Source organism: Lutjanus erythropterus, chromosome 3 (genome assembly GCF_056507025.1).
Source record: "Lutjanus erythropterus isolate fLutEry1 chromosome 3, fLutEry1.hap2, whole genome shotgun sequence".
In the NCBI taxonomy this organism is placed as follows: domain Eukaryota; kingdom Metazoa; phylum Chordata; class Actinopteri; order Lutjaniformes; family Lutjanidae; genus Lutjanus; species Lutjanus erythropterus.
In genome coordinates this window covers 10,449,193-11,001,036 of record NC_139319.1, presented here as the reverse complement: position 1 = coordinate 11,001,036, position 551,844 = coordinate 10,449,193, and the positions used below count along the sequence as shown (strand labels likewise).

The 551,844-nt window shown below is 39.8% G+C and overlaps 6 protein-coding genes across 6 annotated transcripts in view; 4 read left to right on the top strand and 2 right to left on the bottom strand.

Moving 5' to 3' along the window:
• Positions 1-14,263: 14,263 nt before the first annotated feature.
• On the bottom strand, positions 14,264-50,571 carry gna12a (guanine nucleotide binding protein (G protein) alpha 12a). The gene is made up of 6 exons (XM_084714966.1): positions 49,583-50,571; positions 39,171-39,389; positions 21,020-21,070; positions 19,377-19,577; positions 18,840-19,046; positions 14,264-15,113 (listed from the first exon to the last, which is right to left on the bottom strand). The coding sequence occupies exons 1-6, from the start codon at positions 49,898-49,900 to the stop codon at positions 14,952-14,954; spliced, it is 1,158 nt and encodes a 385-aa protein (XP_084571092.1). The 5' UTR covers positions 49,901-50,571; the 3' UTR covers positions 14,264-14,951.
• A 130,424-nt stretch (positions 50,572-180,995) lies between these two features.
• LOC146329694 (protein sidekick-1-like) lies at positions 180,996-515,558 on the top strand. Its single transcript, XM_084714965.1, has 46 exons — positions 180,996-182,633; positions 298,942-299,098; positions 302,902-303,008; positions 305,109-305,256; positions 341,728-341,861; positions 372,293-372,319; positions 382,635-382,737; positions 387,875-388,050; positions 391,646-391,729; positions 393,610-393,804; positions 395,579-395,695; positions 395,846-396,013; positions 396,856-396,958; positions 397,427-397,600; positions 401,372-401,508; positions 405,281-405,428; positions 415,705-415,845; positions 420,978-421,159; positions 426,345-426,460; positions 432,185-432,380; positions 435,496-435,594; positions 438,369-438,560; positions 443,699-443,820; positions 444,929-445,041; positions 448,273-448,423; positions 451,260-451,500; positions 455,821-455,936; positions 459,991-460,177; positions 461,088-461,186; positions 469,054-469,248; positions 482,745-482,946; positions 488,361-488,464; positions 488,626-488,696; positions 489,547-489,685; positions 492,126-492,182; positions 492,361-492,462; positions 495,202-495,317; positions 503,613-503,799; positions 503,884-504,021; positions 504,113-504,274; positions 504,467-504,592; positions 505,132-505,296; positions 507,541-507,678; positions 510,413-510,533; positions 510,634-510,763; positions 513,676-515,558. Exons 1-46 carry the CDS (start codon positions 182,468-182,470, stop codon positions 513,979-513,981), a joined length of 6,558 nt encoding a protein of 2,185 aa, XP_084571091.1. The 5' UTR covers positions 180,996-182,467; the 3' UTR covers positions 513,982-515,558.
• Positions 515,559-518,640: 3,082 nt separating this feature from the next.
• LOC146329693 (uncharacterized) lies at positions 518,641-525,466 on the top strand. Its single transcript, XM_084714964.1, has 2 exons — positions 518,641-518,879; positions 521,519-525,466. The coding sequence occupies exon 2, from the start codon at positions 521,665-521,667 to the stop codon at positions 524,830-524,832; it is 3,168 nt and encodes a 1,055-aa protein (XP_084571090.1). The 5' UTR covers positions 518,641-518,879; positions 521,519-521,664; the 3' UTR covers positions 524,833-525,466.
• A 4,274-nt stretch (positions 525,467-529,740) lies between these two features.
• gpank1 (G patch domain and ankyrin repeats 1) lies at positions 529,741-534,068 on the top strand. Its single transcript, XM_084714963.1, has 4 exons — positions 529,741-530,410; positions 530,503-530,644; positions 530,741-530,816; positions 533,454-534,068. The coding sequence occupies exons 1-4, from the start codon at positions 529,955-529,957 to the stop codon at positions 533,893-533,895; spliced, it is 1,116 nt and encodes a 371-aa protein (XP_084571089.1). The 5' UTR covers positions 529,741-529,954; the 3' UTR covers positions 533,896-534,068.
• Positions 534,069-536,638: 2,570 nt separating this feature from the next.
• LOC146329691 (cytochrome P450 3A30-like) lies at positions 536,639-544,129 on the bottom strand. Its single transcript, XM_084714962.1, has 14 exons — positions 544,003-544,129; positions 543,816-543,909; positions 543,655-543,707; positions 543,467-543,566; positions 542,372-542,485; positions 542,168-542,256; positions 540,311-540,453; positions 540,086-540,213; positions 538,828-538,903; positions 538,546-538,706; positions 538,358-538,425; positions 537,317-537,475; positions 537,055-537,217; positions 536,639-536,908 (listed from the first exon to the last, which is right to left on the bottom strand). Exons 1-14 carry the CDS (start codon positions 544,071-544,073, stop codon positions 536,819-536,821), a joined length of 1,509 nt encoding a protein of 502 aa, XP_084571088.1. The 5' UTR covers positions 544,074-544,129; the 3' UTR covers positions 536,639-536,818.
• A 1,761-nt stretch (positions 544,130-545,890) lies between these two features.
• LOC146329690 (cytochrome P450 3A40) overlaps positions 545,891-551,844 on the top strand; it is an 8,402-nt gene continuing 2,448 nt past the window's right edge. The window contains exons 1-10 of the mRNA XM_084714961.1: positions 545,891-546,042; positions 546,160-546,253; positions 547,800-547,852; positions 548,008-548,107; positions 548,205-548,318; positions 549,640-549,728; positions 549,828-549,976; positions 550,140-550,267; positions 550,448-550,523; positions 550,641-550,801. Coding sequence (XP_084571087.1) covers positions 545,972-546,042; positions 546,160-546,253; positions 547,800-547,852; positions 548,008-548,107; positions 548,205-548,318; positions 549,640-549,728; positions 549,828-549,976; positions 550,140-550,267; positions 550,448-550,523; positions 550,641-550,801 — 1,035 coding nt within the window. The 5' untranslated portion in view covers positions 545,891-545,971. The remainder of the gene's footprint in view (positions 546,043-546,159; positions 546,254-547,799; positions 547,853-548,007; positions 548,108-548,204; positions 548,319-549,639; positions 549,729-549,827; positions 549,977-550,139; positions 550,268-550,447; positions 550,524-550,640; positions 550,802-551,844) is intronic.

Here is a 551,844-nt window from a genome sequence, read left to right as displayed (position 1 = left end):
CCGTTAGCGGGTCAGATTCTCCTTCAAATAAGATGAAACTCCAGAAGAGCCTGTGTTTACATTTTCCCTGACAAAGTTTCAGTGAGTAGCATGTTATCCAATTAAAAAGAAGCAGGATGAGGTTTTTATTAACATAATTTTATTTTTGATGTTATATTTTGTGGTTATTGTGGTGGAAACAATACCACTTTTGTCCACAGGAGGCTGCAAAATCAACAAAATATTAAAGCTCCTTGTTGTAGCTTTAAAATAATACGAAAATTTTACTTATTTTATGAATATATACAGTCAAAATAAATTAAAAAACACTCAGGTTGTGGCTACAGGTTTCAAACAGCTTTCCAAACTATGGAAGGAGATGATCAGTTAGTAAGGCTCTGGACTCCAGATTAAAATAACACCACAAACAGTATGTACGGTGCACAAACTTTGTCACAGCACTGTTGGTAAGGCAGACACTGGACAACAGGTTTCATTAAAAAATAAAGACGTACAGTGTTACAAGGCTGCATGTCATAGAAAAAGTCTCTGTTATCCATCTAAGCGGTTAAACAGTTTACTTCCCTCCTGTCTCTGCTGCTGCTGTGCTTCTCTCAGCTCCTCTGTAAAAGTGCCAAAGACTCCATAATATTTACTCTGCTATTTGTTTAATGTGTTTAGTGTGCGTGTGTGTGTGTGTGTGTGAATGTCCATTACTGCTTTGCTGAATGTAGCTACACTGACTGAAGAATGTACCGAACCTTGTTTTTTCACTGAAGTCAGTACACGATGGAGCGTAACAGTCAGATATCATTGGCAAAGGCTGCAAAAATCTGTCTCATCACAAATGTGTGCAGGGGATAATACAATAATGGCAACTATCTCCACCCTTTTGTATTTATAGACATTTTTGTTTACTGATTTTTAACAGAATTACAGTATATATATATATTTTACCACTCCTGGATGTTGGCAGCACTTTGAGCTTTTCCAGCTTCCCAAAATGCCACTAAATGTTCTCAGAGCTTGAGAAATGATCTCTCACTGTAACAACTGGATGAAGGTTTGTTCATAGAGCTGCAGTAGAATGAAAGATGAAGAATCAAACTTTTGTACTTTTTTTGAATGAGTGAATTAAATTGATGGGCGTGCCAAAGAATGAAGTAAACAGAGTCTTGTCATCGGTTTGTAAACAGACGGAGGAAAGGAAACTGATTGTTTAAGTTTCAGTACAAACGGGATGTTAATTGAAAGAAGAAACTGACTTTATTGTTAGAATATTTGCAGATAAATCGAACCCCAGGAAACATATTTTCTCAGTCATTTTCCGACGAGTGGTGGAAACACAATTTTCAAACAGATTTGATTATTTCACATGAGGTATTTCTCTATTTGTGTTTTTGCTTGAGCTGTTTTCACTGGTCGGAAGATGACTGGTCACAGCTGGAAGAACAAATGATGATGTCATGGACTTAAATGCACCAATCAGGATTTAGCTAAAATTGAATCAAATGTTTGCTCAAATTGCCACACAGCTATTGTTAAAAACTGATGAAACCTGAGCCTTTTTAGTGCACATTAATAACTAATGATGTTTTAGCCCCACAAACCTTTAACTTTGATTGTTGCTTATTCAGTCATGAATACTTAATATTATAAAGAAATACTTAAGATTTGAAACCCACTTTGCCGGGGCTTTAAAACTTAATGCTTCAAGGGAAAGCTGCTGCTGTAGAAAATACAAAACAAAATAAATGTCAGCATCGAAAAAATATAGAATATTTTGAATTATATTAATAAGTCCAAGAGGCTTTTAAAACTTGCATTATTAAATTAAATATTTATTACATGAAATTACAGCAAAAAGCATAATAAAACACTTTTCCAAACCACAGTGCAGCTTTTAACATTTAAATATTTTGTTGGGGAATAATACTGTTGCATTGTTCTTAGTAATTCTACTTAAATGAAGGATTTTAGTGTCTGGAGTGTCACTGGAGGTGAGTAAAATGAGAAACAAGAGTCCAGGAAAATTAACAAAGAGCAAATAAACTCTGCTACAAACAACAACTCCTCAACCTTCCATTATCAAAGCCTAAGTGATTTTATATTTCCCTCTTGACCTCACCTTAACTGGACTAAACTACTGCATGAGGGTTAAAGCAACCAGAGAACCACAAAGACCTGCAGTGTGTTCGCAGCTAATACTGAATACCAAGTTTTCAGGTCATTCCACTCTTGTGAATGTGATATCTCAAGAACGCCTTGAGGGAATTTTTTTAAGCTTGGTACAAATGTTCATTGGGGCGCAAAGATGAGAACTGATTACAATTTAGTGCTCAAAGGTCAAAGGTCACTGCGACGTCATCTCAGGAACGATTGGAGGGAATTTCTTCTAACGTGGTTCCAGCGTCCACCTGGACTCAAGGATGAACTGATTCAATTTTTTTGCTTTTTGCTTTTCAGAATCTCCCAGACAGTGTAAGTGAATGGTGACCAGTTTTCAAATGTAAAAAACAACTGAAAAAAAAAACATAAAATGCCTCCATACTGCTCGTCTGGTCTAATCCAGGTCTTCTAAAATCCCGACATGCTGTTTGCACACCGTCAGAATACACACACACACAGTTCAGAGAGAGTGTGTGTCCATGTGAATATGGCTCCAAACTAAGGATCTACAATGAAGATTCAGGCTTAAAACATGGTGTAAATAACATTTTTTAAGTCAACTTGGCATTCCTTACTTGCAAGACTTACACCAGGCGAGCAGTATGGAGGTTTTTTTTTTGTTTTTTTTTCTGTTTACATTTGAGAACTGGTCACCATTCACCTCCATTGTTTGGGAGATTCTGCAAAGCTGTTTTCCTGTGAAACTTCAGCAGTGTTTGGTGACTAAAAATCTAAGCTCGACCTTCAGTCGGCATGAGGGTGAGAAGATAATGACTGAATTTTAATTTTTTAGGTTGACATAGTACAAAACACCTGCATGAACACAGCTCCACACAGAGGTGTTTGTTCAATAGTTGCATACTGCAGATTAAATTTTGACGTGGTCATTCCTCTTGGGCGGCTGTTTGTGCGTAAAACACTTCAACCAGAACAGAAAATCCAGATGTCTTTGTCCTTGTTACAGTAGAGCTGCTGCAGGCTTCACATTCATGGCTTAACCATACGGGGTAAACAGGATTTTTTTTTTTTTTAAAGAGATAAATAAAGAATAAACATCTTATATGTAATTGTAGAGATGTGTATTATAGCTGTATCAGCTCCTCAAGCAGTGAGAGTATTTGTAGCTGGTTATTTTCATTCCTTAAACCAAGTGGAGAGGAAAACTCACGCTGTTAGTGTTGATAGACTACTGACAGAATAACAATGGTGTTTAGATGTAATTTACTGAGTAAATGATGCATTAGTAATGATGCATTCTGACACATTAATTACGCTACGTGAGACCTGACATTTGAAATCTGATCTTTTCTCAACAGCTTTACCAAAAGGCTGCACATAAAAATAGACAAACCTCTGAACTTTTCCTGAGCGTACTTTCCCTCTGACAGCACAGTCTGGACATTTATGAACAATTAACCAGATGTCAGAGACTATAACAGCAGGTGCTGCGTATGCATTCACTCAAAACCAACTAATTCATGTTGAACAATGGCGAGCCTAATGACCGGGATCAGGCTGTTCAGGTAGATCATAAAAGAGTCAGACTTACTCATGATGACAGGTCGCACATTCACTGACGGGAAGAAGAGCAAAGTTTGTTAAATTCAGGTTTGAACGTGAGAGTGAGTGGAGCCACGCTGCGCCCTGCTGTATGACTGACTCACGTACAATCTGGCAAAAGTGTTCAACAATCTGCATGTTTTATGCATGCATAAAAATGCATTGTTTATTAGTTCTTATCAGAGTTTAGCAACGTTTTAACATGAGAAAATCCAAAAAGTTAAGAAAATGTCACATTGTTTGCTAGCTAGCCAATTCTTTTTTTTTCCCCCAGAAGAAGACATACTTTATTTGTCCCTCTTAGGGAAAATACACACGTATATACAAACATCACACACTGACTATACTTGAACAACCAACCTTCGTTTTCCAAGCCAAGTCCTCACAGACTGAGCGACTGCTTTCCCCCCCAAAAGTTATTTTTAATGTTACATTGCTGTTAGCTAGCTAAAAAGAGTTTTTTAAATATTACATTGTTTGTTAGCTAGCATATAGTTGTTTTTTTTTAAATATATATATTTTTTTAACTTGCTAAAAAGTTGTTTTTAAATGTTAAATTGTTATTAGCTAGCTAAAAAAAAAAAATAAAAAAAACATTCTTTGCAAGCTAGCTAAAAAGTTGTTAAAAAGTTACATTGTTCGCTAACTGGCTAAAAGGTTAATGGGATGTTACACTGTTTGCTGTCATGTTCCACCCTAAGGTGGTCCTACTGGGGCAAACAACACTCCACAATTAATCCAAATAACTGACAAAGAGACACCTTTAAAATGACCAAACACATTGGATTCACAAACACAAAATACAAATAAAGATACTTAATCAAGACTAGCAAAAGGCATCAAGTCAAAACACAAGTTCAAAGCAACACAAAAACAATCTCATGTTGAGAGGCAGACTCAACTCCCACTTACCTGCACAGGTGCGTTTGAGCATCTTACTCTGACCAGGTGAACCTCATGAGCAATCAGGGACAGAGCTGCGAAAGAAAAGGACAACAGCAACAGGAACATACAGCCATAACAGCTGGTGAAAAAAAGGTGAATGGAACGTTGAATTGTTTACTGGAGTGTCAGAGAGATGTGTCATAAATCTCAGTTGTCTTGAGTCTGTCTCTTAACTTTCTCTGATGAACTTGATTATTTTGTTCTAAACAAAAGGCAGCCATTTTAAAAGTTAAGCCTCCTCAAGTGTAGTTTAAAGTTAACACTGGATCACAGTTTAAATTGGAGTTTAAATTTTTGGTGAAACAATTAAATTTAATCTAGATTTAGAGTAAAAACTAAACTGAGGTTTAAAGATAAATTTAAATTAAATCTTTCTTATTTTTAAACATTTGGTGTAGCATAATTTAAACTTAAGCCATGATTTAATGGGGTTTAAAAATAATACTTGTTGATACAACCTAGCCTCAGTCTCTGCTAAGACAAAATAAGTGTTTTAATTAAAAACAGTCTACATTACTTTTCTCTTACCAGAAATCCATCCTAGATACACAGTACATTATTTAATTTTCTTCATATTGTGTCTCCTCATGCCTCTTATCCTTAAAAACATAGTTGTTCTGTGTGTGCAGTGTGCCAAAAAATTACTTATTATGTCAAAAAAATTGTGAGAAAGATGAGAGCCAAAATTTAGAGTGCAGTACCAGTCCATTAAAATGCTGCATTTCTCCTTTTCTACCAGTGGAGGGAGACGTCTACCCAGTTCATGTCTCTCCTGCTCCTCCAAACCACCTTCGTTGCACAAGAATGAAAGTATACTGTACATGCAGATGGACAAACAGGATGTATAACTGATTGATAAATTATTTCCACGTGCTCAATTTACTCGTTTTAAGAGTGTTGAAGTTTTAAGATTGATGTAAGATGTAAGCACACATGAGTAGTTTTGTTTATCAGCATCTATCCATTTGCAAGTGTTTATCTGTTGTGCTCATCTCCCCTGATTAACTGCCTCAAGGCTTTTCTCCAGAAGAGAAAACACATCCTGCAGAGCAGATAAGACGCCAGGCATCACTGACTTAAATCCACTGTCAGTGTGAACTAAAACAGAAGTGGTTTAATGACGTGACGGCCTGGGGTCCAGTGATGTGTCATGGCCAAATCATCAGCTAATGAACCGCTAGTTGTTTATATTTCTGTGTGTGATTCAGTCGTTTGGTTTGCTCCCCCTGTGTGTGTGTGTGTGTGTGTGTGTGTGTGTGTGTGTGTGTGTGTGAGGGGGGAGGCAGAAACCCAGGGAGTACTTGGCTCATTATTAAATATCAGAGTTCAGCTGTAGGTCCAATCAAAACAGCCTTAGGGAAACATCAGCTTAACCAGAGTCATGAGACCAAATTCACTCACACACATGCAGCCGTATACACATTCAGACCCACACACACACACACACACACACACACACACACTCACAGCTATACAGATAAATGTGTGTGATGGCACTGAGGTCTGTGGGTACGAGAATAGTAAACAGACTTTTCTGAAATTTCACTGACATGTTCTCGAATATTTCTAACATACACCAGTTCTCTAATATAATATTAGCTAATTATAACCTGTTAAACCTGACTTAACAAATCAGAGGTGTGGACTCGAGTCACAAACCTGATGGCTTTAAACTCGACTTGACAAAATCAAAAAGACTCGCAATACAACTTGGATTTTTTACACCACCGACTAATCACTAATGACTTGGCTCTTTTGACTTTAAAATAAAATACTTGATACCTTATCCCTAAACCCAAAATCAAATAGTCTGTTATGTAAAAGTTGAGCCATGAATAAGTGAATTTCCCTTCGTTTCCTGAATCGACTCACGTCAGCGTGATTCATTCCCAGGAAGCTGTTTGAACCAATCCGACAGCATCCAATCATGTGGCAGGAGAGAAACATGAAGAGCTAACGTTACAGTAGAGAGCTCCAATTAGAAAACTCAACAAATAATTTCATTTGTATACAAAAACTACAAGGTGATCAACGACAATTAATTACTGTATGAAAATTGAACATTTCAGACAGAGAAGCAGCAACTTCCAGCTTCGTTCAGCATTTGAAGTTGCACAAAGAACGGTAAGTCTGGGCTAATATTAAGCTAATGCTTAGCTAATGTTAGCGTAACAGCTAAGTACCTTTGTAAATCAATGAGGCCGGACACTCGCTGTTACATAATCACTTGTTTAGGACTCTGAACTCAAAGTTGCTAACAAAACATCTTGGGTTAGTATTATAGTCAGGTGTTGTTTAATGGTTGGTAGATTGTTACTAGGTGGTTCGTAATATGATGTGAACTAGTTGCCATGTGGCTGCAAAGGTGTTGCCAAAGAGGCTAATTAAAATTTAAATGTCACTCAAGTTTTTGCAAGGTGTCGATGTTGTTTGTGGTGATTCTTTGTGTGTTTACGTGCGGTTGATATGTGATATTTCTGGTCTTTGGGTTGCTGCTGGTGTGTTAATAAGAAGTTGCTCTGGTATTTATTGTGGTTGCCGGATGAATGCTAATGTGTTCTGATCGATTTACAGGGCAATGAGGTTACTATGGTTACTACTGTATGTTAACTGCAGGCCTGAGAAGTAAGAGATTACATGTAAAGGATGATGTAATCTGGATACAAATAAAGGCAACTGTATTCCATTACGGTTACAGATAAAAAATATATAACCAGATAAGTTACGTTTAATAAAAATGGATTACAATTTTAAAGTAAATAACGATATATTAAACATGCACAGCACACGAAGTCAGTCAGTCAGTTCAATAGTCTGGTCTTTAAATTGCATCACTGGGTAAAAATTTAAATTAATCAATGGGGTCAATTGGGTCATTTTTTAATTAAAGGTCAAAATGCAAATATTTTCTGGTTTCTTTACTCCTCTCTGACAGTAAACTGAATATTTTTGTGTTGTGGACAAACGTGGACGTCATTTTGGGCTTTGATCAAAAATTTCTGACATTTTATGGACCCAACAACTGATTGATTAATTGAGAAAGTAGTCAACAGATTCAGCATTGATGAAAATAATTGTTAGTTGCAGCCCTAAAAACACTATTTTAGGCCAAACAATTTCACCATATTTTATATTGACATAATCCAAAATAATGGAAGGTAATCAAGTTGCATTACTTTCATGTTGTGATACTTGGATTACATTAAAAGTAATTGGAATACATACACCCTGCCAAACCAGTTTAAATGAAATCTAAAATGAGGTTATAATGGTTACTTGTCTTTTCAGATGCTCCATCTCGTATCTTTTAATCAGCTGTGACGACCACAGCAGTATACGGTGACAGTAACCGGCCGGTTAGAGAGAAAACATCTGTGCTGCTGGAGGGAGATGAGATGTGCCTTTGTCCTGTCAGTTCATGTTTGACGAAATACTGATTATTTGGTTACCAAGTTTTCTGTCCGTAACGGTGCAGTTTTAAACCCAAAGACAGAAGTGTTTTGTTTTATTTTGTTTGGTTTTGGTTTAACAAACCAGAATCTGATTGGCTTCTAAAATGCGGATGAAAGATTTAGAGATTAATTCAAATTGTACTCAGTAGTCAACTATGATTTTAAAAGTAACTAAGAAGATTACATCTTGTAATGCATACTTAAGTACAGACTTGAAAATACACAAAGTAGCCAAAAAAAGCTACTTAATTACACTCATTTGAGTATTTCTGCCAATAACCCCCCTGAATCTCTCACAATGGACCTTTAAATGTTCTAATAATCCTGATTTATTCAATATGGAAATTGAATAAATCTCTGAAATAAAATAGTTTGGTCAAAATCAGTGTGTCAGTCAAACACAATGAATTAAACTGTCCTGCACTGATGTGTTTGTAACGACCACAGTATACAGTTGAACTCAGTTTAACCCAGATACACACATACATACACATATGTAAAGGCCATACATAACACACACACACACACACACACACATACACACACATGGTGCAACTTGAGGACAAAATGTCCTGCGCCTCTCTGCCTCTGTAAACGAAGGCTTCCTTATGTTTCAGAGACCACTGGGGATATATTTTTCTGCTCCCTGCTTTTTCCTCTCATCTCCTTTGTAGGAGGCTGCGGGAGGTTGGTTTGGGTTTCTCTGATGTGTGTGTGTGTGTGTGTGTGTGTGTGTGTGTGTGTAGGAGGTGGGGGGGCGGAGGGATGTCGTTCTTACAGTCTCTCCATTTTGGGATCAGGACAGGAAGTGGGCTCAACAGAGGAAACATGACCTCCTCCTCCTCCTCCCCCTCTCCTCTCCCTCCTCCTCCCTCTATCCTCTTACTTTTTCTTGTATTCCCTCTTCCTCCCTTTGTCTGTCCCTCCCCCAGTCTGTGCCTGCCTGCCCATTCACAGGGTCATTTTTGGTTCCACAGATCCCGTACACGGCCGTCACATGTGTTTGTGCGGTGTGTGTTTAGGCCTTAAATTACATTCTCCTCACATCCTGTATAAATAAATCTATGTTAACCAATGATTTCTAAAACAACGGTAAAACTCTGTTCTGGTTGTTTCTGGGCTCCCTCCCTCTCTCCTGAGACGTGCAGCCTGTTATGTATCAGAGCTCCTCTGATTAAAAGCCAAAGCAAAGGTCAGACTCTGCTGGGTAACGGAGATATCGCCTGACTTCAGCTTTACTCGTATGCCCAGTGGTCTGATAGCTCTCGCTGATGAGCCTCATATTACATTATGTGGAATAAAAGCCCATGGTTAGCCTCCCGGCTGTACATCAGTATGACATTACTTATCAAGAGCCCCAACTCTCTGCTTTTTGGCTTTGCAACAGGGCTTCTCGTGTTCATAGAAGTGCCCCAGGACACAAGAAAAACATGTTTGAATTTATTTTTTCACCCACATCTCTCCTTCCTCTCCTTCATTTTCAAGAATTCTCTGACATCTCATCAGGCCTGAGGAGTGATGGGTTAGATGTAACAGGATTACAACATCTAATTTAAAGAAACACTGTCAGGAAAGACCAACCGCTAATGTTAGCTAGACAGACAACTGCTAATGTTAACTACACAGACCAACCGCTAATGTTAGCTACACAGACAGCTGCTAATGTTAACTACACAGACCAACCGCTAATGTTAACTACACAGACCAAACCGCTAATGTTAGCTAGACAGACAACCGCTAATGTTAACTACACAGACCAACCGCTAATGTTAGCTAGACAGACAACCGCTAATGTTAACTACACAGACAGCTGCTAATGTTAGCTGCACAGACCAACTGCTAATGTTAGCTACACAGACCAACTGCTAATGTTAACTACACAGACCAACCACTAATGTTAGCTACACAGACCAACTGCTAACATTAGCTATACAGAAGTCTTAGGACTGTGGGTGGTGATGCTGGTGACCAGGATGGTGTCTGGGAATAATAAATGTCAGTTTTGCTTTAAGTTTTAAGTGTAATTAGCAGGGCATCTTAAGGTGCATAATTACCACTATAGCTGCACAGACAATAAACCTAACAATACACATAAAACATTAAATTAGGTTTTATAATTATAATTACTGCATATTTGGTACTGAGGTAATCCAAAGGTTACGTTATTTTAATATTGTGAATTGGTTTAGGTTGCTAACTACATTTTTTAATCAAGTAGCTTGTAATTCTATCAGAATTTCCCCCTCCAAACCTCTATCTCACTCCATTTCCTCCTGCCTGCTTCTCTTTTTTTTTTTTTTTTTTTACCACTTTTCACTCTCCAGCTCAGAGGGTCCTGACCTCTTGCTTTGCTGTATACACACTCCAACACACACACACTGAGAAAATAAAGAAACAGCATGTCAGCAAACGGCAGTGTATTTCACCACAGAGCACAGAGCCAAGGCACTGGGAAACAAAAAACAAAAGCAGAAGACCTCCCTCCCTCCCTCGTTTCATCCTCTGCCTCCATCCTGCTCGCCTTTAAAAGTCTGCCGTCTGTTTATTTGTTTCATTGCCTTTTTTTTTTTTTTTTTTTTACCCCCCTAGACATTTTCCTCTCTGGTTGTTTTCTCTCGGTCACATCCAGTGCAATGACGATACTTACAAAAAACTCATGTGAGTGGAAAAGGTAGGTTAGTTAACAGTTACAGTGATGCTGTTAGGCAGAGTGGTGTTTGTATTGTAAGGTTACCACAGTACACACAGTGTCAGTCAAATACTTACAGTATTCTATGTACAAGATGTATGAACATGCACAAAAAAAGGCCATAAGTCACTATGCAAACACACACAAATACATACAAATTACACAGTTTAATAACAGTCTTATAATAATAATAAGGCATGTGGAAGTGCTCATGATTAGCCTCATTCCCATCGAGGCCGTTTGGACTGAATACTCGGGGTGGGAGGAGCAGCCCAGCTGTGTCCTACTGCTGCGTACCAAAATACACATCATGCAAATCAACATTTTCGTTTCATGGGTTCTCCACTTGAAAACAGATTAGAAAGAATCTGATTTGAAGAACCAAAGGAAGGATACGGGTTCAGATTTTTAACAGATTTTCTGAAAAGACGTGTTTCTCTTTGGCTGGCAGGTATCCATCAAAATCACATAACAGGATGTCTCAGAGTTCTGGTTCAACAGTTTAACCACAGTTTTTATAAATCAGTGCACAAAGACGTATTAAACTGCAAGTAACCATAGCAACAGCACTGTTTCTTTTTGATACAATACCAGCTAACTCCCAGTGGTGAAACAGGGCTGCAACTGGTGATGAGTGACTAAGCTGCGGATTATTTTTTTGAATAATCGATTCATTAACCTCCATCAAAAGTTTTTTTTTTTTTTGTGGAGCTGCATTCATCAGAACAAGCTGTAAACACAACAACATACAGTTAGAGGCCATTTCATTAGATGCACCTCTCTAATACCAGTTGGTTTCGCACAATTCACCCGTCCTAAATCCAACCCCTTTTTGCTCCATGCTCTAATAACAGTTGAGAAAGCTTGGTACTCAAAAGAACCTCTGTGGAACTGTAAAAAATACATTTATATAAGCTGTGTCTCGGTGCAGATGCTTCAGTTAGTACACTGTCATGTGGTACACTTTGCACACTATGCACTCACTTGTGTAGGATGCGAATTTCAATAGTGCTGTCTCAAATTGAGGGCGATGGTTGTGTCCTTACCAGAAATCCCGATTTCAGCTTCTTTTATCTTTTAGGGTGCAGTGAAGCCGGGCAGAGCCGACTGCCACCTTCCAAGACACTGACTGGCTTGTTTACTTAGTCTTTTGTGTTCAATTTCAATGTTTGCACTCTTGGGAGGTTAAAAATACGCCACAATCTCCATTTATGACGGGCTGCTGAGGCCACTGGAGTCACCACGGCTGCTTCCTTGGCCAACTGGGCCACCATGTTCACAAGTTTGGTAGCCCCACCTCTTCCGCTATGTAGACAAGATGGCACAGACAGACAGACAGATGTAAACTAACCCTAACATATGACTGATGTAAATTAGCTAGCTAGATAGGAACCATTGTACTGACTAACAGATCTAACTAGGTAGCTAACACTTGCTGTAGATTAGCGAGGTAATTAGCCAGCTGATTAATCAATTAACTGATTATTAAGTTATTCACCAGCTACTTTGACAATTGATTTTTTTTAATGGAAAAAATAAATAAAGATAATACGTTCTGGCTTCTTTACTCCTTTATGATTGTAAATTGAATGTGGGAAACTCTACCCAACATCACCATTTTCTTACATTTTATAGACCAAACAACTTATCAGTTAATTGAGAAAATAATCCACAGATTAATCGACAGGGGAATATGTGTTAGTCGCAGCCCATGTGAAGGCCATGGAAAGATTGGGATCTTTCCACAATCTTCAAAATTTGATCATCTTTCCAAATAGACGAGCCGAGCAGACGGCATATCTCTAAACACAGAGACAGGGAAGGAGAAAATTGACTGAGGGTCCAGCAGGTAACAAACTTCTGTTATTGGAGCACAGAGCAAAAAAGGGGCGGCACTTAAGAAAGGTCAATTGTTGCAGCACCAGAACTTTTTTCTATGGTATTAGCTTGGTATTAGTGTGATCATAAACCCCTGATGTTGAAAATATCAATCTTGGTAAAGAGGAAGAAACTCACTGAGTATCATCTGCATATGTTAGCAAACGTCCCTGTGGTTTTGTTCAATCTGGCTCGTTGTAGTTTTGATGTTTTGTGCCAATCATCTCGGTAGACCTCCCACCCTGTCTGCTACAGAAGTCCGTCACGACAACAATGATGGGAATGAGGTCATTTACAGTTCAACCCTGTCATTCTCTGCTTTTCCCTTCACGTTTACAGGACAAAAGACCGGGAGCGAGTGGTGTAACCATACACCAAAACCCTCCTGTAAAGGGGGTACTTAGAATTTGCCTCAAGTGAAGTCTAAGCAGGCGATTGTGGTACTTCTGCTGGGACGTTGGTGGGAAACAGAAGAAGCCGTGGGGAAAGAGATGAACCATAACTCATGCAAGACCAGGAGCTGTGTGTTTCTTAAGAGGAGTCTTTAATTTGACCGTCTACTGTTTCTGCTGGAGAGGGAGGAGACGAACAATCCGTCTATTGTGCCGTTGAGTAGAGGAGAGGAGAGGAGAGGAGAAGGGAAGGATAAGAGGGATAAGACTCGTTATCTGCAGCTGTTCATCTCTGGTAAGATGGCGGGAACAGGAGAATGAACGCAGGCAGCGGAGGAGAGGTAAAGACAGAGAGGAGGACAGGACAGAGGAGGCTCATCGCTCCTTCCTCTGCTGAAGTTCACTGACAGGAACACTTGTGCAACCTTATCACATAACACAGCATATGACCAGTACAGGCCCAAACCCTCACCCCTCTCCCTCCCTCCCTCCGTCCGTCACGTGTACGTCAGGACGAGGCGTTCTGCAGCTCGTTCTCAACTTTCTTTCTTCTTCCTTTTTCTTTCTGTCTCTCCCTCCTGCTTCTTTCTCACACAGCTTCATCATCAGCTACAACCAGCAGCAGTCTGATGTGGTTTAGTGACAGGGTCGTCATCACGCTCTCAGAAATAAAGGTGCTAACTGGAACCATGAAGGGTTCTTCAGCTCGCTCCCATGGGAGAAAACTTTATGGTTCCTGGTAGAACCAAAGTTGAAAGGCTTGACTCAGAACCCTTTCGGAGAGATCTACCAAGAACCCAACATAAAGGTTTATACCCCATATGAGAGGTTCTACACAGAACCCTTCTTCCACAAAAAAACACCCAGGGGTTCTACTGAGAACCCTTTTTGTACTCCAGGGGTTTCTTCAAGAACCTACCCGGGGTGTTCTATGGAGATCCCTTTCATATTCCAATGATTTTTTATCAAGAATGGGGTTTCTTCCAAGAACCCTTTTATTTCTCAAGGGTTTCATCTAGAACCACCCCCAGTGGGTTTCCTTTCATTGAACAGGAATTTCATCTAGAACCTCTCAGGGATTCAACAAAGAACCCATCTACCTTTTCATAGTCCATCTATCTGGAACTCTCCAAGGGTTCCCTTTCATTTTCCAAGGGTTTCCAAGGGTTTAATCTAAAACCCTTCTACCGATAACCCCTTTATATTCCAGAAGTTTCATCTAGAACCCGCCAATGGGGTTCTACAGGGAACCCTTTTATATTCCAACTATCTAGAACCCTTTCACATTCCAAAGGTTTTAACAAGAACCCATCCAGGGGGTTCTACCGAGAATCTTTTTATATTATGATGCAAAGAACCCTTAATGCAAAAGGGTTCTTTGGATGAAAAGGGTTCTTGGTGGAACCCTGAGTCTTACAAAGAACCCATGAAGATCTTCTTCACAAGCAAATGGTTCTGAGTGGAACCTCAGCCCTTCAGGAAGAACCCTTATTTCTGAGAGTGTCGTTTTACATACATCTGAGAAAAAACACTTTCAGTGCTCATGTCATGTAGTCGGTGCTTTTCTGTTTTTTTTTTTCCTTCATTTTTAAAAACATTTGAGAGCTACATGAAGGAGAAGGCGACTGTCTTTCCAGCATACACACATTTATACAGGTTAAATGCAGGATCAAGGGGGGGGGGGGGGGTGTTCCACAGGGGCTGACACAGGCCAGCAGGTCCAGAGTCACTTCATGTCTCCACGGGTTCAGAGTTCAGTTTAATCCACACTGTCGGCTCCACAGGTCAGTGTAAAACACACCCGTGGGCTGTAGTGTCCTCCAGGCCCTGATTCGTGGCTGATTTCACAGTTTACAGTCAGAGAAGCCGTCGTCTGCAGCACAAAGGTCACTGCAGCATGATATCTTTGAGGTTTTCCTGCAGGATGGTGTCCTTGACGGCGTGAAAGACAAAACGAATGTTTTCTGTGTCTATAGCAGTGGTGAAGTGGTGGAAGAGCGGCTTACCCCGGTTTCTCCTCTTACGGCTGAACGACTGCACCAGGAACGCCTGGAGGGAGCAGAGCAGACACACTCATGTATCTGATTTCTTAAACATCATGTATAAAAGAAACCCTGTTTCCATAATCAGTGTAGGAGATTAGACAAAACCTGGAGAAAATCGAACTGTTGGCCATTTGTACGGCTAACCAGTTTTCTAATCTGCTTTTTACATGTACACATGTGCATGACAAAGACTTCAAATGGAGGAAGAATCATTGTGGGGCAGCAGGATGAAAAGAAAATGATTATTAAACATAGCTATACATTAACATATTCAGAATATTTCCATTCTAATGAATAATAATATCAAAGTATGTTTCCAGGGCTGAACACAGTTGCACTGGAAGGAAAAAGCTGTGCACTCCCTCACTACAGAATCTGTATTTTCTCCCCTCGTTGCACTGTCAGTCCTTCACAAACACTCTCAAAAACAATATACATATATTTTTAACTGCATTTAAAATCAGTAAAAAGGCGAGGTCACACCTGCACATCACCAGGTTTTGGTTTTGCAGCTTTCAACACTCATACACATTCCTGCTGCAATTCATCTCCACACCCCAAACTTTTTGCAACTAGTTTTGTTTGTTTATTCTCTATAAAATACTCAGCTGGCATTGACTGGTCTCCCCTTTTTGCCAGATACAGTGAGCCAGTTTGTGACAAGCGGCGGCTCGTCCTGTTAATGAATTTCTTGTGCAGCCCAGTTTCAAAAGTAGAAAAATGTGACACCATCAAAGCAATCAATGTCTATAAAGCCTCACATTTTGTTAAAATGTCATTGCTGACAGTTTTTGACCAAAAAGGCCTTAATCAGAGCATGAAAAATGTTAACAGCAAGTCACTTGTACGCAGCATTGTCATGGCAATGACCTAATTTACCACAGGTGTGCAGTGGACCACACCCATAGGGGGTGTAAACTCTCTGATGACCACGAGGGGAAAGTAAAAGGACAGAAAACAGATGTGAGCTCACTAACTCTAACACAGTGAGTCTAGTATAGAGAACAGGAAGTGCTGACCAATAAATCATATTTTCAGTGTCATGGTGATGTGAACAGGCATGATAAACACATTGCAACAGACTGCCTGAAATGCGATTATTAAGAAAATTCATTTTATTTACAAGCGTCTTGCATTCGCATTCAGCAGGGGAACGTTTGACCTCCCAGATGGATACATGGGCCGTACATTCACACCATGTGACCAATCAGATGAAGCTCCAGCTAGCTGTCAACTGCGGCAGCTGTGAGGTAAGCAAGCACGATGGCTGAGGAAGGAGAAAAGAGCGAGGAAATTGTGGTTTGGAATTATTTTGTTTCAAACACAGTTAATGAACAGTTCCAGCAACTTCCAGAGGTAAAAAGCTCATATGTCGATCAATACATGTTTATTTATCGCAGGTCATATTGTCACTGCGGTACTGAACAATGTTATTGCACACTACAGATTTCCCTAATTTTTTAACAATATTTCTTTCTTCTTTTAGCAAACCACAAGTATACATGGAGCTGTATACAAAATAAGGGAAAAAGGAAGCCACTGTACTCACTTCAGGCACACTTCCACTGAGTCAAGAATATAATTTAAAAAGCCTTTATTGTTTTGGGCGTATCAAGGCTACAACCTGTTTTTAAATTTGATGCTTTGGTGTGTCCAGGTCTTAATGAGGAAACAGATTTCAGACCCTATTTGTAAATCATTTTGATTCTGTTACTGTTGTGCTGATGTCAGTTTTCTAATCTGTGTATTTATTGCTTGTGAATATGGACTGTTTGCCACATCGTCCTGAAATTTGGCCACCTGGTCACTAATTGTCTGCATGAGGAGTCTTCAGTGTGTGATAAGCTGGAGCGATTTCGCCACCTGGCCACTATTTGCCTAAATGAGCTGTATTCAGTGTGTGATTGGCTGGTGTGATTCAACCACCTGCCCAGTAATTGTTTATATAAGGAATCACAACACTCCAGTCCTGGTGGCTCCTCTTTCCATTCATGCCCCGAAGAAGACCCAGTGTGGGTCGAAACCAGTTGGTGTTTTGTGAGATTTTTAACCTTGACAAGTCCCAACCAGTAAAGGCTTTTTTAAATTAAATCCTTGCCTCAGTGAAAGTGTGCCTGAAGTGAGCTGAGTAGCTTCCCCTTTCTCTTAGTTGACCAGTTTGACTTTTAGAGCAGCGTCCATTCACCTGGACTTTATTAGTCTACAACTGTGAGCACACGGGATATTACCAGTACAAAATGTTGCTGCTCGAATTTTAACAGGCACAAAAAAAATACGGACAACCCACACTGGCTCCTGGTTTTGTTTCGTATTGATTTTAAAATTCTTCTTTTAACTTTTAAAGCATTGAACGGCTTTGCTCCAAATTACTTAAAGGATCTTTTGATCCCTCATGTGCCTTGGTGGTCACTGAGATCCATGGACGCAGCTCTCCTGGTTGATCCCCAGATCCCGGCTCGTGACTAAAGGTGACCGGGTCTTTGCTGTCGGAGCCCCCAGGCTGTGGAACAGTCCACCTATCGAGTTTAGACAAGCTACTTCATTAGCTTCTTTTAAATCCTCGCTCAAAACCTTCTTTTATAGAAAGGCGTTTGTGAATTGCTAATCGAGGTCAAGTGGTTTTATCACTGTCCTCCGGCTTTGTTAACCGATTTTATCCTACAAATTTTTATGGTCTGTGATGTTTCTATTTGGTTCATTTTTACCTTCTGCATTTTTTTTTCACCAGTATTTGTTTTTATTATGTGCTGCTTTATTAGCTGTTCATTTTCTGTGAAGCACTTTATAACCTTGTTAAGAAAAGCGCTATATAATTAAAGTTTATTAATAGTATGTATTGTTTCTTCTTGCTTGAGTATACAAAATAAACATAAGGATAAAGGAGAAACACACATAAGGAGAAAAAGAAATAAGCTTTACAAAATGTTTTATTTACTTAAAAAAATAAAAATGTTTTCTTATTTGTGAATTTACATCTGTGAATATAATATTAAGTTTATTATCAAAAAAAATGTGATCAATGACAAATCTGTAAAGGTCTTGCCATGTAGATTTCACTCAAAATGTGCAGGCCTGACAGGAATACAGGAATACACCACTGTTTCATGCATCAAGATCCAAACATGACCGGTTTAAACCAGTATGTAGGATTTTGTGGCATCTAGCAGTGAGCTTGCAGATTGCAAACACCTTGTCTCACCTTTCGTTTCCAAGCATGTAGTAGAACCTACCTTATTTTCAGGTGATTATCCACTTAAGGAAACATTACATGCATATTATTATATTCCATTTCTACCATATTCTGCCAATAAGTCCCTGTAAATCTCACACACTGGACCTTTAAAAGTAAAACTGTCACTGAAGCCCGCGGGGACCAAGGTGACGAGTCTGTCAGCCCAAAACATCTTGGCCCGATATCCTCCCTTCGTTTCACTGGCCTTGAAAGAGTAAATCTCATCAGAGAAAATATCTTATCAAAGAGAGACACCTGTGGCCAAAACACATCAGCAACGATACCTGAACAAAATGTGAAACTCTACAGGCAGTGAATGTGACGGCTGTTGAATAGTAATGTATGTGTGTAGGTGTGCGAGAGCATGCAGGGTTCATATACAGAGAGAGAAAATAAGGAGCGACGATAAAACAAGCTGCAGCAGAAATTAGTAGAAAAACTGACTCATAATGCTGACAACATAAAGGTGTGTGTGTGTGTGTGTGTGTGTGTGTGTACCTGTACGTCCTCTAGCCTGCGTGGGTCGCCTCTGAACTCGGGAAAGTTCTTGCGGATGTCCACCGTGCGAATCTTTTCCACCAGCAGGTCTGTTTTGTTGAGGAAGAGGATGATGGACACGTTGAGGAAGAGCTTGTTGTTGACGATGGTCTCAAAGATATTCATACTCTCCACCAGGCGGTTTGTCCTCCGATCCTCCATCAAGACCTGGAATCACGCACGCACGCACACACACACACACACACACACAGACAGAGTTATCCTTGGGTTTTTTCAGGTTTTATCTCGGCACCAATTAAGGATTCATTCGTCATCATATGACTGTTGATTTGAAGCGCAGCCAGGACTGAGGGAACAATCAAGTTTCCACAGCCAGCCACAAAGAGGGCTTTGTGTAAACCTCAAATGTTGTGTCTCTCTGATGTTCCTTGTCCATTTCGTAATTCTAAAAGTCAGGAGAATAATGATCCGTCTGTCTGACTAATCCGCCAACATCGGCGTTACATGATCAGAAACGTATGACTGCCTGAATTGTACCTGATCGTACTCTGACGACGAGACCATGAAGAGTATCGATGTGATCCCGTCAAAACACTGAAACCACTTCTGTCTCTGGGACCTCTGCCCGCCGACGTCAACCATCTTGAAAGGAATCTTCTTGATGACAAAGTCGTGCTCGACGATGCCTTTAGTCGCCTTCCTCGCAAACAAAATGTCCTGCTTGCTGGGGATATAGCTCTGAAAAAGGGAGATAAACATTTTCTTATAAGTTGAAGAAGGTGAGAAATTACATATATAAAGTGCCTTTAAAGGGATAGTTTGAATTATCTGAAAAGGACTTGTATGAGGCACTTATCCACAGTCAGTTTATTACCTACACTGTAAAAAAAAGAAAAAAAAGTAACAACTAAAAATTTCATAGATTTTTGAGTTCTGATCCCAAATCAAATTCTTAAGTTTTGAAATAAACTAAACAAACATTTGCCAGGCTATAACCTTTTGTTGAGATCATTTACTTTTCTTCTTTAGATAAACTCGACTCATTATTCACTTTCGCTTCAATGAGTTACAGTACACAATAGTTTGGAAGTACTTTTTTTTTCTACAAATCAAAGATTCAAGTTTATCTAAAGAAAAACGTGAATGATCTCAACAAAAGATTAGTAGGTGGTAAAACTTTTCCAAAACTTAAGAGAAAGGCTGCGCAATTAGTCGCAATATTATTGAAATTGCAATATCCTAATCACAGAGCCAGGATGAAATCAGATTTTTTTTAAAGCAGAAAAAAGTGTGAGAAAACAGCATTATAATGAGGTGCTGTAGAGCTGCAGAGATAACTTGGCATAAAAATCTTCTTCTGCAGATGAAAGACAACATGTTTCTTTGGTAAAGACTCCAATAAATATCACAGCATCGCAGTTCTCATTTTCAGTAAAAATGAAAATTGTAAATGATCACTCACCAATCATATAGCATAACGAAATTCAGTCAAAGTAATTAAAACATAACTTTTTTTTTCACATATCTTGCGGCCGTACTAAAGAGTTTGGCTCAAATCTCTAAAATCTATTGAAGCAAGTTGCCTTGAACTTTAGTTTCCTCAACTTTACCATACCAGCACTGAGGCTGAGCAGTGCTGTGAACAGGGTCGGCACCAAAATGCATTTTAACCACCTAAAAAAAACAGTTCCACCTAAAAACTTTCATTAATTTAAGCCTACTTTATAATTAGGATATTTTCACTGCTTTTCTTTGCCGTCAGACAGCCTCTTGGGATGGGAAAGGCACCAGACACCTTTAGCAAAATTTTGATTTTACCTCACAGAACACAGGAGCTTCTGGTCTACGGCTGCCTCAATGAGTTCGTTTAGTTTGTTCGTGTTATTGTGACTGGAGTCTGGTGGCTTTGGAGAGAGAGATATTTGGCTAGTATAATACAGCTGTTTCCTAAAAGCGATGAAAATATTCTAAATGTAGAGTAGGCTTAAACTAATTGATTTTTTTAGGTGGCCTAAATATGTTTTGTCGCTGCCCCTGTCAACAGCAGTACATTGCTTAGCCTCCTACACTGGTACTCCTGCTGCCTCTCCTAACTGATTATGGAAAAGTACCTCATTCAACCCCACTTTAAAAAAAATCAGAACTATCCCTTTAATATTTAACTAGTCACCGTGACTCACCAGTTGACCAATGCGATCCAAGTTATCCAGGAAGTATTTGACTGACTCACTCTGCAGACAGGAAGAGAAAAATCCATTACAGATGCAAAACGCAAGAGTCATTTTTATTTGGCATTAATTAAAGTTAGAAGTCCCCAAAAATAATGAAATTAAAGAACTTCATCTAAACAATTTCATTTCTTGCATGTCTTCCTTATCTGATTCACATTTCATGGAAGCTGTTTTTTCGGATTTAATAATACATCAATCGATGGCTTCTCCCCGGTCAGCAATAAAAGACAGAAACCATATGACCAAAATTAATCATATCAGTCCCATAATATTTTGACTCGTGAAGCTGCTTGTACAGACGGGCTCGATCAACAGCAGCACAGGACCCTGTGTGTTGTCTCATAATCACATCTGGTGTGCTTTTTTTCATATCGCCACACACAAACTGACATGACTCTTTGAAGTTCCATAAACAAGACATGCACATGAGAGAAGTTAGCCCTCAGGGCTTTCTGGCAGAAAGGATTTGTAATCTTTTCCTAAACCGACCTCTGGCTGAGAATTGAAAACAACAAAAGGAAAGAAAAAATGACAATAATAATTCAAATATAACGTTTGGCTTCACTCAGGACTCAAACTCCAGTGTCCTGTGTGAAATTCTTTGATAGATCCATTCAACCACCATCATCTGCTTCCTACACAGACTTTGTCACTCTTTATACTACATCACCTGACTTAGCCTTCAGGGCTTTCTGTCAGAAAGCCTTTCTGCCAGGTGTTTTTTATACTATGACAGTTTTCCTAAAATTAGATGAGAAAATAGCAAAATATCACCTTGCTTGTAGTATCAAACAATATCCAATCTTAACCTTGCATTGGGATACGTATTTTATCCACATATTCTTGCCAATAAACAGCCCTAGCTTTGTGTAAGCACTACGGATGTGCACTATTAGTCGACCACAAAATTAAACTTTGCCATACTCGCTAGCCAGCAGCAGAAATACTAGTCAGCTAAGCCATTTATCCATATTTTATTCATGTACAATGCCTCTAGCCGAGGCTGCAGCCCCTGCAGATGGCAGCACCTCTCGCCCAGCATTAACGCAGAATAAACTGATGTTCACCAGGAACATCTCTAGTAAGCTCAAAGAAAGAGAAGACAAATATTATAAAATATTCTATGCACTATATGTAGTAGCGGGCTCCATTTCTCTATCAGCTAAGGGGTCCATAGCCTGAAAAACTTTGAAGACCCCTGCTGTAAATCATCTGTTTCAGCTCTTCTCATCAGGCAGGTTTTTCAGATCATTCCACCGACGCACAAATAGTCTAAATAACAGCTTTTTCTCCAAAGCAGTGGAACTGTTGAACTAAGACGTCTCTGTCTGACAGGACTGATGTGCTGTCATCATTGGAGCATGTGCAATATGTACTTACATGTCACTGTAAACCACTGACTATGTGCTATATTTCTACACCAACCACATGTCATTCAACACCCCAATACACCATCAACACATATTTGTAACACTGCACTTTTGCACCCTTGCTAGTTGTGTTTTTTTTATTGTATTTGATGTATTATAGAGCATATTTCTGTGCCTTTCTATACTTTTTATTGCTGATATCTCTTTCCTGTTTATTTATTCTTTGTAAATATGTGAGTCTTAATGCAAATGCGCCATTTGAAGGCGACGCAATTGCAATTTCATTCTTGAACTTTGAATTTTCCCTGCCGTTTCAGGCAGAAGCAGAGTTCTTTTCATTTCCGAACGGTATGACAATCAATTATCTGTCTCTTGAAACTTGAGTTGTGTAATCAATCGCTATCGTTGAGTGGTGATGTGGTCTCACTGCAGGCTGATCTTCACTGTAATGGATTACACAGGAGTTTTAAGAGGCTGCTCATTGATTTTCATACTGTTCAGAAATGAATGGAAACCAGTGGGTGCCTGGAACAAAACACAGCAGCATGATTTGCAAAAATGATTGGCTGCGGTGCTGCAGTAAGCATATGTGATTAGTAGTAAATGACCTAAAACTTGTGTAATACAATAAACACTACACAAACCATGAAAAACACAAGTTTCAAGCTGTTGACACATAGTTTTATAATCCTTCTTCACACATATGATTCCTGACAGCAGTTTAAAAGTGAATGTGCGTCTCTTAAACACACACATCCAACAGGAAACAGCTGTGTGTGTGAAAACAGTGGGGAGAGACATGGGGGAGGGAGGGATTAGCGAGTCAGACAGAACCCAGATACAAAGTCAATTTAGCACTCCCATCACACACACCAGAGAGACACACACACACCTAAATACAATAAAGCATTATTCCTCTGTAAACCCGTGTTGACAACAACTTTTCCCAGATTTTCAGTTTTCATCACACCGATCAAGCAGAGATCGAACGTCAGTGAAAACTCTCCAAACACGTGGCTCTTAAATTCATCTCTGCCGGCCCTGACGTGTCGCGTAATAACCAGGAAACGCGACCCCTCTGCGGGTGAGAGGCGACCCCGTGACCCCGCCGCTGACCTACAGTGTCACAGCAATAGGAAACACAAAGCCGGGGACTCTGATTGGCTCGGCCGGACATGAAGAGGAGGAGGGGCTGGTCGGAGGGAAAAGCAGGGAGAGGGGAATTCCCAGAGATGAAGGGATACGCAAACACAGACAGAGACACAGACACACACGTGAGCACACACACACACACCCACACAAAGATCATTTCCAAAGACTTTAACTGCCATCAGCAGAAAGGAGACAGTCTGAGCATTGATGCACTAAATCAAAATAAATTCATTTTATTATGCCAAGGATGAGTTTAAGTCCCTTGTAATGCAGATCTATACCTTGTAAAGCTGTAAAATACAGCTCTTTGTGTGTGTGTGTCTGGATTTGTGTGTGAGTGTGTGTGGTTGAGTAAGGCTGGAGGAATGTCTCCATTCATGGCGTGTATGGGCAGATTAGGGGCTTTATTACAGCAAAGACCTGAATAAGCTCACATTCTGCAGTGTGTGTGTGTGTGTTTGTGTGTGTGTGTGTGGCCACAGGTATATGTGTGCCACTTGTGTGTGTGTGTGTGTGTGTGTGTGACTGGGTGTGCCACCATTGTTTGACAGCTGCAGTCCTTTGACAACAAACTACGATATTATCTCAAACTGAGAATACAGATAGTAGACATCTGGGATTGTAACTAATAACTCTTTTTAATTATCAGTTAATCTGTTGATTATGCCAAAAATGTCCTAAGTGACATTCAAAATGTTCGATAATCTGCATATCTGCAATTAGTTAAGCTACAGCTGTATGTCTAACAAATCTCTTATTGAAACTTTTATTTCCTGTTTCTTTGTAAATATACAAAATATTCAGAGTCATTTAAATAAAAAGAAAACTGTGTAATCTAATTTGAGCTGCACATTAAGGCTGCAACTATGATTATTTTCACCATTATTATCTCAATTAATCAATTAGTTGTTTGGTCCGTACAATGTCAGATAATGATAAAAATTGCTGATCAGTGTTGTCAAAAGCCCAAGACGACGTCCTCAAATGTCTTGTTTTGTCCACAGATATTCAGTTTACTATCATAAAGTAGTATAGAAGCGAGAAAATATTCACATTTAAGGTGGACTCAAATAATTTTTACTGTTTTGTCCTGACCCAAACCGTATAATCGGTCATCTAAATAGTTGGAGATTAATATAAAAATTGATTAATTGTTGCAGCTCTACTGCAAATCACAGCATCTCCCAGTAACGTGTGGTGTTCCTCAAGGGTCCATTCTCAGACCTCTGTTATTTAATATTTACATACTTTTGTTAGCTGAAATTATTCAAAGTTTTTTAAGACTTCATATCACTTGCATGCAGATGGCACACAAATATGTATGTACGTGTGTATATGTATATATATATATATATATATATATATATATAGCTGTGTCACCAAACAAATACTGTTCAATAGACTCCCTGGGACAGTGAGTGTCTATTTGCACTTGGGAGAGATTAAACACACAGCAATTATTCAGCTATTCACACCTGACCCCCAAGTTTAGCTACAACTAGCAACAAATTCACAAATAAGTCGAGTCCTGTCCTGAGTGAGTAAAATTTTTGTCTAGTGTGAAATTAGAAGCCAGTATTATCTATATTTATACTTATTATTTACAGTTTTTTTTAATTATTACACAGTTCATTCACAGTTTATTACACAGTCATTGAGTTTGATTAGGTTTGGGCAACAAAACTACTTTGTTTAGGTTTGTTAATTTTTGAAAAAGAAAAAGAAAAAGATCATGGTTTGTCGGTGTAAATAGCCACACTGGTTATTCCACCCAAGTATAAAAAGCATCTGTCTTAAATAAAATAGTGGTTAGTTTTCTCCAGTAAAATGAGGATGAAACTGAAGTTATTGTTTTGGGGGCCAGTAAAGAAAGTCTTAAGATGTGTACTCACCCTAAAAGTCTGTACTTGAACAGTAAAAATAAAGCGAGAAACCTCAATATTACCTTGAATTCAGGCCTAAACTTCAGTAGTCACATAAGATCAATAACAAGTCCTTTGCCACCTTAAAAATACGGCCAGGATCAGAGACTTAATGTCAAAAACATAATCTAGAGAGACTTGTCGAAGTCTGTTGCAACAAGGACCAAATAAGCTCAGCATGTAACTCCAGTTCTCAGATCACTTCTCGGAACTTCAACGCTGCTCGTCCATAAATCACTGAACGGTTCAGATCCAAGATGCTTATCAGATCTCCTGAACCAGAACAAACCCAGACCCAGACCTCTCAGGTCGGCCGGTTCTGGATTATTGACTGTTCCCAGAGTCAAAACGAAACACGGTGAAGGTTGTTCTATAGCTTCTATGCTGTTTAAAAGAGGAACAAACTGGATGAAGATCTAAGACTGAACAACACTGAATACTTTCAAATCCAAGCTAAAGACCCACTTGTTTACTATTTCCTTTAATTAATTTGCTTTTAAATCAAATTTATTTGTTGGTTTGTGTTTTGTTTTATTCTTCTTGCTTTTGCTTGTTTGCTTTTTTATCATTTTTGTTTCTTTTACCACTGCCAGTGTTCTCTGTAGGGCTGCAACTAATGATCATTTTCATTATCAGTTTATCTGTTGACTATTTTGTTTTGTCCACAGCCAGAAGATATTCAGTTTACTGTCACAGAGGAGTAAATAAACCAGAAAATATTCACATTTGATTGGATTTTATCTATCTTTATTTTTTTTTTAAAGAAAACACATTAGTCTGTCTGCTGTTTGGTGCAGAGCAGCTTGAATTTAATTAATCAACTATGAAAATAGTTGGAAATGAATTTATAGTTGATTAATAATCGAACAATTGATGAATAGTTGTAGCTCAATTCGTCTGTAAAGCAATTTGGGTTGCCTTTGGGTATGCTAAATTTATCTGGCAAAACATAAATGTTAGCTTTATTTAATTGTTTCAATTTATGTTCTTAAAACTGAAAAAGTATGATCTATAACTTTTGTACCTTAAAATTGTTCAAAGTTAAAACTAATTCAATTTGATAACAGATTTGAAAGAATTCAGATCCTATTAGAAAATTTGTTACCTGATTTAAAACTTCATAAAATGCCATAAAACCTCAACACGATGACTCACAAATCATTTAATCGATTAGTCAACTAATTGTTTCAACACTGTACTATTCATACATCTTTATAAGTCATATATTAGTGGGAATATTAATTCTATAATTGGACTTTACTGCTGTTGGATAATGCTGGTTTATCAGAATATGGGTGTTTGTTGTCAGGGCTCAGGTCAGTGCTGATAACACTGAACTCTCCAGGTTAACTGCTGAAATCTGGGATCACAACAACATCATAAAAGTCCAAGTTCAAGTGGTGAAAAAAGAAGGAGCAGTCAAACATCGGGGCAAGTTTTAAACAAACCTGCAGGTTAGCCAGTCGAAGGCCAGCAGTAAAACTTACGACCCAAACTGTCTGTTGTAAACATCCATCAGTTTATGGCCTCACATCCCTGGTTCAACTTTGACCTACTGTACTTTTAACTGCACACAGTTTGTGCAATTATTACCAACATTTTGAATGCGCTCACTTTGTGTTTTACCTCAACATAAACTGGCAAAACTACTTGTGTTTCTCGCGCAGATGTCTTGTTGGACTGATGTTACTGTTTCCAGATGTCAACAATTACTTACTTACTGTGAGAACTGTGTTGTCAAAACGGTTGTCAAAAATAAGTTGTTATAAACCAGAGCTATGCTTTGATTCTCCAACCAAAAGAAAAAAGATATATACAGCACATATGATATTAGATTTTGGTTGTTATGGGAACAATCTTTGGGCCATCACACACACACAAGCACACACTCACACACATGAGGATGCCAGGAAATAGGAACCCAAACCCAGACATGTGGATACACAAAAAATATTTTTCCACTCTGTAAACACTTCAAGTTTAAGTTACATTCTGTACATACAGTAAAGCCAGTATTAATATTATTATTAGCAGCGACAGCGAGGTTGAAATCTTATATAGTCAGCCATATGGGGTGAGTGTGTGCGCCTGTGTGTGTCAGCATTTATAGACTCTTTACGTCTTCAAAGGGCCTCCCTATACACTACAGTCTTAACTTAAACCTGTTTTGTTCAGGATGTCTGTGCAGCTGAAGACAACAGCAGCAGTTTACCGTCACAGCGTGATATACAGCCTTGTTTTCCTCAAGCAGAGGAGGTTTTGGTGTTTATAGTCTATATCAAACTGCGTGTTATCTGGGTGTGGTGGGAACACGGAGAGGCCTGCAAGTAAACAAAATCCTTGCATGTCCTCGCTTTCAGTTTGTTTCTCTCTCGCTATCTCTTCTTCTTCACTGCGTTTTTCTCTCACCCCCCTCCTCTCCGCCTCCTTCGTCCCCTGCTCTCCTACTTTCCACTCCTTTTCTTTCTTCCTCCCATCGGACTCTCCCTCTGTTTCTCTCCCCCTCTCTCTCTCTCCTCCCTCTCCCTCGTGTCAGCCTGTGGCGCAGCTCCAGCAGTGCCTGGGAAAAGCTGACTGTGGTATCCCCGGAAAACCTCTCAGAGTGCGGAGAGAAGGGGGAGGTGGACAGCGTCTAACTCAGCACATTTACCCCACAGTAGACATTTTGGTTTTTCTTACTCTGAAAGGATAATGGTGGTGTCATTCTATATTTTTATTGTCTACAAAACCAACAATCCATTACACTCAACCCCAAATCCATTTGTTCCTACCAAAGTTGTAAATCTTTGCAAAGGGTTACAAATACACTTTCATTTTTAAGTTCCTAAAACAGCGGGGCACTACAATTTTCAGGAGCAAAACAAGAACAAATAGTGCATTTTTGGAGAGTGTTTTCAGCCACAGAACCACAAGGAAATTGCTCAGTTTTTTAACCTTGTTCTCCTTGTTCTCAATTGATCCTTCACTAAGCTCCACCCTCCTTAGTTACTGTTGCTATGCCTGTCAAGCTTTCCATTCTTGCACTGCACAGATGCAGTTTACGGTGATAGCAGGGGCAGATTTAACATAAAATTGGCAGTATTTTTTCAAACACTCTGTCTTTGATTTCGCAGACAAAACAAGCTTCTCATTTCTAGCTGATGACTATGCATTTTGTTGTCTAAAACGATGACTCTTGATAGCAGATTATAGTATAGCTAGCTAATGTAAGCTAATACTAATGCTAACACTCCTTGAGCTAGTTGATAAGACTGTCTCCAGCTGACTTTTTATATTTCCATCTGACACATTTTAAAATGAGAACCCTGTTTTAAAGTTACCTAACGGCTGCATACATATAAATTTAATGCTAAAAGACTGAGGCTAAAGCTAGCTTATATCCCAGCAAACGCTGGTCACAGAGTGAAATATGACATGTATATGTATATGATACACAAGGAAGTGCAGGGAGTTGATTAAGTGCAGCAGACCTTGAGACCAGACCAGACCAGCTGTACCACTATTACACCAGGAAGAGAGCTGGGATAAAAGCTAAGCTAACCCAGCTCAGACTACAAAGAGCGAGCCAGAGAGATGCGTCAGCGGCAGATAACTTTGATTTTGCAGCCCACATCCTCCTCCTCAAAACCAACACATAAGAAATCTAAATTTAACCCCTGGAAGTAAGTCAGGAGTTATTTCCACTAGTTTGGCTAGAGCTAACATTACTGCAGGTACGACGCTAGTTAGCTAGACATTTGCAGCGTACATTAGAATGGATAAAGACAAAGTTGAATCCATTTCTCACACATTTGCTCTTGTGTTTTACATTTTTGAAGGACCACGAAAAGTACTTACATAGCGAGCATTCCTTTTGATAGAACTCCATGCACATCGCTTTAACATGTAGAGAAATGGAAAGCTTGACAGGCCTGCAGTGCTTAGTTATGGTTGCTAATCTATGATTAGACAGTTGCTCCTCGAACAAAGGGGTTAGCGAGGGGTCATGGCCATGCTATGGGCCGTATCAGGGGGAAAACAGCGCAAGCCTCCTAATGTTTTCAAATAAAGTTAAATTGTACATAAAAATAAACACAAAAAGTAGCCCTGGGCTACACATTATGCTAGCTGACTGCATAACTTTTGTTTCTTGCTCTGTTTGGTCTCCACCAGAGTCTGGTGGTGGATGTGAAGCCAAAACAGTAACATTATGGGCTGTAAAACCAACACAATGACCTGAAAGGTGCCATTTTATTTTGACATATATCCAAGTTAACACAAAGTAGCCCATGGGTTAGCATACTAGCTAACTGTATAAATCATTTATAGTGCCATTTTGGTTTCCGCCAACTCCTGAGGGAAATATTTGGCTCTTTAGCAGCTAAATGTTTCACTATGTTCAACAGCTAGTAGCTAACGTTTTCTGTCTGCTGCACAAGCAGTTTGAGCCTGGTGGTCAAAATGAAGCAACAACAGTAAAATTATGGGCTATAAAACCAACACTATTATGATTTGATATAAATCCAAGTTAACACAGAAAGCAGCCCCTGCATAACTCCTCTTTCAGGTCTGTTTTGGTTTCCAGCAACTCCTGAGGGAAATATTTGATTCTTTAGTTGCCAAATGCTCCATTAATATGTTCAACAGCAAGCTGCTGTTTGTTTTGGGACAGGTGTTCAGTGAGGTTTTAGAGCTTTGTGAGCAAAGTGAGCATAAAACAGTAAAATTAAAGGTTGTAAAAACAAAAAATATGAGCTGAATGGCGCTATTTCAGTTTTACCCGTTATGCTAGCTAACAACATCACAATGCACTTCTGTGACATCATGCTAACTAATGATCTGCCTGTTCATATCGGTACGTTTGAGACCGTTGCTGCTGAGTTAGCATACATGCTACAGGTGTAGTAGCTCACGACAGAAGGTTTGTGGACAATGTCCTCTCAGGAAATTCAATTTGCTGGAGTCACATTTACCAAATCTCTGCAACAGAGTTGGAGAGAGCAATATTTAATTTGATTTAATTTAGAGCTGAAACAATTAATTGATAATTAAATTAATTACCAATGATTTTGATAATATATTAATCGTTGTCAGTTGTTTTTTTTAATGAATATTTTCTGTTTCTTTACTCCGCTGTGAGATTAAACTGAATATCTTCGGTTTGTGGGCAAAAGAAGACATTTGCGGACGTCAGCTTGTGCTCTGGGAAACAGTGATCAATATTTTTCACAATTTTCTGGCATTTTTGGACCAAACAACTCAAGAAAATAATCAACATATTAATCAAATGTGAAAATAGTCATTAGTTGCAGCCCTGATTTGATTAGGTTATCCATTTATTGCAAGCATTAATGAATAATGAATAAATTTTATTATTGTGTCATGCACAATGTGCCCAGCCCAAACAGGCTTACACCATTATTTAGCAAAACAGACCAGAAACCAGAGTAGCAACATAAATTACAATTCCTGTTAATAACACATCTGATACTTTTCCCAAGCTTTAGAGACAAAATCAGCCAACTTATTAACATTAAAATGAAACAACTTATATTAAACTACGTATTCTTGACTCATCATGAAAGGGAAAATGTGGTTCATTCTCAGCTTCTCCTAAATCACACAATTCACATAACCTGCCGTCCTCTTGGATGTTTTTAAATCTGCCAACTTCAAGGTTCAGAGGAAGGATTCCTGTTCTCAGCTGTGCAACTAAAGACCTTTGACTCCTCCTTAAGTTTGCTGTAAGATAAAATTCAGGGCCACAATTGTTTGATTTGAATAAAAGTTTGTAATTTTGGTTTTAATACAATATCATTTAAAAAAAATCCTGAAATATATATGTAGATAAAAACTGAAACAAACGATAAATAACGAACAGACTTTCAAAGAGAAACATAAATTAAGATTTCTTGTCTGAAAAGAAGTAGGAAGAAGCAACAGTCCTGCCCCCATTCTATACTAATCCATCAATAATCAATCAATTACATAAATAAGTTAACAAATAAATTTCACTACACAGTTATGCCATGATAATGGAAGTAAGACCAGGCTGACAAAGAAGACTTGTCTTTAATACACATTTAAAAGGCGTGTATTTATTTATTTGTTTGTTTTGGGGTTTTTACATAACTCAGCAGCTTCTCAGTTCTCTTCCTTATTAAAATCTGAATTATATTTCGGTCAAACTACATAGGTTTTACCATCACAATGCTTTTCTCCCAGGCCTTTCTAAAAACGTCTTACCACGTGAACTGACATCATGATGTCGCTACATATAAACCTCCTCCTCAGATGAGGGAATGGAGGGGAGCTGTAACCTAACGTCACTCCTTTTTTTTTTGCAAACAGCTGAGTGGGAGTTTCCATATGAAAAACCAGGAAAAGAACGCAGATGGAGTCATCCTTTAATATGAGTATTCACAGCAGCAGGATGTGTATGTGATATTGACTCAGAATAGTGCAGCGGCGTGGCTCACTGATGTGTTTTTAATAGTTTTTGGACAACAATGGAGGTGTAAGGCACAGAGGAATAAGCTATATCAGGCTTTGGATACACAGACAATAGGCTGCTTGTTGAATTTATTGTTTTATTTGTTTTAGTCTTTTCATGGAGTTTGCTAACAGTAAGAAATACTCAGAATATCACCAGCATTATCCTTTAAGCCAGAGTGATGTCTCCTCCGCAGCCGTGCAGCTGTGCCGTACAAGCTTTATCATACAGCGACTCCAGATAAGACACGGCCGTCTCACACGCGCTTACAGTATGTTAAGAGAGAGGGAGACGGAAGTGGCTTCTGTCTGACTCCAGATTGTTTTGTCACTGATAAATGTCTAACAAGGTAAAAGGTCAAACTTGCAGCTTCGAACAGAGAGCAGAGCTGCTGCGTCACGTCCATTAAAAAGCAAATAAACTGGCTGCTGTAGCCAATACAAACCGCGCTGACAACAAGACCAGCTGTCGATGGCGACGCTGAGAGACATTCGCCGTGTTGACAATATGGTTTGTGATCATTCATGACATTCTGCTGAACCGTTGAGTGTCATTAACAGTCTGTCTGGCTCTGTGCGGCATATTTGAAGACACTTAGACAGTTACTTGTAGAGTTACTTGTGTTATCAAGTGGTTCTCCAGCTGCTCTGTTCTTTAAACTACAATAAGTGGCTGTTTAAAAACGTCTCAGTTTGTTTGGTTCTCTTCAGGCAGCAGAAAAAGATATGAACTTAGACACTGGGGGAAAAAACTAAAGGATAATCTGACTAGAGATGGTCTAAAGACATCAGCAAAAGAGCTGACTGTGTTACTCTTTCTTGGCATGGACATTTTTATATTGAATAATGTAAGGGACAGTTCACCCTAAATAAAAAATACATATTTTTCCTCTGGCCTGAAGTGTTATTTATCCATATTGACTGTTTTGCTGTGAGTTGCTGAGTTTTGGAGATATTGACCTGTTGAGATGTCTTGCCTTCTCTCAAATATAATGAAACTAGATGGCACTCGGCTTGTCATGCTCTAAGTACCAAAAAAATAAAACAGAAAAATTCAACAGCGATGTCTCTTTCCAGAACTCTTGACCTTGTTTTAGAATCTACCAGAACTACTTTCTTTACTCCTTTCTATTAAAAGAAAGTATTTCTTACATTAAACTGTTCACGCCAAGATGGATTAACTTGAGTAACCTGGTCATAATTTCTGGAAAGAGAAACTGCTGTTGAGTTTTTCAAATGTCTTCTTTGGTGCTCACAGCTCACAACTCGCAGCAAAACAATCTAGATGGATGAGAAGCACTACAGAGTATTAATTGATTTGTGGACACTTGGGGGCTTTGCAACAAGCTGTAAACTCAACATTTACATATCATCACCTCATGAAGCCGATATGGGGAATGTGGTAGCAAACAGACAAAGAGCGACATTATCGTTCATTTCTGGCCAACTGAAGGATGAAAATTTAACAGTCACTCTTCTTTTAGCTCTGTTTTCGTCTCCACCAACTCCTGAAAGAAATATCTGACTCACGCTTAAAGGTATGGAACAAAAAGTAAATAAATGACTCAATAAATAAATTAATATGACATTAATTGCACCAGGAATAATATAAAAAATGAATACAGGCGTGAATTTATAAAGTGGTATAAATTATGTTTGTATAAATCTTTTATTAATTAATTTATTTATTTTAAAATGTTTTTATTTTTGTATTATTTTTGCATCTTTACCCTATTTTTTTTCTTAAACTTATTTATTTCTGTTTTTCCTTTTTACATTTCTTTACGCATTTCTGCTTGATTATGCAAATAAGGGGTCTGTCATTCAAAGTGGGGAGAGGAAACGCAGAGTTAGTTTGCCACTACAAAGCGACCCCTATCGCCTGCACATACTCGATCGATCCATTGTTTCTATAAAGATGTTGATTAGAGCAGCTTTAAGGCAAAAAATTTCAATGTCAAAAGCGCAGAAAAGCATATTGACATTAAATAAGCACAAATTGGCGTCACAGCAGAGACATGCGCTCATCCAGTCATAATACAAAATACATTCTGTCTGATATTAAATAAATTCTATCCTGTGAAAATAAAATGAAAGTCATCCCTGCAGAGGAAGTAATGAATTGTAACTCAAGGCCTGCTCAAGAAGCGGTCTATGAATAAATCACTGGATTCATCCCCACTACTCACTGATAACACAACAAGAGGGTGCAAGTTACCAACAGCAGCTCATTATGTCTTTTTATGATGCTTTTGAGGCTTTTAAGTCATCAAAACTCAATTAATTTACTGAATCTGACTCTAAAGATGCCGACTTATTTCCCACCTCCTCAGTGTGACTAGTTACACAGTGAAAACAGTGCAGTGTAGCGTGGCAGATGAAAGTCCACAGGGCTCCACTTCACTGGCTCCATTTCCAGTCAACAGAAAAATAATTACATCTTTGGAAAGTCTCCAAACAAAAAAGAAATGCGGAAGGCAAGTTACACAATAAATTCTTCCACAGGCTCCTTTACTGTGACTTCTGTCTTCAGTTGACGGGTAAAAACACCTCTGATACTATCCAGTTACTTCCTCTGGAGTCGTTAGCTTACGAGTTATTATTAGCTTTGTGCCTCCTGGCTGTGGTAAATCAGTTATACAGTATGCAGATATCTGCTCCTTCAGATTACTGACATCACTGAAGTGTTGTGAAAGAATTTATGGAGCTGAATGCAAAAACAAAACCAAGTAAGTACATATTTGGTCAAAATTTAGTTATAACCAACTCCCTGGCATCTGTTTCACTATATAAAAACATATATGGCATTGAAATGTGCCCTTTTTACACCTGTAGTTACAACAAAACTGACCTAAAAACTGAGCCCAAACACAGTATCTGTACTGCGTTTTGTGTAGTTACTGCATTCCAGCTGTGTATTACTGCCCAGTCCGCAGTTTCTATATCCGGCGCGGTCACTATATCTGTGGCTGCAGGACTCATCACTGTTAGGTTGACAGATAGCCAACTAGACAGCTAAAGTAAGAGGGCTATACATAGAACTATACATAGAACTACAGAGCATTGCAGCTCAGCGTTGCCATCAATTTTTTTCCAGTGGTCACTTGCAGTATTGCAGCGAAAACTCCCCACTGGCCCAGAAAGCATTTTCCCCCATCAGCCGCCATTACAAAGAAAAGGACATCTGTATAACTGTTGAAAGAACACCTCAAACTTCACATGAGTGGGTCGAGCGGGAACTTGCAGGCAGGGATAAGAGGGGAAACTACAGCTCATACTCAGTGGGGCATATAACCAGGAAGTAGCTAGAAGCTAGAAAACTTTTTTGGCTTATGCGCTTGGTGAGCAACTCTCATTGGACTAAATGGGCGTCTTCTTTGTATTTGCTATCTAGTTCATTATAATGTATCTATGGGACTATAACAAATGAAAGCTAGCTTGTGACATAGCCTTGTGAGATAGTCGCTGCTAGCCTTAGCTAAAACCAAAGCTAAGTTTAGTTATTGGTTTTCACCTAGTTAATCTGTAAATGGACTCCTATGAACTGACATTTTGGTTATTTAGTTTTGATTACACACAGGCTAAATCAAATCAGGATGGAGAAGAAGAAAAAAACTAAACTCCTACTAAAGCTAGCTAGCTTAGCAAATCTCAGTACTTGCCTTAACATTCGTTGATGTTACGTAGGTGTGTGTATTTTATGTAATTTACCTAACACACCAGATGTGTTACACAGAACCACCTGGGAAGCGGTACTTAGAAACTGCTTGGAAAAGGGCAGGCACTTTCACAAAACTCTTGGCAGGTGACTGGATGAAACATCTGTCTATCACGTCTAACATGGGCTAACTTCAACCAATCAGATCGAAACTTTTGCATAAGAGTACCATTCTTTGCTCTTCCTTCAATGAAGAAATACTCTCCGGTCCTGATATAACTGATGCTATCACAGTATCTACGCTAACCTCTTCAGGAGCCGCCATTGTTTGTTTGAGACAAGTCACTCACTCGGACACTTTTCAACCACCAGCTCGGGGCTCAACAATAAGGATGGCCTGCTTACTGTCCAGCAAGTAAAGCTATTTTCTTGGACTATTTTCTGACGTTTTATAGAGGTTGCAGCCTTAGATTAAACATTAGCAAGTGTATTTCTGCCACTGTTGACTGACTCAACAAGTGAAAAAAAAACACATTAACAAACCTGAACCCTGCTGAGAACCGTAATGCATTACACTCAATTATTTATTGAATTGTCACCTGGTGCCTGAATGACATTCATGTTTTCCATAAATACTGCACATTACCACTATAATTTGATACAGAAAAGGCACAATATTGTACTGATTTAAAAATAAAAAAGGCTATTAATAGCACTCAGACAGATAGGAACACTTGATTGATGACTCTTGATTCTATAAACTATTGACCACAAATAATCAAACATGCGTAAATGTTCATAAATGTACTGGTTAAAATGGATAAGAAAACTGAGAGACTAAAGTTTAGATACTTCAGTTTCTCACAACATTCAGTGAAATTATCCAAAGGCAAAGCACAGCATTTTTTAGGTGCTGTGTTGGCTCTACAGCAGTGACTTGTGGGTAAAATAACAAGCCAAAAAGAAATAAAAGGAAAGAATTACAACCTTTTTTTAAAAAAAATCTGTTTTACAGTTTGGTGTTCAGTCTGAAAAATTTAAACCTTTTCTTCCTCAACCTTTCTGCTTTCTTCTTCACAGTTCGCAGGGTTACCAAACTGGTAAATACAGTGCAAAGTATTTTCATCAAAGGTTATTTTCTTGGCATTATTTTTCAATTTGACAGCTCACAGGAGAGTGAGACAAATGATGGAGAGGAATGATGGGTAACAAAGGTCCCGGGCTTTATTCCAGGATGTTGTTTGGCGTGTACTTTCAAGAAAAAAAAAAAGGTTGACTTACTACTTTTAACCAGAAACCGCTGTTTGCCACGGCAGAAATGCTAAATCACATTTTCACACAGATAAATAAGTGGAGTCCTGATTGGTCACAGGTCATTCGCTGGATACTCCTTTGACTACTGAGATGCATTAAATGTGAAGCATCAAGTCATCCAGTGAGTAACATATGACTGATCATGACTCCTGGTCAATGAATGAACTGAAGGCTGGTTTTTAATACAAACAGTCATGGAGGGATTCAGTGTAAGAATTAGAGGTGCTACTATTCTCAAAATCCACAATCAGATTTGACTTTAGGTCCAAATCTGATGGCAGTTGACGGCTATCCTATATCATGTCTTGTATTTTTACATTCTTCTTTAAAAAGATAAGCTCCATGGTAGTTAGAGTTGTTAAAACTGCTTCCATATTTTGTTGCCCATTTAGACAAGCCACAAAGTTTTAAACATACCACCCGCTGTAACTTTGCCTGGGAAAACGTAAACACAGGCTCATTTTATCTGATTTCACGGCGACTCTGACCCGAAACAACTGTATGGAAATCGCCTATTTTCTCACAGAGGGTCTTGTTTGCTAACGTGGGTCATATAGAGACATCAGTGATGAATTGAGGCCGTTTCATAATCAGTTTTAAGATCACTGCAGGAGCTCTAAGTTAGTTGAGTCAGCTGTAATGCGGCTGCATGAGCATGGAAGTTACTGAGAGGTCGTGTGTTGTGTTCACTGTCACAGAAGAGATATAAAAAGTTCCTGTTCACCTAATGTTCTGTGGCGATCTCCTGCATTCTTCACAGCACAGTTGTGTGAAACCCTCCTTATCACGGATGAACTTTACCAGCGGAAACACTGAGTTGGCTGTTAGATAACCATAGCAACGATGGACAGCGAGGGCCAATCAAAGAACTGGATATATCTCCAGTTCTGTCAGTGAAAAGTGCAGCTTTTTTTTTTTCAATTAGGCACCATAAGTGTGCAGCAAGGTGGGAGTGGAGAGAAAAAAAATACTTGGAGAACTTAATTTCTGATCGATTTTAATTCAGAATTGAAATTTTAGTTTATTTTAAATACATATGTAAATATGTGATCATAACCCAAACCCTTGGCACTCATGCACATTTTTAAGGATGGTTTGATACTGTATGTATAATTCTCAGTAAAACAGGGAGAATGGTGAAAACTATCATGATAGTGAAGTTTCACGTCGGCCCATATCGATAATTATTGATCATGTAGGACGTGGCTGACACGTGGTTTACTCCAAAGGGTGGAAGAGGCGAAGTTGACAAAATACTCATGTTTCATTACCGCTCTTTGTTGGGAAGGTTTTCATGTGGTTTGTAAACAGCACTGTTCTGATATTTGTCGATCCATCCACCCGTCCATTTTCTTCGACTTATCAGCGGTCGGCTCAACCCTCTCCAGATATCTGCCATACCGACGAGCTGACCTATTTTTTTTTTAACCTGCAATAATTTTGAGCCCCGTCCGTTGTTTCACATGAACTCCATGTTGTTTGTTGTCCCTCATGTCGACGGGGCAACCAAACAACACAGCCGTTACATGACTGGCTGCTTGTGTGCAACTTATAGCACCTAGGGATATGATTGGCTGCACACCTGGGGTTTGTCTGTTAAATAATTGTCTGTTTGTGTGTCACTTGCAGTGCGATCATTTATCAGGGGATATGACAGCCTGTTTATTTGTTTCGTACCTTCATGCTGGTTTGCATTCAATGTATTTAAGTGAAGTACTGAACGTTTGACCAGTTTTCCTATTGCTAGTGATGACTAGTCTATCGATGAAACATATCGCTGTTGTTTTATCACCCAGGCCTACTGAAGTATACAAAAATAATAGTTTTAAAACTATATCTTTAAACTGTTTTAAGGCACAGTCATCCATCCATGCACATCATCCTTAAAGGCAAACAATGCATGTTTCCCCCAAAAACAATTCAAAGACTTCATAATCCTTCTCTAATCATCACCTCCGCCTCTACCTGACAAACCAAATACGTCAGCCTGAATTTTGGGTTTAAGTGTAAGAGGAATCCACAAGACGGCAAAACATTTCCATCTGTTGGACCGGTGCAGCCACTCAGTTGATATAACCTCAATAAAAACTTGGAGCAAACAGAAAACACATAATGATGAAGATGAAATTATGAAAAATTATTTTAGCAACCGTGAAGCCTCTTGAGTGGAAATAAAAGGGGTAAACCATATGTTCTGCGGTTAATCTACTCACCAGTTGGAACTCAGAGCGGCGTGCGTAGGCCTCCTGTATGCCGGTGTCTGCCCAGAGCGCGCTCAGTGCCATCACGTACAGCTGAAACTCACTTGGCTCGACCCCCGAGCCGCCCACGCGCCCCTCCCACGACATCACCAGCATGCCCTGCTTCTCGTTCTCACAGCTCTGCCAGCCGATGCCCAGCTTGTCCCGGGCGTCCACCAGCACACGCATCCCCTGCAGAATCACACAACCAGAACAGATATATGAGCCTGGATGTGGAGGAACAGCTGCTTTTTTTTAATGTCAGCAATATTGCAGACATATTTCCTGACCGCACAGAGGGAAAAACCTCATACTGCATGTGCTGCTTCCTGGGAAAAATGTCAACACCGAGTCTAGCGTTACTGGTGGTAAACATGGAGTAACACACACACACACACACACACACACACACACACACACACACACACAGAGTCACACTCACATGTAAATGTGTGGCTGCTGGTGGTTTTTTGAAGAGAACCATGTGGACTGATCTGCGTGGGAGGTCTCCTCCTGACTGATCAAACTTACCAACACACACAGGATGTTCAGTGTTTTATATCCATCTACTTTTCTTTCTCCATCTTTATTAAACTTTTTAAAATCCTTGTTAATTGTTCCACATCAGCATCTTGTGATCTGTCTTATTTCGTGTGAGTTTTTATTTGTGACTTTTATCGCTCTTAAAGACAGTGTTAGGATTTTTTGAAGTGGGTTTATGAGTTCCATAACCGGCGTATTACCAACAGAAGATGGCGGCTGACACGCCCCCAGGAAGCAGCAAGAGTCCCAGTGTAGTCATTGCTTTCATAAATGATCAGTTTTGAATTACAATTTTCACATTCAAATATATATGTATATTTGTTGGGGTCTTCACCAAACAAACTTGTTTTCTTTCATCTGGAGAAGAAGATTTTTAGGCCAGGATATCTCTGCAGCACTACAGAACCTCATTATAATGCTGCTTTCTCACACATTTTCACTTCTTCAAAACATTGTGATTTGCTTCTCGTTCTACGATTTGGATGTTGCACTCGGCCATATTGTGATTTTATTGTGAGTGCGATAAACTGCGCAGCCCTAGTTTAATGCACTCCATATTTAGATCGTTACCACTTTACCTTACCATGAAACACCCGTTTCTAAGATAAAACTGCTGTTATATGAGCCAAATCAACCAGAATGGGACTTGCTGGTCTACCCCTGCCTCTGTCAGTGAGTTTATTTGATATTGTGTAACTCCAGCGTTTTAAACAATTAGTTTGGATTCAGCAAAGTCACAATACGACAAAGTAACTAAGATTCAGGCAGCAACTTCCCTGTCATGTGAGGTAAAATTACTGTTTTGCTTATAGTCAGTGTAAAGTGTGTTCTGAGTTTGTGTTGAACATGTGTTGTTGTCCACCCAGACAAATTTGAATAATTACAAAATTAAAAGTCCATAAAATTAGGTGTCAAAATCAGAAAATAATGAGCAGTTTTTCTGCTCTGAAACACTGAGGATGTATCCACGCCGCTGTCTCAGTGTCAAACATCACTATGACCTGAAAACAACCTGAAACACGGACTTTGGCTCTGGTGGCTCAAACATGTCTGGACATGTCAAATAAAGCTGGACGGTGACATATTGTTGCTCGTTACTCTCAGTCTGCAACAGAGCGGTCATTTTTTTTTTCTTCTGTGACGGGTTGTTGGAACTGAAGCGAGCTGAAGTGAACTGCTGGGCTGATTTGGACCGAGAGAGTCGGTTAAGATGCGTTCGTAACTGAGTGTTAGGACGGAGAGGGGAGGTGAAGGTGTCGTTCGTATGCCGGTTTGTGGGGCTCATATAGTGTTGGAGGACCATGGCTCTGGGGCATCATCGAGCCATGTTTCAAGTCTGCCAAGTTCAAGTCCCAAACAGTTTACACGTCTAAATCCACAATTCAATAAAACATAATTTAGTTCTCAGTGTTTTAACATGATTTTAGCAACTATTTTCTAACAAGTAGAACATGTTTAGAAGATAAACCCCTTTACACTGGTTGCTTAAGAGAAAGTGATATTTGGCGTCTGAAAAGGCTGTCTGCCGGCAATTTTTTTTTTACAGCATACACTTAAACTGATACTGACTTTTTTTAAGTGGTTAAAATACATTTTGCTGCTGACCCTATCCACAGCAGTTCATTGCTTAGCTTCCTTGCTGGTTTTTCCTCTGTGCTTCTCAAAGCTGAGGGCGTGTCGACCTCCGTCTCCTGAAGGTAAGACGCTGACTATCAACCTCATCCAAACTATCCCTTCAAAGCCATTTATTCAGTCTGTTTTGTGGCTCATGGTTGTTTTTTCTCCTGTTTTTATGGCTTAATAATTTACTCTAAAGTTTCACAGCGTCTTAAAGTTCAAAATCTGCTGCATTATTTAGGCCTGTTTATTGATTGAGACAACAGAGAACCCAGCAGCAAACAGCATCAGTGAAGTACGAAGTGTTTCAAAGGTCACAGTAGGTTAAGGGTTGTGAGTGTGTGTGTGTGTCAATGAGTCATGACCACCTAACGCTTGTGCAACAGTCGAGTCTGGTCAAGTTTATTTGCACAGCTTAATATCGCATTCACAGGGCTTTACAGGCCCACAACACGAACAGCTGCACACCCATCTCAACCTTGTCTCTACAAAGACACAGAAAACCCTCTAAAAACCCCCAAAGCAAGGAAAAAAATCTGGAAGAGATCTCACACAAGCAAATTCAAAGAAGGATTCCCCCTCCTAAAGCAGTGCAGCATGAGGTGTGGTTGTGAAAGAAGGCAATTAAAATAAGATGTGACAGTCAGAAGAGTTTCTAACTTATGCAGCTACTATGTGTGTGTGCGTGTTTGTGGTGTGTGAGCTTGTGTGTGTGTGTGCAGCCGGACTGAGATGCTCCTTTGTGACTAAGCGGTGTGGTGTGTTTCTAAGCCTGAGCCCTCATTTACGACTTTTTGTCAGAATTGATGTTTGTGTTTATGCAGCAAGAATGAGTAAGACTGACAAAAACAAACTAGTGTTTAACACAAAGACACACATGGAAACATAATCTGACACACATGCAGGTCGAGCAGCAGTGTCCTGGCGGGAAAATTACTAAGAGAGTCGTCGTGAGTCGGCTTTGAGTCACATCGACTCATAATTATCTGCATTTTTTTCTGTCTATGAGCCAAGCTGAATGTTATCAATTCACTGATCTGTGTATTTACAGCAAAATCCTCTGTGGTCTTTTCTTCATACTGGAAGCTCTTTTTTCCAGTATGAAGAAAAACAAAAGATCCTGTAATTCATTATGACACTTTCACAAAATAATAACTTAGTGTCTCGAAATAATGACTTGTATCCAGAAATAATGGCTTAGTATCTCAAAATAATGACTTAGTATTTGAAAATAATAACTTAGTATCTCAAAATAATAACTTTTATCTTGAAGTAATGACTTAGTGTCTCAAAATTATGACTTATATCTTGAAGTAATGACTCATAGCACAAAAGAATTACTTATATTTTGAAATAATGACTTAGTATCTCGAAATAATAACTTAATATCTCGAAATAATGACTTAATATCTCAAAGTAATGACTTATATTTTGAAATAATAACTTAGTATCTCGAAATAATGACTTTTATTTGGAATTAATGACTCATATTTTGAAATAATAGCTTAGTATCTTTAAGTAATGACTTAGTGTCTCAAAATAATGACTTATATTTCAGAATAATGACTTAGTATCTCAGGATAATGTGAGTATTTCAAATGACTTAGTATCTCCCAATGACTCTCAAAATGATGAGAAACCCTCTCAAAGTAATAACTTATATGTTGTATCTCAGAATAATGACTTAGTATTTAAAAACAGTGACTTAATATCTCACAACAAGTTTCTCAGCCTCAGTCTGTCTCTCTTCCTGCCTGCATGTTTGTCCCGCTGTCTGTTTTCCTGCTGGTCAGGCAGCCTTGTTTGTTTCCACTGTTTGTCTGTAATAAGTCTGTAAATATGTCTCAATTCTGCATTTCTACACCACACACACGAGCGCCGTAACCAAGTTGGTCACATCTGTCCCATTTCTGTCCCACTCTGAATTGCTGGAAAGAAATGCAGCCTTCTTTTGCCTAAATTTGGAGGACAAGACCAAAGTGCCTTTCCCACACTCTTATCTCATGTGAGGCAGTCATTTTTATTGAGATGTTAAGGTGATCATAGTCAACTCATGTCAACTCCTAGTTAGGAAATATATCAGTTTAACTACTATGCTTATGAAACAAACTGTCCTTTTTCATATCTAGCACTCCCAATAAGTTGGTTTACAGATAAATAGGTGTTATGTACTGTAGATGCATTAACATTTATTAATGTGGATTATCCAGTCATCCTTTAAGTACTGAAGTGAAATTTCACAACCCCCTCTGCAGAATTAAATATGATTTACCTTAATCCTCATTAACCCCTGGCTTTTAAACTCTTTAAAGAGGATTTACAGGTGATAAACACAGAAAAGTTTGACTTTTACGAGCTGAAGGACCACATGAATATGACATTAGCTTTGGTCTCTGTGAAGCTGTAGGTTTGGCCTGACCTCCACATCCTCTGAAGGACACACCTGCATCGACTACATCCTTTGAATGATGCAGGCTCCAGGGTGAATACAGCTTTTAAAGAGCGAAATTCAGGCACTTTCAAAATTTCCAGACTCTTGAAACAACAAATCAAACAATCAATGTATATTGCCACTTTGTTTATGTTATGGTCTTTTAAGGTAAATATTAACTTTGACTTTGTATGTGTTGATCACGATTATTTAATGCTCACAAGGGGTCGTTCATTTTGAATATTGACAGGTTTACATGAGTGATTGTGTAGATCAGCCGTTCTCAAACTTAAGAATGCCACCACCCGTTTTGAATCTGAAAATCTTCTGTTGCCCACCAAAACTTTTAATCACAACTTTAATAAACACACAACACTAATTATACCAATGATGAGATGTAAGATCATGTGACTGGTCACCAAATATGGTGAAACACCTGTTAAACTGGGTCGGATAAATGAAGAATAACACATCATTAAAATCCCACAGCTCTGTTTTCTTAGGTCTGATTAGGTTTTAAAGAATTAATCAAAAATATTTATAGTGATTTCAAACTTAGAAAATTGAGACTTAAATAAATTAATACAGTAAAACGATTTTATTTATTTTTCATGGCCTCTCCAAAGCCGACCTGCAGGGGCTTCATGCCACACACTTGGGAATCACTGGTGTGGATGAAATACAAGATTATGCTGAATATCAAGCATTTTTCAAGGAGCATATTTAAATTCAAGCATATTCTTATCCTTAAAAACATAACAGATAAAGACTTTGTACAAATGCCCAGAAAATGGACCATTCAATCACGTCACATCAGAAATCAAAAGTGTTTATACTTGATTCAAACAGCCACTCAGGCCAATCAGCTGACCAGTCACTGCATGAAGTGAGCATGAATGTTGGATCTTTGATGTCTGAAAGTTATAGAAATGGTCAGACAAAGATCATCCTAATCTGACATTGGAAATACGTGGGGCGAAGGCTTTTCTGAAGCTATTTGACCATCCGGCAAGCACTTCTGACAACGAAATACTGGCGTCTTTAAGTCCAAACTTCGAGAGCGACGTAAAGGGAAACACTACTTGAGGGGGACGGAAACACTATTCAAAGAGGAAACAGACTTAGGTATTTGGTATTTATCTTATGTGTCATTGGCCCTCAGTAGTATCTGACCATATCAGGGTAGAAAAACATCAAACTGTACATTAAACATCAAAAACTGTGAAAATACAGCATAGAGGCAGGTACAGAGTGTCCCTCCGGCCTGACCTGGAGCAACCAAACATAAAATTCAATGAGGACGAACAGTGTCGACCTACAGATCTTTATTTTTAAATAAAGTTCTGATATGTTTTAAGGCTTCAGCAGCTTAAATGAGCTGCTGGACAAAGCTAGTAAAAAAGGAAAAAGTTTATTTTTAAACTTAGAGATGCTTAAATGGGAAAACAAAAGGAAACTGGATGATAAAGGACTAAGAAAAGTCTGCAATTTGTGCAGCAGTTTGTATTTGACAAATGAGCTGTTCAAACTGTGAACCTGAGTTATTATCCCCTTTGATTGGTGTGTGTTTGGGAAAACGCTTGGTTAAACAGTAATGACAGACAAACAATCAGAGAAATGGAGATAAGAAAAACTAAAAACCGTCCAAGGTGCAGCTCGTAAATTAGCTACATTAGAGTTACTTAGGGCCTGCAGGTTTTTAGTTTCACTTTCTTCCATGGGGAAGAAATAAATCCAATTTGGCATAAAAGATTAAACCAAAGACTTATCCGTTACTGCTGGAGGCATTAATGACATTCAAAGAGCAGGACCACACCTGAACTCCACCTTTATGTTGTTTACTTTCATAAGGCTAATTACGCTGCACGCCCGTGTGTTTATCCCTCTCCTTTTCCCTCCTTCATTCCCGCTTTGTTCTCTTTCTCCATCATTAAGTTCCCATGAAGCGAGGTATGAAGGGAGTCCTCTACACCCGCCAGGTAAGACTGATCCGCCGCCAAACGCCCCAAACCACAGACACATCTGTTCAGGTGCTTACAGGTGAAATGTGTAAGAAACTGGCCACCTGTCGAGGTTACTGCAAACAAATGTGGGGCAGCAGATCACCAGAGTAACTGCTAACTGGTGCTCACTGCTCTCTTTGCTGTAGCTAGATTTGGCTGTAACTCATCCTGGATGACAAAACAATAGTTATATGTATCTGTAACAGAGAGACTTTAAGAAAACTGTTCAACAGATTGTTCAGTAGGTTCATTTAAATACATAAGATGCACAATGAAAGCATATAACCGGTCCCTCCAGGATATTGCAGGCTCTTTTTGAGAGTGTTGGCCTGAAAGGCCTGATTTCAGGGCAGCTTCTCTAAAAGAACTGCAGTGCATGTTGTGGTGCTTTTAGGCTTTTTTTTGCAATGCAATGCAGGACCAAGTGAAAACTACGAAAGAAAGTTGTGATTTTTTTGTATGAGTCATTAAAAATCAAAGGCGACTTGTTCCAGTGAGAACAAAATTACACTCTGTTCTGAGAGTTCTAAATAACCTTATAACAAAAATGCTCAGAATCACAACAAGGATAAAAATCTGAGCTCGAACTCAGTCAAAACAGCACAAAATTATAAAATACAAGTGCACAGAACACTAATAACTGTCAATAGAAATGGCAGATGTTGTGTTCTTTTCAGTACCTGTGACCAAATTAAAAAAGTATAAATGCAAAAAAGTGAAAAATAAAACAAAACACTGAATCAGTTCATTAAGATGTATGTATATGACATTTGCACGAGGAACTGCTGTGATTGGAAATGAAACATTTTATGGTGATAAATTTTCAGCTATATAAGCCATTAGCTGGTTAGCTCAGTTAGCCGTGCAGCTATTGCATTCAACCTGTTAGTTGAATGGAGTCTGCTCAGCAGCTTCCTAGTCAACAAGAACAGACCAGGACAGAGGACACCGCCTCTGAGAACACCGACGGAGGTCAGATTGACTTGGAATACAGAACCAGGGTCATTTAAAGTGGCTCTGACTCTGGAGATGTCAAAGACCCGGCAGGCAGGAACAGGACAGGCATGAAGCCAGAGAAAAGTCGTGCATCAGCACCATGTAGAGCCAGAATATTTTCACATCTGATGCACTGAATTAAGTAGTTTCTGAGAAATTATGCTGGACATGACTCACTCGTTTCTGGTGTTTTAGACATAAAACAAATATCAGTTAGTCAAGAAAATAATCAACTGGTTAATCAGTTTGAAAGTTCGTATTTGAACAGAAACCGAATACTTTTGGGCTTTGGCCTGTCAGTTGGACAAACAAGTAGCTAGACAACGTCAGTTTATATGTACATGATATGTTTCAATATTTTCTGACATTTTATAAACTACACTAAATGCACGTGCTACTAGATATCTGTGAATGAGGGCAGGCACAGATCCTGAACCTCTAATCATGTGACTTCTTGCAGTCTTTGCCTCTCCCGCGTCCTCCTACACATCATGCATTGTGTGTTTTTCAGGAGGTTAACTAATGGTGAAATGTGTGTAAGAGGGAAAGGGGGTTGGGGGGGGGGGGGGGCTGCTAATGCTGGGGGGGCCGAGACAGCACCACCACTGTATGCTGGTATTGACGGGAGGGTATTGTACACTGCTGCCTTGTCTGTGCAGAAGTGCAGCCTCTTATCATCCTTGTCTGGGCTGTGTGGCACTCAGGGCGGATGTGCTCATCCCTCAGGAATAGTCTGGTATTGTTAGCTGGTGAAGGAGGCCCAGCCATGACAGCAAACAAAGGGACAGCGCGCGCGCACACACACACACACACACACACACACACACTTCAGGATAAAAATATGCACTATGTCAACAAACCTCTCTGAGTGTTTCAGTGGGTATGAGTGTGTGTGAGTGAATCTCAACTGTGAGACGTTAAAGCTGCAAATAATCATTATTTCTGACAAAAATTAATCTGCCGATTGTTTTCTTGATTGATCAACAATAGTCTGGTCGAGAAAATGTCAGAAATTCAAGCACTGAACGAAACTTATAACAACATTATGGTCAAGTGCAAAATCCAGATCGCAGAGGCTGCAACATTTCTATAAAGATGAAATGTTTCACAACTAGGTTTGTGTCTTGATACTCAATACCCACCCACCCAAGTGATATAGAAACTTCTCCATTCAAACAAGACCTGCATTCAATCCTTTTGGTACCCAGCTCTAGAAAAAAATGATTATTTATATGGCTGGCAGTCAGTTGATGCAGATGTTCTTCATAAAGAAGAACCTTTGAAAAAAGTTATCAAATATCATTATCAGAGTAATCTATTGGTATCGGTATCACTTTAAGGTTACTGGTATCATAATTTTTTAAACGATACCCTGCCTTAGTCACAATATACCATTATTAATGAAGCACTACAGTGTAGAGCTGCAATGATTTAATAATTAATCAATTAGGTGTAAACTGTCAAACTAAATACCTAACTATTTTGATAATCAATAAATCATTTTGAGTGGGTTTTTTTTGGTCCAAATTGTCTGATTTCAGCTTCTGTTTATGACAGTAATCTGAATATATTTGGGTTGTGGACAAAACAAGACATTTGAGGACATCGTGTCAGGCTGACAGCAACATTGTTCACCACTGTACTGCCCAAACAACTAATCAACTGATCAAGAGAAAGACTGACAGACTAATTGATAATGAAAATAATATTTGGATGAGGATTGGGCCAATGGATGATGACTGACTGTCATCAACCACTGAGCCCTCTACCATCATAACAATGTGTTTTAAAAACCTTTTGTATTTTATGTAGCTTGTCCCCTCAGAGTCGCCATAGAATTCTGTTTTTGACATGTGGGAGAGAAAATAAAAATCGCTTTACATCTTATTATTTTCTTTTGAAACACAACTAAGTTACTGACGTTTGGTGCAGAGACAAAGACCCTTTCAGACCCAGTAACGATACCATCGTCCACTGTGATGTTATACTGTGGACATCATACCAATCCCATTGACTCCCATTAACCATAATTCCTACTACAGAGATGCTCCAGTCTACATTATCACTATGTGATTTTTTTTTTTTTTTTGCATGTCGTTCAGTCCTATTAAAGCTTAAATCAAATGTAAATATTGGCAAAGCTGGAACTACTGAATTTCTGGCAATAGATTCAGAAAAGATGACGAAACAAATAATCCCATGTAGAGCCCAACCGATATACCAGTTGACTGATATTATTGGCCTGATACTGGTCTCTCACAGCTATAGTGGTCTATACTGTTATCAGCATTTACACTGTATGTTGTTAGCTTTTTTTTTTTTTAAAGCTATTTAAAAAATATTGAAAAACGTCCAGCTAAAGTTTACTTTTTGAGTGCCCTGTTATTATTTTTGGACAAAAAGTTTGTTAAACTATAATTATACTACATTTATCAGATTTTTTTACATTCTAATATCAGTATCAGGAGTCTGGCCCTAATGCACTGTGATATTTGTTGATAGAATTTATAATAGATTGATTGGCTAATGGTTCCAGGTCTGATCAATATACCTCCATTAAAGACTAATTGATTAATTGACTACTCTTTCAGCTCTGGCCCTAAATGTCATCCTTCATTATTTAACGTGGTTAGACAGAGACTTCTCATCAAACAAAAGATCTGTTTTAAATAAAAACAAAACGACAGAAACATGAGTTGACCTCACAGATTATAAATCTGTTAGTTTAAACTTTGGACTGAATGCTGTAAAGTTTCCCTGAAGGCCCCAGGCTCTTTATCTCACCATGTTCTTACCTTCAGTATATTCTCATAGATGGTGTCCCGGAAATCCAGAAGTGCTTTTTCATCAAACTCTTGTCCGTTAATGATGCGCATCTGTTTGAGGAATGTGGACTTTCCGCTCTCTCCGGCCCCGAGCAGGAGGATCTTCACCAGCCGTCGGACGGCTCTCCTCTCCCGGGCGAGCATCGCGTCTATCTCCCGGCTCCTGCGCCGCGCCTCCCGCTCCTGAGCAGCGTCCCTCTCCCGGCTCCGCTCCTTGCTGCTGCCCGGGTCCCGGCTGGCCTCGGCCGGCAGCAGGCAGCGGCTCAGGGTGCGGACCACTCCCGACATGTCGAGTCGTGGGAAAAGTTCAGCGAAACTTCAGAGGGAAAATGTTCATTATAGGATGTGACCTCTGGGGTGGAAGTGGCCCAGTCCGGTTACATCCAGCTGATAAATAATAATATCACGTTTCCAGAGGATAATTTAATAAAAGTCTACATTTAGAGATAATGGGGGAAGCCGTTATCTAGTCTCCAACCGGCAGACAGCCCGTGTCCATCTTGGTTAGACCGCGCCATCAACAAAAATCAATCTGGACAGAGAGGAGACAAAAGCCGGGAAAAATGTTCAAAAAGTGACAAAAAAGTTCAAATGTTTGAGTCCAGAGAGCCGAGAACAAGAGCTGAAACTGAAGAAGTCGGTGCGTCCATGCAAAGCAAAACAATAGTACGAGCAAAGACACACACTCATACACACACTCACACTGGGACAGCCTATCAAACTCCACACACACACACACACACACATACACCCACAGCCAGCGGGTTTGTGAACTTGGGCAGCGGACTGAGAGCAGCTCCTCCGGCGGCGGTGGGAGTGGGACGGTCACACTGATGAGGAGGCGCCGCTGCGCTGCCGGGACCTCCGGCAGGGGGCGCCAGAGGGCACAACGGAGAAGGGGGGGGGGGTCACCCACCGCGGTAACATGGGGTTAACTGAGATGTACTGTATATTTAACCCTTTTTGAGCTGGCTGGAGGTGGTATTATTGGTAATACTTTACATGAATACTTCTTATAATTAACTATAATTTCAAGTGTCTTATGGCCTCTTGACTTATAAGTTGCTGTACTGCATCAGATAAGCATTAAAGGGATAGTTCAGTCAAAAAAATGAAAATTCAGCGATTAGCTACTCACCCTCATGCCGACTGAAGGTTTGGTTTAGTTATTAAGTCCACAAAATGCTGCTGGAGTTTCACAGGAAAACGGTGTTGCAGAATCTCCCAAACAATGGAAGTGAATGGTGACCAGTTTAAAAAAAAAAGGTGTAATCCAAGTGTCCTAATGCTCCAACACGCCGTTCACCTGCAGACGGTGTGCACGTGCACGTGGCTCCAAGCTAAGGATCTACAGTGAAGATTCAGGCTAAAACCACGACATAAATGACAAATTTCAAGTCAGCAAACATTCTGCAACACTGTTTTCCTGTCAAACTCCAGCAGACCAAAAACTAAACCTGACCTTCAATCAGCATGAAGCTGAGAAGGTAATGACTGAATCTTCATTTTTGGGTGAACTATCCCTTTAAGTGTGTTTATTAGCGTAGTCATAAAACATTGTGAATGCATGCCCCCATAATGCACCAGATGTGGTCTTCATAGAAAGTATATTGGATCCCCATTGGCTTCTGTCAGTTGCTAATCCTGACTAAATGTACAAATAAAACATTAATATAACAACAACATCATGGTCCATGTGACAAATAATTATTTAATTTAATTTAACTCTCAGTAACACCACATCACAACAAATAATGTTAACAAAAAAGAGCACTAAAACACCTACAAATGGATAATTTGGAAATGGATAAACAGTTATATTTACAATAATGTTGCTTACAGCAAAGATTTAAGGTCACGACCGGGGGTCAGCGAACTGCAGACACATGTGGCTCTGTCACTTCTCTTCTGTGGCTCCCTGTGTGGTTGTAGAATTAATAATGGTTTCTTTTCTTCTTTTCTTTTTAAAACATTTTAATTTTCACTTGTCATTGCTGGAGGCCTAAAGTGATCCTTAAAAAGCGCTTGAGCTAACATAATGCCAACTTCAACATTAACTTTACCTTCATGCTGTTGCTTCTCCCTAAGAAATATCAAATGGAAAGTAATTTGTACTTTTTAAATTTTCTACTTGACTAGGTTTCTCAAGTGGTGATGTTCATATTTACTTGAGTAATTTTTTATGTGAGTAATTGAACTTTACTTTAGTATAATTTTTCAGTGCTCTACGTTTTCTATTGTCAGAAAACACACTGAGGAAGGATGTCTGGCACATTTGTGTGGCATTATTAAACAGTCAAATTTGAGTGCTGGCCTAGATTTTGTTTTCTTTAAACTCACACCCCAATAATTTTTATACTTTACCTTAAAGAGATCTGTTATTCTGTGCAAACATATTCAACAACATTTTCTGATAATATGTTTCTGTCTCAAGTAACTGGGACAATTAAATGAGCATCTGGTCTGGAGTATTTTATCTGTGAGTTTGTGGTTTAAAACGAGCAAAATGTTCACTCCAACAACAGCTGAGAAAGAAAAACTGGCAGCTCAAAATGACAAAATGATATAAATGTAATATAATGTGGTTCAAATCAATCTATACAATCTATGAAATGTACAGCCAAAAAAAAAAAAAGTATAAGAAATCACCATTCCTTACACGTCAGCAGGTCAGACTGGGTTGTACTTGGCAGGTGTCAGGTGTAAATGTGAAAAAGAGGACACCACTCTCAGTAAAACCTTCTTTTTTTTTCTCCGAGCTGGTTCCTCAACCAGTGTGTCTCTTGATGTTTCCAATATTTTCTCTCCTCTTCTGTCAAACAGCCAGACAGGCCAAAGCATCCATGCCTGTACAAACCAGTCTGCGTCCCTGGAGAACCTGAGCCTCTCACTCAGCCAAGGCACCAGGAGACCCTCTGCCTGACAGCATCCCTGCCAGAGAAACTAATCAGCCACGGGATCCAGCCTGTTTCAGGGCCAGCTTCACTACAAGAATAATCTGCCTCACACACGCGCCAATTTGGGTCTGCAGACCTCGAGCACTCCAGCAGAGTCCTTTCTGCCCACCAACTGTCTGCTGTTACCAAGATGGTGCCTTGTGAGCCAAAGAAAGTGGACCGAGCAGAAGCCGGCCAGCTGGATGAAGCGGCGGACACGGAGGTGGGACGTTGTGAGGAGGAGTGAGCTCCACCAGACAGAATCCATTTGGACACAAATGAATTGGCACGGCATCACCTGAGCATTACTTAGACAGCAGCCCATTAGACACAAAACATCATCTCAGTTTAGTCATTTCATATGAAATGTTCCATGTTTTTGCCAGGACATGAAGGAATAAATTACATCCAAAAAGATGCTCAGTTGTTGCTAACGCCAGGAAAGCAGATGTCATCAAAGTTAGAGAGAACTCAATCCTTGAATATCAATTATCTAGCCATTAAAAATTAATACAGATGGGTTTTTGGTGTAATATTGCACTGACTATGTTGGATTTTTCCTCATTATTTTCTGTCTTAATTTATCACAACTGCAGTGACAAAAAAAATGATGGATTGAAGGTTATGAAACCAGCAAATATATGATTAATGCAGTAAACTGATGACAAAGTATAAAAATGTTTTAAATCCCCCAAACTAAGAGTATATTAATAGACTCAAGGCATCTTGTCGACCCCATTGTAATCAAAGACGACAGACTTGGAGGATAGGTTTCTGTAAAAGCTGCTTCTAATCAGATTTTCTTTGAGGCAAATGCAAATTAATGCTCCTCAGAAAATGACACTTTTGTCAGACAAATGGGAAATGATGCCTCCACATCAGTTTACATCCTTTATAAACCTAATGAAACATTACATTAGATTGTGGAACTTAAAGGACCAGTGTGAAGGATTAAGTGGCATGTTTCAGCAAAGTAGATGTCAAACAACTCACCTCACCCTTCCCTTGCAAGTGTGTATGAAAAATATAGAACAATATATATGCAATTATTAATATAGTCATATATACATGTATACACCCAGGAAATAATTCTTAAGTGGTGGGCTTTTTAACCTTTATTTGATAGGACAGCTCTAGACAGATGGGAGACACACAGAATCGGACCACTCGCAGCTGAGGACCACCACCAATTTACCTACCTGGGCATCCCATAGTGCGTTTTCTAAAGCATCATTAATGAAACACAGATATCCCTTTTCTATACACACACATGCTGGCTTGACTTAACTCGGCTGGACTCGATACATCGACCCAGCAGGGCAAGGATTTGCAATTCCACTGAAAGCGAATGTGACAGTAAAATACAGCAGATACCTGAATACCTGAACGTAAAAACAGCCACAGAGGAGAGAAGCTAAACTTGAAACCCCAGAGATAAACCTCTATAAACAACCAAGAGCTGAACGCACGGACACTTTTAGAAACGTCTTTCTGCTGTACTGCACACACGAGTTGAATATGACAACATTACGCTAGTTTGAGGGGAAGAAAAGGAGGTCATCGTGTGTTGGCCGTGGTCGGTGAGATGTCACCGCAGCCCACATGGAGGAGGAGGAGGGTTGGGCTCACTTTGGCTCCACTCCAGAGCAGGTGCTTCTCGGGCACGACTTGACACAGCGTGGCGCGATAAAAGTGGTAATAAACATGCAAAAATGGCATGGTGCAGCCGAAAGGATCAGTTGAAGAGTCCTGTGGTCTTGCTGGGGTTTTGCATAAACTGGTCCACCTGTAAAGTGCATCAGTTTGATCCCGAATCTTGTGGTGGAGCCTTTAAATCTTACACACTGGACTTTAAAAGGCATACTGCATAGCATTTAAAAAGAAATGTACAGACTCATATAAACAAAACGCTCTAAATCTTCACTTATGACCCACTAGAACTGTGTGGTGCATTTACAAAGGATGCTGCAGATTTTACCTTTGAAGCTGCTACAAGGAATTTTCATATTGTGTTGATTTTGGAGGAACCTGCAGACAAAAGCGGTGGGTTTGCATCTTAATAACCACAACGTCAAGAATAACACAAAAAGTCTCCTGCTTCTTTTTTAATTGAAGCTATCTAGCTAGAGTTTCAGGAGCAGGACCACACCTCAACCGCACCTCCTCTGGCATAAATACCCACCTAACCCTCTCCTCCTCTTTTGTTCTCGTATTCCACACCCTCCTCCTCACCCTGTCTCTACCTTTGTCTTCCTCTCTTCCCACCTGTCTGTAGTGTCCTGAGGGGGCTAGTGAACTGGCTAAGGTACGATTCACTGTAACTTTGGCTGAGAAAATGTAAACACAGGCTCTTCTGGTCTGTGTGCTGCAAATCGTTTCATCTGATTTCAAAGAGAATCCGACTCAACAAACATTAAGAGTAACTACAGTATATAGAAAGTCATTTGCATATGTAGATCATATAGAGAGATCAGTATTAAGACTCCATCATACCCCAAACTAAAGCACAAGTAATACAAGAATATAGTTGTTTCATTGCGCTCACAGTGAACACTTTGACTTGTCATAGTAGGAGAAGCACAGGTGTTAGTAATGACAGTAACAACAGCGAGGCAGCATGAACAATATCTGAAACTGACACAGCTGAATTGAATTTATCATTAGTTTATATTATTCACGCCTGAGTTTTTCCTGCTGTGACATGTCAAAATGTCTGCTGCGAAAAAAGGTCTATTATGTGCCCCTGCAGTGTGACACATTTAGCTCTGAGAAAATATATTTTGTTTTAACTGCTCAACTCTTTTCGGTCTTAAATCAAATGATTTGAGGTGGATTCTGACAAACTTCTGCAAGTTATACTTCGCCTCGGCACCTAAAATGGTGAGTGCTTTCTAAAAGCACAGGTAGGGAAAATATTTGAATGCAACTGAAATATTTGGAGAGCGAAAAAAGGCCCATGCCTTTTGTGTTTGGACTGAAAAAGTATGAGGGAAAATAAGTTGGAAAATCAAGAATTTGTTGAAAGCATGTTTCCATGGAATACTAAAAAACGGTATAATCTTCAAACTCAAGTCACAATGTTATGGGTTTTTTTTTCAAGGTATTTGTGGTAAAGATGAGGTTTTGTGATTGACATCCACATCTTCACTCTGAACCGGTCACAGTCCTGGGAGGACCCAGACAAAGACGTCCACCGAGGCCCCAGTAGCTGCTCAGGTATATAGAGATGCAACATTTAGGCTTGTGAGGCGTCTCTCTGCTTTCAGAAGTGTTCTGACCTGTTCAAATAGTAGAAGATGTGAATTTTGTTTTGCTTTTGGCTGTTTTTACAAAATGCACAAATAACAGGGAATAAAATTTCATAGGTGACAAGTTGTTTCACAATATTTTACTCTTACAAATATGTTGAATTTGATATATCATAATAAGTTGTGCCTATTTTAACCTAACATATGTTCAAGTGACTATCCTGATACAAAGCTGAGACAATATGCCAGGTAAAGAAAAAAAGATTTCCTATTTTAGTTAAGTATGATGCTGAAAATGATATATGTCGATCACCTAAGTCTTTGTGTGTGTTATTGTGTTAAGTAGTCCTGAATTATCTACTTTAAAGTGTTGATAAATCTATTTATTGATTATCATGACAAGAGCAAAAACACAATACGTGTAATGAACATAAGAATTTACTTTCCTCCTCTCACCCACCCATAAACTTTCTTTAACTCCGTCTCCTCTCTTCTCTTAAGTTTAGGAGACGAAGACAAGGGAAAAGGGTGGCTGACAAACTGACAAGGTGTGGGAGGAAACACGAAACAAAACAAAAACAAAACATCTATAACATTTTATAATGCAGAAATGTCCCCAGGTTGTAACAAACTTTTCCATGTATTTCCTTCTTGTGTATCTAATTTTCTCCAGGTGCAAAAAGCTGATCAGGTAAAGGTTGGTGGATACTGTTGTTCCCAGTTTTTAAGAATATCTGAATCTGTTTGTCATTGCAAATGTGACAGTATTAATGGCCATCATCAGCTCCTTTGTCCCCAAACATTTGCTCAGTTTGCCTCTCGTGACGATGCACCTCTGCTCAAAACACAAAACATTTTGATTAAACCTCTTTTTTTTGTTGCCATCAAATTTTCATTGTAATTCCAAGCATGCAAAACAAAGCCAGAGCAGTGACTTTATGAAATATATGATTCCAGAAAGAAAGAATTAGCTTTCAGTAAGCATACGAGGCGTGAGGATGTGTCATGGGATGCACCAGAACACAGTGTAATAATATTGACAACAATGAAAAAAACAAATGATTAATTGCGTGAGGAGATAAATAATGTAAGGAAATAATGAAAAAGAACATTCATACCTATACACACACACACACACACACACAAACTCACACATAAACACACATAGACAAGTAGAGGGAACTGAATGTCTAAGCGCAGTGGATTAAGAAAGCTTGAGGCAATTTATTGTCCTTACAGAATGTTTTTCAAGGATTCAGCACTACAGCGCCAGCACTTATGTGTACTCATTGACACCATTAATTCGAGCTGGTGAGAGCTCCATGTTTATGACATCTAAAAAGGAGACGACTCAAGTTCTAATAGTAAGAGAATGAGGTGGCCTCCAGCGGGATGCAATTATTCTCTTTGCTGCTGTCAGTCTGGTAAAAATGACTGCACGCCTTTTGAGTTCGGAGAGATTAAGAATTGAGAGGTCATTTAAAATAAAACTACATATAGTTACAGGCCCTGTTTCATATGTCAGATTAGGTCATTTGGATGCAGCTTTGCTCCAGAAGTGTTTGACAGGAGGACAGTCCCAAAACATATGAAGAGACGAGCTCTGAGTGCAGGTTACAGAAAGGATCATTGATCATTTTAACATGATGGAGTTTTACAGGAGTAAAGGTTTGGTCTGTTTGATCCAGATTAAAGATCCAGTGTGTATGTTGGGTAAGTCCAGTTTCACTAAAAAGACCACACCATAAGTTCAGCATGAAAGTATTTTATTTGGAACGGCAAAGGGAATTGGGAAGCATGGGATGACAGGGGTCAAGGAGAGAGGGATGAGAGGGGTCAAGAGGAAGGGAGGTCGGATGTTGAGCTGAGTGGCTAGGAACCAGGGGGATTGAGACTCAGGCTGGGAGAAATGTCTAGGCGCATCGTCCCACGTTGTTCCATGGGGTATAATATGGAAGAAAGAGAAAGAAAGAAGAATTAATACGTGTCTCGAGGGTGAACCGGAGCATGCAGCTGAGAACCGGGTGGTCGAAGGGAGGACGAGTCAGCTCCTTGTAGAGGGATCCTGGGACGGATGCAGTAGAACTTGTGACCACGATCCTAGTTGTCTAACTGTATGTTACCTGCTGAGACAGAAGACAGGGTTGAGGGATGAGGGTCGTGAAAACTGAGACAGACAAGAGAGTTTAGGATGTGCTTACATAGGTATGCACTGGTGATTGGAAGGAGAAGATGCAGCTGTCTGATTAGCAGGAAACAGGTGGGAGATACAGATATTTTGAATGAACAAAGCAGGTGATGGTGTTCAAGTGAGGGTGGTAGGGTCTAGTTCCTGAACTTCAGTTTTAAACTACATTTGGAGAAGCAGCAGGAGTCCTGGAGTTGGACGCTGCAGGAAAATGTATTTTAGCCAGTGCTGCAGGAAAAGTCGCTCTTCCAGCATTGGCAACCGCTGCCTAAACTACAAAGAAACTCAACAAAAGGAAGACAAAATTATCACAAATTAAGCTAATTAGCAACATGCTCAGCCCAGGAGTATGTTGGCTCACCAGGTAACTTTTGACTTTACTTTCAGTTGTGTTCACTTGCATCTGTTATGGGGCTTTTGCCAAATGTCCTGTGGGGAGGAGCTGACAGAGCTGACAGACAGCTGCTGAGAGCCGGGGACCTTCGGTGGAGAGAGCTGGTGACAGGCTGGAGCTTCTGAAGGAAGAAACACCAGAGTCACGCTGGTTTTTCTCTGATGCTGATTCCTTCACTGTCAGGAGGAGAACTCAGAGTTTATGGTTCAAACTTTTAGGATTAAAAAGCAGATTTCTCTTCACCCACAAAGGAGCCGACCTCGTTCGTCTGTTTACTGCTCCATATTGACTGCTGACCGGAGGAGAAATGCCTTTTAAAGTTGCTTTGTGAATGTACACGGCTGGTGCCTGTCAGCCAGTACTCAATTACTGGAATTGCCTCAGTAGACTGCATGAAATGCAAGTAGAGAGCCTCCTACCTCAAATGTTGATATCTCAGACCCTGGAGATGAGACTCAACAGTCAACTGTTTTTCTAGGTTTTCTTCCTGCTGCTTTAAACAGAGTTTTCAGTGGCCTGGAAGCTCAGTTGGTCGAGCGTTTTCCCCATGCACTGAAGCTATGAGTCCTCTGCAGTGACTGTGGGTTTGACTCCTGCCTGCAGTCCTTCGCTGCATGCATTTTTGTAGGTGTGTAAAACAAATTTTGCTGCTCATTCTGTCCACAGCAGTTCAGCTGGCTTCCTGCACCAGTACTCCTGCTGCTTCTCCAAACTGGATGTGTGGTGGCTGCCATATACTGTAGGTAATATACTGACTATGGTTACGTACCTCATACAACCACACTTCAAATAGTCTGAACTATCCCTTTAACTTTATATTTACTTAATATTATATGTTATAAATGGCAACTCGCCACATTTATACAACACATGTATTCAAAGTGCTTTACAAAGTTTCTGCACTTACTCACTGATGACAGTGAGCTACCATGCGGGGTACTTGGCCGACCATCAGGGGCAATACAGGGTTCCATGTCTTGCCCAAGGACACTTAAACATGTGAGCAGGAGGAGGTGGAAATCAAACTGCTAACCCTGTGATCAACGGACGATCCCCACTGCCTCTGAGCCTGATTAGTTTTTGTCTGGAGGAGGAATCTGTCCTCTGCTTCTCTTCCTGTGGTTTCTTTCTTCTTTCCTGTTTTTGTGCATGGGTACATGTTTTGTGAATTTTTTCTCATCCACATCAAGGATGTGTGTCGGGCCGATTCAATTACTTGGTTAAAAGGTCCAAATTTAAAAAAAAAGTTAAGTTCCGAGGGGCCGGACATTCACATTTCTTACATCTGACGTGTAAGGTGAAGAATTTCAATGCAAAACCCTTTATAACCCTTTATAAAACAAATATTATGTACAGAAATAGAAGAAAAAACGAAACACCTTTGTCATCCCAGATTAGAAGTTGGTTCATGTTTGCTGCATTTAAAGTAGCAATATGTAGCAATTGCACATACAAAAGTGAATACTGCAGCCCAAATGGCGAGCTGGAGCGATAGACTGTTTATTAAATGAGTTCAATCTCTAATTAATATACGATCTATGGTTGAAGCGAGTTGTTTTCCCTCTGCCCCCTCCTCTCCAAACTCAAGGAAGCTCAAGCAGGCTGCAGGGACACTGCAGGAGCGCAAGACGAGTGCAATATTATAATTGGACGATAACAAGCAACGATGAGTGTAAGCTGATCAGCTGTTTGTAACTGTCACTTGTCTGTTCATGTAAAGTTGAGCCTGTTATCCTGAAAACAAAAGCCCACTGCTCTAAAAATACACACTCTGGAGTTGGAATTCAGTGGATGTTGGCTCTACTGCCAAAACCCATTAAAATATTGCTCAGTTTAACCATTATAAAGATCCACTCCTTTTTAAAGATTATAGATGATTTCTGATGACTCATAAACAGACACTCATTCATTCAGTGGACATTCTGTATTAATCTTAACTTTAATTAACATGAAACTGATCACTGATGACATATCGTGGTCATTTTATAATTTATTACAGTCTATGTTTTACAGATTTCTCCTTTAGCATCTCTTTCATTCAGTTTGACTCCTAAATTCAGCCTGAGTTAAATTATTTTTTGAAACAATAAGTGTCTGTGTATTTAAAGGGACAGTTCAACACAAAATCACAAATATATATTTTCCCCCTGGCCTGTAGATCTGTTTATCCATCTAGATTTTTTTGGTGTGAGTTGCAGAGTTTTGGAGATATCAACATAATGGGACTACATGGCACTTGGCTTGTGGTTCTCAAAGAACCAAAAAAAATACAGTTGAACATTCAGAACCAGTGTCTCTTTCTAGAAATCATGACCCGGTTACTCAAGATAATTCACAGATCTTGTTGTGAGCAGTTTTATGAACTACTTTCTTTCTACCAGGAAGAAAGTAGTTCTGGTAGATTCTACTGCAAAAAGAAAGTATTCAAGCATCATAAGCTGGATGCCATCTAGTTACATTATATTAGAGAAAAGGCAGAAATCTTTACGGCTGATATCTCCAAAACTCTTCAACTCACACCAAAACAGTATAAATGAATAAACAGCACTAAAGGCCAGACGGAAAATATGTATTTTTGATTCTGGGGTGAACTGTCATTTCAATAACACACATAAACAATGAATGGACTAATCTTTCATCTGAAGAAATTATTTATTTATACTTTTTTTCATATTTATAAATGATCAAAAGGCCAGGTTGAGGCAGTTAGAGACCACACTCAGCCTGCAGGCCACCTATTGAACACACTGCACAGACTGTAAAAGCCTTTGAGACAAATTTATAGTTTTGGACTTCTTAAATAAAATTGACCTGCCTTGACGTTGCTCCTTTTGAAATCAGAGATCATCAGTCTGAGAAAGACAAGCAACAGTTCTTGAAATGTCAAATCAAACATGGTGCAGTTCTTAGTTTCTCTGGACAGAGGGCGCTGTTAGATCAGATTTGAAAACATGAAAACAAGGTACCTCTTATAAAAAAAAAGGGTCTCTTTTCAACCCCTTAGTTTAAACAGAAAGGAAGTGAGAGATGTTGAATGAAATGCACCGTCAGCAAACGGTGAGTCACCAAGTCACTTTCAGAACATCATGTACTTTATTGACTTAATCACTGAGTTTAGTGTTGTGGCGGACGTGACACACACACACACACACACACACACACACACACACACACACACACACACACACACACACACACACACACACACACACACACACACAAGAACATGTTATTCCATTAAAATGACTCCATAATCTAACTGTCCGGCAGCAGAGGCAGTTTATTGAGTCTGTGCACATAATGTTTGCCTGTATAAGGAAGAGAGGAGGCAAGATTAAAATTCATCCAGATAGCAGCAACACACTCTTCTCATGTAATTAGCCTAAAAGCCTTTTCATCAGACTTGGAATAACACCTCACATGCACACACACACTAATGGACACCAATGGAGTCTGCTTATACCCACTAATATTCTACATTCACCTCTTAACACTACTGGAAAAAGGCATCTGTGTAATGGCACCATCGCCTTGGTGTGTGTTTTTGTATTTGTATGAGTTATTTATATGCTAATGAATTTGGAAGGGCATGTTGAGTGGTGCGTGCGTGCGTGTGTGCGCGCGTGCGCGTGTGTGGGAGAAGAAGGCAGGAGTCAGTGCAGCTGGGGAACAGATGGTGGAGGAGAACCTTGAAGACGTAAGTATGTTGCCTTTCTGTTAAAAGTCACAACAAGGCTGCAGCTCCATCCTGAACTATGTTTACCCTCGCATCCTCTTCCCCGTTATTCCCACTTTACTGTGAATTATTGTTATTCAGGCACACTGTCTGAATGCCTGTCTGACTTCAGGTACTTTGGCACAAAACACACCTTTTGTACCTGACTGAAATGCCAAATGCAGCTGTTAGCATTGACTGACAGGCCCACACTCCAGTCAGCGCAACATGCTTCTCTTCTTCCGTCTCTAATGGCAGAGCCGCTCTCGCTGCTCCATGTCAGAGAGATGACACCCAGTGGGCTGAGTGGCAGTCAGTCAGTAAAGACGATTTGCAACTTTTTGTTTGTGTTTGAATTTGACTGCTTTTGCACCGCTAGAGAATTCTGGTTTATTAAAACTTGTCTGGGTCTTATTTTCGTTCTTTTCCAGCTGTAACACTGCACACGCCAAGTTGAAGGGATAGTTTGGATTATTTGAAGCGAGGCTGTATGAGATACTTATCGTTCGTCAGTGTCTTAAATATAGTAGATGGAAGTTGGAGGAGAAACACCAATACAATAGTACCAGCACAGAGGCTAAGCAATGTTCAGCAGTGGACAGGAACAAGACTTATTTTAGCCACTTAAAATAAAGGTCCAGCCAAGGTCCAGCCAAAAAAAATCAATACCAGTTTAAGTGTACGCTATTTCCACTGTTGCCGTCAGACAGACTTTTCTTACAGGAAACCCCTTTTATATCAGCCAAAAACCGCTCTCTCCAAAACAAACAAACTCCAGAGGCCAAATCAGTATTTTTATCTCACAGAATACAGGAGTTGCTGGTCGACTGCTGCTTCGATCTGTCAGTTTGTTTGTGTTATTGTCTGACTTCTGTGTTTTTAAAGGATAGTTTAGATTCACACAATAACACAGTAGCACAAACAAACTAACAGCTGGAGGAGCGGTAGAGGAGCAACTCCTGTGCTCTGTGAGGCAAAATTTCTGATTTTGCCGGTGGAGTTCAGTTGGTTTGGACAGATCAGTATTTGGCTTATCTAACAGCGGTTTCCCAGCAGAAAAGGCAAAGTGGTAAAGTTAAGTGTTGAAAACATTGAAATGAAACGGACCTTTATTAAGTGGCTTAATACCTCTTCTTGCTGACCCTGTTCACAGCTTCCATGCTGGTGCCCCTCTTTACTTCTTCAAACTGGAAGCGTGCCGCTCAGTATCTACTGTAGCTAATACACCGACTATTGATAAGTACCTCATACAACCTGAGTTCAACAAACCTGAACTGTCCCTTTAATTTAAGATACAGCCCAGCACTTTTCTAGTCATTCTTTAGACTGCCTGCTCACATTTTGAAATTTGACAGTGTATAATTGTTCAGAACATTATGATGGAAGTGTATGATGGCCATTCCTATGCTATGTCATGTCTCATAAGTTGTTGCAGCAGTTTTTGGGGGTTGATACCATCTGTTACATACATTAGTGCACAATTTAACCATTTCTGACCACGTGATAATTGATAAAAACGATGAAAAGTCACTCCAAAATACCAGATTAGGACACCAAAACCATAGAAAATGTCATCAAAAACCTTTGACATTTGGAGATTTCTGCAAGAACTGCTTTTTCGGCAATGTGATGGTGAGTACCTCTGTTCTGAGGACTGCTCAGCTCAGAGACCCCCGTATATACATATATATGTGTATATATCCAGGAAAGTCACACATCCTCTGAATACTGCAGGTCTCTAGTTTATGGTTTGTGTGTGATTCTTTCAGAGGTCACAAGCTCATTTTATACAGCGAGGTCAAGTCTCAACAAATGGCTCCACTACAATGACATGAATCCACACTGAGTTCATTGAATTCACAAGAGTCTCAGCTCTCCAGGCTGGCCTACTTTTCTCAGTTTCAATAGGGACTCTAGTAAGTGGAAATATTAAAATAGAATGGCCACAAATACAAAACCTGTGATTTTTGTTCAAAACTGTATGACATCCTTAACGCTTTGAGAACATCATGTGTCTCCAAAGTATCGACCTTACTCTTTCAGAGGCTGTAGCAAACTTAATAATACTCTAAAGTTAGGTTAAATTTAAGCGAGTGAGCAACTGGCACGGTGATTTTTAGAGGAGTCTACTTTATGGCAATAAGGCAGCTCTAATTAGTCTTAAATAATCAGTCTATTTTAATGTAGGCTTAATTGCAGAGATCTGATGCAGCAAAAGAAATTCAGTAGAGCAACAAACCAGCAATCAGACGAGCAGACGGATTTTAAAGTGAACCACCAGGTTAGAGGGGGAAATGGTGAAATTATTCCCAAACTGTTGGCTGTAAACATCAATCTAAACCCTCAGGATGACTTCCTGGTTCAGCTTTGACCTGCCATGTCTCCTGTAGTTGTCTGCACACACAGTACTCCTGTGCAGTGAGGAATTATTATTATTATTTTTAGAGCACTTACTCTTCTGCCCTCGCTACACATAAATGTGCACAGTTAACGCAGCGAGCCAAACACATTTCCAATAAAAGTTGAAGACAAAGAATTGGCCTTTGAAGTTTTTACTGGGAGCAACTGTAAAAAGAAAAAAGGGAAATCGTATTGGATATAGCACAAATGCTAATGGAGTATGGACTAGCTGTCTGTTTGCCTCAAAAAGAAAAGGCAGGAGGAAACAAAGAATCACCAGTAAAGAAGAATATTAAAACTGTCACAATCTGCTCCTCCTGTTGCCTTCAGCTCTCGTCTCCAGCTCGCTTCTCCCAGGTCATGTTCTCCGCTTCACCTCCTCAGGCCCCGCCCTCCTCCAGCTGTCCGCCAGCTGTCCTCTTTCTCTCATGACCTGACTGCCCCACCCATCCACACACCTGTTCTCATTTCTCATCAGCCCTGCAGCCACTCGTCTCCCCACCTGCACCTCATTCCATAATCATTATTTACACCAGTTCGCTGCCTTTGTTCCCTGCCTGTTCATTAGTTATGTCACCTTGTGCTTCATGTCTTGTCCCACTAGCCTCTGAACCTGTATTCTGTTTTATCTCCCAGTTTTGGACATTTCTTTTAAGTTTTTGAACTCTGGATTTTCTGACTGCCCTCTTGGATTTGTTTGCCTGCATTGGACTGATTTTCTGGTTTTAATCTTGGCCCGCCTCACTGTCCCATAAACCCTTGTTCCTTTGAAACTCTGTCTCATTTATCTGCATTTTGAGTCCTTCCTTACGTCGAAAGTATTGACAGGTTCCCTCTACTGCCCCAAACCAAAACCATGGACATATATACGTGGATGCTGTATTGACCAACATTGACGTAAGATAAAAAAGCCAATGCTATGTCTATGTAAATATATCTATGACCTGAACAGTCTGCTTGATGTTGGAACTGCCCATCTGATTGGTTTCATGTTCCCAAAACTGTCAACAGGCCACCTATGAGGCAGGTGCAAGAAGAGGTCATCTCCCTCTATCCCTACGAGTGGATCTCTCCATCCATCCCAGAGGTCAAGTGGGAAATAATCAAATTAAATCAAATGGCGGAGAAGGTCAGAGAAACGTTAAAGCTTCACAAAGATGCACCTTTGCCATTATTTTGGACTTACGTGTGTTTGCATGTTATGATCCAGATAAAAACAGCTGTAGTTGCACAGTAAAGTTATAGACTCTGGGCGATACAATCAGTTTTTGGAGGACGATCACCTTTGGCACGACGCTTCCAGGATTAAAAATGACTCGAGGAACAAGATGATGCTTTAAGACAACTTTCACCAGAGAAAATACATCACATAAGGTAAGACTATTATATGATTAATTAAGACTTATGAAGTCTTCCTGTGTCTGCTATATGTGACCATAACTTGCTGTCTTTTGTTTTCTGGCTTTGTTTTTGTTAAAATTAGAGGCTTAAACTTCTCTCCTATTTGTGGTATTTGAGTTGGCTTTAATTGTGTGTATCTGCACCGTAAATCCTGTGTTGTTGAGATACAGGTGATTTTATTGGGCTGTTGGGTTTTAGTGTTCATGCACTGTAAATCCTGTTGAGATGCAGGTGAAGCTGTTGGCTGCAGGTCAGTGTGCCGACCACGAGAGCAGTGGTGAATTTTGTTCATATCATACAGCACCCTCTCCCACAAAATAGTTCCGGTTTGGGTCAGGTCGGGCCTTATTTCTCACACATTTCAGGAGCTCACTTTGGGTTTGGGCCGTACTATATTTATGTATTTATTAATTAATTTATTTTCATTTTTCTCCCCAATCTAGCCATTGCCAGTTCCAATTCTCTGCATGTCTTGTCCCTATTACTGAAAACTCCTACTGTTTGGTGCACAGAGGTTTTAATCAGGTTTGGGCTGAAATATGCCAGTGAGGGTCAGGTTCGGGTCGGTTTTGGACATTATTTTGTCAGCATCTGGCCTTGACGGGCTCAGCTTTTCAGCCACGATTAAAGCGCTAGCTCCTTCCCCCGTTTCCTGTTTACCCTGCTTGCACCAGTTGTTACACTTCTAATTTAATTTTTCAAATTAGTTTCAGTTAACAGCCAGAAGCTTAGTTTTTATTGTTTAAAAATGTTTAGTTTAGTTTTCATTAGTTTAATTCTTAATTTTAGTGATTTTTATTGTACTATGGGGGTATTTGTCAGGGGCAAGATTTAAGAAGTTCAGAACTGGTATCACAATACAATCAACACTTAGACATCTCCCTTTCAGTGAACACATGCACCAACACTCAATGCTTGTTGTTTACAAACTTGACAAAACTGGCAAAAACTAACATTATCTGTATGTTTTGATTTGATTTGATTTAGTTTTGTAAGTGCACAGTAAATATTGCAACATTTTTTTACACCTACTGGAAGTTTTTAGTTTTAATTACTATGATAACCTTGGATTGCAGCCATGGCAAAAACTAAACTTTTTGTTTTGTTATGTTTCGGTTGGCAGCCTGAGGGGTAATGGAAACAAGCTGTGAACACAACGCTGACATGTCGTCACATTTTAAGCTGATATGGTGAACTTGTTTGCTTATTTACACGTGTTGCTCCTGCCCACCAGGCACATGTTAGGCCAAAATTCACTTTTCCTTTTAGCCCTGTTTTTGGACTCTACCAGCTCCTGAGGGAAATATCTGGCTCTTTAGCTGCTAAATGTTCCCCTGTATTCACCGGCTAGTCTCTGTAACTGTGTCTGTCTGCTGCATGCTGCTGAGCAGGTAGTGTACAGTGGGCTTTTTAGAGCTTTTCTGCCGGAACAGCTGCCTGCTGCTTTGAGAGAAGTGAGAGTGGACCAAAATAATAAAGTTGCTGGACTGACAACAATGATCTGAAACTGGCTAAAAAACGCTGTAAAGCTGAGCAGCAGAGGAGAGCAAACCCTTTCATATTGTCTCAGTGTTTTCAACAGGGGTGGAAGTAACTAATTACAACTAAATGACTGTAATTAAGTCATTTTTGGATACTTTTTCAAGTCTGTAATTTTACTGGTACTCAAGCAAACATTACACTACGTTATCTACTTAGTTACTTTAAAATATAATGACATAATTAAGTACTGCGTAGATCACTTTGTGAATTAATATTCAAAACTTTCATCTGTAAGGAAAGTATTGGAGAAACAGAAACATAACTTGCACTTAAACATGCATTAAACATCCATGGTCGAAATAATACTTTGTACTTTTTGTAGTTTTACTTGTAGTTGAGTAATATTTCAGTGATGTAACTGTACTTCTACCTGGTTTTCAGTACTATTTTCACCACTACCTGTATCAGTATCTGTTCGACCAACCAAATTATCTGTATCTGTATTCGGATGAAAGACCAGGAGTGGGTGTGGTTTATACCAGAAGTCAAATTAAATCATAACCCAACATTCATCGGCTCTAAAACTGTGCCTACACAGCATCAAAATCATTTATTATTGGCAGATAATTTCCACATAGTTTCCACATCCTGAAACCACACCACCACCCCTGTTTAAACGGGGGCAACTGAGAAATGAGAAACTGAAAATAAAATCTAAAAATTCTATTTTGTGTTGAAAATAGAAACTCTTTAAAGTAACGATAAAAAACTTATAATAAATAATAAATAAAATTAAATTGCAATAATTATGCAGTCATGCTTTTTGATACTGTGCTTCACAGTACTAGAATATCATACATATATTTTAATATTATTCCATTAAAATTAAGTACTTTGTGAAATTTGGAATTGAAAGCAACATCGGGCAGATGAAATAAATAATATCTTCCACCCAAATATCAATCTGAATTCAGATGCATCTCTGCTTCACATTGTCAGTTAAAACATTGTTGCTATAAGCATATTGATTATGGCTATAGGCAAAACTCCAGAAATAAGAGGAGAATTGTCTTTTAAATATGTCCCATAACTGCAATAGAAAATGTTGAAAATCATGTCTAAGGAGAAGAGGCTGATTTAGAGCTGAAATTATTACTCCATTAATTGGTTAGTCAGTTGATAGAAAATGAATTATTTTTGACAATCTTTTTGATAATTTAGGTGTTTATCCAGGAGAAAGACCAGGCATCCAGCTTGTCAAATTGGATTAGCTGCATTTCGCTGTTTATTTCACTGCTTTCTTAATGTCTTTGGGTTTTAGAATTAGAAGACGTAACCTTGGGCTCCATGATTTTTTTAATAGGCATGTTTTTAAGCGTTAACACCAATAATCATCAACTGCAGATGTACTCTGATTCATATGTTTTTATTTTTTGCACAGTTATTAATGCCTGTTGTTGATGACTGCACCAATGATGACGTACATGTTGGTATTTTAAATAATGATCCAAACATCCAAAATAAATCTCGAATGGTTTTCTAGCTGTGGGTCCATTGATTTGCTCACAGTGAAGCCGAGGCTCTGGCTGGCTCGTCGCACTAATACATGTGAACGCTGTATTTCAACACCTCACCACCCACTAGCTTTTCCCTGTCTGGAGGCCAGCGTTTTCCATTTTACACTTGAGGCATTTAGCTGGCACTCTTATTCAGAGTGAATTAGCTTGGATGGAACAGTAGAGTGAGCTCCAGATCCTGTATGACTGAAATAATAAGCAAGAAAGAAAGAAAAAAAAAAAAAAAATCAGGAGTGCAAGGTCACAGCCTTGTGCCGTTACCATGCAATTTTCTTACTGGCTCTACAGCAACAGCGGCCATGTAAAGGGTAAAGTGTTCAGAAAAGAAACACGAAGGATTTGTCAAAGAAGGTAAATTAAAGGAACAAAGAAAATGTGATTTGGTGAAGAGATGGTGAGGTCAAGTACTTCTGAGAACAAAGTTTTATGGAAATGGAGTCACTTTGCAGATCTGATTGGTGAGAGAAGATGGTTCTTCCACCATTAACGAGTCAGTGAAAGAAAAGACTGGGTTGAGTGGATTGATTAACAGGCTTTAACTCGGAAAAGGAGCTTAGTAAAGCAGAAAAGCTCTTCCCCCCCCCCCCCGACTGCTAAAGATTGCACACAGCAGTGAGAGATAGGGGACAAAAAGAGTGAAAGCAAAGACTCCAGTAGAGCTAGATTTAAAGCCCCTGCACACCCATTGTACGCTCACACAGGTGCTCCCACTTAATGTGACTGATTAGACCTCTTTTCGAGACTTTGTAGACATAAACAGACTGCGCTTGTTTGAAATCTCCATCATTCCCTTATTAGTTTTGTTGCACCTGTTAGGGCACGACAATTATCCACCTTTATCATTCTTAAGGCCTAATTATGCTCCAAATAAACTGGGTCATCACTGGTCTTCATGTCTGAAGGCAAAAGTAATTACACCTGTTCCAAAAGGCCGCACTTGAAGGTGGAGTGAAAACGGGGTGAAAACGCTCCTCCTGGTGGAACAGAGGCATCATGCAAGCTAAATCATACATTAGCAACTGTAATTAGGGCACTGCAGGCCTGTCAAGCTTTGCGTTTCTCTACATGTTGAAACGGTGTGCATGATGCTCTGAAAAGAGCAATACTGAGTTGGGACAGTTGTGTCTTTTTGTGGTTTCTCAAAAATGTGAAACAGAAGAGGACATGTGCAGGGAATGGATTTAAATTTGTTTAAACATTAGCCAGCTGCAGTAAGTACCAAACTTGTTAGATACCACTGCATTTGCATTTGTTATGTGGGGGTTTGAGGAAAAGCATGTGGGCTGGTGAAGAATCAAAGTGGGCCGGCAACGATGCATCTCACTGTGGCCAAGTTAGCTTAGCTCTTATCACAGCTCTCTTCCTGGAGTGATTGGGGTCTAACTGGTCTGGCTGGGTGACTGTCTCAAGGTCTGCTGCACTAATCTCATCCCTGTGCTTCCTTTTCCCGTGTTATTTTTGTCATCTATCGTGTAGATATACCTGCCATATTTCACCATTCGACCACTGTTTGCAGAGACGTGCACTAGCTTTAGCCTCAGTCTGTCAGCATTAATGTTATATCATGCACACATTTGCACTTTCACAGTGTTCTTGTTTTAAAATGTGACAGATCTCAACTGATTCAAGGAGTTAGAATGAACTTATGTCAACCAGCTACACTTCTAAAATCTGCAAGCGAGAATCATCATTTTAGCCGACAAAATCTGTGGTTGTCAGCCAGAAATGAGAATCTGCTTTTGTTTACTGTAAAATGCATGTGTGCAGTATGAGAGTGGTAAGCTTGACAGGCGTAGCAACAGTAACTAAGGAGGGTGGGGCTTAGTGAAGGGTCAGTTAGAGTGGGGGTATGGGGGCTCCTCCCCAGAAAAAAAAGAAAAAAATGACTCAGTTGACTCTTCACAGCAACCGTCCAATCACAGATCATAGGTAACAACCGTAACCAGGTGGCACAGGCCTGTCAAGCTTTGCATTTCTCTGTATGTTGAAACAGTGGCTCTAAGGTGAGCAACACTCAGTGTCTTGGAAGATGGCGTCTTTTTTGTAGTCTTTCAAAAATAATAAAATGCAAAAACAAATATATCCATTAATTAACCAGGTAAAAGCCCCTATGATATGAAGAATTCCTTATTCAAGAATGACCTGGCTGCATAAAACACTGTGTCAAGTTACAAGTCACACACAACAAATGAGTGAAACCACAAGGTCAGGGACAAAAACAATAATGATGCAGGTACAATTTCTAAAATGATTTCAGATTTTAAAAATTAGAAGCAATTACAGTGACAGAGGGAGCTGTTTCCCCATTTCAAATCCTTCTTCAATTATTCCAGGATAACGGGGCAGCATATTTAAATGATTTTTTTCTTAGTTCTGTTCTGCCAGCATTTGAAGAATGCTGTGAGAGCGAAGGCCATATTGATTTTGGTTTCTACACATGTATGTACATAGATGAAAAGGAACTAGGCCAAGAATAGATTTATATATGAAAGCCAAACAATGCGAGAGCCTATGGACATACAGAGACGGCCATTTAGCTGTGGTATATAGAGTACAGTGATGCATGAAATTTCCACGGCTAGTAATAAAATGCAAAGCACAAAGCACAATGGTACACAGCGTGCAACATCTATAGGCAGTGGTCAGGGGCATTCATAAAGAGCAGGTCACTTTAATCCAATAAAGGTAAGAAAGTTTCTGATATAATATGTTTCTCTGCATGGAAGGAGAAATTGGATTTGTTCCTAAAAAAAAAATAAAAAAAATAACCTTAATTAAAGTTTCATTTTTCAGTTTTCAGTGTGTGATTTGAAGGACACAAATTGTGACCATTTCAGTTTCATCACTGTAATCACTGTAAAGTGCAGTGTGAAAATAGAAAGTTTGACGTGCAGCTACTGAGGAGGGTGTCAATTTCTTTTTTTTTTTTTTTTTTTTGCAATTTGACATTAGACTTATGGGAAGATTATTTTAAAATGTCATCAGTTTTTAATCAGTTTCAGCTCAATAATCCCCCACTTTATATTAGGGTAAATATTGCTTACTTAAAATTTTTCATGTCAATTATTTGTGCTGTTATGGCTACTGAAAATGACACTCACTTATTCATTCACTTCTACACTGATGCCGCTTCTCTTCAGATCTAAATCTGCCTTTTTTAACGGACATAAATTAACATAAAAAGATTATATCCCACCTTTTTTGACACTAACTCGGAGGCATACAGCTGTGATATTATGCATTCCCACTATTATTGGTATTCCTGGTGTATTTTCAGCTCCATGTGATTTTAATCTTCTTGCTCACCTACAGAAGGTCATTGCTTTTTTCTTCTGTATTAGCCAGACATTTAATTTAGTTTAAATGGAAAGATGTTACCCCATCATCACACAACCAGTGGATCAAGGATGTGATACAGAGGCTGGGAATAAAAGATGCACCCCTTAACGGCCCCACTAAGAGATTTTATAAAAACCTGGGATCCATAAATAAACTATGTGAACAGTTGACTTGGAACTTGAACTGCCCAGTCTGTGCTTGAATGCACTTGTTTTGTTTGCTTTTGTGTGTGTTTTTTCTCTTAGTGTGATCTGTTCCATTGGTTTTATTTATTTTTTTGTTATCTTCCAGTATCCTTTATCTTTTTACACATATTTGAAACTTGAGATGACAATATGAATGTCTTGCATGATAAGTGGAAAATTTCTGCAAATAAAGTGTTAAAAAAAAGACTATATCCACAATGCAAATTAATTCAGAGAACATAGAGCATAAATCCACAGATGAGAGGAAGCTACCGGCATGGTAATATCTGTGGCGGTCTCTGCTCCACTCCCAATAAAAGCTCAGACCAAGCACTACACTCACCAGTCACTTTCTTAGGTAGACCTTGCTAGTACCAGGTTTGACCCCTTTCAGAACTGCCTGAATTCTTTGTGGCACAGATTCAGCAAGGTACTGGAAACACCTCAGAGATTTTGCTCCAGATCGACATGATGCATCGCGCAGCTGCTGCAGATTTGTTGGCTGCACATCCATGATGTGGATCTCCCGTTCCACCACATCCCAAAGGTGCTCTATTGGATTGAGATCTGGTGACTGTAGAGGTTGTTGGAGTATGGTGAACTCATTGTTGTGTTCAAGAAACCAGTCTGAGATGATTTGAGCTGTGTGACATGGTGCGTTATCCTGCTGGAATCAGCCATCAGAAGATGGGTACACTGTGGGCATTAAGGGATGGACATGGTCAGCAACAATACTCAGGTAGACTGTGGCTTTTAAATGATGCTCAGTTGGTCCAAAGTGTGCCAAGAGAATAACCTCCCCCACCATTATACCACCGGCCTGAACTGTCGACACAAGGCAGGATGGATCCATTCTTTAATGTTGTTTACACCAAATTCTGACCCTGCCATCTGAATGTTGCGGCAAAAATCGAGACTCATCAGACCAGGCAACGTTTGTCCAATCTTCTGTTGTTCAACTTTGGTGAGCCCGTGTGAACTGTAGCCTCAGTTTCCTGTTCGGCTGCTGCTGTAGCCCATTGCTTCAAAGTTCGACGTGCATACCTTGGTTGTAACGAGTGGTTGTTTGAGTCACTGTTGCCTTGCTATCATCTTGAACCAGTCTGGCTGTTCTCCTCTGACCTCTGGCATTAACAAGGCATTTTTGCCCAAGCATTGTGTCCTTTTTTAGGACCAGTCTCTGTAAACCCCAGAGATGGCAGATCAGCAGTTCCTGAGATACTCAGACCAGCCCATCTGGCACGTTCAAAGTCACTTAAATCACCTTTCTTCCCCGTTCTGATGCTCGGTTTGAACTTCAGCAGGTCGTCTTGACCGTGTCTACATGCCTAAATGCACTGAGTTGCTGCCATGTGATTGGCTGACCAGATATTTGCCTCAACAAGCAGTTGAACAGGTGTACCTAAAAAAGTGCCCGGTGAATGTGTTTCTGGAAAGATCCATCATCAATACTTGCCTATATAAACTGCATAGGATTGAAGCATACATCTGACTCAAAATATAAAATAACTACATTCGATAAAAATAATGGTAGAATGAAATCCCCCTGTCTTTCATCCATCTCTCTCCAAAGATTCTGTGTTTTGTAGTCTCAGCGTGAACTATCATACACGTAAGGATAATGGCACACACTTAAAAAAATACATTAATTCAGACAAAAAAAATTGTACAAAGAATTGGAGAGCTCAAGGGAAGTTCAAATCCTGGTTTACTTCACATCTGCATCATCACAGCCTCTCCAGCAACGCTCACATAGCAGCACCCTGACCCTGTTTGACCCAAATGGAACAGAAATGTAATTATTATCACTGAGAACACCTGTGTTCACTCTACTATTTCATGTCAAAATAGCTGCTGTGAAAAAAAAAGACTATTGGAGACGAGGTTTCAGACTGTCAGAAAAATCCAACAAGTACTTTATTTGGAGCAGACTGAGGCCTATAGACATATTTCACTTCAGACGTTTAAAATTTGTCAAGCGCGGGTGTAACAAATGCCATTAAATCATGTCTGCGTTTCATTTATGTGTTTAAATTCCAGAGCCCTGGGACAGACCTTTCTCACGGCACACCTCTGGCATGTCAGGCTGGAAAAGAGCAGGTGTAATTTTGATTAAATTAAAAATGACTGCATTACATTCAGGTGAACTAGTTCCAGGATCCTCGTATTGTGGATACTACTGATTCCCTGGCTCGCCTTACAGCCACCCTTGACAGAACTGAGCCATCAATAATGAAATTAGTTTCACCTGTGATTTTCCTGTCGTGGCAGATCAAAACGTCTGCTGTGAAAAAGGTCTACAGGCTACATGTTTACCGAGAGAGACTTGTAACACCACGGGTAATTTTAGCATTATTCCTTGGGTGTGTTCTTTAGTTACCTTGCTTATAGTTTTAGGAGACATAACAGTGTTTTTAAATGGATCTAATGGCTCTGAAAGAAATAGTTCACCCAGACATGAATATTCAGTCATTTTCTTCTCACCCTCATGCCGTTTGAAGGCCGGGTTTAGTTTAGCAGTCCACAAAGCACTGCTGGAGTTTCACAGGAAGACAGCATTTCAGAATCTCCCAAATGATTTGTGACGTGTTTTCAAACAGAAAAAAACTACTGAAAAAATAACACGAAATGCTTCCATACTGTTCGTCTGGTGTAAATGAGGTCTTTCAAGTCAACTTGGGATGTTGGGACTTTAGGAGACTTGGATTAAACTGGACGAGGAGCATGGAGGCATTTTATATACTGTGAATGTTTCTTGGTTGTTTTCTTGCGTTTGAGAGCTGGTCACCGTTCACTTCCATTGTTTGGGAGATTCTGCAACACTGTTCTCCTGTGAAACTCCAGCAGTGTTTTGTGGACCACTAAACTAAACCCGACCTTCAAACGGCATGAGGGTGAGAAGAAAATGACTGAATTTTCATGTCTGGGTGAACTATCCTTTTTAATAAAGAGGAATAGTGAGGGAGAAGGATGAAGGAAGACAACCACATGCAGTTTTTATAGTGTTAAAAGAACAGCTTAAACATGACAGTACAAACATACAGCATGAATACAACAGTGTGTGGCTTAAACTCAAACTACGCTAGTTTACACAGCGTCTGAGCCAGGCAAAAACTCTTTCAACAACAGTTCAAAAACAGCACAAAACACTATTTTCCCTCCAGTTACACAAGAAAAACTCTTACAAATGTGTTAATGAGTTTTATGTGACTGGCGTAATTACCTTAAATACAGAGGAGTAGTAAGGAAGAAGGATGGAGGAAGACAACCACATGCAGCTCTCGCCTTCACTCATCTGTACTGAGTGACAGAGAAGAGCGGGATCCCTCTATGAGAGCCCCAAGGCATTATCAACAGATCAACAAACAAGGATCTGGATCTACTATCTGTGTTCCTCTTTTGGATCACTGGCTGCCAACACAATGTTTAAACTGTGACCAACACCAACACACACAATATTCTACTAATGTAAAGCCAAATATGAAATGACCTGTTAATTACTTTTGCCTAAAAAATAATCATTCTTTATGACAAAGTACAGCTGAAATGGTATGAGGAGTGAGGGTATTTTATGTGGAGATTTTCAAGTCCGTACTTGAGTTTATTTCTAACAGCAGTACTTCAAGAACTTAGAATTGAGTAAAGCAGTGAGACAGTACTCGTACTTGAGCACAGACTGATGACTGATGGATTGTAGGCCTGCATGGATAACGTAGTTCTTTAAAGTAACCTGCTATTTTCAGTCATGCACCTCAACATGCTGTTTGTTTGTATTCTATTTTTGATTGGTCAGTCAAGAAGCAATGTCGAGTTCCTTAGTCACTGATTGGCTGGGGGAGGGAGAAACACAAAGGAGTGTGTGAGGGCCCGGCCGTCTGCGAGGATGAGGACAACATGGAGGGAGGAGAGCTTTGGATATGGTTGGAAGCTGCAGGGTTTTTGTTTTTTTTTGGGGGTGGTTCTCAGCTACCAGCCATGCTAACTGAAGCTAAGCTAAGCTAAGCTTAGCTAGCTCCCTTGAGGATTGTCGAGTAGCGACAGATTTTCTTCATCAACTGCCAGCAGCTTGTAAAGGAGCCAGCAAGGAATGTGAATAATCCGTGGGTGAATTGTCCAGCCCTGTTGATGGTCACAAGGAGTGATTTATAGTTTTTGAACTGACATCTTTTTTGGCTTTATGTACACTTGAAAGGCTCATTTTCAAAAACGAATTTGGTATTTGTTTGTTTTATTACCCTAAATCATATTTTTTTTGTGCACTCCAGGGAATATCAATCACAGAGGTATTGGGTTGTTTTTGTTTCTCATTGAATTTCATTTTCATAAATGTTTTTTTTTGTGCACTCGGGGAAACATCAAAGTGGTTTATTCATTTGAAGAATGGTGTTTATCTGCTTTTGCAAATTAACTCCTAAAATCCTTGCTAAATTTGTTTTAGTGGTTCAGATCAGTGACTACACATAGTTAAAGTGCGTTTAATGACGGGTTAACAGTGTTTGAGATTAAGCGACTGGAGATATTTGAGTACTTGTGTTGAGTGTTTAAGGAAAACTGAATTGTTGAGATACTACATATGAGACATTTATGAGTATTACTGACATTTCAAGATGTAGCAACTGAGGATGAAAGTTTACACAGGTTTCTTGTGAGGCAAGTGCCACTTAAAAACCACCAAACTCTCAGTGATTGGGCAACAAGATTGTGGTGTATCGAGGACTAGTTGGCATGATACCTCCAACAGGAAGGAAGGGAAGGAAGGAACTTCAAATCTGCCTTTAGAAGTAGGCAGAGTCAGTAGGATTTGTCCGAGCAGTTTGTGAACACATCAGGTCTTTAAAAACCAACGTTTGAGGTTAGTGAAGCAAAACAATGAGAAAAAATAAGGAAAAACAGGCAGATGACAGAGTCTCTGCAAATACAGACACCAACACACACTTTATACGAGTCTATAGACGAATCCGGCAACCACTTTTGTGTGTTCCGCCATCTTGTTCCGCCATTGCTGCGGTGGAAAGTCGTGTCTGTTACCCTCAGTGTCTGCTGGTTCTGTCCAGAAGGGAACTCCAAGTTTGTAGGACTCTCGCAAGATTTTTCATGTTTTCGTTCTCTCGAGATCTCGCAGGTTTGGGGCTCCTTCTAATCACCGTGTCTGCTGTTGCCTTCTGACAGTGACATCATGGATAATCGGACTGATGATGTTAAACAGCGGCCCTCAGTAACTGATGAAGTTTCCTTTTAGGATGGCGATATTCATGTTCTTAAATTTTTAATGGTAGTTCGACATTGGTTGCCAGAGATAGAGAAATGGACCACCTCCACCATGTTTAAGTGATGGAGACCTGTATAATATATATTAAAAATATGTATGGATTCACATTTTTCATTAGTTATTCAAGATTGTCATGAACAAAGTTCCTTTCTGTTTTATTCTGATCCACTGTGACACATGGTGGTCCTCTGTACACTCAGTGAATCTCTGTAGAGTCTCTGCTGTCAGACAGCAGCATGAAGTAAAGGTTTGTGTATTTTGCAATCCGTTTTTTTTCATAGTTGAAGTTTGACACGACTGTTGGAGCAGCCAAACTGCACAGGTTCTTCACGACTTCCTAAACATTGCTGTTAAAGGTAATGTTACAAAAAAGTAAGTGTAAAAGTAGACAACTGTGATCTTCTTTTTTTTTTTTAACAATATTTTTCACACATACAAACACACATATTTAAAGAAAAAAAGAAATCAGTGAATAACAACAAAACAGACTAAATTAAATAAAACATACTGGATTTAAATTAAAGAGAAAAGAAGAAAAAGAGAAAAAAAAAAGGCAAAATAAACTGTGATCTTCTTATGTCAGCTCGCATTCATTTGCACTCACACTATATAGAGACACCAATGCAGCAATGGTGGTTTGTTAACTTCCCATATGTCGCTGGATTTCTCTATACATTGATTTTTTAGGAAACTGATTATACCTGTAAGTAAAAGGAATATTTTATTTTTTCTTTCATAATTAGGATGAATCTAATTAAATATTAATTTGTGGTTTAAAGGTCCAAGGCATGTAATATTTATGGTGAAATATGGCAGAAATGGAATATAATATTTGTTTTCATTAGTGTATGAATAAGAATTGTTACCTTAGAATGTCTTCCATGGAGGCCACCATGTCGAACCACCATGTCTCTACAGAAGCCCAGAACAGACAACTAAACACAGGCTCTTTTTGCATTTTGCCCACCGTAGGTTTGCCAGTGCTCTCTTAAAATGCCACTTACTCTCACACACTCGTGCTTTCAGCGAGGCCACATGCTTTATTCTTCCAGAAAGTAAACAGTCAACAACTTCAATAATGTATGTATGTATGTATAATATGAGGAGTCAAAACTTGCTGTGAAAGTTTGGTGGCATTAAAATAAAAACACACCTCCACAAAACCTCAACCTGAGCAAATACTTAATCAGTCAGAATGAGTGAGAGCACCTGTGTGTGTGTGCACAGCCTCTCATATTAAATTCCTGTATAAGGTGTTTTATGTCAACAGAATTAAGTACAGATTTCTGCGATGAAAAACCAGTAGACTAACCTGTGAATTATTTCCATTTTTGATTGTATCATTATTGATTCGGCATCATCCACATTTAAATTTACATTGTGTCACTCTTAATTCTTTCAGAGGTCTCATAAAAAGCTTATCATGTATCTGTGCTGCTGAAGATTTGCTCACAAGAATCATATTTAAATGTTACAGCCTCACAAGTGTCAGTTATTTTGACTGATTAGAGCTCTGCTTGACTGACGTCTCCTCGACTGTCTCATTAGTGTTTCTGCACCTGTTAGGATGGGACAACTTTAATTTGTTATGTTTTGTTTTTCTTTTGAAAAACAAAACACACTGAAATCTGAAACATGGAAATAATTGTCACTTTTGGATAAAGTATTTGCATCTACATCTCCAGTATTAAAAATACTTTTGAGGATTGGAAAACTCAGGCTATACCTTTATCAATAATTAAGTTAAGTTAGTTTGTCATAAATCACTCTCTTGTTCACTTATTCACTCTCACTACAAAAGACTGATTTTATTTTATTTTATGTATCCATTTATTTTGAACATAATACATAAAACATAAAACATATGTAGGAAAAAATAATATCAGCAGTATCACCCATTGTGTGCTCTACCTTCTTTTTAATTATTTCTCTACCATGCTAAAATAATTTCTTTGTACATCTTTTTAACTGTCTATTTTTTATTTTGTTTGATTTCTTCACCTAGTACATTCATACTTAAGTAAAAGTGAAAAGTACAGTTACAGAAATGTATTTAAAGTATAAAGGTAAAAAGTCGCCTCTCTGAAATGTTCATGTAATAATACAACATGTACGTCTGTATACCAGGCAGATGTTTGCTTGTTTGTTTTTTCTTTTCTTCTGTTGTTTTTTTTTCCCTTTCATCCCATATGGTCTGTGCTTTGCTCACACCTGTCCTAGCTGGCATGTGTGTTGTGTTTCTCTGTTTTAAAAAATTAATAAAATGTTGTGTAAACAAACAAACACACAAAAAAGAAGTCGCCCTCTGAAGGACATTTCTATCAGCTGTTTCGCCTTTCCTCTGTGGTCTAGACTCCCTCCCTGGTCGGCTTCAGCTTGTTACGTCTTTGACGTTGCTTTCATCTTGTTTTCGTCTGTCGCGTGTGATGTGCACTGATGGATACACCGAGGAATCGTCTTTTCTATCTGTTATTGTCCCATCTGTTTAGGTTAAAGTCTGTCTTGATGTTGGGAAGACGGTGCACAATGATGCAAAAGTAATCAATTACAAATGCAAACGCATTAAAACTAAAATAGAGAGAGTGTTTTGAAAATGTAAGGAGAAAAAAGTGCACGTTTGTGTTAAAAAGCAGGATAATGGCTAACATTCACCTGGTGTCAACACTTGCAACTATAAACACATGGCATTGTTGGATTATTAATAGACAGTAGTGTAAATGTTATTGTTAGTTTTGACATTTTAATCTACTCGTATGTAACAGATAAATATAAACAGAAATATCTTGTCATCCTCATATATTTCTATCTTTGTTTCTATCAGAACTGCATGTAACATTGAGAGTAACAAAAAATCAGATTTAGTCTTTACACGTGTAAACAACATGACCAGTAAAGTTTACACTGAAAGTAAAGTAAAGTTTACTTTTTGGTTCCATTGTGGGACTTTTTAAGGCACGATCGGGCATAAACTTCATTCCAGACATCAGACATCATTATATATAATAGAAAAGCAGACAGTAATAAAAGCTCCATATAATAATTATGGGGTGATTTTTTTTTTTTGAACACAGTGGAGTTTTTTGACATCAGGTAGTCCCCAGCATCACTCCATCAAACTTCAAGCTGAGCAGAGCTATAATCAGCCAGATGAATTGAAAACACCTGCGTAGGTGTGAAGGGTCTTTAATATTAAATGGGCTGTAATGATGAGCCTCTAACACGGTGGCATTTTCAAGAAACTACTTTTTGGGGTAATTTTGCTCTTTCTATTTTTATTTTTACATAGTTTGAATAAAATCACTTTACATGCAAATAGACTTTATTATCGTTTTATTTCTTAGATTTTTCTGCTCTATTTGTGTGTATAAATATTGAAAACATTTTTTTCCAACCTGTTCTATAATAATGTTTTGAATGATTATCACTGTTTTTTATATTTTCATCGGCACCAGTGTCATTTTTGTTTTGTTTGGGCAGCCTCCCACTTTGTTAAACTAATAAAATGATAAGTCGGACTTACTGTGCAGGTGAGTTTGTGCTGAGGAAAATGTGAGATAACGACGGGTTAAAAGGAACCAAATAAAGACAGAGTTGCATGCATAGAAAAAACTCTAGGACTTAAAGAAACAGTGATTGACTACTTTCACCGTTTCAATCAGGAGAAACCCATTTTGAGTGTACAAGTATATTTATTGACACGTGCACGATTTAGAGAGAAATGTGAAAAGTCTTTGGTGGTCAGACTCCATCGTGACATCATCAAGATGAAGGGGGTGGTGAAGAAACCCCCGATGGAGTCTAGACAGGGATGGCGGTGGCAGTGGCGGTGAAGGGATGGCTGCTGATCTGGATGAGACGAGGACAGGACTTCTGATGGGCTCAGCCTGGGCTCTGGATCAGAAGAACTGGAAGAGAACGGGGTGGAGGAGGTCGTGACAAAAGCGGCAGAGAGGAGAACAGATTTAAAGTTCACGACACGATTGGCTGATGGAGACTGTAGCTAAATCTGTTCGGTTAACTTGGAGTGAACGCCCAGCAGGGAGAGAAAGACAGTTATGAATGAAAGAGGCATGAGATGGTCTTCCTGACTGAACTTGACACTGAGCTTCATTCTCTGAAATTTTATGGACCAAACAACAAATCGATTAATCGAGAAAATAATCAATAGATTATTTGACAATTAAGATCATCATTAGTTGCAGCCCTACTGGAAACCAGGACAGAAAGTGACAGCCAACAAATTTATGTAGTCAAAACTGTGTAGACTAAACATCACGCACTCATAATGTTCTTCTTTTTTCTCAGAGTAATGGATAACCATTCACTTATATTTGACTATTTCGATCTCCTCTCAGGACAGGAACAAAACATGTTTCATGTCTCTGCAGTGTTGTGGCACCTGCTGGCTGGGACAGCTTGCACCTTTAGGGCACAGTCACACCTGCAAAATTAACATCTGTGAATGTTTGCCTCCTGTTCACCTCCATTTTACGTGAGCAAAGGGGCAAATAAAACCTTTGCCTCCAGCGACGAAGCAGAGTCGCATGTTTGCTTTGGGTAGAAGTGAACTTTGACAGGCGAAGTCGCAGCCTCAATCAGTAGCAAGTAAGTGTGTGTGGTTAACCCTTAAAAAGGACTACAAACCTGCAAAATGACATCTATGTGCAGCTCATCCTTCACTGTCCATATTTCACCTGGACAGGTGATGGTCATATATGTGACTGTACCCTTATCATTTTTAATAAGCAGGGGTCCAATTAACCAGAGGGACTGATTTCATATCAATCACATTTCAGTCATACATGATGGCCTTTCTAATGATTTTTAAATGAGTTCAGGAGGAGTTAAGGAGAAAACAAATATGTGAAAGTCTTGGATTTGTGATATTAAATTTACACACTGCAGGCCAGGCCAGGCAGTCAAGTTTGCTAAATTGTGGTGTGAATATCCCTGAGATTAATGGTTTGACTCCTTCACCACCAGCTCTGTGCCGACTCCCTATTTTTGCTGGCAGGAAATTAAATTTATGTTAACATTATCTGTCCAGATATTTCATCACACAGTGTCTTCAAACCTTCTGTCCCACCAAAATGAGGTTCATTTTTCAAAAAGGCCCATTTCACAGCGGATATTTTGACTTGTCATGGTAGGAAGAGCGCAGGTGTCACTAATGGCTGAGGTCTGTTCAGGTGTCCCAGTAAGACGTGACAGTGTGCCAGCATTAATCATACATCATTAATTGTATTATTTATTTATTTTCCTACTGCCACATGTCAAAATGTCAGCAACAAAGGGTCAATTAAAACACCCCTTTGTTCAGCACAGAGCCAACAACTAATTCAGCTCTATGTTTTGGTCCAGTTGTACCCCTGTTCAAGTCCAGCTTCACCCCAAAACTGATGGAGTCCAGTTTGATGACAGGGGATACAGTACCAGGGTGGTTTTCCTGCCGGGTTTGGCTCCTAGCACCCTGGTGCTGAACCTCCCAGTGAACACGACTGGACCAAACAGAGTCTCAGAGACTGACAGGGAATACAGTACCAGGGTGGTTTTCCTGCCGGGTTTGGCGCCCTCCCAGTGAACATGGCTGGACCAAACACAGCCTCCGAAACAGACAGATAATACAGCACCAAGGGGATTTGTTGCTAAACTACTTAAATACTAACTGCTGCAAACTGCACTGCCATAGCTTGGTTAGCCATGCAGCTAGCTGACTGGCTGGCTGTGTTCGGTCCTGGTCTGACCATGTTCACTGTGAGGCTGCAGAAGCCTGGTTCCATTTCCCCCTAATGACAGCTACAGTTAGCAGTTAGCTACTTCAGCATACATGTCAACCCTTCTGTTTTTCCCGGGGTTTTCCCATATTTTACCCTTCACTCCCACTGTCCTGTTTAAATATTTTCCTGTAAATCTATATTTTTAACCTTTCAAAAAAAAAAAAAACAGTAGGAGAAGCCCACTTAGCCATTTTCATGTGTTTGCTACATTCCAATCCCAATCAAACGGCACCAGCCAACACAAGAAGTAGTTTATGGATGCAATGATGGGTTAAAGTGACAGAGATGGAGTAACTGCCAAAACGGCTAAAAGTTTGTGGAAGGAGGAGGAGAAGGAGGCTTACCCGTGCTCAACGAAGAGCAATGTCAGTGAAAGTCTTTAGTGAAAGTAAATAATGTAAAGGGTATGAGGACAGTGGTAGTAGTGGTGGGACAACCTGGGGTGGCATGACAGATAATGTCCCATATTTCTGTATCTATCAGGAAAGGAGAAAGAGTTCACCAGGTCCAGAGGGGACCAGCCACAACTCCACCCATTTTGCTCTACAGTAAGCACCACTCTGACCTTTTGTCACATGTACAGAATGAAAAGGCCTCTGTGCTTCTTTCTACAGTCGTAAACTGTCCCTTGTCACTAACTGACTAATTCTACGGCCAAACCAAAAAACAGATGTTCATTTCTAATCTCATTATCATCATTAGACATAAAAATGACAGTGACAGATATGATGAGGTTGAGGTTGAATGTGTTAGCGGTTGAACACTGCGTCCCACTGGAGCAGCCCTGGGTCCTCACTGTTTTCATGAGATGCATTTTTACGATAAAATCACCAAACAGGGTCAAATACTGTATTAAGTTTGTATCTGAAGTGGGTGATACTCTGCAGACATGAAACCTTTCTGCTGCATCTGCTAATACCTTGAGAAAAAGAGCTAGACAGAGGATTCAAGTGACTGGTTTTCAACTGCTGTTTCCTTGTTTTACTGTATTTCACCAGAATTTTTTTGGGTTTTTTTTGCAAAAAATACCCCAGATTTTGGTGCTGTCCTCTGACAGCTTGTAAAAAGGCTGAACACATCACTAAAAATCTCTCAAAATGCCCTGGCTAAAACCGAAAATTGACCATCCTATTTTTGTAACCTTCAGGTCGCTGCCGCAGGAGTTGGCATTGGCGAAGAGACACAAACGTAGGAGAATGTGGATCACAGAGAGGTGAAACAGAGGAGATAAATAGGAGAAAAGACACGCAAGGCAGAGACACAAGGTGAGACGGACAAATGACAGTTTTATTTTCACCTCAGAGAGGAGGAGATGGAACAGCTGGCACCTCTCTCTCTCTCTCTCACACACACACACACACACATATACACACAGAAAAAAACATATTTTCTTCAGTCTATCCAACAGATAATATTCAGTTGAGATCATGTTGAGCACAAAGCAAAGAGATCAGGATTTTTGCATAATGGATGTATTTGTGACACTGTGGGTGAGCCAGTGTGTTTGATTAGTTCTCTCACTACGCTTTTCTACCCTGAGATCATCACAGTGTCACTAAAACACTACTCGCTACACACACACACACACACACACACACACACACACACACACACACACACGCACACAAATATCTCTGTCTGTGTGGGTGTATGTTTCTGCGTGTCTTTGGTAAGTGTGTTGACTTTGTGCCTTCGCTATCTGAAATGGCATCTCTGTTGTCTTACCCTTCATTACTGTGTGCGTGTGTGTGTGTGTGTGTGTGAATGTGTAACTGTGTGTGCGCATGTGTGTGTATAATGAGGAAAAACTGCCATTTGGGAAAACCAATTACCACAGGTAAATAACATAACCCTCCGCTCTAAGATTTAGCCAAACAATGAATTTATAAAGAGGAGAAACCTCCCCTTACAAACTCATACACACACTCCTGTGCGCGCGCACACACACACTTCCTGGTTTTGGTATACTTTTGAGAACATTTCATTGACTCACATTCATTATTCTTAACACAATCTTACATTCCACATGAAACAAACAGCAGAGCGCTATTTGCGTCCACATATTTACATGTTTACTGTAAGAACAGGCAGCTACAGAAGGGTTTGTTGCAGTAGCCAATATCGCTGTTAAATGTTAACGCAGCACCCCCTCCAGCCATGCAGTTACAGACAGCGGCACATTCACCTGGCTGATTCCTCGTGGACTAAGACCTCTTAGTGAATACAGTGAGACTGGAACCGAACACCCTCTCTGAGACAGACAGAAGTTTGACGACAGGTAATGAAGTACAATGATGGTTTGCTTGTCAGGTTTGGCTCCTGGCACCTGTTTTGTTTTGTTTAGACTTTCTGGAGTCCACTTGGAGGACACGCTCTAGACATGTGCAGTAGATCAGTGTCTGTAGTGGACGTGTGGAAAAGGTCCACGGACAGGCCTGCATGGTCACAACAAATGGGGGACACAGATGTCTGCACAGGGCCTGTGCATAAATCCTCTGATAACAACATTTACGTCACATGGACCCCAGCGGACCCTCCTGCCTTGCAGACTCAGAAAGTACATTTCCAGCTTCAGCTAAATTTGCTGCAGAGCTAACCAAGCTTACGATAGTGGTTAGTACTTTAGGAACAAGTAAAGCCATCTTTCAATCAGGAAACTCCCTAAATGACCTCAGCTCTGTATTTCAGTGTCCCAGAGGCTGTGTTTGATCCCGGTCCAGCTGCGTTCACTGACAGGATGCTGAGCCCTGCTCTGTTGCACACTAATGGCATTAAAGTTGGCAGAAACTTTCCAGAGTCCCAGAGTGGAAGCTGAGCAGCCAGAGGACATCAGAGGGAAAACCAGAGAGCAGATACGATCCAGAGTCATTAAGCTGTTTTTGTACAAGTTAAAAAGTTTTGCTTTTGTACAGTAACATTAATTAGTGAGGCACGCTCTCATCGTATGCTCCATGTAGCTCACTGCTGAAACAGTCCACTGTAAAATTCCGAGAGCATAATCTGCTGTCATAGATACCACTTTCCCCAAAGTGAATAATTTCTAGCCAGTGGGCTGGAACCACAGTATTCTGGGGAAACAGAACAAGGTTTGAGGGTGTGAACATCTTGGAAAACAGACTGATGTATCATGCTGTTGCTGACAAGCTAACTAGTGAATTTCTGCAGCGGTAAAAGTTGAGGATTGATTGACAGCTCCATCCTGTTCTCATCCCAACTTGTCACACACTAATGATTTGTCAGCACCGTTCTGTGTTTGATACTGAAGCGTAAGATATCCTTTCAAGCTTTTTAAAACACTTTTTAACACTGTTAAGTAGTTGCAGTTTGATTAGATTTAAGCACAAATACAACCTGCTCAGGTTTAGGATGACACCATGTTTGAGGTTACAACTACATTACATATGTCATGTGACGTCACTGTGGCGACTCCACTCACAAAACGAAAACCTCACGTCACTGAAGCATCTCGCAACATGAAAGTCACATGACTTTTCTCACCAGGGTTGTGTGAAATTCTGACTTTCCAGTGCAAATTGAATGCTCCATAATATATGAGAAGTGCAGGAAAATGAACAGGGAGACAAGAGAGAGGAGAAGCGTGAACGTAATACAGATCTGTTTGTCACCATAGCACAGCCTCCAGTCTTCAGTGTATTTCATTCACGTCATGCTGCAGGATCAACAAAAGTTTTTATGCCGCGCTGACACTTCTGTGCATAATTGTGTCTCTGTCTCTGTCTCTGCTGCGATCACACTTTGTTTTAATCAGCTGATGATGTGAGCACTGCTGTGTCTCTCAGGAGTGAGTGATGCTCACGTTGATGTTCATTAATTACAAACTGATTTGTTCAGTTTACCATTCACAAGAAGTATGAGCACGTTCAATGAACAACACTCTTTTAACACATTCATGCACAACACTGCATGTGACACACATGACATAATGTGTCTAAAACCTTTTAATAACCTGTTGGTTTCATGTGGGAAAACAATCCTGGTCTCTTGTGTGAAAGTCCTGAGTTTCTTTGAACCATCCATCCACTGCTCTCACTCCATGAGTGAACTTTTCCTGCTCTTTACACCACATCGACAGCCTGAGGCGTCTTAAACAGCCAAAGATGGGTTTACGCTAAAGTCACTTGAAAATCTTGGTGCACTGCAGTGAACAGGTACCGTCCACATCTGTATAAGGTGGTGAGGGGCTGTGAGAAATCGTCGATATGTGACAAGTTGGGATTGAGACATGGCTGGGATGTCTTTATATTATTGCTAGAAGCTGGTTTGATCTACTTTACCTATAAGCATGTGTCTCATATTGTTTTACTGGAAGAAAACATGATTGGATTTTCTCTGATTGTGATATAATCATGCCTCATATGCATATTTTATTAAATAGATGCAAAATATCATGAGCAATGTGATCTAAAAGGGTTAAAAAGGCATTTTAATGTCATTTAATCTCAACTTTAAATATTACCTTGTAAACCACCCCCTCGTTACCCGAAGCCCCATGTCTTTATCTCTAAAATCTGCTGTTTTCTCTGTGAGGATCAGCAAAGATTGTGTAGCGTTAGGGTTCCACATATGTCCTCACAAGTCTTGATAAACCCCAACACATGCACACATTCCCCTCTGGGACTGAGTGTAATTATGAGTTTGGCCTGGAATGGTTTGATAACTAATAAAACTGAGATTTCTGGGGAAAATAAGGAAGAGAAAATTAAAGTGTTGGAGTGTACAAATCCTAATTAAAATAACGCAGTGTTTATGGTGTGCAGGACACACAGAGGGGAGGAGGAGGAGGAGGGAAGGGAGAGCAGAGGATGAAGAAGCATTGGCATTAGAGCGGAGGAGGGACACAGTGGGTGAGGAGGGAGGGTTATCATATTTTCACAGGAATTTCCTCATTTAAAATCTTCATTAGGTGCTCCCTCACTTTATATTTGTTCTCAGCTCCTCCATCACGCCGCGGCAGCCTCTGGTCCTCGGCTGTGTGGAGCGATATACTATGCCTCAGTGTGTGTGTGTGTGTGTGTGTGTGTGTGTGTGTGTGTGTGTGTGTGTGTGTGTGTGACAGTGTGAGGCAGAGCGAGCAAAGCCTGCATGTCCAAGTACGTGTGCATGCTGGCTCCTGATTATCCTTTGAGTTTATTAATTACAACTCTTTGTCATTCATCCAGGTTCTATCAGTCTCCACACAGAACGCTCGCTCCTCTTCTCTGCCATCTTTTTCTTTATTTCCAATTACGTCTCCACTCTTCCACCTCCTCCTCCTCCTCCTCCTCCCTCTCACAAGAAGAGCAAACACCGGTTTTGCATCAAAGAACAAGAGACTTTAACGCATGAACAAATAATTTGCTCGTCTCCACAGTCTATCTCTTGCAGCTGTCACTCCAGCACGAGCCTGTTGATTTGATCGTCTTTTCTTCTCTGTAAATAGGCATGTCTGACTTTAATCGTTTAACACACATAGGGAGAGGTATAGATCTTAATCAGACTAATCCTGGATTACCACTCTGCTATCAGACGCTGTATGTGAGCGTGTGTGTGTGAGTTTGTCTGATGTTTGGAGGAGTGAGTGTGTGGATCTTGTTGCCTGTGCATAAATCTCTCTTTATTCTTTATTTGGAGCCCCATTAGCGTCCATAAAGCAGTTAGTATTCCTGCAATGGGGTCGACATCAAGTGATAAAGATATACATAAACGAAAAATTGAAATCAAACTGCATCACTGGAACGAGAACAGGCGGAACAAGCAGAAACATGACAGCGCTGGTAACTTAAAATGACCTATATTTACATTTTTCTGACAAGCAGACTGTTGTCGGCATGCGAGAAACAGCGTTTGTCTCTCAGAAACAAAGGAGGAAGTGATGTGATGCTGTAGCACCAGGAAACCTCAGGAGTTCAGGGAGGATGGTTTGGTAGTTTCTTTGACACAGAAGAACATCCAAGGCAGTGAACAAAAAATGTGACAGCCAGCCAGTAGATGTCATTACTGACATCTTTAACTTAAGTTCAGAGAGCGAAGAGGAAGTGCTGCCTTTCCTCTAATATCCTTTGGTCTGTCACATGTTTATATTGTGCCCAGTAGTTTTATTACCCTGTGAGGCAGGTGGATTCAGGAGATCAAGAAATTGCAAGATCATGAGATCATGTGAGAATCCATGTTGCCAGGCTCCAAGCTGTGGCCCTGGTTGTGTCTGCACCAGAGGTGGTGTAAGCTAATCGGGCTGTGGTTTCGGGCGCGCCAACAGCGAGAAGCGTTCATGGAAACGACTCGCCTCGAACAAACAATGGTGGCTCCTGAAAAGGTTATTGTAGATGCTGCAATATCATCAGTTATGTCAGAACTACAGTATTTCTTCATTGAAAAAAGAGCGAAGAACAGCACTGAAAGATGTTTTATTAGATAAGATAGTTTTGGTAAAACTGGATATAACTGTCTCCTCCTACATAGTCTAATTCCAAATTATAACATATTTCAGTTTGTTTTAATTATATGCATGCAGGGGATCAAATAAATATTGATTAATTTGCATTCAAGTCCCCCAAATTCCCTTTTTGGTATAAAAGCACTGACCCACTGCTTTTTTTCCCTGTATATATGTATATAGTCTTATCTTATTAAATGTTCGTCTTTATATACAATTATTCAAAGTCTTGTTTGCTTTTTCATAGAAAATAAATTGAATTCATTGATGATAAATTGATTTCATTTTTGGGGGGACATGGATATTGATTTTGTTTAATTTCTTATATATTTTCTTCAAATTGTTGAATGTTATTCATTTATCAGCATTTGTTGGGTTTCTTTCAAAACTGGATCGATTTTCTCCTTAAGTTAATTTACTGTCATAATTGCTCAAGTTTTGCATGTATGTAAATGAGGCCTGCATTAATCGATAACACTCTATAGGTTATGCATTATAATTGCCGCCCACAGCTGGCATTCAATTCAGACTGATTCTGTTTTTTGCCAGACCCGGATGAAGACATAGAATCGATACGCGTCTGTTTGCCTTTGCTTGAATAAAACATTTCTAGTGCAGTTTCACCGGAAGATGGAGTGTTTTTTTTCCCCCTGTGGTTGTCAGTATAACTCATGTAAGACTCCCTGGATTTTGTCTTTTTGACATCTTAACCATATCACTGTCACAGGCGAGTGTTTCCACCTGCTTCAAGGCAGCCACCATCTTCCCTGAGCCTAAAAAGTCTGCAGTGTCTGTCCTAAATGACTGCCACCCTGTGGCACTCACCCCCATTCTGATGAAGTGGTTTGAGAAACTGGTTCTCCAGCACGTAAAGAACAGCATCCCAGCCAGCCTCGACCCTCACCAGTTTGCATTCAGCACCAACAGATCCACAGAGGATGCCATCTCCACTGCCCTCCACTCATATTCACTCACCTTGAGGAGAACAACACCTACACCAGAACGATGTTTGTTGATTTCAGCTCAGCATTCAACACAATCTCCCCCATGAAGCTGATGGGCAAACTGAACGCTCTGGGCTCTGAGTACAGGACCACACTCTGCAACTGGATATTGGACTTCCACACAAACAGACAGTTCAGATTGGTGGAATCAACACCGGAGCCTCCCAGGGCTGTGTGCTCATCCCCCTCCTGTTCACACTGCACACTGACTGCAGCCCCCAACATGGAGACAACTCTAGTGTGAAGTTTGCAGATGACACAACCATCAATCGACCGGTTTTCAAACAATAATGAGACTTCATACCAGGAGTAAATCAGCAGACTTTTAAGATAGATATTCCTTTATTAGTCCCATGACAGAGAGGTTTTCAGTGCTGCAGCAGTAAAGTGCAATAAAAAAAAAAGAAGCATCGATATAAAAACATTAAATAGTAAACAAGTAAACACACAATATAAAATCTGATATTATTTGCAGTACTTGCAGAGAGGTGCACAGACACAACCTACTGCTCAACATCAGCAAAACCAAGGAGCGGATTGTTGATTTTTGGAAAAAAGGAGGCAAAGACACACCTCTGTCTCCACCAGTGGAGCTGAGGTGAAGCTGGTGAGCAGTCACAGGTTCCTGGAGTCAACCATCACAGAGGACCTGTCATTGACGTCACGCATCTCCACTCTGGTCAAGAAGGCTCAGAGATGGCTTTATTTCTTATAGAAACTTAAGAAAGCAAAATTCCTGTGCCATGTTCTTAGCAGCTTTTACAGAGGGGCAATAAAATGCTTCCTGACTGGAAACATCACAAACTAGCATCATGGGATGTGCACAGGTCAGGACAGAAAAACTCTACAGTGGGTCAAACCACCAAGAGCATCATTGGTACCCATTTATCATGCATCAGTGCTGCTGCTCCTGCTGCCATCAGACAGGAGATACAGAAGTATCTGCTGCCGTACCACCAGACTGAAGAGCAGCTTCTTACCTCAGGCTGTGAGACGACTTAATTCATCCCCAGAACTCCACCTTATTAATTCATTTATTCTATATTTTTATACCTTTTCCCAATCAATCGATCAAAGTGGGAACTGCAACCAAGTCACATTTTACAACCTTGTTGTTAAATGAGAAATAAATAACCTTATCCTTGTCAGAACACAGTCTGCAACTCATTTCCTACCAACAGTCACTGATTACAATCTTAAGCTTAAAGAAGAAGTTCCAGTGGGGCAGCAATGTAAACTTTATGGGCAAATGTGCACCATCAAAGAACATTCACTAAGAGTTTTTGCCACTGACAGGCTCAGATGGTTAATGTGAGAGTCTGGCAACACTGTGGAAAGGATTTCTACAGCAAAAGACCCAGCATTTTTATTGCTATCTGTTCCCAACCTCAGCCAGACAATGGTGAAGCGTACTGATGTTTCTAGAAGCATTTATTTATGTTCAGCCGTCAGCTTTATTTTGAACACAAATCTATTTTCCTTTCCTCCACTCCTTTTCTTCAGGAAACACAGTAGGAGCCACAGGAAGGATAAATAACATGAATCAGCTCTTACAAGCAAATATTACTACAATATGACTTTAACCACACATGTGAAAATATTAATTATATGTTAATTATGCCTCATTACTTGGAGTTTATCATTCAATACACGTCCTTTATATTGCAGAGAAGGAATTGATTATCATATTAACAAACCTTTGTAAGAGTATTTTACACACTCAGCAAAGGCACCAGACTCTGTTCCTCCAAAAACAGTAATTTTATCATCGTACAACAAACTTCATTCAAACTCAACAGAAGCAAAATAAAACTCAACAGTCCCCATCTCGACTTGTCTTTCTACCAGTAAAACAATCACCAGCTTGAATTACATAAACCCTTAATTCACCGCATTCGTGTGAGAATATACCTCCAGAATATTTTTACATCTATCGCAGTAAATTAAGGGTTTATTTCAACCAAAGCGGAGTTGCTGATTGTTGGAACAGCAGAAAGATGGGACAAGACAGGTTTATTTTTGTTTTATTTTGTTTCTGTTGAGTCTGAATGAGTTGTTGAATGATGCAATACTGCTCCTGTAAATGGAATTTGGTGGCTTTTGACTGCTTAAACAAAAAGGTCTCTCTCTGCAGGGATCCTTTTCATAATGTTGTCAGATGCTCAAAATAACAATCTGAGCCTGTCAGCGGCAAAACCAGTGCTTTAAGAGGACGTACTTTGACAATGTGCAACTGCCCATAAAATGACATTGCAGACTGTTTTGTGACTGACACGAGAAAATGAGGTTTAGGTTGAAAAATACCCAAGTTACCCTTTAAATACATTACAAGTTTTGTAATGGTCACATGGGTCCCATTTTGAGTTGAGACATATGAACTCTTTAGACTTACTGTATTTTGGAAATAAAAATTCCCAATTTTTAAAAAATAAGAGTTGGAGGGAGTTTAGGGAGTTTTCTTGAGTTCTTGAACTCTAATTTTCTCATGAAGTTTCAGTTTTGTTTGTCTCCTGCACAAGGACGCACATGCACGCAGACACACAGGTGACTCCCCTCAGAGGTTTTCTCAGTGTTTCACCGATCAAGAGGTAACACACGGAGATATTCAGCGATGAGCCAGCGAAGACAAGGAAGAACACCGCAGGCTAGTAAACATGGATAAAACAACACTGGATTTTAAATCATTCAGCTGAAAATCAGCTTTGCAAATGTTTTGCGAGAAAGGAAACGGACACACCTGTAAGCTCTCATGGAGTGGGTTTGAGTTTTGGTGAGTAACTGAATGTAATGCCAACTTTTGCTTGTCCACTTATAAAATTTCTGTAAAGCTATATTTTAACATTTTGAATCCTATCTGGCTTACATTCATGTTTACTTGCTTGCTGTCTTCCAATTCTTCACCCTTTCTGGAGAAACTTTCTCCCCAAATAGTCAGCAGTAAGTTTACTGAAAAAGTTTGTGCAATAGACATTAGTCAAGCATCAGCACACAAAATATTCTGCAACATATTCATAGCCACAGGCTGCAGCAAGCAATTAAAAGTCAAACATCGGATCTCAAGATCTTATGTTGTTATTTTTGCATTTTATTGTTGTATTTGATGGCAATAATAATGATATTAAAAATGCATTAGTTTTTGTTTCAGTGGATTTCTGACTAAAATCAATTTTTGATCTGTGTTAAGTTGCATATTCCAGACGAGTTTCTCATTAATTTGTTTGTGAAACAACCACAGTGCCTGCCGTGTGTTATACCACTGGGATAAAGCAGTGCATACCAGTTTTTCATCGAGTCTCACAGAATTCAGGTGTGTCATCCAAATGGCATTTTGCATAAATAATAAAATTTATGCAAATGTTAATTTTGCCTCCACAGTTAGCCATGAAAGCACAAGAAGGACGATGTGGCTGACTGGTAGCGAGTCTGTGTGCACACGCATGTCTTTTACTCTCTGAATACTGCATGTATATTTGTGTGGATGCAGTGTGCTGGTATTTGTTTTCATTAACAGCTCTGACATTTTCATTTTTGAGAGAGCTGAACAAATCAGTTTTCTCTTTTCTCCTGCAAACGCCTCGTCTCTGACAGCCTAATATTCCACTTTAATAACACTTTAAAGAGCGTTCTTTGTATGCATTGTTGAGCCGTTCGGTGTGTGGGTGCATGTTTGTGTGGAACAGTGGGACACGTATAAACATATATGTGACCTCCTTCCCCTGTCTGCTCCGCACAGGCTTCAGCTTTCCTGCATGACTGAACACACACAATGCAGCTGTCCAAGTACCCCGCAACAACCAAAACACACCCGTCCCTGACCCACATGTCTGTTGTCAGTGTCTGTCGCCAACCAGACTACAAACACACACACACACACACACATTCACATCTATGCATAAACACCTAAAACTCAGAGACGCCAGTGATGAAAACTCAAAACTTATGAAAACTGAGGGAGACTGACTTGCATTTTTTAACTGAACATAACAGAAAACATGTTTTATTATACATTAAATTCATTGTTTTAAAGAAGTGAAATAGCTGTGCAACAGGCAGGTTTTGATCAAGCCCTTTGATGAACTTAAAGCCGTCTGTTCTGGAGTTTAGATTAAAGTTTTTTTCTTCTGGAAATTGCGAACACTTATCTTTATTTTCTGTCACACACTTGACAAATCATCAGGTTGATCTCAAGCCCTATTTGCCTCCTGATAATCACAAAAGTGACCCAGTTTCCGGCTGGTCTTAAATGATTATCATCTCAGATAACCTTTACTCTCCAGACATGCATATAGGCCAGTCATCATCGCCCAGAATTCAAGCTATACTTGTTAAACGTTTAAAATATTTACAGTCTGATACTCTGTACTTAATGAGTAACACCAGCTCTCTCACATGCAATCCTGATGTGAAGCATGAAAGACTGATGGTGTTGTTTTTAAAAACAAGATGCACATCAGTTTGTGCTTTGCAGTTACTTTTTAACACACATAATAATAGCATAACACACTAGATGACAACGAGACAAACTCCACCTGCTGTTGAAGATCATGTGATGTGACGTGATATATGAGTTACTAACTGGACCTTTTTTTCAGCTTTTTCTTCATACTTTAATTGTGACTGATGATGAGACCACAAGAGATCTTCATTAGTGGATTTTATGATCAGTGTTAAAAAAAATAACACGTCATTTATAAATGCATGTAACTGTACCGCAGTCGTTCTCAGAGACTGGATCAGCAGAGTCGCAGGAGATTTTATTTGGGTCGGCAAATAAATAAAAAATGATGGGGGAAAAAAACTGCAAATTTAAGATTTATATCTGCAGTACACCTTTTTAAACAAGCTTGGGCTTATTAAGGATCAGGGAAAACACACAGTATAGTGTTACATCATACAGCCACGGCCACATATTTAATGAATTAAATGTTATTTCCTGAGGAGAGTAAATAAAAAAATTGAGAGGCCTTTTAACTCAGCCTAAATGCATTTTATTTCTCATGTACAAAATGTTTAAGGCACTGTATATATACAAGGAAGGTGTCCATTAATCGTGATCTATAGATTCCACCTGCAGCTGAACAACTGTGGAAAATGTGAAAATGATGATGATGATTTGTTTTATTAGAGAGGTTATTAAAATGATTATGGTGTGACTTTTGTGAGGATCTAGAATATGACTGGCAGAATATGATGTGCAGACCAGGACATCTCTGCAGCAAGACAATATTTCATTTAAAATGATATTTTGACACACGTTTCACTTTTAACAAACAGTGCAATTTGAAACTGAAGTTGGCCAAATTGCAGTTTTGATAAAATTTCAACCAATAGTTCAGGCTTAATTTCACCCTTGTAAATGTCAAATCAAATTTACTTAAACCTGCTACAACTTTTTTCTCCCCATCACTTGTTTCCAGCAGTGGAAACAAGTTGTGAACACAATATTGACATGTCATCACTTTTTAAGCAGTGAACCTGCTAATCAAGCATCTCAAACGTTTTCTCTGCAAACCAACTAACCAACCAACCAACGACCATTTTCAGGCCATTTCCTCATCATCTTATATGATCTTGACATGCATTATCAAAAACATACATGTTAAATACTTTTTAAATGAGAAATAAATGCATTTAGGCTGAGTTAACAGGCAGTCTCATTATTTTTATTTCCTCTCATCAGGAAAACAATATATGACATTTTAGCCTACTTCTTAAATTAAAATATATATGCATTTATGCAAAATTAACTTTATATAATAACACATTTTTTCTCTCATCAGTAAAACAATAAACAAATTTTAAATACTTTAGAAAAGGTGTACTGTAAATATAAATCTTAAATTTGCTGAATTTCTTCAGTAAAGTCATGAGTAACGAGGAGTGAATGAATAAACTCAGTTCAGAGAGGTGGAGGTCACGTGGGTTCAGCCCCCCACTACACCCCCGAGAGCAACATTATCATTTGGATTCATTCGACCTCGTTCACATTGTCACATTAATTTCACATATACGTTTTTATTTCAGAATATTGATTACAGCAATTTTTAAGGTGCCCTGCGGAGGAATTATACTTACATTCAGTGGTTCCCACCACTGAGTTTCTGTGACGTCTAATAAATGTGAAGCCATAATTACTAAACACATTACATTTTGTTTTATTTTAATTACTTAAGTTGCCGTGCTCATTTTGTGTGTTCTTACTGAGCTGTGCAGTTTACGGTGTACATTATAGATTTTAGTAATATTCCCACAACATTAGTATGCACTTGCAGAATTAAGTCTAATGGTAAGAACATCATTATTTCATTATCATTTATTGCACTTTACATATTATTTCATTATATATTTTCATGTTCATTTCATAGTTTTTAAAATGTTGTTTCATGTCCCTCTTGACAACAAATTAACTAGTTCCTACCTGCCTTTGTTTTGTAGGGGCAGGTGTGAGTGTGACAGAGGAGAGTGAAAAGGGTGCAAACAGTAGAGGGACACATGCTGTGATCCAGAGAGAGTACATTTGGGTGTGGCCTTCTGTTGTTGCTTTGGTGTTGATTAAAAGAAGAATAAAAGAAGAGAAAGAAGGAGAAGTTTTGGCTCGCTTATTATCAGCAGAGGACAAAATTCTCAACCCCAGTACTTGAGTCAAAGTATAGATACTCCTGGTCAAATATTACTCAACTACAAGTGAAAGTTGCTCAGTCAAAATTTTACTTGAGTTGCTTGTAGAAGCACTCTGCTACATGAAGCCTGTAGAAACACCTAGAAAAACTTCAGCATAGAAAAACAACCAAAAACAAAAAGGACAGCTATTGTCATTTTCTGACGTAACTGTATTGAAATCACTGCATTAAACCTAATCTGTTAAATAACTGAGATTTCTCTCTGGCTTCAGGGGCAGTGTATACATTAATTATGTGATATTTTCCACACTGACAAAAACAATCCGACATTAAAAGCTTCCCTGGAATTACTTCTCTTTTTCTAATTATAATAACAGCTTGAGCTTTAATTTTGTCTTTCTCCTGCCGTCGCCATTACCGAGTTTTGTTTGAATGAAAGAGGGAGAGCTCTTGTTAAAGAGCGCCTGGATGACGTATTTCTGCTTTTACGTCAATCCCAGTTGAGAGCAGGCACTGTGATTGGTTTCCTTCTGTGAGGAAAACAGTGTGTGGCCAATTACAATTTAAAAAAGAAAAAACAGCAACAGCTGACTTCAAAGCTCTGCTTAGTCTAAAAGTAATGAGTAACACAACATTCCTAGAAATGTAGTGGAGTCAGAAGTACAATAATTGTGTTTGAAATGTAGTGGAGTCAAAGTCTGAAGTTTACAAAAAAAAACCCAAATAGTCAAATAAAGTACAGATACTCAAAAAATGTACAGTACTCAAGTAAATTTACTGCCCACCACTGTCTAGAGGAGACAGGATTAGGAGTGTTTTTTTTCCACATTTAGTTTTTCCTCACAATAAAGTCACCTCAGCTCTAGTAGAGGTCAGAAACTTCATAGGATATCTTTCAAAAATGCATATTAGTAAATACAAATGATTTCAGTTTTTTTTTTCTCCATTATGACCAAATCAATCTATTAAATCTTACCTTATCATTAAAAAACAGTATATTCCTTATTTTCAGCGTCTTTTTTTATATATTTTAAATTATGTAGACTGAGTTACTGTATAATTTGTTCACACAGGTCACCCTTGAAAATGAGAAGTTATAAGCTCAAGTGGAAACACCTGATTAAATAAAGAATATATAAATATTTTTCAAAAGATCAATAGCCAGTCACGAAAGGCAAGAACCCACGTGTTAGTCACGGCCATAAGCTTCTGATGTGTAATGATGTCTCTCGGTGATGTATACTTTTGTAATAAAGTGGTCGAGAGGCAGTGCGGCTCGCAGACAGCAGTAAATATAAGCAGCAATAACTGAACAAGTGTGGCTCAGATGAGTGAAGGACAAAAACACCCTTTGGCTGATTTCATGTCCATCACTTTTTGCGAACATTTACAAAGATGGGAGGACAAACATGTGTCCTGAGATCGATACGGCGGGTGATCGTATCAACGCACGGCAGAGCTTACCCAATTACTTTCTTTATAAGGGCTGTTCCATATTGTTGATTTTCTGAAAAATGCCTCTTTGGTTTGACACTGCCCACTCATATTACCATATTTCCTCTGCGCGGTATATGAACGGATAATAAACACTGCTTTCACACTTTGCATAACCACCTCCACATGTTTTAATCATCAAATATTATCTTTACTCTGTGCATAGTGAATATATTTGCACCTGCATTTTAATCTAAGCACTATGAATATAATTTAAATATCCCTGGGTGCAGGTTAATCACAGGTTTAAAGGGGTAAAAGACTTAAATGTGGAAAAAGATTGTAATTCTTTCAGGATTTATCAGTCAAGTCACACAAACAAACAACAAAAGAAAGTGCTGATATAATATCAAGAGGACACCTGCTGCTGGTATGAATAGTTTGCTGAAGGGAGCTGTGAAAAGCTGGAAGCTATAAAATCACGACACAACAGGGCTGAAAAATTCTCTCATCTTTCTTGGACCATAAACGGTATTTGTTTGTTACCCACCTGTGTTACCTCTGCATATATTATTTGAACATCCCTAAACCTTGATGCTTTTATGTGTGTCTAAAAGAAAAGCAAAGACAGGTGTTATCACAACAGCCTTTTTTCCTGCAGGAATTTACAAAAGTTCAGATTTTGAACTTTCCTTCCACACTTGAGTTTGTGGAAATTAATGTTAGCACTGCTCTGAAACTGATTTTGTCCTCAAATCACAACGCTTTCCTAAAAGAGTAAAAATTTTTTTGGAATAAACTTTACATCTAAGTGTGTACAAATATATGAAGTGTGTACAAACATATGAAAAAAAGGAGTAAAACCAAAGAAATGCAGGAAATACATACACTAGATCCTCCAGTGATCCCAGTGATTCACATAAACGCCTGTTGATAAAAGTGTGTTTTTAGAAGAGATTTATAAGATGAAACACATTTTGCTCGGCTAATATCCTCAGGCAGGTCCTTCAAGTACACGCGCCCTAATAGAGAACCAGGAAAACTTACAACAAGAACAACAGAAGTAAACCCCATTTATTTGACTGCTGTATCTGTTTCAGCCAGGACAGCTTGATACTAGAGATCAAAGTCTTCAAAGTTAAGTCAGTAAACCGAATGTCTCTTTCACACTGCAGCAGCAGAACCCCTTAGTTTATATCTTTTGATTTGTAAGAAGGAAAAATTGTCATTTCTTCTCTCTCACTCTCATCTGAAACAAAAGAAAGATGGAAAAAGGATATTGGACAAATGAAAAAATCCCGGCCCTCTTAAGTACCCAGGGAGAGAAGTCTATTGAAATGGGGCTGAAGTCGGTGGTTATTCAGAGCCTTAACAAAGGGCGCCAGATCTTTATGTGATGAAGACCTCGGCGTCAGTGCCGTCAGTTAGGTGGATTTAAAGGGAAAAAGCCCGGGGGCGCCCCTGTGGCTCAGCTGGTGGAGCGTGTCATGATAAGAGTCATTAATACTCACAAACACAAGAGGACAGCTGCAACTAACATTCCTACCTGTAACCTGCACTTATTGTTTTGATCACACTGCGGATTTGAGTAGTAGAAGAAGAAGAAAACATGATGCTGTATGTTAATGTTTATCTACCTGTGCTGCTGTCTGTAATAACTATGAATGCTAAATGAGACTAAATTTCTTCAGTTTTATTAGAAATATTACAGAGCTTGTGCTCCATGTGCTGAGGCTGTCAACCCTCTGCAGCGGTTGCCGGTTCGACTTCCGCCTGTGGCGTGTCGTTCTCGCTCTCTGTCCCCTTTCTGGTCATGTCTTCAGCTGTCGCCTATCAGATAAGGGAAAAACAAGCGACATCACACGATGTATGCAAGGTAATATCCTTTTTTGAACCCCAAACTTGGTCCTAAACCTGCAAACATTTCACAACATTAACCCATGTTAATACAGCTGGCAGCTTTCTTTCAGCTGCTAAAGGGTACCTCGTACATCAGTTTGAGACACCGAAGGGCAGTGACAAAATGTCAGATGAGCTGGGAGGAGAATGAGAGCAGGTGAAGCACAGCACCTTTAACTTCAGTTGTGACAGATTTACAAGTGAAACAATACATGTTTTATACAGAGTTCAGTTAAAAAGTGATTTAAATCAGATCCTTAAGACGTGACTGTGGACAACTCTTCAACTTCACCCACACCTCCTGCACCAATATTGTTAAATTAGAAAGATAGCGGCTAAAGGGATAGTTCACCCGAAAATGAAAATTCAGTCATGATCTACTCAGCCTCATGCTGATTGAAGGTCTGGTTTAGTCTTCACCCAGTTTTCAAATGTGTTAAATACAACAGAAAAAAATGCCTCCATACTGCTCGCTTGGCGTAATCCAAGTCTCCTAAAGCCTCAACACGCCGTTCACATGAGCGTGCACACCGTCACACCACACACACCCAGCTGAGACAGTGTGCATCTGCACATGGCTCCAAGCTAAGTTAATACCTCAGACCTCATTCTTTGGAAATGTAAATGGCAGTTTGTTTGTCACCGACACCAAAACTCTTAGTTAGTTAGTTTTTGCCATCTTCTAAATCTGAACACACACCTCCTACTGTGATTCTACTCTTCTACCCACGATGGTCAAGTGTGATTTTATGTGATGGCCAAAGTTAAGCAGTCACCTCAAATCACTTTTGACTGGATTTATTTAAGTAACTGTCCTAAAATTCAAGATAAGTCATCAAAAGGGTTTTTACGTTTTAGAGGAAGAGTAAAAAGGGTTTTTGTTTTACAATTTTGACATGAATCTAACATGTAACAAGAGTTAACGCAAGGACATGATTACAATTTGTAAAATGACACAGTGACCAGTAACAGGCAGCGTAGCCGTTTTAAAGACCATGTAATATTTCCAGTGGGGATCTATTTCCGCTCAGTAGCGGGGCAGCTGCTGCTGTGCTGCGTCCTGCTGTCTGTCCTCCACCTGATTCTTCACCTGTACCAACCCTTTGTTCTGATTCACCAGAGAGTCTAGAGGGCTGGTTTGATGATGTGGAGCGGGGACAGATCAGGTCCACGTCCGTCTGCTCCGTAGTTTAGTTTTCGGCGGTCTACAGACCGCAGCTCGCAGTCTGGCAGCGCGTCCACTCACCACGCTTCTGTTTTTCTCGGTTTATGTTTTAATTAGTTAATTAGTGCTGGAACATCATGACGACTGTTGTCAGGCAGCTTCAGGCTTTATTTGTAAACACCACCCTGAGGACCACACAAACCACACACACACACACACACACACACACACACACACACATTCAAATGCACGCTCACACACATAAGCATCAAATTAACATTTAGAAAGAAAAATATCAACAAAACCAGGACAAGAGAGCATGGTACTGAGCCAAAGTCTTCAAAGACGACTTCTGACAGAATTCTTGATGAGTCAGAATAAAACTGCTTGAAAATGAGAGGGCGATACCGAAAAACAAGAAAACAGCATTCTCTCTCTCTCTCTCTCTCTCTCTCTCTCTCTCTCTGTGTGTGTGTGTGTGTGTGTGTGTGTGTGCCCTGGCTTTCATGTTCACAACTATGTCAACAGTAAATAGCAGAGAGATTATTCTTTCAATTTTCTGTGATCAACCACTTAATTATTGAAGCTGTATGTTTGTGCGTCTGTCTGCATGTTGTCTGTTTCTGACTGAAGAAGCACTTAAGATTTTGTCTGTTTGGAATCAACAGCTCTGCTTTTACTCTTAATTCTCCCTGCATGTGTTTGTGTGTTCTCCACTTATGCATTGTTATAAAACAGACAGCAATTTGACTTGTGAAAACTATTAAGAACCGACTGTTGTTGTTAATCAAATGTAATATTAAAAAGCAGCTTTCTTTTAAAACACTGAAACAGAATTCCAGACAAACATTAATAGTAAGGTCAGGTTAAACACCAGAGAAAGACAAACAAACATCACAGAAGTGCAAACTAGGATTACCGCCCTGGAGATGTACACCTCTGCTGGTTTAGTGAGGTCACAGCGACCTTTGACCTTTGACCACCAAAAGACTTGAAAACCCTTTTTTGTAAATGATTGTTATGCTTTTATATTTTTATGGCTGGAGGCATTATGTTTTCAGATCATCTTATTTCTTGTGAATGTGAGAGAACGCCTTGAGGGAAAGTCTTCAACCTTAACACAAATGTTCCCAGGTCACTGTGACCTCGCTAAACACATTTTTGGTCATAACTCAAGAATTCATGCACTAATTATGACAAAATTACACACAAACGTCCGATCGGATAAAATAATGAGGTGATTTTACATCCAAAAATTTCAAAGATGTCTGGAAAAAATGCATTAACATGATTCAAGCATTAAAAAAACTCCCCAAAACGTTTAATTTACACAACAGTGACAAAAGGCTGCTCCGTCTCTCCATCATGTACGGCGTCCATGGCCTGAAAAATATTTAAGACGCCTGGCTGATAAGAGACTGAAATAGCAGACTGAATGACAGGGAAGGGAAACGCGCAGTGATCACCCTGTCAGCATTTATCTTGCCTTTACCACCTGGTAGCTGCTCAGTAACTTTATCCCTGACATGACTGCTGTATGTAGATGTTAACTTACAAATATAACAAACTCTTTGCCGAAGTTGAAGTTTCAAAGCGCTGTGTTGGGTTCAAAAGCTTAAGATAAAATCCCACATGATCCCAAAATGAAAGCTCTCCATGTAGTTTTGCCTGCAACTCACACAACAGTACGTGTGCTGCAGGTCTAGCCAATAAAAAGCTATGTTGCTCTTTGAACTGCTTTCACACTTGGCCAAGTCTCAGAGATTTAAACGTGGACGTTTTCATTAAGAACAGCGAGCAGCTTTATGGATCCATCTGGACAGCTAAGGGAGAACTCTGCTGCGGTAACATGTAGACCTACACAAGTAGCTAGCAAGCTAATGTTAGTGTGCAAGAACATGTTTGTGTTGCACTGCAGTTGTTGATGACTTGTGGTCCCTACTGGCCAATTAGGGGGAGTGAGGAGTCAGCAGTCGGTAGAGGTTATATATAGGTTTTATTATTATTTTTTTTATATAAAATGTGAATCACACAAGCTCCAGCTCTGTTGGTCACTCACACACACACACACACACACACACATACGTGCATACGCACACGCGACCCATCGCATGATCTGAGTAATTAAGGATTAAAGGTAAATTCAGCCTTGAAAATTAACCTTGAGCCATGCTACACACACTCAGAGTAACTAGAAAAAAGAAACACCAGCAACATTTTCCAGGGCAACTACAATAAATACCACCTTATTGGAATAATTTGACATTTTGGAGAAATATGTTTAAGCTCTTTCTTGTCAAGACTGATTCCGCTCTCGTATTTGTGCATTAAATATGAAACTATAGCCAGCAGACACTTTTCTTTGTAGCTCTGTCCAATGCAAACACAACCTGCCTACCAACAACCTGAAAGCTGATTAATAAACATGTTAACATGCAAATTCAATGTCCTTTGCTTTGAGAGACAAAAAATTAAAATACACAACATAAACAACATAAATATAAGATTAGAAGCATGAGAAGAATGAAGAAAAGGAATGAATAAAGCATATATCCAATGTACATCAAACATACCACGCAGCTGTAAATCTCCTGGCTTAAGCTTCATATTTAATGGCCAAATGTTGAGTGATATTGATCTTCTCATGTAATTCTCTGCAAGAGAAAACGTATGTGCCGAAATGTTGAACTATTCTTTTTACAGTGTTTGCTTTTTGTTGACACCACTGCTGTGCTACTACTGTATGTTTTAATGTTGACTAGTTTCGAATCGCTGCATTGTGATGTCCTTGTTTTGGGCTGCATTTATTATAATTACCTCTGCCGAGGAGGTCATGGTTTTGTTTGTTTATTTGTCTGTTTGTGAGCAGAATTGTGGAAAAACAACAGGCATGATTTCCATGAAACCTGGAGCAAATCATAGGCCAAGGAGGAAGCCATTAAATTTTGGAGTAGATCTGAATCACAGGGTGGATACACAAAGTGTTTTTCACAGATTTTAACACTGCAGGACGGATCAATTGTAACATGTCTGTCTCTGGCAAAATGAACTGAAGTCGTCTTCCATGCATAAACCTGTCGTAATGAAAGTGAGCGTAAGCAGATGCTTTTTGCACCCGGGGTGGAATAGCCAGTGTGGCTATTTACATCCATGTATATATGCCTGACATGGCAGAGACCAGAAACTGCAGTTTTGCATCAGGCTATTTGCACCCACATGACAGAGACAAACCATGAACTTTTCTTCAACCTAACCAAGTCTTTGGTTAGGTTTAAATCTAACCAAACTAAGACTGAAAATACTAATTTAAAAAAAACTGTAAATAATGAGTCAACTAAGTCTAAAAATTAAATTTAATTCCTACTTCCTACATTAATGCCGAGACAGGACCTACTGTAAATCCTGTCCATAACCCAGTCATCCGTCACACCTCTTATTTACTGAGAGTCTGACAGAAACATCAAGGATGTCACATTGATCTTAAGCAGATTAAACAGGAGGTGCATGAAACTTTGCTGAAATAGAACCAGGGCAAGCAATTTTTCAAGCAAGTGACAAGATGCTCAGGCTGTTCATTGACGCGCAAAGCAGGTTAGAACATCCTCACGTAAAAACACGGAAACAATCAGCTGTGTGTTTGCTCGCTTGTTCTCCAGTTAGGAAGTGGTATGAGCTTTGACAGATGTGCTTAACAGAATGCAATGATGTGAAAAAAAAACAAGCAACCCTGTATTTCATTGACAAAGACATGATATTTAATGTTTTTTATTGTTTTTTGTAAATATACACTCTTTCTGAGTTTGATGCCTGCAACATGTTCCAAAAAAACTTGGGACAGGGGCATGTTTGCCACTGTGTTACATCACCTTTTCTTTGAACAACACACAGTCAGTGTTTGTGAACCAAGGACACTAATTGTTGAAGTTGTGAAAGTGAAATTCTTTCCCATTCTTGCTTGAGATACGACTTCACACGCTCAACAGTACGGGGTTAGTGTTATAACTTATTTTTACTTGATTATGTTCAAAGACCGTGTGCTTAATATCTGACAGGTGATCAAGGTGATAAATATCATTACAGACGGGTTTGTCCTACTGAATGAGACAGGCTGTGTCCACCGAAGCACTTTTCCCTCAGGCCAACCTATTTGTTAAATTGTTTGCAATGAGAGTGCCACATATTCTCACTTTGCTACAAAAGATGGGTGTTTTGTCTTTCACCGTGTCAGTAAATTTAAACTGCTGCTGCACTCTGAGTTCAACAAAGTTCAGCAGCAGAAATCACTGAACTTTTGCATTACTTTCCAGACATGGCAACATCCTCCCCTGGCAGTGTGTCAGGCATAATAAATATCCCCCTCAGTCTCTTGTCCTGGAAGCTCAGAAGAGTTTTGCGGCAAAGAAAAATAATATTGGCTGAAGTTTATTCTTGTTTTTGTGTTTTTTTTAACGGTGGTATTGAATTGGGTATCAACAATCATGGAAATTCACAGGTATCAGTATCAATTTCTGGTATTGTGACATCCCTAATAGCATACTCACCAAGACATTTCCTCTCAAATGGCAGGTCTGTTCTTTCTCACTATGTGCTTCAGCCTTCCCTTCATCCAGAGAAAGGACCACAGCAAGAAGGCTAGCCTTCCTTCTGCTGGCATTTGTACATTTATGTAAGGGATCATGTACAGTGAGCAGGTCATTATTGTGAAATAAATCATCCTGAAGGGGTTTATTTCACAATAATGACCTGCTCACTGGACATTATCCTGCTTATTACATGATTAGTTACCAGAAAGACAATAATTTGACACAAAATTTTGATTTTACAATGATTTTAGTGATTTAACAACAACTTTATTATTCCTCCAGAGTCCATGATCAGAACTGTGTCCATAACAATGGTCTCTTCTTCATAACAACAGTCTGTTATACAGAAATAATAGACCGTCGAATGCTGTAACTGACCAATCAGAATTGAGTATTTAGCAAAGCCATGTAATAAATGTTGATAACGCAAACAAAATTAGCAAAACCAAAATTAGGCCCTTGTACCACATAAGTTAGTCGTTACTTCTGTGGATATTACAGAAATCAAAGCGTCCCAGTTGAAACGCTGGGCCTCCAAAGTGCTCCCAGCTGGGAAAAAAACGCCCTCGTGGACACAGCCCCTAAAAGATGCTATATGGAGGTTGTTTTTCATCGTTCTTTGGTCTTGCGGTTGAATGGGAGAAAATCCCTGCAGCCAGCCTAAAAAAACCCATAAGATTAACACTGGCTTGTTCTTATGTACACTGAAAGACAGCCACTGTAGAAAAACACAGATGGTGACCTTTTCGACAACAAGCTGGTATTTCACTGATGAAAACATTGATCATGTCACCCTCTCACTTGTAATCACAGTAAAGACCACCTTCTCAAACAGTATTAGGCCTCTATTGTTGCTCCCCTGGTTAAAAGAATTGTTAGATTCGTGTAAGGTGGTCCTTTGGTAATCCAAAACAAATCAGAGAAAGAGTGAATTTGATTGCCGCACTGACACACACGTCATGGACTTTTGATCACAGGTTGTTAATGTGCCACGGAGGGATTTGTTTTACTTTGTAAGGAATCACAGTCTCTGCTGCAGTATCACACACACGCAGCAGTACGCGTGTTTATTCCTCACCTTGTTGTAGTCTTTATATGCTCTGTTGCTCCACCGTCAGTGTCTGTTTCCAGCTCTTGAGTACTGCGGTTTGACAGACATCATGAAACCATGTTCAGCTATTTATATGCAAAGCAGAGACAAGGAGAAAAACATCAACTGGAATGATGCATAGTTCACAGGGAGAGATCTAATTGGACAGAAGGCTGAAGGCTCACTGCCGATGTGTAAGACTGCTTTGCAAACAGAAAAAGAGACGCGCGCACGCACACGCACGCAATTTAGACACCTAGACAAAGACAAGAGACCTTGCAAGAGCTCTTTAGCAGAGGTCGAAGGTAGAGCTGATGCTAAGAGAAGTCTATTCATCAGACCTGAGTGGGGGCTCTGCAATTCTTCTCCTGTCTTCCCCTGCAGGCTGTTAGGAGTGGAGGAGGCGGCGGAGTCGTCTGAGGAGGTTTAATACAGAAACTGGAGAGTGCGTATGTGGTTTTCTGTCACTTCAAGTTTGTGTCTGGCGTTATATACAGGAATGAATGTTTTTATTTGCATATACACGTGCATTAGTGTGCTTATGTGTCTGAGAAGGGCGATTGCAGGTATGTGCAAATGCACGAGTCGGTGTTAATGGCTGACCTCGCTCACTGACAAGGTCGTGCCATCATAAAAATTTCCATAAAACCATTCCCTTAATTTGTTTCTGTGGGCTTATCTGAATATTTTCCCTCCACACAAAACAAACACAGCCGTCTGTTGACCTGAAGAAACCGCTCACCCCGGAGGGAAAAATCAGTCATTATCTAGTAATCACCCAAATGTCAAAGATTTTTAGTTTTAAGTTCACAGGATCACCAGGAAAACATCCAGCATCTCAGCATCCTCCTACAAATATGATTATAAATAATAACCTGGGAGAAACCAAGACTGCAATCATTTAATGACATAACTTTGCTGTTGAAGCTGTTTGGAGAAAGTTGAAGTCAAAAGTAAAAAAGTTGGACCCATTAATTGCAACAGTTGGTGAGAAGTGTTCAAATAAAGCCGGGTGAGGACATAATGACTGAACTTTAATTTTGCGGTCCTTTAAAATCTGCGTTTTCTTATTTTTGTGACAAATTGGAACAACCTTATTAACGTTAACATTTAACTCACCAGAGGCTGATAATTTTTGTCAAAAGTCATTTTGGTTTTCGGAGCTCCACAGCCGCCTCTGCTGGAACAGAGTCTGTTTGGGGTTCATTAACGCAGCACATCATTACTCATGATATGATCACTTACTCTGATTAGCTGGCTGTATTGTTGCTCTCCCTCTCCCTTCTCACACCTAAATCTATTTACTCATATCCTAGCTCCCAACTCAGAATTGGTCTGATTTTTAACTCTTTTGGCCATGTAAAATAAAGGCATTTTAATTCTGTACAAACCTTACAGTGTGGCTTGGATTGCTCTGGACTGTTTTTGAAAGAGACTGGCATTTTTGATTTTTCACTGAGACTCTTTGACCCATTCAATGAGGCCTTCACCTGAAAGAATGAGCACAAAATACCTGAAGTATCTAAAGAGCAGCTGTACGTGACCAACAGAAAGATAGGCCTGATGTTTGATGCCTGTTTGCCAACCGAGCCAATCAGAGCTCAGTAGGGGGAATTAAGAATTTGAACCTGAAAAAATAACAAAAGATGACTGATTGTGGCGTGGGGTCATGGGAGTTGTTTTCAAGGTACTTGCAGTATTAGAAGTTACGATTAATGCAAACTGAACCTTGAATCATTTAAGTAGCAAACACAAGTTTACTTTTATTATGAAGTTGTTACAGGAAATGCAATGCCTTTGTCATAAGCTTAGTTTACCACTGCTGGTAAACAAAAATGCATCTACAAAACAAGATGATGATCATTTCCTGCATTTATTGATGGTGGATCGGTTTGAAGTTTGGTAGGGAGAAATGGAGCAAGAGGCAGAAGCAGCCAACTCCTTTCACTTGGCTGTGACTGTGCCCTGCTCTTCACAGACTCATGCAAAGAGCTGCATGAAATTTAGATGACTGCTGCTCGCAGAATGATGGAAAAATACAAATTATTAACTGACTCTTTTATGAAAATAATAGTTTGTGTTGCTGCCTCCAGGATTCTGTGACCTCCTGTATTTAATCACCTTTGTTGTTACAACCAGTAGCTAAAGGCGCTGCCAAATCAACCAGGACTGAATTTTCAATTTTCAAAATCCACTTTAACAAGAATTCATTTATAACAAACATGAAACAGCTAAAAGAATTGTTTTAATATCAACATATTCCTTAGATATGACAAACCAAAGTGAACTTAAGTGGGTTGTGAATTTTTCATCAGAGGTAGATGTAATCAAGGTCACACATTAACCTCTGTGCTCAACAATATGTTAATTGTTTTCAGCATCCACTGCTGCAGCGTCTGAAAACAACGTCCATGGGGACAAATATGTCAGACACTACTGATTGATCAGGGCGATTAGCTTCAGTCCTACACAGACCACAATGTCAGACTGAATAATAAAGTGAAGGGCAATATATACATTTTTTCCTCTCGCCTGTAGTGCTGTTTATCCATCTAGATAGTTGTGGCGTGAGTTTCAGAGATCTGGAGATATCAGCTATAGAGATGTCTGCCTTGTCTTGAACATAACGGAAGTAGTTCCTACTGTGCAGCTGAAAGAAAATAGTTCCCACATGAAACTACTCACAACATGGTCTGTGGATTATCTTGAGCAACCAGGTCATGATTTTCAGGAAGGAGATGTTGCCTTTGACTTTTTCAAATGTATTTTTCCGATGTTTTGAGCACCACAAGCCAAGTGCCATCTAATTTCATTATTTTGAGAGAAGGTAGGCCTCTCCAAAATTCAGCAACTCACACCAAAACAATCTAGGTGGATGAATAGCACTATGGGTAAAATGAAAATATTCAGATTGCCTATTCAAGTAATGAAATTTCATCATGTTAAAAAGTCAGTGAAGCAGTGAGGGGTACCAGCTTGGTGCTTCAGCAGCACTCAAACATCTTTAACTACAACATCCAACCAGACGCAAGACAGCTCTTATTCTCCATGATATCCTGACCTCTCTTCAGGGCCACTCTGCAGTGCAGTGCAACACTATGACTCCCAGCTTTTTTGGCCCGTGACCCTGTGAAACAAAGCCGGGTCTGATTGCACCACCTCATCACAGGTTGAACGTGTCGAGTTAAGAGCACTTCGACCAAGAGTGATTTTCTCCTCTAAAACATTCAGACTGTTTCATCTGAATAGCTGCTGGAGGCCTCAAGGGGTCAAATGTAAATGTCTAAATCCACATCTAAATTTGAGTAGAGGAGAGAATGTTCCTCTTCTTTCCTGTCCCATTAATCATCTCGCCGCTCCTCAGTTACAGGGTTTTTCCTTTGAGAATTTTTAGCCATCCACAAAGAGGTTTTAGCAAGCATCAAAGGAAAATCACCAGCACCAAAATTATTGGAATGGAGAATAGAAATATGAATTAAAATCCTCTCTGAATGTGTTTAGTTGCAGCTTATCAAAGCAGAACATCTAACTATAAAGAGAGAAATGCCTGCCTGTCTGTTTGTATGTACATCACATATCTCAAGAACCGCTCATCTGATCTGTTTCAAACTTTTTGGGTGTGTTTCTGGTGACCCAAGGAAGTGCAGTCTCGAATCTGGTGCAATTTGGACGTGTGACACGACACAGACAGCAAGAGCGTCCTGTTTACTTTCTACCCCCTGCCACAGTGGCCTTAATGCTCCACCTGCACTGCCACCGCTGATTTCACATTTTTCTCTTTTGCTTTCTTCCTGTCAGCAGGGGTTATAGTCGCCGGCGTCTTTTGTTGAAACTCTGACTGGGCAACATCAAGTGAAACACTGCACACAGATCTAATGTTGGTTTCTGAGTCTAAGTTCAAGTTGATTCTGGTAACTCGCAGCATGACAAACTTTCTCAAAATAACGACTCAGATAATCAATTCAACAAACGTGACTGTGGCTCACAATTTACATGATTACATAGACTGACCTCTCGGCACCCTCAGCTGTGACTGTGTTCCAGCGTCTCTGCACTTAATATTTACAAATGAGTGAAAAAATAAATAAAAACAAAATCATCCTTAACCCTTAAGTTAAATTCATTACTTTGTTATTCATTATTTCAGCATTCATTATTGATAACACCCAAGGCCAAGTGGACTCGGCCCTAAAATGAATGAATTTCCTGGTCTGGTCATCACTTGTAATTGCTTTTCAAAATATTTCTTCATTGGCCCCATGCTAAAAGTAATTTCTGCACCACTACTGTCACAGAAACGTAACACCATGTGTCATCTAATGTTGTTGCCCACCTTTTCTCTCTGTGTTTAAAGCATCTGCTCATTTGAGTTTTAATGTTCAATCAAAAGCAGTCAGTGCTGAGTGTGTTTTGATGAAAGGTGGTCAGCAGAGCTGAGATAAGGGCCTGAACTGATCACATTAAAAATGCTCTTAAGAGCAATTTAGGAGTTAAAAAGTGCTTTGCCAAGTGTTAAGAATAAGACAGATTTATTGACCGACCTACCCTAATTATAGTGAAGTGTAAGCACAGGCGTAACCACACAGTTTTCGTGTCGTGTCCCCCAACAAAAATACCAATCTGCCACCCCCCACCATACAGCAGAAAATATATTGAGCGTGTCATCCTTTTTCAGCCCTCTCAAGTGATCTTTTTCTTTTTTTTTCCTTTTTCTTTTCAATTTATTTTTCTTTGTTAGGGAAAACATAGTTTATGACCAACCCTCTCCCAAATGCACACCTGGGGCTGGTTTCAGAAATATATTTTAGACTAGTCTGTAGTCTTAGTGTTGACCAAAAAACATTAGTCACCGTAACCCCAGGCTGACTCAGGCTTAAGACCCATGTTACCATGGTAACAATGAGTGCCATCAACAGATCAGTAGCACCCAGCAACAAAAAAGAGAAAAACATGGTTCATAATTTGTGTTTTGCCAACATTGCTGTGGGGAGAGCAAAGACTTCTTTGCATCTTGAACCATATTTTTTATATATTTTTTGAACATATTTGAAGCTCCTCTCAGCAGTGGAATTAAACTGTTTTCTGTCAGTGCAATTTATTTCAATATCAGATATTTTTTGCATTGTTACTCTCTTCACTAAATTTTCCAAATAAAATGTTCTTGTAACCATTTATGTCCACAAAGAGACACATATTTTCTGCTGGGGTGAATGGAGCTGAATGTTTGGATGACGTCGCTCGGTCAGCCATTTCTTTTATTTTGAAAAATTTATCCACAATTAATTGTACTTTAGTTCTACTTAAGATCGTCCAGAACTAAACTACGTTTTTGCAACAGATAAATTTAGATGTTTTATCTGTTGCTGAGCAGTAACTCAAAACAGTAAAAACTCAATATAAGTTGTCAAAACAGAACTTTAAATCCTTGTACTTTGTTGTAAGCTCATAGATAAGTGTAACCAATAAAAATAAAAGTTTCTTTTTTTCTTGCTTCTCGTTACCATCTGATAATGATAGGTCGGATTTTTATTTAGTGTCAGTGAATGTTACAAACACGCCAGACTGAGGGCGGCTCTCTGTCACTCAGCGTCCAGGCTGTGCGATGCGTGATGCAGGCCTGTGAAACTTTTCCACAAAGGGCCATGTGTCTGCAGGTTTTCATCTCTGCGGAGCAAAACCAGGCTCGACTCACTTCATCAACTGATTTCAGTCTTCAAACAGCTGATTTGTCGAATCAGGTGAGCCGTTGATTGGTTAGAGGAAAAAACTTGCAGCCACTCGGCCCTTCATGTTGTGTTATGATAGTTTGGAAATGCCTGGCTTTTTCTAGTTCCTTGCTTTCAATGTAAAAACGTGGCAAAACTAAGCAGTTTGCTGCAGTTTTGTCATAAGAAGACATCGTGAGGAGCAGGAGGAAGTTCGGGCGTCTTTATCAGGCCAGACACCAACTCCTGCGCCAGTTTCTCCTCCACAGGTGTGTTTTGAGGTGGACATGTGCAGGTTTATAGGAGCTGCTGCTCGCCTCGGTCAGACATCTCTGATAACAAGACGTAAATACAGCCTGCCAGCACACACACTCTTAAATCAGAACATGAAGTGTTTGTACAGCAGCTCGAGAGAAAGTTCAGTTTCTATCACTTGTTGAGTTGCATATACGCTACAGAATTTCCTGTGATGAACCTTCTCCTCCTGCCCTCGTCACCGTCTGCATAACAAGCTGTGCTGCTGAAAGACTCTTTTCACATGTCAGTCAGATAAAACCGACATCAGGGCTTCATCAGTGACACAGACTGAACTCTGCTCTCCTGTGAAAGAGAAATGTTCATTACCAAGCCCCATCTTCTCCTTCAGTCATCATCAAAAGTAGGCTCATTTACTATTTCAGACTACAGTAGTCTGTTGCCTGTTTCAGTATAATTGTTTACTGGTTTTAGTTTTTGTTGGGTGTACAATAGGGCTGAACAACTTATCAAAATTTTATTAAGATCGCAATATGGCCTGAGGCAATTTTCAAATTGCAGGAGGTGCAGTATGTGTTAAATGCTAAATATGTGTCAAACTACCATTTTAAATTAAATATTGTGCTGCAGAAATGTCCTCGCCTACACATCATATTTTTTACAGACTAAAGAAAACATTTTTGTGGCACAGATCCTTGCAAAAATCACACCATGATGATATGTGTTTAACTGAAAATGCAAATAATTATGTAAAAATCAGCATTTCCTCTAATATCGCAAATCATATTGCAGTTGCAGTATTAGTTAAAATAATCACAATCAGATATTTTTTCAGCCCTAGTGTACAACTGGACTTTATGTTGATGTCACTGTGTCTGTCATCTGCATGTGTATGTGTGTGGTTTATGTGCCGCCGTGCCAGTTTACGCTCAGATACGTTGGTACTGTGTGTCTCTATCCATACACTTAATTAATGATGCTACTGCGTCTGTCAGCTGTGTGTTTTTGTGAATATTTGGTCACTGCTTGGCCCATCGCCCACACTTTGATTCCTGCCTACTGCTGGCTCATATACGTCAGGTCTATGTGCATTTCTTTTTTTTTAATTGTGCAATAGAGTGCATACAAAACAAGAGGAGACAGTTGCATAGAGACACCTTAACAGCCAAAAGGTCTATGGTACGTTTGGATGCAATGAAGAGCTGGTACTGGGACAGATTAGTAACACTGACCACTAGTGGAGGTCAAGTTGGACCCCTCCCCAATGTCTGACTGACGGTTTCGCCCTTAAGTAATCTTTAAGAGCAGTTTTCAAATGATCACATGTACGGTTAGAGCAATAATATCCAAACAAGTTAAGGATTTCCTCTGCATCTGAGATATTGTTCATTATCCCTGCCAGGTTTAAGTAATCGCTTCGTGTGTCTGTGCGCATGTGAGAGAGTGATCATCGGACCTGCGTCTTCTGTTGTTAATCTTGAATATTGCTGGACTGATGGGCCTATTTTTTACGTGCACATTAATGATTACATAGTAATGGAGCCTCTGTGGGTCAGAATTCTTGAAAACCCTTGATAAAAATATTTTATTGATCCACATGCAGGTGCAAATGGATGTGCTGATTTTGATGATCAAAGGTCAAGGAGACAGTGACCTCACTGAACACATTTTTGGCCATAGATATCATATGCTAAGTACGATAAAATTACACGCAAATATATAATAAATAATATCTAACAGGATAGAATGATCAGATAATGACATTTTATGTGCAAAAGGTCAAAAGTCAACATAATGTTCAGCTTTTTATTAGTCCTCTGTTAAAAGTGAAGATAGCATGTTTCTCACTGGAAGTACAAGTACAGCGACAACTTCCATTTTGCCAGAAATACACTAAATTTCTTTTATTAATTTCTTTCAAAGTTACAGCTCAATATAGTGTTAAGTTCTTTCAAAGTCTTCACTGCAGACATTCCATGAGTCTGGACAGACATGAATGTAAACTGTAACTTGACTGGTCGGTGGAGACGTACAACTGTGAGGCAGTAATTCTACTTTTTGACTGCTCTGTTTTATACGACCACTGACAGCTGACTTCAGGCCACTAGAGGCAGCGAGTGATCAACAGCTGCTTCAGTTTGAAATCTTGCTTCAGCTCAGGTTATTGGCAGATCTTTGCAAATCTCTGCTGGTTGCATCAGACAGTTGTGGTGGCATTGCAGTAGGTGCTTCACCATCTGTTGCCTAGCGGTGTTCTGCATTCTACTGGGTGCACACTTCCAGTCAGGGAAAGCAGAAGAGTAGGGTGAATATGGAAGCGCAGGGATGAGTTTACTTTCATTTTGGTCACCGGCTCTTGTTGAATTCATTGAGTGCAGAAAAGTGCTTCAGCTGCTGCAGAGTGCTCTACACTATCTGAGTCCAGTAGGTCTGTTGTTTACGGTCTTCACTGGTATAAGCTATAGGGTAGAATGATAATTAGTTTCTATTAAAACCCACAAGATGTTCATATTTGTTAAACATGTATTCTAGTTTTAACGAATGCTGTAAGGTTATCACATATCGCTCTCTTTAGTTCCATTTACTTCATCACATCTTTGTTTATCCAATGGTCGGAAATAACAGGAAAAAGCATAGATTTCTCTCAAATAAGGTGACAGACTCATTGAGGTTACTGCACACAGACTGATCGTGCTTACTGTTGTGCAGGAAAATACAAGAAAAACCCTGAGATGTATCTTGTGACATAGGAACCACAGGTGTAGCATGTACAGGATTTTCAAGGTAACCTTCAGACCTCGCCATCAAACAGTGTTGTTCTGGCTGGTGGTGACGGCACAGTTGGAAAGGTATAAACCATGTTTCCAACTGTAGCCTGAATCCTAAAATCATTTTCAGATGCAGCATCCTGGTGGAAAAAAACAAAACAAGAGAAAACAAACAAAACATAGAAACAAAGTCAGTTTCTTTCGTCAGTAATCCTCTGATTTCAAACAAAGCTCAGAACTGTCAAAAGCAACTTCCATCCTTCTTTCCTGCCGTGTTTGATCTGGTACAACCAAACACATCAGCTCTGAGAACTCCAATCGTATCTTGCCGATACTGAGAGAGAGACAAGAGAACAGATAGACACACACACACACACACACACAGACACACACTTGTGCAGAGAGCCCAGTGGAGAGTGAAGTAAAGGAGGCTCTGGATAGGGGCTTAAGAGCTCTCATACATCATCTCATTACCTCTGCTGCGTGCGTGTGTGTGTGTGTTTTCACGTATCTCCTTGTGTGTTTTCTTGTTTTGTCATCTGTGTGTTTGTGTGCGCGCACGAGCTCGCCTGTTTGTGCGTCTCATGCGTGAGTAGCCAGCAGACAGATGCTATTATTTGCATGTAAATGTTTCCTCTGCTGAAATTTACAGCTGCCATCCATCACTAAAGATTTCCAGCGTCCTCGGACGGACAAACTCTGGTCTAACTTTGCGTGCTGCTACACAGACTAACACCACTTTACACACCAGTGGGCCGGTAGCAGGATGAATGGTGTCAGAGTCTCAGATCATGTCTGCGGTGTCAACGTGGAACACTGAGCAGGGAAGTCGACTGGATGAATGATGGGGGGTACAGTTGCAGTTCAATCAAGAAACTCTGGAGACAGCGGTCGATAACATAATACAAGAGAACAGCTGAGTGCAGGGAGGTTGACCAGCAGAGTCTGCATCACAGACGATGCCTGGCAAACTGCCTAACACTTCTGAGATGAAATTTGAGGATGGGAACTTTTCTTTTGAGGGTAACAGAGCAGCTGTGATTTGAAACTGAACATCTGTGATCATTAAAACGTTTTGTTTCCATGCTCTGATGTTGATATGTTGGCTATGAACACAGACAGACAGCATATTACCAAAAAACATGATCCAGCCCGGTCCTCATGTCGCCCAAATTACTGTTTTTATCTGTGATTAGCTCTATAGCTTGCTCTGCCACTTGGCTACTTGGTCAGTCCATCCCTCCAAAATTTCTCCACCCTTTGCCCTCGGAGGCTGTGTGTATTGCCATTAGAGCCGTTGACCGTTTAGCAGACATTTTTAAGTCTCTGTGTGTTCAGCTCTCAGTACTTTTGTACCTTCGAAGTGAAACTCTGTGGTTTCAAGAAGAGTTGGGAAATCGCCAATGGACTGAATCCATCAATGTTTTTTGTTTTTTTTGACAAAGTTTGTGGCGATATTTGTCATTTTATTTTGCTAATGTAATGGTCTGCAGAGTGACAGCCGCTTCTTTGCGTCGTGCTCTCATCCAGCAGCACAGTACACACTGATTGAAATGGACCATGAGTGCTCTGGGTGAGGAGTGACAGGTAAACAGCCTGCAGAGCCGGACTCTTTGCACTCTTTTAATCAGAGCAAACCAGAGTTGGTGATTGTTGGAAGAGTGGACAGACCAACAAAGACAATTCTGAATAGCAACAACAGTAGAAGAACCATGTAAACAACATGGATGTATGGCACTGAGTGAATAATGTTATAGTTCTATATAAAATATATAGTTCATTACCATTACAAATGAGCACAACGCTGATCCCTTTCAGAATAAAGGCCCAATAATGGTTTAATGTAAGAAAAATGATACTGACTGTCAAGCTTGTTACCAGTATAATTGGAAACTATCTTAAAGAATATATCTGCCAAGTCACAAAAGGGAAAGATTGTGATTATGGTTAAATATTAAATAATTAACAAGGCAAGACTGGATGTGTTTATTAACGATGCCTACCGCAATCTTTCTTTAACCTAAACAGCTTGGCCGCTTACGCTCCCTAAACCTAACCACACATGGGGCTTAGGATGATAACCCCAGTCTCCAGTGTTCATGTTCTTAACTTTGTGTACATGCCATCATCCCCACCAACCTGCTTACAGTTCATGTGCAGGACAAAAATGCAGCACTTCTTTAATGGAAAAAAAAAAAGTCAGGTTATTTGATTTGGAACTTCATATAGTGACAGAACATTCTGTTTATTTTGTCAAGGCTGTGATTGTTGTTGGAGAAAGCTGAAAGTCTGTTCAAGAATGTTGGTGAGAAAGAATTGTGAACACTTTAAGGGATTCAGATTCAATACCACTACAGTATGGACATTTTAATCATTTGCTGTGGTGTCACACATGGGAGCGTATCAATGTTCCCAGGGTCCTATGTTCCCAAGGTCTTATGTGTCTGGGGTCCTGTGTTCATAGGATCCTAAATTCCCTGGATCCTAAGTTCCCAAGGTCATATGTTCCCAGGGCCCTATGTCCCCAAACTCCTAAGTTCCCAGGGTCCTATGTTTCTAAAGTCTTAAGCTCCCAGGGCCTTATGGTTCCAGGGTCCTAATTTCCCTAGTTCCTATGTTCCCAGAGTTCTATATTTTGAGGTTCTTATGCTCCCAAAGTCCCAAGTTCCTAAGGCCTTTAGTTCCCATGGTCCCATGTTCCCAGGGTCCTATGTTTCTGGGATCTTAAGTTCCCAAGGTCTTATGTTTGTAGGGTCCTCTGTTCTCAAGGCCTATGCTTCCAGGGTCCTAAGTTCCCAAGGTCCTGTGTTCCTAGTGTCCTGTATTCTGTGCTAACCCCTAACCCTAACTTATTATGTGCCATATAAATTGGGAATATAGGAATAACCTCCTAAATTCCCGGGGTCCTGTCGTCCCAGGGTCCTATGTTCCCAGGCTTCTAAGTTCCCTAGGACATGTGTTCTTATGGTCCTATATTCTGAGGGTCCTATGTTCCCACAGTCCTAAGTTCCCAGGGCCTTTACTTTGTATGGTCCTATGTTCCCAGGATCTTGAGGGCCCAAGGTCCTGTGTTCCTAGTGTGCGATATTCTGTGTTAACCCCTAACCCTAATTTATTAGGTGCCATATAAATTGGGAATATAGGAATAACTTTGTCACGTATGTGCAAGATGTCACCACAGTTTGCAGAGTTTATACCAGAAATTTAAATTTGCGTTTAATATCTGCATGATGTGTTCAAGAGTTATGATAGTTTGTATCAGCAGTGAAATTACACTATCACTCACAGAGAAACTGATATGTGACATTTTAAAAATAAGTAATGAAGAACTTTCTGGAGCCTCATTCAAATGCCTGTCGTACCAAATGTTATAAAAACTGAAAATTGTGAAATAAATCTGTTTACTCATTGCTGATAGTGACTAATTTGTCTCAGACAGGAAGAAGTACAACTTTGCTTCAACACCTCAGAGTTCAGGAGTTATGTGCCAACAGTTAAAGTGCTTTGTAACTGGACACTTTGTGGCACTATTGGATCTGGAGTTGCACCAAAAACTAATCAGTTGTTCCTTGGCCTAACTTTCCACCAAATGTCACTGAAATCTGTGCAAGCAAGTTTTTTTTTTTTTAATGTCCTGCTAACAAACACAAAAAGGTGACAATTTTCCTCACAGCACATGATTGGAAACCCAAATTTAAGCATCCATTTTCTATTTCTGTTTATTTCTGCTCGATGGTAGGTCTGTCAATGTTTATCTGTCACTGCTGCTCAGCTGTGCCCTGCGAGTACCACAAGAGAAGAGGAAATGTGTCACTAAGATTTGTTCAAGCATACATTTTCTGTTTGAAGCTTGGAACACATCACACGATTTAGGGGCCAATTATAACCCTGTTGTGACCATGAAGACGGGTTTTCAAATATCGTGGAAACTCTGCGGTGGTCTGCAGAAAATAGGACGGGTCACCTTGGACAGTCAAGACACATTATCCTTAGAGTGTGTGGGGCTTTCGGATTCAAATCTCAGCCTTCCCACTTAGCCTCAAACTAGCTTTGAACCCTAAGCCTTTCAAACATGTCTCATTCTTAAGAATGAGATTGAAGAGAATTTGAATTAAAACCTGTAGTTTGAAGTGCTTAACAACTATAATCTATTGCCCCATTTACACTGGACAAAAAACCCACTTGCAGCCACTAACATCTGGCTTTTGTCTTCAATGGGAAATTGTACAAACATTCTTGCCAAACCTCCAGATTTTCCCTGGAATCTCATGATTTCATTGCCCTCTGCCTGTTTCCTCCCAGGATCACAATTCTTTTGTATTTCTCCTGACTTCTGTCAGTTTTCACACCTTTTTCTTTTCTTTTCATTAATGATCAACAACAATACAGCTACACCAGACCAGATGTCCTGAAAAGAAAAATTCACATTTCTTAAAGGAAAGGGGCATGCATTTTGCAAAATTTGCCACATCAGTTTTTCTTGTAGCGACAGGGGCAAGAAATAAATGCATGATAGAAAACTAATTAATATTAGTTTACGCCGGAGATTTACACAAGTTCATGCTTGAGGAGCAATTCATTAAGTGTTCATTCTTGAGAATTAAAACTAAAATTAAAGTCTTTAACATAAAGATAATATTGCGATGTGCTTATTATTTTGTTATTTCATTCAAGTCACTAAAATGTAGGAAAGTTTTTTTTGGTTTTGAAATCCCCTCTATTTTTGACGTTTCAGTGTTGGCAAGTATGGGTACAAGCAGCAGGCATTCCCGGGTCAAACAACTCTGCAGTCGTCACAGGTATTTATTGACTCCAGCTCTGACGGGCAGTGATGGAAACTTGATACTCTGGTGGTTTTGTCCCTAGTCTGTCTGTAATTGCATGGAGTTTGAAGGTGTGTCTTTAACTGTTGCACACTCGTCTTGAGCCGAACATCCTAAATCTTCACAATAAAAGTCACCTGTAATTTTGTTATCCTAAAATTTTCATTATCAAGCTGCAAAGTTTTCATCAGCAGTACCTTAACATCTCCTGTACAGCTGAAAGTAAACCTGAAACAGCTAAATAAAGCACATACCTGAGAATATTAACAGTGACAGGAAAGAAACTAAATGTCAAACCACAGAGATTCAGTTTGAAAGCTACAAAAATGCTGAGAGCTGGACACACAGAGACTTTTAAAAACAACTTTCTCTCGACTCTCCTGCACTCACAAGGCCTTCCAGTGCACATCACAAAAAGTTAAAGTCTTCTGATGTATTCTAATGACAGATTTCTCTGTTTCTGCACTTGCTGAATCGACTACTTGAGTGTAAATGAAACATTCTGCCTGGAAAACACATTGAACAAGGCCACCTGCAGTGACAAGAAGGTGCTATAGTTACTCAGAAAGGCACTGAATGTAAAATTTGTTTCACTCTCGCTGTCTCTTCAGTGTGGAATATGCATCCTCTTTGTGTGTGTCATTTTGAGGGAAACACTTTTGCAACTTTGTGTTTGCACTCAGATTAATGTGAACATGATCAGACAGAAATTTATCAAATGTGCATGTCTTTCTTTGTGTGTGCATGTGTAGCTCTCTCATATTTTTCTCTAGATAACAGTTTGGCTGCAAAAAGGCTTGCACTTGTTCCATTTTTTTAACGCACACGCACACACACACACACACACACAGACAGACGCTGGAGATGCTGAGATGTAATATGTAGTGACATGTTTGAGTGGAGCTCAGAGACAGAGTGAGTGAAGCGGGGAATGTCTTTAATGTAACACCTACTCATCTACATCAGAAACAAACAAGTCAAAGACAGCACCTCTTCAGACAGGCTCGCACACTGACTCACACCACCACACACGCGCACACACACACACACACACACACAGAAAGAAAGACAGAAAAGGCTCCATTGCCAGAGGAGTACACTCCACATTCAGCCATGTTCTCATATTCTGGTACCAAATATTCATCAAGAACAGACATAGAGGCGATAATGGAGACGCATAATTGCTTTTGAATAAAATGTTATGTGACCTTCTCTGTACTGGGAATTAATAGAACACCATCTGCAGAAGATAATATAAATCAGGAGGAATGCCAACCTCTGCAGAACATACTAACATATTATCCTTTCCATCACGTTCACATGACAAATTAAAACAAATTAAAACTCTAATAGCTTTGTAATGTCGCTCTTCACTTATTGCCACAAACATAAAGGTCTAAAAACTTTTTTTAAATGCCGAGATGCTGGGGGAAAAAAGTGCAGGGGGTGTGACAGCAACCCTTATCGACAGCTTCCCTTCACTGCATTGGGACACCCCACTGATAGGGGGCTACATACCCCCCCACCGCCACCCCCAAAGTGCCAGAGTGGATCTGTCCATCCATGACAGAAAGGAGGCAATAATCAAATGAGATCAATAAAAAAAAAGAGCGGAGTATGAAAAATATAAATGAAACAGATAAAGAACCAAAAAACCAAAAAGTTGGAGCAGATGAGGTCAGAGACATGTTAAAGTTTCACAAAGTCATAACTTTGGTATTACCAAGTACATTAAGTTATGTGTATTTGGGAAATATGTTTTTTCTTTCCAGTTCAGATGGGAAACCGTCGTTATATGAGCCAAATATCGCTTTCTCCAAAATAACCAGACTTCTTTCTTCTACTTGTTGAAAACCAGTTGGTATGTACGTTGTTGACTTGTAGACTTAGACCGTTAAACTGATCACCATTTCTGTGTTCTGGATTTTTTTTAGGCGGACCTGCAACATGATCCAGTGATGTGCCGAAGCCATGGTCCTCCAACACTATGTGAGCCCCACAGAGCGACACACAAACAACACCGCCTCCCCTCCCCTCTTTCAGTCCAAATCAGCCCAGCAGTTCACTTCAGCTCACTTCAGCTCACTTCAGTTCCAACAAACCAACACAGAAGGAAAAAAAGATACTGTCCTGTCACTGTCCTCTGGCTCTGGTGGCTCAATCATGGCTGGATATGTCCTGTAAAGCTGTGAGATGGAGCGTCCATGTTACTGGTCGTTCTTAGGTCATAGTGGTGTTTGACACTGAGACAGTGGAGTGGACACGTCCCCCGTGTTTCAGAGCAGAGAAAAGTGGTCATTTTTTCATAATTTTGAGACCTAATTTTATACACTTATTTGGCAAATTTGGCAGGGTAGTTAATAACATGTTTCTGGGGTGTGAAAAACTCAGAACACATTTATTGTTGCTTTACAAGATCTTTAACTAATGTAGGCAGGACCAACCTCGGTGTAGGTAAGACAGCAGAGTCCTTGACTGGCTCTGATGGCTCTGGTTGGACTAAACCACCAGCTTGTGTGAGGAGGAGATACTGTTTGAGTACCTTATATTCTGTTAAAACCACAGATGAATGACTAATCTCCAATGACGCACAGTGTCGACTCCTGTCTCTACTAGTCAACTAGTCAGCTACTCTGGGAAACCACTTGCATTTGCGCGTTTCTGACTATTTGATCCAGGTAAAAGCAGCTGAATATGTATATAAACAATGATATAAACCAGGATTAAAAATGAACTGCGGACAAAGATGATGATGCACCTTCAGGCAACTTTTTCTTATTGCAGTTGAGAGAGAACACAACAATAAATTGGACTTTGATGATATCGCAGCTGATTCCACACAAAGCAGAGGCAGAGAAAAATGCATTGCATACGGTAAAACTGATTTATAATTCATTTAAAATTTTCCTGTGTGTGACACCACAGCCTGATGCGAATTGTTCTTTAGGCTTTGTTTTGTTAATATTACAGGTGGCTTACACTTTTCTTGTATTTGTGGCTCAGAGAGGTGTGTTTTGTGACTGAGCTGTTGGCTTTAATTGAGTGTATCTGTGCCATAAATCCAGCGTTGTGTCTGTGCTGTAAATCTTGTTGAAAATGCAGGTGAATTTAGCTATTGTACTGTTGGCTGCCAGTCAGTGTCCCAGCACCGAGAAGGACAAAATAGTTCCAGTGTCCCTGCTTAAATGTCATTTTCAACTTTTGACAATCAGAAAATCTTATAGATTATTCAGCCTTGTACTTATCGTGTTACTCTCCGGTGAGCTGGGATCGTTACTGAAGCGGTGTTGTGACTGCAGAGTGGTATTCTGAGTCAAATAAGCTGTTGTGTGGAGTGAATGGAGGAGCTACTATCAGCAGAGAGTCAATGAGATGACACAGGTTATGGAGACAGTGTCAGTGATAAGAACGGGTTGCTGGGCACCTCGTTCTCTCTCCTCAATTATCCGTCTTCTTCCACTGGAGCTCTTAAATACTTGGTATACACCAATGTATAATATATATAATTTGACTGATGTTTGAACAGATGTTTCTAAACAGAATGGTAATTTCAAAGGAGAACATGTTGGCTGTAGCGTTGCTATTTATAAAAATATAAATACAGAAGAGCAATATAAATATATATAAAGAAATGCTTAAAAAAAACAACAATATTGGAAATTGTCCCAGTGCAGCCTAAAATTCTGTATGAGATATTAGTGAATACGCCAGTCTGTGCACCAGCCCGACACCATGTAATTTATTTATCCTGAGATGGGACCCTGGTACTTCTCAGCAGTGTCCATTGCATTTTTTTTAAACCTGAGCCTGAATAATGATAACAGTCATTTCACATCCGTATAGTTTTAGTGGTATACAGGTGTTAAAAAATGTTATTGGAATATCTTTACAAAAAGAGGCCGCAAAAAGTCTTAGTCTACCACATTTTCATTAATTCATTAGGTCCAGAAAAAAAACACCTCAAATTCCATCTGAGAGCTGCATGTTGCCGTTTTAGCACAGACCTTTTGTTTTTTTTTTCGGCGCACTGCTGGTATCTCTGCTGGAGCTGCACTCAGTAAGTTAGCTCCGTAGAGCTAAGAGTTGACAGAGAATACAGCACCTGGCTGAGGACAGAGAGTCGAGCAGTGAGTTTGTTACTTAGCAGCTTAATCTGTAAGTACATATTGTCCATTGTGTTAATACGTCCATGAGCATTTCCAGTTGTGAAGCTGGAGGTAATTCATGTCCACGTTTTGAACAACGAGACTTGTGTGAGGTTATACTGTGTTGACATTATTTGACATGTTCAGTCTCCTGCTGGTTGGTCCAACACATTCAGAATTTTTTTTTTTTGTCCTACACACATGAAACACTTTTAAAAAGTGACAGTTGAAAGCTAAATCTGGAGTTCCTCCGGCCATTTATCCTCATGCCTCATCATCAATGGCTGAAACAAGATTACCACCATCACTCACCAATACACTATAGAGGACTGATCATTAGCGGAGACATCGTCACACAGACGATGAAGTAGACACGTGAGTTTCTGAAATATTTCTCTTTTTATTAAGACAGCAGAAGGCAGAATGACGTCAGTGGTCTTACTGGCCACTTTAACTGGTGGTTCATCCAGCGCAGTCTATTCTTATCACCCGTCAACAGATTGTCAAACCAAGTAATAATAGAAAAGTTGATGACTAACTCTACAATGAGTTAGTCATTCACCCATAATCTGTTTAGCTTCCTAAGAAAATGTAGTTGTTGCTGGGGTTGATTGCAATCAACCCAAATATTTATAACACCGAACCTGTTCAATGATGTGACTCTTAATGACTGACTGAACGAGAGCGAGTTCCCTCCAACAGTCCAAAGACATATGGTCATGCAACATGGAGACTCTAACTGCCCATAGGTGTCAATATGAGTGAGAATGGTTGTCTTTCTGTATAAACTGTCATGGTCACAGGTTGACATTTGTCATTGTGTGGATGTCAAACTTCAAGAAGACAGGTCTTATCTAATATGAGCTTGTCAGAGGACAGACGCCAAGTCCACATAAGGGTGATGGACTGCTGACAGTGAGCAACTTTTCATGGTGGACAGTGAATGATAACCCTCAGTTTAGCAAACAGAAATGTGGCCGTTTTGGTTTAGTTTCTGAGTTTGGTTCATGCAAGACCTTCATCCTTTCCTGTTGCTGGATAAACTGAAGACATTCAGTTCATGTGGTGACCAGTTAGTAACTGGTATAACCATAAGTTTTGAGAATGTAGACTAAAAATAAGCTGTGCCTTTAACTGCCGTTTAAACATCTCAACAGAGCCTGCCTCTCTGATGTGTTTGGGTAAGCTGTTCCACAATTTGGGAGCATAGCTGAAAAAAGCTGCATCTCCAATTTTCTTTTTGTTGTAGTTTTGGACATCTAAAAAGCCAGCACTAGAGGATGTGAGGGGTCTTGAGGGAACATAAAACAAGAGAGAATCTCTGATGTAAGCTGGTCCTAGGCCGTCGAGAGCCTTAAAAAACAAGCAGCAACACTGTAAAATCAATTCTGGCGGACACAGGGAGCCAGTGCATTGTGGCTAAAAGTGGAGTGATATGCTCTTTCTTCTTTGTTTTGGTCAGCAATCTAGCAGCCGAATTTTGTATTAGCTCTACCCTCTCAATGGACTTTTTTGGGAGACCAGTGAACGGTGTGTTACAGTAGTCCAATCTGCTTGACACGAAAGCATGAATTAGTTTTTCAGCGTCTTGCTGAGTCAGAACTCGCCGTACCTTGGCAATGTTTCTGAGGTCAAAAAATGTCGCCTTGATCAGTTTATTTATGTGTGGAGTGAAACTTAGTTCAGAGTCTAAGATAACACCCAGACTCATTACTTCTGGTTTTACCCAGGAGGACATATTGCCAGTTTTTTCAGCAGATCATTCCTTTTTCCAACTAATAGAATTTCTGTCTTGTCCTCATTTAATTTTAAAAAAGGCAGGTAATGAGGGAGCGTACAGCATCTATATCATTTGGCTGTAAGCATATATACAGACGCGAATCATCAGCGTTGTTATGGAAATCAACATTATGTTCCTTGATGATATCACAGAGAGGAAGCCTGTATAGAGAGAACAACAGAGGGATGAGGCAGCTACATTGTGCAACACCAGAGGTTATATTATATTGGTTGACACATGGTTCCTAAGACGAACAGAAAATTTTCTTCCTGTAATGTATGTTCAGCGCCAGTTTAAAACTGATTTAGAAAGTCCAGTGTGACGCTCAATGCGGTTTAGGTGAATTTCATCGTCTACTGTGTCAAACGCAGCGCTTAAATCCAGGAAAACCAGGACTGGGACCTTACCAGGATCAGCACCAAGTCTCAGATTACTTACTATCTTTGTGAGGGCAGTTTCTGTACTATGGTTAATCCTGAAACCTGACTGAAATTTCTCTAAAATATTATTTTCATTAAGAAAATTTTTAATCTGGTGGAAAAGGACTTTTTCTAGAACCTTGCTTAGAACCTTAGGATATTTGATGTGGGCCTGTGGTTGCTCAGAACACCAGGATCTAGATTAGGCTTCTTCAATAGAGGTTTCACAACATCAGTTTTAAAAGCCTCAGGGCAGGTTCCAGTTTCAAGGGAGGTGTTAATAATGAGGACAGAGTTTGAGATACTGTTGAAAACACGTAAAGAGTGGGGGGAGGGGACTGGGTCGAGACAACGGGACGACGGTTTGCTCTGGGTGACAACCTTACAAAGGTCAGTGAGGTTGAATGAAGGGATGAGCAGAGGCTTTAGGAACATTTAGAACATTGCCCATTCCTCGCATTTTGAGGTGGGGGCTTGGCTTAGAACGTCAAGGCTGGCTGCCGGATTTAGTTGTCTGTCAATTGTGGAAAAGAGTATTCTAGAGTTATTTATGTTTCCTGTAATGATCTTAAACAAGTCGGCCCTTCCAGCAGTGCAAACAGTGCTATTGTAGGTCACTATGTGGTCTTTATAGATGATACAGTGGACCTGTAGTCTAGTTTTTTTTTTCCATTTTCTTTCTGCTGCCCTGCATGATCTTTTGAGCTCATGTATAGTGTGGGTTACCCATGGAGATGTTTTATTATATGACTGCTTTTTAACATTTAATAGTGCACCTTTATTTGGTGTGCTACTTCAGATTGAATGCAGTAACCATTTCATTTACAGAGCAGCTCACAGCACATGAATCATAAGAACTTACAAGCTCAGAGAATTCATTCTCTGCTGCAGCATCTAAAAATCACTTCTGAACCAAGCATTCATCTGTGGTCCGTAGCTGTGAATAGGGTGCATTCAAAGAACACACAGTAATGATAACAGATAGGGATAGGGACACTGAAACATTATCAATGGCTTGCCCTTTTGGCAAAACCAAATCAAGAATATTGCCATGCTGGTGCGAGGCATCTGTGACATGTTGGGTGAATTCAAGGCTGAATGAATTCCATTGACTTAGTATCAGTGCTGTTGTTGATATGAATGTTAAAATCTCCATTTGAAATTATTCTGTCATAATTGCTGGCAATAAGAGCCGCCAGATCAGGGAATTCTGTGAGAAATAGAGAGAGCTGTTTTGGAGGCCTGTATATTGTTAGGATGAATACTGCTTGTTCAGCTGTGAGTGCAAGTGCAAAGTATTCAAAGGATAAAAAAAAAGTACCTAGGTCCACCTTTGTACAGCTAAGCTGTTTTGAGTAGATGGTGGCTACTTCAACTCTTTTTCCGTCTCTCAGTGACTGATAGGAGTTATAACCTGGTGGACATGCCTAGATTAGACTCACATTGCTATTCATATCTAACCAGGTTTCCATTAAAAGCATAAAATCTAATTTAGAATTTGTAATAAGATCATTAATTAAGGACGATTTGTTGGTTAGGGATCTAACATTTAGTAAGGCTAATTTAAGAGAACTAGACTAAAGCAGTGTGCGGCAGACAGGGAATGGATATTAGATTTGTAGGGGTTGCTGTGCGTGTTGATGACTCTCTACATGGTCTTTTACTAATCACAACCTGTATGGGCAGCGTTGCAGGAGAGTGTCTTTGTCTTATTGAAGGCCCTGCAGGGTAAACAGTAGCTCTCAACTTGATACTGAAGTAGTCACATGTATCGTCTTTACGGCAGGGCTTTCCAAGCTTGTTTCCAGTTATAATGGATGGGAACTGGTGAGGTGATGTAAAATTGGGCCTACATGTATCTGAGGAGGTAGTAGTACGTCCTCTTGGGCTTCAGGTGGAGGTAGTGAGGTTTTGTGGGGGCAGAGGAGGTCAGCTAGTGAAGACAGAGAGTGATGAGAAGTGGATGGAGACAGAGAAAAGGGATGGTACACAGGATAGTTCGTTGCCATATAAAGAGGTCTTAGGCACTTAAACAATAGCCGCTGTGATGGCAAGGTAACCAGAGAAGCCAGACACGAATGCACTGTGCTCCAGAGCCGGAGCCTGTTGCGGTGATCAGGAGGTACAGTGCTTGACTGTGGCCCAGTTTGCCGGCAGCGGACAGGATCTGGTTGAAAACGTCCTTTAGAAACGATCGCCACGAATTTCTCAGCCTGTGAAATGGATGTGATTTCTACTTCTTTTGTGAACATGAGAGAAACAATACGACTGGTGAAAAGGTAGGAGTTCAGTCACAGAGACATGGGGGCCCGCCATCTTTTTCCTATTTCCTCATTATGTCAAAAGAAAACTTTATCCAATATTGCATTTCCTTCAAAATGGGCTGTTGCAGATTAGATGTATATAAACCTCACTGCCCAATGCATGATGGAATATACACCAATCAGCCACAACAATACAACCACATGCATGACTGTGTAGGTCCCACTCATGCTGCCAAAACCACTCTGATCCATCGATGCATGGACTCAACAAGACTGCTGAAGGTGTCCTGTGGTGTCTGGCATCATCATGTTAGCAGCAGATCATTTAAGTCCTGTAAGTTGCGAGGTGGGGCCTCTACGGATCAGACTTGTTGTTACAAAGCATCTCACAGATGCTCAAACAGATTGAGATCTGGGAAATTTGAAGGACAAGTCAGCACCAGGGGATCTTCTTCCATTGCTCCATGGTCTAGTTCTGATGCTCACATGTCCATTGTAGGAGCTTTCAGCAGTGGATAGGGGTCAGTGTGGGGACTCTGACCAGCCACATACACACCAAACTGTGATGAACTGCCCTTTCTATCAGAGCCAGCATGACATTTTCAGCAATCTGTGCACAACACAGTAACTCTTCTGTGGAATCAGAACAGACTGGCCAGCCTTTCGCTCCAGGTTAGTCCTTCTTTGGACCACATTTGGTTGGTACTGACCCCTGCATACCAGGAGAACCCCACAAGACCTGCTGTTTTTGGAGATGCTCTTTTTCCTCTCTTGTTGAAGTCACTCAGATCCTTAAAACTGCCCAATTTTTCATGCTTCCAACTCATCACCTTGAAGAACTGATCTGAACTGTCCACTTGCTGCCTATTTTATCCCACCTGCTGACAGCAGAGATGTTCTGATACAGATGTTTCCTTTCCAATACTGATTCCAATATGTGGACTTTGTTTCGGCGATACCAATCCAGTGCCAGTGCACTTAAGTTGAGTCCAGTTAACAATTACAAAAGAAACACAAATTCAAAAAGTATCCTCTGAGTTTTACAGCAGATGGCTACAAAAACAAACAAAAATCAGGAAATAAAGATTCAAATAATATAAAAAATATAAAAATATAAAAAATAATATATACACCAGGTACAAACTGTACCAGTGATTGCCCTTAGCTTTGCTAAAATGCTGGCAACCCTTGGAGAAACTCGGACTGAGAAATACAAAATCCAGTGAAATATTCTTCCTTCTGAAACCAAATACTCTGAAGACTACTTTGCTTACCACAAGCTGGCTACAATGGCGTGAACTTGGCTTTAGGACCCTGCTGGGAAGTACCAGTGTTACATTTTGGGGCTAACACACAACATGGTATGGGATCGTGCGTCACATACTTGGTGATACCATTGGAGGCATTTTTTGCTGCTGGTATCGGCATCACAAGACCCCTATACTTCACAGGTGGAAGGATGATCTGGGTCTGATGGTTCAACCACCGATGGAAATAGTTTAAAACACGCTAAACTAGCTTACGACTCACAAACTGTTGAAACACATGGACAAGTCATGTTTATAGCAAATGAGTGAGACAAAAGTTTTCTCTCCATATTGGAACTTTATATCTCTGGTACAGATTATTCTTTTTCTTTCCTGTTACAGTTGAAGTAAACTCTACGCCCAGCAGTCACTTAGCCCTGTTGAAATGGCTGTAGCCACTCTCCCTGCTGAAAATTCAGAGTTTAGATAACTTCGGTTTTATTTCCGCTTGACATTATCACAGGGATTGGACCCTAAGTGGCTGCTTCCACACCCCGCTTCCTAAAGTGGTTCCACATGGGAGGAGTGAGGATTCTGCATGCAGCTTGAAGACGGAAGCATTTAAACTTTTTCAACGTCTTGAGAGAATGTGAATCAGCTGCAGTCTGTCTTTAACGTTCCTCTTGTCTTTTTTACAGATAGTCAGATAGTCACCTGGTCTGCACAGGATGCATGAAGCTACTGCATTTCTTAAATGCGCTTGCATGTTAAATGAGGAAGTACTCTGTGTGTGTGCGAGAGGAGGTGTGTGTGTCTGTAATTGGTGATTCTGACCGGTTTGCTGGATCATTCAACGGCAAAACAACTGCAACGGACGGCTGAACAAACCCATTACTCTGGCTCAGTGCTTCTGACACACACACACACACGCACACTCAAGACTCAACAGTGACCCGCAGTGACTTCAGAATACCACATGACCTGCTACAGTATACACTCCGTGGGAAAAGGGCAGAGAATGAAAGAAGTGGTGGAGTGGAATGACAAAAAAAAAGGTGAGATGGAGAGTCAGGAGAAGTAGTGGAGGAGACCTGGAGGTAGAGAGAGATTGTTTTAAATAAGAGGAAGAGGAGACAGAGTGTGTGAATTAATTCCCTCAGTGTCTGGTGTCACCAGAGGGGGGCAATAGAATATTTCCAATCGACTTTCCTGCACACAGTCACAAGCAACTCTACCTGCCCTGTACTATCATCTACAGGTGTGTGTGTGTTTGTGTGTGTGCGCATCTGTTGGGAAGGTGTGGGCATTAAATTGAGCGATGGAGTGCTCTCATTGATTTCCACAGTAAAGGAAAAGTAATCTTCTCTGGGCTGCACTTAGTGTGTGTGTATCTGTGTCTGTGCGTGTGTGTGTGTGTGCCGGTATCGCAATCGGTGATTGAAACAGTGGTCAGAAAACAGTATTAAAAATTTTATAGGCTCTCCCCATAGATATATCACTCCAAAATCAGTTGATAGCAGATTATAATAGCTGTAATAAAACAGTAACACTGCCTGTAGAGTCCAAACAGAAGCCCCAGAAAGCCTCACTCACGTGCGTTTATTTGTGAGGATGTTGGAAGGTTTCAGGTCAGGTTTGCCGCTACAGCTCTAAATTGCTTTCCAGCGAACTGGTACATGACATTTTTCAACCTGTAGAAAGGAGAAATACGCTATTTGCCTCGGAGAGCAAGTCGTATGGCCGAGTAAAGTGTCAGTGGCTTGTGAGATTTATAATGCACTGTCTGGAATTGAGGGAGCTTCTAATAGGAAAAGCAGCCTAAAAACATCTTATTTACATTTGGACCTTTGTTTGCAGACCTCTAATAAGATGTAACAAGCTGTACTTTGTTTTAAATTAGACAAAAAGTAGAAATATAGTCCTTCATTATGCAGTATTAGACTCTTTATTAGATCCTTAGTAGTTTTTATTAGTAGGTAATTAGAGACACATTACAACAGAAGTGCACTGTAAAATAAAATGTATTGTTTTTCATAGTTAGATCCTTATTAGATGTTTGTAGAGGATAATTAGGAACACATTACAACAGAACTGTACTGTAAGCTGTAATGAAGGTCTAACAGTGGGAAACAATACACTTTAGTTTACAGTAGGGATGGACCAATACCACTTTTTCCAGACCAAGTACAAGTACTTACATTTGGGAACTTGCTGATACCGAGTACCGATACGAGTACTTACTAATGCCATTAAAGTTCTTACGATAACTTTTAAAACATGTTTTATTTTCATTAGATGCTCACTTCCTAAGTGTAACAAATCATTGTTGCTGTTTCCTGCTACCAGTGTAACCAAAGTTACTGTGCACATTACGTTTTTAGGTTATTTGTAGTAAGTTCCTTCCTGATCTTTTTGTTCCTTATTAAGCTGTGCAGTTTACTGTGTATGTGATGTGTTTCACTATAATAATTTCACAACATGATTATGGACTTACAGAATTAAGTTTACTGAATTGGTGTTTTATATGATAAATATTTCATTATCATTTACAGCATTTTACCTGGTATTTTAATGACACATGTACATGTGTAGTATTCAAGTCTCTTCTTCATGTCCCTCTTGTCTAAGAGCTAATTAGTTCCCACCTGTCACTGTTTAGGGGGGGACAGGTATGAGTGTGGTGCCTTGTGTGCAACAGTTTTGTTGACCCTGCTGTGAACCCCAAAGACAGAAGTTGCGTGTCCTGTGCTGTCAGTCCGTTTTGGTGAAGATAAAGTACACAAAGAGAAATTGTAGCTGCTTATTACGAAGAAAAGAGGGTTACAGACCGGTGGCAGCAGTGTTTTTCTTCGTTTTCTGATTAATTAGCCAAGGTATTCAACTAGTTTACGCCTGCCACGACTTGTTGTACAGCATCTGGCTGCTGTCTACAGGTGCATTTATTTCAGTTTTACATGGACGTACATGGAATTTTATGGACAGTTTCCAAAGTCTCTGCAGTCATTAGTGGACGATGTTGAGGACAGCGAGTCTCTCGCTGATGATGACAACACGACCAAAAACAGAGTGTAAGCATCAGCAAATGGCTTGAACTCTGTGTCGTATTGGTTCTTTAGATGTTTGCTTGTGTCGAGGGGCTGTTTTTCGTAACGTGGTAACGGTTGTGGGGTATCGGTTTAGTTTTATGAGTACAAGTACAAGTACAAGTACGCAATGACAGTAATGGACCTATTCTCAATGCTGGTATCGATCGGTATTGATGCATCCCTAGTTCACAGTATAGTTCTGTGGTATTATGTCCATAATTACCCTTTAAAATGTCTAATATGGGTCTAACAGTGGGAAACAACACACTTTAGTTTACAGTACAGTTGTGCTTTAATGTGTCCCAAATTAGCGTCTAATAAAGGCTGAAAGGGTCTAATAAAAGGTCTAATACTGTCTAATACAGAACATATATGGCTTGTTACGTATTAAAGTACAGTAAAATAAAGTGCAGCCTTTTTTGCAATATAAACACCATCACATGAACACAGACTGTATGTGACCTCTCCTCTCTCTTAAGGCTCTGTCCTTTACCACATCACAACAGGAGACGCAGTAAAAAATAAATCAAGCTTTGGTTTTATTTTTTCTGTCAGTTGTGGTCGGTTCCAGAGACACACAGACGACCTCTGTGATGAAACATAACCAAGGTTAATTCAATATAATCTGTTACACATGTGATTTATCTGATTGTCAATAGTGCAGACAGACACTGTGTCTAGAGATATTTATCTTATTGATTTAACAGCATATTGTTTTTATAATGTAGGCTATCAAGCATTAGGAAACTGACATTGTTTAGACACGTGAAAACATATAAATCTCCTAATAATGGATTGTGGTGATCGGGAAGGTGATAAATGGTCTCTCTCTCTCTCTGTGTGTGTGTGTGTGTGTGTGTGTGTGTCTGTGTTTGTGCAGATGCGTGAACATGTAGTCACATTAAGATAAGGAGTTTTTTTGGAAAGACGGATCAAGATAAACACTTAAGCAATAAATTACATCCAATATGTGAGTAATTATGAGCACACAGTCTTACCACTACTGTCAAATTAGCCTAAAACACCTGTCACAGGCGTTTCCAAAGTAAATTGAAAGTTGTTTTTGAACGATTTTGAATAGATGCATGATTTTAGTCTCTTTTGAAAGGTAACGATAAGGTTTTTTCCAAACAATCAGGATCACTGTAAGTGCTACTGGCATTGAGTAATAGATGTTTTTGTACACTTAAGTAGAAGGTTTTTATTTTTTTAGACTTTTTTTGTGCAAAAACACTCCTGCACATGACCCATAGCTTGAACTCATTAGCTACAAAACATAAGGGAACCACAGGTTTTAGCCTTACCTAGAGTCCCATGTTTAAATTTGATAACAATACCACATAAATTAATATTATAGCTCAGACACGGACATTAACCTGCAGGCAGAACGGGCTCCTGCTGCTAGCACTGCTAACGTTAGCCGCAAGGTGTGTAAGGCTGGCAGCTAACGTCAGTTACGGGTCTTTATGCGCAGACACTGTAATCGTTTTAAACTAAATTTTTACATAGCTGCTTGGCATGAAATGTATTGCACTACTTAAAGCTACACTAGTCCATATAATTTTTTTAATTAAAGTATTTTTACTGTACCTATCATGAAAGTTATACATTCTTTACTGTGGTAGAATTTGCTAGAAACATGCCTGGAAAAAATATGAAATATTGTACAAGCTATGAAGACAATGATTGTGTGCTAGATAGGAAAGACAGGGTTGTAGACAACTAATTCCAACATACAGGCTTCATTTTCTCTGTCAGTGTACAGCTCTCTCTCTCTCTCTCTCTCTCTCTCTCTCTCTCTCTCTCTCTCTCTCTCTCTCTCTCTCTCTCTCTCTCTCTCTCAAGTGTTCTTTCACAAAAGTATGAATAGAACTAACATAAAGTATTTATTTCTCTCCATGATGAGTACTACTCCAAAATGATAAATCTATTAATGAAACAATATCTTTATATATAAAGTAAACAGACCGACTGAATGAAAGATGGATCTGAGAAGGGAACAAGTACAATGTACAAGGTTGATTCATTCATTCATCATTCATGTGCATCATTCTACAACATATCTGTCTGTCTGTCTGCAACATAGACATCTTTGACAAAGCATCAAAACTCTTATATAGCTGCTTGGCTTGGAACATATAACACTACTTAAAGCTACACTAGTCCAAATAATATTTTATTAAATGACTATCTGTAATCTGAATAGTGTCACTTACAGTAAACCCACAGAGAATTATCATATGCACTGTGCAGAGATAATAATATTTCCAGAATTTTCAATTTTCTTATTCTACACGAGAAAATGTAATCATTAGTATATTCTTTTAGTGGTGTAGATTTTTCTGCTTTCTTTCCTCCTTTTCTGCTTTCCCCTTTCATCTATTTTTTTACTGCTCTTTTGCACACCCTTTTAAAATGAAAAATCCAACATAAAACAGCAGTTGGTGGGTGCTTGTATTTCAGGATTCATTTTGTGTTGCTGGTTTCTCATTATCTTGATTGAAATAATGTTCAAATGTTGAAATGTTGTTTGTCTTGTCACTTGAAGATATCTCTGATGCGGCTTCAGTACAATGAAGATAAACAGGAACGGATATTTCAATAATCTAAAAACATCCCCATTAACATCAGGCTTTGATCTTAGTCCTTCAGAATCAAAAAGCAAGAGCTTCTTTCAAGGCTCACCATTTTCCACAAACGGCAATCATCATAATTATCCCAATCATACAGGAAGAAATCCGTTGTAGAGCAGGATGACAGCATGATGCAACATAAATGCATATAAGAAACACATTTAGAGTGGAACTAGTGATTCTCTTTGATTCTCAAGCAGAAAAATCTCAGTGAGTCTGTCTGCTGTTGTGCTCTGTTCCTGCCTGTGTAATCAATAGAGCTGTCTAATCACATGATGCTGTGGTTCAACAACTGATTTCAGCGGTTGTAGTTACTCATTCAGACTCACTTTATTGTTGATTACATCTGTTTTGATTAGTCGACTTACAGTATACCTGCAGGGGGGAGGCGAGGCTCGTTTATGTGATTGCCAATCATACAATCAGAACAGCTATTATGCTATTATGAATTATGCCTATTCAACTGTGGCACTCTCTACTGCTGGTGTGTGACAGGGAAACTTTGTGCCCTGCAACAATTTTAGTGTTACTACAAACTACATGCTGGTGAAAAGAAATGTTGTTTTATTTGCCTGGAGTCTGCACACTGTTGCATCAAATTTGCAGCAGCTTTTGCTGATTTTGACACACTTGACTAATCAAATTAAAGGCCATACTTATGACCCGTACATGTGCTTGCGAGAGTTTATTTATTTGCGCTTTGCAAATGACAGTCAATTGTGAAATACATTCTTGTGAATTGGGCGCCTGATCTTTTAAAAGGGCAAAAGTCATTTTTATTTTGGACAGAAGGCTCATTAATTGAAAATGGCACTGTGGGGTTGAATATAGAGAACACGACCTGCTGAGCTGAAGCTCTCAAAGTTGTCAAAGTGCATTTTGGGAAGTGTAGGAAGAGCAAAAGTGGATGAGGCAAGTCGACAAACTGTGAGGCCAAGAAAATACATCACAGTAATTCCTCAAATGGATAAACATGTGTTTATACTGTAAGTGGCGAAGGCTGTGCATGCAGCTCCTTCAAACTACAATTTTGTTTTAATCTCTCATTAGTCATGGGAATAAGGAAGCCTGAGTTTTGGATTAAAGAGTAGCCTATGGCATCTTCTGGCCACCAGCTGGACTGAATGCTCCAGGAGGAGAGGGAAGACAGCTGGGTTAACCTGGGTTGTTAACCCAGCTTGCACTTAAAGGGAGAATTCATCATTTGTCAAGTGGATGTCCAATCAGCGTTGACGGGTAAACGTGATCAAACTGTGTGCTATATTGACCAAAAAAAAAAATGACTTCAACTCGCTGCCTTCATTTACCAGGATGCATTGTGGGCGAGTTTCTGGTTCTGTTGCCCATGTTGCTGTGTTATCACCACCCTCGCCTGTAGTTATTACTTTGGTGGCCAGAACATGATATTAGATGACAAAAATACTCATCTCGCACACGACACATCCGAGCTGAAATAGCCTGTAGTTCTTCCTGCATGCAGTGACATCACTGAACCAGATGCAAATTCAAAACATACACTACAGAATTATTTTTCAGGTATATTTGTGAATTTGTAAACAAATAAAATATATTTTATTCTAATTTAATTAAATGTTATTTTATTTCACATCCTCTCTCTCTCTGTCCCATTTCCTGTCCAGCTGTTTTATCGAAAATAAATTCACTAAAAAGCAAACATAATTTACACATTTTAGCCTACAGTACCTTAACTTAATGCTGAAATTATCAGCTGTGTGTGTGTGTCTGTATAACAACCACTTGGCTAATTCACAGATTGTATTTCTTCATATTATGTTTTTCTTCTCTACCTATTCCTGTACATTCCTGAAACAACCTATGAAGACAGTGATTGTGTACTAGATAGGAAGGTCATGGCTGTAGAGAAATGACTCCAACATACAGGCTTCATTTTCTCTCTCTCTCTCAAGTGTTTTTAAGGGTCAGTGCTGCTTTCATAAAAGTATGAATGACAAAAAGGTGTGACTGACATACTGTATTGATTTTTCTCCATGATAAGTACATGATAAGTGATAAATCCATAAATTAAATAACATCTTTATATAAAGTAAAGTAAAGTAAACAGACTAATTCACTATAAATGAATCAACTTGGAACAAGGTGGAGCAAGTTCAAGGTACGAGGTTGATTTATTCATTCATTATTCATATTCATCATATTCAAAATTCTACTTGTAGCGTCTTTATGCTACTCACAAAACAAAAAATATATAACTGGTTGAATAAATAATAACTGATGAAATGAATTGAATGAACATGTTTGGGTTTTTTTTTTTTTTTTTTGCCTGATTCATTTCAGACCTTGGAGAAAAATAATGAAAACAATTCCTGCAGTGTTCTGCAGTCTTGGGCCAGGGGAGTGTAAAGAACAAACAGTGGTGGGTAGAACACTGAAAATCTATACTCAAGTACAAGTACAATTACTCCCATAAAGAATCTGTCAGGGTGACCTTCAAAAACACCAAAGTTTAACATTACACTTTAAAAATTAAAGGAGAAATCTGTAATATATTTCCTGTAATAAATCACAAAGTGACCACAGTATGTCATCAGAGAGACGGTGTCCTCCTTTGAAATTTCTGTTCTGGGCTGAAATAACTGTTTTAGTTTTCCTGTTTCATGTTCGTAAGAGTTTAAATTTATACAGAGTGTTCGTCAAATGAGTAAGTGTTATTTATGAGTCGTAAGAAATCTTCAATAAGCTTAGAGAAGGAGTAGATGTGTTAAATCATTAACAGTATTATTATTAAATTATTATTAACTGTGTTAAGGGAGTCTGTCAGACAGTGGCCTAAGTTTACATTGATAGACAATTTGAACAGCTGATCAGCGTCATCGCTCGTTATTGGCAGTTTACTATGTTGGGTGTATCTTGCGCTCCTGCAGTGTTTCAGCAGCCTGCAGAGCTTTCCTGAGTCTGGATCAGAGGAGGCGGGGAGAAAACAACTCACTTCAACCAGAGGTCGTATATTAAAGCCTCTGTAAACCAAAATCCACTTCAGTCTTCTAGCCATGTAATTTAGGGTCATATGTGCATCATAGTAAGCATATAAACATTACTAGAAATCAGATTTCATCCAAATTTGAAATATTGTCATCTTAAGCTTTTGAACACTTTCCTGTGTTGGGTGTGTTTGTGCTTATAATTTATTATGAAAAACACTATTAATTCCACAAACCAGTCATGCAATAAATCGTCTCTTCTCCTGCTGTTGTCGGTTTAAGTGTACACCATATTTAAAATATTTTCCCCGCTTTGCTTGAGACAGTCTTTATCGACAGTAAACTGAAGCTGCCGTCTGTGCACTCTTTACAGCCACAAAACTCCATTAAAAACACAGTAATTTTGTCCTGCAAGGTAAAAGGACAGTGTCTGTCCATGGAGTCTGGTGGCTGTAAAGAGCAGAGACGGTGGCTTCAGTTCCCAGCTGGAAAATGCCAGACGGAAAATGCCGTCTGACAGCAAAGTAAAGCGGCGAACGTGATCTAAATGTGGCGCATGCTTAAGCACATATTGATTTTGGCCTGGTCAAATCACTCTTGTGTTCAAGTTTACGCTGTATTTTGCTGCTCTTAGACAGCTTTTACAGGCAGCGCACTGAAGCCGCCATCTGTGCTCCTTTCACAGCCATAAAACTATTATTATATTTAACTATAAATATTCAAAATATAGTGTACACTTTAAGGTGGTCCTTTGTTTTCAGTACTAAAACACATTTTGCTGCAGCCTGCGTCTGCAGCGGTCCACAGCAGGACATTACTTAGCTTCCATGTTGGAACTCTTGAGGCAGCCGTCGATCAAACGTGAACTGACGCGCCCACATACTCCTGAAAAGTGGTCTAAACAGCAAAGTGAGCTGTTTTTGAACCTAGTTTTCTAATAATTATGAACATTTATTTTCATTCAGATCTTTGTGGATGCTTAACGAGAAACTAAACTTTGATATTGTATATGCATTTTTACCATTTAACCATTGCAAGTTTTCAGTGGCTTTAAGGGAATACAATTCAACCTATTTTATATACAGTCTATGGCTTCAACTATTTGGACTGCTGTACTCAACTCAAGTGTGGCCAGTGATTGTTGCTGGAAGCTGCCTCTTGTTAAGAGTTTCACTGTCATCATCACACTGCAGTCAAAACACAGGTGGCGCCTATCTTTCTTCCAAGCAGCTACTTTTAGAGTCACTCCTCGTACACTCTCCACGATACATTCAATCCTCGCATTTAAAACAAACTAGTTGTAACGGAGGTATAAATGTCAAATATAGTAAAGTAAAAAAGCAAATTACTGCCTCCAAAATATAATCGAGGAAGAGTAGAAATACAGGTTTTAAAGGAAACATGAAAAGTACTTATTTTTTAGAAAAATACTTTTTTACTCATGTGCATTACTTGTAAAGTGTTACTATTCGTCAGTGAAGGTTTATGGAAATTTAGAATGGTTTAACAATGAAGGACATGCATGGTCCAAACAGAGGTGGCAAAAGTACACACAGTTTTTACTCAAGTAGAAGTACGGATGTGTAAAAAAAAAAAAAAAGACTGGTAAAAGTACTGATTTTACTTACTTTAATTTACTCAGGTAAAAGAGAAAAGTCAGGCTCTGTTCAAGTTCAATGAAATGCGAAGTGTCAGGAGAATCATGGTTGGCTTCATGATAGTGTTTGGCTGTGACACACTCCCTGTGTAAATTTCTGAAATTCATTGTCTGTCCACGGGGACATGTAAGCATGTAGATTACTGATGCTGAGTTGCAATTCATGCGTTGTTTTTATAGGATACTTCTTACCAGTGTGTGGATGAGTGAGAACTGACGTCAGTAATATTGTGATTGTCATATTGCAAGAAAAGATGTGTATGAATATAAAGGTTATTTGATATGGAAAAGGATTTCATGTTGATGTAGCACCCACAGAAGCAGGAACATTAATCTTCAGCTACTTCATCAGTTCCGTGACCTGTGGCATCAGCATTTCATCAAGCCTGTTTGGCTGTGTTACAATAAGTGGACACTCAGTGGACATCCTTTTCTCATCACCCACACATTTTGTTTTCATTCCTGAGGCAGTAAAAGTGATGTGAGACCTGCGCTGCCAATAAAAAGCCTAACACGGGGGACTTTGATGATCTTAATAGCACAACTGCTGACACACGTCTGCGGACACATTAAACAAAAAAAAAACAAAAAAAAAAAACAGCAGCACATGCAAGTAATTAATAACCTGGTACGACTGCAGTCTCGCCCCCTCCCCTCCCCTCCCCGCCCCAAGTCTGTGTGCTGCTATTGCTCTGTGCTGCTAATGTTGTTCTGCCTTTTTTGCCATTATGTGTTTGATTCCTGCAACCTAATTTAATTTCCAGAGCTGAAAGCTTCCTTACGCCGCTGTCACTTTGTGTGTAAGCAGTGGCAGCAACGACTCTGCTAATTTCCCTCTGTGTCCTCTCTGTGGAAGCTTAAACCTTATGTCTCGTGTCTCGGTATCAGCCACTGTGACGTACACACACACACACACACACGGAGGCAAACACACAGTTACACATTCGTGCACACTTCCCAATAGCCCGAGGACAGCCTGGAGCAACTCCAATTAACAGCAGCACTCACTAAACAAAAATTGCAAACTCCTCTGTTCTGTAAATTTTGAGGGACTTTAAAAGGAGGCCGCTATAAATTCTGTCCTTTAGGGGGAATATTTGCCCTCAAGCAGCATGGCACAGGACATAGACACACACACACGTAAGCATACATGCTCATGACACATAAGCACACACACCGCCACTGGGAGAGGTCTGATCAGTATTTTTCTGACGACTTTTTATCTTTATTACCATCGTCATCATTCTAACCTCCGCAGTAATGAACATCTTGCCCTGGAGAGAAAACACGCATGCACTCGTGCACTATTTCACATGTGCAAACAAAGATGAACGCACATACACACACAGCCTAATGAAAGGTTGAGTGTGGGTGGATGAGAAGAGGAATGCTGGTAGGGAACAGATAGAGGGTCGGATGTAGAGACGCGGGGGGGGAATGGCTGAGGGAAGATTGAGGATAAGAGGGAAGTAAAGAGGGGGAAAACAGTGGTAGGAAGGCGTATAAGGGGGGAGGGAGGTACATGGTGTGTTGAGGAAAAAGATGAAAGGGGGATTAGAGGAATGAGAGAGTTAAAGTGGGAGGGCAGGAAAGCAGCGCAATGGTTGGAGGAAAAGGCAAATGGAGGGACGAGAGCTTCTTCGGTTAATTCTTCCGAGTTGGAGAGTAACAAGTGAAAGAGGGAGGGGGAAATAAGAAAGACAGTAGAAACAGCCTGGAGTGGTACCGGTGATATGCACGATGAATAATGGAAGGACACAAGGTGCATACGGAATTGAGATGCTAAGAGATGGGGATGACAAGAGGGGAGGTGGAGAAACGACGAGTTGAGTCAGGATGAATAAAACAGAGTGAGAGCATCTATCATCCCGCTTGTTCCTTAAGAGCGTAGACAGAGAGAAAGATATATGCTCAGATAATACAAAGGGGAGTTGACACAAGAGAGTTTTCTAAGAAAAGACTCAAATTAGATTGACCAAAGAAAAGCAGAAAAGCTTGACAAGTGAAAGATATTTAATTAGGGCAGGAGTCTTTCAAATGCATGCAGCTGTCAGTTTCTTTTCTCTTTTTTTCTCGCCCACTAGTCTACCTAAGTGGAATTGTCTGGCTATACTGAGCCTCACCATGCCACACTGATTTGCATTTCCATTACCGCTTATAACGTGCTGAGCTGTGCCAAGTCGTGCCCGAGATGGACCCTCTCTGGAGTGGGGCCAAAGGACATCGGACCTGCCTGTAAGCGGGTTGCGACAGGATGGTTGGAAATAAAATGTATTCATTCATGGTTTTACAGACGCTCGACTCAAGACAGGCGCTTATCAGGCACACCTTCAAGCAGGTAGCCCTGTTGTAATAGAGATGCAAATCCCTGCCGTGCTGGACTGACTTGCAGAGACAACTGACTCAAGCCAAGTCAGCACATGTACACATGAGGCTATAGTCGACAAACCCGTTAGCTGGTGAGAAGAGTGTAACCCCCTGTCTCGACTGCAAGTGAGTCAGATGTGTTTTTCACTTGTTTGTCTCATACAACAGAAACGCTTTCATTTTTATCAGTGCAGCTTTCTGCATCAGCTCTGTGTGTCTCATGTCCCAGCTGTGTCTGACAGGCTAAGACAAGCTGAAGTGTTTATTTTATTTTTTCACACAACTGTGAGGCTGGTACTCAATAAAAAGACACTGAAAACATATTGTATCCACATTTTATAAACTTGGTGGATCAGAGTGTGCTGGCTGTTGGTAAACAAGACACAGGAACTTCATGGACTTTTTCTGCAGTGTTTTTGTGGGCAAACTGTATATTTACTGCCACTAGACGGCTTCACTGTTTTAATCCCTGTGTTCTGATCTCTAACACCTCTCTACTCTGACCGCAGCCACTCTCTTTTTTTTCTTAATTTCTTTTGCTCACCCACACCCACTGCATACACACATATACAGACAGTGCAGTGCTTCTGCATTGTGTTGATAGAAAATAGATCAAACTTTGGCTGCCTATTTGCTGCTGGACGCTTTGAAATGCAGGGACAATACAGTATTGACAGACGCGTCAGTGTGCCAGAAATGCTGTTGTCACACGAGTGTGATGCTGACCAGATATTTGCTGTCTAGACAAGAGGTTAGTCGATCAAGTTTTCAGTTATCCAGCAGTTCATTAATTGCAGGAAAAAAAAAACATCTCAAACTCTATTTGGGAGCTGCGTCTTGTCATTAGGGCCAGGAAGAAAGTAGAAACACAACATTTCTCTTGTAAAATACAAATCACAGCTGCTAACTGTTTACCTGAACTAAGACACAGCCTCGCAAACCGACAGAGGTCAGTCTGATGAAAGGGAATACATTACCAAGGTGATTTACAGCAGCTCTGTCCAAGACTCTCAAGAAGACTTAGACGTGCAGATGAAGGGGTCAAGTTAATTTGTAGTGAGTTACTTTATGAGTATATATCATCTGTTATGTTGAGAAGTCCGCCAGTATTTGCTTCTGTGAATCTGGATGTTATTTATTCCTGTGTTTGGAACAACAAGTTTATACTGTGTTGAAATAAATTAACAAAGGGTTCAATCGCCTGCTGGTTGTTCTGACACAGTCGGGGTCATTACCACTTTTGCCGTTAGCATTTAACAGGCTTCATGCCTCCAAAACATATATCTAAATAATTGGATTAATATCATAAACATGCAACAACTAGGCAACTAATGGCTTTAACTAACAACAACCAGTTGACTAGGAAAATCTTTAGTTTGGGGGCAGCTCTACTGCTTGTTAAGTACAGAGCCGGAGCCAGCAGGCAGTTGATCAAGCTTTCGCATAACAACTGGAAATAGGGGGGAAACAACAGCTAGCCTGGTTCTCTCCAAAGTGAAAAATGTCTAGCAACTCATCTAAAGCTCACTGCGTAACAAGTTGCGTCTCATTAGTTTAATCTGTACACAAAATTATACTTAGACCTGCTAAACTCTGCACTATAACCAGAGACACCATGCAGAAGATGGATAAACTGTTTGACAAGAAAAAGTCACACTGCATAACTCCCACTGAAACGTTTATATTTTTCTTCTTCTGAACAGATTAAACATATTAGATGCAACAAGTTAATCAGTGTTCTTTAGAGGTACTTGTGGGTGTATTTTTCCTTTGGACAAAATGAGACTTCCAGTCTTTATGCTCAGCTGAGTTTCAGGTTCATACTTAATGCACAGACTTGAGAGTGGTCTCACATAATTGCTGGAAAGAAACAACTCAACATATTTAACTAAATGCCAGTTCAATTAAATATTAAACTATGCCTTTTGAATATACTATCCCCAAGGAGAAACTGATTTGCAGTGAGAGCAAAAGAAGAAAAATCATAGTCTAAGGAATTTACACAGTATTACAATTGTTAGCAACTACATTACTTATTGCTAAACACAACAACAGAAAGTTTCTTGACCCGAAGTCTCACAAATGATCAGAACCAGTTTTTTGTTAGTTGCATATCCCACAATATGCTGCACTATTGAGAGACTTTTATCTTTTCTTTTGGTTTACAGCATAATAGCAATTTTATTTTAGTGTGTGACATTTGAAGTTCTGCTGTTCTGCTTTTGCAATAATAAAACGACATTGTGAAGTAGCATGGCATCATTGGACTTGTTGCAGTGAAAGCTGTAATGTAGAGTTTACTTGAGCAAACATGTTGGAGTGTGATAGAACGCAGACAGTCTTTAACCTGATTTCAGATGCAGCAATTTTGTTTTTGTGTTAGTTAAAAGTGGGGGGAAAAAAACCATCTGAAATTGATGCATCAGTATCGCTGACTGTGGCATTGTCATTTGGAGTGTTTCAAGTTTGAGTCAATCAGCTGAGCCCCATCATGGCTTTGAAAAGGGAGGCCATCACCCTGATTTTTAGAGGCTCTTCATGCCTGTTGAATGTAGATGACAGCGTCAGGATGGCGTCAAGCTGAACGATCAGGAGTCGACTCCTCTGTTGGTGAAACTGTTCCCATGTTGGCTGAATTAGCCTTCAGCAAGACGGACAGTCTACCAAGGGTCACTGCTTGGATGCTGACTCTGCTCCACCTCTGGATGCACAAACAAACTTTCTCTTGTGTGATCAATGAATATGTTATATTAATGCAGCTTGACATCAGCAGGTCAAATCAGATTTCTGGCATCCAGAAAAAACAAATCAGATTTCCCATGTTTCTTGTTGACTTTCAAGCACTTCTTTTTCCCTCACCGACTGCACTTAAGCTCTAAACATCATTTTCTGATGCTCTTTGGCCCTGGTCTATTCCATCCAACAAAGAAAAGTCTTCAATGAAGAGGCTGAACTCTAAACTTTAACTGTGAAATTGACCAGATGTGACAATACAAATGATTTAATATGTCAGTATAATGGAGCCTTTTCCGCACTTCCATCAGCAGTTAGAGGGTCCCTGCATGAGAGGTGATGGAACAGAAGCACTTAAGTTAATTAAGCAGCCTTATCTATGGTCCCTGCGCTCAGAGAAAAAGAGACCCGTTTGAATTGACGATAGCTACGTAATTACCCTTTATCTCCTCTTAGAGAGGTTAGGAGTTCTTTAATGAAGAGCAGTTTTGTTTAAGAGAGAACTGGAATATAAATCGTGGGTGCGGGCATGTGCGTTTGTGCAGTGTGTGTGTGTGTGTGTGTGTGTGTGTGTGTGTGTATCCATGTCTAATAGATATGTGTGTGTGATCAGGGTGAATATTTTAAATTTTAATTATTACTGTCTAGTCCAATCATTGTCCTTCAGCTATGAAATGGAATTCTACACACATACAAACAGTCTTTTTCTTTGTCTCTCTCTCTCTCTCTCTCTCTCTCTCTCACTCACACACACACGTTCTTTGCATGCTGTGCAGCTTCTTTTGGGATTTCATCAGCCATCTTACAGTGGAGATCAGACGAAAGATTCAGCCAATGAATTGGAAACAATACCTCCAAAACATAATCCATTTTTTGATACTGATGGCCTGCTTCAAATTGTGTGTGTGAATGCATGTGTGTGTGAGAGCTATTGCCTCAGATTTGGAGTGTTTACTCCGATCTTGGGAAGGGCGCCACACTCCTCCATTGGACTCATAATACGTTCTTTGGCTCTTGCAAAGAGAGGAGAGTCATACATTACAAAATCCTACTTTGTACTCATCTCTGCTCCGTCTAATGAAAAGACAGCTTGTGCCCTGATGAAAGTGGCCTGGCAGCAATTATGAGAGATTCGACTGTAAGCTGATGTCAGAAATCGTATCGTTTCACTATTTACCAAAAAAAATACACAGAGTTTGTCCTGGTGCCATCGTTGAGGGGGTATGAGCGAATGTGCTTGTTTTGCATGACTCATTATCAGTGAATAACACTACATTAACAGGCTGTTTTTTAGCCTGTGGCCTTAAATCACTGTTACTGTTACTAATGAGAAACAAGAAATTCAATGATGGTGATTACAAAGCAAAAAAAGATGATACCATTAAAAGGGTCAGACCAAACATTTTCAGTGTGGTCATTATATCGTACGCTCTGTTGAGACCACCTCTAACTTCTGGAAAACATGAAGCTGTTCCCCACAGTAAATTATTTTTTAATAAATGATGCAAGCCAGCTTCACTTTTGAAAGAACTCACACAGAATCTATCCTGCTCAGTGGTCTAAACCACGTTTGCCACTTTCCTGTTGTGGGATGAAAACAAGAGGTCTAGTGTCGGACCAGTCAATACGTCTGGGGCACAACACTTCATCGCAGCTTTGTTAATGATGTTAATGAGTAAATGACATGTGTGCTCATTGTGCCTGTGGATCGAACTGAATCAGAAAAGAGCATTAATAATGACATAACTGAAGTTTTTACATGTGCTTTGACAATAGACTTAACTTTCACAGCCCTCATGAGAGTAACGTTGGAAGTGAGGCTAAAACCCACCTGTTTTCTTCTTCTCTCAGCTCATAAACACAAACAGTAATAAAATTAACCCTTCACCAAGCCCCTCCTGTGAACAGCAATTGTCCAATCATTGATTAGCAACCGTAACTAGGCACTACAGGCCTGTCAGGCTTTGCACCAAAGTTGACGAACGAGGCATCTCTCTGGCTCGCTCTTGTTGCCCGGTTAGCTTAGGTCTTATCCCAGCTCTCTTCCTGGGTTGATCGTGTCCTTTTCCCATGTTAACAAGTGTATTTCTGTCATCTGTTATATACATATATGCATTGCGCCATCTCCGATAGGGCATTGGATTTTATGCCCCCCCAAAGTTGAAAATGGGGGTGCAGCTACCTCCAATCTTGGGGTAAAGCAGGAAAAAATGCAGTTGTAAAATAGTCATGGACTAATAAATTTAATTGGCATTTGGCAGGAAAGAAAAATAAAGTCATAGCATGTTGCTATTTAATTTTCATGTGGGCTGGCATGTGTTTTGTTGCCCTTATGTGTTAGCATACCGAGTGCTTTAAATAATTATTTAACAAGCACAAAGTACCATGAATTTAAACACCTCTGATCATTAATGCTGTTAATACAGTAACTTTTGGCTCTACTATCTGAATGAGATTCACAACACGATGTCTGCCAACAGCTTTGTGTGGAAATACTTCAAAATATTAAACAATGCAGATGCAGATGATAAAATCCGCTTGACTGAGTTTTGGTGCAACATTTGAAATATCAGACAAAATTCCAGGCGAAGCCCGAAGTTTCAAGAACAATGAATTCATACATCCAAAACACATAAGGGTGAAATACCGCAGCATCGGATGGATTTACCTTCAGCAGTTAGCTATGACAAAAAGCACCTTTCACTGAAGAACGATGACAAAATCTCCTGAAGAATCCATTCAAAGCCTCACACAAAGGGGGTGAGAACCTCTGAACTTTAAGTGATCATTAACTTTATTAAACCAACTTTGTTGAAATTGGATGGGAGCCGTCTACTGCGCTCAGCAGCAGCTTGTAAATGCAAACAGAATGTGGAATCAGCTTAATAACATAACTCTGAAAACACTAAATGATTTGTTTTAATGAATTTCGTTAGTTTAAATTATGAGGAATTGTAAAAGATTACTTACATAAGGCTGTTCAGTCAGACAGTGACAGATCACAGACTGAACTTGATATTTCATCCTCATATGCAGCCAAAGTGAAGGTCAAGCTGCGCAGCATGTAGCTTGCAGAGAGTTATGTTCATTATAATGGTGAATAATGTTGAAATTATGTTCTTCTGCCTCAGTAATAATTATTAACACCACCAGATAATGAACTAAAGTGGCTATGTGATCATAATGTATTATTTTCAGGAAAATATTAATCCCTACCACTCACTTCATCAATATTATATAGACCGATATTGTTTGAATGTTTTGAATGAAAGACCTAGGGCAAATTGAAAGTGCATGGCACAATGGTTTTACTTTATTTAAGGCAAGTTCAAATTCACCTTTGCCATCTTGCACCAGCAGCACACAGTGGGATACACCCATCAGCTGTGCCCAAGTGCCTTGATTAATTCATGGGTGAGTTTTAGGCAGAACATGCAGTAAGCCAATCAGAAAGTCAGCTCTCATCACCTTTAAGAATCAGGTACGTCAAGAGTGCAAGCGTGGACAGGATTTACCGGGAGGCAACAAAGAGTAAAGATTTGAGTGAGAAGATTGACCTTCTGGTTCGAGAGGGGAAAGCAATAAATGGAAATGGCAGGACATCTGGAACAAAACAGACCAAATGAGGCCAGTTTGATGTCAGGGAACAGGCTACCGAGGTGGTTTTCTCATCAAGTTTGGCTCCCAGCAGCCCGGGGCTAACCAGGCTAACAGCAGTTACCTGGGACTAACAGAGCCAAAGTAACTTAGCTCACCTCTAACTGCATTACCTCAGTTAGCACTGGGATCATGTGAAGAACATCTGCTAAGTGTGGCCTCAGTCCTCTATTCCTTGTTCTGTCAATGTCTAACAGCAGCTAACAGTTACAATTAGCCACTTTAGCAACAAGTAAAGCTAAAGCCATCTGTCTTACAGGAAACTGTGTAATTAAATAACTGACAGCTGGAGGATATCAGCCACCACAGAATATTTCCTCCATAAAATATGATCCAGTTTCCCCGACATCAGTGAACAAAGTTGTGCTTTTGTACAGTGAAGCCTGTTCCCCAGAAACACTCCACTCCCTCCGCTCAACGGATGTACAGTATTTGTCTTCTCTGCTCCACTGTGTCATGAGCAAGAAAGCGTTTCATTGGACGAAAAATTAGCAATTCCCTCAAGTGCAGGATGAGTCATCAACAGCCCCAAGTTGTTTTGCAGGAAAAGACAAATGAAATACCATTAAAATACCCAAGAATATCTACAAACCAACTTTTTTGTCGTTCTTGGGCCAGATACTGGCATATTAGTAACATATAGATCAATACATATGTCATAAAAACATTGATTTTGGCTTCATGGCAACATAAACAGTAAATTCTCATGAATTATATGCTCAGCTTTCATTGTAGACACATTCTGGATTTAATATTATAGGAGATTTCTTTAACAGTATACCTCCAATGTAAAGATATTTTCAGTTGACACTATAAGTGAAGCCGCAGCATACAAAGAGATGAAACGTGTGGTACGTGCAACACTATATAGCTATAATGAGACATGTTTGACTTTTGATCTGTGGTATAATTATGAGCAAATGTCACACTCGCAGACATACAGCTGCTCTTTTGTGGTTCTGTAGCGAGATAATAAATATGTATGCAACTGCTTCAGGAGAAAGAGATGGAGGAGTGACAGAAAGAGGAGAAAAATAGGAGGGCAAGAAAAACAGACATGGAGGAAGGGCTGAATTGGGGATTTAAAAGAGGGGGAGAAGTGAAAGAGCCTTTGATCAGCAGGGAGAGATGGAATAAAGTCACCTCTGTTCCATTACCACCCTGTTGCTGTGAAAGTGGAAGTGCAGTGTGTGTCTCCACAGGGCTTTGTCACACACTGGGAGGCCTAGTAGTACACACACACAGGCTCAATCCACTTTTGTTCAAAGACCGGGTACTTTATGAAGCACAGGTGAGTCCAGGCTTTTTAGTGGAGCAGGTTTGGGATGGTGATAGTCCGGGGATGATAAAGGTGAATGAGTGTTGGTGGTGGAGTGGATTCGATTATCTCCTGTTTCAGATCACGAAAGAGTATCTCTGCAAAGAGTACAGTGTTCTTAACTTCTGGACCATTTCACATTTAGAAATAAATAATTGAATTCCTGACATTCAGCTATTTCTGTCCGCGATACGTTAACCTCCTCCGCTGCAAAGTTTGTGACAGGTTGAAGTTCTAATTTAACAGAGCAACATGTGTATCAACACAGATCGATAACATACACATTCCCCCGTCCATATTTCTCAGGTCGTCTGCAATTTGTTTTCTTTCACTTCTCTCCCCGCTGCATGTCAAACTGTCTATTTCGCTCAGATGCTGAAATAATCGGCTGCTCGATTGCTGTATTTGTTTTTGACACATCACCTGAATAGCGGCCATCTAAATTATGTTTGTCACTCAGATTTTTTACACACATGAACAATTTAAAATCAAACTGTTTTCCCATTTATGCCATTGAGGCTGTGTTAGAAAGACATTATAATGATCTCTTGTTTGATCCCTGAATGTTTTTTGCCAACTATTGGTAGATTTCAGGTATAATTATGTAGTTTTAATAGACAACAGTAATTTACTTTGAGGTTATATGTGATTCCATTTTGAGGTTAGTCACAGCGATCTGTTATCTTACCTGGCACCCTTTATTGTATCCCTACATTTGCACACAGGAGGCTGGATGCCTGAGAACATTTTGTGTACTGCTAGACAAATGATTGAGTAACTTCTTAAAATGACGTCTTCCTGGTGTTAGCAAGACCAAAGCAGTTCATCAGAAAAATTAAATCTGATTGTCTGATCGTTTCCAAGCAGTTACACTGCAAACCACAAGCAAACATTCCCACACCTCTGCACAACGCTGGATTTTGTGAGAATACACTCAGGGCAAACCTCAGTAAGCTCTGACCATGAGGGTGTATCTCTTTCTGCAGCTCTCACAGACAGAGAGCAGAGGAAAGAGTTTTTGTAGGATCATGACCTCACAGCCCGTGTTACCGGCAGGGCTTACACATCACTGGAAAACATGTTGAGACCCAGGAGCGTCCTTTGCACAGTCACTGAGAAAATAAGGCACAGCTGGCAAAAGTACACACATTGTTTACTCAAGTACAGATACTTTTGTAATAAGTCATCCTCTGAAGGACATTTCTACCTTCTGTTTCAGTGAAAAGCTAATTGCCTCACTTTTTCTCTGCAGTAGAAACATTTGTTCTGTCTTTGAAGTTGTTTTTGTCTTGTGTCATCCTTTACATCATTTTTGTCTTGGTAAATCTTGTTGCTTTGTACTACTTTTTTCGTATTGTTACATGTTGTTACGTCATTTTTGTATTGTTACATCTTTTACGCAGTTTTTGTCTGTGATGTATTGTTACTTTCAATTGTTTTCATCTGTTTCGTCATGTTACGTCTTGTTACGTTGCTTTTGCCTTGTTACATTTTGTTACATCTTGTCACACTGTTTTCGTCTTGTTACGTCATTTAGTCATCTTTGTCTTGTTATGTCTTGTTACGTCTTTTAGTCATTTTCATTCTGTCATGTCTTGTTACATTGTTTTCATCTTGTTACGTCTTTTGGTGGTTTTTGTCTTGTTACGTGTTGTTGCATCGTTGACATCTTGTAACATCTTTTAGTTTTTTTCGTCTTGTTACATCTTGTATCATTTTTATCTTGTTACATTGTTTTCATCTTGTTAAAACTTATGCAACAAGAGATTAGAGTAGAGGCAATGCAACAGTTTCAGCGTTGATATTCAATTGATGGTAATCCAAAAAAAGTTGTAAGCCAACTGTTACGTAACGTAAAAATTCTGACAGCATTTTTGTTTAATTGTTATAAGCAGTGAGTGTTCACATTTTGACTGAAGGCTTGTTTTGATTGCTGCTGTAAAATTTGGAGTCAGTTTTATCATGTGACAATATTGTGCAGGCTCCTGAAGAGTTACAAGGTTAAGTTACTGTCATCAGTGACAGCAGCTCATTGGACAAGAAGGATGGAAAATGCCCTTCATTTTGTTTTGGAGTTTTTTTGGTGCTGCCTGCAAACTGCAATCACTGATAGAATGTTGTTTGGTATTTTTTTTTTCTGTATTGTCATAACTATTGCAGATTTCCCTGAAATATTGTGATATACTTTTGAGGTTATATTGCCCACCCATATTTAGAGGGATTATTTTTATCTTTGAGGAGAATCCTAGACAGTATGTTTTTAACACAAAATAAAGCATAACTCGCCTTTGCACAGCTTGGTTTGGAAAGCCTTTCAAGTTTTCACCTCAGTTTGGTGTGCCAAGCTGTAATGGCTTCATTGCTGCCCCCTGGGGTCAGACCGCAGGAAACACCCACTGTAACTACGCTCGGGGTGAAAACCAGTTGTTGCATTGGCCGCCAGCAATAAGCCTGTTCCACACTTTGACACAAACTTGGAAAAGCCACACACAAAGGTTAGACTTATTGCTTCATTAGAGGATTTCAAACCGGTTCTTCAAGGATGAGGACTAACTGACTGGTTTGTCAAGTGCACTGCTGGTTAATGTTCCCACCTCCAATAAAAATCAGCACACAGCTGCTTCCCTAATATTTTTTAACAACTGAGTGTAGTAGGTGCACATGATGATCTAAGTCTTTGGGCAAATTAGGCCCATTTCCTGTTCAAACCAGCTGTGAGAGGAGGCAGAGATGAGCAGTTCTGTGTGATAGAAGTGCTGCATGTGGTCGAGTTCAGTTGAAAAGCTGCTGGATTTTATATTTCTGCCTCTGCCTCAAAAATCCTCTGTTTATAAATGGTCTGCACTGGTCTGTCTGGCAGGTTTCAAGGTTTCATACGCTGTTTGGTTGTTGATCAGACAGTCCACCACTTTGATTCAGACTGAAATGTCTCAACAGCTATTCAGCTGATGATATTATGTACAGACATTCATGTTGTTCGGAGGAGGTATTTCTATGATGATCTGCTGGCTGACATTTATTGTCTTTAATCCAATCCCCTAACTTTTCATATAGCCATCCATTGATCATCTGGTAAATTGTCTCAAAAATGTATTAAAATGTTTGCTTTTCTTTAGAATAAGAAATACAGCAGCTTATGTGGCTGCAGAATCTTAGTCTTATTTGATAATTTGTGCATATGAATTACTTTTATCAATGTATCAAGGTCATTTATTATCATTATACAACACAGGGCTGCACAACGAAATGGGAATTTTAATTCGTTCATGACACACACACATTAAACGTATATAGAGATCATTAATTAAATTCTGAGTACAATAAGATGAAATCTAAAACAAAATAAAACAAAATGGTATAAACAGTTATTCACACACATACACACTTGCATATATATACACCCAGGAGATATTTATGCATTTTTTGAATAATCTGAAGGTCCAGCGCTCTTTAATCCAAATCCCACGCTTCCTTTTCCACTGCCTACAAGTGTGTTTCTGCCATAGGTGATGCATGTTTCAGCAGTAAAGCTGAAAAAATAACAGATTAAAAAAGTAGCAATGATTGAAGCAGCATCAACATGTGCCTCTGTTGCCATGGTGTGGTGCAAATGAATAATTTATACCCGCAAGTTTATTATTCTTGTACATATGTTGTGTCTCTGGATGTTGCATGTACATGCTATGCAAGCTGTTCGCTCAGAGGGTCTTCCCAAACTGGGGGGGGGGGGGGGGGGATAAATGCAAGAAAACACAAGATTATTAACAAGATAGGAAAAATATGAAAAAAAAAAAAATCTGCTACACAAAATTATGTCTTTTTGACTTGCTTTTCTCAAGCCTTAGACTCTTAAATGCCTTCCGAGAGGCAGGTTGTGATAAAGCACAGAAAATAAAGACACATTAAAAGCACATCAGACAAAAGCAACAAGTCCAAGATCATCTGTAGCCGCCATCATAAATGTCATTGCAGTCCAGACAGGAATTATTGTTAAGTGCATGTCAATAACTATATACCAACAATTGTGATGAAAATAAATGAATATATAATCAAAATCTGATTCAATCTGTTCAAACTAATGAAACAATCAGAAAAAGAAATGTCTATTAACTTCACACACACGTCACCTGTGAAGATTGGTTATGAATACTTCAGCTTGGCTTAATGTTTCCATTAAGTCAGAATTGATGTTTAAATTTTTTTTATCACATATTTATTGCACTGTATGTCATTCTATCTGGCCCAGCAGTGACAAAAAGTCATTTTGTAGGTATTCTTTGGTATTCTTAATGGTATCAGAGTTTCTCTTCTCCTGGAAAATGATTTAAAACTGTTCACGACTCATCCTGCACTCTGCAGCGTACACTAAAATTGTGCCCAATGAAACACTTCTTCACTTATGACGCTCCCTGAACAAAGGAGGCCAGTACATTCATTTGCTAGAGCAGACTGCAGTGTTTCTGGGGAATGGGTCTCACCGAACAAAAGCACAACTTTATGACTTTTATTCACCGATTTGGGTGAAACTGGATCATATTTATGGAGAAAATATTTCCCTCTGATGTCCTCTGGCTGCTTCAGCTCTCAGTGATTCAGACTTTCCTGGTGGACAAATGAATTTAGCTTACTTGTTGCTATAGCTAAGAGTGACAGCTACTGTTAGTGCACAACAGAACCAGGCTCAGCAGCCTCCCAGTGAGCACCAGCATGAACTGCCAAATGTTGTTACCTCATTTACCCGTTACTCAGCCCAGGGCTGCCAGGAGCCAAACTCAGCAAGAAAACTACCCTGGTACTTCAGTACACGGTACTACTGGCTACTGTTAACGCCAATCAATGTCTGCAACAAGTCCCGCCCTAGCTTAGCGCATGTTTTACAGGAAACATGTAACTGGGAACTTTAAAGGGTCAAACGCCAAGCAAGGTTAGGAACCAGTGGTTTCTCTACCAGTTTAATAACTGACTCTGTGTTTAAAATGTCACAGAAATTAATATCTTCATTTTAAAGGAGAAATATGTAATATATTCACTGTGCTAAATCATAAAACCGCCAAGATTTGCCACAAGAGATTGGAAGAAGCTACAGCCAACATGTTCTCTAAAATTTCCATTTTGACTCGTAACAACTGTTTTTGTTTGCCAATTTCATGTTAATAAGAGTTAAAATTAATGCTGAATTTTTGCCGAATTACTTGGTGTCTATTTATGATTTGTGAAAAAAAAAATCAACAATTTTTAAGAAGTTTATAAAAGTTAAATTGAGGAAAATGTTGATGGAGTGACAACTCCAACTCCAGAGTGTGTATTTTCAGAGGAGTCAGCTTTTGTTTTCAGGATAAACAAGCTTTACATTGATATACAACTGACAGTTATAAAGAGCTGAGCAACAAACAGCAGGACTTGTTGTCACTTGTCATTATCAAATTATAATGTTGCACTCCCCTTGCGCTCCTGTTCAGTGTCCCTGCAGCCTGCAGGCAGCCTGCCTGAGCTTTGAGTCAGGGGGAGGAGGAGGAAACAAATGAAGCTTAGCACCTCATTCATTCACAACTCTCTCTCTCTCTCTTACTCTTTTTCCTGCTTACTCTCAATCAACAAATCATGGGTGTTCACTTTTCAGTTAACCAACCAGATGTAGCCACTACCAACTTTAAAATGCAGCCTCCTCTCTGCTGTTGTCAGCTGTCTTTTCAATGCAGAATCATTGTGACCCTCGTCTGCCCCGTTCACCTCCAGTTCTTCATGTCCAGGGCCCAGCTTGAGCTCATCAGAAGTCCACTCTTCATCACACCCATCTCTTCACCACCACCATCAGTGTCTAGACTCCATCAGGGGATTTCCTACATCAGTTGCGGCTTCACTGCCTCCTCATAGTTTGACGTCACGACGGGGTCTAATCACCAAAGACTTTCCACATATCTCATCCAGATCATGCACACGTCAATGAAATATATTTCGTACATTCAAAGTGATTGAATTCACTTTAAACCATAGATAGATAGATGGATAGGCTAAATGTGGTGACGTCTGTAAGCTAGTTCAGGCAGTCGACTCGAGCTGCACCTTAACCACACGTGACACGCCTCACACTCTGTAGTACATACCAAACACACCTTTCCAATCTGGCGCTCCATTTAAACCGCAAAAACCTCCCGTCTCTCCCTCTGCCTGTCAGTGCCACTGCTGCCTTGCATGAGCGTCACTGCCTGTTAATTGCGCCCCACCACCACGCCAGCATCCACCTCCAACAGGAGGTCCAAGATATGTGTTCATCGGTCCTCAATATCTCCATGTAAACATAATCTGTGAGGAGAGGTGAGGTCGGAGCCTAGACACCAAACCCTAACTATGTTCTGCTGCTGCAATAAACATTCTCAAATGTGAGCTGTCTGACTGAAGTAGGGATTTATTTAATACATTCTACCATTCGTGGCTCCAGTGCACTGTTTTGACTGGAGTAATCATTTTTGAATGCTATAGGGTCTCACTTATTTCTCCTTTAAAAAAAATGAACACGTATTTGTGCCGTTTGTGCGTGAAAATGTTTGAACTCGATATGAAAAAGACCTCGATGCAGTTCTGCAATGCTGCAAAGAGCTACGAGCCAGTGGATCAGTACTCAGTGATGAATCAGCTAATCAGAGATCAATGGTTCCTGACAGCTACTTTACAAACCAAAGGGGAACTCCATGTGCTCCATCTGTTTTTGTTTTAGCAGAACTTGTTAATGTTTCAGCAGTAATCCATATACGAGGTATGACACGGTGCCTCTGGTGGAGGTGAAAAAAACGGTTGCTTAGGCGACTCATGCACACAGAGCACACACTGTGACATATACATTTGAAATTAAACATATATAAATAGTATCCACTGATCAAATTTATCGTTGAATAGCAGCCACAAACACATGCATCACACTGCACTCCTGTTTATCTACACACACACAAATGATTAATTAAAGAAAGCTTGCAGGATTTGTCTTGGTCGCCTCATTTGAAATCTCTGTCTCCCTAACAACCTTTCTTCTCCTCCATCTCACCCATCTATCTCTCGCTTCATCCTTCCATTTGTGATTTCCTCCTCTCGCAGATTTTCTCCTCCAGAGGCCCAAAATCCTTAACTGGGGGATTTCATCTTTTTACGCTCTAACAAGAGCATGAGATGACACGAAAATATGAATGGAAAGATGTAGTCTAAATCCTACTCTATCTGTCTCGCCTCTCCCTCTGTACTCTGAGTGTGTATTTATCTGTGTGTTTGTGCAAATGTGTGCGTGTGTGTGCGTGTGTGTGTGTGTGTACATTACAAGAGAGTACAATGCTACAGAAACAGAGAAGATTGAAAACGGGATGATGTAAACTAATCTTTGTTAGCAGGCTACCTCTGCCTGCAAGCTAGAAGTTCATTTCACACATAGTCAAACTGAACACACACACACACACACAAACACAGACACCTTTTCATTACTTCAAACAGAAGATATCCTTAATAGCTAAATGGAAAAAAGAAAACAAAGATAGAGTGTGTGTGTGTGTGTGTGTGTGTGTGTGTGTGTGTGTGTGTGTGTGTGTGTGTGTGTGTGTGTGTGTGTGTGTCAAAGAGAGATATTTTATTAGTTCATCTTGCAAAACATTACGAAGTGTTACATGACTATTTTGCAGAGTGTTTTCACATTTTCAACAGAAGAAAAGAAGAAAAATGCGACAAAGAGAGAAAAACACTGCCGCCGACTGACCTTAAACATGTGCCTGATGTCTATTATGTGGAAAAGTAATTGCTATAGCTTAACATTTCTGTCACAAAGAGTGAGTGTCAGATTCTTACATGTTTTATCGGCCTGCCTGAATTACGTTTTACATAATTATTTTTTGCATTTTCTGGCAAAAAGGAGGAAGGGGTTAACATGTGCAACATTGTACTTCTCCAGGAAAAGAGTCTTTGAATGACATATGTAATGGCTTACATATGGAGTCCGCTTTTTGATTGATCATATCACAGTCTTATGGTAAAGGTCAATTCCTCCATATACTTGAGTTCATTGATAATTGCAGTCCAATCGACTCGTGATGGAGCGTTTAGCAGAAGCCATTTCTGTGCGACGGCTTTCTTGCTAGCAGCTGAGAGTATTTTAAAGAGGCATTCATCCTAAATTATGACTTTCACTGGGATTTTGCCCCGGTGACAAAAGAGCAATCAACTTGTAGTCCAAAGATTTTTATTGGTTCTATAGCAATCGCTTGCCACTGTGGAAAAATTAATTACAGTAAAGGGCAAGCCCAGAGAATATGAAAAGCCGGCCAAAAGCCAAAAGTCAGCCTTTTTTTTTTTTTACCACACTGCCTCCAGTATTCAGCCTTGATAACTTTTTAATAATTTTGAGTCACAACATATCATGTGGACCTTGAGCTGGTAGACTTTGCCTTTCCTGCGTATCATTCTAACCATCTTTAGATGTCTCCTGTTTCTCTTGGACACAGACAGTCAAGTAGTCTTGAGAGTGTGGTATTGTGTTGTTAATTTTCAAAATTTGACGCTGGTCATCTTTATATGCATCAGGGAATATACTGACAAAGTTCAGTTCACTCTCCTCTGTTTTCTCTGACCTGCAGGCATCAGAAGAAATCTTTTTTTATTTCAAGGTTATATGTATTTGAAAGGTGTTTAAAAGACTCTCAGCCATTAACACTACTTATTGTGCAGTGAGCTGTCATATCTTTATGTGCGTAATGATTAAACCACATTTCAAGACCAGAGGCTTAAACTCGAAAGCTGGATTGTTTGCCTGTTTCATTCTATTCTTGCATTCTTCTTGCGGTGAAACAACCTTGGCCTAGTTGTTTGGTTTATTCAGATAAAAATTCACATGGAAACCTTTTCAATGAACAAAGTTTTCATACAGTAAAATGCAAACCATGTTAAATGACATTGTGTTTCATTGGTTTCCCTGCAGTGTCTACAACAGCACGGTATTTGTTGGAAGCAACTGCAACATAATAAAATGTCGGTTAGGTTAAGACGCTCAAAATACACAGACAGCAACAAAGTTTCCTTAATTAATTTACCTTAATTTGCAAAAACAAATTAAGCACATATGTTGTATGCAGGAGACAAGGTTGTTTGTGACCATTGGAGGGGTTCTGTCCTCAGATTTGGGAAGAAACAACAAGGAATTAAGAAAGTAAATCACAGTAACACTGCTATGGAAAACGCAGCTTATTAAGGTATATATTTTAATAGAGAAGTATGTAAGAAATTTACTGTACTAAATCAATCATTTTTCATTCAGGGAAATTGAAGGCATTACCACAATGCCCTGAGTTCATATTCATACGGGCCAAAAGGATATGCAATTTTTGACAACGACATCAATAATAATAGCACTAAAATGACAAAAATAACAACAAATAAATAACACACATCTACCAAGAAGAATATACAGCAACAATGACAGTAAGATGCAGAAAAAGTCACTTAAAAATAATAGACAACCATATCATCTACCGGGCAAATGATCTACTGACACATACTTGTTCAGTCTCCATACCTCTTGTAATTTCTTCTATTTATTTGGTGTCAAAAAACTAAAACTTAAAGTTAAAACATGCCATCAGAGATTAAGGAAATATGAAAAGTTTGAAACAACTCGCTCTGATATTTTAAATTTTGACTAAAGTACCTGTTTTTGAGTGTTACGCTGTTACATAGTTCGCCTTTAATTTTAAAATGTTATTTTGCGTTATTATATCAGATCGAGTATATTTTCATGCTCACAGCTGACACCCTGCAGCCTCACTACGTTGCATAAACTCAGAAAGGGTTAAGTCACATTTTCTCTCCCTGCCTACAGTGTCAGTGGCTCTTAATCCTGAGTCCTGCTTCATGAATCATCTGAACACACCCTCCATCACTTTCCCGTGACAGTTTCTATCACATACAGTCGCACCATACATCACCACCACATGCAAGGCAGAGAGATGAGGTCCAGAGTCGCAGAGGAAACAGACTACAGCTGCCGTAATCGTGTAGAGGAGGCTCAATTAGTTACAAGATATTGTTTGTTACTGAAATTACTTTTAAACATTTTTTCTGTCACGGTGGACAACTTTTCATAATGAATGACAACGGTGCATTTTTTTTCTGATGTGGTTTGAGTCCTCTTGTCGTTTTAGAGGAAAGGGTCACGACAAATTAATACAAGATTATCCTGAGTGATCATCTTCACTCTACGATAAAACATTTCATTCCTCCTCCTGCATGACAAATCCCCCATCCACAGGATACAAGGGGACACTTAATTTTCTGAGCATGTGAATCATGTCCGATTGCTTTCACAGATCTTAACCAGACTGAACATCTGCAGCAGATTTTGTAAGACAGCGCTCTCCACCACTGTAATTAAAACACCACGTAGGAGATTGTCTTTTGGAAGAAAGGAGCTCCAGAGACTAAGCAGTTCTGCCATCACCTTACTAAAACACTTTATGTTGGTTTTCCCTTGAAATCTGTGCTTCTAAATGTTTTTGTCACTCCCTGTTGTCTTGAGTTTATGGATGCACGGTTGGCTGATAGTGGATTTTTAAAGGCTGATACAATGATGATAGCGTGCCGATTTCACCCCCACAAAAAAAATTCAACACTGTCAGAAATGAACAGTCTTTTGCTTTCTTAGAAACTGGATGAACATCTAAGTCAAAGTAATACATACCTAAATAAATAAATCTGGAACTGAGCATCACACTTTCTTTTTGAGCTATTATTTTCCCTCAAAGTCAGTATTCCAGTTGAGAATGACAGAAACAGAGCTTGTCTGCGTTATCTCCAGAAAGTGAGGGAAAAAAGTGTGATGTACGTCCCCCCAAACTAATACAAGTGAAGTTTGTCTCGGGATCGATAAGCAGAATCGAAGTTCTAATTTCTTAATGATCCCTTTGGAAGCAATTCTTCTTTGGGATCCGCTCTCGATGCCTAACATTAGCTGGTGCTGTGAGTTAAAGTTAGCAATTTTGGTGGACAGTTGGGCAATTAATGTCGAAGTGAGTTGGAAAAGCCACAGAAGAGTGCTGTACATGTGAAGAGAAAAGGAGGTGTCAGGTTTTCTTACTTCATCAAACCTCAGGCGACAGATAAAATGATCTACCTTATTTGCAAATAGGTTAATTCTGTGCTAAAAAAAAAATTAATGTTCATCAGCATTACGAGACCAATCACTAATCCTGCAACAACTCTGTGCGTTTTCCCGTGTGGCCCTCAATCATATGCCGGTTCACGAAATTGGCACTTAGTTTTTCCCTGGGCTTATTATCTTAAATCAGGGGTTCTCAAAGTTTTGATGACTGGCCTGTCGTGACCGACTGAAATGGAATTTTATAATGAGAAAAAGAAAAAAGACTGGTTGCTCCGTATACTCAACTGTAGATGAACAATATATGAGTGATTGTAAAGCGGGGGGGAAAAAAACAGGATAATCAAAGCGAGGCAATCCAGCCACTCAAAAAATAAATGGTTGAGACGAGGAAGGAAAATATTATAAAGCCTTTATTATAGTGGCTAAATCAATTAAACTATCAACATATTTTGACCACTACAGGTCTTTATCAAGACTTTAAAACAAGCAACTTTTGTATTTTTAGAGTAGCTGCCTTCCTTTTGTTTATCTTGGAAATTCATAATGACATCGACGGCGCTTCTGTGCTCGATGTTCATCGGTCATCAGTTGCTTAATGAGGTCAGTATTGGAGTTGACATGAGAAAAATCTCAACTGACAAGTCAGTATTATTGACTGTGTGTAGGAAGTTATGGCCACTTTGTTCTGGAGCTGGAAGAGTTTTCATGAAGGTAAGCCCAGAGGGGATTTTTTTTTCTTTTCTCTATGTTTTTTTTTTTATACTCTTGGATGTCGTGAGTGCAATCAGTGAAAACACAGCTGTTCATTTTCTGCAGTGCCCCAGTCAAGTCAGCATGTACGCCTGATTGGCAAGTTTTTAGATTTTTATCTTTGCTTTCATTAGTTTTGTGCCTTTGGTTAAACACAACAAATCACAGAGGACATGTTGAGAAAGAGTAATAGCCTTTTTCTCACCACAGATATTTTGACTTTTGTGCATTTGTCATAGACGGATCCAGAATGAGATGCAGCTAATTAGGATTCAGCTATTAATTTTATGATTTACACATTTGATTTTTCTATTGTGACATGTGAAAATGTGTGCTGTGAAAAAGGCCAGCAGTGTGATGGAACAGCTTCTATAATGACAGCATGGATTCAGCTGAGAGAGAGTGAACACATTAAGGTTTAAGCGACCATTTAAAGGAGCTGCTGGACCTCTAGTTCCACATCTGTCTTTGTTTCCTCTTTACTAACAATTGAAGTGCATCTCAGGTGTAAATGAGTCTCTGATTGGATGATTCGAATGAAAACCAGCTGGGTCTTTGTTCCTCGATGTTTGCAGATTAGCCTGTAACCTGAGAGAGATGTTAGAGCAAGTGCAAGACGGGTAGAATGATGTATAGTGAGATAAAGTGTTTTCAATTGGATTGATTCTCAACCAGTGCAGCTGAGACCCCTCCCGCACACACGCACACACACACGCACACACTCACAGAGGCTTGCATACATGCCACTCTCCAGCTGCACGTTAAATCTAAATGCTTGTGAAAACCAAAACCAATCAAATCTCCTCTTGGGTGAGAGGGCAGGTGTTCAGCGGCGGTTGGCAGCTAATTTGGATATGTGTATTTCTGCATACATGTGTGCACAAATGTGTGTGTGTGTGTGTGTGTGTGGGTAATAAAGTGTGAGGTTGCGTGAGAATTCCACTTCAGCTGCCAGACAGCCATCCCACGCTCGGTGATCTTTCAGGGTCAGGTCATCCACTGAATAAGGGGCACTGATTGGTTCATGTGACCCGACCGTGTGGTGGTAACCCAACAACCCCCCCCACACACACACACACACACACACACACACGCTCACAAACTTGTTGACATTCCCTACAATGGGATGGTGTTTTCAATTTTTCAAATTAGTTTATTACAAGTACACATAGATGTTTTCTGTGTGCAGACATTTTTGTTCTTTTTACGGAGACACGGGTGCAATCAACACATTTTTCATCAAGTGTTGCTTTTTTCACGTCAGTCTGGGTGACTTGTGTGAATTTTCAAGATCCGACAAATTTAATAACCTGTTGGGCACATAGGTGTAAGCTCTTCTGTGTCATCGGGTCAGGTTAGGTGACTGTATACGCTCACACTCGGATTACACAAAGGCAGTGTTTACAGCTACAATGAGAGGATGAAGCCGAACTATCCTTCTGGTCACAAAAAAGAGAAAACAACACCCCATAAGAGTGCAGTGCAGGACAACTGGTAAACTTGCGTTCTCTTCTGTCCAAGTTTAGTAACCAGAAATGTTAAGGGTGACTTCAGCGTTTCTCTGGTCTGCCTTGCTAAGCTAATATTAGCTGAGCAGTGAGAGCATCTCTTGGTCTGTCTGTGAGTTGCTCTCTGCGTCCTGTGACTTTGTGCTTGACAAACATTAGAGTCAAATATAGCTATTTGTTATGTTTGACAACATGCAACAGTTATTATAAAGTAAAGCTTGGAAAAGATAAACACGTCACACAGTTCATATGGGTTTGCACGAAATGAAACCTAAAACACAGTTTGCGTGTTTTCCTCGTTTCGGCTTCTCTCCAGATGCTCTGGCTTCCTCCCACAGTCAGAAGACATGAGCATAATAGGTTAATTGATAAATCTTGCCCATAGGTGTAAATGTGAGTGTGAATGATTGTCTGATAAACTGCCGATTTGTCCAGGGTGTACCCTGCCTTTCGCCCAACAGCTGGGATAGGCTCTACCCCCACCCCCCACCCCCCTCTGTACCCATCAAGGATAAATGGTTATGGACAATGGATGGACTTAGTATTTCAAAATATTGAGTTAGTATAAAAAAAATAATGACCTTGTACCTTCAAATAATGAGAAACTTTCTTAAAATGACTCATTATTTTGAAGTACCAACTCATAGGGGGCAAGTGTAATCTTTTATATTTTCATTTATAATTCCCAGATTAGTTGAGATGAACTAGTCATTTTTTTAAAAATATGAGAAACACATATGTATGTGCACTAAGTAATAATACAATATCGACATTATACAATGCCACAAAGCAATTACACTTCAGGCAACCCTATACTGCATGTTACAGCCAGGTAAGCAAACCAGCTGCAACGAAATCAGTGTATATGATAGAATAGTTGCATTTGAATGCACCAGAGACATCAAATATGGGATTTTACAGCTACATTTTTTCTGGGTGGGGCATGTCCCCGGACCTCTCTAGCTAGCAACTACTCCATATCCAAACTATACAGTTGGAAATGATCAAAATCTCTATGTAGGATCTCATATAGTTAGACAAATATACAACTAATGAGCCAAAGAGTACAGTGTGACAGTGCTTGATTTAGTAATCAGGGAAAGTAAGACCTCGCCCACGCAGCCTGAGGGTGTGTTTTAAGGACAGGACATTGTTGAACTTCATGCAGTAAACTATTTCCCAACACTGCAGTTATGTTATTTTTCTAATCAGAAAATTAAAAAATGTAATTTAGTGTTTAACATCTGACTGTCTCTTGATCTGAGTATGTTATTTAAGTTTACAGAAGAGTCACAGGGTTGTATGATATCACGTTATCATATTTTTTTCAGCTTCTTTTTTTTCACCATATGTGTTTGTATTCCGGGAGACGGATCACCCCATGATTCTCCTGAGATGGATGGAGATGGAGGGTTTGCTGGCCTGAGGGGGGCAGTGTGGCTCTGTGGTCCTGTGGGAGACCAGCGAGGTAGAGGAGATAAGAGATGAAGAGATCCTCACCTCGTAACCTTCACCCTTTTTTCTTTGAGTGTCACACGCTTTGTCACACACACACGGACATCTTCAGAGTGGGAACCAATGTGTCACTCTCCTCTCCTCTCATTCTCTTAATGGCTGCTGCTTTCAAGGTCTCCATGAGCTGATGGGAGATCGATCCTACAAACTTGTTGTGCATACATGGACTTGTGTATGCTTGGTTCATAGATACATCATGTTTCAAAGGCAGAATGAATCATAGCAGATGTATAGTGGATCAAAATTTATGACAAACAATATAATAACTAATGTTTTCCATGCACTCTCTTACACATGTCATGTAGACAGCTTGAATGTAACAGAAAACTGTTTCTTTCCTTGTTGATCTGTGTTGTTCACTTTGTCGGATCTTTGACATGAGCTCAACTCCCAGAAGATTTTTCCTGACAACTGCAGCGAAGGCAGCATGCATGTGTTTCAGGAGAGGGGTAGGAGTCATGTCGGGGGCAGGGGGCAGGGGCAGGAGCTCTGTGTGTGTGTGTGTCTGTGTGTGTGTGTGTGTGTGTATGGGGGGGTGACAAGGTGCTGCGATGTGTGTATGTGACAGATGTGCATGTAGAAAGCATGTCAGGGGTGTACATGCACCAATGACCAGCTCAGCCAGGTGCATGCATGTTCAGTGTATGTCAGTTGGTGTGTGTGGTGTAACCCTGAAGTCATGCCTTCATGCATGACAGTAAAAAAAGGACATACGTTTCTCTCGCTCACACACACACACACACACACACACACACACACACACACACACACACACACACACACACACACACTGAGTTAGATTAGTTTAGCTCAGACACTGGAAACCGGCAAAGTTCTCCTGGCTCTGTCCAATAGTAACAAAATACGCCGACCAGCACCTCTAAAACTCACTAATTAACATGTTACATCTTGTTTGTTTATGTTGTGTTGGAACTGGATGATTTCTTGGGACCAGTAACTTTCTGGAGTCTCCACTGGTTGCCCAGCAACTGCCTAAAGCCAAGAAATAATCCAACATATAGCCCTCCTTCGTTTTTTTAAGGAGTAAACAAACAAGATCTAACGTGTTAATTAGTGAGCTTTAGAGTTGCTGTTTGGTGGATTTTGTGTGCGTTGGACAGAATCAGGCTAGCTGTTTCACCCGTTTCAAGTCTTTGTGCTAAGCTAAGCTAACTGGCTGCTCACATAAGCTTCATATGTACTGTACAGTCATAAGAGTGGTATTGATTTTCTAAATTAAAGAAACATTGTGTAAGATTTAGCGGCATCTAGCAGTGAGCTTGCAGACTGCAAACACCTCACCTCACCCTCCCCATCCAAGCAGGGAGGAGAACCTACGTCATGTCAGTGCAACATGGTGACCTCTGTGGATCTCTGCACATATAAGCAGCTTATTTTAAGGTAACAAAAATACTAATGACAACATAATCATGAATATTATCTCCCATTTCTATAATATTATAGAATATTACATATTCTGCCAAAAACTTCCTGTAAATTTTAGACACTGGTCCTTTAAGTGCAGAACAAATACACATTCTCTATTCCTCCAACCCAGTATGGATCGATAGATAGATTTTAGTAGACACAGAATTTAGATTAATTATAGTGGTTTTGCTGGGGTACTTTTTCAGTGGTGCAATGTAACCAAGTACATCTACTCATGCAATAAAGTACAACTTTTTGGTACTTGTTCTTTATTTGAGTCTTCTCTTTTCATGCGTCTTTCTACCAGGAGTGCAACTAATAATGGTGAAAAATGTAATTTAGTTTTACCTAAGGCCTGAGATGACGTCTTGTTTTACGGACAACCCAAAGATATTCAGTTTACTGTCATAGTGGAGTAAAAAAAAAAAACTAAAAGTATTCATATTTAAAAAGCTGAAACCAGAGATTTTTTTTTACTTTTTTCTTTAAAAAAAAATTACTCAAGCCAATGATTCAATTATCAAAATAATTAATTTAATCGATTTTTGCAGCTTTACTTCCTGTCTACTCCACATCTCAGAGAGAAATATTGCACTTTTTACTTCACTAAATCTTATCTGACAGTTTTACTTACAAATTAATTAAAAATTTCACAATGATGTGTGGTGATGTTTGCAAACAAAAAAATAGGAAGAGTTAAGAAAATGTTATTTTATGAATTACACTGCCCAACAGTTACAGCCAAAACTATTCTTTTTTCAGAATCTGAAGATTTGAAAATGAGCTCCACTTCAACCAGCTGCAGCAGTAAAATTCTGCTTTTACATAAATGCATGAGTAATAATAAAAAATGAGTGTAAGAGTCACAGGGGACATTTTTCTGCATTGAGCAATTTTACTTTTAATATTTTAAGTATATTTTCATCATAATACTTACATATTTTTACTTTTGTAGCATATTCAATCAAGTATTCAATCAGGATTTGAACACATCCACCATCACTGTTTATTTTAATGATAAAGTTTTGTAATTGTAGGTTCAGGCTGATATTTTCCGGCTGCATCACTCTTGCCAATAATCTCACTGGACGCCATCAGCTCCTGTTAGCATTCAAATATCCATATTGATCAGTTGTAAAACTTGATACTGGGGTGTTTCGAGGCTGCAGTTTGAGCAGCAAAGTATTGACCGAAGCCAAACAAAAATGAAGCAATATAATGATCCAGTCTAATGAAAGCATGCCCTGCCCAGTAATTAACACTAAACAAATTAATAGCTGTGAAACTGATGGGCCTGGATCAGCTATTAAAGGTCAGTATGCTGAGGAACTACTGTCTGATTCAAGTTATCTCTGCTCTGAATTTAAAATACTTCCTCATGTGACATTAAAACAATCCAACTGTGCTGATCTGACCTTAGAAAAAAAAAGTTTTCCCGATTCCTCCTCATCAATAGCGAGCCACAGGAAGAATTAATTCCTGACACACGGAGACGTTTTGTCTTACTTCAGTCACTGTTTTGTGCTAAAAACTGTTGTGTTTCAAAATTGTTTCTATTCCAAGGTGTTTTTGATGTGTGTTTCTCTGCAAACCGAGCACCCTACAGGGAGGATAAAGGCAGTAAAGGTATTTTTAAATCTTTAATGAAACACTTGCATGCCTCTGCTTATCAGTTTTTACACCTCACATACTTTACATGTTGTATCATGTTCATAAACTGTATATGCACACCGTCACATGTGCCGTACATCATGCTGCTTTTAATGATACCGTTGTACAATAACTAAGCAAATCATCACATGAGCTGAATGTTTGTGAGATAGAGCAAGAGAGGGAAAAAAGAAGAGTTTCTATGTTTGTCATCCCCACAGGGAGGAGAAACTTTATATATATGTTGAAAAGATGGAATTGGTTCAAAGTGAGAGAAGGAGTGAGTTTGTAGGAGGACGAGTAAAGGGCAGCGATGTAGAGAGAGGCGGGATGGAAAAGAGGAAAATTAAAGCTCATGGTGTGTTTCCCTCTGGGGCCTGGTATCACTTTCCTGTGAGATCTCTGTAACACCATCCACACCCTGAAGACTGGAAGGGCCGGGAGTGAATGCCTTCGGGCTTCCCCTTATGCAACTGTGTGTGGGAACGCATGCCCCTACAAGCCTGTGTACACAAGAACAGGCACGCACACAAATTCTAATTAACTGACAGTTTATGTTTTTGCAACATCACCTCACAGACTGTTTGTGTTGACTTAAAAAAGAATTAAAAGTTGTCCAGGCTCCCTTAAAATTTTAAGTTGACTGAATTTGAAAAGACAAGTTTTGTAACGATTAAAAGACAACAAGCTTAAGATACTAAGAACCAACAACTTCTTCTTTGTCACACTGACAAACAGTACGAACAAATTTGATTTTCTCTGACATTTTCTCAGTATGAGAAGTAAATTCTTCATTTTACACAATGAACTCTGGCTGGAGCTCTTTTGTTCGAGCATCAGCATGAAAACATTATGTGAAACTGCTTCCAGTGAGTTTAATAAATTTCAAGTTAAGGTGGGAGAGACTGAATTCACAACTAACCTTCATCATGGTTGGCAGTGTTTTCATTACTGTGAAAACAAGCAACCATCACTTATCTTAAAACATTAGAAGTATCTACTAGAGACGCAACAGTTTTCATCATGTTTTTCTTCAAATTATAAAAAAAAGAAAGGATCTCGAGAGTTTTAACTCTCAAACAATGCATGCTGGTAAGTCTGTTAATATGGCGATCATGCTTCCTTAGAAACTCAAAAATAAAACTGAATGAAAGTACAGAGTTCAATCATCTCATTGAATTAAGGTGCCAGCCACCGCCAGCATTTTTAAATCATATTCTCATTCTTCAAAACACCCAGAATGTTTTGTTCTACAGATACGCAAACAGAGCTTCAGCTTTTATATACAGAAATCCTTTTATTCTATTCCGTCCTATTATTCTTTCATTTGTTTTTTGTTCAATCAACACTTGAATGTTGATCATTTTTATTAACAGAAAACCTAAATTTCAATTTTCATTTTTGTGAAAGTCATTTTCAAGCCTAAAAACTAATTTCATTATTTACATTTTTGTTTTTTTCTCCTTTCCATATGTTGTCTTTGGCTTTATAAAAAAGAAACACGAACAACCCTAACGCTAATGAAGGAGAAAACATGGGCCTCGAAGCCCTCTGCTTTATGTCAGAGATACCCGGCATGTACATGATATCGAGACATCAACCAATCAGCATCAACCCCATCGTCTCCCTCACCTCTCTCACTGTCACAGCAACTCACTAGACTCGCCATCCGGATCAGAAGGTTGGTCAAAATATTCATTATCTGAGTCTTTTTTTTTTTTTTTTTTTTTTCCATTTTTGTAATTGTTGTGTTGTTCACATACTGGTGCGTCCTGTGCGTAAACTCTATCCTTCTGTTTCTGGCACATCTTTTTCTTTGCTTGGCTGTGCTATTTTACGCGGTATGTAACAGCGCCCCCAACATTTAACGGTGAAAACACAACTTGCTGGAATATAGTCGATGGCGAGGAATTGTTGTGTAATAAAAGATAGAAAATCTTGTCAATGTCGGGGATAATGTTTGAAGACTTAAAGTTAGAAGAACTCTTGCTTATAAGTTGTGAATGTTCTGAAAATGAATACAAAGAATTTTAAGTTTAATTAACTTGAATAAATAAAACGTGTTTTTACAGTGCTGTGAGCAGTTTGAGTTCTGTTTACGCTCCTCTTGTGTTTTCTTTCCTTTCATGTGTGGTTCATGAGTGTACAGTGTGTCAGCTGTCTCCTCCTCCTCCACAGTGTGAAGCTGGTTAAGTATGTGATTACAGGTGCACAGAGGAGAGCTTCAGGGCACCGTCCCAGAAGTCCACGCTGCTGCACTATGAGACCATTTGCGAGGCCTCGCAGTCAGGCCGGACGCATGAGGAGCCGGTCAGCGTGAGACGAGGCGGAGCTCTGGATTAACTGTCCGCTGTGTTGCTGCAGGGATGACACACAGCAGGAGCTAAGAGACCAAGCACGCACATACACAAAGGAAGTAAAACAAACCAAAAAAATCATAAACCCGCGGATGCATCCACTAGTGCGCAGCTTGATCCTTTCCATTTGTATTTCTCTCTGCACCCTCTCTGCCCATTTCCACACAATGACCCTGAAATCATTGGTTATACTTTCCTTTTCCTATTTCAATAGCCTTGCGCTCTTCGCTTTCTTACTTACTTTTCTTCATTCTCCTTCCTTAAAAAGAGGCCTGAAAGCCTAGACTGTGATTTTCACACTCCCTTCTATCTGCTCGACTCACTAAAAAGTGATCCATCTCCACGGCTATCCTCCCTTTCTCCCACTGGTGTTACACTTATCCCCTCATCCCTCCCTGTCTCTTTGAGCCTGCTACAGGTGTGACCTAACTCCATACAATTCCCTCTTCATTTCCTTACCCGCTCCGTTTTTTCACATGAAAGGCTTCCCGCTACCCTCAGCTCACCCTCATTCCTGCTCTTTCTTCTCCGTGCACCCTCACCCTCTCTCTTAGCCCCAGGAGAAAGCTTGGATAACAGGTGGAGCCACTGGTTTTGGGGGATCAAGTTTCCATCTGCTGGTAATGCAAGAATGCAGCGTCACCCTGGGCTACAATGAAACCAAACAATAAACCACACAATCGCAAGCACACACACACAAAAAGAGACTCCAGTGAAGCCATTGTAAGTGTGTGCGATTAGAAAAGTTGACTTCTATTCATTCAGTTTATTAGCTTTTAATGCCGTGTCTTCCTCTGTAATTATTTTCCTCACCAACAAGAGAAGCGAGATAAAGAGGTCAGGAAAGAGACAAAATAATTCCAGTGCACAAATGCAAACAAGCACACAAGAATGAGTAAACATGCTGTAAACACACACACTCACACTGAGCCAGTGGCTTCAGTTAGTTACGCTATTATGACAGGCACGCTAATTATTAGCACACACACACCATTAAGAGTATATATATTTCCCAACAATATGTTGGATTTTAGAGTCAGATGAGTTACTTAGTCTTTTGCAGTGGTGTCAAACCCACTGGACAACTTCTTCCATTTCTTCAATCCCGTGCTTTGCTATTTCTGATTTGTCCACCGGGAGTTGCACTGATTATAAGAGCAGGTTGTATGTTGGACATGTTATAAAGCTCCCACTTGAATACGTACAGGCTTTAGACACGACAGTCAATTATAGACTAGTGTTCATTCAAGAGCTGCTGGTGGAAAATATCCAAGGAGAAAAGTGGACAGAGAGTGTCAAGAAAAATGGACTAGTTCCTGTTTCTTCGTGTGTAATGACAGTAGACTGATTAAATTTTGAAAAAATTAGAAATATTGTTGAAATTACATTTATTTTTAAAGACATTTCAGGCTGTTCACCATCTGTTTTGTAAATTGATGTTTCATTAGCTGTGAGCTTTTTCAGAATACTTATGCTTCTTTACACAAAAAAGGGGGGAAAAAAATGGAGGTAATGTTATTTATAATAAATTATCATACAACTGTTTTACTGGTCCGGCCCACTTGAGATCAAATTGTGGCCAGTGAACTAAAATGAGTTAGTCGCCCCTGGTCTCTTGTATTAGGAAAGTAGAAAGGTCAAAAGAGCTTTCAGAACCATGGAGAGAGCAGTGACTGTCAAAGTTGTTGATCAAATAGAGACTTGATACTGGACAAAATCAACATACATATTACCCAGAAATCAACACTGTATATCTATATGTGACAAAAATACCAAAGAAAATAAGAAATCTTTCATCTCATTTAATATTTTTTTAATACTTTTTAGTAGTGTTTACAGCTTGTATAGAATAAGCACATGATTATGTTAGGGTTAAGTGTCAGCACATGGGGCGCACAGTCTTCTAACCGAGCCACCAGGGTACCACATTATTAATATTTCTTAATATATTTACAAAAATCTGCATTTCATGGGTTGAAAATGGCTAAAAATGCCACATCCTGTTTTAAATCATCCTAAAGCTTCCGAGGCCGATGCTGAGATACTGCCAACAGTTTGAGATTTACATTTAAAAACAGAAGGTTAACACCCTGTTCAAATAAATGCTGATTTAGAGACTCATTATTCACAAGAGTTTATTTTTTGCTAACCCTGCCATACTTTGGATTTTTCAATTCTGCCGCTTTTGATGACTGTAGAAGCACCACCAGACTGCAACAGCAGGAGTATGGCTCTGTACTGATTCTCCCCTGCACACAACACACACACACACACACACACACACACACACACACACACACACACACACACACACACACACACAGAGAGAGAGAGAGAGAGCCTGAGTCACTAGCCTGAGCTTTGCTGGCTACAACAACACAACACAGAAACTTTTCATGTCTGCACGTTAAGACACGCAAATGTGCTTATAGTGACTGTCAAAGCTCCAGCAGACTCTGCTCTGTGTTTCCAGTGTTTGTCCGCAGATACAGCGAGCCTAACAGCAGCTGCCCATGGCTGGTTAGCTCTGACTACTAGATGTCCCCGCCACAGACAGTACAGTTCAGTCTGTCTCTCTGTTGCAATTTCTTATTACAGCCACAGTGCAATGCCCCCTGCAGTGTTTGTCAGCCCACCACCACTTTCTCTCAAGCCCCTCTATCCACTTTTATTTTTTTTAAAGCATTTTCCAAAATTGTGCAGCAGGTGCAGTTAAGCTCAGACCTTGGCTGCAGTTTAATTAAAGGGAGTTCTTCTTTAAACACAGGTGTATTTTTGAAGTTGCAGTCTGAATCACTCACGAGGGCTCTGTATTCACTGGACACATTGTTGGAGGGACTGCTCTCTCTATAGGCGGGGGCCCCGGGCCCATGAGGGTAGGGGGGTTATCTATATTTACACCCCTGCTCAGAGCTCATTTTACAGCATGAACATCTTTAGGTCTCACACAGCTTTAATGTCAGATTACAGCCACAATCAAAGCCTCGACATAAAGGGTCTCACACAGTCCCATTTTGTTTCTGTGCACAGTAGAGAATGTATATGGTATTGATGAAGACTATGTACTCTGACTAGGTGTGGTACACATGCTGTGGCGAAGCTTGATTCATATCCAGCAGCCTGCAGCAATTACATGATGGTGAAAGAGCAGTTTGCAAAAAAAAACAGCCATTGTGCTGATGGCAACGGGAGATCTAAAAGCAACAAGAATACGCAATTGATGCTGTTAGTCAATGTCCCACAGCTCTGCTTTAAAATCTCTGTCTCTCTCTGTCTGCAACCACTTTCCCATTGTGTGTATCCTCCCAGCACTCCACTGCTATGACAGGTCAGTTAATATTGACATTATCTCCCTCCACCACGATGACAGCTCGAGCTGCAGGAAGCCGCTCATTAGCTCTGCATGCGCTTGTAAGCGTGTGCGCATGTTTGTGTGTGTGTGTGTGTGCACGCACGGGTGTGTTGATTGCCGGGACAGAAGGCATTAGCCTAATCAAACAGGTGTTAAAGAGACAGGGGACAGTCCCAGTGTTTGCCTGTGAGACAATAACAGAGATTGGTGTCATCGTTCAGCCCCATCATAGAGCCCTCTGCGGAGGTCATCTCGCCGCTGCACTGAGAGTGTTGAAGAGAGAGTGAGAGCACCGTGTGTGTGTGGACGTGTGAGTGTGTGTGAATGAACATGTTGGGTGGAAAGAGAGTACAGAGACAGAGATTTGTCAAACAGATGTAGCTAGATGCATTTAGATGATGTTCATGCACATGTCAGGTTAGATATCCATATTGTGTGTGTGTGTGTGTGTGTGTGTGTGTGTGTGTGTGTGTGTTCATAATAATTATATGTGTCTCTCTGGGTGAGAAGCCACAACAGGATGCTTTGGTGATAGCGAGCAATAGATGGATTGAGGGCAGAAAATGCAGTGGTAATTGTACTGGATACACAGGTAATTGGAAGCTAAATTGGCTTCAGATTTAGAACCTGTGAGCACTCAGTCAGCCTGTGTATTGGAACTAGATAGCCTGTGTGTTTGTGTGTGTGTGTGTGTGTGTGTGTGTGTGTGTGTGTGTGTGTGTGTGTGTGTGTGTGTGTGGGCACATGTCTGTGGAGAGACAGAAGGGAAAATATATAGGCTCGAATGACTAATAAGAACTGGACACGTTACAAAATGAAGCCAATCATGTTATGCAAAATTAATGTTTGAAGAAATTATTTACAAGGCGCTGCTGGTTTGATTTCGAAACATTGTTGTGTTATTAAATCTGGCATTTATTGGCATTTATTTTTTACTATCAGCTGTTTGTGTATGCTGGCATTTCTTCTTATTAACAACAATGGGTACGGACCGCAAGGATTTTGTTGGAACACGATGGTTAAATTTTGACTTTGAGGGCATGTATCTGTAATACAATATTCTAAATGAGTGGTTCTCAAACTGTGGGGTGCACGACCCTGGTGGGGCATAGAGCCACTGCAGGAGGGATGTGGATGACCAGGGGAAAAATATGGAGTAAAACAAAGCAAATGAATTTGATTCATGTAGGGAAAATAGTCAGTTTTTGATGTTATTGTGCTGACCTTTATTTTACTAAAATTCAACTTGTGTCCTTTTTTGTTTGCTGCTTTGGAGTGTGGGGCGTGAACTTTTTTTGGATGCAAGAATGCAAGAAAAACTTTAAGAACAACTGTTTTAAATCAAAGGTTCACTTTAGTTTTTACAGATACTTTGATAGTATCTCATGGTTTTATTTAGCAAATGGAGCTGAACCTTTCACAACGTCTTCATCATGTGATGTAAGTAAAGAACCTCAGTCATGTGGTAGTGGGTGGTTGTATATGGTCATATTTTCCATTTATGCCATACTGTGCCAATAGATTTAAAAAGAAAACATATATGCCAGGTCAGTTCTCCAGTCAGTACCCCTGACCAAAGCACTGCCTTAGAACTGGAGTTAATCCCCAGGGTGCTGCACAGCGGCTTCCTACTGCTTCTAATCCTAGGATGGGTTAAATGCAGAGACTGAATATATGTTGCTCTCTGTATAATTGTATATATGACAAGAAAGTTGACCTTTACAGGAGTTGACCTTTAAATACTTGTAAATCTTATACACTGGACATTTAACAAGTAAAATATATCAATATCATGCTAGATTTCCAGTAAAAATTTGAGAGAGTGAGGTTGCAAAACTTAATTTACAAACATTTAGACTCATCAATAGTTATAGTCCTATTCTGCAAAGAGTTTCATGCTTTCACATTTAAGTTATTAGAAACTTCTTGATCCCAAGCAGCCTCTCCAGTAATCAAGCCACTTTAGGTGACTACTGTAATCATCCTAATTAAAATTGTGGCCAAGGACCTGATGAGATCTCACCATTGTCATGTTTTTTTAAAAAAATGTGTAAAGTTCAATAACTTTGCTAATGGTAAACTTGTTTTTATTGTAGCATTGTTTGTGTTTTGTATTGTTATGTATTAGTATAAAGGCCTAAGGATAGGTGCTGCAAACTACCTCAGGCTATAAATGCTGGAGTATGTAGCATTGATCTATGATACTTTTAAGACGTGCAATTTAATGTTTATTATTTAAAAAAAAACATTAAATAGATTAATTAATTAAGTGTATTTCTGCAATAAAAACAATGAAAAATATTCAGTGCAAACACATCTCCAGTCTACTAGATTCCATCTGTAATATTAGGCACATGTGACTGGATTGCCCTAAATTTTCAGCTTCCCATTCATTATGAGTAGAGTTAACCCAGGCAGCATATCAGTAAGCCTTAGTTCTGTAGTTTCCAGCCTTAGGTGAGCTGTTCATTTTTATAAATAGTTACTGGGCAGTGTGGGTATATGTATCGTCTATGAATAACTGAAAGAAATTTTATAATTTTCTGTTCAAATCATTACTTTTTACAGGGTTATTATCAAATAAAATCTATCCTGTTACACCAGGGGGTAAAATATGGACAACTTATTACCTCGACCATTTTGCTTTATGAATTTCTAGCCTTTCAATTTATGATTCGGGTCAGTTCTGCAGAATATTTTCCCCTGCAGCTAAATGTGTTAAAATGCTGCTTACATTCATTCACATAACATTACTGCAATATCCATGACCTGCCTCCACTGGAACAGGACAGAGACTGGAGGAAAGTAAATGAGACAGCAGTGTTAAAAATGTGAGCTCATGTAGGAGGAGCACTGGGAATCTGAAACAAGTCAGAAACAGTAAAAGAAGAAACTAAAAGCTGGGGTGAGAGGTGACCAGGGGCATCATTGTATTTAGAGCATGATAATATATTCCATTTCAAAAATACCTTGCTCAAACTCAAGGGCACTGCACAAAGTGGGACAGAAAGCTGCATAAAAGAAAAAAAAAAACATAGTTAAAAATGAAAGCAACTCTTTCAAAACAGACCAAAAGCATAGTTTTGTCTGAGCAAGCTTGATGATTGTAAAAGTGGTGTTGGTATCATAGCAACTGGCAGACGTCCAAAGTTTAGGAGCGGACTTCACACTGTCTCCCAACACGCTGCTGCTTGCCTGGTGTGGAGATGGAGACGGGTGGAGGAGGGTTACTAAGGCGGACGCAAGGAGGCCAACAAGACCACTGGGTGGGAGGGTGTAACAGGTCAGCCAGGTGTGTGGTTGTTAAATTTTTAGCACCTTGTAGGTGAGAAAAAGAATCTCAGAGGAAATGTGGAGTTTGACAGGCGAGCTGTTGCAGAGTTTTTGTGTTGTGCAGTCAAGCAAAATATGGTGAACACCCTGTAGAAGCAAGATGGCTGACATATACAGTTAGAAGCAATTAAGGGCCCTGCTGGTGCCACTACAGCAAGCTGTCTCTGGAACCTGAATGGACGGATGAGCACCATTCTTTAGCGTTCGGATGATGGCGGTGGAAAGCGCTGTCAGTCCGAACTCTCCCATAGGTGGTCAGCAGGGTTCAGATGAGGGCCTGTGTTGATCAAACTACGAAACTATGAATACTCTAAAGAGCCAATTTAGGAGTAGAAAGTTCTTTGCCAAGTGTTAAGAGTAAGACACATTTATCAAGCGACTTCTCCTACTTATAGTGAAGTGTTGAAAGGAATCCTTAAGAGCAGTTTTCAAGTGATCATATCAGTGGCAGGCTGTCGGAGGGCTGGGGTGAAAAAATAAAAGGGCAGATGCAGAAGGGTTTGAGGTATTTATGATGAAACAGTTACAGTCCCTTGTTTAGATTAATTTAATTTTATTATCATTTAGAGGCCAACTAATTTTCTTGCATTTAGGGAAGCCTATGTGGCACTGCATTGCATTTACTCCACTGGAGGGGGCACAGAGGGCACTTTCCCTGCTTTGTCTGCTGGAGTGGCACATTTTATCTTCTATTGGGGCATTATGAGGGGCACTTCTGCTGTGCTTTTTCAAACGTGGGGACACCAGGGATCATATGATTAATCCCAGGAAGAGCCAGTTAGAGATAAAGGCTTACCCATATTATTAATTTGTTAAAACACTTGGATTTTTCATTATTATTATTTTTTGTTTGTTTTTTAATGATGATTAATTTTCTATGTGAAGTCCCTAATATTTCCACCAGCATTTAACATGTGAAATTAATAGCATTGTAATAAATTAATGAGTAGAAAATTGAAATGTTCCAGTCAAATGCAAATAGTAGCGTAAACTAAAAACTAATTACAACTGCTCACATTACTGTAATTAAGTCATGACTTTGGGGTACTTGTTAGACTATTTTTATGTTTTTTTTCTTTCCAAGTCTGTGATTTTACTCTCTATTTATGTTTTTTACTGAGATTAAATAATCATAATTCTCTAATGAGTAGGCCTACAATTTGAATTGATATTCAAACCTTACACCTGTATTTTTAGCCAACCATGACATACAGATGAGAAACAAAAAACAAACAAAGAAACAAAACAAAACAAACAAATGCTGCCACAGGCACAGGTTTGGAGAGGTGACAGTGACCACTGACCAGAACAGAGCAGGAGTCATTTAGACTGAAGATCTGGAGAAACAGAAATCCCTTTCTATTGAATTCTTAATATTATCATCATTATTATTTCTTTAAACATTAAACAAAATTAACTAATACTCTGGGTAGTTTTTGAGAGGATGGGTTCATTATTTGTGCATAACACAACAATGAAAATCAAATCATATATTGTTGTAATTTAATGTGGAACCACATGGTGCACCACACATCACCATTTATTTATTCTTAAATTTTGGATCCATTTATCTTACAAATACTATATTTGTAAAGCTGAAGCTTTTCATGGAAACTCCAAGTATCATCAGAGCCACTTTACTGGAAAGAGAAAGTTAGAAGCCAATTGCCCAAATGAGCCTGGATGGAAAGTTGAATGCATGAGCCGAGGTGAAGGTGCTTGAGGAGAAGGCGTTGGGGACACCTAGATGGTGCAGGGAGACTATTTGGCCACTCAGGGGATGGAAAGTCTGCCTCTGAGGATTTATTGAGGCAATAAAAGATAAGGTCACTGTGTTGTAGGCTTTAATATTAATGTGCCATTTAATGACCCTCACCATGGAAGAAACTAGGTTATCACTAGTACTAAGATATAGCTCTAGGCAGTATTATTTGGAATGAGGCAAGTGCTTATGTGTAGAATTGGACCACCAGTGGTGCTTCATAGAGTCCCTCCTCTGTAAAATATAGTCAAATTTCTTTGATGTAAGAAATTAGTAAGTAAGGTGAAAAAATCCTCAGGCTATATTCTCATTGTAGTCCTCCTACCTTCTTTCACACACACATTCTCTATAAAGTGATATATAATAACAAAACTAATAATATGAAGGCCTTAAATACTATAAATTGTTGATTGGTTTTCTGGAAAACAGGAAAATAAGGAAAATAAAACTTCTCTCAGTCACATTAGTCTCTGTGGGGGATTTGGGGGCGCCGTCCACCACGCTCTCAGTGTTGGAATTGCTTCCCGCCCCCCGGTTCGGACTGTCCAATAGGAACGGCCGGTGAACTCGGCTCCACCAATCAGCAACGACGGATGATAGTGAATGGAAGTTTAGTTTTGGAGTTTGGGATAGATCCGAGGAGGGAGAGATTAACAGCGAGCGTGGGTAAGAAATTGGGATACATGAGTAGAAAAAGTAAATTCAGACTCAAACATATTGACTGTACGCTTTCACAAAAGACTGAAAACACCGCAGCTACTCGAATAAGGCAAAACAAGAGCCCTGTCCTCTCTCTCTCTCTCTCTCTCTCCCCCAAGTCTGTGTAGAGGAGGGTAGCAGGTGTTCAGTTGAGGGAGACGCATCGCCTCAGTCGGCTCCCCCAAGCCTCAACAGGGTGCCGAGACGGAGAGACACGACAAGGAAAGCCGCTCACTGGGGACAAAAACTCCGGTCAACGATAAAAACGTCTTTTGAAGTAAGCGTGTTTTTTTTTCCCGGGGTGGACTGCTTTGGAGGACTGTTGAAGACTCCGGATGAAAAAAAAAAGCGAAAGGCTCCAGTGTCGCAGTAGCAGCGGTGAGAGTAACATTACCGTCTCTGTAACGGCTGTTTTTCAGTTCAAATCCGACCGTTACTTTTTGACTGGTGCTCGCTAACTCCTCTTCGCCGGTGTACGCAGAGAAAGGAAAGAAGAAAAAACTCTCAGTTGTAGCGGAGAAACTTGTAATGCGTTTTGGCTAACCTGTTGTGTCATTTTTCCGTGTGTAACCCGAGACAGCAGCAGCAGCAGCAGCAGCAGCATTACGGCAAGTTAGCCTCTCTGGTATCCGAGGCAAAGAGTCCCGTCGTGGGAGAGCGGTGGATGAATTCGACCCGCGACGACTTGGGTTAACAGTTAATTAGGATATCTAACTTCAGATAACGGACTGCAGCGTGTCCATCACCGCCACACTTGGAAAAGACTTTGTTTGCAGTCTGGGGTGTTCACAGAATCAATAACTGAATCGATTTTTTGGGGGGGACACGCGCGCGCACACACACACACACACACACAAACACACACACAAACACACACAAGCAAGGATGGATAATTTACGTGTTTTATTGCTTCTCTGTTAATGCGACCGCTGTCCAAACAGCTAAATGATCCGCGGGACAAATCCCCGGTGAAGACATCAAAACAAGCGCGGATTTGAGGTCGATAGCGGAGAATAAGCCGATAAGTCTAAAACACACTCAAATGTATTAATTCCTCGCTCGGATCAATCCAAATGAAAATGAGGTATCGCAGGACGCAGAAACGCATCGCAGCAGACAGAGATTACCGCGCCGTTACACCGTGAAGACAGTCCTCACTCCTCCCCAGCTGCCTGACGAGTTTTCGGACACCGGGGCTGGGAAGTCAGAGCGCGGGGAGCTTTAACGAACTCCCGGAGCTCGGAGCTTCGCCTCACCGGGGAAAGGCGCGGAGGTTCCCGACGCTCTCCTCTCCTCTCCTCTCTTCTCCTCTCTGCTGGGACTTTTTTCCCAATCGTGCGCAGGCAGGCCAGAGAGAGTTGCAGCTGCAAAGGAAGGAAGCACAAGCGGACACGGACAGTGTTGGTCCCCTCTCTCCCGCATGATGAAGCCGGGAGTTTGCTGCTCCGAGGGCTTCTCGGAGCGTGCGGTGGAGGGACCCGCTCCAGCTGGGAGCAGCAGGCAGAAGATGATGGGGACAGGGGCCACCCGGAGTCTTTTTTTCCTGCTCCTTCTCGGCAGCAGCTGCCACATGTTGCACGGCCAAGGTAAGAGCTTTACTCCCGGTAGTGCTGGGTTCAAATGTCACAAGATGCAATCAAGAATACATATGTTAACATACAGATAAGTTATAAATTAAAGAAAAAAACAGAATAAAGTAGAGGAATAATACAGGGGCAGATGCACACAGGACACAACGGGTCATTGAATGATTTGATGAGTATAGAAATGATGTAAATCACATGCCGTGGGCCCTCACAGTCAGCAAATCTCATTCCAGCTGAACACCCATGGGAGATTTTACTCTCCACCACCATCACCAAAACACCAAATGAGGAAAATAGCGTTAAGATTGCTGTTCATCCATCCAGAATACTTTAGACACTTGGAGAATATATGACAAGAATCAGTAAAGCTGTTCTGAAGGCTTGTGGTGGTCCATATCTTAAGTTAATTAATGCACTTTCCTTTAGTTTATCTCCCATCTGCACACATATGTATTTAAATCCACTCATACTTAAAGCATTAAAAGGATATATGTAGCTAAGTATATAGTCTGAGCATACTTAATTCAGACTCATTTGTCACTGGGAGCATGGTGAACAAGGGAAAAGTGAGATGATGACTCCTAAACTGGAAACAAGGCTGTGATTTATTAGACTAAGTATAGTAGTTTGGATTGTCTGTGTCCCTGTGGGAGGGAAATAAGGAGGGGGGTGTTTTTTATTAGGCCAACAACAGTGTTTTTTGCAAATTAAGTCAGGTTGCCTGTGTGAGAGAGACAGATACAGTAAGGGGGCATGTGTAATTATTATTATTGTTATGATGATGCATAGATTGTGGGATGATGATTGTAGGATTAACGTATTGAGGATGGGTATTGGAGGGAGTGTTACAGTTTGCAAGCATTGATAATCCCCCTCTTAGTCAATGACCTGCTTAACTACAGCTCTTGATTTTGCATAAATGCAAACACATAGACACATGCAGCCACACATCGTGTATTAATTTAAGTTGCCTGTTTTTAGTCCAGTGTTGACCCTGTTGTGCTGGCAGGTGTCCAAATTAGTGTGTGACTTGTGGTAGCAGAGAGTGACTGTGTGGAGTAATTGTTGAATACAGTGACAAGAAAGAGGACAAATATGATGAGATATTGATTCCTCTGACCAAGGCTGTTCGTGAAAAATGTGCGTTGCCATGTTACATGCATTTATGTGTTTTTTTATTCTAGCTATAGAGATAATAATTGAGAGAAAACTGCATATTTGTGTGTGCTTGTCTATGTGTGTGTCTGTATGTGTGCATGTACCCCATGGGATCATGTTAGTGTGGCAAAACAAAAGCGCAGAAAAGGTCAGGCTGGTGTCGGCTCACAGTTTTCTCTGGGTCACAGATGGCGTGGTGGGCAGTATGTAAGGCTGAGTCTTGGGGTTATGTGGAGGAGGGGTCTTAGGAATGTCTGTGCATATATCTGTGTGTGTGTGTTAGAGGTGGGGGTGAGCTATTTGTGAATGCATGGCAGGGTTCGACATTAACCATTGCCTGTGGCTACAAAAAGTTACTCCTTGGCCACCAAATATTCCATGTAGGTGGCCCCCTGTGGCCACCAAGTTTTATCCCTGCACTGTGAGCTGCTCAGTAGAGACTGAGGACATTCTCACAACTTTTGTTGCTCAAACTGGGTGGAAACAATTTGAGAGTTTGAAAAAGGCTCCATAGCCGAACCAAACCAAAGTCTTTAGTCCCTTCATATTGGGACAGTGACATGGTGAAGTCATGTGCACTGAGAGGAACTGCGGGGAGAGTATTGTTTCCAATTAGGCATGTCTTTTAAAAAATGTAAGGGGACTAGATTTGTTAGTGGCTGCTCTTGTTGCTGTTTAAGCAACTACTTTGCATTTTGAAATCCCCATATGATTGGCCGGTGGCGAGACCTCTGATCCTTTGGTATGATGAGAGTATGTCATGGCTACTGAAGTATGGGTTTACTAAGCCTACTTAAACTGCCAACACAATCCGTACAGACTTACCAGAAACACAAAAGACGGACTATAAAAAAGATTCAGCAGCAATGTATATTTATGTGTGAATGGGAGCAGGAGTTTAAGTGGCTAATATATGACACATATCAGGATGTAATGTACTGTGGTGTGTGCGCTCCCAGTTTTCTCAACTTGCTGAGAACTCTAGCTAATTTTTTGTTGGAAATAATGCCTTCAGGAAACATCACATCATAAGTCATGGGAAACGTGGACAACAAAAGTTTCACAGTTTAGAAAGACTATGTTTAATTGTGTTAAATTGCTATTTTTGAATTGTTTTACAGAATTTTACATTTGGGCCACCAAAATGTTCTTTTTCCATAAAATTTAGGGGATTGGTGGTCCAGGGAGGCAACAAGGTTTTTTACGAGTGTCTATACCCCAGTGTTAAATGATATACCAAGATGTAGGTACATTTCAATACTTTTTGTTAAAGATGGTTCAGTATAAGAATTTCCACAATGTTTATTACTTATAGGTCAGTATTGCTGTGTATGTGTGTTAAGTTAAGCCTCTGGTTGAAATGGGTGCTTAACAGACCTCAGTTCTTTCTGTTATTACCCTCCAGTTTCGTTTTGTTTTCCCCTTTCCTCCGATGTGACTGAGGGTGTTTTTCCTCCAGGAGCTATTAGGTATCGAGTACAGAATCTGTATCTTTTCGGTCTCAAGTATCGTTTTAGAGTATCATGATACTAAACTTGATATTGATCCAGCTAAAAGTCAAAAGTTTAGTGTGGTGACAACACTACTATCCCTGCATGGGGAACGTGTGTACTGCTTAAGTGCAGGAAAGCGTCTGTGTGAGTGTGAAAGAGGGAACACAGTTAGAGGAGGAATCACGAAGGAAGAGGGTCAGGAGCAGGGAGGCAGTGTGGTGAAGAAGAGGAGAAGGAGGTTGTGTGGAGCCAAGAAGCGGAGCAGGGAGAGGGGAGTGGCAGAGAAAGGGGGTGAGAATAATAGATGGAGTGGTGGGGGCTTAGAAAGGGAATGCGGTGCACCGTGCTTGTCACTCAGAAAGCTGTGCCTGCAGTTCAATCGATGATGATGGTATGACAACACCTCTCTGTGTGTGTGTCAAAAGTTGCTCTCCCTTCTTTTCCCAGTTGTCACACTTTCCCTTTTCCTCCCTCCCTCCTGGGTGTTAAGGAGGAGGTGGGAGACGGCAGAATGGTGTGGCTGCAGAGTCAGCTCCTTCCGTCCTCCCTCTAATGTCAAGGTCTCAGCACCAGCACCCAAGTTACCACACACACCCCTTTTCCCCACCCTCACACCCACCAACTCCTTCCAGCTGTCTTGGCTCAAGAGGAAGGGGGGTACCCCGCTGCTGCAAAATGTCTATACCTCGGGATGGCTGGCAGGGATTGTGTTTACATGCATGTGTGCTGGGGGTGAATTGGAAATGAGTGAAACAGATACGGGATGGGGCTGGTGGTGGTGGAGGTGGAGGTGGGGGTTATTGATTTGATAAGCTGTGCCAGGCGGCCAATCGAAGGCTGTAGATTTTCCAGGTTCCGACCCCTCTATCCCCAGCATTTATTAGGACGTTTTATTTTAGGAGGAAAAGGATGAAATTCATGAGCCAAGGTTGATCCCCCTGATCTCTGCCTGCCTCTCTCCCTCCTCCTCCCCCCTCTGCCCCTCTCCATCTTTTTCTCTCTCTCCCTCTTTCTCTCAGTCAATCGATGCCCACACCCCTCCCCATAAATGTGAGGCTTTATATGAGCCAACTCTCGTCTCTGGGAGCACATTTAAATAAGCTCATCGATCTTTCATTTTAGAGTTTAAGTGACGGCAGCATTTTACTGTCTCTCCCCTCTTCCCCCCCTTCCTCCACCTCTCATCTGCTCACCTCTCCACCCTCCCTTCTTTATTCATAAGTTATCCCTCAGCCCCCCCACTGCCTCCCTGTCACTGAGTGGGTTCTGCTCCACAGCTGTTTGACTGATTCACAATTCCAGCATGGATTCAGACAGAGCTTGGATCGTAGACTTTATATTCTGAGTGAAGTTGAGGATGGGTCACATTCAGTGTGTTTTAAAAATGTAAATAATATTCTGTATTCTATAGTCCAGAATGGCTCTCTGTCCTTAAATTTCCTGCTATAAGATTAAACCTTGTCAACTGTACAGGATTTTCTGAAAACACCCATGCATTCTGGAGATTTTCCCCATCATTTTCAAACACTTTTAGAAACCCAAATAACAGAGCGCTTTGTAATAGAATGACATTAAAACATGAAAATGTTCAAAGTCAGACGGGGTTCACATAACAACAGCGATATGGACCATTAGGTTTATAATACGTGGAGATTGATTTTTTCCCAGTTGCTAATGTGGATAATGATAATGGTCTATAAGTAGCCAAAGTGTAATGAAAAAATACTGCTGGTCGTCATTATTGCTAACCTTGCCCAAGGTAATTGCATTAAAATGTGGCCCGAGCATCCCAGCTGTTAAACCATTGCACTTGTTTCTAATCTCAAAAATAAATTGTAGTCACAACTTTTAGTGCTCCTGCTGGAGTTTAGTTTCTGAGCATTAATGTGGAAGTTTTCTTCTGCTTCAACTAGGCCAAGTTAAGACTTGCATTATCATGCTGACCCACTTAGTGGATCTATCAGTATGATTAGGTTTGATATGTCACATGTCATCGGCAGATTGGACCACTGAGCATGCTTAAGTGAATTGAGGTCACTGATAGGACATTTGGATGGTGGGCTGCAGGCCGGAGAGTTCTGAGTGTGCTGTCAAAACCCAAATCAAACAGACTAGCATGCAGTTTTATACATACGCACACACCCACACAAACGCACACAAAGTCCTTCTCTCTCATCAGTGTCAAACAGTTAAAGCGGACGTGGAAATTTGCTTAACCACGTTGTAATGAGGAAAGGGTCAATTACGAGCCTCGTCTAACTGATTATCATCTTCCACGCTACACAACCTCAACGTGACTTTTCCACCTCTCTGACACTCTTGTGAGTCTTACGTCTATTTTAAATGTTTTATTATATTCCACTGATAGTTGCTACTCATAATACCAATAGTTTTACAAGACCTGTGAAGCAATTTGTATTAGAAGTTCTTCGTCATCAGAATTATTGTAGCACACTTCATTACTTTAGCGTCAAGCTTTTAGATTTTCATGTATTTTAAACTGTGAATTTACAACTTGGAACAGTTATACACATGTTATTTCTTTGCCTACAGACACGAATTTAATCCCACATTCAAGTAGTTTGAATTTTGGAGGCCTCAGGAGAGACTTAGCTGTCTGATGGATTGTGTGTGTGCGTGTGCATATGTATTAGAGAGGGAGAGCAAACGATGGAGGAGCAGACACTGTGAATGTGTGTGTATGTGGGAGTGTGTGATAGACGTCAGGTTAGTCAGGTCTAAGAGGAAGTGAGGTCCCTGGTCGACTCCCTTATTTCCTGTCTGTCAGGAGGAACAAATCACCACACTTCCACAGCCACCTGACACTTTGCGGCGGCTCTGCTTGTGTGTGTGTGTGTGTGTGTGTGAGCATGTCTGTGTGTTTGAGAGGGACGGAGTTTGTGTGTGTGTCTGCCTGTCTCTGGGTGTAGGCCTGATTTTAGTCTGACAGGACTGCAGACTACATACAGTGTGTCAGTGTGTGTGTGTGTGTGTGTGTGTGTGTGTGTGTGTGTGTGTGTGTGTGTGCGTGTGTGCGTGTGTGTGTGTGTGTGTGTGCGTGCGTGTGTGTGTGTGTGTGCGTGTGTGTGTGTGTGTGTGTGTGTGCGTGTGTGTGTGTGTGTGCATGTGTGTGAGTGTCAGATTGATGCTAACCCTCTATCAGTCCAAAGTGTTTTCTTCTCACAGCAGAAGTGGCAGATATAGAGAAGCAGCTAGGCTCTCCTAATGGAAAATAATCACCTGTGTGTGTGTGTGTACGTACATGTGTCTCTGTCTGTGTGTGTGTGTGTGTGTAGAGCCCAGCAGGTGCATCTATCCTATCTTCTTTTGTTCACTTTCACACACAAACTTGCAGTACTTTAGTACTTTTTTGGTGAGTCTGTGAGTTGTGTTGGGGTGATCATTAAAGGAAGTTATATTACTTGTTATACTGCTCTCTTCAAGCAGCCAGACTCCCTTGACAAAAACAGTAATTTTACTCAAGAATTGCTGGTCTACCGCTCCCTCGATCAGTTAGTTTGTTTGATACTCCTGCTTCTCAACAACAAGAACCTCAGAACTAGCAACCTACTTGCTGAAAATGACAAGTTAACATTAGTAGCATTAGAAGCATGTTAGGGCTGCTAATGGATAATTGATTATCAATAGACTATGAAGTTAAACAACTATTTTGATTATCAATGAATCATTTAGAGTCATTTTTTTAATTAAAAATGTCCAAATTCTATGATTTCAGCATCTCAGATGTGACTATTTAAAGTTTTTCTTACTCTTCTATGACAGTAAATTGATCTTTGGGTTGTGGACAAAACAAGACATTTGAGGACATCATATTTGGCTTTGAAAAACACTGATCGACATTTTTCACCATTTTCTGACATTTTATGAACAACATAACTAATTGATCGATCAAGAAAATAATCATCAGATCAGTTGAAAATTAAAATAATCATTAGTTGCAGCCCTACATTGGTTTAAAGAAATACAAATCGGCCAGAGTTTTCTTTTGTTTGTTTCATCCCATAGCAGAATGATAATGTATAGAGCCAGACCTTTCTCCAGCGCTGACACAGCACTGTGGAGACTAGTAATACACTCACAGTGGATAAGAAACTCATTCAACCCCACTTCAAACAATCCAAACTATTCCTTTAAGAGGTCAGTTGGGTCATGTTTCCCTCTCCAGCAGTGTTACTGACTGTGGTCAGTTCAATGCACACAGTATTAAGGAGTTGATATAATTGCCCAAAGCTTTGCCTGTGTGTGAAGTGTCTACACATGTGTGCTTCTGCCCAGTCAGGATGTATCCTGTTTTTGTGAAAAGATGCATTTTATAGTTTTCCTCAAAAACATCCTTCAGAGCTTTGAAATAGGAGCCAAGTGGGATACACCCCGGTCTTCTCTGCCTCTCCCTTTGCCTTGCTTCTTTTTGCTCCTCATTTTTTTTTGTGTTTGTTCTATCAGTATCGCTCTTCTTCTTTTTGGTTTCTCTTTCTCTCTTCCCTCCTTGTCTACCCATAAGGGACTAAAGAATCCATTGCTGCAGGCCACACAGGTGGAATGGAGGCTGTTTTGCTGTTTAGGCCTTGGTGTTTATTATGTAAGATAGGGGGGAGGAGGTTGCTATTGATCCGCTGTGTGTGTGTGTGTGTGTGTGTGTGTGTGTGTGTGTGTGTGTGTGTGTGTGTGTGTGTGTGTGTGTACATGTGTGAGAAGTGGGGTGGTATAGCACAAAGCCTTATCTTGTACTTTTCAAGATGATTCTACAGCGAGACATCCAAATAAAGCAGAACGCTTGCAAAACATGAACTCTATTGATTGACTGAACTGCAAGACGCCACAAAGCAAAAAGACTGACAGACAGATATCGAGATTGGCAGCCAAACAGAAAGATAGGTGAATGTGCATGCACACACACACACCATCACAACTTTTGTTGTTGACTAAAGTGTTGGAAAAGTTTAAATCCATCCATCGTGGTTTATTGAAGCTTGTGAAAGAATTTTACTGATATAATGTTCAGTCTTGTATATGTCTCTCTTAGACATGGATGGATGACATTCATGGTGATATTCATATTTAGACCAGAAAAAACTTAACTCATCAGTGTAAAAAAAAAAAAGTAACAAAAAGTTAATCAGCAACTATTGTGTTAATCCTCAGAGAGATTTTTCACACAAAAGGCCGAGTGTTATTTAGTTCTAGCTTTGTTTATGTGAAGAGTGGCTAATTTTCTCTGTAGTTTAATTAGAGCCAGACAGATATATCGGCTGTTTGCCTGTTTCTTTTCTATTTGTATGCTTTTTAAAAAAATCTAATTTATTTACAATTATTTAAAATACCAGTGAAAGCTTATTGTTTCACTGACTTAATGTCATTTTGGAAAATAAAATTTAATTTTAAAATATCCCGCTGCCATTAGGCCTGTCGTTGTCACAACTTTTTGACAAGCACATATGAGGAATCATTACAGTATTGGCCAGTATATTGACATTGGAACTTTTACTCCCTAAAATCATTATTGGCATCTGCCCTGAACGTCCAGTATTGGTTAGGCCCTAATGTTAACATGTGAATTGTATTATTTGTCTTCTCGACTGTTTGGTTGGACAAAACAGGACATTTAAAGATGTTACCTTGGGTTTTAGGAAACTGTGCTGGACATTGTTTCTCAATTTTCTGATATAGACTAAACACTCAAGCAATTAATGAAGAAAATAATCAGCAGATTAATCAATAATTAAAACAAATTGTTAGTTATGGATCTGTTTCTAGTACACTGTTTAAAGATGGTAACTATGTACAGTTGCACAATACTTAATTATGTATTTATCTCCTAACAATGCATGACAATCTGACAATAATGACACATTCGTTATATCAATTTTCTCAATATTTCTAACCTAGAATAAATTAGCCTTTGTGTTGAACAATTGCAGTGTCATGAGCTGTACCATTAACCTTTGATAAAAGTATCTGTATATTTTTTGTGAAAGTCCTGGAAAAGTATATTAAGTTCTTATGCCTTAGCAGTCACACACTTAATGGGTGAATGTTGTATACATTCACCCATCTGACCAAAACTGAGTGCAAATGAAGGAACAGGCAGCTCTGAACAGCTTTGGCTGAGTGCAAAGAAGAACCAAATCAATACTCATTGGAAGAAAGAATCCTCCCTCTCTCAGTCTGAACCTGAAAACAGTGTTTTATTTTGTAGTGCCGACGCTCCAATACTTGGCTTTAAATGTGAAATACTTACATCTTGATACGTTGAATTAAATAAGATGGTGACCCCCACATGCAAGTTTTGTGCAACTTGCCTGAGGGCTATAGCTGTGTCCAAAAGTAATAAAGAAATAATTTATTGTTGGAATTTGCGAGGTACGGATCTTATTAAGAGGCAGGAAGAGACGAAAAAAAGACTTTCTAGCTGTTGCCGTACAAATTATTGCCGGTTACCCACTAATTTAATAAGACCTCTGGCTATTGTGAAAGAAGAATTGCTATAAGAAGTCTGGAGAAGAGTTATTTTCACTGTGGAGGAGTGACAGTGTGCTACCATATACTGCAGTTAATATACAATATGCTGCACTCATACCTTCATGGAAAAGCTATTTACTTTTCATCAACTCAAAATAAATATTTGAATAGTACTGCAAAGTTTTATAAATGTATCCACTGATCTAAATGAGCAATAGATATTAAATTTCTAGTAAAGCTGTAATTACAACAAGAATACTTAAAGTGGCTACAGTCAATAATGTGTAATAATGCAGGGATTTCCCTGGATATTTTTGAGACAAAGGTAGCAAAGCCTGGAGAACATGTGTGTCATCCATAATGTTCACAGTTTGCTTAAATGATAAAATCACGGTTTGACAGACAAAAGTCTCCATAGGGATTTAGGTTTTATACCAAGATGAAACAAAGAGAAAAAACATGGTTTTAAGACAAATGACACTGTTTATTTGGGCACATGGCTCAACATAAAACACTCTCAGTTGCAGATTGTGCAATCTTTCTGTGCATACTTCATTCCCCTGACTCTATTTTTTGATAAAAGACGCATCAAGAATGATGAAGGAAATGAACTTTCCAATGTGACCAGTGAAGAGGTAACAACAGGTGGATCAAAATGGCTAATTGATTAATTAAAAGGCAAAATAAAATAAAATAGAAGAGGCATTACTCCTGTAAAAAAGAGGTATGTCTTACTTGTCCAGTGTATGAGGCCTAATATTGCTTGGTGTTGATTTAGAGGTACTGAGTCACAAGCTATTAAAAAATATTTATATGAAATAAATTGATTACACATTAGCAATCAACATAGGTGTGGTACATGAGACCAATTTAGTATACTTTGTTAATCATAACTTCCACTAAAGTTATGTCAGCACAAAGTTTTGGGGGAAAAAAAGAGAAAGCCTTTGCATTTTTGTTGCAATTTTCAACAAAGGTGGCCCACCTTTGAGGGAAAACCCTGTATGTGTCAAATGGCAATGTGGAAACTACATGATAATGTAAAACGTGTTGCTTGTAGTGATGAGCCTACATAGAATTATTGCTCAAATCTGCATCTCCTTTTGGCTTTACAGAGCTTCATAATGCATTTGAGCTCATTGTTTGGCTGTTAGGCTGCAACTTTAGTTTCTTACTGCTCTCATTGTGTCATTTTCTGCAACAGAAGCTGTTTTTAGTGAAAAAGCTCTAAGAACTCTATACACTATACATATGTATATTTAAATGTTTTCCAGAGAAAAGTAATATAATCCAGATTCTGCGGAGGCACACAAAATCCTTGACCAGCAATCCTTAATTGAATTTCTGAATGGGCTGTTTAAATTGTTTTTTTGTTTTTTTTATAATATAGTGTGGAATTTAATTTAGTTTAATTTTGGCCCACACTTTTGGATAATTTCTTTTTCAGCATCTGATAAAAAGACAAGAAAAACAGGGAAACCAAACACACAAGACAAAAAATAAACTAATCACAAAACACCTTGTCAGAAGTCGAAGGGGTATAGGGTATGTATATTTAAAAATCTAAAAAAACAAACAAACAAAAAAAACAAAAAACAAAATCTTACACAGTGGCACAACAGATTCTTGTTCGTGAGAATATTTTTTATCTCACATCACTGCTTTGTTCTCTGTTTTTGAGACGTATGTGATGAATATTAATGTCTTTTTCTGAGTATTTTCAATGTTTTGAAATAAGCTGTAGCCAGAGGAAGATGAGACAAGAACTAATAAATGAAACCAAGAGCCACTGTGACAGTTTCATCATATGTAGTACATTTTATGAGGCTTAATGATATTAAGAACTTTGAACCCTGTGATAGAAGTAAGCAGTGCAAAGTTGTGTACAGCTGAATGACTCTATAATGGAGCACAGACAGCCGCATGAGGATTAGTCTCTAATCAAGGCATTAATTACATGGGTTGCACATGTGGAAAGATGTGAAAAATGAAACTTGTTTTGCCCAAACACTGTAGGTTGTGTGCTGTACATTATGTTCTATGGTTACATTAAATACGACCCTTGGACATATTTATTACCACATTTCTCAGCAAAAACATACCCATGACAGCAATTTGCTTCTTTCTTTCCAGGACATCCTTTCCTTCCTTCCCAAGATCACACTTAGGTCACTTAGTATAGTAAGGTACATGTTAGCACATGTTAGCAGGAATACTTCTACAGTAATTCCAGACAAGTACTCTACATTATTTGTGTACAGTTATTATGTTTTTATGATTACTTTAAAATAGAGGTTCATGCGGAAGCATTTCATCATGTTGCTGAGATACAGTAATACTACGCTGGCTTCTTTATGCAAACAAGGCAACATTTTGCTTTTCATATCCTTCATTAATAGTAGGCTATAATTTGACTATTGTGCTATAGCCTCTTATTTAGGTGGTTGCTTTTGAACAAAAAACCTTTTGAGAAAGCCTCATTTAGAAGAGATCATAACGTCTTTTTTCTTTTTTGCATAAACTGCTTGGCATAACAGTGTTTCCTCTGTCTGAAACAGGAAAATCAAGTTAAAAACAAGTACCATAACACCAAACTGTTAAGGTAGAGGTTTTGGCAGCAGATGAACCAGTGGGGTGGAGCTGATATTTTCAGTTATGTAGCTCACAATTGTCAGAAAATATCTGGCCATTGCGCTGTTCCAGAATGGGAATCCAGTACATCCAGTGTAATCAGATCTTTAAATGAAATGGAATATATGCAGTTATCACCAGTAAATCCTGTACATCATTAATTTATCAGAAGCAGATTTTGTAAATCAGATTTCACAAGCTGCAGGATACACATAGGAAAAGGAATTTGCTTTGTAATTAGTGTCCCCTGCAGTCAGCATAGCCTGTGATATTATAGATATGGTCGTACATGCTGTGCCTAAGTGTTTCTCCATTGAGCAACCCACACACACCGTATACTGTGTATGAACAATGTGTTCTCGTTACATTCATGGTGGGCTATATGAATAGAATTCATATAGAAACAATAATCAGAGGCTTTGTCATCAAGTGTAAATTTACATATATTTTAATACACACATTTTGACAGTTTCTGTAAATATGTTATGGCAATTTAACCATACATTACAGTTCATTTAACAGACTGTATTACAAGAATAATACAGGAATACTGACTCAGTAACTATACAATCTAGGGTCTTTTGTATATGTATATGCATATAATGCATCCAAAAAGATTAGAAAAAATTAGAAATTAGTCTAATTCAAATTCAAAATATTGCCATATGAGTTTTGTACACTTTCCTGATATTGGGCTTGAAATGGGGTTGGTTATACTTGGGCATTTATTGTGAAAATTATGCAATTCTGTAAACCAATTATAAATTAATCCCTGACGTCAGCTGTCCCACTCAAACAGGTGCAACGAAACCTTTTGCCTCTCTGAAGCTGCTTTATTGCTCCAGACTCCTTTGACCAAAACAGTTAATTTACCTCGCAGAACATGGAGGTTGCCGGTCTACCACTGCCCCACAGAAATTAACGTTAGATTGGATCCAAACTAACATGTTGAAATACCGAAGTCAAGAACACCTCTACGAGATAAAATTACTGTTTATGTGAAAGAAGACTAGTGGATTTGAAGTAAGCATAGATGGCAGCTTCAGGTCAATGTCAGAAAAGGCTGTCTGATGCCACAGTAAAGCACTGAAAATATTCTCAATACAGTGTACACTTAAATTGATATTGATTTTCTTTGAGGTGGTCTGTTTTTAAGTGGCTTAAATGCATTTTGCTGCTTCACCTGTCCACAGTAGTACATTGCATAGTTTCCGTGTTGGTATTAATGATGGAGGTTTCAACGAAAACATGATCTGCCACGCCTACACAGTCCTGAGAAATGGTCTAAACAGCAAAATGAGCTGGTTTTTAGGTTTTTGTAATAGATACAGAAGTTTATTTTCACTTAAATTTTATTCTCACTAAAAATAGACTACTCAAATCATAATTAGAGACGCAACTTTGATATCATATAATTTTTTTCTATTTCAAGACAAATTTCCTGAGGCTTTAAAGGTTAGATTTATGGAATCCCAAAAGGTAACACCATTTTCGACGCCAGCAATCACAGATTTCAGGTTTCTGTGACAGACGCAAGGCAATCTCGGAACAGATTTCTATTTACAGGAACAACTGGTGGAAATAAAATTGCAGGTGGCTGGAGATACATCAGAGAGACGCACACTCACTCTCTCCTGACACCTGGGAAATGCCTTTAAAACCCCAGCCTTGTACTGCCAGTCATTTAGTGGCAGCACTAGATTAGTTGAAGGCTCAGGAGCAGTCTCACAGCAGGGTGAAGAAAGTGACTCTCTTTCCCTCATTGAGAACATTTCAGTCAGTATTTGGATTCGAACTGGCAACCTTCCAGTGGATCATACCCCAGGCTGTCTCTCATTGTGTGTCTCTGCACTTTCTCTCTGTTGCTGCTTCCCTTTTCCTGTCTGTCTCACCTTCAGTGAGGATGTAGTCATTTTTTCTGTGACGTTTGCAGGGCGTGGAGAGCTATGGAGTGAAGATTGTTCAGTAGAGGAACATCATGTGCCCCCCCCTCTCCGAACTCCCTGTACCACACGCACCTGGCTGGGCCTCTTTATTTGTTTGTGTATGTTTTCATTGTTCTAGGCCCGTCATACTATTTGAATGAGCTCTTTGCATAGTGAATCGCAAGTCACGGAATATTACAGAGGTCAGGCCGGGTTGAGCAGGAGTGCGGGAGTGGACATCATTGTGTGTGTATTAAAGCAGCATGATTTACTTGTTCAGTGCGAGGGCTTTACCCTGCTGCAGGTGTGTGTTCTCAGCTTGATGCGTTTGATCTGCCACAGGTGTTTGAGAGGGTGTGTGTGTGTTTGTGCACACCTATCTGTGTATGGTGATTTATGCTATAGGCTTAGAGCAAAAAAGACCCTTTTTGATCTCATCCAGGAATAGGCAGGAAGTACTCTGTGTGTGTGTGTATGTGTGGGTCTGAGTCTGTGTGTGTCTGGCCAGAGGTTTTTAGCTTAGTCCTTTGATCCAAGCTAGAGGTGGGCATACCTCTGTGAGGAGCCAGCCAGCAGTATGGAGACTTGGCTTGTATTACAAAAGTGTGTCTTCGTGTGTGTGTGTGTGTGTGTGTGTGTGTGTGTGTGTGTGTGTGTGTGAAAGAGAGAGAGAGTGCATATGGCAGAAGTTTATGGCAAGAATTAAAAAGTGGTGGCTTGTGTTTCTAATGTGTGTATATGTGCTAGGGTTGCAAATTTTGTCAGCTTTCCGCAACCAATAGTTTAAAACATTAACAATGGATTAATAATCCATTAATTAATCCATTAATAATTAATGAGGGACAATATGCATGTTTTTTTTATCTGTTTAAACTATGTTTGAACAATTCTAGCATTACTTAAGTGAAACATTAAGTCATCGAGCACAAACAATTTAAACAAAGAGAACAATAAAACAATAAGGGTCTCACTTGAAATGGCTGGTCTTGTCTGCCTTCTTGTTAAATGGCTCCAGGGAATGAAACAATTTAAAATGGGGCAAAATAACTGCCAATTCTAAACTAACAAGGGACAGGAGCATGTATACCACTGTGACACTATACAACTTCAACTGCTTAACAGTCCGTGGTCTCTATTGTCATTTTTTATGCTTCACAATGCACCACACATTTTCAGTGGGAGACAGGTCTGGTGTGCAGACAGGCCAGTCTAGTACCCAAACTATTTTACTACAATGCCATGCTGTTGCAACACATATAGAATGTGTCTTGCCAATTTCTTGTTGAAATAAGTCTGGAAAAGTTCTGGAAAAAATCTGAAAAAAAAAAATCGTCCCCGTAGGTGCAGAGATTTCGTCAGATTCTCTGAATGTTTTAATGATATTATGGATTATAGATGGTGAAATCTTTAAATTCCTTCCAGTTTTGTGTTGAGAAATGTTGCTGGTAAACTGTTAGACTATTTACCTATGCAGTTTTTCAAAAAGTGGTAAACCCTGGCCCATCCTTGATTGTGAACAAGGATTCCCCTTTAATACCAAATCCTGATCGTATCACCTGTTTACCTGTAGAATATTCCAAACGGGTCTTTTTTTTCCTCACAACTTTTGTTGCCAGAATGAACTTTTTTGGAAATGGAATATGTGCATTAGTGTGTGTGCAGGACACAGCTAAAACAGTGCTGTTTTGCATGTTTGTGTCTGTGTCATCAATAATATGAGGTATACTCTCTCCAGTTTCCAGCCTGATGGACACTTTTTGGCTCTGCCTTTCAAAGTGCTTGTTATCTGAAATGGTTTGAGGAGCATAATGACTTTTTTGAATGGTTAAGTGATAAACATAAAGGAGGGTGGACCATAAAATTTACACAAATGCCTTCTAGGAGCAGGCACTTAAACAGCGCCAAATCAATTTTCTCTCCATTTTCTGAAAATAGTATACACTGTGATGTGATTATGACTCTCTGTTTGCTTCAACTCTGGGATTGCAACATTCAGATTGACATCCTGTGAGGAGCTAGAAGTGCTGCACTGGTAGCTCATTTCCACCATATCACGCAATATATAACAGTATATTGTTTGTCACAGAATGACAGTGTACCTGTGGCAGGGGGGATACATTGCCCTATTTCTAGTAGTTTATTTCCTATTTAACCATTTAGATTCTATTTAATTCTTCAGCTTATTTTAGTGTTAAGTCACACACTACTTAAATCTGCTTCCCTTTGTTTCTCTGTAGAGCAAACATGCATGTCATAATGGTTGTGTTGTTCCCTTGGACACATAAAATAAATACGAAAAAAAGCTAAATGGGTGAAAGTATATGTGGGTGGCTGTTAATATACCTGGGTGCCTCGCCGAGTTAAAGTCTATGTGTGGGAAACATTGGTATGTACGTATATCTACTGTATCAGAGAATAGAATGTAGAAAAAAAATATGGAATATGAGGGGTAGATTGAATGAGAATGTACTTGAATTCTTATTTTATCACCACCCTCTCAGTTAGGCCCCAATTGAGATCTGGGGTTTTTTGCACAGTGGTGCTGCAGTTGTAATTTTACATGTACGCCCCAGTGCGTTAATTACATTCCTGGAGATCCATACAGAGATAAGAGGCTTTCTGCAAAAATGAAGCATTGCATTAGTGCTTGCAGAGCTGCACACTATTAGCTGTATGACCTGAATCATATAATCACTAATAATATTCAAACAAACCACCAATTAATTGTAAATTTGAATGGACTGCACTTATGAAGTGATTTTCCATTTCTTCAGATCTGCTGGAAAATTTACCTGACATTCAGCCATTCACACACGAATAACAACGGTAGAGCCATTGAAGGTGGCCTGTCCATCAGGAGCAACTTAGGGTTCAGTGTCTTACCTAAAAGGCAGGTGGAAATGAGAAAGCAGGGATAGAACCACCAACCCAGAGATAAGTGGACAACCTGCCCCGATCTTCCTCTTAAACCACAGCCACCCCAGTGAGGAAATCTAAAGAAGCTCTCAATCATTTCTAGATCATTACTGTACACCAAGGCTGATGGTAATGCTGTCTACTTCCATCTGCTAGTTTTCTGCCCTCGCAACCCTGCCTGCTATACTGTCTCTACCACTGTTGGCAATTCACAGGTATCACTGTACTGGCTGCTGTTTATTGTGAATGAAACCTGGCATTGCAGCTTGGTGCCCAGGGCAGAAAATTAGCATCAGCGACCAGCCAAATCCTGGTAAAATATACAAGTGACTGGAAAATTTGGTTCACTCACCAGCCAAAAACAGAAAGGTAATGTATTGAGTTGCTGGTAAACATTCACTAGCCATTTGCCCAGTGGCCCAAAAATAACTTGCACTTTGCTGGCGCTCGTCCACTGAGCTACTGTACAGAGACTTAAAAAGCACCAATCCACACCACAGAATAAAGTTGTGAAAGGCTCAACTTTATGTACATGTCCTCTGTCACAATGCAAGCGGTCACGCTTGTTTTGATTCCCACAAAAACTGACACACTGAGTTGTATACTACTCCACTCCACAAGAGGGCAACACTTCCTGGGCAAATACAGGGACACTGTTTTGCCAGCTTGGGCATAATTGTTGCATTAAAACTGTTTAAATATTGCTGTAGCACTTCAAAGTAAAAAAAAAAAAAAGATGACAAGCAAGGATATTCTGTACTGAAAAAAAAAAAAGAAGTGCAACAGGAAATTAACTTTTTCCCTTTGTGTAGCATGGCAGTCAGTCCAGTCAGAACAGACTATGATACGATAAGATTAACTTAACTGATCCCACACTAGGGAAATTCACGTTCACACGCATGTAAATTATGTGCTAAATGCAACACACCCACAGAACTACAGATTTATGAGAGGCCAGAAACTGCCTAATGCTTCGTATCTGTGTGAACACAGCGTAACTCTTGGTTCTGTTCAGCTATGCCTTTCTGACAGGTGACATAAAGAGTGTAACAAGTTACAATGAATGTACTGAAAAGGCATGATGATTTTTATATGATAACTAGCTAATACCAATTTTGTATATGTACATTATAAATAGGGCTGGGCAATATAATGACATTATATTATATTGTGATATGACACTAGATATCGTGATAGATTTTGGATGTCATTATATTGTGATATGTCAGAAGTGTTATCTTTTCCTGGTTTTAAAAGCTTCATTATAGTTAAGTGATGTAATTTTGAGACTGTTCCAGCTGATCTCATATTTGCCTTTACTCACTTAGTCATTATATCCACATTACTGATGATTATTTTTAAAATAATCTCACATTTTGTGAAAGCACCAATAGTCATCCCTGTAATGTTGTTGCAATATAATACAACATATACATACAACTTTGGAGGACACAACATATCAGTCACAACATACACGATCAATAATTATTGATATCAACCGATATGAAACTTCACTATTGTGATAGGGTTTTCGGCTATATCGCCCAGGCCTAATTGTAAATGCCTCATTTGGTGCCAGAGGGTGATGTTGTAAATGAAATGTCCATATACAATAATTTTACTTTACGTTACTTAATTTTATATCTTCACTCAACATCCTCGGTATTGGGGATTTTATATTAAGTGGTACTACGAGAAAGTGGACAACTTTGCCTATCGGTGTGCTTATGTTTCCACAACTCAAGTGGATTTTTTCTTATTTGTAAGAGGGGTTCATTTGAAACACAAATTTTCAAAGCCAAGTGCACATGAGCCATCAATTTTAGTTTAAAGTGTTTTCGATGATGACTTGATTTGATGATTATATGACTAGTTGAAATTAAGTGGGTTGTATCTCTACAATGTGTATTTATTTTTTCTTGTGTGCTGAAATCAGTGTTTTGTCTGACATGTGTGGTTGCGTAGATAATGATCAGGATGAACTCTTCCTTCAACAAGAGAGAAGAAAGGTGGTGTTGATTGATGGATGAGAAAATTAACAGGCACAGATGGATGAGAAGGTGTGCTGGTATGGAAAAGTAATCAAAGAGAGAAAATAAGTAATTCAAAGAGAAAGTAGGTGGAAAGAGAGAATAGACTGTCAGTTATGGGGGTCATTGGAGTAGATGGATGGATGAGAGAAGACGGCACAGAAACGAACAGGCATAATCAAAACAGAGTTGAAGATACTTAGTCAAGACAGATGAAGTGAGGTTCTCAAAGAGGAAGACTATACGAAGAGAGAAGAGACTTTGTTGGCTAATGGACTCACTTTATCTTTTTTTTTTTTTTTTTTTTACCATTCTTCTAATTCGTCTGTTACTCCCTTGATCTTTTTCTCCAGTCATTGCACATCATTCTTTTCTCCTATCCAGGCCTGCGTTACATTCTTTTGCTCCTTTCTACCACTTATTTCTCTCCTCCACTCTCTGTAATTGGGAAAGGGCGGTGCACACGCATTCATCTCATTAAGTGCACACACTGCGCACAAACACACACCATTCTCACAGACGTTTTGTTATCCTGTAGTAAAATGAATGTGTGTGTGGATTGAATCACAAGTCATCTCTCACAGGATTCACTTTATCTGGCAAATGTGGGAGTAGAAAGTAGAGAAAGGCAAACAAATGAAAATAAAATGAAAGCATTCAAGCGAAAGAGAGAAATTAATTATCCTGTTTGCCTGTTGATGCAAACCCTTCAATAGTACCCTCCCTGTGCCGAGCTGCTGGAGACACACACACACACACACACACACACACACACACACACACACACACACACACACACACACACACACACACACACAGATACAGACACTCTCATACCCTCAGTCATGTTGAGTTATACTCCAACCTGATGGCTCAGCTGTGTTTAGTATTGTGGTTTTGTTTGACTCAGCAGAATCGTCATGTCGGTCAACAATGCCACTGTTTTGTTTGGGTTTTCAACCTGTCACCACATCGCTCAACTGGGCATAACATTTAGCTCTGAAATGCTTGTGTGTGTATTTTTGTGTCTGCAATACGAACTAGAACACCAAAAAGTAATAATAAAATTAATACAAATTGTAGAATAGAGTTATTAGAAACTAAATATTCATATGCGTTAGAGCTGCAACCATTACCCAATTATTAGTGAGCTATTAATCAATATTTTTTTTTAGTCCTTTTTTTCCCAGTCCAAATTCTCTCTGATTTCAGTTTCTCAAATGTGAGTATTTTCTGGTTTCTGTACCCCTCTATGATAGTTAACTAAAAATCTTTGGGCTGTGGACAAAACAAGACATTTGAGGATGTCAGCTTAATAATGCAAATTGTTTTTAATTTACAGTTAGGTTTTTTTTAGGCAGAATTTCATTTATATTTTATCCTTTTTCTTTCCCTTAAGTCAATACTTGTATTTTTTCATTTATAGATATTTATATTATTAAAAATATAAATTAAGTTTACTGTTTCAGTGATCTCATGTGATTTAGGATTTTCTATATATATATATTTAAATGAAGAATATTGGCTTATATATCAATATCGGAATCTTTTTACTCCTAAATATCTGTATTGGAATCTGCCCCAGAAAAAATCCAGTCCTGGTTGGGTTCTAGCAATAGTTGTAAGTAGAATTATTTTTCAGGCAGACCCTCACTCGATTACACCATGCATCTTGTGCTGCTTTCTCATGACAGCAGCAAAACAGTCTCTAATGAATTTGAATTTATCTTTCTTCATTTAATTATCTTTTCTAATGAAAAAAGACATGAAATGTATCAAATGGATCACTTTAGGGACAAAAGACTGTAAATGAGCCGACTGACGTGACAGGAACATTTTTTAAAAATGATGATATTCAGTGTTTCCCTGAGAATGACTTTGGTCTGCAGTGGCAGTTTGCAGAGAACCAGGTTGATGCTGCTGATCCTTGTATGTTAAGCTGTGAGACCATAAAAAGTTTATATTGTAGTCAATTTCATTATAAAAAAGGTTATTAACCAAAGTCAATTGTAGTCTGTAAAGAATTTACAGCCTCACAAATAGGAGTTACTTGTTTTCTGCCTTTGTAAATAATCTTGAATTGAATACATGAGGTGTTTTGGTTGTTGATGACAGCACATTGAAAAAGTCACTCTGTGGTTATGGTGTGATGGTATGTGTGTGGTGGCTGTATGTTTTGATTGGAGTAAAAAAAATATCAAGTGAAAACAATCAAACATTTGGAAGCTGTGGGCAGGAGTTTCTTATGCAATCATGAAAACAGCAGAGTGTTTATTTTCTGTTTGTAGTTGCTGTGATATATTTATTGTCAGTTTGTTGGTGTACTCAAACATGGCAAACTGAACGCATCCTTTTAAATCACTTAATGAAATTATCTGCAACAGACATTTATGTTTTAATATATGTCAGGTTGCTGTGGTTGTTGCCAAAAAGCAATGACGTGATATTCATATGATATTACTTCACATGAGCTGGGATTTTGGTGTCTTTTGAAATTCAAAACCAAGTTAAAATTTACTTTCTCTGCCCTTGAAAACACACTTGAGTGCCTGTAGGTTCATATTTGGACTGTTACACAGTAATATTTGGGATAGTCTGCTTTGTGACTCCAATTTTTTCCTCACAGTCTGGCCTCAGCTCTCCTCTTGGCCCATTAAACTGTCCACTCCTTATAAAGGGGATTAGAGGAGCTGATGTGATTGGTCCTTATTGAGGCCCACACAACTCTACCTGCTGATACTGCAGTCTTTCTACTAATAATATACTCATTCTGGTTCGACATCTTTGTAAAAAGTACTTTGTGACACTTGTGAAGTTTGGATATTAGAGGCCAGTGTGTCAGTGTCGTTGGGATTTTATCACAGGGTTTAAGTCATGTGATGTGAGGTGTTTTTATACATCAACTGATGATTTCTGTTACACAGCTCTGTTCACTTTCCCTTAAGCTGGACATACACTATAAGACTTGAACCCATTTCTGACATCTGGGCATCATTTGTAGTGCAGTTTACACGGGGAAATATAGACTGTTTAACTGCTCTTGGATGACAGTCACATATTCAGATGAATCTCTGACATGTCCAAAATTTTGGTCGGCTGTTTTTAGGCTCTTGCACAGTTGAAGCAGGGCCATGAGTCGATTCAGTGGGTTTTATCTCACTGCAGAATGGACAAGCCATAATGTCCATGTCCACCTAGCCACCTGTGAGTCTGGCGCTTCTTTTGTTTTTTTTTAAGAAGTTTCAGCACACAGGGCAGCACAGAAGATAAAGGCAGCACATTTCTGCCTTGTTATCATTATTGCTTGCAATCAAACTTCTATCTACCTCTGAGCTGTCAACAAGTCTTTATTGACAACTGTCACTATCCAAAATGTCCCCAGGGGCAGACGGGCTGTTTTCCACAGTGTAAGCACTCAGGTCTTGGCTTGACCGACCAGTGTAAGCACATAAATGCTCTGTTTCATATGAAGAGTGCTGTGGTTTTGATTAGTGTCGGGGAACAGTGATGCTCCGTGTTACCTGCTCTCACAGTAACATGACGTCTCCGTGGTTCAGACTTGTGGCTCTGTACTCTGCTGTCTGACATGTTTTGCATAAATGATTTGCAGCAGTATTTGTCATGTTTCTTATAAAGGCCAAACTTTTTCCACACTTTATGAAAACGTTATGAAAGTTTGGTGGTGCGATGCGGTACAGTGTCACTTCTGTTGCCGTTTTCAGTGCGGCCTGCTTTGAGTAAATGAAGAGGAGGCAGAGGAGAGGGAGGAGGGAGCGCTTGTTTTGTGTGAGCAAGGCAGCAGGTGTCCAGTGAGAGCAGTGTAGGCAAAGGCTGGAGGAGAAAGAAAATGGAGGAAAGTTACAGCGGCAGCTCATTGATGCCAAAAATAAAACATATGTGCGTCCTAATGAGGTGTATCGATGTGCTAATGCTACATCGATTTGTTTCCGATTCATGTTCAGCTTTTTACCGAAATATGATGTCTGAACCGATGCACTTGTATCTTACACATTTAAGTCTGATGCATCAGATGCATGAGTGAATTGTTACGCCCCTAATAGATAAGCAACCATAACTAGGGTGGCCTGTCAAGCTTTGCATTTCTCTACATGTTGGAGCCTTGTACATTGAGCTTTGAGATGAGCAATACTCTGCATTTCATGAGTCTGGCCAATGGTGTCTTTTTTGTAGTCTCTCAGAAATGTAAAACACAAGAGCACACATGTGGGGAATGGATTGAACTTTGTCCTAATCTGCTCCACCATAAAATGTGCATGTTAGCATGTCTGGCTAACTAATGCTAGCTTTCTAGATTCAGTAACTTTACCTCCAGACAAATTTCTTTTTCCGCTTACTACTGCATTTGCTTTTGTTTTGTGCTGTATTTTAGGAGGAGGATGTGGGCTGGTCAGAGTTGGCCAATGGTGATGTATCTCTCTGGCTCGATCTCCTAGGTTAATTTAGCTCTAATCTTGACTCTCATTCCTGGGCTTGTCATCTGTCACCTATCATATAGATATACCTGCCATATTTCACCATCCTACCAGTGTTTGCTGAAATGTAAACTAGCTTTAGCCTTAGTCTTTCAGTATTGATCAGTCACATGATAAAACATTCATACATTGCTCATAAAGGGAACAAAGATAGATTATTGGCTATAATAATTGATATTTTCCTCAGGAAAACCCATGATTGACATGTTCAAAGTCAGGGTCCATTTTGCCCTTAGCACTTGTGCTGTCAATGAACATGTTCTGTGGCTCTCAATAGGACAACCCCTACTCCAGGCCCTGACATGATTTTTTTAAGTGAAGCCATGAGGACTGTTTACTGCCACCACAGCACAGGGCTCAGCTCTGATATTTGTCCTACATTCACGGACAACCACCCACCTGCTCTGGTTTTGAGAGCCAATTTGTACCAATCTATGGTAAATATGTCACGCATGGACAAAAACAAGGTCTGACTTGCACAGTGAAACCACAAATTCTCATGCGGCCAGTGTAACATTGATATTATAACTGGAATCTATAATAGTTCCCTGTAATAATATGATAGTGTTCTCTGGAAGGCGGTGTGTGGGTTTTGCTCCAATAATCCACTGTTCTAAATGTCAGTCCACGGCTCTAGGCAAACATTATGCTGATTACTGCAACCATCATTTCTAAACAGCTCCTCATGCCCGGCAAACACACCTTGAATGGCCTTTGTGTGTGTGTGAGTGTGTGTGCGTGTTTGTATTTGGGCATGGAATGCACTGTTCAGTATAGTTCTTGGCAAAATCTACTTCATTATGTTCTTTCAGAGTCACTTTATCTGACATAGTGGCTTATTAGGATGTCACTTGCTCATCAAGTTTGTGTGCGTGGGCTGTGTGTGTTTGTCTGTGTGCGTATCTGAGCTTTTCTGTGCATCAGGTGTGTGGATAATTGCAGCGTGTCTGTGTGTATTTTTGTGTGCGAATGGGCTTTTAAACCACCTGCTTTCAAAACGCGCGACACAATCACTGCTGCAAGTATTTCTCAATCTTCAGCACCTCCCCATCTTGATTCTCACTCTGTCTGTCGCTTTCCCTCTCCCTCTCTATTCTCACCTCATGGTCCTCCCATCCATTGCCAGTCTAAATCTAATTAGGTTGTATCATGGATGTATTAGGCTTGTATAATGACACAGCTGGCCCTTTTCTCTCTTTTCACACAAACACATTCACACTCAGACATTAGACGCAAACCTTGTATTGTCATAAATGAATAGAGCGGGGGAGATGGAGGAAGGCAGAAGTGTGTTTTGTTTATATGCGTGTTTGTGAGGGAACAATACTGTATGCAATACAGCATCAATTTATTTGTTCGTATCCTCATATTTCCCCACTGAAATGACTCTCCAACACAATGAGAAACATATTGAGCAAATGCACCCAGAAATTTAAGATAATTTATGAATAAGCCGACTGAGGAAAAGCAGAGGACAGCAGGTATCAAAGTCACAGATACGGGGGACGAACAACACAGTCTACACACATATGGGTTTAAGAGGAGCGTATATGGATACACTTGGATGGAGAAAAACAGTTTTATTCTTCTGGTTTTCAATTTTCTGCAGCACAGTTCTGCTGAAACAGTAAACTGTGTTGTGTGGCACACACAAATGCTTATAAAGGCAGACACACACTCCAACAAATAAGTTAACTGAACATAAACCACACAAACGCAAAAGCAGGTTTATGTGCTGACCGAACAGCAAGAGCACACCCAGGTTTACATGGTCATTGGCTTTTCTCATGTTAGCAGAATCATAACAGTATTCATTTTTCATTTTTCTGTCAAAACACACAGAACACACAACTATGTACACACTCAAACCTGAATTTTAGGCCTTAAAATATGTTCTAAATATGATTTTGACAGAGCTTAAAAATTGATTGGATTATGAAGTGAACATTTCATTAACTTCAGCCTTGATTTTAATGGGATGATTCACCCCAAAATAGAACATACATGTTTTTCCCCGTTCTTGTATTTCTATTTATCCATCTAGATAGTTATGATGTTAATTGCTGAGGTTTGGAGACTGGCCGGAGAGATGTTTGCTTTCTCTTGAATATAATGGAACTAAATGGAACTCAGCATTTGAAAAACTAAATAGCAACGTCTCTTTCCAGTTGTCATGACCTGGATACTCAAGATAATCCACAGATATAATTGTGAGCAGTGTCATTTAGCAACTCCTTTTTTTCTGGTAGAAAGAAAATTGTTCTGGTAGAGTTTACTGTAGAAAAATATACTTTTTGGTATTTTGAACCCCACAAACCATGTGCCATTTAGTCCCATTATATTCGAGAGAAAGCAGACATCTCTACGGCCAATGTCTTCAAAACTCTTCAACTCAAAGCTACCTAGATGAATGAATAACATGACAAGTAAGAGGAAAAATATTTATTTTTGATTTAGGGGTGAAATGTCCCTTTAAATATATTTTTGGTGAAAATGTGTCTTGATCACACAGTAATAAAACTGCAAAATTAAGACAACACGGAACCAATAACCACCAATGCAATCTCTGCAGCACACCCCAGCCTTGGTTACAATGTGGTGTGTGGGCTAACATGGCGTCTCCTCTCATCAAAAAATATCCACTTCTGTAGTAGTTAAAGGTGTTTCTGTTTAAGTTACTTAAGTTCAAGAACAGAACATTTCATGGCTGGTTGAAGCCTGCTGAAACAAAACACCAAAATTGGCAACTTTGGGTATCAAGGCATTAGAGACAAAGTCAGACAAACATAAAGAATTACTTTGCAAGTAAGACTGGAACCCTGATTTTGCCTCATATCCTTCATACTTATTTTGCCTGTGTGGATGAGAAATGTGCCTGAAATTGCATACATATGGTATTAAAAAGATTTTTAAAAGTCTTGAATTTAACCTGTTGAAATCTGCAGAAACCCTGTATGAATTTTAAGAATTTTGTAAATCCTCCTTTCATTTTCCCTCTCTTTTCCGCTCTTTCTCCCCTCGTGGACTGACTGTGTCTTTCCATGCTCTCACTCCCCCCCGTGCTCTGTGGTGTCACATTACATTCAGTCTGCAGAAACTTTCCTTTTTCATTGCTCTCACTCCTCTCTTGCTCTATGTGTCACTTTCCTCCCCCCTTCCCCTCTCCTGTCCCTATTTCCTTCCCTTTAATCTCACTTCTCGTTGTCCCTCTCTCCCTCTGGCTCCATACAAGGGGAAGGGGCCGGTAACCCATCCCAGAGGGGGGATCCACTAACTGCACCCTTTGGCACCAGCTGTCTGTCTGAGGCCCGATGTATGTGTACTCTTGCATGGCTCTGGGTGACGGCTTTTTTCCTCCTGTGTGTGTGTGTGTGTGTGTGTGTGTGTGTGTGTGTGTGTGTGTGTGTGTGTGTGTGTGTGTGTGTGTGTGTGTGTGTGTGTGACAGTGCGAGTGAGTCAGAGGAGAGAGTGTTTGGTGAATGTGGTCGGTAACTCTATCTTGGACGACATGCAGCTAAAAGCATTAGGTTATAACAACTGCCAGGCCTGGCAGCATTTGACAGGGCTTTGGGCAAGGATAGAAGGACAAATGGGGTGTGGTGCCTTACAGCTGTATGTGTGTGTGTGTCTGTGGGTGTGCCTGCGTATGTTTGTAGCCTCTTCCATCAACGCCAGTCCCTGTGTGAGCACTTAGTGATTATGGTGGCCCAGAGTTGTTAATTTGTGTAATCAGTGTTTAATTGGCATTGAGGAAAACACATTAATCAGTCCAGAATAAGTCTCCGGCTTCTTCAAGCAGTCATTCATTAGACTACTTCAATCAGCCAATCGCAGCCTGGGAGCCTGGCATACTGGGATGCAATCACAGGTTCCATTAAGTCAGAAGGATGGCATCTCACTGGTCACATTGTGTTGCCATAATGCCACTCTATGAGTGCAGTTACTAAAGTGCTAAAGCCTGTTTTTTAACCTTTGTGTGTCTTTGTAGGCAGTCACTACATTTATTGACAATAATTGGATGTGGACGTTTGTCCCTCAACTTCACATATGCTCTTTGTGTGTGTCTCTGAAGTATAAAAGTCTTGAAGCTATAATGCTGTCCCGTGGGTAAAGTGTGTGTGTTTACATGGATAGGTTTACCTTTTGTTGATGTGCAGCACTTTTGTGTAGACATGAGCTGTATCTTTAAATGTATTTCATCCTCTGCAGACAGAACACACACAGACACAGACACACACACACGCACACACACACACACACACACACACACAAAATGAGGAGTCAACTGTAAACAGGCAGGCTATCAAAACCATAAAGCCACAGCAGCAGGAGTGATGATGACAGATATTAGATTTCTGTAAGCAGAGAAATAGCTTCAGCCCAACTTTTCACACTCTGACTCTTAAATTCTTCTGCTGGCCTTCCACCAATTTGTTGTAACAACTCTTATCCAAACACAGACACAAAAATACATCACACATAATATTATGGTTAGGATTTAAATGTCTAAGCTGAGAGACTGGAGAATTAAGTTTTTTTTCCCTCAATAGTACTTCATTCAAGTATGGATATATTTAACATAATTTCATCTTACGTGGAAAGTTTCTGTCTGTTAGGGGTGTAAATCACAAGTTTTATAGTGATACAGTATTATATTGATTCTTTGGACAACTACACAATATTTGCTGATATTCTGTCATGGTTTTGATTAAATCCAGGGGCCTGTTATTGATATGAGATGATATCATCAATGTACTGTACGCAATCACATAATAAGTTACAGAAGAAGCTGCCACTCCTGTCTTTTGTACTTTTTGTCATAAAAAATAAAAACAACCATAAATTATAAATAATTTAACATGATTGTAACCAGTCAAGTGCAGCAAAATTGACTTTAAATTGATGGCACTAGCACACATAAAAAATGGCTTAACAACAAGAACATCTAGTATATAGAAAGTAGAAAATTTGACTCAATAATAACTTCCAAGTTTCATAAACAAAATACTTGTTTAAGCCTGTGGCATTTTACATAGCATAAATTAGTCTAGTGGCTAGACAGCTTTTAGTCTACTCATTGCTTAACAACATATATTATTGAGGCTCACTCTTCCCTGGTTTAAGTCACTTTATCTCCCTGAATAAAACCAGCTAACCTAACATGGATGAAACAGAGCTAATATTGCCGTAACAAGAGAAATAAGTTAACAGACTGGATGCCCAGTTAAGCTTGTTGTGTTTCCTTAGTATTTATGTTGTACCAGTATTGTTTGCATATATTTCCACATTGACGATTTATTCCTGAGAGGGGAGTCATCATCTTTTTCCTGGCTGCTTGCCATTATTTTCCTGGCGCTAGCACTGTTTGAATGTTAAGGAAGGACAGAAACTGTGACACAGACACACAATGGGAATTTCAAAATAAGTGTGCATTTGAAAGAGGACAACATGAATTGATGTTTTCACATTGCACCCATGTTACTGGATTGCTGATGATTAAAATTCATTAAAATACATCAATCCAGGTCCATGGATCTGATCAGAATCAATACTGTGATTCAGGTGGCACATGTATGCGTGTGTTGTTTTGACATAATTCAAAAATAAAAAGACAGGTAGACTTTTAATGTAATGTACATATATCTTTCGCAGGCTTAAAAGTACAACATATCTTTAATTCCACAAAACTCTGATGTCTAAACTATTTTTGAATACCGCATGTTGGTGCACTTAATTGTTGTTTGATGCAGCTACTGCTCTTACCCTTTCCACCCACTTCTGTTAACTAATACAGGAAGAGCCTTTGTGCAATTTGTCAAAAATGAGAACAGAACTGTGCTTCTCCAAATGGACTGGGAAAAGACAATGGTAAGACTGAGAGGACACATTCTTGAGAGTACCATTGCCGCTCTTAAAAACCATCCTCCTCCTCCACTCAACTACAGCCCAAAAACACTAAATAGGCCTGCAGGACCAGTGGGGAGTATTTGTTAAGAGCTCCTTATTTTCCAGAATTATAGATTGGACATTTCAACTTGGGCATGTCTTATTGTTGAGCCAAGCAAGCTGGAGGTGAAAAAAATGTTTTCATAAAGGCAGCAGTCAGTTTTTGAGAGCTGCAGACTGAGCAATGTAAGGGGAAATAATTTGAGTTCTGAGCAATGCAGTTTTATGTCTCTGTTCTCCCCCAAAATGATGAACACATCATAAGACCAGACTGGTTGTTCTTGATGCTTATAATTGGACCTGGGATTGGATTGTCTGGTATCTATCAAGCCAGTGTGGCAAAGCTATTGTAAAACTTTCAAAGGAGTCTACACGGTATGGGCTTGAAGCCTTCGATAACAAATATGAATGGGGTTGAATGATGGCGCTGACAAAATGGAGTTTTTTATGTGTCTCCAGAGGAGCTGGGGAAGAGACAGGTAGGATGTACTTTCTGCTTTTCAATAAATACCTCTGAGACTGAGGGAGGACTTTTTTTTTCCTGAGTTGTAATGATGGGATTACACTGGCACATCCACGCAGGTACTACAAACTGTAGCTAAGAGTTGAAAGTCACAAGACGTGGAACATGACAGGCATATAAGCCTCATTGTCTTTGTCTGTTGTTTGAACCGGCTTGTTTGTTTGGGTGGATCAGCACGGCATGGTTTGTCAACTTTTGATAAGTAATTGAGTTGTAGTTAAGGAGGATGAAGCTGCATCTGGTTAGCTTGTTATCTCACAGGGATGATGCTTTCCTCGATGTCAGACATTCTGAACTCCAAAAACTGTTTTTCTGATTATACTGTTGGATAATCATATGATAATCTTAAATCAGCAAGAGCATTATTATCTGTTGCTGAATAAACAGGTTTATGAGGATTTCTGTTCAAGTGGGAATTTTATGCCAGAAGGTGACAGTAAATCTGACTTCGTGTACTCAACAGAATCAGATCAAAGCTTTTTCTAAAATGAGGTACCACAGTGCTTTTTCGGTGCTTTCCAGGGCTCAACGATAAAGATTGCCCAGGGCAAGTAATGCCACATTGGGCTAATAAAACGAGCAGCTCATTTGCCTGATCAGGCAAGTGGTAAAAAACTCTTTAACACTTTGTTTTTTCTGGAGCTGATGATTGAAGTAGCTAATGAGTGAGCCATCCAGTTTCCTTCTCATCTCTGTTGAGAATAGCACATGTGCAGCACTGGTCGGGCACTCACAAGAAAATGATTATGAGCTAAAAGGGAAGCGAGAATTTCAATTATCCTCCTACAGGAGTTTGGTTGGGTGGCATTAGAGGATGTGGGCGAAACTCCAAATATGCAGCCGTGCAATGCTGTAGCTTGAGAGCAAGGCATTTAAGTTGGCAAAAGTGTAGATACTTCAGTACTTTTTTCTACATGATTTTAAAAAGTGCAGTACTAACATTCAGTAGTATCAAAGCCATAAAAGAAGTGCTCATTCAATACCTCAGTGAATTTAATCTTTATTTTCCTGCCTGAAATTTGGCTGTCAGCATAGCAAAACAAGACAGTGTTCAGTGACAGTGTGCAGGTTGTTAATTTAAAAAAAAAAAAAAATATATTAATTCTGTTTTGTGTGTCTAGGACTTTTTTTTTTTTTTTTTGCTGTGGTTTTGAAAGAGGTATCGAGTATTGTCTCTTTTACCAGTATTGTATCAAAGTTTAAAATTCTGGTATTGTGACAACCTTAGAAGGCGGATAAAACAGGGCCATTTTTCAAAGGGATTTTCTGAAAACGTTACTGGGGTGCTGAAAAAGCCGATGGCATTGGGCTTGCATGACAGCTCTGGGGTAATCACAAAACTGATCACCACAGTGCATCATGTTTCAAGAAACAGAAAAAAACGACTTCAAGCAAATAGTTTTCTGACCCACTTGCCAGACTGGACAAGTGGAAAAAAATGTAAATGCCACAGTGAAGTTCAGGAATTTTATCTTTTTTGTTGTATGTTTTGATTCATTGGGCCTCACGCAAGAACCACTGGTACGAATAGATTTGTTCTTTAGTGGTGTGTATGAGTGATTTAGGAGAACTTTTCTTTCACATAAGAACACAATTTATTCATTAGTTTGGAGACATTTTGAGTTTGAAAAATAAATTACACTTCATAAATATGTCGATATTATCCTGTTTCAAATTATGATATTATTGTAAATTTACTTATAAAGCCTATCATCATTAATTTAATGATGTGTCATTATGTTCCTGTCAGGTGTATTGCCTGCATATCTTCACATGCAGGTTTATAAGGTTAATGTTCATCCTCACGCAACATCCTTACTCTGTCCTCTGCCCACATGATAAAAACTTCTCTGTGTCCCTGACTTCCTGCTGCAGTCATCGATCGCCTTGCTGTGGCAAGTCTTTTTTTTTTTCTGAAGTCATTTTCTTTTTTCTTCATTTCTGTGACAGTCCGACCCTCAGGTAACATGTCATTAACAGCACTCGCTTTTTCCCTTTCTTTGCTTTAGCAGGTCTTTTAATTCCACTGCTGACGCTGTTAGAATGACTTGTCCTTTATGGATCTCTGAAAGCAGAACGTCAATCGCCAAACTTGTTTGTTATTTGTGTTTACTCTTTGATGTCTCATGCATGTGCACTCAGATATTCACAGGCAGATCATTTACACAGGCATGTTAAGAGTGTTTGCTGAATCTGACATGACATATTTGTATGAACCCACTGTGTGAACCAAAGTAAGAGAAATTTAAGATAAAAATTTAAAAAAATGTTCTTGCATGAGGCCCATTGCATGTACAAGATTTTATTGAAGATTAAATTAAGGCTGAGAATCAACATTGAGAATATTGAGATACATGCACTACAGTAAATTCCATTACTTTTGTTTTAATTCAGAAACTTACAGTGTTGTTTTTTTTTTGCATACCACTCGTTATGGCATAGACTCAGATGATTAGTTGAGCTTCAGCTATCTCTAATTTAGTGTGTGTGTGTGTGTGTGTGTGTGTGTGTGTGTGTGTGTGTGTACGTGTGTTTTGGCTTGCTTGTTAGCACCATGCAAGAACCAAAGTGCACTTTTTAATTACAGCTCTCAGATAATTTAGAGAGGAGGGGAGAGGGAGCTCAGGGGGGAGCGAGAGAAAGTCGTGGAGGAGGGTTAGTTTAATCTCACAGTTCGTTTCACCCGTTGCTTTTGGTTTTATACTTCCTTTTAAAGACATAAATCACTGATCATCCTAGAGAAAGGCAGAGAGAGAGAGACTGTTAGATTAGCAGGAGTAGTTATATAATCATCTAATCAGATTATAAGTACATTAGCCATAATTTTCCTCTCTGTGATAAAGAGGTAAAAGCACGAAGGAGTAGTCGGAGGCCTTGCGGCCGACCAACCGTAGATTCACATAAACAAATTGGGTCACGGTAGCATGTATGTGTGTGTTTGTGTGATTATGCTTCAAGTGAATAAATGTTTATGCTTGTCTCTTAAGTACATCTGCTCTCAGAGACTTAGCAGTGTTTACCAGCTGCTCACAGTGGGAGCATCCATAGATAAACAAATAACTCATGAATTCATTCATTTAGACCCATGTATGTCTGGCTATCTAACCTTACAGTAATATTATACCGCTGTCTGTGTTGACATGTTTACTCTGTGTGTTTCTGCATAAATTGTGATACATCAAGTGTTTACAAGAAAAGGGAAGCTGTGGATAATTTCTCCTCTCCTGTTTTTCAAACAAGTCTCGTAGGAAAATGTGAGGAAAAGGAGAAAACAAGCAGAGAAACTCAAATAAAACTTTCTGCTGTTTGTCTGGGTAGAAAAGGAATAATACATTGAGAACTTTCCTTTCCAGGCCAGTAATTCCCTAATAGGAAGGCAATCATTTCTAGGGATTTTTACTCCAAATTTGCTAGAAAGAAGCATGAAATGAACCTGCAAATTAAAGTGTTGCCAGTTATTCACACACACAAATTGAAACTCTGCAGTTTCTGTTGCTGTCTCTGACTTTCCCAGCATCCTCCCTCTCTGCCCATATGGGAAGTTGTACTTCCACACAATGTTTTATGGAAAAAGGAAGAAGAAGAAAGTGGGTATCATTTAAAGAAAAAACTTTTTTCTCTGTTCATCCAAGAATGAGAGCGTTATAGAGGAGCTAAAAGCAGAGGGGGAATGCGTTGCAATACAGTGTAGGCTGTAGGACTTTATAAATAGACACGGATATGCATCATTGACTCCAGGCTCCGTTCTGGTCTTTTCATGTATGTACGGTTGTGGGTAGAATTCTGATTGTTGTAGAAAAGGTCTATTCTGAGGTTTTGCTTGTGTATGTGTGGGTTTGTATGTATATATGGGGAGAGGGGAATATCTATGTGAGTGCGCGTCTTCACACCTTGGCCACAAACAGGAGTGTTAAAACCTCTCTGGCGGTGTGTGCAGACAGCATTTTCACTCCTCTCCCCTCCATCTATCTCCCTCTGCCACTCACTTCATCCTAGAGGACATGTTCTGAGACATTTACACCCTGGTTCTGTCCGTGTGATATTTTCCCCCACCCTTGACGCCTGTTTTCTCCACCCATTCTTCTGTTCTCTCTTCTCCCAACATGCTTTTAGACACCCCACATACTCCCACCCCCTGCTTCCCACTTCTTCCGCCTCCTCTGCTGTCGATCCCTCCTTCCCTCCTGGGTTCAGGTGTGTCTAATCAATGTCTAAGCTGTTTAATCCCCTCTAGATGCTGCGCTGCCGTGTGTGTGTGTCTGCAAGCGCTTGTGTATGCCTGTCTACCTGATTGTGGTGTCCTTGTATTTAATACGTACGCAGAATGAAAATGAGGCAAGTCAAGGTAAGAAAGGCAGAGGGTAGAACCACAGTAACCTCAACAAAGAAGTGCTATGGATGAATTTGCGTGCATGGTAATTAATTTGCCAGCAAGTGTCCTGTGAAAATCTTTCAGTCGGGGTGTGTAGTTATCCCTCTTGGATGACATATTTCAAACACAATTTGACAGCGTGATCCACAATTCACAATCAAATTGATCTGCTGCAATTTAATGTTAATTCATTCATCTCAGATTTTATATATTTTCTTCCTTATGAAAGAAAGTTTAATAGGTTTGATGGTTAAGCATTGAATCAGAAATGCTCCAGAAACTGCCAAACCAGCAGTAGTTACACTGGGTAACTTTTTGGCCAGTCGCCACAGAGGATGAATTTTTCACGAAGATTCTTCCACCTGGGTGTTTGGGTCAGTGTCACCATCTAAATTGAGTATTTCCAACAATGTTATATGAGCACATATCATGGTTAATAAAACAGTTTATGGCCTTATATATTGCCTTCAACCGAAAGGAGTTCAGGGCCAGTGTGCTTTGGAAGTAGCTGTAGCTGCTAACATTAGTTACATTGACTGCTGCTGCTGGTAAATATACCATCAGCGCTCACTCCACCAATGAGTTGAAGGGTTTGTGATGCTATGGTATATTTTATGATATATTGCAGGTTTTGCAGGCTGCTAATGCAGTGTAAAAATTACAAGGAGCATTGGACAGTTGAGTCTGACATTGACGTTTTGCATGGGGTGGAAAGACGGGAGAATATAGCTATCTAGTCAGCCAGAGACTTAACATGGAGAGATTGAAAATGTCACATAGAATTCGTTTTGGGTCTGCAGTTAAGCTAGTGCTTGTGTCAGATATATTGGTTCTTGTGTCTATGTCAAATTACCAAAGAAATGTTTTGATTGGTCATTGTTAGGGGCGGAGATATTTGATTCTTGGATGCATCGTGATGTGGACATGGAAGATTCTGAATCGATTAATAAAAATCAATAAATGATGTTCTAAATGTCGAGGAGCGAAAAAGGTGGAACTCAGCTGCGAGGGTAGTGCAGCTCCTGGAACACGCTAGAGTTATCAGCAATTAACAGAGAGATGCACTTAATCTTCTCAAAAGGCAGAGGCTGCAGTCTTGTTTTAATTTAGCGTCTAAATAATTGCGTTTTGGAGACAAAGGTGAAGTGTATTGTGAATATTATTTACCATCACCCAGAGACGTGAAGTTGTTCAGGGAGCTCAAACAAGAGCAGCTGAGCGACACACACCGCAGCATTTAACAACTCTGTGGTAATGAAAAAAACTTTCTGCTCATTCTGTTTCATAAAGATTCTGTACCTGCACTGTATGTTGGACAGTGAGGTCCTTCCTCATAGCTCACAGTGCAGCAGAGGCTGCTCTCCACTGTTGGAGACATAACGAGATATAACATGAATAACACCACACACAGCGAAACACTCCACTCCCTTCATTTTTTATTGTCATACAGGCAGGAGTCTGTAAGATTCTTTCAAATTGATTAATGCAATTAACTTTTTTAAAACAAAAGGGCTGTAAACCAGTTATGTTGCATATGCAATTAGCAAGACACTGAAAAGTGTGCCCCCTTAAAAAGATCCCCCCCAAATGCATCATATGCATCATGTTTCCTTCTAAACTAGGCTACTTCCTGAATTTTTGTGAGGATGACTGAACGCAAGCAGCTACAGATAAATACACTCCAAACTGCCATGGCTTAAAAGTTTAAGATTTTGATGCATCGAGATGTATTGAGAAACATTTTATCATGGAATTGCTGCCCTCTGAATGGTAATCAAATCATGGGGTACCTAGAGATTTCCACCCCTATTCATTATGTCATTTTCTGATACTTAAAATCGATATTGTGCAATACCTTAGGCTCACGAAAATCAGATCAAACTGTTAAACAAGGCAGTGCTGATAAAATATGGATCAAGACTCTGTTACTACATTGTCCATTTATCACCTAAAATATCTTCAGAAACATATATTAGTGTACTGTTTACCTGTAATATGAGAATGGTGCCCTGCTTGGACCAAGCACTGCTACGTCACATGATTCATTGCTCTGATTGGTTGGAGGTCTATGTAGTTTCATTCAGAAGCATTTTGGCCTGCGCCTGTTAACAACGCCCTTTGGTAACTGAAAATGAGCGAGGTGGCAGTCAAGGCTTGGAGGGCAAAAGTCCCAAACACAATAATGACTTCACCAAACATGAAAACACCTACAGTATATTTCCTCCAACAGAGAGGACAGTATCACCACTGTTAAGACTGAAATGTCCAACATTATAGATTAACTTGTAGAAAGACTTTGTGAAGACGGTGGACTGGCAGCAGTTGGCTAAATGCTGGTTGGCTGTTTTAGGGTTTAATGACAAGGTCATCCAATGCCCTAACCATCACTTCCTCTACCTTGTACTAATCCAAATACGTTATACTGATCTATTAATCTCTCTCGTACTCCCTATCTGTATGTGTGAGTGTATGTGTGCTGTAAAGGCCCAGGGCAAAGTACCAGCTTATATGTGCTTAACTCGGGTTCAGTTCAACTCTACTGGATTAGCTCCTGTCCTCTCCTCACGTCACACATTTCCCTCCTTCTCCATCCTGTACCAACATTTTCTCTTAGCTCAGGCCACATCTGTTTCTGTTGCCATTCGTATGTATTTATTCACACTTACTGCAGCAAACAGATTTTTTCTCTTCCTCTCCACCAGTCTTTTTCCCTCTCTTCCTCCTCCTCCTCTCTCTCTGACATATGGCAGTGTGATATCCACAGCCGCAAGGCTCTAATTTATTTAGCTAACGATCTACACCACCTCCCTGAATAGAGAATGAAGGTCTGGTCTCTCCCTCTTTCCTTCTCTCCCTCTCTCCGTCTGTCCCCTCTGTCTAGCGCTGTATCCCTGCCTCACCTGTTGTTCCACGCATGTAAACGAGCACACACACACACACACGCACACACACACACACACACTAACCCACAATGACACACAATCGCACACTCTTGTTTAATCTAATTAAGCAGGAACATGTTTTCTCAAGCAGGTTGTAAATACTGAGACTGTATTAGTGGAATGAAATGAGGAATTGCTCTGTGTATGTGTATGTGTGTGTGTGTGTGTGTGTGAGTGTGTATCGGTAGATGTTCCGTAAAAATGTATGTTTGCATGTGTGTGTATTTTTTGTATGTCGTGTGTGTCAGATGTTAATTGCTACAGGAGTTTGTGCTGGTCGCATGACTGAACTAATGAATCCAACATGATATTAGTGCAGCCTGTCTACAAGAGTGTTTATTAAGTGTGTGTGTCTGCGTTATTTATGTGTGCATCTCTGTGTGTTAATGAGTGAATATGCTGTGCAGTGTTGCAGTATTTCAGGCTAATATAGGAGGATCAGAACAGATTTGGGTTTTTGTCTCTGCTTGACTGCCCTCGTTGCAATCTGTCTTTCCTTCTCACTCTATTTCTCATATTTACACCTTACACCTACACACATAAACACTCAAACACACCTTCTCATTTCACCAGCTGTTTAATCTCTTAAATGAACATATTGGTGCATAGCGGAGATGTACACCTTATATTCATTAGAACCAGGCTAATTTCCAACTCCTCTAGTCTGCTTGTGTCCATTCTCCTCTCCTCTCCACTCCTCCAGCCTGTGGAGTGGTTTTGGGAACGTTAAAAGGAGAACTATAGGGATGCACCGATCGATAGGCCAGAAACCGAAACGAGATGGTTTTCTGTGTGACCAGCCCCGACTAGTGACCGGCCAGTCCTTGTCACATATCCAGTTCTGTGCCTGTCATATTTGCAAACATGCTCCGGACGATGGTCACGTCAAGCGCGCAGCAGGCACCGATCATAACATCACACCCACAACAGCACTGATCACACAGCAGCACACACTCAGGCTTGCACAAAGCTGGTGTCAGTGATAGACTCCAAGAACAGGATAAAGAGAAGACAGACAGTCTACAACGAGACGGAGCAGCTGAACAGCTGACGGTGTCGCCAAACAGCAGTAAACTTTCAAGCTCTTCAGGCTATTGTTAACCAACAGCAGACTGCTGTTCATAGACTCACAGTTAAAATCTCACCTTCTGTTCTGGCTGAAGAATAAACAACCTGTGTTGATGCATCTCCTCAAACATTTTCTCATCCAGACTCCTTTAACTTCTGCTTCTGTTTTTCTCATGGCAGAGGTTTACTACTGCCATTGGTGGCACCACCTCAGTCTCCAGTTTGTTTACATCTGCTTCCACACGAGATCATGTGAAATTGCGTCCTGTGAGATCCAGCAAGATTTCACAGATTCATGATCCTTCTAATATATAATATTAATATAATAATAGTTCAGATTCACAGAAGTCACATAATAACAGATTGAGGTAGCAACAGAGCAGGGGGTTTTACGGACAGAAAAGGCTTTTTTATGGCAAGCTAAGACAGTGAAAATTTCCTAAATATAATCCACTTAAACTGATGGCTGCAATTAAAGATTATTTATTTTTTTTAAATTTATTTTGTATTATTGCTCACCCTGTCCACAGCAGTTAAGCTTAGCATCCAGCTAGTGCCCCTCTCTGCTTCTCCTAACCAGTCGCATGCCAACTGCCAGCTGCTATAAGTTAAACTCTGTGGATAAGTATCTCATACAACCTCACTTGAGATAATCTGAACTATCCCTTTAAGCATGGTCTAAAAGTGAAACGAGATCAGAGGAAAGTTTAGGGTCAGCTGCCTTTCCTGGTAGGTATAGCAACAGAGCCAGCCATGGACCAGCTTGTGTGTGTGTGTGTGTGTGTGTGTGTGTGTGTGTGTGTGTGTGTGTGTGTGTGTGTGTGTGTGTTTGTGCGTGCGCGCGCGCAGATTGAGGGATTGGTTGTTAGTGTCAGTTTGGATCACATCAAATTATAACAGACTGCAAGACCCATTAGTTGCTATATTCACCAGATTACTGATGATGCTCTTCTGGGAGCTCTTTAAACGTTATTGAGTCTGTATGAAAGTGTGAATGAGTGTATTGGTAAGTAGTAAGAAACTCTCCCTCCTATTTTGTGTGTTTGTGTGTGTTTGTGTGAGTGTGTGTGTCTAAATAGGCCGTTGTAGCAGTTTAGTTTGAGTCCAGCTCCTAAGAGGCAGCTTAATAAATTGCTTTTTCTCCGCATCAAATCAGTGGAGAGATATGTGATTGGGATCTATTTCTTGACTGTGGGTGAGATGGAGAGTGTGAGGTGTGCAGGCATGTACATGTCTGCGAGTGTGTTGTTTGTGTCAGGTGCTGAATTGAATTGTATTCAGCCTGTTTTTATTCCCTAGACCTAGGAGAAAAAAATCTTCAGAAGGAAGTCAGGTGTAAAGCTATCCTGTAAAAGGCAAATGCCAAGGTTGAGCTTCTCTCTTCCTCTCTCCTTCTCTCCGTCTTCTTCATTAGTGCCTGTGAAGCATAATTTTTGCAGTCGTACGTCTCCTTGCATCATTTGCTTTAGTTTTACCTAATTTTCATGCCTTTAAGGGACACTTTTATCCATGTCTTTGTTGTTTAAATGACTAAAAAAGTCTGTGTGTGTATACATGCATTTGTGTGTCAGTGAGGGCCCTCGCTAAAGCCAGACAGAGAGCGAGTAATTAGCTAAGTGTTGTATTTACTCCCAGTTCAACCTGCAATCATTTTAATTTGTTTATTCAAACCAGGCAGCATTTGTTTGTTCTTTACTAAGGAGTCCTACACATTTTTGCTGCACCCAATGATTGTGTGTGTGTGTGTGTGTGTGTGTGTGTGTGTGTGTGTGTGTGTGTGTGTTCAGTGGATATGTTTGTTTACATCTCTAGCTGCAAATCCTAAAGCATATCTCTAACGTGCATATCTTTGTGTGTGTGTGTGTGTTATTTCTACATATGTGTAGTTGTGTGTGAGTGTGTGTGCATTTATCTGCATATCTGAGTTGTAGAGTTCATTAGCTATAACACTATACTTTATGGTTTGCTCTCCCGTTGTGGACGGTTTTATTGGAGGACTAATTGGCAGTATAGATAGTGATGTGTGTGGGTGTCTGTGTGTATTTTAAAGTCATAGAATTTCAGTGTATTACCCAATGTATCTGATTGACTCTCACATCCCCATAACCATTGTTGCCAGTGAATATTGTTAGAGCTTTTCTGCATTTTGTCAGTGTATGTGTGCATATATGAGGGCTCCTGGGGGTATGCATGTGGATTTGTGTGTCTGTGAGGATCTATTTGTGCCAGTCAGAATGTGGGCCAGGCAGCAGCAGATGCAGATCAATGCATCTATTAGCAGTTATATTGATCTAGAGCTCTGTTAGGCCTACTAAACGCTGATCAAAAAGTCCTCTGATACATTACAAGCCCATAACCCCCCCATACCCAATCCTTTTACTGTCTCCATCATTCTTCTTACTATTGCTCCAAACTGGGGCTGAAATGTGATTCTCGGACCTTCTCACATAGCTTGTATGATATTACTGCAGGAAGGTGAAATATTATATCAGGACAATAGGTTTTCCAATGATCCAGTGATACAGGGCATTTATTTCAATTTATTTCAGACAAGGCTTGTTGCAGCGTTGACTCAAAAGTTCCCAAAGTTAGCTTGAGTTACAGCAACTACTGATGTGTACAGTTTTTGGTGCTCTCCCTGGCAAAGGAATGGGATTACAATGCTGCATGCACGTGCGCACACACACACACACACACACACACACACACACACACACACACACACACACACACACAAATCTACACACACACATACACACCCACATGCAGCCTAACCTCTGGCCAGGGTCCCATCCAAGGTATTAGGGGGTCTTAAGAGGCAGAATTCACTAATGACTTCCTTTATCTCCTACACACAGCTTTAGACCTGATCACTGAGGCTCTACACCCGCACACAAATGCAGGCTCTGGCACACACGCACATATATACACAACCCAAAAATACCATGGGTGGATAAAAACAGAAAAGCTATAGCAGTGTTGGCTAGTCAAACCGGATTTTTTTTTTCTGATCAGCTTTCTTTTTTGTAGTTTTTTGTGTATGGTTGAGCACTCACATGCGTGGTACGAGCTATGTAATTTCACAAGTAGTAAAGCAATAGTTTTTAGTGACTGGTTACCTTAATGGCCCCTCTAATGCTCTTTTTACACAAAGCACAAGAAGTTATGTAAAACATCTCCTGTAGTCTGAATTTTTGTTTATAATACCCTTAAATTTTTTTGCATTTGCAATCTAACTCTCTCTATACCTCCTTTTGGGGAGGTGTAGAGAGAGGTGAATAGAGGGAGGTGAGTAAAATGTAAACGAAGGGTGCACAATTAATTGCAATATTATTAAAGTTGTAATATGGCCAAGTGCAGTGTCTAATTTGCAGAACAATTTTTTGATAAAGTAAGATTGTGTGACATAACAGCATTATGATGAAGTACTGCAGTGCTGCAGAGATGTCCCGGCCTACAAATCTCGTTATCAAGATGTAAGCAAACATTTGATTGGTCCAGACCCCAACAAATTGCAATGTCGGGATTTTAATTTTTTCAGTGAAAGAAGACCAATCATTGCCACTAATCATGATCACAATATCTATCAATATGATTTTATTTTTACCATTTTCACTCTCATGTAAACAAACATGGAAACACAGAAGAAGCAGCTGTAGTGTGGTAGCAGCCAAGGCTTTTATTTAAGAAGCTGGGACAAGGATTTGGGGTAAATAAGTCAGGTTGGAAGATGAGACTAAAAGATGAGTTGAGATGGGGAGAGAGTAGCAGAAGAGATTTGGGCGGATGAAGGAATGAGGGCAGCTAAGCCTGGTTGCTCATCTAGCTAGCTGAAAACACAAACACACTCGAAACGCATGCACTGTGGATATAATTCCTGAAAACACTTTAATATTCTATCCCTTATACAGGCGTGATGATTTGTAACCACCAGACTTCACATGTTGTGTGTTAACATCACACCTCTATTCTCGTGGGAGAGTTTTCTCTGCCAGCGGAGAGCTCTGCCACTACATGCCACTGTGAGGGCTTAAATCAGATAGACCTTCTGGCTTCATATCAGATTTAAACATTCCTGTGTGTATGGGTTCGACCATCAATATCTCTTCATCACAGAACGGACAAGGTGAAGTGTGTATGAGTGTGTAGAGTGTTTGTGGGAATAAGTGTCTCCTGCACTGGAGAAAACAGTGTCTAGACAGTATGTGGACACCAGCACTCAGCCTTTACCCTTTTCATCAAAACACAAACACCTTGTTGCCTGGATGTTGTATGTCTCTTGTCCTTTCACTTCAGCTTAGCCTCTTTCCATCACTTAACTCTGGTACACTTGTGTGAGCAGGTTTCTGTTTGCAGTTTTTGTGCAGACAGAAAATTGCACAATCACTTGGTTAATGTGGGCAATCTGTATCCCACTTTCTATCTTTGATTCCTCGCTTCCTGCTGATCTCAGTGTTGGGGTTTTTAGGCCCATGAGCCAAAAACAGACTGATTGCACAGACTTATGTATGACTGATGAAACGAGAATAGCAGTCTGCCATTTCTAGTCTGGTGAGTTTTTTGGGGGTGAAGTCAGACTCTTGTCTGCTTACAAAACATGGTCTAATCCTGAAAATGTTCAGTATCAGTATACATTCTTTTGTGGTGTATAAAAGGCTTGGGCGGTACATTTGTCTGGGGAAAAAAAGATGTCTGCCTCTATCGTGGGTAACGAGATTCCAGTGGGATTCCCATGGGATGGGAGTCAATTTCACCATTCATGGAAGCACAAGAAAAGTAAGCCATCAGGTGCAGAGCTCATAGTAACAATAGTTCAGTTTTTTAATATATAAATATGGAGCTCTCATAGTAATAAACACTGCATAGTCACTTTTCTAACACTTTATTTTGAACATAATTCTAGATGTTCTGTTGTCTTTTTGTATTCTTTCCTGTCTGCTACCTGACCAGTGCATAGTGTGGACTGTGGATTGAGGGGAACAGTATTAGACTGGAGTCATTCTTCTGGGATTGGAATGAGACAGGAGTGTGTTTTTTACTGTCATGGGATTGGAACGGGACAATATATTTTTTTGTGGGAGTGGAATGGGACAGCAGTGAAAATCCACTCCCATATCACCCCCTAGTGCACAGGATGTTCCTCCAAGGGGATGAGGATGTCCTCACCAGCTTACCACTGTCAGAGATTTCCGTCAGTACCACTGTACTAACAATAACCGTTGACTGTCTCACTCAGTTGAGAAAACTCTGGCTCATATCACCAGTGAAGGGGGCAGGCAGATCAACTGTCACATTCTGGCTGGGCAAACATCCAACATACATCACCATGCTGGGTAGAATAGGGTCTTCGTATCTGCACCAGAAGTCTGTAACTTGTTGTGTTCATTCTCTGAAGCTTGAAACAACGTAGCTGGCTAGCCATACTGAGGAAGTTAAGCTAAGTATAATAATAATACAAATGACAACAGTTTGAAAGAAGGAAATGCTGCTTCCAGAGATATAACCAAGTGTCTTTGCATAACTGGGGTGGTTTACTAAGAAAATAATAAATGTTAGTGCAATGACCAGCAGCAACAGCTTCTTTTTATTTTCTCTCCCACATGTCAAAAGCGAAATTCCTACCATACAGCAACTCTGGGCCATGCTACCTCAAATATAAAAGGCTTATAATTCACAAATGACAGGATGATATGATGGTATGACAAAACAGATTCTGCCAACCTTAGTGTATAACTCATTTCTGAAAGCCATATTATGGATGTAAATTAAATTTGTTGTTACCACAAACAGACACTTGCCTTGGCAATTGTTTAAATCATTTATAAAGCAGCATTACGCACACACACACACAGACACACACACACACACCCCACCTCCTGGTATAAATTTGTCCTGTAGTCCATGTAATCGGCAACAGAGGCTGTAAATGCTTTTTTAGTTCAAAGTAAAGACCACATAACAGCGCAGTCCTTGATTTGACACCTGCCCGAGGGATGTTTGTTGCATGTCATGCCCCTCTCTTACCCTGATTGTCAAGTTAACGAAGTTATTCTGCATGTCTGTAAATGTCATTCATGTATTCACTCATTCATCCACTGATACGCAGTGGTGTTTTTCATGTTCTTCCTGAGGGACCTGCCAAAGGAATTTTCAGGCATGTGGTTTTTAAGTGGGATCTAGAAAAGGATGAAAAATGTAGCTTTTGTCAATGCGATATTGAGAACATAATGCTTTCATTTTTATTCTGTCTGTAAGTTGATTTTTATATGATTACCAGTGGCTTTGTGTTCAGTTATCACATACTGTAGTCAAGTATGTGCAAAGTGATCTACAATTGAAAATATGAGTGCTGGAAACAGAGTGGATCGGTGGCTGTCCAGCAGGGTCAGGAAGGCAAGCCTAATTAGATATTGGGATAACGTAGCGCAGACAGGTCTGATTTTAGTCTGCCTCAACATCCTCATAGTCATTATAAACTCACCAAGAGAGACCAGCTGTTATGGCTGACAGTTCTACAATAGACTTGCTCTTTGTGTGTGTGAGGTTCAGAGATAACTTCTAAATGCTGGAGAGTTTGAAAGAGCTCGGCTAGTTACCCACACACCCTGACTCCCCTGTGATGTGAAATTGAAAACTGTGATTCATGCAAAGGCTTTCAGACTTTCTCTGTCTCCCGTTTTCTCTCTCTGTCTGTGTCTGTCCCTCTCTCCAGCTCACCCTGGCACATGGCTTGCTTAGAGGATGGAAAAGAACACACACACACACACACACACACACACACACACACACACACACAGACACACACACACAGACACTTGTGCACTTAGGTACTCACACAAAAACTGTGAACTTCACTATTGCCATTTTTCAATCTCTCTCAGGCAACTCTTTAGTAGACTAGGACCGGGGCTTGCAGCCCCAGGGTGCTTTTTATAGCTTTAAACCTGGACTGGTTTGTGTGTATAGAAGAGAGTTTGTATGTGTCTGTGTGTTTCATTGACTCTGCATCTCTGTGTTTCTGTTTGTGTATGTGTGTGTATGTGTGTGTGTGTGTGTGTGTGCACGCCACGCACACACTCCAGGGGGACTGCTATCTGATCCATTGAGATGAATGGCCTGTCTGTATCTCCTCTATACAGCTGACACTATCAAATAGCCGCTGCCTTTCTCTCTCTCTTTTACCCTCTCTCCCTCTCTCCCCTGTGTAACCCTGTTGCCCATTGGTCTCCTCTTACTCTATTGCGCCCTCATTTGTTGTTTACAAGTAGACCGAAGGATGACTGGCATTTTATCTCGCAGACGAGAGGAGCAACAAAGATAGAGGAGACAGAAAAATAGAACCAGAGAGGGAGAGATTCAAAGACGAGGACATGGAGGAAGCATCTCTGTCTGCCAGCATCTGTTGCTGCAGGGCAGACAGGGAAGTGTGTGTGTGTGTGTGTGTGTGTGTGTGTGTGTGTGTGTGTGTGTGTGTGTGTGTGTGTGTGTATGTGTGACAGGGAAAGCGTGATGGTCAGGATTAATTCAGACAGACCATTTGATGCCTGAGTGATTCTAGTCTCCCTGTTTCTCCTACTAATGCTTCAGTCTTTCAGATCCCACTCCTTCTCATTCTCTCTCCCCACTTGTCTCTACCTTTTATCTGTCCATCTATCAGCCATCCTGACTATTGCATCATTATTATCAGCCTGATGACTTAGTTTTTACAGTCAGTTGTTGAGGTGTTAGTCATTGGCAGCTGTTTTGCTTGTCGAGGTTGGCAGTATCACTGGTGCTGTTTGGCGCTCAAGCCTACACTGCTGTAATTGTTTTCCACATCTACACGCATTTACATATTTCCTGAACATCCCACTTATTCAGAGAGCTTCACCCCAGACATGAAACATTATTTATGATTAACAGTTCGGTGAAAACAAAATTGATTGAATTTAACATCCTCTGACTCACAGAGCTCATGGGGTCATAGGGAGATGTTGTGAATTCAAATCACAGAGAGAATTTGGTTGCCTAAAGCAAGACAAATGCACCAGTGTGTCTGCACTTTATGTTCACTGTTAAACCAACTTATCTCTGTTGTTAACAGGGATGTCATTATAACAGACATTTAGTAGAGCAGTTGATATCAATACCACTAACATTCTGCTATTCTCAGTTTGATACCACATTAAAACATAACAAGTCCCATGTACATGTTTTGATGACAGATGAAATAGACTGAATGATAATGAAATAGGATGTCGCCTACTACTATGAGCCATGGTTACATTATGTTAGCCTAAATGTGACCATTGCAAAAGTTGTTGAACAAGCTTGTTACACAGCAATGCCAGCTGTCCTGAACAACACCTCTGTCTTTGAGGTACTACCCTAAAAGCTTGCTTTATGCCCACTTTGCATACGAAAATAGATACGTCTGTTTCAAACAAGAGGGCACTGCTCAGAGTCAAAGTTACCTAAAAGAAGGAGAAGAGTCTATGTTGGAGGAAACTGTAATTATGTACCTCTTGAGAAAGAAGAAAAAGTGGAGGCAGTGTTGTAGATGGCGGTGGTCCATGCATGTGAACTCTTTGTCATATCCTGTTTGAACTATTGACTACACTGCCCCCCATGACAGTGTACGGTGGTGCTGCTCTGCTTCATCTGTATCCATAAGTCAAGTATAAATGAGCCGTAATTTGGAAGCGATCCCTCCTTTCACCTGAAAAGTTTGATGGCACAGTTTTCATACTGGTGTTTATAAATGTATTGTTAATCCTTGATGATCCACCTTAAACACAAAGTACTTCCATACGTGACTCTTACTGTTATTGATTTTGACGAGTCAAGGCCAAGCTGTTGCTCCAGCTGAACCTGACACTGTCTTCATCTTGTTGTTCTTCGTGTGGTCATTCTTCTGCTTACTTTGGCCTTAAGCAGTGGACAAGAGTACTTGTAGATGTATATTCTGACCCTGTCAGGTCCAGATGAATTGCATTCTCAGTACCTATGGTACATATGGTACTATAGAAAAACAAGTACCGTCACGTTTTGAGAATTTTGATATGAACTTGGTACTGAAGCATGGTTTCTCGTGACATCCCCTGCTGTTAAGTGTTTTTCAATTCATAAGGGAATTTTAACTTCAATAAAACTGGTATTTTAGTTTTTTGGCATTTCATGTATGTTTGTTGTTATATTCTTCCAATTGCCTGTGCCCTGAGAGCTGGATGTTGGTCGGCTCAGTTCAATCATTCGTTTCTCTTTCTCCACAGTGATGCAACATTCGCTGTCTTCTATATTACTTAGTCCTTTGTGCTGAGTTGAGGGCTATGCCTCATTAGGAAACATTAGCAGCTCAACTGGGCAGTAATAACAGCTCCATAAATCACACTGTTCCAGCACATAGTTCTTACTAGTATTACGGACAGACTGTTATAATTTATTTTCCGCAGGTAACACTGTGGGTCAGTTTACTGGTCAGTCCAGTGCTGTTAACAACAGATGGGTGATTGTGGCATTGTTTGTGAGAGATCAGTTCCTTGATGTTTACTACCTCGAGTCCTAGTGCTGCTGCAGGCTGTTTTACCAACTCCATTGCCTCTGAATCTAACTCACATATCATGGCCTTGCAATTACCCACAGTACATTGGACCTCATAGTGCAGTTCAGTGCTTTGAATGCTTAAGTTTGTTGCCATATACTTACCAACAACTAGGCCTATGTCTAGTCTAGATACATTGTATCTATTTCATATCAGAGAATAGTCCTTTATGTGACTTTGTTTTATATATGTCTGTGAGCATCTGTCTGTGTGTTTGTGTGCTGCTGTGTTGGTGATAATCTGTGGTGTTATTGAGGGTGTTATACTGGGACTTGTATTCTGTCTCTCCTCTTATGACTGTCAGACACACTAATCCTCTTTCCTTCTCATGCACTCTTCTCCTACTCTCTCCTCTCTTTTTCTCTGGTGCTTTTCTGCAGAATAACCAGACTCATGGGATGCTGGCCATATGATTCCACCTTTGTCTCAGAAAGGGTAGTTCAAATTATTTAATGAGGGGTTGTATAAGGTTCTTAGCGATATCACTGCTGCAGCAACAAAAGATATTTTAGCCACTTAAAAAAAGGTCCACCTAAAAAATCAATATCAGTTTTAGTGTATGCTATATTTAGAATATTTTCACCACTAACCTTGCTGTCAGACTGTCGTTTCTGACAGGAAACTGCCATTATATAAGCCAAATAGTGCTGTCTTCAAACCAACCAAACTCTATGGGTGAAATATATAATTTTACCTTTCAGAACATGGGAGCTGCTGGTCTACCATGGCCCTAATCTGTTGTACTTTTGTTGTGTGACTTCGGTGTTCTAAAAGAATGGTTTTGAGCCACTGAAGTCACATAATAACACAAACAAGCTAAGAGATGGAGGGAGCGGTAGACCAACAACTAATGATTTTTCTCAGTATCAGTACTCCAGTATCGACTGCACTTTTTCGCTCGTTCTTCTCTCCGACAGCAAGCTGACACACAGTACTGCTGTGCCCTCACAGTCCTGCCTCATCCCACTTTCTCACACTGCTGTCTTCTTGTCATCACTTGTCTCATTTATCTTTTAATTTAAAAAAACGCAATATAATCAATACAATAAAATAAATATTTTATGCCATCAATGCTGCCACATCTTCTCTGTGGTATCAGAAATGATAATGAATATTTATATTTTTCAAGCAAGTATCGTATCAAAATAAGAAATTCCAGTCTCATTTTTGTTTTTTCTATAATATCGAATTAGGTATTGTGGATTTCTGGTAACATCCTTACTACCAGCAGCTACTGTGTTCTGGGGGGTAAAACTTCTGTTTTCACCATGGAGTTTGGTTGGTTGGGAGAGAATGATATTCGGCTTGTATAACAGTGATTCTCTGACGGCAAGGTAACGTGGTGAAAATAGCACACACTTGAAGTGATATAGACTGTTTTAGGTGGAGTTTTTTTAAGTGGCTAAAATGTACTTTGTTGCTGACCCTGTCCACAGCAGTACATTGCTTAGCTTCCATGCTGGTACGCTTCTCTGCCTCCTAAAACAGGGGGCATGCCAGTTGCCACATACTGACTATTGATAAGTATCTTATACAACCCCACATTAAATAACTGAACTATTCCTTTAAACACTATTCTACTCTATCATTTTATTGCTGCTTATTATTTCTGGTGAAATCAACAATTTTTCAATTCTGCTGCTACACTCATTTCTCCTCCACTGTTCATATTCCTCTTCTAATGTGATTGAAGAAACAATAACTGTTTTGTCTTTTTGTTGTCTAGTTGCACATTTATTAGTCTAGCTGTGTGTTTGTTTGACTGTGAAACTGGGTGTGTCTGTATGACAGATGCCTCATTTGATGTTTACCTGTAGTGTACTAATTAATCATTCTTAATGCCGCTTGTGTGTTTTAATTAAGCCCACACTCAGAAGCTGTTGTCACAGTTGAGGCTTTCTGACGGTTTAAAAAGAGGCATAAAAGCTTCTCTTTCTGTCTCTGCCACCTTCCTTCTCTCCGGTTCGATCTGTTCTGCAGTTGACAGGTAATTTATGAGAGAGAGAAAGGAGGGGGCTACTCTGACACAGACCTGGCGTCAGCAGATACACACACACGCACACACACACACATACTCACACAAGGGTAAATCATCACCTTGTCTGTGTAACTGATGGTCGAGTTCAGAGGTCTATGACCAATACCTGACCTTACTTGATACCACAGATGACGTGTGTGTGTTTGCGCGCGTGTGTGTGTGTGTGTATGTGTTATGTGTTATGTGTCTAAGTGTGTTTCGGTGTATTTGCTGCCATCTTTGCTGGGAAAGGGTAATCAGTTTCCTTGTAGGGGTGATTTAATCTGTAGGTCACGTGCACAGGATGGATTCATCACAGGACAGATAGATCACTGTCACACACACGCACACCCACACACATACACACGGAGAAGGTAATTTATATGAGGTTAAATGGCTGGTCAAATGGCAGAGCTGTGGTGTTGACCTGGAGGTCACTGCAGGTACTTCTACCTCCTACCGTCTTCGTCTCTCTGATAGTCCTCTGTCATTTCACATCAGTCCGGTCTGAACAACAAATTCACCACACACTTTAACGGCTTCCTTGTTGCGGCGCAGTTTTAAGCTGCAGCTTTATCTCAGTCTGTCTGTGTTCCTAGATGTGGGAGAACTCCCCTCTCTTCTGGGAGTAGGATGTGATTGTGGAACTATGAAGAAGCAGAAAACAAAGGAGATAACGGGGTCATGGGTAGTCTTGTTTGTCGTCTTTCTTTTGTGAAAGGTTGTTCAGCGTGTGTATGTGTGTGTGTGTGTTTTGGTGTGTTTGTGTATTCTCTCTCACCACTGATGTTGCTCTCTGGGTAGTTCAGAGCGCAGGCACTGTGTATGTATCTTTTTGTAGCCTGTGTATGTATTGTGTTTTAAGTATATGCTAATGTTTTTATCTCACTGCATCCAATCCTATTTTTCAGAGCGGAAACCTTGAGAAATATATTTATGGCTTTTGTTGTGCGGTGGTATGTGTGTGCGCGTGTGCACATTAAAGTGTTTCAACTAAGAGATCTAGGCCTTAAGTCAAAATGATAGTGAAGTACAATAACAGTCTTTGTCTCACCAAATTATATGGAAAAACCCTCAATCTGCATTTGTTTACTGCTTTCTCGTCTCACTCTTGCACTCTGTCATACACATACACACACAACCTGACCCAAAAAAGCAAAGGATAAGAAGTTACGGATTGGGAGGAAGTGAAAAGGAAAAAGCTTTTTTTGTTAACAGTGTGGATGTATGACTGCTTGCAACTGTTTTGTTCTTTATTTTTCTAATTAAAGACCATGGAACAATAAAGGGATTTGCTTGCTGTGGGGCTGTATGTATCTGCTTGTTTGTGTGTGTTTTTACTTGTATTCTTTAGCAAATCAATGAGTGTCAAGTCTTTTCTTTAATATCAACACAGCAGCATAACAACAGCATGTTAATGTACAAATATTTTCCCATCTTGTGTGTCCCAGCTTGGGAGTATTGTACATGTAAGTACGCTGTCATATATATGCATGTGAGCTGCAGGCAGGATGGAAGGCAGGCTCTTGACATTTGCCATATCAGGCAGGCTTCAACCTTCTTTCATGTCAATTAAAGCAATTAAGAGATTAAGTATGTGAATGGAGATTAGCATGAATTACCATATCTGAGGGAGGAACTGGATTACTTCCTCTATTCCCTCACTTGCTCTCACTCATTCCTTTGCCTGTATCTTATCGCAAATTCTCTCATTTGTTAAAGGGAAATCCCAAATCTTAAAACAGGATTTCTTATGATCTTACAGTGCAGTTTGGTGTCTTTCACCAGGGTCAAAAATTCATTCAGGAGGGTCTGTAAAATATGTCTTTTTGATATTCTATCAAATATGACAATTTAATATGAAATTGGAGACAATGTTGTAACTTTCATTGCTAATTTAAAGAAGGAGCATTTCTTTCCCTAACACATAAGTAAGAGTTTTATTTTTTCTGAATGACAAATAAAATATGAACAGCAGCAGTGGTTCATAAAACAGCTGGATGTCATCCAGTTTGCTGAGAGTCTTCCAAGCCCATCCCACAGTGCAGTGCTCCCAACAGTGTCTCCACATCACACACCCTTGTTGACTGCTACTGGCTTACTGTCAACAAACTTGTGGTGAAATGTGCCCCTTAGCCTGCCTCACACCCACTTAAGAGCAGGAGAACATTTTCGCTGCTCATATGGAGGGATTGAATGTTGCTAATGATGATGATGATGTCATGTTATTACAATATTTCAGCATTTCTGCCAACATGCTGGCGAGTCAGCGATTAGCTTTGATCACAAAAACAGATCAGGCCTCTGAATCAAACTCAGGGAGCACTACAGAGAGGCTGTCAGGGTAAAATAGTCTGAAACCTCTTTTACCCAAACACTACAACTCCAAACTTATCTAGACATTATCCGGAGGAGATGTGTATGTGAAAGCAAACATCTGCATAAGTTTGCCTGAGACTTAACCCTGCCTGCTCCCTAGTCCAAAGTCCTCGCAAGCCATATGTGTTCTTATAGCAAGTCATTGTCTAGATGCTGCTAGCACTGCTAATGTTGCCACACTTCTAACATTAGCTTCAGTTAAAGAATATTGTTTACCTGCAGACTCTGTGATTCTGCTCAGTCTGAAAAGATGATGCATTTACTTAGTTGTCATGTTTTGTAGGATAATGTGCGATGTTGCAATGTGCCTAATGCATGGTGGCACACATTTCTGCAGCATTTATTATATGATCTGGCTATTGTTGAATGTGATTAACAGCTTCAGTTGTCTCTTAATACATGTGGTATTTTTTGAAGAATGTTTAACATTATCAATTAGTTAATTGTGTTCAGTTTAATTATTGTGTTTTCTTACTTTTAAACTAGTCAGTTTGTCTAAATTAAAATTACCATTTAATTGGCAGAAAGTAGTTGCCAGGAACTTCCCTAATTGTTGGTTGCTACATTAGCTGGATAATTTTCATATAACATTGTATATACAATGCCTGTCTTTGGACAAGCTCCGATTTAGCCTTTTAACAAAATCACCATCTCTTAAATTTCACAGCTGTTTGCAGTTCAGGCTGGCGCACAGTCATACCACCTCATTTATTTTTTCTCACACCAAGTCCAAAATTTTCTTTCATCACTTGATAGTGATGCGATCAATAGTGTTAGTCTGTGTCTGACGCATTTTTTTAAGCCTCCTTGTGACAATTCTCATTATAAAAAAAAAAAAAAAGCCTGAAGCAGTGATAATTTTCCCACTTTTGAGCAGAAAAAGACTGCGTCAAGAACCAGGAGGATTTCACAAGCTGTTACTGGAGCTGTGGAATCGCCTCAAGATCTACTTTATGATGTCAGCAGCCCAGTCTGATAAAACGCTGTGAGCACACAACAAAACGAATCGGCCCAATTACCCCGATCCTGTGGATCCCGAATAGCAACTGGCAGTATAGTCAACACATACACACATATCCTCTTACTCTGTCTCTCTTTCTCACACATACACACACACAAACACACGCACACACACACAAACACACACACACAAGGCTACACTAGACGTTGCCTCAGGGAAACATCATCTTTTTAGGAAATGCTCACATCTCTACTACTGCTTTCAGTTCACCTCTTTTGACACTTTTGACGAATGCATAAAACGTGAAATTTATGAAGTCTTCAGTGTGTAAATTTCATATAGTAAATATGAGGTTAATTCAGGTCTTTATGTCCTGAATTAGTTAATTTTTCAAGAAACACTCACATCAGATTTCTGGTAATAATAATCCATTATAGTCTCTTAATTCTTTTCAAACATTCCAAGGGAATTTGCTGTTCTAAGATCCAAAGGGGATCTTAGAAGAGGAGGGTGTTCCATAGTTTAGGGCCATAAAAACAGAACACAGCCTCACCAGAGGGTAACTTTAGGAACTTCTTAATGAAAAGCAGGAAAAGATCTGAGAGCTCTTGTTGGGACATAAAATGAAAGCAGTGTAAGGCTTTGAAGATAATTAAAGGGATTTTAAAATCAATTCTAAAAGATACAGGTAGCCGGTGCAGTAATGTAAGCAGAGGGGTAATGTGATCTCCTTTTTTGTATTGGTTAATGGCAGCAGCCATGTGTCAGTATCAGTGACACAGTTAAGAAGACCATTTAAAGAACTGGGGTTGTCTGCTAAAACAGAGATAGTTGTGCATCGTCAGCATAACGGCTATATTTGACATTATGATGAGTAAGTATGCTGCCCTACGAAAGCCTGTATAAAGAAAAAAGAAGACCAAGAATGCTTCCTCTGGGAACACCGTATTTAACCTTTGTGTAATGTAAAGTCTGTGATACAGTCACCTAAACTAATAAATAATTGTCTTTCTAACAATCACATCCAAAACCACTCAAGTTGATTGATTAAAAGGGTATGATTAATTGTATCAAATGCAGCACTCAGATCTTAACAAAAACAGGATACCCACATTTTTTGAATTAGTAATTCTCAGGTCATTTTCTACCTTTAATAAAGTAGTTTTGGTTCTATGGTTGGTCCAATAGCCGGACTACAATTTATCTAATATATTATCAGTATTCAGATAATCAAGTAGTTAGTTAAATACAATCTTCTTAACATGTTAACTGAGAGAAAGAGGATTTAAGAGGCCTATAATCAACAAGGTCACTTATGATCAGACTATGCTGTTAAGGAGAGGTTTCACCAATGCTGTTTTGAAAGCAGAAAAATGAGAAAGGCGACAGTCATTATAACCCTCTGTAATCTATTAAAATGCACTGCAACACACAGAAGCAGTCAAATGTTCTAAACATCACTGTCATCAAAACGCACAGGCCTTTTCTTTTCTTTTTCCACTAAATAAAAACAAATCATAGAGGCACTTTGTGACTTTGCTGAATGTTTATTTCCACTTCTCAAGAGTTCTTAACCAGAGAACGTGCCCACGTCTGCGGAGGATCACCCTCAGTGCTTTCCCATCATCCAAAATGTCTGGCCTTTTATTTACTCTCAATGAAGCATCTCCAGGCTTTGCCTTTTGATGATATTACAGACAGCAGTTTGAAGCTCTCTTGTGTTTCTAAGAAAAGAAAGATGCGCTCATTTTCACAAATTTAACTGCACTGACTGAACTGATTCCTTTCATTCTTTGACTACTTTTTTTTCAGGTCTGTTTCTTTACCCTGTACATCTATTCATCTATTTTCCTGCTTGTTTTCCAGCTCTGCTGAACTGAGAGCTAAAGTGCCTCAGTCAAACCAAAATAGAAGCTTGAGAAAGGTGCTTCACACCTGTCACAAAGAAGTTTTTATAGAAACTCACATAAAATGTAGATTAAAAGTGAAATGGAAAGAAAAGGCAGTCATGGGAGAATGGTCATTTTAGCACATTGTGACAGTTGGAGTCCACCTCTTTAACCTTAATGATTCAACAGCTTTCCCTTCAGATGGGATTAAGAGATGGAGAGAGAGGGCAGAGTGGTCATTTTTGCACTTCCTGCTATCTGCTCCATCTCTTAGTAATGACCTCTAACCTCAATGTTTCATAGTGCAGGCAGGGACAGCACATGGCCACACAACCGCAAAAGCACATGCACAAATTCACCTGCGTGCAAACTCACTCCAGACTCTTCAGAGTGCTCTTACCTGAGAAAAGACTAATGCACCAACAAGCCCCTCCCTACTCTTTCACTGGCACCACTCTCCTTCAGACCTGCCATCTCGCACTTTACTTTCTCTAACCTATTATTACATCATGAAGTAGCCTCTGACAAGTAGGAGTTGCTCTTTAACTTCAGTGTGTTCAGACTCCTAAAGGTGCTTTTTAGAGCTCTGTGTGTGGCTCTCTCACTGGCAGTTCGTGCAGATTTCAGTCTACAGGTTTCGTCTCGTAATCGCTTGCGAAATTGATTGTGTTGCCTCGTCATCCATCACACCCTGGACTCCTTTGACCACCTTTATATTAGTATGCATATGCATATGAGACCTTTCAGTGATGTGCATGGTTCCCCTTTTTGTCTGTCTCTCTGTTTTTAACTTCCTGGACTCATGCACACACCTCATATACATACATACAGCTCCCACAATAGGTCTACAGAAAACACGCTCATATTCCATAATGCACATGCACATATGAATTCATTATGCCTGCACACACATTTCATTTTGACGCAGTCCTACAATGCAGCATGAGCGATGACGTGTGTGTGTGTGTGTGTGTGTGTGTGTGTGTGTGTGTGTGTGTGTGTGTGTGTGTGTGTGTGATCATAAATCTGTAGTGCTGGATGAAATGTATGCGTGTCGCTGAAGGCTGTACCAGTGAGGACACCGGATCTTTCTGAGTAGGGTAAACATTGCTGGAGGCTTGACACTCTCCTCCAGTTTCTCCACCGCCGAACCCCCCAACACTGTTCCCTCCTTCTCTCAAGGGGAGATGAATCTTCTGGTATTTGAAGTCCCTTTGATAATCGCTTTTGGGGGAGATCATCAAATCACACACGCACAAATACACACTGACAGATAGCAGGGCAAGGAAGCATGCATACCATGTGTCTGTCTGTGGGAGGGGTGTTGATGTGTGGTTGTGCTCAGACTTGGGGAGTAAGGGATCTCATGTAACAGATTAATTAAGATACAAAAACAAAAGTATCTGTATTCCATTACAGTAAAAAATGGAAATCATTGGCAGGCTTACAATTTTAAAATATACTTTAAAGTTGAGAATGATATACTACCATGTACAGTGCACACAATTACAACACCTTACACTGTAACAATGCTGCTGTGGTCTCAGGAGAAACCATAGCTAATCTTACAGTTACCATTTCATTATCATGGCCTCTGGTGAAAAAATGCTTCGACTAGGTGGAGAGTTAGCCATTATGTTGTCTTTAAATCAGAAAAATGAAACAAAATCACAGCACAGTACGAGTTCTGCCTTCCAGATGCATACATGCTGTCATCATTCAAGGAATCAACATCTAATCTAAAGAAATATTTATAGATATGACTGTAGGTGGTGATGCTGCTGAACAGGATGCTGTGTGGGTAAAAACAGAGGCCCCAGACTGGGATAAATATACGGTAGTTTACTTTAAGTTTGAGTGTGAAGTGTAACTAACAGAGACAAATTTAAAAAAAAGTATGTTTAAATGCATATAATTACAGCTGTTAATCTCAATTCTCATTTATGTCCATCCATTATGTTGGCATGGATGTTTCATAATACATCCACGAGAGGATGATCGGAGTCAGAAGAAGAGTCAAAAGTTTTTGGCAGCTAACATGGCGACACTTGAGAAGGTTGTAATAATGTACTTGACTAACTAATTGATAATGAATTTCATTCCCAATATTTTAGGATTTAAAAAACTTCTCCGTTGTGTCCTGTGGTATTGTTTTTCTTGAATATTTGGCTACCCTGCCCCCACGATCACCGGAGGTATTGCTCCTTTTTGTGCGTAACTGTAAGCTTTCAGAAGACGTGAAGAAATAAAGATTAAATTAACACAGAGTACGGAGAGAAGGCTCTGTGAGCCTTAAAAGTACATTTGCGCATAACTAAGCTAGGAACATAAAAAATAAAAAAAAATGAATCACCACCACCAAATGAAAAAATAATGAAGTTACATTACAGATAATTAGTCATTGTTTTGGCATACGTTTTGAAAGTAACCCTCCCAACCCTGTTGTGATAAGCTTAATTCTGATCCAGATTGTGTCTGTTTCAAGGCTGGGTAACATTTGTAGCATGCTCCACCATCACATCACATTACATCAAATCTCATTACGTCTCCTCTGATAGAGGCCTGCTGTCAACACCACCCCTGTGACAGACAGACTCACCCTTTGTGGTGGACTCATTTCTCCCTATCATGCATCCCTATCATTTTCTTTGTCCACGCCACCCTTCCTTATCACTGCCTACATCCCCTACATCTGTCCTCCATTATATTCCACTATCTACTTCTTTTTTTTCCTCCCTCACACTCATTTGATAGCTTTTCACACACATATATTCTCATATGCGCGCGCAGAGGAACAGACAATGGGGTGATAGACGGCCTATTGAGTAGTAGAAATAGCTCCCTGCTGGTTTGAATGTGTTTAAGTTCTTAATAGCTGCAAGTCAGCATAATCCACCGAGATAAGCACTACATTATACATTATAGCAATGCACAGACACACACGAGCACTAATATACAAACTCCATGCACATACACACTCACACACAGGGGTGTTTGTTCTGTGTGTTGTTTCTCTCAGAGCAGTATAGCATGAGTGGTGTGCCGGGTATTTACCTTCTCTTCAGTGACAGCAAAGCACTTTTGCTTATTTCATACTTTCATGCCTCCAACCCCCCCCTGCCAACCTCCGCCCATCACAATCTGTCTCATATATTTTTTTTTACGTCTCTCCTGAGTTTAAATAGCGGCTTTTTTTGCATGCTGCCAGAGCTCTGTCTGTGACTGTTTTCTAGTTGGGGGGTGGGAGGCTGAAATGAATGTCAAATGCTTTTCAGGTCGTCTGTGCTGCCTAGACCAGTCCTTTTCTCTGCCACCGTGTGTGTGTGTGTGTGTGTGTCAGTGTGTTTGCTCACATGTGTTTTGTCATTCTATATACTATGCCGTAGCACTAACCCTAACACACACAGACACGTAACCACACACAGGCTGGTAACATTCCTTCAGGGAAAAGCTGTTCTTTGCTTGACGACCTCATGCTTTCCTTGGGCTCCAGGAAAATTGTGGTCTGGGGAATTTGATACGCTGTATGAGTGACTCTGCATGTGTACCCCTGTGTGTGTGTGTGTGTGTGTGTGTGTGTGTTGCATGGCATGAGAGAATGTGAAAAAGACGTCATGATGCTGACACTGTCTAATGACACTGTCACTCCTTCTATCTGTCTGAGCTATCACAGACAGAAGCAGGCTGCGAGACAAGGAAAGAAAAAAAAAGAGAGAAAAGCGCTTTCAGACAAGATGGTGTGCAGCTGCAGGAGAGTTGTATTTTTCCGTGCTGTGCTAGAGTGCAAAAAGTTGAAAATATGTGTTTACTTCTGTGATGGGTACAGAGAGTTTTTCACTTTATGCCTCATTAGAGAGTGAGAGAGAGTGAGGAGGGAAGATGGGGGGGGGGATGTAGTCAGTGTAAAGAGATGTGTGTTTGTGGATGTTTGTGTCCAGCACCAGATAGCTAGTTTACTAAGCTGATAAACAGCCTTTTAAAGACAACTGCCTTCATTATATTTCAGCTTCTGTTGCTGGGGAGGAGGGCCTGTGATTTGTTTGTGTGTGTGCACACAAAGAAAGAGGTTGTGATGTGTGATGAATAGGGGTGTCATGATTATCCAGTCCAATCCAACTGTTCAATTTTATTTTTGATTCAAAGCCATTGTTTGACTATATATACTATATGATTCATAAAGATCAACACATCATTGGATTTATGCCCTTCTGACATTTACATTTTATTTTTTGTCTTTAAAAAGACACTTTATTTGGTATCAAGTGTAATATAACGGCTGATAATCTATGCTGTGCTGTGTTTGAAGTTCTTTTGTTTGGACTCACACCAGACGCCACAAGTGCACAGGGGTGTAGAGAAAAAAAAAGTACTGCAGATTCTGTCTTTGATTTAGATTATTGAAACTGAAAGCTCATTTCAATCAATGTTTGGTGTAATACTGTTGTCCCAGCAACTGGCTACCACTGATATATTCATGGTGTGTCACCCCTCCTATCCCCGTGCCACACTGTAAAAAAAACATAAAAGTTGAGAGAACTCAATTTTTTTTTTTTTTTTTTGCTTTAAGCCCAACTCTAACGCTTAAGTTCTGAAAATGTTTTGGCAACTAATAAAGTGTTGTTGAGCTAATTTATTTTCCTTTTGTAGATAGATTAAATCTTTGAGTTTTTGAAATCCCCCTAAATTTTGTATTTTAAAAATTGGTGAATAAACTCATTGACGTGAAAGTGAACAATGGTTAATAATTTAATATTTTAAATTGCAACCGTTTAATTTTCAAGCACCCAAATAATGACAAATCACTTTCACAGCTCACTGTGAACAATCTTTGAAAGACAATTTTTGGGGGGATTCTAAAGCTCAAAGATTCAAGTCTTTGTCAGTTTTTCCCAACAATCACCAACTCTGCTTTGGTCGAAATGAATCCATAATTCACAGTGTTAGATGTGAAAATAGTCTGGCTCTACAGGCTGCTTTCCTCTCACTCTTCTTACGGCTCAGTGGTGTGTAATGTGCCACTGAATGAGAGTGCGTAGTTGAGTTCTCAGTTGTTCTGACTGTTAAATTTGTATAATTGAATGATAGAAATCACCCAAAAACCCAATCATCGATAGCCGATACATTTGTTTGCCTGTCCCTAGTGCATGTTTTGTGGAGCTCAGGTGATATAACAGAAGACATTTAGTGTGTTTTATTTGCCTTTGTTTATGCTGGATGATATTCCTGCTCTCTGTGTTGTGCATTTCCACTCTGTTCTAGCCATCCATGTGGAAAATACTTTGCCCTGTGTCCAAGTGCCACTGGCTACTTACTGTGAGTAAATGATACTATCCCACTATACCACTATAAACTGTATACTAAACTATATATACTGTATAGTCACTTGGCCCCTCAGTAGCTTTCATACGGTTTTTGTTTTGATGTGATTGTCTGCATTAGGGATGCCACCTCACACAGTGTACAGTACAGTCTTAAACTGTGGGTGAGAGGTTCGCAGCATATGCTGGACCAGTTTTTCATGGTGTGATTATCCTGGCCAAAAGGATCTTGATGTACAATATTAGTAATCTATTTTTCTGTTGCTGCTGACGAAAAAAACCCCTCTCTGTGCTTCCTGCTGAGATAAATGTTTTTGCCAGACTATTCTTGCTGTGTGCATTCTACAAGTGTGTAGCATTGGAGTGATACCTCTTGGGTTCATTGCCCTCTAAATGCCTTGCTTGTGCACTGGCCTTTAGTTAGTATGATGAAAATGTATGATGAAATTCTTGAGAAAGAAGGCAGAGTATAAGTTTCTCAGATTTCTGGGTTTTCTTGGATGTTAAAGTCAATGCAGTGGGTCGCTCTTCTCAACTGGAGATTTATAGTATACGCATTGTGGGTACTTGAGCCTGACCTAGCCTGGATTTTTGAAGCCAATTTTAGTATCGATATTTGAGAGTTTAAAAGATATGATTAAAATACACTGTTGTTGTTGGACTGTTGTTACACAATCTAATATTTAAAAGAAAAACTAAAATTTAGTTATTAAAGAACTTTGACACACTGTACAGTACATTTTACAGTTGAAAAATAAACTTCAGTGAATGAGTGCCTCCTGATGAACAAGGTACTGCATGATGGTACTGTTTCTACATTACCACAAACATGTCTTTGGTTTTTCTCTACTGAAATTTGTTGTCGCTTATTAGCCAACATATGTGTTTCAATACTGTTATATCTGTGATGAGCTAATGTCTGCGATTAATAATGGCTAGCTAATTTGGAGCTATTCTCTTGATTAGGACACCCTGACCTAAGAATGGGAACTCTGTTTTTTTTCATGTGTTTAAATGTCCGCTACCTGTTGTGTTTTGTTCAACCGCATATCTAATTTTTTCAATTCAAAAGAGTTAGGATGTGACTGCAGGAGAGAACACGACTGAATAAAATGATGGGGTGTCCAGACTGTAATCTCCAAACCCTCCAACACGACTGACTGAATATAAAAAAAACACACTTTAAAGTTAGACATGAATATGTGTACCATAATGGTTATAGCGTCCCCACACTTAGAGCAATCAGTTTATCCTTTCAAAATCCCATCAACATAAACAGAAGAAAAAAAAGCAGCACTTAAACACACTATTGAGACATTGGGACAGTATTACTGCTAAGCTTTTTATAAAAGCTCTTGTTTCCTCTCAAAATGTGTCTCACCAGTGGTTATACTTCTGATTTAAATTATCTTCTCAGAGGAACTCTCAGAGGAACCAGGGCTCAGAAAAGGTTTTCCTGGGTGAAATGTTCTATGATGTGTTTTTTTGCCATTACTTGTCTTGGCCTTCAGCAGAGCTTAAATGTTATTTGCAGGTATCTCTATACCTGAGGGCACAAAATAACTGTTTCATCTAACAACAACAGTTATTAATTACAAATAGGAACCATATATAAAAACAGATATAATAGGGATTTAGGTTATATTCATTCAGTGAACTGAGTTACATTTTCATTGTGCTCATGTAACACAGAAAAGGTGGGTTTTTTAGACCAATCATTTCCTGCTGTTAGATCTTGCTAAATGTATGTTTTGAAAGGAATAAAAAAAACATATGTTTTGAGCATTGAACACTAAGTGCCTGTAGGTTTGAAAGCTGATTCTGAAAAGCTTTTAATTTGGTCCTTTTAAGATGAGGGCAGTTACAGTCAACCTGGAGTTGCTAAGACCAAATTGACTAACTGTTCATAATTGTGGTCCTTCCTCTTGACCCTTCTCTTTGCTGTAATACATGATTTTGTTGTTTGCCTTCTGAAAGAGAGGGGAGAGGAGGAGAATGCAGAGAGCAAAATGTAAGAACTGCTCTCTCTAAACAGGATGAAAGTGTTTTTTTTCCATGCCCTTTATCAAGAGCTCAGTGTGAGGTACATGTTGCAGGTCTTGTGTATGGTCCAAAAGTACTCTGCACAGTAGTCAACTTTCTGATTCATTCATTCATTGTGTATTTAACTGGTTTCAGTGCATGTTTCCAACACAAACATGCTTTCTAATCTTTTCAAATTATACAAATTACAGCATATTACATGACCAAAATGGTGCAGAGAGAAGAAAAATCTGAGAAAAAAACATCAAAAACTCAGACTCCTTATTAATTTCAATGAGGCTGCAGCACTGAGCTGCACAGTGAGGTGCCACCACAAAAGGCTCCAGCCTAAAACTCAAAATAGTACAGCAAAAAAGTTTATCCTCAAGGCTCAAGTTTTGCTGCAGCACAGTGCAATGTCATCTGCCAATGTATTCCGCTGGCCAATTAAATACGTGCAACCGTCCATACAGGGTAGAACACCTTGTAGCATAATTTTACTGTTCACCTCGCAAGCAAAGAGAGAAAGGAGAAAATAATTGCTGCTGTAATAACTTTACAGTGTTTTACAATCCTGCCTCAAATGAGTAGACTATAAAAGCCTTTGCAGTGTCTTTGTGTCTGACAAGCTTTAAAACATGATTTCCGAGTTTGTAACACAACCACCCAACAGTTCAGACACATGCATTGTTTCGCCAGAGGAGAAGAAAACTTTGCTACTTACATGTGATGGTGGTTATGATAAATTCACCATCCATACCAACGTATGGCCATCAGTACCTGATTAGATTTTGGTGGTCAAAGGTCAGATTTCATTATAACCTCACAATGGCCATAGCTCAAGAATTCATGACAAAATTTCACACAGATATCTAATAGGATAAAAGTATGAAGTGAAGACATTCTTTATCCGAAAGGCTACCTTTACTGTAACATCAAACTGTTCAGCTGTTCTTGAAGCTCTCTATGATCTTATGTACTCCTCTGTAAAAATAGCCTGAAGACAGCATGTTTCTCAATGGAAATTATTCACTGCACTCATACGTGTCAACAGAGTCATAATTTCCATTTTGTAAAAATAATACACTTAATAACTTTTATTAAAATCCTTCAAAATCTTCACCATGTATATTGTGTCCAGACAACTGTGAAGTGGTAATTCTAGTTCTTTGAAAAACACCACTAACATATATTCTCACCAAGACTGTTCATTGAGTACAATCTGTTCAACCAAATTCAAATATACAAATACACACAGGTTTTGAATATACTAAGTGGTACATATTCTAACAAAAGCATTCCAGCAGAAATTGCTATCTACAAAAATGAAACAGGGAAATGAGTAGAGAATGATCAGCAGCAGCGAAGCATTTTGCTGATTTGGATCTACATAGGCAGAAACCAAAATACAAAGGTGCTTTTATTGTCCGATTTTAATTTAGTTTATCAGTTATGGTATTTGGAGGATTTGATGTAATTTGAGTAGTATTAATGTATCAGGGTCAGCAGCTTTTTTTCCAATATTGAGATCTTAGGTTTGTTGAGTATGTGCGTGGCTGTAACTCTTTCATTCAGCTGGCTTAAAAACAGCAACACACAAGGTGCTCTCCCCCTCACCCCCTCTCTTTCCTCCCCCTCTCTTCCTGCCCTTGTTAATGGTTGTATAAGTGAGAAGTGGGAGCCGGGGAGGTGATTGTGACATCCCAGCGGGCTGAGCAGCAGATGGACCATTCCTCTACCCACACTGCCTCCCCCATCCCCATACTGACATCACGTCTTCATTAGCCGCCTCAGAGGCTATGACCTCATCTTCTCCCAAACCTCTCCCCCTTCCTCACCTCTCCCCTGCCTCTTACCCCTTTCACCCGTTTTCTCTCACCTCCTTTCACTCAGTTCGTTCTCCCTGATGCACCTCCACCTGCCTCTCAACCCTTCATTTTCACTTTTTGTCCCTTTTCTTAAGAATCCATCTATGTCCTTCTCTCTGCCTCCTTTACCTCCAGCTGCTCTCCCCAACTCCCTCCCTCCCGTACCTGTTGCTCCCTAACCCTTCCTCTGCTCTGAGCGCCTCCGCCCCCTCCTCATCATCCCTTCTTCCCGCTCCATCTGTTTCTTTCTACTATTCCGGCCAACTGACCTGGTGCAGAGTATTATGGGGTTTCCCTGTGGGGGTTACCATTGTGGTCTCTGACAGGTGTGTGTGTGCGTGTGTGTGTGTGTGTGCCCCATGTGTGTTGCTTGCAGGCTTTCATTCAGCATGAGAGATTAGTGATGGTACAGACTGCAGTTCAGGCCAAATATGTCTCCTCTGCCACTGACATTGAATACAGTACTTTCACTCAATGATAACCTTAACCTTGGCCACTAAAATGTGTGTGTGTGTGTGTGTGTGTGTGTGTGTGTGTGTGTGTGTGTGTGTGTGTGTGTGTGAGAGAGAGAGAGAGAGAGAGCAAGGGACTGTGTGACTATGTCCATGTGGTATGGAGGAGCATAGAGAATGAGCTGCCATAACTTGTTATGTCTCATTATAACACCTCTTAAAGCCAGCACAGCCACAAAATGAGCTATTTTAGCACCGTTGTCCTCACTTATCCCAAGAAGAATAGGATATTAGTGCACCCTCACACACACACATGCACACAGACATGCACACACAGCATACAGATGTGAATTGAAGGACTCCAGAGCTATGCGTCAATTATAGTGATTGTGTGTGCCTGTGTGTGTGTATCTTTGTGTGACAGCACTAAAGACAGTATTTAAGTCTCTCTGACAACTACAAAGAGCATTGTGGTGGAGACCTCATGACAACCTCCCAGTTCCAAGCAGCTCTGAGACGACAACAACGATCGGGTTTTTGCTTTTAACACATCACTTTGGTGCGCTCAGACGGCGGGAGGGGAGAGGAGGTGCAGAGGGGTGAGACAGACAGTCATTTAAAAACTGGGAGAGGAAAATAGGTGGAGGCAGGAGGTTAGGATAGGTGAGGGAGGCAGTGCATAAGGGAAATTTAAAAATGGGCTTTTGTTTCTCCGTACGCGTATTTCTAAGTTAGGATGTGTAACTTGTATATGTCTGGATCCTGTGATTTAAAAGCACAAAAAATTCAGCTGGTGAGAAAAAGAGTAGACAGAGGTAGAAAGAGGTCTGGCCTTGTCTGATCAGTGCCTGTCTGGTGTCTCTTAGATCACACAGAGATGAAGCAAAAACTGAATGGAGCATGTGTCAACCCTGACGGATGGAAGGAGGGATTTGCAGAGTGGATGATAGTATATAGCACAGGAAGTGAGTAAGACAGAATAGTAAAGTCCTCTATGTTTGAACAAAGAACAAAGGATAGGAAGTAGGATTTAGGATTGGGCGGTATCCAACATTTGATACCTTTAAACCTTCCACAAATTTTCCCGCGGTAAAGGGTATTACCAGCTAACTTTATAATGGGCAGACTAGAATACGAATTTAGCTGCTAAATGTTTAGTTTAGATGATCACGAGGATATTGTCTCCTGCTACAAGTCTGTCAGTCAAATTAAACTTGTGAAGCTTGTCAATATGGTCTGTTTTAAATACCTATTTAAGGGTGCTTTCACAGCTATAGGTTGGATCATTTGGTCTAGACCAAAAGAAAAAAATTATATATTGCTGCATTTTAGTGCTGGTCCAGTTTGTGTTCACACTGACAACAAACCAAGATGAGTAAGCATGAAGTTATAGACATTGACAGGTAACTCACTGATTGGGCAGTTTTGCTGATTGTCATCCTGCATGATGATAGAACCATTTGGACCCACATGGGGAAATCAAATTCCATTTTGTGCAGCACTTTAATGCCTCTGGTGTGTAGATTTATGTTCTTTGGTGGCACAAATAGCTCACATGTTGTCAATGAGTACAAACGGTAGACACAGAATAAAAAGGAGATACATTTACCACCAATGCCTGGGCCCTAGTGCCTAACTGTGTGTGACAGCCACCTCGCTGAACTGCTGTGGCTCAGTTGTGCATGGTGACCACACAGACAGCGTGGTTGCAGCAGTGCTCAATACTGCCAGAATTGTGAAGAGAGAAAAGGAGTTGTAAGATTAACCAGAAAGCATGAGAGAGAAGCAGAAAGAAAAAAAAAAAAAAAAAAAAAAAAAAAATCTGCCCTTCACCTTTTTTTTCATGTCTGTGACATATTAATGTGGGATCACTGTTACACACTTCTTAATGGACATACTGAACTGACAAAGTACACGGTGTAGGATAAAAGCACAACAGTTTCAACAGCCTTTGACCTATTAATCAGAGAAAGTACCTGAGCTGATTAGCATAAATATATACATGGTTTATACAGAATTGTAACATTGCTTCCCTAAGGGATTTCACAATGAGCGGATGGATTTATCAGTAGTTTAACATTTGAAATCATGCTAAATACCTGCTTGCATAAATTCCTGTGGTAGACTTGTGTGCCTTTACACCACAAACAGACCACATCAGCATCCACTTGGACTGTTGTCTGGGCCACACCAGGGTTCAGTTGACACCTTTCACACCAACCCAAATGAACTGTACCAACGGGGCAAATGAACCAGGGTTTGTTTTTTTAACTGGGCAAACAAAGTAAGTGTGAAAGCACCCTAAATCAAACTGGAACAGACAATATTACACATCCTGCTTTTTGACATGTGAGACTTGCTGGCATTCGCTTGTCTTTTGGTGCAGTCTCTGAGTTCTGTTAATTGCAGCAATTGTATTCTTTTTATCAACCAACATGTTTGTGCTTGACATTTTTTTCCCCATCTCTAATGTGAGGAGTCGTGTGGTGTAATCAAAGCCACTTATAAGCTGTAACTAATTGCTCTATTACCAATGGGAAAAAAATAAAGGTTTTTAAAGGTTGTGGGAACACAGCACACAAAACTTTTTTGTTATTTATATTCCGTACAAAATCAGTCTTTAGGATTATAAAGAAGTGATTTTTCCAACCGTAATTGCTCTCTATGCTATCAAAATTTAATCATTGTCTTACAAAAGGGATAAAAAAGAAAATAAATTTTTGAACCACAAAAGTAGTAAGTGGCAGTAACTTACATACAAGGTAATATTAGAGGTGATTAGAGTCATTTCTTTTCCACATAAACTGTTTTAAATCTACCTTAATCATCCACTTTTTTATTCATTTGAACTTGGGAACATTATGGCAAACAGTGGCTTGACAAAACAGTATAACATCAGGGAAACAGAGGAGGTAAATGAGAGGTCAGAGAGTGCAGGGCTGCAGCACAGACTCGTTCTCCTCAGTGATGCATTTGACCCTTCGTTCTCTCTTGTTTTCTTGCTTGACAGGACCGCTAGATAGGAGGGTTGATAGGGCCACTGGCCTGATAGGTGGAGGTAGGCACCACACAGCTCAGACTGACTCATGTTTTCTCATTGATCCCAACCATGCATGAACGGGCACATGTACGCGCACACAAAGCTGCACATGTAAACGCAATATGGGGGCAGGATAATAATCTTGATTTCTTTGAACCTGTGGGAGGACCCGTACCCAATGATTGGCTCATTTATCCTGTTGCATCGTGGGAGGCTGAGACCTAGCAGAAATATATTTAGGTTCGTGTGTGTATATGTATGTGAGGTGTGTGTATGTGTGCAGGCATATATGTTTGTGTGAGGAGGGACTGATTTTTGTCAAGTTGTGCTGTTTTTTTCCTCTACTACTTCAGTTGATTTAAAGGTCTTTGCCATTTTGTGTATTACCCAGTGCGTTTGAATGCGTGTGCGACCTAGTGTGTGTGCACGTGCGTGTGTGTGTGTGTGTGTATGTTATTTTCCAGCTCAGTTAGTGTGTGAGGCATGTGTTGGCAGATTGCCAGGCCCAGGCTCTACACCCAGTAGACGTAGTCTCAAATGGCAACCCCAGATGCTGCGGCTCACAGCCCATACACACTCAGCACAAGCACACATACATGCACACACACAATTTTTCCTTCTTATTTCTGTCTCTACTATACCTCCTCTCTGTATTTCAGTTTGTGTCTCATTTCTTTGTTGTGTATATAAGAAGAGAACGGGGGCAGAGTGTGTTTGTAGCTGGAGGATGGTGTGTGATAGGCAGCCCTGATAAGTGAGGAAGGTGGACTTTGATCTCTCCTCTTCGGACTAACTGAGGAACTCAAAACTCAAAAATTGACACTAACTCCTGCCACAACACAACAGGAGAAGCTATGGCAAAATGCAAAAGATTTAGTGTGTGTCCTCTTTTCTCTCTCCTCTCCTCTTCTCTTCTCTCCTCTCCTTTCCTCTCCTCTCCCCTCTCAATGAGCTATGAATTCAACCCTCACACTTTTTCTGGCTATAAAAAACACTTTGCTACCAACATTTTATGGCTCTTTTTTATTTGTTTATGTGTGTGGCTGGGTAGGGGACAGACACAGTCACAGTGTTGCATTTATATACAACCCTGCACTCCAGCCCACAAATTTAGAGTGTTTGTTTATTTTGCTTGTACTGTATTTCTGTTTTTTGTGTCATATATTTTTTGCCATCCTTTCTTTCCATTACTTCCAGGTTTTCCACAGCCCCTCCTGAGGAATACATGCTAAAATTGTGCAGAGAATGTATGAGTGCAATACGGCTAATTCTGTCTGTTTTTCTCCCCTTTCCTGCCCTGCTTCTCCCCCCTGCTCCGCTGCTTTGTGCTGGTGCTGTGCGTTTGGACACATCTGCTCCCTTAGGTGAGTTGAATTTTTTCTTACAGTGCAGTTCGCTGCTAAGCTAAGAAGACACAATGAATTTCAAGGACTTGTGTACACAAATGTTGTGCCTGAGTTTAAACTCTGTCTATAAACTGTATATCATGGTTTTACTTTAAATTACTCACCATAAAATCCAGACATATCATCAATTAGGAAACATCCAACTTACTTCTAAGCACCAGTTGTAAATTAAAACAGTTATGGCGGTGTGCTCACACTGCTGAGTAGTTATGACCACTGGCTATTAAGTGACATGTGTCCCTGCTGCCCTGTGATCAAATACTTTATCCAATCTGTCTCTCTTTCTGCTTCCCAATTCTGTGAACTGCCCATGTCCCCCAGTTCACCAAGAGTCGTAATCATGATTTATAATTGTGATCACAACATCAGCATGGTAATTTTGATTATGACTTCAGCAATAATTGTGCAGCCCTCTTGCACAAAGTAGAAGTCGGAGTAGATGCAGCAATCAGGCAATACAGGCTGTTTCTAGTTTATGCAGACAGAAACAACGATTTGTATTGAGGATGGTCCTCTTTCATAGCTTTATCTCTGATCATGTCATGATAATCTTTGTCCTGGGAGAGTTCTGTGTAGTCAAAATGTCAAGAAATAGTAACCCTGACAGTCAGTGCTCTCAGAGGTTTAAGCACTTATGTGTTGAGTGTCTTTTTACATTATTTTTGGCTCATGTAAATAACTTGGCAGTTCACCAGAAACATAGCATTCATTTTGTTTTTGTTTATCCATTGATGTTACTAGTGTTTTCCAATCCACATGTTCATACCCGCAGGGCACTCCAGGTCTTATTTTTGTCAGTAAATTGCAATGGTTTTGGTGCAAATGAGTTATACAAAAACAGTTTTGTTCATTTGGTCACCAACAGAGGACCATTGTGCTGCAGTTCTTCAAAGGAGTTGGATTTTTAAGAATATATCATGCAAAGGTGTGATGGGGGCTAGCTGTGATCACGGTCAATCAGCTCCTCGGCTTTCACTCTTAATGTCATACATTTGCTGAAAAGGGAACAATTTGAAAGACACAGATGCTACTCATGCTCTTCCTACAGTACAATCAGTGTTTTTTTGATGAGGATATGAGGATTGATAGGAGCGGGTGTTCCTGACATAGCTCAGTGATTTTATGTGAGGAGAGATCTTCAGAATGGATCTGTGTGAACTACTGCAGCCGTTATGTTTCCATGATGACATTATTCATATTCCTGTCACCTTTATGATTAGATTAGCAGTTGAATTGCATAAACTTGGAAAGTTCTGTGGAAGACCAATTTGTTGCACAGAAGCACTCAGACAGAAATTCAGTCCAGACTTCTTCACTGAATATATATCAGGAAAACATATTTTAGATGTAGAGTAAATAGTTGCAGTTATATGAAAAGTTATTTTAGAACAAAATGAATTGTCTACACACAGTACATCCTGCAACAGTTGAGGATTACAGATAAAGATAAAACACAATCTGCAAACAGTGTAGTTTAACTATATATTGATTTTTTTAAATTACTTTGACAGACTCCTGCACAAGATCAGCAGCTTTTTTGCATTTTCTCCTCAATTTCACCTCAATTTCTATTACCTGCAGCTTTTTCTGAGCTGTGCTCATTGCAAGGGGACCGTGTTTACTGTAGACTGCAGTGATCTGGGTCTACCTTTAATATTTTGATTAATGTGTAGCCCTACCTTTTAGATAGGTTTGCAGCAGTTTCTGGACTTGGAAGAGACTCATTGCAAGCTATCGTCAACCTAGCTTGAGAGTACAGATCATGTAGGTCTAAATCTTTTTTTTTGTTTGACTCACCGCTGAGTTTTTCTCAGAGTTAAGTTATTCTTTTTAAATAAAGAGTTCAGTTATAATAAACAAAATTTATATTTTTGTTCCTTTTCATGTAAGACATGTTAGATCATTCTGAGGCATGCACTGATATGGTATAACTATCAGCTGATATTCGCTTTGTTGACTGCTTTTGACCCATGGGGAAATTATATTCTGACTACATTCACCAAAGGCAGTGGCTGATGTCTATCTGTTGTGTCTCATTAATTGTCCATCCATGAAATGTTATGTTGGTTGCTGGGGTTGGACTCGCCTGGATGTAACAAAAGAGGGCATCAGTGTTGTGTTTTTTATTATGAATATTCTTTTTTCCCTGACACAAAAGAGGAAATAAATAACAATTTGCTATTTTAAACATCTGCATTGCAGTTGGCTCAGCACTTCACAATCTGTGCATCTCTAATAGGCCTAATTTGTTTTTTCAGTATAGTTATATGTGAAGACACTATGCATTAATATTGAGTTATAGCCCAGTCCTTCATTGTGTACCAATGATTTATGTGATTTTGGAAGCTCCGTTTCATGCATGCTTATGAAAAACTGCCATGAAAATAGCACTAAATGCCAGCGCTTGCACTGGAATGAACTCTATCGGCAGAGGTGCAAGTCTAATTTCTGCCACTGAAACTGTTCTGTGGCACCCAATTTGTACTGATTATAGTGTCATGGCTCACCATGACATTGCATGACAAAATGTGAACCGGAGCACTCGAGCCCAGAGTGCCAACAGAATTGTCACTTTACTGGGATGAGGTCATTGGCCTTCATCGGCATCCACACAAAATTGGGGCCAGAAGAGTTTTTGAATGATTCTGAAAGCATTTGCAGCGATGTTAGCTCACACTAATTAGATACGTTTTCATGGAAAATTTATAAGAGATTGTGGGATGGCTTCTGAAGCATTTTGCTTTACTGGCATCATAAAGCCCGAAGATCCAAATGTTCATTTGCAGTCATTATGTTAATGGCAATTAGTATTGACTTTTGCTGCTTTCTGGTGAGTGGGCCAAATGTTTGCAGGAAATTATAGCAACCATCACTGAGAGCAGTATTTATGCTGACGTAATTTTTATTCTGACCACACAGAGAGCTCTGGTACACAGACACATCTGACACCTGTATGTGTGTGACTGGATGTGCTGATGCACATTTTGAAGTGCATTGCGTACTACTTTGGCTGAAGAGACTGTGTGGGTTTTATGAAGGGTGCATTACAGGACAGAGAGCAGGCAGAGACGGCTCTCATCGTCTGTTAGCCTACATTATTCACTGTGTATTGGTGTGTGTGGGCGTGTGGATGGAAAGGTGATGGCATGATACATTACCTCTTTGGAATACTATGAACATCTTTTTGCATGTAGAAGCGAATGTTTTATGAGTGTGAAGTCAGACACAAATAATGTTGAAATTCTTATTAATTCATTGATCAGTCAATTGATTTTATTTATTTTTTTGGGATACTGTATACATATAGTGAACATTACTAACAGCTTTAAAACCCACATCAAGCAGAAAGCAAAGTGCTATTTGTTTCTGCAAATTTACGTTTTTGCTGTTAAAAACAGGCAGGGTCTTTGATATTGATTGGCATTTACAGTAGTCAGCAGCGCTAAATGAATGGTAATGCTACGCCCCTCCCGAGCCATGCAGTTACAGTGGCTCATTAACCCAACTGACTCTTCCCAGAGGGAAAGCAGTGTATAGTTGGTTTTCTTGCCGGGTTTGGCTACTGGCACCAGTCAGCTAACTTAGCTTGTGGCTAAATACTTTAGCAAAAAAAAAAGTCTTTCAATCAGGAAAATTGCTTAATGACCTCTGTACTGTATTCCCTGTCTATTTCCTTTCTTGGACATGGTTGGATTTAGATAGAAACATACAAAGAAATCGATTTATTGTGTTTTTTGGCATGTATTGTTAAATAAGTGCAAAATAAGACAGAGGATATGGTCTTAATGGGATTTTATTTGATCTTGCCTTTAAAATAAGGTCACTGAATACTTACTTAGGTGTTTTGGGTGTTGGGTGTCAGAGACATCACTTCTGGCTCTGGGAACTTGTGATGAATATTTGTCATGTTTTTGTCGTTTTCTAGATACATTCAGCTAATGGAATAAATAATTGATGGATTAATCTGTAATGAAAATAATCATTAGTTGCGGCCCAAGACACACACCATGTAGCAGCTGGCATACTTCCATTTTTGTGTATTTTGGGTGTCACAACTGTCACTGCAGCCTGTTTTTTAGTGTTTTTCTTTCTTCAGTTTTGTTCATCTCTCATTTCCCTCAATCTTCCTTTTATCCCTCCTTCTCTTTCCACCCATCCTTGTACCACCCTTCCTCCTTTCTTCTTTCTTCTGTCTCCTTCATTCTTTCGGCCTCGTCATTCTCACCTTTCTTTTCTCTCCATCTCTCACACTAATCCTCAGAAGACGGTACAGGTCTGCTCTCTGGGATTGAAGGAAAGAGGGTTTAATACCCTACCTGTGTGTGTGTGTGTGTGTGTGTGTGTGTGTGTGTGTCTGAATGTGTGCATGTACGTGAGCAGCTTTGTGCATGCTTGCATGCACACCACTTTGCTTGTGTGAAATAGGGAGATATTGGTCTGAATATATAAGAGGATTCAATGGTGCGGTGTTGAATTTTCATTTCTCTCACTGCAGAAAGAGGACACAGCGGCAAGACAGAGACAGGGAAAGTTTGTCTTTTTGTTCAGAGCTGTACATTTCCCCTCTCCCAAACACAGTAACAAACACGCAGCCTGTTGGAGAAAGAGTGTGAATGATGTATGGAGCTCTCGTCCGTGATAAGCCTCATCCACCACTCCTTCCTATTACTCGTCTTTTCTTCCATCCGGGGTTCTGTGCTCTTGTTAGCGGGTCGATGAGGGCAGGAGCAGGGGCAGGAGGAGGAGGAGGAGGGCTGACTGCAGGCTCTCAGATGATACTACTCATTCTGTTAACTCTCCTCTTCCCTCTCGTCTACCTCTTTTCTGTCTTTCCTCCGCTCTCTACATCTATTCCTTCCTCCCTTCATCTCCCGGGCAGTAGAAATTACTTGTCCCCTTGCAAGGGCGCATCATCAATCCCATGATTCATTGCGCGTTGCCACCATAATGGCAGCTGCTTTGATTGAATCGAGGGGGCGCGTGCGTTTGTGTCTCTGCTTGGACACAGTTGTGTGTGCGTGAGAGATGACTTCTGAATGAAAGGTTTATTTTTTTAACCTTTTAAAAGCACCATGTTTGTCTGCCCTCCACCTCTAGCACGCGCTCCATCTCTGCCCCTCTGTTCCTCTCCCTCCATCTCTCGCCATATCACCCACGCTCTCCACGGCTGGAGTGGTGTTTGCTTGACCCTCCCTCCCTTGTTTTCCTTTCTTTTTTTGCAGTTTATCAGTCCATTTAGTACTAAATGCTAATGCTGCAATAAATTGTGTGTTTTTGTGTTAGGGGAGCGCTCATAATGGGTAATACAATCAGAGAAATGGAAGGGCTTTTGCTCCCTGTTAATTCACTGCTTGCTAATGCACATCTTTCTCCCTGTTCAACTCTCACTCTCTCCTGGTTGTTTCTCTCTGTCTCCTTATTTTTTCTGTTTATCTCCTTAAAGGGATAGTTCAGATTATTAAATTTGTGGTTGTATGAAGTACTTATAGATAGTCAGTGTATTACTTTGGAGAAGCGATGAGTGGCATCAGCCCAGAAGCCAAGCAGTGTACTAAACTAAAGGTATTAAAGCCACTTAAAAAAGGTCCACCTAAAAAAATGTATGCCATTTTAGTTGTACCCTATTTTTAGAATATGTTCACCACTCTACCTTGCCATCAGACAGCCTTTTCTGAGGGGAAATGGCTGTTATATAGGCCAAATATCGTTCTCTCCAAACTCCGTAAGTAAAATAACTGATTTTACCCATCAGAGCACAGCAGTTTCTGAAGTACTGCTACCTTGATCTGTTTGTTTGTGCTTTTCTGTGTCTTTGGTCAATCCAAACTAAGCTTTTAAAACTGGACACAATAATACAAATAAACAAAGAGATTAAGGTAGCAGTTGTTGAGCAACTCTTGTTTTCTCTGAGGTAAAATTACTGGTTTCACTCATGGAGTTTGATTGATTGGAGAGAGCAATATTTGACTTACTGTGGTTTTCCCATCATAAAAGGCTGTGTGACAGCAAAGTAAAGCATCAGAATATTTCTAATATAGTGTATGATTAAATTGATATTTATTTTTTTGTTTTTTTGGTGGACCCTTTATAAATGGCTAAAATATCTTTTGTTGCTGACCCTGTCCACAGCAGTTCAACCGCTTGCTTGCTGTTACTCTTCTCTGCATCTCCAAACTGGTTATATGCCGACAGACATCTATACTGTAGATGTAACACTGACTATTAATAAGTACTTTATACAGCCCTACTTCAAATAATCTGAACTGTGCCTTTAAGTATAACTCTACATTGATCTCGTCTCAGTAAGTCATTTAGTCCTCTGACTGTTCTCTCTGCTTCTGTTTTTGTTTCTCCCTTTGTGTTTTCTCTGTGACCATCTCATACAGATGTCAGATTAATGTTACTGGCTTCAGTGGAAATTGAGTGAAGTTAAACTCTTGTCTTGTCATGTTCTTAACAAGTTATTTTCTGTGGTGTTAATGGTGTGACATTTGTTAGATGTATCCTCTTTACTGTACACAGGGAAGGCAGATAATTCTCGGCTAATTCCTTACTAAGAAACTAAATAAAACTCCCTCCATCTTGTGAAGTAACATTCAGACTTCATTACTCCTGTCTCCAAGTAATTGTGATTGAACAGTTGTCAGAATATGTCAGGGACAGAGGGTTATTTATACTTTCTTGGTTACTCTGCTGGCTGCCAGTTCTCTGCTGCATTAGCAACATTATTTATTTACTCACTGTAACACCCACAGATATTGTTTGTATTTACCACCATACTGTACCACATTCCTTATATCTGAGCCCACATTTTCCAATTACCATGAAGAAATTGGTGCCAGTGTTTTTCCCCTAGTCTGCAGTTTAGTTTTACAAAGTCAGAACTACCTTTGTAAAACCATAGTTTCCCATCAAAGTTACCTGTTGACAGACTGTTGCAGCCTGTTAAAATCCTAATTAACAGCAGATGATTCCAGTCACTTGTACATTTGTAGTGTTTACTGAAAATGCTGTTTGGCCCTTATCATGTTTGTCAGACTGTTTTTATAATATTCAAAATAAAGTCAGCTTTTACTGTAACATAAGGGATACACTTTATTCAAAATATGATAAGAAAAATGCACATTTTTAACATCAGTTGTTGACAAGTCCCCCATGGTTTCGTCCTGTTAATCTCAGAAACTTGTGAATTACAGAAAGTCCCAAATGTCTGTGTCTTATTAGCACCCTCGTTCATATTTTCATGGGTGTTTAACTTGTAATTCTTGTATTTCTGAAAGAAACCCAAGGGGAACATAATGCTCACTTGTTAAGTCAGCTCTCTAGAACACAATGGTTGTCTCCTGAAATCACTACCTAATTCACTCACTCATTATTCCATCTATAATAGACATTCGTTAGTTAACTCCTCAGTGATCGGTACATTGAGATTTTGATCACTCATGAATAGTCGTCATTTTCTCTCAATACTGATAGGTGTAGCATCATCCCCTATTGTAATTTTCATCTATATATGTTGCTTTGTAGGACTCTAAAGAGACACTCCACTCCACTGTGATTCCATATTTGAGGTCACTATATAATGCATATATGGATGTGAGTACAGACAATGAAATAAAGTGGTGAAGTCGTAAGACCCAGAAATGACTTAATATTTCTGCACCTCCAGTTCCCTCGTCTAGAAGTCGGTGGGATTTTTGAATAGGTTTTTGGTTAGATGCCTGAACTACGATCTGTGGTGAACACAGCACATTTTGTTCTACAGCATAAAATTTGTGATCTTTAAAGCTTTTACGCGTCTTAAATAAGGCGGTGGCTAACAAGTGGCTAAATGGCTAAATGAGACTACGTTGCTTGTCTGGGACATTAAACATCATCGCAGCGAACCCTAGTCACTTACTGGTGGTGACATTGAAGTCATTTGACTGAAGTCTAGCTTTTAGCTATGAACAAACATGAGCTATTCTCCTTTGGTCATTGCATTTACTCTTCAGAAATCATAAAAGTTATAATTTTACATCACTCTACCACAGTTTCTTTTTTATTAATGTTACACATCTCGCAAATTTAATATGAAATCGACTTTCATCCTCAAATAAAACCCGTTATCCCCACTGTATCTATACTGTATCACTGGCATGTTCAGATTTTACAAGCTGACAATCTGATACTCATGTGGAGAAGACGGCTGAATAGAAACTAATTTTATGTGATGGAAAAAATGGTGGAGAATGGTAAAAAATTATTTGATAAGGTGTGATCCAGCGTTATGTGGTCTGTAACTAGTTTCTCACTTTGACGGCTAGAACTAATAGGCTGCATTGGCTATTAGTGATGAGGTCATTAGTGTCAGCCGAGCAGCTGATTGGACCGATAAGTGTTTAACCTGGGTTCATCTCACACAGTGATGTCATAGTCTCGTCACTGTATTGATTGCTGTGGCTGTGATGCTGCCTGGCCAATCAGTCCCAATAAAACCACCAGGTAGATGTCTGGGTGTGTGATTAGTGTGTGTATTTGTGTGTGTGTTTGTTTATGTCTAGAAGAAACAAAGATAAGGATGGTAAGACAGGGAGAATTAGATTGTCACAGATAACTCTGTCTCATGCAGGCGTGCCCATACATACACAACACACACACATACACACAGGAAGAGTGTGGCTTCACCAAGGTGTTTAGACCAGTCGATAGGTAATCAGCTTGGTGGGTATGTAACAGTAGTAATTCCCTCCTACCCACCACTCGGCCTTCTGTGGGAATTAGAGAGGTGCTGTCAGATATCACAGCAAATTGGAATCCTCTCACACACACACACACACACCCACAACCCACACAAACTGGTAGAGTAAAAGCATTGGTGCAGTGTTGAATGAGTCACATAGAACTTGGTGGAGATTCGTTTTTTTTTGAATGAGTTGCAGGAACAACAGGTAAAAGATGCATATGCACCTGACCATCGGTTTGATTCCGATTAGGTGGTATTAGTATGAGAATATGCATGTCATGCATGGCTAATACAGTTTGGGCATAAACCTTTAGAGTACACTGCCAAAAACCCAACAATTTTAGTTTTTGCTGAGCAACTTGAGGACAGGCAAAAAAACTGGAGAGAAAAAGGACAAGGTGCACAAAGCCTGACATTGAAATAAAATGGTGCATTTCCATAAAAGTATGAATATAAAAAAGAGACAGTAAAAAAAAAAACAATAAAAACAGTTCTGTCTTATTTGTCAAGTTTTTACTACACTCGGTTCAGCCGAAAAGAATGTGACAAATTAAAATTTGAAATGGAGTTTCATTGTGGCTTAACATGAAAATGGGATTTGGTTCATCCCTACATGGGATGCACATGTTTTACACACATTTCCAACAGCCATTAGCGATGTGCAGCCCAGTCATGAAAAATATGTTGTATATAGACTCACAAGAGAGTCTCTAAATGTTTTACTTAATAGAGACTATGTACAGTCTCTCAGCTTTTGTTGCTAAAACTTGGTGGAAAAAGAGAGTTGCTAGTCTGACTCACCAGATGCACACAGCTGGTATAAGTCCTGCTATTGGCCACTTGCTTCGAGCGGCATTGTGGAATCCACTGTCTACGTTTTCAAAGTCCCTGGGAAACGAGAACAATCTCCCAGTTGCAACCTACATGCTAAAAACTGCAAAGTCGTGTCTGGGATGCTAACGTAAACAAGGTAAGAGCTGTCACCTTTTCTTTTGCAGTGATGTAGTCATTTTAATGACAGAGCTCAAGTCCTGACATACAAATGTTCCACCAAGACAAGTTACCCCTCAGCATTATTTTGCAGCAGCACTGTCGCTGCAACCTGGTCTTAGCACTGCCCAAGATGATTGTGATTCGTTTAAAGAAATGCAAATAAGGCAGGGTGTTTCCCCAATTTCCCCAATAGCAGAATGTGCACGTGTGGAGCCAGACCTTTCTCCAGAGCTGAATGCTGTAGAGAGAGGCCTGACTATGCGAGACTAGAGAGTTACAAAAAAAAACCTGCACTGCAGAGCCAATGTAAAGTCTTTAGACCAGCCAGATTGTTTCTGGTAGGGTGTGTCCTACCACAAATACAAGTGTAGGTTTGTTAGCACGTATTCGCACCACTGTTCAAGCAACCACTTTGCATTTAGAAATCCCCAGATGATCAGTATGCAGCGACATCTCAGATTGTTTAGTATCGTGACACTACAGGTGATATCGTAAAGCTGACAAGTTTTTTTTCCGATTAGTGACTTTTCTGCATTAATAATCTTTTAAGAGAGAATCACAATGAATATAAGAATCGGTTTTCCCCCCGCCCGCAGTGCACACACAAGTGCATAAGTGCAGCTTGAATTTCACACATTTAGTTGTTCAGAAGACCATCTTGACATTGTGTATGATTCTTTTTATCAGCACATAAAAGAAACTGAAATCAATGTTTTTATCATGTATTTCACACTTCATCTTCAGGCTGAGCTGAAGAGATAATACACTTAAAAGTCTGTCTTGATAGAATGATAAAAGCAACCGCACAATATCAGGACATCTAACGCCTTGTTGCAGAAGTAATTAAGGAAGCATTTAGAGTAATGAAAAGGGCAATTGAATTAAATTGACACCAGACAAACGAAAGGATAAGAAAGAAGGATCGCTTATGAAGTATTAATGTACAAGCCGTCATTTGAGGTCCCCATTGTTCCACAGAGGTTTATCTCTGTTGTGTCTGCGCAGTCCGACCGCTCACCACACCTCCCTTTACCTTCCGTCTATCTCATCTCTTACTCACATTCTCCCCCCGCCTTCTTTTATCTACCTCCCCCTCCACTCAAATAGGCTGCTCTAGTGACACCGAGCACAAGTTAAAACACACTGCCTGTCTGCTTGATGAATGGATCAGTGGAGGAGAGAAAGGAGGAGTGGATGGGGAGGAGGAGGAGGAAAAGGTCACAGTGTTCCCTGAATCAAAACCTCCAGTGTTTGACCACGGAGAGTGCTGCTGTTGATCTTTGAGGTGTGTCTTGTCACTGACATCACATGGTTGGCTGGCTGGATGAACATGGTGGGGATTCGGTGTTTGTGGGGCTGGAGGAGGAGGTGTCACCAGGTGTTACATGAGCTAAGGGAGTCACAGACAATTATAGGGCCATTTCCTGTTTCCTGCACGTAAGAGGCAGAGAGCCAAAGGTAGAATCACTAGTAGCCTGAACTAACATCCTGACTTGCTCACACAGTAATACATAAAGCCTTCTTTGTGACTCTGTCTTCCTGTCTCTCTGTTTTTTTTTTTTTTTTTCTTGCTCAATTTGTCTCAACTTGTCTCCTTCTTGAATAACAATGATGTGTTTTATGAGTGACTAAAGCAGTCACACCAATAAATTCAAACTGAAAATCTGTCATTCCATCTCACTTTTTCTGATTGTTGTATCTCACTCAACTAGGGCTGCAACTGTTTAGGGAAGACAGTGTCTGTCTGTAGGCTCGCTGCCTTTGGCCAGACTAAAAAAAAATCAACAAATATTGAATAAGTGATTACCTGGCATTTTGAAATGAATGTCATCGGCTGATGCCTGTGCTCTAAGGATAAATAATGATTAATTGATTAATCAGTTGTTAAGAATTTGGTCGATCAAGTAAAATTGAATTAATCTGTTCCCAAAGAAAGATCTGAAATATAAAAGAGATTATTGTTATTAGATATTCATGTATATGTATTTAATATGTAGATGTAATATGCTGCTGTGGAAATAAAGCTTTGATTGGAGAGGAAAAAAATGCATTTGGTATTGTTTGATATAAGCACAAATTTTATGTTTTTTTTTAATAATGATTAATTGATCATTTATACTATCAATGATCAATAAAGGAAAGTGCTTACAATTAGTGACCCTACTGCTCACATAGCATATAAACAAAAAAATGTGGAACGATGTTAGCACTCCCACTGGGGACTTTTGGGAAGGTGGTGGAAAAAGTTGGTTTTGAGCCCTCTTATAACTCTCATGCACCCTCCTGTACATGTTTGCCTAAGCATAGACTTTTGTAAACGTCATATCCTAAATGGGAGCAAATGTAATATATCTAATACAATACCATCACTAGCTAGCATTAAATATATATTATGTTATAGTGTATATAATAATGCAGTTGAATGATGCCGCTTCTAATATACTTTGCCACAGTCTCCCTTAAATACCATAACCATAATAGCATAACCCAATGTATTAATTAATAACATCTTTTATAAAATATGATGTTACTGGGTAAGATAACCATGCATGACTTTTCTTTGTTGTGATATCAGCATTATATGATATCAGCCACAGGCCACCCTGTTCTAAGTACTGCCTCACCGAGGTGCGAGCATGGTGGTATATTCTTGTTTGAGTAATTAATTAATTGTTCAGTTTTTAAAATGTGAAGAATACTAAAAAAAAGTCACAATTCCCCATAATGTTGTTAAAATCTTTATTTTGTCCAACCAGCACAATCCCAAAGATAAAGGTATTTTATTTACAACAGTATGAAACACAGAGAAGAGCAGTAAATCATAACATTTGAGGGGCTTAAACCAGCAGAAAATTGGCATTTTTTCTTGATAAATGGCTTAGATGATTGCTCTATTATCAAAATGTTGATTGTTTCTGCCGTGCTCACAAACATGAATTACTGAAATGAGCAACCATAAAAACAACCATAATCAGTCATTTTTAATCCTACATCTAAAGTATGTCTATGGTTGTTTTTTTTTTTGTTTTTTGTCTTTGTCTTTCTCCTCAAAATTATCGTCTTGACCCCTTAACCTTTATCTCTCTTTCTCATTTTCTTCATGCACGTGCAGCTTCATACAGACCAGTTAGATCTATTCTGATGATACAGGCACAGCTGCATAATCACACACACACATAACTATAGCATGGTACAAGGGACATGAACACACACATGCATGCACACGGAGATGGCTTCTAATTAAAACTGTTTTCCTCCTGGCTTCCACAATCCCCTTATTTATGGGATGTGGTTGCGTTATTGTGGAAACCTGCTGAGCGGCTGTCCAATTGTGGTCAAGTTGTCTTTTACATCTCCCATTCTGCATTTTTCCCTCTTTCCTTGCTGCTCAGCACACTTTTCTCATTTTTCCCTTGCAGTTCTTTATTATCTGGTGTTGTATGTACTCACACACTCGCAGCTTATTAAGAGCAACTTGCAGGTTGGTGACCCCAATGAATCAATGTAGAAAAATGTATAGGAATTAATGTATCTATGTCTATCTACCTGTCTATACACACACAGACACACACACATATATATTTGACTAGAACTGCACAATTAATTGAAATATAGATGCCCTGGCCTACAAATCTTGTTTTCCAGATGTAAGAAAACAGGTTTGTTTGGTACAGACCCAAACGCATCACATCATCATGATTTAATAGTTGTTGTTTTTTTCGGTGAAAATGAAAATTGTGACGCAAGAATAATGATTCCCACTAATCATGAATGAAAACCTGTCAAAATAAGAGATTGAAAATGTATATTTATACACATTTGACAGACCAGAGCTTTATAATTATGAGGTTGCTAGTCAACCAAATGGCCAGGAACAGACAAGGACTATAAAAAATAACTGCGAGATATTGACTTGTGGTGTGAGGGTGTGGTCTTGGCCTATAAGCACTGCAGCGCTGGGTGTAGTTGTGTCTGTCCCTACATTGCTTGCATTGTATTAACCCAAACATTATAACACACAAAAATGAGACTGCATGAAAATAAATTAGAGATGTACAGGCTGTGCAAGCAAAGTCAACAAGCTGTAACCAGACTTTAAGGTAAAACAATAAATGTTAATCACATGTTGCTTGTTATTATTTAAATAATTATGCTGACTAATTTGAAACTTCATGTTAGAAAATAAGACTCACAGTGCACAGTTCACATTCTTGTTTAGTTGGATCTCTGAATGATCTGTAGTCTATGATTACTCCTGCTGGCGGCAGTACCAGAAGCTGCTCCTGAAGGCAGAACTGTTGAAGCAGCTTTGTGTACTGAAAGAACCTCACCACCAGTTTCATGTGGTCCTGGCTTTCTCATTGTATCTCGAACTTTGTCATATCCCCGGGAATATAATTCTCCTGTCTAAAACAAATGATGCACACAACCGTGTTGCCGTAGATGCAGCAGCGAAAATGTCTCTTCGTCTGCACAAACTCACACAGGCACAAAAGGCACACCAAGGTTCTTTTGTCTGTTAGGAATGCTTGAATTTGTGCAGCCTCCACAAACACAATATTTCACCATGATAAAAAAAGTGGTGAAATGCACCATAAAACTACAGATCTAACTAAATTACAACTGGTCAGACTCACCACCCCTTAATATTGCATGGTACACTGAGTCAGATTCACAGAAACTGACCAATTTGATATGGTAGGGGAAAAAAGCCTTTGTACAAGCATTGCTCAAAATGGCTAGAAAATCATGCATTAATGTTTCATATATTTGCAGGAAACATTAAGTAAAAATTCAGCCTGTTGTTCTTTAATTGCTTACTGTTTCTAATTTCAGCATGTCCCCTCCATTCCTCCATTCCTTCCCCTCTTCATGTTTCATTCCTCTTCCTGACCTCTGCCAGTCCATCATGCTTGTTTGTTATCTGCTGCTCATTAGACATTGTCAGCATGGATTCCACACTCCATCCACAGTAAATGAAAAGACAGAGGATGGACAGGAGGCAGATGTGAAAGAGAAAATGGTGACGGGTGGGAGAGTTGGGGACAGATGAGGATAAATAAGGACAATCAGAAGGAGGAAAACAAGCATGAAAGACAGATAACATTAGACTCAAGAGGGAGTGTAAGAAAGTCACAGTGAGACTAAGAAGAAGCGGGCATTGTAGGAAGCTAAACTGTATACTTTAGCTGGGAGTAGATAATGACTACTTCATAGTTCCTTGGGGATGGATAAATGCAACGAGTGTGAGGACTGATAAAAAAAAGGGGCAGTGAGTAAATGAGAGCTAGGTTTTGTAAAGCTGTGGATGGAAGACATGAGTTTGCAGACCATAACTGCTCATACAGCTGCAGTGAACTGAGATGAACCAGTCTCAAGCTGAGCTGTGTTAGACCACTTCAGGCCATATAGAACTACTGGACATATGTTTTGAATAACCATGTGATAGCAGTGGTGTAGTGCTGTTTGTTTAAGTACAGGAGCACGTCTGTGATGCTTAGATTGTGACCTGTTTCAGCTCGTTTTATCACTGTTGATCACTGCTGACCACACAATCAGGTGTTAGACTGACTGTATGAAAATACATCATCATCTCTCTCTCTCTCTCTCTCTCTCTCTCTCTCTCTCTCTCTCTCTCTCTCTCTCTCTCTCTCTCTGCGAGTCTGCATCACATTTTTCTCGTCCAAACAAGTGCAAAATAAGGCCTTTCACTTTAAAAACTTTGGTTTATCTGATTGGGGCGGTACGCTTTTGTGATGATTCAATCTTTAAGAACTTAAAAAGTCGGATTATCTGCAAATACTCTATTCATTCACCTGGAGTAAAACCAGGTTTCCTCATCCACATAGGGGATGTGATCATATATAACAAAGCAAAATGTTAAATGCTAATTTAACATGCCCGAATTAAATCCACCCACACTCCTTTCAGCACTGGATGGGCGCCACTCTGAGAGACGTGGCAATTAATGTCATTCTTCCAAGTCACAGTTTAAGTCAGCTATATGTGCACCATGCAGCAAACTTCAATATTCAATACAAGTCACCTAGATTTTGTTAATGCTATTTATATTTTAGACATTATATATGGCCTTTTTGACATATTTCCTACCTGACATGTTAGCCATTTATATTTTCTACCAGACATCTACATGCGATACTGGCAAAAACTCGGCATATGCTGGCTGACATAAACCTTGTAAGTGGTCAAAAACCTTAAGAACAGTTATTACTACTACTTATTTGGGCATTTATGATCTCCAAAGGACACAGGCCATCGATGAAAGCCCTGCATCCCCTTTGGTCTGGTGCCTTTATTTGGGGATTTTTTTTTTGGTTTTCATCAATGTTTCTGTAGCATGAATGTGTTTTTACAGGTTGGAGTTGTCAACCTCATGACCAACATTACACCGTTTATGGTTTCTGGTGTATTTTAGTTTATTTGTTAGTCCTCACTTAGCCTATTGTCCACAGTCAAGAATAGTTGTTACAGTTAGAAAGAGAAATTCAGGACAGCAGATTAGTGAATATTACATGACTCTTATTATATTGAAGCAATTACTGCTGTGCACTGTGTGTGTAGTCAGCTATTATAGTACAGATTATTCCACCCCCACCCAATTATTTTAATTTATTTGTCTGTTTCAGCTAAGATTTGAGGATTTAGTGAAGTAGGATGTGGTGAAAGCTTAAATGGGACCTGCACAACTCAGGGAGACACGGCAAAATAGCAGAGTCAGTGGCAGGACAGGTGGGTTAACACAGCCTCTAACTGCCTCTGGAGTCTGTCTGACTTTGCATTCACCAACTGCTCAGAAACAGCCTTCACTAAGCCTACAGCCAGAGACAGATCTTACTCAGTAGACTAGCAAGCTGATAAGGAAGTACACAGCCGCATTATAAATAAACTACTCAAGAGAATAGTCCCCACTATACTTGACGCGACAGATAAATGGCAAGAGAGCAGTGTGTGTGTGTGTGCGTGTGTGTATATCTGAGTTAGTGTTTGTGTGTTTGACGGTTTCTGGAGGTTAATATACGCCTGGTGTAACGAGAGGGAAATTGCTTTATGCCGCTAAGCCCTCGGGCTAGAACATCACAGTTATGATGAACAAGAGTTTTACAAAGCCTTCACTTAAGAGGCTGCCACACACATATACACTCACACACACATACACACACAAATGCACACATGTTTTCTTATGATATCCACACACACACACACATGCATATAATTCAGGCCTATATTAAATGGAGTTTTACCCTCTATCATTTTGTGTTCAGACAATGACTATGTCAGTCTTTGTGTGTGTGTGTGTGTGTGTGTGTGTGTGTGTGTGTGTGTGTGTGTCATTGTATGAGTGGAGCTGTCAGAGAGCAGATTGTCCCATCTCTCATCATGGCATGGTCGTAGGGTCAGGGGGGATGGAGGGTGGTTGTGGGCGGCTTGATGTCTTTGCTGATATAAAACCCTGTCAACTGGAGACAGGACCTGTCACTGTGTGTGTGTGTGTGTGTGTTTGTGTATGTGTGTGTGAGACAGAAAGACTCTGATAAGTGCCTGCGTCTGTCAGCCAGTCAGGACTGTGAGGACCTGATTGAAAGCAGTCTAAAAGGTCAAAGTCAAGAGTCAGATCAAAGAGCTGAGAAGTATCTGTTTAGTGATTGAGGTTTGGCTGTTAAATGTGCCTGGAAATACACAAACTCACACACACACACACACATGCACACACAAGTGCATACACACCTTCAAACACATTTCAGGGATCAATAGAATCAGGGACAATGCTGTAATTCAGTGTAACAATAATGAATGTTCCAATTAGGCTGCACTCAGCTATACATCCTCACAGTACAGCTTTTACAGCTAGGTGTGTGGATGTGTGTAGGCCACTATGTGTTTGTGTGTGTGCTTTTGAGAGTGGTTAAGTGTGTTTGTGAGATGTATTTCTACTGTACCATCTATCTCTGTCCTGCCTGCACTCCAGCATTCACAGTAAGATTGCAGCTTATTACCTGTCTCTGCTGTGCTGTCCCAAGGGGCGGCCATGGGATATTGCTGCTCAGGGAGCTGCTGTGTGTAGGTCAGAGCAGCGTTGGCCTTCTTGTGCTGCCGTGGCCACAGGAGTGATACCTACAGGTGCATGTTGATGGCTGAAAGTGTTCTTCATGTGTATTTTTTCGCCTTTGCAATATATTTGCACTAAAGTGAATCTTTTATATTAATATTAAAGAAATGTCTCAGATTTTAATTAATATATGCAGATCAGTAGTGTGAGAAAAATATGTATAACCTGAGCAATTGTGTCTCTTTTGATAAGTTACTCTTGAGTTTGTGCTTACCTACTTTTTAAAAGATGCCAGAAGGAAGACACTGTTTCCTTCAGTCTTACTAAACTGTGTTTGTCTCGAAACCTGTATTTATACACAGTCTTATACAGTCTTATAACTGCATATGTTATCAGACAAAGTTTGATCACAGGTCTTTGAATTCACCTTACACCTGGCAGCAATACGCTTTCTTTACACTAGTGCTTTTCAGAGTCCTTGAATGCGTTGTTGGGGGTCCCCAGCAAAAGAAAGTGTAGATTTGAACTTCTATCACATTTTACAGTGGCAGTAGTTTTGGTCAGTATTAGAGGTTTTGAGATTGGGGTCTTCTTTCATATGCATGATTAGAGTGTTGTAAACTATTGGCCAAGCTATGGTACTGACAAGTTGGACTTGTTCCTGCTTGTTTGACATAGCTAGAGGTTCCAGACAGGGATGTCCTTTAAGTCTTCTTCTTTTTGCGCTATCCCTGGAACCTCTGGCAACACACGGGAAAATCTTGTTCTTCCTCTTAAGTTGCACAAATTCATATTTTCTAACACCCCTTTAAATAAGTGCAGACTCCACTATTGTGTCTCACCTAATAGCTAACAGAGGGTGACAAAAAAGTGTGTGGAATTTCATCCAATTGGAATCCCCATTCTCATTTCTTTTATAACGATGGGTTGTTGATTGGCAAGCGCCCAATTGAGTTTGTTGGTACCATTATATCTTTGGTTTTCATTTTATATTCCTCATGTTTACACCTCTTGAAATGATGATAAATATTTGTTCAAACACACAAAAAACTTTTGTGGAAGTTGGAACAACAATGGATGGAATAGGATTGCCCAGTTTTGATGATTAGTATTTATATGGATCGTAGTGTGATCACTGATTGAGAATGCAAAAACTTCACTAGTTCCTTTGTCTCAAATGTAAAGATGTGCTGCTTTTCTTTGGACTTGATGATAGGAAAAGGTTTTAGAATGTGAAGACACACATTGTTTCTTGAGGAAACAGCAGATTTATATCAGGGCTGCAGCTCGCTACTGTTTTGATTTTGAATTAGTCATTGATTATCGAAGCAATTAATTAACTAGACATCCAAAAAATCCAACTTGTTTTTTGATTTTTTTCACCTGAGTTTGTGAGAGACAGAGACACACAGAGATGTTTCTAGAAGGGAACCAAAGACCCACGAAAGACTGCGAGAGTGATCACAAATCTCACAAGAGTTTTGTAAATCAAGGAATGACAGAGAGACAGAGAGAGAACAGCACAGCTCCAAAAATAGAAAATTAATTTGTCACAGCTCAGGTCTTAATTGTGTCAGGTTTCCACAAATAAATGAATTTATGGGAAACACATTGACATTCACACCATATATTTTGTTCTTGATTCTGGAATCCTTTTTTTTTCCAGTTGAGTTCGCATCGTCCAGATCTCCACCATTCCTCCTCTTCAAATATTCATGCATTACTGACATGCTCCCATGATAAGCATGGTCTACCATGCAAATCTTGTAGGTAAACCGTTTCTTTGCCGCACTGAGGGTGAGATGCTCCCAGAATTGAGCCATTTTGCTATGGTGTGTTTAACTTTTGCTTCCTGGTCTCTATTGCGCATGTTGACCTCTCAGCAGAGATGGCAAGGAACGAGGAGATGGCTCGCTTGCTACTTCACCTCCGGAAAAACAATATTTAGTTCATCTCCACCTCGTTAGAAACAGATTGCAATTACATTGGGTTGAGATCTGTTCACAGTGTGAGTCAGACCAGCCTCAAATGTGGTCCAATAGCAACCTAATAGTGTTTAATTTGATATGCATTTTCATCTTGTATTACAAGACCAGTGTGCAGGATTTAGTAGCATCTAATAAAAACATATTATATTCAATTTCTGTCACATTCTGCCAATCCACGTAAATCTTACACACTGAACATAACACACCTTTTCCTTATCTGGATAAGTTATCTAATAATAAACTGCATTGTGTAAATGGGGTCTAAATGTGCGTTCAGCTACATATAGTAGTTGGGTTGCTAATTGGGCAGTGGAGCTGATACTGGAATTTCCCCACAGGGATAAATAAAAAGATACACTCCTACATACTTGATGAGGTTACTGTGTTTCTACCTGTTCCATTAATCATACTTGACAAATGTAGAGTTACACGTCTTTCAAACTATTGAAGAAACAACCACAACCTTTGTGTCTTTCTTTTATATCCTTGTGCCGCCCTCTGTGTGTGAATGAGTAGTGGGTTGACATTTTGTGAATTCCGCTAAGGAAAAAAAGTCATTTTGGGAGGTGCTGAATTTGTCTGCTTTCTGTGCAAAATGAAAATGTTGTCCCTGTCACCATAGCTATGCCTTTAGCACCCACACAGCACAAGACTGATTGCGACATTCCTCCTGCATATGCCACTGTCTGCTGAAAAGATCCCAGGGGAGATGAAGGTTTGCTAAAACTTTTAGCAGTGCAGAGTGGGTGTGACCTCCTCTGCTTTCTGACTGCATGTCAAGTCTTTTTTGAGATGGAATTGCATGACATGGCCATGTATGCCTGTTATCTCATTATTTCATATCTCAAATAGCATGATGTGTGCATGAACTGTTCTCTCAGATATCTCTCGTATTTGACCTTTGTGAGAGAGAGCTGCAGCCATGAGCAGCTCAAAAATTTTGATTTTTTTTTTCCAGACAGACCATTTCATCTAGTGTAAAAGTCAGTTCACAATCCAAGGTTATATCAGATTTGTTCCTTTTACTTTATATCAGGAGTCTTTTATGATATTTTGACATATTTGCCCCTTCACTTTTGCACCCTCCAGTGAATACATGTTAAGTAGATCAAAAGTAAAACTACTGTTCAAAGTTACAATTCGTTGTGTAAATGATGAGAGATCATGCACATTTAATTGTGTAAACACTATCATACCGGCAGATTTTGGAAAGTTTAACCAGTTCAGGGATGAGAATTAATGGACTGAGAGTTTGTAAGACACTATTACTAGTTTATCCAAAAGAGGTTGTCAGATAGTCTTTTGAATTGGTGCTTTGCGTTTCCTGATTATCACTCAACATCAGTCTACCTGAAGAGAACACTCATGATTTTAAATGGTTTATTTTAGATTTGAATGTTAAAATGGAGCATGGCATGCATTTTGCATCACTTAGCACAGATGTGACAAATTATTGTGCTGCATAAATTATTCCATTGTACATGAGCACCTGTGAAATTTCACTGTATTTGCTGCTTGTGGTGTCCTTTGGTTTTGACACTAATATTTGAGTACATTATGTACAAACCTCATCATACATCATGTATATTATGTTTTATAGTCCACAAAGTCTCTTAGATAATATATATTTCATCAGCAGACAGTATGCTATGCTGGTGCAGGAAAATGCTAACATATATTTGCAGGGTTTAGATTTTCTTGGATCTTTATAATTTGGGATGTTCTTGGTGACTAATTCTCCCACTGATTAAACTGGTATTTTAATTTAGACAAGTCAGCTAGTCTAAAAAGTAAGAAAACGGTCACAGTTTATCAGTGATGTTAAACATTGTCCAAAAACAAAAATTGCATTTAGAGTCATTTCAAACCATTAAGGACATTCTTCAATAACCAAATCCGATTTTAAATACTGCGGAAATGTGAGGCATTTTTCCCTTTATAAAACATTACAACAATTCACTAAATATGTTATCTTATCAGGCTGAGTGGGCGAGCGGCGTCTGTGTGTAAAGAGTGTTTTATTGGTTTGCACAGCGTGGCTAACATTAGTAGTGGTAGCTCAGCTCGCTCTCCTTGCATGTTATCGTCCATGTCTGTGCTGAATGTGGTTACGCATTGCTCCTCTTAGTTACCAGTTTTTTCTCACATAGCCTACATACAACTGTATTTTCATTTTCAATACTGGCAAACTGCGCTGGTTATACAAGATTTTCATCATCCCATTTTACAGCTGGATTACAACATGGACTGCAGTCTGCCAGGACTGCAGCTATGGCTAAAGGCAAAAGTTAACCAGTCTTGTACATTAATGAAATATTAATCAACAGTTTAACCAACTAGTATTTACTAGGGAGACTAGGAAGGGTCGACTAATCACACACATGCCGTATCATAGTTGTTACATTACAAAACTGTACTCTAAACATTAGCTCACTGGTAAAGTGTTACTTTCTTAAAGGAGAAGTGTGTGATTTCCAGTGGCATATAGCGTTCAAACCTTAGATTGCAACTAAGAGGATTTACCCCGACACCGCCCCTCTCTCACCAAGAGTGCGGTGGCCATCAGCGGACAAAATGGCGAGCGAAAGCTATTTCACAACAAACTACAATTATGTGTGTAGGATGAATCACCTGTCCAGCAGAAAACAGGCAACCTCAGCGTCACTGTGAAAACGTTTGTCCTCCATCAGCGATTTCCATCGTGTAAACGCTGTGCCGATGTTGATTCGTGTTTTTGCCGTTTCCTGTCATGCTTGCGTTAACTTTCTTCGCATCTCCGCTTCTTGGATTCACTGTCCGCTGCTTTTTGTTCTGGTACAGTGTATGTATGATCCTCCATTTGTCAAAACTGTGCCAGTCAAGGTTCACAACGCTAAATGGTCTGCCAGCAATCACCCGCATCTATCCTCCCCGTCTACTTCCGTGTTTATGATGCGGCGTCTACGTAAGGTCGCCATAGGCTTCCCAAGACTCACTGTTAGTGCAGTTTGTCTGCTCTGCGCTGCCGTAGACGGCGCAGGATGATGATCTCCGTAAGTCGACCCGACAGTATGTAACTATAAATGGCTATTTCTAAAGTAACGGGAACAAATAGATTATGAGTTTACGTTGATTGATAATAACAATAACACACTTATATATAATATATCTCATTTATGTACATAAATTCCTGTAATTATTACACACTGGTCCTTTAAGATGCAAGTCACCTAAAAATTAGAAATACAATCTTTCCCTCGGGTCTGTAGTGCTGTTTATCCATCTGGATTGTTTTGGTGTGGGTTTCTGAGTTTTGAAGATATCAGCTTTATCTGCCCTCTCTTTAAATTTTGTGATTTTTCTCAAATGGGAAATGTTTAATTTTTATACCAGGCCAGTCTGTCTTTCATTCTTTCTCCATTATCCTTGTGAAATGGTTGGTGAACTTGAGCAATTTCCCTCTTGTATGAATTCTCTTCAAAAGCTGGACTTTTACCTTAAGCCTCTACAGCAAGCTCACTCCTAGGAAGTTTAAAGTAGTTAACTTATATTATGAAAGGGGAGAAGTATTTTCCTTCACATTTACCATGTTCACATTTTTGCTTTAGGTGTTGTAGAGCAGTTTTAATATGCAAGAAAACCTCCTGAGCCAATAGTTGCTCTCCTCAGTGAGGAAACTGCTGCAGAATCCCAGCCAGGGAGAGAGACTGCAGAGTAGGGAGGACTAGCTGCCAGGTCCCCCGCTGATTAGCTTGATTAATTAGACCTAGACTTTATCAAAGTGATATTTGGAGTTTGTATGCAAAGAGGCCCCCAGTAACGATAGCAGTTGGTGCAGTATTTGTGCTGTCATTGTGCCTGTTTGCTTTGCTCTCTCCCTTGAATAAACATCCACTGTTTATTCCTGTCTCACTCCCATATCTCTTATTATACCGATGTACTTAAAACATTAAAGCTCTTTTTGAAAATTGTAATTTCCTTTTAAGTCTTGATTTGTCAACGTCACTGTTGAACAAAATGAGTGTCACCCTGAGTTGCGCAGCTTGGATTTTTGTTGTTTTCTTTATAGATGTGAGGTTTTGGCTGTCACAACTAGCTTGTGCACAGACTTTTTTCATAAACACTCATTGACTCCTTACAGAAGGAATCACAGGAGAAACCCTGGCTACATGGCTTGTCAGCCTGTGCCAGAGGCAGAGGTGTCACTATGCCAAAGACCAAAACATTGAAATGTTCTGGACATTTTTTACTCCTTTCATAAGGTCTTCTGTAGAATACTGTGGAGAGAAAGAGCTAGAGAGAAGGTGTGAAGTTAAAGGGATAGTTCAGATTTTTTGAAGTGGGTTTGTATGAGATACTTGATAATTGTTAGTCATAGTAGATGATATTGGCAGGCCCCCAGTTTAGAGAAACAGCAGGAGTACAGGTGTAGGAGAAGCAATGTACTGCTGTGGACAGTGTCAGCAGCAGAATGTAATTTATCCACATAAAAAAAATCCAGTATCAAGTGTACGCTATATTTAGAATATTTTAACCTTCCTGTCAGACAGCCTTCTCCAATGGAAAATCTGCTGTTATATAAACTAAAGATTGCTCTTTGCAAAGCCACCAGACTTCTACTGTAAAAACAATATTTTTACCTTGGAGAACACAGGAATTGCTGGTCTAATGCTGCCTTGATCGGTTAGTTTGTTTGGGTTGTTGTGAGATTTCAGTGGATCTGAACTTGCCCGGAGAAAACACTCAAGTAAGTAAGTAAGTAAAACAAGTAAAGTAAAACAAGCTAAGCGATTGAGACAACAGTCCTTTCTGCCAAGGGAGTCTGCTACTATTAGAAAGAGTGATATTTGCTTTTTTTTTTTTTTTTTTTAAACAGCTGTTTCCCAATGGAAAATGCTGAGGACAAGGTAAAGCAGCAGTGAAAATATTCTAAATATAACCTACATTTAAACTGTTATAAACTGATACTGACTTTTTAGGTGGGCCTTTTTCAGGTAGCTAAAATAAGTTTTGCTGCTGACTCTGTCCACAGCAGTTCCTACACTAGAGTACTAGAGTACTAGAGTTGCAAATTTTGTGTATTTTCCTTAACTGATTGTTAAAACACTAAAAACTGATTTATAATGAATAATTAATAAGGCACTTTTTTCATTTTCATTTTATTTTCGTTTTCCTTATTCAACAAATGGCTCTGCTGGACAAAAAAAAAGTCAAATGATGCATAATTACTGCCCTTTCTATACTACTGATTAATTTAATTTAACATGGTTAAAATCTTTATGACAATTAATCGATTAATGATTAATCATAAACATTCCTAATCAGTATTCCTGTTCCTTCAAACCAGAGTCATGCCAGCCACCATCTACTGTAGATAATACACTGACTATGGATAAGTACCTTGTACAAACCCACTTCAAAAAATTGAAATTATCCCTTTAAGAGAGACAGGTGAAGGTGAAGATTAGATTATGGTAAACACCATCCAGGTTTGGTTGAATTCATATATCTCCATTCCCTCTTTATTTAGGCCGCAATAACCGAGGCCTCTCCAGACCATCTTTGCCAAAAACATTATATTGTTATAACCGAAGAACACATGCCGAGTGCTTGTGTGTCTGTGAGAGGGAAGAAAATACTGTTGTATGTGTTCGTTTATCAAGTTTGTTTATCATGTGTGCCGATAAGCCCTTCAGACAGACTGGCAGATGGGCTGCGTGTGAAATTACTTTTTCTTTCTCTTTCCAATAACTTCATATAATATCTTCCATTTCTCTTCTCTTTCCCTTACACTCGCACACATAGCCTCTCTTTCATTTACACAGACACAGACACACACACACACACATGCGCACACACACACTCAATTACTCTCTCTCCCAGACACATATCGCTTTACTCTCTCACCCTTTATGTTCGATCAATCTCCCCCCTGTCTCTCCCGACCGGCAGCCAATAGTGGAGCTGATGGTGTAAAGGCCATTTTCTGTGAATCAGAGCATTGTTGTGTCTTTCCCATTAGCTATTCATGAGCTCTCCTGGCTCAGGTTTGTGTACCTGGATTGGTGCGGGGTGCGTTCAGGAGATTCAGTGGCTGACTGAATGTGGATTAACGAGAGTGTCACGTTTAATACAGGTATGTGATGTCACCTGGAGAGAGAAAGAGGGGAGAAGGAGATAGAATACTTGTTTATCTCATCAACAGACTAACGGAAAAGCAGGTCTTGACCCACACCAATTTGTTTTGTACAGCTGAAACAGAAGATAGATTAGCCACATCTGTGGATGTGTGTCGGTGTTAAACATTTTTCTACCAAGAACTGTGTGCACTTGTTGATGTTTAAACCTGTGCTGCTGCGCCTGTACAGTATTCTCTGTGCTCACCCTTTGTCATCACAATCATAAAGGCAGATATAAATAATGAAAGGACAGAAATCAAGAGAGTGATGCAGGGACAGAAATGAAGGAGTGAATGAATAAAAGTGCTGACTGCATTGGGGAGGGCTGATGGAACGCTTCATCATCAGCCGCAATGCTAAATGACAGCATGAGAGAGGAGGAACGAGACAGAGCAGAGGCGCAGGATGAGGTGGAGATGACGGGGCAGCGAGTTAAGGCGGAGAAGCAAAGAGAAGAGGGCGGGTTAGAGCTCGAGGAGGAGGAGGAGGAGGAGGAGGAATCGAAGGGAAGCGAGAGGGCATTCAATGAAGTGCGAGGGAAAGGGAGTGAGTGAGGTGAGAGGTGGTGTATGTACTTTCCTGAAATCACTTGTTCTTTTTATCTGGAGTTCAGCTGAGTTGGACTATAAAGGACACAGAATACCAATGACTGCTCGCTCTCTCTCTATACGTCTCTCTTCTATAGTCCACATGCTTACTGTATACTGACTGCAAGATACAGGCATAAGCTGCTTTCTGCACACACACACACCTACACATCTCCCCACATTGACTTACAAATTGCAAGAAGAGTCGGGAAAAGGAAACTCTGAACTTTGAATTCCTGACTAGCTTTGAAGTTTTCAAACATCACTCTCTTTCACCCTCTCTTGTCCCTCACTTATAATGTGTGTGTGCTTGAGGGGGGTTATCTGCTGTACTCCACAGGGAAAGCTTTTGTAATCGAACCTTTTTAAAAAAAATCTTCTTCAAGCTCTCTGCTCCCAACCACAGCCTTCTCTCTTATGAGAATTTGCCAGAGGTGACCCCATCCTCAGTGTGTATTTGTGTATGTATTTATGTGAGACAGACATATGTGTGTAGATATACTGCCAGAGTTTTACTAAGCAGCCACAGATTCTTGTTTGAGAGAGCTGAGGTGAGGTGAGCGCTGCCTCCAACTTAAGGTTTGCCGAGTTGACTAGTAGTTAGTAGTGCAAACCATTTGCTGACTAACATTTGCTGACCATTTGCTGCAAAATATAGATTAAATAAATATATTTGGGAGCTACCTTTTAAATGAAACGGTAAAAGGGCAGTCATCATTTTGATTTTGATTTTGTCAGAACAAACTGCAAGGAACACTTTGTTTATTTACTTCAACACAGCATAACTTCACACAAGTCTTGATGTTCAAAACACAAGAATAGATAACTTAAACTTCACAAAAACAAATACTCACAGACTTATCAGCATGATGAATAATGTATACTTGGATTGGGCGAGGACAAATATATTGGTTTGGTGTTTCTGAGTGATGCATCTAACTCTGTGGATTATGGATGAATTTCACCCAGACCAGAATTGGCGATGGAGTGGAAAGTGGAAAGATTAACCAAGATGATTTTGGTGGGTTTTATAATGTTTGTTTCTGTCTGTTGGGTTTTGAATGAAGAATGAAGTGTGTTTCATGGAGTTGAGAAGGACATTAAAACTTGTAAAAAGGAGAAAACCTGGATTCAGAAGTTGTTCAGTTGTAATTTTCAGTTTAATAAGGAAAATAAATGTAGTAAAATTTCCTTTCTTGACATTTTGTGAGTTCATCTTCCATCTGAAACGGTGGGGATTATTGGTTGCTGGGCTGATGGTGGCTGGTTTGAAAATTTAATCATATTGCCCAACCATAGTATATACTTACAAATTTAAGTCATTACGTTACAAACTTGCTCTTCAACTGTTTCACTTCTCCATTTCTAGCCTGATCCTGCTGTGTCTTCATCGTCGCCAGTGTCAGAGTCCTGGTCAGAGCTGCTGTAAATCATTTCTGTACTGTATTCCTGGTCCCAGTCTAATAAGAACACTAACTGTGCTTACTAACTAATGGCAGCTAAAACACAGTTAGCATCAGTGCTGGCAGTTTCGTCACAGACCTAACGACAAGGCGTAGCTCCTGAATGGAGTTTGGGGTGGATTTGTTTTTCTGTGACCAACTAACTAAATGAAAACTTGGGCGACAAAGACTCTCTTCACCAGCTGATGATTTAGTCGACTGTTAGAGGGCAGCCCTCTGTGATATTTAAGGTTAAGTCAGACAACTTTCTCTCTTTAGCAGATTCATGGTCATGCTGCATAAAAATACTTCTGCACAGACACTAATGTGCAATAACCTGTCTAGTAACCTTCAAACACCAAAAGAAGTGTAGTATATTTCATTTTCCTTAGCATAGAAACAGCAGTCTTGGTCTTTTGGGTGTAAGTTCAGAATAGCATGGAATCATATCTGAGGAGCAGTTTAACAATAATTAGAAATATACAATAAAATAACTCATTCTGTAATCATATTTGTTCTGTCTTATTTTAGCGCAGTGATTCACTAACTTGTATATGTACACATACAGATTCACAGTGTGTTTCTGTATCTCTCGTGACATGAACTCAGGTTATGCAGAGTTTGAATGAGTTGTCCTGTCTCTTTGCATTATGTGCTGATGACTGTTTTCTTTTCTGTTAGTACATGGACAATTTTCAAATATTGTTTTTGTTTTTCTCTTGAGCCCAGGCCAAGAATCTGTTCAGTTAGCCCTGAAAGGTTCATATTCCCCACTGGAATTTACTCCTGCATGTTTGTGTTGCTTAGTCTGAGTGTTACAGCAAAGGTTAGTGCAATTTTCTTCTGGTATCTGGTAGGAAACTGCAGGTAGCTCGAATCATGTGGTATTCCTGCTGTTAAAAGAACTTCAGTCATGAAACTAAGAGAAAGTAATGACTGATTCGCCCACCACCCTACTTGTTAAACTGGGACAACTACTGCTATTAATGACTTTTTTGGTGGAAATGAGAAAAAGTATACCTGCAAACAAGCGCAACTCAAGTTTGTCTCAAAGAGTATTTGTGACAGCAAGATAATTAAAGATATTTTGAACAACCATCTCTTTAAACCACCCTCGCAAGCATCTCTTAAATTTTTACCCAAAAGAAATCTAAAAATATCCGCTCCATCAGCTCACCGACAGCCGGAGAAACTGAAAAGCTAGATGAATTATTCTGCAAACAATGAGCACACATGCCTCAAACACTTCTTGACTGTACTTTCTTAGTCATTATCAGTTGGCTTGTTTGCTATTACTGTAAACATCTGTGCTGGGATAGGAATGTGTCTGACCTTCTACGTGCATCTATATTTGTGCGTCAAGCTATCGCATATGTCTATAAACGTGGAAGTAAGTAAACAGTGGGAAAAGAAAGTCATATTGTATCTTGGCAAGGACATTTGTCAGTGTTATTGAATTAATTTGAGTCTGTAAGAGGAACGCTCACCGAGACGGAGTCTGCCCTTCAAACGGTATGTCACTGAGCTGCCCTTGTCTAAGGAGGGAGGGAGAGAAGGAGGGAGGGGGGGGGACAAGAAGACATGGTGTGTGTTGCAGTTGGTGGCAGATGTTGTCACTGTGGAAAGGAGGAAGTAGAGGAAACAAACATCCACATTAACACACACATACTAGCATCCAGAGAGCATATGGACTCATTCACAGTCAGGCATAAGCAGACACACACGCATATCCCGAAAACGCCTCCCACATACCCGACAACAACAAATTAGTTAAAATGTGTGAAGAAAAGGGCAGAGCGACAAAGACGGTGAATGAGAGAAGCGGGTCTGAGAAGTGAAACTTAAAGCTATTAAGTTTTCCGCTCCCACACAGGTAACAGGTAAATGCCATTGCCAGAGGATATAACATGCACTCCTTTTGAATAGAGAGCCCATGCTTCAGTTCAGCTCAGAATCAATGCTACAGGATAGAGATGAAAAGAGGATAGAGGTGAACACAGGGCGAGGATGGTGGAGTCTGATGAAGGCCAGTTTGAAAAAAGACTGGAAAGGCAGATGAAACGCTGAAGATTGTGGGACAAAGTTCAGAGTGTGTGGCAAGCACGGACACCGTAGACGTAGTCCTGGTCCTTGCCTGAATTTTTCTGGGCACCAGTACAAATGAGCACAGCATAAATTACTCATCACCACTACTGACGTCAGTGTTTCCCCATGGGGTTGATTCCACAGTCTTCAGATACATTTCCTGTGGGGTGACGTCAGGCAGTCGCAACCTTAACACCTTTTCTGGTGTAAAAGTGTGCTTTGTTGTTTCACTCTCTGTACCGAAGTGTCGGAAAAAAGTTCAAAATTAGACATTAGTCATGACTGTGTAGAACGATGTTGTTCTTCCTGGCAATCTATTTTAAACTATTCTCTTCTTTTGCAATCAAACCTCTGTAGTTTCATTGACAACATGATGTCACATATGATTCGTTAAGATCACGACAGTCATGTGAGAGTCATTACAGTCACATGATTGAAAGGTGTAGATCGGATTATTTAAATTTTGGTTGTACTAGGAACCGTAGTCAGTGTATTTACTTACAGTAGATGACGATTTACACAAGGGCTGTGTATCAGTACTCAATACTGTTAAGGTATCAGTTACTTTTTGTAGCCAGATTGAGAGAAAAAAAAGACTATTTGTTGTAAATGGGTTTGCTTGTAGCTAATCACCGCAAGTGTTCTTCATAAAGAATAACCTTTGAAAAAAAGTATTGAACTGCTCCGTTGGTATCATTATCACTTGAGGGGTACTGGTAACCCGATTCAACATGCCCCCAGTGTGCAGAAGCAGAGAGGACCACCAGCACAGAATCTAAGCAATGTACTGCTGCAGACAGCGGTCGTCTAACTGACTAACTTCCTCATGAAACCCATGAAAATTAAATACTCAAACTATCCCTTTAAATTAGGAAGTGACGTGAAATTGCCTGGTAGTCAGGATGGGCTGATAGTCAATAGCCTAAAATATTAAGTCTGCCTGTTCACAGTGCCCCAGAGGTGAGACGCCTTCAGAATATGATGTCTCTGCTTCAGGTGACGTGGACTGAACCACTCACATGTGACATCAGTGACTCTCTTGTGCGATCTTGGTGTGAATGTGAATGACTAAGTTAATCAGTTTTTATAAAAGTGTAATTCCTATTCTTAATACCTGTAAATAGATTAGATGGAATAGATTATTAAGTGGAGAAAGCTATATTCACCTTTTCTACTTATTACTCTCTCTTGTCTGTTATGTTAAGATCTTTAAAGCCTTTTTTGAACAGAGGACTTGACACAGAATGAGCCTCAGGACTCTCTGAACTAATGTTAGAATAAGATAAAAAGTGTAGAGTGAAACAAAAAAGAGTGATGCTGCTGTTTAGGATGCTCACCCTCCTGCTCCCTGTGTGTTTCCCCTCCCTCACCCTTACTTCTCACCTGCAATTCTTTGCTCAGATGACCTTCTCCTTCTCCCACGTCCTCCTCCTGCTCCCTCCCCTCTTTACCTCTGTCTGGTCTGCCGGGCTGTTACGGCGATATCCCAGGTGCCGCGGTTTTGATCTCCTCTTTCAATAATGAATGAAAGGATACGATTCGTCAATCACTTCAAAACCACGTAGCCCACAATGCCCAAGGTCAGGACAGTGGCAGCTGTCAGAGGGGATGATGGCTAGCACAGACAGGTGTGTGGAGGGTTCCCAGGCACATGCACCACACGTACACACACAAAAGAAAGCACCTGCCCTTTGGTAAAGGACAAGCAGGCAAAAATTTAGCAAAACAGGAAAGGGAAAAGAAAACGAGCTCCTAACTAGCTCCCAGATTTAGGGATACATGTTGGATTTTTGTCAATATGCCGATATTTTTCAACTCATTTTGGCCGATACCAATAAATGCACTTTTTTTTTTTTTTTACAACTAATTGCAGAGAACAGCAGGTCTCTCCTGGCAGATGCAGACATAAAATACAAGGCTTTTCAAAATGTAAACTTTCACTGGGAAAAATAAGGATATTACTGCTCACAGGTTGTTTTTGCTGGTGCCAATTTCTTTTTGTTCCTCACAAATTCGTGGAATGATCGGGATGGCAGCTCTTAAGATGGGCCATTAAATGTGAAGTGCTTCTCCTTGCATGTTTGACACTGAGCAATCATTGCAAATAGTAACTTTGTTATCTATTTTGGACACTTCAAAAAGACTCCACATCCCAGACATACTGTTGCACATGATTAGAACGTCATATTATCAGCCTGTCATATTTCCGGCCGATACTGATTTTTCTTGCTAGAAATAGTTGGTCAATAGTTTGGTCAACCAAATGTAATCTGTAAGAGTAAAAACTAGTCTCTCATCAGTTGACATAATTAAGAAATTGGTTGAAAATTGATGGTTTTAATATTTGAAAATTGTTTAAATTGTTCATATGTTTATGACATTTTGATCCCCAAAAAGTTGTACTAGAGGATGATTAGAGGACTTAATATCCCAAAAGTAGTTTTGCCTACCTTGGCTTTCACAATACAAGACCCTGATGAGATGATATTGTCTCTTTCACCCATTGTTACATACATCTGGCTGTAGGTTTCCAAACCTTTGTAACAATTAAGGTCTTTAGCTGTGTATGAACTTGGCAAACAAATTAATTCACTATGTTTGGATGGGAAATAGAAGGCAAAATCGTTGGGTTGTCATTCCAAGATGGAGCCAGCTTGAACCTTGTACCTATTAACCCTAGTTATTCAAAATATTGTGCTCTTTCCTGCATACAAAGTCCCTCTCTGTGATTTTTGATCACTTCCACATGATTTCCTACTCTTTTTGCATGGTTTAGACATTCTAAATTTCTAAATTTGGCTTAACTTATTCTGTTGTTCATTCTGTTGCTTCTGAATTACTAACTAAACAGTGATGTAGGTGTAAACACTCTATGGTGCATCCCTATTTAAATCTGAGATCCTCTGCTGAGGGCTGGGAGGTGAGAGGAGATAGAGATAATAAAACAGTAGGACAGTTAAAATCACTGGCTGGCAGAAAGTATGAAAGCCAGAGAAGAGATGAGCTGACAGAAAGATTAATTGATGCTGTAGTTTACGTTCTCTGAGGGTCCACTGCCTCAGGTCCACATAGACATTAGAAAACCACACATTTCTTTCTCAGTCCTCTGTATGTAAAGGTTTGAGTGTGTGTGTGTGTGTGTGTGTATGTGTGTGTGTGTGTGTGTGTGTGTGTGTGTGTGTGTACATGTATGTGTGATGAGTGAGATGGAGCCTGAAGTCATGTTGTCAGATTATCACATGACTGAATGCAGTCGTGTCTGTGAAGTCTCTCAGTATCAGTGTGGATCTGGGTCGAGTGTGTGTGTGTGTGTGTGTGTGTGTGTGTGTGTGTGTGTGTGTGTGAAGCCTAGTGGCTGTAATGTGAAGGTGGTGTAGTGATCGCGTACGACAGGTTCAGGCACAAACTGGTAATGCCCCCAACCACAGTTACATGGTGGTACAGAGACGTGGCACGCACACCACGCCACACTGTGCTCTTCTGTTGTCCTTTTTCAGATCTGTCCACATACTCAACACCGACTGATTGATAAAGTTTGTTTTCTACCTGCAGAGAGACTTTTGTTTTAATGAGGGGATGTAAAATACTCAGGAAGAGGCAGAGGGAGGGGGAGCCTGGGGGATAAAAAGAAAATAAAACAGAGGAATAATTATTGTCTGTGTGTGTTTGTGTGTGTCATTCAAAAGTGTCGAGGTGTTTTCACAGTCGCATGTGTACACAACTTTCTTCAGAAGGAGAGGATGCTGCTGCCTCAGCGGGAGGTATTTATTTCACTCCCTCCCTGTTCTCCCATTCACCTCCTCTCTCCTCCTGTCCGCCTGTCTGCTCATCAGGAGATACGAGCTGACAGTTGTTTGTGTGTGTGTTTCTGTGTGTGTGTCCTAGCAGATGTGCCCTGCAGTGTGGCCCACCTCTTAAATGTCACTGATCACAGTCTCTTCCACCTGATTACCCAGAACCCCCCGCCTCGGATCTCCCTCCACCACCCCCAACATTACCCCTCCATCACCTACTCGTCTGCTATAGCCCTTCTGCCCCATTTATTACTTCCTTTACCTCCCTCATCCCCACCTGGACTCCTGTGACCCCAGACACTGTGTTAATCTTGTCAGCGTAGAAGTTGATGCAGTATTTGTTGATGTCCCGTTATTTCATGACTAAATTGTGACATCAACAACATAAATGAAAAAAAAGAAAATACTGACAACAGAAATTACAGTGAAATCTCTTCATTATGTCCTGACAAGTAAAGACAAGACAAAGTAGATTGCTCTGTTCGGGTGGACAGGCTAAGTTAGATCACAGTAATCAGCCATCTCAAAGCACTTACCGTAAATCTAGCCAGCTTTAAAAGTGCATGTCTCATCTTCACCGCCATCGACTGACAGGTGTGAAGAAAAAGAAAAGAAAGGAGAGACGACCTGTGGATACTTTTCTGTTAAATTCTCACTAAAAGACAGACTGACAGAGCATTGTTCTTAATGAGGATGGAGCACCTTGTGGATTAAAGATGTGCAGGAAAATACAACCAATGTGAAAAGACACCTGAAAACACACTGTCCCACGCTGTCTGCCGAGGTGAATATCAGTTACGTAAGTTGGTTGATTTGAAAACATGTTTGTCAATTCCCTTTTAAGATTAAAAATGTTACTGTAGAGTCAGCTCAACGTTCTGCGTGGATTCAAGGTGCGTTAACTTGCTCCATTAACATACTGTTAAATTTAACAGAGCAGAGCTGTTCTCCTTCTAAAAAATAATGAATGTATTGATTTTTAGTGACTCATAAACAGACAGTAACTCGTTCAGCAAACATTCAACATAATTCAGTATTAATTTTAGCTCCATGTAGTAATGCCTTAATGATGCCCTTTACACATTTTATACTGCTGATTTCTTAAATCAGAATTCAGTTGAATGAAACATGACATTGAATTAAGCAGAAGACCTCAGTAACATCTAAAAAGTCTGATTTCAGGTAATAAACACTGTCAGTATCTGAACTAATAATGACATATCAGTAATGACTTATGCATATGAATGTGTCAGTAACACGTTCTCAGCTTGGATGACCAAACACACTTCAACATGTGCTTACTTCTCATTGGAATACTAAATACTAATGGAAGATCTTTTTAATCTTAAATTAAATATGAGTTCCACTGACTAAATCTTGACTAAAACTGAACAAATATAAAATGTGACTTTAACTAATTACAGTCTAAAATCTTGTCAAAGCGAACATGGCCTATGCATCCACAACATAACTCTTTAGGGCATGCAAGACTGACACACGCACAAACACGCACACACAATGACACAGTGTTCTGTTTTGTAGTTTATTGCACATAAAAAGTCTTGTTCCATTTAAGTACAACATATTAACTGACATTTTAACTAGATGCCCTGCACACACATACGTATACACACACAGATATATTCACACACAGTTACACTGACATTATTAAATCCTGGAGAAAGCAATAAATTGACATTTTAAAATGACTGCTCAGTCACAGTTTTGGTTAACATCTTGCTTATGCTAATCTCCAAAGAGAATTACACACTGGCCAAACTGGCAAATGGCCAAAGTCAATGTAATTAAGTATTAATTGTACAGAGTTGTTTCCTTTCACCTGCTACTATACCTGCGTCGAGCACAACAGAATGTTAATGTGAATCCAGAGAGTTGCTTGAGCTGCAGCCTGCTTTCCAAATATGTTTCTCCTTGACAACGTTTTGTTGTAGAGGTTGTTTAAGAACCTTCCACAACTCTTGGTACTTTATACCACTGCCTTTGACATGAAGAAGCAAACACACTCGCAAGCAAAGTCAAGCACGTTGCCTTTGAACTATTCAAGCCTGGACTGTTCGCCTCAGCTTTGTATGTACTTGTGTGCGCTTGAGTGTGTGTCTGCATGTGAGATGGTGTAGGCAACATGTCTCCTGGTCTGACATGTGCCAATCAGCATGTCAGGATCAGTCAGTCATCTGTCACCTCCTCACAGACAGCTGTCAGTCATGGCCTGTGGAACCCATGATTGGAGCAGGCAAGGAAGGAGCTCGGAGGAGGGAGCTGTGATTGGTTGTCTGAGCAGGAAGAGAGGTTAGGGAGGATGTTATCCCGTCTTCAGTGAGAGATGCTTTGTTCTCATATGGAGGCTGACATTCAGTAGTCAATTAAAACAGCTGCCGACTTGAAAAGCCCAGAATTTAACTCCTGATCAAAGTTTTGCCCTCACATCCTGTCTGCCACACCCTCCATCCTGCTCCATCTAACAATGGATGATGCAGAGGAAGCAGTTTGTTCTCTCGTGGAGGCTTTTCTGCTGTTTTCTTTCCACAAATAGTACTTCCAGTCCATGGCTACTTTCTAGTTCAGTTCCTCGTGTACTCACTATATTACAGTTAAGCTGTGGCCTATTAGGATCAGTGGGTCAGCTGCAGGCAGACTACTGGGTTATTGTCACAGCCGCTTTGATTTCATCATCATCAAAGGCAGCAGGTGTTTTGTGCTTTAGTGTCATCTTCTTTGGTCTGTAGATTCCTTCAGTTAGAGCGCACTAACAGCTGAAATGACAAGGACAGACTGGATCCATTCAAGTCTGGACCAGACTGGTGTTCACATTCAGAAGAAAGTGTGGTGTTTACTGAGTTGAATCATTTGTTTTTTGATCCAGTTGTTGTGTGTTGTTCTTATTGAAAGGATGGTTCAGCTCATTTGAAGTAGGTTGCATAAGGTACTTATCCTTAGTTGGTGTATTACCTACAGTAGATGGCAGTCGACATGCCACCAGGTGGAGAAAGCAGAGGGAGTACCAGTGTGGAAGCTAAGCAGTGTACTGCTGTGAATAGGGTCAGCAACAAAATGAATTTTAGCCACTTTATAGGGTCCAACTAAAAAAATCAATATTAGTTTAAGGGTTCACTGTATTTAGAATATTTTCACTTCTTTACCTTGCTGTCAGACAGCCTTTTCCAACAGGAAAGCATCATTATATAAGCGAAATAATAGCTGTCTCTCCCTTCACCCTACTCTCTTTGTAAGTTCATTAATTTCACCTTGCATAACACAGGAGCTGCTGATCAACTGCTGCCTCGATCTATGTTTATTTGTGCTATGCGTTATGTGTTATTTGTGTGTTGTGTCAGTAATTAACTGCTGGAGGCAGTGGTAGACTCTCAAGCAACTCTCATGTTGTGCATAGTAAAATTACTGATTTCACCAGTGGAGTCTGGTTGAACAAGAGAGAACAACATTTGGCTTAAAAATGATGGTTTCAAGTGTGAAAGAAATGACTGACGGGAAAGTAACATGGTAAAAACATAGTGTGATATGTGTCTAACTGGGGTCGTGCCAACCGCCATCTACTGTAGGTGATACACTTAACTATAGATAAGTGCCTCATGCAGTCCCATTTCAAATAAGCTGAACTATCCCTTTAAGGTTGTTTTAAACATGTTTGACATTTACAACTAAAGGTGGGACTGTCAACATCACTTAGGAGAAGAAATTATTTAAAAAAACAAAAAATGAAAATCAGTGCAATGTGCCAAGAGAGAATTATATTATTCAGTTCATCAGCTTTCAGTACAGAGTCACAGCTCACCTGAAATTCACCTCACTCTCGAGGAGTTCACTCACCTACAGCTCTCCCTGCAGAGTTGTGGTTCTTGGTGCTCTCATTCAACTTTTTCACACAAATTTAGCATTTTCCTTTGTTTGTCTTGTCCATGCAAATTTCAGCATCAATTAGCAAGACAAAGCACAAGTGCAAGGTGCAATGGATTTAATTTATTCAAAGTGTATCCAAAGCCACTTTTGACCGCTTGCACCAGGGGCATAGGGGTGTCCTGTCCTGTCCCACCTCTTGTGCTGGCAGCGCACAGCAGGATACATCTATCAGCTGTGCCCAAGTACTTTGATTAATTCACAGGTGAGTTTAGGCTGAGCATACAATACACCAGAATCAGAAAGTTTGCTCTTATCACCATCTGACTCAGGTGGGTGTTCAGATGGGTCGAGGTGCACAGGTTATCCACCAGGCATCAGGCTCTGACAGAAGAACACATACTTGACGGGTCAGACTGGTCTTGTGGTCAGATACAACGTCTTGTTCATGTTGTGTGTTATAGATGATAAGTGTTTGATCTTCGTTTTTCTGGATCCCAATAAACATGTAGATACAAACACCACAGCTGCTCCAGCTGTCATGTGACTGATCTGTTAAAGACGATCTGACAGCTGTGATCCCATCCTGTGTGCACTTTGCAGGTCTAGTGAGATTTACTGGACTTTATAATTATAATAATAATTCCTGATGCCTTATTAGTTAGAATCATTTAACACACACACACACACACACACGTGCGTGCACGCTATTCAACATTAATGAATGGTGTTTTGTGGTTGTGGAGACGTGTGGAGATACGTCAGCCAAGCACGAGACACACCCCGTACACTCTCAACTTCAATATTTAGACTTTATTGCTGATAGAAAATTTGTTCAAAGGGTACTTAATTAAGGACTTAACATAAATGAAGGTGTTTTCTGATTATGTAAACGTATGTGAAAGGCCGGGCACAAAATAGCAAATGTGCCTTTTGTTTTCCCTTAATTTTAGGTCTCCAGCCTACGGCCGCACAGATTAGCTGCAAGTTAATTTGCTATCTTGCAGATGTGGCAAAAATGGCAACTGTGCTCGTGTAAAATAGCAAAGCCACCTACACTACCAGCACAATGGCTTTGCCTCAGGTGTAAGATGGGGCCCAAACTGTTATTAATGGATGTCTGTTTCTGTTCTCATACAGGAATCTGTTTTTATATAAACCTTGAAATTTGTACTCCCAATTGATTTTGGGGTTTCCTCATCCAGTGTGTTTATTTCTGTATGTGCTCAGTAGTGCCATATGTGCCGCTTGCTGACTGTCAGGAGTAAAAAAAACTGTATTTGGATGAAAATAGTCATCATATGTGTCATAATGTGGGGTGTTTAGTCTTTTTAGATAGCAGTAAGCTCCCAGCTTTATACAGTAAGTATTCATCAACAGCTTCAGTGACAGGTTTTAACAATTTTAGGTGCAAAATGCTGATACATTCATAATATGTTTCCACCTGACTTGTCTGAACTATTCGATGGGGGGAATAAAATCTCATTTCTCAGCCCCTCCACTTTATATTGTTCAATTAATTAGCCTTTTTCCGACCCTCTTTTTCTGACTGGTAGCAACACGCCAAAAAACTCAACTCATAATTCTTCCTCTCGCCTCACACACTGTCAGTCCAATTAAGTGTTTTTAAATGCCTGTTGAAACAAGCGCCGGCAGACTTATTAGATTAAAACGGAATAGAACTCATTTGCACCCCATAATCAAATAGACTGCTTTTACCGTGAAAAAAAAAACTGCTTAGCTATGCAACTTTTGGCCGCTTATTCATAGAAAAATTACTTGTAATAAAAGAGTGATTTAGTTATTTTGTCCCCTTCAACCTCATGCGTCAAAATGGCATAGTGAAGAGTGAGTGTGTGTGTCTGTGTGTGAGTTAGACAGAGAGAGAGAGACATGCTATCAGTAAATCAGTATTCATAGACTATAGCCAGTTCTGCCAGCCCTGTCTCACAGTAGGGGTTCAGCTCTATGAAGATAAAGTGATTTTTCTGGAGTGAGTGACCCTAATTCTGACCTGACACACATATACGCACCCACACAGTACACACAGACACAGACATACACACTCATAATTAAGCAGGCACTGCTAGAATGAGAACCTCAGCTCAACTTAAGTTTCATCCCTGCCCTCTCACTCTCTTATATCAGTGCTCTGAAATGCATTTACACCACAGGGTTTCCTCTGCATATCTGAATGCAAACCGGGACCACCTAAGGTTTTTTTTTGACCATCTCAGCCAAAACCAGCAATTTCAAACTTCCAACATAAAAAAATCTATACCTTTACTCACTCACCTTGACCTAGGGGTGTCACAGTGACGGAATTTTCCCCTGTGGTTATTTAGGTTGGTTCAATATGGCATGATAGGGGTGGAAATCTCTTGGTACCTCACTATTCAATTCGATGCTGACTGAAAGGGCTGCGATGCCATCATAAAACCATTATTAATGCATCTTGATGCATCAAAATTTTAAGCTTTTAGGCCAGGGGGTGCCGGTCAAATTGTATCTATCTTCAGCTGCTCAACTCAAGAAGTAGCCTAGTTTAGAAGTAAACATGATACACTTTATATTTAGGGGTGGGAACCTCTTTGTCAGATTTGATTCAGAATTTATTCTTGATTATTAATAGAAAAGGGGGCACAATTTGTAACCTTTGGTTCAGTTCCTCTGAAATACAATATGAGACATAACTTGCAATTAAATGGTCCACAGGCTTTTTATTTTAATTAATTAATTAATCAGTTTGAATGGAGTAGTCTGCATGGGAATAACAAAATGCTCCGCTGTGCTGTTGTTGTGCTGTGAGAGCAGCCTCTCTGGGGAAAGCCATTGCTATCTAAGACGCAGAGTGGGCACAGGATTTCTGAGGTGAAACAGACTGAGCAGAGAGTGGTTTTCTTCACCACAGTGGTGGTTTAACCCATTTAATGCTGCAGTGTGTGTCACTCAGCCCCTCTCGTTTGTTATACCTAATTGCTTCTCCATGTGCATGCTGTAGACTGTCAGGGTGCTACACTGCCCTCGCAGCTGAGTTCCACTTTTTTTGCTTTCCCAACATCACATCGTCAACTAACATATAAAGAATTATTTTCGAGGATTTTTTCATGACGCATCTAAGAATTGAGTACTTACACTACCCTTATGACATGGTATGAGGTCGAAGCTCCAATCTTTTGTTTGTTTTTGCAAATTACTTCATTTTGCAGGGCTCAACAAAAAGGATTGCCCACTTACCAAAAGCAAGTAAAACACCATGTGGGGGTAGTAAATCTAGCAACTAACTTACAAAAAGTGTAACTATTAACTCAATTAACGCTGTTCAATTAATGTTTAAAGTAATTTTTAAAATGGCAAAAAAATGTAATTTAAAATGGCAAGTCTGTTTTCAGACTCTCAAATATGGAGATTTCATGCTTTTCTGTAATTATAATCATATTAAATATGATAAAAAATATACTAACCCTAACCCTTTAGACTGACAAAACAAGACATTTAGACACCTTGGACTTGGGATGGACTGGGATGGACATATTCACTATTTTCTCACATTTTATAGACATTGCAGCCTTAGATTAAATGGTTAGCCTAACTTTAGTTGTTATTTGATAACTGCTTAAAAAAACATTTTGTACAGCAGCAAAAGAAAACTGATGCTGAACAAGTAGATTTCTGACCTGCTTGCCTGACTGGGTGTGATACGCAAATTAACTTCACCTCTCTGCTCAGTGGGCAACTTTAAGGTCTGAGCAAGATAGCTGCTGAGTGCTAATCAAAGAATGCATGAGTTTGACCATTTATTTTTGACATGAAGCTATATAGTTACCCTCAGGACATGTCTATTAAGTATATTTCACATACAACGATAACACACACACTTGGGAGGATCACAGAGCAGATCCGACTGGCCTCCATACAACAACAAAGCTAATGTAAATCAGCCCTGTAGTATAAACTTTCAAAAAAAGCAACATTAAATACAGTTACTGGGATCAAACCTACCATTCTTATTATTTAGTTGCTTTCAAATGAGGCTCAGTGTTCACAGCGTTTCTCTTGATGGTCCCTCAATATTACAACACTAGTACCAAGTTGCCCCAGTCTGTGGTAGTAGCCACGTTAGTTGCCCAACATGCTAATACTGACAGCATGTAAACCTACAAAATAAACACTAAAACAACGTAAAACATGGCAAAACTTGCAACTTCCAAGTTTAAAGTCAGACCTCAGACAGCTGGTAGCTATCTATCATTGAGCTTGAACCGTTACTGCCCTTGTATTATGCATTCATTTTTTGAAGCATTGATTCACTCATTCAACATGTGTTGAAGTGTAAAACAAGAGAGGTAGGGCCTCAGGAAAAAAACAAGGATCAACATTAACCATGGTCCTATGGCCTGTGGCCAAAAAAAGGTACTCTGTAGCCCCCAAATATTCCATGTAAGTGGTCCCCGGTGACCACCAAGTTTTACCCCCATACTATGAGTTGTTGCCAACAGAGTGTTGCAGTGTCCTCAGCTAGCCGAGAAGTCTAGCTCAGTTTTCATTGGAAACAGTGCCTTCAGGAAAGACAGTCATGGGAAAAGTGGACAGCACAATTGTCACTATTAAGGAAGGCAGTGTTAAGTTGTGTTAGATTGCCTTTTCTTTATTGTTCTTACATAAGTTTACATTTGGGTCACCAAATTTAGTTCCTTAGTGGTCTGTGGCTCTATCTCTGTGAACATTGCAGTTGTTGTAGTTGCTTGCCATGCTCTTCAGTTAGCTTGTCAATAGTGCTTCATTTCAAAATTGTGGTTATTGCGGCAGTCCTACCTTGACCTCATGTAGAGTCAGGGAAAATCTCACATCTCACCACAGCTGTTGCAGTAAAATTCAGGATTAATTTTGGGATGTTTAATGCAGCACAGTGTAAGAATAATGATCATTGCTGGCCCATTTGTAAAGGACGAGTCATCTAGGTCCTAATTTCTACCACACATACCCCCATCGCAAAAGAGCAGAGAGACAGAGAGGAGAGAGAGGGCGGGATCGTAGTGGACTATCAGCCCTGGAGCAGCGACCCTGCTCCCCTTCTCCTCCTGTCCTTTCATCCTCCTCTCCTCCCTCTCCACTCTATCACAGAGCTCATCTCCCCGGCAAATTGAATTCCTCCCCAGAATCTGCCTAAGCAGCTTCATGAGAACTGGCCCGAGAGGGGAGAGACGCGCACATGTTGCATCAGGATCAGAGTGTGTGTGTTTGCTTGCGCTTACATGCATGTGTACCTCTTGACTCTCCTGTCACATTTGGAGGCCAATCTCTCTGTTAGGTAACATTCCTCTCGAAGAGACAAAAAGCAGAGACCTTGAGCTGTCACGCACTTTGACGAAGATGGGCCGAGGGGCAACAAGAGGAGAGAGGGGGAGGCGGTTGTGATAGACAGACAGGTGCTTGGGTAGTACAGCTTGTGAGAAAGAAAGACAGGTTCGTAAGGGGGAACACTGTGAGGCAGAGAGAGTGATGTGTTGACATTGAGTGACAGAGAGACAGAGCGAGAGGAAGACAGAGAGACGGGCAACATCAGTGAGTGAAACATGCTGTTAGCTGACCTTGTTCTTCTGAGATGTGCAGTTCTATATCTCTATCTGTAGCTCCTAATGGACTCTTTAAAGTACTATAGACTGAAGGATTAAAGGGCAATGAGGAGTGGAGTATGGGGGTGTATGTAACATGCAGCTGTACAATGTATGAAGTATGAAGAAAGTGATGGATAAGTGGAGAGGACAGTGCAGGATGTACTATATGTGCACCAGCCTTTCTAATTGAGGGTCATATTTGGTAAGCTGTTAAGGCTGCATCTCTGCTGCTCTCTCTCCTTCACTCTCTCTCACACACACACACACACACACACACACACACACACACACACACACACACACACACACACACACACACACTCTCTCTCTCTCTCTCTCTCTCTCACACACACACACACTTGAGGCAGGCAGGCAGCGGTGAGTTATAGTGCTGGTCAGCAGTATGACATTGGAGTCTGCATTGCCAGCCATCGTCTATAGAAACGGAATATTCCAAATAAATCCTTATGCTTGCATGCACACTCACACACACCGTTTCACTCTCTTTCCCCTACACACACACACAAACACACACACTCTCCCTTATAAATCTATCTGAGATGGAACACTTCCCTCTTGTGTGGGAGCAGGCAGCTATCAATCTACAAGAGAGACGGGAGAGGGTGAAACAGTGAGAAGGGGAGAAAAAAGGGTGGCCCTGAGACATCCACTGGGAATAAGGAAAAAGGAAAGAAACAGAGATGGAGTGAAAGGGCTAGAGGAAAGACAGAACAGAGAAAGTTGAAAAGGCAAGGGGGAGGAGAGAAGATTGAGTTGACAGGAAAGAGGAGAGAGAATGTAAAACTCTGCCTTAGAGTTATGGACCTGTCCATACATACTGTAGCAAGCAGATAAGTCTGCCCCCTATAACCCTGTTGGTGTGTGTATGTGTGTGTAAATAGTTGATGGGTTGAATAAATCTCATTGTCTACAACCTCCCTCCCCTACCCCTCACCCTGCCCCCACCGTACGCCCCAAGCCCAAATGCTGATTTTTGTTTAGTGGATCCAGGCCGCAGCACTAGTTGCTGTGGACAGACTCTTTAGCCTTGATGCCTCTATGCTGTGTGGTGGAGGGCCAGGTCTGACCACCTGAGCCAAGAGTTAAAGACTGGATGGCATTGTTTAAACAGCTGCTGCAGCCCAGCTATTCAGTAAATGCACCTCCTCACAAGGCAGGATGAGTGATTTCAACAGCCCTATCACAAGATGCAGTTTTTCTACTGTGAGTTACTGTACAGGACAATATTGTACAAACTCTATGCTTGCATGCCCGATAGTCAAGCAGTACACTATGTTTACTGTAAGTGTAATGCACCATACAGTGATAGAGAAAAGTAAGGTGATGTGAAGGTGAAGACCCACTGTTGATTACGGTAAAAGGTTCTGTACATGGATTTAAGTTCTCCATCGCTACAATGCATCATCATTGATGGTCTTATATAGAGTGGGGCACTATATCAATTTTATATCGTCTCCCAATATGAAACCAGAATGGATATCGCTATATTGTGATATGGCATAAGTGTGGTCTTTACCTTGTTTTAAAGGATGCATTAGTCAATATATCCACATTACATATGCTTATTTATCAAAAAATCTAATTGGATTTGAAAAGCACCAAGAGCCATCCCTACACTGTTATCATAATATCGATATTGAGGTATTTGGGCAAAAACATTGTGATGTTTTATTTTGTCTATACTGCTTAGGGATAATACAGTAAACTCATTTTATCACTTTAGCTGTTTCAGTCACTGGGAGAACAAAAACCAGTCCTTAGTCACAACCTTTAAGATCAATAATTATCGATATCGACCAATGTGAAACTTCCAAACCTAGTAGATTTATTAGCTACTGCTGTTTAGTGCCTGGCTTCTGCCCTTTCACCCAATTCTTCATGTCTGGGACATATTCTACAGATAAGAACACTGAAACTGTAGTGAAAGGTGTCATGTTGTTAGTATAATGCAGCTATGTATAAACAAATGATTTTTACTGTCTTTTGCTGGGAACTGCATGTGTCATATAGAAAAAAATAGGCAAGATAACCATCTGTAGATGAAGTTGCTGCAGCTGTGCCAGAGTAGCGCTGCTAAGGCGTAATCTGTGTGGCAGCTCACAGTTGTTTCTAAACAGTACATCCATGGTATGTGTACCAAAATGAAAAGCATGAGGTTCAGCCATGCAGATGCGCTGCTCAGGTAGGCAATGTAGGAGTTACTATGGTGACAGGGATACTCTGTGTCTCCATTGCTCTGAAACTTTCTTGCGATCCTCACCCCCCTCTCACATCTATGCACACATCAGCTGTTGGTGTTTACGTCTACTGTAAATGTCAGTGTGATGTGTATTCACAATACATTTGAAAAAGGGAGGAGTTATGTTGATTTCGTTTCTCACCAGATGAAGACGTCTTTTATAAGAGAGACTCGGGCTGCTATCAAAATGTTCAGAAGCATCTTTTCCTTTCAAACCCTGTTTTATAATTTGATGCTATTTGCTATAGTGCTATTTGTTTAGCAGGTGTCGAGGGCTAATTTGGACTCACTGAAAATGAACTGTCAAATATGCAGTAGCCCCACCCCACATACTTTATCTCCGATTATATTCTAAATGAAAACATAAAAAATGAACATCGTGCTGTGTAAAAGAAGACTTAGAACTAGTGATTGCAACCATAAACTCATTAGGAAATTGTTTACTGAGGTAATAAATCAAGTGAAGACGTCGCCCCCTGATGGCCATTAGAAATGAAGCAGGTTTAATGCGCTTCTGCGTTGGCTTCACTTTTTTGACCTGGAAGCTCTTTCCACTATACAATCCATGGTGTGAATGTATATTTTTAATAATCAATTATTTAACAGCAATCAATTTCATACATCTGGAAAATAGGATTTCTACACTTGTTTCACATTTTGGTTTAAAATGACTAGGAGCTGAAGTTTGACCTTTGTCTTCATGAAAAGGTGAATGAAAAAGTGAAATATACACTGGCATTTGTATAATTCACGCGATGACAGCAGTACAGCAGCTGTTATGTGCAGACAGAAGAGGCAGTCAAGTTGCGGTCGTTCCAGGGAGTAAATGTGATAGAATTTCTGCTTTTCTGGACCGTTGATGCGCAACAGTGCTTGGAAATAGGACATGGCGACACAGTGGTGCATGTCGCCATGCACATGCTTTTACTGTGAGGGCTGACATAGGAACCAATAGGCGTGAGTGTTTTGACATGCATCATATGCCACACACGTGTTTCCCCTAAGAGTACAACTTTATTGCTGGGTCTAATTTAAACATGTCATAATTTATGATACTGTTCGGTATCAAACGTGGCACACCTGGCACAGTCAGTTGTAATTACTGCTGTAATTAAATCCATCTGAGAATCAGCATTCAACACATATTGCAAACAACAAATACAGCTATGCTCTTTGTTCAAAACAGGCTGTTTTTTTGACCCTCTACAGATTTCTGGAGAGGAGTCTTTACATGTCAGTACGAGTCTGTCGGTTTTATCACCGCAGTGTGCAGGAAGAGGATTGTTTTGATCTGACCTCAGACGTGGAGAGGGTGATCTCCAGAGAAAGTGCTGATAAATCTTGTTAGATGAGTCCACACACACTCTGTCTTTCTCTCTCACACATTCTGTTTCAGCTACTCTTAACTAATGATGGTATAAATGAGAGAGTGATAAAGGTGAAAGGTCAGAGTTTTGTCTGCAGGAGCAGGAAAGAAGTATGATTGCATGAATAAAATAAATGCAACAGCAGAAGACGTAACATTTCTTTTTGGTGTTGTTTTGCTGCCAGTTTTATGTTTTAAATCTGAAATTTGTTTTTCTATCTGCTTTGACATTTGCTAAATGGCTCCTGCCAACATTAATACACAATATGCTGATTCCTGTTCGAAACTATAAACAATAAAATCAAGGGACATTGGTATGTCAGTGTTTTGTTCCAGGTAACATCACAGATAAATTTTGCTCCATTGTTCAAGGATGACTAATGCAGACTTTTTCAAATAACAAATATAACAAATTTTCCTTTCTGTGTTTGTCTGTCAGAGGTGGCTCCCTACCTGCGAGGGGGTGGACTGCGGCAGCAGGTGGTGTTGGAGGGAAACAGACTGGTGCTGACCTGCCTGGCTGGAGGCAGCTGGCCCCTGCAGTACCGCTGGACTCTAAACAACAGCAACATCACCGACTGGACACCACAGTACAGGTCAGTCATCACTGACTGGTTATATGTCTGACATTTTGTCACAGATCTCCTCTTATATACATGCATGGCAGCCTGTTTATCTTTTATCCCTGTTTCCATCTTTCCTCTTGAGAGTCGTCTGTGTGCTCAGTCAGACCTGTATAGCATGGAAAAACAGCTGCCCATAAGTGATAGAATGTGTTTAGAGAAGGTCAGAGCATTTAGACAGTGAAGCCAAAGTGAGATTAATAATTACATTAGCACTATAAATATGTATATGGTCTGGGCAAAGATGAGGAGAACCAATCAATATGTCTGAGCCTCTTTCTCTGCTTCTCTCTCTGTAGCTCTTCTTCTCTTCCTCTGCCCCTCTGTCCCTGTGTGTGTTGGTTGGTAAGAGCTAAGCAATCCCTCTCGGCAAAACTGCAGCTGTGAAACAAAATTGTTTTTCACATCATTCAGAAATAGAGGGAATCTTGGGAACTCATACAAACTGAGGGAGGGAGAGGTTGAGCCAGCATTTTGTAGGCAGTCGCTGTTCGAGCCAGGAGGCGTTGTGTAGCTCAGGACTGCTCTCAGCATTCTGGCTAGTGTAGTTTGGTGAGGCCAGAGCTGTGCTGAATTGGCAGGGTGCAATGACTATGAGAGTGTGTGTGTGTGTGTGTGTGTGTGTGTGTGTGTGTGTGTGTGTTTATGTGTGTATGTGACCATCTGGAATTTAAAGACTTAGTTTACTGTTATGTAGGCAGATAGCAGATCGTGCGCTAATCAAAGGGTCGGTGGTTCGATCCCCGGTTCCTCCTGTTCATGTTGAAGTGTTCTTGAGCAAAACACCAACTGGTCCTGATGGTTAAGCTGATGCCTTGCATGGTAGCTTGCTGCCATTGGTGTGTGAGCATTTATGTGTGGGCGTGAATGGGCAAATGTTGGACACATTGTAAAGAAATCCGGATAAAAGCACTACAGTATATAACTGCAGTCCTTTCAATCTTCACATGCTCAGAAAAATTCTGGCGTATGCAGAACCATGCACTGTCTCCTCCTATGCCTTTTCTTTAGAATATAGCATAATTTTTTATTTACCTCTTCTATTGTTTAATGTACTGAACAATGAAGAATCCAGATGAGCAGCTTTTGAAGTGAAAATGATTTACACTAATGGAAACTTCAGTTACATTTTCTTCTTCAGCATCAGTTTAGCTACTGTAGCCTGCCACTTTTTTACACACAGTGAGTTATAATAAAATCATCACTAGACAAGTAAGACTTCCAAAAAAAGACAGACACAGCATTTGCTTTGGAACACTGCTGACAAGGCTACTGCATTGTCTTCAAAACTGTGTAACATTTGTCGCTGACAAATTAAGTTATTTTTCACAAATAGCACCAATCCTTGTGTTCATGTAATGCTGCCTAATTGTGTTGGTAAAAATCATATCTATAAACCCTCTCCACCTGCTTTCTCATTGAGCACAAACACAAATGAAACTTAAAGGTGCAATAAATGATCCTGCAAGAAAGATGCAGACACTTTGAGTTGGATTGGGGCTGGGCAATATATATCAGATGTATTCGATATATTCAAATATGAATGAATGCGTGATATATCAGGTGTTCGTATCGGCATGTTTGAGTAATCAGTGTTTCACCTGGTTGCCACTGAGAGGTGTGTTACTTTAGTCATCCATAAAGTGTGTAGATAAGCCCAGTTGTAATGAAAGGCTGTGTGTTGTTTTTGCTGCCACAGAAAAGAAATAAAAAGTCCCTCTTCATTTAGTGTTACTGCTGTGTCGTCTCGTACTCTTCCCAGCAGAGTTAGTTTGTTAAAAGCTAACTTTGCTAGTTATCAACTATGAGTCATTGTGATTTTTTTCGCTATTCCAAAAACAAAAAATCACAAGACAAAACAATCAGTCATCTGATCATATTTGTTACTTTACTCGTGGCATAAAGCTCCACAACATATCTGTGAGACCTCTGGTTTTAGGCTTTTTTAATTGTCTTAAGCATGACTTGCACAGTAGATGGTAATTAGCTATCTCATACAACAAACCCCTCTAGACCTCTGTCTCACACACACACAGGTTACCCACAAGCCCACCTTCCTTAAAGGGGAAGCCTCAGCCAGTAACAAAGTTAGGCTTTGGGTGTATTAACCAGAGGCAGAAGAAGTATTCAGTGTCTTGATTAGGCAAAAGAACTAATACTCCACTTTGATAATACTCCCCTGCAATTAATGATTCTGCTTTCTAAACCTTGGTATGGTAAAAGTATGTAAGTATTATAGGAAAATGTACTTAAAGTAGAAAGTAAAATTGTCCCTGTCTGTGTTTTACTATTAGTCTCTGTGATCATTTTAGATTAATACTACAACTGCAATAATGTGTATGTTGCATTTTACTGCTGGAGATGTCTACAATTGTGCTAATTTTAACTACTTTATATACTTAATATACTGTTGGATTGTTTTAATAGCCTAAAATATCAATATATAATTTTTACGCTGTATCGCCCAGCCCAGGTTGAGTCTCACTGTTTTGTGAAGTGGTTCGGTCCAAGCCACCAACCCAAAGCACTGGTATATGTCAACCTGGGAAATAAGACTCAACAATCTCTCTGTCTTTCTCCAGAATCTCTTACTGCACCTTTGAGAGCGTGCCTTGTATTTATTGGGAAACAGACAATGACTATTACACATCAAGCACCAGTAGATTTGATGTGGGACGATGTGTTCCTCTTTATTCACACTCCTATACAATGTCTTCACACATCACAAACATCACACACTGTAGAAATACATGTCGTCCTCTCATTCGTTCATGTCGACGCTGCAGGGACAGTTTGGTCAATGTGTGCTGAAGCTGTCTGTCTGTAAAACCTGATTGAAATTGTTAGTGTCTTGAATCACACAGGGAATTTCACACGCAGGGCTGAGCCTGTGTCAGAGAAATTTACCAGGAAATTATAGTCCTGATTGGGACCTGTCAGCGTTGTACTTTCTGTTTAGTGCAGAAATATGAAGGAAAACTGGTTGGGATTTCAAAAAAATTCAGTGACAGCCCCACCACACACGCCTATTAAAAAACGTAATGGAACACAGACAGAGAGAGATGCAGCATTAGGAAGTGTCCAATATCAAAATCTGTTTCAGGATGAGAGCTGCTGTGTAATGTGTCATTCCTGATTCAAATGGAAATGTGAGTGTGAGTCTTTGATGTACGAATGTGTGTATTAGTGTGTGTGGGTTTGTGTGTGTTGGCAGCATACTCTGACAGCCTGGGAGTTAAATACTTGGCTGTCCTGGTATTCATAATGAGCCCCAAAGCGATGTCCAGTTTTACTGTGTCTATCCAGTTTGTGCGTAATATGTGTGTGTGTGTGTGTGTGTGTGTGTGTGTACGCATTTGTGTGTTTGTCCAGCATGGCACCAACCTAGATCCTATGCCAAGCTTCCCATTAGTGAAGCACAGTCCATTAAAACCCCATTAACAGCCCATCTCCCAAAAAAACATGCACACAGTCAAAAACATTCTCATGCGCAGCACACATATACTGTACATATGCACCACTCCGCCTTCCCTTCTGTTATTGGCGAACTTTGTCAACCTTAGGCCAAATCCATTCTCAGATCAAGGTCAGTTAAAGAGAATTACACAAGAGTGCATACAGAAGGACAAACAGACCTCCACCTTCTTTTCCTTCTGTCTCATTGGTCTCCAAATATAACTCTCATCACTGCCTTTCTCCTTTCTAGTGTTTATTTACAGCTCAGAGATAAAACACACACTAATCAGCCTGCTGTCATTGTAACTGTCCATCTTTAGGTTGTCCCTCCCGTCTCTGAAGAGGACTGATGCTGGGCTGTATCAGTGTATCGTGAGGAACAGGATGGGAGCTGTCATACACAGGAGAACAGAGGTGCAGGTGGCCTGTGAGTACACACGTGTTAATATCATTACAATAACTCCAGTACAGGAGTTTTTATTAATGACTGACAATGTTGATTTAGAAGAAAACAGAACCAGGGGCAACTCTGTCCGCACTAGGGATCCACTGTATTGGATTTTCCAATATGCTGATGTTTTCCAACTCATTTGGCCAGTAGCCGATACCAACATATGCACATATTTTTCCACCTAGTTGCAGAGAACAGCAAGTCTCTTTTGTTGTGGAATTAGCTCATTATTATGCCTACTCTCATCATGATGGCCCACTGGCAGATCCAAAGAAAAAAGTTAACGCCTGCACACTTACTCCATGCCACAAACATTTACTAATGACAGTGTTTCTGATAGCTTTGCACCTACGTGATGTGTGTATAATTACTCTCTCTCTGCCACTGGCGGATGCATACATAATATACACTGCTTTTTAAAACATACACATTCATTGGGCAAGTAAGAAAACTACTGCTGACAGGTATTTTTGCTGATGTCTGTTTCTTTTTGTTCTACACAAACTTGGTGTAATGATCGGCAATTAAATTTGTAGTGTTAATATCAGCTTTGCTATCCATTTGGAGCACATGCTTACATCACCTGCACATTATTAAAGTGAAAAATTTCTGAAAAGTTTGAGTTGATACAGATATTTAAGGCTTTATTGACCAAAATCAATGATTTGTCAATATTATTGTGCATCCCTACCAACAAGCAGCCCCTCTCTTTACATCCAGTTTAAATCCTAAATAGTCATCCTTTTTTTTTGCAGTCAAAAATTGTTTCAGTCTAAATGTATTAATATTGTATTGGTACTGGAATGAAGGGAAAAGAGGTCTTTGTGAATATGTAAAATTCTCCTTTTCTCTCTAACCCTGCAATTTAATTTCAATTGGGCTTTGCTGTTTTAATGTGATAAGTGTGAAGCATTTGAACAGTAAAATAATGACCAAACACTGAGCTCAAAAAGTGAACCTAAATTAATATTTCAAGACAATGGTATAATTAGTTTGTTCTAAACGGATTGTAGCAGTTAGTAGATTCTCTAATTGGGCAGAGCAAATTTGTATTTGTATATTTGACCTTTCAGGGAGCAAAAAGCCAGAAAGTCTACAATGGAGGAAGCTATTGGCGGTGGCACAAAGACGTCATTTGAAAAAACATATTTTAAGTGTACAAACTGACTCTGAGAGCTTTTCTCTTCGGTATAATTCATTTTATTCGATGAAATTATGTTCACTCTTTAAAATAAAATGTCAGGTGACAGTAAATCTCAAAGAGCTTTTGAAACTGACTTGCAATAACATGTTCTTGGCTTGAAATTGCGTTAGAAATTATCTTGCTAGCTATAGCAGCTCACCAACTAGCCATTTGAGTATGTTCACTACATCACAAATCTTCTCGAACCACATATTTTGTGAATATACATTTACCTGTCTCTTTCTGGTGTGACCAGACCTTCAGCAGTAGTGACTTTAATCACTTGTGTTAATATTCTTTCTGACTAAATGTTATTTGACACATTGGTATTGATACTCTTGCCTAACAGCAAGTACAAGTAGTCTTTGCACAGATTGAATATTACATAATTTGGCGCGCTCCTGTAGCTCAGCTGGTAGAGCGTGCACCGAGGCTGTCAGTCCTCTGCAGCAGCCGTTGGTTTGACTCCCGCCTGTGGCCCTTTGCTGCGTGCCATCCCCTCTCTCTCTGCCCCCTTTCCTGTCTACTCTTCAGCCGTCCCTATTCAAAAAAGTCAAAAAAGCCCCCAAAAATAATATATATATATATATATAAAAAAAGAATATTACATAATTTATTAGCCCTGAAATGGGGTCCTGTTACTTCCCATTAGCATCTTGGATGCCACATTTTTTTTAACGTGAACCAGGCCATACAAAACTGATATCATCCACATCACATCCATGGTAGTACACTGTTAAAAATAATGTTAATAATATATTAAAATTTTTAACACACTGGTATTGGATTGGTACTCTGAAGCAGCCAATTCGCAAAGTTCAGGTATCTGTATCAGGAAGAAAAATAATGGTACTGGAACATCTCTAACTCTTCATACCTCTCTCCTCCTCCAGTTTTGGGGAACTTCACCGGTGAGGAGCAGAGAAAGACGGTGACTCAGGGTCGGGCAGCAGTCATCAGCCAGCCTCCCCTTGCTTCTTTCCCCCGACCCCTCGTCACGTGGTACAAAGACGGACACAAGATCATCCCCAACAACCGAATGTAGGTGTCTCTTTCTTTCTCTGTCTCATTTATATAACAGTGGTGCAAAATCTGTGTAACAAAATACGGCTTGAGATAAAAAATTTAATTTTACAGTTCTTATCCCTCAGTGGTGTATTAATTAGCGTGCTCTAGAAGCACAAAAGTTTTTTTTTTTTATCCTTGAACACCAATTGTAAGAAATAATAAGCCATTTAGATAACTGACCCTTTTCATTAGACATCTGTACAATAGACCTAGGACATTATCAAGAGAAGATTAAATGGATTTTTCAATGAATCCAATCTTTTTCTCTTGTCTAATCTACAAGGTTATTAAGTAATTTTAGGTGCACAGGAGATGTTCTTTTATATTAATTGTCCACCAGAGATATGAGGGTCTCTGGATGTGTTGTGTAAGCTGTATTTCACACTCTATTGTTTAATGCTGTTGTCTGGCTCCTTTTGAAATGCCTGTAATTTGCATATTATTCCGTAGCTGCTACAGCTATCCTGTCAGTGTCGTTATTTTGAAAAATGTTCACACGGTGTATTAATAATGTAATTATTCCGACAGAGCAGGGGAGTGCGGGTTTGTTGTGAAAGGTTTTTTGGAATAATGTGCTATAGATCGAGGCAGTATCTTAAATTATTTTAGAATATGTACCTGTTTGAATGTACTCATCAGTGAAAGTAGGTGTTGAGATACAGACCTTCAGTGATTTTATTAGGCTGCTCTCACGCTCTGAGATAACTAACTCCCCATTAAGAACACTAACTGCTCCCTGGTGTGTTATTGAGTGAGATTGTCAGTGGCCTTGCTGCACACGTAAATGGCCAGAAAGCAACTTTTTCATTCCTTTAATGACAGTCACCACCTCAAAAGTGCTTCTCCGAAAGCTTTGTGGAGTCAGGTTACGTAAGCAGTTTTATTATTATTATTTTTGTCTTGGGTTCGCATCCAGTTTGACTTTGCTTTTAAATTTGAATGAACATGGAAAATGGGTCTCCTGCTAACTTAATGTTGCTTCATTGAGTGTGGCTTAATGACAGTGCACTGCAATTATTTTGCTGCTCAAGACACACTGCCTGCATTGAAAGTGTTGCTATCAGAGCAACACCACTACAGTGCCCTCACCCCTCCTTAATGTCACACACCACAAATAAGAGCACTACTGCTGGCAATTAAAAGCAAAACATTAATAAATACATTTCTGACTGAAGTCATGGTAAAATAAAAGGCCACAACTGTGCACCCGTCTATGAGGTAATTTAATGACCACTTATGCATATCAAAGTAGCATTGATAGCAAGCCATAAAGAGCAGCCCAGACACCGTTTTTCCACAAACACACCTCATCCAGATTTTTTTGTAACATTTAAAATAAGTCCAAGTGCAAAACCAGCTTCACAGAGCCACTATGGAGGCTATAAACTGGAACTGATTGATATGACATGTTGTCCAAAGGCAGTGGGGGGCAAAAGTGCTAATGGTGGCCACGCTCAGAGGTGGGGTGAAGAGCCAGCCATCATGGAGGGGAGCAAGACACCATAATGGTGGGCCAGATGGATACTGGATTTTTGGGGCTGGAGGCAATACTGATATTAGGGATTTTAAAAAATAGTATATTGGTACTCTTGATACAGAACATAATATACACAATATTGAATATATGCATACATAAACACATTTTTTGCATTAATCCCTCAAATGTGCATATCAAAAACTTCTCAAGAAAAGATTAAATCAAAGACCGCACACCACATACACAAAAAAGTAAGCTAGTGTGTGCTGTCCAATGCAATGAGGACTGCAATGACTTACACATCGGAGAAATCAAACAACCGTTGAACAGACGCATGGCTCAACACAGGAGGGCTGGCTCTTCAGGCCTGGACTCAGCTGTCTCCTTACACCTTAAGGAGAAGGCACACTCCTTTGAGGACAGCAACATCCACATTCTAGACAGGGGGGACAGATGGTTTGAGTTAAGGAGTTAAGGAAGCCATCTATGTTAAAGTCCCACTCTCAGCAGAGGAGGAGGCTTGAGACATAAGCTCGCTCTCTTTGCCCAGGAGATTCAACAACATGGCCTCCAAAAACAACAGCTGTTCACAGTCATGTGACTCTAATGACTGTTACTCATACCTGGTTTCAGGTGACACCCAATGACTAATGACTTAAAACTGAATGGAGCACTTATGAAGCTGACTCTATCCATTGTCATTACCAAACCCTACACACCAATGAACCATTAACACCTATGGCCTGGTGAACACATCCACAGAGCTTAAATACTTGAGTTCCCACCATTTAGTCAGACTAGATCAGACTAGTCTGACACGCATGAACTGATGAAGCTTCTTGGATGAGAGGCGAAACGTCTTCAAAGACATATAAACAAGTCCATTTGCCTTCGATTTAATCTTTTATAGAGATTACAATGACCTGGACAAAGGAGAACATTCACGGACACGTTGCTCAGAAAATTGGATTGAATACCCTAAAAAATGGTGCATGAATATGAAAAGACAGCTTGCTGACTATAGAAACCACTTACCATTTATCCTAAGGTGAAGACAAAACAGCCTACGTCTTTGTTCCACTGTGAAGGGACACAGAGCGGATGAAATTCAAACCATTGAAAGGTTAAAGGAGAAAGCTGACCACCTACTCCAGAAACTAAAATCACTCCTGCTGGTTGTGGTCTTAGAGAAGATAATTGACTTCACTAAGAAAGCCCAACTAGCCCAATACAATAAAAGCAAAGAGAGACAGCTAAGGAAATTTCAAAACCTACAGCTCAAGAACAACATTATGAGCAAAACAGAAATACTTACCTGGGGGTGACAGACAGCCCACCCCACACAAGATGAAACATATAACAGATGAGAACTTGTCAGACAGGGAACTTAACCACACAGAAAAAGAAGTCCTAGCCAAAGGACTGAGCTTTGCCATGACACCACAACAAGTACCTATAGTTGAACTCATCACAGCTACTGAATCAGCTATAGGGAAAAACAACTTAACAGAAACTGAAGCTGAACAGATTAGATTGGAGCTATCAATGTGACTGAAAAACAATTTTTTATGCCTCCACGCCTGCGACAGCCGCGTTCACAGGCATTACGTTTTGGGAAATTTCTTCAAACTTGGCCCAAATGTCCACTTAGACTCAACATTTACTGATTAGATTTTGGTGGTCCAAGGTCACGTCCATCCCACTCATATGAATGTGATATCTCAGGAACACTTGGAGAGAATTTCTTCTAATTTGGTATAAATGTCAACATGGATTCAAGGATGAATTGCTTGGATTTTGGTGGTCAAAGGTCAAATATGTTTTTGGCCATAACTGAAGATTTCATACTCTAACTTTGACAAAATTTCACACAAATATCTAATATGATATTAGTGTTGAGTAGTAACTAATTACATGTAATTCAGTGACAAAATAAATGTAATTGTTTTCTGTTACAGAGAATAAACATATAATAAAGTTATAGTTACTAATCAAAATGATGGTGATTACAAAGGGGTTACATCCAAATATTCTGTTTGAGTTGCTGGGCAGAGATCTGTGCTCTAGTAAGTGCACCTTCTAGTTCATATATTTAGTTAATTCACTCTAAATTAGGCCTGGCAGGAATATAACCCTCCCCAGAGCCTATAGTTCCATGTTCATATGAGCAAATAAAACTTAATATCTATGTGTTTGCCAGGACCACTCCCTTCAAAGTTTGTGACACATGGAAAAATGCAGCAGACTTCGGTTTGACAGCAGGAGTCTGTTCTGAAACATCCCCATCCAGTTATGAAAATAACTGAAGCCATACAGATGAGTTGACACATACGTATAGCAATAGAGCAAAACATGTGCAATTAATAGTAAAAGCTTGAAATGAAGATAATGAATGTTGAGTTGAAGCTGAGGTGGCTGCAGAGACTGCAGAGTAAGCGCTGATGTAACAGTTACAGCAGTGGGTTAGCAGATATGATTTGACATTGAGCAATAGGCTGTCACAGTTTGGCAGGTGTACTCAGCTGAGCAGTCAGCTGAGAGGTTTGGCCTCTTGATCACAACACAGATGGCGCTGTGGCCTGTGTTGGAGACAGTATATATGTTGCTAATGTTGCTACATTGGCTCCATTTCTCTTGGCCCCTTATCTCGATGAAGTTGAGAAAAAAAACTGATAAACACCCCGCCTATAAAAATGCACAGTCCATGCATTTTATTATCAAGGTACCCCATTAAATGCAGGGTTTTCCACAGCTATTTACTGCAGACACAGTTAGTTTCTACTGAATACCTGACTGCTTCCACTAAAGTCATATGAAATTAAAAAATATTTATGAAATACAACTTTAGCGACATTCTGGGAATAAATAAAAACAGAGGTGCTGTTTCACACAGCAAAGGCCACACACTTAATGTCATCTGTTTCTTTTTTAGACCATTACCAGCTTTATGCATAGAGAGGGAGATGCTATCTAACGAGTGTTCAGGATTATCTCTCCCCTTTTTGAATGGATGAGAGAAACAGACAGAAACTGAGATAGAGAGACATTGAGCAGTCAGTATTTCATATGATATTGTATGAATTAGACAGGCTTTTGAGTTGTGTTGGCTGATGTGTGGCCTATTGTGAGTATGAATGTTACAAATATAATGTGTAATGTGTGTTGATGTATTCTCTGTTATTGAAGTATTTCTTGAAATATCAGTGGGGACCCCATGAAGAGCTACAATTAAATTGTAAATAATTAAACATAAACAAAAAACACAAAACCTTTAACATTAAAACACTAGCTCAGGTTTCTAACTGTATTTACTTGCAGCTGAGTACAGTGGTAAGGTACAATTCACTGTAGCTAACAGCCAGCCAACTCTAGCCAGCAGCCCAGTTAGCTGCCATAGTGTTCAGTGAGCGGATAGTTTTTCAAAGAGTTCCTAATGCAGTGTGTCTGGTGTCTGCAGGATTTAAAAAGTCTGACAATGTCTTCAATTCTAATTTACAAATATTAAACCATAAATAAGTAATTTGTCTGACTGTCTTAAATGTGAATTCATTTCATCTTATTTGGAACATTAGCATTTAATTTCATTTATATTTTGAAAATGGAACTTAGAAGCTCATGAACATCTCTGTCTGAATAACGACTTCCGAACTCAAGAAAGTGGACTATCCAAGGAGCATGTGAATGTATTATTAATCTTTAGAGATTAGCAGTTTTAACCCATGTTTTAAGTCTGAAGTTCAATTTCAGTATCTAATTATTCTGTATAATGTCACAGGATATACAGCTTAAAAGTTTTAAAAGATTGAGGATGTTCTAAGAATTGACTGATTAGATGTGATTTCTTTATTTCTGTTTTTGGGCTGGATATATACTGGGATACAGTGATGTTGGCAGTTTGCTTGGGCCCGATCTGTGTGAAACTTGTCTAAAATTCTTGGCTTTTGCACCAGTACATATATCCATGGCAACAAGATACGTATGACAGCTGGTTCTGCCACCTGCAGTGTCAGTTTATGGTAATATATTTTGTGATGTACACATAATTTGAATGATATTGTCAGGTAGATAAAATGCAGATAGATTTCATCCTCATAATTTCAGAATTTTTAAACATTTTTTTTTCTGTTTCTGCTCTTCAAAAAAACATACACATGTGATTGCACTGTGTCATTTTCGAGTATTAATATAATCTGGATAAAAACTTTTATCTCTGCATTGTGAGATGGAATATTCTGATTTGCTTCCACCGCACATACACCCTGTGATGAAGATTCATGCATAACACTTCCTTTGAACCCTCATAGAAAAGACTAATTTGCACCTTTCTTCACAGCTCCCCTCTTGTCTGTACAAGGCATGTCTTCCTCTCCCTCTCACCTCCCTTCTCTGTCTCACTCCTACTTTTCTGCCACTAAATTATTTTTTATATTGCTTTGTTCTCTCCCCTGGCTCTCCTTCTCTCAGTCTCTGTCTCTTTTACAGTAATTATCATGCTACAGGATATACTGTTACAGAACCTATAAACTTCTGTTCCTGTATAAACTGCTTAACTGCTGCGGTGCACGCACACAAACACACTAACACACACTCACATACAATCTGTCTCCCCAGACCAATCTCACTTACGTCTACCTGGCTCGACCGTCTCTGTGCGCGCTCATGCATGCCAGAGCGAGTGCGCTGAATATTTGCACGGCCCTGCGTGTGTAACGGTGTGCGCACGCGTTTGTGTTTGTGTGCGAGGTTACGCTGGCTGATCCTGCAGTCCGGTGAGACAGGGCCAGATGGTGCCTGGCGGTTGGCTGTCTTCGTGGTGACCGAGCTGATGATGTTGTTTATGAAGTTTATTGATCCGATATGCATCGCTCCCAGAGTCCCCAGCCCCATCTCGATGTCTGTCTTTCTGCTTCTCCCACCGCTCTCAGTTTATGTGCATGTGCCTGCCCCTAACCCCACTTTGCATATCCAGCACACACACACACACACACACACACACACACACACACACACACACACACACACACACGATCCCACTCCTTCTGCTGTGCGTCTGTGCTACCCCCTTGCCCCTCACTTCCATACACATTCCCAAACTCCCCAGCCCTCAAAATACTGGCAAGAAAAGAACTTACAAGCTGTCACTTCCCACCCAGTCTGCTCTAATCTAATGGAGCCCTCACTCTCTGCCCCCTCCATCTCCATGCTGGTCTGCCATCACTCTGATTTGCCACCCACCCCATCCTCTCATTCTCACATGGGCTCTGAACCTCAGACATATTGAGTCTGTTTTCTTTTCAGCTGTCCAGCAGCAGTCAAAACAACTTTGGGACAGCACTGCCACCTCAGTGGCTGGAGCTGATATATATATTAGCTGTGACCTGCAGCCCAGGTCGAGAAGAGCGAGCTGCTGCTTTTAATTAGCTCTGAGACCTGTGGCAGATGGACGTGAAATGATTCTCATAGCCAGCAGCTTTAAGAGGACAGCCAGGATGAGGAGAATTAGAACTCTCCTTTCTTCTTCCAGCGGGGACGCAGGGAGCCCAGATTGATCAAATAAAGGCAGTGATCTATGCAGAAGCATGGCAGGGCGGACAGTGAATATTTCAGCATCTTGTTGCTGGGGAGGCAAGTGGTGTGGAGAGCACTGATGTCACAGGTGGTCAATGTCAGGACTGGGCCTTATGGGAAATAATTCTCCTCATAGACCTGGCCTAAGCAGCCATATGCTGTGGAGATGTGTGTGTGTGTGTGTGTGTGTGTGTGTGTGTGTGTGTGTGTGTGTGTGTGTGTGTGTGTGTCTCAACATTCATTCATTTTAATTTGTCAAACAGCACTTTAACAGAGGGAGCGATTCATTATTTTGCTGCTTTTCATCACACACACACACACACACACGCAGCAGAGGTCTGAACAGAAGGAACTTTCTCGCTGTCTGAACTTTGCAAGCAGATGTTGTGTGTGTTTGTCTGCGAGCCTGTGTGCATATGCATGTGTGTGTATTAGACCGACCACAAGATCAAGAGAAAGAGGGCATCATTTGGAGGGAGAGACTCAAAGGATGTGTAGGCTTAGATCGCACCACATGTTGAAAATACAACCGGCCATTTGAAAGGTCTTCCATCTCCACGGCTCCACTGCAGTTCATAATGACTCAGTTTCTCACGGCAGCCAAAGGGGAGGATCAAAGTGAGTTAGAGAGAGAGGTAGAAGAGGACATGGAAAAAACAGTTACAGGAAATGAATATGGAGTAAAGAAGAGTTTAAGCTCATCTGAATCCATTGTGTCTGGGACTTAATCTCTGGAGCCACCAGAAGCTTAGATACTGTATGTGACTTTCTTCTCAATTATATGATTTAGTTACTTTGGGATTACACAAACATCTCAGACATGTAGGATTTGAAGACGTATGGCTGCACTAAGAAGAGCCTTGTCACAAACTTTTCTTTAGTTACCCATGTATTGTATTTTATAGTCCTGTGTTTTCCTGTCTTTGTTGAGGCTTTCACTTTTATATGTTGTTTTATTGCATAAACTGACATTGTGAGTAAGATTTTGAGTCCTTTCCTAGTTTTGATCATTCATTTGAGTTTCATGTTTGCATGAGAGTGATTCATACATTTGTTCACAGGGGATGAAAAGTATTAACAGTTGTAAGGTCTCTGTTTGTGTGTCAGCACAGATGTGTCTCTGACATCCAACAAATGTGTCATTTTGTACTGAGTGAGTCCTCTTTAAAGCATTAAAACTAGTTTCTGATGGGTTGGACTGCATTTTCCATCTAATCGTTATTGAAAGGTAACAGGTATTTTTCAGTCTGGACCCTATTTATCCCATGCTTCTATGTCATATACCAACCTGCTTACAATAGGCGACTGTGCAGGAGGGCCTAGGACGCCCACCTATGGCTCTTTGAGGCACATAATTACCCCACTCTCTCCCCCTTTTCTGTCAAATCTTCTGCCTGTGTGTGTGTGTGTGTGTGTGTGTGTGTGTGTGTGTGTGTGTGTGTGTGTGTGTGTGTGTGTGTGTGTGTGTGTGTCTATACTCCGACTACTTTCCTTGTTCCTCACCTGTGTTTCATTGTCATTGCTGTTGCTGCTATGACACCCGAATTTCCCTCTGGGGATTAATAAAGGTTTATCTTATCTTAAAAGTGCTTGCTTTGCCACTGACAGGCTGATTGTTTTTTAAGTGTCGGACAAAATTATGATAAGGATCCCTACAGAGATAGACCTTTTACTTAAGACTTAAGATCCTTTTAGTTTAACCAGATTTCTAAAGACACCAGACTCCATTTACAGAAACAGTATTTTTATCATCGTAAAGCACACTTCATTCAAACTTGACAGAAACAATATAATGCTCACCAAAACCATCTTGGTTTGTCTCTCCACTGTTCCAACAATCACTAACTCTTGTTTGGTTGAAATAAACCCTTAAGCCACTGTGTTAGTTGTGAAAATATTCTGGCTTTACACTCTTGTTTCTCCCCACTGCCTCTCTGATGTCCAACCTCCCGCTCACTCCTCACCCAATATTCTCACATCTAACATGTTTGGACAGTCTCAATGGTGAATAAATGCATATATGGTATGTCTGTAAAGGTGTGGAGGAAGTTCAGTCCAAATAAGATCCAAAGCCAAATCAAATTTTCTCCAGACATTTACAGCACATTTAGCTAATTTATTTCACATTTTATTTAGACAGGTGATCTCATTAAGACAGGGGTTCTCATTTTCAAGAGAGATGTGGTATGAAAAAATGCACAGAAAAATTGCTGCCACAGCACATAGCCTGTTGTCAGTTGTGCTCTCAGTAGTTAAATTATTGTAATATTTCCTACATTAGCAAACCAAACAGCCCCACTCTTGCAGGGCAATCTACTTGACAAATCAGCCTCGATCTTACCAGTCGGACTGGCTCGGCAAAAATAGCCATGTATATCTTCATTTGCTGTGTAATTTTTGCCTGTATTTGATTTCTGTGTATTAATGCCATGTATTAGCAACTTTCTGACAAGTTTTTAAAATATTAGATTCATAAAAAGAGTTTGGTTTGGTTTTCCTTTTGGGACCCATGCTGTCTTCTTTTAAAAATCGTAATACATGGTCTTTTAAACTGACAGTTCAAATAAGGCTTGTCATGACTAATTGTAGTCATTACAGTTTTAAAGTGGTACAGTAGGAAATATCTACTGTACATAAGCCAACAACGTCTGCCTGACCAAAATATTGTGTTAAAGTTAATTGCCTTTTTGTCATTAATGGCAGCAGGACATTGGCTAAAAGATACACCACTGTGATGTGATATGAAGATTAGCATTTAGCTTTTCACCGTAGATTTTTACATTGATTAATTTTAGAGAAGAAAATAAAAGACAGGGCATAAAGCAACAGCAATTCTTTTTTGACGCCTGTCTGAGCTTGATATTTTTCAATTTACCTCTCCTCCCCTTCCCCTCTTGCTACTCACTTTTTTTTTACTTCTCTCTTTCCATCCCTTTCCATAATTGAATTGCTCCTTTGGTCGCCTAATGTGGCGGCAAATAACTGAATGAAAATTCTCTACTGTAAACTCTTCCATTTCCACTTTGATATCGTACCTCTCTCTTCATTTCAAAGGACAGGTGTCCTCTCTCTTGTTTGCTCCTTGTTCTTACCCTTTCTCTCACTTTGTCCTTCTATCTTGTCAGGTAGCATTAGGGATTGTTGATCCCAGTTCAAAGGGAAAATGGTAATCCTGGTATTCCTTCGCTCTCGACCTTCAGATCACCTCTTTAGAGGAAAATGATGAATAGATTTTATATGTTTAAGCCTGTAGAAAAGCTGTGGACAATGATTTTGCCTTGTGTTGTGTCAACAGATTTCTAGGTTGTTAAGCCAGGTGTTGTGAAAAATAACCATTAACCAGTGCAGCTAATTGGCCTGTGGTCTTATAGGTGCTGCAAAGTCTGAAGCTTATACACTTAAGCCAGAGACACTTGTGTCAAGGAATTGACCATTTATAGCAAAGGGAACAGAAAATTTGTGCTATCAAAAAATTTGTGCAACGATGAAGATTCTGCTGGCTCACCTGATACATGAGCAATTAATCTTGCCACCTGTCTCAACTACAAGTGTGTCAGACGCGTCTCACGCAACAGATGTAGTTTTATTTTATACCTACCATAAACTAGTGAACTTTTGAAAGACTTTGGAAAGACTTCTTAAGACTTCAGTCTGACACCTGATCACATCTAAAGATAGTTGTGTCATAAGTCACAGACTTTTTAGTCACAGACTAAGATTTTGCAAAGCCTGAGGATCTTGCATGGTTGCTATTTATCAGACAACCAGATTCCTTTTGAAATAGTTTCCCAACATGCAACATCACATCGCCAGCCATATAAACGGTAGATAGAGAAATATTAGACATTGCATGTTCAAAGTAAAAAAGTTAAAAAAAAAAAAAATCTACAAAAGGAGGGAAAAGATAGAATTAACTGTTTATGTATTAAAAAAATCTAATTATTTAAATATTGACAATATCAAACTAACTATTTATATTTTCACATTTATTTTCCTATTCTTTTTCTTCTTTTACAGATTTATTCTTTGTTACGGCACTCCTATGACTTCATATAGGAATTCCCAAGATCCAGAGAAAAAGAGTGAGAGACTCACTCGAACTTTGAAAAGTTCCAATATAGAACAATATAGAAAGTTTCACTACAACTGAACTCCCCTTCCTGCAGCAAGTGGCGTCCTGCTGTCACACACACCATACTGACTGCATACACTTGGCTCAAGAAAGGGAGATGCTGGAGGGAGCACTCGTATTGGCTGTTGACAATGTTTAAGACTTTGAACTTTACTACTTTTAAGTTTCATGACCAACTTACACCAAACGACTCTGATGACAGGAGCGCGCCTCTAGCAAGATGATTTTATTCCAACATTGGAAATTTGTGTTTGGCCAGATGGCTCTTACAAGACCGATATAAGGGCTGTTTCTGGTTAAACAAAACATATCTGACTCTTCAACACAAAGGTCTGTCTCTGTCGGGATCTTTTCCAACATGTTTTCAGACACTTAGAATAACAATCTGAGCCTGTCAGTGATCTGAAATGAGCCACAATTAAAGCACGCGTCTGCATGCGTTTGTGTGTCATATGGTGTGCGCTCTGTTACTTAAACAAACACCTTTGCTTTTATAGCTGTTACAACATATGTCCAGTAGTAGTTCTATATGGCCGAAATTAACAGCCTCATATATGGTCAAAAACAAAGTTTAGCGTAAACTTAAAGAAGAAGTGAAAGGAGTTTTATCTTGAGGGATTATATTTTGTTTAAATAAAACTAAGGCACATAATTTCGAAATTGTGACAAAAAGATAATTTAACCCTGAGGGATGATATATAGTAAAATATATTTAAAAAACAAAAAGAAGGATACTTACATTCTTGATGCTTTAACTCCCTAAATGCCAGCATAAACAAAGAAGTTAAAACTGACTCAGCATTTCATTCCACTGTGCCTGACTGTACAACCTTTTTATTCGACTGTCATTGTAAGGCCTCAAGTTTACAGATTATTTGCCAAAAGCACAAGATAGTCCACACGTGACGGGGCCAGTGCTAATTTCTTTCTATTCACAATATTCCCAGTGGAGGAAAAGACACGTTCAGAATGCACTGAGGATCCATGGATGGAAACGTGTTACTTTGGCGTCTGTGTGATGTAACCATATCTCCTAGAGCCTGTTGTTTTCCGCCATGTGAGAGGATTTTGTTGAGCATTTTGTTTGGAGACTCTTGTTCACACATCAACATCTCTTTTTGAAGCAACAGATTGTTGTCCTGGTCTAGTTGTGCGATTCGTTTCTAGCTTGTGCACTCTGGCAGGCCTGCGTTGCATTGCTGTTTCTCACATTGTAACTGTGATCTGAAATGTTTATATACACTTCATCAAGCCTATTTTTTCAACCATAAGTGTGTAACTGTGAGGCTGATGCCCACAAAAAGGGCACTGAATAATTATATTTATCTACATTTGGCTGGACAGAGCCAGAGAGCAGCACAGACTAGTTTAATATCACAGACTCTCCCCTCCTTTACCCAGGTGCTGGGAAGCAAGACACACAAACTTCTTAGTTATTGAGGAGCTGCTGTGTTTATGATTAGTGAACTTTACATTCACTACACATTTACTGCCGCTTGACAACTTCAGTGTCACAACACCTGTTTGCCCTGAGTTCAGCCACTGATACTCCACACACTCATTACACACAATGCCCTGCCAACCAGGACCCGGTATAGACAGACACTTCAGTGTCTTGTGAATGCTGTCATGATGCTGACATAGTGTGTGAGGTCTAGACACCTGATTAGTCAGATCAATCATAGTAAAAACTTTGTCAATAATCAGGGAGGTTGAAGCTATGTAGGAAGCTGCAGGTATTGACATAAAGGTACCAGCAGAGTAACAGTGAGAAGTGTCAGGTTATATTGGCCACACTTTACTCTTGTATGATTGTGATTCAGCTTTTCTAGTCAAGTGGTAGCCAAATAGCTGATGAATGAGCCAGTGTTTGTGAAGTATGAATGAAGCAGCTGATGCCAATCAGCTAATGCAAGCACGACTTAAGTGCTCTGTCTGAACTAATGCTGTGTTTCATTAGTTTTACATCACAGATGAGTTAAGTCATGTTCAGACAGGCAACAGCACTGTGTGGAAAAAAACTCATTCATTTGAATGAGACCACTCTGATGACACAGTGACTGTGCCAATGCAGAGAGCCTGGGCAAAAAAAAAGAGTATGGTTGTGTATGTAATGTGACATCACCCAGCGCTATATTTCTTCTATTTTGGTTCCTTCACATTGATGGACTTGTTAATCAAAGTGACATCCTCCATTGTACTAACAGTCTCACTGGTACCTGAAGCAACTTTCCCCCATCAATCAGCCCCATGGATTATTTTTAATACAGGGCTGTTTTCCGTCTGGATGGATGTTTTATCTTTCTTTTTTTGCATGTTTTCCCCATTCCTGTCTTGTCAGTTGCTTCTTGCCCTGTTGCTGACCTCGCTGTTGGCTTGGGAAGTGCGTAGACAGCGTGTCCCTTTTGATACAGTTGGAGTGACAAGCTGTTTCTTTTCACCTCACAGCAAAGAGTTTCACCAGTAGAGCATGATGTGACTACAGAATGGTCTGAAAATCTTTTATTGTTTTAGCAAAATAGTTAAATTGTTAAAACCCTGACTTATCTGTGTGTGGTTGTGTTTGCATACAGTGTATCTGTGCATACATGAATAATGTATTCAGTTGAAACTACTAATCATCTTTCTACATTTGTAATTGTCAGTGTAAATAATTGCAGAAAGGCTTTTCTAATGTCAGATTTAGGACTAGTCCATTGCCTCTTTACAATTTATGTCTTCTTCTCTCTATGTCTAATTTAAGTCCAGTGTCTCACACATACTCATTCATTTTCTCTGCTTGCAAAAGAGTGGTTGTTGGTAGAAATTTGGCCAGAGGCGACTTATTCTATCACCACACTATTATACATGAATTTTGCAGTAAAGAAATCAGATGACTTGTTTAATTTTTAATGTTATCACTGTACTGCATGGGGAGAGGGGGAGCGACACATGTGGCAAAGGGAGACAGGGAACAAGGGGTTGCTTTAATTGCATTGCATTTTCTGGTAATATTATTCATTGTCAAGGTGGAGAGGGATAGAATTGCATTATGAAGACAGCACTTTAGGGCCTGCTGTTGGACTATGAATATTCATTGCTTATTCTGCCAAAAGCAATTTGTTGTAGCTTTGTTTAAAACTGTTGATGTGTTTTCTAAGTCTGTAGGCTATAAGTAGACCCACATGTATGCCAAGGGGTAAAAACATTATGTTTTTAATAAATTACATTTTCTTTCCTATCTTGACGCAGAATTGGGTGGATGTTGTAGAGTTGATGGCACCATTATTTTCAGACCCCAGCTCGCAGTCAAATATATTTGTTGTTGGCTGAGATAACAGCCTCGATGTCTGGCAGATACATCAGGTGAATGTGAGACTTCTCTCATCTGTCCTTAACTTGTGTCCTCTACTTGTAACTGTGTTCCAAATTTGCTGTCTTCTTTCAGTCACATCCACGACTAAGGTACAAAGGAAAGTTTTTTTTTAAAAAGTAGAAAGTAGAAAAGACATTAACTCTGAGGCTGTACTTAATGACTCTCCCAAATGACAGAGGCTTACTCTGCCTCGCACACTCAGGGGAGGGAGACGAGCAGCAGGAGAGGAGGGATGAGGAGGAGATGGAGGAGGGGTAGGAACACAACGCTTCCTAAACTGCAGGAGTGCGACACAGATGATTGCATCGCTGTTGCAAAGCATGTTACTATTAACTACCATGATTTTATTTTCCTTTAACATATTTGAATTATCCTCGCCTAATCATCATAGTTGTTTTTGTTGCTGTAGCAGTAAATACTTTATGTACTGTAACAAGCCCTATTAGGCCACCGTTTACATTTACTCAGACCCCTGGCCCTGGTATTAAAATGCCATCTGTATCTGGCTCTCCGGATAAGCCAAAACATATGGTAATGCAAGGTGTAAACATACGCGGCACACATTACCATCAAAGTGTGACTGAATTTACAATAGCTCGCATTTTGACCTTAGTCTACAGTAGATGTATGCATCTCACACACTGAGTTTAGATTTGAGGAGAAGTGCCACACGGAGTGTAGAAGCATCACGACTCACTCTGAAGTTTGCACTCAGCTTCACAGACGCACTCTGGCAGGATCAGGGTACAGTAGTAGCATTGACAGCAGCTCCTTTTTAGCCGCAGAAACTACCTGTCATTTCTGTCGCCTCCTGCAAGAGACGACCTGTTCCGTCTCAAATCAAAGGTAAACGCAGGCTGGCGTTTTTCATGTCAAATGTCCCCATATCCCCCATATTTGTTTTTAACCATGCTTGTGTCATGGCTCTGGGGACAACTTTTGAGTGGACTGCCATTAAATTTTGTATATGTAAACTGCATATTGTAGACATTTATGGCCTCAAAAGAGTGATTGATTTTGGCTTCAACTAGTGCCACCAGCAGGTCAAATTATTTACTGATCCTGTCATATATCTCAACATCCACTAGATCCTCACAGGTATTGTGTCAAAGTTTGTTTTATTCTGCAGAGTGCACCACTACGGGAAGAACTATCTGGCAGGGGAACACACTTCAACACAATACCGGATTGATTTCTGTTTCCTCAGAGTTAGAGCCTAGCTCTGTGAAGAAATGATCAACACCATTTTGTAAATAAAAGAGAATAAGAAGCATGTCAGGTTGGAGGGGAGAGTAATGTCAGAGGACAACATTAGCAGAAAAAACATGAATTAGTTCATGAATTTAGTCGATAATGAAGACATCATTTTCCCAGGAAAAATTGTTCCCGGTGGCAGACAGATGAAAACGAGGCTTAGAGGGAAACAGTTTAAACACAGATGGTGTCATTATTTTATAGCCATTGCACTGTGCAATCAATATGTACTTCATAATGATGAGCACAAAACCTGTCTATGTCCACTTTAAGATAACTAAAGACAACTATTGCATGTATTGTTGCTAGACTTTGGTACGCATATTCATGTCAGTATCAGCTGTAATAACTGTAATAATCGACTTTTCGCACCACTGTCACATCCAAATTTCCAATATATGTTCAGTGCTTTGGTTTATGACCTGAAAACGTTGGCATTCAGAGTTAGTCTGTGATCAGAAAATGTTAGCATTCTAACACAATAACATAAAATGCTGGAAATAGGAAACACTATATCTGCTAAACATCAGCTTATGGTCTTTGTGAGTAATGTTAACATTAGGATTTAGCTACAAGCAAAACTGTTGTTGATCATTTTCACACCTACTCAAGTGCTTTGAAAAGTATAAAAAGTATAAAAATGACATGCAGTCACAGCGCAGACAAGAGCACATGTTTATAAGCATGAGGTGTGATTTAATTTTACAGTAATACTAGGTGTAAATTGAGTTATAATTCCCTTAATTTGCATGTGTTTGTATGTTTCCCACGTGTGTGTGTGTGTGTGTGTGTGTGTGTGTGTGTGTGTGTGTGTGTGTGTGTGTGTGTGTGTGTGTGTGTGTGTGTGTGTGTGTGTGTGCCAGCCTGCGGGATCTGGCTTTAGTGATTCTCTGTTCATCTATTTCTGTCTGCCAGAGAGCAGCTGCTTCTGTCTGAACTGATCACTCAAAGACAGACAGAAAACAGAGACAGAGAGAGAGAAGTCTTTGACTCTGTGTGTGACTGTGACTTTGTGTGTGTTTGTGTGTGTGTGTGTGTGTGTGTGTGTGTGTGTGTGTGTGTGTGTGTGTGTGTGTGTGTGTGTGTGTCCAGCCTGTGTGGCTCATGCTGATGATGATTAATTCTATGGATGTGTATCTTTGAAAGCTGCCGTGTCTTTTGTCTGTCTGATCTGATTCTGTGCCTCTTTCTCCTCCTCTCTTCATCCTCTTTTTCTCTCTCTCACTCGTGTCTCCCTGCCTATATCCAATATCATCTCAGGAATCATTATTCCCCCATTAAAGTCTGAACCAACACACTCCCACCTGCCACCTTGTGTGTGTGCATGCGTGTGTGTGAGCGTGTCCTCTGTCTAAAGTCGTTAAATATTCTAAAGACAGAGACCTCTTTTAATTATCCACTAATCACACTTTTAATTACCTGCCACACACACATCCATCACTGACCAGACTGTACACACATGCACACATGCACACACACACTCATCCCCCTACACACACGTACACTCACACTCACATCTGTCATTGGAAAGAGTTCTTAACCTATCGACCAAACAGAGTGAGGGGGAGCAAAGGGGGGAATGAATAAAAAACAGAGTAGGAGGATGCACAGTGCAGTGAGGAGTGACTGATGGAGGTTTGGTTTTGACAGTCTGATAGTGGCTGATGATGATTACCACAAGAAGGACAGAAGAGATCGTTAAACAAATTAATTAACAAATAAAGAAAATGCATAGTACAAATGCACTTCTTCAAAGTATAGTTCAGATTATTTGAATTAGGGTTGTATGAGGTGTAGTCAGTGTGTTACCTACAGTTGATGGCAGCCAGCAAGCTTCAGTGTGGAGAAGCAGAGATGATTACCAGCTCAGAAACCAAGCAATGGTCTGCTGTGGACAGGGTCAGCAGAAAAACATATTTTAGCCACTCCATTTTAATTGTATACTATATTTAGAAGATTTTCACAGTTTTAACTTGCTGTCAGGCAGCCTTTTTCAACTGGAAACTGCAGTTATAAAAGATTATATATGAGTGAGATTTGTTAACCACTGCCTTGATTGGTTAGTTACTGTGTAACTTTTTAAAGGGCAACTCCATCGTCATCCGTTTCTAGGTTTTTCAAACGCCCACTCAGCATATAGGTCACAGTGCTGATGCCCTCCCTCTCCTCCACACCCATGAAAGGAGTCCAGTCCTCTTGTAGTCTCAACTGGGAGATTTATGCAAGTGACAGTGGTCCAGCTTTCACAAGGTCTTAGCTTTTATAGTCTAAAAAAACAAAATAAACTGACAAAAATGTCAAGAAAAAGATATGCTTCTGAATTCGAGTTTCTTTCTCTTACTGAACTAAGACAAGCGTGTTCGTAAAACACACTTCAGACTCAACACAAACAAAATAAAACTCACCAAAAGAGTTTCTCCACTATTCAACAACCACCATCTCTGGTTTGGTTGAAAATAAATCCTTAATGCGCTGAATTAGATGTGAAAATATTGGCTCCTTGCTGCCTCTCTGATGTCTGACCTCTCGCTTCTCTCCACTTTATGCCTCTCCTGTCCCCACCTGTTGTCTTCATGGTCTGTGGAGTCAGAGTCCTGATCAGAGCTGTGTTACATCAGCTTGGTACAGTATTCCCTGTTGTCAAACTGGTCACTGTTGGTCTCAGAGACTGTGTTTGGTACCGGTTAGCCGTGATCACTCAGAAGCCACTGAGCCTGGTTCTGTTTCCTACAGTGTAAACATAAACACAGCCAAACTCCAGTTCTATTAAGGCCTTTAGCTACACAGCTAACTGTGCTAACAACAGCTAGTAGGCTAGGCTACAGCCAAAGAGAGTTACATCAGAGAGAATAGTGAGCAGCGCTTACTGGTTATTCTGGTGATTCACTGCCCCCTGTTTGTTTGACGTCATGCCACGTCACGCCACGTCACGTCACGTCACGTCACGTCACGTCACGTCACGTCACGTCACGTCACGCCACGCCACGCCACGCCACGCCACGCCACGCCACGCCACGCCACGTCACGTCACGTCACGTCACGCCACGCCACGCCACGCCACGCCACGCCACGTCACGTCACGTCACGTCACGTCACGTCACGTCACGTCACGTCACGTCACGTCAGACAGTTATAAGGGCTCAGGAAAATAGCATTTTGACGCAAAAACATACATTCTTAGACCAAAATTCAAATTTTTGGATTTTAATACATAGTGAGTTCTACTGGGAAGCATCAGAATGACATTAAAAAACTCAAAACCCCACAAAATAATGGACCCACACTTTAAAATCTTAGTTCAGATTGCCGTATGCACAGCAGTGTCAATTGCTTAGTGGTATTTAGTAGTGGGATGTCTCCTCTGGTGACACCTAGGCCTGGTGCTTCCAGTGCCCCCACGATGATGGGGCAGCCTTCAGTTTTCCTTAGTTATCCTTTTGCTTATTTAATACACTCTTCAGTACTCACACATCATTGTTGCTCTCCACACACACTATACACCACAAATCTCATGCATTTTGCTCCTGTGTCATCTCATTTTCAGTTATTTCTGTTAAAAAATTACTTTGTTTAAACTGTTTAATGGTGCACCTCCCCTCTTTTGTCATGGCCCAAGAACCAGATTATGATAAAATGAGGGCTCATCCTGGATTTGAATCTGAATTTTCTTGCACCCCCAGATCTCTTTCACCTAGATCACACTGTAACACAAACAACCAAACTGATCGAGGCAGCATTATTCGAACAACTGCCATGTTCTGCAAGGTAAAATTACTCATTTCATTTCATGTCAGTGGAGTCTGGTTGAGTGAGAGATAACAAATTTGATTGACATAACAGCGGTTTTCCATCGGAAGAAGTTGTCTGACGGGAAAGTAAAATATACTGTACCCTTAAACTGACACTGATTTTTTTAAATGGTCCTTTTTTAAGTGGCTAAATTACATTTTGCTGCTGACCCAATCCACAGCAGTATATAGCCTATCTTCCCTGCTGGTGCTCTTCTCTGCTTCTCCAAACTGGGAGTATGTCGAACACCATCTACTGTGGGGAATACACTGACTATTGATAGGTACCTCATACAACCCTACTTCAAATAATCCAAGCTATTCCTTTAAGAGATCATCTAAGTCCATGTTTGTCCACCGCCCTCCACATTGTAGATTTGTCTTTAGATTTAAACATCCCCTGGATAGCCAGACAAAAAGGATGTTGATTGACTGTTTAATATCAGAGCCACAAGATGACATCCTCAAGATCAGAGTGCTGGATCAATAAGCAGAAGGTCACAAGTTTTTTCTCTCTCACAGAAAAATAAAGGCTAAGTTTTAGCACTTCTTGCTCTCGGGAAATTACACTCTTACTTTCCATGCTCTAACCTCTGTGCTCCTGTTTTCACGTGGGAGTTTTCTGTTTATGACTTGGGGGCTTGTGTCAAGACATAAATAAATGCATTCACAGCGTTTAAGGTGGTGACCCTGAATACTCTGGTCTTAGCTAGAACACTCAGCTGTCCATTCTCATTGAAGGAAACCCACTTTTCCCTTCCTTTCCTTTCCTCTCAGTCATGCTACAGGTTTCCTCTTGTCCTTATCATTAGCACCTTTGCTCACCAGATAATTATAGTGTACCACAACCAATACACATCCACTCGCATGTGAACAAAATAAATAAGTACATCACCACACATTCTGCGACACACACAAACAGGCTTGTACAGACTGTTCACACTCATGTGGCCCGCATTGATATTTACGTCCGCTGTCCATTTTGCACTTGCAGTTCTTGGGAAATTTTCTGGTGCTAAACAAACCTGTTTTCACCAGAGTGGGTGGAATTGTAGCTGGGGTTGTGTTTATGGCGATGCAGGTGGCACACTGCAATTCTGGTATCTGTTTAGCATGAAATTGAGCCTACGTTTTTGCCTGTCATTACAAAAGCAAACACAATTTTTTGTTGACTCACATGGGCCTTTTGAAAATCACACCCTCTCATGTATGTTTTTGGTTTGCCTTTTTCAATTTGATGTAGATTTTTTATTTAGTACAGTCAACTTTACAGACAACACTCAATAAGACTACTTTTAAATCATTTATAAATGGTTTATAATTATGTTATCAATTAGGTTGTCATCACCTTATAAATTATTAATAGATAATTATAAATAAGTTATACATTGCTGTGGGCGAACTCTTTGGCCCAATCCAATTACTTCTTACCACTAATTAATGTTGCTAATGAGTTACTAACATTTATAACTGGCAAAAAGGAGCCTTATTGTCACCATTTATTAATGACCTATGTCATGTCAGCACCTTTAATAATGATCTGAAAGGCTGCTGATAGCATGCTGAAAATGTCAGTATAAATAATATCGCCAAAGCCTTATTTTATGAATCTGGTAATTTCACAAGTATCTGGCAAAACTGAAAAAACTGTACTTATGCTCACTGTTGGAGAAGACAAAATTAGCTAAATAAGCAGTGAGCTCTGAGGCTAAACAGTAAAGATAAATGTGGGCTCACTATTTGACAAGCAACAGGCCACTGATGCCCTTTTTATCCATTGTGTTGTAACAGCTTATTGGTTATTTATGAAGTATTTACAACCTAATTCTAAACTATTTTTAAATTATTTATAACGGTAGTCTCATGGTTAAGTGGTGCCTCTCTAAGGGGAGAGTGTATAGTGGATTAGATTAATGTGTAACTCTCACCAACATACACACATACACATGCATACATGATGTCCAGTACTGTCTAATGTTTACTCAGCCTTTAATTAGTGTATTTCAATCTCTGCTTATGCCCTGAGTTTCAGTTTGTGAATCTATGTCACACTTTGTGGCTTCTGTAGAAGGAGCAGGTCAGTGTGAGTGATGCATTCACTGACAATGTAGCTGCAGGCTTTGTGCACATTAGATCTATGAGATCAAGTGTGTGTGTGTGTGTGTGTGTGTGTGTGTGTGTGTTTGTGTGTGTGTGTGTGTGTGTGTGTGTGTGTGTTTGTTACAGAATAATGTAGATTAAAATGTTTTTGCCTGTAGGCGGGATCATTTTTTTTGCATTGTATTGATTTCCTATCGCCATGGTGACAAGTGTATCAGTTAAAAACCCTTGTTTTACAGGAGATGCTGTAAGTGTGTGGTTGTGTCTGTGTTGATAATAATGCAGGAACATTGTGCTTGTTTACTTCATACTATTACTACTGACCTTTAAAGCTACTGGAAGCAATTTGTCTACATTTAAACGGCAATTTTGTCTGTGTTTTTATAAATTATGAGTGTGACCCTGTGTGCACATATTTACACACATGCACCATATCTGTTATTTATTACATGTAGCAGGGTTGGGCGACATGGCCTAAAAGTTATCATCATGCTTTCATTTAAAGCACAGATGGTAACAATATCAGGATATATTTGTTTTTCTTAAAATTTCAATATTAAATGCGTCTGAAGGGGTAAAGTACTGATATGACAACTGCATGACAACAATTGCAATTGCACTCTTATTTGTATTACTAGGACATATTTCACATAGCACAGACATATTTTAGGAACTTAAATGTGCAGAACCTGCATAATAAAACATATAAAACCTTTTCTGAACTATATCATGTACTACCATAGTGTGCTGTGGCTAACAGGTGTGCATTGAGGCATCACCAGGTGTGTCTTCGGATTTTGTGACAACCATGCATTATTATGCTCTGTGATGAACTGGCAGTTTGTCCAGGGTGTACCCCGCCTCTCGCCCAGTCTCCACTGGGATAGGCTCCAGCCCCCCACCTGCAGCCCGTCAAGGATAAGCAGTTACGGACGATGAATGAATGAATTATACATTATTATTGTAATATACATCTATATAAAAAGTTATGAATTAATTTTTAATTTACTATACACACTCATTTCCAAATAAAAAGGCAAATTATATGCCCTTAAAAAAATCTTCTGCCTGAGCAAACCCCAGTTTTTGACAATCAGGCAGTTACTGGATGGTGGGAATTATTAGAGTATGAGATATCAAAGGCCATGATCGAATGATGCTTCATTTTTTCCCCACTCCCCACATGCTGCCTCCAATGGTTAGGTTGGTTATAGAGGATATATATATAAGATTTGAAAACCACTATTCTATAGGGTTTATACTCTCCACCTCTAAAATGTGGTGTGTCAAATGGCCATACTCAACAGTGAGTTGAAACTATTTTCAGATTGAGCCATGGCCATTGCCATTCAGTTTCTACAGCGGTATCCACATCCTTTTAATATCTCTGGTTGCATTAAGCAACTAAGGGCAGTATTACAAATTTGTGACCTGACTACCTCATAAAATTTTTTTGCATCAGTGTATTAAAGTCCCTTCATTTTATTTTATTTATAAACAGCCATTCCCTGGTCTTTTGTTTTTTTTTTCATCTTTGAATGCATTTCTTAATTGAAATTCCAGAAAATGTACAATGCCACGATACATGAGGCAAAGCCTACAAGTTGGTTCAGGCAGTCACATGGCTCAATCTTCTCTCTACAACATTTATTCAACCATGTAACCTTGAACATTTGACATCAACTTTGTGTGAGCGACAACAAACCATGAAAGGACCCCCTCACTTTTGCTGAGAGACTCACAGGGTGAATTTTCAGAGTTGTAAGAGGAGAATATACTGTAAATCACAGGGTCTGGAGCCACACTCTTTATTTCAGGTTCAAACGGTCACATGAACCAGAATTAGAAAATGACGGCTTATTTTCAAGTGTGAAGATTACCAGCTCTCTGTTCAGCTGGTCTCTTCAGCTGAGCAGCTGGGAGAGACGTGTCTGAGTATAAGGTGTGTTTCTCCGGCTGAGAGAGGAGACGCAGAGAGAGTGTGTGAGACGGAAAGACAGCGAGAGAAGTCACCGCCAGTTGTGTGGTTAATTGGAAGCAGACATAATTAGTGCTAATTAGGATAATAGCCATTCGTCTAGAGATCCATCCACCTAATGGGACTACAACAGTCACTCAGCTGCACACACACACGCGCGCACACACACACACACACACACACACACACACACACACACACACACACACACACACACACACACACACACACACAGAGAGAGAGAGTCACAAACAGTCACACAAAAGGGGCTGTTGCCATCCGTTCAGCATCCTTGTGACATGAATGTGGTCTTGTACTGTAGATTTAATGTGTGACCTGTTGTGAAAGATCTTTGTGCTATGAAAAGAAAATGTTTTTCTACGTGCATTTACATGAATAACCGCCCGTATTGCATATGTACATCGATGACAAAGACACAGACGGACATAAAGCAGTGGTAGAGAGGATATGAGTCATGAAGCTCCTGTAGCTGAACAAACAGCAAGCGGAGAAAAAAAGTCAGCCTCCTCTGTTTACTCAGGATCTGCTCTCATCCCTCTCTCCTCTCTTCCTGCCTCCATCTCACCCTTTGCCCCGCTTTGCTTTCCTTTCCTGTACCGTTGCCACTTTCCACTTCTCTCTGCCTGTCCCTCAGGCCATGCCAGGGGACATTAAACAAACGCAGTCTGTCTAGCAGCCCTCTCTAACTCTGACTCTCTCTCGCATATACACACACACCAATTACTTTCGGACTGTAGGCCCAAGGCTGTGTATGCACAAGGATACTCAGCTATGTGTGTGCGGGCATGCATTTCCTCCACCGGTGTGCGTGTGTGTGTTTTATGGGGGACTTATTGGCAGTGGCACCTGGCCAACCCGGTGAGCGACCACAGAAAAGTCTCCTTTTCTGTGTCCATTTGACCGTTTGAAGGAACTGTAAAGGTGATTGAGGAAGCAAGCCTGTGATTTAGGCACTGCGTTAATTACAAGTCGCAGAGCTACAGAGTGTGGAGGGCAGAAGGTAGGGAAATGTTTTCTGAGTCAGTGAAGGGGCTGTTAAAATCTCTCACAAACACATTAGTGTTCATTACTGTTGTAACCTCTACCATTTTTCTTTTTTTCTGTCTTTCTCCCTCTCTTTATTGGTCTCATGTGCAGTCACATATGCAGGCTGTAATTCTTTGAGTGGAAAAATAATCAAGACTGACCATGCAGAACTCAGACATTAACGGATAATAAGCTTAGATTGGCTTATGAGTTATTAATAAGATGTGGATAGAAATTGACAACACGAGAGGAGTTGGGTTGTACACTATAAGGCTCAAAGTACATAGTCCTCATACTTTTAGGTACGTGTTATTTGGGACTGCAGGGTTTCCCTCAAAAAACGGGTTGGTGGAGGGAGTAAAACTGGTATTATACATCCGTGCATCCGTGATTGTGTGAGGGTCTGTGCGCTGGCTGTGTAAAGATGGATAACATGTCTCCACTTCCTCTCACTGTACAAAAATGCAACAAAATATAAAAAAAACCTCTCTGAAAAATAAATAATTGATCATACACCAGCGTGATCAGAACTACCTTAAGTGACAGAAACCAACTTTTTTTATTTTTACCTCGATGTTTTAGTTCAGCCCATGTCCCATTTGCTAACACGGAGGGGGTGGGATTTATGACTTATACTGCAGCCAGCCACCAGGGGGCGATCAAGATGTTTTAGCTTCACTTTTTTGTTGTTGATGTTGTTATGTCATCCATCCGAATATGTCAATTTCACCATCAGAGGGTTAATGTGTAGATTCTAAGAAGACATCCACATAGCCCCAATTTGACTTATCTGCAGACTTGTCCACATGGCCACTTCGCCGATCCTGTAGACACTAATCTATTTCTTGCGCACATGTTGAATGCATCTTCCAAGCAGACTCTAGAAAGTTGTATAAACAGAACTATTACAGGTCTGTGTTGTCCGCAGCTGTCCATGTATACATCTAGTTGTTTTTTGTGTTATATAACCATGCACATGAATGGAAAAGTGTCAGCAGCCAGATGCATTCACCTTTTGTAATGTTAATATGAATGTGAGCAATAGATGACTTCACTCAAGCAACCACAGATCCACACAAACTACCTTCACCATTTAACTGGGTCGTCTTTGATCTGAAACAATAGCAGTGCAGTGGTGAGTTCTGTCTCTCACTGGAAAACTGACAAAGTCTTAAATATTCTTACTGGTCAGAGCATAGAAGGTTTTATTTTATACACAATTTTGCAACATGCAGCTGTGATTAATTAAAGCGAACGTACAATGCGATCGATCTGCTGAATTGAATCAGTCATAGCTTGATGCATCTTGATGTGTGATCAGTAAAATTATTAAATACTGGTCTCAACAGCCTGCTCACTCCTTATTTGCTGCTTTCTTAATGTGCTTAATAAGTATAGTGTAATACATTTTATGCAAATTTTGCAAATATCTGTGATGATTTTCAGTCATTCAGATCATGGTTATCCAAAAACAGTTCAATCGAGTGAAACTGCACTTGACTGATTCTTGAAATTGTTGTAGCAACTGTTGTTAGAGCAGCCAGGAGCGCTAATGAGCCAAGTGGTATCAGTGACTTTGATAATGACCGCGCAGAGGTTAAATACCTGGGACTCGCCACTTAGTACTGAAGAAGCCCCTTGGATGAGAGGCAAAACATTTTCAAGGATCTACATTCAAGTCCCATTGCCCTCGATTCGACCTGTCTTGGATAATTTTGTAAATGGACTGCATTCATATGATGATTTTTTTATTCAAAAAAAATTACAAATTTGCCAGTAATTCACCCGTTCAGACACACACTCCCACACCAATGGCAACAAGCTATCAAGCAAAGTGCAAATGCATTATTTTTGTCAGATGAGGCTGGACACTTCCACTATGATACATAAGGGAAACCTGGACTGTTATTGTCATTTTTACTGTTACCATAATGCTTCATCATAGAGTGACATTTTAGACAACATTGTGCTTTCAACTTTCTAAGAACAAATTAGGGAAGACCCTTTTGTCTTTCATGCTGACAATACCACCACACACAAAGAAACCTTGTCTACAAAGACAAGGTTTTCCCAATTTGGTGTGGAACAACTAGCCTGCAGAGAGCCCTGACCTTAACCCCATCAAACACCTTTGGGATGAACTAGAACGCCGTCTGTAAGCCACACTGCATCAACATCAATGCTCGACCTCACCGATGCTTTGTCGCTGGATGTGAGCAAATCCCTGCAGCCAGGTTACAAAATCTGATGAAAAAGCCTCCCAGAAAGGTGCAGACTCTTGTGGGAACTTATTAAGATCCATTGCCTTGGAAAGAGATGTCAGTAATCCAGGATTTTTTTTCTGCACTAATAAATAATCAGCTTGACTATAAAATATTTGAAAATAGAAAAAAAAAAAAAAGCCAACTATTATTTTCAAATTAGTATTTTCCCTTTGAATGTCTTGTTTTGTCTGACCACCAGCCCAAAATCTAAAGGCCCCAGTTTACAATTTTATGAAACAGAGAAAAGCAGCAAATCCTCATAATTAAGAAGCTGGAGCTAGAGAGTTCATTTATGCTCAGGAAAACGACTGAAATGATTAGATTATCGTAAGACTTGGCCATTCATTTTCTGTTAATTGACTTAATTATTTCAGTAATTACATATGAATGTAATGTTTCTAGTCTCGATATACTTTCCACATAACTCTGGCCATGCAGTGTGTGGCCTGTAGGAGGTTGTGTGTATGATTGGATGGCTCTGGATTTGCCCGACGGGTGCCTTTAATAACACAAATGTTTCCCTGTTATCATTTTAATGCAGTCCAAAATGTTCTGGCCTTGATTTTGATTTAGATAGACACAATCCAGACCTTCTAAATAGTTGATGCACATTTTTAATGCATCAGCAGCCTGCTTCCATTATTTCTTCTCATTTGGTTCAGCTCCAACAGGCTTATTATAGAGATGTGGAGTTGTTTTTTGGATGTTTTGTTTTCTCCCTCTTGTTGATTGCAAGATAAAAGGGCTGCAGACATTTTATGTTTTAAGTGTTTGGGGGATTTAGGTTTGGAACAAGTGCTTAAGCTCACTTAATGGGTCTTGCTGAAGGAATGCCAATGACAGTGTGGTTATGGACGTTGTTATACCCTAGATTCATACAAAGTCTTAACTCTTATGTTTAGAAGGTTATAAATAGCGGTTGGTGATATGGTCAAAATCTCTTATCATGGTATGGGTGATTTTTGATTACAGTATAGTACAGCGTATATAATGATAGAGTAAATTGTTCTGTAAATTGAATTGGGAAACAGTTTAGAATAGTAATATCTTACTGTACTTCATCACGTGATTATTTTCTTCCATTATGAAACATGAAGCAATAATTTAAAGTCTCACACATTTTAAAGTTAACGGGTGCAAATAAATACAAATAAACACCGCCTGCTCTGTATTTACAGCTTCACTCTCCTCCTCCATGTTTTCTTGACACTCATATTTTTTTCTGCTGTGGTTCACAGACCAGCTTGGTGTATTACCATCACCAACTGTCAGCCTTTCGTCAGGTGAAGGTGGTAAACAGTCCTGCTGCCGAAATCACATTACCTTGTGAGGCAGCTGGTTTTGCGTGATCACGCAAGAGTAGTACCTGTGATGGAAACAGTATCATCAAATCTCTACCAGTGGACACATTTCTGCCATCACAGGGTATATACTGTCATATTGTCCAAACTTAGTCAGGAATATGCTTATATTTGACTATACTCCTACATAATCTGGTGTTTCATCAACACAATCACTCATGTGAAACATTTTTTTTTAATATTTCAAATGAAAAAATCCTGTCATACACGCAAACAGCTGGTAAAATAAATAAAGTGACAATATATATTGATTGCTGTGGTTATAAGGGAATTTGCGATTTGTATTTATTGTAACAGGTTAAATGTGATGACAATGCTTCAGGACTCTAAATCTTTGCTTTGAGTACCTTAAAGGGCTTCAAAGGTGCGGATTTTACTATTAAAGACCTGTAGGAACCCTAATACCACCACCCTGCTACAAAGTAAAGGATGAGGCCCATAGTAAAGCGGTTCACAATATTATTTAAGTCTTAGTTTTTACGTTATGAAACAGTTACACTTAAGTCAAATGTCAATATGTGGTGCATTACTGAAAAGCTGAACAGTTAGAGAGAGATTAGTATTTTTTTTTCTACCTAGCAACTGGTCATATTTGAAACTGTAGGCTGGCTTTACTGCTGTATTAACATTGATGTAAACTGACTTTGACAGCATGAAAAAACATTAATGACTTAGAGGTTGTGTATTATTAAGCGGTGTTTCAAAATATCTGTCAATCAATTTCAAACTAACAGCAGGTTTCAGTTATCTGTTTTGAATTTAGGTGGCGGGGCTATCGTTTTGTTTACACTTGAATCAGACACTGATGATAGTGGAGCTGTCAGTTTATGGCATTATTGCCTCACAGTACTGCTGTTGAGAAAAAATACTTTATCAAAAAAACCTCTTTCTTGTCACCCACACAGCACAAACCTCACTCTTAAAGCTGCAAAAGTGACATAATAATTTGACCAAACTTTAAATCTTAATTTAGCTCGTAGGCTGTTTCCTCACGTTCGTAGCAATCACAAACTTAAACAAATGTCGTTTTAAAGATAATTTTTGAGGCATTGCATTTTGACTGAGCAAGAGGATTAAAGAATGTTCAACAAATATACTGTAAAGCAAATCTTCAACCCCAGGCTGTGTTAACAATAGCTTAATTTAAACTATGCATGGAAATCACTAAAGCAGTCACTGTCACGCTCCTGGCAGCAGAATGTCAAGAGCTACTGGCAGTGGTCCAGTTCTCCTTCTTAACTCAGTTAGACTGTTTAATCCCATTACAAAAACAGATCTATCATAGTTTCCAAAACTACATGAAACTGTTGTCGGAAATTGGCAAACTTTAGTTCTCTTCATTGTCTTTTTTTCTCTGTTCACCACTGAGATCATTCCTCTTTTTTTCCTCACTCTATGCTGTTATATTACAGTAGTGTACAAAACCTTATATCATCTAAGACTTCTAGCTTCTGCTTGATCCCAATTTACCCCACAGCACCACAACAGGAACTGCCTGTCAGGCTTTAATACATCCACTGAGGGAGTGAGTCCTTTCGAATCAGTGAAAAATACTCCACTACCAACTTTGTGTTCAAAGTCACATAGGGCTTTTCCATTGGCACTTTTGCCCGCCCCAGTTCACTGCATTTTCATAACCAGTTATAATGTGTCAAGCTTTGCCGTGTCGCACCCAAAGACCATCTTCAGAGTGGGGCCAAAGACTCTCCCCATCAAACAAGAGTGTGTTGTGAGACTCAACTCATATTTGTGCAGGAGACCAGAAAAACAGACTTAATTAAAAGTCTATGTGTTCAGCTCTAAGTACTTTTGTAGCCTCTAACTGAATCTCTGTTGTTTAAAGTTTAGTCTCTCTCCTGTGTCCCTGTTTGTACTTTCAGGTATCTTTATTTTGTTTAACGTAATATGCAGTATTTCTACATTAAAATGTCTAAAAACACTGGACCTGTGGCATATATTTTGTTGAGTTGCATGCCTAGTATTATTCCAAACAAATTATTGTTTCTAGAAAATAGACAAACCCAGAAAAATTAATAATTTGTTCAAGGTAATGGTGCATTTCCCACTAGCAGCTCATGGCTACAATTTGGGGTAGAAGTGATAGAGGAGAATGAGGAATGAAGTCAGTAAATGTGACTAAACATGATGTGAATCAAACTGTAATACATTACCTCATCTGTAAAATAAATTAAATTCCTGCCTGAGTCATGTGAGATATCTTTTCATCGGCAATGGTAGTTGTTTAAAAATGATGAAAACAACTCCCATGATGCAATTCTACTTTACGACATTATCAAACTGTGTCTTTTGTCATTGTTTTAATGTGAGACCCCTAGAATTTACATATTGTGTGTTTAAGTAACTGCTGATGAAAATCCATCATTTACACCCAGAATACTTTTATTATGAAGAATTAATCTGAAATTAAATGTTTTGTCCACCATTATACTGGCATTTAACTCAGGGCATGCGTGTCATTGAAAGACACACCTTAAAGCGAGTTGCCCTGTTGTAATGGAGAAGCAAACCCCTGTGGTGGGCTGACACAGCAAATCAAACCAAGCCAAGCCAGAACATATATAGAAAAGGCACTGTGCATTCAAGCCAATTGAAGCAACCTAATTCAACTATTACAGAAATCCCATTGTAATTCTTGATGCACTACTTGCACATTTATAATCACTGGGTCCAATGAAGAGTTGAAAGAAAAAGTTTTTACATTGTTTGTTTGAATTGAGAGGTTGAAAACGAACCACAAATGAATTTCCCTCCACATTAAGGGTCTGTAAATCAATAGAAATTTAAAAAAAAAAAAAAAAAAAACAATTTAAAAAATGCTTTTTGAGGATTACTTTTTATGGTGATGCCTATACAGTAGCTTCACTGCGTGCCTTTTATGTCAGCCTTTGTGTGCAGATAAAGACAAAGCACAAGCCAAAAAATAAAGCTATCATAGCATATATTGATGAATATGGCACAGAAGCTTTCCCCCTCCTCTCCGCATTCAAAACAATGCGCTCTCTGCAGCTGAGTTTTATAGTTACCAATTACTTTGGGATGGAGGACACCAGACTACAACTCAAACTGACAGGCAATTTTGAGAGTAGGAAAGCTTAAAAAATTTGAATACCTCAACCCTGTGTAAAGTTTGCAATAACAAAATCTTAAATTTACACAGGTCCATAGTAGGGCTGCAATGGAAGTTTGTTTCCATTATTGATTAATTTACCAATTATTGTCATGGTTAATCATTTAGTCTATTGCAGTGGTTCCCAGCTTATTTAGGGAGCCCCCTTCTTTTATTGAAGAGCTGAGACCTCACCAAGCACACAAACAAACAGACCACAAAAAAGTAATGCAATGTTTTGCTTGAAAAATGACTGAAATGATTAATTGATTACCAAAATATTTGGCAAATAATTTTCATTTTATAGACTAATCAGCTAATTGATTAATCAGCTAATTGTTGCATCCATGGCATCCATGATTGTTGTGTCCACAGACACACACATAATGTAGCATTCAGCTGGTATGAACCTGTGTACATTAACTATCAGTCTGTCCAACAGAGACAGCATTCATGTGTCCACTGACTCAAACACCGAAGCAAACATCTGAATTTAAACGGCTGTAGGGAACAGTTCCCAACTGTGCGAGCGCCCGCTGTGTGAGAAGGTGTGTGTGTATGTATGCAATGTAATGTGTGGGTGGCTGGCAGGCACTTGCTTTGGGGACGAAGCTGCCAAAAAGCCTGCTGTCTGGACTCAGTTTACAGTGGAGTATCCCTCCTTCTGCCCTGCCGCCACACTCCTCCACCCCGAGCCTCTGTGTGTCAGACGCAGTGTGGTTTAAGAAGGTGGCACGCTGCCTATCAGAGATAGAGAGGGAGGGCAGACGGGGCCGAGGTGGGCTCTGTTGGCAGGAGACACAGTCTCCAGACCTAACATACACACACACACACACACAATCTTAGACGCACTTAGATATAAAAAAAAAAAACACACTCATTCATGCACTGACTCGCTCACTCATCCTTTGGCCTGCGACATGTGTGTGCTAATTAGCTCTTGGCACACTTGCATATGTATGTGTGTGTGTGTGTGTGTGTGTGTGTGTGTGTGTGTGTGTGTGTGTGTGTGTGTGTGTGTGTGTGTGTGTGTGTTTAGCAGTCAGCCTTACAGTGCAGACACCCTTGAGTGTTTATTAAATGAGTCTTGGGGCCAGATATTTAATGAAAGACCAATCTGGCTTGGTGCTTTGGTTCAAAAGAGTCAGAGGGGAGGAGAGGGGACGTGAGACAGGACAGTTGTGTGTGGGTGGGGGGGGGGGGGGGGGGGGTGATAGAGAGACAGCTAGAGGAAACAAAATGCAAAGAAAATTGGATGAAACCAAGAAAGAAATGTGCAGATTGTAATCTGAGGGAGAATGGAAAATGGGATATGAGAGAAAGAGTCAGAGAGGCTGTTTTTTATTATTGAGGGGGGTGAGGGACACAGAGAGGAATGCACTAGGAGAGCAGAATAGGATGTAGTTGATTACTGTATTTTAATTTCCCTCTTATGCCTGAGGATAAACTGTCATACACACACACATGCACACACAGACACACACATACATGCACACACATAAGCATGCAGAGTCATGCACAGTTTTACAATCGAGTTTGTCTTTAATTAAAAGCCAGAACAATTTTGTCCAGTTTAATTAAATGTCGAACTAAAAGAAAGCAGAAAGTGGCATGTTGAATTTATGCTATATTAAATCTTAACTATATTGCTATTCGGTCAGAATGAAAAGACGCATGTAAGCAGCTCATGTGCACGCCGATTCATATGCTTGCGTGTGTGTCCTGCTATATAGTAACTCTGAGATGAGATTGTATAACTACCCTGCAGCTACTCAGAACAAATAGGCACACTTTATTATTTTTTGAAGGGAATTTCACATGATTTGAAGTCCTCTAATCTCTGTTGCCTGACTTCTTATTGGCAATTTTCATTTCTTTCCCTCTGTGTTGCTTTTTCGATATGAAAGTTCCATGTGAAGATTTTATGGGGAATCGAGCCCGAGACCTCCCAATTTGGAACGAATGAAAGTGTGAAGCAAATCGCTGTAGCCATCGGCCCCTGTCATCACAAGTAATTTCACATGTAAATAGCACGTATAAATTGGAAATGTAAATGAGGAAAAATACTACACGAACAAATACTTTTAACTCAACAAATGTTCAGATGTTAATATGCTATCTTAATTGGTCTTACTGCATTCTCACATCCGCCCACTGAGCTCCTTTGACTTTGAATGTTAATAACTTCGAACCTTCCGGGCTCTCTCCTCCCTCAGACACTATAGGCAAGTGGAAGCATGCTTTCGCTGTCTATTAATCAGCATGTGCTGGGTAAAACAGATGTGATAAAATGGGCTGGTCAAAGCAGTTAATGAGCTTAACAGCTATAAATTGCATTATAGACCTCGGTGAGGATGCAAAATCTATCTTGACCGTGGAAGAAGTAAGAGAGAACGGGAGGAATGTTAGTTAAAGCCTCTATTTCAGGCAGTGTGATGCAGCTAAATGCACTCACACATACAATACATGTGAACACAAAGCAACAAACACACGCAGACATACGGTCACACAAATAGAGTGTCAGTGTTGGGGTTGAGGCTCTGGCTCTTGTGGATGTTCTCCTGGGAAATCACACTGAATAAAATTAGACCTGAGGAATTCTGTCTCTGTGTGTGTGTGTGTGTGTGTGTGTGTGTGTGTGTGTGTGCATGTGTGTGTGTGTGTGTGTGTGTTTTTGTGTTTGTGAGAGCGTGTGCCAAGCAGTCTCTCTCCTCTCCTCTCCACTCCTTCCCTTAATCAATATATAGTTCAATCAGCAGTTCCTATCTTGACCTGTGGCACATACAAACACCTTCATGTAGCTTTGTCCCTAGGTATACAGCATATATATGCATCATCAGGTGCATCAACACACTTATCTCTAAGCTGTTGATGCTGGTAGTTTGTATTAGTTGGCCTCAATTTGGTTGTGTTGCGTGTGTCTCTTGTAACACTGCGGGAAGAGTAGGGTAAATGGCAGGGATGTTCCTAACTACTAATTTCCCTGTTGATTAAACAGAAATTTTAATTTAGCATAGTCTAAAAGGAAGAAAACACTCACAACAAAATTTAGCACAATTTATTAACTGATAAGGTTAAACATCGTCTGAAAAACTCATTTTTTCAAAATGTCCATCTTGCTGGTTGACAACATCTGGTCATTATGGCAGTTAGAGGGGCGCTGCGGCCTGCCGGGATGCAACCCCGGCAAGTGGCGGGTGGCTGCATAACATCTTAGAGACAACAGTTAACCACACCGTACATTAATCAGATCTTGCTGAATTAGTTTGACTGACTAGCATTCCTGGTGTTGGCTAGTGCAAGCAGCGACATTCAATTTAGTTCCTACATTCTCACAACTTTGCTACAAATACCACTGGTGGTGCTCAAAATCCCTCTAGTGGTACACTTTAAATGAAAATACTTAAACTGTGAGTTTGCTGAAATGTAAAATACAAACTGCGAAATAAGTTTTGTCTTTGCTGTAATATTTTTGTCCCAATATAAGCCTGCTACGTAGTCATGTGGCACACATGGGGAGGCGGCCATGATGCCAGATATCTCTCATATGACAGCAGCAGGTAGTCAAAGGCACTGTGGTAAACTTTCATTTCATCTCTTCCAGCTGTAAATCGTCGGCACAGACAATACAGTATCTTTTCCACTTGGACCCAGCCACTAAAAACCATGATAATATTTATGTTTATTAGTCTCTATTGTTTACAGAGTTATCAGTACACGTGGTATGCTATCAGTTCAGGTTGGCATTATTGGCACGTGCCATTTTGTGTGCTGAATTTAAATGGAGTGGAATCCATGTCCAACTGGCACTGTGCCAATCTGGTTTTGGGGTGCTCCCATTGCTGCCAATTCAACATTGCTAAATAATGCTTACAGAAATATACACACCTTACGCAAACACACACACACACACACACACACACACACACACACACACACACACACACACACACACACACACAGCTGTTTTGTTCAAAATAACATGGGGTCCTTTCCTTTCCTTTGGTTTAAATATTCAGTATTCAGGATCTTGCACATTGGATATCTTTTCTTCTATTATTCTTTATTTATAGAGCCTAAAATCATAGTTTTGTCTCGCCTGGCTACACAGTCTGAACACAGCATACAGTATGTGTGTTGTTGTGTTCGAGGTGCACAGGGAAAAGATTGAGTCTCTAAGAATAAAAGATTGTCATATCACTTTAATATGCTTTATTCTCCCTTTGGTCATATTGATTTTATTTCAGTGTCACCTCTCAGGTTAGAATATTGGAAGATTTCCATTCACTGACATGCTGAAAACACAAGTAGCATCACTAAAAACATCAACCTGCGCTTCCTGCCTGGCGGCATCTCTTCCCAGGCACACAAGTTCAAACACATGAAAATCTGAGTGCCACGAAAATATTTTTTACCCTCCTCAACTCCCTCCCGCCATCCTCTCCCACACTGTCTCCCTCCAAATTCAACTCTTCTTATTGTGCTACTCTGAAAAGCAGCAGCAACACAAAGTCTGTTTGTAAGTGATTGTTTCTTATTTCTGTGTGCTCATGTGAGAACAGCGTTAGATCTTGTGTGTGTTTGTGTATTCTGTATGTTTGTGCTGTATTGATTGCTGCTGGTACGTGGGGAAATGAGGATGGATCAGTGTAAAGAAGGAGGAACAGAAGACAATACACAAACAACGAGAATGGCCAGAAGAATGAAAGAGACACAAAATGAGCCACATATCAATCTGAGACAGGAGGAGAGATTTATTTAAGCTCTCCGAATCCTCTTTCCTTTCTGATGATTGTATTCAATGTTTCCTTCCCCCCTTCTGAATTCTAAATGATCCATGTACCAAATACTCTCCTCTTGTCTGAGTCTTAGTTTGAGCAGTGTTCTTGTCTGAGACGGGGCGTCACTACGAGGAGGCATGTTTTGCTCTCGGATGTTGTTCTTGTGTGTTTCTAATCTTTTGTTGTCTGCATGTCTCGTTTGTGCCCTACAGAGCAATCACTTTGGACAATCAGCTGGTTGTCTTGGCAACCACAGCAGCGGACGCAGGGCGTTACCACGTAGAGGCGGTGAACGAGATGACAGGAGAGAATGTGACGAGTCCGGCCGTCTACCTGAGCATCTCAGGTAACAAACATTCTGCTCGATTGTAAAAGTTTTGGGGTGTAAGAGCGAACAGCTTGGATAATAACGTGGTGTTCATTCTGCAAGTCAGAATCAGTTAAGTCTACATTGAATTAAACCGTGCAGCATATTTAAATCTCACAGAAGCAGAGTTTATTCCACAATCAAACATGATTGATTGTGGATTATGAGATTTTCAGACTCTCTGAGAAATTGTTACTTGCTCAATATTTGATTTTATTTCACCTTTTTAGGCTTTTGACGGAGCTTGATTGGGGTCTCTGTGTCGAATGAATCCAGTTAACTAAAAATATAACTAAAACCCAAAGATTCAATTGAAATCTGCTCTATTTATTGAGCTGAGAAAGCAGAAGGCAGTTGAGTGGCAGCCTAATTACTGTTGACAACCCGTAGATAAAACCTGAAAATGAGATGAGCAGCCGAGGATATGAAATGTTGATTAAATACGTATCTGAAGCATTAGAAAAACAGATGTAGCCTGCTTAATTTCGCACTCTTCTATTTTTTTGCAAGCTACTTGATCCAAATACTGGAGGTCCTGACTATTACACTGAAAAGCCTAAATTATTGATATAATATGAATGAGAGATTAACTTGGAGATTCCAACAACTGAAATTGATACGACACAGCTGGATATTTTCATAAGAGAAGGTTCACCTCTCAGATGGTCTTGTTAAACTATAAAATAATGCTTTCTAGTCACTGTTGTTGTGTGATGTTAAAGATAGAATATAAGGGCTGGGTATCAGTGCTCAATACCTTTAAGGTATTGACCAAAAAAAATAATAATAATAACAGTATCAGGTAGTATAGATACTTCTCCAGTCAAAGGAAACCTGCATTAGATCCTTTTTGTACCCATATCAAGAAAAAAAGACTATTAAATGTAGCATGTGATTGGCCCACTATTGCAACAGCTAAAACCCATACAGTCTGTGGTGGAGGGCGGCGTATTTTACCAAGAGGCTACCAAAACATTACAAAAGTATGGCTATATGACACGCTTGTGCATAAATGCATAAAATTTGTAAGTATTACTTAAAGAATGCTTCTGTTGAAATTATGCATATCAGTATGTGTATTAAAAAAATAAACATATCAAATGAAGTACTCTATTGTATCACTTTAAGGGTACTGGTATTGCTACTGGTATTGTATATTTTTTTAAATGATACCCAGCTTTATAGAATATATAGGATTTTTCAGTTGCTGTTTGTAAATGCTACACTGAAAGTTTGCCCCTTCTCTCCAGCAACGAACAAGAGAGAGCGAAAGAGCAGTGGTGGCTGAGAGATCTAGAAAGTGAATGAAGTGAGAGAGACATAACACATTACTTTCTGCTTATTTCACTATTTATGTTTTAAAGTACAAATAAACACATCCACACACAATGTTGAAGTGAACTTTCATCCTGTTATTGTGCGTCCTGTATTGTGTCACAGACTGAGAGCACGGGAAAGAGATGGACACAGTGATATAATTGTTGGTTGCTATGTTTTCATAGAGTCCAGACCTCACACCCTGCTCAGTGTTATTGGCTGGGGGCTGAAGTCAAAGCCAAGGCCTAGAGGCTGACAGCCAGAAGTATCCCAAAAAACAAAATAATGAGAAAATGAGAAAGTACAAGCAGAAGGCAGGGTCTGTGTACATACAAACACCACCACACACTTCTAGAAAATCCTGCATAGAGGCAAGTTTTATTTTGGCCTTTTGGTATGTAACTTACAAAACACTGCTGACTATTTATTGGTGTTTACAAACACTTGATATTTTAGTATGGTTTTGTCTGTTGCCTGTTGATGTGTGATTTTATATTAAAGGCATATGGTGCAACATTTTATTAAAACACAAAATAGACTAGCATTGTCTAACACATTGACATAGACAATGTCCATGCAAACATCGTTGATGGACAGTGACGTTGTTTTTTTGTTTTTTGTTTTTTTGAGGGGAGGAAAGAGTGTCTGTCCCCTGGTAGAAAAGCCAACATACTCATCATGTAGTCACCTCTGCTTCCCACTGTTGCTCTGATGGCAACCTCCAGCTGTTTCACTCAGCCGAAGGGAGCAGGCAGATTAACTCTCACATCCCCGCCAGGCGAGTGTCCAGCATACATTCATGTGCCGGGTTTAAAATGGTCTACATGTCTGAAACTTCGTTGTATTTGGCCTCTGAAGCTTGAAACAAAGCTAGCTGGCTGGCGAGGCAGGTGAGCCAAGACAACAATTGTGGCACAAATGAAAGAAACACTAACAGCAGCCTGCAGAAAAGAAACACTGCTGGCAACCGAGCATCTTGGGTTCACCTAACTGGGCAGACTTAATAAGAAAATAACAAACGGGACGTGGAGACGTAGTGCTACTGTACGTACAGCAAAAGCTTGTTTTTATTTTCTCTCCCACATGTAAAAAAACTGAATGAAATTCCTGCCATACAGCAACTCTGAGGGGACACACTACCTCAAATACAGATACAGTATAAATACAGAAGGCCATGGCTGTCAGCTGTCAGCGATGGGCAATGGCATTGTCCATCGGCCCAGCCCTGCTATAGATTCATATAAACATAATCCCTCTAAATCATCACTAATGACCTGCTAGAATTGTGTGGTGATGTCTGTATCTGCAGAGAACCTGCCTTCTGCCTTTACTTTTTTCTCATGTTTTTCTTTATTCCTGACTCTTCTGGGTTCCAGCCTTTGGGCAGTGATGTGTAGCCCCCAGCCAATACAACACGTAGGCTTATTGGTTAGAACTCTATAAAAACAGAGCGACCAAGAATTACTTAGTGCTCTCTGTCTCATTCCTCTGCTGTCTGTCTGTAAGAGATGCAGAAAGAGTTTTACACACACAGACACACACAGGCAGAGCAGACTGAGGATCACTTCAGCTGTATTCACACAAAATCCAGAGGTGTGGGCCTGTTTATTCTTTAGTCTGTAGGTCTCTCTCCCTCTCTCTTGTTCGTTGATCCATGGAGAAGGGGGCCAACTTTCAAAAGTGTGTTTACAAACAATCCTGCATATTTTACCTTTAAATTAAAGGGTTGAGTCATGCAGGCTCAAATTTAATTAAATGAATTCTTGTGACCAAACTTCATTTGCATTGCATTACCTATGCATAGCCACTGTGCTGCATGTAGGCCTATTAATTGTTTTTAATTAATGAATGTTAGTGAATGTCATTGCAGCCTTTTGTTCATTATTGAACAAATAGGCTACTCTCCTAAGGGGCAGCAAAGTTTGGCGAATTTTTTGTTTCCCCTGCCTCTATCCTGGTCTTTATCACTGAATCACTTTATCGCTGAATCCCTTTCACTATATCGCTTCTCCTTGGAGGCCAGAGGATAGACTCTACTGTCGAACAGTCCTTCAGCTGAAGTGTTCACTGTGGTTAAATGAAAGAGCGAGGGAGGGAGGGAGCGCACTGTCCCTGGTGGCTGTATAGAGTTTTAATTAGATTCTCTTTACAGGGTTGTATCCTTTGGCATCCTTTGTCACAAATGCACACACACTGATACACACACAATCACATAAATATACACACAGCACCTTGTTACAGCTGTCAGAGTCGAGTGCTCCCTTGGGTGTTTTTTAGGAATCGTAAGGGTATAGTTAGGCTTCACTGATCAGTCTTCGGCCATAAACGTCCGGGTGCGCATGTGTTTGTCTCTGTTTATCAGTGTGTATTTTCTACAATAAACACGTCTTGGGTAAATATCCCTTGCTATAAAGCAGCATGTTTGATTCAGTTATTTGTTATTGAGATTGGAGAGGAACAGAGGAAAGAGGAATTAAATACTCACTGGAGGGCAAACAAAAGAGTCACAATGATGCAAAGAGCAAGATGTGAAAGAGGAAAGACCAAAGAAAACAAACAGTGAGACATGGAAACGATAGGTATTTCACATCGAGTTATTTTCTAAGTCATTCCTCCATATTTAACCTTTAACAGCTCATTTGTCGGTTGATTGGTTTTGGAAAAGGAAAAGATGTTGCAGATGGGAATGTGTGCGGATCATATCACGTGTAGAGTATAAATTTGGATTGAAACGTGAGTTTTGCTTCTAGATTTTTACTTTAAAAAGTATTCTCTGTTAGACTAACAGTTACAACATTATGTACACACTGAGCAGCCGACTGGGCCTGTTAATGGTAGAGATAAGCAAAAGTTTGCTAGCAGGAAATTTGACGGGGGAAAAAAAGAATCAATTTTGTGCAAATGAGATTAAATTGAAGTGAATTGAAGTGATAGACAGTTCACCAGGTTAACTGACACAAGAAATTATGTGAATGAGCTCATGGAAATTGTGTTTTTGTTCATCTGTACCTCCTCTTTTTTTAAAAAACATTTCCGGTCCTATCTCTCTTTCTCTCCATTTCCCGTCTCCGCTCTTTGCACTTTTACATTCCATTAAGCATCCTGTACAGGATCTGAAGACAGAAGTTCATAGCTGTCAGTCAAATTTTCTATTTCTAAAAATGTTGTCTGTCTTTTCAGAAATTCACCAGAATAAATGAGATGCCTTTTTTTCCTATTCTTCCCTTTTCTTACTTTGATTCGAGCGTCATGCTGAAAAGAGAAGAAGAGAAAGAGCACTGGTAGAGAAAGAGACTCGCTAATGAAGTGAGTCATGGGTGAAGACTGAGGATATGACCGACAACCTGTTAATGTCAGGGCTGCTGGTGGAGAAGACTCTTGCATGTCTCTAGCACACAAGCACAGGCACTAACAGTTAACATACTTTCACACGCTGGTCACACTCATGCTGTGAGAGGATTGACAGTCCAAATTTTTTGGCTAACCCACAGAGCCTGTAAGAAAAGTGGCATACAACCAGCTGTATGACCTGCCTACTTGACAGATCCATTATCTGCATGTCCCTGACCACTATCCTGTGAGTGTGGCCTAGACGGCTGCAAATAAAAAGCACTAACTGTCGTCCGTGGTCGGGATGGAACAGCCACAATTGATAGCGGCTCAACAGCTTGGTGAGAGGTCACACTGTAATCACAGGAAGTAAAGCCCGCCTCTAAAATAAACAGCTCCTGGAGCTTTTTATCACTGCTGACAACACATGGTGTTACAGAAGACATTTTTCAGTCAGTTATCACTGCAGACTGAACATGACAGATTGACAGGATTTTAAATATTCTAAGGATGTACTGTACAAGGTGCTTAGATATCAAATCAACAAAGCAAATCACATCTACACAGCTACCCCAGGGAGGAAGGGTCAGATTCAAGGTGCAGGTCTGGTCAATTAGTTACAGTATACACGTTTGATTCTGTGTGTGTGTGTGTGTGTGTGTGTGTGTGTGTGTGTGTTTGCATTAGAGAGACAGAGAGTTCTAATGGCCTCAGGGTATTTCTGTTAATGGCAGGAGATGAGGATCCCTACTCCAATTAATTAAGCTCCATGCATACCTGCTATCATCACTCCCTCTCTGTCTCTCTTTAATACACACACACACACATACACACACACACCTCTGCCCGTCAATCAAAACAGCAGTCAGTCTCCCTGTTTGCCCAGAAGACTGTGTGCATGTCTGTGTGCTTCTCTTCAGTTCACAGCAGTGGAGGTCTTTGTAGATTTGTACATCAGACCATTAGAGCAGCAAAATATCCCCAAAGAGAGTACTCGCTGGAGGGAGGCTCACACACCCACATTCTCACACACACACACACACACACACACGAGCACAAAGCACAAAGACATGCAAACGTACACATGCAAAAGATACACGATGAGAAACACTTGGCATATCTGGACATCATCAAAGACCTGCACTTTGCAGAATAAAGAAATGAGACAAAACGGCTTGAGATCTCCACAACCCGAGATTAAGAAGTTATGATCCCACATGCATTCTCTAGACCTCATATATATAACAACAGGAGAGAGAAGAGGAGAGGAGAGGGTGTGCAGAGTAGAAGAACAGAAGGCAGAATAAGAGAAGAAAGAGAGGGAAGCAGACTGTGGCAGACGCACACAGTATAGCTGATATAATTACTATAGCACTTTAAATGCTATCTCAGCTTTGGGCTCAATAGTTGATCAGCTGCCTTTATCTTTTCTAAAGAGAAGACAGCAATGTCACGCTTGTTAATGATTGCTGAACTGCAAAAATAGCTTATATCGTCAACTGGCGGCCCATGGGCCACATCTGGCCCTCTGGAGCTTCCCAACCAGCCCTCAGAATGACCTGATGAAATTATTGTGATGTATTTGCAGTATTACACCTGGATGCATGTGGTGGAATTCCCAGAGAAAACGCTCTAGTAAGTTACTGCTAATGCAAATAAGGGGTGTAAGAAAATAGTGATACTATTGAGTATATATTGATATTATGTTTGATGATACAATACTGATTCTCAAAAATCTGTGTCATAATATTTTGACACATGCAGATATTCATTGCAGTGGTTCATTTTATGTTGTATTTAAATCCTCGACTGCTAGATGGCGGTCTTGTTATCTATTGTCATTCTTCTGATCGGACTTTTTTTTTTTTTGTTCTTTTTACTGTGACAGTTTTCCCAAAATTAATGGAAAAAATAGCAATATATCATATTGCTTATATTATCACAATATATCCCAAAATATCGAATTGTATACTTGCCAAAACACAGCCATAATGAACCTTAACATTTGCTGCTGCTGCAGCTTCACATTTATTGACTTTTATTTTGAAGCTGTCTTAGGAACAACAATGTGTTTTTCATGTGCTTGGTTTACAACTATTCCTTGTCAAACATGCGTCTACAAATCAAGACAATGGCCGTTTTGGGCATTTTTTTTGACAGAGGATCAATTTGAAATGTTGCGGGGAGTAACAGAACAGTCAAGAGCAGCCACAGTTGGATGAAGAGCTGCAGGTGGCGGGCTGCACACCTCTTACTCCTGAGCCTGCCAACCAACATGTCAGCGTTCCCTGCTGTTCACACACTCATGACGTGTGCAGCATAAAATCACATCATGATTGCTCACAGAATGTTGGAAAAATATCTCGGCAATAATTCGTTTTGCTGCCACAAGAGTTCTATGACCCGCAGTATTAAACCGCATTTGCTGTTATCACCAGTAACTACAGGTGTCACAAACATATTAACAGTGCAACTGCATAACAGTGTGAAAACTGGTTAGAGTTGATTAATATTTCCTCTGAGTCAGCATTCTGCAATTACAGATTTAAACCATCACTCCTCAGTGAACTGCCTCCTTGGCAGAACTGTAAGAGTATTTTTTTGTTAAGTATCAAGGTATCATTATGGATTTCTTATGTTTTTAGGAGTCTGATTCACATAGGCTAAGAAAAACAATGAAAGATAATATTAAGCAATAATTGTCCTAAATATTAGGTTTAAATAAATGTAATTTCTTTTATTGGAAATCTGGCCTCTACACTATCTGCTTCTAAAAATTCTTGCCCTTGGACAGATGTAGTTGAAGAGCCCTGGCTTTGAATATTATGTGCACACATGGAAACACTGCTTACCGAGTGCTTTCTTTCAAAGAGACTACTCCAGCTCTTTAGCATTTCACTTCCAAAGTTTGGGGACTTTCAAAACAGATAAAAAGAAAGAGGAAAAAAAGATCGATGCAGCACAGGCCGAAATGTCCTGACTTTTAGTCCCTAAATGCAATTGATAGCATCTGTTGGTTAGACCCTCGCTGCCTCATAAATGTTCGCATCTTTCAAATTCCACAACACCAGTTTGCACCACAGGCTTTCTCTTATAAATCTGTAGCCTCCAAACCCAAGCTGAGATGACCTTGGTGACAGCACCAGGTTATATTTCAAACTTGACAAAGCTCCCTCTAGATTAGAACCACAGAAGACTTTTTAGAAATTCTTTTCACAGACTGAGTAGCACTTCCCATGACAAGTGAACTGATCTTGATGAATAAAATCTTTGGAGTTCCCCCTTTACAACACTCTATATATTGTAGCTTAATAATTGCTGCGTGGCAGAAGTCAATGCAAACTCCTGGCAACAAAGTTTCTAGAAATAAGTTCTCTTGAACACAAGGAAGTTGGAAGAAGCTGTTTGAATATTTCCAGCTCATCTTTGAAGCTTCATAGTTCTGCACAGTAATGAATTGAGTTATAAATTTGTTTCTGCAGTATAAAGAGCAGAGCCAATCAGCAGACAGTTTCACAAGTACTGTATACAGTGGGGTAGTTTTATAGAGCACAAATATAGATAAGAGCAGTCCCAAGGAGGAAATGATGAGAAAAGACAGTGACACAAGAGAAACACAGAAGAAGGTTTGAGAAGACAACCGAGGGACGGATTGGCTCCAAGTGCATAAATGCATTGTGAAATAACCTTACATCCTTTCATAACCTTAATCACTGTATATGTGTGTGTCAGGGAGGGTGTAGGAGTCTGCGTTTGATTACCTCGCCTTGGTGATTTGAGGAGAGTCTGTCTGAGTTTGATTACGCCTCCTGAAGGAGACCCCCCTGGTGTCTGCCATTTAACATCACTCCATTTGTCCGGTTTATCCTCTTTTCCCCTTCCTGCCTTCATCGAGCAGGGCTTGTCACCTTGCGGCCCTGAGAAGTGACGGAGTGGCCTTTGTCACGAGCTGAGGAATAGACTCGTGTAGCATCTGACTCAGCTGACCTCCGAATAACCCAGACACACGCGCGCACACACAGCATCACATGTACACAGTGTTGGTTGGAAAATAGGTATGAAAGAAGCATAAGAGACAAATAGGTAACGCTGTTTGAAGAGGTGGGCAAAAGACTGTCATTACGCTGTCATAACCACCTCATGACTGTTGTCATTAAGTGTCATTCGGTCAATCATATCATCTTTATTGCGAAGTTGACACTGCTTGAGATGTCTTTCTTATGACAACTTGGCATTAATCAAGCCAATGCTGTCTTCAAGTCTTTAGAAGAAGTTTTGACATCTTGTGGATGCAGTCTGTTTTTAAAAAGTCTTAATCAATAACATTCTGAATTATTAGCGGTGTCACAATTTCAATATTAAATCAAAAATCAATTGAAATGAGCTTTCAGTTTCAGGAACTGAATTTTCAGTTTCAGATTCTCACAGAATTTATTTTTCTCTCCAAACCACCTACTTGTGGCATTCGGCACAAATGAGCCTTATAACATTTAATAAGATATTTCTGACAAATCCAAATGGTAGCACTTGAAGTTCTGGAATTTATTTATGGCAGGGTTTTAGAAACATTTTACAGTCTAATAAAACTTAATCTTCTTTCTGATCATCTTTATGACAAGTCCAAAATGTACCTCTTCACTTGAGGTCAAGAAAGGTGACATACTTATAATGGTCTCATAGCAGCCAATATCAAAACCAACAACATTTGACAGTACAATGTGATGTTAAAACATGAAGCTAAACAAATTCGTCAAGTTTGATAATATCAAGTTGTCATAACGAAGACATCGTTGGCTTGAAAAATTTCAGGTTGTGATTACAAAGACATCTCAAGCAGTGTTAACTTTGCATTAAACGTGACATAATTGACCAAATTACACTAAATGCCAACAGTCATGAACATTCATAAAGACTTCTTGACCATGACATGGTTATGACAGTGTAATGACAGTCTTATTCACACCCCTTCAAATAAAGAGTTACTGAAAAATGTTTTGCTTTTAGCATTCAAACAGAATATGGCACCTGACACACAAGTTTCTGTTTCTGTAAAAAGCTTTTATGAATACATGGTTTTAAGTATTTGACGGAACACTGAAACCTGTTTGTTTAAGTGTGTGTGCTCGGTGTTAACGTTTCTGTTGTTATTTTCATGCATGCTTGTGTGTCCCTGTGTCATTTGTTTCTTTTTCTAATCGTCTTCCCTCCCTTCCAGATGTTTCCTTTCCACATCACTGACTCTTAAATGAGAGCCTGCCGTGGATCCTTCTGTGCACGTGTGTGACTGCGCGTGTGTGTCTAAACATACGTGTGTGTGTTTTTGCTCCAGGTCCCATCCCAGTTGTTCTTTGGCGCGTCTAATTGGAGGTATTTTAGTGTCCCTGGAGAGAGCGAGTGTGCGATTGTGTTTTTGTGAAGTGGAATCTGTGTGGTTTGTGTGTGTGCACATGCATACATCTGTGTGTGTGTGTGTGTGTGTGTGTGTGTGTGTGTGTGTGCGCGCCAGTGCATTGTAGTGGCGCAGACCCCGACACCTGCCAGCCCTCATTTAAAAGCTTAAACATAGGATCAGAGAATCCCCTGCATCCCTGTGTGCAGTCAAGTTGTTTCCAGCGCTGCAGCTCTCATCATGTGCTCGAGGTGTTTTGCATTTTGCTGTATCATGCCTTGGTAGGCTTCATGGAACACCCTAGAAACCTTTTTAACCAACATGGCAACATAATGATCTGTGCCACAATCTGTCTCAGTGTGCTCTGCGCGGATAAACTAGTGTTGGTTAGGGAATACATCTCAGGAGATTTCAGTCAGAATACTGACAGACGTGGAGTTGTGATTCTCTCCCAGACTTTTTGGCTGGTGACCCCTAAAAACAAAACAAATGCCAAATTGGATGCTGTGTAACAACTAACCACCCCCTGCTAGAAGCACAGGTGTACGCACTGAACAGTGACACTAAACCTTTTTTTTCTCCCACTCTCCCTCTCAAATGACTGCTCTTAATTAATTACTGGCAGAATCTATGGCCATGTTGGGAAGCAGCTGCCAATATTCTTTATTTAACAGTGAGATGAAAACGGCTCAAAGATTTCACAGTTACGGTCAGATGTTGTTAGTCTTTTCCCCTATTAGCTAACAGGGACCTTCCTGCATGGTCTTTGGTGAATGCAAAACTATAATTGGCAACAGCAGCAGCTCTCAGATCAGAGTAGGACATGTTAATCTGATTTTGTGAAAGATGGTGTTAAAAGTGTATGTTAATTATAGGAATGTCATTTTCAACTGTTTTCCCATGTTTAATGCTGAAGGAAAAAAACAGCACTTGACTAACAGAAAAAAGAGAGAGCCGGGGTCCAAAAAGCACAATAAAGCCGCTCAGTGCACCCGTTGAATTTATTGCCGCACAACCTTGAAGTGACTGTCTCACACTGAAGTGTGTAGCCGAGTAGTCTTTGCAGTTTATTTCCAACATTTTCAACAGGATGTGAAGAAGTAACACTCCTGATATATAAAAGACGTCTTTGCATTGTGTTGCAGAAATATCTACTAAAGTTAGCATGCTCACCAGCTGGCACCAGCCCATTCTGTCTAGCAATAAAACCGTGTAGTTGCAGGTGGGAGGTGTTTGCGAGCAGCAAATTTGCTAAGTTACACAAGCTTTCTTAGTTTTTACAGTCTTATAAAAAACGTCAAGAAAATGCTCTTACGGGCATTGCCCCTAATAAACCATACACCTTCTGAATTCAGGTCTCTCTGTTTTGCCGAACAAAGGCAAGTTTGTTTGTAAAACAGACTTAATTCAGTCTCAGCAGACACTAAAAACAACTCACCAAAAACATTTTGATTTGTCTTTCTACTGTTTGGTAATCATCACCTCTGATTTGGTTTAAAGAATCCTCAGTCCACCACATTAGATGTGAAAATACTGTGGCTCCCTGCTGCCTCTCTGATACCCGACCTCCCTCTCGCTCCTCTCTGTCTTCTGAGTCAGAGTCCCAGTCAGAGCTGCTATAAATCACGTAGGTACTGTATTCCCTGTTGTCAAGCTGGCCTCTGTCTGTCTCTGAGTCTGTGTCCTATTCCGGTCCAGCCTTGTTCACAGAGAGGCTGCTGAGCGTGGTTCTGTTTCCCGTCATGTAAAACAAACACTCCCCCAGTGGTTCAAGCTGCAGGTCTGGTCAGACTCGCATCGACCAAGTCCCACTAGCTACGTGGCTAACTGAGCTAACGGCAGCTAGACTAGCAACAGCCACAGACAATTACAGCAAAGACTATAGTGAGCAGCAGTTTGGAGTTACCTTTTTCTCTAAGCAGTCTTGTAGATTTGGGCATGCAAATCATTATTTTACTTTTTGGACCAATGTATACTGCCAAAACTTTTTGGTCAATTAATTGATTAGTTGATCGGCATAAAATTTAGATTTGCTAATTGTTGCCCTATGTGGAGGATTTGGTGCTTTTATCTGTTATATCATTCAAAATTATCCTTGGATTTCGGACTGTTTGTTGAACAAAACAACACATCTGAATAGTCAGCTTGGGATTTGTGATTCCCATTTTTCACTTTTGCTGAGGCAATTTATAGACTAAAGATTAAAAGCAATTGTTATATGGATCCTCAACCATGGTCTGTTTTTAGTTGATAATGATTACACACTCAGATCATTACTCCAGGTGTCGTGTCTTCACTTTGACTGGGCAGGAGAGTTTCAGTGGAAGCAATAATCAGCGTTCAGCAAGCACCAAATCTTATTTTGGTCCTGTTATTTGCGCATGCTTTTTGCCTAAGGCAGCCAGATACAGCAGTTTCTGTAGAAACCCATTTGAACAGGTTCTTTTGAAAATAGAGTTGGGAGACAAAAGACAGCACCACATGGGCTTCAGATGCTGCAGTGTGTTCAGGCTTTCTTATAATAACTCTAAATTCTTCTACACCAGCCTTCATTTTGTGACCATCTGTGATGGTTCTTTAACATCACAATGCTAGATGTGCAAAAAAAAAGCTTCACTTTATTGTTGTGGTTCATTGAGGAAATGAACCTGGATTAAAGGCTTAATATCCATCAATCATTTTCCGTGATGTCATATGCATTAAAGCAAATATGTGTGGTATTTTATATAACATCACAGAGTATAGTGGCGACTAATTTCCCTGTCAGTTAAATGAAAATTTTAATTTTAGTAAAAGTAAGAAGAACTCAATTTATTAATTGATAAGGTTAAACATTGTCCAAAAAAATATTGCATATATAAGAATCCATTTGAAGCTGTTAATAACTTTTTTCAAATTGTATTTTTTACAGTTGAAATGTGAAATGAAATGCACTTTGCACCAAGCATTATGAGCATTACACATCATCCTAGAAAACATGACAACAGCTCACTGAATACCTTGTACCTTTGATGAGTTCAGACCGAACATACCTCTGCTGAATGTAGTTACGCATTGCTGTGGTCAAGTGTTTATATACTAGTTCATTCTGATACAACCTTATTTTCATTTTCCACATCAGAATACTGTCAAATCATGCTGTTTTTACGAGATGTCATCTTGCAATCCATAACCTCATCTAGGTAGATTGCAAGAAGCTGAGGACTGCTCGCCTCACCTTCCCCTTCCAACTGTGTAGGAGAAACTACAGTGGTCACAAGACAAGCAAAATAATGTGAAATACCTTATTTAGAGCCAGTGCTCGGTTTGTCTGTTATGGGCTACTGTAGAAATATGGCAGTGATGGCCTTCGTAGATATAAAGGATTCATTCCAAGATAATAAAAGCAATGATTCTTTTTTCAGTTGATTATACACCAATAAAAACATACTTGTGAATATTATCTTCCAGTCCTGCCATATTCTGCCAATTAATCCTGCTTAATCTTACTCACTGGACCTTTAAGAGTGGGCTACAGGATTACCATGCCAAGAAATTCTGAATTTGTCAGTGTCTTAAATAGTTACATAATTATTTATAAGCTGTAATGAAACTATGATCGAGTCCAAGCCGACTCTTTTGAAGTAGAGATTGCGTAGGAAGCCGTATTCAAGCTGTCCAAAGGCAAGTTATGTAGATTACAATCCTGAAGGTCACTTAAAAGAATCACTGTTCCATTTAATTACATGTAAACCTTGAAGAGCGAGTATCAGTATGCTGGAGTTTGGGAGTAATTTTTCTAACATGCTTATATCTGTAACCTTGTGTCTGCGAGGTTAATTTGAAAGATCTAACCTTGTGTGAAGACACATTAGGACTACAATGATCTCTTTTGTATTGAAAGTCACGTCATTTGAAGCCTACGGATGTGGAACACACATACACAATCATACAAATAGGCACTAATACTCAGTGGTTTTGATAAAGAGGCTTGGCTAATGAATCACTGCTTTGATTAATTCCTGCTACAACTGGTGGTGTCTGGAATTATTATATTCAATATTTCAGTTGCAAAGGGATCAGACTTGTCTGTGTTGATCCCTGTCTCCCCTCTCTGTCTGTTTCCTCTGTCTCTCTCATTTCTGTCTCTTGCCGTCCCTTCTCTCTTCCTCTTTCTCAGTGTAATGAGGCTCCTCTGTGGTTCTATAATTAAAACCCCAGTGTACAGACAGGAGTGATGGAAGGATGGACAGGAAACTGACTCATGGACTGTGTCAGTATGACTGGCGAACTGAGTGTGTGTCTATGTGTATATGCTCTACTTGTTCCACCTACTTATTGCTTTAATTGCAAGCGTGTTTTACAGCATGATGAAATAGATTAAGATGGATGCTCATGGACACGGCTTTGACCAAGCATTTTTTTACAGACGCACGCCCACTCAAGCTGTCTTCAAATCCTCCTCCATTCAGGAATGAAATAGTCAATAGACAAAAGAGAAGGCAACAAAAAGGCAGGCGGTGAGAAAGGTGTCCAGCGGGAGAGGAAACAGACAAAAAGTCACAGACGCTGGATGTAACAAGTTTGTAAGAATCAATGAACAAGCAGAGGCTGTGGAGGTAAAGAGGACAGAGAACAGTAACAGAAAGAAGCTTTTAATGTTACACAGGTTTCTGACAACATTGTTTACTGCAAGGTACCAGTTGCATTCAGGGCACAGTGATGTACGAATGTGCTATACTATTTGTGAGCAGTGTGAGGGGGGTCACATGCAGTAGTGCTTGTCTCGAGGGTCACTGCTATATCCAACAATGCTCTACAGTCGGTGAGGACTACAAAAGTAATATAAAAATGACTCAAGAATTATACAGAATAGTGCTCAGGGTGCAGATTTTAGGCTATGAGTCCCTTAATTTAATGTAATATTACCTCTAGCTCTTTTTTGGCTGGCAGTAGAACCAGAGACCAAAATTAGCACCAGCCACAAGCCAAATGCTGGTAAAATATGCAAGTAGCTCATTCAGCAGCCCAAAAAAAAAAATCTTGTTAATCTATTGAGTGTCTGGTAAAAATTGAACATTCACTAGCCATTTGGCTGCTGGACAGAAAAGTTAATTTTAGACCCTGATTACAACTGACCAATAGTGTCATGCAGAGCACACGACCCCCTCCTAATATTTACCCACATTCCTTAATTGTCAAGGCAGCCATGTGGACTTGCTCCAGGACTGAGTAGTAAGTTCTCAGAGTGGATTTAGGTGCAATATTATCGGTATGAGTCCTTGGAGAAAAAGTGACTGGGGGAGAAATATAGAGTTAATAAAAGGTTAAATTAATATGATTTAGGCCATGTAGGGAAAACAAACAAAGAAGTCTGCTGATGCTATTAAACATATAAACCTTTATTTCACTAAAATTCAACTTGAATACTTTTTTTTTATCAGTTGCTTCCCCTGTCATTGTTAATGATTGATTAAAAAATGTGGGGTGGGGGTTGTGTGAACTTCTTTTCAGCTTTTGAAGTTGGGCCTGCCGGAAAACGTTTGGTAACCACTGAGCTAATTAATGTAAGCTAATGCTAATGCTTAAACTCAGTCTGCTAACAATTCCACCTCCAGCTTACTTTTTAATGTTTCCATCGCACACGTTCTAAAACAAGAACTTAATGGCTGCATACATGATAAAATGTTAATGTGAAAAGACTGAGGCTAAAGCTATACTCCTGCAACCATTGGCCAGACGTTGAAATGCGAAACATATATATACAGTATATGATAAATGACGGAAATACAGTCATTAAAAAAGGAAAAGGAAGTGCAGGGATTTGATAAAATGCAGCGGACCTTGGGACTTTCACCCAACAAGACTATCTTGTCTGCGATTGCCGGCCGAAGAGCGAGCCAGAGAGAGTTGTGTCGTTGTCTGCCCACTTGCCCACAATGTAGGTTTTTGAATCCTTCAAATGTAAAGCCTGACAGGCCTTAAATTGTGACAGTTGTTTAGCTCAAGTAGTAGTGTCAGTTGTTGCTCGGCATTTCACTGCTATCTAGCTATTTCAATATATTAGGCTGGATTATGATGTGTGCCTAACTAATGCAAACCTGCTAACTTTTTAAGATACTGGTTTTCTAGCTAACAGTCAACAGTGCATTTGGTTTGGGTAACTGACAAATAAAATTCAATATTGCACATGAAATCTAAAAATGAGAAGCCTGCTAGCAGCATTGATTCAGCACTTGATTTTATTGAAAGACAACTGGACACGGCGAGGTTGTAAAAAATGTCATCAGGTTATTGTCTGGCCCAGACTCTGTGAGTGTGTGCTGTGTTTGTGTGTGCATCAAGTGAGTCTTGCAGCAATAAGAGAGTGATGCGGATGGAACAATTTCCTATTTTGATGCATTTGTTCAGTTTAGACATGCTGCAACATCCACTTGAACAAGCAGAGGGGGGGTTTGGATGGAGAAATGATGTAGGCGGAAGCATAGTTGATGTAGCATCGCCGCTGACTAATGCACATCTCCAGACAAATACTTGGGCAGGGATACCATCTCGGCTGCCTTAAGGAGCTGAAATGCACGAGCACACACGACACACACACGGGATGCTGAATGAGGTGTCAAGTGTGCAGATAAGTAGCGTGGTGCTCGTGGTTTTAATGATCCTGTCAGTCACTCGGCTGTCCCTTATCGCCACCTCGCTATACACCCTGCAACCCAAGACTGTGTGAGTGCGTCAGTCAGCGAGTGTGCATGAAGATTAATATTCGCGATTGGAGCTTTGTTCCAGCTGAGGCCTTGTGTTGGACGCAGTGTACATGCAGACAGACGTTTTACACTTTTCCCACTGTGTTCCGTAGTGGTGCTTTGTTTTGATACTCATCACTGTGTGAAAATGCGTGAGGCTTCACGACTCCAATGTGAGCAACCCAACGGGACATGCTGTTCATATGCCAGCTTGTATCAGCACACACAGGCTATATTCAGGGCTTTCATAAACAGTTTTCAGAGTACCCCGAATATAAATGAAATATTATTGTGCATGCGAACACACTGATTGTCTCTGTGTGTCAGAGCTTCCTGCTGGGTGTAACAGGTTATTGGAGTAGCAGGCCAGTCAGCAGATGTTAATTTGAAGCAATAGAAGTGGAAGAGAAAAAGAGAGATTGAGGGGGCTGGTGAATGATGGGGCAGGGCGGCAAAGGAAAGATTGGATTTAAGGAACAGACGAAAGATAAAGGATGGGTAAATAGGAGGAGAGATGATGAGGTGCTGAGGAAGGGGGAATATGTTCAGTGGGAGAAGGAAGGGGGCAAAAAGGGAGGGGTGATTGTGTCAGTGGTTGCTTGATTTAGCATGTGTTGTGTGTGTGGGGGTGAGCGCAGCGATATGGATACAATTTTCTGTCATGGTGTAAATTTGTACATTTTATGGAAATTCAAGCTGTTTAGTCATGCCTGTGGCTCAGGAGGTAGAGCAGGTCGTCCTCTAATCGCAGGGTTGACTCCTCCTGTCCAATGTGTCAACATGTCCTTGAGCAAGAATTTCAACCCCAATTGTTAGACAAATTGAAAAAAATCAAGTTGTAAAGTGCTTTGAATAAAAACATGTTATTAATTCAGTCAATTTACCATTAATAAGCAAAGTCAAATGTTTGACAAACTTAAATACTGGAATATTTCAAAACAAATTCTTAACAGGATTGTCAGTTTTTATTCAAAAACCAATAAACACGGGTTGAGGGCCAAGGCTGTGCCTTGTACTCCACCAAAGGGCATTCATAAATTGCGCTGTCACTCTGATCTATTGCTATTGATACTCGTGCCCTTTTGCCCTCAATAAACAAGGCAGTTGCTGTGTCTTTGTTAATGCAAAGGAAAACAAAAACAAGTCATGTTGAGCTGATGAGAAATAATGTGTGGAAGCATTTCAGACTTGACACTGTAGGTGAACAGTAACTTTACCGTAACAACAAATCAGTAGTCACATCTTGTGGTAGCTTGTCACTCAGTGAAGTAGCTAATTACTAATTCACTAATGAAAGAAAAAAAACATTGAAAATACATTAAGGCTACATTTGTTGAGTTAAAATAAATTTGAACAATATTTGTTAGTTCTTATTTGTTCATTTTATGGGTAAAGGGCAACCTTAATTCTTAATCTTGAGATGATTACTGATGCGTTGCTTTTAGAAACACTTCCAAAGTAGGTTGTAATGTGAAAATGATGACCAATGTTATTGACTAGTCAAGTCTGGGGGTTTCACTTAGACATACTGGATACTAGCCCTAACCTGGAGTGTGTAGAAGAGGAAACTGGACTGGTTTTCTGGAATAGAGAGTAGCTTATGGCGTGGCATGCCAGCAGTTAGCAGGTCTCTTGGTCCAGGCCTTGCCAGCTCTCGTGTGAGAAGTGAGCTCCGTCTTGCTTCATCAGTTCCGTTGGGTGTTGGGTGGATCCCAAATTTAAAAGAGCTGAATCTCAAACAAAAGTCCTTGAGCTGAAAGGTGGGAAACTGTGGTGTGTCCTCAGTGAAACTATTCAAAAGCTGGCGTCTTTCTAACACTCATTCAGCAGCTGCCGCTCCCCACACTTGAACCTTTTCACATAATTAACTGCTCGAGTGGATGCGAGCACACCTCTCAGTGACGTCATGTTCAATTACAGCTTAACCACTCCTCATTATTATTTCTTAATTAAACCATTCCCAATGGCTTAGGGAAAATGAAAAGAAAAAGAGGAACTGCAACCCCTCGTCACTCTTAACACAAATCGTTTTTTAGGGTGAAACACAAATAAGTTCATAAAATTGATGCTAAAATATTCTTAAAGCTACAGTATGAACATCTTAAATGTTCTAAAGACATATATATATATATATCATGTTCAATGGATGTATGGAGAGATTCATGCTTGACCCCAGAAACTGCAGTTGTCAAAAACTTCTTACTTGCTTTGGAAATGGCTTTGGGGCGCATTACATGGTCTTTGTCAGCAGATGGAGTTTGGTTAGTTGTTGTTGACCTGTAGATATTTTGTCGACTGTTGTTTCCAAGGCCTAGAATGAATTGTCAAGCTCCATTGTTAAGCCAAGATAAACACGTCAATTGCATATATTGAGATTTATAGAGGCAATTATTTTTCACATTCTCACATTCAATAAATGGGCACATCCACATACAGAAACACTTCAATTCACAGTTATGCACAAACACACATATAGCCCATTTGTTCATTAGCTGTTGTACTGACACCATGGTTTCAAAGACCGTGTGGGTGGTGCTTTTTCCTGCACGGTCTTCATTTGTTAAAGCCTCGCTAAAACGCAGCCACGTTTCACACCCGTTTACAAATTAACACACACACAGAACCACATATAAGTGTGTGTTTGTCCTCTTGTCCCCTTCTCTATCAGTAAGTACGTTAGGCAAAGTTTTTATCAGGGTTTCAGGGCAAACAAAGCACTCACAGAGAATTACTGAAAGAAGAAGAGATAAAAAAGAGAAGGGGGATGAGGCCGAGTGGAGAAGAGATGAGGACAGAGAAGGATCGGGTACCACAGAAAGTCGAAGAAAAAGAGGCGAGCGGTGAGCAAGTGCGAAATTGGGAAAGCTTTGAGGACGATAGAGATGGATAGGAAGGAAGAAAGAGAAGCAGAGAGTAAAAGTTGAAGATTGAGAGGGGATGCTGAAAACAGGAATAGATCAACAGGGCCTTTAATCCAAAAATAGTTTCCGCCCTTCTCCTCCTTCCTCCTCGTCCCTACTTACCTCCCCGCCACTCCCTCCTCCCCTGTCTGGTTGTTTGGAATGATTGAAGAAAAGAGGAGATGTGTGTAGCCTATATTATACACACACACGCAGAGTGTGTGCGCATGTGGACATATTGTGATCCACAGACAGACAGATGATGTCCATTACCAGGCCGTGCTGTCCGGAGCCAGGCGGAACAGCTGTAGCCAGATCTCACTGATCTATCACTGTTCTAATGAATCTGTTATAACCAGGCTCCACCAATCAATCTCCGAGCCACTTAATCAATTAAGCCATTAATCAGACACAGACCCTAACTGTTCTTGCCCGCAGGAGTGATTGCTTTACATATATACACAGACTTAAAGACACGGGCACAAACACAAGCACTTACACATACAGACACTGAATATAGTGTGGAAGCAATTTTAAGAGTGAGATCTGCATTTCTTTGTTGCAACAAAAACACAATTAGAGGCTTTGTTTGTTAATAAGCAGTACACCTGAATGAAATGAGCATCATGTTCAGATAAACAGAAAATACTTGCAGGTGAGATGCTGCAGAAAGCTTTCAGTGATAATTACCAGATGATTTGCTGATTTGATTTTCTATTTCCTGGACTGGGGCAGTTAATTGGTGTGAGAATATTAGCTTGACAAATGTGAGGATTTGCTGTTTCTGTCTGGTTTATATGATTGTAAATTGACTACTTTGGGATTTGGGACTCTTGGTCTGACAAAACAAGCAATTTGAAGAGGTCACCTTGGGGTCTTGGAAATTTTGATGGGCGCTATTTTCTGACATTTTATTGACTAATGGCTTTGACATACACTGCAATTGTTGGCCTAATTCTGAAAATGATTTGGCCATTACAACTGTTCGGAGTAAGTTGGACCGAGTCTGTTTCAATGTCATTTCAATGCCAATTCTTTGATCGAAAAATCTGAACACTGGAATATCTAAAACTTTAGATGATGTATGTTGTCAAAGGGCAGCTATGGAAAATTTCAACACACTGGATGTTGCAGAACTGAAGAAAACAGCTACTTGCTCTTTGGATCACATCTGTAGTGTCGTCTTCAAGGAATTCATAGACTGTCTCTCAACCAGCACACTGGAAGTACTTAACCTATCACTGCGAACAGTGATCTTTCCCGAATGTCTCAAAACAGTAATTGTTAGACAACTACTGCGGAAATATAACAGATCGAAAAGAGTGGAGGCAACGGGAATGACACACTCATACATTTCTGTAAGATTAAGGTAATCCTGAGGCAAACAAATGTGTGTTCGTAATGAAAGTTAGGTTAGCTGAAGTTACAGAAGTAAATGGGACTGGATATCAAACCTTGCTTACTTTTTGAGCACCCTGTTTGACTGATCATTCAGAGAACATGGACATCAGCGTGGATATTTTCCCTGATTAATAGGTCAAAAGCTGGTAAAACTGCTGTGCATGTATCCTATTCCAGGTATTCTGATTACTCCATGTTCAATTATTAAGTCCATTAAAAAGTATGTGACTCATCATCAGTCATTACTGTACGAGATGCCTCCTTTTCCTCCACCTGATCAGATGAAACAAGTGCTGCATAAACTTGCATCAGTTCGCTCAGGGATCGTCCATAATTTACCATTTCAGTGACACAAAACCAATATTATTTTCAGTACCTTTCTGCTCACTTGCCCATATTATGATTAAAAATATACTAAGTAGGTCTCATTTAGCAAATCGATTTTGATTTCTAATGTGCAATTCACTTATTTCCATAAATATTGAAATAGAAAATATTTTTTTCCAGTAGCTCTCATGTCATGTGACCCAGTGACTCCAGACCAATGCTGAATTGTATTACTACACTGGACAAATTCTTTTTACTTTATTCTAGTGCTTCCCTTTTTTTATATGAAATTTTTTATGTAAAATTCATGATTATTTTAATACCAGGCTCTGTGCCATTTTTGTCCTTTTTCTCTTTAGCTTCTTGTTTGCCCTCAAGTTGTTGAGCAAAAAGTGATGATTTTCTTTCACAGGTGCAGGGCACTCTGAAGGTGCACACTCAAACTGTGTACAGCTACTCATGCCATACACGCTCTCCAGCCTTTGCCACCTTTCCACCTTTGTCCTTAAAAAAATCCACAGAAAAACCTGAGCATTTGTGGTAAAATTGTGATGATAACGGATTACTTATTTGAAAATGTAACTAACTTTAATTGCATAACTAATGTGTTACATTAGTCATTACAACCAAAATAAAATCTGTCTTTAACCAAAGATACTACTTGAAGGTTTATCTTTGCTTCAGAATAGCTCAAAATCACTCGGAAAAGATAGATAGACAACTGATTTGATAATAAAAATGATCCTGACCAGCCCTTAAGAATATACTGCACACTGTAAGAGCATTGTAGTTTAATCCAGCGTGGTTTTCTTAAAGGAGGTTTCCCAAAGGGGATCAATAAATTCTAGCACAGTATTCACATTTTTATTCTGCTCCAAAGACTGTGAGTGTATGAGTGAGTGTCTTAGCCTTCAAGGAAGTGCCCAAGGAAATGCCAGGACATGTTGCCCTCCACTGAGCTGTCACATTCCTCCAGGCCTCGTCCCTTCACTCGCTGGGTGTAGTAAATGAATGGACTGTGTCTACAGCTACTACACAGGCTGCGGTGAACGCTTAGCTGGATTACCACTTGTTTCTAAAGGAGGCACTTAAAATTCAGTATCCTCTTCTATATGAGCCTTATTTACTTATGCTGAGGGTCTGTGAGACGCTGAGTCTGTGGGACAGAGAGAAGTGTTAGTAGAGAGCTGGAGAGAGATAAAAACAAAGAAGGGGTGACAATGAAGAAGGAGTGTGAGATAAGGGATTACCCTGCAGCATTCTGGATAAAGAAGACAAAAAAGGGGGAAACAACCTGATTTAGTAATGATGCATCTCCTCTTTCTTGTCTCTTGTGCTCCCTTCTCCATCTGGTATTTCACCCCGAGGTGGTGGGCACACAGCTGCACCACATCACTGCCTTTTAAAGCCCCACCTTTTGGCTCCAACTTTCCCCTGTCTTTGCAGTGTCTTTCATCCCTCACTTCTTCTCTCTTGCCTTGTGATATTTCTCCAGCAAGATCAGAGGATTCCCATTCTTCCCCTGTCTCTTATCAGAGGCGCAAACTTGCGGAAGCAGCACTCTTCTTTTGAATTGGAAATGATTCCTCTTTTCTCATGCCATCATTAGGCTCACAGTATGAATTGAACATCTACATCTATTTCCCATTATCATTACATGGCTCTCATGTTTTTTTTTTTTAACAATTCCCTTGTACTTCTGTTGTTTCTTCTTAAGGCTGGATGTTTGTTTATCAATTTCAGTAGCAGGATTTTATCCGGCTTCTCATTTCCGTGCTCTTTGTTTGGCTCTTGAGGTGATTAGAGATCGTCTTTAACAAGGGATTTTTTTTTTTTATCTCAAGTGCACAGTCACACAAAGAAAGCAAAAATATGAACAGATTGGACAAGAAGAGAGGAGAGTGCAAATTATATAAGCGTTGCAGAAGAAGGAAGAGAAGGGTGAAAGGCAACAGACAAGCTACCTTTTTTTCTTTCAGACAGTGAGCAAAGAGAATGTCAAAACCTGGTGACATTTGGGATTCCATACAAGGATGATTGGCACCAACTTTTACCTGTATGTGTATGGGAGACTGAGCTGTGCATACTGGCTCTGTGTGTGTGTGTGTGTGTGTGTGTGTGTGTGTGTGTGTGTGTGTGTGTGTGTGTGTGTGTGTGTTGGCATGATTGACATGGTAAATTGGAAAGGTCAACTGGTGCTAGTGTTTTGGTACAGACAGGCAGACAGCAGGAAGATGTAACCTTCCCAGAGTCCACATATCTGGAGGGAAGGAGAATCTAAGCAAAAGGCAGGGTTTTTTGCTCAAATAGAGGGAAGGAGAGTGTGTGAAAACTACGATTTAATATGTAAACCTGCTCTCTGCTGTTTATATGCTGTGTATAAATGATGGGGCTCCTCAATTCTGCTCAGATTTACAAAGTGAGACAGACTACTGAGTATAAGGAGAGGAAGCGTACGGACTGCAAAATGTTATCACCTGGGTCCATCAGGAATAGCCCCGAGGTCTGAGGTCAACACTCCAGCCAGCTTATTATTTCACTGGACAGAACTCTGTGTGTGTGTGTGTGTGTGTGTGTGTGTGTGTGTGTGTGTGTGTGTGTGTGTGTGTGTGTGTGTGTGTGAGAGTAGATGGGGTCCATGAGTCCTTGTGTTTCTCTCTGTGAATGTGTCAGGATTGGAAATTGGAGTGTTGCATTTGTATAGCCAATGATATGAATTTCAAATAGGTGTGTGTGTGTGTGTGTGTGTGTGTGTGTGTGTGTGTGTGTGTGTGTGTGTGTGTGTGTGTGTGTGTTTTAGAGCAAGAAACAGGAACAGAGTGAAGTGAGAGTGAGATTGACAGGGTAAATTGGAATGGTAAGGGTTTTGAGGTTGAACTCTGGGTTTTAAAACAGCCGAGAGAGAGACAGAAAAGACCCAAACGTGTTGCTAAAAAAGTATTCTTTGGCTTGGGGGAAATGTGACAGTGGATGCAGATGTGGGCGGATGGGGAGAACGAAAGCGCGGCTGAGCAGGAGAATAGATTGTCACCGAGGGCGAGGGGTGTCTGGTTGTATGTAGATGGGTGGAAGGAAGGGAAGGCCCGGCGGGACTGTTTATGCGTCGGAAGGGGGGGAGGGGTGAGTCATGGAGGGTTTGGGGATACTGTAGTTAATAGGTGACCCACAGCGAGGGACTCGGCAGGGTCAGCAACTGCACAGGCTAGCTGGAAACAGCAAACTGCCTTTACACACTCAAAATGACAGATGCAGCTCACTGGATTGTTGAATTGAACAACAGACACAACACACAAATACTACTGTACTTAATCCCTGTTATATTCACACAGACACATAGACATCCAATAGAGCACAGTCATATACACAGACACTGTAGCAGACACACACAGAGGACACGGTGACCTGCTTGTTTGTAGGTCCTTCAGGCAGCTGAATACACAATAGTGAATTCATGAATACAAATCAAACTCAAGGCTGAGACACTCTTAAGCACACACTAATATTTTCAAATCACCTCAAACTAAACACATCACATTACCATCAACCATGATACTGAGTGCTGGCCTGTTTTGTATAAATACAGGGCTAAAGAGATGGATCAGGAAAGCATCTGTAATTACAGTAATTATGTCTAGAGATGGGACTGATCCAATCCAGTGTAGGCATCAGGGCCCGATATTGACATATGGTATTCATCTGGTATCAGACTCACGACTCAGATCTGCATTTTGATGTAAATACCTCAACACCATGTGTGTGCCATGCACTTTGTTAACACTTTGCAATCAAAACTGAGAGCTGAATAGTAGTTTTCCCCTGCCTTTGCATGTAATGTAAGAAAAAGGATTATCATATTATCTATGATAGAGGTATAGTAAAGGAATGTACTAGCCATTTTACTCATGATGTAACAATAAACCAGCATAAAACTGATATTTACTAACATAAACATTGTTCTGAACAAACACATTACAAGCACATTACAAGTGCATGACAAACACATTGCAAACAGTAACAAACATTTGGAACACCAAATACAAAATTTAGAGTTTCAGCCATGCATCATGGGAAATTATGCAAATGAGGGCCATCTCTAAGCCTATCAGCTGCACATTTGAATATCACAATCCTGAACCCCCACAATGTTTGAAGGATGCCATTGCACAGGTTACATTACACATAATAATGATGATAATAATAATAATAATAATAATAATAATAATAATAATAATGATAATAATAATAAGATGTTACTGAATCTGCAAGCCTTATCTCCTCGGGCAGGTCCTTCCAAAGTCGAGGGGCCCTGATGGAGAAAGCGCGGTCACCTTTAGGTTTAAGCCTCGACTTTGGAACAGCTATGAGACCCCCTAAGGCTGCGTACTGGCTCATAGGGAGTTAACGTTTCAGCTATGTAGCTAGGGGCCAGACCCAGTTGGGCTTTAAAAGTGATCAGTAAAATATTAAAATCAATTCTAAAACGTACGGGATGCCAATGGAGGGAACCCAGGATTGGAGTGATGTGATGTCGTCTGTTAAAACCAGTAAAAAGCCTAGCTTACTTACTTAATAATACTACTAATAATAATAAGAGTCCTGGTATTGGTATAGTATCGGTATCTGCAGATATCTAAATTCAGATATTGGAACTGAAAATTTATCTGCTGTAAACTGTACATCAATACACACCTTGATTAAGACAACAGATTTCAAAAGGTTCAGATGAACAATGAGGGAAGTGAAAGTTACCAGAAAAATGTTTGGTGGATTCAGCTCTATGTACATCAGATGGTTTGTTGTGTCATGCGCACACACAGACACACACACACTCGCGCTCTGTCTGCAGTCCCCTGATGTCCCCATTGTTTCTCTGTTCCAGTTTGAAACTGAAGATGAGTCAGTATGACACATAATTTGAATACACACGCAGAGTTGTATGCCCCCCAGACCTAAGCCTGCACGTTACTGTGTGTACGTGTGTGTGTACGTGTGTGTGTACGTGTGTGTGTACGTGTGTGTGTGTGTGTGTGTGTGTGTGTGTGTGTGTGTGTGTGTGTGTGTGCACGAGTGCATGCTGACCCCCTTTTAGACTCAAAATAATAGACTTCCCAGTAATGCTACTTAAAAGCACAAACTGTGTTCTATTTAAACAGCTGTGTTTAGGTGTATTTACAATAGGTCTGGGGCTGTTTTTTTTTTATTCTATTCCCGACCTGTTTTGATAGCTATATTAAAATTACGCTTTTTAGACTGGTGTATGTGTGTGCCTTGATTTTTAGAGAGCAGTGTTATGCCCGCCTGTGCCTCAGCATCATCTGAGCCAAGTTGTACTTTTGCCTTTGTTTCTTTCTTTTCTAAATTCAGTAAAAATACACACATAGAGCTGTCTCTTGAAACTGCTTTGGCCTCAATCCTGATCTAAGTCTTCCAGTATCGAATATTTGCAGATACTGAGTCCAATCAGATATTTGTATTTACCAAAATGTTGATTAAACATGTATCTTACACATAACATGTAGCCTCCTTAATTTGCAGTACAGACACAAACTTGCTGAGAACACACCAACCTGTCAATAACAAACCCCAGCTCATCTGAAATGCTTAACCTGATCCCAACCTCACCCTAACTCTATACAGTTATTTCTGCTGTCAAAAGTGACTGTTTCAATTTACCAAGTGATCATTGGCTGAATGCATCTGTGGTTGTCATAGTTACTACAGCTGTTATGTTTTATGTGACACGTTTACTCAAACAGGCTCCAGAGATTAATATTTATATTTAGAAAAGTTATTAGAGACAGACATTCACAGGAAGAACAACTTATTGTTTTGAACATATTCTGTAAAAACAAACAATGGTCAAAATGAGTGTCAGTTCATGATGTGTTTCCTCAAACTCAACAACAACAAGACTCTGAAGATGAACATTGTATTGAAAACCTAAATAAAGACACATTCAGGATGTTCAAGGACAGCTTTCTATTTTCTTTGTTTCAATATCTGTCATAACTACGTCAACCATTAAGGTGATGGTTAGAATTTAACAGGGTCAGGTGTTAAACCAGAACACCAGCTGAAAATACTTCTACCTGTAAGTTTTGTACGCCGCTTTTAAAATACAGACAAGAAATTTGAACGAAAATCTGTGGATCTGTGGATTTTGCTAACCACTGAAACCAAATATTTTTTTCACATTCACACAACCTTATTTTAACTCATATGCAGGGTGCTCATACACACTGTGGAACCCTGCTGGCTTATAACAGCTGTTCAACACAAACAGTCTAAGGTGGACAAAACACAGAGTAAAGAAAGGATAAGTAGGCTATAACCATTCTAACTATTCTAATTATCTTTCATTTGTTTCTATCTGTGGGATGTCGCTCGTTATTCTGTGACTCACTCTGTATTTTTTGAGTGTTTTGTCAGTCTGATTGTTAATTGGGGTGCTTTAACCGTACGCTCTCCCTCATGCCTCTCGGCACATGGAGAGCCGTTTTCTCTCTTACTCTACTGCTGTATGCCGGACCGTTACGGTGTCTCCATTTCTCACAGCAGCAGGTTTTATGTTGTTTCCAGTTTCTTTTCCTCATGGTGAATATCAGGTACTGTATTGTCTCTGTGCCATCTGTGCACATATGATGTACTGCGATGCGCTATTGCTTTGCTTGGCTACAATCACTGACACCCCTTATAAATGCACTCAAGTTACCACCAACTCTCTGAAGACCCTAATAATTTTTACTCTAACTGTGTGTGGCTATTAGTGTTATATATATAATATTACCTACTTTGAATAAGTGCAGATAGCACCAGATGACCATGATGCTGTTTGCTTGGCAGCACAGTTAGGGGTGCATTTCACCTTTTGTGGCTGCTTAGGGATTACAGTTTCTTTTTGTCTTATTTGTGCAGGTTGAGCAGCGACATTGCACAATCCTTTAGTGAATTTGCCTGTCAGGTTTGTGTTAATAGCTTTACCTGCTGTAAATAATACAAATGCAATCCAAAGCAACAGTTCAGTAATGAATTCTTCAGTCATAAAGGTTATATTGTTCAGTTTTCATGCCTCTGTTCCAATAACAGCTGTGGCCTTTGGCTTTATGTTTTTGGGGTGCCCGACTGTCCCTTTCTTGGAAACGCAGAATCTCAAGGATGCCTGATATGGAATTTCTTCAAACTTGGCACAAATGACCACTTGGATTCAAAGATAAACTGATTAGAGCTTGGTGGTCAAAGGTCAAAAGTCAATAAAAGTTGATAGAATTTCTTTAAATTTGGCACAAATATCCACTTGGATTCAAGGATGAACTGATTGGAATTTGAGGTCAAAGGTCACAGTGACCTCACAATACATGTTTTTGGCCACAAGAATTGAATCATTGAATCATTGATTAATCTTTCCATTATTTTTATTTACTTTTATTCACTTCAAAATTACTCAAACCATTTAATTTGTTTTCAAAATAGTTGACAATGAATTTAATAATCAATTAATAATCGATTAATCGTTGCTGCTCTAAAAATTTCACACAAATGTCTTGTAGGATAAAATGATGAGGTGATGATGTTTTATATCCAAACGGTCAAGGTTCAGCTTCACTTTGACATCATAATGTGCAGCTCTCTATCAGTCCTCTGTACTCCTCTGTAACAATAGTCACTGACTAAGAGACAGCACGTTTCTCAATGGAGATTATTCCCTGGAATCACACGTCAATACAGTGATAACATCCATTTGTCCACTTTTATTAAAATCCTTGTTGTTGAATTGTAGTCAGTTAAACTGCTAGGTGTTACAAATATTTTATCCCTATTTTTCAACAATATTATATGAGCTGCTTGTGTTTAGACAAGCAGTCATGGACAATGTTATTCTGATGCTAATAGAAAAACTTTGTCCAAATGAAAAAATAAAGTCAGAGTAAACAAGGCAGACATTACCTGGCAGACATTCAGTGCCAACTTTGAGCAGTTGTCAGTTTCTTAACTTTATTGACACGTTTTGGAAGCACTGAGGTTCAACAACAACCCTTCACAACACATTTATCTTTATTCACTGAAACAATGAAAACATCTGAACTGTTTGTGTCTGAAGCTCCTCCTTTCTTTCTCCTCCCTTATCTTTTTTCCAGTATTGTCTTTTAGCAACTTTTGTTTTTCTTACTCATCAACTAGCTTGCTCACTCTTTATCACTTGATCTTATACACCGTGTGTATGAGTGTGTGTGTGTGTGTGTGTGTGTGTGTGTGTGTGTGTGTGTGTCCATCGCACTGGCAGAACAAACTTTGCGCTAATGCTGATGTGAAACATCAGAATCTAAATTAAGGTCCTGACGCACATTTTCACCACACGCACACTCTCAGATCGAAACAAATATACACACAAACACACACACACTGTATTCAAGTGTTGAGTGAGTGGCTGAGTGTCTGAATAGGAGCGTGAAGGGGTATTGTATTGATAGATGAATAGTGAATGTAGATTTTCTGCCAGTAGAATGTCAATGCCATCATTTTCTCGCAGCCTACAGTCTTGCTACCTCCAGACTTATGACAAATACAGGCAGAAAGGCAGAGAAGGGAAGATAGACGAGGAGAAGAAGAAAAGAGTGAATGAGAGAGACAAAATTTGGTAGCTGGCAGTTGATGGATGGGCTGCAAACAGCTCGTCTTCCTCTGGACTTCATGATAACATGCCATTCTCTCTTCCTCTGTGTCTCGTCCTCCCTCTCATCCATTTCTCTGTCTGTATTTGTTTTTTCCTCTTTCTCAGGGAAGGAGACTTCTTTTCCTTTGTGCCTCCTCAACTCTGAAACGCCTTAGAGCTGCTGATTTGTGAAAAGCCTGTATTTTCTTTTGGTCTTTTTAATGTGTATTTGCTAAATGTGTCTTTTTGCCGCACCCCGAGGAAACACTTGAAATCTAAATTATATCTCTCCTGTTTTCCCCTTTCCCCCACTCCCTATCTCCACTTTTGTCCCACTTCTTTTCATCTTATTCTCTTTGGCTGACGGACAGTTGGTAAGAAGAACCGCGGGTCAACAGGTAAAGAACCCATTTACATTTACATTATCTTCCCTGCTCTTTCTCTCTGGCTCCTTTCTCCCTCTCTATCTAAACAGAGACAAATATTGCTGTGACCCTTTGCTCCTACCAGAGGGCTGGAGCTAAAGGCTGCTCAGCTAAATGCTTTTCTGAAGGTCACATTGGCAGCAGTGGTGGCTACATGCTGTAAAATATGTTCCACCAGTGCATCTTAACTGTTTCTGCCTCATGGCTATCGAGAAAAACCTACAGCTGGACACCTCTAACCTCAAGGTCAGGCAGCTGAAGGCCTGTAACCATTGGGTAATATAGTGAAATATTCTGATCACTTTCAGTATGGGTGCAATGGAACACTTATTTGTCGTGATCCATTCAGCACAAAATATTTACCTCAATCATGGCCTGCAAACAAAATTAATTTTTAAAACTGTACTGTCTTTTTACTGTCTTTACACAAGGAGAACATAAACGCTAAAGTGCAAGGAGAGTTTTTTTTTCCTGTAAATCAGTAATGTGCAGCACAGTGTTTGTCTGCGTAGGCAGCGTGAAGCTATAAATCAACAACAATGCCCAAGGCAAACTAACTTAATGCACAATCAAACCTAATCAGTGGACATGTATAACTTGGACTTACACAGCACAAATACCAATAAAGATTGAGAGAGTCATTGTGACAGGAAATTATTATGTTTGGCAATGTAACAGGTCACATTAATGAGGCTTTTTAAGGTTTCCCTCTTTTCCTTTATCATTGCATTGTGCACGCTGTCACAGGGCATGTGACTCTTGCCAAAGGTTTTCAAGGCGATCTGAGAGCGGACATGGGCCGTTGATTTTTCATGCTTCAGCAGAGCTCTTGGTAAAATGTTTAGGTCACAGTATTACTCTTTCACCCACATGCTGTTGCTGCTGTAGGAGAGGAGTAGGCATGGAAAGCAAAAAAAGCTTGGAGTCTGCCTGCAGACACGTAGCCAGTCCTTCTTTTGTTACCAAGCTGTTTGAAAAGTTTGTGTAATCTTTTGCCCCTTCTACTGGGTAAGATCCTGCAGGTCAGGTGTTGGTGACACAGTAGCTACGAGCTCTTTTTTCTTCATAAGACAATGTTGAAAATCATGTTTAAGTAAGGAGCAGCCATGCTGACCGCCAACATTAAGCTATCCACGCAAAAAAGTACTAGTAGCTAGCGGGAAAAGGTCACGACTCCAGAGCCATGCACAATCACAGTCAAACTTTAAGTCTTTAAAACTGTAGATGATATCCTCAATGGCCTCCTTGTGATGTCCTTTAAAAACCAATAACCATCAATACATGTCATGGAAAGAGCTAACCAGTTAGCTCTTTAGCGTAACTCGATGCAGATGATCATACACGCTCACATCTGTAAAAGGTGCATTGCTAGCCCAGCAGGGCAGGGTGGAGTTTGAAGCGAGAGGGAGTGGATGTCACGTGACATGGAACAGTCATAGACTGCAGAGCTGAGGCAGGGGCTGTCTCTGCTTCAGTGTTGATCATTCAACACAGTGTGAGAACCGACTATGGATGTAGGGGCAGGTGTGGTAGAAGGAATAAGGTATACCTTTAAAACAACTACTCTGAATATTTTTATTTGAGTGTGTGTTATCGTGAGACAAATCCTGAATAATGAAAATTTAATATAAAATAAGTAAATTCATACAATTACAAATTATGAATGTGAAGAAATGGTCAGTAGATATCTCAGCATTTCTTATTGGCTTTGCTGAGGCACTGCCTATCTTGACCGCTGCTGTACATCATAGCAACACTGGAATAAGACTGCATCAGACAAAACCTGAGGCCTGACATTATCTAATCTAAGTTCAGTCAACCAGCTAATGTGGAATGGATTATTAAGTCAGTGTTGATTTTTGGCCACTAGGTTCTGACCTCGTCAATCCCCACAAGGAAACACTGAGCTCAGCACAACAGGGAGTGGGGAGTGACGATAATAACTTCCTACCAAAAAGGAACGTCAACATGGAGTTTGTATCGGTGTAAACACAGCTTTCAGTTGAGCCGTGTGGCATCAAAAGAATGAGCAGAGCACCGACTGCACTGATACACCGGCATACTGAAAAGGATGTGAAGGATATCGCAATGAGAGGAGTACACCATGTGAGCGAGGTGGCAGTCTCAAGTTGGCTGCCTGAACTAACACGCTTCGCTTTACTTGGGCAACGCTTTGTCTGCTGCATGAGACCCGCAGCATCACCTGAGTGTCTGTTACCTGAACTTGGCTTAAACACACTGAGGTGCCAGGGTTTCTCCCTGCAGCATTTAAGCAGCCTCTCGCTGTGGATTCACACTGGGCCAAAGCAATTACAAATGCCACAAAGAGTGTTTATCCCTGCTGATATGCAACCACTGACTCACAGAGAACATGGAGTGCTTGAGCCCTGTTATGAAGCTCCTTCACGGGCACACGCTGTTATAATTACATTTATGCAATATTGACATATTTTCAACTTTTCGAGTCTGAACTCTGGGTAAATGTCGTGTGTCACTGTCACGTGTTGATGATTTTCAGAATTAATGGGGGGAAAGTATTTTATCTCAGTTTTCCCCACTGTAACAAAAAAAAAAAAATTTTGCCGGCGTGAAGCAATCGCACACACACCCTTATTCCAATACACTGATGATGAAATGTTACCTCATTATGTCATTGTGGGTTTTGTCAAGCAGCCAAAAAACCGCAACTAATATAATACTCAAAATTAATCAAATAATCATTGAGCACTCCCGAGAGCTTCACTCCTGCCCTGCCTCTCCATTACTGCTACATGTTTCTTGTTTCTTCCTCTTCTCTCTCTCTCCTTCCCGACTCTCCATCTCCTCCTTCCATCACTCATGTGGTGCGATGACAGAGATAGATAGAGGGGTTGGCAGCTGAAGGAAGAGATGAATATTTAAAATCGGGCATCTTTCTCGGTCCTCTCACTGCTTCCCATTGTCTTTGTCTGTCTCCCCTTGGGGCTTGGATCTTCTACTCTTGGTGTGGTGTGGCTTTAAATGTGTGTGTGTGTGTGTGTGTGTGTGTGTGTGTGTGTGTGTGTGTGTGTGTGTGTGTGTGTGTGTGTGCGTGTGTGGCATGTCTTGGCTTGTGGTTTTATATTGGCATTCTAAGGCAAGTGTAGTCAGACGATGACACTTAGCTGTCAGCATGCAGCATTAATGAGCGCAGTGACACGCACAAACACTCACCGCACTCTCACACACATGCGGTATTCTCAGGAGAGATCAGCAAGCGATCACCTTCTCCTCTCCATTTATTTTTGTATACCCTCCAAAAAAACTCTTTGAAATATTTATAAAAGATATCCATTTTCTTTAACCTCTTATGTCCCCTGTCCCGCCCCTCCATCTTTCTTTCCTTTCTTTTACCTCCTCTCTCAATATTGCTCCCTCTTTCTTTCTTTTCTCTTCCTCCGTTGTGTTACTCAGTCTCAGTGTGATATGCGTTAGTTGGCTGTGAACCCTGCAGACACATATCTGACAACTCTATTAATACAGTCAGCTAACACCAACCTCCTGCTGCACTCTGAAAAATTAGGGTCTCTAAAGGGTTCTACCTCAAGGTTTGAGGTTCTATCCAGAGACATTTGATTGTGAAGAACCCTTTTTTTTTTTTTTTTTTCAGAAAATGTTAAAGGGTCCTTTATAAGACTCCATTAAGAAACCTTTTCATCCAAAGAACCTTTTTTGGAAGCAGGAGTTCTTCAAGGACTGTTGAAATCTGTTGGTTGGTTTATCTTTGTACCATAATTTAAAATGGTTCACAGTAGAACCACTGGGTTCCAGTTAAAAACCTTGGAATATAAAAATGTTCTCAGTAGAACCCACTGAATGTGTTCTTACCCTAGGAATATAAAAATGTTCCTGGTAAAAACTCTTTGAGTGTGTTCTAGAGAAATCCCTTGGAATATAAATAGGTTCCCAGTAGAACCTCCTAGGTGTGTTCTAGATAAAACCTTTGTAATACAAAAAGGTTCTTGGTAGAACCCTGTGAACACATTCTAGATAAAACCCTTGGAATATTAAAAGGTTCTTGGTAGAACCTCCTGAATGGGTTCTAGATAAAACCCTTAGATTGTCAAAAGGTTCTTGGTAGAACCCCCTGAGCAGGTTCTAGATAAAACTGTTGGAATATCTAAAGGTTTTTGGTAGAAGCCCCTCGGTGGGTTCTTGTTTGCACCCTTAGGAGGTGGAAAGGTTCCCTGATGTAACCCTCAGAGAGGGTTCTGAATGGGACCATTACACCACAGAAGGGTTCTATGTAGAACCTCACATGGGGTGTTCTGGGTGTTACCTTTCACAGGGGGTTCTAGATGTGACCATTTATGTTCTAGGTCAAACCCTCTGAAAGGCTACAAGCGGAACCTTTATAAAAAGTTCTATCAAGAAGCACAAAGGGTTCTGCTGTTGGGATGACAGGAGATCAATATGGTTCTAGTTAGCACCTTTATGTCAAAGAGAGTGTGTGTGTGTGTGTGTGTGTGTGTGTGTGTGTGTGTGTGTGTGTGTGTGTGTGTGTGTGTGTGTGTGTATGTAAATAGATGTGTGTGTGTTCACTCGTCAGCCAATCCTTCTGCTCTCGAGGTCTCCACAGAGATTTGTCTGAAAGGCTTAAAACACAGATCTCCAGTCACAGAAAGATCACACACACGCACACACATGTGCACGCACACACACACCGGCTGACTCACTGACACAATGGGGAGTTGGGAGTGACTGGCAGATTTAATAGGAGAACAAGCTGTAATCTGAGAGAATCCATTCGACGAGGGATTACGTTCTAATCTGTGGATGGAATAGCCTTTCATCTCTCTCTCTCTCTCTCTCTCTGTCTGTCTATCTCTCTTGCCCTCTATTTATCCATCTCTATCTCTTTCCTGCCCCAAAGCTGCATCAATCCTTTTACAAGCCCTGTTTTTTTTTTTTATCATTCCTATCCTTGATTTAATTTGGGATTTTTCTACTGAATACCATGCACACACACACATACACACACATCCTCACACAGCTGTGTCACCTCAGCAGCACTTAACTGTCAATCAGCAATGATTGCACTGACGAGTGCGTTGCAATGTTACAATGCTGCCTGCCTGGTGCTAAATTATATCCACATCCATGTGCGCACACACTCACGCCCAAAATTGATGCTTTTTTCCTCATCTGTTTTAATTTATTTCTCAACTGCTTTAACGGCTCTTCTTTTTTATCATCCCTCTTTCTTAATGAAGCTTTTTCTGCCCCAAGTTGTTGTTGTTCTGAGATCGCTTCGTTATACCGCGACTCTCCCAGCATTCCTTGCTGCCCTCCTTCCCTCCATCACTCCTGCTCTGCATCTCTCTGCCACATGGTGTTTCTCATTTGCTAAATGAGGAATCCAATAGAGTTAGATTAAACTTCTGGACTCTCTTTGTAGAATCTTTACAGGGAGCCTTTTAGCTGCCACACACACACACACACACACACTCGTACACACCATAATAACAGTCTGCCGGTTTGAATATTTCTCGTTGTTTAAGTTGAGGAAGATTAATTTGATAATCCCTGTTTAAACAACAAAAAGGAGAAGATAAGAGGATGATGGGGAATAAGGGACAGGAAGATATGCAGTGGGGAATGAGAGATACAGACGAGATGAAATGATAGAGATTTCCCCAGAGAAAGAGGATGTTAGACACGCTGACAGAGGGAAAAGAAGAGCGCAGATCACACAACCATATGGCATTTTGCTTTCCCCTCTACTTCTACCATCGTGTCTGTCACTCCAGGAAGAAGAAGACCATCTGCACAGTCGCCCCCCCCCCATCTCTCCCATCTACATACTCTATTCTCTCTCCTCCAAGCCCTTTTGTTTCTCCCTCCGTGTTCTCACTTGTCACACAGGTGTTCCCGCTGTCCTGATTTATCTGTCTGCTACCCTCAGACACTCAGCCCAAGTTAACAAGTTGGGTTCACATCCCCCTCCGCTCATTATCGGCGGTCGCTGCTGCCATTAAGGCTCCACTGATGGGTACTAGTCCCTGCCTGACCCCTGCTTCCCACAGTGGACAGCTAATGGGCACTCTCCACTCACTCTCTGTGTTGTCTACCTCTGCCTGTCCAACACATCCCTCCGTCTCTCTCTGTCTTCCACCCACTTCTCCTGCTACCCGTCTGTGCTTCTCCGACACAAAACCTTTCAAAATTGTAACACTTTGTACAAGATGTTGCTCTCTCAACAATGAAAGACAGAAAGGTCTGTGTGTGTGTATATGCGGTATGTGTGTATATCTGTGTGTGTGTTGCGGGGAAATTGGTGATAGAGACCTCCACCATTACTTCCCATCTCTCTTTTTTTTGTGTCACTTCACTTATCTTCCCCATTAATGACTCAACCTCTACCAAGAGTTAGAGCGCCAGTGAGTGTCAAGACAGTAGAGAGTGTGTGTGTGTGTGTGTGTGTGTGTGTGTGTGTGTGTGTGTGTGTGTGTGTGTGCTATCATTTTCCTGTCTTCCTGTTCCCGCATATCTTATTCTGTGTGACAGTGGGATGTGACTTTTTAGCTCTTTCTCTCCGATTAAAAAAAAAGGAGAAAGAAAGAGGGAGAGAATAAGAAGGAGGAATAAAGAGCAGGGACTTAATTACCACCTTTTCCTCCTTCCTCCCTTCAAAGGGGAGATCAAAGCTGCTCCTCGCTTCCCCCCCTGCCTTCCCTCCGTACCCCTCCATCCTTACACCCCTCGCCCCTCACCAGCCCCTATCAGACCTAGCCTGTTAATTTGTAGTCCCTGCTCCTCCCTTATTGGAGATCTACATATTCATCGGTAAGACTTGTGTATCCATGGAAGACCCAGTGATGTTCACACACATGCACACACACAACAGAAACACACTCAACAAAAATATAATGGCAACACTTCTGTTTTTGCCTCCGTTTTCATGAGTTAAAGAAAGAAATCACTCGTCACGCGTAAACTTAATCAACCCACCCAATGAAGGCAATCTGCCCTACACAGACACAGAGAAGGGCAGTTCATGACTTCGCCCTCCTGGGGGGAAAAAGGGTATTTGTAGCTCTTTGTAAAATGGCCATAGTTCAATGCCTAATAATTTTTTTCTTTCATCTTGGTAAGGGAGAAGCTCATTAACACAGATCTTAACAATTTCTTATGACACTCGTAATGTAGAAACACAAAGGAAGTAAGCTGTATTAGCAAGAAATTTGTCCACATGTTCTGAACCATTACTCGGAAAATTACATCTGCTTTAATGTGCATTACAAACATAAAGCACTCAAAGATACAGGTTTGGTACTAATAATAAATAATAAAAATAATATGAAATATAATATTAAAATAGTAGAAAAATCAGATATATTAATATCAACAATATGTGTCGTCTAATATTAGCTAGAAAGATTCATGTTTGTCCATGAATGCACACAACTAGAACTCACTACCACTTGCTTGCAGGGGTGTCACAATTCTCCAAATCCATGATTCAGTTTGACTTTTGATTTTCAGGTAGATTTAAGCATATTTATTTTAGCACTGATGCCTGTGCTGTTGTTAACCTATAAAGATCAACAGATCATTGGTTCTATGCCCTGTCAACTGTCACTTATATCTTCAAATTCATCTTTATAAAAACTCTGTATGGTATTAAAGGGAGATATAATGTGATAAACCACGCTGTGTCGTCTTTTAAAAGTTGTGTTTTTTTTCCTCTAACACGCACCGAATGTGGATGGCGAAAAAAAACCCCCTGTAAACTGCGATTCTGCCTCCAATCTCAATTTCAATTTGATGTCAATCATTTTGTTCAGTGTTTGATTTAATATTGAAACTGTGGCACCCCTACTGCTGACCCATAAACAAAAAAGGAAAAAAATGGTCGGAAATGGGGCTTGATAACAATAAGAACAGTGGAAACAGAAAACAGTACACTTTTCTTGAAAATTTGCAAACAGAATTTAAGAGAAATAACCCTTTTGTGTGCCAAGAAGAAGTCTTAGTCTTTTACTTCAACTCATGAAAAATGAGAGCAAAAACAAAAGGGTTGCATTCCATATTTGTTGAGTGTAGAGACGCTCTGTAAAACATTGCTAAATGTTTTCTCTACTGTTTTTATACTATTTTGCTGAGCAGATGTTGTACACTTCACACTGATAACAATCCTAGAGTGTCCTGTTCTTATAAGAGTCCATTCCCACCACAAATCATACTCACACACACACAGTCATAATCTTGCACATACACACACACACACACACACACTACCATACTCTCCTACACACCTTTGAGGCCATAAATCATTCTTCACATACTCACACCACTGTACTCTTCTCTAAACACTATCATTGTAACTCATGCACACACCATCACGCCGTCTCCAATTCATCATTATTGTGCTTCAGACTGAACAGTGGTGGTTTGACAAAGAGTCATATTGTTTATAAGAGAGAATTATCGTGTGTGTGTGTGTGTGTGTGTGTGTGTGTGTGTGTGTGTGTGCGTGTGTGTGAGGGTAAGATTGAAAATATGTCTGGGATAAGAGACAATAGCAGTTCAGAAGTAGTGGAAAGAATTATAGAATTTCACTCAAACTCTCAGAGTCTGACACTCAAACATCTGCTCTCAATCATATGTACTGTCACTTTTGCTTATACGCTGTCAGTGGCTTACTGTTATCCTCTCTTATGTGCTATCATTCATTTCATATTCTATGATTCAATTCCACTTTTTACTAATCTCCTTACATACATCTCTCCTATATATATTTTCACTGAGCAGATTTGTTTGTATGTGTGTTAAGCTGTGCAGAGCCTGTTATTAATCTTGTACACTGTGTAATTTAATCACTCTTTCTGCACGGCCAAAATGTAAAGTTTCTATTCTCACAGTGTGTGGTGTGATTGACTGCTCACAATGTGCTTGTTTACACTGAACAAGGGATGGGAATCGAGAACCGGTTCAGTTTGAGAACCGCTTCCAAATTTTTTTTTATTCATGGGAATCGTATGGCTCTAAGCTTATTTATCAATTTTAACAATGCCAGCATGTTTTTCTGACGGCTGTGCGTTCCAAAACAATGTCAACAAACTCTTGTATCTACGCTGCTGGAAACTTGCAATAAAAAGAAGTCAAGGTGGAGAGAAAGAAACGGCCCAAACTGTGGCTTCATTTCACAAAGAATGATGACAGTAGTGCTAGTTGTGATGTCTTTAAGATGATCATTTCAAGTAAGGGTTTTCCAGCAATATGCTGAAACATCTTTCTACGCAGCATGGGCTTGAAGTTCCAGGAAAGGCATGCAGTAAACAATACACACTAGTGCAATAGTTTAACACTGGTGCCAAACAGGCAGGCTTAGTAGATTTTTTCTTTGACTAAGAGGACCTAAATGAAAACGAAAGCTGTACAAATGTGTTTTCTCATTTCATCCTGTGTTTCTACAAGGAGCTCTCAGGCTGCAGCCAGCTTGACTCGATCATCATGTCCTAGCCAGCAAAACCATTTCCTAATCCAAATTAAACTGTTAGACTGTGGAGCTTTTGCACAAATTAGTCACATGCAGACACAGAGAAAACTGATCAGGAAACATTAAGGGAGTTAATAAAGAATCAGACTGGCAGGCAAAACATGAACATGATCAAAGATTTGATTGGTTGTGTCTTGACAATTCAAATAGTTTTATTATCCTCATAAAAGAGAAAAGGGTAGTATTACTTTGTGAAACAGTATGTTGAACCGAAAATAAGACGGAAAGAGAGAAGATGCAGACAATTTGGTGCATCAGTTTTGCTGTGAAGTTAAGTTTGATGTACTTCACAGCACAGTCTCAGTTGAGACCACAGTTAGCCACAGCATGTAAAATACAACCCCAATAATGAAAACATGCTCAGAACAGATTATAACTGATCCTTGGGCAGCAGCCATTCTGGAAATTGGATCTCAGAACTGCTCAGAATGCAAAACAACTAACTACCCAACATTTCTTAAATGTCAGAAATATATTTATCTGATTTTAAAACAGCTAAATTGTTGAATTGTCTTATGCAGATGATAAAATTAGTTGTAGATCGAATGAGGCTAAATGTTTTCAATGTCTGTTTAGTGTTAGATAAAATAAAACAAAAGCATGTGTGAATGTGCCTTTTGTGTTCCTGGAGTAGTGTCATGGGAGTGTGCACATGTGAAAGTGTATAGCAGAGTGAGAGGGAGACTAATGTGTTCTATGTTGGAGATTATGCTGCTGTGTGTGATTTATGGTCTAAACTGCCTCTCATATTTTCTCTCTCTGTCACAGATCCTGAATCAGAACTTGTGGCTCCGGCGATTGTGGTCGGACCCAAAGACGCAACAGTGGTGGCTGGCAGTGAGGCTACACTGGAGTGCATTGCTAACGCCAGGTAAATTTCTTTTGTGTGCCTGCACACACACACACACACACACACAGAGACACGCACACACATACACACAAACAAACAATTCCTTTCCTTCTAGACAGCACTGTTTTCTTCCAAGGCAATTAGAGGACACCACATAAACTCGTGGCTCAGCAAGTCTCTCCCCTTAGTATTAGTGCGTAGTCACACACACACACACACACACACACACACATGCACACCAGTACCAAGTTAACTTAAACAGAAGTTGGATCAAAGTCCCATCTGACATCAGCAAAGAAGCTAAACACACCAACAAAATTCACACTGGCCCATGCCAAGTAGTACACACACACACACACACACACACACACACACACACACACACACACACACACACAGGGCGTTCAGTCTAGTCTGACTCAACAGATGTTTTTCAAAGCAATAGCAAATTCTACTTCAGTTCAAGAGTTGCCAAAAACTCAGCACAAATCAGTTTCTACTCATCACTTATACAAACTGTCCAACCTCTCTCTTTGTCCCATATGAGTCAAAAGCCAAGCGAGCAGAGGCTTGTGTGGGTTTTATGTTAAACAATGCAGTACTTGTTTTGAACACAGCCTGTAGTGTGTCCTCTCATTCCCTCTAAACAGCCGTTTCTGATAGAATCTTTGGTCGAGACTAAAAGAACACTTGACACCAATTTTCAACATTGCCTCTGTGTGCTTGTGCAGTGCCTGTTCAAAACCTGCCTGTTCAGAACAGGCCAGTTGCTTGGACTCTGTCATTGCTCTGGTATTTCTCGAGAACTGCTCATCCAAACATTCACACTCAACACCGACTGGGTGGAGTTTGAGTTACCCTAATAAATATCAAAGACTTGTTCCATTTATATCTAATTATTTCATTCAGCTCTCTAATCATAATCATATTATTTCCACATCACTGTTGGGTAATGATGTTAATTATAACAATAGACTCTTTGTCAGATGCCTGATCAGAAAAATATGGGACCTCAAATTCAAAAGAATTGCTATGACACAGAGATGAATTTTATTACCGTATGTCTTAGCAACATTTTCCCTGATCTAAAGAATCAGGACTCTTATTTAAGTACCTCTTCTAAAACTGAAAATTGTTAGCCTATGACATGGATTTGTTTGATCACTGCAGTAATATGCAGTTGAGATGAGCAAACATGTTTTAGAAATTAGAAACATATTTAGAAATTACTTTGAACATGGGGCAATGAAAGAAGCATTTACAAAATCAATTTGAAGTGTCTGCTGCTAACAGAATCACGTTCTGCATGTTGACGGTCCTAATGTATCACGCTGAGGTGGGGACAAACTGAATGCTGCTGCCTTACTGTTGCTGCCGTCTTGACAAAGTGCTGTGGTAGTTTCACAGAAAGTCTTCGTGCAGAGCGGTTGTTCTGCACCGATGCGACATTTGGGGCTTATCACAGGCTGATGCTTGCTGAATCAAGGAATTTTGTTTCAGTCACTTCTCAAAACATACCTGGATTTTATTCACTCTAGCACTCCATTTTTATTGTCAAACATTTTGTTTATTACTTGTTTTATTGTTACAGTTTATCTCTTTTATCCTGTTTTTATTCCATTTTTGCTCCATCTTGTTTTAGCTGACTGATTTCCTCGACTCAATCTGGAAATGTTTTAATCTTGGATATACAGTGTAAAGCACTTTGTAACTTTGTTTTGAAAAGTGCTGAAAAGATTTACTATCATCATCATCATCATCATCATCATCATCATTATTATTATATTGTTTGGTCTCCATTTAAAATACTCATGGACGAGGTTCTCTGGGGGAATTCATGCTTCAACCAAAAATGTTCAGTTCACCTTTGTCACCGGACAGCACAGATTTGGTTGGCTGAGTTAGATGACCAGCGTTTCAGCGGCTACAAAAGCCATGCCAGTTAAAATAGAAAGGCTCCGTCAAAATTTAATAATTCTCAATAGCTTATCAGCTATTCAGGGGTCATCTAAGTCTGCTTGTCCTCGTGTTCCCATCAGTAACTTCCATTGTTCTACCTCCTTCACAGTTCAGCCAGCTGCATTAGAAGAGATCTGGGTTTTCTTTCGATGGATATTTTGGGTTGCCAGAGCTATGTCCTACTATATACACCAGGGGAACATTTTCCATAACATAATAGGCTCCCAGGCAAATGTTCTTGTATGAGTCCAACATTGACTGAAAAGAAGAGTGAGACTAGGGCTGCTTCGACCAGATAAAAGCACCACTAGCCGTAATTGTCAGACCTCAACAGGTGATATTCTGGGCTTTACTTGCTCAACATGCTGTGCTGAATTTCAGCGTGGATTATTTGTCCAAGGTTTTAGTTGGATTGTGTTGTTCATTCATGGCTAGTCGGGAAGCTCTATTCTGTGAGAGCTGAAGTCCCCTTAAATGTTTCTCAGGAGCACTTGACCAGGCCTTGACCGTGGGGAAGCACTCAAGGTACACTATGAAACATCACTTACAAAACTGTTCCACATAATAAAAGATGTCAACATTCTTACCACAGGTGTTGAAAAATCATAAATTTTTATCATTCAGATGTTCTTTTTTATATTTAACACTTAATAAGTTGGTATTCGTAACCCACTCTATAAGCATTACAACTGCAGCATAATCTCCTCTATTTCTTCTGTCACAATCAATCCACTCCATGGGGACTATTTCTGATATGAGAGAAGCACCCTCTGAAGGATACTCACTCCAGAGAGAGAATTCTTTACCCAGTGAACAACTGAAAGACAGAAACTATTCCGCTTAAGTTTGGGAGAAAGAAGAGAAAGACCAGTGAAATCAAGTCTAAAAGCATCTGCTATCCACATCCATTAAGCATTAATCAGTCATATGCACCAGCGTAGTCCTGGTAGAGTGCTAAAATAATTAGGAGTTTGATTGAAAACAAGCAGTTTCAGTGGGCCAAGTCTTAAGAGTAAATGCTGTAAAATCTGCTTTTTAGTCTTTGGGTAAATGTTGGATTCTTTTGTTGTGGACAGGAGCCACTGAGTTAGCACATTAAAATGTTGACATATCAGCCTAGCAGTAGGTTTAATTACTTTTTCAGCCAACTCTGTCTAGACCTTGAGGTGTATCATCTGAGAGAGAAAGCAGCACACTCTCAGCTGTATTCTAAGAAAAGGCAAAACACATTTCACGTGTCTGACATATTATTTACAGCTGGACTGCATATTAAGTGACTTGGTGACATATGTGTGGTATAAAGGAGATTTAATCAGGTGAGAGGATGCAGGAAGAATAAGATCAGGGTCGTGTACGGCGGTATGATGAGGGTCCAGGGGAGGGATGATGGGGGTTGATGAATGCCAGTTGGATTGTTATCAGTTGCCAGTTAGATCTGGGGGTCGAGACGCAGTGTGGGGGCACTTCTCAATGAGCCTCAGTGCTTCATGATCTCCCCGTGGTTTGTATATTAAGAGGAGGGAAGAAGTATTACTTAGATGGAAATATTAATCTTTAAGTGTTGACCATTGAGCTGCCATGTTGCCGGTTAAGAAGAGAAAGAGGAGAAGAATGAGGGTTTTTGGGGGACGGGAGTGTTGTTGAAACTGACACATGGTCATATAGTGGGAGAGAGATAACTAACCATTATTTTAGTTAATTAATTATTATTATTAGTACAGTTAATTAATTGGTCGATTATTTTCTTGCTTAATCGATTAATAGTTGTTTGTTTTTAAATGTCAGTGAATGGTGAAAAAAGTCATATATAGAAGTAAAGAAACCAAAAAATATTCACATTTAAGAAGCTGAAATTAGAGAATTAAAAAATTACTTACTAATTAATGGGTTATCAAAATATCTGGCAATAATTTAACATTCAATTTTTATTTTATTTTATTTTTTTTTTACCAAAGTGACCTCATTTATATCCAATACAGCACATTTTGCAACAGAGTTAATGCTGCTGAGTTGTCAAAAAATTCAAAATTTACTACTTTTTTATATAAATTTCCATTAAATTACCAGCTTGTTTTCACCTCCTCCACATCTCTTAACATGACAGTCCTTTGTTGGTGTCATCTGCTGTCATCAGCAAAGTGGCTGCTATTGGAATAAAAATGAAAGAGCTTCTTAGAAATTAATTAATTAATTAAATTAATAAATAATAGATCAAAACAATGAAACATTAATGATCACATCTAATGTATTTTAGATATCCCTCATTCAGTGAGACAATGGTGCATTGTTTAATTCCTGTTGTTTGTTTAATGACTCTGACTTCATTGTTTTGTTTTGGGTTTTTTTGGGTTTTTTTTTTACAAACCTCTCTAACCAAAAATTATAACTTAAATGTTAGGCCCTCCAAAATCAACACAACTTGAAAGTTCCTCCCAGCCACTTAACCTATAAGTAATGTACATCTAGGTCATTGGTGCTGTTATGTAATTTTAGTCAGAAGAATAATTCAGTATGTTGTGTAATGTTGTTCTGTCATGGAGGATTGGTATTTACATCATTACATTTTGACTGTATATATTTTTGTAACGTACTGTTTGAGTGCAAATCCCATAACTAAACTATGATTTTTTTTATTTTTTTTTTGGATACCTTTAACAGAATGCATCTACAGTAGAAATCGGTTCCGGCTAGTGATTACATAATTGGCTGTTGTTCTTGTAAATCAGTTGCAAATTTTAATGCTGATTGCTTGTAAGAATTTAATTGTTGCATGAAATTGCAAAACTGAGCTGCAATTTCATGATTAGATACAATGTTATATTAATGCCGCCTTTCACAAATGCATACACGCATACAGTCTTATGCAAAACTGGCGTGTTGATGTTTTTCCAAAACAAATTTTCACTATACACAAAAACCTATTCCTTTTCTCCTACATGCAGAGTAACTGACTGAAGCTCCTTCATGCTGACTAGAGTTGACTACTCTGATATACAGACTGTCATCATTCATTTCCTGCCTCATTGACACATAAACTGATGGATTTAATATGTTGTAATTGCCTTCTGTCACTCTTTTCCTTTTTTCTTCCTTTTTTCATCCCACTCCTGCTCTTCTCTCGCTTCTTCTCTTCTCTCGCTTCTTCTCTTCTCTTCTCTTCTCTTCTCTTCTCTTCTCTTCTCTTCTCTTCTCTTCTCAGACCGATCGACAGCCTCGTGGTGTCATGGAAACGTGATGGGCGTCGGCTGGCCGGTGGGCGTCAGCTCATTATTCCTGCCGCTACTTCCTCTGACACAGGGTTATATGTTTGTGAAGCATTGCTTAGCAACAGCACTGCCAAACCTGTGGAGGCAAGGGCACACCTCACCGTTATGGGTAAGAAAAAAGACACATACGCACACACACACACACACACACACACACAAGCATACACACAGTGCATGATAAACCAAAATTATTTTTCTATTCTAGGCCTGACCCATCAAGCCTAATGCTCTCAACATGTACCATTAATTTTAGTTTTAAACTCACTTTCGTCTTTTCTTGTACATTTTTTGCTCCGGGCACCGATTCATTCTGTTTATTCCTCTACTTATTCCTACTTTTCCCCTGGAAGCATGACTGTGAACACCCCGGGCATTGACTGTCAACTACAGGACTACTCGAGCTGAATCTGTTGTCCACACACTCACCAAATAAACTCTCCATTGTAGTCACAAACAGCTGCTGCATTCACCTGCGCACTAATTCATCCATGTGTGCTCACAATTACATACGTGTGTGTGTGTTCTGCGCTCACACCCAATCACAAAGTGGCACCACAGACACACTGTGCCTGTTTCCCCGGCAGCTAAATTAGTTTTGTTCCCAGGAGTCGACAATCAATAAGAGAACACTGAAAGCACTCAAACAGGAGCGCTCTCGTCACAATCCACTCCTGTCCTCGATACGTGTGCGTAAATAGAAAACAACATACACGCAGGCAGGGAGCGTGTGATTGATGAAGCCAAACTTTTCTCCCCCCTTAGTTCGTCAGCGTCTTTTTTGATCTGCTGTGATTGTCGGAGCGAGGGAGCACCTAACGCGGAGAGAGCAAACTACCCACGCCTACAGAATACTCACTAGTCAGAATAGACTCGGCTGAATATTTATACCCCAGTCATTCACTGTCTGTGCCCAGCTCTCACTATCTACCACCAACTTTCGTACCCTCATTTCTGTCTTTTCTCCTCCTTGTATCTCTCTCTCTACGTTATCTTCCTTCATTAGGCCGACAGGACTGTTAAGGCCTGCCTGGCAGGGACAAAGTCTGCATGCATTCATATGTATCAGAGGAGTAGAGACTGATGAATACATTGGTACTGATCCTCTTTTTCTGCTATGGGCTCAACAGACCTTGATGTAATGAAAGGCATTCCTAAACAGAATAGCGTATGTGTCTGTGTGAAACGAGGAGACAGCCTCAAAGGTATTCATTATTCAATTTCATTTCTTTTCTGCCCAGATCCACTAATCGGAATATGTATGACACTGCGTGCCCGTGTTGTATACTGTACAGGCGACTGCTGGTGCAAACAACAATATATCTGTTGTTGTTCTCCATCTTTGTTTTGCAAGCAGGCGGCAGGGAGCTCAAAGCTCTAAACCCAACCACCTGAACACTCCAAACTGTGTTTTGTTGTGCGTCTAGGTCCTCGCACTCACCTGACTGAAGGCGATTAATGCACCTGTGTTATCGGTGTCACGCCACACGGCTGTTATTCATCTCTTGTTTTCCTCTTCTCCCTTCACTGCACGCCTCTTGCGTTCTCTTGTCAAAAATCGTGCCGAATTCCACCGTGCACAATAAAGATAGGAGATGCCCGCCTGTGTGGGTTTTAAAGTTACCACAAAGTAGTAAAGAACTTCAAAGACAAGTAGAATAAATGCAGCACCAACATGGGAGTCTACTCTACCCTCACACAGCTTGATCAAACTTTTGAAGTTTGTCTTTTTTGTTATTGCCATTTCAGTTTACCCATCCGCTGTGCGAAATAACGAAGGAGAAAGTGAGAGAAGTAACAATGGCGCAATGGGATTAAAAGTACAATAACATTAAAATGACAGAATACAATTTTATATTATTATTATTATTATTAAACAAGTATAGAGTCTTTGGAAAAAGTACAGCAATAAAACTTCTATTAAAGGAATAGTTCAGATTATTTAAATCGGGCTGAAGAGGTACTCATAGAGTTGGTACCAGTAAAAGGCCATAAGTTGCAATATATGACACAAGTATGTCTGTTGGAGGGGGATTTACTTTGTAGAAATGTTGATAATAATAATAATATGCAACATAGACATTAAAGAAATAGTTTGGATTTTTGAAGTGGGGCAGTATGAGGTACTTTGCCATAGTCAGTGTATTACCTACAATAGATGGCGGTTAGCAGAGAGGAGTAGGCCTACCTTCACAGAAGCTAAGCAATGTACTGCTGTGAACACGCTATATTTAGAATATTTTCACCACTTTACCTTTCCATCAAACAGCCTTTTCAAACAGAAAATCACTCTCTACAAACCAACCAGACTTCTTAAGCAAAAACAGAATTTTTACTTGGCTGAGCACCAGTAGTTGTTATTCTGTGACTTTGGTGAATCCGAATCTACAACCTGCAACCTTTGTAATTTGATTACATGTAACATGATACATGTAAGTAGTTACTTTCAAACACTTCTAGGAGTCTATTGGACCTTTGTGTCAAATTCTGTCATAATTACCATATTCATTCTGGAGTTATGGTCACAGTGACCTTGACTTTTGACCACCAAAATCTAAGCAGTTCATGCTTGAGTTCAAGTGGATGTTTGTGCCACATTTGAGGAAATTCCCTTGAAGTGTTGCTTAGATATCACATTCACAAGAATGGGACCAGCATGAGGTCACAGTTACCTTAACGTTTGACCTTTGACCACCAAAATCTAATCAGCTCACGGCAACGTAAAGCAGTGAAAATGCTGCTTCTCCAAACTGGAGTTGTGCCAAAAGGCATCTACTGTAATACACTGATTATCAATACTTCATACAACCTCTCTTCAAATAATCCAAACTATTCCTTTAAAATGCTTCCTCCACACTCGATAAGAATTATATATTAACGCATTCATTATTTAGTGCATACACTGGACATTTAATGTTCCTTGGAGACATTTTTCAGTGAACAAGGTGCCACTTTTCCAGAAATGCTAGACTGAAAATGAATTAGCCAATCTGTCTCCCTCCCCCTCACTCTCTGGGCGCTTTGTGTCAATATCTCTCACTAAATATTAACAAATGTTTTTGAAAGAACTGGTGCGTATGCAGGAGGAGGCATTTTTTTTCATAACATGTGGCATTATAGTAATACACCAAAAGGCACATATTCTCTTTCAAATCGAGGAGAAGCTTTGTCTCGGAGCTGCTGTCAGCATTTACAGCGACACTGGTGAAGATGTTTAGAGGGAGCAGTTATTGGCAGGGAAATGGAGTAGTTTAAAAAGGGGATTGTTTCCCTTGGGAAACTCAGGGGATGTGTTTTTCCGCGACTGTGTGAGGAAGTCATTTCACAGGGCATAGAGACAGAAATCCTGCCTTGCAATGACACTCAAGATACTCAGGGCCACGAGGGGGACCCTTTTTTTTTTTTCAGCAGCGCCGATTTTTTCCACTCCAAGTTTCTTCTCTATTAAAGAATAAATACTTTCAGAGGGCACACTCCCATTTCTTCTTCTTCTTTTTTTAAAGCTATTTAAAGATTGAACAAGTTTTTTAAGCCTTTTTCCAGGGCTCATTGTTAGTAGTTCAAATGTGTTGCACACAGCAGGAGGTGTTCTTACAGTAGTTTTTGTTGTTAAGTTTGAGAGGTTATTTTATCCATATATTGATACAATATGTGTTGTATATTTAAATGCTTAGATTTTGTGTCCTAATGTTTTTTTTTCTCTGCAGAGCCTCCCTCTCTGACTGCTCAACCTAAGAGGAAGATCTCTGCTGATCTGGACAGGAATGTAGACATCCCCTGCCTGGCTACAGGTACACTGCACATGTTACTTTATACAATCCTAAAGGATTGATTTATATATTTTTAAGTATGTTATTAAACAATACTCATATGCCCATATATAAATGTGCGTTACTGGCCTTGGTAATAATTTCTCCTGTTAATACTGGCTGTAAAGACATCATTTCCTTAAGTGATTCCAAAGAAAGAAATGGAGGAGAAAATCCAATGTCCTGGTTCTGTTTAAAAATGCATTCTAAAATTCAGCCAAACTAATTATAAGGCCTCAGCCATTTGAGTTAGTCATGTCAAGTCTTGCGAAATTAGTGTTTTTAGTTTGAAATTCCTTCTTTGTGTTTCTCTGGAGAGTGTTACATGCTGAGGATGGATGGATATTAACACAAACAGGGAAAATTTTGCTAAAAAACATCATCATTTTGGAAGAAACCCACTTGATTTGACACACTCAGACTAATGAAGCCTCAAATGAGCTTTGGCTGAACTTTGAAATGCATTCTTGCACAGAACAAGCACTGTATATCTTGTCCCTGTTCTCTGAAATTGGGGTTGCATTAGGAATGGATCTCTTCACTGCCAGTAAAGAGAAGCGGCATGATCACAGCAATTAATAACTCTTTTAGTGTAGATAATATGAAGATGTGATTATTATTTTAACATATACACTGAGTTGTCTGCATGCTTGAAATGAACAGGCTTTAAAACTTTAACCTAAAGCTTAAAACTAGGTCGTACATCATGTGGTCCATTCAAATCTGAGGACAAAAGTGTTTATAAATGTGGGAGGTGACCTCACTCAACAAGCCTGCAGTCACAGAGACGAACAAGACCAGTAAATTGTACAAATGGGGATAATGGTTCACACTTCCTGACAGTCTCTCCTCAAAGGCATTCATGGTCGTGCATTCAGTTGTAAACAAAAGTCACAAAAACTGACAGAAAGTGGTCTGAAGAATTGAAAAAGAAGAAAGAAAGAAAAAGCATAAGAAAAAAAAGGGATAGTTCAGATTATTTGAAGTGGGGTTGTGTGTGTGTGTGTATACATATATATATATATATATATATATATATATATATATAGTTTACTTTTCTAGCCTGAAAATTGCACTTGTTCATGATTCTTGTTTCTAAGTGGATTACGTGAAAACATTTATATGAGCCGGAGTGGACAAGTGCTAAAAACTGCAACATACTCCTCTCCCTCTCTCTCTCTCTCACACACTGAGCAAGTTTATGTTCCTTCTCAGTAATCTGATACAGTGGCAGTGTAATTAAATAGCAGAGGCCTGAGGGTATGGAGAGAGGGATGGAGGCTAGGAGGAGGAACGAGGGAAAGGAGGTAAGACAGATAGAGCGGAGAGTGACAGAGTGAGCGAGACAAGGAGAGGGTGAAAAATACTTCACGCATGTCTGTGAAAGCTTGACACCAGCAGATTGAGAAGAAGTGTGGAATTCATCTCCCTCACACACACACACACACACACCCTGGTGTGGAGGGGTGAGACAGAGTAATTGCATGAGCCCCCTGCCTGTCATATCTGGCATGTCCGTCACACAGGTGGGAGCTGATACTGTAGAAATTCAGTGTGCTGCTCTTGCCCACATCTTTTATTCAGAATGTTTTTTGGCCCCTTCTGCCACCCTTACCCTACCACCCACACCCTCCAATCAATATATTATTAGCAGTCATTATGCCCACATGCATATTTATAGGGCGAGAGTGGATAACAGAGAAGAGAGATTGGTGAAAAGAGTGTGTGTGGCTGTTTTAGTAGGAGTTGGAGCAGTTTGCTCAGTGGTGAGGTCAGCTGGCTTCTTATTAAGGAAATTGAAAATGTTCTCCCGCTGTGTGTGTGTGTGTGTTCTCTTGTCGTGTTCATGCTCATGTGTGCAGGCATGCCCCAGCCCAGGATAGAGTGGTTTAAGGACGCAGTGCCTCTTTCCAAACTGGCCAACCCTCGCTACAAGGTCACCGCAGCAACCGGGCTGACGGTGCGCAGGGTGCAGCCAGGAGACGGAGGAATATTCCAGTGCCTCGCTCGCAATGCTGCTGGAGAAACCCAGGCACACACACAACTCCTTGTATCTAGTGAGTTTGTCTGACACACGCGCAATAAAACAAGCACTTACACTTACAGCAGCATTACCTCTGCTCCCAAGTCTCTACTTTTTCAGCTTTTCCTGTCTTTCCCTTTAACTTTGTTTCTCATTTATCTCAATTTGCTCTTCTACTTCACTCCTGTGTCAACTCTATAGAAGAGTATTAGGGTCAGGCCAACCCGTTCTCATCCCAACATACTGACATTTTGTCACCACCCCTCAGCATCTCATACTGATGCACAAGGTACCTTTCACGGCTGTATGAGACGCTGCCAGAAAGCTTTTTAAACTCGTGGTTAACGTTGTGAAACAGTAACAGTTTGGGTAGGTTTTGGCACAAAAACATCTTGGGTAAGTTTAGGATAATACCATGTTTTGTGTTACAATAATACAATATGACACAAATCATGTCATGTACTTACAACTTTTATTAACACTTTAGGTTTCATCTTTCACTTTTTACTTTAGGCCGTTCATCCACCCCACCTCCTCCACACGCAGACTTATCATTTTCAATACTACTAGTGCCAGGCGTAAATAACTTTTTTGCACTTTGCATTTTGCAAATAAAGTTGAAATGTCAAGAACTAAGTATTTCAGTCATTAAAAAAACATTAAAATACATTAAAAAATAAGAGAAAGAACTTTTCTCTTTTTTTGGCGTTTTGCATAAAGTCAATAAGTCAAGAATAAAGTCTTTCAGTAATAGTGCCAGGCATAAAAGAAATAAGAGGAGGAACTCTTTTTTTCTTTGCATTTTGAGGATAAAGTCGAATGGTATGAGGACTTTCTTCTTCACTTCACTTCACTTCATTTTGGCTTTATTCTCCAACTGCAAAATATTTTTTTTTCTTTTATGATTGGTCCTAATACTCTTCTGTACATCTCCTTTGTTTGTCTGTATCACTTTGTTTCTGTCACCTCATATAATGCATAATTGTTTTTTAGGGCTACAGCTAAAAATGATTTTATTTTTGATTAGTCTCTATTTTAATGTCAGAAAATAGTCAAAAATTCCCATCATAGTTTCATAAAAACTAAAGGAGACATCATTAGATTGCTTGCCTTCCCCAGCCAGCACTTCAGAACTATTGAGTATGAAAATGGACATCATGTCTCCAATGCCTCCCAGTGTACAAAAATTAAGCCAATGTTTTGGCTTCACTTTCAGGAGCCGTCATTTCATTCATTTGACAGCATCTGTCAGTGTTCAAAACCTAAAAATATCATGTTTCCCATTGAATAAGAAGAAATCCTCACAGATAAGAAGCTGGTCTGTTTGCTTGAGAAATTCTTCTATAAATTACCAAAATAGTTTCTGGAATATGACAAGCCAGTCACAGGCCTTCCTTAAACAAAATGTTATTTTGTTTTTGAAACACAAGTGATAGTCAGAGACAGTCGAGCGCTCTGCTTTGACTCCAGTACGTGTCAGCTGCAGAACTCTGCACATTATGTATACACAGATATATTTGTCTCAGTAGAGTTACGTTCTGTTTAGTGAGCGTTATAATTAAAAGTCCCAGTGGAGCTTCCACACCACCACCTTCCACATTTATGCGCACGCACGTAGCACTAGGTAATGAATAAAGGCTCCATTGATCAAAGTGGAAGCGTTTGTGTTTAGATCAACACTGTCATCCTTTCTTTTTCCATTCTTCTCTTTTCTCTTTGCCATTAAACTCCACTCGTTTTCCACCAATCTTCCCACTGTAGCCAATTCTCTGTGTTCTCTCCTCTCATGTCCTCTGCCTGTGTTTCAGGTGTGGCCCCCACATTTATATCCCCTCCATCTGACCAAACAGTAACTGATGGGAACACCGCCTTGTTTAATTGCCAGACGAGCGGAGCTCCAAAACCTGCCATCACCTGGAGGAAAGGTAACGCACCACACACTCTGCATCACACACTGAGCACACGCACAAAGACACTGACATTATGTCTTTTTAATTCAAAATGTGCTTAATGACTTCATTACTTTTTTTATTCACCTGCAGGCTATTTTATTATTTTCTGTATTGTATCTGTAGGATCGCAGGTCTTGGCTAGCGGCTCTGTCCAGGTTCCCAGGTTCACACTGTTGCAGTCAGGTGGTTTGGAGATTCAGCCAATCAGTTTCCAAGACTCCGGAGAATACTCCTGCATCGCCTTGAACTCGGAAGGAACCATCAACGCCACCGCCACGCTCACCGTCTGGAGTAAGATGCACACGTACCTGCACACTTACTCAATATACATTTGCTAAACAGACTAAAACAGACATGGAACACTAATTTATCCGAAGCTGTCCAATCACATTAGGTCTGGCTAATGAACAGCAGTTTGATTGGTTATCGATGCAGTGGGCTGGTGCAGTGGTGAAATAATCATCTGATTGGCCTGGGTAAAAGAATGATTGATTAGCTGGTAAACTTATTGATCGGATGATTGTTTTTATATATATCTTGACAGCTCAGATTAAATACTATTGAATTAGATTAACCCACAGTCGTCTGTTGAGCACTGTGATATATAAAAACTAGACTAATCTACTGGAGGTCTGGTCACATCCCAGCTATACCATGACTGAGACATAACAGATGGTCTCCACACTGCATCCACTTTTAGTTTTCACCAGTGCACTTTTTCACTCTGTGTTCTAAAACATGTGAAATGACTAAAGCCTGAGTGGAACAAAGCATCAATAATATGACTGAGCAGAGTTGTGTGTGTGTGTGTGTGTGTGTGTGTGTGTGTGTGTGTGTGTGTGTGTGTGTGTCTGTGTCTGTGTGTTTGTGAGAGAGAGTAAGCATGCTTGCTTGTTTGCAGTTTAGCTTCAACAGTTCAGGACTAAGCTGTAGACTTAATTAATGACTCATTACTCCGGAGCAGCATGCAGTTAAATGTACACATTTTAAATAAAAGTGTGTGTCGCGTTAATAGGAGACAAAACTAAACAAATTTCATTTCAGTCTCTAAATGAATCCCACTTGTGTTACTCCTGCTCATCCTCATCTTTCCTCTGTCTCTGTTTTTCTCTTCTTCTCTGGATATTTTGCAGGTCGTACAGTCATTTCTGTGCCTCCGACAGATCAGCGTGTTATCAAAGGAACCACTGCTGTTCTGGACTGTAATGCCACACATGACTCCAGAGTCAATATCAGGTACCTGCTTGTCTGTAATCTGTGGATTGTCGCGATGAAGCGATTAGTTGTTTGGTCCATAAGATGTCAAAAAAAGTGTGGAAAATGTCCCTCAAAAGCCCAAGATGACATCCTCGCGTTTTTTTTTTGTCCTCAACCCAAAGACATGCAGTTTACTATCAAATAGGTGAAAAGAAACCAGATTAAAAGGTCTTTAAAAAATATATTCCACAGTCATAACTGCACAATAAAACTTAAAAAAAAATCTAAGTGAAAATACTCTCCTGCTTCTTTTAATGGTAACTTTTCCTGGGTAAATGTAAACACAGACTCTTTTCAAGGAGAATCCGACCTGGTATTAAGAGGACATTAAGAATAACTGTATAGAAGTAGCCAGTCTTCTTGTGAATGGTCTCAGTCATATAAAGGGTTTTTGTGCGTCTATAAATACATCCAGTACAGAGTACCTGTATTTCTCCTCTTTTGCAGCTTCAGGTGGGATCGAGGTGGTATGCCGGTTCTTCCGACCAGCGGAGGCCGCGTCTCTGTGCGGCAGGGCTCCCTCACTATTGGCCAGACCTGGTCAGGTGACATTGGGGATTACACCTGCACCGTGACATCACAGGCTGGCAACGATTCTCGCTCTGCACGTCTGGAAGTCATGTGAGTTCCAAGAATCATGCAAAGCTGTTTTTGACCATGTCACCTATTGTCTGCCTGAAATGTTTCACTCTGCCATATATTGCCCATAAAAATTATAACTTGTTGTTCTTACACTTAAACAAACAAATAAACAATCTTAGACTCATCTAAACATCTTAACTCTTGGCAAGAAAGTGAATCAGATAATAAAACACGGATATGACATCTTAGAACTACTGGTTTTTAATTGGTTTTTGGAGAGACCCCCATAATAAGGTCTGGGTTTTTAACACAAGCCAAAGAGATTTTCACATGTAAACATAAAGTACATGAATGGCCCACTTCTGGACTTTGAATCTTTTACATGTCTTTGAAAAAACAAGTTGTCAAAGGGATAGTTCAACCAAATAATGAAAATTCTGACTGCCTGACTGATTCATATTGCAGATATGATTGACAAGAATGATCAAGCATTGTAGCAAAAAAAAAACAAAAAAACACATGCAGAACATGAGAAGAGAAGCAACACATACTGAACATACATAAAACATAATGACAGCATTAGTATCGTCTTATTTCAGCTGTTGTCTTAATGAAATAATTACTGGTTACCAATAATAGCCATGCTCTATCAGGGGTCAGACAATCTCTGAACCAAATACATGCCCATATCATTAAAATTGTAAGGTGTGAGAATGTGGCAGCTACTTTGTGTGAGTTATCATTAGTGATAGTAATGTAAGGTCATATCTATTGTCAGGTACCCGGGTTTGCATGATCACTTCACTGCTTGCTCTTCAAGTGTAAAATGTGCGTTTGTGCGCCTGCATGCACGCATTCTTATGGTTTGGGTGGACACATTCCAAACATGTCGCATAATGTGTCTGTTATGAGTGGCATCTCTGACACTCAGATGACAACATGCCACAGACATATTTCAAGTGCATGTCGCGATCCATGCAGCCTCATTATAGCAAGTGTGAGAGAACACCATCAAGAAGTGGCATTTGTATAGTAATAGGCGCTTCTATAATATATTTGTAAAAGGCACTTATGATATATTAATACAATTGCAGGGTAGGAGAGAGATAGAACATGAGTCCACTTCTACTGAATAATACAACGATGAGAGGGCACACGTGTCAAACTCAGAGGGAGGAAGTGGGTCTCTGTTTATGGCTGAGCAAAAACACGTAGCGAACGAAGGGATTTCTGTACGACTGTGAGTGTGTGCGTGCGTGTATGTGTGGGTGTGGGCGCGTGCGTCCGCATGTGTGACTGACATTCTCGTTAGCTCGGTATCAATGGGTCAGGGAGGCTAACAGACGCTGGCGGCTGAGGAGACAGACTAATTACCAGCAGGTTATTGGTTCAACTCCCGCAAGACCCATCCATGTGTTCGTGAGTGTGTGCGTGTGTGTGTGTTTTGTGTGGGCTGTGCGAAGGTAGTTGCTCTAACATTCTCTAAGCTCATCTATTAATTAATATGATCATGTCAGCTCAGAAAAGAAAACATCATTCTCATTTCCCCTTGCTCCCGCTCTGCCTCATTCACAGCCGCCCTTGCTTCTTCTTGGCGCTGTACGACTCTCCCTCCTCCTCCCGCTCAAACATTACGTCATATTCTTCATATATCACTTCATGCTCTCCTGAATATTAAAACCTAACACAAACACAAAAACAGGAGCCGAAACATTTTTTTAACTCTGATCTAATCTGATGAAATTAACAAGAGGCCGCAGCCTGTCAGAGAAGACCTTCTTGGACAGGATATTAACACATCCATGATTGTTTAGAAATAATTAATGAGCTCATGAATATAAAATGCAGCTAGTTTAAGCACAAGGAAGCCTGTCTTTCATCATGTTTTCAGTGTAAATATATTTACTTTGTCTTTTATTTTTGTTAATATCTTCTCTTCTGTTATCTCTGCTTAACACCTGTAGCCTTCACAGAAAGAAGAGATCTGCTTTTCATTCCATCTCCTCCTCCAAGCCAAGTGTTTTTTATGATGCACTAAAATCGGCATAATCAAATGTCTGGACACTCTTTATTGCTTTCATGAATATATCTGTGTTGCTTTCTTTGTTATTATCATGGCAGGGATGCACAAATATCCACGGGGGACGGCCAAATGTCTGGAGAATTTCTTTTTAATAGATGTGGTGAAATATATTTGCTGTTGTCCAGATCGCGTAGAGAATAAAATATCACAATAAAAATATGCAAACCACAGCCATATTTAAAAGATATCTCCCAGTGGAACTGATGCTGGACCAGACCCAGGGAACCAACCTGGGTGTCAGAGCCAACTTTTTTTTTTTTTCCACCACACATATCTAATAGAAAAACAAAAACACAGGAAACAAATATCTGTCTAATGAAAAGTCTAGGCAGTTTGTCACAGTCTTGTTTATGAAACACAAATGCATAAATGTGTAATTACATGTTCAGACACAATCTTTTGTCTGTATGCGGATGTTAAATGAATAGTTTAACATTTTGGAAAATACTCTTATCTGCTTTCTAGACAAATGTCATATAGGAAAATTTGTATTGACTGTCCAGATCAGTCTGTGTATAAAGATGGATGACACATCTCCACCTCCTCCAGCTGTACAAAAGTGAAGCTGTTATGTCATCCGTCCTTGTATATGTCAGTTGTCCACACATGAGAGTGGTATCATGTCTGAACAGTAAACATATAGCTAACACTGGTAGCCATTAGCAGAGAGGCTTCACCTCTAAAGCTCACAAATTAACACAATATATTTCATTTGTTTGATCCATTAAAAAGCAGAATTGTAAAACTGTCATGTTGTGGTTTTACAGGGGTTATGTGCTAATTCTTGGCCTGAAGCCGTAACTTCTGGAGTCTCCGCTGGTTGCTTGACAACCGCTCGTGGCTTTGAAATCGTGTGGCAAATAACCCCCTGTGAAACCACAACTTATCACTGAGTGAGTTTTTTTAGAGGTGCTTTTAGGTTGATTTGGTTTCCAATCTTAACACTGGCTGTAGTGTCATATTTAGCATACAGATATGAGAGTGGTATCTGGCTTCTTTAAGGTCTTTTATAAGGGGAGACACTACAGGTTGATACTGCCAAAGTTTTAGATATTACCATGCAACCTTCACAGTAAATACTTACATCAACAGAACTATTTTTTGTATTACAAATGCCCTGAAATGTAATGTTTAAAAAAGTAAATGATGGAAAGACGAGCCATGACTTTTACTGAGTTTTGTTTTGCTTCTATCAAGTGTGAATTAAGATGACAAGCTAGCTAGCAAGCTAACAGCGCAAACGATCATCTAAGACACTGAGGTGATTATCAAAATGCTCAAAAACACTATATACAAAACAAATGGTAAATCCTACCAATAATACGTACCAAGCCAACTGTGAAAAGGTTGAAATATTACAAAGTAGACAAGGGTAACGTTAGTAACGTGCAAGTACAGAATAGAAATCATGATGAAACTTCCCCAGTTGATTACTTACATTAAGCCAATTTATTTATTTGTATTACAAGTTTGCTTGATGTTTTTATTTTGTGCAAATGAGGCATTATCTAGAAGTCTACAGATGCAAATAGTCAAATGTGTATTTTGGATGTTTTTTATGTCTACTAGTGTACATGAAGACGTTCTGTGTGGAAGCAAAATCTCAAAATTGACCGAAAATGTCAAATTGTTCCTCTAAAGGCTTAATTGTGATCAAATGACCAAGCAAATATTGTCAGACTTATTTGAATTTTTTTTGGGTCTTTCTTGTCTTTTTGTGTGTTCAGTGAACTGCCGCACTCTCCTCGCTCCCTGACCGCCCGCCTAAATGACTCTGACTCCCGCTCCGTCCTCCTGTCCTGGCTACGCCCCTTTGATGGGAACTCCCCGCTTCTGTACTACCTGCTGGAGCTCTCTGAGAACAGTAAGTGTGTGTGTGTGTGTGTGTGTGTGCGGGTTTGTGTGTGTGGGCCTACTTTATAGTCCCTGAGCGGCAAACAGCTGTTCACTTGCTGTCTAGCAGGCACTGACACACACTCATTTACAAGAGGCAGGCATATGGAGAATGGTGTTGCTGCGTAAATGTACATCCAGGTTCCCTATAAATAAACTCTTATTTTCCTCCACCTCCCATCTCTCTCTCTCTGTCTCTCACCATCTCTCTGCCACAGATGTTTTAACAGCAGGCTGGCTCTTTGTCAAATGAGAAATAGTGGAAGAGAGAGGAGAGAGAGAGGGATTGAGGAAAAGAATGACAGGAGAAACAGATTGGAGGGAGATGGCTGTAGAGCAGCTCTTACTCCTGCTGTAAGCTAAGGGGATGGATTGTTGAACGTTACACACAGAGCCAAGCACTTGGCACATGACCATCAGAGCTGCACTGATGGACAAATCATCCCCTTGGAATTATTCTATCTGTGCTCTGAATTGCTTTGAAATATTGAGCTTGAAAGTTTTTGGGAATAACAAAGTACAACTACTTTGTTAATATACGCAAGTAGACTTTTCAGGTATCTGTACTTTATTTACCTTTACTTGAGTGTGTATTTTTCTGACTGCTTTTTACTTTTACTCCCTACATTTTAACTGTATATGCTACTCCTTGCATTTTCAAAACAGGCTTTTTACTTTAGTTTTGATGCATTTGTGGGGAATTATTGGTTATCTGTATTGTTTGTTTTTGCACTGCACCTTCCCAACAACAAGATTAATTTCGGCTTAAATGGATGTGACAATGACACATGAAAGAGACGAGTCTTTGGTGTTCCCTCCAGTGCATGTCACGCACGACAGATGTAACAAGACTAACACAACAAACAAAAAAATGCAGAACAAGACCAAAAATGACACAAGAGGCATAACAAGGCGAAAAAGACATGAGAAGAAAAATTATGTAAAGAAATGTGATGAGACCAAAAATAATTTCACAAGACGTATACGATGAAAAATGAGGTAACAAGATGAAAAATCACTTAAAAGATGTAATGAGGCCAAAAATTATGTAAAAAGGCGAAAACGTTTTAACAAGATGAAAAATGATCTAAAAGATGTAATAAAATGAAACTTGAAGAGAGGCAGACTGCAGAGAAAAAGCGAGGTTCAGCTTTGTTCAGAAACAGCTGGTAGAAATGCACTTCAGCAAGTGACTTTTACACTTTGAGCACATTTCTGTACTTTTTCCACTTTTACTTGAGTGAAAAAGTTGAAAAGTGTCTGTACTTCTGCTCGATAAGATGTATCTACTTTTGCCACCTCTGCCAAATAGCAAACATGATGTGTGGAACAAGCCGTACATGAAAATGACAGACACCTTAAATGTAATGTAATGTAATGTAAATAAATTTGGAACAGGTCAAATGCAGATAGAACCTGTTAGTCCCAGGAGATCACTTACTGCTTGGACTTCTGTGGTTCTACCTGCAAAAAATGAAAAGAAGCAATGATAATGTAGTAGCAAGCTAGCAATAAAAATAAACCTCCCAGGAAGCTCTAAAATGATTTTTAAAAAATACTGAACTTGCCTGACATTTGTTAGTGTTGTCCATCGTAAGACCGACAATAAAATCCCTGAACTTGAGGTTTCATATTAACGGTATTTTCTCATTTATTCTCTTCTTCTCTGCTCCTTTTCACACTGTCTGTTCCTCTTGTGTGCCTCAAAGTGCTGACTCGTTCCACAATTAGAACCTTTTACAACTAAGTTAGATTGATTTTGCAGATACAATCTATTGTATTATTATTATTATTATTATTATTATTATCATTATTATTATTATTATTATTATTATTATTATTATTATTATTATTATTATTATTATTATTATAAAAACACCAAAATGACATATAACTTAAAATTAACACCTCACATCAGGAAACAGTTTGATCTGATAAAAGCCTCCCCAGTGGCACCTGTAATGTCAAACCACTTCTTGTCCGCAGCCAAGTCAGATCTGTCCATGGAAATGAAATTCGAGTTATTAAAGATTTCTTAATGGCGTATTTGCATCATTCAATCAATTGGCAGAAAAATTTAACCGACCCCACTCTCATTTATAGCGTTATAGCAGTCTTTGTGATGGCGCCTCCAGGGCTTCATCACAGAGGCCTATGATATACTAAACTATATGAATCCTCAGTCAATTTCTAGCCTCAGAAGTCACTGGGAACAAGATCTTGACAAACCTTTCTCCAATGAATTGTGGGATGCCGTTTTAGAGCGAGTACATTCTTCTTCTTCAAGCAGTGGATATGGGCTCCATATCCATGGGCCGTTCACTGTTTTCATCTTGCCAAAGCTAAATTGGCCAAGATTTACCCCAACATTGATCCAGCTTGTGACTGGTGCAAACGTGTGCCAGCTACTTTAATACATACATTTTGGACATTCCCTGCTTTACACTCATTTTGGCAAGCAATATTCAATTCCCTGAGTGAAGCTGTCACAACAACTATAGTCCCACATTCTTTAACTGCTGTATTTGGCGTAAGACATGAAGACTGTGATTGGCCATTAGACATGGACAATGAGGTGGCCTTCATCACCTTACTGGTCTGGCGTTTAATTCTATTTAACTGGAAGAGCTCAAAACTGCTATGCCATGTCAGATGGATCAGGGATATTATGTTCCATGTTAAGTTGGAGAAAATACAATTTTTATCTTTTTTATTTGTTTATTTTTACTTTATTTTCTTCAGTCAACTATTTGTCATTGATTCTTCAGTGTGTAACTTTTCTAAATGATGTTTCATCTAGAGGACTTGGGAGTGTGGAGTGGGGAGGGAGGGAATCAGGGGGATTTACTATGTTAATTTATTATTATTAATTTATTTATTAATTTAATTTTTTAAAAAAAGGAAACAGCCCACTTAATGTTAATAAGTGGCGACTGAAGATGAAGATGTGAATAACTCAATTTTGACAAAAATGTCAGATAGAGCCTTAAAATTCCAAGGGGGCAAAATGTCAAACATTAATGTTGTGTGACATTTTGAGTCATCTTCATTCTGATAACTTGTAGGGAGACAGCAGTAATATAACTTCAAGTTTTCTACTGTCACTATTTCAGCTGCTGTTTTTTAGCATCTACAAAGGTACGCCAAATAATGATTGAAAAAGAAAACCTCCAAACGTCTAGTCAATTTCAGTAGACTGAATCCAGACTGTGAGAATAAAAAAAGACTTTTCGCACACTGATTACCAGTGCGTGTTAGATGTTTTGGATTGAATTCCACAGAGAATGGGCCATTATAAATACAATGTATTTTCATGTCAGACAATGGCTCTAATACACTCAGTGGGCTCTCTTTAAATGGCTCACACACTATCCTTCTCACTTACAAAGATATGCGTGTGGCTGGTGCAATGATAATAGTGCATCTGTCTGTGGTATCTTCAGGAGAAAGACTGAAAGATAAGCTGGCAACAAGCTGGCAACAGTATACACAAGCATCTGTGCTTCTCCATTAATCCCCCTCTTCCCTCCAAACTTTTCTTTCTTGTCGCATCCCGTGGTACTTGTTTCCTTTATTATTCTCTCCATCTTACCCCCCATTCCTTTCTACCTTCCCTTCTTGTGTCTTTTATCTCTTCCTCCCTTCTTTCCTTTTGATTTATGGGTCCTGAGTGTCCCTGTGTCTCTGTTTGTCCTGCCTCAGCCAGATATTATCGGCCTCTAATCTTTGTGTCTTCTGTCTAGACTCGCCGTGGAAGGTCTACCTATCAGAGGTCGATCCTTCGGTGACCGAGGTATCAGTGGGCGGGCTCACACCTGCCAGGACCTATCAGTTCAGACTTTGCGCCGTCAATCAAGTGGGCAGGGGCCAGTACAGCGCCGAGACGCAGAGGTAAGAGCATGGTGTGCACATTTAAAGACACAATTCAGTCGCTGACACACATCTGGAACCAAGGGAGGGGTGTGGGTAGGCGTGTTGAGCTTATTTCATGACCTTTTATTTTGTGCAAAGAGAAGCAGAAAACAGATCGGCTTCAGCAACACTTCATACATTACTTTATGCTGTTTACAAAGTTCATTATTAGACGGTAGGTCAGTGTAATTTATGTGAGTTATTAATGTTAAAATACCCTCTGCCCCTGAAGGTCTTGGAGTGGGCAGACTATTAAACCAAATGCCATTCTCAAAGCAGGTATTATATATGAGGGAGAAGTTTTTTCACAGTAGAAACTTCAGTTACAAAATCACTTTTCTGATTCACTTTGATCTAAAGGAACAATTGGCACACGTGTCACATCGTTAAAAGAGAACGTCTCTGTTTTTTGCCTGTTTCACATTCATTAGAGTCAGAATTAATGCCAAATTATCACCGAATAATTTCCTTATCTGTTAATGAGTTGTAAGAAATCATTAATAATGTTTTAGAAGGACTAGATGTTTATAACAATTAAACTGAGCAAATGTAATGGAGTCTGGGCGGCAGTGACTGAACTCCAACTCCAGAGTGTATATTTTCAGAGCAGTGGGCTTTTGTTTTCAGGATAATGGGCTTATCTTCACACTGACAAACAGCTGACTGTTATAAACAGCTGATCAACTTACAGTGTAAGACTCGTTGTTGCTTGTCATTGTCAAAGTGTGATGCTGCACTTGTCTTTGTGTCCAGTGTCCCTGCAGCCTGCAGGCAAACCGCCTGAGCTTCAAGTCTGGGGAGGAGGGGGCAGGTGGAAAAAACTCACTCCAACCATAGATTGTATATTAAATGGGGATTTGACGTAATTATAAAACCGTTTATGGCTCCAGTTACTATTTGCACTGCAGTACTCATTTATGTACATTATGGTCTTACATATTTCTCCTTTAAGCGACTGTAAAGTTTTATAAATGAAATCAATCAAATATAGCAGCTCGTTCAGTGGTCCTACACTTAAAACTGCAACACTGTAGGTATCCCTCTTGCATCACTTTTGCACATGCAGGGCTCCGCGGTCAAGTTAGCAAAATAATTATGCAACGTCTAGGTAGACTTTCAAAATCGAGGCACAAAAAACTACTTTGGTAGATTTAGGAAAAGATCAGCTTTACATTACTTACATAAATTTATGTACACAAGTTTGTGTATATAAGCACATAAGGCATTATAATCAGCCAAATAATATTTATAGACCATTTACAAACTAATTATTAATCTTTAACAAAGTGTTGCTTATATCTCATCCATCTCTCTATGTAATGATTTCTTAAAGGGTCACACATCTTGTAATCATGCTAACAAATACTAGACATAACAAGTACTCAGTGTTGTTTGTTGACAGTGAAATAACTGTTGACTAAAGTATAATTCAGTCAATTTACCACTTATTAACAATGATTACTATACTGTTACCAAAACATTCAGTCAATGGCACACATCTGAGACACACACTCACCATCATCAGCTCTATTCAACACACACTTCTCAATACTTCTTGTGAAGACACACCACTATTTCACTGATGTTTTCTAAAAAGCATGAAACCACTTTTTTTTTCATGTCGAACATGCTGTGATGTGTGTGAAGTAGAGATTTTTTTAGCCTGCTCCGTCTCTGTGTAATAGACTTGGTCACACTGCCTTACTCAAACTGGGAAATGAATAAACTGGAACCTTTCTGCAGTCAAAAGGCATAGTGTATGCACACCCACAAATTCTAATTTGTGTATCTAAGTGTGTGTGTGTGTGTGTGTGAGACAGAGTGTAAGTTGTCACGAGCATGATAGGGACACAGTATTCAGAACGGGGATGAAACAAGGATGGATTCTAACAAGGCGAGGGTGAAGGGAGCAGCCCTTTTTTGTTTAGATTCCATTTCATTTGCAATGAGCAATTTATATTCATCACATCCGTGCTGTAGATGTCTATGTGACGCCGTGTATACATGTGTGTATTTCCCTGCCACCCTCCTTCCATTGCAAATGGTGAACTAAACAGCAAAAATGATGAAATTAACTGCTCTGTGTGTCTGTGTGTGTGTGTATGTGTGTGTGTGTGTGTGTGTGTGTGTGTGTGTGTGTGTCTGTGTAAAGGGAGAGTGTGATTTAGCCCTGAAAAGTAAATAGATTGCTGTGCAGATGTTTAATGTTTGTGTGCGTGCATGTGTGTGTGTTTGCATGTTTATCCCAAGAGAAAACACTAATGGGGGTAATTATGATGCCTTAGCACTGATGGAACTGGATAGAGTGAAAGAGGGTTGGAGGAGGTGTGGCAGGCCTCTTAACAATTTTGCCCCTGAACACACACACACACACACACACACACACACACACCAAATCCCTGACACTCGCACACAATACAACAGATGTGGCCGTGCATTATAAGGTGGAAACACACACATACGCAAGCATGGTTTTGTCTGGCTGAAGAGAGTGACCACAGGCAGATGCCAGTTGTAGTTCTGCCAAACAGACTCTCAGCAACAACAGCAGCTGTGAGCGCTGCCATCACACATTCACACACCTCAGATTACAGTCTCCTGTCAGTTTCATCTTCTCAGCTTGCACTTCTTCTGTCATGTTTTTTTTTTCTCTTTTTCCTGTTCCTCTCTTATTCTTATTCTCCTGCATGCATCAGTGTATTGTGTCCAACCTAATCCACAGTCCAGGGTTGGCTGTTAGAGGCACTGGAGAATAGATTGGCTTGATCCTCGCTAAATGAAGGACTGGCAGACAGACAAGTCATCAGTGGTCAGTGTATCAGAGCAGATGGATACGTCTCTTCTTCAGTGTTTGTCTCATACGTAACCATCCGCACTTTGCTTTTCATCTGTTGGATGTTTGCCTGGATAAGACACGCACACACACACACACACACACACAAGCAGTCACAGATGCCAAGGCGCGTGCTGCACTTGACACACAGGGAGAGTGAGGCAGAAGAAAATGTCCTGCAGAAGCTCCAAATGAGCAGAATGACAAAATGCAGTAATGTGGACAGAGTGAAGGGAACGGGACAGAGAGTGAAGAAGTAGCTTGTAATATTGATGACTAAAAGCCCTTATTAAAGTTTGAACTTGCAGCTGCTTCTGCGCTCTCCCATTTTGTTCTTGTCCTGATTAGGATCTTTATCATAACAGCATTAATTCGTACATTTTTTTCCTTTTTCTTTTTGCACCATTACCCTGCCTTTCTTTTCTTCCTTCCTCACATTCTGGATGACGCATAGGGATACTGAGGCTGTCCTGGCTGGGAGATGGACATCCACTAAGAGTATCTAAATGAATGTGATCAAAGCTGAAAAACATTACCTCTAAATGCAGAAACTCTCCTGAAGAATCCAATTATACCATCTGGAGTACCACACACACACACACACACTCACACACAGTTATTCATGCATGACCTACACTCACACCATTACCGTCTTAAAAGAGGAAGCATTAACGGAGGAAAGACAGATTATGCATAAATGCCTTGAACCCCGGGGATCATCAGAACTTTAAAGCATCTGTCTCAATTCTCTTTGCCTTTGCTCTTATTTTTTATTCCAGCTGTTCAGTCAGAACCAGAACACATCAGACTTTAACACTGGATGTGTGATTAAATACGCTCTCACACTTTTTCTTTCTATCACACACACACACACACACACACACACACACACACACTAATAGGCACACAGTGTAAAAAATAAATGCTTTAAGAGCTTCGTAAGGGGATTTAAAGATTTAAAGGAGATTTGTCCTGTGTTTTCTAACATGCAAATCTTGAATTATGTATTTGTGTTTAACTGTGGCAGCAGCTATGCTGAAGATGCCCATGCCATGAAGAGTTATTTATTTATTTCATACTGTAGAGGTGAAACATGAGGACAAATGTTTATGGATGTCAGATTGTCCAGCGAAGTGACTACAGTTACAGCCATTTCTTCAACTTGTTCATTGTTTTCTTTGCTATCAACTCACAGAAAATGTACTAGGAGGTAAAATTCAAGCTCAATCACTAATTGCTATCTTGGTTTTTGCTGTGTGCACATGTGCTGTGAAGTCAGTATTTTGGAAGAGGAGGTAATCAGCTGTCCTGTATCTACCTGAGCAAACACCAATGATATACATCCCAGTTCTAAAAAAGTTGTGATGCTGTGTAAAACAAGTTAAGACAAGTTCATCATCTACAATTCATAATATCATGAAAACATTCAGAGAATTGCAGTCAGGTAGCTCAGTTGGTAGAGCACGTGACCCACGTACTGAGACTGTGAGTCCTCTGCAGCAGCCGTGGGTTCAGCTCCCACACGCAGCCCTTTACTGCACGTCATCTCCCGCTGTCCTATCAATAAAGCCTTGAAAAGGCCAAAGAAAGATTCACAGGCTTGAAAACCAACATTGAATGTCCTTGGATTTGACCCTCAAGGTGGCACTGCACTTTACTGCATAAAAATCACCATACTTGATAAAGGATACCACATGGGTTTGGGAACACTTTGAAAAAACGTTGCGAGTAAACACAGTTTGTTGCTGCATCTACAATGCAAGTTTAGACTCTACCATGACCTCTTCTCTGAGCTCGAGCTCATCTGAGATGAGCTAACACAAAGTGGAAAGGTGTGCTGTGGCTTGACAAGACCACATTTCAGATTATTTTTACAAATAACAGAACATTGTGACAGCCAGGCTAAAGAGAAGGACATTCCAGACTTCAGACTACAGGCACAAACTTAAAAAGTCAGCATCTTTGATGGCTGTCACGTCTATGAAGGCCCCATTAATGCTAAAATTTACATACTGTACAGGTTTTGGTGCAACGTCCCTGCTTATTTTAGCAAGACAATGCCAAGACACATTCTGCACTTGTTATAACAGCCTGGCTTCATAGTAAAAAAAAGTAGGGTACTAGTGTTATTAATCCAAAGCTTATGAGCCTTCAAACAACCATGCAGTTTAATCAGTATCTCTCTATGCCACACTGTCAGGTGGATGGATTAATTTGGCAATGGATAAGTACTCACTAAAACGGATTTCAACAAATTTCTGAAAAATCTGAGAGAAATAAACCTTTTGTTTGCACAGAAGTACTACAACTCATGAAAAATGGGAGCAAAACCAGAAGTGTTGCATTTATATTTATGTCAAGTTTAGAAATCAGACAGACTGTAAAGAAATAAAATACAAGTTTACAAGCTATAAAAGTAGAACTTACATATGTACAACAATAACCAAGTTAAATCTGAGTAAAAATAACACAATGAGACAAATTAGCTGATGTCTAATGTACTTGTATTTCTACAAGTCCTTTTGCTTTTCATAATAATGGAGTACCTCTTAAAATTAGAGGATGATGGATAGTAAGTTATTTGAGATGAATGTGACAGATGTACAGCACACAAAAAAATTTATTTTTCACCTCACCATACAGTACAAGGCCTATGAAAATAAGAGGTTACTAGACTGAACAAAATAGAAATTGTAGTTCTTTGAGCTTACTGTAGAGTTAAAGATAAAACCTCAGACCCCTGCCTTGGCTCCACTTGTGTCAATGCAAGGAATAAAAAAAAACAACCAAAAACCCCAACAAATTTAATGAAAATGATTTTATTAAAACTACTACAGTTCAGTGATGTTAGTTTCTTTCAGTATTCATTCCATTATTTTAATTAACCTACAAAGTAACAGGTCAGCCTTTATTTCTGCGCCGCTGAATAGACCAGTGCCTACTGTGCCCATGAGGTTGTATTATAAAAGTTATTTAGTCATAAATTAAACAGAAAGGAAAAGTGCTAAAATCAGAAAATAATCAGTTTGTTTTATACAATGCACCTGTTGATCTAAGTGAACCTCAGCTTATTTAAAATGTGTATCCTTGCCAGCCTTTTTTTCACCAGGAAAAAGCAAACCAGAATCTAAAACTCAGATCTAAAACTTAATCCAGTAACCACCATGGGTATATTGTACTTGTATGACTGTATGTGATAAATACAGTTGATTTACCTTTACTTAGGCACGCAGTGCTTTTGGCTAAATGCTAATGTCACCATGCTAACATGCTAAAATTACAATTCTAACATGCTGATGTTAAGCAGGTATAATGTTTATCATGTTCACCAACTTAGTTTAGCCTGTTAGCATGTTAACAATTGGCAGTTACCACTAGTATTAAACACAAAGTACAGCTGAGGCTGATGGGGATGTAATTCGTTTTTGCAGGTCATCAGTTTGGTCATAAACTAGTATGCTCACATGAGGCTAACACTGCAACAGTGTGGATTTTTGTTAAACATATGTGTAATATCTTAATGGCTCACCATTGTGTAAGGTTCCTTCACATTTTGCAGGCAACATGTTAATTTCAAGCTTATATTAGAAAAGACCACCTGGACAATACTGAGCAGCAGCTTCTGCAAGAATATTATTTATTTTCAGTAGAGCCGAGGGTGATTAGCTGTAACTGGCACTTACATCCAAACTCATTGTTTATTAAAGATCTAATCAGCCTTAAAATAAGCAAACCATCAAACTGATGGACTTTTTGCTTTGATGCAGTGTGTCAGTGTTCCCCACCACACGTATGACAAATACAGAAACATGTATAGCCCTGTTTGTCAGGATTATTTTCTTTGTTTGTCTTAAAGGTCCAGTGTGTAAGATTTAAGGGGATATATTGGCAGAATTTTGCAGAAACTGGGTATAATAGATGTTTTTTTTTATTGATCTATAATCACCTGAAAGTAAGAATTATTGTGTTTTGTTACCTTAGCATGAGTTGTTTATATCTACAGGTCCTCCTCCATGGAGGTGACCATGTTGCTCTGGCATGTTTCTACAATAACACAGAATGGACAAACTAGATACAACCTTAAGCATTTTTTGCAAGTTTCATGGCCACCATAGGTTCTCCTGCACGCTTTGAAGGGGAAGGTGAGACAAGTTTTTTTTTTTTTTTTTTTTTTTCAATGTTATTTTTTGGGCTTTTTGCTTTCATTTAGATAGGACAGCTGAAGATATGATGGGGGGGAACGACACGCAGCAAATGTGCTGCAGAGGACTGATAGCCTCAACACATGGTGCGCACGCCCTTCCAACTGAGCTATAGGGGCGCACCAAGACAAGGTTTTTGCAATATGCAAGCTCACTGCTAGATGCTACTAAATCCGACACACTGGTCCTTTAAAGGTGTATAATACGGTAAATATAGTTTAAAAAACATTATTAGTAAGTACAGTCAGCCAGTATTGTCAACAAACTATTGAAAACAAACATTCAAAGCTGCGTCATATTTAATATTTTTACATGAAAAATTATTATTTCAAACCTGCATTTTTTTTTCTTTACTGCACAACAAACTACAACAACAAAGCATGCAGTGTCACATTTGATTTGTTTTGATGCTTTGTTGCTGATATGCATTAAAAACTTAAATCGACTGATCAGTTAAAGTGACGACAAATCTATTATTTATTGACATGACAATCAAAAAACACATATACAGTAGAAAATGTGTGCCTGAGCTTGTTTTTATTGTGAGAATATGCACAAAGTTTCTCTATTTCCCCCGACAGTGTGTTTAGTGTGTCATCCTCCTCCATTTGTGCAGCTTTTGGCCTCAGGCAAAAACAGCACAACATTTAAAGCAGACAAGACTTAAAGTGTCATACAAGAAGAAAATAAGCTCATCTATTCAGCTGGTTCTACCCAATCATGTCACATCTGGTTTCCCTCTCCCTTTTTAGTTCTGTTGCCCTCTGCTCGTCTCTCTCTATTTCCTACTCCTACTGAATCTAAATTTTACTATCCTGTTTGAATAGAGGCAGACTTAACATCCCGGTAACACCATTAAATTTAAGAGTCGGTGTGTATGTGGATTTAGTGAGAAAGCCAGTGGGCATTAAACTGTGGAGAATGACACAGATAGAAACTTTTACTAATTCCCACAGCATACGGACTCACAAAATACATGCCTCCCCCCATTTTTTTACTCACACACTGGAGAACATGTACAACATCTCCTGCAGAAAATGTCCTCCTTTTCCTTAATAACAAGGGACAGAGAAAGTGTGTCACACAGCGCTCACACAAAGTTACGGGCTGCGTGTGATTCGTTTGGCTGCAGTGCATGTATGTGTATGAATGTTTGTAGGTGTCTTGTGGATGTATGAGCGTGTGGGTTGGGGTTTATATACTTAATCTCTGGCGTAAAGTCGATGTCCTCATGCTGAACCCGCTGTATGAAATATTTACTCGTAATATGGTTGGGAGGGAATTAAGGCAATTCACAAGGAGTTTCTGCTATCGAGTAGAAGTGTGTCAGTGTGCATTTGTGTGTGTGTTTTATTTGCAGTCAAATGGTGAATGACCGCATCTGTTGAGCGCTGTATGGCTGTGTGGGTGTTTGCGTTAGCGTGAGTTTGTGTATATGCATTAATGTGCATCATCAATTTCAGTCAAAAGCAGTGGCATAGTTGAGGATTATATATACCCTGTTTCCAGGCGGCTACACTAATGCTCATCTCATTCACACAAGGCCCATTAGCCTATGTGTGTGTGTGTATGTGTGTACATGTGTATGCCTGCAGCACCTGGTGCTGTCTGACAGTGCCTAACCTAATGGAAGTAAAGCACAGCTGTAAAACCACTGGCCTGTGCCATATATCCGCCTGCACAAGTCTCTAGCTAACAGCTTTCACACCCCTACCTTCACACAAACACTCACATACATATAGATGTGCACACACATTTATAGGTTCATACAGATTCGGACACACACATACAGAGAGCCGTACCAACCACAGCTAATGGCTCAATAGCTCATAGGGAATCATTCATGGAGACACGGGGCATGGAGGGGAAGCGGGAGGGTTGGAGGGATGTAAATCTCCAGACATAATCCATGGAAGGGAAAAGACCATCGGATGTAGCCGTCTGTCTTAAGCTGGGAGAAATTTGTTTGGTGTGTTTATATGTGTGTGTGTGTGAGAGAGAGAGAGAGCACATATGGCTCTGATTATGTTAGCTGAGCTGCTTACAGTAAAGCCAGAGGCTGACCAGCTCAGCCCGTGTGCTTTACCAACCATGAGAGGGGCTGGGAGCTTTAATCACGGGTGGGTGAGGCGGCGACGGGAGGGGAGGTGGGGCGGTACGCAGTAGAAGAGGAGGGAAGGAGATGAGTAAAAGATAGAAGGATGAAATAATTGAGGCCAAAGGACATGATGGATGAAAGGTGAAAGTGTGCGGATGGGCGAGAAGAAAACGGAGAGGGGGATCAAAATGTCGAAGGAGAGACGGGGAAAAAAGGTTTGAAGAGACAGAAGAGAGTTGAAGAGGGCAGTGGGAGCGAGGGATCACTCTGTCTCACTGGAAATTAAAAGACAAGCTCTTTGCTCATTCTCAACTAATAGTGATTTAACTATATGTTGCAGTCACCCTGTATGGCTGCTCTGCTGGGGATATTGTGGCAGGGCTGAGAATGAAATACAAACTGACCAGACACAGATTTAAGGTGTATAAATGGAAGAAAACTTCAAGTGTAAAGCAGCGATTTAAAACAGAATCTAAACGGTAAACGCCCGCTTGTTGTTCTAATATATCAGTGAATAAAACACAATAGCAATCCAGTGTATGCCAAGTTCATGAACGCTTTTACATTTGTTGTTTTTAACACCCAGTGTCAGCTCGATCATTCCCAGGAGAAATCCTCTGGCGCACTGGAAGTGATGCGTTAAACGCTTCCATCAGCAGCAGCGGTGGTTTGTTTGAAATAAATGAACAATATAGCCGGAGATGAAAAGCAAATGTATTAAATGAGATCGCATGATACAGCAGGAGAATGCGGGATGAAAGAGATGAGCCCAGAATTCAATAAGAATTCATCAGGGCTGCTTAAGCTGCAAGATGATTCTCTATAATAAGTTGCAGCTCTGTCCTGTGTAGCTGCAGTGACAAACATGATAATTTGTTTGTAGACAGTCTGACCCCCTGACTAGGAAAGATGAAGATATTATGAAATTCCTTTTAAGCCTGTTTACCTAACATACTGCTCCTGTGCAGACTGTCCATATTAGTGATATGCTGGACACCAGATGAAAAGGACAAATGCTGTGTCCACACTTCTTCAGCAATACTGATGCTTTCATTACAGGATGCCTAATAAGCTCATTTGCCTCTCTCTCTCTTTCTCTCTTTGTGTGTGTGTGTGTGACAGGCTGATGCTGAGGGAGGAGGCACCCAGCGCTCCTCCGAAGAATATTGTAGCCAGCGGGCGGACAAACCAGTCCATCATGGTCCAGTGGCAGCCACCGCCAGAGCCCCAGCTTAACGGAGTCCTCCGAGGATATGTGCTCAGGTATACACACACACACACAGAAACACACACACAAACGTATTTGGTTATATATTTATAACACTGCCAAAATTTTTGTGTCTGTTTATTAATTTTTGGATATTTTTCTATGTCTGGTTGTAGTTTGGTAACACAGCAACTGGCTGGGCTAGTTGGTAAACTGCTGTAGCTGGTTAATTTTGATGATACATAAATCATTAATCTGTGCACACAACTTATCTTTAATGTGCAAATGAATCTAATATCTTGTGCACAAGATGGAAAAACATCTCATCTGTTCTGCACTGTATTTTACGTAAAATACCAAACCACTAGTAGAGAGTAGAAGCAAAAAAAAAAAAGTAGAAAATAACATTTGGTCATTTATTTTGTAAAATGTAAATATTCAACAGTGGCTCATAGGTCACAGTTCTTACTGTAACAGTTCAGGCACTCAAATACTGGCATACTGTGAATAAGGAAAAAGAAATGATATATATATAATAATAATAAATAAGTAATACTCCATGGTAAGACACTGGCCTGTTGATAATTGGTGAACTTGTGCTCTCAGAGCAGCATAACGGACCGACTAACAAGCACATGTGAAGGCACATTGTAGCAGAGCTCAAGCACTTTGACCAGATGCTTAATATTGTATCTTCAGAGTCTGGTCACAGAGAAAAACACCACCATAGCATCAGTTTTTGCTTTGGTCTGGATCTACTGTGAGATGCTGTCTGAATGCTGTGGGGAGAGGAACTCGCCTTCCAGTCTGTGTTTGTCTTGTCCTGCTAATGGACACATTCGGGTGAAACGTTTGAAATGTTTCCACAGACAAACCTGACATCAGTCAGCACCATAACTGTAACTTACCCGGAGTGGCTTGACTAACCATTGCTAACAAGACCAAGCTGACGAGCACGCTACAGCTGATGCACAACAAAGGGTGCACGACCAAAACATCTTGGGTAAAACTTGTGCTCTAAAACATCTGTTCAGTGCATGCTAGCAGTAGATATACAAAGACAATTTTGATAGTTGAGGTCACAGGACATATCAGCTGAGGAAGTCGTGTACCGATTCAAGCGTCCTGTACCGAACATGTCAGGATGAATACACGTACCGTTTCACCTGTAATCACAAAACCAACATACAACAAACTATCATTATTGCCTTTCAAAAAAAGGTGACACATATGAAAACAGAACGTAATATAAACATAACAGTTAGTTTTCTTGAAAATGATTTCTAAATTGTTCCAGTGTGTTTGTGCCAAGTACAGACTTGTGGGTCTGCACTTGTGCTGCAACTGATACTTTGTGAAGTTTCATGATGTTCAGTTTTATTCCAACAACACAGACAGCAGGTCACATGAGGTCTCCAGCTCCATGGGTTGTTCTGTTACACTGGCATAATAACCGTGCATTTGATTTGTTGTTTCCATACTTTTGATTTTTTTTTTTTTTACAACCAAACCGACACAAAAGTCTTTTGCTTTGATGGAGAAAATGCGGTCATCTTCCAAGTCACTTCCAAAGTGCACGTAAAGACTTTCTGAGATATTTTACTCACAATCATCTATTCTTTCATTAACGTTCCAAATGTTCAAAAATTCAAGGACAGAGACTTTTAAATGGTTCAACTGTTGTTCATAATTTTGTTTTTTCTTCTAATTAAAACCAAACCAAATGGTTATGATTTTGTTTAAAAACATTTTATCAATATTCACAAATTATTCTATTGCTTACACCATTTAAATGAATAATTTGCTATACATGATGTTCTTTCTATACATAGAGGCGTTATGTATGTTTGTATGTAGTGTGTGTGTTCAGGGATACATTCAGTGGGGGGTGTTAAGAGAACAATGTGAAGCAATGAAGGCTGGGGTAGTGGCATTGGCAAGAACTTCAGTCTTCTTTCACCCCTGGTTGAATTTATTCTGGTTTATAGAAGCATTTAGTCAAGTGATTGATTAGTTGGATGCCAGAAAATAAACAAAGTAATTTATCAAGAAAAAATGCCAAACATGGTACCGACTTCTCAAATGTGAAGAGCTCCTTCTTCTTACTGCTTTATACCACTGAAAATATATGAAAATTTTGGGTTATTTGGCTTGTTAGACAGATAAAAGAAGCAATTTCACATAGTCATTGCGGAATCTGTAATATCGTATCAGGCATTTTTCACTATTTTATGACATTTTAGAGACTAAACAACCGTAACAATAGCTGTTTGATCACTCAGTAATGCAAAGAATTGTCACGAGGAAACTAATGAAAATTATAAAGAAATATTCCTTCATTTTGTGTCTCCCTCACATAACTACTCCTTCATTCATCGACAGACACGAGTGCTCTTTACAGGTTCTCTCACTGCCCTTGGTCATCTGTCCTTCACTTTGATGTCTACCTTAAGTGTGACACACTAGGTGTAATCAAACTGTCATCAGCTGCTTCACATGAATTTGCATATAAGTGCAGTAAAAGTTATCAGGTCTTTATGCTCGTTCAGCGTGTTATCTGCCTCCACTTCAGAAATCAGGTGAAAATGGAGACGCACGCTCAGACGTCTGCACTGTATTATTTCAGTTTTACAGGACGGAGTTTCTGCCCCCTTATGCCCTCCCCTTTGGTTTCTCCTTTCTCCTCGTAACATCAGCTGGCGGATCCTCCCTCTTTCTCTCTTTCTTCTCCTCCGTCACTGCCTCCTCCTCCTCCTCTTCCACCAGTGTGAGTGTCAGTGTGTCAGGTGGAGAGAGGAAAAAGGGGTTATCTCCTCTCCACTACGGAGATCCCCTGTCAGCCTCTGGCACCCCCTCGCTTTGTGCATCAGTGTTTTTGTGTGTATGAGTGTGTTCATATGAGTGTGTTTGTGTGTGTGTGTACAGTATGCATGTTTGATAGAGCGCTGAATCAGCCAGTGAAATGTTGGAACATCCCGTTACCCTGAATCGCCTCCACATTAAAACGCTGACAGGTGGATTATTACTCCATTCGGCTCCATCAGATATGTACAATACCTAAGTGGTATTACACCTCCCTGTCTAGTCGGGGGTCATATATCCCTTTAAGTGGACATTTATATCACATGTACTAAAGCGAAGGCCTTGAAGGTGCACTACTCAGAGATGTCTACCAGGCATTGAAGGTTTTTATTCTTTCTGACATGATTCAAGCCACTTCTGAACAATGGAGGGCATAGTTTAGCATAGTTTCACTGCCTCTCACACTGCCAACGTAAAAGATACTGCGTTAAACTGAAGTTTTCATTTATTTGAACATTTCTATTCAGGCCATATACACTATGCACACTGTTAGGATTTTATATTATATTGTTAAGCTACATGCAAAGTTTTTCCAGGCTGGTGGCATATTTATATGAGAACATTTGGTTATATTACATTCATTACATGCTTTTGTTCAAAGCAACTTAAACTTTAATGATCATGCATATACATATATTAGGAGCAATTCTGGGTTTATTTTCTTACTCAAGGACACAGAAATAATGGGTAAAAAAAGGCAGGGATTCAACATTAATCCTTACTATTAGAGACGGGGAATGAGAAGATTTTAGTTATTTTAGTCAAAACAACATCGCCTTTGCTGTTTTAGCCACAACCCTGTGTAAGAATCTACCCCAATCAATCAGATTTGCAAAAATCTTTGTGCTGTCATACAAAGCATCTGAAAACACACAAGAACATATTTATATATATATATATATATATATATATATATATATATATATATGTTCTTGTGTTTATATATATATATATGTATATGTGTATATATATATGTATATATATGTATATATATATATATATATATATATATATATATATATATATATATATATATATATATATATATATATATATGTATATATATATATACATAAAATATATACAAAAAAATATTAAAAGACAACAAGAGACAGGTAAGTGAGTAGCACATATGGAATAAGTGAAAGGGCAGTTAGCCCTCATCTTCCAGGGACATATGATGAGTTCTAGTTTCTGTAGGAAGGAGTGCAATGGTTCCCAGATCCTCCAAAATCTGTCCGATTTGTGATTAAGGTCATGAGTCAGCTTCTCAAGAGGGAGAAGGGCAGAAATCTGTGATATCCACATATCGACTGTAGGGACCTGGGGAGTTGACCACCACCACAAGATACATTTTTTAGCCAGGAACAAAAGAATTATTCACAGAGATTTGGTATCCGTGTCAAAAAACTGTCTAAAGTATGGTTTAGAAGACAGAAAGAAGGAGTCAGTGGAAACTTTACCAGTAACCTCCTGGATTACAGAGTGAACCCCCTTCCAGAAGGTCTGGATGTGGTCACATGACCAAAATAAGTGGATAAATGTACCTTTGTATTTTACTTTTATAACAAAGATTGGAGGTGTCAGACAACATTCTCAAATATATATTTTTTATTAATTTTTTTTGTTGTAATTTAATTTTCCATTCTCCTGATCATTTTAATTCTTTATCAATTCCCTTTACTGATTCCTGATCAATTTTAGCCATCTAAAATGAATGAAATGAGAGAATATTTGTGCAGCACTTATGTTCATTCAGGTTTTCTCAGTCGAAGAAAAAATCTGCTAAGCCTGCCTGCGAGGTGCTGATGTTGTTATAACAGGATATTTACCCTCAGTAACAGATGAAGCAGTGGCACTCAGTGTCACATAAAGGATATTCCTGGGATTTAAGTCCATGTTGCATTGAAAGATGTTTCAGCATATTTCTGGTGTTTCCACCCTTACTTGAAATTATCCTTTTACGTACGTTACAACCATTACAGCTGTCATCTTTCTTCGTGAAATGAAACCATGCTTTAGACCGTTTCTTTCTCTCTGCCATGACTCCTTCTTTTGTGTATGACTAGATCTGAGAATGTGGAACCAGTTCTCGATTGTTCCGGTTCTCAGTTCCTCCTTCTACTTTTTGTTAAACAGCTACAGTCATAATATTGTTTATATGTCCACACACGTCTGAATGTTTTGACCTAAGCACATGCTAACTTTCCTTGCTTGTTTAACTACAAACCAACATATTTACAAGTTTTTCTGTGTTTGTGTGTGTGTGTGTGTGTGTGTGTGTGTGTGTGTGTGTGTGTGTGTGTGTGTGTGTGTGTGTGTTTAGGTACCGTCTGGCAGGGCTGCCAGGGGACTACCAGGAGAAGAACATCAGCAGCCCAGAGACCAACTACTGTCTGCTGAAAGATCTGATCATCTGGACACAATACCAGATCCAGGTGGCCGCCTACACTGGAGCCGGCCTGGGCGTCTACAGCAGCCCTGTCACAGAGTACACTCTGCAGGGAGGTGAGTGAAGACACACACAAACAAATTTTTATGTCTCGTTCTTGTAGGGCAAAGCAAATGTACAAAAAAAATTGAGATGTTATGCATACACACATATTCCTGCATAAACATACTAGTAGCATTATCTTTTAATGTACTTTACTTTAAAGATGCTGTATCAGTTCTGGGGAAAGTTAATTGTTGAGTCCATTTACCGGGTCATGAAATTACAGATGCTTTGGATTAATGGCTCGAAGATGGCTGATTGCTGAGTCTCTTTCCTGGGTCATGAAATACTGACGTTTTGGGAATGAGACTCAACAATCAACTATCTTACCAGCTTGTGATTGGCCAAAGTCTGCTGTCATGAGCTAGATTTTCTAAATCCTGAAAACAGAGCCAAAAGAAGGAGCAGAAGTTTACTTTTCTCTCACATCACTTGAATTACATTATGCTTAAACTTTATGATGAACTTTTGCCCAGTAACTCTAAATAAAAACTACCTGCCCCAGCGTTAATTAATTGCCAAAAAGAGGCTCTTCTTTGGTCCTCAAATTGTCAAGAAAATATGTGTGAGACAAAGTTTGAGGAGGAAGTGTTTCCTGGTGGTTAAAAACATCTCTGAATAGATTTATAGTTAATGACTCGATGATTAAAATTTCAAGATGAGGCAGTAATAATATCCCAGACTGTTGTCCAATTAATAGATTGTTGAGTGTTGTTGGAGTCTACCTGACCTTGGTCTCACTCATTGGACTCATTGTTACTCATTTCTATTTCTTATTCAAGCAAGATTTGCTGGTTATACAATTAATGAGCAAATAGATAAGGAGAGCATCATTTCATTTACTATGTGAGCTGAAATAGCTGATAAATATAAATAAAATAAGCTTAGTGGTAAAGGATAAGTGTTCTTGAGATCTTTAAATGATCTTAGACCTTTACTTTTAATAATATTGAAGAATATAAGAAGTACTAGAATGAAGGCCATGTATTCACATATACATGTGCAAATCTGGTCTTATTATCAGGCTGAAGGACACTTTAAACGTGAATAGGAAGAGCCAGAGAATCAACCTTGTTGAAAAAAAACTTGTTGTACAATAGTTACAGTAGAGTCTGAAGCTCAATTCTGAGTCTGTCCTGTAGTTTTCTCTTATAAAATAAATATAGCAACTTTAATTTAAAAAAAAACAAAAAAACTTGTTCTTTAACTTTTGATCAACCAAAACTAATTTCAGGCTTGAATTAACCCACCCACTTCTGGTTTAGGCACCACCCTTTTCGAATAGCTAATGGTAAAATCGCATCCTTTGTGTAGATGAAGCAGTGGCATCAAGCAGAAACCTGTGCAAAGGTCATGTGCAAAGACATTCACAGCAGGGTTTGGGAAAAAACTATTTTGACACTAAAACATTCCTAATTAACCAAATTTGATCGTGTGGATTTGAATACAGAAGGAAAACTAATGGGAAGCTATAGAATGACATGATATATCTAAATGTAAAGTACATTGAAGAAAGATTTTGATCTAGTTGTGTGGACAAGTATATCTCTAAAAACTACACAGAGGCATTTCTATAATGGTAGCAGTACATACTGTACTGTTTTAAGTTTTTGTGGTAGCGATCAAACGACTGAGATCATAGTTCCAGGCAGCAGCAGCACAGTAAATCCGTAGGCTGGTTTGCTTCGCTCTCAGCGATAGGACAAGGAGCTCAGCTTTGAGCGGAGTCAGACTTGTGTTAAAGTTGCCCCTGAGGCATCCCCCCTCAAAGGCTTACCAGCTTCAGCCAACCGGAAGGAGACCCTAGGGGCGACCCAGGACACGCTGGAGGGACTCCATCTCCCAGGATGAGCTGGAGGAAGGAAAGAGCGTCCGTGCAGCTCTATAAATATATAATATGATAAGTAATAGTGAGTTGATTGTAATAAACATGGCTGCAGTGCACAGAGGAACACACTTTCAAATACGTCACACATAAATCTAGGCGGAGGCAGTGAAAGACGGAAGAATGTAAGTATAGACAGTAAAGGAGGAAGAGGGGAAGTAGTCGTGGGGGTAAATCTTCTTTAAACACGTGCTCTTCTCTTCCTGACTTTTATTCCAACAGTATATTATCATTATTAAAGATGGGCAGAGCTACACACACACACACATGTGCACATAAAACTCACAGTCATTATTACAAGAGTTCGGGACAGGTTTATAGACTCAGGAGAGGGAGTTAGGCTCATTAATTATTCTAATGTGGTTTAATGGGAGTGGCTGCGATGGATTGGACATTTTCTCTCCCTCTATCTCTGAGAGGATGTGGTTGAACTCAGTGTTAGACCCTGATAACATTGCTCTTCTCACATACAGGCATGGGAGCATACTAAGATTGCCCCAGAGGACAGAGTTTAGTGTTTTATCTGTAGCTGTGAGCTGTGAGGGGTTAGAAGCCGGTCCCCAGGAGTACAGTCAGCATGGCAGGAGAAGGAGAGAGCATCTTTAACATCAATTAATCTTCCGTCTCCCCCTCTGTCTCCTCATCCTTTGGCTCTCTTTCCTCTCACTATCTTTTCCGCACCATTTTTCACTAGTTTTTGTTCTGGTCTCTGCACTTTTCCTGTCTGTATGCTTGCTGTTAGTCTGTGTCCTCTGGCCTCTTTGGCTCAAATATAAGATGTAAAGGGCATTCCCATCATGCAACAGTGCATTATCACTGTGGATTTCTAGCATCAGCATAAACCCCTTACAGTGTAATCACCGTAACATGTGCCCACAAACACACACACACATATGCATGTATATACACACATATTTCACAGTCACACTCTTCTCCTCCTGGCTTTAATATTATCATGGAGCCTCTTATACAGTAGACACCATATAACACATAAAGACTGAAACGTGCAGACACATTCATACACTGCACTGAAGTAAAAGGAAGATAAATAAGAAAAATACACATAAGAGACAGCGGACCAATCTTATGAGTTGATAAGGTAAATCTGTGTCTAGCGCTTGCAAACCAAACACACTGAACAAATAACCTACGTTTCACTGGAAAAAACTGCTGTAATATACGCAGTAAATGCCACAACTTCTCTTGTTAGACATCCTCCATCTTATCTCTCGTAGCACTCTGTCTTCTCTCTCTCATTCTCTGGTGGATGATGAATGTCGCGGCCAAGTTTATACACGTTTCAAGCAGACTTATTGCTATTCTGTTATTTTCTATATGAATTATTACTACTCTGTTTTAGTTTGCCTGCAAATTCTTATTGTTGAACTTTTTATTGTTGAGATTTAAATTTAAACACAGAAAAACTAGGAGTCCTAGTTTATTACCCATTGGATGTGTGGATATGTTTTTTCCCAGTACAGCAAAGTATAAGTAATACATCAGAATCAGAATGAGGTTTATTGCCAAGTCGGTTTTTACATATGAGGAATTTTCTTTGGTGTTTTGGTGCATAATAATAAACCTGGTTAGTAGAAAAGGCAAGTACAGCAAGCTAAGGGACATAAATAGAAAACTGGCAATATGAAAAATGTTATTTTAAAAAAGTAAAGTAAGTTTTTTTAAAAAGTAATGAAAACAGGAATGTGTATTCACCAGTGAATGTGCAAAACTTTGCAGTATTAAGTTTAAGAATATTTGAAATATAATAACTACTAGTAATGTTGATGCTCCACCATTATAAAATAAATTTGTCCATTTTTTTTTCATGGATGAAACACGTGAAGTTCAGGTTAAACATCATGAGTAGTGCTCTAGTGAACAGAGTTGGGCTGTATCGTGTCTTCTGTGGCTCCAGTGGGAGATTTCCAAAGTTTGAAAAACTATACCTGATGATGTCACAGTGATGTCACCAGAGTTATTTCAGCTTCCACTCAGGACTTTTTGACAGACAGCCTACATTACTAAGTGGAGGTATGTGGTTTGAAAGAAGTAAGCATTCAGTAGACATCAGTTTTCTATTTAAAGACAGTATCCAGTTGTATTTTGGGAAAAGAAAGATCCATTGTTTTTTGAGATTGACCAGTACTGTTGGCTTAATGCCAGGATATTTCAGCCTCTGCTGCTTTTATTTTTAGTTTACTTGTGGGCCCTCCCACTTTATTAAAATTGCTGGATTGTCTATTGTAAGTTAAAGGTAGAATATGTGGGATTTGTTGGTTGCTGTTTATAAATGCACCATTCAAATTTGGCCCCACCTCCCTGGCTCAATGAACAAGAGAAGGAAAGACGCAGCAGCATTAGAGCTAGAGAGTCAAGTGAGGAAGCGGTGTTAGTGAGAACAAAGCTATGAATTGGAAAAATAAAACATAATTCTCTGATTATTTCACAGCAGTTACCTTCTAAAGCCCAAATAAACACACCGATAGCTCAGTACAGTGCTGGATTTTGCTCCGGTCCCGACCTCACAGCCTCTGCCATCCTGAAAACAGCAAAATAATCAGAAAATAAAAAAATACAAGCAGAGAGCAGGGTCAGATAAAGACACTGCCTCTTCATTCTAGTGGGTCAGAAACTATGTTGTAGAGGGATTCTTTTTATATGAGTCTACACATTGTCTTTTAGAAAAAAATCACAGTTGTATTGTGTGAGTAATAAATGTTGTCAAGGCTGCTTGGTTAGTGAGGGGAGAGTGATGTGACCACAGAACTAAACCAACACATCCAGTGAGACATCTAACTCTCTGAGGCCTTTGTCTGGCCTCCAGAGGTCACTGACTGAAAGACTTAATAGATTTCATTCATCATTTGAGCTGTCTTTATGAGCAGTCATTGTTCAGAACCAGTCACTGAAGGGGCAGTTCCCTAATCGCACTTAGTCATCCCAAAGCTAATAGATACTATGCAAAACACGTGAATGCAAAATACAATAGATGAGATGAATTATATTGAGAAATTAGGTCATTTTCCAGCAGAGGATAGCTGTGTAGGTTTGGCATTTAACTTCTGCAAGCTTAGCAGATATTTTTAATTAAAATTTGAATTGAATCTTTACATAAAATATTGAAATATGGCGCTGTGTGAGATATTTTAAACCACTACTTGCTCAAAACATAAGAGCAAAACACTGGAAATTCTCTGCAGCTTTGGGCTCCAAGTTTATCACTGTCTGTTTTTTTCCAGTGTATCTAAATACCTTTTCCTCTTCCTCGCAATGAATCCATTGCACCTAATTGTTCAGTGTTTGTTTGTGCTTAGTTCCTACAGCACCTCCACAGGAAGTGGAAGTGTTAGCTATCAACTCGACTACCATCCGCTTCACATGGAACCCTCCGCCTCAGCAGTTTATTAATGGCATCAACCAGGGATACAAGGTAAGCCTCTGGATGTGTGTGTGTGTGTTGCAATGCTATAAACAACACATAGTAAAAGGTTTAATAAAATAAAAGACCTTTGCCTATTTAAAACAAAGTTTTGAGTTTAGCAGTTGTTCATATGAATATTTCCTGTTGGGGGATATTCATATGATTCATTCATGAATCATTTTTCCTGTTATTCCAGCACCGCATGAAAGAAGGATTCATGTCGACTTTCTGAGAATGAATAGTGTAAACATTAGCTGATTCAGCAAATGAAGACAGATGTGTTGATTTGTGGCACACTTTTAAAATAACGTACTTTAATCTTTGTGCTAGGGATGTGAAGTAAGTCAAAAGGCTCAAATTCAACTGAAGTCAATAGGTCATTGGTGTTGAAGTCCAAGTCGAGTTGACCTGGTTGATTTTGTCGAGTCAAGTCATGTGACCTGAGTTCACACCTCTGGAAAATCTGGTGTAACTTAAAACGTCTGATATATTGTTTATGAGACAAAATGTTCAAAATGTCTGGTCTCATCATCTTTGTCATCAACATTTTTATAAAACAACTCCTGTCCAGACACTTAAATTAGAAGTGATATTAAATATGCAGCGCTGCAGACAACAGCCAGTCTTTTAATTACACTGAGGTCTCAAGACTTAGACCTTCAACCGATAGATAATTTTGAGCAGACTCAAAAAACGGTCTGTAAAACACATAAAATAATCCAGACATTTCTCCACATTTTATTCACCAATTTAGCTATTTAAAAAGAAAAAAACCAGATACATGTAAAATAAATCACTGCCTCTGTGTGGGTGTGTGAGTAAATGCTGTGAATAACCTGTTAACCTCTCAAAAGGCTTTCAGCACAAAGGTCATGTCCCAGGATGCACTGCCTTGCTCTTGTTTACTCATATCCTTTGCCAAGGCAAGAAATGAAAAGGGATAGTAAAAAGACAGGATTAAGTGGGGAAAGAAGAAGAGGTATTGTGAAAATAGGGAGCGAGGGACCAAAGAGAAATAAGACATAATAATAAAGAAGCAGGATAATGGGGAGCAGAGTGAGAGCGAAGGATTGAATAGTGCGAGTGATCTATATGTACTAGTTCTGGTATGTGACTTATTCTTCACTTCGCTGTGGCAACCAACCCCTGAGGAACTGATTAACATGACAAAGAAAACACATCACATTCTGGCTGTGCGTCACTGCCTCTGTGTGTGTGTTTACGAGCGTGTTTTAGGGACTGTGAATGTTGGTGTCTTTGTTGGCTGATAAATAGTATATGGCTTTCCGTTTGTTTGATGTGGTTCTCTGATGCTGTCTCTGTTCACCAGGCTCCACCACTCCAAATCAGCGGAGCCTCACAGTGCTGCTCGGCACATGTGGGTGTGCGTCTTTGGGTGTGTTGTGTCGGTTAGAGGACAGTAGATAATGATATTAATTAAAAGAGGATATGAAGCAAAGCCTCATCTCATCTCATCCCCCCACAGATCAGTGACTGTATACAATACCCTTAATAATATAGCTCAAAACTGTTTGCCGGAGGGAGAACCAAAGAGCCACTTCTGACGAGTTTCTTTCTCACGTTTACATGTCCTTGAAACTGTCTCAAGACTTATTTTAGATTTTCTGTTGGAGTGGTGTGAGTTTTAGACACTTTGACTTCATCTATCTATTTATCTATCTCTCTGTCTGTCTAGCCATTTTATTTCAAGGGGTGTCATTACACTGTCATAACAACCTCATGACAACTGTCAGTGTCAAAACCAATCACAACTGACAGTTAAATGTAATGTGAAAACTAATTACTAATAAACTAATAAAGCTGAGGTTAACTTTGTGTTTAAGTTAGATAATGTCAAGTTGTCATGACAAAGAGATGACAGATTATGTTGTATTGGTTAATGTGAAGTTGTCAAAACAAAGATATTATTGGCGGTGGGCTGGTAGCTCAGCTGGTAGACTGGTTGTTAGTCCTCTGCTGTGGCCGTGGGTTCAATTCCTGCCTTTGTGCATGTTATCACCCCACTCTCTCCCCCCCTGTCCTGCCTTCTTTTCAGCTGTCCTGTCTAATAAAGGCATGAAATCCCCCAAAAATGATTTTCAAAAGCCATTATTGGCTTATTTAATGTCAAGTTGCCGTAACAAATCTCCAACAATGTCAACTTTACAAAAAAAAATCACAGAATTGACCAAATAACACTTAATGAGAACAGTCATAACCATTCATAGATACCCCTTCATGTTCAGGACAGGTGACATGGTTATGACAGTGTAATGACAGTCTTACACACTTCTTCAAATGAAGTGATGTATACACTCTGTATGTGTGTGTGTGTGTGTGTGCGTGCGTGTGTGTGTAGCATACTAACAGACATCTAACAACAATAGTTTTTCATTAAATAAATTGAATTTTGTCAGAATTTTCAAGGCTTCTCTTCTATACAAAAGAGGTTGCATAAAAGATTTATTGATTGTGACGCAGGAGTCTGAGATATATTACAACTACTTCAACAATACTGTTTTTGCTGAAAAACCTCATGCATATAAAATCAAGCACTGAGTATCTGAGTGTAAAGAAACCTCTATGAAGTATTTTACCTGTGACCTGACTGAACCCATTTGGCAGCAGAGAGATCAAACTGTGTTTTTTTCCACTGCGTAATGTCCCTGCTCTGTAATGTCCCAGGTCTACTTGGGGACAGTGCTGTACTGCATTGTGTTCTGCAGCACATTTTGGGTTTCCATTGCAATCTGGTTCAGAATGCACACGTTACTATAGCAACAGCAGGCCCAATCATTCCAGCACCCTTTTAGTGTAAAAGTGGACTAGCATCAGATGCTTCAGGGTGCCAGATCAGCACTCTTTTACTGCACCCAAACTGTACTGTGCTGATAATAAATTACAATAGAAAACCTTATTTTACCATGACAGACTGGGTGCAGTGCAGCACCCTTTAGGCAGAGAGAAAAGCAGCCACTCAAGAGTCTCTTTTCCCTAATAGGAGATCTCTGTGTTTTTGATTGGTTGCGGATTGTAGAGGTGATAAGAAGCAGTGTGTGCAGGGGAAGAGCATTTGCACTGTTAATATTTCTTTTTTTTTCTTCTCACACATGAAGAGTGAATGAGACTCAACTGACAAGACAAGTCAAAGTACAGTTTCCATTTTAAACTGTTCAAAGTGGTGATTGCAGGGGAAATAAAAATATTTTTTGTAGATGTTTAAATTATAATATGTATATAATAGAATAAACTGAAATGTAATATAGCATATAATACTGCTGTAGACTGGTGTACCTTAATGATAAAATGAATGTGATGTAGACAGGTTGTGCAGTAATGTTTCATACGTACATGCTTAATGAGGATTGGTTATGGATATGTAAAGCAAAAAGGGGAGGAACTTAGGAAAAGTAAATTGTGCTGCAGGGTTCAACTTCTTTTTTTCTTTTTTTTTTTAGCTTGGATCAGAAATTTACTTGCCCAGAGTCAATTTTTACTTGCCCCTGTACATATTGTTTTATTAATTAGCAGTTATCAAATAACAACAAAGACTGATTATTAATAATCATGTTTAATTTAGGGCTGGAAAAAATGTCCATTGCAGTTTCTTTAAGTCCAGGGTGATGTCTTTAAATGTCTTGTTTTGTCGGTCTACAACTGAAAGATATTTAGTTTAACATGAAAATAAACAAACAGAAGTGGGAAATCTCCATATTTAAGAGAATAAAAACAGCATTTTGTGCCATTTAGTAGGAAAAGTTCCTTTAAAGATTAGTCAATTATCAAAATATTTACACAGTTTAATCCTTTCTTACCACTTGCCCAGCCAGGTAAATGAGTTACGAGATTTACTTGCCCAGTGTAACATTTTACTTGCCCCAGACAAGTGGGGAAGCCTTATTGTTGAGTCCTGCTTGTAGAAGTTGTCCTGGGGTATCCTGCAGTATTAGTAGTAGATTTTGTGATGCTTATTAATTAATAAACTTAAATGTGTTTGAATCTCTCAATGGTAATGTTCATCTATAATGGGATAATATATGGGATTGTTTGTGGAAAAAAAGTCTACATGCAAAACCATAAAGAGAGAGCAGGTTTGTGAATGCTAACAAGATAATTGTTCCATGTTTAACTGATAATATCCTCAAATGTGATTAGCTACAGTGGTAGATACTCTTTCAAGTCAGAGTATAGACAGAACACATCAGTACTATAGTTCAGCTTTTCGTATTGACAGCTAAAAGAAACCTGTGTAAAAGCACATTGTAGCACAAAGACTAGTGGCCTGAAAGTGATGTGAAACTTTACATTCTCTGTTGAAATTACCACTCTGGAAAAACTCACAAGCACTGGCTCAGTAGCAACAGCAGTGAATGACTAAACCTCTCTGACCTGTGAAGTCTCATGAAGCCGGGGAACGGTCACTGGGTTTCCACAAGATTACATTTAATGAAACATTTACAGAGTTTCAGCTGGATATTCCTACACTGTCTGCATGTGGCAACTTTAGTAGATGACATGGGTAAGATTACGTGCTCTCTTAAAGTCGCAGGCTGCCTGTGTAATAATAGGGATTTATACTATATAGGGACAGTGTGGAGAAAATGACACTGGTCAACAGTGTTGGCTACTGTTGTTATTTACTGGGAAGAGAATAAACCAGACGAATCAGGAAACAGTGTAGAATACTTAGAGGCTTTGATACAGCAGGTGGGGTTGTATGCAACACACTGAGAGCACAGAGTAGTAAGACATTGTGCCTACAGGCCAGATTTTTAAAAAAGGTTTTTTAAATCAAATACTGATGCAAATAGAAGATTTGCTTTGCACCCCTCCGGCAATGCCGTGATAACAAATGTTTCGCCAACAATATGTCATTAAACAGAAATTTTTAATTCTATAATCATATGCAACTTGTGTGTAAACCTTTTTTTGTAATTACTTACCACTAACTCACTGCTTAATATGAAAACTTAGTCCCAAGATCACATTTTATCCATTTTTTTGTTTGTTTTTTATAATGGGAGCTCTAAATATGGGAACCATATCACAGAGTTGCCCATGGCTTATCTCTCATTATGAATATGGAAGTGTGTGCTTTTCACTGTTTGTTTTTGTGGCTAAAGCAATAAGACAAACTAAACTGTTGTGGTTGTGAATGTAAATCAAGTCTAACAATAGAGACAAATTAACCTTTCATTACTAGTTTAGTTGGACTGATAATCAAACTTAGTGTTTTGTTCTCCGATGCTGCTGTGACTGATAATGGCCCGCTGGCAGGAATTTATGTTAAGTGGTACATTCATACGTAAATAACTGCTTAAATTTTAATATGTTGGGAATGCAGATAACTTTTCTGGGGAATGAAACATGAATATTGTTTTGCCATTTTGACAAATTTGTAAATAGCATTTGGCAGTTTTAAACTTTAATGACGAAAAAAGCCTGAGGTAACAGCCTAATTCAAAAAAGATTCACCACAGCCCATACTGTGGTACAAATAAGTTTTGTCTCATAAATGCAGTCTGAATAATATGATTTAGATTTGGTGGCCTGAAGCTAACTTTGCTGAATTAAAAGAATAACTAAACAAAAAAAAAAACATGGAAATATAGAACAAGCAAATAACCGATGGATATTTTAGATGCAGCAGTGACCTGCTGGATGAAATTAGATTCAGTAAATATTATTGGGACCTTAGATGTCACTGGTAACCTTCTTTCTCTTTTACTGCAGCTATTGGTCTGGCCAGAGCAGTCTCCAGAGGATGTTACCGTAGTAACCATCACCCCGGACTACCCTGGTGCACGCCACACAGGATTAGTCAGCGGACTCAAGAAGTTCACCTGGTACTTCGGCTCCACCCTCTGCTTCACAACACCTGGAGACGGCCCCCGCAGCCCGCCCACCCTGCTGCAGACACACGAGGACAGTGAGTGAACGGGCACACACACACACACACATACACACACACACACACCTACGCACACACACGTTGGCCCACTTTTGGTTACACTACATAGATATAGACTTACAAAGACTTAACCCTATAGTTAACCTAACCCTAACCTTGTGTGTTTAGGCAGTAGTGGTAGTAGGAGACGCAAGTGAAAGCATCCCTCTGGAATTTTGCTTTCTTAAAGGGACAGTTCACCCCAAACTCAAAAATACATATTGCCCCCCTGACCTGTAGTGCTACTATTACATCTAGATTTTTTATGTGAGTTGCAAAGTTTTGGAGATATCAGCTGTGGAGATGTCTGCCCTCTCTCCAATACAATGTGGACGAAACGGTGCTCAGCTTGCTGTGCTCAAAACACACACACACACACACACACAAAAAAAAAAAAAAAAAATATTGTCTTTCCATTAGAAAATAAATTAGTTCCAGTACATTCTAAAGTAGTTCTGGTAGATTAGACTTCAGAAAGAAAGTAGATCTATATGAAAGCTGGGTGCCATCTATTTCTATTGTATTGGATAGAGGGCAGACATCTCTACAAACTCAACTGTAATTCACACCAAAAAAAGAAACAGATTGATAAATAGCACTGCAGGCCAGGAGGAAAATGTGTATTTTGGATTCTGGGGTGAACTGTCCCTTTAAGTTTAACTAAAAACTACAGCTGTTTCCCAGGACCTAAAACTGTTCTGCAGAAATCAACTATCAGCTCCTTGGTTCATTGAGCAGCAGGCTGTTAGACTGGACTGTTGATTTCCTCTCAATTTGAAGTTTCATTGTTTACTCGAAATCTGGCCGATGGTCATCTTCTAACTTCACAATAGAGTTTTCTTCATGTCAGGGGCTGCAGTCATGTGTGTACAGTGTGAGCAGGAGGAAGCTGAACACGCAGCCCTGAGGGGCTTTTCTTGGTCAATATAGCATGTATGAAGGAATTTATTCCTTCAGCTGAGTAAATTTACCATCAACACTGACTGGACGACCACCTAAAGTGTGCCAGATTTTCCCTTTAACAGACAGAAACCTTGAGCCGAACCAGATTGTACGGTGAGCAGCAATCTGCAGCCACTGGTTAAAGAGAGGCGGGACTTAGGAAGGGTTAATTCAACAAACCATCCACAATTAACAGGTCTTTAGTCCGAAATGAGTCCACGAAAGTAGGCAAAGCCAGAAACACAAACACAAACACCCCCCCCCCACACACACACACACACACACACACACAAACACCCACACACACACAGACTTCAATGTGAATAAAGCCAGAACAGAGCACAAAGAACATTCTATCAGCCTCTCCTGTGAATAATAATGAAAGTGTATTGACTTGCTCTGTGTTCAGTCCAGCTGTTTCTATCAAAGTGATACACAGCTGTGTACACAGTGTCTATATAACACCCTGCGTTTTCTCTCAGGCTCTTGCTTTCTTTTTACTCTTTTTGAATCTTTTTGTTTCTAGTTTCCCCTCCACTTCCCTCCTTTCATTTCTTCTCTGCTGTGTCTTTTTAAAGCGAATTGATTCATATGTTTTCAGGCATACTGGTATTTATAGCGTACTGTTCCATGGATAAACATAATAGCTGCCACTCCCAGTCGCAAGTACACTTGCACACAGTCACACCGTCAAATAAACACAATAGCCTATAGGCAGACAGACAAGCAATTATTACCAACCAACAATTATCGAGTGGGAAAGGGATATTAGAAGCCATTTGTACACACACACAAACACACACGTGCACACACACCCCCACACGTAGACACAGGTATTGATTGGGTGCTGGGCATGTTGCAGGGTTAACGGTGGGTGTAATTCTTGCTTGATGATAGCTTTTTGCGTGTGTGTGTGTGTGTGTGTGTATGTGTGTGTGTCTGGTCGTGTGTGAGTGTTATTGAATGTCTCAGATGAATAGCTTAATCGCTCTGCAGGGAGAAGGGTTAGAGAGCCATACATGAAATGAGAAACGACAGGCATGTGTGCACCTGAGTGTGCGTGTGTGGTGGTCAATGCAGATGTGATTAGGAGGTGGTGTGTGAAGTTGAAGAGCAGTAGCTAATAGCCTGCATAGACTACAGATATGTGTGTAAGTGTGGAGAGATGATTTACTAAAATCTAGACTTTTCTGAAATGAGGTTACTGTTGAAGTAGTTAAAGGGATAGTTCAGATTATTTGGAGCAGGATTGTATGAGGCACATATAACCTTTAAATGCTATCAAGGTTAGACGTAGCAAGACTTAGTAGTTTGTGACTGTTTTAAATACAGTGATTGCTATAAAACATGGATAGTTTGTTTTTATTGAAGAGGGGTTGTATGAGGTACTGATTTATAGTCAGTGTATTACCTGCAGTAGGTAGCTGTCAACATGCCACCTGGGTCAATCTTTGCATCACCACTTTTTCTTTTGAACAAGTAGAAATGGAGCTGTTGCTATCTTACATGTGTAGCTGTTGTTGTTCACTGCTGGTATGTTCTCTTCCCCGTCCTCTGGCATTTAACAGCAGACTACAGCACCTGTAAGTCTTGATGCTGACATGTCCAGAAGAATTGCATTTCCAATACCCACGGTACTGTAAGAAAAACTAATACCGTCTCGTTTTCAAAATTTTGGCATTAACTTCGAAGTATCAGTTCCTGTGACATGTCTACCAAAAACACAAACAAACTAACCAATTGAGGCAGTGGTAGTAAATTTACATATTTTAGCAAAGGACTCTGGTTGCTTTGGAGAGCGATATTTGGCTTATGTAATGCCATTTTCTTGACAAAAAGACTGTCTGATGGCAAGGAAAAATGGTGAAAATATTCTCAATATAGCACATACTTAACTGATTTTTTAAAGTGGCAAAAATGCATTTTGCTCTGACCCTGTCCATAGCAGTACATTAATGAAATTGTGTGCTGGTACTCTCTCATCTTCTCTAAATCGGACTGTGTTGACCTCAATCTACTGTAGATAATAACACTGACTATCGATGAGTACCTCACACAACCCCACTTCAAATAATCGAATCTTTCCCTTCAGAATATAATTAATATTATATGTTTGATGTGTTTTTTTGTTTGTTTGCTTGTTTTTTTGCAGCACCTGGACCTGTTGGTCACCTGAGCTTCACTGAAATCTTGGACACATCACTCAGAGTCAGCTGGGCAGAGCCTGAAGACAAGAACGGCATCATCACTGGTCAGAGCATTACAGCATCAAAGTATAAAATCTCTAAAACTGCCACACATGATTCCCTCCACCGCCTCCATCTTCTCCATAATCAAGAAACTTTTATTTTACCATGTTATTTTTGGTCCCATTAGCGGTTATGATGAGAGAAGCTTAAATGAGGTATAGGGTGTGTGTTCTTGCTAGAACATGAAACACACAATGATTAGACAGACCCCAGCGTTTCCAATTATTCCAATTATTCTTCTCAGGTGGACAAATACAGTGTTTAGAATGACTAATTTAAGAAAAAAAAAGTGAAAAGCATCCCCTTGAGGCAAGCAGCAGGGAGGTGCCCAAAAACTTCTGCAGTTTCTTCTCCACTTAATCTTTTACTTTGTTTCTGGCTTCCACAGACATACTCTTGTCTCTAACACTGTGTATGTGTACAACTGATTCATCATCAGCTAATCCCTGCTCTGTGCAGCTTGTCTTCTCACATTATCTCCAACATGCCCTCATCCCACGCCTCCCAACACCCTGGGTGTTGTTTGTGAGGCACATCACAGAGCTCAAGGCACTTTTCCTCCCAGTTCATTTTGCCTCAGCTCCTGCATGGCTCTGTTAGACAATGGTGCTGGTGAACACGACAAGCTGCTGTGAATTAAGCGATCACACTACATTGTGCCTGTCTGCGTATGTGTCTGTGCGTTGACACGGCCGCACCAGCACACAGCGAGGCCACAGTCTGACAGCACAAGGCTGCAGTGGCTTTACAGACGGCTTACGCACTCAGAGGGGTGGGAAAACGGTTATTCAATCAAGGTCACCTTGCACATTTACTCTTTTCTCCTCAACCTGCTTTTCATCCAGCACCTGGTGAGCGGGGAGACAGATGAGGGACCATTCACTCTCTCCAGGGCTTTACACACAAGTGGCCTCACACACAGACACACACACACACACACACACGTTTGAAGGTGGTGGAGCGTGATGCATGACTGTGAAGATGCGAAGGGACAGACAGAGTTTTTGACTGTCGTTACCCCTCCCGCACTGTCTTCTTCATTTTTGGCTCCGTACCTCTCATCATGTGTGAGCGTTTGTGCTTTTGCATGTGTGTGTTTGTGTTCATATATGTCTGCCCATGTCTATTTGCATCTTTATTCAAGAAATTATTTGGATTATTTGATGTGGGGTTGTATTAGGTAATTATCTATTTTATCATTTCAGGGCCAAGACCACTTGGCCTCGGGTGTTGTCTGTTTTTTGATGGTACAAAGGCTGAATGCTGGAGCAGCAAGGCCATTAGAGAAAACAATGATTTCATCTGAGATGGAAATATTAAATTCAACTTCAGGGTTAAGGATTATTTTATTTGAAAGGGATGAATGAAATTGACTTTATTTGAAATAGATTCAAACAATTAAAAAAATGTTTATTTCACTAAATAATTTATTGTAATTTATAAAATACCAGTATTTGTACAAACTCAGATGTTTATACATGCTTAGCCCTGGACTAATCAGAGTCAATGGACTGATTTAAAGGTGGGGATGAAGAGTCAGAGGCAATAACACGTTTGTTAACATCAATCTTACAAATTTTGTAACACCTCTTATGCAACTGGTTAGTCCAAGTAACAATATGCAAGCAATGTGTAACATAATCAGTTGAGTGTCTTGTCTTATTTGTTCACTAATTGATCAAACTGTAGTCATAAATAGCCTGGTTTTCCAACGGTTCATAACAGACTAAAAATCCAACCCCCACTGGTTATTTGTGCAGTGTTTCACTGGATCAGAATTCAGAATCTCAACAAAAGACTCTGGTGTCTAAAATCCATCCTGGCAGGAAAGAGGCAGAGGGGAAAAGGCTGCTGTTGCTTCAGGGCATATCATTTTTTGAGGGGCAAAAGGCCAAACTGAGGGGCACGTCGGCCATTCCTGCCCTGGTCAGTTTATTAACCTACAATAGATGGTGTTAGGAGAAGCAGAGAGGGACAGCAGCATGGAAGCAAAGCAATGTACTGCTGTGGACACTGTCAATAACAAAAACTATTTTAAGCAATTACAAAAGGTCCACCTTATATAAAAAAGTACATCAATATCAGTTTAAGTGTACACTATATTTTAACAGCTTTAGCTTACCGTCAGACAGCCTTTTCTGAAAGGAAGCTGCTGTTACAAAAGCCAGATATCACTCTCCAAACTAACCAACAAAATTAGCCATTTTACCTCACTGAACACAGGAGTTGCCTCTACATCGTGGGAGTTGTCACTCCATCTAACACTGCCTTGATCTTATCTTTGTATGTTTGTGTTATTGTGTGACTTTGGTGAATCCAAACTGTTCTTTTAAAACACCAAAGTCATACAATAACACAAAAATACTAAAAGATCAAGGCAGGGGTAGACCAGCAACTCCCATGTTCAGTGAGTTACAATTACAGATTTTGCCTGTGGAGGTTCGTTTGGGAAGAGTGATATTTGCCTTGTGTAACGACAGTTTCCCATAGGAAAAGGCTGTCAGATGGCAAAGTAAAGTGGTGAAAATATTCTATTCTAAGCATACACTTAAACTCATATCCATTTTCTGTTTCATTTTTTAGGTGGACCTTTTTTAAGTGGGTAAAATACCTTTTGTTGCTGACCCTGTTCACAGCAGTACATTGCTTAAACTGGAGGCATACCTACCAGCATCTACTGTTGGCAATACACTGACCATCGATAAGTACCTCATACGACCCCACTTCAGAAAACCTGAACTATCCTTTAACCAAGCATGTGCTCTCCACCCTGCAGGCTACATGTTGTGGTGGGAAGTGTCTGGCGTAGAGAAGAGTCGTGAGGAACGTTCACTGTCCAACTCCACCCTGCAGTACCAGCTGACCGGCCTCACCTCCACCACCGCGTACGCACTACAGGTGGCGGCGCTCACTGCCGCAGGGCGGGGCGTGGTCACATCCTCCACCATCTCCACTGGAGTCCCACCAGGTACAGTGAATAATACACACTCAGATACACACAGGAGCTGGTGACAGTGGACTTTAAAAACGGTTTTGGCTTGTGCGTGCATTTGTGTGTGTGCGTGTGTGTGTGTGTGTGTGTGTGTGTGGCAGAGTAAATATGACTGATGAGCTCTTACGATGCCATTGTCTTTCCTCAGGCTGATAAGTGGCTGTTACTGTGCATCCATGAATCATCACCCACACACCCAACACATGCACATGCACAGTCACACACACAAGAGTCATTTACAGCATCTTACAGGGTGCTTTAGCGTGCGGTTTATTTGTGTGTATACTGTGTGCACACCATGCTTGTGTGCACATGGAGTTTGTATGATTGGATGAAGGCCAAGTCAGAATCATTATTAGTGCTGATTAACTGGCAAATGGCAAAGTGCAGGGAATCCAGCGATGAGAGAGGGCAAGAGACAATCAAAGAACAGGACTGAAGAACGGAGAGCAGATAGAAGAACATAATGAGGGAAGAACAGAGAACACAAGAAAATGCAATCTCCAAAGAACAAAAGACCCAAGTCTCTCAGAAATGGACAGAGAGGCGGAGGAGGAAGTGGAGGAGAATGAAAAAAAAAAAAAAAAAAAACCCGGCTCGTACAGCAGAATTTTTGTCCTAACATTTTCTGATTACTAATTTATGAATAAAAGCAGAGAAAGTGAAAGCAAGATGGATACAGACAGTTCTTAGATTCAGAGGTTATTCATTAATTCATGAAAGCAAAAGAATGAAGGAAAGACGGAGGACGGAAGATTAGGAAAAAGAACTAAAGAATGAGCGGAGGGAGAGATCCACCGAGCATAGATTCTTGTCTTGTTTATTTATTCATGTATTCATGGAGTTGAGAGAATTTTGTCATTCATCTGAGCAAGGCAGCTGATATCAACATTTCCACATTATAACCCTTACAAGTTTGCTGCATGCACTTACGGAGCAATGGGTGCTGATAGCTACAGTGTAATTTGTTTTTTGTTGCACACACACATGTACCCGCGGTGCATCCAGAGAAAAATATTGCCTTGTTTCCATAATAACTGCACCCAGTCATGTTATATAGTCCTTTTTACAATAAAAAATCCCCTCCGATATTCAACAAAATCTGTCTGAGGTGTCCCAGAGTACTGATGTGTTACAACAACACGCCGTTTGATTTAACACAACGGCTTTACAGATCTGTATTCTGCCATGTTCAGCAAATACGGTGCTTGTGATGCTGCAGCAGAATTGGATGGATTACAGCAGATCACACCAGAGCACTTACAGCATCCTGGGAATCCAAGTATTACTAACCAAACACAGTGAGGAGAAGTGGATGAAAAGTAGGTCTGAAGTGCTTGCCTTGTTTTAATTAAATGAGACAATTTAGAGCCGAGTGGATTGTGATGATTTTTGATTATGTATCTGTCATTAACAGAAGCAAGCTGCTATATGTTTCATTTGTTAGGACATGATTTAACAACGATAACAACAACAAAACTTCAACAGGATTTTAGCCAGAGTCTCCACAGCAGTTGTCAAATGGGCTCCCTGCCTGACCGATGCCAATTCAATTCAACAGCTGTCAGTGGAGAAGTCTGTTCAGCGGCAGCTATAAATTGTGTGTGGCATTTGAAAGGTGGAGTTGTAAACCTTTCATTGGAATATTTAGTTCTGGTTGAAGTGTGCATACAAAACGTATTATTATTTCTCTTTGATTTATTCCCGCTTTTAAAAAAAAAAGCCTTTCCACCAGGAGAAAATAATAATAGTCTGCTTACTCTTCTGCTTGCTTGTTGTTGACCAAATTCAGTGCAGTTCTCAGCTCGAATGTGACAGACGCTATTCAAAGACTATTCAAAGTTTTAGTCTGTGGTGTTAAGTAGCAAATGCCAAGGAACAAACTTGGAGAGTTTTCTTTTGTACTGTAAACTGAGTTAGATTATTTCCAATTGTTCTTTCTTCCAGTTATTGATACTGTACCATTTGTGCCATTTGCCAGCTGGGGGAGATAGATACTGTCTAATTATTTTTCCAGTTATCCCCACAAAATAGGCCATAAACATAAACAGCTCCCACCAGGGACAGAATGAATGGCGTATTTATTCATGATATCAGAATTATCCTCATTTCACTTTTGCTCTTTTTCGTCCCTCCCTCCTGTGAATCACAGTGTAAATCAATTTATTTTCGTTGTGAATTAGAAAATGACTGGAGGGCCACCTGGCACCCCATCGGGGACAAGATTTGGCCTACGGACGAAGTTGTGTGTCGCTGCTATACACATTTGCTTTATTTAGTATGTGCTGAGATATGAATATGCAATTTTTGCTAGCTACTGTACACTATACAGTGTCAAGTGTTAATATAGGAGTAGCTCAGCCATACATGTGTGTACCAGAAACCAATTACAAAGAACAGCGAATCGACTTTTTTGACGGCAGCCTTATTGATATGATATGAAATAGTAAAATTACCGTTCCATTTAGAGAAGCAGAGCCTTTTCAGTGAGGCAACATGCACAATAGCAGCACAATGACTCTTTGAACAGAATCGTAATTAGTATCATTGATAACACCTGTGCATACCCTGGTATTTCATGTCAAAATGGCTGTGAAAAGGGCCTATTGTACAGGGCCGCCTTCAATCTAATCAGCAGCTAATAATGTGTTGCTAAACTAACCAGGTGAACAACATGTTGGCTCGTACTCACTGTGTCTCCGGGACAAATAGATGGTACTGTGTTGAGCAAAACCTGTTTATTTTTGTGTAAAAGTTTCAAAACACTGCTCTGGAAAATGGCTAACATTACTGCAACCTTAGTCTGACTCACAAGAAGCAGGCTTTTGGAATAAGCCTGTCATTGCCCATTTCTGTTCTTGTCGCCCTCATCTGTCTGTGTATTGCCTTTTTCCCAGTTGCTACTTGAAACGACAACAACCACCCAGCTAGCAACCTAAATGCTGAAAATGACAAGTTATCCTAACCCTTATCTGGATGCTAGCAATACGAATGTAAATTATCAAGCAGCTGTCACATTTTCTTTTGCAGGGATTTAACCAATTATTAAATTGGTTAAATCCCGCCCTACGTGCAAATGTTCCATCAAAAGTTCCCACCCAACACTATTTTGCACAGGTACCAATGCAGCATCCTGGGATTTGCACCACCTCAAGACAATTGTGATTGACATAAAAAGAAAATGCAACTAAGCCAGTGCATTTTTCCCCTATTCCAGAATGATAATGGATTCAGAAAGATGTTTTTCAGAGCTGGTGCAACATCAAAACAAAGTGTGGAGATATTACTATGTGAGAATGCCATAAATTTAGCTTGTGCAATACCAGTGTATAATGTCAGTATCAGTGTTTTGGCAGTCGAACACTGCAATTCCAAAGTGGAAATGTTCAGCCATTGTTTTGACTGCATATTTTGCTCATAATATGTCTTCTAGTATATCAAGAACAACACATGGACATGAATTTTCCATCCATCTATCTGTTCATCCATTCATCCATCCATCCATCCAACTTTAACCACTTATTCAAAGTCTGGTCGCGGAGGTAGCAGTTACAACAGGAGACCCTTTCCCCGGCCAATTTAGCCAGCTCAGACTGGTGGATCCCAAGTTGTTCGCAGGCCAGGATGGAGATATAATCCTCCACCTAGTCCTGGGTTTGGCCCGTGGCCTCCTACCAGCTGGACGTGCCTGGTGACCAGGTGGCATCTTTACGAGATGCCTGTACCACCTCAAGTGGCTCCTTTCCATGGAGGGGCATTGTTCTTTCATGACCATAGGTGAGAGTAGGAACAAAGAGGGACTGGTAGATCAAGACCTTTACCTTCTGGCTCAGCTCTCTTTTCATTACACAGTGTGGTAGAGTGAGCACAATACCACTCCCACTGCTCCAGTGCTCTGGCCCATCTTGTGCTCCCCTCACTCGAAAACAAGACTCCAAGATACAGTCCTTACTTGGGGGAAGCACTCATTCCCTTCTCAGAGTACACAATCCACTGGTTTCATGGCCTCAGATTTAGAGCTTCTGGTCATCCTTTTCATTGATTAACATTTAACACAGCTGCATTTTACTGTCTCTGTGTGGACATGTGTATGATTTAGATGTATTGGATTTTTGACAAAGTGATCAGATAAATAATAATTGATCAGTCAAAATATCAGATGCAGCTTGAAATGGACCAAGACGATCATTACTAAGCTAAGCCCTCACAAGCTTTTCCTGTGGTTGCAGCTTTCAGGCTGCCACAGCTGGCCAGCCACATTGCACATTTCCTGTCACTCATTATCACCATGGAGATGGAGCAATGTTAGAATAGAAATGGGTCAAACATAATTTATGATGCTTGCAGCCTACTCAGACATTTATAGGCCTTAAATGGACTTTAGTGAACTGTGCATTTAATTCACCTCTCGCCTCCACTGGTGTACAGATTTATCTCTGTATTGTATTGTCGACCTTGGAAATACGGATTAAATTGCTTTGACGGACAGACACATACAGCTGTAGCATAAGTGCCTGGCTTTAGTGAAACATTTTTTCCCGTGAATAATCTTTTATTTTCTTTTTATGGTCATGCATGGACACATGAACATATAAAAGAGGGACTGCAGGCAATTTCTGCGCTCACTCCTGCATAAACCCTTTTTTATACTTAAGTCATTACTAGTGTATTATAGATAAGCCATGTTGCAGTTCTGACCACTTTTTCCTAGTTTTGGCATTATATATATTTTCATCTCTTCATGCAAAAGTCTTTATGAAAACATTATTTGTCTTGTTCATTACTTTTGATCCATCCCTTTGAAATAAGTTGCCATGCTGTGATGCCAGGGTCCAAATGAATGCTTATTGCACCTGATTGCTGTAGTATCAGCAGATAGAGGTAGTTTTACTGACACATCACAAATGCAGTCCACAGACTACTTTTCTTTTCACAAATAGCATTATTATGAGTATAATAATCCTGCAGGTTTTGGTCAATTACTGTTATGTAAGAATACATTAAATGCTGTTTTGAAAAGCGACCTTTCAGTGACAGCTGGCTGATAACAACATTCTTTGTAGATATATGTAGCTCTGAGTAAAGCAGCTTTCTCTCTGTTTTTCTATCTGCAGAACTTCCTGGCGCACCATCTAACTTGGTCATTTCCAACATCAGCCCCCGGACAGCAACACTGCGGTTCCGCCCAGGTCCTGATGGCAAGACCGCCATATCACGATGGATAGTAGAAGGCCAGGTGCGTGTCTGTGTTTGTGCACTTTTATGGTCCTTGCTAACTCTGAAACAGACACAGGAAGAAAACTATCTTGTAACAGGAGATGGAGCCAATCTGATCCCGTATCAGTATGGGAAGCCAATACTGACGTAACTGACATTATGATTATGTCACAGTGTTAGCTGGAGTTAAATCAAAGGAAAAGTGGGAGGCAAACACAAATACAGAGTAGTAGACCAAGCAACCAAGCGAAAATGCCATCTTACTGTGTTGTTAGTGTTAGAATCAAAGTAGTAATCGCTCAGAATTGAAATTTTATCGCATACCAGCTGCCAGTCAAAAACGCTAAAGACAACTACAGATAACCACAATAATGCAAAAGCTGGGAAATGTTGTGACAAAATGAACTCACAAAGTATCGAGAAGGGAAATATTCTCACACATATTTTCATTATTAAACAAAAACAATTCAACTGATCACCTTCTGACCTCACGTTTAACACTTTTACCAAACAAAAACAAGCTTTAATTGTCTGGTTAACTACAGAAAACAGTCTTCATTTAAACAAAATAAAATTCACCAGTACAATCTTGGTCAGTGTTATGACAATCTCAATAAATCCTCAACTGGCCACGTTATATGTGAAAACATTCTGGTTCTACAGGCTGTTTTTCTGTCACTCGTCCTCTGGGCTTCATTGCACCGTCCTCCAGCCCAGTTTGTGTGTACGGTGCCTATAGTGCCTGTCACTCGTGCAGACCATTAATTTAGCAAAATAGAATCCCCTCCTCCCCATTGCCCAACTTACAATTCCTGAAAGATGGTCCATCCATGTCATGAACGTATAATTGTTGACTATCTATTCCCTCTGGTTAATGTAAACTTTCTCAAGAAACACTTGCTGTTGTGGAGAGTGAGTGACTGTTCATATTCAGAAGAGCTCGTATTTTCTTCAGCCATTGTCAAGAAGGAAGGCCACAAACTTGCTAGCGAGTTTTAGCTAATGTGTTTAGAGAATTGTTTTGCCTCCACCTAAGCTCCACTCACAAAAGATGTCACATCGCATCAGATTGTTAAAAAGTATATTGTGCATCTCTTCTTGTAGCAAATAATCTCTCTGTTTAACAGGTAGTGAAGGAGGATGGAAAGGAAGAGGCGTGGAGAGTTGTCTACCAGAAAGACAACCAGCCAGATGCAGACACGTTGGAGATCCCCAACCTCACTCCGTTCACTCAGTACAGGTGAGCAGCAAACACACACACAGCCTTCACCAGCACAAAGTCAAGAGCTACCACATGCACACACATACACACAAACTCACTCACTCACACACATCTCACTCTCCGCCAGTTTCTGCAGTATTGCAAGACTCAGGTGAAGTTAGATAAATCACACAGACACACAGAGAGACAGTTCCATCTGAGACTTTTCTGTTTGTCAGCACCTTCACAGCTGCTGCATGCAGATCCTTATTACCCTCCCGCAACTAGCTAGAGGGAAGGAGGGGAGGAGAGGGGAGGAGAGGGGTGAGGGCAGGGGGAGAAGAAAGGTGATGAGAAAGCGGGAAGGGCAGCAGAGAGCATTAAAGAGGAGAAGAGACAAAGGGATTCAAGGCAAGAAGAATAGGAAATAAAGGAGGAGCATCTGTAATCCCTACTCAAGGGCCACGGGGAACCTGCTGTTTATACACGTGATCTATTGTCACTCTTAACGGCAGCAACTCTTCCTCCTCTTTCTCTCTGTCTGTTCCTCTATCAGTCTGTCTATCTATCTGCTGTATTTATCTGTCTATCCATCTATCGCTGCGTCTTCCTCGCTGTATCTCCACCTTCATCTGTAATGGGATTGCAGCGTGTGTGTGCACACGTTGCACACTCAGGGATTATGTTGTCACAGGCGACACCATTGGGACATTAGATGAAGTGATGCACTTGTCTGTGTGTCTTATCCCCCGCTTTAAGTCCCCCTTTACACCCTGCTCTCTATCTCCCCATACAGGGACAAGAACTCATAGATGTAGTCTCTGACACGCACTCTGCACGCTCACACATTTTATCACTCACGCCCACGCTGAAGCATGGTTGCATTTAGACGGAACAAAATGAACAAATGCTCCCTTGTGCCTGTATGTGTGTGTGTGTGTGTGTCAACAAGTCTGTATAGTTATATTTTTCTGACTGAATGTTTGGCATCTGCAGACAACTTAACAATATGTTAATGGTCTTTTCAGAAATCCTCTGGAGGCCATTGAGGAAAATGTTTTTTAGTCATGAGCCAAATAATGCAAATATCACAAATGCCCTAACCAGAAGTAAACACACAAGTTCAAAATAGTTTTCCTTCACTCTTACTGTGAAGTGGTGGTCTTGTTAAAGCTCCTACAAGGAACTTTGATATTCTGTTGACTCTGGAGGACTCTGTGCACAAAAGCAGTAGTGTTTCCACAGTTATAACAACAAATTATAATGTCAAAAATACAATTATCTAAATTATAGATATGTAAGTCATATGAAATCATCAGTATGAAGTGCGACTCTTTTATAACCAGTTAAAAACTCCTTGCAGTAGCTTCAACGTGTCCTGTGATATTTTGATTGCGTGCATTACATTATGGATAAATGTTGTTGTTTTGTCAGGTGATCTCTGCAGTACTTTGTATGATAAGCAGCTTTGTGCTGATAAAGACTGTTTGACTCCATTGCTTAGCTGTGTAATCAGTTGAAAATATTAGACACCTGCTATTCAGTTTTGAAAACTTAACAATGATGTCCAACTGGAAATCCTTTTGTTATGAAATGACTTCTTATTTTTTGGTCATGGTGTGTTAAAAAATAACTACAGCAAGTTTCTCATTTTACTGGCAATTTTGTGTTATTGGTGATGGGAGGGTGTTCTCTTTTTGACTGCTTATTCTGTTTATTCAAAATGAACAAAAAGCCAATAAAACACAATATTGGAAAAAGGTACAGCAATTTAATATTGCACTGTCATAAAGTTAGGGAATTCAAAAGAGGCAGAGAACTCAAAATTGAAAGAGCAGAGGGTGAGTTAATCTAACTTTAGGACTAGAGATATACTTGCTTTTTAACTACACATTCATATAGACATCCATCCATAACGTGAATGCAGTTGTTCACATACTTGCCTCTGTACTGTGAGTGTTACTGAAGGATTTGACTCGAGTGCACACCAGAGAGCTCAGACTCTGGCTTTGCCTGATGTAAACAATAAACATGATGACACTCAAGAAGGTTACTATTTTGTTCACTGATTCTGAGATCATGGCAGAAAAAGCAGCAGCGCCACTGAAGATGGAATGTCAGACCCCTAAATCAAGTACATCATTACAATATTTGTCATTAGTGACACATCGTACAGATGTGGTTAATAGACTTTCTTGTCAAAAAACTTTCTGCTGACATGCCTACGGACCCCTGACCCTGTCACATGCCCCTGCACTGCCCCTCTAATTAATGTGTGTAATGCATCTTGTGGATGCGTGAGGACGTGAGGAGGATGTGCCCAGCCAGCACTGCAAAGAGATGCAGGATATGCAAATATGTAGTTAAAAGCAAGTTTATCTCTGGCTTAAAGATCCAGTGTGTGAGATTTACAAGGATTTATTGGCTGTACATGGAAGGAATAGAATATACTTCTATACTATGTTTGCATTAGTTTATAATCACCTGAAAATAAGAAATAATTGTGTTTTTGTTACATTAGTATGAGCCCCTTCTTGTTACAGAGGGCACATGTCTTCTTCCATGGAGGATCCCATGTTGCACTGCCATGTTTCCACAGTAGCCCAGAATGGACAAACTGAACACTGACTCTAGATATGGCAACGTTTCATGGCCACCACAGGTTCTTCTACACGCTTGAAAGGGGAGAGTGAGATGATGAGATGTTTACAAGCTCACTGCTAGATGCCACTAAGTCCTACACAATGGTCCCATAGGTTCCTCATATTGGTCAAGCTCCAAAAACACTGGATTCTACATTGCCCTTCATTAGGGGCTGCAGTAGTAGTATTACACTTCTTATTTGGAGCAGCAGTGGCTCAGACCATAAGGATTTGGCTTGGGGACTGAGGGTAATTGGTTCGAGTCCAGCACAGACCAAAAGATATGTGGACTGGCAGCTGCCAGTTAACCTCCTGGGCACTGCTGAGGTGCCCTTCAGCCAGGTATCAAACCTGCAGCTGCTCGGGGCGCCTGTTTCTGGGCAGCATCCGCCTCCTTCACATCTTAACAATGGGTGAAAAAAACTGATTTATTTAATCAAGTACGTTCTTCTTCTTCTATGACATCATCAGGATTATTTTATTTTTTCAGACTTTGGAGGACACACTCAAGAGCCACAGTACACACTGTGCAGCTGTTTTCAGTCTAAGTAGTACTCCTCATGACAAATGAGCTAAACTTTTTGTGATTGTGGAGCCTCACTGGAACTGTTCTCTGTGTTCTCACCAGGTTCAGGATGCAGCAGGTAAACATTGTGGGCTCCAGTCCCATGAGCGCCCCCTCCAGGCTGATTCAAACCCTACAGGCTGCCCCTGACACACACCCCTCTAACCTAACCCTGGTGTCTACAACACAGACCAGCCTGCGCTTCAACTGGAAGGTACTGAAACACACACACAGATACACACTTACCTATGGAACACATTAACACTTATTCTGCCCATTTACAATCACTCTAACACTGCTACTTTAACTGATGGAGATTTTCTTTGTGTTTCTTCACTCCTGCATCTCTGTGTATTTTCTCTTATTTTTATTTCTGTGCATGTGTTCATGTACGTGCACGTGTGCACTCACCAGCAGCAGGACTGTACAGGTTGAGTGGCTGACAGCCTATAATCAGTGTCTCTCCTTGTTATCACTGCTAACACTAATCTGTCACATTTCCCATTCACAGTGCAGGCTGCTAGCAGCACAAACTGCAATGTAATTTTCTCCTTACTGTCTTTTCTTTTTTGCTCTTGTTCCTGCCCCTCGTCCCTCTCGCTTTCTCTCCCTCTCTCTTTTACTCTCCCCTCCCCTCTGCTATTATAACATAAATGGAGAGCAGAGTATTTTCCATTTAAGAGTTGGAATGAGAAAAAGAGCCTGTCAAATCAGACACAGACACTGAGGCGCTATGGGCTACCTGCGCAGCATGCTAATGGGATTTTACCTGCATGTTAGCGCCCAGCCTGAGCTATGCTAGTTTTTCTGCTGTAATGGAACCATCACAATGGTTTTAGCTAAGGTTATTATTCTAAGCTGCATATTAAGGGTAATAAAGCTAATGTGACATTCTGTATTATGGCTCCTAAATGCTAAGCTGAGCTAAATCACTTGGGTATTTAAAATGGCTGGCTGTTTCACATCCTTATCTGCTGCGCAGCACAGAGCAACCACTGCACAATGTTGGTAAAATGTTCTGTGGAATTATATACTGTGAGCAAACTGAACTTCTTACTAACATGATTTTAGGGCACTGAATAATAGCCGGTTGTGGCTGTAATGCATAATGACATGGTGGTTCACCAGCAGAGTAGAGAGGATGAGGTGACAGAGAAAAAGTATAGACAGGAAAAGGAGGGAGGGTGACAGGAAATGAGAGTGGAAGCGAGTAAAAGAGAATGACAGAGTGTGAATAAAACACAGAAAAGAAGCTGATCGGGAGAGAAAGATCAGAAGATGGGATGTCAAAGGGGAGAGGACAGTAAAACGTTTTTAGGATGTACTTTAGAGGTTGACACTGTCACATAAATAACCATATTCTTTAGAGCTATGAAATGCGTTTTCACTTGTGAGTGTGTGTGTTTATGTCTTTGTTTATATCACAGTCTGGAGACCTAAACTTGATATTCCACTTATCCTGTCAGGACACAACTCCTCTCTGGGTCTGTTTCGATAGTTGCAGTGGAGGACACCACAGTTCAAATTTTACATCTAATAGTGGTGGTAGAAGTTTATTTGGGGGTTTAAAGGTATTATATGGAACATTTTTGCATTAAAATGTCTAAAAAAAGTCTGGTTCAAGGTAATGATGAGTTTCGTTTGGTCTCTTTTTCCTGTAACTTCCGGATAAAAGCAGATGATACATCACGGGTTGAGGCAAGAAGTCAGGGAACGTGACGTAGATTAAACATTAATATATAACTTTGTTCATGTACATGATTTCTGATTGAGTCATGTCATGTTGTTTTTCAGTGGACATGATGATTGTTTAATAATGAAGACAACAACTCCCATGATCCAACGCTTCTTCACAACATCATCAAAGTCCATCTTTTGTTACTGTTTTGATTGAGAGACCCTGAGCGGCAGAAATTACTGTGTGTTACAGGCCGTAAAAAACTATTTCCTCAATCAGCTTGTTACTATGAGTGATGCAGCCCATCATGATGTTGGAAGTGGGCTGGGCTCTGCTAGAAAAAGACGGTGTCACATATTCTTATGAATCAATTAGAGTTTAACAACAATGGAATCAGGGCTGGGCAATATGGCTTATAAAAATAATATCTCAATATTTTTAAGACTATTTGATGATACATGATATTTAGCTTGATATACTTTTTTTGCAAAAAAAAAAAAATCACCAGTAATGTATATATTATGACTAAGCAGGTAAAGGCAAATAATTGAACAGCTAAATGAATCTGGAAAATATATGATAGGAATAAAAATATATGTGTGTGTTTGCTGTTGTTGTGTGTGAGTTGTGTTATGATTATTGTCCCAAAAGTATGCATGATCCTCTGAGGCCCTTAAGTTATATTAATTACATTTCTTATAAATAGACTGAGGGTCTCACTCCATGGTGGCTATGAGGAACTGTGTCAAATTGTTTCATAGAGCAACAGGGTTCTGTGTGTGTTAACCAAATTATCATTTTATTAATCACAATTTTACCAAAATTGGTTTCTCGTTCAATCATCCTTTCAGCTCTTTCTCAGCATGAATAGTTCTTCTTCCATCAATCAGAGTCAAAATTAATTAATTTCAGTGCAGTGACAGCACAGGGAGGCCAAGTGCTGACACATTATAAGATATTTGCACAGTCCAGTATTGGCACACTGGCCCTCATTTATATAGTTATTGTGGAATAGCTCAACAGTGTTAGATTTGTTAGAATTTTTTAAACATATATATTAAACAAGGGCCATTTTAAGTGCCCCTTTTAACTGTGCTCTCTGTGCCCTTGTTCATTATGTGCAAGGTAAACACTGTTAGCGAACATGACCTTATATATAGCTGTTAATGTGCTCTGTATTGTCTGTTAAATATGGCTATAATGACAATAAACTCAACTCACCTCAAACTCACTACCAAACTCCATGCAAGGCTTAAGAACTGTCCCAGTGTGTCATTATTCCTGAGGCCATATGTGCGCATGTAGAACAAGAAAAACAAATGAATAAAAGCTTCTTTGATCTGGTCTTTTCTCTGTCCTCCTTTCCCTCCAGCCTCTTCCAGAGTCTGAGTACAACAGCAGTCCAGAGACTGTGGGATACCGGCTGCGCGTGTGGAGGACAGACGGCCAGGGGGAGGACAGGACCGAGAATGTAGAGGGAGCAGGGGGGACCACCGAGGCCTTGATAGAGGGCCTAAGTCCCTGGACACAGTATCAGGTTCAGATACAGGCCTACAACTCCATAGGACCTGGACCGTGGAGTGACACCGTCGCCGTACGCACAGCGGAATCTGGTACGAACACAGACCTCACTCACTCCTGTTGCCTGTTTGGAAGCGTCCAACAGAGCTGTCAAGCCAATATTGTATTAGCAGGGCATAAGAAGACAGATGGATGGGGGAACAAAGTGCTCCGATTACCTCCCTGAGTCTCCTCTCATCCTGCCACCTCTCTCTGCCCTCTACACTCTGCTTCTATTTCAGTGAGGGGAAGATTGACGGAGAGAGGGAGGGGGAGGGGGAGATGATTGAGATAAAATCGAAGATTGGTCCAGAGAGTGAGGTGGCACTGTGCTCTGTGTGTGTATGTGTCTGTGTGTGTCTGTGTGTGTCTGTGTGTCTGTGTGTGTGTGTAAGAGAGAGAGAGAGAGAGAGAAAGAGAGAGAAAGTTCACTTGTATACCTATCCATCAGTGGATCTTGGCGTTGTTAGACACTCACCAACAGGGGACCAGTCAGCCAACAGGGGACAGAGGGATGTTAAAGGTCCACTGTTGGACATATTTTATATCATGTCATAATTGTGTCTAACAATCCGTAGTAAATTTATTTTAATTTTGGCAAAAATGGGACCTGTGGGTACGTGAGTTGGGCACCGATACTTTTTATGGCGCTGACCACTATGCTTCAGTCCTACCACTGAAAACTGTATTGTCGTTGGATACCAAATGTTGATGTCAAAGGGGTACATCATATTGGCGTCAGTGAACCAATAAGCATGCAGCATGCTTGAAACAAGTTCTATAATACTGTTGATTGGCTGTCTAACATTACATGTCATAGAGGCATGTAGGGAAAACACTATATTAATGTAATGTCCAGAGAAGAAGTCTTCTTCTTCTTCTTTGGATTAGGCAGACTATTGTAATTTTATTAATGTTCCTTTTGACAGTTATTTATATTTTTATATACTCCAACACTGCACTGATACTCATCACTTTCTGTATGTGTCTGTCTGTGTGTGTTTTGTGAGCATTTCAACAGAAATAGTGCACCTGAGCAAAGTGAACAAACACTTTAAGCTTCTTGTAAAAAAAATACTTAAGTACCAAAGAACAACTGTAGTTAAATTCCATATTGTGGCATGTTTACACGTGAAACAGGATAGATATGAGGGACATAACATTGGGAGAAATTCTCAGTTCTGCCCTGCTAAAAGTTGAAGATTGATTAATGATTGGATATCATGATATTATTGGTTGAAACTGGTTGGTTCAAGCCTATGTAAGTACACATCATGACCAGGGATGTGATCTAAAAGGTTAAAAGGGCATTTTTCATTCCATCTTAACTCTAAAATACATTGAGAAGAGTTTCACAAGAAATCTGTTTTTGTGTTGACTCATTCCACTGTGATAGAATATGCAGAGACAAAACATTTTGCTCTATAAGCAGTAAGAAATCAAATGTGTGGGGATACACATGTAGGTTGGTCACATGGAGTATGTCAGAAAAATGGAAGCAGAGGGAATCATATTGGACAGTGTGATGTTCAATCAGCAGCAGTTCAGGAGATCATCCAGTCCCAACGAGGAAGTCTGTCTTCCATCAAATTCGTTGTTCCTTTCTGATATAGTTTCTCAGTGTGGCAGTGAAAAGTTACACCAAATTCATGTCAAGTCCAAATCACACAAGAGGTCACATAGGTCTTGGTCTTGACCTTTCATGACATCCCTGCAGTCGTGTTGAGGTTGGTTTTGTTACTCAAACCTTTTTGATCCAAGTTGTCTCACAGTCGGTGTTTTGTGGGTGAAAATCTACTGCCTGATGTTAGGGAGCAGAAAACAGACTGCCTACAATATAATGTCATATTTACTATCAGTTTTGTTGATCAGTGATAAATGACTGCAGCTGTGAAGGTTGTTTTTTCTATTTGCTGTCTTGAATGAGGCCATTTTTTGTTATATAATTTCTTTTGTAGACATAGTAATGGATTTTTTTGTTCACTGAATGACTGTTTTCATGCTTGTCTCATACATTCTCAAGATTTTAGCCAAGTCTCCAAAATCAGATTGCGCTGTAGTCTTTTCATCAGAGGTGGGTAATGTATAAATACAATGACAAGATGATATAAGTCTTTAAATCAACAAAACTATGTGATAGGACCTCACTGAAGCTGATGTTGACTTATGTATATTTAAACAATCTGGGAATAGAGCTAGGAGTCATTTGGAGGGCATATAACTCTCCAGGGGGGCTTCATTGATTTTGATATCACATGCAGTGAATTTAATCCTGTCAGTAGAACATATTTGTGTGAGCCTGTAAACAGATATGTTTCCCAGTAGTAATTACCTCCCTGATTACCCAGTGTTTGCTGCACGTATTATAGTTAGCTGTGTTTTCTGACATTTTCATCACATCAGCATGCATGCTGTGTGGCAAAGAAGTAGATGATATTGTCCTTAGCTGGTTGATACCATTCTTTACACTAACATCCAGTCATATTTTTCATTCTGAAGGAATACTAATATTTCAAGAGGAAGACCACATTTCCTTTTCTAATGTGCTGGTTTATTGTCAGCTACAGGTCCACATTCTGCCTTGTTAGTCTGCCTACCTGGTCCCTTCTCATCCTAAAAACATAATTGACACTCCAAAAAGAGCCATTTAGGAAGTTTTCAACTGTCCCTTTTCTCGGACAATTTGATGATCCCACTCATGATGAAGGCGAAGGTCTATTACAAAACCACCTTCTATAATTTACCACTAAACCACTAAACTGACATCTAATGTACTATGATGCCTTCAGTTACAGATGAGCAGGATGAATACATCGTATTACCCATCCATTAATTTAAGATGAATCCCAGCGATTGAAGGAAAAACTACTTGTAGTACTTGTAGAAAAAGTTTTTTCTATACCTGTGGCATTTAAGTCATTTAAAACCATCACAAACAGCCTTTCGCAAACAAACAAGGATGAGTGTGCAACCAGGTGCCACAAAACAAAAGACACCTGTTGAAAACAAATTTAATAAACAATTATAATAAATCATTTTGAATACATTTGTATGTAATACTTGTCCTTGCTACTCTACAACCTTTTTAAAACGTACTGCAACCTGAAAAAGTACCTCTTGGCAACATGCAACAAAGAACACAAAAGAAAACATTTGCAAGTAATGAGAGAAACAGCGCAGCTGTGATTATTAATTATCCCATCATACAACCTAACAGTTGGTTTAAGATTGACACACGTTACAGAAAAGAAAGCTGACACTTGGGTTGAATTCAAACGACAGAAAAATACAAACAAAAATAAATAAAAATGTAACCTACTTGGCCTGCCTTTGCTGTAATTACAGGCCTGTAAAAATACATAATTGAAAAAGAACACAGCAAAGTTTTGTCTGACCAAGACTGAAGCCAAACCCTGATGTATTGAGAAAAGTTATTGTCTGCCTTTTTATAGTTGTCACATATTTTATTTAATTCATGCTTAATTTTATTATCATTATACAACACAGGGTTGGATCATGAAATGAGAGCTTTAGTTCCTTCATGCTACATATATATGCAATACAGACAGTTAATTAAATTCAGAATAGAATAGCATAAAAATATAAAACAAAATATCAATGACTTAAAACAATGTATGTATAATGTGTACTGTTATTTACATTTAAGCAGAGGGAATAATTCTATAGTGCCTTTTTTAAAAATGCATCATATTAAATGTAGCAGCGACAAGATGGTGATGACAATATAGTCAACATCTTCACATAAAAGGTTCAACATCTGTGAGTCTGTTGTGTTGTGTCCTGTCAACTCAGAACTGGTCCACCAATCAAGTGTTTGATCCTATGGCGGAGCAGGTCTCCGTAAGATGTGAGCACAAGAGTGTCTAGTTTTTCTTTGCTTGGACAGCCTGAGCAGCTATTGCCAATTGAAGTAATTATGATTATTCACAGAAAACACAGTATATGCTACATGGAGATGATTGAATGTTAAATAAATGCTATGTTGAAAGACAGAAAGTCTTTGTACCTGTCTATATGTCTTTTTAGTCTGTGATCATTGAAAACAGTTTAAATGCAGGCTTTGGAGGTCTCCTCTTTGATAGACAAACATTGACCAGGGTTGCGAGCCTCTGCAATTTATATAAATCAAAAGCATTATGTGCTTATATTATGAAAAAAAGACCTTATATAAGAATTTCCTATTGCATTGTTGCTTTTTCATTACTGTTTTAAAAAGAGGACAGCTACGGATACATTAACTGAATAGAGTGTGTGTGTGTGTGTGTGTGTGTGTGTGTGTGTGTGTGCGTGCGTGCGTGCGTGCGTGCGTGCGTGCGTGCGTGCGTGTGTGCGTGTGTGTTTGTGTTCTCTAGTTCCATCTGGATCTCCGGCGAATGTGACTGCTGAGGCTCTAAGTTCCACTAGGATCCTGCTCACATGGTCGGCTCTCCCTCTGGCACAGAAGAACGGAGTCATACTTGGATATAAGGTGTGTAAAACACTTTCACATGCACACACACAGACACACACACACACACACACACACACACACAATCCCACCTTAGCATTCTCCTTTGACCCCTTCAGCCCATTATCACCTCCTGCAACACCTTCACACGCTCTCACACACAGACACGCACACAAAAATCTAGCATAAGATGAATATGACGTAATAGCCTGTAACTGCTCTAGTTTGTTCTTCCTACATCACTGCTTTTAAAAGCACCCGGCTTCAGTAAGTATGTTTAGGGGGGTTGTAATTGTGCCGGTGAATATGAAAGAGGCTTTAATGTTTAATACCCTTTCATATAACAACAGTTTGTATCATGTTGTATTGAAAACAATGGCTGGATTATTCATGTATGAAATGGACAATAATCCATAAAGCCTGTTGGTTTTGAAACATGCTTTGTTTATTTAAAGCATAAACCGCAGCTTAGGCAAGAGAAGGTGATTTGTTGAGTGCACATGCATTATGTGAATATGCTTTTGAGACTCTGCATTAGTATTTAAGTCCAGGCTTGCGACCCACTTAAGCAACATAGCCTACAGTCTATCCACGTCTGCCAAATTAGAGCTCATACTTTTTTCCTGTATTTTCAAACTAAGTCAGAGAAATCTGCCTTGCTGCATCCCCCAGATGGCGAAGTAGTTGACATACTCTGATGTGCAGGTTTCTCAGAATCCTGGATAAATACTGTTGATGGTGATGTGCAAGGTGCACTCGTTTTTGCTTGAGTGCACCACTTACTGGCAGTCACATCCCTCCTTTTACACTCAATGTGGTTCCACCTGCTTTTTGTGGGCTCCCACGCACACCCTCCAGGGGTTTATTATAATGTACTCCTCTTGCTTGTGTGATTCTAAAATAGAGAAGACACGTTCCAGTTGACTGTATTTTTGCAACTGTATATTGATTTTCTTGTTCAGTGGCATTTACGTATGTGGAACTCCTCAACATCCTTAGAAAAGAAAATGTAGGTACAAAATATTGCTGCTAATATAAAAATGGCATTGACAACAGCTTTCCATCACCATGACAAAACCTAGCAGAAAAAAAGCTTTGAAAAGGAGGAAAATTATCCTCAATCACGTGGACATGGTTGTGTTATAAATACATACATTTACAGAAGAAAGTAGGTTGTGACTGTATATATAAGCCAGTATTTTTAAAATGTTGTAAAAATTCAGGTCATATCACCCACCATGCCCAAAGCACATTGCACTCCCCACCCGTGTGTCTTTTTTTTTTGTGCGTGTGCCCTCTTGAGGATCACGCTGAGCAGTATGCCTACCATGTTGATAGACGTGAAGTGGCTGCCAGCAGCAGCTCTTCAACACCTTCCATCCCCAAGTAGATGTTGAACAGCTCTTCTACCTCTTGCCATGCACTTCGTCTCTGTTTCTTTTTTTAGACATTTAAGAGCTTACAGTTTCCTTCAAATTGCCTTTAAGTGTGGCACGGCATTGATGAATATATATACAATATATATATATAAAACAAAACAGAAAGAAAGACCAAGAAAAAGCAGTTCTTGACACATATTCCTGTTGCCTGTATAAACGCAGTGCGTGCTGTTTTTTAGATGTGGACACTGGTGTACTTTTAATCTCAGGTTCAGTTTTAGCAGCTGTTTCAGTTAAAGGAGAAGTCTGGTGATATTCTGTCTTTTTCTTATTGTCAACAAATCCCATGAAAAGACAGGGGCTAGCAGGTATTGCCTCTGTATGTGGCCTATTCCTCTGTGCCACAAACGTCCACTGCTGTTAAAACATATCAGTGAGCCACACTGTTGCAGTTGCTGACATGTTCCTTCATTATATGGTACATTATAGTGTTGTCAGAAATATCAACATATCGATAAATATTAATACTGAATATTTGAAATACTTTCAGTACTCATTTTTCACAGTATCGATACTCCAGTATCAGCTGCACTCTCTCGCTTTCTCCTCTCTGACAGTGAGTTGACACACACTGCTGCAGTGCCCATATAGTCCCTTTTCCTCTCACGTACTCACAATGATCTTTTCATCATTCGTCTCATTTGCCGTAGCCGTTGTCATGTCATAACCTTGTTATATTTCTTTTTTTATCAGTTTGAGCCTAATTTTTCCCAATGGAATCAATCCCTATGGTATTGAATGTTGCTATTTATCAAGGAATTGTTTCAAAATTAGAAGTTTTAGTTTCATGACAACACTAATATAGTTTGCTGTGTGTAGGTATTGGTTGTGATTTATAAAATAAAATTGAATCGACTTGACTATGATGAACATGGCATTGTATTGTGAGTCAATTCAACACTTCTCTAGTGCAGCTTTTCCCAAACTTTGGATCTTGAGTAAAATGTGTACTTTATTTCCTCATACAGTGGCCGATGTTAATAGGCGTCTGTTTGAAACAGGCTTGTTTTAGAGGCAGCTCTTCAGTTCTAATTCCCTCTGTCTGATAAGTGCAAGTGGTCATATTTTGGTAGGCAGCATGAAATGAGACAAACAGCAGCTCTCAGCGACATCAGCCATAATGACATTCACCATGAGGCAAGAACTCCACTCTACACAGTAGATTAATACAGCTAAAATACAGTAAGATAATTACCAATATAATCCAGCATGTTCTGAACAGGCCCATTACAAACACTAACAAAAAGTAAGATTTGCATCTTGGAAGACAAAACAGCTAACTTAACAATCTACTCAGTCCAGCACTTGGGATGATGGGAAATGTGGGCAATCACTACAATATTTCAGTATTAAGCCTCGATTTGATCCTCTCCCATTTGCCCTTTGAGACTCACTGTATTCTGCTGTTAATACAAGCTCAACACTTCCTGTATCCTTTCAAATTAAAAGCTCTTTAGCCTTTCACTTCAGACAAGTCCGTTACGAAGTGGTGAGAAACTCAGAATGACAAAGTTTTCATTCATATGCACTTTAAAGTCATGGTTTGTTGTGTTCTTTATCAGTTTATAAATGTAGATGTTATGGACATTTTTGTCAGTTTGGGACCTGGGCAGGCACCAGATTTCTCTTTTGGGTCCTGAGCTGAAAACATTTTGGATCTCCTGCTCGAGTGCTGTAAATACTCACTAGCTCTCAGAATCTGTAGTTTAAAATAGTTCCCAATAAATATACTTTTGATACTTAACGTTTGAGTAACAGTAACAGTGCACTGAAACTATATTTTTGTTTATACATACACATTTGAATCCACTTTTGGCCGGCAGAAACAAGCCATGAACAAAACACTGACAAAGTATCACCTGTAAGATTTGGGTCAGAGAGTGGCACTGTTCCATTCAGTCCATTGTTAATATTAAAATATTGATTGTAGCAGTTTTAAAGATTTACATTTCAAATAAAAAGGAACAGGTTTGGGACTGAGGGCTATAGAAAAGTTGCTTTGGTCTAATGGGCTGTGTCTACCAGATGAAAATGCCCAACTGGGAGTACTTTGGAGGCACAGCGTTTTTTTTAGTGTCTTTGCTGACACTTTGGTTGCCATAATACAAAATATCCACACATAAATTAACTGTTAGTTAATTTATGTGTTACAAATACCCAAACTTGCAGAGTTTATGTTGTCAGCAAATGCTGAATATAAAAATGTTGGCATAAGATACAGTACCATGAGATTTTTTGGGCAAGGAAACACCCCAGCAAGTACCATTATTTGGATGGCGCCTGGTTCGAGGAGTGGTATTAGTCCTGCCAGTCCTCCACTGTGATTGGATGGCTGGGTAAAAAGAGGCAGTAATGAATGCAGAGTTTTACCCAAAGTTGAACAAACATGCAGCATGGCACAGATGCTCGTTGCCTCATCATGCCGCTGGTGTTTGTAGCATAGTGTAAATGCGTTGCAGTCCCATTGCCCCTTAATGTCTTAATGGTATTTGTCGACAGTCACAAAACAGCACACAGAGAGGTGACAGAGTAAACTGCAGAGATCTAACTCTACATATATGACCACCTTTTATCTATATTTCTGATCTTGATCACATGTGTGACATAAATCTTTGTGTCTGCGTGTCTGGGTCCAGGTGTTGTACCGTGAGAAGGACACAGAAGGTCCCCCCAGTGTTCAGGTGGCAGAAGGAGAAGGGAGCATGTCGCGGGTCCTCGGGGCCCTCCAAAAATACACCATGTACGTGCTGCAGGTGCTGGCATACACACAGATGGGCGACGGCCCCCTCAGCAGCCCCATACTGCTCAGAACCAAAGAAGACGGTAAGATCTCTGTCTCTGTTTCTGTCTGATCACTGACCTTCTGTCCTGCGGTTTGTTCAACACTTTTGCCTCCTTCTCACCCCGGTAGCTGTTTTTCACCTCTTCACACCTCTGCTGTCAGCACAGCCAGCAGCCTCTTTCCCCCACTTCACTGATCATCCACTGCATTCAGCTCACCCCTCACACCCCCTCTTCAGCCCAGACATGGAGAACACACTGAGGATGTGTGTGTGTGTTAGTGTGTAACGTGTGCAGATCTCCTCAGATAAAACAATGGCAGACTTTTCAAGATTCCAGCAACCTGGTCTGGTGTTTTTGAATAATGAAACACAGACACACAGACAGACACACATAGAGACACTCACAAAGACACACAAAGAAAGACACACACACACTTGCACTCATCCTCTATCAAACAGTGTCACGTTTGAAAAGTTTTTCTCATTTCAGGATGAAACAAGAACGGGGAAGTCAATTCCCGGCAATGTATAATGAACCTCCATCCTGTCTGTCAGCCCCACGCACACACATACTGTACACACACTCACACATATAGACATGCACACTCCCTTTGACATGTATTTGATCGTGTGGAACATTTAGTTTTATCAGGACGAAAGACGTATAACAAAGAAAATTACATTTTCTATTTTGTGTCTTTTAGAATAGTCTCTTAAAATGTATAAGATGCTCGCTCTATATATCTGTGTGTGTGGAGAACATATGCACATACTTCTGTGAGCTTTGGTACCGTCATACTAACTTATTAGAATATAAGTGCTTGATGTTGAACGCAGTCTTTCTCATTAAAGTATTGAAGGAGTCCTTTTGTGCTTCTTGCTGCTGCTCTTTGTATTTATCATCACAGTCTCATTCTGCTGCCAACTCCCTTCTCTATTTTTCTCTCCAGTCCCAGGCCCCCCTGTCAGGATGGTGTTTCCAGAAGTTCGATTATCATCAGTTAGGGTGGTTTGGCAGCCACCCACAAACCCCAACGGCATCATATTAGGTACAAAAACAAACACACACACACACACACATACATACAAGAATGCAGATATTAGACAGCAACACTGAAATCATAATCCAGAGTTTTACGCTTGTGGTGACAATAGATTTATTTTCAATTGCTGAAGGACAGAGCTCGGCTCATGGAGGCAGTGAGTTAGCAGTTTTAAACACGTGCACACACACACACACACACACTCACGCACAGAAACACGCACACACACTACTGCTGTGATCTTTCAAGGGAAGGAAGGAAGTAAAAGCCGTAAAATGGAAAAGAGCTGATTCTGTTTTTAGCTTTCAAACAAGGGTCAGCTCTCTCCTCACTACTCTCCACTTCACTGCCGAGGTTTGTAGGTGTTTATGTGTGAGTGTGTGTGTGTGAGTGTCAGTGATCAAGCTTGTACCCAGGAAAGGGGCTATTATAGCTGCTGAAGCAAGACACCTTTCCTAATGCATACATAGGCTCATATATAAACACGTATTACTTGTTTCTGAAACTGCGAATCACGGCATGCGGAGTGAATTTGAAAGTACAGATTAATGAAGAGGAAGAGAGGCGAGTTTAGAGGCGAGAGGAATGTGAGAGCTGCTGAGCTGGAAACAGAGAGAACAGAAGGGAAGAGACAGCGCAGAGGAGATGTATGGAGGTGAGAGGAGGGACAGGTGTGTGTGTGTGTGTGTGTGTGTGTACGTTGCACAAAGGGGAGAAAGGAGCCGTGTTTGTCCTCTCAGTGGGGGAGGGAGTTGAGCAGGACAGTGTGAGTGATGTGTGACTGTATTGTAAGGGGGAGGACATTTAGTGCGACACCACTCTGTGACAGAAGGATGAGTGGGAGGGCAAATCTCTCTCCCTGGATCACACAGACACACACAAACATGCAGTCCTGCTGCGTCCTTGCTGGGTACATGGTGTGTGTGTGTGTGTGTGTGTGTGTGTGTGTGTGTGTGTGTGTGTGTGTGTGTGTGTGTGTGTGTGAGAGAGACTGTATGAGTATGTGTGTGTTTATGCAGATACAAATAACTGTAGCGCACTGGTTTCTTTAGTAGCTGCCTCATTTCTCCTTGGTTCTCAACCCATTCGGGACTGACACAGAAGGTGAACAGAGGAGAAACAAGACCACAGAAGGTGCATGATCTCATTTGGCACAAAGCAGAGAGAAGCATTTGTGTTTTCACAGCCACACACATACAAACATCCCAGTGGCAAACTGCATCCCAGCTCCATACTACACACTAATTATAATGAAGTTTTCAGTACATGGTGCAGGGCTGTTCAACTTTAATAGCAAATGCTATAAGCAAATAGGAAAATCACTGGATTCTTATGGACCGCAGAGTATTTTCATCATCAGTTAATCTGTTGACCATTTTCTTGATGGATCAATTAGGTGTTTGTTTCATAAAATGGTGACAAATATTGATCACTGTGTCCCAAAGACCCAAAATGACGTCTTAAGATGTCTTGTTTCGTCTACAACTGAAAGATATTCAGTTTACTGTCATAGAGGCACTAAAGAAACCAGAAAATATTCATATTTTAAACTTTTCAGAAAATTTCTTAATCCACAATAAAAGTAGTTAGCGATTATTTTGACAGTTTACAACTGTTCAATAAGTCATTGCAGCTCTAGAATACGTTGTCAGTTATTTCCTACAAATAACTCTTGCAGTATAATGTTAATAGATACATTACTACATGGAATAGTACTGACTACTTCTACTACTTAGAATAAGTAGTCATGGGCATCCCTTTTTTCACTTTTACAGTGTCATTATAACCAAGGGCAACTTGGCTCTGTTGGAAAGATGCTAGCAGTCCCTGTGCTTCACTTCTCCGTTCCTCTTAGTCCTCAGGAAAACTGGCAGAAAACACCATGATTAGACTTGTAGTGCCTCTTCACTTTATATTCTTTCATCACAGCTATGCATCCGTTGCACAATAAACATACTGGTCTATTACTTGTTGCAGCTGGCAAAGTATTCGCCATTCACTCTGGAATTGTCCATTTTCACAATCAAATTTATGTCTCTTTAGTTTTGAGAGAGACATCTTGAAGCTGTTGTGAGCTTTGTTTATTTGATTTTCTCTGTAGCCTGCCAGGCCAGAGTGCAACTCGAGGCTTGACTGCGAGAACGGCAGGTGCAGAGCGGGTGTAATCTTGTTGCAGCCGATCACAGCGCATTGCTTTAACCATGCTTTAAAAAGACATAACCGTATTAGTTCAGAACATTCATTCCATGGCTCAGATGTCACAAATAGCTCAGAGATATGTATCTTAATTTTGTTTATCATATCACACACATGCCAGGCTTATTTGCAGGCAGCCTCGTGCGAGCCAAAGAAAAATTCAACACGTGCGCTGGTTGAATAGGCCTGATGTAGTGTGTTCATACAATAAAGCCACAGGGAACGCAAAATCTGAGGGCACACCTGTATTCATATCCAAGCAAAATAGCATCTGTAACACATGATATCACTCTGTAAACATTTATTTTTATTTACTAATGTCAAATAAAAATCACCTATATTACTCATGAAATGTTTATTATTAAAGCAGCACGCACCCATTTAACCAGACAGGTCACAAAATTAAAAATCAAGTAACAGAACTGAAAAGGGAAAGAGAGACAGAAATTCCCACCATCGAGCAACTGCAGCGAAAACTGAGGTTCGTTTTGGAGGAGGGTTTTTAGAGGATTTTTTCAGGATATAGTCTTTGCCTCTGTATTGGGAAATTAGTGCATACAAAGTACTGACACGTTAATTAAAGATTCATTAAAAGCTTTTGTATAGTTGTATATTGCGATAATAATGGATGGTTTTTACAAAATCCCATGGCAGCAGCACACCGTCTGGGAACCACTGCACTAAAGTACTCAACAAAAGTCAGTATGCATATTATAGAACACTTGATTTTGAGTGTGCTGCTGCTGTATACTGCTGTGCCACAATGCAGTGCTCAAATGGAGAAGAGGAGCTGCTCACTGCTGCACAACATTTTGTCTCTTCGTGAAGTGAAATTGACAGAGACATTTCAAAGTTGCCGTTTGACACCTGTCACTTCACATATGGCATCACTACCTTTGAGCACGAAACTGTTTACCATACACACCGCAAGAATAGTATACTATAATGATTGCTATATTAGTTGTACTCACTGCATAGAACAACTACAATGATGGTGGTTTTGTTGGCTCATAGAACATCTGGTGAAACGCACATTTAATCACAGAACTCCAAAACCATTTCCAACAGTTTATTAGTGCAGGAATTTAATCAGAGTTGGATGGATGATTGTTTTCTATGTATGACAAGGAAAACATTAAGAAAACATCACAAATTAGAACAGTAGCAGTAAACCCAGGAGTAAATTAGTCATCATTATTCCCACTTACGTCAATTAATGCATTCATAATCTCGGCATTTACTACATCTTCAGGGCTTACTAAACATAAAATCTAATACAAAACAGTCCATTAAACACTTAAAGTAAACTGTGAAATATTAACCAAATTGATTAAGAGTGTAACGGTGAAAAATTCTCATTTCCACTTACATGGATAGTCTCTTTGTTCAGCAGTCAGGTATGATTTGGAGGGAAAAGACTAACAAGCTTAAAGGGATTGGTTGTACATAAGCCCTTCAGAGGCGTCTCAGCACCTCTATCCATAGATGTTAGGTGTGGTGAAAACTATGGTGAAACTAAGCATGGGGACATGTGATTTAATACTTTATACAGTTGTTATGTAGAGTAGAAATGTTGGACAGCGAGAGAATGTACTATATTTTAGTAGCATTGCCATTGCTATGAGTTTTTCACACAAGGCCAATGAACATTACACAACTAAAAGCAAATAAGTGTGTATAGAAACACATTTTTAAATGCCTCAAAAGGATTGTTTGGATTTTTCTAGTGGGATGTATGCAGTTCTCATCCATAGTTGCTTTGTGTTATTGTGTGACTTCAGTGTTTAGTTCAGGGTTAGTTCAGTTTCACTGAAGTCACGCAATAACATAAACAAACTCACAGATGAAACCAGTGGTTGACCAGCAACTTGTTTTTGTTTTTGCCAGAAGAGTCTGTCGGCTTTGGAGAGAGATTTGAGAATATTCTAAATGTAGTGTACACTTAAATCTGATATTGATTTTTTAGATGGGCCTTTTCTTAGAAGAAAATATGCAATAATAATCCTTGATTAATCCCACAACAAGGAAATCAGATCAAGTCAAAGGGCACAAAAGCAATAAATAAATAAACAAGCAAGATAAACAACAGGAAACATAAAGGAACAGTATGAACAAGAGGAAATATAAACAATTGGAACAGTATAAACAAGAAACAGACACAACTGTTGGGTGTTCTCTTGGCACACTTTGGGCCCCTTAGTACCAACTGAGCATTATTTAAACACCACAACCTCCCTGAGTATTGTTGCTGACCATGTCCATCCCTTCATGGCCACAGTGTACCCATCTTCTGATGGCTACTTCCAGCAGGATAACGCACCATGTCATAAAGCTCAGATCATCTCTAACCGGTTTCTTGAACACGACAATGAGTTCACTTTACTCCACCAGCCTTCACAGTCACCAGATCTCAATCCAGTAGAGCACCTTTGGGATGTGGTGGAATGGTAGATCCACATCATGGATGTGCCGCCGACAAATTTGCAGCGACTGTTTGATGCTATCATGTCAATATGGACCAAAATCTCTGAGGAGTGTTTTCCGGCACCTTTTTGAATCTGTGCCACAAAGAATTCAGGCAGTTATGAAGGCAAAAGGGGGTCAAACCCGGTACTAGCAAGGTCTACCTAATGAGTGAGTGTATAGAAAATAATATTACACTGGAGTGCATTGATATTGAGGTGGCTAAAATACATTTTAACTGCTGACCCTGTCCACAGCAGTACGTTATGTTTTTTGACACTGGTACGCCTGCTGCATATCCAAACTGAGATTGTTGCGACTGACATCTGTTTTTATTGTTTTATTATTTTAAATGTATTGTATGTAACCAGGACACCATCGATGAGGATTCCTTGGTTAAATAGAAGTTAAATAAAGTAAAATAAACAAAATCCTATAGGTAATACACTGACTATAGATAAATACCTCCGACAACACCACTTCAAAATATCCAAACTATCCCTTTAAGCTTGGAAGCAGTATGAAATATGCCACACATGTTATATAATTTCAGTGGAAAATGGAGATGGGCTTTCTCTAACATGACACAGTCACTTTATAATGGAGATTCAGCGTCATGTATCTGATAGCAGTGATGTCGTAATGATATTCAGTACAGAAGATAATGCTGTGCTCTGACCCAATTGTTTAGATGCAAGAGGATTTGTTATCTCGCTGTTATCCAATAATCTTCCACACACTGCGTTCATATTAATACACAATCAGACTATCTGATGAGATTATCACCGGCACAACCAGATTATGTGCTTCTGAGCAGATTACCATCCTGACGGTCTTACTGTGAACCAATCAGCTCCGCTCACTTGTGTGGTTGTTGTGTGTATTTTGGTGTAGAATACAATCTTCATATTGAGAGCCTTTGTGAGTGTCCAGCGGTGTGTGGAAAGTATGGTTGGGGATCAGTGGCCTGAGTGTATGTGTGTATGTGTTGAAGAGTGTTAGTATTATTACATGGCCTACTGCACATGAGACAGAGGAACAGACACAAGCCGTGTGCACCATGAGTCACAGCCAAGAGGACGGGCGAGAGGGTTTATGTTTATATGATGTGTGTGAGTGTGTGTGTAGGGGAATGTCAGAATGTGAGCTCTGTGTGTGCGCTGAATTTTAAGTTTCTCTCTAGCTTTGTGCATGTTTTTGATAAATGCAAGTCTAAGGGTGGGTTCGCACCAGCCTTGTCTGGAGCATTTACCCCCTTGGTCAGGGTTTTCCCTGCCTGTCTAACTCAAAGGCGGACTGCCTTTGTATTTTTGGCCGCTGCCTTTGTTGAAAGTTCAGACAAAAACGTAGGCCTAAAGGCTTTTTTTTAATGCCAAAACTATTGTGCCTTTTATCAGCAACTGCTTTGATGCGCTTATACCAAGCGCGTACACGTTACACATGGCACTCGAGTGTGGAGGGGAAATGACGCATTCACAGTTTCTGCAAGATTAAGGTAATCTTGAGGCAAACAAATGTGTTTTTGTAATAAAAGCTAGCTAAGTTTAAGTTACAGAAATAAACAGGACTATGTATCGAACCTCAATAGCTTTTTGAGCAGCAGATCATTTAGAAAACATGTATGCATATCAGCACAGGTAATTCCCCTGATTTTAAAAGTTGTTAAAACGGCTGTTCTTATATCCTACTCTGTGTAATATGTCCATTCATTAAGTCCGTTAAAAGGTGTGTGACAGAGATCCCACAGTAATAAACCTTGAATCAAGATAATTCCTGTTTGTCCGGCCTCCACCTGATCAGTTGTAACAAGTGCTGCATAAAAAAATAAATAAATTACCATTTGAATGACACATTATTTTCAGTAGTTTCATGCTCACTTGCCCATATTTGTGAAAATTAAATATAATATTAATTAATTAAAATTTTTTATTAAGTTGGTCTCATTTAGCACACCTATTTTGACTGTTTATGTGTAATTTATTTATTTAACATAAACATTTTATCAGAAAACAGTGCTGTTTTTTCAATATCTTCCATGTAGTGGCCCAGTCACTTCAAATCAATACTGAACTGTTTTCAAAAACTGGACAGACAGGCTCACCTCTTTTTACTGGATTTAAGTGCTTCTTCTTTTTATACTAATTTATTAAATAAATTCATGATTTTATTTCAATATTAGGCTCTGTGCCTTTTTCTCTTTTTTCTCTCAACCTTCTTTGTCTGCCCTCACATTTCTAAGCAAAAAGTGAAATCTTTTTTTTTTTTTTTCACTTAAGTTCAGGCCACACATTCCAAGCACGTTCTCCAGCTTTTGCCACCTTTGTCTAAAACCATGCCCCCCATGCTTGGTGCGGTTCGTTTGGGTTGGTGTAAGCCCCAACTTAAACTCTGGTCTGGACTAAACAAATGCTCTCTGATCAGCCTCGAGGGGTGGTCTTGGGGGGCTGGTTTGAACACCATTCAAACCAATCACAGAAGTATAACATTGCATGTATCATTTCATTGGTTCACTTGCTGCTTTGGTGACCGGTGAACTAGTGATGCGTTCGCTACCAAAATGTGGCCTGACAGGGGACAGACGTGGACTCACGACAACGTGACTAATGCCTGCGTCATTAAATTATTTATTACCCACTCCATTGCGAGACACGCATGTGTGTGGTTCTCTGAAGTCTGCTGGTATGCGCTCCAGATCAACACCAGCATGAAAGGAACCTGACAATGTTCCATGAACAGTATTCAGGTAGAAATTAGGACAGATTTGTTGTCTTTTTGCCCAGCAACTGACCATTAACTGAACAACATTTCCATCACATGACTTATGTGTTGGGACTATTTGTGTTTTGCCTTTGTGACTGTAAACCTGTAAAACTGACATAATGTATCATTCTCACATTAGTTTGATTCGGACCTTAGGGCTCTATATGTACACAGGATTTATGGATCAAATCTCTTCAAAACAGACATGGACAGTTTCAGGAACTGCAGAAAAGTGTGTTTGTTTCTGTGAGTTACTGTAGAAATGAAGCTGTGTGGTAGAAGGCAGTGTTTTTAGGCTTTTTTCAATCCCATATTGTGCAGTCTTTGATTCCTGTGGGCTCTGTGATCTAAAGTAGGCCACAAAAATACACAAAAACACATACACACACAAGAAGTTCAGACAGATTTAAACTGTTTTCCTCCTCCGTCTGTCTTTCCTGCTGTTCCCCACTAGGCTACCAGATCTCCTACCGCTTGGACAGCAGGGATCCTCAGCGCTGGACCACAGTGGAGGTGGGCTCCAACGCTCGGCAGTTCACCGTCACCGGACTTTCCCCTGAGCAGACCTACGTGTTCCAACTCATCGCTCGCACTGCCGTGGGCTGGGGCGAAGAACAGCAAGCCTTGGTTGTTACCACAGAACGTAGAGGTAAAGGACACCTACCTACATACACTGAAGCTTTACATGGTTTTTGTTTTACTATCATATCTGATTCTTTAACCAGGAATGTGTTAACCAGTCCTGTTAGACCGACAAATATTCCAAATTCAGTTATGTAATCAAATTATTCTAAACAAAGACATTCGATTGTGAACATACATATCTGAGGCATCTCAGCAAGAGCGCATGCAAGAGGCGCCTCCGCAGTTAAGTTGGGATCTGATGCAGAGACGGTTCAGATTTCTCTGCCAACTGTTATAAAACTCAACAGAAGCAGAAATCAGGATGGATATTTTATGAGAAAATGTTTATGGTTTTCCCTGATGTCCTTCGGCTGCTTTGTGATTTATAGAGTTTCTGATGTACGGATAACTTTAAAACTACTTGTTGCTGAAGTAGTTAACTGTGCAGCACATACTAGTGGTCCTATCAGCTGACTTTGACTCAGACTGGGAGCTCGCAAAGTTGGTAACGCAGGAGGTTTGGATGGGCAGGAGGAGAAAGTTTTCAGGCCTGGGGCACCAGAAGGGGGAATGAGGACCAGAAGCTGGCTGAGAAAACAGGACTGCTAACTGTACAATTAAAAATAAGTAACAGATAAAGGATCATAAAAGTCTGTAAATTATCAAGTATTTGTTCTCATGTGGGTCTGTACTGATTACTCTGCATGATGGACAGGAGTCACACAATGCCACCTTCACTGATTACTAATGTAATGTAGGTGGAGCTGAGATGAACAAATAATTCAATAATAACCATGTGGTAATGATGGCAGCATTCACAACCCAGCTCTGTATGTGTTTTTTATTTAATTTTATTTTGAAGCAGTAATCAGACCCCAGTTTTAAGAGGATCATTAAGAACCAGAAACCTCATTACAGAAAACAAATTCTAACTACTTGTCCTTATCCTAACTTCAGTTTCAAAGATGGGACTCACTGGCATAAAATCACCACGGTGCATCACAGAACCAAAACAGCACACTAGTCAACAAGTGATTGTGTTCATCTGCTCATTTAAAATCACACACGGAGCCGATAACCTCTTGGATTTATAACATGAAGCTTTTTATGTGTTCCTGGATAACAGACTGTTGCCTTTTTCTGCAACAGTAAAGTTAAAAAGATCGTCTTGTGTGATGATCTGTTGGGAGGATTTCTCTCCTCCTGTGTGTCTGTGTGTGTGCCTACTTAGTGCACACAGCTCTGATCTTGGTGGATCAGAGGTGGAACAAACTTAAAACCCCCTTTCAGTCCGTCTCTATACCTTTTACACAGACAGTGAGGCAGACTAAAGGCGCAGTATTCCCGCCTTGAAGACGCTGTGTACATCAGCTTCCATTCTAAAGTTGACAAGAAAGGTTTTTCCTCACAGTTATTGGTCGCGGATAAAGATTTGATCGATGTAGCATGTCAAATTTAAAATTAATCGTCTTGGCAGTCAATATACATCCATTAATATCTGATCCAAGAAATGTAAAGCTTCATCATACAGTTTGAGTAGCTTTTCAATCATAATATTTTTGTGTTCATGTTGTTCCCCATCTTCATTGTCATTGTCATACAGACCTAAAAATAATGGTGCTGCCATTTTTGGTAGTTTTTTTGTGTTTAGTGCAGGGTCTAACCGTCATAACTAAGAATTCCTAAAAGTCTTCAGTTAGGACAGCTCTATACTAGCTAAACTCCTATAGGAAACGTGCCTCTGTAATACAAAAAATCCTAAATGAAATCCTAAACGAAAGGATTTCAGACTTAGTTTCTGTAATGAGGCCCTTGACCTGAATGAGCTCCCAAGCTGCCACAAAAACATGAGGTGCTCAATGTATCTGAGCAGTTAAAATTGTATTGAGTTCATATTTGAATATTGATAATACAGTACAGAGTGACAGAAAACATGGAGAAAGAAATAGGAAGCAACATGAGATAAAGGTGCCCCACTCTTTTATCTAAACACCTGTATCAAACACTGCTTTCAGATATTCATTTTATTACATTTAAAGCTCTTCGAGAATCAGCCCATCAGATTCTTACTGTGAAGGGATGTGGTCGGTTCTACATGAAAACACATTTTCTGCCAAAGACAGAACCATTTTGGTTATTTCACATGAGAGATTTTGTGTTCATTTTTTTTTATCTGTGCTCTTTTTACTGGTTTGAAGTGGGTTGGGGAACATTGAAAAGAGGCAATGTCACATACTTTTATGAACCATCCGTAATGCAGTAATGTTTGATTCAAAAGCTGATGACAGCGTGGGTTTGTTTGCCTGTTTGCCAACAATATAAATTAAATCTGATCAAACCATACCCACACAGTCCTGATAAAGCAGTCGCTGCTCTTGTGAAGAATTTAATCATAAATGCATAGATATGAATGGAGGTGACACACAAAAAAGTCACACCTTCAAAGCATGGTAAATGAGCAGTTAAGCTAACATTAGATTAACATTAATTATCCATGATAACTTCTGCAGTAACGTTATCTGCTGTTTTACATGGATTATGATAAAACTGGGTTCAGAACAGTGGATGACTGCAGTGGATACTGATCGGTTAGTTAATGTTATCAACCTCAAATGACGCTGTGTCCTCAAAATGCCTTGGTGTCTTGGATCCAGTCAGGAATGTTCCAGCGTGCTTTGTGCAGAGGCAATTTTTTCTTTTGGAGCGGCAAAAATGTTGCTAATTTCTCGTTATTTCCTCTAATTTTAGCAGTCACCAGCCTCATCACGGGGTATAAACTGCAAAAATAACAGGAACGTTTACACACTCAAACACTGAGTATGACAGCCCCTGCCTATGGCTAGGCGCAGATTGTCATGAGAAGTGTAAAAATATTTTGGGTTCATAATGAAGCTGCGGCGGGACAAATTAGGCTGTGGTGGGCTGTCACAGTCTAGGTAATTAACGCTGCTTATGATTATTTAATGTTGTAGAGAAATGCTTAAAAGTTGAGACCAAGTTTTCAGGGACTTTAAGACCTTAAATTAGCCACTAGCATTTTGACACGTCATAACAGTAGCAGGTATGAACGGCTGAACTGAACAGTCGTCATTAACGTTTAAAGTTGGACTTGTGCTTTTTCTGCTGTGCTGATTCAAAATGTCAGCTGTGAAAAAGACCTATAGGAATGAGCAGTGTGTGGCTGATGGGTCTCTCGAGGGGGTTGTTTGGGGACAATGAAAAAACTTTACAAAAAGCCCCCGTGTGTGTTATGCACGGGTATACTGAAGATTAAAAACCAACTGTGAAATATCCGTTTCGTTCTTCTATTTCTTTATATATTGAAAGAGGTAGAAATGGTAACAGTCTGACTTAATTTTGAAACAGTATTGAATCACACACTAATGGAACCAGTATAACAAATGTGTTCATTTTGTTCGCATAAAAATTACTTCTCTACGTTGCTGGATAATTCAACAAGAATAATGGGGTGTAAGCCGGGAAGCTTTGACTAATGACGAGTAAAATTTGCTTTTTTTTCCATGCACTCCCACTATATAAAAATCATGCATCTTGTGTGGCTTTTGCACCAAAGCAATGTAATAATCTGTAATGAAATTCACATTCAATTATAATAATGCATAAGGAAATTAGATGTGTTAAATAAATTCTGTAAATGAGCCAATTTTGAGCAGGAGTGACTTGATTAATGTAATTAATTTTACCTGTGCTTTTCAAGCGGTTTGCCTTTGGGAAGGTTTATTGCAGGAGACAACTACAGTTATTTTATGCTTATTTTGTCCTCTCTTTTCAAACAGTCAGAGATTATGTTTTGTCACCCATTATGCTTTTTCCTACAGTAATGCCAGTGCAGAGTCTGGAAAGGTTAGGTGAAAGTTTTAGCTTTTTAAAATGTTATGATCTCTGCAGCCGTACTCAGAGGTGTAATGAGTTGTGGGCAATGTGAAGTCCTTGCAGAGATAAAGTTAGAAAAAAAAGGCAAGCAGGAGCTTCAGGCGTGGAGCTCGGGGCAGGTTTTCACTGCTTCAACGACAAGTAGTTGGAGGTTGGACATGCAGAATCTCTTGTTACTGGGGACATGATAAAAAAGTATGACCTTTCCGTGTGTGGGGCATTTTACACACAGAACAAGACTAAATGACATTTAGAAACTCAGGTGAATGAAGATCTGCTCGGCAGTAAATATAGACATCAAAATTTGTAGGTATTAGCCCTCCTGCAGGGGCCTAATGTGAGTCAGGAAAAAATGCCAGTAACAGTAGTCTGTTAAAAAGTGATGGGTGCCTAGCCAGTTTAAGGAATAGATTAGATTGTTTGATGTGAGGTAGTATAAGGTACTTATCAACTTATCAACAGTCAGTGTATTACCTAAAGTAGATGCTGGTCGGCATGCCTCAAGTTAGGAGAAGCAGAAGAGTACTAGTACGGACGGTAAGCAATGAGATTATGTGCAGTTTACACATTTTCAACAATCAATTAAAGCTGCAGTAGCTAGAAAGCCTAAAAATGGTGGATTGTTGAGGTTCATCTGAGTAAGGTTTCTTTTTCTCCGTCCTGAGTCGCTCCTACCAGATGAGCAGCACAAGCTTAATATGCGCAGGTAACAGTTTACCGAGGCTCATCTGGCCAGTCTGCGGCTCTTCCGGTCACTGCTGCAGAGGTCTGAGAAACACAAGTGAAAATAAATCCACTTTTTAATCCCAAAAGTCTGAAACATACACTGAGCTCCCCTCCTGCCAATGAAGGAGTCGTCATCAGAGCGACTCCAGTGTTTCCTCCTCTGGAAAGCCGCCGACCTCCCCAGCTCTGAGCAGCCGTCTGTCAGCTCTGTGTCTCAACTCCGCCCAGTCCTCTCGGACTTTGGCAAAGCCCTGCGATAGACGTGAGTGAACACAACTGTCAGAAGTAACCGCGTGAGCTGACAAACTCCTGGGCTGAGCCTGTTGCTCATTAGCTGGACTCTTTTTAAGATTCTCTGTCTGATAATTCCATTTTATAGCAACTTTTCCTGCAGGTGTTTCAACCATTGATTCAGGGTCTCACCAAAGGAATGTGCACACGCAGCTGCACTAGTAGAGCGGCCAATAGGAGCCCCCGGTCTGAGAACACCTGTGATTGCTTTAAGTCTACTGTCACGGCCCAGACTCTCTAAAGGCTGAAAACAGAGCCAAGAGAAGGTGCAGACGTCTAGTTCTGTCTTGATTTACAATATGCTTAAAGGTTATTATGAAATTATTTCTTAATCATACCAAAGCAATGTTGCCTACCCCAGCTTTAATCATGAATATCAATAATAATTTATGAGATACAAAACATATGTTTCTGTTATTTCATTTTCATTTTTTCTGTTTTGTCTTTTTTTTCTCATTTAAAGTTTAAATTGATTCAACAACTGGCTCCACCAGATGAAACAATGTCAAATGAGGTACAATTACTGCCACTTCAAGACTACTGATTAAATTAATTACTTAAACTGGTAAAATTCTCAATGGCAATTAATCAAATAATGATTAATCATTAACACCCTTACTGCAAACCTGTGCTGCTGCAGTGTTTAGTTTTTTGTCCTTAAATCATTATTTTCATGGGCCTGTTTGCGATCAGATAACCTTACTGGCTCCAAAAATGCAGATGAATGGTTGGACATTAATTAAAATTGTACTTAGTATGGATACTTAAGTACAAGTAAAAGTACAGACTTGAAAATCTATTCAGAAAAGTACAAGTGGCCCAAAAAACTACTTTAATTACAGTAACTTTAGTATTTGGAATTAGTTGCTTTCACCCCTGCCAAAGACAATCATGGCATTCAGTTTGTTGATACCATCCACTGAACATGCCAAACTTAATAGACTTGGTGAGCGAGACAACAAGGATTATTAGCCTTTCTCACTCAACAACATTGCAGCCCTGGCGTCTTTCTCACAGCACCATGCTCTGTTGTGGGCGGGTGAAAAATGCACAGTTAGTAGGTGAGAAAGAGAATGAGACTGGCAATGTGTTGAAATGGCAGTGGCTGTGGAAGTCTTTTTTTTTTTTCACCAAAGGAGGGAGAAAAAAGCCATAAGTCTTAAATTCTAAACCAAAGTAATAATTATCAATCAAGAGTTCAGTCAGAACTCTGGAGCCATGGTATTTTTTCAGCTAAAGTGTTGCCACTTTCCCTTTAACATTTCATCTAATTTTAGCAGCTGCTGGCCTCATCATAGGGTATAAACTGTGAAAATAGCAGGGATTTTTGCACTCTCAAACAGTGAGTATGACAGCCCCTGCCTATGGCGAGGTGTAGGAGGCTGAGCAGTGACAGAAACTCTCCTAAGACAGTTTTGTCTCCAAAAACCTCCAACAGAAGAAGTACATCCTCCAACACGCAGGCTGTAGCCAGAAAGGAAGAAGAGGTTTTAACAGTGACTTGACTTTTAAAGAGGTAAAGGAGTGCAGTTCTTTTCCCTCCAATTTAGAAACAAATAAAAAGTCGAGTTTTTATCCTCCTCATATTCAGAGGTCGTGATGCTTTTATCTCATCTTGTCGAGACTCCTGCACCGCTCTGTCTTCCCACTTCAGACAACTGCTTTCATGTCTTTGCCTCATTCAGAGTGTGGCAGCCAGGATTTTAAAGCTACATTATGTTACAATTCTGCATAAAAATGTGAGACAAATGTTATATATTTTGTTGAGTTGTGTACTTATATTACCCCAAATGTTTCCAACAATGTTCAAATGCAGAGACAGCAGTAATTTATTCAAGGCAGCGGTGCGTCTCGCACATAATGAGAGTAAAACTTTAACATTACCTCATCCATGAACATGATTTTTGTCAGCCACATCAGATGGTTGTTTAAAAATTATGGTAACAACTCCCATCATCCCACACTACTTCACAAAGTCATCAAACTACATCTTTTATTATTTTAGTGTGAGAGCCACCTTACAGCAGAATTTACATAGTATGCATTCAACTGCTGCCAAATGAAGATTTAGTACATCTCATACTTAAAATTGCATTAGTGGTTATAATTAACAAATTTGCATGTTATTAGACATTAAGATTCTACTGATCATAATCAGGATGATCAATAAAAAAGTATTTCAGAGGCTGATCACACTGGTGTGTGTTTTTACACATGGACCAGGTAGTGCAGGTGCTATTTTTGGTTATATGTCTTGAGGCACTGAACAATGACAATAGAAGGAACATAGTGCCATTTGTACAGGAACAAACTGACACACGATGTCAAGGCACAAATGGCCCTGTGTTACATCGACGATAGGAAGGCAAGAAACAACAGGAGACAAACAGCAGGAAGCAAACAGTAAAGATGGATGTTTCTTACAATGACTGAAACTTGGTGAATTAGTTTTAATTCCGAATTAACCAGAAGACACTAACAACTAAGAATGTGTTATAGATCCTTATTAGGATATGCCAAAAATCATCATCATGTATATTCTATCATACATACAAAGAAAGTCAGTCTCTACAAGTGTTAGAGCTACAGTCAGTCAGTCACTGTTGTTACATGACAACATGTTCCCCAGTTTTATTCTGCAGTGTTTGTCCTCTCTGAGCCAGAGCGCAGCCTGACAAGCCTGACTGTTTCCAGTGTGGACTCAGGAATAAAGAGAATTACAGTTTCATCTGTAGATGCTGCTTTCAAACAATATTTTTTATGGCCACTTGGGGGGCAGCTGAAAAACACAACACTGATATATTATCACCTCAAAATGTTGATATGGCAAACCTGTTAGCAAACAGTTGCATGTTTACACATGCAGCAGTTATGGCGCATTAGCATTCATATGGAGTGGTGTTTGTGTCCGCCTGATGAATGTAAGTTCAATATTTACTCTCTTTTAGCTCTGTTTTTCATCTCCATCAAATCCTGTGGGAAATATCTTGCTCTTTAACTGCTAAATGCTCTGCTGTGTTCGCCAGCTAGTTTGTAACTTTGCTTTACTGCAGTTTGGTGCTGGGGAGGCAGTGCACAGTAGGTTTTTAAAGCTTTTCTTCTGAAAAGTACGCAGATCAGAGGAATGAGAGTGAAACAGAACAAAAATGGAGGGCTGTTAAACCAAAACAGCGAGCTGAAAGATGCTAAAACACTCTGAGGGAAACTGCAGAGCCCAGTGATAATTCTCTGAAAGTTTTCACATCACATTACAGTTTGATCCTGTGGCAATTTGAACATATTGATGAAAGCTGCTTTAAAGCCAGATATATACATATATATATTTTTAATAAAGCACTCTGTATTGTCTTTTCAAGAACTCTTAGAACTTCTGTTCCTCTGTTCAGTACTGAGGGCTCGACATAGCAAAGCTTTCTTTGCGTTGGTTGGTTCGACAAAATCAGAGATACTTTTTATTAACAAGGCTTTCATCTTCAGGCTCCCATAAAAAGCACTCTTTGACACATCATTTGACTTCTTCTTGACTCCTGCATAAAATGGACTGTGTCCCGCCTACTTTAGTCAAGAGGGACAGGTTGTTATTATGAAGTTATGATGAGGCAAGAAAGAAAGAAAGAAAGAAGATTTACTAAGAATACTAACTGCACGAAGACCCGACCTATACTAGATTGCTGGGGCCGATGCTGATAGACATATTAGAGAGTAAAAAAATTCTGACTTCGATATATTGGCCGATACTCTTAATACAGAATACAGAACATAACAAAATATATAGATAAGAGAACATATTTTGCAGTGATCCCTTCAAAGTGATTAATATTTATGACAAAGATATGTTATGGAGGCAAGATAATTTACAGTTACAATAAATTTATTGTCCAAAAATGGTATCAGGACAGCACAATAGTATTTTTAATAATTCTAAGTAATTATAAATAAAGAAAAAAACACAAATTAGACAGCATGTATGTCAATACCTATGTAGACTGTTTTAGCTGTGATAGGACAATATCAGATAATACAATCAGTATTACAGTAATACAACCTGCTGCTGATAAAGAGACAAAAAGAAAAAGTCTAAATGCCAAGTGGTGTTGAAGTTTGACCACTTTTGAGATGAGAAGAGCTACCCCACCAAAGTAAAATATCACTTTAAAAATGAATTTATAGTGGTGTCTCAGTGGGCTAATGCCTGAATGACTTTGGTTTGAACGTAGCTTGCAGCCTTTGGTATATGTCATCCCTGATCTCTCTCTGCAATTTTCTCTGTCAGCCGGCACCATGTATGTCTAGTAAAGCATTGAAATGCTACAAAAGTCCCTATATTAAAATATGACAGTGAAGTGAATTTCTATGAAAACCTGGAATCATGATGTCAGATATTCTGTTCGGAGCTATCAGCTTGTGTAGTGCATTTTAATTGGATCAGATATCATAACATAGGCGGCATCATTATCAGGATTTCTTTAGAATAGAATTCAGTGGTTCTCTGTTCCACTTCAGTAACATAATGGCCCATTCTCACTGTGAGATAGACAGAATTGCCTAATAGAGATTTCTTTCTGATGATGCTGAAGAGACCAACTTAATCCCTCGAAAAAGAAAATTGGCTTTTTGAGTGTGCACGTGGGTGTGCGTGTGTGTGTGAGGCTGTGTGCGTGTGCATGAATGCATTAGAGAAAACCACAACTCCCTCTAGAGAGATTTATCTTTGCTGATTTTTTGGCTCCAAGAGGGTGATAACTGATAAGGTAATGGACAACATACAGTAGTACATTTTGCTGAATTCATCCCCCAACAACCATATCTTTTCTCTCCTCTAGTACCATTTCTTCTTTCTTCTTCTGCACTTCTACCACACCCCTCTCCGCTCTTCTCCGCTCTTCTCCTCTCCTCTCCTCTCCTCTCCTCTCCTCTCCTCTCCTCTCCTCTCCTCTCCTCTCCTCTCCTCTCCTCTCCTCTCCCTAAGTGCTGAAAGGGCAGCACTTGTTCTGACAATTATGAGTTTATTATCAGAACATGATCTTAACTGTGGAACAGAACAAGAGGAGAACAGACAGGGAGACGCAGATGGTATCAGGAAAACGAAAGAGGGAGATAATAGTCAAATCTTGAAGGGACTGAAGAATAAGGGCGTGAGGGAAGAAGGGAGGCAAACAGATTTGACTTAAATTACTTGTGATAAGGATGAATGAAGGAAGGCAAGCCTCTGTGTGTGTGTGTGTGTGTGTGTGTGTGTGTGTGTGTGTGTGTGTGTGTGTGTGTGTGTGTGTGTCAGTGTGTATCCGGGAGAGATTCTGCTTGTGCGCATGTTTGAGAACATAAGTGCAGATTAATTAAACTTCAGAGGGAATCGATAATGCTTTTATTTCTGGACTTAATCGATAACGTGATGCCCCTGAAATTAAACAGTTATGCCCCCAGCCGTGTGTTTTTGTTTGTGTGTGCACGTGTCAGCATGTGTGGAGGCACGTCTACTAATCGCACAGCTACTGCCAACACAGTTGTACAAAGACACTGACTCCCAGAGCCATCTTTCATCTTCTAATTGAATACCGAAGACAAATACACGCACACACACACACACACACAGTCTGTTGAGAAATTGTTTCTTTGATGCCGCAGTGGTTAGATGTCTTGTTTCATTTGAACATACAGTATGTATGCAGTGCTACCGTCACACTGATGCATATGTGATGTAAATGTGGACTGCTCTTGCCCTGTCTTACAAGGTATTTGCAGCATATGGACCATGATAGTCTCCATTTGTCCAGGTGACAATTCATTTCAAAGTGCATAGCTGCAGATGGGAAGTAAATTAAAGGAGAAACATGAATGAATGAGTTAAGAAACATACTGAATGCAGATGTTTATACACTGGGAATTCAACTTGCTGACATGCATTCTCAATTACCAGTTACAGTCGTCTCTCTGAGATATATTTCTGTAAAGGTCCAGTGTGTAAAATTTACAGGGATCTATTGGCAGAATATGGCAGAAATTAATTGAAATATTCATAAGTATGTTGTCGTTAGTGTATAAACACCTGAACGTAAGAATAAATGGATCTTGCGTAAGAACATTTTCGTATTCTTATCTTACTATTTTTCGTTTGAAGGGCTCATATGAACGTGCCACGTCAGATTCTGCTAACCTCAGATAACTGTGTAAATCAGCCTGTGTGCATTTGAGTGCATGGGCATTATTAACACCCCAACTATACCATATAAGGCTACGCTTCCTGCACTATATGCCAGGAAGTGTTTGCTCATGAAATCAGCATCAAAAAGAAAAAAGGACAACTTTACTGGTTTGGAGACTGAAGTCCTGCTTTAAGAGATCCATAAAGGAAAGTCTGTCATCTTAACAGCATCAGCAATGGAATTAAGAAACCTGCTAAAGCAAAGAACGGGAAAAAAAACAAGTTCTTTTATTGCTGTGTTACCTGAGGGTCGGATAGTCACTGAAATAAAGAAATGTCTCGATATGAAAATGGCTTCAAAGAAAAAGAAAAAAAACACCTCACCACAGCATGTTGATGACAGCAGCAGTAGGAGGAGGGGGGGTCAAGGGGAAACTTCCATCACGGAGATAGAGGACAGAATAAATGAGGATGTTCCCCTGGACAGTGACTTCATAAACCTGCATGTAAAGATATACTGCCAATACACCTGACAACTTATAATACATCATTAAACTAATGATGACGGTCTTTTAGGACTGTCCCCGATAGTCAAAGGTTCGAATAATTAGTCGGAGCTCCTGTAGTCAACTGAGATTTGAGCATTTGCTTTCTTTTTCTTTTATCAGTCAGTGTGCATTACAGTTGCAGGATAAAATAGATAGAAGCTTACAAAAATGCACAGGGAGAACATTTCAATGAGGAATTAAACAGAATTATCATAAATATATTTCTATATTAGCTGGTGCACCTATTAAAAAATACAAACCGAGTCTCAAAAGCAGAGCAGGTATCGCTTGTTTGTTTGTGCTTGTTTTCGCCAGACAGGCTCAGATTGTTATTGTTATTGTCTGACAACATTATGGAAAGGATCATGACAGTGAGAGACCTTATTTTAAACAGTAAGATATGTTTTGTTTAACCAGAAACAGCTGTTTAATTGCTCTCACCCAATTCACCACACTTATTTTGCATCGGTATCAGCTTCATTCAAACTTTACAGAAGCTAAAATAGACTTGCCAAAATGTCTTGGTTTGTCTTTCCACTGTCCCATCAATCACCAACACTGGTTTGGTTTAAATAAATCCTTAATTCACGGCATAAAGGAGCATGAGCATGCAGTGCAGGTGATGCTGGACAGTGGCTGCAGCCTCAGGAGAGAGGCTCTGAAGGTCCACTGATTTTATAACTAAACAACAGATCATAATGTACTGAAGCTGCTGAGTGATAATATTTTACAGTGTTCAATATCCTTTTACCTTCTTACCTTATCACCACGGTAAGTATCCACTGTTTTTCAGAAATCTATGTTCTGGCCCGAGACGCTTGGACAGGAAGGGTGAGGAGAAGAGTTTGCAATCTGCACGCTCAGTGCTAGCTGCCACCAAATCCTACACACTGGTCCTTTAAATGTCCTGTATCTAAGTAACCAGTCTCTCATCAGCTTTTATCTTCTGTGCATGTGTATAACAAAGACTTCAGACAGCGAAAGTATCACTGTATAACTGACAGGACAGATTATTATCGGTAGAAATGCGTCCTTTGTTCAGAATAATTCCATCCAAAGTCCAACTGAAACGGAAACTAATTCAAAGTACCCTCAAGAGGTCTGAATATGTTTCCACCACTACACATCTGATTATTTGTTAAATTCAGGCACATTCACTGTGTGAAGAGAAGCTGTGCTCACTCTAGCCTGTCTCTAACTGAAGTGTCAGTCCCACACATACACACATACACACACACACACACACACACACACACACACACACACACACACACACACACACACACACACACAGGTATCATATCAATACTACATTTAAAATAATAGCATTGAAGTTGTTCAGGAGGTGCGTGCTTGCACTTATCTCCATTGCAAAATGTAATGGAGATAAATGTGTACGTGTTGTGACCTTTTTTTCATTTTCTCTTTTGTGCATCCGGCACCTGCTTGACTCATGTTAATGTGTGGTGCTCTGTAGTGTTGTCATGATACTGGAATTTCTAATTTTTTGTACAATATTTGATACAGTTTACCAACATTAAGGGCATAAAAGTTTAGATTTTTATTAAAAGATAAATATATCAAGGTTATATATATTTACACACATGGATGAACATAGTATGAGGTGACACACATTTTCACAGTGATAAACTACTAAATGACAAAATTTGAATTAATGTTTACAATGTATCAGAATATCAATTGCTCAATCAGGTTTTTTTTATCAGATTGAAATTGCACCAGTAGTCAAGTAATTTGTTGTTTTTTTCCCTCTCCTGCTTCCATTTCAATTCCCTTTTTCACATCACTTTTTCTGCCTTCTCTGTTTCTTCCCCGTTTCATCTCCCCTCTGCCTCTTTTGTCTTCTCCCACTCTCTCCTTTTTATCTTCCCTCTTTCGCCCTCGTTACCGCATCCACAGAGCGTCCCCAGCCACCCAGGAAGTTGTCTGCTCCTCAGGACGGGGTTGAATCTCGCCGTCTCCGCCTCCACTGGGTGACAGGCGGCTCAGGCTCCTCCCCGCTGAGGTACTTCACTCTGCAGGTCAAAGAGCTGCCCAGTGGGGACTGGAACACACACACCGCTGACATCCCATACAACGTGACCACCTGGACTGTTGAAAGGTACATGGGCACATATGTACAGTCACACACACACACACACACACACACACACACACACACACACGTATGTGCTTGTGTGGTGACAGTGCAGTAATTTTTCAGTGCTAACTGACTGTTCATTAAACCTCTCCCCCAAAACAGGTGATTGGCAAATCATGGCAACCGTAATTATGTGCGGCAGCCAAGCGTTTTTTAGTGTTTCCAAAACCAAAAACGCACGAGCCAAAATGTATGATGGCTTAAGGAGTGCTCTAATGTAAGCTGTGAACCTTAGCATGACTAGCTAATTAGCATGATAATAACCAGCATTACTTCCATGAAGTCTTAGTCATACTTAAGTCATATTTTGTGGGTTACATTATAAAAAGCTCCATTCACAACATCCACATTTCATTTCCCCGCTGTGTGGAAGCCAGTCCTGGATCACAGTGTAGATTAACGTTGGCATCTGTGTCCCGAGGTCTCATTTCTAAAACAGTGCGTAGGATCCGGACTTAAAGTGTACATGCACACAAAAGCTGAAAATGGCTTGCACCAAAAAAAAAATCAGACTTATAAAACCATGCGTATGCAAACCTGCAGGCAATGTTCCATTTATAACTCACAGTCCACCTGGAAATGTGGACACATGGAGCAGCCACATAACCCGTCCTCTACATTTCCAAATTCAAGCATAAATGGTCAGTTCAAAGCACCTCATGATGAGTGATACATAGAAATAAAAATCACAACTTCAAACAATTAAAGGTCTTTAAAATCTAAAACTAACAACACCTACTGATAGCTTAAGTATGAAAAATGTGCAATTATGATCATCTTTGTTTTCAAATATATTTTTTGTGAAAATGTCGTCTCTTTAAAGTTGTTTTCCACATTTCCGTCAACTCTGTCAACAAAGTTTTTTACACAAACATGATTTAATCAGGCATGAAAAGGTTTAGCCATACCTTAAGGACCCCTTTCTCACTTCCTGTTTTTAAAAGGGTGGGAATACTGCTTAAGTACTGATAAGCTTTATTACTTTTTTGGTAAATTCATTTAATGATATTGCTATCAAATGTATCTCAACCATAAAATTTAACTTTGCAGCTCTTCTAAATGAATTATGGTTTAAACGTGTATTTTGATTAGCATTCAGATCACTATTAGCAACTTTAAAAAATAAAATGGCTACTCACTACGACTATGCTGTGAAATAAAAAAACGTAACATTTTGTTGACATGAACTCAATCAGACTTTACATCTGACGGAGAGTTTGGACTTTACCTGGGTTAGTTTTAGATATTGCCTTTTCCCTAATCCCCTGGACCACCACTTGGGAACGTGACAGGAGCCAAGCACATATTTAAGACTCTTTTACAAGATTCTTGAAATCTCTATAACTAGTCAGCGGAGACGGTGTTTTCAAGTATTTTATCAAGCTAAGATTAGCTTGATTAGCTGGGGAGTTATAACTAATAAAAACTGCAGGGACAGCTGTCATTTCAGCCAAGAAAATCAATGTTGGACAGTTGTCTGAAATCCCACTGTTTCAAAAATTACAAAGAATTTCAAGTGGTAAAGCTGCCACCCTTATCATTGTAAACTGCGTATGTGCTGTGCAAGAACTTGACAGGCATAGCAACAGTATCTAAGAGCAGTCAATTAGGCCATCTCAAACATCCTTGGAGAAAACAGGAATAAAAATTCCTCATTACTGTTTTTCGCCTCCATTACGGAACCCTAGCGTGGACATTTTGTGCAGCATGACGTGCTGGACTTCATCAGTTAAAGCAATCTGTAAAACAATTGTGTAATGTTAATGCATCCTTGGGGAGAAGAGTGGACAGAGGGGGGGATGCTGTGAATTGTCAAAGCAAACAACAGAGAATTAGAACACAGAAGGAAAAAAATTATTTATTTAGCACATGACATGCTGAAAAGGTTTGTGGAGCAAAAACAAGACATTAACCACAAAAAAACACCAGGGAGAAGAGAGTAATCAAATCAGTGTAGAAATGTGGAGGATCTCAGTCACCTAATCACACAGACACAGCAGGAGCAGCTCTCTGTTTTTTTCTCCTAATACCTTTATTTTCTCATTCTGCCTTTGTGCTTTCAAGTGTGTGTGTGCCGTTTGTCCATTGTCTCTCTCTACAACCATTTTTACCTTTTCATCTGCCATTCCTCTTGTTGTCACCACCTCCCTTCCTCCCTCCATCCACCCATCAAAAGCCAGCCAATGCTTTCAACAACCATAAGGCATGTGTTTCCTTCATTCATCCTCAAGCATCACGTCCACTCATCCACTGGAAGAGGGCGTCATTCCCATCGCATGTCTTCCTTTTGTGTCCCTCTATTTTTATCCCTGCATCCTCTTCTCCCTGGTGAAGCTGTCATAATGGCAGTGGGTGATGGTGGTCAGACTGGATGGCTACTCCAGCATCCCTGACAGCCTGAGTAGCAGATCTATGATGAGGCTTCACTAGTGTTGTGTAAAGTGTGTGTGTTCCCCATGTGTATCTTCTGCTTCGTGACTGTTTGTGAGCACTCCATCGCGAGCTATCACAGGGCTATTTGAGATGCTGAAGAGTGTCTGCATCAGCCTGTTTCCACCTGCCTCGGGGAGAGTCTATCTGCCATGATGGTGGTGCTGCTGCTGTTGTTGTTTTGATGCCGTTTTCGAGCTCATTCTATCACTGAATGCTCTCATTACAGCGCCGGATGGAGGAATTAGCTTACATCTCCACATGCTCACACTCATACTTACTTGTTATCTATCCTTAATTGTTGTTTTCCACCGAGACATCTTTGGAACCAAAACATTGAAGTCCCCAGGCTGATGCACACACAGACACACACATACAGTACACACACACTTCCAAACACTGTCCTTAACATCCTCCCACTGCTGTTGGTACCCCACCCTCTATGAGCCTGGTGCCTTTGATGTTCCACTCCTACGAAACCCACAACCCCATAGGGCCTTTTCTTGTCCCTTATTGGGCCCGGCTCATTATTATACAAGAAGACACTTGAGCAGTTCTCCTGTTGCCTGCTGAATTTCTAACTGGTTGTCTGTAGTCTGTGAGGCACTCGGTAAATAAATTCAAGAGATGGACCTTCTGAAGTAAGAATATATGTGAGCAGTGGAAGAAAGGGGAGTGGAATGACTTCTCCATACAAATTATTAAATTGCTCTTGTTAACTCCTGTTAATAATAGGTTAGATCAATAAAAAATGAGGGAGAAATGACTGTTTTGCTCCAGACTGTCCTTTTTAAATTTTAATCAATTTCCCACGGTGTGCAGGAGTGAGTACATTTAAACTATTAGCATGCTGTAAGGCACCATAGCGCAGACTTGTTCAGCTCGTCTCTAACAATGGGTGCGTGTTCATTGGGCTGATTGTAAGTGGCCCTAGAGTAAAGTGTTTTCAAAATGACTGATGTAAATTGTTATTCTGTGCTTAGTAATGCATTCACCTTGCACAGAGGAGAAATGCAGATAAGATGTTGTGGTACTGTAGTATGGCAGTAAAAATACTTTGGCAGTGGAGACAATTAAGAAAGGTGTAAGATGATTTTTATTCAAGTCCTTGTCTGCTCTTCAAAGGCCACTGAGAGTGCAAAACATGTCTGTGCAAGGGGGATAAGTTATTCCCAAAGTGTTAAAGCTACCCAGTGGAGTTTTTTTTTTTTACCACTTGTGGTGCTGTAGAGTATTGTTTGATGAGAGGGTTATTGTATTGTCTGTATCTTCAATGTGCATTTTTTGTGTTTTTGTGGTGAAGTAAGAGGAGAAGAAGAAACTTGATATAGGCAATGCAGAGACAAAACATTCGGAAGAAGGATTTACAAAAGTCTTTTGTTTGTGAGGTCTTACGGAGACTCACAGTGCTCTTTGGCTGGAAACCTTGAGTGGCTAAGAAGTCCTTTTACTGGCTGAATTATAAATGCAATGCATGCATCAATTGTTTTAGTAATAAAGTCACACTGAAAAAATATTGTAAATCTTGTATGAGGATCAAGTCCCACACTGCCCAAGTTAGGTCAAAAAATAATTTTGAAATAAAGTGGAATTGTCATTTTAATGATTAATGAATGCAAATATTTATTTTAAAAAACTTTCCTAGGTTAGCAGCACAAAAAATGGATGGATAGATATTTTCTCCTCTCGTCCATCTGAACAAGTGTATTTTATATTTTTATTATTATAATTTTCAATTAAATTAAACTGCCAAAATCCAGACAATAAAAAAATAAGAGATGTGTCAGGAGAGGCCATGAAGCTGCAGGCTTATACAATACACCCCCCCTCCTTTTAGAAGAACAACAAACAATAACAAAGTTTAATAAAGGTAAAACTAAGCCAGGAAAATGCAGCAAAAAGAAGACAGCAAGAAACACACGATGAGCAATAAAACTAACCAATCAGTAAGCAACGATCAAAACAAAGAAATACAGAAAGAAAGAATAGAAAATAATGAGACATCATGAATTAAATGTGATGGCAAATTCCTTTTGAAAAATTCTAAACATGAGAAGCTCTTAATAACACGTACCTTTGTGTTTCATATTTTTACAACACATTTCCTGAGGGAGTTCTGGTCATGTTTCATTTTATTAAAGGGAAGGTGAAAATGATCAACCTGTCTAGTGTTTTAAGAATGAATTTGACAATTAAATTTGAAGAAGCTGCCAAACGATGATGGTAAAAAAAAAATGCAAGACGATATATGTGTTTATTAACACACGTATCCGATGAATATTTATGTCACATAAAGGCTGCTCAGTTTTCTGAATGGGGGACAGAGGCCTTGTAAGAGTTTGAGAGAGCTGCCACTCTTATAAATTGTTTTTGCAGCAAATAAAGTCAATGAAGATTGGAGGAGTATGTGTTTGCCCAAACAATATTACCATAAATCAAATAAAGATAAATCATGGAATAGTATAAAGTTAATAAACAGGAGGCATTTATTAAATTTTGTAGTCTGACGATCCCCAGTGACTTCACTGTTTTGTTATGAATAAAATTAATGGGGTTTTTTTGTTTTTTTTTTTCAATTTAGTTTCTCATCAACTAAGATGCCCAAAATAAGAGTGGGGAGAAATTTATTTTCCCCCTGCTGATATAATCCCTTTCATACCGACTGCCCCTTACCACAAATATTATGAAATTTGACTTTGTAATATTTAACGAGAGCTTACTGAGTTGAAACTTAAAATTCTGACCATATTTATAGTCTAAGTTTAATGAGAAAAATCATATTGGTATCATCAGCAAACAATATAGGGAAAGAAAATGTACAAACCAATAAAAAATCATTAATGTAAATCAGAAACAGTAAGAGTCCCAGAATAAATCTTTGTGGTACACCACATTAAATGAAGTGTATCTGAAGCACAACCATCTGAATCTGTTTGTGACTGCAGGCTGAAGCCCTTTACATCATACAAGTTTCGGATGCTGGCCACCAACGATGTAGGAGACAGTCTCCTCAGCAAGGAGACGGAGGCTGTTACGACTCTACAGGATGGTAAGAGACTGGGAACACTGGTGGAGCAGTGGAGGAAAGACGGCGATGGAACACAAAAATATGTGGATTTGGAAATGTAACACAGAAGGACTGTAATAGGATGAACAGAAGCATCTCTGTCTTTGTCTCCCTCACTCTTTTTCTCTGTGTTTTCTGTCCAGTGCCTGATGAGCCTCCAGTGGTCCTCGCAGTGAAACCAACAACCACTACCTCAGTCCTTGTGCAGTGGAAGGTATTTCTCAGACTTCTAACACAGCAGCGATCCCAGAGAAACACATGCATTATATACACGCAGACTCACACAGCAAAACTTTGAGTGCAGTTTAATCACCTACTTGGAGAATGAGACCCCATAGACGTAGATAGAGAGGCAATGTTTGTACGTGTTTGTGCTTCGTGTGTGTTTGTGTCTGTGGATGCAATTATCATTATTTATTGAACCAGCAAAGGTCAGAGGGCAGCACCGACAGATTGGAGGGATGGCATGAGGGAGGCACGGACAGACGGAGGGACAGACAGTCCTGGCTGGAGGAGAGAAATGATCAAAATCTTAATGAGGATATACCAGCAGGGCAGATATTAGAGGGCGAGAGAAGCAAACATCAGCAGTGTACAACAACAGAGGAGGAAAATAAGAGAGAAACAGGAAAATAGAGGTGGTTTAGAGCAACAGTGACATGTGAATAGACGGTAAATAGAGCCTGGCTTCTTCACTGCGTGTCACTCTGCCTCTACTGTTTGGAAGTGTCGTCTCTCACTCCTTCTAGCCTTATGTCAAAGCAGAAGGAGGCAATGAAAAACAAAGTCACCAGCAATTTCATCATCCTTTACAAGAGTGCCAAACCCACTGAAGCATCACTTTGTCTGTGCGGGTTACAGCCAGTCCAATCCACCAGCCGTTTAAAGTGGACTCTGCTGATAAAATGCCGCTCTGCCAGCCTGCCTGTGTCCTGTCAGTCACCTCGCTGCACCAAGAAAATGAAAATGAGCTCAGTGCAGAATTCTCAGAAGTTTCTTTGTGAAAAATGGAGTACTAATACTTCTTTACATGTGCCTCTTTGTGCTTTTTTGCATGTTTTCAGCGTCCCGATGACAGCACTGTTAACGGGATGTTGACTGGATACCGGCTGTATTACAGAGAGCTTCAAGTAAACACCTCCACTGTCACTGACACAGAAGTTCAGGCGACCAAAAACAACACCACAAGTGCCATCATTACAAGTGAGTAGTCCTGATACTAACTGCTACACCCTACCCTGGACTTTGCTTTGAAGATATTTAAAATGTCCAACTGTTAGCATGTTTACAGCCTGGTAAAAAAAAATAGTTTTTCATCTCTAGAGTTAATTTTTTTTTATTTCATCACACAACTGTACAGGGAGTGACTTTTTAATTTGTACATAATTAAGGACGTGCCCACTTTGACTGACAGATGGGTGATGTCAGATGCCGAGCTGCTAGGTAGCCACTTAATTCGGGTCGCCTCAGCTGCACCCGCTCTCCACCTCTTTGCCCATTTTCGGTTTTAGCCAAGTAGATGGAGTCAGGAACTTCCAAGATGGCGACAGCCAGAGTCAACATACATTTAAGTTCAAAATGGTTCTTGAGAAATCTGTGAGTAATGTCACAAAGACTGTGTACATGTTTCTGTATAGTTTATGGTCCTCCTACAGTACATATGCAGTTTACAGTGAAAAAGTGTCACTTGTACCAAATTCTTGGTAGTTATAACTGTTACAACCAAACTATTGTTTTTTGATTGTTTGTTTTTCAGTTTTTATCAGCTGTTGATAGCTTAGCTAATAAAGATTAAAAGCAAATTCTATGGTTCACTTTTCAGTTTTCCCAGCTGACAAAGAACATTATAAAAAGATCTTAAATGAACTTTATTATCTGTATACGTATTTTGCTAAAAGACTGAGGCTGAAGTTGTTTGTCCCAGGCAAAGGCTATTCGTCCTCACAGGTGCTGATCCATGAGGAAATTGAAGTGGAAATTAAAAATTAAAAAGCAGCAATGTTCTTGTATTGCCTGTGTGTGTAGAGCTAGATAGTCTTGGTACTCTTACTATGATAATGAAAAAATATAAATGTAAATTCAGACTGTTATTTCATTTCAGCCAAACTGAATTTGCAGCTTACATAATTATTTTCAATTGCTTTGCTTTTAACATTACAAGAGAAAAGCTTTTAGGATGGAGACTAATCAATGTATCTGGCAAACATTATGCTATCTCAGGTAACGCTGGCTGGATTTACAGAACTGTTAACGTTATCCTAAACTCTCATAGCATTCCTATATAGCAAATGTGTTAGGCATGAATGAGGCTTTTTTTATGTAAATTACAACCCCACAAACTAATTAAGTTATTTCTTGGCCTAGGAAATGACTCGTGGCTGTTACTGTTGGTAGGAAGCTAGCAGTCAGTCCTTCCAGGATTTCATTGGTCTTTTTTGGGATTGTTGAGGCCTCAAATGCCTGATTTCATGGCAGCTTTTCAAAAAAATTGCAGTGTGTGTTGGGCATTGGCATTTTTTTGCAATGAAATTGCAGGACCAAGTGAAAATTACAAAAGAAAGTTGCAATCTTTTTGTACAATTCATTAAAAATCAAATTCAACTGTTTGTAGTGTTCTGACCTAACCTTCACAAAAAGGATCAGAATTACAAATATTGTAAAAATATTTATATGAAATATTTGTCAAGTGCACAGAGGGGAGTTGATACTCAGTCAAAACTCATTGAACGACTACAACCTTATGTACACCTCTTCAGCATGTTGAGAAATCCAAAACCAGACTAATCTTCCATGCATAGGTGCTGTTGGACGATTGCTGTTCTTGAGAGGGGTTTAGCAAATGGTTAATTGTTTTAGGATTTTAGAGAGCTGACTGTAACTACAGTCACTCGAGTAAGTATTGTCTGATGTATGTACATGGCAGATAATTCACTCCATTTTTGTTGTCAGACACTTAATACAATGGTGACTGCACCATGAATTCCACATCATTACCAAGGCTGGCTGCATTGAAATCATTGATATGAAAATATGTCAGTGAATGTACCTGCATTACGTAAAAGCACAAAAGGAACAATATGATAGTGAAGGTCAGAGGTGAAAAAGGATTTTTGTAACAGTCAGTACTTTGACAAAGAAGTAAAGGGTTTATAACTCAACCATCATACTTGTGTGTGTATTACTTGAACGATCTTTTTAATGGTCGATTCTGCGATGCAAAGTTGGCATTTCTCTTGTTACCCATTTTGTAGGGGGTTGGTATTTAGAGGTCTAATAATAAAAAAGAAGAAAAAGAAGTTTTCAAATGCACTCCTATCAGAGCAGGGACAAAGAATGGACTGTACGGCCATGATGAGAGATTGACCAAATGGTCCATGTCGGACTTCTGTTTTCTTCTAAGGTTCTGCAGTATTAAAATATTCCTATTCACTGTTCAGCCTAAAGTGCTTTGTACGTGTTTTAGATTGAGCTAGATTGGACAAGTCTCTTTCCATCCAACATTCAGTCTGACAATGGTATTGAACAGGTTCATCTTGAACACACTCTTTTTTTTTTGAATGCATTATAATTGCACAGTCTATTGTTGAACTTGAAAAAAAGTATTGATTTACTCTCTCTCCATCTTTCTCTCACTCTTCCCAAGCCAAGAGCACCTTTAAGACAGTTAGCAGTGCCTCGCTAACAGAGTTTGAGTTGACACGTAAGTAATTTAACATGGAACTGTGACGTCAATCTCTTTGGTTGTGGTTTACATTTTGTTTTAGTAAACTTGATAAGCAAACTGCTTGTAGAATAAGAAGAACAAGAGTCAACAACAGCTAACATATGTGCTTGTACGCATGTTTTATATATGAAAATGTATTTTTATTTCTTTGTAGAACTGAAGAAGTTCAAACGCTACCAGATTTTTATGACAAGCTACAATATCATCGGAGAGAGCCCGCCTTCCACTCCGGTCGAGGTGTCTGTTGGAGAGGCAGGTGGGTGGAAACTCGAGGAAACTGTTAGATTGGTCATAATTTCAGTTTGTGATAAACATATCCTCTTATTCATGTTTAATAATAATAATAATAATAAGAATAACAGTTATATAGCACCTTTCGAGGTGATGATGTCACAAAGTGCCTCACAAAAGCAAAAGAGCAGATAAGAGACAGAGCAAGAGTCATTAAACATTAAAAGCAGACAACCAATGAGAAACAAAAATAAACAGAGCAGATTAAACAAAAACAAGTCCAAGCAATTGGGTCTTGAGTTGCTTTTTAAACATGTCAGTAATGTCCACAGATCATAGGTCTTATGGGAGAGATACAGCTACGACCTCAAAAATACAGTCTCTATTTGTGTTGAGCCTGAAGCAAGGAACAACCAACAGACCCCCATCAGAAGACCTTACATTCCTTGGCAGCAGCTTTTTGGACTACTTGTAAGCAGTTTAAGAATATCTTACTAAGCCAGGTGAAAAGGGAATTGTAATAATGAAGACAGGAGGAAATAAACACATGAATAATCACCTTCCTCTCATCTATGGACTAAATGGGCCTGAGTTTAGTGATGTTTCTCAGCTAGTCGAAACAGGAGTGGAACAAACAGTTTACATGCTGGTCAAGACCCAGAGCCTGGCCCGTGGAGATGCCGAGATTACGGAGGGTAAGTTTTACAGAGAAAGATAAAGAATCAGGGCTTTCCATCACCCTTTAGGAAGAAATAAGAACTTCTGATTTGTCAGTATTTAGCTGCAGAGAATGATCTGCCATCCTATCTGTTGAGGCAATTTAGTAGAACTGACAGTTTTTAAACATTTTGAGGCTTGTATAATTGAATGTCATCTGCATAACAATGGTAGGATTACTTATTAACTGCCCAAGAGAAGGCAAGTACAAAGCAAACAGCAACAGAACCTTGGGGAACACCACATATTCAGTAAGATTCAGTGACAGTAGCCGAGAAAGTCTACAGATGCGACGAGAACCAATCTCTGCCTTCAGATTTATAATGCCAGAGAAGCAGTCTTAGTGTTGAATGTTGTTTTTCAGTCTTCCTCTCTCCCCTGTGCTAAGCATTGCTGTTACAAGGCTGCATTTTGTGTACATAAAGAAACATTTAATTTAAGTCTTTAGCTCGTTGCTCTTCTTCCATCAGGTACTGTGGGGAATAAAGATCTTTCTTCTTCTTTTAATTTAAACTTCTCATTTCTCGATTCTCAAGACATCTCCTCGTTTTCTAAGCATGAAAACACATTCTTGACCTTGGAAATAGTTTAACAGATCAATCCCATCTCAGTGTCCTCTTACTTCTTCGAGTGCTTTCTTAGTTAATGTTATTTTTTATCAGTCTGTATCAGAGTGAAAAGCCTCCAAAACCAGGGGAAATCATGATGATAACTAGATACTTAACTAGGAAATGCTCTCAGAGGCAGTTCACTGAGGAGTGATGGTTCAAATAGGTAATACAGGAATCATATTTGCAGACTGAAGTCTGATTGGCAGGAAATTATGGCTGCTCCTTCCTGTTCCATTTCTCCCGGCATTATTTCAAACTGACCAGCTGCCGCAAAATTCTGAAAATGACCATTGTTCCTTTTGTAGATGCAATTTTGATGAACAATCACAGTCAGTGGCAAGCTCACTGACAAAAATCATTGCATTTTCTGTGACTACTTCCTGTGTTTTGCCAGTTAAGTGTTTTTAAGGTGAAGCTGCAGCAGTAGGAAATGTTCAGTTTGCATAAACAGTAACTTTATACAGCGTTTTTCCAGTTCATAATACTGCTAATTAGGAATTTGCTCACTTGTTACATACATATGAGCTCAGAGCTAGTAACCTGGTTTAAACTGTGATTGAGATTGATTTGTCTGCTTTCTGTCACTCTTGTCGTTCTCTCCTTCTCTTCTCTTTCTTGCTTTGTCCTGTTCACGCCTCCTGTCTTGCTCTCACCCCTTGAGTGACATTGCCTTTGAGAAGCTCACTGGTGTTTCATAACTGTGTGTGTGTGTGTGTGTGTGTGTGTGTGTGTGTGTGTGTGTGTGTGTGTGTGTGTGTGTGTGTGTGTGTGTATGGGGGGAGGGGGGCTGTGGACACATCTGAATATCGTCAAGAGCTGCACAAGGTCATCTATTTTGTAGCAGTGGCCCAACCCCTGTTTAACTTTGATCAGAGTCAAACGGTGGATCCATTTGACAGACAGTAGTGCAAATAAATCTCAGACACGCACACAAACAGACACGCACACACACCACTACTGCAAGGCAGCCGAACACACAAACAATTGTGCAGGTGAACAGATTTGCACGTTGTGTTCGTAACGTCCCCACGCAAAATTTTTGCAATTTCTCTCACAGTCTCTAACTCCCTCCATCAGATCCACAGTGCATTCATATTCAGAGGGGTGTGTGTGGTGTGTGTGCGTGTAGGCCATACATATCACATGCAGAGGAGTGAGAGGTGAGGATAAGCGGGGCGAGCAGGAGGAGGAGGCAGAAAAGGCTGGAAGGGGATGATGAAATGGGGTGATATGGCCTTTTCTCTAGCCTCAAGTGCACACTGCTGAGTGTTCATGCATATGTGTGGCACAGTGGAGTAACAAGGTACTGCCTTAGGGCCATTCTAATTGGAAAGGTAGAACATATCTTCCCGACTTCCCACTCTAACGCCCAGCTGCGCACACACACAGACACACCCACTGAGCAGCTGTCTAACGAAACACCTCCTCTTCTGCAGCCCCATCGGTGGCCCCTCAGTCTATCAGAGTATCAGCTGTGTCTCCGTCCATCCTGGAAGTGACCTGGGATACACCCCCCCTCGAGACCCAGAATGGACTCATCCAAGGATATAAGGTGACACACAGGAGACAAACACACGAACACAAATACAAACGAAGAATTATTTGTGGCAGGCACACACAAGACAAAAAAAGACTTAAACACACCCAGACGAGTACTCACAGTCTGTGTAGCATCAGCAAGGATTAATTTTTAAACCCAACTAAATCATGGTTTAACTAAATGATGCTGCAATAAACTTTTAAACTAGCTTCAAATTAAGAAAGATTACATTTAAACCCATCTTTAAACCCTTATTTTTCACTCTATAAGCTGATGCTTATATATGAGCTGTTGCACCAAAACTATAAAAAACAATTTAAACTGTGATCCAGTATTAATTCCAAATTTAATTCCAAATTTACACTTGAGGAGTTTTTGCTTTTGAAATGGCTGCCTTTTTGAGATGGATTGAGTAAAATGTTCAAGTTCCTTGACGACAGTCTCTTTATTTCACTCTAGTTGATAATTCAGCTGACAAATTTCTCAAAGGAGAAATTAGAGCTTCTCTGCTGAGCCATCATGAGGAGGAAAACTGACTTTTTAGCCTAGCTATCAAACAATATACTTTTTAGCTAGCAAGCAAACAGTTTGAAGTTTTGTTAAGGGTCTCCCCCTTACTAGTTAGGTCCTGGAAGCACTTGAATTTATTTTTTAGTAAATTATTTATTTTAATTTGGGAAAGAAAGCATCTCCGTATTACTTATACTCTTCCATTTTGGTTTACATCACTAAATTTGGATTTAGAAAAGTGAGATGAGTTTTTAGTTGTGCAGACAGAGCTCTGTGTAATTTTAAATCTGCATTTAGTCATTTTGAACCTACTTTCAATGAGAACTAATCATAGATTAAATTGATCTTTGCCGATCAAACCCAGTCATAGTGTCCCTGTGAGAAAAAAGCACACAGCACCATCTCTGTCTGCCTCTCCTCTCCTCTCCTCTCCTCTCCTCTCCTCTCCTCTCCTCTCCTCTTCTCTCCTCTCCTCTTGTCTTGTCTTGGAGGGGTTTTGCTCTGCTGCACCTTCAAGTGTCCTATAGAGAGAGAGAAAGGGAGAGAATTAAGTTAGAGGAAGAATCTGAATATCCTTTAATGGTTTCAATATCACTCCTCTGCCTGTCTTTCCCTCTCAACTCCCCTGTCCCACCCCCTCGCTCTTAGTACTTCAAACACAAGGTTATCTGTCCTGCTTTAGACACATTGATTTCTGCTGGAGTAGAGGGGGGAATGGAGAAGAAAGAAGGGAATGTAATATTTGCAGACTGGAGGAATGAGATGAGCAAGTGATCCCTGTAGAATCCTGATTAGAGAAGAGGATCGGGGGAATACATTTAAGCTACCAGAGAGGGATGGACACGGGGATGCAGAGCGAGAGGCAGAGGGGGTTAACGAGATTAAGACGAGAGAAATAGAGCAAAGAAAGAATGTTTAATGAATTTATAGGTTCTGACTTCTGTTAACTCTCCTACTCTGTTAGATGAGCAGCACAGACGGCAGGTAGGACTGAAGGCAAACTTCATTGCAAGTGTGTTTTTCGACATTTGAGGTTTACTGAAATGCTCTGGAGGGCTTGTTAAACACACTGAACATGATGAGTGCGGGGTTACAGGTAATACCAAACAATGCTAGTCCTGTCAAGAGTAGTCTTCCATATACACCAGATGTAAAAGGTTATTTATGTTTTGAGTGAAGGACCCCACTACTGCAGATTTTCCTTGTGGTATCAACATTTAAAGGGACAGTTCACCCCAAAGTCGAATAGAGACATATTTTCCTCCTACCTGTAGTGCTACTTTTCCATCTAGACTGTCTAGATTGGATCAAGGATCAAGGATTTTTATTGTCATTTTCACTGTGCATTTACATACACAAGAGAACAAAATTTTGTTTCTCGATCAGTGACTGCAGTGCAATGATAAAATAGTAAACATAATAAAATATAAAATATATAGGAGATACCAGCCATAGAGATGTCTGCCCTTCACTAAGACAGTGCGAGGAGGGACACATAGGGGGACATACATGCATAAATATGAGATAAAAGAACAAAGACAAAGAAGAGCAACATATGTACAAAGAAGTAACATATGATATGTACAAATAGTCGCATATTTACAAACCTGAATTGAATGAGGTAATATATGTCTGAATCATGTATTATAATTGTGCAAAAGACATTGTAGAGGTGGCTGTAGTGGAAGGAGGGAGCTGTAATAGAACCGTATAAATGACATGGATATTGCTGTAGTGCCAAAATACAGTCATTTATAAAGTTCAAATGGGATGAATATGGCAGTAGTGCAAGATACAGTCATATGGAACTAGTACAACTGAACTAGTGTGCATGGCACTCAATTCGTGTTTCTCAAAGCACCAAAAAATATACATTTTAAAAACTCAACTTGCACTGTCTCCTTCAAGAAATCATGACCCGCTTACTCAAAATAATCCACACACCCTGTTGTGAGCACCGAGCTACACCTTCAGGCCGTATCACTGTGCAGTAGGAAGCGTGTATTTTCTCACGCATGAGAGGTTACAAGTCAGCTATTTGTATTTACGTCCCACGCTGTCACAAGCAAGAACTTCTCGTCCATGAGTCGATGCATGTTTCTTTCTGCACGGTGATATGGCTGGTGTCTGTAGTTTAGTAGAAAGAAAATAGTTTTTCCTGTGCACTTTTTTAGCGACTTGAGCACCACAAGCTTCAAGAGAAGGCAGACATCTCTGCGACCGTTATCTTCAAAAGTCAACAACTCACCAAAAAAATTTAGATGGATTAATAGAACTACGGGTGGGAGGAAAAATGTGTAATTTCAACTTTGGGTGGTGGTGGGGACCTGAACCTTTAGAAACGTATTTTTCTTAATACTAATGAGATCTTTGTCAGCTTGGTGACACAAGCAACATCAATCATGCTTCTCACACCAAAATAGGTCAGTCATTTTAATAGAAGCAGCTACGACACAAACAAAAACCTGAAATTGATAAAAAGTGTCCTCCTTTGCAAAACAAACATCCTGTCGCCCTTTTTCATCAAGACTTAAATCAACTATTTAACCAAAGAGATTGCTGGAAAATCCATTTAATGTTCTTGATCTCATCAAATCACATAATAATCATGTTTATGACAGGTTCAGATTGTTTTTTGTAGACTAATCCTCATGGTCTCACACTCTTACCACATCCCAAAATAGATCCTGTGAACAACAGTAGAGTGGATTGATTGATTTTTTTTTACTAAACCAGGTTTTGCAAGTGATGTTGCCTTAATGGAAATACGCATAAGCAGAAGATAATATATTTTGATTTTGAATTGAGTATATGGATGAGTTAGTCTGTATCTCATCTATGTGAGAGCGTGTGGAAGGACAGAGATGGTATAATGCTGCCCTCAAGTGCTACTCATAAGCTGCTGCTTCCAGGTTTGGGAGGTGTGAATATAGCTTAGGATGCTGTGTAGTGCTTCCTTTTAGGAATAATAACAAAATGAACCCCTTTACAGAAAGTAGCTCTGGGCTGCTTTTACTTTTCGAGCCAGACTGCACAGGAATGGTGCAGAAAAACACTGTTGAATGTACAGTATGTAGCAGCTAACACGAATACAAATTACATTACATGTAAATAAATTTATTAACATAAAATTAATTTGGCCATCAATAGCTGCCACAGATCTGAATACTACAACAATATTAAGTTAGGCATCATTACCATTCATTAGGTATCACTGCTTTTACTGTCTTGCTGGAAGGGATTTTAAATCAACCACTATTACAAATCTATTCATTCTGTTTAAACCTGGTGAGGCTACAGTACTGATATCATTATTATGCTATTTATAGATTTAGATTCCAGTGGAGGCGGCAAAGGATTGTTTGTGATGCTTGATCAAAACATTTCCAATAATTCCAGAGTGCTGCAAAGTCCAAAAATCAAAATTTATTGATAGTTGTAATAATTTTCAAAGTTCACAACATGTTTTTTATCTAAAAAAATATTCTGCTTCAATCCATATTTGTTAGATTTAAGGCTTTCAAAAACAACATTTTCACTGTGGTCAAAAAATTGCTTGCTGTCTCGCTTGCCACACATAAAGGGAGGCTCACACCTGTATTGGCGTGGCGGTCTGGCACCAGTCTAACAGCACCTTAAATTACATTTATATAACTACAATAACAAAGAATCTATTCTAGCTCTAATATAAAAAGACACACCCATTTAATCCAATGAATCACTTTATTCAAACTGAGGATTTTCTTTGATATTTTGATTATTTTATTTATTTTTTTAGGGTGATGGCATCATAAAATATGACATTTGGAGCTTCATTCAAAAATCTCAGTAGAAACGAATGTTAAAACAAGACATTCAGCACAGCCTTGCTTGTTAGTGCACATTGAACCCACATTAATTATGATCTTTCATAGAGGGCTGCATCCAGTAATGGATGAGAGCAGCCATACATCACGTCCCACAATCACCATCACAATCGGCTCTCTTTTAAGCGACAAGTCAGTATGTGTGCTTGAGTCAAACACATCACTAGTTAGTTAATGATGTTACTGAGTAAATGACGTGTGCTGATTGTGTCTGTTGATCAAAATTAATCAGAAAATAGTCTAAGCGAATGAATCACCTGCTTTTAGAATGGAGTTTGGTCCAACAGTACCAACACAGAAAAATAATCTTAATTGTATGTGACTTAATTATAGGAAAAATGTGACAGATGTCTGAAATACATTATCTGAAGATTCAGTAAAGTAGCTGTATGTCAGCTTCATGCACTTTCATGGATGCAGAGCGCAAGGATGCGTTTAAACTGGCAAAGACCTCAGAATTGGTATTGACAGTTGAGTTGGTTTTTTTCACCCAAAAAGGGGTGGGAGCGTGACACAGGAGCGTGGTGCCCAGATGGGTTGCTCTCATCCACAGCAAGAAATCTAAGAAGCATCATTATGCTGCTGCGTGTTGTTGCTGGCTGATGTGACACAGATGCCATCAATATTAAATCAGTTATATCAATATCTGTCAGTCTCTCACTTTCTATCCACCCTGACGGCCTGCAGATTGACTGACATGCAGCAGACAAAATGTCCAGTCCTGTCTTTGCTCATAAAAGCCACAGTTTCATGATCTGATTAGAGTTTGAATAAGCTGAGGAACTGTGTGTGGTGTGATTAGGTACCCAGATACGTGAAAACCCTCCTTGAGCTGTGAATGAACACGTTCAAATTTAGAACTGACACTGCTCTGATGTCTTTCTTTTCTTGTCACTAAAACATTTTCAGTGAATGAAGCATCATGAGAGTAGGTATAGTAACAGCTGTTTGTGTCTGTTTCTTCACTGTAAGTACTTCTGTGTACACTAGGTACTTATTCTGCTTCATTTCTAATGCATGAGTCTCAACCACCTCTGTAACCTTGCTGCTAGTGTATACCTGATATGACTGTATGTGTGGAGAAAGCCAAGGCTTTTCACATGTCAAACCAATCCTTCTTTTTTTCCAGGCTCTACGCTGGTTTCTAAGACATTAATAGATAAAAATATTTTTTCTACATTCAGCTGGGATTAAATGACATGCAGTGATTTGTAAAAGAACCGATTTAAAGCTGAAGTAGCTGAAGGTTTAAAGAATATTACAGTTGATATGCACCTGTCCAGCACCGTTAAGAGCAGGAGGCAAGCTGTTTTATTGCATCAAAGAGATTTTGTTACTGGATATGCATTTATATAGGCTGTTTACTGGCAGTGGGATATCAAGCAAATTGCTTATCTTTTTCTTCGCTCATTATATGCAGCCTGTTTCATTAAAAGTATGTGACCTAGGCTGCAATATAAAAGTCATTCAGGATTTCTAAATACTCAATTTTTTCAAAGTCATTTAAGTAACACATTTCTCAAATCACCAGAGTTATATGAAACTTAACCAAGAGTGATAAATCGGTCTGTCTTAGGTGACAGAACACCACAGAAATAATGTTCCTCAATGAGTCTCAACTATAAACCTACTCCATCATAGCTTTGAATATGTTTCATTGAAAAAAGCAATTTTTGGTGTCATTAAATTGTGACATTCACAAGCTACAAGGTCTTAATACTGATCTCATCATACTGGGTACAATAATTAGGTGACCTTTGTTCTAGTTTAAGCTTACAGGGAATGACCAAAGTAGTCCGTGTGTCTTCATTACTGGCCGATGTCATGAAAGTTAATGGCCATGTCCGTGATTACTGGGTCCACACACAGACTGTATAAGTGTGGACACAGCTTTCCAGTCTGAAAAATGGAGCCGATGTGGAAGTGCCTTAAACCTGAATTCTTTCTACTGGCCAGCAGGGAGCAACTCTACTGGTTGCAAAAAAGAAGTCTGATAGTATGGAAGTCTATGAGAAACTGTCCATACTACTCACTTATGACTTCAGCAGTTTCCTAATGACTTTATGGTTTCAATCGCTTGCTCCTTGTCTTCTTGAATACAACATGATGTTCCGCAAACAGAACTCCCTCTGCACACCCAGTGTAGGGGATCAGGTGCTGGTCGGTCACAGGAACATCTCAGGCACACAGAGGTGGCTTTGCTCTTGAAACGCTTGAATGTAACATAACTTCTTAAAATCAGTTGAGAAATGTAAACACCATAATGTTCTTTTTACAGGAAAACAGCATCTCCCCCATGTACATGTATTTGTTCACAGGCCAGTCTTGCCCAGACCGATACAGTGACGTAGCAACAGGCCAAAGCGGTCAAGGCGCTGTCTATGAGAATATGTCTGCGGCTTCTATGGCTACCGCAGCAACCTCTCTAGTTCCATTCTCTCATCCAAATATGGTCACTCCTGGCTCCAAAAAAGCAAGATGGCAATGGCCATAATGCCAGAATGGTAGTCCACAAACCAGTGAGTAATGTCACAGTGGCTACATCCACTTCTCTTATACGGTCTGTGGTTCCACATGAGCATGGGCGGTGTGCAAAAAAAGACAGGGAATAGCATTAAGGCTAATACATTCTACATTCTACATATTTGATTGTTTGATGCTCATGCTATTTACTGGTTAGAAAGTGTTAATTACAGCTAAGAAAAAAGAAATAAAGCCATCACAAGACATCTGCACTATTCATGTAACTGCCATGTCTTGTCACTGAACAATATAAAGAAATTACCAAGTTGTCTAAAGTACGGCTTTGATAATAACCGTGATAACCATGTGATGCCTACCTTTTATTTTGAAGAGTCAGACTCATGTTGTGCAGTGTGTTTGACATCAGCGTATGGATCTATAAATACATCTCTAAATCAGTGCTGTCAAAATTAAAGTAGGTGTGTGAGGAGGAAATGATATTGTTCTTAGCTATATAAAATATTTAAGATAAAAAAGAATAAGCTTTATTAAAAGTAAAAAGTGACTTTAAAAGTAAGCTTTATTTCACAAGGAAAAAAAGTGTAGGTGTAGAAGATACTGAATCATAGAGAAGTAAAACAAAAATATAAAAGAGCATTGCAGACAGAATGCAGTTAAAAATGGATTTCAAAAAGCATGATTCCCTTTTGTTTTTAGCCTGCACCAAGGAACTTTTAACAGCATGATTCTCTGATCTGTACGGTCTCTGAGCTGAGTGAAGAGTTAAGAGTTCTGAAATGTAAAGCAGAGCTGGACCACGTTATAAAGTAATCAAAAGAATCTTAAAATTAATTAGATATCGGATGGGGAGTCAATGTAAAGCTGGTATTATGGTGTCTACGTCTGCAAGCGCATGACCTGAATTTCATCATCAGCGGGTATATGTGCAGGCTCTGTGCAGCCCTCCATGTACCCCGCATTTGTTGTGACCGCACGGTCTTGTCCACGGACCTTTCCATTTGGCCACTTCAGGCGTTGAAGTGTGGAGTGTGCTCACTCCAGAAAGTAGTATAAACAGAACTATCAGGCATCCATGGGGTCCACAGCTGTCTGCGTACGTGTTCATGTGGGACTATAATAGAGCCCTGATTTGGCCAGAACTGGAGTGCTGTGCTCCCTTTGTACGTCTAGACCAGACCAGTGGTATCTGCCATAAGAAATTACACCTTCTTTACCCTTCTGTTAAACTGTCAGCACCAACAAATCTCTCTATAACCAACTTCTCCTCCTTGTAAAACCGCACATGAGCACTCTTAATATTATATAGATCGATTAAGGGACCTCAGGAGGAAAGGAGAAAGTAAATAATATATATAGTTGGAAGAACTGAAGAGGAGAAAGTAGGAGCAGGAAGTTGTTTGGGGTAAAACAAATCCAGTGTTGTTGATAGTGTTTCCCTGTGTTGCAGATCCACTACTGGGAGAGGGACAAGCAGAACCAGAGTGAGAAGGTCAAGGTGATTTTTGTCCCAGACACCAGCGTGCATCTCACCAACCTGACCAGCTACACGCCTTACCTGGTCACCCTGACTGCCTTCAACACGGCCGGAGACGGGCCACCCAGTGACCCCCGCGGGGCCCGTACCCTGCAGTCTGGTATGGAGTGGGGCATCCTATTATAGTCTGTTTGATTTCCTTTATTCGCCTTATTTCATTTGTCCTCCTCCATGTGTCCCGCAGCTCCCAGCCAGCCCAGCTACCTGTCCTTCTCAGAGGTCACAGAGGGAAGCGTCAATGTGTCCTGGGGAGCTCCGCTCACTCCCAACGGACAGCTGGAGGGCTACAGGGTCATCTACAAACCCACTGCTTCTGTACAAGGTATACACCCACGGGCTTTAGACAGAAACACACACAAACACATGTTGAGGAGGATGCTGACATTTGTTTCAAACGGTCTGTGTGAGAGCAGGAGTGACTAAAGTGGTGACAGTGGACGTGAGGGGCAGCTGGCAGCGATGGCTGAAGGTTCGAGACCTGGTCAAAGGAGCGACGTACGAGTTCAGTCTTCAGGCTCTCACAGTCAGCTATGGACCGCCAATACAAGCAAACATCACTGCTCAGCCTGTACAAGGTAGGTGTGGCCTTAACTCTGTCTGTGTGCGTGTTAATGTCTCTAATCATATTAATCGTGTTGTGATTTTGTACTGTGAGTAATATTTGTATTGTGGGGTATCGTGGTGATTCCCACCCCTACAGTGCAGTGTCCTCTTAAGTGACAAAAACGATTGTGTGTGTGTGTGTGTGTCCCTCTCTTGCACTACAGGCTCCCCTGGGTCACCTATGGAAATGTCCATCACCAAGACGTCATCTGCGCTAACTATCCACTGGTCAGAGGGAGACGTCGGTGCTGCACCTGTCACCGGATACGTTATTGAGGCTCGTGCTTCAGGTCAGCTCACACACAAACACCACCCACAGCTCAACCATTAACTTTACCTTTTCATCAGTTCTCTTCTTTCATCAAGACGGAGATTAAGTACGGCTCTGCGCTAAACCTCAGTGAGCGCCGCTTTCACCAGATTCATTAAGACCCGCTGAGCAAATCAAGTCAGCGGCAATTTCCTAATAAACATCACCAGAGGTGTAATACAGCAAGGGAGTGTCTTTTTGAACACTCTGCAGGACAGACTGTAGACTCTGCTATTATTCTACTACTGATAATAATGGTAATACCCATTTTATTCTTAGTAATAACAGTAATCATCATCATCATCACATCATCATTATTATTTTAAATATAATTTGACGATTTATAATTTTCTTTCATCCCATTCTAACATTTAAAAGGGAATAATTCCCTAATGAAGCAGCCTCTCTCTTGTCTTTGTCCGCCTGTCCATCAAACCGTGACGCAACCTCCCTCCCTCTCTCTGTCTCTGTCTCCCCGTCTCTCTCACTATATGTTCATCTCTCTGTCCCTCTCTGCAGATGAAGGAGTGTGGGATTCCTTCATCCGACTCCTCCCTCCCACCAGCAGGTCTGTCTCGGTGCCGCTGGAGCGCCTGAGGTCGGGGATCAGCTACGAGTTCAGAGTCATTGCCATTAATCGCTATGGTTACGGACAGCCGAGTACACCCTCTGCCGCTCTTGCTGGTAAACACACACACACACACACACACACACACACACACACACACACACACACACACACTGGGGGAGATTGGGCAAATCCGGGGTGATCCAACTTGTGTGATGTGGGTTTGACTGAATCAGTTGGAAATACTGAAGGAACTTACTGACCAGCTTTTGACTCTGCTGCCATCTAGAGGCAGAGTCATGCAACTACAACTGTGTTTACTAAGCAAACAGAAGACAGCCTGAAAGCATCTCTCCATTTCTTGTTTTCCATCTGTGGAAGGACACCAAATTCAAATATTTAAATGAAAAAGTTTGAAATAAATAAACATTTATTCAACTTTGTTTCTCTTAACTAACAAACTGATCCAAGAAAAGAGACACTTCCAGTTGTTTTAAAAGTTTGTAACAGATTGTTTTAAGAATCAGCAGACAGTTTTATGACGACGCAGTGTCTCCTCAACATGCGTCTTGTGTGATTTGTGGACAGCTCTAAGTACTGGGGGGTGTCACAATTTCAATATTAAATTAGAAATCGATTGAAATGAGCTTTCGGTTTCAATAATCAAATCAAAAGGTAGAATTTTTGGGGCGGCCCTGTAGCTCAGTTGGTAGCCTGTTCGCTCCATGTGTGGAGGCTGTTGGTTCTCTGCAGCGGCCGCTGGTTTGACTTCTGCCTGCTGCCCTTTGCAGCATGTCATCCCCCCCTCTTCACCCCATTTCCTGTCTGCTCTTCAGCTGTCCTATCATAATAAAGGCAATGAAGCCCAAAAACATAACTTTAAAAAAAAGGCAGAATTGTTGATTCTTCCTACTTTTTTTTCCTCCATCCCTGCCAACTTGTAGTGTCAAAAGAAACACTTCACAGATGACACAGCATAGTTTACTGGCCATTATATCACACTTAATAACACACAGACTGTCTTTTTAAAGTTCAATTTGAAAATAACAGTTGTCTGGCCATAAAACCAATGATCTGTTAATGTTTACAAATCAAGACTCAACAATCTAACAATGGCAGAGCCATCAGTGCAAAACATGTTTAAATCAGAAATACACATTGATTCGTGAATTTAGAGAATCATGACACCTCTATTAAATACAGGTGTGAATGCAACAAACAAGTACTGAAGGCACTTTGAGATTTCATCACTCAGACTACATTCGGAGGTGATCTGGGATGCACTGTCATGCAAAATGTGTGTGTGGGTCTCTAACCTGCCAAGAAAAGCAGCAGATGTTTGTGAACACTGTCTGTTCCAGCCGACTTCACCACTGAACTAGTAACCACAATTTTTAGAGTTGTTGAGTGAGGAGAAACTTAATGAGCTTTCCAAAACGGCTACGGCAAATTATTAATCATTCTTGCCGTCCTGTAAGTTTGGAATAAAATGCAATAAGTTGTTTCTTTCCTTATAAAAAACAACAATGTGTCAGTACACAGTGACTACTCTGTGCCAGAAGTGTGTCTATCTGCCAACATTTAGCAGCTAGGTGTTTGAACAAACTGTTTCAACTGATTTCACCTTTCACACAAAAAAACTTTTTTGAGAGAAAATGTGTCAGATTTTACAGATACATTAAACGGTAACTAGTCTTTATCAGCCACGGAGAGAGTGCCCAGATTCCCTTAAAAACAAACAATTTTAAGAGTTGTTGAGACAGGAGAAACTTTATAAATTTTGTGAAAAAGTATTTATGACGAACTCTTTATTAATTGAGTCTTCATGGAAATTCTGGAAATGTTTCTTTCTGTATTTCTGTAGCAAGCATTGTCTCTGCCAACACATTAACACACAGCAACAGCCAACACACTGGGACAAACAGTCCATTTGTCCCAGCATGTTGGCTATTAATGTTGGGCCGCTGGTTAAAAACAACAACACATTTGGTCTTTTGCGGTACGTAGGTGTTTGCATGTAAAGTGTGGAAAAGAGATCCAGTCACAGGGGGTTCAATCGGGACGCATGTGGAGACAGAGGCTCAGTCGGGACACATGTTGAGACGAGATTCTAATACCAGGCGTGAACTGACATACTCGGAGCTGTCCACTTGTGATCAGATCACCCACCATCAGCGCCTGTCGATGCCAGATGTAAACAGGGCCTCAGTCCTCTAAAAATATGCGACCTACAGGCACAGACTTTGAAGGATGTTCTCTGGTCCTGTGGGACAAACCACAGCTCAGAAAAGTTGCCGTCTCCCTCATACGTGTCCCTCCTTCTCTCTCTCCCTCCTGTCCGGTCCTCTCCCTGCCTGCAGCGCTGTCGGAGCGTCCGTTCTATGAGGAGTGGTGGTTCCTGCTGGTCATGGCTCTGGTGGGACTCATCCTCATTCTGGTCCTGGTCTTCACACTGCTCCTGCATGGACACAGCACCAAGTACAAGGCCTGCGGCACAGGTCTGTGGCTCTGTTGATCCCTCTAAGGCAATGTTTTACAGGGAAACATTCAGTTGTGATGAAATGTGTTACTTTTTCGAGGCTTGTTTGTGGATGACATTTTTTTTCTCCTCAGTCACACCTATATTGTTCCACTTACCGTCAACAGGCGCAGCTCTCCATTGATTTATCACAATATACTCCACTTTTTGTGATTCTGAAAAGTTGAGACGTGCATGAGTTCACTTGTACTGTTTGTAGAGCAAAATTGCCTGTAGCAGTCTTATTCCTACCGGACCAACTCCACCTGTGAGGCCGTATGAGAAAGGAAAACAAGGTCAGCCTCGTTTCTTCACCAGCATGATTCAGGGCAAACAGCTCCCTGAAGCATCTCAGCAAAAATTATCTCCCTGAAGCCCCATTCTAATTTCTGTAGGTTTTTCAATATTGCTTTAGGTTAATGCTGAAAATAAGCTTTTTAATTAACACCAGTTTTTAGTATTAATTTAGGTTATGCTAGCTAATTAAAAAATCACAACTTGCAACTATAAGTTACATAACGCTAGACTGGCTAATCCAAACTGGAACGAGAATGACTGCTTTAAACGCTGTAACGTGTTGGAAGAAGTTTGAGTTTAATTTACTTTTTTTTTTACTTTTATTCTACATTTATCAGCAACTTGCTGTATTAGGCCTCATAAAAGCTCTAAAATTAACATGAAACGGTTCTCATTTCTGGCATTGAACTGAACAGGGCGTTCAGATCAAGCTCTCTCCTCCATCGATGGATCCCACAGGATAAAAAAACTCTCTCCTCCCAGTGTTTCATACTCAAACCTGAACTGCTCTATTACATCTTAGCTCGCACCACCTCCACAAGGTCAGCCAGGGAGCTCAGCTGCCTGGAGCAGGAGGAATCACAGTCTTACTCAAGGATGCTCACTAACATGGATTTGAAGGACAAACTCCGTCCTCACTTTGAAAAAAAAATGTTGTTTGTCTGATGTGTTGCCGAGTTACTCCTCTAAAGCTTTGGTTCTTCATGTTGAGGCTTTTCTTCCTGTTTTTTATCCCAGTTTCTTCTCCTCTCAGGCTTCCTGTGATGCTCTCGGTTGTGGGCACAGTAGTGCTTTTACAGTCACTGTGTTTGTGTGTGTGTGTTTGTGTGGAGGCTTGTTTAACTATATTAGTGGAGTCCAAAAACTTAAGCCCACTATCCTTATGGGAGCTAAGCAGCTTTGCAGGGTTTAAAGTTTAGAGGCCTGTTTTAAGGTAAAGGCTAGGTTTTAGATTTGACTCCTCTTAAGTCCCTCCCATTCAAAACCTCGGTCTCTCTTCTTCTTTCCTGTTTCCTGTACTCAGTTTTGCTATGTGCTAGACTTGTCTGTGTTGAAAAGAAAACTAAATTGAAGATGGTTAAAAGATGTTGCTGAGGCTCCCTAAAAACATATTTCATGTAGGCGTCCTGCTTCACACTGAGTGTTGTATGTCTGATTCATGTATGCACATTCTTGTCAGATCAATTTAGGTTTGTCACTTTCCAGATAAGCAAGTTAAACATAACCTAAAAGGTTGTTTATTAACTTAAACTTTTTTCTTAACCACAAGATTAAACATGATGATAAACAGATGAGACCAGGAATGCATTATGTCAACGTCAGGTCCCCACAAATATAGTAACATGGCTCTGTTGCCCAGTCCCAGTGTCCTCCCTAAACCCTGAACCTTCACGTACTTTAACTGACGTCACCTGGTGGTGTTTGAATACAAGAGGCCTCAAGGGTTTGAAATGGTATAAACAGGAATGGGACAGCACTTTGTGACATATCAGTGACATCTTTTTTAAAAGACTTCTCAAAGCGTACCTTAAAAAAAATTCCTTTTATTATTTCTAGCACGCATTTTGTTGCCAACATGTCTCATTTGTTATTATTTGTATTTATCTGTATTATTTGAGGTTTAGCTTCATTTTATGTCTGTATTATTTCAATTGTCTGATTTATTTGCCTCGGTCCTTGGATGTTTTAGTCCTGGTCAACCTATAAAACACTGAAATAATCACTTCACTTGATTTTGTCAAAACAGCATCACACACTTACTTGTAAACTTCTTTTTTCTTGTGCAGTTGTAGTTGCTGCTCCTATATTTGTTTATCGTTTTTTTTTTAATGCTTCAGGGCATCCCCTTGTTTATTGTTACGCTATGAACTGTGGGTAATTCCCTCAGGCAAAGTCTGCAGAAATGTGGACTTAGAGAAAGTACATGCCAGCAGCTATAATACAAAGCTTGTCCTGACAAGAGCAGGTTACATCAGGACAGTTGTTAATCTGAGTTGCTACAGAAACGTTGGCACAACCTCTGGGCAGCGAAGCGATCAGACAGTGTGAGGGGAGGTGTTATTGGAGGGGAGAGGGTGCAGGCAGGATAAGCACACAAACATAAACAAAAATGAACGAGAGTTAGCGGGCACATTTTTTCTTTATTGTTTCATTTTTTGTGGTTATTGATGGATACATTATGAGGATATTCTATGTGGTTATTCCCTGAGCACCAAATTATGCATCCAGGTTTCATTCGCTTCTTATTCTGAGGCAGCTGAACACACAATGAATAAAACAAGAGATTGAACATAAACTCAGTCAGTGTACAGAGGACACAGGATTCTCAGCCACTGCCCCACGCGAGTGACTGAACTGCTTTGAATGTTAGTGTTTATCTGAACCGGTTCCATCTAATTCCTTTGATTTTCCTCCAGGAAAGCACATGTCCACAGCGGAGGAATCAGTAACGCTGGACAACGGAGGATTCACTGCTCTGGAGCTGAACAGCAGAACGCTCAACACCAAGAACTCCTTTCTGAAGAAGAACGGGACCAGGTGTGCACTCGCTCATTCACACAAACACACACACTTTCCTTCCATGTTATTCGATTTTTTATAGATGTTATATATATTATTAATGTGCGTGTTCATCCAGGTCTCCTCCGAGGCCCAGTCCAGGTGGTCTTCACTACTCTGACGAGGACATCTGTAACAACTACAACGGAGCTGTGCTCACAGAGAGCACCACACTCACAGAGAAACCCACTGAGGTCTCTGAGTCAGAGGTATCTCTCTCTCCATCTGTCTGTGCCTCAGTCTTTCTCTCTCAAATTCTTTACGGGCCTGATAGAAAAGAAACCTGATATTAAAAAGAAACATATGTTCTTAAAACAGTGCAAAATTTTAAATCACACACAACACAAACAGGACGTCCTGGTGGTCTAAGGCCACACTCAGACAGAATCAGGCTTTGCGGCGAACATGCCAGGCATGTCATTCATTTTGAATGCAAGTAGTGTTGTGAAAGGGGAGGGGTCGCAGGGGAAGAAGAATTTAAAAAAATGCAGCAGCGTGCAGCAGAAAACTTGGAACAGAGTCAACTTTTGGAGAAACGCAACCTGATGTCATGTAGCTGTGGTCAGTCATGAGCCGGTGATCAAGTAGCAAGCCTGAAGTATCTCTGAAATCAGACGCTACTCAGGCGGAGTTCAAGGACCAAAGCTGATACTCTCCCAGTTGTGTCCTTGCTTTGTTTATTTCATGTACTCAGCTTCAACATCTGCGCCTGGCTGCAGTTAATGTTGAAAAATAGAGACACTGTGAAGTTTCCTTTGGCTTCTATCTGTTTGTGAGAGAAAAAAGAGCACAGTGGTGGTCATGCAAAGTAGAGAGTGAATGAGGAGCAGAAGCTGGTAGCAAGAAAGCCACTGAATTACAAAAATAAAACATTATTTCCTGATTGCTTCACAGCGGTTGTGTTCTAAGCACAAATAAACATCCCTGCCACCACCCACACCACTCCACAACCCTGTGGCCTAAAATGCTAACTATGTAATCTCAATATCCAGGGTTTGAAGCCAGAATCCTTTGTTGCATGTCATCCCTCATCTCTCCTCTTATTTCCTACCATTTCTCTACTGTTTGCTATTGAATGAAAGCAAAGAGGCCAAACACACACACACACACACACACACACACCACAAATATTATAATCATCAATCAACAAATCTTGTCATATCTTGTTTACATATGTTGTGTTTGTGGATTTTACTTGGTTTGAACACAGTAAGAACGTAGCTCCTTTACTGGTGCACCATTTCCATCTGCATGTCGCTGTATAAACAGTTGCAGTTTGGTTAGATTTAAGCGCCAAAATACCATTTCTGGGACAGCCATTCCATGCATGTTTTCAGGTTGTCCGCCTGTCTGTACATACAGAAACCTAACCAAGTATTTTTGGTGCCTAAACCCAACCAAACTGACCGTTTCACGTAGCAATTTGCAGACGTACATATTTACAAACCATTCTTGTGAATGCGGTATCTCAGAAACATGGAGGGATTCTCTTCAAACATGCCTCAAATGTCCACTTGGACTGATAAGATGGGGAGGGAGGGAGGGAATTTCTTCAAACTTGGTATAAAAATCCATTTAGACTCAAGGATGAACTGATTAAAATTTGGTGGTCAAAGATCAGGGTCAGTGTGACCCCCAAAAACACATTTTGGGCCATAACTCAAAAATTAATTCAATTATGACAAGATTTTACACAAATACCTGACTGGACTGGTTTGTGAAGACAAACAACCGTGAGGTGGTCATTCTAGTTTTAACCCAAAACATGATTTCTTTCTCTTTTCTACCATTCTTAAATATCTTACTGTTGTCACAGAAATACATCTTTACCATGTGCAGAAGCTTACGATCATTTGCATACTGATTAGGTAGCGTTAAATTGTTCTCTCCCTGGAACATGACCACATCCATAGTCCTCTCACTCCTATATGCAATATTCAACAGAGGATTCAAACAAAAGATGTTGCAGTCAGTGCCGTAACCCTCAGGCCGCCAAGCGGCTGCTGATTTGTTGAAGTTTTGAATAAAAAATGAAAGTCAAACCAGCCTACCATTTTCACACCATTGTCAAAACTGATTAAACAATCTTGTCATACTCTCAGAGTATGAATTGGGAATATGTTTGATAGGAAATCCTTTGAAAGAAGAAATTGAGTTCTTTGTACTTGCGTTGTCAGCCTGTGGTGTAGCTGCAAGAAGAAGAAAAGAAAAGGTGGAGATGAAAACTAAAAGAGAAACTACACTAAATGGCTAAAATCACTGAACTCTCTACAACCCTCTCAACTTGCTGAATTGGCCATCTAAGAAGTATATCATGTAACCTCAGCATTTATTGTAAAAATTAAGAGTGGTGGTCGGCGACAGAGGCTTCATGTCACCACTGAAATTCTCTCCCTCTGTCATGTGTTACTCTCTAGCCCCTTTTACACTGGTCAAAAAAAACACTAACATCTGTCTTTTGTCTTCAGTGGGAAAGGGTGCAAAAGTACAATCAGCATTCATTCCTGGGTCAAATGACTCTGCAGTAGTCATGGTTATTTATTGGAGTTCATGCTGATTGGCAGTGATGGAAGCATGACACCCGGGTGGACACAATAATTATCACCCGTTTTTAAGCAGACATAGTGAAAATTTGTACTTTATGCAACTCCTTCATGCTTTTTTATACACACGTGCTTCTTGGTTTGACTCAGTTTGACTTGGCGTGTAAGCCCAGCAGTGAAGCGCTCGTCTTCAAGCGTCTGAATAGTGAATAAACATTTCATTTCCTATAAATCCTTCACAATAAAAGTTCCTGGTATTTAGTAATCTGAAAGCTTTTATTATTATATTATTATGAAGCAGCAAAAATCCAGAAATATTGGGTTTTCGTCAGCAGTAACTTAAGACAACCCCCAACAAGCTGAAAACAAGACACAGTACAGTAAAGCAGATAGTGAAAGTAACAATGCAACAACTTCAAAGCACTACTTTACTCTCCTGCACACACTTAGGAAACAATATAGAAAGGCAAATGGGTCAATTGCCTATTTTAGCGGATTTAACTACATTTAAAAGACTGCATATATGTGCTAATTTGGTCAAAACCTAAACCCTGCTATGTGCTTGTGTTTGTTTCCAGTTGACAGACAGCGATTACGAGGACGAGCAGCCCAAGCACTCCTTCGTCAACCACTACATGAGCGACCCCACCTACTACAACTCCTGGAAGCGGCAGCCCAAAGGCCTTAAAGGGATCGGCACTCCATTCGGATACGAGGAGTGCGCCACCGCAGACACGGAGCCCTACTACCAGACCGTGGTCACCCAGCACAGCGCGGGCGGTGCGTACACACCCACAGGGCAGCCCGCGCACACACACGTCAACCCCAACACCAACCCGCCAGGGTCACGCACCCCTGTGACGGGATTCTCCTCATTCGTGTGACTCTAGAGACAAAATCTGCACAAGACAATACACACACACGTACACAAAATGAAGGAGGGGGGGCCGGTGTGTGTTTGGACTAAAGGAGACAGAGCCGGCGGCTTCAGAGGAGAGGGGAGGACGGGATGAGGAGACGTGGGATGGACTGGTGATGAAACAGCCCTTCATGCCCCAAAGAACTAAACCTACACTTCTCACTCGCCTTCTCCCCTTGTTCACAAAGATCCTCACTGTGCGACGAGTGTGTGTGTGTGTGTTGCTCTCCTACTCTTTTATGCCTCTGTGTCACTGTGCTCACACACACAGTTACTGTTCCCGTTTCCACACACACACACATTCACACCGGCGTGTACCACCAGATATTCATACCTATTCCAGAGACTCTCCAGCGAGAGCTGCGAGCGACGACTACGTGAGTCAGTTTATGTAAATGTGGAGGAGAGAATTGAACATTGAAGTGGTGGAACCTGGAATTTCTGCACAAAGCTTCTTCTATTGTTTTCTGTATTTACACATAAGTGCACAAAAAGACACACATGCACTCGCTGATGCGCCATTTCAGCATCTCCCGCCGGGAGAGAGGAACTTCAAGGTTGAGGAGGAATAATCATTAAAAGACGGCACAGAGGGGAGCAGCTTTTGTTGACAGACTGGTTCATGTGCACAAACATGGAGCTGTCAGCTTTAAAATACCACCAGAGGAAAAGAAAAAATAACAATCAATAATCACAGTTTTTGAACATGATAAAGGACAGAGAGTGAGTGTGGGCGAGAGCTTCTTCAGAGAGAGGCTTGTGTGGTTTCTGAGAGCGATATGTGAAGTTTGGGGGTTTGGGTTGGGATAAATGAAAACCATGTTTTTTACCGTCTACTGCCTGTTCTGTACGCTCCTTCTACCGCAGCCTCCCAAGCCATAATGCTTGCACTGAGCCGAACCCCACACATTTCATCTGACTTCTGTTGAAGCTTAATTTTTTACGAGTTCGAGTGTGTGTGTTTGAGTGTGACACACAATAAATGCTGAGTTTAGACGCCTGTTCATCCGTCTCTGTTGTTCACTGCTAAGCAAAGCGTGCCATTGTATGTATGTTTGTATTTTTAAGATGGATTTTGTACAGGGAAGCCCTTTTTACTTGTGTGCTGTTGTATGTAGTTCGGCCATGTTTGTGTTATTCATAGCAAATAGTGAAACAGAACTGGAGTGAATCCGACGGGAGGGAAAACGAGGAGACGAGATTGTTTAAAGAGAATCATAAAAAAAAAAAAAGCTGCAGAGAATGAGTGTGGAACAAGATTACTGGATATTTGAGAGAATAATTCTTGTTCAAACTGAGTGTGGCTGAACTTTGAATCATAAGCTCACACTGTCGGTGCCCTGGCCTCACCTCCTGCAGCCGGGCTCACTCGCACACATGTACTTTGTACCTCTCTTCAAGTGCAAACAAGAATCATCTGTAAGTTTTTTGCTCATGTATAATTTAAAGATTCTCCTCCCTCCCTCCCAGCCAGCCAGCCTCCCTCACTCTGTCACGCTTGTTTTCAGTCCCATACAGTGTGAATAAATGGTCATTGTTTAACCATGTGTCTCTGTGGTCTGTTTTAGCACCAGGACAGTGAACACATCTCTTTGGATCATCCCCAACATTACATTAACTGAATTAAAGATGTGCCTTAACATTGTGTAACTGCCTCAGTAACCCTGAACTGAACTGTCTCACTGAACTCTCTCACACGGGCGTGTGAGAGTTCTTCCTTCGTGTCCTGACTACAACTTTATCAGTTGTTGTCTATTAATGATTATCTATCAGTGTTTCAGTGTGTGAAGGGCCTGTGGGATATTTTTCCTCGAAAAAGTTGTACATTTGAGGAAACTGATGGCAGCAGGGAGTTGAATTATTAAACAATTATGTAAGAGATCATTCAGCATTCAGGCAAAGTGCATTCACTCCAACCGTGGTGGTGTTATCAAAATAAAGGATCGGTTCACCAAAAATACAAAAAATATGTTCTCATTTACATGCAATGTTGTGTGGCCATGTCGACAGTTTTGGTTTTAGGACTTATTCTTCCAGATTTTTACCTCTGCCAAGGTGGTCATGTTTTCAGTGCTGTTTGTCTGTTTGTCAGTAAGTTTATGTAAAAACTACTGGACTGATTTTTTCTATATGAAATTTGGTGGAAGAGATTAGCAAGGAAGAAGTTTTTCAAACTTTCAACTTGTTATGGAGTATTCAGGGACAGTAGATTCATGGGAGAACTGGTACAATTATAACATCACCAAAATTAGAACAACACTTTTTTTTTTCAAACTGAGATGCTACTATTGGAACATAATTACACACATATCATCTAACTAATTATTCTCTTACTCACATCCAAATGCAAATTGTCTGCAATAAACTCAAACAGAGATATTAAGGAAAAGTGTTCAAATCTTACGCTTTATGAGAACAAGCAATAATGAAGTTTGTGCTTGCAGATTTGCAGATCATAGAAGAGTGGACTGTTGGCCACTCCAGTACAGTGAGGCAAAATGAAGTTTTGTTTGTGGTGCTTAAAGTTTTCAAACATTTTGCTTAAAAAAAAAATCAACAGTCTCTTTCTCAAAACAATTTGCTTCAGCTGTCCCCAGGGCAATTAGCTGTGCAGCAGTGAAACAGAAACACAAGAAGCACTTAAACACATCATAAAAACACAAAAGTGAAATTAGTTTTTAAAAAAGTACTCAAGTTAAAACTGTGAAAAAATACATTAAATTATAAATGAGCATTTAAAATCATACACTATTCAGAATTTAGGTTCTTTGTCATTCGGGTGGTGTGACCCTTTAAATTTTAAAGGGTCAGGGTTTTAAAGTTTAAAATATGGATTATGAATGTGAAGGCTATCATCAAAAACGCACAGCTCACACTGGTGAAGACTGTTATAGTGGTTTGAGCAGTTCACAGTAGATGTGGCCTCCAAATGCTGATTGAAAATTACACTGTGTTAATATATCTAATAACTGAGGCGCTGATCAGCCGAGCAATCATTGACACTAATGGAAGTCGTCAGTGAAATTGTAATTAAATGTTATGTAATGTGATTATATTAATCAGATTTCATTATATTCACTCAGCCTATTTAAATCCTGTGATACACAAGTGTGACATGTTACTGAGACAAGATGAAACCTTGGTGATGATGATGATGATGATGATGGGGGAAATTCATGGACCCCTGTTCATTTTTTCAACATTTATAATATATATCATAGTCTATATTTACATTTATAGTGGCTGTTGCTGTATAAAATTCAATTATTTGTTTCACAGTCCAATAAACTACCCAGTAGTGTATGTGACAGTTCAAATTACAGTAGCTCTGCATCAAGCAGCAGCAACGTGAAATGCTGGTTACAACTGAACGCATCTGTAATGACAGTTCAGTAATATAACACATTTAAAAATAAAAGACTAAAAAGGGGCATTCTGCCTCACAATAATGTACTTCTAGCCTTTGATACTTTACATTTTGTTTATAAAACTTTTACTTGAGTTTTACAAGTAATAGAGTATTTTAGATGTATTGTTGCTTACTTAAATAAACGATCTGAATATTTGTAGATTAACAAGCATAAAGAAATATAACCAGCAGTGGAACATAACCAAGTACATTTACTCAAGTACAATGCTGAGACGCTTGTATTTGAGTATTTTCACTTCAGGCTACTTTATACTTTTAATTTACTACATTTCACAGGCAAATGCTGAACTTTTTGCTTCACTACATTTACTTGACAGTATTTATTTGTTAATTTAGCTTCACCTTGAGCAGTTATAGCTTTCAAATGTTGCTCACGTGTAAACTAATCAGCAATAATAATCCAATCATGTAATATATGCAATAATGCATAATGGATAGGCTTGCTATGATTTTTGATATTTTAAGTAAGCTACATTTTGCCGTTAATGTTTCTGTAGGCCTGCTTTTACTAGAGCAGAATTTCACATGCAGTACTTCTACTATGTTTAAATTGTGATATACTTTTACTGAAGAAACTGAGTATCTTTTCCACCACTGAATATCACTGAGGTTTGGTTTAATGCCAACTGCCATAAAACCCCAAAGAATAATAAGAAGGGTTTTGTTTGTTTGTTTGTTTGTTTAAAAAAGATAAAGTAGAAATTGTACAGCAAATTATGGCAGCTGATACAATATCAGTAAATGGCTAAATTAAATTAAATCAGTTTAATTTCATATAACTTAATTGTTAGGGTGTTTATTCTAATACTTCTAAGGCATTAATAATATTCAGTGTTTTCAGTGTTTACTTTTTCATATATTTCAGTTATTTGCAGTATTTCTCTTGTAAAAACCTTGGGGGAAAAAACTTGAAGGCCTTTGTTAAACTGTGTACAGTGAATATTATCAGTGTGTTTCTGCCGGTATTTTTATTCTTTTTTTTCACTTATGATAGTACACTGATTGTTACAACTATGTTGTTGTTGTAAATATTATATATTATATTGTAAAACCATATAAATAAACTTCAGGAGGAAAACAAAAACAGAGCGTCTGTCACTGTCATGGTCGTGCGTCTCCCCGCCAGCAGGGGTCGCTGCCGGGCGGTGTAACAGACCCCGTGGAACTGTTAACTGTTGTGGTTTCCGGAAAACGGACCGTCAGCAGCATGGCGGATATATTTTTCACTTCATGTTTTGCTTTTCGGTGTCTCGCTGTAACATCGTAACGTTGATCGTCAGCCGTTTTGAAGCGCAGCGCCGCAGCGAGCTGCGTCTTCAGACGCTAACGGCTGTTTTCACCCCGCGCGGCTCGAGCCGCAGCAGCCGTTACACCGCTGCCCGAGCGACATGTCTGTCTACAACACGTCGTGACTTGTGACCCAGTTTGGTTTGGTGAGTTTTCGTGTCCTCATCCTCCGTAATTGCACAACACTCGTCTCAGGACTTACAGACACTCATGTCAGTACCTTGTCTTTGCACGGTAGTCGCGTGCTGTATCGATACACCCTCCCCGAGGCGCTGTCAGTTTGAAGCTGTGGACAGTAACGTTGGACGTGTCTCACACTCGTTTATTTAGTGAAATACGGCGGTTAAAACCCGTTGACGCGTTAATGCAGAGGTTTATGAAGCGCGCGGTGGTCACATAGTGAGTTTAGTCCACTTTATGGCATTTTTATTCCAGTTGGCAGGGGCGGGGCTAGAAACATGAGGCCCCCCTGACAACAGTTCAGCCCCCGCTGTGAAACAATAAACATCTATAATCCCTGACCGGCCCAGGGGCCCCCTAAAGACCCCCCGACCCCTCAGACAGGGCCCCAGTCACTATGGACTCCGATGTTAATCTCTCAAAAATGTAGTGGTGGAAGAAGTACTCAGATTGAGGAGAAATGTGTAATATATTTATTTACTGCACGAAATCATAAAATGGTCCATCTGTTTTTGTTTTTGCCTCTGCAATTCCACACAGTTTAATTTCACATTTATTCACTTTATATGGGGTTAAAATTAATACTGGATTATGTTAAAGGTTCATCAACATGTATGCTTATGTGAAAAATGTTATTTTTTTGAAGGAGTAGATGTGATATAAAGATATATTGTTAACATGATATGAGACTAGACATTTTCTTATGGATATCATTATATTGTGATGTGGCATAAGTGTTTCCTTTTCATGATTTTTAAGGCTGCATTACAGTAAAGTGGTGACATTTTCCGAACTCATTAGCTTGTTTACATGTTTTTGATTTTGTCCATATCCCTCAGCCCTACTGTATGTACTGTTGGGTAGTTTAATCTACAGCAGTGCATCGCATGTTCTATAAGATCATCGCTATTTGAGAATTTATGGTGTGTTATTGTAGTGAAAATGTTTTTATAAGCCACCCAGCCCAATGTTAACAGAGTCTGGAAACTAGTAGCAGTTCAGGTTAAAGGTTTATATTGACAGACAATTGTCAGAGTTATAAAAACATCCATCTGCATTAGCTGGTTTATCATTTGCAAACAATAAATAAACTGTAAACATATAAGCCTGCATTAGGTGTTGAATGTACAGTGCTGGACTTGTCGTCCCTTGTCATTCCCAAAGTGTAATGTTACGCTGGTCTTGGACTTGTGAAGGTTCAGTATCCTTGGCAACCCCGAGCTTTGAGTCTGGGGAAGAGGGGTTGGGGAGAAAGCTCTCTGCAATGTTTTGAATTTGGACTGCAGTACCCATTTTAAACACTGATTTTTTTTTAGGTGGGGTACTAGTAGGCAAGAAGCTAATCAATGTACTACTGTGGACCACCTAAACAAATCAATATCAGTTTAAATGTATGCTATAACAAATATTTCTCACTGCTTTATCTTGATATTAGACAGCTTCTCCTGAAACTGCATAAGAATTCAAATATCGCTCTAAAAAGCAACTAGATGCAACTGGCAAAGTCAGCAATTTTACCTCACAGAACGCCAGAGTCGCTGACCTCCTGCTGCCTCGATTGGTTCATTTGTTATTGTGTGACTATTGAGAGTCAGTTTTGAATTACTCAAGTCCACTTGCACATTTTAAAATTACCACATTATGTTTTTTTTTGTAACCTTATACACTCAGTTTCCTGTTTGCTAGGTGCACTTAGTCAACGCTAATGCTGTCTAATGCTACAGTCCTGTAGTAAATCCTACTTTCATGGTCATAATTTTCATTTTTTGTTGTTGTTTTGACTTTTCAGTGCTTTACAACTTAAGTTCGATACAGTACAGTTCAATAGCACAACAAACTACATCCTCCAAATCAACACTTCTTTAAAAGCAGAGCATTATAACAAGTGTTGGGCAATAACACATTACTCGGTAATATATTCATGTAATATTATTACTTTATCCATTGATGACTAGTGTAAGGGATTACAATTTTTTGTTATTTTTTTTTTCACCTAGGTTAAAAAAAAAGCAGATGTGCTGGTCAGGGCAGGTCACATCTGCTGCTGGCTCAAAGGCTAAAGGTGGAGAATGAGGGAAAGAGGTTCACTCTCCACAGGTGGTAGTGTTGTCATTACTTGGAGTTTGTTTGGCTCCTTGAGAGAGAATGCAGTGATGAAATCTAATTTGAAGTCAACACTGAGAGAGGTCGACTTTGTCTCCATCACAGCCAACATCTGGACAGATAAAAATAAAAGTTTTCCTGGGTCTTAACAATTTAACTTTAGAGTGCAACAAGACCACCAACAAGATAAACAAAGTAATTTAGTATTATAGTGATAATGTAACTAATTACTTTTGATACCAAGTAATAAGTGAAGTAATATTGTTACTTTTAAAGATGTAATCAGTAAAAGGTAACTTAATATACTTACTGAGTAACTTGCCTGACACTGATTATAACCTTCATATATATGTAGAATTTTTTCAGGACATTTGTATTAGACTGCATTAGTTTTATTAAGTTTCATCTAATAAACTCTGAACTGAGTGTGTATTTCAGTACAGCAGAAATTGCATACAAAGGAACTGAGTTTGAAACGTATTTGTATTTGTTTCTTTCACAGTTTTCTTGGACTGACCTGACTGGGATGAAACATCAGTACCTTTAACACGGACCAGAGGGGGTTTCATCTTAATTCTGTGACTCTTTTGAGTCAAGAAGAAATATAATTAGCCTGAGTGAAAACAAAATACTCACCAATAACTAACAATGGGTGATGTGACTGTGGCCGTAGATGAGGAGGTGACGAAACAGGACTTAATGGAGCCACTCCCAGAGCCACTACTAATAATCCTGTCCCCGCCTCCTCCTTTCTTACCTGTGCCTGGTGAACCAACCATGTTTTGGCATAAGTGGCTCAGAGCTTTTGAACACTACGTTGAAGCGCTTGGTGAAAACCAGCTCAGTGACTCCAGTAAGTGTGTGCTCTTACAGAACTGCCTCGGCCCAGAGGGCCAGCGTGTCTTCACAACACTGATCCAGAGTGAAACCATGTACGCAGAAGCCATCTCAGCGCTGGCCGTTTACTTCAGCTCTGATCACACCTCGCAGATGTACCGGCTAAAATTTCATCAAAGGGCTCAGATGCCCGGAGAGACTCTAGATCAGTTTGTGTATGCATTGGAAGAACTGCTGAGGCCTTGCAACTATGGAGACCTGCAAGACAAACTCATCCTAGATCAGCTGATTGAGAAAACCAACTGCCCACAACTCAAAGAGAGGCTGATGTTGGAATGGGAAACTCTGACCTTGGAAAAGGCATTGGTTATTGGTAAAGAGGTTGAATCTGCTTTAAATGAATCTGAACTCTTTGGTATTCACGAGGTCAGTGTGGACATTGGAGACGATTTAGAACCACCTGTTCAAAAAAAGGCCAAAAGAGGACGGCCTCGGCGCGGGGAGAAAAGGGCGAAAATCAAACCAAAACCACGCACAAATAAAACAACAAGATCATCTACCTACAAACATGATTACTACTGTGTCAGTGATCAGCTGTATTATAGTGAAAATGAAGAGAAGCCTAAGGTTGCTAATCTAGCTCGTGATGAATCCAGCAATAAAGGAGACAATGGTGAAAATGGGGCCTTATCATCATCACTGAAGATGGAAGTGGAAGGCTGCGATAAAGCTAGTGATGGTGTTGATGATGACGATGATGATGAGGAGGAGGAAGATGAAAAAGATAAAGACTTTGTCCCACCACCAACTAAACACAGAGGTCCTTACTGTCCCATCTGTACTGGCAGGCGCTTCAGAGATGCAAACAAGCTCGCCAGACACATGAGGACGCATACAAAGGAGAAACCGTTCAGCTGCCCCGTCTGCGCTATGACCTTCAGCCAGTCCTATCACATGACCCGACACATGAAGAACCAGCACGATGCGGGCCCTTACGTCTGCTCCACATGTGGGGAAAGTTTAGGGAGCGGTGCAGAGTTGCAAAGTCATAAAAGAATACACATGTCACAAGTTCTGTCATGTCCCGACTGTGATGAAAAATTCACTGACAACCCTGCGTATTTTAGTCATGTCATGTCACATTGTAATAATAAATCAAACCAGACAGGGGGTCAGAGATCCCAGCAAAGTGATGAACTGAAAAACCAAGAAATAAAAGAAATAAATAATCAAATCAACTTGGACCTTGACCTTGAATCATATAACAAGGATAATCATGAGAGTGATGATTGCGGCGATGATGCTGCAGAGAATGATGCCGATTCTGGTAATAGCGATTCTCAGGATAAAGGATCTGAAGTTAGTGTTAAGACTGAAGAAAAGGACACTGACGGAGCTGAATCTCAGGAAGCAGGCAATCAAATAGAAAAAGGCGCCTCTAAGACTAAAAAGGGCCATTTCTGTCCCATCTGTGTCGGCAGGCGCTTCAGAGGGCCAAACAAACTCGCCAGACACATGAGGACGCACACAAAGGAGAAACCGTTCAGTTGCCCAGTCTGTTCTGTGACCTTCAGCCAGTCCTACCACATGACCCGACACCTTAGGAACCAGCACAGCTTGGGCAAGTACATCTGCCCTAAATGTGGGAAGAGTGTAGGTAGCTGGTTGGAACTGAAGGCACATAAGAAGACTCATGCAGTTGAAGGCCTGACTTGTCTAGCATGTGATAAACAGTTCAAGGAGAAGGCTGCTCTTGTGAGTCATCTAAAAGTTCACAAGAAGGTCAAATCCACCCCTAGGAGCCTCATCTGTGGTGATTGTGGCAAAGTATTTGGTCGAATGTATCATTTGAAAAGGCACATAGTGACGCATCGGAAAGGTTCAAACAGCGAGTGTTACAAGTGTCCTGATTGTCAGAAGAATTTTGCCTTCCCAGAAGATCTCAACAAACACTTAGAGATTCATGCAAAAGAAAACAGCGGGACTTGTCCAAAATGTAACGAAACCTTCAGCAGTCCTGAAGAACTGGAGGTACACATGGGACTTCATGAAAAGTCTTACACCTGCAAGATCTGTGGGAAGAAGTTTAAGGTAGAGTATGCGCTGAAGAAGCATGAGCAAGGCCACAAAGATGAACAGTATTATTGTTCGTTGTGCCGCAAACGCTTCATTAAGCTGTCTCACTACAAGAGACATCTACTAGTACATGGCAGACGGGAATCCAGATGTCCACACTGTGACCAGGTCTTTCTACAGTTAACAGCTTTGAAGTACCACCTGCGGACTCATACAGACGAAAGACCACACCAGTGCACCTGTTGTATTGAGACCTTTGAGGAGAAGGAAGAGCTAGAGCAACATTGCCTCAAACACAGGAAATTCAAGAAGGAGAGGCCATATTCGTGCACGCGGTGTGATTACGCTTTCTCTACGCTAATTGAGCTGACAGAACACATGACCACACATGAGGGAGAGCAGCCACTGAACTGCCCTGTCTGTGGCAGAACTTTCCTGAATAAGAACAAGCTGGAAAAGCACCTGAGCATCCACACAGGGGAGAGACCTCACCTTTGCTCCATCTGCGGCAATGGCTTTCCCTCGGCTGCCAGCCTCAAGTTGCACGTCCACATCCACACTGGAGAGAAACCCTTCCAGTGTTCACAGTGCAGCAAAACATTCAGGTCATCCAGCGGGCTGCGGCTCCACAGCAGACAGCACATGGAGGTGCGGCCCAGCTACGAGTGTCCCGAGTGCGGCAGAACTTATGGTCGCATGACGGAGCTGAAGATGCACCAGCGCTATCACACAGGGGACAAACCGTACGCATGCACCTGCTGCAGCAAGCGCTTTATTAGCAAAGACAAACTGAACGTTCACATGAGGATACACACAGGGGAGAGGCCGTACTCCTGCCCCCACTGTGGACAGACATTTACACAGACTGGGGACAGAAACAGACACATGAGTAAATACCACTAGTTAGATACTGTTGTAACAGAACTCATGGTGAAGCTTTGGTTGCTGCTTTTGAATGATTGTACCAGTGGTTTTGCATGTTTGTAGAGGTAGGTAGCATTAGGACTTGATTCATACTCAGACTTTTCTTATATTATTTGGAAATGATGAGAAATCAAGATATTGCTGAAAGCTTTCTCGGGCAGATTTAGGCTGAAGTTAACACTAAATTGTCATAAATAATGAGGTTATTAGGGCTGTCCCGAATACCATTTTTGGGGCTTCAAAGCTTCAGTGAGAATTGTTTGAATAACCAAAGCTTTGAAAAGGTGAGTGGGTGGGTCAGGGGCAACATAAGCTGCAATACTTTACTCAGATTTGTGGTCATTATTTGCCTTACTTGAATGACAGACGAGGACAGGAGGGGAGACATCAGCCGCCGTCTATTCCATCTTTGCCTCCAAAGTCTCAAAAGTCAGCTTGATGAGAAAGCAGGTGTTCAGCAGGTGCACAGGACTGTATTTGTGTATGCTAAGGTTGTCAAAACTATCGATGCTTCAATACTACATATCATGTGTTTAAAATGATACAATACCGGTAAGTATAGTCTGAAACATGACTGAAGTTATAATAAAAAGATCTAAGTGCTCATTCAAGATATCATTTCAGTTTTTATTGACCAGCTTGAAATTAGGCTCGCAGCATAGAAACCCACAGTTTTCAGTGAGTTCTTCTCTACCAGCACTGTTGCAGGTTGTTAATTTTAAAAAAGAAGCAAAAAATTCTATTTTGTCTACCCAGGACTTTTTTTTCTTTTTAAGATGCTATCAAAAGAATTATTGAGTATTATTTTTTTATATATACTAGCAAGGCTCAACAATTATGCTGGGGCAAATAAAATGCTATGTCTGGCAACTCACATGCCCAAAATAATTAGAATACTGAACTATTTTGACAATCAATTAATCATTAAAGCCATTTTTTTGTGCAAAATGGCAGGAAATGCTGCTTTCATCTCTGGAATATGATATATGATATAATATGATATCACGCTTTCCTTTGTTTTGTTTTGTTTTTTTGTTTTTTTTATTATATTAAACTGAATATATTTGGGTTTTAGACTGACAATACATTTATAGAAATCACCTTGGACTTGGACATTTTTCAACATTTTCTGACATTTCATAGATGTTGCAGCCCTAAATTAAAAGTAAAAAATGACAATTATTGTTTTTGCTGTTATTAGATTACCTCTAATAAATTAATAAACAATTTGTACAGGGGCAACTGAAAATTTACTTCAAGCAAGTAAATTTCTGACCTACTTGGCCAACCGGGCAAGTGAATAAACACCTTCATGTTGGAGCCTGTGCTAGTATCAAAGTTTCAAAGACTGGTATCGTGGTTGACAACCCTAGAAAAATGCTCCCTCTCAAAGATGCTTTTACACTCGCAAATACTGTCTGTGCACTTGTGTCATCAGCCTGGTTTTTATGTGCGTGGGTTTTGAGACTAATTAAAAGCATTAGAAGAGTTCAATTTCTTGCTCTTCTGCCTCTTTTCGTGTTGGTGCAGTCCACTCACCATTATCTTCCTCATTGATTTGGACGTCAGTTGCATTGGCAACAGCAGAAGCTTTGAAGTTTCGGGTCAGCCCTAGAGGTTACGTTTATTTGAGAATATAGTTACTCTCTAGCCAGGGAACCAGACAAATCTGCAAAGTCATGTTTCATTTGGTTTGGCAAAGACGTCTGGCCGACCCCTCGTTCAGACAGAGTTCCACCAGTCCTGGCTCTTGACAGGGAAATCAGAACTGTTTATTTAATATGGGGCGGGTTTGAGATGATGGCTGAAAGAGGAGCGTCAACAGTTCAGATTTGAAAAGTCGCACGTTTCAAGTGCAACACGCTGGGCTCACAAAACACACATAAAACTGTAAAACTCGGCTGTGCTGATCAAATATGAATCAAGATTCTATTACTGCACTGCCTAATTGTTGCCTCAGATGTCTTCAGAAACACATTTTAATGTACTGTTTAGCTGTAATTCGAAAATGTTTGTGACCAGGGTGCTAATTTTTCCTGCTGAAAAATGGACCAAGCACCGCCCCAACTTGCATGTATTGCTCAGCGCTACATCACAAGTGTCGTTGCTCTGATTGGTTGTAGGTCTACCCAGTTGCATCCAGAGGCATTTTGGTTTGCATCAGTTGATAATGTGGAAATCAAAAATTAACTGAGAGCTTGTGCAAACCTAACGTTAACATGCATCCTGGATAATCTGATCACAAGTGGACAGCTCTGAGTACGGGAATTCACACCTGGTGTTACACTGTATCTCCACGTGTTTCTTGTGATAGGATCTCACTTCTGTGTGCAATATGCACTAGGGTTATTTTGTCAGTTGAATGTGCATTTCTGCCCATTTGGCTGTTCCTCCTGCACTGTCAGCAGCACAGCAAGAGAAACTATGAACAGGACGCACACTTTTACTTTTTCTGACTGTGTGGAAATGTTTTCACATCACACATGACGTCCCAGTGCACCACAGAGCGTTGCATTTAATGCCGAATTTACAAGAAGGCACGGAGAATTAAGAATTTGTTGTAGACGGTCAGGGTGTCAGTCGAGTAGGCAGTCCTTCAACGTGACCCAGGACACATTGCGAACACATTGTAAAAAAAAAAAAAAAATGTGGTCACTTGCAGCCCACACCGCCTATGAATGTGTTTGGAGTGATCAGATCTTAAAATGCTTCCTGGCTGCGTTCACACCTGTACTAAGAGCTGTCCACTTGTGATCAGATCACCCAGGACATAAGTTAATGCCAGGTCTGAACAGGGCCTGAGATTTTACTATACTTGACTGCATATTCCCCGTTTATTAACAAAAATAAATAAATAAATAAGAAAAAGGGAAACTATAATTGTCACTCAAATGACACTAAAGATTTCAGAGATCATGTTTCAGTACTTTTGTTGTCTCCCCCACCACAGTATGTGTTGTCATAATACTGTTCGCTTCACTTCACTTTTTGAAAGCTTTTTGTTTAGGCTTCTCTGTAACCAAGTGTTTTGTAACTGTGTTTAGAAAAGTGCCATATAAATAAACCTATTATTCACTTTACTTGGACATGTAAGGAGGTTTATGATCAATGTGTGCTGAAGGTAAACATGTAAAATGCTTCATTTTATTCACCTTCAGTCAAATGAGAATCAATCAGGTGGAAATAGAATTAATTGAGTGAGTCTGTCTCCATATAAACCCCATTATCATATCTGTTAGTACTTCATGCACTGACGCTAAATGATCTTGTATGGATGAGTGCTGTTGCTCAGGGGGCTGTTTCATAATGAGGCTGGATTAAATCCAATCAAATGAGCTTTGGCATCAGTCTTAAAGGGACAGCTCAGCCCAAAATCAAAAATACGCATTTTGTAGTGCTATTTATCCATCTAGATTTTTTTGGTGTGAGTTACAGAGTTTCAGAGATTTGTATTTAGTTGTATTTCAGCCATCAGTGAAACCTTGAAATGGACATTTCACCCCAAAAATAAAAATAGACTTTCCCCCTGGACTGTGGTGCTATTTATCCATCCAGTTTTGGTGATACCAGCCGTAGAGATGCCTGCCTTCTCTTCAATATCATGGGACTAAATGCCACTACAGTAGAATCTACCAGAACTACCTTCTCTCCACTAGAAAGGAAGTAGTTACTATGTGAAACTGCTCCCAACAAGGTCTGTGGACTATCTTGATTTTTTTTTTTTTTTCTTTGGTGCTTTGAGCGCCACGAACACAGTGCCGTTGAGTCCCATCATTATCGAGAGAGGGCAGACATCTCTACAGCTGATATCTCCAAAACTAGATGAATGAATAGCACTACAGAACAGGGGACAAATATATATTTTTGATCTTGGAGTGAGCTGTCCATTTAAGGTTATATTGTTAGCTAAATAACCTGTTATTGAATACAACAAATGTACATTTTCATTAAGAGATCACTATTGTTGATGAAAGACAAAGTTTAACTTAGTTAAAGGAGTTGTCGCAGATGTTTTCTCTTTATTTCTGGCCTGCAGACAAATATTCTGATCCCCTGAAATGTAAGCAATGCCACTTTAGTTTAAGAATTTATGGATGTACAACATAGAAGCAGGAGCACAGGTGATTGAAATCAGGCTGTCCACATGAGGGCGCTGTGGGGACATAAAACATGAGAGGGATGTTATTAAGCAATATGACCGGCTGATTATCATGCTTGTTATGTGGTTATGTACCAAATAATATGACAGAAAATGATAACTTAAAAATGCTTTTAGTAATTTAACAATGATTTAATTGTTTCTCCAGAGTCTATGATCAGAACTGTGACCATAGCAACGGCTTTTTCCTCATAGCAACTGTCTGTTAAACATAGTAACGGTCTGCTATACACAAATAACACATCCCAGAATGTTGTAACTGACCAATGAGTATCGAGTATTTAACAAAGCCGTGTAATAAAACTCTGGATACTTTCCTTGACACCGTGGATCATCACAAAGGAACATCCAGACCGAAAGGGGGCAGCACTCAGCGTTAGAGGTGTAGCTAACATGGTTACCAAACAAACAGGAAGACAGAGCATAACACTGGCTTGAATTAGCTAGCTTCGTAAAATTAGCCATTTTTTCCCCTAGCTTATGTCGTCTTAATGGATAATGTTTTGAAGTTACTCGGGTAATGTCACCGAATGAAGTGCCTTGTGTAATATTGAATTAACTAACAAACTTCCATGTGTCTTAAAGCTAATGCCGATGCTAACCCAGGCTAAAGCTCAATAGTTCTGTTTACCTAGCGTTAGCTCACTCGTAGCTTAGAGCTAACATTTTTGCTAGGGCTATAAAGGCTGGTTTTCAGCTGTTGTTTTATAGAGACAGATAAACGTGTTAATTATATAATGTTACATATGACGTGGGAAATTGTATTTCAGAATTAACCACTCTGGAAACCACTCTATTTACCTGCTACAAATCAAAATACGCAAGCAGCGTTAGCTTGCTAGATTTATAGTTGACTTTTAATACCAGACTCGATGCGTGTGTTAGTCAAAATGACTTTGTTGTAACAGTGAACTGGTGAAACTCAAGTTAAAATCAGTCTTAATGGCTGCCTTAGGCTTCACTCCTGCCAGCGGGCAAGATGTTTTCAGCTATGAAACAACCGGACAATCCAGCTCTACAACAAGCAGTATATTTTGTGGGACAGAGGCAAGGGAATTCTACGAAAATTTAATGAAAGATGATACAAGAAAAAATGTGTCAAGGAGTTTAATTAGCAAGAATGATTATAGCAGAGAGCAGCAGAATAAACAGAGGAACAGAGAGTCCAGAAGAAGAGTTGTGAGGAGAGTCAGGGCTGCAGAGGTGCAACAAGGTCAAACTGATTCTGTGGTGCAAAGAGGGACAAGTGGTGAAGGTGAAGACAACCAAAGAAGAGAGACAAGCGACTCAGAGAGATCCATGGAGCTCCAGGGGCTCAGGTTGCTGCGCTGTGCCCATGAGGGGGACATCTCTGGCCTGAAAGACCTGCTGTCAAAAGGGGTCGACATCAACTTCCAGGTACAATACTAAACTACTCAGTGTGTTTTCATTTTAGGAAATGTTTTTTTTTTTTTTTTATTAATATTCAGTTCTCATGGTGTCCCCTACAGGACACTTACTTCTGGACGGCGATGATGTGTGCAAGCTGGTCAGGACAAAGAGCTGCGGTGAGGCTGCTGCTGCAACACGGAGCAGCCTGGGTTGGAGTGGTTGATACACAGGGCAGGGATGCCAAAGACCTTGCGCTGGAAGGTATAACCACACGGCTTTTATTAATAACTCTAAAATTCTGTTTGTATGTTCAGTGATGTTCAAGCTCATCCATCCACTCATCTGTTTTTCCCCCAGCTGGCCACAATGAGGTGCTGGAAGAGTTGGAGAGCTATGGGAGAAGTACACAGAGAGAGACACAACCTGATAACAGGTTAGCACACTCTAGACAGTTAAAACCAAACTGAACCAAGCAGTAATTCATGTCAAACAGGCTATACAATGGATAATAACTGTATGTTCCTTTATGGAAACAGAAACATTAACCCTTCCTACACCTAAAAAAAAAAAAAAAGTCACAGAGCAGCCAATTTCAATTGGAAAATGTCAAATTTCCAAACTGTCAGTCACAAATTTAAGCCAGAATTTGAGCTGAGAAATAAGCCATGCAGCAAGAGTCGGGGAAAGAGGTGGTTAACATTGTCATATAAACATTCATTTGTTGAATGGTAAATTTCTGACTGAGGTGATTGATTTCCAAAGTTTTGTTGTCCCTGGGATTACATTAGGAGATGTGGTCTGCAGTGCTACAAATGTCCACTTTGTCTGTTTAACCTACCAACCAAAGTCTCATCTATTCATTGGAAACTACCAGAAAAACAGAGGCCCTTCTGTCCACCAGAGTAATACATGTTTATTCAAAACAAAAGAATAAAATCAACTTATATTTGACATTTAAAAAAAAAACATAAAAATATATTGGCTGATATTTCTTGATGTGAACAATTTTGATAATTTGGTGACAAGATGTATAGTGAGCAGGACATTTATCAGCTGAAACATGTGCTTCACAGTCCTTTCTGGTGTTAAAACGATACAGCTATAACAGATTTTCTAAATGACTGTCCATATCTTTGATGTTACTGCGATCTTCTTCAGACTAAAAAAGATGAGTCACCATAAACAATAAATAAACCAGTGGTGTTGTGAAAATGATTGAGTAACAGTGAAACTGGCTTCACATAACTGTCAATTATAAATGATGACTCACTGGTGGAGGGACAACATTAACAGCTTTGCATAACCATACAAGTGCTTTCACTTATTTCTGGCTGATGACACTTCTGTTAAGGTTGACAAAGTGGTTGATGTAACAGTGTCAGTTAAACTGCAATGGAACTGTGCCTGCATTGGTTGCTACTAGCAACAGGATGTTTAACTGTAACTAACTGTGGTCAGCAGAACACAAATACACTTATGATGAGCTAAAATAAGCCAAACTTCATATTTACACCCAAATAGTCAAAATTTTGGTCAAATGAAATTTATATTGTGACTATTTACCCAAACTCCACAGAATGTCTTGAATTATTTTCCATTAAATGTCTACAAATGCATGTTTGTGTTGAAAGTAACTAAAGTAAGTGAGAGGCTAAACATGGTGTTGAGGTGCTGTCTGATATTTGAACATTTACTGATGTAGGACAGATAAATTACACAGTCTTAAGTGCTTTTGCCCAGATGTCAACCTGTTCCTATAAAGGATAGGTTTAAAGGTGTAATACACAACATTTAGCCTCGCAAGTTGTCAGCAAACATTTATTTACTATGTAAAGACATAGTGGAATAATGGCGTCCTGAAAAGAGAATGAAGTCACACTCCCTGTGTGTGTGTGTGTGTGTGTGTGTGTGTTGTAATATGGAGTTTCTCTGTTTATCCAGTCCAGCCACGTGTGCCTGTAAGTGTATGTTAGTGTGTCCATAATTTCTTTCTCAGTACATTTTAGATGAAAAATAGACAATGCTGTAACAAGAGTCTTGGTCCACATTTGATCAACACGGTCTTGTTTCCGTTTCATCTGAGTTCATGAGCAGAGTATATTCAGATGACACTTTTCTTTTTCCCCCAACTTTATTAAGTAAACAAAGCGTGCATTTGTTTTGATCTGGGATTCTGATGATTCTGAGTCATTCCTCCTGTTCATACTGGCCACTAAAAGATCCCTTCCTAATGTACTTTGTGACTGGGAAAAAAAAATCCACTCTCCTCATTTTGTTGAAAAATGCATTCATCGGGTTAACTGAAGCTTGTATGCGGTGTTGGCAAGCTGAGTTAAACTCAAGTATCAAGTGTCTTGTAGTACAAGTTTTCCCCTTTTTGTTGTTGTCCTTCCATGGCAGTAGGTAAATAATCTGCCACAGCAGATGGTTTGTTACACAAAACCATCTAGGAAGTTGTTCTTAGAAATTGTTTGGAAAGGGGAAAAAAAAAACACTTGGCTGGTGATTGGATGAACCATCTGTCCATCACGTAGAACACAACCTAACGTCAACTAATCAGTGAAAATATCTTTTCCATCAAGAAAATCCTTCAGTGCCGTTCTTTGCTCTTCTTTCAGTGAAGAAGTACTTTCCAGTTCTGATATAACTGACGCTATCATAGTATCTACGCTAACCTTTTCAAGAGCCACCATTGTTCGTCTGAGATAAGTTGCTTCCATTGAAGCTTCTCTGTCTTCTTACCTAAAACCACACCTGTAGCTGCCAGTAGTCCCTTCTAGGGTGCTGATTGGCTGCGCCACTTTTGGTGTGGACACAGAGATAACTTGAAGCCTGCTGTGAATCCTGGCTACCTCGCAAGGTAAGCAGGCAAATTTAAATTAAGTAATTTTGGAAGCTGCACACTTTGGAATACATTTCTGCACAGAACGTGGACTGTAAATTAAAAACCCCATCACTAACTCTGAAGTGCACCTGACAATTTTTTTAAGACAGACTTGAGAAATTGTGAATCTGTTCCTTTAATATTTCTCCTCTCACTAATATTGACTTATCTTCTGTTTGTCTCCAGTGCGGCCCAGCCTCAGTGGTGCGACGTGTGTGGTAACGAGTACACCAGCAGCCTGTCATCACATCTCTCCTCCACTCTACATCAGTTCAACTTGCGGCGTCCTTCACCCACCCCCTACTACTGCCTGCCCCCCTCCAGCAACAGCTACAAGATGATGGTTCGCTGTGGCTGGAAACCGGGGACAGGACTGGGGCCGGAGGGTGAGGGGCCTAAACAGCCAGTGTCAACTGTGCTGAAGAGAGACCAGAAAGGCCTGGGGTATGGAGAGAGGAAAAGAGCCAAAGTTACTCACTTCAAATCCAGGGATCAGGAAGCAGTGAAGCCACCTTCCAAGGAGAAAGAGGGGAGAGGAGGAAAAGGACAGAGGAAGGATGAAAGTAGGAGAAAGGAACAAAGAGATAAGAACTGGGAAAGAGATTTTCGTGCCTCTTTTTATCTTTGACACCTGCCCGCAGTCATTTTTCTACATCTCATCTCTCCCAAACTCATCTAAAACAAAATTTCAAAATGTTAAATAGATGTATTATTAAGACGAGTTGTACCTGTTTTTTTGTATGATATTTAAATATTTTTTATTGAGAGCAATAGATGTATTAAATACAATTTTTCATCTTACATCTTTTCTTCATCTTTTTTTATCCGCGTAAAGCATGGTCAGAAACAAAAAACATGATGATGACGTCAAAAAAAAAAAAATAAAACAAAAGAAAGGAAGGAAAGAGAAATTTAGCAGAGAGGGGAAGGAAAATAGCAGTGCCAGGGTAAAGATCAGTTACATGGAGAGGTATGGTATGTTGTTTTCTTTTATTTAAAACTGTGAAGGTGCTTTTAAGGCTCCTGGGAGGTGTTTTCCCACGGAGCATGATATGAACACCTTGACCCTACTTTGATACTGTGTCCATTTATGGAAGCGGTTCTGCTGCTTCCAACAGGTTATGCAATGACCAAATGTGGCATTAATTTATTTCAGCTTTATTATGATTTTGTGACTAAGATTGGTGCGTTTGCTGTTGACCCACGTAGACTGTTTCAAAAAGTGACATAAGTGGATTTTCTTTTCGTTCATTAAAAAAATACTCAACCCTTACTGGTCTTACAAACTCCACTGTGAACGCATATTATGGTTCATGATCCAGGAAAGCAGTTGCCTTTAATATCAGAGCTATCTTCATATCATTTATATAGTAATAAAGTATAAAACATTAATGAAAGTTTACACCTCTTTATTTGTGAGAAAACAGTTTATGTAAATATTTTAGAATGTATCCGGTCCCTCGAGAACAAACTGCACTATTGCTGCTAGAGTTCAGTTGTCATGTAGTCTGAACACAGTATTATGCAACTACTCAAACAAACAGTGAACTCTCCCTTTGTAACAAGTACAGGTACCTTCTCACCTAATTTGCCTCACCTGCACGCGTGACTGCTGAGTCACTTGTTTGTGCAAATCTGCCACATCAGCTCATTACTAATGCTCTCATGTCCTCTCACTGACAATTATTAACAGCTGATCAAATGACAGTGAAGGACTCACCGTCGCTTGATATTGTCAAATTATAATGTTGCGCTCGTCTTGTGCTCCTGCAGTGTTCCTGCAGCCTGCCTCAACTCTGGGGAGGAGGGGACGGGGGGGAAACAACTCGCTTCAATCATAGATTGTGTATTAAATAGGATTTCAACCTACTGTGTATGGCTCTAGCTCGCTATTTGGATTTCAGGACTCACTTTTCGACGTGCAGCTGTTAAATATTCCTTCTTTAAATTATAGAGATTTGTTCCTCCATAGATTAAATGGAATATTAGAAAATCCTTATGATGAAATGCAGTGTAACACAACAACTTTTTCTACCCTCTCTTTTATTCCTCATTTCAAAAACATGGGAGTGTCATGTGGTTCATTAATCGGCCTCTTTCACAGCAGCTATCTTGACATGAAATAGCAGTGTAATCACAGGAGTTATCAATGATACTAATTGTGGTTCCATTCCATTCAGGTCAAACAGAGTCAAGGTGCTGCTATTGTACATGTTGGCTCACTAAAATTACTTTGAATCATTGGTAACACCTGTGTTTAGCCTTCAGTTTCATATCAATATGGCTGCAGTAAAAAAAGGTCTATTAACACCTGTCACTTGACAGCTAAAAGAATTCCTGGGTTGATTACTGGTCCTTTTTTGTGCCCAGTTAGTTTCCATGTACTTTTGGAGGTGTACTACAAGTACCCCAGTTTCCTTCCAAACTTCATAAACATGCAACTCAGGAAAATCACATATGACAAAGTGAATATGAGTCTGTGTTAGACTTGTGGTTACACTTTTAAGAGACAGCTGAGTTGCACAGTTTTGGAGATATCGGCTGCAGAGATGTCTGCTTTCTCTCCAGTATAATGGGACAAAATGCCACTCAGCTTGGGGACCCCAAGGCACCAAAACATTTGAAAAATTCAAATCCAATGTCTCTTTGCAGAAATCATGACCTGGTTACTCAAAATAATCCACAGACCTTGTTGTGAGCAGTTTCATGTAGGAACCACTTTCTTTCTTTCTGTAGAATCTACTGGAACTACTTTCTTTTCTACTTGAAATAAAGTAGTTCCTACAGGAAACTGCTCACAACAAGGTCTGTGATTTACAGCAAGATTTTTTTTTACAGTGCATTGATTATGCCTACATGTAACCATGATTTATTTATGTTAACTGTGCTGGTATGTTAAAAGCTGCAATTTTCCACCACTTTGAGTGTTTTGGGTGGGTATGTTTCATCTTATCATCACCAGATTTAGTTGACAACATGTTTGGATCATTATGCAAAAGTTTATTTATGATTTTTATTTCCAAATCAATTTCCTGTTTACCAAATTTTTGTATGAGTACAAAAGAGGAGCACACAACAGTGTTGTAGAGGTGCCGACCGCAATAAAAGTACAGGTGTAGAGGGAAACAGTTGCACACTCGTAGCCACAATCCAAAAAAAAAGTCTTTTAATAATAAACGTGACAAGTCTTCTTCAGGGTACATACCCTGAACATTTTTCTGTATTGTGGCCTTGAGTGTGAAACTATTTTCCTCCTTTCCAAATTCTTGCAGTTATTTTGACATAAAATTGCCATGACTCATGAATGTGATGAAAACACAAATTCCAGTCATGTTCCCCAGGTGTTCCTTAAAAATCAGCATGATTAACTGTAATCTGATCTATATCAACAGAGTAATAGTGATACATTTATAATACAGATTAAAAATATATAGTAATGACTTTCAAGTGGCATTTTCAGTCACTAAAATGATATATATACATATGTATCTGTGTATATGTATGTATACAGCAAAGTTCAGCCTTGACAGATGCATTTCTCTGAGTACTCCTTAGTTGGACTTGATTGAACGTGTCACCAGCTTTAGTTTGATTGGTTTTAGGGGTCCAACCAAGCCTGCAGGGTCCATCCTCAAAGGGATCTGGGGAATGGACAAATTTCACTGAATTAGAAACTCTATCTTAGTGCAAATTGTATAAAAGCAACCATGTAGACCATGTCAACTAAGTATGTTGTGTACATATATATATATGTGTGTGTGTGTGTGTGTGTGTGTGTGTGTATCACCTCTGTCTCCTTGCAGACTGAGAAGCTGTAGTTCTGCAAAACTTCCACCAAGGCCACTTTAATCATCACCAGAGCAAACCGCATCCCAATACAGTTCCTCGGCCCGTACCCAAATGGCAGGTAAGCGTACGGGTTGATGCTCTGCTTGTTCTGTTTACTGAATCTTGAGAAACAACCACACAGTTACAAAGAAAGTAGAATTTCACCATTTTTCATACATTACAGAATCTTCAAATATACTACTTTACAGTACACACGCTACCTGTCAGGTCTGAACTCCTCTGGCTCCGGCCACAGCTCAGGGTCTCGGTGCAAAGCGTAGACTGGAACCGTAACGATCATGTCCTTCGGGATTGTGATTCCATTGACCTTGACGGTGTCTTTGGCTATTCGTTCCAGACGTGCCGCTGGAGGGTAGAGCCTGTCACAAAACAAGAGCACTTTTAAAATACTGTATGTCTTTATCAGATGAAACCTTCAATTCTAACTACTCCAAACTTGAAAATACATATTCTTGAAATCATGTTTTCGTTGCCCAAGAATATGTGACTAAAAACTAAACTATTATCTTTTTGAGCAGCTCTTAGCAGCATGACTGTAGGGATGGCAATGCTTTGGTCTAAACGTTTTGTAAGTTAAAGGAGAATCTTTAATATATTTACTGTAATGAATCATAAAGTGACCATTATATGTCATCAGGGATCAAGGAAACATGGTGGCATCAATGCTGCAGCCATGGTATCCCCAATGTTAAAGATATTACCCTCAGGATGAATTTTAATAACTTTAGTGATCCCCTAAAGGACCAGTGTGTAGGATTTAGTAGCATCTAATGCTGAACTTGCAAATTGCATCCAACTGAATACCAGCTCGCCTCACCCTGTCCTTCCATATGTATAAGGAGAACCTGTGAAAAGTAATCTTAAAGCTATTGCAAGGAACCTTCATATTTTGTTGATTTTTGTGGAAAGCAGTAGTGTTTTGACTAATAAAAAAATATAACGTCAAAAATAAAATGATCTCAATAAAGATCTTATCCTGCTGCTTTTTAATTGGCTAATGTACTAGTCACTATAACTTTACCAGCAAAATATGTAATATATAAATTATATCTTTTCATGTGGTTTCACAAAGAATCTGAATAGAGAAGAATTTTTCTATATTACAGAGTGATTTAATTCAGTGCAAACGTCACAAAAAAATTCTTCTTAAATTTTCATTTTATTCACTATGAAAACTTTTGACCTGACATCACAAAATCAGTCTGTTCAGACATCAACTAGCACACGAAAATGCTCATTACCTCAGTGACTCATTGACAACGCTGTCTAGGTAGTCCATCTGCATCAGAGCTTCATATTCGATTGGACCCTGTAAAGAGTTGTTGCAAATCACAGTTTGATCAAACAGAATTCAGATTTGGTAAACTGTAGTGTCATCATGGAAGTAAAATGGAGAGAATGACTCCTGTACCAGAAACTTCTGCTCTACCTTGTTAGGGAAAGTGGAGTCTATCTCCTCTTGCAGGCGCTCCATGACATCAGGATTTCTGGCCAAATTGTAGGCCAAGGAAACGAGAGAGAGAGAGCTCGTCTCAGAACCGGCAAACATAAACATTGTCATTTGAGAACTGATCTCATGCTCAGTAAGACCTGTTAGGACAGGTGGGATGCATGAACAGGGAGGGAGATGAAAGCAGGCGTCAAAACCTTTGGTGTGGATACATGTGAGTGTACATTTGTGCTTTTGTATGCGATGTCAGTGTTTAATTACCTTTATTCTGCTTTTTGTTCTTGGGTTCATCCGTAGTCTGAGAATTGATCATATATTGAAGCATATCTTCTGAATTCTGAAAAGAGGTCAGATAATTAGTATGCACTGGCTTGGAGAGTAACGGATTACATGAAATGGGATTATATAATTAGTTTACCAAAAAAAAAAGGTAACTGTAAACCATTACAGTTCTATAAAGAATAATGTAATCAGATTGCAGATATAATAGTAAAAATGGGGATATTAGCGAGATTACAATTTTAAAATACATTTTCAAATAAAGAGCAATACTAGCACAACACTCTGGTCTGAGTGAAACCAGCTGATCTTACTGTTTCCAATTCATTATGGCATTAAGTGAAAAAATGCTTCACTGTTTGGAAATTTCACATTATTCTGTCTTTAAGTCAGAATAGAGTAACAACATCACACTACAGAACAAACACTAATGTTAGCTAGATCGAACAACCACTAACATTGGCTACAAAGACCAACTGCTAATGTTAGCTACACCAGCCAATCGCTAACATTAGCTACATTGATCAACCGCTAACATTGGCCACAAAGACCAACCATGTTTGTGAGGAGAGGTCTTGTTATACTGTATGGCCGCAGATGTCTGATTTTATGTTTATGTCACTGGATTAGTCAACAAAAGTCATATGACTTGTTATTTTATCACTAAATGTTGACAAAACTGTCTCTCCTCAAGGCTGATTTAGTACTTTATCTAAAACTTTCTATCATATCACATGGCCTTTATCAGCAAATGGATTCTGTCAACTTCTCGTGGCAATGTAGATATTCACTTCCATGTTTTTTGGAGCATCTTATGGACTTCTCATCCGTACTGGCTTCAAGTTTGAGTTTCAAAGCTCAATCTTGACATTTCATTGATGATCCAATGTTTATCTGGTGTTCAAGATCATGTGATTTGATAGAAAGTGACCTTGATGTGGGAGTACTTTGTCAACTTCTGTTTCTGATGTCAAGGATAAACTTGACTGAAGCCAACACAGACAAAAAGTCCAAAAATTGCTCCAAGAAATAAAGAACAGAAATTTGAACATCCAAGTTTCCATGACAACTAAGCAGAAGCTCTAAAAAGAGAAATGGCTCTTGAGGTGAGATTGTTTTGTCAACTGTCTGGTTTCTCTATTTACACGGTACATATCTATATGACAATATATGATTAAACATATTGCAATAGATGATTTTATCCATACAGTGCTACCCTTGTTGTGTGTTTTTTCCAGACCTGGTGTGAGCTCCCATTGCGTTCTGCTCTGATCTTCTCTAAAAACATTTTGAAGAAACTAACAGAAGCCTTCGAGAACAGGGAGAAACCCAACATCTCCAAGAGAGGAAGAAAAAAGGGAAAACATCCTGAGAAGGCAAAAGGGGGTTGACAATTATAATTTTTAGTCAAAAAACAAGGCTTTTTACAAGAGAAAAAAGTTGTCATTGAAAAATGGTGATGTACCTTGGAAAATGAAAAGTAATGCGGGGAAATGGAACAGTTTCGAGGCGTGGGTGACGAAGGGACTTGACGGGTTGTTGATAGAGTCCACATCCACACTCAATGCACAGCTCGCCATCACATCTACACTGTAAGGTCCAAAGATGCTGGAATACACGCATTATACCAGTCATTGATCAGTGGTTGCTCCACAGTCCTTAGTTAGTGACAGTGCAGAGGATTGTTAACTAGATTTAGCAAAAAAAAAACTTTTAATGTCACATTTTAGTCACATTTTTTAAATTTTAAAGTTTATTGTCAGTGTAATCTCTACATCCATTTCCACTACACATTTTATATTAGAAGGTAATGAAGGTCTGCTACTAATTGAACTGAGGATTGTCACTAATCTAATTGTTAGTGTGCCCCTAGGCCTGATAAAAACCTAGGATGAGGGTGGAAAAAAGCATGCACCAGAGGAGTGGTTTTCAAACTGGGGTCCAGGGACCAACAGGGGTCCCTGAGGGGATTTTAGGATGTCCCCAGAAACAGGAGGAACAAAACATTTATATATTATATTATTATTTTTGTTGGAAAAGCAAGGATAGAAATAGGTTTGTCTGTTTTGATTGATTGTAATACTGTATATAGTGATCCTTGTTGATTGACTCTGAAGACTTTATTATTTTCAAACCTAAAAAAAAAAAAAAAAAAAAAAAAGATTCAGAGCAGATCACGACAAAATCCTCTAAAACTGGCGGTCCATGGTCTAAAATGCATCTACTGTGCGGGTCCTTGACATGAAAAAGTTTGGGCACCCCCACACTAGAATAGACAAATTAAGTGGGCAACAAAATAATTAAAGGTAATGAATAATGGGCTTTTAGTGTTTTTGTCATTTGTGATCGTACTTAGCTTTGGAAAAGGAGATTGTGTTTGTGGACATGGATAGATTTTCAGTCAAAAATTTTAAATCAAAAGAAAAATAATTATTTTTGATTCATTTCTTAAAAGAACAGTTCAAACGAAGCTCGTATGAAGCGACAGCCAGCTGGAAACTGAGGGAAACAGCAAGCCTGGTTTCGCCAACCAACACCTTTAAAGCTCCTAAATGAAAACGTTTGATTCTCGTGCAGCCATCTTGGGTGGTGTTCTGTCATTTAAAGGGAGAGTTCACCCCAAAATCAATAATACATATTTTTCCACTCACATGTAGTTCTATTAATCCATCTAGATTTTTTTTTTTTTTTTGGTGTGAGTTGTAGACTTTGAGATATCGGCCGTAGATAGATATCGTAGATGTCTGCCTTCTCTCTAATATAATGGGACTAAATCAACTAGTCCTGTGGTGATCAAAGCAACAACAACAACAACAACAACAACAACAACAACAACAACAACAAAAAAAAAACATTTGAAAAATTCAAAACCAGTGTCTCTTTCCAAAAATCATGACCTGGTTACTCAAGATAACTCAAACTTTTTGTGAGCAGTTTCATGCAGTAACTAGTTCCGGTATATTCTAAAGGGGCTCCAGTAGATTCTACTGCAAGAAAGAACGTTTCTACATGAAAATGCTCCCAAGGTCTGTGGATTATTTCAGTGTAACCAGGTCATGACTTCTCGAAAGAAGGAGTTTTTCAACTGTATTTTTTGGCAGGACTAGTGACACCGTGTTCCATTATATTGGAGAGAAGGAAGAAATCTCTGCAGGTAACTCACATCACAACAGTATAGATGGATAAACAGCACCACAGGCTAGGAAAAAAAAATATGTATTATTGTATTTGAACTGTCACTTTAAAAGCACAGGGTGCAAAAAAAGGGAATACTGGATTTGATTATTTTAACATTCAGTATTTAAGATATGGTATTACTCACTTTTTCACAGCAATAACTTCCTCATTTTGCACTTTGGACTTCAGGCAGGTTGTCAGTTTGCGGGAATGATGCTTCATGATGTTAAACATCTTTAGACAAAAGACAAAGTGCAAAATGAACAAAAGTACATGACGGATGTAGATGACTTTACTTTCAGTCAACCCAAATATGAGTTGAATAAATTAGGAAAACTTAAGAGTTTACCTCTTTTATACGTCCAGAGGTGAAGGAAGGAGAGAGGATGTTACGTATCCGTCTCCACTGGTCATTCTCAACAATGGACACTGCGTCATAGAGGTCTCCATTCAGACGGAAGTTCTAGAGGGGCAAAGAGGTCAGCACACGTGTTTGTGCATGTGGAACAGCTGTTAAAGCAGGGGTGGAAGTAACTAATTACAAGTACTCAAATTACTGTAATTAAGTAGTTTTTTGGGTACTTGTACTTTTATGAGTAGATTTTCAAGTCTGTACTTTTACTTGTACTTAAGTATTAATTAAACCATGTAATCTTCCTAATTACTTTTAATATCAGAATTGAGTACTGAGTGCAGTTTGAATTAATATCCAAATCTTTTATCTGCATTTCTGTAGCCAATCAGGTGATCTGATCACAAACGAGCCAATGAAAACCAGGACATACGGATGAAAACAAAACATCAGGTTTGAAGCAAGGATGTTAATCATTGATCTTTAATTGATTAATTGCCGTTAAGAATTTAACCTTTTTAAAGTGCATTTATGGATATTTAATAAATAGTCGCTGCAGTGATACATCTGACTTTGTTTTGTTTGGCAGAGACAGTTGATGAATAAGGAAATAAAAACTTAAAATGAGAAAAAATTGACCAAAAAAAAAAAAAAGTAAAAATGAGGAAAAAATATGCATGTTTTGTATCTCATAAATTAGGAATGATTCATCGATTATTAGTGTGTCAACTATTGGTAAAGCAAAACACACAAAATTTGCAACCCTAATTTAGAGAGGTGACAGTGACATCAACGGTTAAAAATGTAAAATAGAGCCATGGCAACCTAATGTTAACTTGAGGCAATCTAACATTGCAAGCAGTCATATATATATCAAAAATATATATATCAAAAATACTAACTAATACACGCTATATACAAGTTTTTTCAACTAACTACTGGATGAAAAAGCGCTCAGGTGACCACATACTGCAGATTTGAGGGTTAACTGATGGACTATAAAGCAGATAATAAAGGGGACATATATCACACTAGGTTGTGCAACAGGTGTGCAACAGGTGTCTGTATTTTGTGCTATTAAGTGTTTCTCACCCGTCGGTTGGTAAAGTAGGTGAAGCACTCCTTCACCAGGATGGTTTTCAACATGTCAGGGTCCATCACATACATCACGGGCCTCCTGAGCTCATACATGCTGGACATTTACACAAACACACATTCCCTTTTTAGTTATTTAGTGTTAAAGTGCACAACTTAGCTCTTACAGTACTTTGTAGACTCACCCCCACACTCTTCCATACTTCTTAGCGTTCTCACAGTCATCTAAGTAGTAAACCTTGCAATAGAGAATACATTTCCATTATATTACATAATTGTCTGCTTCCTTACCAACACAATGTGTTTATTATGAAATTTTAAATAATTGAAATTTAGATTTACATACAGGGTTGTGCCTGCCAATTGTGCCAAAGTACATCAGTGGCTTGGGACATGGGATCCCCAACTTCTCAAATGTCCCAAAAGTCCAGTTGCCATACCTGTACAGAACATCAAAACACAGGGGTTAAATAGTGTCAGTCAGGCTAAACTTCATACAAATGCATATATTAAAACAAAACTCTGATTCTTACATAATAAATATGCATATGAATGTAACGAGTAGAATCCATGTTTCCAAAGAGAAGAAAGGAAGGTAGTCCATGGCTCTCCTCTCACTCGACCAACTTGTTGTGGTCTTTCACCTTTGCTCCTCTGGCTACGCAGATCACAGCAGCTCATCCGGGTACTTCGCTCTGCGTCAAGCTTCCGCACTTGTTGGGCGAAAACAACAACAACAACCGCTCTTTGACAATTTAAACGCATAAAATAGGAAAACCGCATTACTTTCGAGCTATTAGCCCAAACCCTGTGGGCAGTCAGGTGAACATTTCTGGTATGTATCTGCAGATCAAGATAACAAAAAGCAGTTAATAAGTGTCTGCCTCCATCTGAGAGGAAGAACGACCCCCACCCAGTGGTCAGAGTTGGTATAGTCTGACACATACAAGTCCCTTATTGAACCTCCGGGGAGTATATTTCTGACATCTGCCACTTTTTAAGACACTATTTTGCTGTTTTAGCAGCCTGCCCACTGTGGAGCTATGGTTAAATAATTATATAACGTGCATATGAATGACACCAGTCTTCTCTATGTGGCGCTGGCACTTTAACAGAGTTTGTTTTCACCCAAAATGCAGTGTGATTGTCGAGACCTGTGGCAGCTCTGATCCATGTGCAGGACAGGTGGGCCCTTCTCAAGAGTAATAAGACCTTTGGCTTTAAATGTAAGTAGTCCTCTCTGTGATTTTCATCCTGAAATCTGCTCTCATTTATTTTGGTCATGAACGGTGGAAAGATGTTTTTAAAAAAAGTAAATTTACAAAACAAAACCTTTGTTATGATGAAGAAAATGAAAAAAAAAAATATGTAGCTGTAATTGAGTAATCAGAAAACAAAAAAAACTATCATCACTATCATCAAAACTATTGTTTGTAATAGCTTTGATCTCTTTAACTGAACTTTCTAACACATTCTCGTGTTTTCTTTCTTTCTTTCTTTCTTTTTTTTACTTATTTATTTTATTGTCAGTATAATGCTTATATTTTTTTTCACTTTCTTGGTGTGGACATTTTGAAAAAATGGAGACAAACAAAAAGAAAAAAAAAAAAACACAACAACTTTGGCCCTTCCTTCTTCCTGTGTAGCAACACCCTGAGAAAAAGGCAGGAGTTTCTGCCACCCACACATCCAAGTGTTTGTCTGGACATGTTTTTCAGTGAGCACAGATTGCAGAACAAATTGGACAAACACACAATTTTAGGACCCCCCCCCCCAAAAAAAAAAAAAAAAAAAAAATTTCAAAGATTTTCAAGGGAAATACTAACAACCAAATACTAACAAATCAGTTTCACTGTGAGCAATTTTTGAAATACAAATTTATTTGGGTTTTTAAGACTCAGTGATTTATCGCAAGAAAAGATCTATGGTTGATATAACTTTTCACAAAACTTAAAAGTTTGAGTTTGATTCAAAACTCGAAAATCTAGTGATTTTATCAGTTTTCTCAACTATATTTTTACAGTAAAATAGGAGACACTAGTAGTGTAAAAAAATAATTAAATATTTTCCATATATAAATATTACACTGAAAAAAAAGTTGAGGAAACTAAAAATCTTAAGACATCTTACTGCAATAGATTTTTAAATTTTAAACCCAACTCAGACGCTAAAAAAATTAATATTTGGTGAAACTTTTCCAAAGCTTTTTCATTTGTACAGCGTACAGTGAACTTTCTTCATACAGGCAATATAATAATTTAGGTCACAAAATACAGCGTCAGAAATGATGCTAATAAAACACAGTTATTATAAATGCTGCTGCTTGGTCTCCTCCTGTCAATGATTTACCTGACATTCCCTGGCTGCCATTGGTTCACCTCTCACACACTTGCCCTACTCACGCAACAGGTCTGGGCAGCAGGAGATAAAAGCCTCTGACCGTGATTCGGGGCTTTAGTTGAGCTTGCGCTACCTTTGCTTGAGGAGAGAAAACGTGCAGAGATGGGCTACCTCTTCTACTTCTCAGCTGAGACATGGACCCTCCTGGTTGCTCTCATCACACTGTTCTGTGTGTAAGTGTTTGACAATATGTTTCCCAGATGTTTGTACTGTGTTGTATGTGTGTTTGCCTGTAAAACAATCTCTTTTGTCTCTTTTTTTGGCTCTGTTTTTTGTTTTGATTTGCACAGGTATGTTTACTGGCCATATGGAATATTTAAGAAAATGGGCATCCCTGGTCCTAAACCTGTCCCGTTCTTCGGCACCATGCTGGCTTATAGAAAGGTTGGTAAATATAACTTTCAGAGGCAAAACACCAAAGATTTATCCAGATTTATATCAGTATGTTCAAGCTTAGCAAGGTAATCATTATATAATATTAAATAAACCAAGAAACACCTGACAGAGTGTGAACAAAAAACATTTGTAGTCACATGCTTTTATTCAGCCTGCAGTTACATATTTTGGTCTGTGTATTTTTATATAATGTTTACCATTGTGGATATACATAAACAGCCTTGTCCATTGATTTGCATCTTTGGGACCCTGGATAAGTCAGGCTTTTGTGCAAAAAGAAATGATCACTTACACATCTTTATTAGCCAGAGGTCGCTTATACTCCCATGGAAATCTCCTAACCCTCCTTCTTTCTCACAGTGGCTCAAAAGTATTATTTTTTCTCAAACTTGATCAAATTTAATATGCAAATTGAGGATATAATGATATTTTTTTTCTACAAATTGCAGCCTTTTTTAAATCATAGATTATGAAAATCACTTTGACTTGAGGTGATCCAAAAGTAACGGAAAGTAATCAAGTGACATCACTTTATTATTAATTAAGTTTTTTACAGGTAATCAGTAGCTCTATCAAAATACATTTTTAAAGTAACCTTCACTATTTATGTGTACTATTGAAGTACTTTTTTATCAACATTTTTCTTTTTTGTGTAAAGAAATTAAATAAAATATGCATCTCCATGAACAAAACAAAACCAAACAAAAAGGATAAAGATAGATAAATATGTCAGGAGTTAAGACAGTGTGCAGGAGTTTTTCCTCATGGTCTTTAAGCCCAATCCAGCTGTGCAGAGACCTCTTTAAATAGTCATTATCTATAAAAATGTGTTAGCTACATCACTGTTTCATCTATGCGTATGTGAGTTTTCTTGTAGAATCCATCTGTCTGAAGAGTTATGAAAAGTGAAAAGTTGTAAATGTAATACTGAGTAAAACTAGTCTTTTCTCTTGGTTTGTGCTGTCAGCTCTCCTTGTTGACAAAACAAAATGCCTCTATAGTTAGTTATAGCAAAGTTCAAAAATCTCCCATGGGGCGTTGACAGCATACATATCACATTACGTCATGTAAATTACGCACAGGTAAATGGCACTCAGTCTGTGGTGTTCAAAATGTCTAAAAAATACGTTTGAAAAACTCAACAATAATGTTTCTTTCCAGAAATCATGACCCAGTTTCTCAAGATAATCCACAGACCCTGTTGTGAGCAGTTTCATGTAGGAACTATTTTTTTTCTGGAACTACTTCCTTTTTACTAGAAAGAACTGATGAACTGAACATCATGATTGCTGGAAATAAACATTTTCTTGGTGCTTTGAGCACCATAACCTGAGTGCCATTTAGTCCCATTATATTTGAGAGAAGGCTGACATCTCCAAATCCGTCAACTCACACTAAAGCTATTTAGATGTATAGCACCCTGGGTAAGACAGTGTTTTTGTTTTATTTTGGGGGGGTCTGTCCCTTTATCTCCAGCTTGTTAAAGTGGACTCCGTTCAATTCATAATCTGCATATTCTTATTCTTGTACTCAGGGGTTCACTAACTTCGACATGGATTGCTTCAATAAATATGGGAAAACATGGGGGTAAGTCTGCATGTTGTACAGGTCTGTTTGTGTGTTTCTGCTGCTTGTTTGTCAACACAAAATATCTCTGTTTATATTATTGTATGCATGTTTTACAAGGGTACATGTGTGTGAGAATACATTATTTTTGCTAATCATATTCTCTTCATATTTAGCATTTTTGATGGCCGTCAGCCCGTGCTGTGCATCACAGATCCTGCCATGATAAAAACCGTTTTGATTAAGGAGTGTTACTCCATCTTCACTAATCGCAGAGTATGCACTCTTACCGTTCTTGCACATTCAGTCATGGTTGTTACATTTTCGTTGATCGCTCCCCATCATTGGCTGATGTTTCCTAACTCTGTTACAGAATTTCCATCTGAACGGGCCCCTGTACGATGCCGTGTCCATCGCTGAGGACGACCAGTGGAAGAGAATCCGCAGTGTCCTCTCTCCCTCCTTCACCTCAGGAAGACTAAAAGAGGTACAGCCGTCTCCTGCTCTCTGCGTCCTCTGCCCTTTACCCTTTTTGTTGAACAGAAGGTTTTACAGTGACTTGACTTGATCCAAACTGTTTGTGACCCCTTTAAGGAATAGTTGTTTGATGTGGGGTTGTGATGTGATAAAGTACTTAGCTGTACAGATTATGGTTTCCCAAAAAGTGACTTTTCCCTCATGTAACCGTTAATTTGAAAGTTTCTTAGATGCCTGAAGGGATGAATGTCTTCAATATTTCACAAGAAAAAAACAAATATTAGAGAAATGTCAGAGCATAATTATATGTAACAGAAATGTTCTTTCTTTTTCTTTATCCCTTTTATCATTTTGTGGCCCTCCAGACTTATCATTAATCCATATTTGGGGTCTCAAACCATTGTTGTAAACAAAGCAGGATTTTTACAGTGTATTCTTTTTCCCAGACTGAATTTGTAGTTTGTGTAGAATCCATAAAAACTCATAGACTGTGAGATTTGCATATTTTTAATGTTCAGTCAACAAGTTTTGATTTTTTTATAGCCTAAATAGTTCAAGACCAACTGACAACACATACATTGTGCACTTAGCATTTATTTAAATAACTGAATGAACTACAAAATGTTTGAAAAAAAAAATGTTTGTTTTTATGTTCATATGACATGTAGTCAGTTTCCTGTTCAATAAAACAAATGATTTGTGTCATTTAACATAACAAAAACATTGTTACAATGAGAACACAAAAACTTTTCTAAACGTAAAACTGGAGCGATTTATGGTGGTTTTTTTATCTACTTATTATTTTCTTGTATGCACAATTTAGAAAAATGACTTTAACACAAAAATTCAGTGAGTTTATAGGTGGTGAGAAAAAAAAGTGTGTGAAGAAAAGTGTGACAACCATCCCTGGTCTCCCCTACTTTATATTTGTATTTAAATTATTATTTATTTATTTTTTTTTATGTTAATGTCAGGAAATTGGAAATTGAGACCATTTGTTAAGTTTTATTGGCAGAGACAATGATAGTTGCTAAGCAACCAAGATGCATCTCCAACTGTGCAAAAACAAGCAATTGTGTCCTCAATATGACCATATGGCTGAAATAGGCTGAAATAGTCTAATTTCTTTGCCTTTTGGGTAATTTATATTAAAAAAAATGTTTTAAGTGAAAATCCAGACACTCTAAGGAAATGTCAGGTACCAGCAGCATTGTATTTTTAATTCAACGAAGTTATTGCAAATATACACACACATTGCAATTAAGTTTTAAATAGAATGAGCAGCATATCAAAAGTTTTTTTTTGTCCATTTGTCCCTGACTGTGCCTCAGATGTTTGACATCATGAAGCATCACTCTGCTAACCTGATCAGCAGCATGAAAAAGAAGGTGGACAAGGATGAGCCCTTGGAGCTGAAGGAGTAAGAACTGCTTACACTCAAACATAATCAGAAAAATGCATGTTTTCAACTATTTTTAAGCATGAAAGGACATCTCTGATGCGTTTGTGTGCTCTTTAGGTTCTTTGGACCCTACAGCATGGATGTTGTGACCAGCACAGCCTTCAGTGTAGACATAGACTCACTCAACAACCCCTCAGACCCCTTTGTCACTAACATCAAGAAGATGCTCAAGTTTGACTTTTTCAACCCCCTCTTCCTCATTATTGGTACATAATTCATTTTACTTCTATAAAATGCAGCTACCTATAATTGAGTCCTTCACCTGGCTGTTAAACTCAGTAACTGACTGTGAATGTTCAGAATCAGTACAGTTATACTGTAGTCTTTTCTGTGTCCATGATAAATGTTTTGTTCTCTGTTTAATTCCAGCTTTCTTCCCATTTATGGGTCCAGTATTAGGGAAGATGGAGTTTTCCTTTTTCCCTTCGTCTGTCACTGACTTCTTTTACGCTGCACTGCAGAAGATCAAGTCTAATCGAGAGTCCAGCAAGCAAAAGGTACGGCTGTCTTATGTCTTATGTCTCTCTTAATAATAAAAGTACAGATATCTGAAAAATCTACAGCAACAAAGTATTTGTACTTGGTTACTTCCTGTCTCTGGTATGTACATGTACTGTGTTAGTATGAGCAGATTCAGAAACATAATCAAAGCTATTCTCATGTATGTCCACTTTCAGAGTCGAGTGGATTTCCTTCAGCTGATGATTGACTCCCAGAAACACAACAACCTCAGTGGAGAAGAACCGGACAAAGGTAACACACACACACACACACACACACACACACACACATGTTGTATTGCATAAAATACACACATAAAAGCCCAACTAAAAAGCTATTCTAAATCATATCTCCTCGATGTCTCCCCAGGTCTGAGTGATCATGAGATCCTTTCTCAAGCGATGATTTTCCTGTTTGCTGGCTATGAAACAACCAGCAGCTCTCTCACTTTCTTGGCTTACAATCTGGCGACAAACCCTGATATCATGAAACGGCTGCAGCAGGAGATCGACTCCACCTTCCCTAAGAAGGTACATTGAGAGCGGGGTCTCAGAATAATTAATTTAGACCTGCTTTTATTGACTCGTGGTCACCTGGGGGCATAGAAGGGCATCCCCCTAGATCTGATATATTGTCACATTACATTGCATTGCATTAGCTGATGTTTTTATCCAAAACAACTTAAAATAAGTGCATTCAACCTTGTGGATACAACCCAGGATTTGCAAGAATCATGCAGGTACATCACCTTCATCAAATATGCTGGACTGCTTCAAGTGCCACATTTAGACAGAGCACAGTCATGCAGAGAAATGCCTTTTTTTTGTTGAGCTGTCTACTTGCATATCTCAGATGTTTTCCAACTATGGGTCTGAGGCATGAACTTTTTTCTACTTTTCTCTTACATTTGTTCTTAAACAAAACAGTAAGAGGAAAATAAAAAATCCTACGTAGCATATATCAGACGTGCTGACAGCCGAATCTGTTCTTACCCACCAGAGTATGTTGATAAATCGTGTTTGATCTTAACTTGGATGTGCGTGCCAGGAAGTTTGGAATTAGCATACAGAAACACACCAGTTAATCCATATAAGGGCCGCACACTGAACTCCTGTGTGCAAACCACAAATCACCAAGCCGCTGACGTCTGACAGGTGGCGTTAACCTCTGAAAAAATAATAAACACTGAAACACTGAAGGACAGTTAAACAGAAAAAGCTAAACTTTTAATTGGACATGGAGGAGCGGATAGGAGGTCTCTGTCGGGGTTGCCCCTCACCCTCGAGGCCAGTGGGCCACAGCGTTCAGGATTCTGTGCATCACATTTTGTGTAGATGTTTATTTTTACCTTTTGAGGAAGGGAACATGTGGACGCATCCATTAGGGGAGTGCTCCGAGTTATGGGTTTTTGTGTGGATCAAACAAACAAGAGTTAGTTAGCATTAGAGGTGCCTGTAGGAAGCTTATGATACCTCAGTACCTTCTTCAGCAGTTATTGTAGCTCCTAACTTTGCCCAGTATAACAGGATGGTGGTCTTCTGCTGCGTGACATCATAGCAGTCATGTATTCGTG

Excerpts from the sequence above, each read along its gene's own strand:
- gna12a (XM_084714966.1), bottom strand. The coding sequence starts at position 49,900 with ATGTCGGGAGTGGTCCGCACCCTGAGCCGCTGCCTGCTGCCGGCCGAG. Across the intron at positions 19,578-21,019 it reads TGGATCGCATTGGTCAACTG|AGCTATATCCCCAGCAAGCA; the intron begins GTGAGTCACGGT and ends TCCCTTTTTCAG. Across the intron at positions 19,047-19,376 it reads CGTCGTCAGAGTACGATCAG|GTCTTGATGGAGGATCGGAG; the intron begins GTACAATTCAGG and ends GCGTGATTCCAG.
- LOC146329694 (XM_084714965.1), top strand. The coding sequence starts at position 182,468 with ATGATGAAGCCGGGAGTTTGCTGCTCCGAGGGCTTCTCGGAGCGTGCG. Across the intron at positions 388,051-391,645 it reads GGCACACCTCACCGTTATGG|AGCCTCCCTCTCTGACTGCT; the intron begins GTAAGAAAAAAG and ends TTTTCTCTGCAG. Across the intron at positions 455,937-459,990 it reads GAGTCATACTTGGATATAAG|GTGTTGTACCGTGAGAAGGA; the intron begins GTGTGTAAAACA and ends GTCTGGGTCCAG.
- LOC146329693 (XM_084714964.1), top strand. The coding sequence starts at position 521,665 with ATGGGTGATGTGACTGTGGCCGTAGATGAGGAGGTGACGAAACAGGAC.
- gpank1 (XM_084714963.1), top strand. The coding sequence starts at position 529,955 with ATGGCTGCCTTAGGCTTCACTCCTGCCAGCGGGCAAGATGTTTTCAGC. Across the intron at positions 530,411-530,502 it reads GGGTCGACATCAACTTCCAG|GACACTTACTTCTGGACGGC; the intron begins GTACAATACTAA and ends TGTCCCCTACAG. Across the intron at positions 530,817-533,453 it reads GAGACACAACCTGATAACAG|TGCGGCCCAGCCTCAGTGGT; the intron begins GTTAGCACACTC and ends GTTTGTCTCCAG.
- LOC146329691 (XM_084714962.1), bottom strand. The coding sequence starts at position 544,073 with ATGGACTACCTTCCTTTCTTCTCTTTGGAAACATGGATTCTACTCGTT. Across the intron at positions 540,454-542,167 it reads GAAGTTATTGCTGTGAAAAA|CATCTTTGGACCTTACAGTG; the intron begins GTGAGTAATACC and ends CGTGTATTCCAG. Across the intron at positions 538,707-538,827 it reads GAACAAAAAGCAGAATAAAG|GTCTTACTGAGCATGAGATC; the intron begins GTAATTAAACAC and ends CTGTCCTAACAG.